The following is a 405969-nucleotide window of genomic DNA, read 5'->3' as shown; positions in this document are numbered from 1 at the left end:
GCCAGGTGCTCCTATTATGTTACTCGATATTCCAACAAACTTACGCAAAACTCAATCAAATCTGTCGGTGTCAAATTATGGAATTTGCTTCCTGACAGTACTCGAATAATGAATTATAATTTGTACAAGCATGCCTTAAAAACTTTATATCTTGATTCTTACCAGTAGTCCAAAGAGACATTCTTGTGATGTGTCTGAAATATCATTTTACATACACTTTCATCCATCTGCCGGTATGTTCTATCTTATTACTGCATCCTCATTCTGTCATTCCGGCATTCAGAAAGTTGTGCATCATTTACTCTGCTGTTATCTGATTCATGCTTGGTATTGTCTATTTCTGTCTACTCATCATGTGACATTAGCTAAATGCATAAATATTTCCTATTTTCAAGTATACTATTGAGGCAATAAGTTAATTTGTCTGTCGATCGCTTTCATAACAAGTAACGACCATCGTTGCTGGGCAGCAGCGTCATTTCTTATGCCTAGTCATATTCATCAGCAAAGTTATGCTGTGCTTGCACTCATCGGGCATATCCTATTCTCTAGATGTCGCTAATGCGCCATCTATATGAAATATATTACAAAGTTTTTTCTCACGGTTCTGTTACATTTTTATCATTGTGTTTCTTAGGTTAAGTTAAAAAAAATGTTCCTCTTCTGTATTTGCTGCTTAAACTTATCAAAAAGGTGTCACTGACTGAATGACTCACCGAGTCTTTCGCGACCCCTCATCAATTGCTAGATTCAATGTCTTTCGTTTTTTTGTTATTTTTATGTGTGTTTATTATTTTGCATTGTTTCTTGCACGATGAAAATAAATATCTGAATCTGAATCTTTAACTGTCGTGTTCATCGCTTTAAGACTAATCAATCGTAAATAGAAAATTACTCATGCGTGAAAGTTACCACGCCTACCATAGTTATGAGCATCTTGGGTAAGAAAGAGACCAATTAACAAAAAACATTGCGCATAATAAAGACGCACTCACCCAAAAGTAAAGAAGACTCGACTCTGAGTAAAGTTACGGGCACTCGCTTAGAAGTACAGGAGACTCATATCTGAGCAAAATTACGGCTACTCACTCAGAAGTAAAGGATACTCATCTCTGAGCAAAGTTATGTGCACTCACTCAGAAGTAAAGGAGACTCATTTCTGAGCAAAGTTTTGGACACTCACTCAGAAGTATAGGAGACTCATCTCTGAGCAAAGTAACGGGCACTCATTCGGAAGTAAAGGAGACTCATTTCTGAGCAAAATTATGGGTACTCACACAGAAGTAAAGAAGACTCATCTCTGATCAAAGTTACGGGTACTCACCCAGAAGTAAAGGAGACTCATCTCTGAGCAAAGTTACGGGAACTCACTCAGAAGTAAAAGAGACTCATCTATGAGCAAAGTTACGGGCACTCACTCAGAAGTAAAGAAGTCTCATCTCTGAGCAAAGTTACGAGCACTCACTCAGAAGTAAAGGAGACTCATCTCTGAGCAAAGTTACGGGCACTCACTCAGGAGTAAAGAAGTCTCATCTCTGGGCAAAGTTACGAGCACTCACTCAGAAGTAAAGAAAATTCATCTCTGAGCAAAGTAGTGAGTAAAAAAACTAGTTGACGTAACGTTTTCCATTTTATACAAACTAAAACCACGTGTTGCAATGGTGGACTGTTCTATGTATGCTGCGTTTGGTGATATATGTTTGAATTTGTTACTCAGATAAACTGTCACACGTATTTCTACCTATTAAAACAAAACGTTTTGATGTTCTCCCGTTTTAAATTATTATTTGTGTGCTCGTTGATGATCTTCATACGTTTTTGCGAGGAAATTAAAATAATTATTATTATCCGAGATAATGACTGGAAAGGCGAAACCATATTTCTCATTTTCCTAACGCCAGTCATTAGGAGTTGGTTTGGCTTGGACCTGAATAATACCATAATGAATGTTGTCAAAAGGTTTGTCCACTTATAGGTTAGGACAGAGATTGGTAATTTACTTTACAGTCAACAGGTTGATAAACTTCGGAACACTGGCCATATGTGATTGTAATAACATTGCGTGTAAATCCCTGTGGTCGGTTGCATGGCCATAGTTGATCGTGTATATTCCAACTAATAATGCGTCTTCGATGAAGGTATCAGATTCCATTACTTCACCGACAATATCCGTTTGGGCGAATATTCGAGTGCAGTACAGCATGATTGATGGCGCGATGGTGTTGTATATGTATAGTAACGCATAGTGTATGAATTTCGTGAACACTTAGATAGTTTTTATGTTTCAGATGAGTCGTGAGTTTTAAAACTACGGTTGAATTGTTAGCGAGACAGGTTTTTTCAGATTTCGGGGCGAATCGAACTCCGGGCGTAAGTTTCGACAAAACCTCGTTGAAATGTCTAAAGTTTGTGGTGGCGAAAATTGAAATTATATGAACGTTAACTGCCTAAATGTTTAAGATATACTTTTAGATCAGTTTACTGAAACGAGAGATCTGAAATTACTTTTTGACGTAACATGACATTTTCGATGTCTTAGATCCAGGGGTTCTCAAACTTTTGGTGTTGCGGAGCCCTTGTAAATGTTGAATATAATTATTATTATAGAATATTAAGAGTAATCGAATAGCTCGCGGCGCCCTTGGGTTTCTCTCGCGGAGCCCTGGGGCTCCGTACGGAGCACTTTGATAACCTATGTCTTAGACTATGCAATCGTAAATATTTGTATTTCATTGCAGGAATGGACCTATAGATCGTTATCATGTTATTAATACCTTCATGCTGTTGAGATAAATATCACTTTACCTTGTATCTATACTTGAATAATCGCTTTCACATTTTTGGAATCAGAATCAGCTTCTTTGGGTCCCCCGTGGCTGTCGTTTTGCCCCATGTCTAGTGATATAATAAACTTCTCCGGCAACTGATTTATTGTCCTTCAATTATAGCCTAACTCTATTGTAAGTGTCTTTAGTACCGTCTTCTGGTAATCCCTAGCATAAGAGGCCATGGCAACGCTTTCAACTGTCCTCATTATTCAATTCACGGTATTAAGACAGTCTGCAATTATAGCGATAACTTTTAAGATAGGATGGGAGTTACATATTTATCCCTGGGGGAGAGAAAAGGCGATTAGACGGTTTAGTTATAAGACGAACGACGCGAATAGATAACCAGTTATCTGTTTCAGATGCATGAACGTGATGGCGGAAGAAGCCTTAAGATGGAGAGGAGTCCAGCAGTCCTCTTGCACATAAATATCTCCCCATGGGGTAAAATGATCACGACTGTTAGTGGCATTTGTTGGAATTTGTTTAACGCGCTGCGTTAAGATCTACATTTAATACTCTGACACGTTATCGGTTTTCATAGAAATCTTGGCTTCCGTCATATCTCAAATCTATTTCCTCATATGAGTTGAGTCATTTCCTACGTCATAGCGAGGGACAACGCCCGTGCTTACTTCAGGCAGTAGCAGACAGTGGATTAGATAAATGTTGTAATATTCGAACTTGCGTAGTCACAATCTTCGGAGTTTGGGCGCGTTCGGCATGGGTTAGGAATTAGGGGTTGAAAGTGAAAGCTTATATAAACGTCTGGCACAAAGCTTTAATGATCTTGCAGCAATGCGAGAGGCAAGATTTTTTTTTTTATGTAATTTTTAGTTTTTGAAATATCGATTTACAAGAATGTGGCAGCAAGCTTAGGAACCGTTTGTCCTGTGCAATGGGCGCAAACGTAACCAAATGAAATTAATGATGTAATTTATAATAGATATTTTATGACAATCTCGTGTGCTAGGCAGTACAATCTCCCTTATTTTACTTATGATAATCAGCAATGTAACAATCTTTTTTCTCAGTCATAATTCTATAATCTGATGACAAATAAGGATTTAAATGGCGGATCAGTGTCAAGATCAACCATCGATTCCAAGTATTCCGGGTAAGATATCTTGAATTATAGATGAAATTTCTATCGTTCAGTATGTGAAAGCATTCGTAAATATTTCATGAAAAAATCAGTGTTAACACAAACAATGCCCAATATCAATCCCAATCCCAGTCGATGATATCGAAATATCGTGAACGGCGTCTCAGAAGTAGGGTTGGGAAGACTTTTGGAATCTAAATCGGAATCGAATCGTCACTTTTAAAACTCCAATTCGATATCTAGTCGACGCCATTTTGTTCATTCACTAAATCAGGGGTGTGCAACCTGCGGCCCGCGGGCTAAATGTGACCCATAACAAAAAATTGTGCCGCAAAGAAGTGCCAATTTTGGATGGCGTGCCATCGAAACAAGTTTTAATTTAGTTCAATTTAGTATGCGCATATTATTCCAATACCTTTGCGCTGCAGTTATTAGTATCTGTACCTCCTGTAGTAAAGGTCGCACACCCCTGCACTAAAGTACGCCTACGATACGTACTTTATTCAACCCAATACAAAAGTCACAACTATGTGATGATATCTACAAAAACACACTGGTAATAATCACGAGTAGCAAATAGCAACGCGGTATATCAAGCATTCATCTATTGAATGACATTAAAACAGTTCAACGAGCCTGCTTGGCTTCCACTAGTTCCTCTACCTTGGGTTCTGTTTTGGATAACTAAACTCTCAAATCATGTCTCATGTCCATTCCATTTCCACATTTTGTTTTAATTGCGAGTAACGTAGAAAAAGCTGCCTCACATTCGTAAGTTGTTGTAAATCGAATGAGCGTTTTTAGGGCCATCTTAGCGACATCGGGATAGGACGGTGGCACTGTGTTTTTTACTCCAGAATTTACCACAGCAAAATCAAATTTCACATATGAATCGTTATATCTAAATTTATTTTTTATGATGGAAGGACATTTTTAAATTACCACGAGACAATTTACAATCAGTTGCACACGCCTTTCATAAACAATACGCTCTGATTTGCGGTACTTGCCACGTTTACCAAAGTTTGTTACGTAATAATGTGTTCGGTAGAGCGTGTCGTGTTTTGGATAAACAATGTAAAAGCATGACATCAAAATTTTACTTCAAATCAAACTGCTTCTGTGCCGAGGTAAATTAAAGCTGTCTCGCGGTCCCCCTAAATTCGCTTCGCGGACCCCTAAGCGACCGCGGACGCCAGTTTGAGAACCACTGAGCTAGCGGGACCGGCCGAACGCCGGAGAACGTGTGTTTTTATGAGTCTTGAGGGTCTAAAAAGCTGGCTACGTGCCTGCTAATGACAAGCACACCTCCTCTATATTTGTCGGATTCTGCAAATTTGAGTGACAGTTGAAAGCATCGAGTTGAATGTTACGAGTCCGTGACGTCATGATGGAAACATAGAAAAACACGTTTCAGAATGTTTAACAACACTGCGCGCTCTTTCACGTAAATTCTATTTCGTATTTTATTGCAAAGTGGTGTGATGAGTAGCTGTTCAACCATTTTAAAAAGCTCGTTTTTATATTTCTTCTCATGCTTTGAGGCCATGATACATAAAAGAATGCCGCTTTCCTTGTGATGTTGATTTTCAGTCCACGGTATTCGGCGTTTTATCACGGCTTAGCTTTTGTAATACATAAACGAATGCCGATTTTCTTGTCCACCGCTTTTCAGTTCACCGACATTCGTCTTTTAGCACGGCTAACCTTTCGTAACCGCCTAAACTAGAAAATATCGAAATTATAATATGTCAATTTCAAGAAACATATTTTTGGTTTCGATACGTCTCCGTGATTGAAGGAAACTGATTGGAGGGTTGCAATACCTGCGAAATGATAGATTTGACCGCTCATATAATGTCGTGCATCTGCTTTAAATTTAATAGCTCACGTGAAGCTTTGTAACCTTTGCTTAGTTTGCTTGCTTTTGAGTTAGTCTCTGCATTTGCTCTGATTCAAACTGCTTTCAGACAATTGGGTCGAGTCGCTTTTTTAGTGTTAAGATAATCCTCACGGAGAAACAAAATATTCATTTTTTTAAAAGAACATTAAATTCATTACGTATGCATGTATGCAACAGGAATCTTAGGAGACCGATCACATTGTTTTAACGGTGCTCCAGATGTATGCGTACCAAGATGTCACACAACCTGAAACCAAACCGGTACGCACATACTGAGTTCAGGTTGTGCGCCATCTTGGTGTGCATACTTCTGGGGGTCCGTTTTAACTGATTATTGTTTGTCCCGAGCTTTGTAGAGATGAACGTACATTACGAAGAATTAGGGGTCAGATATTTGTCTTCTGTTCAATGAACTTTGGTTATTCGGAATGAAATTATGAATTATATCCATTTAGTATTGACACATGGCGATATCACACTGCTTAGCCGAAATTTATGGCACACATTATAATTCTGTGCTCGATATCGCGTCTTCCTTCACGGAATTGGGTATTTTCGATTCACTTGAGTTAGCTGGAGAAGTTTCATTTATCGAATTGTATCATTTTGATAGTTAATAACATTCTAGGAATGCGGAAATAGTAAAGGTGCACAATAAAAAATTCTCAAAGTATTGGAATTCAAAAGGATTCGATAACAGGGTGCGGTTTTATGTCTCCGGTAGTGAGCGCAATTTCAGCATTTCGAGTATTTTATTTATTATTATTATACCTTAGAATAGCATAATCTCTTTACAAGGAATAACAAGTATATATGTAAGCTTTCGTTAGATCATAGTCCATTCTTATGCTATTCATAATTATCTTTATAATACTATTTCGTTCAAGGATCTTTGTGGCAACACATACCGATCCGAAGCAGGAAGTGAACAAGAGAAAAGGGCTTGCAGTTCATTCAGTACACAATATCCAATACCCTATGTATTATAAATCAGAGAGCAAAATTTTGTATTGCGCGCACACTCGCACAGATCTCTCGCGCATGATTTTTAGCATTTGCACGAAGCACACACAGACGCGATAGACATTCAAAACAGTCGTTACAGAGGACTCGACGATGGAGAGTATTGCATGCTTTTCGCGTTTTCCTTACAACTTGCGCATTATTATCGATGTCGATTAACGGATTACTTTCCGTTTTACCATTACCGTATTGCAACAATCTTAATTCTTTACGAACAAGTCTTGTTTCTTTTTAGATCGAATGAGTTTTTGGGCGTCCAAATTGTAAAAATAAAGTTGTGGACTAGAACCAGACAGCAATTGTTCCAGAAATATATTAGCAAATAATTTGATATCAGCATAACCAGTAAATGCTTCATTGGGGCAATAACTTAGCTCTCTTGCTTTACCCTGAAATAATCTACGAAACTTAGTGGTGGGAAATAACCTAACCCAACCTTGGGTAATCGGAACTATTTAATAAACAGAAACAAAGAACCAATATTAAATTAGAAAAGGCTATTATTTTCCAATCAATGAATAGAAAATCATCAACGGGCTTCAATTGATCAAATATCAACTCAATCATAATACAATAAATTTAATGTTAATTATTTTTTTTACCTTACTCAGGGAATAATAAAATGCTGAGTGGCAAAGGTTCTAGCTCTTCCAATTCAACAAGTAGCTCTCTACATACCGGTTTTTATATAGAGCCTTGCTCACCACTTAGTCGTCACCATCAAGTCTGTAAAATGAAATTTTTTGCTACAATTCTGTGACATGTTTGTAAGTCTGTTGTCTGGTTGGCAAAACCCTCTTTCAATTTTCTTTTTCATGCAATATTGCCATATTTTAAAAGATTTGAAACACTAATATTTTAAATATAAAATATTTTTTTTGTACAGAGACGAATATAACTGGCTCTCACATTCAAAAAGTTCGAGCTGAGCAAATTCAAAAAGTTCATGCAGAGAAGGTCGTACAGAATTCAACAAACATTGATGGTAGGTTTGATTCCTCAGGATTTCCAGAGTTGAAAAAATCCAAAGACAAACTATAACCTAATAAATTGTTCGTTATAAAACACAAATTTGAGTTCAGTGGGTGGAAATTCTTAATTGATGAAATTCATACTCAATGAGGTATTCCCAAAGTATGTGTACTAGGTTACGTCATAATTTCAACTATTACAGGAATCACTGGCTAGTCCCCAAACTAGTAATATAACTAAAATAAGGATGGCCTAACCCTAACCTGGTACACATACTACGTTTCGATGTCCGTTCGTTATAATTTTTGTTACTTTTATTAGTCATTGTTTCATCAACATGCTTTCCACCTTTGTAGTTCACATTTGTGGTTTAATAATTGCCAATATTATGTTCCCTTTGCATCTCAAAATGAATTAAATATGTCTTTTTTTACACATAATTCATTTGTTATATTAGTAGTTCCACTGCTGCTGCAGGGAATTCCCCTTGTAGACAACATCGTTATGCTACGTCACGTACGTCTGCAATTTCCTTGTTGTGGACGTGCTCGCTGGAGCATGACGTTGAGTTGATCTAGTTTGTCAATACTTTATTTACTGAATCTTCCGTTCTCACGTACTTTTTAGTTCCCAAGTTGTTTTTAATTATTTATGCTGATTTACTTCTGTATTGTTTGACTTAATCTGCTTCTATAATGGTGTCGCTGACATGATGACTTTTGATAGTCTTTTCGCGACCCCTCGTCCATTGCAGTTCAAATATTATACTTTTTTCTTTCAATGAATTTATTTAATTTTTACCATTTGTTTGAATGTACAATGTTTTTGCTGAATCATCTTAGTTCACATACTTCAGGAGTACCCCGAATGATAATACAGTAAATTCAATGTCAACATTTTTTTATATATGTACTGTCCGTTCTTTCATATCACCTTTCCATATGGCCCACTGAGAAGGTTATCCATTAGTAGTACTCTAGGAACTGACCTGACATCATTAATCATCCAATTTGTTCATTTTAACTCTGATTATCTCATTTTGGGGTATTAATAAAAGCTAGGTTTCCATACAAGTATTTGCTCATCTAAAATAAATAAAGAAAACAGCTATGGTGGTTGGGTATTAAAGGATGAGTGTCTTATAAAAATTTGGTTTCAGTGCAGTAGCTTACTAATAACCTTAGGCTTTCTTTCTCTTGCAACAAGCTAATTACATCTCTGACTTATTTGGTATCGGGAGCTCCAAAAACTATAAATTCTTGTCCCATAAATTACTTTTTTAGATGATTAAAGTTAATAAATATCATATTCATTATTTTGATATTCAACTGAACAAATGATACAATATTCAAATTGATGCACTAACAACTAATTTGAAATTCCAAAATTTCCTCTAGAAATTATTTCTTTTTACAGAGACAAGCATTACTGACTCCCAGATTCAAGAAGTTCGAGCTGAGCAGATACACAAAGTTCATGCTGAGAAGGTCGTGCAGAATGTTACGAACATTGATGGTAGGTTGGATTTATCAGAATTTCCAAAATTGAAATAATATGAATATTGACTATGAACCTACACTTGATTTTAGCAAAGTGTGTAAAAAAAGCAATCTCCTAAGATTACTCTTGAAACTGTCTTGATATTGCCCCACTTTTAATCTTAAGGAAGATTAGTATAAGTTTTAAGTACCCTAACTCGTAATAGAACTGAAATAAGCAAAATCGGAATAAAATTATGGCCCAACCCTAACCTGGTACACATACTACATTCCGGTGTCTAACTTATCCAGGATACGCACATTAGTTTGATGGTGAGGCTTTAACTTATCTAACTTGCCCAGGATAAGCACAAGTACGATTAGTTGTGACTTTTATAAATAAAACTTTGTTGACCTTAGACCAAACCTCGCATATCCTAATGAACAAAATTATTCATCAGAAACAAAAAACTTTACTTAAATTGTACAAGGTTTTCATTTACCAATGTAAAAGTGGGAAATCTTCAATGAGTTTCAATTTGTCACCCCAATCTCCTTTAGGGTATAAAAATCTGCCAAGTTACAAAGATTTTGGTTCCTTAATTAAAACGGAAGCTCTTTTCATACCAGTATTTACACAGGGCCTTCCTACCGCTCAGTTATTTTCTTACCCTCCAGTCTGTGACACTAACCTTTTTCTTTAATTGTATCAAATGTTTCCAGAGTGTTAATGACACAATTTTCTACTTTATAAAAATCTGATTGATTGTATACAAACTATATTCTTCTACAGAGACGAACATAACTGACTCTCAGATTCAAGAAGTTGAACAGAGTTATAAATCTAAACCTTACCTCTAAACCAAAACTTGTTTCTAGCTAGTTGCTTATCAGCAAACTTAATCTAGAACTTGAATTAAATTTATTTCGCTTCTAACATGTATTTGCTTCTGTCACTAAAATGGTATTGTGAAATTGAAAGAATAATCTATTTTTATCACTTCACTTTAGTTTTTCAACTAAAAAATATAATGTATCTCATTTTAATATTTAACCAAATGTGCAATGTGAAAATGGCACAATTTATTTACGCTCCTATGCCCAATTTGAAAACTCATTTTTATAAAGAAAATATTCTTTCCGTACAGAGACAAGCATAACTGACTTCCATATTCAAGAAGTTCGAGCTGAGCAAATTCATGAAGTTCATGCTGAGAAGGTCGTGCAGAATGTTACGAACATTGATGGTAGGTCGGATTTATCAGAATTTCCAGAGTTGAAATAATATGAATATTTGATTTTAGCAAAGTGTGTAAAGAAAGCAATCTCTTAAGATTATTCTTGAAACTGTCTTGATATTGCCCCACTTTTAATCTTAAGGAAGATTAATATAAGTTTTAAGTACACTAACTCGTAATAGAACTGAAATAGGCAAATTCGGAATAAAATTATGGCCTAACCGTAACCTGGTACACATACTACGTTCCGGTGTCTAACTTGCCCAGGATAAGCACATAAGTTTGATGGTGAGGCTTTAACTTATCTAAATTGCCCAGGATAAGCACAAGTACAATTAGTTCTGACTTTTATAAATAAAAATTTGTTGACCAGAGACCAAACCTCGCATATTCTAATGAACAATATTATTCATCAAAAACAAAAAACTGTACTTAAATTGTACAAGGTTTTCATTTACCAATGTAAAAGTGGGAAATCTTCAATGAGTTTCAATTTGGCACCCCAATCTCCTTTAGGGTATGAAAATCTGCCAAGTTACAATGATTTTGGTTCCTTAATTAAAACGGAAGCTCTTTTCATACCAGTATTTACACAGGGCCTTCCTCACCGCTCAGTCATTTTCATACCCTCCAGTCTGTGACACTAACCTTTTTCTTTAATTGTATCAAATGTTTCGTGCATGTTTTCTCATTGATAAACCCCTGCTGTACATTTCTGGGTGTTAAGAAAAGCTAGGTTTCCAGACAGGTATTTCCTCATCTAGATTAAATTAATGGGACAGGTATGGGGGTTGGGTAATGGAGGATTACTTTACAGTACTTCGATATTTAGATAACAACGGGGATGTGTCAATGACACAATTCTCTACTTTATTAAAATCTGATTGATCGTATACTAACTATATTCTTTTACAGAGACGAACATAACTGACTCCCATATTCAAGAAGTTCGAGCTGAGCAGATTCATGAAGTTCACGCTGAGAATGTCGTGCAGAATATAACGAACATTGATGGTACGTTTGATTTATCAGGATATTCAGAGTTGAAATAATATGAATATTGACTATGAACCTACACTTGATTTTAGCAAAGTGTGTAAATAAAGCAATCTCTTAACATTACTCTTGAAACTGTCTTGATATTGCCCCACTTTTAATCTTAAGGAAGATTAGTATAAGTTTTAAGTACCCTAACTCGTAATAGAACTGAAATAAGCAAAATCGGAATAAAATTATGGCCCAACCCTAACCTGGTACACATACTACATTCCGGTGTCTAACTTGTCCAGGATACGCACATTAGTTTGATGGTGAGGCTTTAACTTATCTAACTTGCCCAGGATAAGGACAAGTACAATTAGTTGTGACTTATATAAACAAAACTTTGTTGGCAAGAGACCAAACCTCGCATATCCTAATGAACAAAATTATTAATCAGAAACAAAAAGCTTTACTTAAATTGTACAAGGTTTTCATTTACCAATCTAAGAGTGGGAAATCTTCAATGAGTTTCAATTTAGAACCCCATCTAAAAATCGGTCAAGTTACTAAGATTTTGGTTCCTTAATTAAAACGGAAGCTCTTTTCATATCAGTATTTGCACAGGGCCTGCCACACCACTCAGTCATTTCTTACCCTCCAGTCTTTAACACAAGCCTTTTTCTTTAATTGTATCTAATGTTTCATGCATGTTTTCTTATTGATAAAGCCCTGCTGTATATTTCTGAGTGTTAAAAAAACCTCGGTTTCCAGACAGTTATTTCCTCATCTAAATTAAATAAATGGAACAAGTATGGGGGTTGGGTAATGGAGGATTCTTTTACAGTACTTCGATATTTAGATAACAACGGGGATAAGTCAATGACACAATTTTCTACTTTATAAATATCTGATTGTTTGTATACAAACTATATTTTTCTACAGAGACGAACATAACTGACTATCAGATTCAAGAAGTTTAATAGAGTTATAAATGTAAACATTACATATAAACCAAAACTTGTTTCTAGCTAGTTGCTTATCAGCATACATAATCTAGAACTTGAATTAAATTTATTTCGCTCCTAACATGTATTTGCTTCTGTCACTAATATGGTATTGTGAAATGGAAGAATTATCTATTTTGATCACTTCACTTCATTTTTCAACTAAAAAATATAATGTATCTCATTTTAATATTTAACGAAATGTGCAATGTGACAATAGCACAATTTTTTTACGCTACGATGCCTAATCTGAAAACTCATTTTTATAAAGAAAATATTTCTTTCGCACAGAGACAAGCATAACTGACTCCCATATTCGAGAAGTTCGAGCTGAGCAGATTCATGAAGTTCACGCTGAGAAGGTCATGCAGAATGTTACGAACATTGATGGTAGGTTGGATTTATCAGAATTTCCAGAATTGAAATAATATGAATATTGACTATGACCCTACACTTGATTTTAGCAAAGTGTGTAAAGAAAGCAATGACTTAACATTACTCTTGAAACTGTCTGGATATTGCCCCACTTTTAATCTTAAGGAAGATTAGTATAAGTTTTAAGTACCCTAACTCGAAACAGAACTGAAAATAGCAAAATCGGAATAAAATTATTGCCTAACCCTAACCTGGTACACATACTGCGTTCTGGTGTCTAACTTGCCCAGGATAAGCACATAAGTTTGATGGTGAGGCTTAAATTTATCTATATTGCCCAGAATAAGCACAAGTTCAATTAGTTCTGACTTTTATAAATAAAACTTTGTTGACCAGAGACCAAACCTCGCATATCCTAATGAACAAAATTATTAATCAGAAACAAAAAACTGTACTTAAATTGTACAAGGTTCTCATTTACCAATGTAAGAGTGGGAAATCTTCAATGAGTTTCTTCAATTTGGCACCCCAATCACCTTTAGGGTATAAAAATCTGCCAAGTTACAAAGATTTTGGTTCCCTAAATAAAACGGAAGCTCTTTTCATACCAGTTTTTGCACAGGGCCTGCCTCACTGCTCAGTCATTTCTTACCCTCCAGTCTGAAACACAAGCCTTTTCTTTTATTGTATCCAATGTTTTGTGCATGTTTTCTTATTGATAATGCCCTGCTGTATATTTCTGAGTGTTAAAAAAAGTTTAATAGAGTTAAAAATCTAAACATTACATATAAACCAAAACTTGTTTTTAGCTAGTTGCTTATCAGAAAACTCAATCTAGAACTTGAATTAAATTTATTTCGCTTCAAACATGTATTTGCTTCTGTCACTAAAATGGTATTGTGAGATGAAAGAATTATCTATTTGTATCACTTCACTTTAGTTTTTCAACTAAAAAATATAATGTATTTCATTTTAATATTTAACCAAATGTGCAATGTGAAATTAGCACAATTTTTTTACGCTCCCTCTCCCCAATTTGAAAACACATTTTTATAAAAAAAAAAAATTTCATTCGTACAGAGACAAGCATAACTGACTCCCATATTCAAGAAGTTCGAGCTGAGCAGATTCATGAAGTTCACGCTGAGAAGGTCGTGCAGAATGTTACGAACATTGATGGTAGGTTGGATTTATCAGAATTTCCAGAATAGAAATAATATGAATATTGACTATGACCCTACACTTGATTTTAGCAAAGTGTGTAAAGAAAGCAATGTCTTAACATTACTCTTGAAACTGTCTGGATATTGCCCCACTTTTAATATTAAAGAAGATTAGTATAAGTTTTAAGTACCCTAACTCGTATTAAAACTGAAATAGGCAAAATCGAAATAAAATTTTTGCCTAACCCCAACCTGGTACACATACTACGTTCCGGTATCTAACTTGCCCAGGATAAGCACATTAGTTTGATGGTGAGGCTTTAACTTATCTAACTTGCCCAGGATAAGCACATAAGATTGATGGTGAGGCTTTAACTTATCTAACTTGCCCAGGATAAGCACAAAAGTTTGATGGTGAGGCTTTAATTTATTTAAATTGTCCAGGATACACACATAAGTTTGATGGTGAGGCTTCAACTTATCTCAATTGCCCAGGATAAACACATAAGTTTGATGGTGAGGCTTTAAATTATCTAAATTGCCCAGAATAAACACATGAGTTTGATGGTGAGGCTTTATCATACCTAACTTGCCCGGGATAAACACATAAGTTTGATGGTGAGGCTTTACCTTATCTAAATTGCCCAGGATAAACACATAAGTTTGATGGTGAGTCTTTACCTTATCTAAATTGCCCAGGATAAACACATAAGTTTGATGGTGAGGCTTTATCATACCTAACTTGCCCGGGATAAACACATAAGTTTGATGGTGAGGCTTTACCTTATCTAAATTGCCCAGGATAAGCACATAAGTTTGATGGTGAGGCTTTACCTTATCTAAATTGCCCAGAATAAACACATAAGTTTGATGGTGGGGCTTTATCATTCCTAACTTGCCCGGGATAAACACATAAGTTTGATAAAAAAATATAATGTATCTCATTTTAATATTTAACCAAATGTGCAATGTGAAATTAGCACAATTTTTTTACGCTCCCTCTCCCCAATTTGAAAACACATTTTTATAAAAAAAAAAAATTTCATTCGTACAGAGACAAGCATAACTGACTCCCATATTCAAGAAGTTCGAGCTGAGCAGATTCATGAAGTTCACGCTGAGAAGCTCGTGCAGAATGTTACGAACATTGATGGTAGGTTGGATTTATCAGAATTTCCAGAATAGAAATAATATGAATATTGACTATGACCCTACACTTGATTTTAGCAAAGTGTGTAAAGAAAGCAATGTCTTAACATTACTCTTGAAACTGTCTTGATATTGCCCCACTTTTAATCTTAAGGAAGATTAGTATAAGTTTTAAGTACCCTAACTCGTAATAAAACTGAAATAGGCAAAATCGAAATAAAATTATGGCCTAACCCCAACCTGGTACACATACTACGTTCCGGTGTCTAACTTGCCCAGGATAAGCCCATAAGTTAGATGGTGAGGCTTTAACTTATCTAACTTGCCCAGGATAAGCACATACGTTTGATGGTGAGGCTTTAACTTATCTAAATTGCCCAGGATAAGCACATAAGATTGATGGTGAGGCTTTAACTTATCTAACTTGCCCAGGATAAGCACATAAGTTGGATGGTGATATTTAACCAAATGTGCAATGTGAAATTAGCACAATTTTTTTTTACGCTTCTATGCCCAATTTGAAAACTCATTTTTATAAAAAAAAAATTTTATTCGTACAGAGACAAGCATAACTGACTCCCATATTCAAGAAGTTCGAGCTGAGCAGATTCATGAAGTTCACGCTGAGAAGGTCGTGCAGAATGTTACGAACATTGATGGTAGGTTGGATTTATAAGAATTTCCAGAATAGAAATAATATAAATATTGACTATGACCCTACACTTGATTTTAGCAAAGTGTGTAAAGAAAGCAATGACTTAACATTACTCTTGAAACTGTCTTGATATTGCCCCACTTTTAATCTTAAGGAAGATTAGTATAGGTTGTAAGTACCCTAACTCGTAATAGAACTGGAATAGGCATAATCGGAATAAAATTATGGCCTAACCCTAACCTGGTACACATACTACTACATACTACACATAAGTTTGATGGTGAGGCTTTAACTTATCTAAATTGCCCAGAATAAGCACAAGTACAATTAGTTGTGACTTATATAAATAAAGCTTTGTTGACCAGAAACCAAACCTCGCATATTCTAATGAACAAAATTATTCATCAGGAACAAAAAACTTTACTTAAATTGTACAAGGTTTTCATTTACCAATCTAAGAGTGGGAAATCTTCAATGAGTTTCAATTTTGCACCCCATCTAAAAATCTGTCAAGTTACAAAGATTTTGGTTCCTTAATTAAAACGGAAGCTCTTTTCATATCAGTATTTGCACAGGGCCTGCCACACCGTTCAGTCATTTCTTACCCTCCAGTCTTTAACACAAGCCTTTTTCTTTAATTGTATCTAATGTTTCATGCATGTTTTCTTATTGATAAAGCCCTGCTGTATATTTCTGAGTGTTAAAAAAACCTAGGTTTCCAGACAGTTATTTCCTCATCTAAATTAAATTAATGGAACAGGTATGGGGGTTGGGTAATGGAGGATTACTTTACAGTACTTCGATATTTAGATAACAACGGGGATGTTTCAATGACACAATTTTCTACTTTATAAAAATTTGATTGTTTGTATACAAACTATATTTTTCTACAGAGACGAACATAACTGACTCTCAGATTCAAGAAGTTTAATAGAGTTATAAATGTAAACATTACATATAAACCAAAACTTGTTTCTAGCTAGTTGCTTATCAGCATACCTAATCTAGAACTTGAATTAAATTTATTTCGCTCCCAACATGTATTTGCTTCTGATACTAATATGGTATTGTGAAATTGAAAGAATTATCTATTTTTATCACTTCACTTTAGTTTTTCAACTAAAAAGTATAATGTATCTCATTTTAATATTTAACCAAATGTGCAATGTGAAAATGACACAATTTATTTACGCTCCTATGCCCAATTTGAAAACTCATTTTTATAAAGAAAATATTCTTTCCGTACAGAAACAAGCATAACTGACTCCCATATTCAAGAAGTTCGAGCTGAGCAGATTCATGAAGTTCATGCTGAGAAGGTCGTGCAGAATGTTACGAACATTGATGGTAGGTCGGATTTATCAGAATTTCCAGAGTTGAAATAATATGAATATTGACTATGAACCTACACTTGATTATAGCAAAGTGTGTAAAGAAAGCAATCTCTTAAGATTACTCTTGAAACTGTCTTGATATTGTCCCACTTTTAATCTTAAGGAAGATTAATATAAGTTTTAAGTACACTAACTCGTAATAGAACTGAAATAGGCAAATTCGGAATAAAATTATGGCCTAACCGTAACCTGGTACACATACTACGTTCCGGTGTCTAACTTGCCCAGGATAAGCACATAAGTTTGATGGTGAGGCTTTAACTTATCTAAATTGCCCAGGATAAGCACAAGTACAATTAGTTCTGACTTTTATAAATAAAAATTTGTTGACCAGAGACCAAACCTCGCATATTCTAATGAACAATATTATTCATCATAAACAAAAAACTGTACTTAAATTGTACAAGGTTTTCATTTACCAATGTAAAAGTGGGAAATCTTCAATGAGTTTCAATTTGGCACCCCAATCTCTTTCAGGGTATAAAAATCTGCCAAGTTACAAAGATTGTGGTTCCTTAATTAAAACGGAAGCTCTTTTCATACCAGTATTTACACAGGGCCTTCCTCACCGCTCAGTCATTTTCTTACCCTCCAGTCTGTGACACTAACCTTTTTCAATAATTGTATCAAATGTTTCGTGCATGTTCTCTCATTGATAAACCCCTGCTGTACATTTCTGGGTATTAAGAAAAGCTAGGTTTCCAGACAGCTATTTCCGCATCTAAATTAAATTAATGGGACAGGTATGGGGGTTGGGTAATGGAGGATTACTTTACAGTACTTCGATATTTAGATAACAACGGGGATGTGTCAATGACACAATTTTCTACTTTATAAAAATCTGATTGATCGTATACTAACTATATTCCTTTACAGAGACGAACATAACTGACTCTCAGATTCAAGAAGTTTATTAAAGTTTAATAAATCCAAACATTACATATAAACCAAAACTTGTTTCTAGCTAGTTGCTTATCAGAAAACTCCATCTAGAACTTAAATTAAAATTATTTCGCTTCCAACATGTATTTGCTTTTGTCACTAATATGGTAATGTAAGATGGGAAAATTATCTATTTTTTTCACTTCGATTTAGTTTTTCAACTAAAGATTATAATGTATCTCATTTTAATATTTAACGAAATGTGCAATGTGAAAATAGCACAATTTTTTTAACGCTACAATGCCTAATCTGAAAACTCATTTTTATAAATAGAATATTTCTTTCGTACAGAGACAAACATAACTGACTCCCATATTCAAGAAGTTCGAGCTGAGCAGATTCATGGAGTTCACGCTGAGAATGTCGTGCAGAATATAACGAACATTGATGGTACGTTTGATTTATCAGGATTTTCAGAGTTGAAATAATATGAATATTGACTATGAACCTACACTTGATTTTAGCAAAGTGTTTGAAGAAAGCAATCTCTTAACATTACTCTTGAAACTGTCTTGATATTGCCTAGGCTTTCCCTTATCTAACTTGCCCAGGATAAGCGCATAAGTTTGATTGTGAGGCTTCAACTTATCTAACTTGCTCAGGATAAGCACATAAGTTTGATGGTGAGGCTTTAACTTATCTAAATTGCCCAGGATAAACACATGAGTTTGATGGTGAGGCTTCAACTTATCTACATTGCCCAGGATAAGCACAAGTACAATTAGTTATGTCTTATAAAAAAAAAAAAAAAAAAACTTGTTGACCAGAGACCAAACCACGCATATTCTAATGAACAAAATTATTCATCAGGAACAAAAAACTGTATTTAAATTGTACAAGGTTTTCATTTACCAATCTAAGAGTGGGAAATCTTCAATGAGTTTCAATTTGGCACCCCTTCTAAAAATCTGTCAAGTTACAAAGATTTTGGTTCCTTAATTAATAGCGGAAGCTCTTTTCATACCAGTATTCGCACAGGGCCTGCCTCACCGCTCAGGTATTTCTTACCCTCCAGTCTGTAACACAAGCCTTTTTCTTTAATTGTATCTAATGTTTCACGCATGTTTTCTTATTGATAAAGCCCTGCTGTATATTTCTGAGTGTTAAAAAAACCTAGGTTTCCAGACAGTTATTTCCTCATCTAAATTAAATTAATGGAACAGGTATGGGGGATGGGTAATGGAGGATTACTTTACAGTACTTCGATATTTAGATAACAACGGGGATGTGTCAATGACACAATTTTCTACTTTATAAAAATCTGATTGATTGTATACAAACTATATTCTTCTACAGAGACGAACATAACTGACTCTCAGATTCAAGAAGTTTAACAGAGTTATAAATCTAAACATTACCTCTAAACCAAAACTTGTTTTTAGCTAGTTGCTTATCAGCAAACTTAATCTAGAACTTGAATTAAATTTATTTCGCTTCTAACATGTATTTGCTTCTGTCACTAATATGGTATTGTGAAATTGAAAGAATTATCTATTTTTATCACTTCACTTTAGTTTTTCAACTAAAAAGTATAATGTATCTCATTTTAATATTTAACCAAATGTGCAATGTGAAAATGACACAATTTATTTACGCTCCTATGCCCAATTTGAAAACTCATTTTTATAAAGAAAATATTCTTTCCGTACAGAAACAAGCATAACTGACTCCCATATTCAAGAAGTTCGAGCTGAGCAGATTCATGAAGTTCATGCTGAGAAGGTCGTGCAGAATGTTACGAACATTGATGGTAGGTCGGATTTATCAGAATTTCCAGAGTTGAAATAATATGAATATTGACTATGAACCTACACTTGATTATAGCAAAGTGTGTAAAGAAAGCAATCTCTTAAGATTACTCTTGAAACTGTCTTGATATTGCCCCACTTTTAATCTTAAGGAAGATTAGTATAAGTTTTAAGTACCCTTACTCGTAATAGAACTGAAATAAGCAAATTCGGAATAAAATTATGGCCTAACCGTAACCTGGTACACATACTACGTTCCGGTGTCTAACTTGCCCAGAATAAGCACATAAGTTTGATGGTGAGGCTTTAACTTATCTAAATTGCCCAGGATAAGCACAAGTACAATTAGTTCTGACTTTTATAAAAAAAAATTTGTTGACCAGAGACCAAATCTCGCATATTCTAATGAACAAAATTATTCATCAGAAACGAAAAACTGTACTTAAATAGTTCAAGGTCTTCATTTACCAATGTAAAAGTAGGAAATCTTCAATGAGTTTCAATTTGGCACCCCAATCTCCTTTAGGGTATAAAAATCTGCCAAGTTACAAAGATTTTGGTTCCTTAATAAAAACGGAAGCTCTTTTCATACCAGTATTTACACAGGGCCTTCCTAACGCTCAGGTATTTTCTTACCCTCCAGTCTGTAACACAAGCCTTTTTCTTTAATGGTATCTAATGTTTCATGCATGTTTTCTTATTGATAAAGCCCTGCTGTATATTTTTGAGTGTTAAAAAAACTAGGTTTCCAGACAGGTATTTCCTCATCTAAATTAAATCAATGGAACAGGTATGGGGGATGGGTAATGGAGGATTACTTTACAGTACTTCGATATTTAGATAACAACGGGGATGTGTCAATGACACAATTTTCTACTTTATAAAAATCTGATTGATTGTATACAAACTATATTCTTCTACAGAGACAAACATAACTGACTCTCAGATTCAAGAAGTTTAACAGAGTTATAAATCTAAACATTACCTCTAAACCAAAACTTGTTTCTAGCTAGTTGCTTATCAGCAAACTTAATCTAGAACTTGAATTAAATTTATTTCGCTTCTAACATGTATTTGCTTCTGTCACTAATATGGTATTGTGAAATTGAAAGAATAATCTATTTTTATCACTTTACTTTAGTTTTTCAACTAAAAAATATAATATATCTCATTTTAATATTTAACCAAATGTGCAATGTGAAAATGGCACAATTTATTTACGCTCCTATGCCCAATTTGAAAACTCATTTTTATAAAGAAAATATTCTTTCTGTACAGAGACAAGCATAACTGACTCCCATATTCAAGAAGTTCGAGCTGAGCAGATTCATGAAGTTCATGCTGAGAAGGTCGTGCAGAATGTTACGAACATTGATGGTAGGTCGGATTCATTCGAATTTCCAGAGTTGAAATAATATGAATATTGACTATGAACCTACACTCGATTTTAGCAAAGTGTGTAAAGAAAGCAATCTCTTAAGATTACTCTTGACACTGTCTTGATATTGCCCCACTTTTAATCTTAAGGAAGATTAATATAAGTTTTAAGTACCCTAACTCATAATAGAACTGAAATAGGCAAATTCGGAATAAAATTATGGCCTAACCGTAACCTGGTACACATACTAGTTCCGGTGTCTAACTTGCTCAGGATAAGCACATAAGTTTGATGGTGAGGCTTTAACTTATCCAAATTGCCCAGGATAAGCACAAGTACAATTAGTTCTGACTTTTATAAATAAAAATTTGTTGACCAGAGACCAAACCTCGCATATTCTAATGAACAATATTATTCATCAGAAACAAAAAACTGTACTTGAATTGTACAAGGTTTTCATTTACCAATGTAAAAGTGGGAAATCTTCAATGAGTTTCAATTTGGCACCCCAATCTCCTTTAGGGTATAAAAATCTGCCAAGTTACAAAGATTTTGGTTCCCTAATAAAAACGTAAGCTCTTTTCATACCAGTATATACACAGGGCCTTCCTCACCGCTCAGTCGTTTTCATACCCTCCAGTCTGTAACACAAGCCTTTTTCTTTAATTGTATCAAATGTTTCGTGCATGTTTTCTCATTGATAAACCCCTGCTGTACATTTCTGGGTATCAAGAAAAGCTAAGTTTCCAGACAGCTATTTCCTCATCTAGATTAAATTAATGGGACAGGTATGGGGGTTGGGTAATGGAGGATTACTTTACAGTACTTCGATATTTAGATAACAACGGGGATGTGTCAATGACACAATTTTCTACTTTATTAAAATCTGATTGATCGTATACTAACTATATTCTTTTACAGAGACGAACATAACTGACTCCCATATTCAAGAAGTTCGAGCTGAGCAGATTCATGAAGTTCACGCTGAGAATGTCGTGCAGAATATAACGAACATTGATGGTACGTTTGATTTATCAGGATATTCACAGTTGAAATAATATGAATATTGACTATGAACCTACACTTGATTTTAGCAAAGTGTGTAAAGAAAGCAATCTCTTAACATTACTCTTGAAACTGTCTTGATATTGCCCCACTTTTAATCTTAAGGAAGATTAGTATAAGTTTTAAGTACCCTAACTCGTAATAGAACTGAAATAAGCAAAATCGGAATAAAATTATGGCCCAACCCTAACCTGGTACACATACTACATTCCGGTGGCTAACTTGTCCAGGATACGCACATTAGTTTGATGGTGAGCCTTTAACTTATCTAACTTGCCCAGGATAAGCACAAGTACAATTAGTTGTGACTTATATAAATAAAACTTTGTTGACCAGAGACCAAACCTCGCATATCCTAATGAACAAAATTATTCATCAGAAACAAAAAACTTTAGTTAAATTGTACAAGGTTTTCATTCACCAATCTAAGAGTGAGAAATCTTTAATGAGTTTCAATTTAGAACCCCATCTAAAAATCGGTCAAGTTACAAAGATTTTGGTTCTTTAATTAATAACGGAAGCTCTTTTCATACCAGTATTTGCAGAGCATTGCTCACCGCTCTGTCATTTCTTACCCTCCAGTCTGTAACACAAGCCTTTTTCTTTAATTGTATGTAATGTTTCATGTATGTTTTCTTATTGATAAAGCCCTGCTGTATATTTTTGAGTGTTAAAAAACTAGGTTTCCAGACAGGTATTTCCCCATCTAAATTAAATTAATGGAACAGGTATTGGGGATGGGTAATGGAGGATTACTTTACAGTACTTTGATATTTAGATAACAACGGGGATGTGTCAATGACACAATTTTCTACTTTATAAAAATCTGATTGATTGTATACAAACTATATTCTTCTACAGAGACGAACATAACTGACTCTCAGATTCAAGAAGTTTAACAGAGTTATAAATCTAAACCTTACCTCTAAACCAAAACTTGTTTCTAGCTAGTTGCTTATCAGCAAACTTAATCTAGAACTTGAATTGAATTTATTTCGCTTCTAACATGTATTTGCTTCTGTCACTAAAATGGTATTGTGAAATTGAAAGAATAATCTATTTTTATCACTTCACTTTAGTTTTTCAACTAAAAAATATAATGTATCTCATTTTAATATTTAACCAAATGTGCAATGTGAAAATGGCACAATTTATTTACGCTCCTATGCCCAATTTGAAAACTCATTTTTATAAAGAAAATATTCTTTCCGTACAGAGACAAGCATAACTGACTTCCATATTCAAGAAGTTCGAGCTGAGCAAATTCATGAAGTTCATGCTGAGAAGGTCGTGCAGAATGTTACGAACATTGATGGTAGGTCGGATTTATCAGAATTTCCAGAGTTGAAATAATATGAATATTGACTATGAACCTACACTTGATTTTAGCAAAGTGTGTAAAGAAAGCAATCTCTTAAGATTATTCTTGAAACTGTCTTGATATTGCCCCCCTTTTAATCTTAAGGAAGATTAATATAAGTTTTAAGTACACTAACTCGTAATAGAACTGAAATAGGCAAATTCGGAATAAAATTATGGCCTAACCGTAACCTGGTACACATACTACGTTCCGGTGTCTAACTTGCCCAGGATAAGCACATAAGTTTGATGGTGAGCCTTTAACTTATCTAACTTGCCCAGGATAAGCACAAGTACAATTAGTTGTGACTTATATAAATAAAACTTTGTTGACCAGAGACCAAACCTCGCATATCCTAATGAACAAAATTATTCATCAGAAACAAAAAACTTTACTTAAATTGTACAAGGTTTCCATTTACCAATCTAAAAGTGAGAAATCTTCAATGAGTTTTAATTTGGCACCCCATCTAAGAATCTGTCAAGTTACAAAGATTTTGGTTCCTTAATTAAAAATGGAAGCTTTTTTCATACCAGTATTTGCACAGGGCCTGCCTCACCGCTCAGTCATTTCTTACCCTCCAGTCTTTAACACAAGCCTTTTTCTTTAATTGTATCTAATGTTTCATGCATGTTTTCTTATTGATAAAGCCTCGCTGTATATTTCTGAGTGTTAAAAAAACCTAGGTTTCCAGACAGTTATTTCATCATCTAAATTAAATTAATGGAACAGTTATGGGGGTTGGGTAATGGAGGATTACTTTACAGTACTTTGATATTTAGATAACAACGTGGATGTGTCAATGACACAATTTTCTACTTTATAAAAATCTGATTGATTGTATACAAACCATATTCTTCTACAGAGACAAACATAACTGACTCTCAGATTCAAGAACTTCAATAGAGTTATAAATCTAAACATTACCTATAAAGCAAAACTTGTTTCTAGCTAGTTGCTTATCAGCAAACATAATCTAGAACTTGAATTAAATTTATTTCGCATCCAACATGTATTTGCTTCTGTTACTAATATGGATTTGCGAAATGGAAGAAATATCTATTTTTATCACTTCACTTCATTTTTTAACTAAAAAATATAATGTATCTCATTTTAATATTTAACGAAATGTGCAATGTGAAAATAGCAAAATTTTTTTACGCTCCTATGCCCAATATGAAAACTCATTTTTATAAAGAAAATATTTCTTTCGTACAGAGACAAGCATAACTGACTCCCATATTCAAGAAGTTCGAGCTGAGCAGATTCATGAGGTTCACGCTGAGAAGGTCGTGCAGAATGTTACGAACATTGATGGTAGGTTGGATTTATCAGAATTTCCAGAATAGAAATAATATGAATATTGACTATGACCCTACACTTGAGCACATTAGCACATTAGTTTGATGGTGAGGCTTTAACTTATCTAACGTGCCCAGGATAAGCACAAAAGTTTGATGGTGATGCTTTAACTTATCTAAATTGCCCAGGATAAACACATAAGTTTGATGGTGAGGCTTTAACTCATCTAAATTGCCCAGGATAAACACATGAGTTTGATGGTGAGGCTTTATCATACCTAACTTGCCCGGGATAAACACATAAGTTTGATGGTGAGGCTTTACCTTATCGAAATTGCCCAGGATAAACACATAAGTTTGATGGTGAGGCTTTACTTTATCTATATTGCCCAGAATAAGCACAAGTTCAATTAGTTGTGACTTATATAAATAAAACTTTGTTGACCAGAAACCAAACCTCGCATATCCTAATGAACAAAATTATTAATCAGAAACAAAAAACTTTACTTAAATTGTACAAGGTTTTCATCTACCAATCTAAGAGTGGGAAATGTTCAATGAGTTTCAATTTGGCACCCCATCTAAAAATCTGTCAAGTTACAAAGATTTTGGTTCCATAATTAAAAACGGAAGCTCTTTTCATACCAGTATTTGCACAGAGCCTTGCTCACCGCTCTGTCATATATTACCCTCCAGTCTGTAACACAAGCCTTTTCTTTTATTGTATCTAATGTTTTGTGCATGTTTTCTTATTGATAATGCCCTGCTGTATATTTCTGAGTGTTAAAAAAAGTTTAATAGAGGTAAAAATCTAAACATTACATATAAACCAAAACTTGTTTTTAGCTAGTTGCTTATCAGAAAACTCAATCTAGAACTTGAATTAAATTTATTTCGATTCAAACATGTATTTGCTTCTGTCACTAATATGGTATTGTGAGATGAGAGAATTATCTATCTGTATCACTTCACTTTAGTTTTTCAACTAAAAAATATAATGTATCTCATTTTAATATTTAACCAAATGTGCAATGTGAAATTAGCACAATTTTTTTACGCTCCCTCTCCCCAATTTGAAAACACATTTTTATAAAAAAAAAAAATTTTATTCGTACAGAGACAAGCATAACTGACTCCCATATTCAAGAAGTTCGAGCTGAGCAGATTCATGAAGTTCACGCTGAGAAGGTCGTGCAGAATGTTACGAACATTGATGGTAGGTTGGATTTATCAGAATTTCCAGAATAGAAATAATATGAATATTGACTATGACCCTACACTTGATTTTAGCAAAGTGTGTAAAGAAAGCAATGTCTTAACATTACTCTTGAAACTGTCTGGATATTGCCCCACTTTTAATATTAAAGAAGATTAGTATAAGTTTTAAGTACCCTAACTCGTATTAAAACTGAAATAGGCAAAATCGAAATAAAATTTTTGCCTAACCCCAACCTGGTACACATACTACGTTCCGGTATCTAACTTGCCCAGGATAAGCACATTAGTTTGATGGTGAGGCTTTAACTTATCTAACTTGCCCAGGATAAGCACATAAGATTGATGGTGAGGCTTTAACTTATCTAACTTGCCCAGGATAAGCACAAAAGTTTGATGGTGAGGCTTTAATTTATTTAAATTGTCCAGGATACACACATAAGTTTGATGGTGAGGCTTCAACTTATCTCAATTGCCCAGGATAAACACATAAGTTTGATGGTGAGGCTTTAAATTATCTAAATTGCCCAGAATAAACACATGAGTTTGATGGTGAGGCTTTATCATACCTAACTTGCCCGGGATAAACACATAAGTTTGATGGTGAGGCTTTACCTTATCTAAATTGCCCAGGATAAACACATAAGTTTGATGGTGAGTCTTTACCTTATCTAAATTGCCCAGGATAAACACATAAGTTTGATGGTGAGGCTTTATCATACCTAACTTGCCCGGGATAAACACATAAGTTTGATGGTGAGGCTTTACCTTATCTAAATTGCCCAGGATAAGCACATAAGTTTGATGGTGAGGCTTTACCTTATCTAAATTGCCCAGAATAAACACATAAGTTTGATGGTGGGGCTTTATCATTCCTAACTTGCCCGGGATAAACACATAAGTTTGATAAAAAAATATAATGTATCTCATTTTAATATTTAACCAAATGTGCAATGTGAAATTAGCACAATTTTTTTACGCTCCCTCTCCCCAATTTGAAAACACATTTTTATAAAAAAAAAAAAATTTCATTCGTACAGAGACAAGCATAACTGACTCCCATATTCAAGAAGTTCGAGCTGAGCAGATTCATGAAGTTCACGCTGAGAAGCTCGTTCAGAATGTTACGAACATTGATGGTAGGTTGGATTTATCAGAATTTCCAGAATAGAAATAATATGAATATTGACTATGACCCTACACTTGATTTTAGCAAAGTGTGTAAAGAAAGCAATGTCTTAACATTACTCTTGAAACTGTCTTGATATTGCCCCACTTTTAATCTTAAGGAAGATTAGTATAAGTTTTAAGTACCCTAACTCGTAATAAAACTGAAATAGGCAAAATCGAAATAAAATTATGGCCTAACCCCAACCTGGTACACATACTACGTTCCGGTGTCTAACTTGCCCAGGATAAGCCCATAAGTTAGATGGTGAGGCTTTAACTTATCTAACTTGCCCAGGATAAGCACATACGTTTGATGGTGAGGCTTTAACTTATCTAAATTGCCCAGGATAAGCACATAAGATTGATGGTGAGGCTTTAACTTATCTAACTTGCCCAGGATAAGCACATAAGTTGGATGGTGATATTTAACCAAATGTGCAATGTGAAATTAGCACAATTTTTTTTTACGCTTCTATGCCCAATTTGAAAACTCATTTTTATAAAAAAAAAATTTTATTCGTACAGAGACAAGCATAACTGACTCCCATATTCAAGAAGTTCGAGCTGAGCAGATTCATGAAGTTCACGCTGAGAAGGTCGTGCAGAATGTTACGAACATTGATGGTAGGTTGGATTTATAAGAATTTCCAGAATAGAAATAATATAAATATTGACTATGACCCTACACTTGATTTTAGCAAAGTGTGTAAAGAAAGCAATGACTTAACATTACTCTTGAAACTGTCTTGATATTGCCCCACTTTTAATCTTAAGGAAGATTAGTATAGGTTGTAAGTACCCTAACTCGTAATAGAACTGAAATAAGCAAATTCGGAATAAAATTATGGCCTAACCCTAACCTGGTACACATACTACTACATACTACACATAAGTTTGATGGTGAGGCTTTAACTTATCTAAATTGCCCAGAATAAGCACAAGTACAATTAGTTGTGACTTATATAAATAAAGCTTTGTTGACCAGAAACCAAACCTCGCATATTCTAATGAACAAAATTATTCATCAGGAACAAAAAACTTTACTTAAATTGTACAAGGTTTTCATTTACCAATCTAAGAGTGGGAAATCTTCAATGAGTTTCAATTTTGCACCCCATCTAAAAATCTGTCAAGTTACAAAGATTTTGGTTCCTTAATTAAAACGGAAGCTCTTTTCATATCAGTATTTGCACAGGGCCTGCCACACCGTTCAGTCATTTCTTACCCTCCAGTCTTTAACACAAGCCTTTTTCTTTAATTGTATCTAATGTTTCATGCATGTTTTCTTATTGATAAAGCCCTGCTGTATATTTCTGAGTGTTAAAAAAACCTAGGTTTCCAGACAGTTATTTCCTCATCTAAATTAAATTAATGGAACAGGTATGGGGGTTGGGTAATGGAGGATTACTTTACAGTACTTCGATATTTAGATAACAACGGGGATGTTTCAATGACACAATTTTCTACTTTATAAAAATTTGATTGTTTGTATACAAACTATATTTTTCTACAGAGACGAACATAACTGACTCTCAGATTCAAGAAGTTTAATAGAGTTATAAATGTAAACATTACATATAAACCAAAACTTGTTTCTAGCTAGTTGCTTATCAGCATACCTAATCTAGAACTTGAATTAAATTTATTTCGCTCCCAACATGTATTTGCTTCTGATACTAATATGGTATTGTGAAATGGAAGAATTATCTATTTTTATCACTTCACTTCATTTTCCAACTAAAAAATATAATGCATCTCATTTTAATATTTAACGAAATGTGCAATGTGATATTAGCACAATTTTTTTACGCTCCTATGACCAATTTGAAAACTCATTTTTATAAAAAAAATATTTCTTCCGCACAGAGACAAGCATAACTGACTCCCATATTCAAGAAGTTCGAGCTGGGCAGATTCATGAAGTTCACGCTGAGAAGGTCGTGCAGAATGTTACGAACATTGATGGTAGGTTGGATTTATCAGAATTTCCAGAATTGAAATAATATAAATATTGATTATGACCCTACACTTGATTTTAGCAAAGTGTGCAAAGAAAGCAATCTCTCAACATTACTCTTGAAACTGTCTGGATATTGCCCCACTTTTAATCTTAAGGAAGATTAGTATAAGTTTTAAGTACCGTAACTCGTAATAGAACTGAAAATAGCAAAATCTGAATAAAATTATGGCCTAACCCTAACCTGGTACACATACTACGTTCCGGTGTCTAACTTGCCCAGGATAAGCACATAAGTGTGATGGTGAGGCTTTACTTTATCTATATTGCCCAGAATAAGCACAAGTTCAATTAGTTCTGACTTTTATAAATAAAACTTTGTTGACCAGAGACCAAACCTCGCATATCCTAATGAACAAAATTATTCATCAGAAACAAAAAACTTTACTTAAATTGTACAAGGTTTTCATTTACCAATGTAAAAGTGGGAAATCTTCAATGAGTTTAAGTTTGGCACCCCATCTAAAAATCTGTCAAGTTACAAAGATTTTGGTTCCTTAAATAAAAACGGAAGCTCTTTTCATACCAGTATTTGCACAGGGCCTTGCTCACCGCTCTGTCATATCTTACCCTCCAGTCTTTGACACAAAACTTTTTCTTTAATGCTTAATAATTCTCTAATGTTTTGTGCATGTTTTCTTATTGATAATGCCCTGCTGTATATTTCTCAGTGTTAAAAAAACCTAGGTTTCCAGACAGTTATTTCCTCATCTATATTAAATAAATGGAACAGGTATGGGGGTTGGGTAATGGAGGATTACTTTACAGTACTTCGATATTTAGATAACAACGGGGATGTTTCAATGACACAATTTTCTACTTTATAAAAATTTGATTGTTTGCATACAAACTATATTTTTCTACAGAGACGAACATAACTGACTCTCAGATTCAAGAAGTTTAATAGAGTTATAAATGTAAACATTACATATAAACCAAAACTTGTTTCTAGCTAGTTGCTTATCAGCATACCTAATCTAGAACTTGAATTAAATTTATTTCGCTCCCAACATGTATTTGCTTCTGATACTAATATGGTATTGTGAAATGGAAGAATTATCTATTTTTATCACTTCACTTCATTTTTCAACTAAAAAATATAATGCATCTCATTTTAATATTTAACGAAATGTGCAATGTGATATTAGCACAATTTTTTTACGCTCCTATGACCAATTTGAAAACTCATTTTTATAAAGAAAATATTACTTCCGCACAGAGACAAGCATAACTGACTCCCATATTCAAGAAGTTCGAGCTGAGCAGATTCATGAAGTTCACGCTGAGAAGGTCGTGCAGAATGTTACGAACATTGATGGTAGGTTGGATTTATCAGAATTTCCAGAATTGAAATAATATAAATATTGACTATGACCCTACACTTGATTTTAGCAAAGTGTGCAAAGAAAGCAATCTCTCAACATTACTCTTGAAACTGTCTGGATATTGCCCCACTTTTATTCTTAAGGAAGATTAGTATAAGTTTTAATTACCGTAACTCGTAATAGAACTGAAAATAGCAAAATCGGAATAAAATTATGGCCTAACCCTAACCTGGTACACATACTACGTTCCGGTGTCTAACTTGCCCAGGATAAGCACATAAGTGTGATGGTGAGGCTTTACTTTATCTATATTGCCCAGAATAAGCACAAGTTCAATTAGTTCTGACTTTTATAAATAAAACTTTGTTGACCAGAGACCAAACCTCGCATATTCTAATGAACAATATTATTCATCACAAACAAAAAACTGTACTTAAATTGTACAAGGTTTTCATCTACCAATCTAAGAGTGGGAAATCTTCAATGAGTTTCAATTTGGCACCCCAGCTAAAAATCTGTCAAGTTACAACGATTTTGGTTTCTTAAATAAAAACGGAAGCTCTTTTCATACCAGTATTTGCACAGGGCCTTGCTCACCGCTCTGTCATATCTTACCCTCCAGTCTTTGACACAAAACTTTTTCTTTAATGCTTAATAATTCTCTAATGTTTTGTGCATGTTTTCTTATTGATAATGCCCTGCTGTATATTTCTGAGTGTTAAAAAAACCTAGGTTTCCAGACAGTTATTTCCTCGTCTAAATTAAATTAATGGAACAGATATGAGGGTTGGGTAATGGAGGATTACTTTACAGTACTTCGATATTTAGATAACAACGGGGATGTGTCAATGACACAATTTTCTACTTTATAAAAATCTAATTGTTTGTATACAAACTATATTTTTCTACAGAGACGAACATAACTGACTCTCAGATTCAAGAAGTTCGAGCTGAGCAGATTCATGAAGTTCACGCTGAGAAGGTCGTGCAGAATGTTACGAACATTGATGGTAGGTTGGATTTATAAGAATTTCCCGAATTGAAATAATATAAATATTGACTATGACCCTACACTTGATTTTAGCAAAGTGTGTAAAGAAAGCAATGACTTAACATTACTCTTGAAACTGTCTTGATATTGCCCCACTTTTAATCTTAAGGAAGATTAGTATAAGTTTTAAGTACCCTAACTCGTAATAGAACTGAAATAAGCTAAATCGGAATAAAATTATGGCCCAACCCTAACCTGGTACACATACTACATTCCGGTGGCTAACTTGCCCAGGATAAGCACAAGTACAATTAGTTGTGACTTATATAAATAAAATTTGTTGACCAGAGACCAAACCTCGCATATCCTAATGAACAAAATTATTCATCAGGAACAAAAAACTGTATTTAAATTGTACAAGGTTTTCATTTACCAATCTAAGAGTGGAAAATCTTCAATGAGTTTCAATTTGGCACCCCATCTAAAAATCTGTCAAGTTACAAAGATTTTGGTTCCCTAATTAAAAACGGAAGCTCTTTTCATACCAGTATTTGCACAGGGCCTGCCTCACCGCTCAGTCATTTCCTACCCTCCAGTCTGTGACACTAACCTTTTTCTTTAATTGTATCAAATGTTTCGTGCATGTTTTCTCATTGATAAACCCCTGCTGTACATTTCTTGGTATTAGGAAAAGCTAGGTTTCCAGACAGCTATTTCCTCATCTAGATTAAATTAATGGAACAGGTATGGGGGTTGGGTAATGGAGGATTACTTTACAATACTTCGATATTTAGATAACAACGGGGATGTGTCAATGACACAATTTTCTACTTTATAAAAATCTGATTGATCGTATACTAACTATATTCTTTTACAGAGACGAACATAACTGACTCTCAGATTCAAGAAGTTTATTAAAGTTTAATAAATCCAAACATTACATATAAACCAAAACTTGTTTCTAGCTAGTTGCTTATCAGAGAACTCAATCTAGAACATAAATTAAAATTATTCCGCTTCCAACATGTATTTGCTTTTGTCACTAATATGGTAATGTAAGATGGGAAAATTATCTATTTTTGTCACTTCGATTTAGTTTTTCAACTAAAGATTATAATGTATCTCATTTTAATATTTAACGAAATGTGCAATGTGAAAATAGCACAATTTTTTTAACGCTACAATGCCTAATCTGAAAACTCATTTTTATAAATAGAATATTTCTTTCGTACAGAGACAAACATAACTGACTCCCATATTCAAGAAGTTCGAGCTGAGCAGATTCATGAAGTTCACGCTGAGAATGTCGTGCAGAATATAACAAACATTGATGGTACGTTTGATTTATCAGGATTTTCATAGTTGAAATAATATGAATATTGACTATGAACCTACACTTTATTTTAGCAAAGTGTTTGAAGAAAGCAATCTCTTAACATTACTCTTGAAACTGTCTTGATATTGCCTAGGCTTTACCTTATCTAACTTGCCCAGGATAAGCGCATAAGTTTGATTGTGAGGCTTCAACTTATCTAACTTGCTCAGGATAAGCACATAAGTTTGATGGTGAGGCTTCAACTTATCTAACTTGCTCAGGATAAGCACATAAGTTTGATGGTGAGGCTTTAACTTATCTAAATTGCCCAGGATAAACACATGAGTTTAATGGTGAGGCTTCAACTTATCTACATTGCCCAGGATAAGCACAAGTACAATTAGTTATGTCTTATAAAAAAAACTTGTTGACCAGAGACCAAACCTCGCATATCCTAATGAACAAAATTATTCATCAGGGACAAAAAACTGTATTTAAATTGTACAAGGTTTTCATTTACCAATCTAAGAGTGGGAAATCTTCAATGAGTTTCAATTTGACACCCCATCTAAAAATCTGTCAAGTTACAAAGATTTTGGTTCCTCAATTAATAGCGGAAGCTCTTTTCATACCAGTATTTGCACAGGGCCTGCCTCACCGCTCAGTTATTTCTTACCCTCCAGTCTGTAACACAAGCCTTTTTCTTTAATTGTATCTAATGTTTCACGCATGTTTTCTTATTGATAAAGCCCTGCTGTATATTTCTGAGTGTTAAAAAAACCTAGGTTTCCAGACAGTTATTTCCTCATCTAAATTAAATTAATGGAACAGGTATGGGGTTTGGGTAATGGAGGATTACTTTACAGTACTTCGATATTTAGATAACAACGGGGATGTGTCAATGACACAATTTTCTACTTTATAAAAATCTGATTGGTTATATACAAACTATATTCTTCTACAGAGACGAACATAACTGACTCTCAGATTCAAGAAGTTTAATAGAGTTATAAATCTAAACATTAAATATAAACCAAAACTTGTTTCTAGCTAGTTGCTTATCAGCAAACCTAATCTAGAACTTGAATTAAATTTATTTCGCTTCCAACATGTATTTGCTTCTGTCACTAATATGGTATTGTGAAATGGAAGAATTATCTATTTTTATCACTTCACTTTAGTTTTTCAACTAAAAAATATAATGCATCTCATTTTAATATTTAACGAAATGTGCAATGTGAAAATAGCACAATTTTTTATCGCTCCTATGCTCAATTTGAAAACTCATTTTTATAAAGAAAATGTTTCTTTCGTACAGAGACAAGCATAACTGACTCCCATATTCAAGAAGTTCGAGCTGAGCAGATTCATGAACTTCACGCTGAGAAGGTCATGCAGAATGTTACGAACATTGATGGTAGGTTAGATTTATCAAAATTTCCAGAATTAAAATAATATAAATATTGACTATGACCCTACACTTGATTTTAGCAAAGTGTTTAAAGAAAGCAATCTCTTAAGATTACTCTTGAAACCGTCTTGATATTGCCCCACTTTTAATCTTAAGGAAGATTAAGATAAGTTTTGAGTACCCTAACTCGTAATAGAACAAAAGTAAGCAAATTCGGAATAAAATTATGGCCTAACCGTAACCTGGTACACATACTACGTTCCGGTGTCTAACTTGCCCAGGATAAGCACATAAGTTTGATGGTGAGGCTTTAACTTATCTAAATTGCCCAGGATAAGCACAAGTACAATTAGTTCTGACTTTTATAAATAAAAATTTGTTGACCAGAGACCAAACCTCGGATATTCTAATGAACAATATTATTCATCAAAAACAAAAAACTGTACTTAAATTGTACAAGGTTTTCATTTACCAATGTAAAAGTGGGAAATCTTCAATGAGTTTCAATTTGGCACCCCAATCTCCTTTAGGGTATAAAAATCTGCCAAGTTACAATGATTTTGGTTCCTTAATTAAAACGGAAGCTCTTTTCATACCAGTATTTACACAGGGCCTTCCTCACCGCTCAGTTATTTTCTTACCCTCCAGTCTGTGACACTAACCTTTTTCTTTAATTGTATCAAATGTTTCGTGCATGTTTTCTCATTGATAAACCCCTGCTGTACATTTCTGGGTATTAGGAAAAGCTAGGTTTCCAGACAGCTATTTCCTCATCTAGATTAAATTAATGGGACAGGTATGGGGGATGGGTAATGGAGGATTACTTTACAGTACTTCGATATTTAGATAACAACGGGGATGTGTCTATGACACAATTTTCTACTTTATTAAAATCTAATTGATCGTATACTAACTATATTCTTTTACAGAGACGAACATAACTGACTCCCATATTCAAGAAGTTCAGGCTGAGCAGATTCATGAAGTTCACGCTGAGAATGTCGTGCAGAATATAACGAACATTGATGGTACGTTTGATTTATCAGGATATTCAGAGTTGAAATAATATGAATATTGACTATGAACCTTCACTTGATTTTAGCAAAGTGTGTAAAGAAAGCAATCTCTTAACATTACTCTTGAAACTGTCTTGATATTGCCCCACTTTTAATCTTAAGGAAGATTAACATAAGTTTTAAGTACCCTAGCTCGTAATAGAACTGAAATAAGCAAAATCGGAATAAAATTATGGCCCAACCCTAACCTGGTACACATACTACATTCCGGTGGCTAACTTGTCCAGGATACGCACATTAGTTTGATGGTGAGGCTTTAACTTATCTAACTTGCCCAGGATAAGCACAAGTACAATTAGTTGTGACTTATATAAATAAAACTTTGTTGACCAGAGACCAAACCTCGCATATCCTAATGAACAAAATTATTAATCAGAAACAAAAAACTTTACTTAAATTGTACAAGGTTTTCATTTACCAATCTAAGAGTGAGAAATCTTCAATGAGTTTCAATTTAGCACCCCATCTAAAAATCGGTCAAGTTACAAAGATTTTGGTTCTTTAATTAAAAACGGAAGCTCTTTTCATACCAGTATTTGCAGAGCATTGCTCACCGCTCTGTCATTTCTTACCCTCCAGTCTGAAACACAAGCCTTTTTCTTTAATTGTATCTAATGTTTCATGCATGTTTTCTTATTGATAAAGCCCTGCTGTATATTTTTGAGTGTTAAAAAAACTAGGTTTCCAGACAGGTATTTCCTCATCTAAATTAAATTAATTGAACAGGTATGGGGGATGGGTAATGGAGGATTACTTTACAGTACTTCGATATTTAGATTACAACGGGGATGTGTCAATGACACAATTTTCTACTTTATTTAAATCTGATTGATCGTATACTAACTATATTTTTTTACAGAGACGAACATAACTGACTCCCATATTCAAGAAGTTCGAGCTGAGCAGATTAATGAAGTTCACGCTGAGAATGTCGTGCAGAATATAACGAACATTGATGGTACGTTTGATTTATCAGGATATTCAGAGTTGAAATAATCTGAATATTGACCATGAACCTACACTTGATTTTAGCAAAGTGTGTAAAGAAAACAATCTCTTAACATTACTCTTGACACTGTCTTGATATTGCCCCACTTTTAATCTTAAGGAAGATTAGTATAAGTTTTAAGTACCCTAACTCGTAATAGAACTGAAATAAGCAAAATCGGAATAAAATTATGGCCCAACCCTAACCTGGTACACATACTACATTCCGGTGTCTAACTTGTCCAGAATACGCAAATTAGTTTGATGGTGAGGCTTTAACTTATCTAACTTGTCCAGGATAAGCACAAGTACAATTAGTTATGTCTTATAAAAAAAAAACTTGTTGACCAGAGACCAAACCACGCATATTCTAATGAACAAAATTATTCATCAGAAACAAAAAACTGTATTTAAATTGTACAAGGTTTTCATTTACCAATCTAAGAGTGAGCAATCTTCAATTAGTTTCAATTTGGCACCCCATCTAAAAATCTGTCAAGTTACAGAGATTTTGGTTCCCTAATTAAAAATGGAAGCTCTTTTCATACCAGTATTTGCACAGGGCCTGCCTCACCGCTCAGTCATTTCTTACCCTCCAGTCTGTAACACAAGCCTTTTTCTTTAATTGTATCTAATGTTTCACGCATGTTTTCTTATTGATAAAGCCCTGCTGTATATTTCTGAGTGTTAAAAAAACCTAGGTTTTCAGACAGTTATTTCCTCATCTAAATTAAATTAATGGAACAGGTATGGGGGATGGGTAATGGAGGATTACTTTACAGTACTTCGATATTTAGATAACAACGGGGATGTGTCAATGACACAATTTTCTACTTTATAAAAATCTGATTGATTATATACAAACTATATTCTTCTACAGAGACGAACATAACTGACTCTCAGATTAAAGAAGTTTAATAGAGTTATAAATCTAAACATTAAATATAAACCAAAACTTGTTTCTAGCTAGTTGCTTATCAGCAAACCTAATCTAGAACTTGAATTAAATTTATTTCGCTTCCAACATGTATTTGCTTCTGTCACTAATATGGTATTGTGAAATGGAAGAATTATCTATTTTTATCACTTCACTTTAGTTTTTCAACTAAAAAATATAATGTATCTCATTTTAATATTTAACGAAATGTGCAATGTGAAAATAGCACAATTTTTTAACGCTCCTATGCTCAATTTGAAAACTCATTTTTATAAAGAAAATATTTCTTTCGTACAGAGACAACCATAACTGACTCCCATATTCAAGAAGTTCGAGCTGAGCAAATTCATGAAGTTCACGCTGAGAATGTCATGCAGAATATAACGAACATTGATGGTACGTTTGATTTATTAGGATTTTCAGAGTTGAAATAATATGAATATTGACTATGAACCTACACTTGATTTTAGCAAAGTGTTTGAAGAAAGCAATCTCTTAACATTACTCTTGAAACTGTCTTGATATTGCCTAGGCTTTACCACCTTATCTAACTTGCCCAGGATATGCGCATAAGTTTGATAGTGAGTTATCTAACTTGCCAAGGATAAGAACATAAGTTTGATGGTGAGGCTTTAACTTATCTAACTTGCTCAGGATAAGCACATAAGATTGATGGTGAGGCTTTAATTTATCTAAATTGCCCAGGATAAACACATGAGTTCGATGGTGAGGCTTTAACTTATCTACATTGCCCAGGATAAGCACAAGTACAATTAGTTCTGACTTTTATAAATAAAAATTTGTTGACCAGAGACCAAACCTCGCATATCCTAATGAACAAAATTATTCATCAGGAACAAAAAACTGTACTTAAATTGTACAAGGTTTTCATTTACCAATCTAAGAGTGGAAAATCTTCAATGAGTTTCAATTTGGCACCCCATCTAAAAATCTGTCAAGTTACAAAGATTTTGGTTCCCTAATTAAAAACGGAAGCTCTTTTCATACCAGTATTTGCACAGGGCCTGCCTCACCGCTCAGTCATTTCCTACCCTCCGGTCTTTGACACTAACCTTTTTCTTTAATTGTATATAATGTTTCGTGCATGTTTTCCCATTGATAAACCCCTGCTGTACATTTCTTGGTATTAGGAAAAGCAAGGTTTCCAGACAGCTATTTCCTCATCTAGATTAAATTAATGGGGCAGGTATGGGGGTTGGGTAATGGAGGATTACTTTACAATACTTCGATATTTAGATAACAACGGGGATGTGTCAATGACACAATTTTCTACTTTATAAAAATCTGATTGATCGTATACTAACTATATTCTTTTACAGAGACGAACATAACTGACTCTCAGATTCAAGAAGTTTATTAAAGTTTAATAAATCCAAACATTACATATAAACCAAAACTTGTTTCTAGCTAGTTGCTTATCAGAGAACTCAATCTAGAACATAAATTAAAATTATTCCGCTTCCAACATGTATTTGCTTTTGTCACTAATATGGTAATGTAAGATGGGAAAATTATCTATTTTTGTCACTTCGATTTAGTTTTTCAACTAAAGATTATAATGTATCTCATTTTAATATTTAACGAAATGTGCAATGTGAAAATAGCACAATTTTTTTAACGCTACAATGCCTAATCTGAAAACTCATTTTTATAAATAGAATATTTCTTTCGTACAGAGACAAACATAACTGACTCCCATATTCAAGAAGTTCGAGCTGAGCAGATTCATGAAGTTCACGCTGAGAATGTCGTGCAGAATATAACAAACATTGATGGTACGTTTGATTTATCAGGATTTTCATAGTTGAAATAATATGAATATTGACTATGAACCTACACTTTATTTTAGTAAAGTGTTTGAAGAAAGCAATCTCTTAACATTACTCTTGAAACTGTCTTGATATTGCCTAGGCTTTACCTTATCTAACTTGCCCAGGATAAGCGCATAAGTTTGATTGTGAGGCTTCAACTTATCTAACTTGCTCAGGATAAGCACATAAGTTTGATGGTGAGGCTTCAACTTATCTAACTTGCTCAGGATAAGCACATAAGTTTGATGGTGAGGCTTTAACTTATCTAAATTGCCCAGGATAAACACATGAGTTTAATGGTGAGGCTTCAACTTATCTACATTGCCCAGGATAAGCACAAGTACAATTAGTTATGTCTTATAAAAAAAACTTGTTGACCAGAGACCAAACCTCGCATATCCTAATGAACAAAATTATTCATCAGGGACAAAAAACTGTACTTAAATTGTACAAGGTTTTCATTTACCAATCTAAGAGTGGGAAATCTTCAATGAGTTTCAATTTGACACCCCATCTAAAAATCTGTCAAGTTACAAAGATTTTGGTTCTTTAATTAATAGCGGAAGCTCTTTTCATACCAGTATTTGCACAGGGCCTGCCTCACCGCTCAGTTATTTCTTACCCTCCAGTCTGTAACACAAGCCTTTTTCTTTAAATGTATCTAATGTTTCACGCATGTTTTCTTATTGATAAAGCCCTGCTGTATATTTCTGAGTGTTAAAAAAACCTAGGTTTCCAGACAGTTATTTCCTCATCTAAATTAAATTAATGGAACAGGTATGGGGTTTGGGTAATGGAGGATTACTTTACAGTACTTCGATATTTAGATAACAACGGGGATGTGTCAATGACACAATTTTCTACTTTATAAAAATCTGATTGGTTATATACAAACTATATTCTTCTACAGAGACGAACATAACTGACTCTCAGATTCAAGAAGTTTAATAGAGTTATAAATCTAAACATTAAATATAAACCAAAACTTGTTTCTAGCTAGTTGCTTATCAGCAAACCTAATCTAGAACTTGAATTAAATTTATTTCGCTTCCAACATGTATTTGCTTCTGTCACTAATATGGTATTGTGAAATGGAAGAATTATCTATTTTCATCACTTCACTTTAGTTTTTCAACTAAAAAATATAATGCATCTCATTTTAATATTTAACGAAATGTGCAATGTGAAAATAGCACAATTTTTTATCGCTCCTATGCTCAATTTGAAAACTCATTTTTATAAAGAAAATATTTCTTTCGTACAGAGACAAGCATAACTGACTCCCATATTCAAGAAGTTCGAGCTGAGCAGATTCATGAACTTCACGCTGAGAAGGTCGTGCAGAATGTTACGAACATTGATGGTAGGTTAGATTTATCAAAATTTCCAGAATTAAAATAATATAAATATTGACTATGACCCTACACTTGATTTTAGCAAAGTGTTTAAAGAAAGCAATCTCTTAAGATTACTCTTGAAACTGTCTTGATATTGCCCCACTTTTAATCTTAAGGAAGATTAAGATAAGTTTTGAGTACCCTAACTCGTAATAGAACAAAAGTAAGCAAATTCGGAATAAAATTATGGCCTAACCGTAACCTGGTACACATACTACGTTCCGGTGTCTAACTTGCCCAGGATAAGCACATAAGTTTGATGGTGAGGCTTTAACTTATCTAAATTGCCCAGGATAAGCACAAGTACAATTAGTTCAGACTTTTATAAATAAAAATTTGTTGACCAGAGACCAAACCTCGCATATTCTAATGAACAATATTATTCATCAGAAACAAAAAACTGTACTTAAATTGTACAAGGTTTTCATTTACCAATGTAAAAGTGGGAAATCTCCAATGAGTTTCAATTTGGCACCCCAATCTCCTTTAAGGTATAAAAATCTGCCAAGTTACAAAGATTTTGGTTCCTTAATTAAAACGGAAGCTCTTTTAATACCAGTATTAACACAGGGCCTTCCTCACCGCTCAGTCATTTTCTTACCCTCCAGTCTGTGACACTAACCTTTTTCTTTAATTGTATCAAATGTTTCGTGCATGTTTTCTCATTGATAAACCCCTGCTGTACATTTCTTGGTATTAGGAAAAGCAAGGTTTCCAGACAGCTATTTCCTCATCTAGATTAAATTAATGGAACAGGTATGGGGGTTGGGTAATGGAGGATTACTTTACAGTACTTCGATATTTAGATAACAACGGGGATGTGTCAATGACACAATTTTCTACTTTATTAAAATCTGATTGATCGTATACTAACTATATTCTTTTACAGAGACGAACATAACTGACACCCATATTCAAGAAGTTCGAGCTGAGCAGATTTATGAAGTTCACGCTGAGAATGTCGTGCAGAATATAACGAACATTGATGGTACGTTTGATTTATCAGGATATTCAGAGTTGAAATAATATGAATATTGACTATGAACCTACACTTGATTTTAGCAAAGTGTGTAAAGAAAGCAAACTCTTAACATTACTCTTGAAACCTTCTTGATATTGCCCCACTTTTTATCTTAAGGAAGATTAGTATAAGTTTTAAGTACCCTAACTCGTAATAGAACTGAAATAAGCAAAATCGGAATAAAATTATGGCCCAACTCTAACCTGGTACATATACTACATTCCGATGGCTAACTTGTCCAGGATACGCACATTAGTTTGATGGTGAGGCTTTAACTTATCTAACTTGCCCAGGATAAGGACAAGTACAATTAGTTGTGACTTATATAAACAAAACTTTGTTGACCAGAGACCAAACCTCGCATATCCTAATGAACAAAATTATTAATCAGAAACAAAAAACTGTACTTAAATTGTACAAGGTTTTCATTTACCAATCTAAGAGTGGGAAATCTTCAATGAGTTTCAATTTAGCACCCCATCTAAAAATCGGTCAAGTTACAAAGATTTTGGTTCTTTAATTAAAAAGGGAAGCTCTTTCATACCAGTATTTGCAGAGCATTGCTCACCGCTCTGTCATTTCTTACCCATCAGTCTGTAACACAAGCCTTTTTCTTTAAGTGTATCTAATGTTTCATGCATGTTTTCTTATTGATAAAGCCCTGCTGTATATTTTTGAGTGTTAAAAAAAATAGGTTTCCAGACAGGTATTTCCTCATTTAAATTAAATTAATGGAACAGGTATGGGGGATGGGTAATGGAGGATTACTTTACAGTACTTTGATATTTAGATAACAACGGGGATGTGTCAATGACACAATTTTCTACTTTATAAAAATCTGATTGATTTTATACAAACTATATTCTTCTACAGAGACGAACATAACTGACTCTCAGATTCAAGAAGTTTAACAGAGTTATAAATCTAAACATTACCTCTAAACCAAAACTTGTTTCTAGCTAGTTGCTTATCAGCAAACTTAATCTAGAACTTGAATTAAATTTATTTCGCTTCTAACATGTACTTGCTTCTGTCACTAATATGGTATTGTGAAATTGAAAGAATAATCTATTTTTATCACTTCACTTTAGTTTTTCAACTAAAAAATATAATGTATCTCATTTTAATATTTAACCAAATGTGCAATGTGAAAATGGCACAATTTATTTACGCTCCTATGCCCAATTTGAAAACTCATTTTTATAAAGAAAATATTCTTTCCGTACAGAGACAAGCATAACTGACTCCCATATTCATGAAGTTCGAGCTGAGCAGATTCATGAAGTTCATGCTGAGAAGGTCGTGCAGAATGTTACGAACATTGATGGTAGGTCGAATTTATCAGAATTTCCAGAGTTGAAATGATATGAATATTGACTATGAACCTACACTTGATTTTAGCAAAGTGTGTAAAGAAAGCAATCTCTTAAGATTACTCTTGAAACTGTCTTGATATTGCCCCACTTTTTATCTTAAGGAAGATTAGTATAAGTTTTAAGTACCCTAACTCGTAATAGAACTGAAATAAGCAAAATCGGAATAAAATTATGGCCCAACTCTAACCTGGTACACATACTACATTCCGGTGGCTAACTTGTCCAGGATACGCACATTAGTTTGATGGTGAGGCTTTAACTTATCTAACTTGCCCAGGATAGGGACAAGTACAATTAGTTGTGACTTATATAAATAAAACTTTGTTGACCAGAGACCAAACCCCGCATATCCTAATGAACAAAATTATTAATCAGAAACAAAAAACTGTACTTAAATTGTACAAGGTTTTCATTCACCAATCTAAGAGTGAGAAATCTTCAATGAGTTTCAATTTAGCACCCCATCTAAAAATCGGTCAAGTTACAAAGATTTTGGTTCTTTAATTAAAAACGGAAGCTCTTTCATACCAGTATTTGCAGAGCATTGCTCACCGCTCTGTCATTTCTTACCCTCCAGTCTGTAACACAAGCCTTTTTCTTTAATTGTATCTAATGTTTCATGCATGTTTTCTTATTGATAAAGCCCTGCTGTATATTTTTGAGTGTTAAAAAAACTAGGTTTCCAGACAGGTATTTCCTCATTTAAATTAAATTAATGGAACAGGTATGGGGGATGGGTAATGGAGGATTACTTTACAGTACTTTGATATTTAGATAACAACGGGGATGTGTCAATGACACAATTTTCTACTTTATAAAAATCTGATTGATTGCATACAAACTATATTCTTCTACAGAGACGAACATAACTGACTCTCAGATTCAAGAAGTTTAACAGAGTTATAAATCTAAACATTACCTCTAAACCAAAACTTGTTTCTCGCTAGTTGCTTATCAGCAAACTTAATCTAGAACTTGAATTAAATTTATTTCGCTTCTAACATGTATTTTCTTCTGTCACTAATATGGTATTGTGAAATTGAAAGAATTATCTATTTTTATCACTTCGCTTTAGTTTTTCTACTAAAAAATATAATGTATCTCATTTTAATATTTAACCAAATGTGCAATGTGAAAATGGCACAATTTATTTACGCTCCTACGCCCAATTTGAAAACTCATTTTTATAAAGAAAATATTCTTTCCGTACAGAAACAAGCATAACTGACTCCCATATTCAAGAAGTTCGAGCTGAGCAGATTCATGAAGTTCATGCTGAGAAGGTCGTGCAGAATGTTACGAACATTGATGGTAGGTCTGATTTATCAGAATTTCCAGAGTTGAAATAATATGAATATTGACTATGAACCTACACTTGATTTTAGCAAAGTGTGTAAAGAAAGCAATCTCTTAAGATTACTCTTGAAACTGTCTTGATATTGCCCCACTTTTAATCTTAAGGAAGATTAATATAAGTTTTAAGTACCCTAACTCGTAATAGAACTGAAATAAGCAAATTCGGAATAAAATTATGGCCTAACCGTAACCTGGTACACATACTACGTTCCGGTGTCTAACTTGCCCAGGATAAGCACATAAGTTTGATGGTGAGGCTTTAACTTATCTAAATTGCCCAGGATAAGCACAAGTACAATTAGTTCTGACTTTTATAAATAAAAATTTGTTGACCAGAGACCAAACCTCGCATATCCTAATGAACAATATTATTCATCAGAAACAAAAAACTGTACTTAAATTGTACAAGGTTTTCATTTACCAATGTAAAAGTGGGAAATCTTCAATGAGTTTCAATTTGGCACCCCAATCTCCTTTAGGGTATAAAAATCTGCCAAGTTACACAGATTTTGGTTCCTTAATTAAAACCGAAGCTCTTTTCATACCAGTATTTACACAGGGCCTTCCTCACCACTCAGTCATTTTCATACCCTCCAGTCTGTGACACTAACCTTTTTCTTTAATTGTATCAAATGTTTCGTGCATGTTTTCTCATTGATGAACCCCTGCTGTACATTTCTTGGTATTAAGAAAAGCTAGGTTTCCAGACAGCTATTTCCTCATCTAGATTAAATTAATGGGACAGGTATGGGGGTTGGGTAATGGAGGATTACTTTACAGTACTTCGATATTTAGATAACAACGGGGATGTGTCAATGACACAATTTTCTACTTTATAAAAATCTGATTGATCGTATACTAACTATATTCTTTTACAGAGACGAACATAACTGACTCTCAGATTCAAGAAGTTTATTAAAGTTTAATAAATCCAAACATTACATATAAACCAAAACTTGTTTCTAGCTAGTTGCTTATCAGAAAACTCCATCTAGAACTTAAATTAAAATTATTTCGCTTCCAACATGTATTTGCTTTTGTCACTAATATGGTAATGTAAGATGGGAAAATTATCTATTTTTTTCACTTCGATTTAGTTTTTCAACTAAAGATTATAATGTATCTCATTTTAATATTTAACGAAATGTGCAATGTGAAAATAGCACAATTTTTTTAACGCTACAATGCCTAATCTGAAAACTCATTTTTATAAATAGAATATTTCTTTCGTACAGAGACAAACATAACTGACTCCCATATTCAAGAAGTTCGAGCTGAGCAGATTCATGAAGTTCACGCTGAGAATGTCGTGCAGAATATAACGAACATTGATGGTACGTTTGATTTATCAGGATTTTCAGAGTTGAAATAATATGAATATTGACTATGAACCTACACTTGATTTTAGCAAAGTGTTTGAAGAAAGCAATCTCTTAACATTACTCTTGAAACTGTCTTGATATTGCCTAAGCTTTACCTTATCTAACTTGCCCAGGATAAGCGCATAAGTTTGATTGTGAGGCTTCAACTTATCTAACTTGCTCAGGATAAGCACATAAGTTTGATGGTGAGGCTTTAACTTATCTAAATTGCCCAGGATAAACACATGAGTTTGATGGTGAGGCTTCAACTTATCTACATTGCCCAGGATAAGCACAAGTACAATTAGTTATGTCTTATAAAAAAAAAAATAAAAAAATTGTTGACCAGAGACCAAACCACGCATATCCTAATGAACAAAATTATTCATCAGGAACAAAAAACTGTATTTAAATTGTACAAGGTTTTCATTTACCAATCTAAGAGTGGGAAATCTTCAATGAGTTTCAATTTGGCACCCCTTCTAAAAATCTGTCAAGTTACAAAGATTTTGGTTCCTTAATTAATAGCGGAAGCTCTTTTCATACCAGTATTCGCACAGGGCCTGCCTCACCGCTCAGGTATTTCTTACCCTCCAGTCTGTAACACAAGCCTTTTTCTTTAATTGTATCTAATGTTTCACGCATGTTTTCTTATTGATAAAGCCCTGCTGTATATTTCTGAGTGTTAAAAAAACCTAGGTTTCCAGACAGTTATTTCCTCATCTAAATTAAATTAATGGAACAGGTATGGGGGATGGGTAATGGAGGATTACTTTACAGTACTTCGATATTTAGATAACAACGGGGATGTGTCAATGACACAATTTTCTACTTTATAAAAATCTGATTGATTGTATACAAACTATATTCTTCTACAGACACGAACATAACTGACTCTCAGATTCAAGAAGTTTAACAGAGTTATAAATCTAAACATTACCTCTAAACCAAAACTTGTTTCTAGCTAGTTGCTTATCAGCAAACTTAATCTAGAACTTGAATTAAATTTATTTCGCTTCTAACATGTATTTGCTTCTGTCACTAATATGGTATTGTGAAATTGAAAGAATTATCTATTTTTATCACTTCACTTTAGTTTTTCAACTAAAAAATATAATGTATCTCATTTTAATATTTAACCAAATGTGCAATGTGAAAATGGCACAATTTATTTACGCTCCTATGCCCAATTTAAAAACTCATTTTTATAAAGAAAATATTCTTTCCGTACAGAAACAAGCATAACTGACTCCCATATTCAAGAAGTTCGAGCTGAGCAGATTCATGAAGTTCACGCTGAGGAGGTTGTGCAGAATGTTACGAACATTGATGGTAGGTCGGATTTATCAGAATTTTCAGAGTTGAAATAATATGAATATTGACTATGAACCTACACTTGATTTTAGCAAAGTGTGTAAAGAAAGCAATCTCTTAAGATTACTCTTGAAACTGTCTTGATATTGCCCCACTTTTAATCTTAAGGAAGATTAACATAAGTTTTAAGTACCCTAACTCGTAATAGAACTGAAATAAGCAAATTCGGAATAAAATTATGGCCTAACCGTAACCTGGTACACATACTACGTTCCGGTGTCTAACTTGCCCAGGATAAGCACATAAGTTTGATGGTGAGGCTTTAACTTATCTAAATTGTCCAGGATAAGCACAAGTACAATTAGTTCTGACTTTTATGAATAAAAATTTGTTGACCAGAGACCAAACCTCGCATATTCTAATGAACAATATTATTCATCAGAAACAAAAAACTGTACTTAAATTGTACAAGGTTTTCATTTACCAATGTAAAAGTGGGAAATCTTCAATGAGTTTCAATTTGGCACCCCAATCTCCTTTAGGGTATAAAAATCTGCCAAGTTACAAAGATTTTGGTTCCTTAATTAAAACGGAAGCTCTTTTCATACCAGTATTTACACAGGGCCTTCCTACCGCTGAGTTATTTTCTTACCCTCCAGTCTGTGACACTAACCATTTTCTTTAATTGTATCAAATGTTTCCAGAGTGTTAATTGTATCAAATGTTGACCAGAGACCAAACCTCGCATATCCTAATGAACAAAATTATTCATCATAAACAAAAAACTGTACTTAAATTGTACAAGGTTTTCATTCACCAATCTAAGAGTGAGAAATCTTCAATGAGTTTCAATTTAGCACCCCATCTAAAAATCGGTCAAGTTACAAAGATTTTGGTTCTTTAATTAAAAACAGAAGCTCTTTCATACCAGTATTTGCAGAGCATTGCTCACCGCTCTGTCATTTCTTACCCTCCAGTCTGTAACACAAGCCTTTTTCTTTAATTGTATCTCATGTTTCATGCATGTTTTCTTATTGATAAAGCCCTGCTGTATATTTTTGAGTGTTAAAAAAACTAGGTTTCCAGACAGGTATTTCCTCATTTAAATTAAATTAATGGAACAGGTATGGGGGATGGGTAATGGAGGATTACTTTACAGTACTTTGATATTTAGATAACAACGGGGATGTGTCAATGACACAATTTTCTACTTTATAAAAATCTGATTGATTGCATACAAACTATATTCTTCTACAGAGACGAACATAACTGACTCTCAGACTCAAGAAGTTTAATAGAGTTATAAATCTAAACATTACCTCTAAACCAAAACTTGTTTCTAGCTAGTTGCTTATCAGCAAACTTAATTTAGAACTTGAATTAAATTTATTTCGCTTCCAACATGTATTTGCTTCTGTCACTAATATGCTATTATGAAATGGAAGATTTATCTATTTTTATCACTTCACTTTAATTTTTCAACTAAAAAATATAATGTATCTCATTTTAATATTTAACGAAATGTGCAATGTGAAAATAGCACAATTTTTTTACGCTCCTCTGCCCAATTTGAAAACTCATTTTCATAAAAAAAATATTTCTTTCGCACAGAGACAAGCATAACTGACTCCCATATTCAAGAAGTTCGAGCTGAGCAGATTCATGAAGTTCACGCTGAGAAGGTCGTGCAGAATGTTACGAACATTGATGGTAGGTTGGATTTATCAGAATTTACAAAATTGAAATAATATGAATATTGACTATGAACCTACACTTGATTTTAGCAAAGTGTGTAAAGAAAACAATCTCTTAACATTACTCTTGGAACTGTCTAGATATTGCCCCACTTTTAATCTTAAGGAAGATTAATATAAGTTTTAAGTACCCTAACTCGTAATAGAACTGAAATAAGCAAATTCGGAATAAAATTATGGCCTAACCGTAACCTGGTACACATACTACGTTCCGGTGTCTAACTTGCCCAGGATAAGCACATAAGTTTGATGGTGAGGCTTTAACTTATCTAAATTGTCCAGGATAAACACAAGTACAATTAGTTCTGACTTTTATAAATAAAAATTTGTTGACCAGAGACCAAACCTCGCATATTCTAATGAACAATATTATTCATCAGAAACAAAAAACTGTACTTAAATTGTACAAGGCTTTCATTTACCAATGTAAAAGTGGGAAATCATCAATGAGTTTCAATTTGGCACCCCAATCTCTTTTAGGGTATAAAAATCTGCCAAGTTACAAAGATTTTGGTTCCTTAATAAAAACGGAAGCTCTTTTCATACCAGTATTTACACAGGGCCTTCCTACCGCTGAGTTATTTTCTTACCCTCCAGTCTGTGACACTAACCTTTTTCTTTAATTGTATCAAATGTTTCCAGAGTGTTAGTTGTATCGAATGTTGACCAGAGACCAAACTTCGCATATCCTAATGAACAAAATTATTCATCAGGAACAAAAAACTGTACTTAAATTGTACAAGGTTTTCATTTACCAATGTAAAAGTGGGAAATCTTCAATGAGTTTCAATTTGTCACCCCAATCTCCTTTAGGGTATAAAAATCTGCCAAGTTACAAAGATTTTGGTTCCTTAATTAAAACGGAAGCTCTTTTCATACCAGTATTTACACAGGGCCTTCCTCACCGCTCAGTCATTTTCATACCCTCCAGTCTGTGACACTAACCTTTTTCTTTAATTTTATCAAATGTTTCGTGCATGTTTTCTCATTGATGAACCCCTGCTGTACATTTCTTGGTATTAAGAAAAGCAAGGTTTCCAGACAGCTATTTCCTCATCTAGATTAAATTAATGGGGCAGGTATGGGGGTTGGGTAATGGAGGATTACTTTACAGTACTTCGATATTTAGATAACAACGGGGATGTGTCAATGACACAATTTTCTACTTTATTAAAATCTGATTGATCGTATACTAACTATATTCTTTTACAGAGACGAACATAACTGACACCCATATTCAAGAAGTTCGAGCTGAGCAGATTCATGAAGTTCACGCTGAGAATGTCGTGCAGAATATAACGAACATTGATGGTACGTTTGATTTATCAGGATATTCAGAGTTGAAATAATATGAATATTGACTATGAACCTACACTTGATTTTAGCAAAGTGTGTAAAGAAAGCAATCTCCTAACATTACTCTTGAAACCTTCTTGATATTGCCCCACTTTTTATCTTAAGGAAGATTAGTATAAGTTTTAAGTACCCTAACTCGTAATAGAACTGAAATAAACAAAATCGGAATAAAATTATGGCCCAACTCCAACCTGGTACACATACTACATTCCGGTGGCTAACTTGTCCAGGATACGCACATTAGTTTGATGGTGAGGCTTTAACTTATCTAACTTGCCCAGGATAAGGACAAGTACAATTAGTTGTGACTTATATAAATAAAACTTTGTTGACCTTAGACCAAACCTCGCATATCCTAATGAACAAAATTATTAATCAGAAACAAAAAACTTTACTCAAATTGTACAAGGTTTTCATTTACCAATCTAAGAGTGAGAAATCTTCAATGAGTTTCATTTTAGCACCCCATCTAAAAATCGGTCAAGTTACAAAGATTTTGGTTCCTTAATTAAAAACGGAAGCTCTTTTCATACCAGTATTTGCAGAGCATTGCTCACCGCTCTGTCATTTCTTACCCTCCAGTCTGTAACACAAGCCTTTTTCTTTAATTGTATCTAATGTTTCATGCATGTTTTCTCATTGATAAAGCCCTGCTGTATATTTTTGAGTGTTAAAAAAACTAGGTTTCCAGACACGTATTTCCTCATCTAAATTAAATTAATGGAACAGGTATGAGGGATGGGTAATGGAGGATTACTTTACAGTACTTCGATATTTAGATAACAACGGGGATGTGTCAATGACACAATTTTCTACTTTATAAAAATCTGATTGATTGTATACAAACTATATTCTTCTACAGAGACGAACATAACTGACCCTTAGATTCAAGAAGTTTAACAGAGTTATAAATCTAAACATTATCTCTAAACCAAAACTTGTTTCTAGCTAGTTGCTTATCAGCAAACTTAATCTAGAACTTGGATTAAATTTATTTCGCTTCTAACATGTATTTGCTTCTGTCACTAATATGGTATTGTGAAATTGAAAGAATTATCTATTTTTATCACTTCACTTTAGTTTTTCAACTAAAAAATATAATGTATCTCATTTTAATATTTAACCAAATGTGCATTGTGAAAATGGCACAATTTATTTACGCTCCTATGCCCAATTTGAAAACTCATTTTTATTAAGAAAATATTCTTTACGTACAGAGACAAGCATAACTGACTCCCATATTCAAGAAGTTCGAGCTGAGCAGATTCATGAAGTTCATGCTGAGAAGGTCGTGCAGAATGTTACGAACATTGATGGTAAGTTGGATTTATCAGAATTTCAAAAATTGAAATAATATGAATATTGACTATGAACCTACACTTGATTTTAGCAAAGTGTGTAAAGAAAGCAATCTCTTAAGATTACTCTTGAAACTGTTTTGATATTGCCCACTTTTAATCTTAAGGAAGATTAATATGAGTTATAAGTACCCTAACTCGTAATAGAACTGAAATAAGCAAATTCGGAATAAAATTATGGCCTAACCGTAACCTGGTACACATACTACGTTCCGGTGTCTAACTTGCCCAGGATAAGCACATAAGTTTGATGGTGAGGCTTTAACTTATTTAAATTGCCCAGGATAAGCACAAGTACAATTAGTTCTGACTTTTATAAATAAAAATTTGTTGACCAGAGACCAAACCTCGAATATTCTAATGCAAAATATTATTCATCAAAAACAAAAAACTGTACTTAAATTGTACAAGGTTTTCATTTACCAATCTAAGAGTGAGAAATGTTCAATGAGTTTCAATTTAGCACCCCATCTAAAAATCGGTCAAGTTACAAAGATTTTGGTTCTTTAATTAAAAACGGAAGCTCTTTCATACCAGTATTTGCAGAGCATTGCTCACCGCTCTGTCATTTCTTACCCTCCAGTCTGTAACACAAGCCTTTTTGTTTAATTGTATCTAATGTTTCATGCATGTTTTCTTATTGATAAAGCCCTGCTGTATATTTTTGAGTGTTAAACAAACTAGGTTTCCAGACAGGTATTTCCTCATCTAAATTAAATTAATGGAACAGGTATGGGGGATGGGTAATGGAGGATTACTTTACAGTACTTTGATATTTAGATAACAACGGGGATGTGTCAATGACACAATTTTCTACTTTATAAAAATCTGATTGATTGTATACAAACTATATTCTTCTACAGAGACGAACATAACTGACTCTCAGATTCAAGAAGTTTAACAGAGTTATAAATCTAAACATTACCTCTAAACCAAAACTTGTTTCTAGCTAGTTGCTTATCAACAAACTTAATCTAGAACTTGAATTAAATTTATTTTACTTCTAACATGTATTTGCTTCTGTCACTAATATGGTATTGTGAAATTGAAAGAATTATCTATTTTTATCACTTCACTTTAGTTTTTCAACTAAAAAATATAATGTATCTCATTTTAATATTTAACCAAATGTGCAATGTGAAAATGGCACAATTTATTTACGCTCCTATGCCAGATTTGAAAACTCATTTTTATAAAGAAAATATTCTTTCCGTACAGAGACAAGCATAACTGACTCCCATATTCAAGAAATTCGAGCTGAGCAGATTCATGAAGTTCATGCTGAGAAGGTCGTGCAGAATGTTACGAACATTGATGGTAGGTTGGATTTATCAGAATTTCAAAAATTGAAATAATATGAATATTGACTATGACCCTACACTTGATTTTAGCAAAGTGTGTAAAGAAAGCAATCTCTTAAGATTACTCTTGAAACCTTCTTGATATTGCCCCACTTTTAATCTTAAGGAAGATTAATATAAGTTTTAAGTACCCTAACTCGTAATAGAACTGAAATAAGCAAAATCGGAATAAAATTATGGCCCAACCCTAACCTGGTACACATACTACATTCCGGTGTCTAACTTGTCCAGGATACGCACATTAGTTTGATGGTGAGGCTTTAACTTATCTAACTTGCCCAGGATATGCACAAGCACAATTAGTTGTGACTTATATAAATAAAACTTTGTTGACCAGAGACCAAACCTCGCATATTCTAATGAACAAAATTATTCATCAGAAACAAAAAACTTTACTTAAATTGTACAAGGTTTTCATTTACCAATCTAAGAGTGAGAAATCTTCAATTAGTTTCATTTTAGCACCCCATCTAAAAATCGGTCAAGTTACAAAGATTTTGGTTCCTTAATTAAAAACGGAAGCTCTTTTCATACCAGTATTTGCAGAGCATTGCTCACCGCTCTGTCATTTCTTACCCTCCAGTCTGTAACACAAGCCTTTTTCTTTAATTGTATCTAATGTTTCATGCATGTTTTTTTATTGATAAAGCCCTGCTGTACATTTCTGGGGGTTAAGAAAAACTAGGTTTCCAGTCAGCTATTTCCTCATCTAGATTAAATTAATGGGACAGGTATGGGGGTTGGGTAATGGAGGATTACTTTACAGTACTTCGATATTTAGATAACAACGGGGATGTGTCAATCACACAATTTTCTACTTTATAAAAATCTTATTGATTGTATACAAACTATATTCTTCTACAGAGACGAACATAACTGACTCTCAGACTCAAGAAGTTTAATAGAGTTATAAATCTAAACATTACCTCTAAACCAAAACTTGTTTCTAGCTAGTTGCTTATCAGCAAACTTAATTTAGAACTTGAATTAAATTTATCTCGCTTCCAACATGTATTTGCTTCTGTCACTAATATGCTATTATGAAATGGAAGATTTATCTATTTTTATCACTTCACTTTAGTTTTTCAACCAAAAAAATATAATGTATCTCATTTTAATACTTAACGAAATGTGCAATGTGAAAATAGCACAATTTTTTTACGCTCCTATGCCCAATTTGAAAACTCATTTTCATAAAAAAAATATTTCTTTCGCACAGAGACAAGCATAACTGACTCCCATATTCAAGAAGTTCGAGCTGAGCAGATTCATGAAGTTCACGCTGAGAAGGTCGTGCAGAATGTTACGAACATTGATGGTAGGTTGGATTTATCAGAATTTACAAAATTGAAATAATATGAATATTGACTATGAACCTACACTTGATTTTAGCAAAGTGTGTAAAGAAAGCAATCTCTTAAGATTACTCTTGAAACTGTCTAGATATTGCCCCACTTTTAATCTTAAGGAAGATTAACATAAGTTTTAAGTACCCTAACTTGTAATAGAACTGAAATAAGCAAATTCGGAATAAAATTATGGCCTAACCGTAACCTGGTACACATACTACGTTCCGGTGTCTAACTTGCCCAGGATAAGCACATAAGTTTGATGGTAAGGCTTTAACTTATCTAAATTGCCCAGGATAAGCACAAGTACAATTAGTTCTGACTTTTATGAATAAAAATTTGTTGACCAGAGACCAAACCTCGCATATTCTAATGAACAATATTATTCATCAGAAACAAAAAACTGTACTTGAATTGTACAAGGTTTTCATTTACCAATGTAAAAGTGGGAAATCTTCAATGAGTTTCAATTTAGCACCCCGATCTCTTTTAGGGTATGAAAATCTGCCAAGTTACAAAGATTTTGGTTCCTTAATTAAAACGGAAGCTCTTTTCATACCAGTATTTACACAGGGCCTTCCTACCGCTGAGTTATTTTCTTACCCTCCAGTCTGTGACACTAACCTTTTTCTTTAATTGTATCAAATGTTTCGTGCATGTTTTCTCATTGATGAACCCCTGCTGTACATTTCTTGGTATTAAGAAAAGCAAGGTTTCCAGACAGCTATTTCCTCATCTAGATTAAATTAATGGGGCAGGTATGGGGGTTGGGTAATGGAGGATTACTTTACAGTACTTCGATATTTAGATACCAACGGGGATGTGTCAATGACACAATTTTCTACTTTATTAAAATCTGATTGATCGTATACTAACTATATTCTTTTACAGAGACGAACATAACTGACACCCATATTCAAGAAGTTCGAGCTGAGCAGATTCATGAAGTTCACGCTGAGAATGTCGTGCAGAATATAACGAACATTGATGGTACGTTTGATTTATCAGGATATTCAGAGTTGAAATAATATGAATATTGACTATGAACCTACACTTGATTTTAGCAAAGTGTGTAAAGAAAGCAATCTCCTAACATTACTCTTGAAACTGTCTTGATATTGCCCCACTTTTAATCTTAAGGAAGATTAGTATAAGTTTTAAGTACCCTAACTCGTAATAGAACTGAAATAAGCAAAATCGGAATAAAATTATGGCCCAACCCTAACCTGGTACACATACTACATTCCGGTGTCTAACTTGTCCAGGATACGCACATTAGTTTGATGGTGAGGCTTTAACTTATCTAACTTGCCCAGGATAAGCACAAGTACAATTATTTGGGACTTATATAAATAAAACTTTGTTGGCCAGAAACCAAACCTCGCATATCCTAATGAACAAAATTATTCATCAGAAACAAAAAACTTTACTTAAATTGTACAAGGTTTTCATTTACCAATCTAAGAGTGAGAAATCTTCAATGAGTTTCAATTTAGCACCCCATCTAAAAATCGGTCAAGTTACAAAGATTTTGGTTCCTTAATGAATAGCGGAAGCTCTTTTCATACCAGTATTTGCACAGGGCCTGCCTCACCGCTCAGTTATTTCTTACCCTCCATTCTGTAACACAAGCCTTTTTCCTTAATTATATCTAATGTTTTGTGCATGTTTTCCTATTGATAATGCCCTGCTGTATATTTCTGAGTGTTGAAAAAACCAAGGTTTCCAGACAGTTATTTCCTCATCTAAATTAAATTAATGGAACAGGTATGGGGGATGGGTAATGGAGGATTACTTTACAGTACTTCGATATTTAGATAACAACGGGGATGTGTCTATGACACAATTTTCTACTTTATAAAAATCTGATTGATTGTATACAAACTATATTCTTCTACAGAGACGAACATAACTGACTCTCTGATTCCAGAAGTTTAATAGAGTTATAAATCTAAACATTAAATATAAACCAAAACTTGTTTCTAGCTAGTTGCTTATCAGCAAACTTAATCTAGAACTTGAATTAAATTTATTTCGCTTCCAACATGTATTTGCTTCTGTCATTAATATGGTATTGTGAAATGGAAGAATTATCTATTTTTATCACTTCACTTTAGTTTTTCAACTAAAAAATATAATGTATCTCATTTTAATATTTAACGAAATGTGCAATGTGAAAATAGCACAATTTTTGTTTACGCTCCTATGCCCAATTTGAAAACTCATTTTTATAAACAAAATGTTTCTTTCGTACAGAGACAAGCATAACTGACTCCCATATTCAAGAAGTTCGAGCTGAGCAGATTCATGAAGTTCACGCTGAAAAGGTCGTGCAGAATGTTACGAACATTGATGGTAGGTTAGATTTATCAGAATTTCCAGAATAGAAATAATATAAATATTGACTATGACCCTTCACTTGATTTTAGCAAAGTGTGTAAAGAAAGCAATCTCTTAACATTACTCTTGAAACTGTCTTGATATTGCCCCACTTTTAATCTTAAGAAAGATTAGTATAAGTTTTAAGTACCCTAACTCGTAATAGAACTGAAATAAGCAAAATCGGAATAAAATTATGGCCTAACCCTAACCTGGTACACATACTACGTTCCGGTATCTAACTTGCCCAGGATAACCACATAAGTTTGATGGTGAGGCTTTAACTTATCTAAATTGCCCAGGATAAGCACGTAAATTTGATGTTGAGGCTTTAACTTATCTAAATTGCCCAGGGTAAGCACATAAGTTTGATGTTAAGGGTTTTAACTTATCTAAATTGCCCAGGGTAAGCACATAAGTTTGATGTTAAGGGTTTTAACTTATCTAAATTGCCCAGGGTAAGCACATAGGTTTGATGTTAAGGGTTTTAACTTATCTAAATTGCCCAGGGTAAGCACATAAGTTTGATGTTAAGGGTTTTACCTTATCTAAATTGCCCAGGGTAAGCACATAAGTTTGATTGCGATGCCATAATTTTACTAACTTGTCCAGGATAAGCACATAAGTTTGATGGTGATGCCATAATTTTACTAACTTGTCCAGGATAAGCACATAAGTTTGATGGTGAAGCTTTACCTTATTTAACTTGTCCAGGATAAACACAAAAGTTTGATGGTTAGGCTCTACCTCATCTAACTTGCCCAGGATAAGCACATACGTTTGATGGTGAGGCTTTAACTTATCTAACTTGCCCAGGATAAGCACAAGTACAATTATTTGTGACTTATATAAATAAAACTTTGTTGGCCAGAAACCAAACCTCGCATATCCTAATGAACAAAATTATTCATCAGAAACAAAAAACTTTACTTAAATTGTACAAGGTTTTCATTTACCAATGTAAAAGTGGGAAATCTTCAATGAGTTTCAATTTGGCACCCCAATCTCCTTTAGGGTATAAAAATCTGCCAAGTTACAAAGATTTTGGTTCCTTAATGAATAGCGGAAGCTCTTTTCATACCAGTATTTGCACAGGGCCTGCCTCACCGCTCAGTTATTTCTTACCCTCCATTCTGTAACACAAGCCTTTTTCCTTAATTATATCTAATGTTTTGTGCATGTTTTCCTATTGATAATGCCCTGCTGTATATTTCTGAGTGTTGAAAAAACCAAGGTTTCCAGACAGTTATTTCCTCATCTAAATTAAATTAATGGAACAGGTATGGGGGATGGGTAATGGAGGATTACTTTACAGTACTTCGATATTTAGATAACAACGGGGATGTGTCTATGACACAATTTTCTACTTTATAAAAATCTGATTGATTGTATACAAACTATATTCTTCTACAGAGACGAACATAACTGACTCTCTGATTCCAGAAGTTTAATAGAGTTATAAATCTAAACATTAAATATAAACCAAAACTTGTTTCTAGCTAGTTGCTTATCAGCAAACTTAATCTAGAACTTGAATTAAATTTATTTCGCTTCCAACATGTATTTGCTTCTGTCATTAATATGGTATTGTGAAATGGAAGAATTATCTATTTTTATCACTTCACTTTAGTTTTTCAACTAAAAAATATAATGTATCTCATTTTAATATTTAACGAAATGTGCAATGTGAAAATAGCACAATTTTTGTCTACGCTCCTATGCCCAATTTGAAAACTCATTTTTATAAACAAAATGTTTCTTTCGTACAGAGACAAGCATAACTGACTCCCATATTCAAGAAGTTCGAGCTGAGCAGATTCATGAAGTTCACGCTGAAAAGGTCGTGCAGAATGTTACGAACATTGATGGTAGGTTAGATTTATCAGAATTTCCAGAATAGAAATAATATAAATATTGACTATGACCCTTCACTTGATTTTAGCAAAGTGTGTAAAGAAAGCAATCTCTTAACATTACTCTTGAAACTGTCTTGATATTGCCCCACTTTTAATCTTAAGAAAGATTAGTATAAGTTTTAAGTACCCTAACTCGTAATAGAACTGAAATAAGCAAAATCGGAATAAAATTATGGCCTAACCCTAACCTGGTACACATACTACGTTCCGGTATCTAACTTGCCCAGGATAACCACATAAGTTTGATGGTGAGGCTTTAACTTATCTAAATTGCCCAGGATAAGCACGTAAATTTGATGTTGAGGCTTTAACTTATCTAAATTGCCCAGGGTAAGCACATAAGTTTGATGTTAAGGGTTTTAACTTATCTAAATTGCCCAGGGTAAGCACATAAGTTTGATGTTAAGGGTTTTAACTTATCTAAATTGCCCAGGGTAAGCACATAGGTTTGATGTTAAGGGTTTTAACTTATCTAAATTGCCCAGGGTAAGCACATAAGTTTGATGTTAAGGGTTTTACCTTATCTAAATTGCCCAGGGTAAGCACATAAGTTTGATTGCGATGCCATAATTTTACTAACTTGTCCAGGATAAGCACATAAGTTTGATGGTGATGCCATAATTTTACTAACTTGTCCAGGATAAGCACATAAGCTTAATGGCGAGGCCTTCAACTTATCTAACTGGGCTCTCGCACATAACTATCACAACATGGGATTCGAATCTGTGAACCCACGCAGAGAAATCAGAGATGTGGTGGCGAGCGTATTTGCAACACTTAGCACGATTAGCCACACAGCTGCGCCATTCGCTCTGTAACACGAATCTTTTTCTTTAATTCTGTTCTTTTCTGCTTGATAAAACTCCCGCTATACATATTTTAGTATTGAGAAAAGCTAATTTACCAGACAACTATTTCCTCATCTAAATTAAATTAACGAAACAGATATTGGGGTTGGGTAATGGAGGATTACTTCTTATTTCTTTGATGTTTGGATAAAAACGAGGATGTGGCAATGACACAATTTTCTACTTAATAAAAGTCTGATATATTGTATACAAACTATTTTCTTTTACAGAGACAAACATAACTGACTCTCAGATTCAAGAAGTTCGAGCTGAGCAGATTCATGAGGTTCATGCTGAGAAGGTCGTGCAGAATGTCGTTGATGGTAGGTTTGATTCCTCAAGATTTCCAGAGTTGAAATAATATGAAAAAATGATAAAATTCTTTATGGGAATTAATACCCAATACTTGCCACTTAGTCGTATCGCTATCGTCCAGTTTGTATTGTAAACTTTTTTCTTCAATTCTGTGCCATGTTTGTGTGTATGTGTTCTGGTTTTGGTTATTACACACAGCTAGCCTTTCTGACATGTATTCCCCTATGTATGAATGTAACGAATATTGATGGTAGGTTCGATTCCACAGGCTTTTCAGATTTGAAAATTTTTAAAGATCAACTATTACCCAATACTTTACAGCAAATTGTTTGTTATAAAACATAAACTAGGATTACTTTTTTAGTCAATGCTTAGTTTTCATCGCAAGGCTTTATGCTACTCGGACAATGTTATCATGATTTATATATATTCTGTATTTTGGAATAATTGACATAACATGCACATTAAATATTTGTGTCTTCAAAGTGTCTTGAGATGTTTTATTTTTTTAAATTTGCTGAAAGTACTATACTGACTCAGAGTAGGAATGGAAGTTTCAAATATTTTTCTTTAAATTCTCTAGTCTGTGAATGGAAAATCTCGATTGATCAAAATCATACTCAATGTTGATGTAATAAATTGAGTGTCAATAATTCTTGTAATATATACTGCCGATAGTTTTTACCACCTTTTATTATGGCCCACTAGGAAAGTTTATCTTTTAGTAGTTCTCTGAAAATTGTCATAATATTTCCTCACTATTAATTCATGATACATTTACAAATCTTAGTGGAAATTCTCAATCAAAATCATACTCATTGATAATGTTGGGTGTCAATATGTTAATGCTCATATTTTTATACCCAATTTTATTATGGCCCACTAGAAAGGGTATTATTACTCGGGGAACTGTCCTCAGATTGCTCGAGAATAAATTATACAATCTGTTTACTTCAACTCTGATTATCTAAGGAAGATTAGTTTAAGCTTTGTGGTGAGGCTTTAGCTATCAAACTTGCCTTATCCCAGGATAATGCACAATCAGGTGCAATTGGTTGTGGAGAAATAACCTGACATATCATATCCTAACCCAGGATGAACAGAATTTTCTGACTCAAACCAAGAACTGTCATTAAATCATTCTAAGATTTAATTTATCAACCTAGGAGTGGGAAATCACCAAAGAGGTTCAATTTGGCACCACAACGTCTCCAGGGTGTAATAAAATACCAAGTCACAAACATTTCTGTTCTTCCAATTAAAATAGCTCCTTCCATACCAGTACTTGTATAGAGTTTTGCATCGTCATCCTTCAATCTGTATTGCAAACTATTTTCTTTCATTCTTTAGTTCTGTATCAGTGTGTATGTGCACTAGTTGACAAAATCTTTCCTGTGCATAATGTTCATTATTACAGATATCTGGTTTTCATATGCAAATTTCTTTATCGGCCCCAAAGGTTCAGTGTCTAGAACTTGCAGGTTTCAACACACAAAGTTACAAACAGTCTAAGATTTTCTTTCTTTTTGAATCTCTCTTCTGTAACAAACAAAATTAGTGATTTTATTCTAATATTTCAAATACTAATAATTTTTTTCTTTTCTTGCAGGGACAATCAATAATTTGCGGACTTTTTTTTTTATAATTTGGTCATTATAATATTTTGCAGAAACAGTCATCAACAACCCTAAGGAAGCAAAAATTCATGCTGAAAATGTTGTTGTCAACATCATTCAATCCCATGGTAAGGAAACTTGGAAATATTGATCCCATAATTATTTTCCATGTTAATATTGCTCTAAAATTTGAGTTTGCTTTATCCGTAGTGTCACTCATAATGTAAGTTTTCTTTTATCCATGCAAGACACACTTTATCTCTATTGTATATTTTATTTATTTTGCATTCAATGACATTTAAAAAAGACAATTCATGCTTACAGGACCTGCTTTAGAGCTGGCCCCAGCATTTGTGGTTTGCCTATACATTGAGCTAATCAATGAATTTATCTGAGTAGTATGACACATCTTTTAATGCGAAGCGTTTGAGAAAATATCCCATAGAAATTATGGGAAAGATATGATCCTACTTGACTCTATTATTCTGTTTTTTGCGCTGCATTCTTGTTTTAGCTGACCTCGGCTTCTCCTATCTGGTTTGTTACACACTGAACCAATAACTCAAAGTTGGTGTGTCAAATAAGAGATCTCAAATCCAAACCAATGATCCAGAATTTGAGTAGGCTTGAGTAAATCTGGTTATTCAATTACACACATTCAGTTGTGTAAACACATATTCATGTTTGATTAAACATATCAAAAATAATCATGATTCGGTTAACTATCAATTTTTTTTTTTCAATCTGATTTCAGACATTTGCAGTCTTATTTATTAGATTTTTGAGGACTCCTTGTAACACTTTTTGGTTACCGTAAACTGGGCCACTTATAAAGTATAACATGGTCAAGGCTATGGATATTATATAATATATAGCATAGGCAGGTCAAAACAAGATTCAATCGATGTGCACCAAAATTTTGACTCATTGTGTCTTTTAGTTTGTTGGAACTATAACATCATGTAGGGTACATTTAGGATAGTATTTACATGTATTATAAAAGAGAGAGCCAATAAGAAAGCTTAATTGTATGTCTTACAATGACCTCTCTTCCTGTTACCAGTCCATGTCAGGTATGGGATTACTTAGCAAGGTAATCAATTTCAGATGCATGGGCCTGACAGTTGTTTAAACAACAATAGCGAGACCTGTTAATTGTAAGCCCATGTGCACCGAACGGTACTGATATAGACCTGATAAATGACGAGTCATAAATTCATCTCAGTTTGCATCACACCCTCGCCTATTGCATTTAGACCTACCATCTTCAAGTCTTTCTTCACCCACACAACAAAGACCGACTAAATCAGGTGCTCAACCAAATAAAGCTCCTGACCCAGTATATAAAGGAGATCCATTGCCCTCTCCATCAGGTATGTCATAGATAAAATGCAGGCGACTTACACTTCCAGTGCCACATATAGATGTCAATTGTTTCATGTATACAATGCTTATGTCGCTAAGCACATGACAGGGTCATAAAAATGATCAGTTAAAGTATAAAGCTCATTCATTACCTTTGATTAACATGCCGTATGTTGCGGCCCATGGCCATAAGGTACACCGAGCTATACGGTGCATCGGGATATAAGACGCAACAGTTTTTAGTAGTAGCGGTTGTAGTGGTGATCACAATGTGCCAACTCTAAAACGGTGTACACTTGGATCACAGTGTGCCACAGATATTTATATTAAAAATTGATTTGTGGACGCGGTCTTTTTCTTATTATGCTCTGACGGGACGGCACCTTTAGGAACGAATATTACAGTATTATAACTTGCAAAACAGTTGGTGAGGTACGAAAAAGCCGGTAATTAATTTTAGTGTCACTCGGGTATAAACAACTGCAGTACCACTAGATTTTTTAAAAGAAAGAAAACATAATTGTTACACCTAATAGAACGCGAATCAACTACAAATACAAGTCCATGTTGGGAGAGCCAGAACTAACTAAGAACTGCAGACAGGGCAATTAGCCTAACGCAAGTGAGATCACGTGGTGCTAATCAAAAGTCAAAAGGTGATAGTATCTTGCAACACCTAGTAGACATAAACCCACGGATACGTGTGCTAATAATGCACTTTGTGAATCGATTACCATTACAGCGGTTACCATACCAAGCACAACAAACAACAGCGTTTTATTGCGGTCGTCTCCTCACACCCACGCGATCCAAAAGATATTATTCTGTGCGTTAACTGATACCTTAGTCATCGTTAGTATTGATTGACAAGCAATGGCACAAGCTTCGGAATCAAATAATAAACAAAATTATTCTAAAAAATAAACAAGAATTGCCAATTGTAACAGATTCGAAATGATGTGGTGTAAAAATATATATCACACAAAGATATTCATTCTTCGACTGACGAAAACCTTCAATAATGCTTTTTTGAATCAACAAAAAGTGCAAATAGCCGATGTAAAAGTCAATCATTAGCAGATGTTTGAAATTGGCCATGCAAATTATTCTCTGAATGACAACTGGCAAAATTAGCCAACAATACTGGAATTTAGTCTACGATGTTTCACTGTTAAATACAGAAGTTTTATTTCTTCACATACCTTACTGTGTGACGCATTTTACTTTTAGGGCACTGTTTTAATCCCAGAGTAACCCCCTCCAATACAAAAAACTGCCTCTTATCGTGGTTTTTATAGAACAGAGTGAACTCTGATGTTGAGAATCAATCATCATTTATTAGTCAACACAAATTAAGTACATTACGAAAAATATGGCATACATGTGACCAACAACAAAAAATACTTCAATTGTGTGACAAGAGTTGCGAGGGACCTCGAAATCTTCAAGCAGCGACACCTCATCTGCAAACATACCTCAAAAAACTGACGTGAACCAGTATAATGCAGGGCATATTATGTGTTTTAACCTTTGAGTAGCGGACGCCTATAATTTGCGAACCCGAGACATAATTTGTGATTAAAGGTTAATATAAATGTATTTTAGGGTTCGATAATAACCCATAGTGGTTTGCACTGACCTTTACCACTCCGAATGGTTGGATTCAACCTTGATCAATGCTTGATCCGAGCTTATTCGTTACGTCACAGGTTGCGTGACAAATTTGCTTTCACATCTTTATTGTTTTCGCCGTGAGTCCAGATGGTGAAACACCCTTGAATCATCAAATCTTCCAAGCATAAACAAGTCTATGTTTACTGGAGAAGGAAAAGTATTTTGAGCGAACCACCAATGCGTAAAATTAGGCCAATTCGGTAACAACATGTGACGATATTTACACTAATATATCGCGTCTCGCTTGAAGCTATACACCCATTACTTATCGATCTTAAGATCGTTAAGTATGTTGATAGGTATTTGTCTGCCTGTCTGTCTGTCTGTTAGATGCACGCGATATCTCACGAGAGCGATGTCGAATCTGCTCCAAATTTTACATGTGCATTCATCATATCTCGGACCAGAAGCCTATTAACTTTGGATGAATAATGTCGTATAATTAGCGAGTTATTAAATAATTAGTGATGAAAAGATCTGGATTTTTGCAAATCGAGAGAACGATTTTTGCAAAGCGAGAGATTTTTGAGACACGCTGAGTGTGTGTGTGAGCGATGCGCAAGTTTTCACGCTAGTAAGTCATAGCGAAGCATACACACCGCTAGATCGTATCTCTTGATTATTCTTTAGGCATTGTCCATATCCCTCTTGTAACCTCACATCTTCTCTGAGGTTACTATAGGTCGCAGACATAGAAAAATTCTTCAACAAAAATTTTCGACTTTCTCTCTTATTCAAGTCACTCGACAGACGCGCGATGACGCTCTCAAACAGTGGTAAAAGGGACGCTCAACAAGATATTGGCGATCTTTCTGGCACAGTTACAAAGGGATTTATTAAAGTGTCTGGGTTAGGGTTTAGGTATGAATAAAAGTCTGATTTCCCATTTTGGAATTAATTTGTATTCTACAGACGTAATACGTGACTACAGATTAATACATGACTGCCGTGTTGTATCTCATTGCAGAAACTTACATGATTTTGTCGAAGCAATGAAATGCTTTAAAATGAAATGTAAAAATGGTGAAATAGGTTTTGACAAACAGATGCAAAACCTGAAACTACGATCAGGCTTTGAATATCGACATTATAAAATATATAAAATCAAATTGTTGTATGCATTACCGATAACACTGCAGAGATGAAATGACAGATTTACGAATAACTAAGAGTAACTTCTCATCTACAAACATAAGGAAGTGTTTTTCAGGATAAATTCTATTCTATTATATCAAACAGTTCCTCTGATTACTTGTTTTTGAACTACAACCTCTGTTATGTGTGTGCATTAGTAGCCCATACCATAAATAGCATAACGATTCTCTAGAGCAGTGGTTAGGAACCTTTTTGGTCAAGAGAGCCATAAAAGGTACATATTTTCAAATGCATTTCTGTGCGACCCATATAGCATTTCTTCCCTCAATCAGGCCTGAAATTTCCAAAAGTCAACACATTCGATGTCAATATACATTTAATGTGACTTTTGATTTTGGATGTTGTCAATGCGGGCCTTGAACGGCTGCTCACATGCAACACAAGTTGAAATCGACGATACTCATCACCTATTTTTCATTTAGGCATCTCCGCAGTATTTCAAAAAAATAGCTTTGTTATTACGATCAAAATATGACAAATACTGTAACTAGTACGTACGTACAAGCGGACAGTGAGCTTTTCTCTATTGCTCTGCGACTCTACCACGTTGTGATGTCACAAAATATGTTCCAGAATTCCCTAGGTTTGTCACAATGCCTGTTTGGTAAATCTCTTGAATAACATAGTCATAGACATACGCGGGATGCGCGTTCTTAAATTCATTAGCAAATTTTCTGCCAAATTTAACTATAAAAGAGTTTTAAATCTCGTAACAATAGTAAGCTTAGCCTTAGAATATTAGATTTTTCGTGGGAGCAATATATCGTCACCAAAAGAGCAATATATGGCTCGCGAGCCTTTTCTGAAACACAAAAATCTGTCTATTCAATTAAGTTTTAGTGACTCGCAATCGACAATTAAAAGCTAAAAAATTTGCTGATATCACAATTTCTCACTATTGGTGCCGGCGGTTAAATGAACCAGCTTGCACCGTCTCAATATGCCCCACGACATTCTAATCTTCGAGCCTAAGCTGGAGTAATGAGAAGAGCATTGAGCCAAAAGAAAATGGATTTTGGCTCGCTTTTCGGAAAATTTTTAATTTGGTATTCTGCATTCTCATTCTGCTTGTGAGCATGTTTCGTGTTTGTTCTTTTACGCTTCAAACTCATTATCATTATTGCCAGTGTTTAGGTCGGTTGCAGTAATTAGTAGAATTCACTAAGGTATGGTAGAGAATGAATCATAGCATTTGAAGCCTTTCGTATTTAGGAGGTCAGAAAGTGTTGAAAGGACAAATCTCTGTCAATTCAGGAATCTGTCAAATTAAAGTTGATACGTAGTAATAAGTGGGTTTGCATCCTGGTTTTGCTGATCCATAGGAAACAGTGGAATTAAATTGGGTCAAAACAACACAAGATGATATTTACCTAAAGCCTAGATAATTCAACAGTTAAATTCTGGAAGAAACTCATGGCAATTTATACCTAGTTGCAAATGGTACTTCTCAGTCTCACCAATATATTAGTGAATTTACTTTGACTGAAATCTAAATTTGTCATCTTTCACCAGTTATCGGGAATATCATGCAGAAAGTTTTGTTCTTGAAAATTTTGGTTGTGTATAGCAATGAGCTACTTTAAACTGTGTGTTGACCAATATCTGATGGAAGCCTAATAATTTATTTATAAATCCTGTCACTCTAGTGATGAGATTTAGGTATGCTTGCATCCCGAGTTATTTGTCCTCACTTCGTAAATTGTAAATGAAAAAGTACAGGCACCTTCAAAGTATGTGAACCAAGATGGCGGACACTGGAACGTAGTACGAGCCAGGTTATGGTTAGTCCATAATTTGAGGTACAAATAACAAGGGAGTCACTTGGCTAGTCCCCGAACTCGTAATAGAACTAAAATAAAGAATATTGAAATAAACTTATTATTGAAATAAAATTATACTACTCTCCAGTGTTCGCATCTTGGTTCAAATATCTCGGGTGTAATAAGGTACATGCTTACACCTCCTCTTGTTGGAAATTCATTATTACTATTTTCTTATCAGGGGTTCTCGATAAAGTCTCTCGCAAAATTCATAAAGGTAAATATTTGTTGTGTTAGCTTTCATTCACAGTTTGCATTAATATAATAATCCACATCTATTCATCTAAGTTACTCACCGTTAAAATGACCAAGTTTTGCAATAGTGGTCTGTTGCTACGAACCATATTGTAACTACATTCATAACTGGTAATACGAGAGTGATACCTATCTTGGTAAACTCACTTCATTAGATTGTGAAGACACTTTTTAGTAGAGCAAATATTCGAGATAAGAATTTCACAATATTACATACAATTGGATGCCTTACTGTAATCGACACATATCTACAAGATGAAGCCGAAAGAACTCTCTTGCTACCATAAATAATGAGAAATGAAATATATCAAATCTCCAGGTCAGCGTGTGAAAAAGTTCATTAAATATTTCAACAAGAGGACATGGAAAGAAACAGAAGTCAAAATTGCAGAAAACTACAAAAAGCTCAATGAGCCTGATTTTGAGGTCCATCCTAAATTAAAGAAAGTTCCAAACTTCTATGAGGGCCAAATGGCAGCAGAGTACAAGAAGGAAAAGGGATTTGCTGTAACAGAGGGATCTGAAGAAATTGGTCAGTTGATCACTATGAACAAACTTAGCGAACAGATTAGTGATGAAAGCTGTAATTACATTGCAATTACTGGTCAGGCTGGAAGTGGCAAAACGACAATTATGAAACGCGTGTCTCGAAGTGTTGTTGTTGCAAATGAATTGGTGAAGAAAGCTAGGAGAGCAAAAGGAACATTCAGTCAATTGTTCCGCAGGAAAAAACGTCAATTTAGATTTGTTCATCATTTCGGTTTCAAAGATATGCCGGTTTCCAATGCTACAAGACCAGAAAAAGCACTTAGCCCTTGCGATTTGCTTTTTGGGAAGATTGCACCTGGGTTCAAAAATCTAGAGGTAGAAGAAGGATATAAATGGGTTATTGAGCATGATTACGAGTGTATTTTCTTCTTTGATGGTTTAGATCAGGCTATGTGGAATCTTCATGGAAACCATAATAAGATGAATTACTTTGACAAGTCAAGTACCGCTACAATTATGTACAATATTTTAACAAGAAATCTTTTCCCCCGAGCCAAAATTGTTATTTCATCACGTGAACACAAAATTGCATCCTTGCCTTTGGAATTACGGCCGCCATTCATAACCGCTCTCGCTGGTCTAGATCCTGAGGACATCAAAAAGTTATTCGTTTCAGTTTTAGGTGAGACAGGTGAAGAATCCTGGAATAAGTTAACAGTTCAATCACCATCACTCATCCAGTTCTCAAGCGTACCATTATTCTTGCTTCTTAATGCGATAGTGCACAAGTTTAACCCTGCATATCAACCCGATACCATGACAGATGTAATGATACAAATACTCCATATTTTTATGCGATCCGATCATGCTCAGGAAAGAGAAAACATGAAGCAAAATATTCAAAAATTAATGAAAATGTCATTCGAGGGCACAAAAGAAAAGCGAGTAATTTTTACTATCGATGATCTCAAAAAGGTAGGCCTTCATTCAGACGAGGTCCGCGACCTTATCATAAAAGTGCCTGGAAATAACATGCTAAGTCAACATCTCATGGAAGGCGACAATTTGATGTTCTTCAGTCACCAAATCCTTCAAGAAATTCTAGCCAGTCTATACATCGCCAACATGGATCTTGCCACTTTCAAATCATTTATCACTGAAGAGATTTACAATGATCACTGGTCTGTTGTTCTGCGTCTCCTGTGTGGGATTATTTTCAATCCAGATATCAAAACTGAATTTCTGAAAGATCTTACAACTGGTGAGTATGTTACCAAGTAGAGCTACAACAATATACACTTAAATGTTAATTGAATTTATGAATTTTTCAACAGTGATCGATCGAGAAGCAAAGAAAGCAATACTTAGAAAAAGCCTCAAGAATAAAATGAGTCAATGTACGAGATCCTATCAAAAGTTAGAGTTGTTCGGTGCCTTGTATGAGGCCAATGATGCCGAACTCATTCAATCCCATGTGCGAAAAATCAACTTCGAAAATGAGTCTTTCAATGCTGCAGGAATGTACGCAATGTCATCGGTTATGCGACGTTGTGGTCACCTTGAGCAGTTTCGTCTTGTTAAATGTGACCTCAATGCTGAGTTGATGAAATGCTTGGATTTGAATTTGAAAGGGTCTGGAGTGAAGGCAAGAGTATTGCAGTCTTTTCCAATATTGCAACAAAATGAGAATATAACCATTCTTATACGTACAAATATAAAAGCATTGGTATAAATTTTGGGCGTTCCCGGAGTATGTGCACCAAGATGGCGCACTACCTGAACCCTATCCTGGTACACATACTATTTTCGGATTGTGCGCCATCTTGGTGCACATACGTCTAGACTTGTTTGCAATGAGGTTAATAATAACATACCACCCCTTAGTATCAGGAAACTCTTCATTGGAGTAACTTGTTTATAATTAAATAGAACAGATCTTGTTCAATGGTATAATTCCATGTTCATGATTTACTACGACCTCTTCTAATTTTATGCTTATTCCACTGTTTCATCTATGCAGGTATCTAAGTTAGATATCAGTGGAAATCAAATGAATGAAGAAGCTTTTGAATGTCTTGGTTCTGTTTTGGCAAGTATTGATAAGGAAGAAATGGAACTCAAACTTCAAATGTGCGGAATCACCAAAGAGAAAATGGATGCACTGGCAAGGAATTCGGGATTGAAGGTTGGTCAGCCTCAAAAAATCATGCCTGGTAGAGAAGGCTATATTTTTTTCAATTTGTGTTTTTCATTCTAAATACATTTATTTTCAATGATCATTAAAATTTCTTATGAAAGCTTACAACAGCTATTATGCGAATATTTTGTAATATGATTCCTTTTCATTCTAAACAAGACCCAGTATATTATGCTACCACTGTTATGTCAGGAGATACTATACTTCCAGGAATCCTCCTGGTTGAACATTGGAGTTGTGAAGGTATAAACCTGGGATATGTAAACAAGTAAGATAACAATTCAACCACTATTTATTTTGAACATGAAAAAATTTGGTCATCTAGTTCTACCTGGAAAAATTTGAAGATCAGGGGCCCCATTCGCCAAACTTTGTAAACATCCGCGTTCACGAGAACGTAACCTCGTCTCTCAAAAATGCAACAGCGAAATCTCGTTGAGTGCGATTCACGAATGATCTCGTAAACACTCTACGCACGGTCACGCAATTTAACTGTAAAACTTACGCACAGTCGTCGTTGAACAAAATCACTATATGATCACTCAACCGTGTCACTCACCGCCGCTAGCCGCCTGGAGCGGACAAGCCTATCTTGCGACGATTTGTAAAGTTTCCCTGTTTGCAGCCCGAGTTTTAAAACTTGGGTCATATAGCAGTAATCTATGGATAAATGAAATGAATGCTGGAGTACCTATTGTGAACTACTTCTGTAACAGACAATAAAATAGATGAATATGTAATCCCATATTTGATGTTAGCAGCCGTACTATTTGCTACATTGAGTTAGTCTGTGTACGGTATAGGTTCAGGCCTATACCTATAGCTGTACTCCAGTGAATAGAGTTGGCTACTCTATTATACAGGTCTAGACTACAGTCACTCTTACCCAAGTTAAGCATTTGGGGATTTTTGATACTGTGCCTATTTTTCATGAAGTATGCAAATACCACAGCATGACTATTTTAACTTGAATTCGTGCTAAGAACAGGCCGAACTACAATTAACGAGGATAATTTAGGCCTCGTTAGTTTGCGAGCCTCGTTAGTTTGCGTTAGATTAGCACGCAAAAAATTATCTCGAATAATTTCTCTCGAATATTTACTATTCTTCGTTGATACCATTTTTAGTTGGTTCTTTACTAACATGATAAAGAAATTTGGCAAATGGGGAACCAAATGCATCTCTAAGATTTTTGTTGATTTTTTTAAATGTGAAGTAAGTTTTTATCTCCAACTCTTTGGAAAGTTCGTGGTTTTCTTGCACAATGTAATGTTCAAAATTGATATTGATCTCATTCTTCTTCAAAACTGAACCCAGTGGTTTGATACCGTTCCCAACTGTTTTGTCACGCAAATTCTTAAAGATCATGAATAAATATTGTAAAATCTTGTGACCTAAGAATATGCTCAAATATCAAATTGCAACTAACGCTTCTATAGCCACAAAATTAAATACCTAACATGAAAGCAATAATTTTCAGTATATATATATAGCAAGAAATTTTTTCAATAAATTTTGGAAATTGTGGCATGGCTTCATTAATCAGAGCTCAAGTAACTAATTGTAATATTATAAACTTGAGATAGATGCTGTTGAGTTTGGGTCACAACTCATACGTTGGGAAAAACTCAATAACCTAACCAAATTCTTATAACATGAATATAAGTTATTTTACGACCTTCAAGTAAGTTTGTTTCAGCATATCCGATTTTCTTTTGTCTAACATTATCTAAATTACACAGATTCACACTCTCGATGTTCGAAACAACTCAAAAATCACATCCGATCTATTTCTTGCAATCGCTAAAGTTGCAACTCAGAGTGAAGTCAAGAATCTTCTGATTGATCCATGTGAAGAGTTACGTCTAACCACAGAGCAGCTGATGGAATTGAGCGAATCAAAAACCTGTGGAAAGGTTTGAAAGTCTAGACTGTAAATTTATACCAAGTTTTTTAATTAGGCGTTTGTCTGTGAACTATTATTTATCAAGCTTTTTCAAGTCAAATTTGTGAAAAACATGAATTATTCCGTTCACCGCTCTAATATATATTAATGCAAATGTAAACATGGGTATGATTTAACCCAGCGGTTTGATACCGTTCCCAATTGTTTTTGTCAAGCGATACAACTTCCTAATAAAATAAAATATAACTTCAGTAAAATCTCATGACCTAAGAAAATGTTCAAATATCAAATTGGAAGTAGAACTTCCAAGCCGCAGAATTAAATACCGGAACTGGAGGCAATGATTTTTCAGCGAAATTTATATAGCAAGGAATTACTTTAAAACTGCGCTTCCTTACATCAGTAAATTTTAGAAATTGTGAAATGTCTTTACTTAAGCATAATGGCAAGTAAAGTTAAACTGAAATGGAACTTCTCATAAATATAGCTATAATCGTCAGTACATAGCAGCAAGCTGCGCTATTGTATGTACAGCTTCATTAATCAGAGCTCATGTAACCAATTGTAATATCATGCACTCAAGATAGATGTTGCCAAGTATGGGTCACAACTCATACGTTGGGAAATACTCCATAATCCAACCTCATAATTTTTCAAAACCCATTACATAAATATAAGTTATTTTACGATGTTCAAGTACATTTTCGTCAGCATATCCAATTTTCTTTTGTCTAATATTATTTAAATCACACAGATTCACACTCTTGATGTTCGAAACAGCTCCGAGATCACATCCGATCTCTTTCTTGCAATCGCTAAAGTTGCAACTCAGAGTGAAGTCAAGAATCTTCAGACAGATCCATGTGAAGAGTTACGTCTAACTACAGAGCAGCTGATAGAACTGAGCAAATGGAAAATTTGTGGGAAGGTTTGAATGTTAGACTGTATATTTATATCAAGTTTTTTTCATGATGCGTTTGTCTGTGAACTATTATTTACCGAGTTTTCTCAAATCTTTTCAAAAATGTGGAAAATATGAATTATTTTGTTCAGCCCATCAAGATATATTGATGCAAATGTAAACATGGGTATTTAACCCAGTTACTAACTGTTTTGTCAAGAGATACACGTTCTCCATAAAAATAAAATATATATATTTATTAAAATATCTTGGCCTAAGAATAAGCTCAAATATCAAATTGCAAGTAGCGCTTCTATAGCGACAAACTTAAATACAATATAAAAAGGAAATAGTTGTTACTTGAAATTTATATACCCAGGAAAATCTTAAGTAAATTTTGGAAATTGTGGCATGGCTTCATCAATCAAGGCATAAGTAACTAGTTGTAATATTATAAAGCGAAGATAGATGCTGCTAAGTTTGGGTCACAACTCATACGTTGGGAAACATTCGATAATCTATTCTCATTCTTCTTCAAAACTTATTACATGAATATAATTTTGTTCACACAATACTGAAGTACGTTTTCTCAGCATATCCAATATTTTCGTCCAACATTATCTGAATCACACAGATTCACACTCTCGATGTTCGAAACAACTCCGATATCACATCCGATCTATTTCTTGCAATCGCTAAAGTTGCAACTGAGAGTGAAGTCAAGAATCTTCTGACTGATCCATGTGAAGAGTTACGTCTAACTACAGAGCAGCTGATGGAACTGAGCAAATGGAAAACTTGTGGAAAGGTTTGAAAGTTTAGACTGTAAATTTATGCTGAGTTTTTTTCATGAGGCTTTTTGACTGTAAACTATTATTTCCTGCATTTTCTCAAGTCTTTTTAAATTTGTGGAAAATATGAATTATTTTGTTCAGCCCACTAATATATATTGATGCAAATGTACATATGGGTATGATCTAACCCAGCGGTTTGAAACCGTTCCTAACCGTTTTGTTAAGCAATACAAACTCTTCATAAGAATAAAATGAAAGTTCAGTAAAATCTCGTCATCTAAGAATATGATCTAATTTCTATTTGCAAGTAGCACTTTTATAGCCGCAAAATTGAATATCTAATATGCATTTTAGTGAAATTTATAGAGCCAGGTATTACTTTGAAGCTGACCTTGTTTACATCAGTAAAATTTGGACATTGTAGAATGGCTTTACTTGAGCATAATGGCGAGTAAAGTTGATCTGGAATGTAACTTTTTATAAACATAGCTACAATCGTCAGTACATAGCAGCAAGCTGTGGTATTATATGAACAGCATTATTATTCAAAGCTCAAGTAACTAATTGTAATATCATGAACTCAAAATAGATGCTGCTCAGTTTGTGTCACAATTCATACGTTGGGAAACACTCGATAATCTAACCTCACTCTTCTTCAAAACTTATTACATAAATATAAGTTATTTAATATGTTCAAGTTTGTTTGTCTCAGCAAATCCAATTTTCTTTTGTCTAACGTTATCTAAATCACACAGATTCACACTCTCGATGTTCGAAACAACTCCAAAATCACATACGATATATTTCTTGCAATCGCTAAAGTTGCAACTCGAAGTGAAGTCGAGAATCTTCAGACAGATCCATGTGAAGAGTTCCATCTAACTACAGAGCAGCTGATGGAATTGAGCGAATGGAAAACTTGTGGAAAGGTTTGAAAGTTTAGACTGTAAATTTATATCAGGGTATTTTAAGCGTTTGTCTGTGAACTATCATTTCACGAGCTTTCTCAAGTCTTTCTAAATTTGTGGAAAAATATGAAATATTTCGTTCAGCCCACTAAAATATATTAATGCAAATGTACACATGGGTATGATCTAACCATGCGGTTCGATACCGTTCCTAACCGTTTTGTCAAGCAGTACAAATTCTTTATTAAAGTAAAATATAAATTCAGTAAAATCTCGTCACCTAAGAATATGATCTAATTTCTATTTGCAAGTAGCACTTCTATAGCCGCAAAATTGAATATCTATTATACAGACAATAATTTTTCAGTGAAATTTATAGAGCCAGGTATTACTTCGAAGCTGACCTTGTTTACATCAGTAAAATTTGGACATTGTAGAATGACTTTACTTGAGCATAATGGCGAGTAAAGTTGATCTGGATGTAACTTTTTATAAACATAGCTACAATCGTCAGTACATAGCAGCAAGCTGCGGTGTTATATGAACAGCATTATTAATCAGAGCTCAAGTAACTAATTGTAATATCATGAACTCAAAATAGATGCTGCTCAGTTTGTGTCACAATTCATACGTTGGGAAACACTCGATAATCTAACCTCACTCTTCTTCAAAACTTATTACATAAATATAAGTCATTTATTATGTTCAAGTTTGTTTGTCTCAGCAAATCCAATTTTCTTTTGTCTAACGTTATCTAAATCACACAGATTCACACTCTCGATGTTCGAAACAACTCCAAAATCACATACGATATATTTCTTGCAATCGCTAAAGTTGCAACTCGAAGTGAAGTCGAGAATCTTCAGACAGATCCATGTGAAGAGTTCCATCTAACTACAGAGCAGCTGATGGAATTGAGCAAATGGAATACCTGTGGAAAGGTGTGAAATTTTAGACTGTAAATTTTTATTTTTTTTTCAAGAGGTGTTTGTCTGTGAACTATTATTTATTTAGCTTTTTCAAGTTAAATTTGTGAAAAACATGGGATATATTGTTCAGCCCACTAGGATATATTAATGCAAATGTAAACATGGGAATGAGATAACCTAGTGGTTTGACACCGTTCCCAACTATTTTGTCAAGCGATAAAAATTCTCAACAAAAAAAATATAAATTTAGTAAAATCTTGTGTACTAAGAATATGATTTAACATCAAATTTCAAGTAGCGCTTGTATAGCAGCAAAATTAAATACCAATAATTTTTCAGTGAAATTTATATAGCCAGGAATTACTTCAAAGCTGCGGTAAATTTCGGAAATTGTGGAATGACAAGTAAAATGAACTGTAATGAAACATTTCATAAACATATCTACAATCGATATTTAAGTATGTTTGCCTCAGCATATCCAATTTTCTTTTGTCTAACATTATCTAAATCACACAGATTCACACCCTCGATGTTCGAAACAACTCCAAGATCACATTCGATCTATTTCTCGCAATCGCCAAAGTTGCAACCCAGAGTGAAGTCAAGAATCTTCTGACTGATCCATGTAAAGAGTTACATCTAACTACAAAGCAGTTAATGGAATTGAGCGAATGGAAAACTTGTGGAAAGGTTTGAAAGTTTAGACTGTAAATTTATATCAAGGTATTTTAATTAGGCGTTTGTCTGTGAACTATCATTTCACCAGCTTTCTCAAGTCTTTCTAAATTTGTGGAAAAATATGAAATATTTCGTTCAGCCCACTAAAATATATTAATGCAAATGTACACATGGGTATGATCTAACCAAGCGGTTCGATACCGTTCCTAACCGTTTTGTCAAGCAATACAAATTCTTTATAAAAGTAAAATATAAATTCAGTAAAATCTCGTCACCTAAGAATATGATCTAATTTCTATTTGCAAGTAGCACTTCTATAGCCGCAAAATTGAATATCTAATATGCATTTTAGTGAAATTTATAGAGCCAGGTATTACTTCGAAGCTGACCTTGTTTACATCAGTAAAATTTGGACATTGTAGAATGACTTTACTTGAGCATAATGGCGAGTAAAGTTGATCTGGATATAACTTTTTATAAACATAGCTACAATCGTCAGTACATAGCAGCAAGCTGCGGTATTATATGAACAGCATTATTAATCAGAGCTCAAGTAACTAATTGTAATATCATGAACTCAAAATATATTCTGCTCAGTTTGTGTCACAACTCATACGTTGGGAAACACTCGATAATCTAACCTCACTCTTCTTACAAACTTGTTACATAAATATAAGTTATTTAATATGTTCAAGTTTGTTTGTCTCAGCATATCCAATTTTCTTTTCTCTAACATTATCTAAATCACACAGATTCACACTCTCGATGTTCGAAACAACTCCAAGATCACATACGATATATTTCTTGCAATCGCTAAAGTTGCAACTCGAAGTGAAGTCGAGAATCTTCAGACAGATCCATGTGAAGAGTTCCATCTAACTACAGAGCAGCTGATGGAATTGAGCAAATGGGAAACTTGTGGAAAGGTTTGGAATTTTAGAATTTAAATGTGTATTATTGAATCTTCATGAGATGTTTGTCTTTGTTCTATTATATATCCTAATACATACATGTGGAAACAGAGTTACTTGGCTTTCGAAGATCATTCAGAGTTCTCCCTTTGTCTTTTTTGTCTCTATTTTGTTTGCCCTGGGTTAGTGTTGATATAAGTCTTTCGGATAAAGTTATATTTAAGAATTTTTGAATCGCTTTTGGAAAAGGAAAGATTACTTCAAATTATAGATAATTTTGCCTGTTTAATAGTTTAGGTGTCCTGATATAATTGGTGGCATCTATCGAATATTGCTAATATTGTAAAACTTATTATTACTTACATTTTAAGTGAATTATTTCGTTGTGGAAATAGATCTTGACTCGAGATTTTGGGAAAGTGAATTAATATGTATAAAACCCAAGCAAGCTTCATTTAGGGCTCTCGTCTCTAAATTCCAATGAATTCTGGTCACATAATTTTCAGATGATATCATGATTGGTTCTCTTATCACATCTATTTCAGTTGTATAAACTAGACGTCAGTGGAAACAAGGATCTTGGCACTGCTGGTTGGGCTCAGGTTGGATTAGTTGTTACACAATGTCAAGTGAAGACATTGGTGGCTTGGAATTGCAATCTGACAACAGAAGGAATAAAAGCATTTAAGGAAAACACTCGCAATGCAAAGGTAGAAAGCAAATCATTTGATTTGGTCTTATTGGTTAGAAACTAAAAATATGATTAATTTGGATTGAGAGAGTAATATGTATAGTCAAGTATGGACCAAACAGTATCATTGTGAATGTCAGGATTTATCATTGTCGCTTACTTGATATTTTATATTTCCACACTCAGACTGGATGATCACACTGCAAAAAATAAGACAAATTTACTATATTCCAATTTATCCGAATATTTGATTTTACTAAACGTTTTTGCCAAAATCATAATCTGGAGAAAAAAAATCCTTATAGCACTGCTATGAACAACCACCGATGTAGCAGAAGCCTAATTTTTTTTTCGTCATTTTCTGCAAGTAAAATTGTTTGATATTCTTGAATTCTGTGGTGTATCTCAGCTGATCTTAATTAACCCGCTCTGCAGCAAAACCAATGCATTCTATCTCAGGATCCCACCAGACGTCATGTCCTTGGTTTATGTCACTGTAATGCTATCTTTCTCATATAAAAAAGAATGCACAAATTCTTGCTTTCTTGGTAATATTATTAATATAAATGCTTGATACCAGTTAGATAATTGATTGAACCAATTTTCAGTCAGTTTTAGTTCCAAATCTCTGATCTTATTCGTTTCAGTTGAATTATCTAAATGTTAGTCGCAACGAGGATCTTGGAACTGCTGGCTTTGGTGAAGTTGGATTAGTTGTTGCACAATGTCAGGTGAAGGCATTGGTGGCTTGGTATTGCAATCTGACAGCAGAAGAAATGAAAGCATTCAGGGAACACACTGGCAATGCAAAGGTAGAAAGCAAATCATTTGGTTTTGTCTTATTGGGGAGAAAAATAAAAGTGGTTTCAAGTTGGATTGAGAGAGTAAGATACATAGTCAAGTATGGATGGACCAAACAGTATCATCGTCAATATTAGATGTTATCAACGGTCCATACTCGTTCTTTTATAAACAAACACCTTCTGTGTTTTTCTTACTCAAACTGTATGTTCAAACTGTTAAAAATAGTGCAAATTTACTAGTGTTTCATTGTATCTGAATATTGGAATTTACTTAACATAAAAACGTTTTTTCCAAAAATCATAATCTAATGAAAACTAACTTCATAGCACTGCTACAAACCAACATCGACTTCAAGCAGAAAAGTTCGATATTCTCGTATTCTCTTGTGTATCCCAGCTGATATTAATTAACCTGTTCTGCTGCAAAACTAATGCATTCTATCTCAGGATCCCACTCGACGTCATGTTTTCTGGTTTAATTCACTTTAAAGCTCTCTTTTACATATGAAAAGAAATGCACAAAATTAATGGAAATGCTTGATACTAGTTAGATAATTGTTTGAACTAAGTTTTCAGTCAGTTTTGGTCGGAAATCTCAGATCTTCATTTCAGTTGGATAAACTAGATGTCCGTGAGAACAAAGATCTTGGAACTGCTGGTTTGGGTGAAGTAGGATTAGTTGTTTCACAATGTCAGGTGAAGGCATTAGTGGCTCGGTATTGCAATCTGACAGCAGAAGGAATGAAAGCATTTAAGGAAAACACTCGCAATGCAAAGGTAGGATGCAAATCGTTTGATTTTGTAACATTGGGAGAGAAAAATAAAAGTGCATTCAAGTTGGATTGAGAGAGTAATATGTATAGTCAAGAATGGATCAAACAGTACTATTGTGGATGTCAGGAATTATCATTGGTCCATACTCGATCTATTATAAACAGACGCATTCTGAATTTTTCTCACTCAAACTGTATGATCACACTGTAAAAAGAAAAATAGGACAAATTCACTGTTATTTCACCTCAAAAATTAGTTAAATTCACTTTGTGGTTGACTTCGACCACATTCTGTGGATTCACCCAAGATAGCCCTAGCAGTAGCAAAAGTACTCATTAGGAAATTTCGCAATCACTTTCTGAATGTTCATAACAGTATTGAAAACAACTATATTTAAAGAATAACTGAATTGTGGTCACTCAAACAGTATGATCACACTGCAAAGAAAATAGGTTAAATTACTGTTATGTTTAAAATTAGTTAGGTTCTTTTCAGGGTTGACTTTGACCACATTTTGTGGATTCACCCAAGATATCCAGAGCAGTAGAAAAAGTACTTATTAGGAGTCACTTTAAAATTTTCTGAACATAAAATCTTTTTAGTCATAATTAAGAATCTGGTCGAAAAGAACTTCATATCACTACTACGAGAAACTACTAATATGTCAATATCTGGATATTTTCCCAACATTTGCTGCAAACAGAATAATTTGATTTCTTTACTTCTTTAGTTGATTCCAGCTGATATTAATTAACCTTTCCTACAGCAAAACCATTGTATTTTAAATAATCGATCCATATTTGTTTTAGCAACATAGCAAGTAAACTTGAATTCCCATCTATACACAAAAAAGACAAATTGAATTCAAGCGGTGTAGAATTATCATCTGGCAACATGATAATCCTGGTTCATTTTTTATGCTTACAGCAAGACCAAATAAACAATCGGACTGAATCTAATTATTCTTGCTGAAGTCAATTTCAGACAATCCTCCAAAGTGCTTTCGGTTGTTACGGAAATAACCAGAGTTTGAAACATCACACATTTAAGTAATATTGGCATATTCATGAAATTCAAGCAAAACCATTATTTAATCTGTGTTGTTACTTGGGATACATTACATTCTCACATACATTCAGAGCCTATGACATTTCGCAATCACATGGTCCTGGGCCCTCGTCGGTTACCAGTCCTGATTAGGTATGGAATAATCAACCATTCACTGGTTCCAGATACATACCTGAATGACAAAAGAAATGAAAACCGACCTGCGATTACCAAATCAAAATCAACTTCGTTTTGCAGATTAAAATCTTGGATCTGGGTTTTAACCCAATCATCACATCCAGAGATGAAGGATTATCTACAATCAGTAAAATTGTTCATCAATGTCAGGTTGAAACATTGAATATGAAATACTGCCACTTCAACAATGATCAGTTAAGAAGATTCAAAGCATCGATCGCCGATACTAGGGTTGAGTTCAATCATTAATGCAGCACAGTGAATGTGAAAACAGGCATTGGAATCAGTGGGAACAATTCGAATCATTATGATAGCAAGGCTGATTTTGGTTTTTAAGACTTTCTATTTGAAATCCATATTTGAGTGAAGTTAATGAGCTGGTTCAATTATATGAAAACCCTAAGCAACCAGAGGTGACAGTGAGGAATCAAGCAATAATCTCTCATGTAATTACCCTGGGATTCGAATCTGCGAAAAAGCGCAGGGTAATGAAAGGTGCGATGTCAAGTAACACTTGAGACAGCGGTTCCCAACTGGGGGCCCATGGCCCCTTGAGCAGTTAGAGGGGGGTCAGAATGCTAGGAGCTAAACTGATTTTCCTTTTTCTTTTACAATTAGAAAACTCCTCGTTTTTCCCCGTTTCATGTTTTCACTTTGTTGACCATGAAATGTCAATTAAATGAAGCTAATGGGATTCGGAATCTACCAATAGAAGTATTGCTATAAATACTACTATAAAGACATACAGAAGGGGGCCACGAGTGCTGAAAGCCTCCGGAAAGGGGCCACGAGTTATAAAAGTTGGGGAAGCACTGGCTTAGGACAATAAGCCATACCGTCGAGCATAATGATACTTTCTCCAAGTCCATCTAATTACCATTCCACACTTTGTATGGGGATGACAGTTTCAGATACATGGGCTCGGATAAGAACGTCTAAACCAACCAGAGGTGACATCTCACATCCTGCGACAACAAGGAGTCTAGTGATTCTCTCACACATGGTTGTACCTCGCCGGATTCAAACTTGTGAACCCTGCACAAACAATGAAGATTAATAATAAATAATCATCAAAGTGGGCTGACTCTTGGCTTAATTTTCATATCTGTATTATTAGGATACTCATACTTTAATTAGGTCATTTCTGGCGTCCTTGTACTCTTCTTTACATACAATATTACCCCATTACATAAACTTTAAAAGTATAATTATTTTTGTATGTATATTTTGGATTTTCATTTATTGGAGTAAAGTTTTTTCTGCGCTATTTCTGATATTGGATGTTTCTAATAAGTCATTCTATTAATTTTGGAATTGCCTGACTTCAGTATGAAATAGTATTTTCATATTTATTACGGGGTAGAGAAAAGCCGATAAGACGGCTTAATCATATGGTGAACCACGGTCTCTTGTTCGGTTATCAGTCCATGTCGGATATACAGGCCCGGATCATGCCTTTTAGATACCCTAAGCACTTACGATTTTGGTGCTCCATACATAAAATATTATAACAATGAAACTGGTGTTATGTGTTATTTGAATGTTTAAGTTTCAATTCAATATAATCATTACTAAGTGAGAGCAAGTTACGAATAATTTACAACAGTTCTCATACTTACAAACATGGATAGAGGTTTAAGATGAGACTTGAGAACATCATTTTAACTGGGCAAATATTGAGGTCTTCGTTTCATTGAGCGCCATAGCACAATTGAAAAATTGTTTACGGAAATATCTGTGGTGTCCCATTTCCCTTGGTTCCGTAAGCACGTGCTTATTTTGCTTAATGGCTAATCTAGCACTGCGGATATGTTATTTTTTTCTTTTCATTCAATTATTTAAGCTGTGCGGGATGGATTATCTTTGTTTTAATGTTTTTGAGGTTGATCATGCATTTTTGTTCGGAAAGTGTGCACACCATGTTTATTCAATGTATATAAGATTCCATATAGTAGTTTTTGGTAAACTTTTATTGCAATAAACCTAGAGTTGGAAAACTTGCCTTGTATGGAGTTTATCATGTTGGTTGTCTTGCTATATGATTAGCGTTTTCAGATGGAAAAGGATTGGATTTACATATTTATCTCGGGGGGATAGGAAGGCCGATAAGACGGCTAAATTATATGGCGAACCACGGCCTCTCGTCCGGTAAGCCGTCCATGTCGTCTCCCTCTGGATAAATTTTGAACCAACATCCTATTTACGTAAAATTTAATCAAACTACTCATGTACGCCCGCTTAGACGATTATTTTAGTGGATCCTGGGACTCCCCATACAGCTAGGATAGCTATTCCACATATTAAATACTCTGTTAGACTCTTTGGGGGGAGACAATATTTAAGCTAAGCATTCTCGACAGACGGAAAAGGCTTACATAGTGAAGGCTTCATTCAAAGACAATGAAAGATTTTTAAAAACGCATATTTTTAATCGTAAAATATTTCAGACTCATTATTGAAATTCTTTCCTTCAAGCCTAGAAAACCAAAAACCAGCTTAAAAAGAATTTATTTCCTTGTCATTTATTGTTTTTTTTATCAAAATTCAGTTTTTCCAATTTTAAACTTTCCTCAATCTGGAGAGTTTTCTACTAAACAGGTTGGTTTTCGAGACTGGAGTGAATTTTTTGAGAATCAACAGTGTCCCCCCCTCCTCGGACCAAAGTCATGCCCAGATTGGAGGTATGCTTCTTTAACCCAGGTTCCACAACCTATGACGCTTTTTTTTATCAGTATTACGTTTGCATTTATATATATCTATAGTTTATACAATTCTTTTTAGTCTTACAAGCAAGCATTGCAAAAGGGGTTCCTAATTCTCTGGAATGTTTCTTAGGGATTCGCGCCCCAAAAAGATTCGTAAACTAATGGGATAGAGCAGGGGTGGCAAACCTGTTTTCTACCACGACCTACTAAAATCTTCAAAATAGCTCGTGACCGACTGATCGGCAACAAGGTCACACACAAAAACGATTTGGAACCACTGGTCTATATTATTACTATATATATATGCCTATTAGATTTGCAATCATTAGTAAACTGGCAACATATAATTGATCATTTTTTTGCCAGTATTACCGGAAGGTTTGCTTTTGTAACCATTTATAGTTTATACAATTTCCTTTTTATCAATCAAATGTTTGTTTTTGTACAAGACCAATAAACAATTGCACCGGGGTTTATTGAGCCCCGAAAATGTTTTATTTGGGATCCACCAAAGAAGTTGAAAACCAATGCACTATATTATTTAATGAGAATGCAATATTGCAATGATGAAATATAATAAATAAACAAACAATTGCATAATGATGAAGAAGTTTAGCGACGTATAACATTTTATGATCATGGAAGCATACGTAGCAGCCAGAATTTTCAATGTAAATTTCAATTCAAATCGTGTATGGCAGCTTACACAAAATTCTGCCAAATCTGAGACAAGTATACAATGATTCATCAAAGCATATCTAGCAGCCAGAATTTTCAATAAAATTCCAATTTGATTTGTGTATGGTTACTCATGAAAGATTCTGCCAAACATCCGATGATTTTGTTACATGCACAGCTCTAAGGAATCACTGATATAGACGATCGCATCAGAAATTTTTTCAATTTGATATCAGATCCTTGGGTACTCCCGTAGTATGTGTACCATGTTAGGGTTAGGCCATAATTTTATTCCAGTTTACCTTATTTTAGTTCTATTAAGAATCGAGGACTGTCTGTGTTAGTCAATAGAATATACTCCATGTCCATAGGTCTCTTTACTTTTACACAACTTGATGTGAAGTAGACAAACAAAACTAGTTACCTCCCTATTGGTATACATACTTCTGGAGCTGCTCAATAGCTTTGGTTCCCTTCATATCTTAGATAAATGATGACAGGGGTTCCACTCTAGTCTAGTCTAACCCACATTGCAGTCTCCTAGAGCTGAACAATTACACCACCCTCTAGCATAGGGATGAGCAACTTCTCATCGACGGGCCAGATGTGGGAAAATGAAGTTGTCGTTGAGCCGAATTATTACAAAATATACTTCGTCATCCAATCTTTGGTAAATGGTCGACGCTCTGTTTACTTTGTTTCTTGGGATATTCCATGGTTAATAAAACTTAATAGAAAATCTAATTTCTGAAATCAATTTATATTCAGAATATAAATATAACTGATACCAGTAGTGGGGAATGTTTACAACGCTCTTCTTTGACCTTATATTGTTTGTTCACTAAGGCAATTGTCTATTTCACCAGCTCGCACTGACAGTGCGGTGAGAGTAGAGCGATCGGCAACTTTCATGAATGATGCGTCGGACCACATAACAGAGTGTGGTTGGATGCAGTCAGCGGGCCGTTCAAAATCCCGGGACCGGCCCGCGGGCCGTATGTTGCCCACCCCTGCTCTAGCACCTCTATTGCACAGAATTTTTTTTACGACACCCACTATTATAATAAAGAAGTCTCTTCAAATTCCAAGTTACTTTCATCGTTATTAGGATTATTCAAAGGCGTGTAACCTTCTTTCGAATGCGACTGCTTGTTCTTGAAAGTTTGAACTAAATTTTTTAATGAAGGCATTTTCGATTTCCTCTTGGTTTTAATTCTGTTATTTCCCATTGAAAAAGGCTTAGTTTTGCGCTTAGGACTGGAACGGATGCCTTTTAATGCAATTTTATTGGCATCTGCTTCAGTAGTTTGATGATTACTGAGAGAGATGCCTTGTAGTGGTATAAAATTTGCATCCGCCTCAGTATCTTCTTCTTGATCGAGAGGGATGCTATCCAATGGAACATTTTTTGCTTTCTTGTGATTGTCATGGTGATCGTAGCCTCCAGTACAGCCAGATTTTAGTAATAATAAATAAACGTTGAAAGCGAGACTCAATACAAGAGCTCCAACTGTTGTACACATGATCGCCATCCAGTGGCTGAACAATAAAAAAAAAATTTGAATATCTAAATAATTTTAACGTTTCAGCTTCATTAAATAAATAATTTAAATCTTAGTAGAAAATACGAAGAGATGGCAAAAATTGCATTCAAGAAATCAAAAAAGAGGTTTTAAATGAAAAATGAAACAAAATATTGGAATGAAGAGCAAATGAGAGTTGTGGATGAAAATTTCTTGTATCTGAAGCAAATAACAGACTAATCCCATATCTGACATGGACTGGTAATTGCACAAAAGACCATGGTTTTGCCATATTATTAAGTCGTCTTATTGACTCCTCTTCTAAGCCTTGAAGACATTTTAGTTACCTTGTGCAATTCAATTCAGCATGTCATAGAAATGGCCTAGAGCAGTGGTTCCCAACCTTTTATGGCTCGTGACCCCCCCTCCCCCCCCCCCTCCCAGAGGCTTTTCGCACCCATAATTCCAGTGGTGTTTAGAGTGTTATTTTGATTGGTAGATTTCAAATCTCATTATGTTCAATTGATTTATGCTCAACCAAGCAAAAACAGACCAAAGTTACCCTAGCAGACATCTCTCAGCAGACATCTCTCTCGTTTTTGAACGCGCCGATCACTGTTGCCAGAACTCAGATTTCAATTGAGCGATGCGAGAGTTTACGAAAAAGGCATCGATGCAAAATCAGCTGATGCTTTATGTGTTGCCAGATTAACCATAAAAACTGTGAATAATTGCCGAAAAATCACAGTTCTCCCCCAAATATAAGTGTCTCACAAATATATCCGCTTAGTATAAGAAATATAAGTATAAGTGCTTATAATGGGAAGTAAACACAACGAGTTTGACAAAGATTGGATAGGTGGAAGAGTTACTTATTATCGTTTAAACCTGTCCCAGTCGTCAATTTTTGATAAAATTGGTAAAAAGACCTACTTTGCCCCAAAAAGATGTGTCTTACAATCATGACCCTTTCCATTTATACATAAACAGTAGTAGTACATTTAATAAAGTGTTTATACAACGAGTTTCGAAAAGTTTGTATGGGGGGAAGATATTTTTATTCTCGTTTAAACATGACCCGCTTGACAATTTATGATAGAAATGGCAAAAAGACCTCTTTTGCTCCAAAAAATGAGTGTCTTGCAATTACGGGCCCCACATTTACAAAACACCAGTAGTAGTACATATAATAAAGTGTTAATACAGCGAGTTTGAAAAAGTTTGTATGGGGAGAAAATATTTTTATAATGGCTTAAACATGGCCCGATAATCACTTTTTGATAGAAATGGCAAAATGACCTATTTTGCCCCAAAAAATGAGTGTCTTGCAGTTATGGGCCCTTCATTTACACAAGACCAGTAGTAGTACATATAATAAAGTGTTAATACAGCGAGTTTGAAAAAGTTTGTATGGGGGGATAATATTTTTATAATCGTATAAACATGGCCCGATAGTAAATTTTTGATAAAAAAAGGGCAAAAAGACCTACTTTTGCCCCCAAAAATGAGTGTCTTGCAGTTATGGGCTCCACATTTACAAAACACCAGTAGTAGTACATATATTAAAGTGTTAATACAGCGAGTTTGAAAAAGTTTGTATGAGGGGAAGATATTTTTATTATCGCATAAATATGGTCCGATAGTCAATTTATAAGAAAAATGGCAAAAAGACCTCTTTTGCCCCAAAAAATGAGTGTCTTGCAGTTATGGGCCCCTCATTTACACAAGACCAGTAGTAGTACATATAATAAAGTGCTAATACAGCGAGTTTGAAAAAGTTTGTATGGGGGGATAATATTTTTATAATCGCCCAAACATGGCCCGATAGTCAATTTTTGATAGAAATGGCAAAAAGACCTATTTTGCCCCAAAAAATGAGTGTCTTGTATTACGGGCCCCACATTTACAAAACACCAGTAGTAGTACATATAATAAAGTGTTAATACAGCGAGTTTGAAAAAGTTTGTATGGGGGGAAGATATTTTTATAATCGTATAAACATGGCCCGATAGTCAATTTTTGATAAAAAATGGCAAAAAGACCTACTTTGCCCCAAAAAATGAGTGTCTTGCAATTACGGGCCCCTAATTTACACAAGACCAGTAGTAGTACATATAATAAAGTGTTAATACAGCGAGTTTGAAAAAGTTTGTATGGGGGGAAGATATTTTTATAATCGTATAAACATGGCCCGATAGTCAATTTTTGATAAAAAATGGCAAAAAGACCTACTTTGCCCCAAAAAATGAGTGTCTTGCAATTACGGGCCCCTAATTTACACAAGACCAGTAGTAGTACATATAATAAAGTGTTAATACAGCGAGTTTGAAAAAGTTTGTATGGGGGGAAGATACTTTAATTATCGTTTAAACATGGCCCGCTAGTCAATTAATGATAGAAATATACTGCTATCAGATACAAATATACGCAAAAATTGTTCGGATGGCCGCACGGAATGTATCAGCATGACGGCTTTGGACCACCCTGGTCTACCTCATTGAAAAACTCCCGACTTCGCTGACCACTGGATCGTTGAAATGCGATCGCGGAATTGTTCATTAGTCCAATACTTGAAAAGGGGCAAAAAGCGATAGAAAAAGGGTTTGAATCTCGGGATCCCAACCCCATTTGTAATAGCTAAAAAAAACTCAAGAAAGTTCCTCCATTAGATACAAATATACGCTAAAATTGTTGTGTGAGCCGCACAGAATGTATCAGCATGACAGAGTTTGGACCACTCTGGTGTATCTTATTAAAAAACTCCCGACTTCACTGACCACTTGATCGCCGCGTCACATAGTGTAAATAGTTCATTGGTCCAATTGTTGAAGGGCAAAATTTTTTTTTAAAACAAATATGCAGCAACAAGGAGAATACTAGAAAGAAAAAACAACAACAATTTAAGAAAACGACTCATTGGCCCATTTCGTGTCCAGTAAATAAGTTTCAGTGTTTCTTTTTAATTTAGAAGGTTAATATGATACTTGAAGAGAAGACGAAAAATAAGCAAACATTTTGAAGTTTGAATCGTCTGGTGAACTCGTAATATTTTAATAAACACCGATAAACTATATTAAATACTGTTGCCCCTCTTTGCTTAGTGCCCTAAGCACGTGCTTTTATTGTTTATATTGTTTACCCTAACTCAGTTAGTCCACTTTAGGCCGACGGTGACGCGATTTTGGGCAACAACTTAATGAACGCGGAACACAGTTTGGGAAACGCTGTTATATTAGGAGCATTAATTGCCTTACTGCTAATCCTTCGCCTCCACCCGCACATACTTTAAGTCCATCTTATGCTGATGTGCTTCTGCGTGGACTAAAAGGGCGTGCTACAGACACGATTGCGAGATCATTGTCTCCTGTTTCTTTACCCGCACATACTTTGAGTCCATGCAATGGTGATGTGCCTTCGCGTGGGCTTGAAGACAGTGTGCCACATAAAGTCTTGGTACCTGTGCAGTCTCACAATAGTGTGTCACATGCAACTCGTATCGACGCTAACTCTTCACAGAACATTGCAATGTCATCCTTTCGCCGTCGATCTTTTCGACAAAATACTGAGTTTCCGACTTCTGCCCTCTCTAGTTACCCGATTTGCACTGTTCTTCCCAAATCTATTTCTGACAAAGTATCATTGCATAGTGATAAACCAACCAATATTGAATGTCTTAATTTTAATCGGCCAAGTCAGGCCATTACAGATTTTAGCCGTCTTGAATACTCACTCTTAGAATGCAAGCAGTCGGGAGGTGTGTTCTGTTGCTTTGAAATTTCGATTGAGTCATTTATTTCGGGAATTGACGAACTGGGTTCATTCAATCCAGATTGTGGCAACGACTGGGTGAGATTAGCCAATGTAATTTGGAACAAGAAGTTTGCAAAAAGTGCTTTGAAAAATGCCATCCGAAAATTAAAAAAATTTTGGAACAAAAATGCAGAAAAAATTAAAAGTCAAAGTTTAGTATTTTCGGTTCAACCCTCAGAGGTAGTAAAAACGCTTCCGTCAACCGACGGAACAATTGATATTTTCGACCATCCTGAAGTACCGGCATTCAGCGACACCATGTCGGATGACAATTTGCCCGATTTATACTCTCATTTTAAAAACGAAAAAGACAGTGAAATTTACGAAAAAGAACGTAAACAATTTGGCGATTCACCAAAACAATCTAAGCGTAAAAATTTGATTTTAAAAAGTAACACACCGACTGACTGCAGCAGGTCATCTAAATTATCTAACGCAATAACCACTGAAGAAGATTTAAAAGAGGTTAGTCGAAATTTAAATATATTTTCCAATTCGAACAAAACTGATCAACCTCCAAGTCCAGTGCAAGCGTCTGTCATGATGGAATGCGGAAATCCGCAAAATAAAGCTAAATTTCGAATGGATAAAAAAATTTGGAGTAATCTTTTTAAATGCATTATTGGGAGGCGAATAAAAAATCCGAACTGGGTCGATGTCATTAGAAGTGCTATTAAAAAAAGTGACCCATACTGTTCGTATGCATTTAGATGGCATACTGTAAAATCGGGAGACTTTTCTGAACGCGTTTTCGCTTGCAGTGGACATTGTGGCTTCTCGGGCTGCAGTCGTAAAATATCTGTAATATCCTATAGAGAGGACCCTCGCATGTTCCATGTTAGGTATACGGGAAATAGGTATCACGTTGGTATTAAATCAATCCAACTTAAGGGTAAACGGCGGGAGGAATTGAAAGAAAAATTGGTTCATTCTCTTCCTCGCAATATGTATTTAAAAAAAAATTGGTGCTCTCTCCTCCGATGTTTTTCATTCTGGTAATAGGGACGATGCTCCGTCACAGGCGGTGTTAAAAAAGGCGCGATATGAGGCTAGATTGGTAAATGTCCCAGATTTCGATAATCAATGGAATTCGCTTGACTGTTTGAGAAAATTTCAGGCCAGAAAATGCAACAATAAATTAATTCGTGGAACCTTGCAGCAAATTTCACAAGTTCCTCCAGGTATTATGTTGTGGTCGGAACAGTCTGTAAGAATATTCATCCAAAATGCTCAAAATGACATAATTTATATTGACGCTACTGGTGGGGTACTGCCTTCTGGTGCCCAAAGCCCATATTACATTTACGAAATAGTTACTCGCCATCCCCAAAAGGGCAAATCCCCATTTGCTGTTGCAACGTTTGTTACGAATCGGCACAACATTGCAAATATTTCGAACTTTTTGTCACAATTCCGTTCTGATGTTTCCAAATTGACCAAACAATTTCCCGCAAAAGTTTTTATATGTGATGGTAGTATGGCCCTCATTAAGTCGATAATTCAGGTAAACATGCGCGAAAGTTTAGAGGCCTACATATCACGCTGTTATTCGGTCATTCAAGGCAGTGCAAATTTGGATATGCTTTCCCGACCCTTTCTTCACCTATGCACCAGCCATACCATGAAAAATTTCAAGCAATTGGCGTGTAGGGTTCCAAAAGTAAAGCGGGAATTCATGCATATATTTGGGTTGCTTGTTTGCTGCAAGGGAATTAAAAAACTTCGTAAAATTATTTATCATTTGACAATATTATTGATATCCCTGAATTCGAATCTTGTTGATAATAGCTGGTCGTACTTGAAAAAGCGTATCGAAAAACAAAATATTCCACCCCCACCCGAATGTGTTTTCGATCATGAAGCATCGGGTGAACTTTTACCAGATGCAGACTGGAGTGAGAGTAATCCTTTTACCGAATTACTATATCTGGATATTGCTAGAGCTACAAAAATTGCTACTGATGCGGGTTTTTGTGGTTTCAACTCTTTTTATTGTCCGGAAGTAATGACCAAATTTAAAACGTTTTATGTACCCAAAATTTGTCTATGGGGCGCTTTGCTAGTAGGTGATTTAGGCAGGTTTGGTACAACAATAGGCTATGAAAAGTATAAGCATTTTTACGCAAAATCATCGGTCTCTAACAAACAGAACTTAGCAAAAGATAATCGAACACAGGGAATCATGGAGAAAAGTCAACAGGAGCTAAAGCGTACTCGTTTCAACAACAGGCGGTTTAAACGTCTTGACGAGATCGCTGTAGTGTATGATCAACTTCATGATTCCCTAATTAGGGAATATCAGGATAATTTGATTGTTCGTCCCAAAAAAAGGAAAGTCGATAACAGAGACCAAATTGACCAAGAAATTGAGAAATGGGGTAAAAGATGTAGAAATATGGGTAATGATAAATCGAAAGGTATATATTTACAGCCACCGTCTAGACCTCTGAAAGCTTCTTGCCCAATAGAATTGCTTGATAATGATGTATTGGAAACGGAAATAATATGTGAGGGGTCTTCTCAGTCAATGGCATTGCGATTTAGGTCACCCAAAATTGATTTTCGGAACTTGGTACATATGTCCAACGTTGACTTTGAAATATTGAGCTCCAATACCAATTTCCGAAGGGATTGGTTCACATCGGACATTATAAATACCGCATCGCTGATTTTGTCATCGCAGTACCCGAATGCTGACGGCCTTCAAAGCACGACACTTTATACCACAATATCTGGCCCAAAGGTCTACGCTCCTTTCAAAAAGTTTATTCAAATTTTGTTTGTGCATGATAATCACTGGGTAGCTGCGTCAAACATATTTTCTTTCAATCAGAATACCATTCAAATCTATGATAGTTCGTACTTGAAATACACAGAAAATGACAAATATGCTATTTCGCTTCTCATGCGGCCAACATTAGGAACAAACAAACTACAGATTGAATTTCCTCCCGTCCAGCAACAAACGTTAGGTGCATCTTGCGGACCATTTGCAATAAGTTTTTGCATAGCTTTATGCGAAAGAATTAGACCAGAGGATATAGTTTTCGATGAGATAAATCTGCGAAAAAATATTTATGATGGCATAAGTTCTAAACGATTCTCACCAAATTTTAATATCGGCCGAAACCACAATAAAACCGATACGATACGATATTTATGGATATTCAGATATTTTGTAACTGCCGACTGCCCTACATACAAAATCAGACTATGATAGAATGCACTTCATGTTTGGAATGGTACCACCCGGAATGTTGCAATACTCCTGTGCCAACTGAGGCACTGGAAGATTGCAAAATTGAATGGCATTGCGAGAAGTGCAATCGATGCTAAATTTTTTCGTTATATATTCACCATGTGCCTAACTCCAATTATTTTTCAGATCCATCGGCTTCATGGACACACAAATGATCAGTCTATTTTACCTTTTGCAATATATGCCAAAGTTAAGGGTTTTCTCTCTCGATCGTCGCCAGTTTTGAGATGAAAACCATCACGATAGTTGGCACCTTGACGTGGTGTGGTGGCTTACTACTAAGACCAACTAATTATCCAATGCAATAAGTGTGTCTACTACCCAAAGTGTAAATGAGGGACCCTGATTATAAGACATTTTTTTTAAGGGCGAACTATGTCATTTTGCCATTTCTATCGTAAATTGACTAGCGGGCCATGTTTAAGCGATTATAAAAATATTTTCCCCCCCATACAAATTTTTCAAACTAGCTGTATTAACACTTTATTATATGTACTACTACTGGTCTTGTGTAAATGAGGGGCTCGTAATTGTAAGATACTCATTTTTTGAGACAAATTAGTTTTTTTTACCATTTCTATCATTAATTGACTAGCGGGCCATGTTTAACCGATTGTAAAAATATCTTCCCCCCATTCAAACTTTTTCAAACTTGCTGTATTAACACTTTATTATATGTACTACTACTGGTGTTTTGTAAATGTGGGGCCCATAACTGCAAGACACTCATTTTTGGGGGCAAAAGAGGTCTTTTTGCCATTTTTCTCATAAATTGACTATCGGGCCATGTTTATGCGATAATAAAAATATCTTCCCCCCATACAAACTTTTTCAAACTCGCTGTATTAACACATTGTTATATGTACTACTGCTGGTCCTGTGTAAATGTGGGGCCCATAACTGAAAGACACTCATTCTTTAGGGCTAAATAGGTCTTTTTGCCATTTCTATCAAAAATTGATTATCGGGCCATGTTTGGGCCATTATAAAAATATTTTCCCCCCATACAAACTTTTTCAAACTCGCTGTGTTAACACTTTATTATATGTACTACTACTGGTCTTGTGTAAATGAGGGGCCCGTAATTACAAGACACTCATTTTTTGGGGAAAACTAGGTCTTTTTGCCATTTTTTATCAAAAATTGACTACCGGGACATGTTTGGGCGATTATAAAAATATCTTCCCCCCATACAAACTTTTTCAAACTCGCTGTATTAACACTTTAATATATGTACTACTACTGGTGTTTTGTAAATGTGGGGCCCATAACTGCAAGACACTCATTTTTTGGGGCAAAAGAGGTCTTTTTGCCCTTTTTCTCATAAATTGACTATCGGGCCATGTTTATGCGATAATAAAAATATCTTCCCCCCATACAAACTTTTTCAAACTCGCTGTGTTAACACTTTATTATATGTACTACTACTGGTCTTGTGTAAATGAGGGGCCCGTAATTGCAAGACACTCATTTTTTGGGGAAAACTAGTTCTTTTTGCCGTTTTTTTTCAAAAATTGACTATCGGGCCATGTTTAAGCGATAATAAAAATATCTTCCCCCCATACAAACTTTTTCAAACTCGCAGTATTAACACTTTATTATATGTACTACTACTGGTCTTGTGTAAATGAGGGGCCCGTAATTGCAAGACACTCATTTTTTGGGGCAAAATAGGTCATTTTGCCATTTCTATCAAAAAGTGATTATGGGGCCATGTTTAAGCCATTATAAAAATATTTTCCCCCCATACAAACTTTTTCAAACTCGCAGTATTAACACTTTATTATATGTACTACTACTGGTCTTTTGTAAATGTGTGGACCATACCTGCAAGACACTCTTTTTTTGGAGCAAAGAGGTCTTTTTGCCATTTCTATCATAAATTGTCAAGCGGGTCATGTTTAAACGAGAATAGAAATATCTTCCCCCCATACAAACTTTTTGAAACTCGTTGTATAAACACTTTATTAAATGTACTACTGTTGTTTATGTATAAATGGAGAGTTATGATTGTAAGACACATCTTTTTGGAGGCAAAGTAGGTCTTTTTACCAATTTTATTAAAAATTGACGACTGGGACAGGTTTAAACGATAGTAAGTATCTCTTCCACCTATCCAATATTTGTCAAACTCGTTGTGTTTACTTCCCATTATAAACACTTATACTTGTCTTTCTTATACTAAGCGGATATATTTGTGAGACACTTATATTTTGGGGAGAACTGTGATTTTTTGGCAATTATTCACAGTTTTTATGATTAATCTGGCAACGCATAAAGCATCAGCTGATTTTGCATCGATGCCTTTTTCGTAAACTCTCGCATCGCTCAATTGAAATCTGAGTTCTGGCAACAGTGATCGGGGCGTTCAAAAACGAGAGAGATGTCTGCTGAGAGATGTCTGCTAGGGTAACTTTGGTCAAAAACAGCCTGTGAAATAACCTTATCAATCAAATAGGATGAGCGAGGAGTCCTTTAGTAAAGTGGGAGATAAAATCAGTTTTGCGTTTAGCATTGTGGCCCTCTTCAACTGATGTGTGGCCCACTTCGGGAGGGGGGAAACCGGGGCTTCGGTTAGGAACCGTTGGCCCAGAGTGTATTTTCAAATTATGCAATGGCTGTTGCAGAACTGTTGATTTGGGAAAGCTTTAAACTGAAACCATATTTTCAAACAAAGGTGAAATTATCAAAGCCGTTGAATTCGGGATTCCTGAATTTCATAGCAGAAAATAAAAATAAAATTATAATAAAACTCAAATGGCAAATCTCTAGGCCATTTCTATTCTATAGCATCCTATCAAAGAAGTCTTGAGCATGGCAAAGTTTTTGTATTACAATTTGTCAAAAGTTCTCTGAACCTTCTTTGGGAGCTGAATATATAGGGTGTCCATAAAATCTTATATTGTTTTGGCCCTCACAGACGTATTAAATGAAGTAAAAATATTGATTGGAAAACAAAAAACCTGGTTGAGATATACTGAGAACTGACTTAATACCAAAATTGAAATTGTGAAAGGACTTTATGGACACCCTGTATGTTTTTTCAGACTCGAAAAGCCTGTACAGGGCCTTGTTCAGAGTACACAGCATCAAATTTCTACAAATTACTCACAATTCCATGAAATCTTTCGTTTTCTGAATCTTTTCTGATTTTCTTTGTTGCTTTTTGATCAGACATTGAGCAACTGTGAAATCGTGTGTTTATGAGTTTTTTAACAGCAAACAAGACGTTGCACAGAAAGTCTTGGCATAAAAGAAACTGCTATTCTTCGATGCCTGAGGTTGAGTTGAGCTGTTTACATTTCAGTGGCTGCTTACACAGAGTTCTGTCATACCCAAAAACGAAACCGGGTGTCGGAACATTGTTGCACAATGCTGCTTTTCCAGACCCTTGTTCATTGCAAAACGTAGAAAATAAGAAAATACAACAAATTATATAAATAAACTTTCATTGTATGTAAGTGTTTAAATATGTAGGTATGTGTATGTGTATGGATATGTAGGTGTGTGTATGTGTGTAAATATGTGGTGTGTGTATGTGTATGGATATGTAGGTGTATGTATGTGTGTAAATATGTGGTGTGTGTATGTGTATCAATATGTAGGTGTGTGTATTTGTGTAAATATGTTATGTGTGTATGTGTATCAATATGTAGGTGTGTGTATTTGTGTAAATATGTGGTGTGTGTATGTGTATCAATATGTAGGTGTGTGTATGTGTGAAAATATGTGGTGTGTGTATGTGTATAAATATGTAGGTGTGTGTATGTGTGTAAATATGTGGTGTGTGTATGTGTATCAATATGTAGGTGTGTGTATGTGTGTAAATATGTGGTGTGTGTATGTGTATCAATATGTAGGTGTGTGTATGTGTGTGAATATGTGGTGTGTGTATGTGTATCAATATGTAGGTGTGTGTATTTGTGTAAATATGTGGTGTGTGTATGTGTATCAATACGTAGGTGTGTGTATGTGTGAAAATATGTGGTGTGTGTATGTGTATAAATATGTAGGTGTGTGTATGTGTGTAAATATGTGGTGTGTGTATGTGTATCAATATGTAGGTGTGTGTATGTGTGTAAATATGTGGTGTGTGTATGTGTATCAATATGTAGGTGTGTGTATGTGTATATGCTGTAGTAAAAATAAAAATAAATCGACTTCACAACTTATTTATGGGGGTAAAAAAAAGTCCTTAAGTATCCATAAAACAATATGATGAATGATGATAAAAAACGGTGCATTATGTGGAACTATTACCAACCAAAGTTAAGTCCAACTAACGTCTAAGGTTTCCCGAATACAGAACAACATTGACCCCTGAATATTTCCGATCCTGAATTTACAAAAAAAAAAAGAATTTCTTTCATCAATTCGGCGCTCCAGAAGTATGTGTACGAATATGGCAGTAACTAATTTTGTTTGCCTACTTTACATCAAGTTGTGTGGAGGGACTGAAACCTATGGGCAGAGGGATATTCACTTGGCTAACACAAACAGTTCCCAAACTTGGGTACTCTCAAAGTATGTGAACCAAGATGGCGGACACCAGAACATAGTATGTATACCAGATTAGGGTTAGGACATATTTTTTCCAATTTTCCTTCTATTACAAGTTCGGTGACTAGCCAGGTGACTCCCATAGTATTTGTACCTGAAATTATGGCCTAACCCCAACTTGGTACGTACACATACAACATTCCGGGTCTGCCATCTCCATATTTCTGGAGTACCCTAAATTATTATAAATCCTCCCAGTTTGCCATTCCGGCCTTGAAATGTCACAATAAAAACACAGAACACTCATATTAGATATTTCACCTCATCTAATGTATTGTTCCCCTGCCTTAAACACTCGAAATATAATATCTAAACTTACCATTAATGCTAGCATACTTTTCTAGATTATAAGATGTGTCATTCCTGCAAACACCTGATGCAGGGTTACACGTACATGTATTGGCACAGTGGCACGTATACTGACAATTGCTGCCATAGGTACCGAGCTCACAACCTAAAAATATATAGAAAAAGGGTGTTAGAGGTAGCCAGTCACTTAAAATATCAATTTTGTACCTTTTTTATACAATGTCTCTGTTCGCTAGGCACGAGGCCCTATATACGAGCAGCCAATGATGTGCAAAGATCTTACTGTTAAGAATAAGCGGGAATCATTCTGGCTCTGTATTGCTACCCCAGGGGTGCGCAAATTGAGGCCAACAAAGAAAATTTTTAATTTAGTTTAATCTGATATGTTCGAGTAATTTCAATCCCTTTGTGTTGCAAAGCCTATATCTGCGTCCAATTTACTACCTGGCGATACAATAACAGCTAGCTAACAACGCAATTCAAAGCAATTGGTCCCGTACTAATGGAGAAAAGCGCTTGTTTCAATACAACAAGAATTCTAATAACAACAAAATAATACTAAAACGATCCATAGGTTCAGTTTGTGCCTAAAAATACCTTTTTCACATAACGCTCCTCCAAATCCTGGACGGCAAGTGCAGATCCCTGTGACGCTGTTGCAAGTTCCATTATTTCTACATCGGCATTCCTGAGAGCAATTCTTTCCAAAGTGAGTCGGACCGCAGGGGATGGTGCAGTCAGTACCATGCCACCCAGGAGAGCAGTCACAGCCTTCTAAAATCAGGAAATAAAAAATACTAAAATTGAGTCAAGCTAAGCTCGGCAGTGCGGCGCTAAGTGTTAAAATTACGCTTCCCACCGCACCCTGATTACCCTGCATGCTTTCGCAGATTCCAATCCTGTGGGGCCATTGAGTCACAAATCAGAAAAAAAATAATAATTGCCCACCCATGAGCGCAGTCGCAGCCATCTGGGATAAGAATGCAGGGGGAAATGATGAACTGAAGTCAATTTAATTAAATTCTCTTTCCTCTAGAACAGTGCTCTCACATATTTTTGACTTGCCGCATGCGGCTCTTATACTAAAAAATTGGGGCTCCCAAAGTATGCGAACCAAGATGGCGGACATCGGAATGTAATATGTGTACTAGGTTAGGGTTAGGCCATAATTTTAGGTATAAATACTACGGGAGGCTCTTGGCTAGTCTTCGAACTGATAATAGGACTAAAATGAGGAAAATTGGAAAAAAATTATCGCCTAACCCTAACCTGTTCCCCATGTTACGTTTCGATGTCCGCCATCTTGGTTCGCATACTTCGGGAGCACCAAAAAATTTTGCCCCACCCCTGCTGTATAGGATACAATTTATATATTTATCTCGGGGGAGCAGACAAGACAACTTAATCATATGGCGAACCCCGACAACTCGTCTGGTTACCAGTCAATGTCGGGTATGAGATTAGTTAGCCAGTTATTAGTTGTCAGATACATGGACTTCATGGTGGAGGAAGCCGTAATCGACCAAGGGTCATGTGAACGCAAATAACTAACCCCGCATGGGATTCGAACCTGCAAACCCATGTAGCCTAATCAGAGGTGGAGAGCATATTCCTAGCATGATGTGCCACACCACTGAGTTATTGTAAAAAAGCTGTAGAAAAGTTTGTAAAAAAGTACCTGGCTGGCACGATCCATGTGAAGAACAGTTATGGTGGCCGCAATACAACTTTTCACATGACTCGCCTCTGTAGTTCACAGAACAAGAACATCTTGAAAAAGGAGTTAAATTCTATTAAACAGTTTTATGTCTTTGTTTACAACAAAGCCCTAGACTAGTGGTTCTCAACTGCGAGGTGTACCCCACAAGAGGGCTAAAGACAATTTTGCCGAGATGATAATTGAAATAAAAATATTTGGATTTTTATTATTATTATACTTATTTTGAATATTTATATTCCATCCTCTTATTTTAAACAGATTTTTTCAATAAAACATACTTTCGCCTTACTATCTGCTGTTTGTAGCTTATTATTAGCTAGTTATTTTTGAAGTGGGGTGCAAGACTTGAAAAAATATGGAAAAGCCTATTAATAAGTTCAACAACCACTGCTCTAGTCAATATTATATATATGTAAGGAGCTATGGTATTTCAAAAGGTTTCAAACTAGCCATTGATATATAATCCTGTGGGGATAATTATGTGCGAGAGGATTCGATTACCACTATGTGCCACTGTTACCGCTTCCTCCACTATCAAGTCCATGCATCTGAAACAGCTGGCCAACTAGGCGGCTCAACTAAACTGGTAAGAAGATGAGAAATCTTCTTATTGGCTTTCTTCTCCCTGGCATGAATATGAAAGTTCTATACTATTCAGCTAAGGAATGGAATTAATCGCAAAAATATTCAAGTGCAGACTCACTTTCCATGGATACACTCCCCATGCACACACTCTGTTTCACAATCGGGATCGTGAGCGCAGACAATTGTTGTAACCGCTCGAGCGCATCGCCACTCGGGGTCACTCTTGCAATGATCGGATGGATAACTCGCCAATGAACCATTGAGAACCAGCGTTGCAGAACCGCCTCCATCCAAATTAATTGCATTCACAAGATGGAATTCTTTGATCAGCAATCTGGAAGAAAAAGTGGTTACTAATAATCTTCACGCATTCAGTATTGCAGTAATACATATTTATGCAAACATTTTTAAACTAAATATTTCAACTGTACGGAGGTTTTCAAATTGTGATCGTTTGACTGAAAAATACTTCAAGAAAGTTGTTGAGACTATGATTAAATTTAGTTTTTGCATGAGTCCTATTATTTTCTACTTTTGATTTTGTAACACTGTAATTATTGCTCATTAAATGTAACATTTTACACCACCTTTACATGACCCGCCCCTCTAGGTGCCCTAATTTTTTGGCCCCTTGTTTCTATTGCAGGGGTAGGCACGGATTTTGCAACAGGGGGCAAAACTTTTTCCCACCTAGACTGGCCGGCCATGTAAGTGCGACGTAAAAAAATATAATATATGAACAATATTTACAGTGTTACAAAGCAAAGGTGATAAACAATATGACTTGCCAAAACTGAATTTACTGCAATCTGAACAAATTCCTTGAGCTATTTTTAGCTGAAACATCAAAACTTGATTTGAGTTTGGCTGTGGCAGCATCAGGCGGGTCAGATTAAATTACCAAACGGGCCGGAATTGGCCCGCGGGCCGTACTTTGCCCATGTCTGTTCTAGAGTATCGTTAGTTGACAGGGTTGTGAGTAATTCTAGCTTAAGATTTGCTAAAATTGAACAAATGGAAACGCAGAGTTTTTATGTTGAGAAGGAATGAAGAGTTTCAAAATAAGCAAAGAGAGAAATGCATCGAAAAAGTTTGGAAATCACTTCAAGGCATTAAATATTAACCTCAGCTCTCAGAGTCTCATGTGGCTCTCAACTATTCTTCCTGCGGCTCTCATTATCCTTTAGAACTTATTCATTTTCAGTGAAAAATTTCATTGAAAATTAATCTAGGGCTTAAAAATTGAAAGACTGAACTCCGGTAGTTGAATCGTTTGAATTTTTGTTCTGAAATTCAGTACATTAAATTCACAGAATTTCAAGACATCAGCGAACCGGTTAGCATTACTGAAAAAAACATGACTTTTAGTAATAGAACCGGCTGACAAAAAATTTGAATCCCACAACTGGACACATGGTGTCGCTATTGAGTCAAAGAGAAGAATAAACAACCCAGATCGATAAGTTGGCGTTTTCTGATCGCTATCTTGTTATTTTAATTTGCGATATTTTTTCTGCGGTTCCTTACAACTTTAAAAGATTGAGATGCGGCTCTGACAATCAAAAAGGTTGAGATCCACTGCTTTGGGGTTTCGCTTGTTCAAAGCAACAAAGCATAGATCGCAGTCACCTTGCAAATTGGTTGAGGTTGAGACCTCTGACTTTGGTTTGACCTTCAGTATTGACGAAAACAACTCTTCCTAAAGCATCGTGTCCGATCGCTGTCCGTGCTGATTGAACATCAATGAAAGTTCTAAAATCAAAAGAAACGATTGCGACCTAATTAATAAGAACGAATCTTTAAGAAGCTGCTTCAAGAAATTTTTTTAATTCTCACTTTCGGTTTCTATTTTTGAAATAACTTGGTATAGATTGCTTCAAAGTATAATCATTCATAGACCAGCCTAAAAAACTATTTCTGTGTAATATTTGAAAAAAAAATTTATGACAACAGCCACTCATGTATCTGGGGCTATTCAAGAAGAGCAAAGGTGGTGATTTACTTTCCTGAATGGGCTCGTTCTAGATAAGACTTGCTCACAAGGTTGTAAGCGCAATATGACACTATAAATGAAAAATGGTTATTGACAAAAAAACTAGAGTAACAACTAATGTACAACGACATGTATTGCACCAAGTGACAGATTGATTGAAGGGTCTGACATCGCCCACTCCATGCATCCAAAAGCTTGTCAGGCTCAAAGCTGCTTGTGCTGATTTCTCAGATGGCTCGGAGGTTTGAATACTTTGGGGAGACCTGCTTTTGCTTTTGTTAACAATTTTCATGTCTCAGGATATTAATTCTGATGGGTGACTTTGAGGTATATGTGGCTCGTAAAAACTATGGTCGTAATTTCAGAAGGCGCAAGTGGGCCGGATGAAATACCTAAATGGGCTGTAATTTGCCCATCCTAATATCTAACCTGAGGGTACCAGTCTCCTGTACGTCAGCACTTTCACATTTGAATGATTCTTCTACATACGGTGAACCTGGGATAAATGAAAAGATAAGATCAATCATGCCTCATAGCCATAGCTAGATAACTAGGATAACATATAAGATAACATATAACTCATATATATAGCTAAGTAGATAAGAACGATAAGATAACACAAATAAACTGGATATATTTCAGTTATGATAATATTTGTTTTATATTCATAACTAGGTATATTTCAGATAAGGAAGCTAAGACAACATGAGTGCCATCGAATAAAAAAGTCTCTAGCATAATTTGGTTCTCTCCGAGTTCAGAGCTGGAGTCAAGTTCATATCTTCCTCAAGTCAAAAGCTGAAATCGGAATTTTTGTCAACTGGGGTAAAGAGCCGTAATTCAAATGATTTTTTGAGTTTGAGTTCTGAGTTTGAATTATTTCAGACTCCAGCCTGATTAGCAAAGAAAAGTCGATTTTTAAAAAATGCGTGACCAAATAAACTCGACTAGACGCATGGTGCTCAGGTGCACCTCTGATTACGCTGTCCGGATTCGCTAGTCAAAACTTGTGAGAAATTGCGGATAATGCGAGGGGGCTGCTGAACTCCTTGCCGTCATAGCAGAGTTCGTGTAACAGCTGGTCGATTGCAGCCTCTTCCACAACAAACTTGGACTGGTAAGCGGACGAGAGGCCGTGGTACGTCATATAATAGAGATTTCTTATCGGCTATTCTCTTCTGCGATATTTGAAATTTTATAAGCAAATTCCTACCATTTCTCACAAGCCAAACAGCTCCACCAATCAGTTGCTCGAAATCCATTTTTTCAATATCTTCAGAAGTTATGTATCTAAAAAAATATACATGTTAAAATTGAACAAAGGCACAAAGAATTTGTTTTGATCTTAATAACAACGATGGGTGGGTATTCCCTTAACCAGTGGTCCATAAACAGTGGGGTGCATCCCACTATGGGAGCAAAGCCATTTTTGAGGGAGGTGGAAGTAATTAAAAATAAAACAAATTGTTAGCTTTGATCTTGCCTGGCTTATTTTGAATAATTACATTTCTTTATTATATAGCCTACACATAATTTCAACATGCTTTTGAATAAAACATACTTTCGCCTTTTTTGTAGAATATTTTTAGCTAGTTATTCTTGAGGTGGGGTGCGAAATTTTACAAAATCTGAAAAAGGGAACAGCCTAAAAAGTTTGAGAACTACTGCTCTAACCCCATGTTGCAAGTCGAGCCAAGTGTTAGCTCAGTGTCTAGTTGGGTCCGAAGTCTAGTAAAATTTTACTGCGATTAGTTGCTGATTAATTTTATTTGAAATTCCCAGCCAACTTTTTCAGCAGATAATTATTTTTATCCATGGCTATTCACAGGGTTTAGGAAAATATAAAATATAAGTTTTCCTAATTTTTCCAAACAGCTAAATCATCGCATTTAATTTCTGGTCACTTAACGAGCCCTCACATTGAATTTTAAAAATCTGGGGATATAAATTGGCTCTAGAACCGATGACCATGTTCTGCCAGAGTTCCCGACTACAGCCCCCGAACAGTAAATTTATAGGAATTTGCATATAAGCCGACCCTTGTACCCTCGTGTATGACAACCAATTACAGACCAAGTGCTGCTCCGAGTGTGCGCTTGCTCTTATCAAAAGAACTTGGCAGGGTTCGAGTTGTAGCTGTTGGAATCTAGTTAGCATAATGTCATTACGTTTGAGTGGGATCAGAGTTATGTGCGAATAAGCCTAATTTTAGTGAGACGGAGTTATGTATGTAATGACCCCTTAGTTTGGCAAATTTTTTTATTATTTTCAATTCGGCTTAAATGTGAGATATACAGTAAGTACCTTTTTAAATAGTATACTCACCCAACAACAAATGTTCCATTCTTAGTAATCCCGAAGTTAGCATTCTGTATATTCCCATGGTCTAGCACAAGCCTACCATCACTGACTAGATTACCCAGAGAGCTGCCATACTTAATATTGAAGAATCCTCCATTCTGAGCTACCCTGCATTTCCTGAAAAGTGATTTAGTCAAGTATAGGCTTTTTATATTATTTCTTGAAGAAAAAATAAAGCCAATAAAATGGCTTAATCATGATAGATTTTCCCTATTTAACCAAGGGAGGGGAAAGCTAATAACATGGCCTAGTTATAGAATAGGAATTTTCAGGAAGGTAGATAAAAGCTGTTAAAAGCTGCATTGAAATGGCCATTTGTACCAGATACAATCCATGTTTCATTTACAGCAATTACATGAGGCGTACAATTCAGTGAATTAACTAGTGCTTCAAATTTTGTGAAGTTTTTGAAAGAGGCTAAAGATCTGATATTGATGGAAAGAGTCATGAAACCACTTAGTTTAAGGCTATCGTTGAATTTAAGGGCATTGACATCACTGGAGCAGATATATTGATTTGAGCAATTGTACAAGAAAACAATATCAATGTTGTTGAATTCATCAGTATCAGTATTGACTGATTCAAGAAACATTTTGTTGAGGTATTCAGGATCAAGAATTTTGGCAAGTGCCTGAGCTTCAGCTTTTTCTGTATGAAGGGGAACAAATAAGTCAGATATTTCAGAATCAGAGAGACAAGAGAATGGCATGCAGTCTATTTCACAAAGGAAACAGCACCAAGGTATTTCATCAGCTTCAGATTCAAGATTTTCATATTGTTGTCCAGAAATATTGGTACATTTTAAATGTATCCAAGAAGAACAAATGTCACAATAAAGAGCTTTTTGATTGATTCGAACTGATTTGTGGCAATTTCTACATGGGTATTTTAAATTAGTTTTCATGGCAGTGGCACAACAAAATAAAAGTAAAAAATAAAAATGAAAAATAAATAAAATAGGTCAAATATCTAGTCTGGCTATATAGGTTTCCAGATGTTTAAAAATGGAGAACCATTGATTAGACAGCACTAGCCTATTTAAATAAGAAAAATGGAGATTAGGAATGAGTTAATCGTTCCCCTCTGCTCATAGGCTACCGCTACGTCTTGAGGTTGGTCCCACTGAACGGGCAGCAGCCTTGGAGTAGAGGGGGCGAGAGAGAGTAGTGATATCATTTAAAGAAGATATTACTCGCCTTTTATCTAGGTAAGCGTAGATAATCCCATTCATTGTGCTCACTTTTTGTTTTCCGAAGGCTTCCTTGGCAGCGTTGAGTAGATTGAGCCTGCTACGGGTCAAGGACTCGGTGATGGACAATCCGCTGCCTTTGAGTTCTTTTTTCCTACCATACACCATATTCTTCGTTGATCTTCTGACGAATTTGATGTTGATGGGGTTCTTCGGAGATCTTGATTTTAATTTGTGAGTAATATCAATGTCAGTGTTCACAATAGGATGGTTGGGTTTCAGGCTGTCGTTGAGAGTTTTCACTACGAAGTCTTCGAACTTATGGTATTCAGTTTCTGGCACAGAACTACAGCCATGGAGAATCGCACAGTTTCTTCGGCTGTATTGTTCTAAATCGTCCTGTTGCTTTTCACAAGTCTCCAGCCTGCTAATAATCTCCTGGATCTTGGAGGAGATTTGAGCAATGTCATTCTGGAACCTAATGATGTCCTGGGACTGGTTGCCATGGTCTTTAGAGGCAGACAATAGAGTTGCATGTGACATTAGCTCTTCTTGCTTGGCCTGGAGAGATGAGATAGCTGCCAGAATCTGGGTTTGGACTTCCTTGTTCATCTTGAAGTAACGTTAGTGCAGTAGTGTGATTGTTTGATTGCAAGGTGAAATTAGGTAGGTATGCAGATAGTATATCCAGTAAGATCCAGGTGCAATAATAGTACAGAAGGTAGTAGGCTATCGTACTTTCAGTCTAATCAAAGATTACAATAACATCTGCAAACTTAATCAAATAGCGAATAATGAGCGAATAGACCACATCTGGACAAACGTATATGAAGAAAAAATTAACAGCGCTGTTTTAGCAGAATGTGTTTCTGATCATCTGCCGATTGTACAATGCTCCCTTCTAGAAAAGCAAATTCAGACCAGAATTGAAACGCTTTATCGCCAGTTTACTTCGTCCAACTTGAATGAACTGAATTCTATTGATACTGATGACTTCAGCAGCATCCAGGATCCCAACACTTGCTTTGAAAATTTTTTTGAAAAATTCTCTACTGCTTACTCTCAATCTTTTCCTTACAAAAAACAGACAAACAGATACAACAAACCTTGGTATGATACTGAGTTACGCAAACTCAACAAATTCGAACAAAAACTTTATAAGAAATTAATAAACAATAAAAACATAAATGACAAGCACAAATTACAGTTCAATGAATGCAGGAACCTTTATACTCGAGTGCTCCACAAAAAGAAATCAAATTATTACAAATCTAAATTTGCTTCTCACAAAGGCAACATCAAGGCAGTGTGGAAAACAATTAATGAACTTATTGGTAAAAATAAAACAAATTCTTGTCCTTTGATTGGAATTGATTGCAGTAATACACAAACTGCAAATAAATTTAACGAACACTTTTCCCAAGTGGCACAAAGCCTGCTCGACTGTATGCCACAACCAGCTGGCTGTGACAAAAATTACATTTCATATCTTGGGAAGCAAGAATCCTCATCCATGTTCTTAAGGCCAACCACATCATTAGAAATAAAAAATATCATACGCGATATGAAGCCCAAGTCAAGTTTTGGAATCGAGGGTATTCCATTCAAAATATTGAAATATGTTTCAGAACATATTATTGATATCCTGACATATATATCCCAATCTTTCACTATCTAGTGCAGGGGTGTCAAACATGCGGCCCCAGAGCACTTCCAATGCGGCCCTTGAACGCTTAACAATATTTGTAATATAAACCAAAATTTGCTGAATGTAGTTTTGAAAAATTAAAATTTTTTGTTTGCAATTGGACCCAATTGGATACACCTCAAGCTAGCAAAAGATAACTTAAAAAACACTTCAAGGATTAAATAAAATGCAAAGTACATGAAGAAGGTGGCATTTTTGATAAAAAAAAATGGGAGTTGCAATATTTCTACATTTCTCAAAATTCTAAAGCACATTGTTTAATTTGTCACATTTTCATCAGTACAATGAAAGAATACAGCAGTCAATATGACAATTTTAGAGATCAACTTGTACTAAATATACAAAATGTTTGTATATTATCATAATTATAAGGATACCTAGTTACTGAAAATCAATATGAATCATAACTCAAGCGGTCCACGTATGCCACATAATGGTAGGAAATATCTAGTCCGAAAAGTCAGTCATTTGTTTGTTTACTGATCTATACATGCAATGATAAACGTAATATTTTTGTATTACTGAAATGAATCAAACATTCTCAACGATCCAGAATAACCGATGATCATGTCGCCTCTTTAATTAGAGTTGGTTTTGTAAAATCATTTCAGCCTGATATTAGTAAGCTTGTGGCACAAAAGAGATGCCAAACGTACAAACAGTTTTTTCTGTAGTATTTTTGTAAATTCTAGGCTTATATATTTAGATCAAGTTTTTTTTAGTGTATGTATTGTTCTTTTCTTACCAAAACTTAGTTCAAAAATGTTTTGGATAGTTGTACATAAAAATTTATGATTTTTTGTAATAAATACAGTAAATTGCAATAATATTATGCAAAAATTAATATGTAAATGGCATTTGAAATTCGAGAAGATACCAAAACTTCATTCGGCTGTTTAAATGCATTACAATATATGTCACAAACTATACTTATCTAAAAATTGGCTTCCCAAAATTCTCAAAATGCAATGCGGCCCTCGAAAACCCACGAGTTTGACACCCCTGATCTAGTGGATTATTCATTGAAAACTTTAAGACATCTAAAGTTCTTCCTCTATTTAAAAAGGGTAGCGTTTCAGATCTTGGAAATTATAGACCTATTAGTCTTTTACCATCATTTTCTAAGATTCTTGAAAAAACAATGTATAGTAGAATGTCAAACTTCTTTGAAACTAACAATGTTTTCCACTCTCATCAATTTGGTTTCCGCAACCATCACTCCACTGCTATGGGTGCTAATGTTTTGGTACACAAACTGACCAATGCGTTTGAATGCAAACAACATGCAATTGGAATTTTTCTTGATATCTCAAAAGCTTTTGACACCATTGACCATTCCATCCTCTTAAGTAAGTTCTATCACTATGGAATTAGAGGCGTTCCATTCAATTGGATCAAGAGCTACCTTCAAGACAGGAAGCAAATTGTGCAATATGACAACTCATTCTCTACAAATATTAGTGTCATGAAGCACGGAGTTCCACAAGGATCTTTACTTGGTCCATTATTTATTCTAGCTTACATTAATGACATGTCCAGGTGTCTAAAATCCTCCGAGTCGATCATGTTTGCTGATGACACTAACTTGATTCTTCATGGGGGAAAAACCTTGAAGATTTATTCACAGTTGCAAACCAAGAACTAACCAACATTCATAGCTGGATGTTAGTTAATAAATTATCTCTGAATGCTAACAAAACTAAATTTGTATTATTCCATCCAAGCAAGCATAAAAGTGTGAGTTGTTAAAAAAAACTACTGCTCAATGGCAATGAAATTGAAAGAGTGAAAGAAATAAAATTTCTAGGAGTTATCTTTGATGAAAATCTGTCATGGAAATCACAAATAATGCATGTTATTGGTAAAACAAAAGAAACCTAGCAGTTTCTGCCAAAGTATCCCAGTGTGTTGATCAATCAGCTCTACTAGCAATGTTTCAATCATTACTACTTAGCCATATTCGATATTGTTGTTCAGTCTGGCTTCATGGTAATAAAACACTTGTCTCAAACCTGCAGAGTATTTGTAATAATTTTTTAAGAATAGTTTTTGGTAAAAGAAAACGTGAAAGTGTAGACTCTTACCTCAAATCACTAAATATACTTAAGGTTGAAGATATGATGAAATTTGAAATATTATCTCCAGCTCACGACTTCCATAATAATGCGCTGCCCAATTGCTTTAATGACATACTTGTCAAAAATACCTCCAACCGAAGAAGTAGTTCTGATTTATTCGTACCTTTCTTGAGTAAATCCGTGAGTCAGCATTCCTTGTCTTTTACTGGACCCAAACTTTGGAATTCTCTTCCCTTAAATTTGAAGACATTAAAGTCCAAAAAATCCTTTCAAAAACAAGTCAAGTCTCATTTAGTTTCCAAATATTAAAAATTACTACTGGTGGTATTCGATGACAAAAACTTGGGACACTCCACACTTGCACATTATTGTTTTAATGAAAATGTTGAACAGCTATTATAATATTGTTATATCTTGCCATGACTTGGCCAGAACTAGTCCAGCACCAAAGAAATGGTATTGTGACATGCATTTTTTTTAAAAATATAGGTAGCTAACGTACCCGGATGGTATTTTCTTTAAATAACTGCACACATTCTATCACTTCACGCTCGTGTTTTTATCGTTTTCCAGCTGTGATGTCCTTATCATACACGCTTGGTCTTATGTTTGAGTGGTGGTAGATAGTACAATATTGTTCCTGCAAGGTTACTAATTATTGCAACTAGGCGAGCAGTAGAGCTATGTTGGATTCTCCCCTTCAGATTTTAATTTGCTGTGGGTCATTGTAATTGGATGTGGTTTTTATATCATTTATGCATGCATGCCTTTTATGTTAAGGCATGGTGTTTGAGTTGACTTGTTGGCCAAGGTATAATTTTGTGTGTTTTTTGCATGGTGTGATAAATATTTCTCTGTCCCACGCAGAATGTCATCATAGATCATCTATCCATTGCTATATAATGACAATACATCCCATTTAATTAAACAAATATTTTTTGCCTGTAATAAATAGTTCAGAGCGTTCTCCTTCACCCAATCATTGAAACATCTACTCGCGGTTTTATTTTTATTTTTTTTCAGGTTACTTCGAAGTGATTAAATGAAGTAAAACACGTAAGGAAAAAATCAAAAAAAGACTCCGATATCCTGTGAAATAACAACCCTATTCCTATATCCTTGTCTGAAATCAATACCCAAGAATGAAAAACCTCACTTACACCCCTTGTAACCAATTTATTTCCACATCCTACTTTACTTAATTATAGTAATTTTACTGTCACCGGTAACTTTAATTACTTATTACAATCTGGACTATAATTTGGCAATAATAGTCTCTAATTCGGGGAATGAAATGGTCTCGCCCACCTCTTCATGCACCCAATTCTGGCAACTTTGGTTGGGCAACTTGGCATTTGACTCCAACTATAATCAGCTTGGCAATATGTTTTCAATAGAATCTTCCTTTTATATTTTAATTAACGATTAGAAGATCGATCAATTTGGCAATGGCAACCATTACAAAAATATCAATATGGTGTGGCAATTTTTTTTTTCTTTTCTAGTATTTATTTATTTTTTTTGTTTACTGTTTAGTATACCCTAAATTTATCGCGTTTTATTCTTACTTAAATAACTTCTCAGTGGTTGTGTGTGTGTGTGTGTGGTTGGTGGGTGGATGTGAGAGTGTGTGAAATAACTTAATAATTTTAGGTGAGTAAACACGTACCACTTCCTCATGGCAAAACCTTCCATCTTATATTTTGTACGTTATAAACCTTATCTAAGGTTTTGTTTGCTCCCCTGATTTCATAATCAGTTTTTATTCATTTGTTTTTATCTGTCAAATGTATTGTTATGCTGAGTATGGAGTCGAAATAAACTTATACTTATACTTATATACTGTTACAGGATAAAGACAGCTTAATCATATGGTGAAACATGACCTCTCGTCCGGTTACCAGTCCCGGCCGAGTGTAGGTTTAGTTAGCCAGTTATTTGTTTCAGTAGCATGGACTTTATAGTGGAGGAAGCCAAAGTATATTGATGAAGGAGTCTAAAGCAACTTTACCACATAGTTTCATATTCATTCCGGAAAGAGGAAAGTTGATAAGATGGCTTAATCGTATTGCTAGCCCATCGCCTCTTGCTGTAACCGACCAGCAGTCGGGTGAACCATGCGCTATGGTGAAGAGTCAAGCAATCAAGATAGGATAGGATTTACATATTTATCCTGGGGAAGGCGAAAGCCGATAAGACGGCTTAATCATATGCGAACCACGGCCTCTCGTCCGGTTACCAGTCCAGATCGGGTATGGGATTAGATAGCCATTTTATTTAGTAGTGTGGAAGAAGCCGTAACCGACCAGCGGTTATGTGAACCACCCTACGGCGTCAAAGAGTCCAGCATTCCTCTCCCACATGATCATCTCCGCATGGAATTCGAACCTGTGATCCCACGAAGTGTAAATCTTCTTGCAATTGATTATACCCCACAGGAATCAAACCAAGATAGGTGTGATTGGCAGCGTCTTCCGAACGCTTAACAAATATGCCAAACGTCAAGCTGATATAGATCATGGCTACTCAACTCACGGAACGTGGTCCGAATTCGAACGTCTTTTTCCACAGCTAAAATATTCCCAATTTTCAGTCTTAAAGACAATTTGAGTTACTAGGAAGCATTATTTTTTTAAATTTCCTAGGTCCTATGGGACCGAATAATTCACATTTTCCCAGTAAAGTCAGCTTTCGTTACCAATACATGATATTGATCACTCCTCCATTTTTTTTTCAAACGACGAATTTGAAATTTTGTTTGATTAGTTAAAATATAATTTTTAGAATGAACGGACCGCGATAATTTTCAAGTTTTGTAACCAGACCTTTAGTGAAAATATTTGAGTAGCCCTGATATAGAGTATGCTCTGGGAAACATTTATAGAACGGATCGGTTTCTAAGAAGTATCGGTCACCGTACAAACCTCATAAAACCAGAAAACTCAATATTTTTATGGCGGTTTGGTTTTATTCAAAGAAAACCTAAAACCTTGTTTATTCATAAAACAATAGTACCGGTACTGGTTTTGAGTTTAGGTAATAAAGCACTGCCTGATTCAAACCCTCTTTTTGAGTTTTTTTTTTGAAAACTGAAAAAGTCGCCGATAACGCGTGCAGCTGCCTTCTGCTAAAATCGCCGTGTGTTTTTTCATCATCATGAAGTGTTATTTAGACCGTAGACGCCTTTTTATTGGTGCTTATTGTCTCTAAATCACAAATTTGTGTTACGATAACGATGATAATTATTTTTGTACTCGCACGGAATTGTGCATCCGGTGGAAGGTATTATACCTTCATCGACGGCGAGATTCTAAGGACAAATTAAGGAGTGGATCCGCCACCAAATTTTTTTGATTGAAAAACCGCAATATAACATATTGAAAATAAAACAGTGGACAATATAAGTTTTGTTTAGGCCCGCGACAGTCTAAAATTATTTTCTAAGCATTGAAATTCGCAAAATTTCATGTGCCTACGGCACTCTTCACGTTTGGTAGGTGTTTAGAAACATATGTTCACTAAAATCAAAACAAGGTGAATTGTGGGCTGGGATTACCTTTTTTTTATCCAATACTTCAAAATTGCCGTCAAAAATGTTCCTGTTAACATTAAACAATGTTGAGAACGCGCATTTTGTGTAAAACTCTCCTTTTTATTTGCTGGACTTGACTTGGAAATCCCAAGAAAAAAACCTAAGGTAATATTGAATCTTCCACCATCATGAAAAAGAAATCCTGGTGTCAACTGTGAAATATAAAACCAGCTCAAAATCTCACAGAACTTCGTCGACGAAGTTAAAACTTGCTCTTTCTGTGGCGGTTCTGTGATCGCGATCTGGTGGTGACGCGAAGTCGTGTGCTGTCTAATGTAAAAGATCAGATACCTGTACTACTTAGCTTTGGCTTTCGTGTTCATTTATTTGTTCATCGCTTTAAGACTAATCAATTGTAAATAGAAAATCACTCATGCGTGAAAGTTACCACGCCTACCATAATTATGAGTATCATGGGTAGGAAAGAGACCAATCAACAAAAAACATTGCGCATAATAAAAACGCACTCACCCAAAAGTAAAGAATACTCGACTTTGAGTAAAGTTAGGGGCACTTGCTTAAAAGTAAAGGAGACTCATCTCTGAGCAAAATTAAGGGCCCTCACTCAGAAGTAAAAGAGACTCATCTCTGAGCAAAATTACGGGCAATCACTCAGAAGTAAAGGAGACTCATCACTGAGCAAAATTACGGGCACTCCCTTAGAAGTGAAGGAGACTCATCTCTCAGCAAAATAACAGGTACTCACCCAGGAGTAAAGGAGACTCATCTCTGAGCGAAGTTATGGCACTCACTCAAAAGTAAAGGAGACTCATCTCTGAGCAAAGGTATGGGCACTCACTCAGAAGTAAAGGAGACTCATCTCTGAGCAAAGTAACGGGCACTCATTCGGAAGTAAATGAGACTCATCTCTGAACAAAATTACGGGCACTCACTCAGAAGTAAAGGAGACTCATCTCTGAGCATAGTTACGGGCACTCACTCAGAAGTAAAGGAGACTCATCTCTGAGCAAAGTTACGGGCACTCGCTCAAAAGTAAAGGGGACTCATCTCTGAGTAAAGTTACTGGCACTCACTCAGAAGTAATGGAGTCTCATCTCTAAGCAAAGTTACGGGCACTCACTCAGAAGTAAAGAAAATTTATCTCTAAGCAAAGTTACGGGTACTCACTCAGAAGTGAAAAAGAATCATCGCTGACCAAAGTTACGAGTATTCACTCGAAAGTAAGGGAGACTCGTCTCTGAGCAAAGTTACAAACACTCACTCGGAAGTAGAGGAAACTCATCTCTGAGAAAAGTTACGGGCACTCACTCGGAAGTAGAGGAATCTTATCTCTGAGAAAAGTTACCGGCACTCACCTTTAAGTAAACGAGATAGCGATCAGAAACTGCGGACTTATCGATCTAGCAGCGTGTATTCTCCGCTCTGACTCGATAGCGACACCGCGTGTCTCATCACTAATTAATTAATAACTCGCTAATTATACGACATAAATCATTCAAAATCAATATGCTTTTGAACCGAGATATGATGAATGCACATGCCAAATTTGGAGCAGTTCAACCTCGCGATCGATAAGTGAAAAAACTAGTTCACGTAACGGTTTCCATTTTATACAAACTAAAACCACGTGTTGCAATGGTTGACTGTTTTATGTATGCTGCGTTTGGTGATATATGTTTGAATTTGTTACTTAGGTAAACTGTCACACGTATTTCTACCTATTAAACCCAAACTTTTTCATGTTCTCCCGTTTTAACTTATTGTTTGTGTGCTCGTTGATGTTCTTTATATATTTTTGCGAGGAAATCAAAATAATTATTATTATCCGAAATAATGACTGGAAAGGCGAAACCATATTTCTCATTTTCCTAACACCAGTCATTAGGGGTTGGTTTGGCTTGGATCTGAATAATACCATAATGGATATTGTCAAAAGGTTTTCCACTTATAGGTTAGGACAGAGATTGGTAATTTACTTTACAGTCAACGGGTTGATAAACCTCGTAAAAACTTTAACACTGGTCATATGTGATTGTAATAACATTGCGTGTAAATCCCTGTGGTCGGTTGCATGGTCATACTTAATCGTGTATATTTCGACTAATAATGCGTCTTCAATGGAAGTATCAGATTCCATTACTTCACCGACAATATCCGTTTGGGCGAATATTCGAGTTCAGTACAGCATGATTGATGACGCGATGGTGTTGTGTATGTATAGTAACGCATAGTGTATGAATTTCATGAACACATAGATAGTTTTTATGTTTCAGATGAGTCGTGAGTCCTAAAACTACGGTTGAATTGTTAGCAAGACAGGTTTTTGCAGATTTCAGGGCGAATCGATCTTCGGGCGTAAGTTTCGACAAAACCTCGTTGAATGTCTAAAGTTTGTGGTGGCGAAAATTGAAATTATATGAACGTTTACTGCCTAAATGTTTAAGATATACTTTTAGAGTTCCATATATCAGTTTACGAAAACAAGAGATCTGAAATTACTTTTTGACGTAACATGACATTTTCGATGTCTTAGACCAGGGGTTCTCAAACTTTTGGTGTTGCGGAGCCCTTGAAAAGTTGAATATTATTCGCGGAGCCCCAAAATAAATGTTAAAATTGTTTCTTTCAGATTAATATTTCTGAGCAAGTTAGATACTTTACTTATAAGTACTTTACTTATTTTGAATTTTTTCGTCAGCATGGCGTGTTTTAAACATCTTTACGCCGGTGTTTATTCTCCCTAAATCAAAAATTTCCCTCGGCATATACATATATTGTTACACAATGACGACATTAATTGCTTTTTTGTTCGCGTGGGGAATTATGAGTTCGATGTGAAAAAACATGTTATCATAATATAGTCATCCGCGACGAAATGCTAAAAATAATATTTAATGAAGAGATACATCCGCAACTCAAATTTCATGATTGAAAAACGGCATTCTAAAATATTAAAACTGAAACTTAAAAGGAAAGATCACACTTTTGGTTTCAGCAGACTCACCTCAGATTGAAAACGCTTTTATTGACATTATAAATCACAAAATTTGGTGTTATGTTAGGTTTTCATCGTAGTAACTGCGAAATCGAAACACAGTCAATTGTGCGCGCGATGTACCTTTTTTCCCATTCTGAAACTACCGACGAAGCCGCACGCAATTATTTGTGCGCGCGATCCGCGATGTACCTTTTTTCATTCTGAAACTACCGATGGAGCCGAATGCAATAAAATAAATTTCAACTGTTCGTATTTTGCCCAGACATTGTGATTTTTTAAACGGCGAAATCTATCTCCAATTTATTTATAGTTGGCAGTTTATCACATATTTTATGTTATTTTAGAATAGTATTCTTTCATTTTAGTAATCCTAATAGTAATCTCGATTCAAACGTGAGTAACGATGAGCACAATTATAACGAGACACGTTAAATGCTCGCATCGGTCATGGATTGAATATTTTACGCAACAGAAATCTCGTTATTCGTTTTTTTAATCGCGAAGAAGGTTGCGCGGTAACCTATGTCTTAGACTATGCAATCTTAAATATTTGTATTTTATTGCAGGAATGGACCTGTAGCGTAGCGAGGGTTAAAGGCGACGGCGATTGACAGTGTAGAAAAAGACCGTCTTCCTCGCTAACGACTATTGAACTGTCTTTGGAATACAGGCGAAATACTCGGCTACTCTGTGGTCCCAATATACATATAAATCAGTCAGAAATATCAACACCGCTACAACGGTGCACTAGTGTATTACAAGTGTTCAGATACTCAGATAGTAAGATTCAGTAAGATACATGTGTAGTGCAAGTGAAGCAATATATACGGAATAAATATAATGAATAAAGTAACGAAATAAAAATACGAGACGATGCTGTACAAACGCACAACGTCAGAGCGTCATACAACAGAACGAGAGAACTAACGTATACGCATTAGTAACCAACGTAAGACATACGTATTACGTTACACCTCCCTTCTTTATGAAGAAAGAAATTTACGTAGGGAATTTCTTTCACACCAAATATGGATACAAGTAAATTCAATGAACAAAATACGGAAGAAAAAATATTCATCATCTGATCAGGATGAAGGCGTTTTACTTAGGCTTGTAAAAATGCAATAATTAAAAATATTGAAATACAATTAAGCAATATAATGCGATAATAGGAAAAATCACACAATAAAAATAATTACATTGAAATATATAATAAGCACTGCAATAATGAAATTTTAAAGCATGAGAATACAATTAAAATTAAATTCACACACAATAATATGAAAATACTGATTTAATAATAAAACAAAATCAATACAATTCAAAATCATCGAAATGAGTAGGTAATCTCGAAACACGAGTTTTCGAAACAAGGGGTTTTGAATGTTTTAATGGTGAAGTAGGGATATCGGAAGCACCACGACAAACCAAGGATTCACGTCTTGTAATAAAGGGTTTGAGTCTATTGAAATGGACTCGTATACTAGGATGGGATTTCCTAATGTTTTCATCAACTGGTTCAATCAGAAAATTCTGATTTTCCAAAACTGTAATAATTTTGTAAGGGCCATTCCATAAATAAGCAATTTTACTAGTTTCACCAATAGGTACAGAAGGTGTATAAAGCATTACTAAATCATTAACTTGAAAAGTATTAGAAATAGCAGTCTTATTATACTGTTTTTTCATTAATTTACGAGATTTCTCAAGACGCTTTCGCGCCAATAATGCAACGGAATCTTTCCTAGACATAACATCTGATGTGCTATCAATTTCACGAGAATTACTTCCGTTGGGAATGTCGCTTATCGTTTTTGTTGAATTCCTCAAGTCAAAGGGAGTATCATTTGGTACAATTCCATAAGCCAATGTGATAGGTGGAATATCGGTCGAATCATGTATGGCAGTATTATAAGCATAACACGCCAATGGTAAAACAAGATCCCAGGATAATTTTTTAGAAACAGTTAAATGGGATAAAATTTGTAACAAAGTCCTTTGACATCTTTCTGTACATCCATTACTCATCGGATGAAAAGAAGTCGTTTGGGTTTTCTTAATACCATATTCTTTACACATATCTTTAAAAATAAAACTTTCAAAATTCGAACCTAAGTCGGAATGCAAAGATTTCGGTGGGGTATGATTACAAATCCACTCAGAAACAAAGATAGGTGTTATTGTAATAGCTTTTTGATCAGGAATTGCTATACAACGTAAATATTTACTAAAGTTGTCAATCATTGAAAAAATGTATTTATTACCGGTATTTGCCTTTGAAATCGTGAGAATATCACAACTAACTCTTTCGGTCACTCAAAACTGTGGGAACCAGATGTGCTTTACGAGCAGGAACTGGATTTTTTCTAGACTGACAGTTCAAACAAGACTTAACGAAATCATTTACGTCTTCATACAACGAATGCCAATAATGAAATTGCATTGCTCGTAAACGAGTCTTTCTCATAACAAAATGTCCTGAAGTACTTTTGTCATGAACATGATGAAGTACTAAGGGTATCAAAACTTTGGGAACCACGATTCTATAAGAATCTTTTCCAAGGGCTGAATCTCCAAAATGTCTATATAATACGTCATCAATGATTTTCAAATCATCAAATTTCGACCATAAGGTTTTCAAATCTGGGGAAAATTTCTCAATCTCATCAATTGCAGGTCTTAATTTATTCTCCATCCAACATAATACAACAGAAATGTGTGGATCTGCCTGTTGGTGTCTCATTAAATAATGATTATCAAGAACACGATTATCTGCAACTGAAACTTCATGAATTTCAGTTTGGGGAATTCTAGACAAGGCATCAGCATTGCCATGCAATCTACCAGGTCTAACAATTACATCAAAGTTATATTCGGCAAGAATATCTCGCCACCTACAAAACAATCTACAGGAACCTTTAAAAGATTTTAACCACTGTAATGAGGCATGATCTGTACGTATAGTAAATTTCTTTCCAAGCAAGTAAGTTCGAAAATGTTGGACAAAGTACACAATAGCATACAGTTCTTGCTTGGTTGTGGAATAATTTCTCTGGGCTTTGTTAAGAGCCAGACTACCATACGCGATAATGCGTAAGTCGCCATTTTGTTTTTGACTCAAAACGGATCCAATAGCTATAATCGAAGCATCACAATCTAAAACATATGTGTCCTCCATTTTGTGTGAAGGAAAAGCTAAAATAGGTAGAGAAGTAAATTTCTCTTTTAACAAACAAAATGCTTCATCAGCTTTTGGAGACCATACAAAAGTCTGTAAGTTCTTGGAAGTTAGTTCATACAATACATCAGCAATGTGTGAAAATGATTTTAAAAAACGTTTATAGTACGTCAAAAATCCTAAAAATGATTTTAGCTCTGTAACAGTCTTCGGTACAGGCCAATTGTTTACAGAACTAACTTTCTCAGGGTCTGAAGAAACACCTTCACTACTTACAACATGACCAAGAAATTTTACCTTACTACACAAAAATTTCGATTTGCCGACATTGAGTTTCAATTTCGCGGAACGAATCCGCTCAAAAACACGGCAAATTCTGGACTTCAATTCGGTTAAATTTGAAGCATAAACAACAAGGTCATCTAAGTAGCACACACAAATTTGATACTCTAATCCTTTCAACATACGTCTCATTAGCTTAACAAAAACAGCAGGGGCAGAAGTTAAACCAAATGGAAGTACATTAAATAGGTACTGTGAAGTAGATGTAACAAAACTTGTTTTATATTTGTCCTTCTCTGCAATTGGAATTTGGTAATAACCAGAAGTAAAATCTAGACAACAAAAATACTTAGCACCACCTAGGGCAGGGGTCGGGAACCCATGGCTCGCGAGCCATATATGGCTCTTTTGGTGACGGCATATGGCTCTCGGAAAAATCTAATATCCCAAGACTAAGCTTACTATTGTTACGAGATTTCAAACTCTTTTATAGCCAAATTTGGCAGGAAATTTCCAATACGTTTGAGAACGCGCGTCCAGCACATGTCTATGTTATGTAAGATAATTAACAGACAGGCATTGTGACAAACAAGGGGATTCTGGAACATATATTGTGACATCACAGAGCGATAGAGTTTTAAAAACACTGCGGAGATGCCTAAACGAAAAAGGGTGATGAGTATCGTAGATTTCAACTTGGGCTGCATGTGAGCAACCGTTCAAGGCCCGCAGCAACTACATGCAGCATCAGAAATCACATTAAATGTATATAGACATTGTATGTGTTGACTTTTGAGGGAACATTTCAGGCCTGATTAAGTGAAGAAATGTTATATGGCTCGCACGGAAATGCAATTGAAAATATGTATATTTTATGGCTCTCTTGACCAAAAAGGTTCCCGACCCCTGACCTAGGGCATCTAAAACATCATCAATTCTAGGTAAGGGTGTATTCTGTTTTACTGTAATGTCATTCAAAAATCTATAATCACAACAAATTCTAAGAGAACCATTTTTCTTTCTTACGGGTACAATAGGGCAAGAAAATGGACTTTCACACTCTTGAATTATACCATTATCTAGCAATTCTTGTATTTGTCTTTTAATTTCACCTCTAAAGGCATGTGGTTCACGCCTTGGACGTAAACGAATCGGTCCCCCGACCGTTGGAATTTCATGTTCACATAAATTTGTTCTACCCAGATCCCATGGGCTAGAACATAGGTTCTCAAAGTGCTCCGTACGGAGCCCCAGGGCTCCGCGAGAGAAACCCAGGGGCTCCGCGAGCTATTCGATTACTCTTCAAAATACTGACTCAAAATTTTGTAACTGTTCAAAGAAGCAATAACAGCTTTGATAACATCTGACAACAATATAGCCTCGAAATATGGTAAAGGGCCGGAATTAAAAAATGACATTATTTATGAGCAGTAGCGCAGCCAGGATTCTTAAGAGGGAAGTGGTTCAAAATTGGAATCGGAAATTTCCGCGCAACATTTTTCGCGATTAAAAAAACAGATAACGAGATTTCTGTTGCGTAAAATATTCAATCCAAGACCGATGGAGCATTTGACGTGTCTCGTCGGTATAATGTAGTTGTGCTCATCGTTACTCACGTTTGATTCGAGATTACTATTAGGATTACTAAAATGAAAGAATACTATTCTAAAATAACATAAAATATGTGATAAACTGCCAATTATAAATAAATTGGTGTCGTATTTTTGCGATCTTGGGATTTGTCAAACTTGATTTGTTCTTTCGCACTTGAGATTATTTTTAAGCAAGATATCGCTGTTTAAAAAATCACAATGTCTGGGGAAAATACGAACAATTGAAAATTATTTTATTGCATTCAGCTCCGTCGGTAGTTTCAGAATGAAAAAAGGTACATCGCGGATCGCGCGCACCATTGATTGCGTGCGGCTGCGTCGGTAGTTTCAGAATGAAAAAAAAGGTAAATCGCGCGCACAATTGACTGTGCTTCGATTTCGCAGCTACTACGATGAAAACCTAACATAACACCAAACTTTGTGATTTACAATGTCTATAGAAGCGTTTTCAATCTGAGGTGAGTCTGCTGAAACCAAAGTGTGATCTTCCATTTTAAGTTTCAGTTTAAATATTTTAGAATGCCGCTTTTCAATCAAGAAATTTGAGTTCTGGATTTACCTTTATTGATTATTATTTTTAGCATTTTGTCGCCGATGACTATAATATGGTAACATGTTTTTCACATTGAACTCATAATTCCCCACGAGAACAAAAAAGCAATTAACGTCGTCATTGTGTAACAATACATGTATATGCCGAGGGAAATTTTTGATTTAGGGAGAATAAACAGCGGCGTAAAGATGTTTAAAACACGCCATGCTGACGGAAAAAATCGGCGATTGTAACAAAATGAAATAGCGCACGTTACTAACGGCCTTTTAATTAAGTCTTCCAAAAATGTCAAAAAAGAAAAGATTCGATCCCTAATTTATTAATATGTTCGTCAAGTGTCAAATTTACAGCTTTAGTATAAAATTTAGATTTATTTATGACTTGTGTTAACCCTATTAAAAAAGGTTCAGCATTTAGAATAAATAAAGTACTTTTAACTTGCTCGGGAATAATAATCTGAAAGTAACAATTTTAAAATTTATTTTGGGGCTCCGCGAATAATATTCAACCTTTCAAGGGCTCCGCAACATCAAAAGTTTGAGAACCCCTGGGCTAGAAGACATAATATCGAAATTTTGTTCAGGAAAAGTATACCATTCTTCCTTCTCTGAAGGAGTTAATTTCACATCATCAAAAGATACTTTCGAACAAAAATCTGCAAATTTCTCTTTCAAATTAATCTTAGGTGGATTCTTTTTCGTGTTTTCGGTGACGTTAATATTACAACAAGAGTGACCTGACGTGTTATCAACAAGAATTCAGTCATTGGGTGAAGCATTGAAAACCTCATCTGAACCTGCTATAGGAGTGAACTCACCAAGCAGTTGATTTCTATCAACTTTCAATGAAAACGGTCCTGGGTTCGTGATACGAACCGGTATTTGGGCATCAATAGAATATGAAACAAAGTTAGATACAAGAGCCGACTCCTTTTGCTGCAAAGGAAGTCTATATTCAAAATAAACAAAAGTACGGGTCGGTTCTATTCCACTTGACTTATCGGGGAAAATAGGTTGAAAATCAGTCTCGGTAATATTATTAGTGTTAATGCCTGTGTCATTATTATCACCCATCAGACTTCCCATTAGGACGACAGTTTCAGATGGTCGGATTACGACTTTATCTATTGACGACACTTTGTAAGTGCGTCTTGGATATGGGGTTGGTTCACATGTAAAATAAATGCAGCTTTGCCCAATCTTAAGACTACAGTCATTGTAATCTAGAATGCAGGAATACTTATTAAGGAAATCGTTTCCTAACAATATTTTATCGACATTACCCCTAATGTCTTCTGCTACAAAAAACATGTGATAGTCGTCTATACTTCCAATACGAATACGTATTTTAGTTCTATATTTAATATTAATAGGTTCTCCCTTATAACATTCAAATCTCTGTGTAACGGATTCTATGTCCTGACTTTTGCTAGCTTTTTTCCACAGAGAAGATGAAATGAAAGAGGCACCAGCACCACTATCTATGATAGTATTTGCATGCAAATTATCTCCGATCAAAATGTCGGTATAAGCGGGAGTACACAGTTCTCTGTGCTGGTTAGTAACATTGGAAAGGGTGTTCGAGACTTTCTTAGCATATTTTTCATATGCTTTAGTTGTCAAGGGTTTTTCAGTTTCATTTACAGGCCGTTCATTTGATTCGGAATCTATATTGGAATCTATTTCTCGGGTTGGTGACTGGCCTCGTTCCCCAACCCTTCCGTGTTTAACACTGTGTTAACATCGGGTTTGGACTGTTTATCATCCTTAATCTTTATATTCTGGTATCTACGTAAAACTTTCTGTAGAGCAAAACAATTCTCCTCTGTATGATTGGTCTTTCTACAGTAAGTACAACCATCGGGATTTCGAGGTTCTTGTGCGCCGGAGAAACCTCCACGGCCACCCCGACCTCTGTTACGTGATCCACGGTCTCGGCGGCCATTTTGTTTCCCACGATAGTTTTGGCGTCTGGAATCGCCATTTCGACTACCGTCATATCTTGGCTTTGAGCTCATCGCATTGACCTGCGAATGCTGTGAATCATTTGGATCCACATAATCATATGCAAATTGTTTTGAGTTAGCTGCTCTCTCCATTAAACATTTAGCAAAAATACGAAAAGATGTATTCATAGGTCCAACCATATCTAAAAATTCTTTAGCTCTTTTATTGGACACGTAGTGGACATAACGATCGTTTCAATATTATGTTGTTGTTGTTCTTGTTCTTTGACACGTTTTTAAAAAGTCGCTTTTCTCTTCGAATACTGGACCAATTGCTTTGAAATTTTCAGTGGTTGAAGATTAATTTTTTCGCTAGAAGGCTATTACTTTTGTTTATTCTTAAATTTTATATGAATCCTATGAGATATGATATTTCATACAAAATTTCGCGGTATTTATTTTTACTCATGGGAACACTGTTTTACACTTATTTCAAGCGGTTTCGCGATCGATTGTCTTGCTCAGTACTACAGCTACTGTAGGTCGGTACTGGTAAGTTGCCATACCGGTGCCGTAACGCAGTGAAATTGACTTATTCCTTCCGCGGTATTACTAATGCTGCAATGCAAGTTTTATAGCCTATCGTATGCTTTTCTCTTCGAATACTGGACCAATTGCTTTGAAATTTTCAGTGGGTAAAGATAAAAATTTTCTCCAGAAGGCTATTACTTCTTTTTTCGCTATGACGTCATCAAAATTATGTGACTCTACGTGGGCATATATTTGAGCATAGCTCTCTTGTTTCTAATGCCATGCTCAAATTGTTGACACAGTATATTTTCTGTAGTCGGTGTTTTTCCAAATGCCAAATAACCCAAATGTTCGAGATCCTGTGCATACGCGGTGTAGCTTTCGCCTACCTGCTGTATGCGATCTCTAAATTTCTGGTGGAGGCTAGTTTCACCAGCTGAACCAGAAAACTTTACCAAATATTGTAAAATAGCATCAGAATTAAAACTGTCTTGGGCAGGAATAACAGTTTTCAAGCGGGCAAGAACATCTGCATCAAGGAAACCATACAAGCAAATTGCTTTTGCAGGGTCATCCCTAGCTTCGGTGGGATAAACTAGCATTAAACCAAATAGCAAATTTATTTGGGTCATCCCCATCACGAAAAGCTTTGATACTACGGTTAAGGGTTTTTGTTGCTGCATGAGCAATTTGATAATCTTCCCGTGTAACATCAGGACGGCGTCCCTCGGCCCCCGGTACAATTTGGGACCCCTGGGCAATTGCATTTTGCGGAGCTACCATATGAGGGTTACTATGAGAAAAATGATCATAATGACCATACATTTGATACGGAATATTTCCATACATATTTGCATATTGACTACTAGGATAAGCAACACCAGGTATAGAGCTTGTAATAAAGGGTCTAGAAAAGGTAGTAACGAGTGTGGTATCGTTACCCATATCACTTGGTGATGTTACACTAGTAGAAAAAACAGAAGCAGTAACAAAAGTAGTAGACATACTTGATACAATGGTTTCATCCTCTGAAGTCGAGCCCGAAGTTGATTGAAAGTCTTTCGATCGACTCATGATTTTTCGCGGAGTTTTTGAACTATGTCGTTGCGGAGTAACAGTTATTGAAGTACTCGAAATATAAGTACTTGTACTTGTTTCAAAAACGTTCTTAAGTTTTCTGTTGCGTAATTCCATACACCACAACAAATTTTACAAATGTATTGTTCTTTCACTGTCCAGTTCGTCGATTCTCAATCCCAATTCGCCTAAACTAATAGGACTAATGTTCTGTAACGGGATTTGATAAAGCGAGCTGTCCAACTCTTCTGGAGATGTCGCGTCTAATGCAGGAGATGCGATTTGACTTCTTTCTCTCCTTGGTAAGGTTCGATCGTATTCTAGATATGGGCGTCTTGAACGGTTGCAATTCGGAAATTCTGGAACAGGTCGATGTGGTGGTGATATCAAATACGGGCGAATCGTTTGATCGGTTCGCTTTGTTGTTTTGTCAGTATTGCTAGGTTGAGAGCAACACTTACACAAAGTTAGCAGTCCGACGATCCACACTGAAATTGCAAGAATAGTCACCAAAATGTTCACCGCCGCGAGGATAATCAGTGTATCAACAAAAATAGTACACTTCTCTTCTACCATCAAGCTAGTCTCTTCGAAGAATAGCACGAATGATCAGGAAAACAACGAAAGTAACAACCAAGAAAACAATTGTTCCGCCAAGTCCGAGAACCCAAGAAGGCATCGAAAAGAACATATCTTGCTTGCAATCGGAATTCTTTGTCAAAGTTGAGTTGACATGAATATTTTGATATTTTGTCAGTAGAATTGAGGGTTGAGTAGAATCGTTCAAAATTTCTACAAAACACTTGCCGTCATGTAATATGCAGACTCCAAAATATTCTTCAATTGTCGTCATCCACGTACTTTAACAGCTGCCACCAATTTGTAACGTAGCGAGGGTTAAAGGCGACGGCGATTGACAGTGTAGAAAAAGACCGTCTTCCTCGCTAACGACTATTGAACTGTCTTTGGAATACAGGCGAAATACTCGGCTATTCTGTGGTCCCAATATACATATAAATCAGTCAGAAATATCAACACCGCTACAACGGTGCACTAGTGTATTACAAGTGTTCAGATACTCAGATAGTAAGATTCAGTAAGATACATGTGTAGTGCAAGTGAAGCAATATATACGGAATAAATATAATGAATAAAGTAACGAAATAAAAATACGAGACGATACTGTACAAACGCACAACGTCAGAGCGTCATACAACAGAACGAGAGAACTAACGTATACGCATTAGTAACCAACGTAAGACATACGTATTACGTTACAGACCTATGAATCGTTATCATGTTATTAATACCTTTACGCTGTTGAGATAAATATCACTTTACCCTGTATCTATACTTGAATATTCGCTTTCAAATCTTTGGAGTCAGAATCAGCTTCTTTGTTTGCCCCATGTCTAGTGATATAATAAACTTCTCCGGCAACTGCTTTATTGTCCTTCAATTATAGCCTAACTTTATTGTAAGTGTCTCAAGTACCGTCTTGTGGGAATCCCTAGCATAAGGGGCCATGGCAACGCTTTCAACTGTCCTCATTATTCAATCTACGGTATTAAGACAGTCTGCAATTCTAGCGGTAACTTTTAAGATAGGGTGGGATTTACATATTTATTCCTGGGGGAGAGAAAAGCCGATTAGACGGTTTAGTTATAAGGCGAACGACGCGAATAGATAACCAGTTATCTGTTTCAGATCCATGAACGTGATGGCGGAGGAAGCCCTAAGATGGAGAGGTGTCCAGCAGTCCTGTTGCACATAATTATCTCCCCATGGGGTAAAATGATTACGACTGTTAGTGGCATTTGTTGGAATTTATTGAACGCGCTGCGTTAAGATCTACATTTAATACCCTGACACGTTATCGGTTTTCATAGAAATCTTGGCTTCCGTCATATCTCAAATCTATTTCCTCATATGAGTTGAGTCATTTCCTACGTCATAGCGAGGGACAACGCCCGTGCTTACTTCAGGCAGTAGCAGACAGTGGAATAGATAAATGTTGGAATATTCGAACTTGCGTAGTAACAATCTTAGAGGTTTGGGCGCGTTCGGCATGGGTTAGGAATTAGGGGTTGAAAGTGAAAGCCTTATAAACGTCTGGCACAAAGCTATGATGATCTTGCAGCAATGCGAGAGGTAAGATGTTTTTTATTATGTAATTTTTAGTTTTTGAAATATCGATTTACAAGAATGTGGCAGCAAGCTTAGAAACCGTTTGTCCTGTGCAACGGGCGCAAACGTAACCAAATGAAATTAATGATGTAATTTATAATAGATATTTTATGACAATCTCGTGTGCTCGGCAGTACAATCTCCCATTTTACTTATGATAATCAGCAATGTAACAATCTTTTTTTTTCAGTCATAATCCTATAATCTGATGACAAATAAGGATTTAAATGGCGGATCAGTGTCACGATCAACCATCGATTCCAAGTATTACGGGTAAGATATCTTGAATTATAGATGAAATTTCTATCGTTCAGTATGTGAAAGCATTCGTAAATATTTCAAAAATAAATCAGTGTTAACACAAACAATGCCCATTATCAATCCCAATCCCAGTCGATGATATCGAAATATCGTGAACGGCGTCTCAGAAGTAGGAATGGGAAGAGTTTTGGAATCGGAATCGAATCGTCACTTTTAAAACTCCAATTCGATATCTAGTCGACGCCACTAAATCATTCACTAAATCAGGGGTGTGCAACCTGCGGCCCGCGGGCTAAATGTAGCCCATAACAAAAAATTGTGCCGCCCGCAAAGAAGTGCCAATTTTGGATGGCGTGCCATCGAAACAAGTTTTAATTTAGTTGAATCTAGTATGCGCATATTATTCCGAGGGGGGGGGGGGGGGGAGAAATTTCTATTTGCCAAGTTCGATGAAAACAGCTAGGTTCTCAAACTTTTTGAAAAATTATCCATAGCGGTTCCATTGCAATTTTTCTGATGACTCGCGGTTCAATAAAAAAAAAAGCAAATAGCAACGCGGTATATCAAGCATTCATCTAATGAATGACATTAAAACAGTTCAACGAGCCTGCTTGGCTTCCACTAGTTCCTCTACCTTGGGTTCTGTTTTGGATAACTAAACTCTCAAATCATGTCTCATGTTCATTCAATTTCCACATTTTGTTTGAATTGCGAGTAACGTAGAAAAAGCTGCCGCACATTCGTAAGTTGTTGTAAATCGAATGAGCGTTTTTAGGGTAACCTTAGCGACATCGGGATAGGACGGTGGCACTGTGTTTTTTTACTCTAGAATTTACCACAGCAAAATCAAATTTCACATATGAATCGTTATATTTAAATTTTTTTTATGATCGAAGGGCATTTTTAAATTACCACGAGACAATTTACAATCAGTTGCACACGCCTTTCATAAACAATACGCTCTGATTTGCGGTACTTGCCACGTTTACCAAAGTTTGTTACGTAATAATGTCTTCGGTAGAGCGTGTCGTGTTTTGGATAAACAATGTAAAAGCATGACATCAAAATTTTACTTCAAATAAAACTGCTTCTGTGCCGAGGTAAATTAAATCTATTTCGCGGTCCTCCTAAAATCGCTTCGCGGACCCCTAAGCGACCGTGGACGCCAGTTTGAGAACCAATGAGCTAGCGGGACCGGCCGAACGCCGGAGAACGTGTGTTTTCATGAGTCTTGAGGGTCTAAAAAGCTTGCTACGTGCCTGCTAATGACAAGCACAACTCCTCTATGTTTGTCGGATTCTGCAAATTTGAGTGACAGGTGAAAGCATCGAGTCGAATGTTACGAGTCCGTGACGTCATGATGGAAACATAGAAAAACACATTTCAGAATATTTAACAACACTGCGCGCTCTTTCACGTAAATTCTATTTTGTATTTTATTGCAAAGCGGTGTGGTGAGTAGATGTTCAACCATTTGGAGAAGCTCGTTTTTATATTTCTTCTCGTGCTTTGTGGCCATGATACATAAAAGAATGCCGCTTTCCTTGTGAGGTCGATTTTCAGTCCACGGTATTCGGCGTTTTTATCACGGCTAATACATAATAATACATAAACGAATCCCGATTTTCTTGTCCACCGCTTTTCAGTTCACCGACTTTCGTCTTTTAGCACGGCTAACCTTTCGTAACCGCCTAAACCAGAAAATATCGAAATTATAATATGTCAATATCAAGAAACATATTTTTGATTTCGATACGTCTCCGTGATTGAAGGAAACTGATTGGCGGGTTGCAATACCTGCGAAATGACAGATTTGACCGCTCATATAATGTCGTGCATCTGCTTTAAATTTAATAGCTCACGTGCAGCTTTGTAACCCTTTGCTTAGTTTGCTTGCATTTGAGTTTGTCTCTGCATTAGCTCTGACTTAAACTGCTTTCAGACAATTGGGTTGAGTCGCTTTTTAAGTGTTAAGATAATCCTCACGGAGAAACAAAATATTCATTTTTTTAAATGAACATTTAATTCATTATGTATGCATGTATACAACAGGAATCTTAGGAGACCTATCACATTGTTTTAACGGTGCTCCAGATGTATGCGCACCAAGATGTCGCACAACCTGAAACCCAACCGGTACGCGCATACTATGTTCAGGTTGTGCGCCATCTTGGTGCGCATACTTCTGGGGGTCCGTTTTAACTGATTATTGTTTGCCTCGAGCTTTGTATAGATGAACGTACATTACAAAGGAGCAGAATGTTTAAGAGTCAGATATGTGTCTTCTGTTCAATGAACTTTGGTTATTCGGAATGAAATTGAGAATTTTATCCATTTAGTATTGACACATGGCGATATCACACTGCTTAGCCAAAAATTATGGCACACATTATAATTCTGTGCTCGATATCGCGTCTTCATTCACGGAATTAGGTATTTTCCACTTGAGTTAGCTGGAGAGGTTTCATTTACCGAATTGTATTATTACTTATCGATTTGAATCGGAGTAAGAGTAAGAGCGCTTTTTGGGGTATCCCCTAAGTTTCGATCGATAAGTTCTCGGTCTCTGACCGATATTCTCGTTTTGATAGGTATTAACCTTCTAGGAATGCGGAAATAGTAAAGGTGAACAATTAAAAATCCCAAAATATTGGAATTCAAAAGGATTCGATAACAGGGTTCGGTTTTATGTCTCCGATAGTGTGCGCAATTTCAGCATTTCGAGTATTTTATTTATTAATTATTATAACTTAGAATAGCATAATCTCTTTACAACGAATAACAAGTATATATGTAAGTTTTCATTAAATCATAGTCTTTTCTTATGCTACTCGTATTTATCTTTATAATACTATTTCGTTCAAGCATCCTTGTGGCAACACGTACCGATCCGGAGCAGGAAGTGAACAAGGGAAAAGTGCTTGCAGTTCATTCAGATCACAATATCTAATACCCTATGTATTATAAATCAGGGGGCAAAATTTTGTTTTGCGCGCACACACGTAGAGATCTCTCGCGCATGATTTTTAGCATTTATACGAAGCACACACAAACGCGAAAGACATTCAAAACAGTCGTCAGAGGGCTCGACGATACAGAGTGTTTCGCGTTTTCCTTACAACATGCTTATTATTATTGCTGTCGATTGACGGCTTTTTTGCCTTTTTACGATTACCGGATTGCAACATTCTCAATTCCTTACGGACACATCTTGCTTCTTTTTATATCGAATGAATTTTGGGCGTCCAAATTGTAAAAATAAAGATGTGCACTAGAACCAGATAGTAATTGTTCCAAAATATTCTAGCAAACAATTTGATATCAGCATAACCAGTAATTGCTTCATTGGGGCAATAACTTAGCTCACTTACTTTAACATGAAATAATCTACGAAACTTAGTGATGGGAAATAACCTAACTCAACCTTGGATAATCGGAACTATTTAATAAACAGAAACAAAGAACCAATATTAATTTGGAAGGGGTTATTATTTTCCAATCAATGAATAGAAAATCATCAACGGTCTTCAATTGATCAAATATCAACTCAATCATAATACAATAAATTTAATGTTAATTTTTTATTTTGTCACCACTACCTTACTCAGAGAATAATAAAATGGCAATAATGAGTGTAAATGCTGAGTGGCAAAGGTTCTGGCTCTTCCAATTCAACTAGTAGCTCTCTACTAGAGAAAGTATAGAGTATAGAGAGTGTATAGAGACTTGCTCACCACTTAGTCGTCACCATCTGTGAGTCTGTAAAGTCTGTAAAATGAAATTTTTGGCTACCATTCTGTGACGTGTTTGTGAGTATGTTGTCTGGTTGGCAAAACCCCCCTTCAATTTTCTTTTTTATGCAATATTGCCATATTTTAGAAGATTTGAAAAACTAATATTTTAAATATAAAATATTCTTTTTGTACAGAGACGAACATAACTGGCTCTCACATTCAAGAAGTTTGAGCTGAGCAAATTAATAAAGTTCATGCAGAGAAGGTCGTACAGAATGTAACAAACATTGATGGTAGGTTTGATTCCTCGGATTTCCAGAGTTGAAAAAATCTAAAGAAAAACTATAACCTAATAAATTGTTTGTTATAAAACACAAATTTGAGCCATTTTTAACTTTATAGGCAGTGGATGGAAATTCTTAATTGATGGAATTCATACTCAATGGGGTACTCCCAAAGTATGTGTACCAGGTTAGGCCATAATTTCAGGTACAACAATTACAGGAATCACTGGCAAGTCACCAAACTAGTAATATAACTGAAATAAGGATGGTCTCACCCTAACCTGGTACACATACTACGTTTCGATGTTCGTCATCTTGGTTCACATACTTCAGGAGTACCCTCAATGATAATGCAGTAAATTCAATGTCAATAGTTTTTTCTATATGTACTGTCCGTTCTTTCATATCACCTTTCCATATGGCCCACTGAAAAGGTTATCTCTCAGTAGTACTCCAGGAACTGACCTGACATTGCCCCATCATTAATCATTCAATTTGTTTATTTTAACTCTGATTATCTCATTTTTGGGTATTAATAGAAGCTAGGTTTCCATACAAGTATTTGCTCATCTAAAACAAATAAAGAAAACAGCTATGGTGGTTGGGTATTAAAGGATGAGTATCCAATAAAAATTTGGTTTCAGTGCAGTAACATACTAATAACCTTAGGCTTTCTTTTTCTTGCAACAATCTATTTACATCTCTGACTTATTTGGTATCGGGAGCTCCAAGAACTATAAATTCTTGTCCCATAAATTACTTTTTTAGATGATTTAAGTTAATAAATATCATATTGATTATTTTGATATTCAGCTGAACAAATAATGATACAACATTGAAGTTTATGCACTATTAAACTGATTTGAAATCCAAAATTTTCTGGAGAATTTTTTTTTTTTTTTACAGAGACAAGCATTACTGACTCCCAGATTGAAGAAGTTCGAGCTGAGCAGACTCATGAAGTTCATGCTGAGAAGGTCGTGCAGAATGTAACAAACATTGATGGTAGGTTTGATTCCTCAGGATATCCAGAGTTAAATGAATTTAAACATTTAATATAAATCAAAATCAGCTACAGTTTTCTGGTTGGAAAATCCCACCTTCAATTTTCTTTTTCGTGCAATATTGCCATCTTTTAAAATTTAATTTTCAATTTGAAATAGCAATATTTTTTATGCAAATTATTTCTTTCTTACAGAGACAAACATAACTGACTCTCACATTCAAGAAGTTCGAGCAGAGCAGATTCATGAAGTTCATGCTGAGATGGTTTTGCAGAATGTAACAAAGATTGATGGTAGGTTCGATTCCTCAGGATTTCCGGAGTTGAAAAAATCTAAACATTACATATGAACCAAAACTTTATTATCAAATTGTTTGTTGTGAAACCTAAATTTGAAATACTTTTTAAATCAATGCATGGTTTTTATCGCAAGGATCTCTGCTACTTGCGTTATGTTTTCATGATTTACCGTATTTCTCAGCGAATAAGTCTCCCGGCAAATAAGACGAGGCTTGTTTTTAGGCCTGCAAAAAGGAGGTTTTAGCATATAGACCCCCAATAAGACGGGGCAGGAAAATCGCAAGTCTGCGGTTCAAAATCGGATCGGAAATTTTCATACAACCGCTCGTGAGCGATCGCAGCGTTTGCGCATTCTTTGAAATAGCTCATAATGACTTTTTTGTCGCGTATAAATCAATCCATGACAACTACGATAATCTTAACTGTCTTTCAATTTTAATTTAATATTTTCCCACGTGACTTGCGATTGCGTCGACTTACGAGCAAATAAATGCATTACTAATCTAAAATAGCACAGCCATCTGCTGACATAATAGTATGAGATGAACTGCCCAATTATAATTAGTTTTGATACATTCTTTTGCGCTCTTGCGGATTTGTGCATATAGCCCCCCAATAAGACGGGTCAGGAAAATCTGAAGTCTGCGATTCAAAATCGGAATCGGAAATTTTCATGCAAGTGCTTGTGAGAGATCGATGTGAGGTCTTAATAACTTATCCAACTGGATAAGCACATAAGTTTGATGATGAGGCTTTGTCTAACTTGCCCAGGATAAGCACATAGGTTTGATGGTAAGGCCAAGCACATAAGTTTGATTGGGTGGACTTAACCTATCTAACTTGCCCAGGATAAGCACATAAATTCGATGGTGAGGCTTTGACTTATCTAACTTGCCCAGGATAAGAACATAAGTTTGATGGTAAGGCTTTAACTTATCTAACTTGCCCTGGTTAAGGAACCTAACCTAAGACGAACAGAATTATCCAACAAAAACCAAAAACTATCATTAAATTGTATAAGGACTTTACTACCTATTTATATCAACCAGTTTGTAACGTGAACTTTTTTATTTATTTTGTGAAGTGTTTCGAGTATGTTTTCTGGTTGATAACCAATATAACCCCTTCCGCCTGCACATTTTTGGGCATTAAAAAAAGCTAGGCTTCCAGAAGAGTATCTTTTAATCTAAGTTAATTACGCAAATAGCTATGGTGGTTGAGTGTCCGGTAAACATTGGTTTCAACGCATTAACTCACTAATAATATAAGGCTTTCTTTATCTTCCAACAAGCCATTTATATCTGTAGCCAATTTGGTATTTTGATATTAGAGAACTATAAATTGTCGTCAATACAGATGACGACATATTTCATATACACATTATATTATTTTTACAGAGACAAACATAACTGACTCTCAGATCCAAGAAGTTCGAGCTGAGCAGATTCATGAGGTTCATGCTGATAAAGTGGTGCAGAATGTAACAAACATTGATGGTAGGTTTGATTCCACAGGATTTCCAGAGTTGAAAAAAATCTTAAAATTACATATGAACCAAAACTTGTTTTTAGCAAATTGTTCAATAAAAAACCCAATCTAGAACTTGAATCACCTTTAGTTTGCTTCCATCACATATTTGCTTCTGTCACTGATATGATATCGTGAGATTGAAGAATTAGGAACTCTATTACGCCAAGTTTCATAATTGAGTGTTTCCAGTTAACAAAAATCATGTGCATTTATTTTAATTTTTAACCAAATGGGCAATGTAAAAATAGCAGAATTTTTTTTACGCTTCGATTTCAAATTTGAAAATTTAATATTTTATATAAAAAAAAATTTTCTTACAGAGACAAGCATAACCAACTCTCACATTCAAGAAGTTCGAGCTGTGCAGATTCATGAAGTTCATGCCGAAAAGGCCGTGCAGAATGTAACGAATATTGACGGTGGGTTCGATTCCACAGAATTTGCAGAGTTGAAAGAATTTAAACATTACATATGAACCAAAACTTTTTTATCAAATTGTTTGTTGTAAAACCCGAATTTGAAATACTTTTTGAATCAATGCATAATGCATTCATGATTTATTGTATTTCTCGGCGAATAAGTCTACCCGTCAAATAAGACGAGACTTGTTTTTAAGCCCCCAAAATGGGGTTTTTGGGCCTTTTTTTATTATTTAAATAAAATGGGATGTAAAAATAGCACAATTTTATTTATTTTTTTATTTGAATGTCCAATTCATCCAATTCCAATTCAATATTTTATATAAAAATTATTTTTTTCTTACAGAGACAAGCATAACCGACTCTCACATTCAAGAAGTTCGAGCTGAGCAGATTCATGAAGTTCACGCTGAGAAGGTCGTTCAGAATGTAACGAATATTGATGGTAAATTCGATTCCACAGGATTTGCAGAGTTGTAATAATATGTATATTGACTATGAACCAACACTTTTTAGCGAAGTGTGTAATATAAAACAAAAATCTAATCAATGCCTGCTGCTTATTGCAGGGCACTCTGCCACTTTTCTAAATTTAACATGAATTATGTCGGTGTGAAAGTTTTGAAGGTGTTGTCACACCATTCATCTCAATTTGTGTCTTTAGTTTTATGATGTTATATTTTTCAAAATTTGCTTAACCCCTTTACCGTTGAATAATTTTTTAAAAAACGCTCCCCGAGCGGCAATTAAATTTTTTAAATTGTAGGTAATGTCCCATTCGATAAAATCATAGCTATGTTGGATGTACATCATTTATGTCATAAAAATACATCTAAAACTTGCATCAAATTTTACACTAGTTTATCAATGTTTATCACCATTTCAGTACCTATATTCATTTCAGTAGTTCTTTTTGGTGATACGCCTCAAGATAGGGTAGAACATACAAAGACACATCCCACTCTGCAAAATAGTATCTGGTTTCTTTATGCAGTTTCTTGCCAATCTTGTCGCAGTGTGAACAGCATCGTCTTGTAGATGCATCTTTGCCGCCATCAGGCGGAATATAATAATCGATTTATTTCATCTTTTGTCAAACCACGCTTTTGACTGGCCTGTGACAGCTGTACGAACAGCCGCTTACCGAACGACAACCACCTAATTTTTGATTTGCCAACCTACACCGAGTGTACGCGGGGGTAACGGTACCCTAACAGCTTGTAATTGTGTGTAGCGAGAATGCTCCGAGTTAACACGGTATGTATGGTCCGTGTTTGGCGAATATGCTCAGGAACAACAGTAAAGGGGGTAAAGGGGTGTACTGACTGACTGGGAATAAAACTTTTAAATATTTACTGCTGAATCATACTCGTTGATAATATAATGTATTGAGCATCAAAATGTTAATGCTTATATTTTTATACCGCCTTTTTATTATGGCCCTCTAGAAAGGTTGCCCTCGAATGCCCACTTTTAAAATCTATGTTTTCTCGTTAGCAAAACCCCCTTAATTTTCTTTTTCGTCCAATATTGCCATCTGTAAAAATTTAATGCTCAATTTGAAATAACAGAATTTTTTATGCAATTTATTCCTTTCCTTACAGAGACAAACATAATCGACTCTCCCATTCAAGAAGTTCGAACTGAGCAGATTCACGAAGTTCATGCAGAGAAGGTCGTGAAGAATGTAACGAATATTGATGGTAGGTTTGAGTCCACAAGATCAGGTGGAATACACTAATCGATTTATTTTATCTCTTGTCAAACTACGCTTTTGACTGGCCATTTTCATTTTGGGGTTTCCCGCCGCACGACCCACATTGCCGTCCACCGATTGGCAACGACGTAATTATTGATTTGCCAGCCTCCGCCGAGAGTACGCGGGGGTAGCGGTACACTAGCAGCTTGTAATTATGTGTGGCGAGAATGCTCAGAAATAACTCGGTACGTATGGTCTTGGCGAATATGCTCAGGAACAACAGTAAACGTGGTAAAGGGGTGTACTGGCTGACTGGAAATAAATGTTTTAATTATTTGTTTCTGCATTTACAAACCAATGTGTGGAATTTCCTAATTAATCAAAATCTTACTCATTTATAATGTAGGGTACTGAGCATCAATATTTTATAGGCATTTTCACCGCCTTTCATTATGGCCCTCTAAAATAGTTATCAATGCCCTTGAATGCCCAACTTTAAAAACTTTATGTTTTCTGGTTAGCAAAACAACTTTCAATTTTCATTTTCATACAATATTGCTATCCATCAAAATTTTATGCTCAATTTGAAATAACAATACTTTTTATGTAATTTATTCCTTTCCTTACAGAGACCAACATAACTGATTTCCAAATTCAAGAAATTCGAGCTGAGCAGACCCATGAAGTTCATGCCAAGAAGGTCGTTCAGTATGTTACAAATACTGATGGTAGGTTGGATTTATCAGGATTTCCAGAGTTGAAATAATCTCAATATTGACTATGAACCTACACTTGTTGTTAGCAAAGTGTGTGAAGAAAGCAATCTCACATTACTCTTGAAACTGTTCTGATATTGCCCCATTGTTAATCTTAAGGAAGATTAATATAAGTTTAGAGTAACCTGATTCGTAATAGGACGGTAATAGGGAAAATCGGATTAAAATTATGGCCTAACCCTAATATGGTACGCATACTACGTTCCAGTGTCTAATTTGCCCAGGATAGGCACATAAGTTTGATGGTGAAGCTTTACCTTCTTATCTAACTTGCCGAGGATAAGGTCATAAATTTGATGGTGGGGCTTGCACAAGCATATCTACCAGACGCACAGCACCTTATTTGAGTAATGCACGACTGGAGTAAACAACTATAAGATTTTTTAGCGAATTCAGTTTGTAGCAATAAATTGACAACATAGGCATTCAATGGTACTCATGATCACGATTAACCTATAGTTGATGAGTGGAAAATCTGACTTGGATAAATCCATTCCTTTATTTTATTTTTGAGAATTACATATTTTTTCTCATAAAGTTAGTTTAAGTGGTTCTTTTCAACAAATATCGCTCTCGTACCCTATATTGATATGTACCCAATTGGCACGCAGTAATGCCGGATTTTAAATTATATTTTTCAGAAACTAATTATTTCTTCCATACAGAAACAAACATAACTGACTCCCAGATTCAAGAAGTTAGAGTTAAGCAGATTCATGAAGTTCATGCTGAGAAAGTCGTGCAGAATGTAACAAATGGTGGGTTGTATTCCAGTTAATTTAAATGTTAAGAATATTTTAAGCATTACTGCAAAGCAAATTATGTTTTCAAACCAACACTTGTTATAATTGTTAGTAAAGTTTTTCAGCTAAAGACAAATAATCCAAAATAAACTGTTATGTAACAATAGATGATCATGAACTGGATGATAAATGGTGATTTACCAAACGAATGATCACATAGTCCAATTGCACTGCAATTAGTCCAATAGTTGTGCAAAATTTTTTCCAACATAATATGAATCAGCAAACTTATGCAGAGTAACCAGCGGTTTAATTGTCATTTCTAATGCTCAGCTATCACAATATGTTTTGCAGAAGCAGTCATCACCAACCCTAAGGAAGTTCATGCAGAGCATATTCATGCTAAGGTTGGTAATGTCAACAATGTCAAAATTATTCAAGTCCAGCGTAAGAAAACTTTTTTTTTTCTAAAAATTTTGATTTCATGACTAATATCTGTGTTCTAAGTATCGAATTCAATGACATTTAAAACAGACAATCCATGTTTACATAACCTGCTTTCGTTGTGTGTGTACCCTGTTAGGGTGTTTCAAATATGAGATCTCATGCCCAAACCAATGATTCAGTATTTGATAAGGCTTGAGCAAAACTGATAATTTGATTACACACATTGTGTAAATACACATTTAGGTTTGACTGAACTTATCAAAAATAATCATGATTTGGTTAATTATCAATTGTTTTTTCTCGAATCTAAATTCAGACATTTTAAGACCTATTTGATGGATTTTTGTGGACTACTTGTAAAACTTTTTAGTTACTGTAAACTAGGCCATTTAAAAAGTATAACATGGTCAGTGCTATGGATATATTATAATATATAGCAGGGCTACTCAACTGACGGACCGCGGTCCGAATCCGGACCTTCCGGGTATTTGATTCGGACCGCGCCTAATTCTTTATTTTCGATCATTAGCTCCATTTTTGAAGTTTATTTATATAAAGTCACTTCTATAGATTTAAATCTAAATGAAAAGAACTATAACGCCATAACAAACATTATTGATTAGCTAATAATCATTAGTCGGCCGAGGAATTGAGTGTTTAAAGATGCCAAAATATATTTTCTGGAAAGACCGGACCCTAATATTTTTGAAGTTTTGTATGCGAACCTTCGGTAAAAATGGTTGAGTAGCCCTGATATATAGCATAGGCTTGGTGAAACAAAAATCAATTAAGTGCAACAAAATTTTGACTCTTTGTGTCTTTTAGTTTGTTGGGATTCAAACATCAGTTGGAGGTAGGGGTCAGTAATTTAATTTAATATAGTAGAAAGGAAAGCCGATAAGATGGCCTAATCGTATGGTTACAATGACCCCTGTTACCAGTCCATGTCGAATATAAGATTACTTAGCAAGTTGTTTATTTTCAGATGTATGAACCTGACAGTTGTTTAAACAACAATAGCGAAACCTGTTAATTGTAAGCCCATGCGCACCGAACAGTAATGACATGACCATAAATAAATGATGAGTCATAAATGCATCTTAGTTTACATTACACTTTCACCCATTGCATTTAGACCAACCATCTTCAAGTCTCTCATGACCCACACAACAAAGGCCGACTGAAGAAGGTGATCAACCAACTAAAGCTCCTGATCCTGTACATGAAGGAGATCAATTGCCCCCTCCTTCAGGTATGTCTTACATCACATACAGGTGACTTGCACTTTCAGTGCCACATATATATGTCATTTGTTTCATGTATACAAAGCTTATGTCGCTAAGCACATAACAGGGTCATAAAAATGATCATTTGAAACAAAAATTCATTCCCTGAAATGAACATACCGTATTTTAAGCACCGTAAGGCAAACCGGGTTATAGGGTGCATCGGGCTATAAGACGTAATGGTTTTCAAGAAGTCACAAGTGGGACACACGTAACAAGTGGGACACGTGGGACACGACACAGTTTCTTGAGCTATATTAATTAAAATATGAAAGATTGAAGTTTTTTAATCAGTTTGCTCTCATCAACTTATAGTAAGATTGGAAACATATTATTACCCCTTTTTCTTTAGGGGTTCAAGAGAAAGTCTCTCGCAAAATTCATAAAGGTAAATATTCGTTGTGTTGTATTTTATTCACATTTTGATATAATAATTCATAGATAATCACATTGATATATTAATCTACATCTACTTCTAAGTTATTCACCTTCAAAATGAACCTTGTTGTAACTACACTCATATCTGGTAATAAGAGAGTGATACCTATTTTGGTAAACGCACTTCATTAGATTGTAAAGACACTTTTTATCAGAGGAATTAATTGAGACAAAAATTCACAATATTACATACAATTGGATGCCCTACCAACAATATGTAAAATGTAGCTACTCAATCGCTACTTACCTACGAGATGTATCCAGACGAAATCTCTTGCTACCATAAATAATCAGAAATGAAAAACAACAAATATTCAGGTCAGCGTGTGAAAAAGTTCATTGATTATTTCAACATGGGGACATGGAAAGAAACTGAAGTCAAAGTTACAGAAAGCTACAAAGAGCAATATCTCAATGAGCCTGATTTCGAGGTCCATCCTAAATTAAAAAAAGTTCCAAACTTCTATAGAGGCCAAATGGCAGCAGAGTACAAGAAGAAAAAGGGATTTGCTGTAACAGAGAGGATCAGAAGAAATTGGTCAGTTGATGACTATGAACAAACTTAGCGAACAGCTCAGTGATGAAAGCTGTAATTACATTGCAATTACTGGTCAGGCTGGAAGTGGCAAAACGACAATTTTGAAACGCGTGTCTCGAAGTGTTGTTGTTGCAAATGAATTGGTGAAGAAAGCTAGGAAGGCAAAAGGAGCATTCAGTCAATTGCTGCGCAAGAAAAAACGTCAATTTAGATTCGTTCATCATTTCGGTTTCAAAGATATGCCGGTGCAATGATCAGAAGATCCAAAGCTACAAGACCAGAAGAAGCACTGAGCCCTTGCGATTTGCTTTTTGGAAAGATTGCACCTGGGTTCAAAAATCTAGAGGTAGAAGAAGGATATGAATGGGTTATTAAGCATGATTACGAGTGTTATTCTTCTTTGATGGTTAGATCAGGCGATGTGGGATCTTCATGGAAACCATAACAAGATGAATTACCTTGACAAGTCAAGTACCGCCACAATTATGTACAATATTTTAACAAGAAATCTTTTCCCCAGAGCCAAAATTGTTATTTCATCACGTGAACACAAAATTGCATCTTTGCCTTTGGAATTACGGCCGCCAATCATAACCGCCCTCGCTGGTCTAGATCCTGAGGATATCAAAAAGTAATTCGTTTCAGTTTTAGGTGAGTCAGGTGAAGAATCCTGGAATAGGTTGACAGTTCAATCACCATCACTCATCCAGTTCTCGAGCGTACCATTATTCTTGCTTCTTAATGCGATAGTTCACAAGTTCAACCCTGCAAATCCACCCGATACCATGACAGATGTGATGATACAAATACTCTATATTTTTATGCGATCCGATCATGCTCAGGAAAGAGGAAACATAAAGCAAAATATTCGTAAATTAATGAAAATGTCATTCGAAGGCACAAAAGAAAAGCGAGTCATTTTTACTATCGATGATCTCAAAAAGGTAGGCCTTCTTTCAGACGACGTCCGCGATGTTATCATAAAAGTGCCGGGAAATAACATGCTAAGCCAACATCTAATGAAAGGCGACAATTTGATGTTCTTCAGTCACCAAATCCTTCAAGAAACTCTAGCCAGTCTTTACATCGCCAACATGGATCTTGCCACTTTCCAATCATTTATCACTGAAGAGATTTACGACGATCATTGGTCAGTTGTTCTGCGTCTCCTGTGTGGAATTACTTTCAACCAATATATTAAAACTGAATTCCTGGAAGTTCTTACAACTGGTGGGTATGTTCACAAGTAGAACTACAACAATATACAATTAAATGTTAATTGAATTTATGGATTTTTCAACAGTGATCGACCGAGAAAAGAAGAAAGCATTACTTAGAGAAAGCCTCAAGAATAAAATGAGTCAATGTACGAGATCCTATCAAAAGTTGGGAGTTGTTCGGTGCCTTGTATGAGGTCAATGATGTCATTCTCATTCTATCCCATGTACGAGAAATCAACTTCGAAGATGAGTCTTTCAATGCTGCGGGGATGTACGCAATGTCGTCGGTTATCCGCCGTTGTGATCACCTTGAGCAGTTTCGTCTGGTTAAATGTGACCTCAATGCCGAGTTGATGAAATGCTTGGATTTGAATTTGAAAGGGTCTGGAGTGAAGGCAAGAGTACTGCAGTCTTTTCTAATATTGCAACAAAATGAGAATATAACTCATTCTTATACATGCAAATATAAAAGCTTTAATTTTAATTTTGTTTGTAATTATGTTATCAATGAAATGTTTACCCTTAGTATAAGCAAATTCTTTATTGAAGTAATTCCTTTATAATTAAATAGAACGAATCTTGTTTTATGGTAAAATTTCATGTTTATTAATAGTATTTAATAACAGGTTAATTATGATTAATAATGGTGGATGTCAGTAGGACGGTTATGCCGATCACACGCTTCGGTTTTGCTAGCCCTTCCGCGTTCCACGTTACGCCCTTCTATATTTCTCACTTTTTCAGAACCTTATTCTTTTTTGCTACAATTTGATATGTTCCTCCCATTGCCAAAATCATTCAATAGTGTTATTGTCGACATTTGCGAGAAAAAGGAAGAGGGCAAACAAACCGTATTTCAATACAAAAATTAAGTATTATCGATAAAACACTAAATTGGTTTAGAGTTGTTATAAATCGCTGTACGTATGTATATTTTTATGTCATGAATTTCGTGCAAGGCCCGAGTATAATTTGATCACAATGATCCTAGAATTTACTATGTTGAAAAGAACCATCGACTCTTCAAACCGCAGAAACTATTCAAAAAAGATAACCGTTGTAAGGGAGGGCAAAATATAATATTTTTGTCAAATCGAATAATTCGAATATTTTTAAAGAATTTTTAGTATACTCGTATATACAATATAGGCATTATGTGCCTGTTTTATTCTTTTATTAAATAGTGAATAAAAATTTAGAGAATTCATTGCATGAATCCGGCGAAGTCTTTTTGAGTTCACATAACGTAAAATCTAGTTACCTAAAAATATGCTCTAATATCAAATTGCTTGTAGCGCTTCTATAGCGGTAAAATTATATTCTTAATATATTAAGCAATAATTTTTACATGAAATTTATATAGCCAGTCACTCATACGTTGGGAAACACTCAATAATCTAACCTCATTCTTCTTCAAAACTTATTACATAAATATAAGTTATTTCACAATGCCCAAGTATGTTTGCTTCATTATATCCAATTTTCTTTTTGTCTAATATTATTTAAATCATACAGATTCACACTCTCAATGTTCGAAACAACTCCAAGATCACATCCGATCTATTTCTTGCAATCGCTAAAGTTGCAACTCGAAGTGAAGTCAAGAATCTCCTGACAGATCCATGTGAAGAGTTACATCTAACTGTAGACAAGCTGATGGAATTGAGCAAATGGAAAACTTGTGGAAAGGTTCGAAATTTTAAAATGTGAATTTATACTATTTTGTTTCATGAGGCGTTTGTCTGTGAACTATCATTTCACGAGCTTTCTCAAGTCTTTCTAAATTTGTGGAAAACATAAATTATTTCGTTCAGCCCACTAAGATATATTGATGCAAATGTAAACATGGGTATGCTCTAATTCAGTGGTTTGATACGGTCGCCAACCGATTTGTCAAGCGATACAAATTCTTCATAAAATAAAAATTCAGTGAAATCTCATGACCTAAAAAAATGCTTAAATATCAAATTGCAAGTAGCACTTTTTACAGCCGCAGAATTAAATACCGAACATGGAGGCAATAATTTTTTAGCGAAATTCATATAGCCAGGAATTACTTTAAAACTGCGCTTGTTTACATCAAAAATTTTAGAAATTGTGGAATGACTTTACTTGAGCATAATGGCAAGGGAAGTTAAAACCCAATTTTGCCGGAAGAGCACTTAAGCGCTTATAAAAATATGATCCTAATATGATTGGTGAGTAAGAGTTAATATCCTTTATGTATACATCGTTTCATGAGGCGTTTGTCTGTGAACTATCATTTCACGAGCTTTCTCAAGTCTTTCTAAATTTGTGGAAAACATAAATTATTTCGTTCAGCCCACTAAGATATATTGATGCAAATGTAAACATGGGTATGCTCTAACTCAGTGGTTTGATACGGTCGCCAACCGATTTGTCAAGCGATACAAATTCTTCATAAAATAAAAATTCAGTGAAATCTCATGACCTAAAAAAATGCTAAATATCAAATTGCAAGTAGCACTTTTTACAGCCGCAGAATTAAATACCGAACATGGAGGCAATAATTTTTTAGCGAAATTCATATAGCCAAGAATTACTTTAAAACTGCGCTTGTTTACATCAAAAATTTTAGAAATTGTGGAATGACTTTACTTGAGCATAATGGCAAGGGAAGTTAAAACCCAATTTTGCCGGAAGAGCACTTAAGCGCTTATAAAAATATGATCCTAATATGATTAGTGAGTAAGAGTTAATATCCTTTATGTATACATTTTATCGTGGACTAAGTCAAAAGACTGAGTCAACACAAAATCAATAATAAACTTTTGCGTCGTTTTCAAGCATGTTATATGCTCGTCCGTGTTTTATGAACCCTGGCTGTGCGTCACTCCTTTTTGGCATATTTCCAATTCTACAAGTTTTATATCTGTAAGTATTTGAAATCTAAGATATGCACATAGGAGTATGGTATTACTTGAAGGAAAGCTATTTGAGCAGGCGAGTAATCGTTTTAGCTCGTAAACAAGGTAATAATCATAATAATAAAGAAACAATCAGCGTCCTCGCTGGGCATTTCTCGCTATGAACCCGCTCTTTTGTTTCTTGAATAATTAGCGTTCGACGCCGTCTCAAGCGAGATGTTTAGATTTGTCTGAAAGCTTACGTAATTGTCTAATTCGAGAGACTTTGTTGTCGAGTTGGTTTCGCTTAAATTGATCACACCGATAAACAAAACAAAACTTTGAAAAAAAAAAAAAATTCTCTCATTTACAACGCACACGGTTAAGCGGATATTGTACGCATCACGAGAAACAACTGGCATAAACCGGCGAAATACCACTTTCCGAAGAAATTAAACTGAAGGTTCTCGCACGTTTGAACAAAAAGTTATGACATTTTTTAGGAGGGGTATACAAAATTCTCCAGCCAGAAAGGCTACTTAAACTGTAATGGAACTTCTCATAAACATGACTACAATCGCCAGTACCTAGCAGCAAGCTGCGCTATTATATATACGGCTTCATTAATCTGATCTCATGTAACCAATTGTAATATCATGCACTCAAGATATATGCTGCCAAGTATGGGTCACAACTCATACGTTGGGAAATACTCCATATTCCAACCTCATAATTTTTCAAAACCTATTACATAAATATAAGTTATTTTACGATGTTCAACTACATTTTCGTCAGCATATCCAATTTTCTTTTGTCGAATAGAATTTAAATCACACAGATTCACACTCTTGATGTTCGAAACAACTCCGAGATCACATCCGATCTATTTTTTGCAATCGCTAAAGTTGCAACTCAGAGTGAAGTCAAGAATCTTCTGACTGATCCATGTAAAGAGTTACGTCTAACTACAGAGCAGCTGATGGAACTGAGAAAATGGAAAATTTGTTGGAAGGTTTGAAATGTTAGACTGTGTATTTATATCAAGTTTTTTTCATGAGGCGTTTGTCTGTGAACTATTATTCACCGAGCTTTCTTTTCAAAATTGTGGAAAATATGAAATATTTTGTTCAGCCCACTAAGATATATTGATGCAAATGTAAACATGGGTATTTGATCCAGTGGTTTGATACCGTTCCTAACTACTTTGTCAAACGATACATGTTCTTCATAAAAATAAAATATAAATTTATTAAAATCTCTTGGCCTAAGAATAAGCTGAAATGATAAATTGCAAGTAGCGCTTCTATAGCGACAAACCTAAATACAATATAAAAAGGAAATAGTTGTTACATGAAATTTATATAAATAGGAAAATCTTCAGTAAATTTTGGAAATTGTGGCATGGCTTCATCAATCAAGGCATAAGTAACTAGTTGTAATATTATAAAGCTAAGATAGATGCTGCTAAGTGTGGGTCACAACTTATACGTTGGGAAACATTCGATAATCTAATCTCATTCTTCTTCAAAACTTATTACATGAATATAATTTAGTTCACACAATACTGAAGTACGTCTTCTCAGCATAACCAATATTTTTTGTCCAACATTATCTGAATCACACAGATTCACACTCTCGATGTTCGAAACAACTCCGAAATCACATTCGATCTACTTCTTGCAATCGCTGAAGTTGCAACTCAGAGTGAAGTCAAGAATCTTCTGACTAATTCATGTGAAGAGTTACGCCTAACTACAGAGCAGCTGATGGAACTGAGCAAATGGAAAACTTGTGGAAAGGTTTGAAATTTAGACTGTAAGTTTTTTGTTATGGGACATTTGTCTGTGAACTATTATTTACTGAGCTTTCTGAAGTTTTTTTAAATTTGTGCAAAACATGCGTTCAGCCCACTAAGATTTATTTATGCAAATGTAAACATGGTTTCGATTTAACCCAGTGGGTTGATACCGTTTCCAACCGTTTTGTTAGGGGATACGACATCTCTCCATGAAAATAAAATATAAATATAATAATATCTTGTGACCTAACAATATGCTCAAATATCAACTTGCAAGTAGCATTTCTATAGCCATAAAATTGAATACCTAATGTGAAGACAATAATTTTTACATGGAATTTATACAGTCAGGAATTTCATCAATAAATTTTGGAAATTGTGGCATGGCTTCATTAATCAGAGCTCAAGTAACTTATTGTAATATCATGAAGTTAAGGTAGATGCTGCTAAGTTTGGGTCACAACTCATACGTTGGGAAACACTCGATAATCCAACCTCATTCTTCTTCAAAATTTATCACATAAAAATAAGGTATTTCTTGTTGTGCAAGTACAAATGTCGCAGCATATTCAATTTTCTTTTATCTAACATTTTCAAAATCACACAGATTTACGCTCTCGATATTCGAAACAACTCCAATATCACATTCGATCTACTTCTTGCAATCGCTAAAGTTGCAACTCGGAGTGAAGTCAAGAATCTTCTGACAGATCCAAGAGTTACGTCTAACTACAGAGCAGCTGATGGAATTGAGCAAATGGAAATCTTGTGGAAAGGTTTGAGATTTTAAAATGTAAATTTATACTAATTTGTTTCATGAGGCATTTGTCTGTGAACTATTATTTACCGCGTTTTCTATGGTATTTTTATTATTTGTGGTAAACATGAATTATTTCCTTCAGCCCACTAAGATATATTAATGCAAAAAACATGGGTATGCTCTAACGCAGTGGTTTGATACCGTCTCTAACCGTTTTGTCGAGCAATACAAATTCTTTATAAAAAACAAATATAAATTCAGTAAAATCTCGTCACCAAGGAATATTATCTAATTTTTATTTGCAAGTAGCACTTCTATAGCCGCAAAATAAAATATCTAATATGATGGCAATAATTTTTCAGTGAAATTTATATAGCCAGGAATTAGTTTGAAGCTGAGCTTGTTTACATCAGTAAATTTTAGAAATTGTGGAATGGCTTTACTTGAGCATAATGACAAGTAAACTTGATCTGAAATGGAACTTCTCATAAACATAGCTACAATCGCCAGTACATAGCAGCAAGTTGCGTTATTATTTGAACAACCTCATTAATCAGGGCTCAAGTAACCAATTGTAATATCGTAAAATTAAGATAGATGCCGCTAAGTTTGGGTCACAACTCATACGTTGGGAAACACTCGATAATCTGACCTCATTCTTCTTCAAAACTTATTACATAACTATAAGTTATTTTACAATGTTCAAGTATGTTTGCCACAGCATATCCACTTTCATTTTGTCTAACATTATTTAAACCATACAGATTTACACTCTCGATGTTCGAAACAACTTCGAGATCACATTCGATCTATTTCTTGCAATCGCTGAAGTTGCAACTCAGAGTGAAGTCAAGAATCTTCTGACAGATTCATGTGAAGAGTTTCGTCTAACTACAGAGCAGCTGATAGAATTGAGCAAATGGAAAACATGTGGAAAAGTTTGAAATTTTAGAATCCTAATTGATATTATTGAATTTTTATGATGGGTTTGTCTTTGTTCCATTATATATCCTAACACTCACATGTGGATAAAGAGTTATTTGGCTTTCAGAGATTATCCAGAGTTCTCCCTTGGTCTCTTTTGTATATATTTTGTTTTATTGAATTGATAAATTATTCCTCAGGCATCAGAAATTGCACAGGATTAGTGTCGACATAAGTCTTCCTGATAAAGGTATATTTTAGAATCCATGAATTTTCTTTAGGAAAGGGAGGATTATTTCAAATCATAGACAATTGTGCCTGTTATTAGTTTAGATGTTCTTATAAGTTTGGTGGCAATCAGTAAAACATTGTGACTTTTGAATATTGGTAATATTGTGAAACTTATTATTATCTGGGATTATAATCGAAATATTTCGTAGTGGAAATGAATTTTGACTCAATATTTTGAGAAAGTGAATAAATATGTATGAACCCAGAAAGCTTCATTGTGGCAATTCGTCTCTAAATTCTAGTCAGTTTATAAGGTCATTGTGGAATTCTGGTAACATAATTTTTAGAGGATTTTGTCAGTTGGGTTTCATAAATGACATAGGCAAAAATTGTTAGGACACGTCCAACAGAAGTACTTTGGTATTATGCTATACCAGTGGTTCCCAACCTTTTTTGGCTCGCGAGCCCTTAGGTGGTTTACAATACTTTGCGACCCCCTGGCTCATTTTCTATACTTATAAATAAAATAGGTGGCAAAGTGGAGGAGCAGTGTTTACCACTTCATGGCAGCTCCTGTCACGAACGAACCGATGGTGCACAGCTTTTGCCGTGGTTATTGCGCTATCACTGGTGTATTCCAAAGTCGTGTATCAGATTTTAGGTTATCATGCAGAATTATATATACTTAAACTTGAAACCTAACCCCAAATCCATCAAAACTGTATTCATAAAAAAAATGTTCTAACTTACCCAATATTTATCACCATCAGGGACAGCCCTGCCATTACAGCCGACGTGCCGTGGTTACGGAAGCAAAGCAAAATTTTACCCGCCTTTGGTTTTCAATTTGCTGCATCTCGCCATTGGTTTGTGGCAGCTAAAAAGCCAGTCGTCATGGGTTTGGCCATAGCGGCCACGCCACAAAATACTTGAAACTGCACTTGACAAAATGAATATTGTATAATTTAATTTTTCATCAACCTCCTGCAGTTTTACCAAATGTGTGTGGCATTGAAACCGCGTGACCAACTGCGTAATTCGTGGTTTAGTTTTTGACAAAGCTTATCTCATATCATCCTCGACTTTCATTCAATTTTGTGCCTTTGTTTTTATGTAAACAAGAGCGGAAAAACCGCTTCCATCTTTCATAACTTCATTTTCATTTGTCGCCTCATCTCGTGGAATTATTATGTTACTGCAGGATGTGCAATAATCTTCACGTTGAAACAGCATGTACTACAAGCCTACCCTGCCGTAAACCACTTGGTATCGAAATATTGCGTTCCACAGCATTGCTTCTAAGCCCGCGTGTTTTCCGCATTGCGGCGCGCGGAAATGCTGACAAATTCATGTGACGTCACAATGGTTAACATGGAATAAATACCTCGCGCCGCTTGCTTGGTTTTCAAGCAAGAAGCGATATTCTGCGGTCTCACGACATCTGGTAAAAATCTCTCGGAGGTTTACGAGAGTCCATTCCAGAATTCCTCGCGTTCCTTAACAATATTTAACCTAAAGTTTCGTATTCCTTTCTACTGTTTTGCGAAAGTATTATACAAAATACTACCTTATGATTAGGTTTATCATGATTGGTTCACTTATCGCTTTTATTTCAGTTGGGTAAACTAGATTTCAGTTATAACCAGGATCTTGGCACTGCTGGTTGGGGTAAAGTTGGATTAGTTGTTACAAAATGTCAGGTGAAGGCGGTCAAGGCTAGGGATTGCAATTTGACAGCAGAAGGAATTAAAGCATTTAAGGAAATCACTCACAATGCAAAGGTAAGAAGCAAATCATTCGGTTTCGTTGCATTGGGGAGTAAAATAAAAGTGCATTTCTGGTGGATCAAGAAAGTTATATATATAGTCAAGCATGAACCAAACAATACATTCTCCACTCAACCTTGTATGAACAAACAGGTTACAAGTTTTTCTCACAAAACATACTGTGAAGAAAAAAAAATATACGGGCATTTTATGCTATCTTATTGTAGGAGTTTACTAAACATAAATCTATTTTGCTTTAATTAGGAATCTGATGAAATTTCTCTTCATCCTAACACTACGAACTACCACTGATGTAACAAAACCTGATTTTTTTGAAAATTTTACAAGCAGAATAGTTTAATATTTTCGGATTCTGTGGTGTATCCCAGCTGATCCTAATTAATCTGTTCTGCAGCAAAGCCAATGCATTCTATCTCAGGATTCCACCACACGTCATATCTTTTGTTCGAGTCACTGTTATGCTATCTATGCCATACAGAAAGAAATGCACAAAACTAATGGAAATAGATTGCTGGATTTTTCTGTATAATCATTAATGGTATTGCTGGATACCTGTTACATTAGTGTTTGATCCAAGTTTTTTCAGTCCGTTTTAGTACCAAATCTCTGATGTTATTTATTTTAATTGGAATATCTAGATGTCAGTGGAAACAAGAATCTTGGTACTGCTGGTTGGGGTGAAGTTGGAATCGTTGTTACGCAATGTCAGGTGAAGGCATTAGAAGCTTGGGATTGCAATCTTACAGTAGAAGAAATGAAAGCATTTAAGGAAAACACTCGCAATGCAAAGGTAGGAAGCAAATCATTTGGTTTTTTCTTATTGGGGAGAAAAAAAGTGCATTTAAGTTGGATTGAGAGAGTAATATGTGTATTCAAGAATGGACCAAACAGTACCATCGTGGAAGTCAAGATTTATCTTTGGCCCATACTCGAATATTACAACCAAACATATTTGAGTTTCCTCACTCAAACTGTACAACCACACTGTAAAAAAATAGGTCAAATTTGCCGTTATTTCATGCCGAAAATTAGTTAGGTTCTCTTCGTGGTTGATATTGACCACATTTTGTGTATTCACCCCCCAGATAGCTAGAGCAATAGCAAATGACTTTAAGTGGTTTCTTCTTCAAAATTTAGTGAACATAAAACCTTTTTTGCCATGTCATTTTTCCTTTCAAGACTTTCTGAATGTTTATAACAGTATTGATAACAAATAAATTTTTCGAATAACTGACTGTCAGTTTTCACCAATTCTAACTTCTGTAGACTCACCACCAGACCAAGAACAATTCTCAAACCAAATAGTATTTGACAATGTTTCTGTTTACATTCAATGTCTGTGTCTTGCATTTAGTCTTTAACAAAATCTCACCTTATGATTAAGTTTATCATGATTGGTTCACTGATCTTATTTATTTCAGTTGGATAAACTAGATGTCAGTGTCAACAAATATCTTGAAACTGCTGGTTGGGCCAAAATTGGATCAGTTGTTACACAATGTCAGGTGAAGGTATTCAAGGCTTGGTATTGCAATCTGACAGAAGAAGCAATAAAAGCGTTCAAGGCAAAAACTCTCAATACAAAGGTAGGAAGCAAATCATTTGTTTTTGTCACATTGTGGAGGAAAATAAAAGTTTTTTACTGGTGGATTAAGAGAGTTTTATATATAGTCAAGCTGGAACCAAACAATGCATTCTCCACTCCACCTTGTATGAACAAACAGATTACAAGTTTTTCTCACAAAACATACTGCGAAGAAAAAAAAATTTACGGACATTTCATGCAACTCAATGTAGGAGTTTATTAAACATAAACCTATTTTGCCCTAATTAGAAATCTGATAAAATTTCTCTTTATCCTAGAACTGGTTCATTTTTCATGTTTACAGCATAACCAAATAAACATTCAGACGAAATCTAATTATTCCTCCTGAAGTAGGGGCACCGGAGCAATGGCCTAGCAGTTAAAGCGTTAGACTTGACTGTGTTTGCATCAAAGCTTTGTTACACATCATCTATAGCCCACCCACCATCTCACACAGGTTGTAATCAAATTGAAATTTATAACAGTAATAAAAACATATACATTTAAAGAATAACTGACTGGCAATTCTCACCTAATCCAAGTTCTGTAGACTCACCATCACATGGCTTAAAATAGTTCTCTAACAAAACAACATTTATTCCCAAATAACTTTCACTGATTTCTGGTTCATTTCACACGCTTACAGCAAAACCAAATCAAAATTCAGATTAAATCTTATTACTCTTCCTGAAGTCGGGGCATTGGAGCAATGGCATAGCGGTTAGAACATTAGAATTAACTGTGATGGCAATGCATGTGACACATCCCAAGTTCCAATTCCATTCCCACCACCTCACATCCGGTAATAAATTGAGTAGACCATGCCGAACTGGAAAGATTCCAGACTATCCAAATAATAGTAGTTTCTAACACATCGTTGGATATCAGTGGCCGCTTGTACTTGGCTTTGACTTTTTATTTTATACTTACAGCTTTGCGAAAACATAAACCAATTCCTGATAATCCTCCAAAGTGGTTTTAGTTGATGCTGAAATAACCAGAGTTTGAAATCACATATTTGAGTAATATTGGCATATTCATGAAATTCAAGCAAAACAATTATTTAATCTATGTTGTTACTATGTTGTCACATGGCCCTGGGCTCTCGTCGATTACCTGTCCTGATTAGGTATGGAATAATCAACCATTCAATGGTTCCAGATACATACTTGAATGACAAAAGAAATGGCAACCGACCTGCGATTATGTGAACTCTCAATCCTTTCATTAGGGCTTTAAAGTCAAGGAAGGCTTACAACAGACTGTAAACTCTGAGTTATACAAATAAAAAGCTTGCCTATCCTGTGTAATACCAACATCACCCCATTTATTCAAAGTTCTAGCATTGACCTACTCAGTAACGATGACAAACCTTCAAAAACCAAATCAAAATCAACTTGTTTTGCAGATTAAAATCTTGGATCTAAGAGGGAACATGGCCTGCAAACTCGAAGATGAAGGATTATCTACAATCAGTGAAATTGTTCATCAATGTCAGGTTGAAACATTGGAGATGAAATATTGCCACTTCAGAATTAATCAGTTTGAAAGATTCGAAGCATCGATCGCTGATACCGGGGTTGAGTTCATATATTAATGCAAAACAGTGAATGTGACAATCAGGCAAAGATTTGGTCCAACTCCTGAAATGTTTAAGATAGAAAATCAATCAAAGTGTTTATTTCAAATATTCAGTATTGCTAAGTTGAACCATCTCTCAATTCCATATTTGAAAATATTTTTGGACACATCAGTGTACATAACGATTGTTTCAGTATTATTTTGTTGTTATTGTTAGTATTATTCCTAATATTCTTTTTCGTCATGATGAAATCGCCTGTCTCTTCGAATACTGGAATATTTGCTTTGAAATTTTCAGTGGTTAAAGATTGATTTATTTTGCCAGAAGGCTATTACTTTTACTTTTTCCAAAAATTTCTGTGGACTTCAAGAGATTCGTTTTTTATGTGTCAGAATAAAAAATAGCGACACCTTGTGACGTGTCCATATATTTGAGGACAGCTCTCTTGTTTTTAATCTGATTTTTCACAGGATAATAAATTATTCGTGCCGTCCACCCCTAATGGTGTCATCTCATTTTGAAGACTCTCATTCGAGCTAATCGGTTGGGGGGATTGGAGGGTTAATGTGTGCAAACCCGCAATGTTACTGGGACCCTGAATAAAATGCAGCACAAATCGTTAATTCGATGCAAAATAGTCAAACCGGACATGAAATACAGTAATTCATATTTTATAAATTCTTATGAGCACATTTCTAAATTTGAATATCTTCCTCTGGGCATCCCCAACACCTGAGTTCGCTTACAAGTAGATACGCAAATGAGGGCAGAGTGGCAAATGAATTAGAGATCATTCTATGCTCTGTATTCAGGCTGCAAAGTATTTGATGTTTCGTTGTGATTTCTATTATAACTCATGGAGAGATAAAGGCTTTAAGAGACGGCTCATCATGTGTTCATTCACAGCCATATTCCCCCGTTCATGCCTGGGAATAGCTGACCAATTTAACATTCCCGATGCATAGCTTAGTCCCTCTCTCTCTGCATAAGTTAACCTTTGTCTGCGGCCCCTTCCAAATACTGTCAGTACTTATGGCCTCCTGCTTAGTTTAGCTTTCAATACATTTCTATCGGTTATTTCATGCGCCATGTTGAATAACGAAAATCCAACAAACTAAAATGAAATAAATGCATTACAGTCAAAGAATCAAACAAATCGGGGTTTTACTGAAAATTAGTGCAATTATCAAAAATAGTATCTATTGCTCGTGGTTCCATTTACAGGGCTGATGGCTCCATTTAAAAAACCCGGCCCTATATGTTCTTTTCGCTTATGCCTTGCACCTATCAAATCGCACATAATCAATCATTGATAAAGGATCCCGAACAAACCCAGACAGAATAATCAGTGGTGTGACAAAGAGCCTGTTCTTGAAAGCCAGTGTTAAAATAATTTTTTTTCTTTTTATTCAAATATTTAGGCCGTGTGGGATGAATTTTCATTATTTTAATTCTTTGTAATTGATATTCGGAAAGTGTGCACACCATGTTTAATCAATATATATATGATTATATATAGCAGTTTTTGTGTAACTTTTAGTGCAATAAATCCAGAGTTGAAAGTTGTATGTTGTCTTGCTATATGATTAGTGTTTTTAGATGGAAAAAGATAGGATTTACATATATATCTCGGGGAGAGGGAAGCCGATAACTCGGCTTTGCAAACCACGGCCTCTTGTCAGGTTGCCCGTCCATGTCCTCCTTCTCTAGATAAATTTAAACCCCCATCCTAATTACATAAAATTTAACCAAACTACCCATGTAAGCCAGCTTAGGCGGGTATCTTAGGAAAATCATAGTACTCCCTGTACAGCTCGGATAGCTATTCCACATATTACTCTGATAGATATTTTATTTATCTGCATTAAAAAATAACATTTTGAGGGGGGAAGTGGGCAAAAACAATATTTCAACCTTAGCGAACCAAAAAACAGCCTAAAAAGCATTTATTTATTTTTAATTTTCTGTTTTTCAATTATCAAAATTCAGATTCAGTTTTTCGGAATCAAAACTTTCCTCAATCCGGGGAGTTCTTCACTAAACAGGTTGAATTTAGAGACTGGAGTGAAATTTTCTAGAATCAACAGTGCCACCCCCTCCTTGGACCAAAGTCATGCCTAGATTGGAGGTATGGTTTTTTAACCAAGGTTCTACAACCTATTACGCTTTAAAAATGATTTTTTTTGTCCGTATTAGGTTGACAGTATTAGGTCAGTATTAGCTTTTATTTTGGATAAGACAAATAAAAAATTGCACAGAGCTTTATTGAGTCCCGAAAATGTTTTAGTTGGGACCCACCAAGAAAGTTGAAAACCAATGCGATATATTAGTCAATGAGAATGCAATATTGCGATGAATAAGTATAATAAATAAACAAACAATTACGTAAAATGAAGAAGTTTAGCGATGTAAAACATTTTATAATCATTGAAGCATATTTAGCAGCCAGAACTTTCAATAAAATTCCAATTCGATTAGAGTATGGCTACTCATAAAAGATTATGCGAGACATCTGGTAATTTTGTTACATTCACAGCTCTTAAAAATCACCGAAATAGACGATCGCATCAGAAATTCCCAATCTCCCGTAGTATGTGCACCAGGATATGGTTAGGTCATAGATTATTTCAATTTTTCTTTTTTTAGTTCTATTACGAGTTCGGGACTGTCTGTGTTAGCGAAGTGAATATCCCCTCTACCCACATGTTCAGTCCCTTCACGTAACTTGATGTAAAATAGGCAAAAAAATTAGTTACCTCCGTATTGGTACACATACTTCTGGAGCGCGAAACCTCGGGTGTCGCACCAAAGTTACCCTAGCAGACATCTCTCAGCAGACATCTCTCTCGTTTTTGAACGCCCCGATCACTGTTGCCAAAACTCAGATTTCAATTGAGTGATGCGAGAGTTTACGAAAAAGGCATCGATGAAAAATCAGCTGATGCTTTATGCGTTGCCAGATTAATCATCTGTGAATAATTGCCAAAAAATCACAGTTCTCCCCCAAATATAAGTGTCTCACAAATATATCCGCTTAGTATAAGAAAGACAAGTATAAGTGCTTATAATAGGAAGTAAACACAACGAGTTTGACAAATATTGGATAGGTGGAAGAGATACTTATTATCGTTTGAACCTGTCCCAGTCGTCAATTTTTAATAAAATTGGTAAAAAGACCTACTTTGCCCCCAAAAAGATGTGTCTTACAATCATAACTCTCCATTTATACATAAACAACAGTAGTACATTTAATAAAGTGTTTATACAACGAGTTTCAAAAAGTTTGTATGGAGGGAAGATATTTTTATAATCGCCTAAACATGGCCCGATAATCAATTTTTGATAGAAATGGCAAAAAGACCTATTTTGCCCCAAAAAATGAGTGTCTTGCAGTTATGGGCCCCACGTTTACACAGGACCAGCAGTAGTACATATAACAAAGTGTTTATACAGCGAGTTTGAAAAAGTTTGTATGTGGGGAAGATATTTTTATTATCGCATAAACATGGCCCGATAGTCAATTTATGAGAAAATGGCAAAAAGACCTCTTTTGCCCCCAAAAATGAGTGTCTTGCAGTTATGAGCCCCACATTTACAAAAGACCAGTAGTAGTACAAATAATAAAGTGTTAATACAGCGAGTTTGAAAAAGTTTGTATGGGGGGAAGATATTTTTATAACCGCTCAAACATGGCCCGGTAGTCAATTTTTGATAAAAAATGGCAAAAAAACCTAGTTTTCCCCAAAAAATGAGTGTCTTGCAATTACGGGCCCCTCATTTACACAAGACCAGTAGTAGTACATATAACAAAGTGTTTATACAGCGAGTTTGAATAAGTTTGTATGGGGGGAAGATATTTTTATTATCGCATAAACATGGCCCGATAGTCAATTTATGAGAAAATGGCAAAAAGACCTCTTTTGCCCCCAAAAATGAGTGTCTTGCAGTTATGGGCCCCACCCACATTTACAAAAGACCAGTAGTAGTACATATAATAAAGTGATAATACAGCGAGTTTGAAAAAGTTTGTATGGGGGGAAGATATTTTTATAATCGCCTAAACATGGCCCGGTAGTCAATTTTTGATAAAAAATGGCAAAAAAACCTAGTTTTCCCCAAAAAATGAGTGTCTTGCAATTACGGGCGCCTCATTTACACAAGACCAGTAGTAGTACATAAAACAAAGTGTTTATACAGCGCGTTTGAAAAAGTTTGTATGGGGGGAAGATATTTTTATTATCGCATAAACATGGCCCGGTAGTCAATTTTTGATAAAAAACGGCAAAAAAACCTAGTTTTCCCCAAAAAATGAGTGTCTTGCAATTACGGGCCCCTCATTTACACAAGACCAGTAGTAGTACATATAATAAAGTGTTAATACAGCGAGTTTGAAAAAGTTTGTATGGGGGGAAGATAGTTTTATAATCGCTTAAACATGGCCCGATAATCAATTTTTGATAGAAATGGCAAAAAGACCTATTTTGCCCCAAAAAATGAGTGTCTTGCAGTTATGGTCCCCACGTTTACACAGGACGCGCAGTAGTACATATAACAAAGTGTTTATACCGCGAGTTTGAAAAAGTTTGTATGGGGGGGGAAGATATTTTTATTATCGCATAAACATGGCCCGGTAGTCAATTTTTGATAAAAAATGGCAAAAAAACCTAGTTTTCCCCAAAAAATGAGTGTCTTGCAATTACGGGCCCCTCATTTACACAAGACCAGTAGTAGTAAATATAATAAAGTGTTAATACAGCGAGTTTGAAAAAGTTTGTATGGGGGGAAGATATTTTTATAATCGCTTAAACATGGCCCGATAATCAATTTTTGATAGAAATGGCAAAAAGACCTATTTTGCCCCAAAAAATGAGTGTCTTGCAGTTATGGGCCCCACGTTGACACAGGACCAGCAGTAGTACATATAACAAAGTGTTTATACAGCGAGTTTGAAAAAGTTTGTATGGGGGGAAGATATTTTTAATATCGCATAAACATGGCCCGGTAGTCAATTTTTGATAAAAAATGGCAAAAAAAAACAAGTTTTCCCCAAAAAATGAGTGTCTTGCAATTACGGGCCCCTCATTTACACAAGACCAGTAGTAGTACATATAATAAAGTGGTAATACAGCGAGTTTGAAAAAGTTTGTATGGGGGGAAGATATTTTTATAATCGCTTAAACATGGCCCGATAGTCAATTTATGAGAAAATGGCAAAAAGACCTCTTTTGCCCCCAAAAATGAGTGTCTTGCAGTTATGGGCCCCACCCACATTTACAAAAGACCAGTAGTAGTACATATAATGAAGTGTTAATACAGCGAGTTTGAAAAAGTTTGTATGGGGGGAAGATATTTTTATAATCGCTTAAACATGGCCCGATAGTCAATTTATGAGAAAATGGCAAAAAGACCTCTTTTGCCCCCAAAAATGAGTGTCTTGCAGTTATGGGCCCCACATTTACAAAACACCAGTAGTAGTACATATAATAAAGTGTTTATACAGCGAGTTTGAAGAAGTTTGTATGTGGGGAAGATATTTTTATTATCGCATAAACATGGCCCGATAGTCAATTTATGAGAAAATGGCAAAAAGACCTCTTTTGCCCCCAAAAATGAGTGTCTTGCAGTTATGGGCCCCACATTTACACAGGACCAGCAGTAGTACATATAACAAAGTGTTTATACAGCGAGTTTGAAAAAGTTTGTATGTGGGGAAGATATTTTTATTATCGCATAAACATGGCCCGATAGTCAATTTATGAGAAAATGGCAAAAAGACCTCTTTTGCCCCCAAAAATGAGTGTCTTGCAGTTATGGGCCCCACCCACATTTACAAAAGACCAGTAGTAGTACATATAATAAAGTGTTAAAACAGCGAGTTTGAAAAAGTTTGTATGGGGGGAAGATATTTTTATAATCGCTTAAACATGGCCCGGTAGTCAATTTTTGATAAAAAATGGCAAAAAAACCTAGTTTTCCCCAAAAAATGAGTGTCTTGCAATTACGGGCCCCTCATTTACACAAGACCAGTAGTAGTACATAAAACAAAGTGTTTATACAGCGCGTTTGAAAAAGTTTGTATGGGGGGAAGATATTTTTATTATCGCATAAACATGGCCCGGTAGACAATTTTTGATAAAAAACGGCAAAAAAACCTAGTTTTCCCCAAAAAATGAGTGTCTTGCAATTACGGGCCCCTCATTTACACAAGACCAGTAGTAATACATATAATAAAGTATTAATACAGCGAGTTTGAAAAAGTTTGTATGGGGGGAAGATATTTTTATATTCGCTTAAACATGGCCCGATAATCAATTTTTGATAGAAATGGCAAAAAGACCTATTTTGCCCCAAAAAATGAGTGTCTTGCAGTTATGGGCCCCACGTTTACACAGGACCAGCAGTAGTACATATAACAAAGTGTTTATACAGCGAGTTTGAATAAGTTTGTATGTGGGGAAGATATTTTTATTATCGCATAAACATGGCCCGATAGTCAATTTATGAGAAAATGGCAAAAAGACCTCTTTTGCCCCAAAAATGAGTGTCTTGCAGTTATGGGCCCCACCCACATTTACAAAAGACCAGTAGTAGTACATATAATAAAGTGTTAAAACAGCGAGTTTGAAAAAGTTTGTATGGGGGGAAGATATTTTTATAATCGCTTAAACATGGCCCGGTAGTCAATTTTTGATAAAAAATGGCAAAAAAACCTAGTTTTCCCCAAAAAATGAGTGTCTTGCAATTACGGGCCCCTCATTTACACAAGACCAGTAGTAGTACATAAAACAAAGTGTTTATACAGCGCGTTTGAAAAAGTTTGTATGGGGGGAAGATATTTTTATTATCGCATAAACATGGCCCGGTAGTCAATTTTTGATAAAAAACGGCAAAAAAACCTATTTTTCCCCAAAAAATGAGTGTCTTGCAATTACGGGCCCCTCATTTACACAAGACCAGTAGTAGTACATATAATAAAGTGTTAATACAGCGAGTTTGAAAAAGTTTGTATGGGGGGAAGATATTTTTATAATCGCTTAAACATGGCCCGATAATCAATTTTTGATAGAAATGGCAAAAAGACCTATTTTGCCCCAAAAAATGAGTGTCTTGCAGTTATGGTCCCCACGTTTACACAGGACGCGAAGTAGTACATATAACAAAGTGTTTATACCGCGAGTTTGAAAAAGTTTGTATGGGGGGAAGATATTTTTATTATCGCATAAACATGGCCCGGTAGTCAATTTTTGATAAAAAATGGCAAAAAAACCTAGTTTTCCCCAAAAAATGAGTGTCTTGCAATTACGGGCCCCTCATTTACACAAGACCAGTAGTAGTACATATAATAAAGTGTTAATACAGCGAGTTTGAAAAAGTTTGTATGGGGGGAAGATATTTTTATAATCGCTTAAACATGGCCCGATAATCAATTTTTGATAGAAATGGCAAAAAGACCTATTTTGCCCCAAAAAATGAGTGTCTTGCAGTTATGGGCCCCACGTTGACACAGGACCAGCAGTAGTACATATAAAAAGTGTTTATACAGCGAGTTTGAAAAAGTTTGTATGGGGGGAAGATATTTTTATTATCGCATAAACATGGCCCGGTAGTCAATTTTTGATAAAAAATGGCAAAAAAAACCAAGTTTTCCCCAAAAAATGAGTGTCTTGCAATTACGGGCCCCTCATTTACACAAGACCAGTAGTAGTACATATAATGAAGTGTTAATACAGCGAGTTTGAAAAAGTTTGTATGAGGGGAAGATATTTTTATAATCGCTTAAACATGGCCCGATAGTCAATTTATGAGAAAATGGCAAAAAGACCTCTTTTGCCCCCAAAAATGAGTGTCTTGCAGTTATGGGCCCCACATTTACAAAACACCAGTAGTAGTACATATAATAAAGTGTTAATACAGCGAGTTTGAAAAAGTTTGTATGGGGGGAAGATATTTTTATAATTGCTTAAACATGGCCCGATAATTAATTTTTGATAGAAATGGCAAAAAGACCTATTTTGCCCTAAGGAATGAGTGTCTTGCAGTTATGGGCCCCACATTTACACAGGACCAGTAGTAGTACATATAATAAAGTGGTAATACAGCGAGTTTTAAAAAGTTTGTAGGGGGGGAAGATATTTTTATTATCGCATAAACATGGCCCGATATTCAATTGATGAGAAAAATGGCAAAAAGACCTATTTTGCCCCAGAAAATGAGTGTCTTGCAATTACGGGCCCCTCATTTACACAAGTCCAGTAGTAGTACATATAATAAAGTGTTAATACAGCGAGTTTGAAAAAGTTTGTATGGGGGGAAGATATTTTTATAATCGCTTAAACATGGCCCGATAATCAATTTTTGATAGAAATGGCAAAAAAACCTATTTTGCCCCCAAAAATGAGTGTCTTGCAGTTATGGGCCCCACGTTTACACAGGACCAGTAGTAGTACATAAAACAAAGTGTTTATACAGCGCGTTTGAAAAAGTTTGTATGGGGGGAAGATATTTTTATAATTGCTTAAACATGGCCCGGTAGTCAATTTTTGATAAAAAATGGCAAAAAAACCTAGTTTTCCCCAAAAAATGAGTGTCTTGCAATTAAAGACCTATTTTGCCCCAAAAAATGAGTGTTTTGCAGTTATGGGCCCCACATTTACAAAACACCAGTAGTAGTACATATAATAAAGTGTTAATACAGCGAGTTTGAAAAAGTTTGTATGGGGGGAAGATATTTTTATAATTGCTTAAACATGGCTCGATAATTAATTTTTGATAGAAATGGCAAAAAGACCTATTTTGCCCTAAAGAATGAGTGTCTTGCAGTTATGGGCCCCACATTTACACAGGACCAGCGGTAGTACATATAACAAAGTGTTTATACAGCGAGTTTGAAAAAGTTTGTATGGGGGGGAAGATATTTTTATTATCGCATAAACATGGCCCGATAGTCAATTTATGAGAAAAATGGCAAAAAGACCTCTTTTGCCCCAAAAATGAGTGTCTTGCAGTTATGGGCCCCACATTTACAAATAACCAGTAGTAGTACATACAATAAAGTGTTAATACAGCAAGTTTGAAAAAGTTTGTATAGGGGGAAGATATTTTTATAATCGCTCAAACATGGCCCGATAGTCAATTTTTGATAAAAAATGGCAAAAAAACCTAGTTTTCCCCAAAACATGAGTATCTTATAATTACGGGCCCCTCATTTACACAAGACCAGCAGTAGTACATATAGTAAAGTGTTAATACAGCGAGTTTGAAAAAGTTTGTATGGGGGGAAGATACTTTAATTATCGTTTAAATATGGCCCGCTATTCAATTAATGATAGAAATGGTAAAAAAACCTAATTTGTCTCAAAAAATGAGTATCTTACAATTACGGGCCCCTCATTTACACAAGACCAGCTGTAGTTCATTTAGTAAAGTGTTAATACAGCGAGTTTGAAAAATTTGTATGGGGGGAAGATATTTTTATAATCGCTTAAACATGGCCCTCTAGTCAATTTATGATAGAAATGGCAAAATGACATAGTTCGCCCCTAAAAAAAATGTCTTATAATCAGGGTCCCCCATTTACACTTTGGGTAGTAGACACACTTATTGCATTGGATAATTAGTTGGTCTTAGTAGTAAGCCACCACACCACGTCAAGGTGCTAACAATCGTGGTGGTTTTCATCTCAAAACTGGCGACGATCGAGAGAGAAAACCCTTAACTTTGGCATATATTGCAAAAGGTAAAATAGACTGATAATTTGTGTGTCCATGAAGCCGATGGATCTGAAAAATAATTGGAGTTAGGCATATGGTGAATATATAACGAAAAAATTTAGCATCGGTTGCACTTCTCGCAATGCCATTCAATTTTGCAATCTTCCAGTGCCTCAGTTGGCACAGGAGTATTGCAACATTCCGGGTGGTACTAGTAGTACTAGTATTCTCCTTGTTGCTGCATTTTTGTTTTAAAAAAAAATTTGGCCCTTCAACAATTGGACCAATGAACTATTTACACTATGTGACGCGGCGATCAAGTGTCAGTGAAGTCGGGAGTTTTTTAATAAGATACACCAGAGTGGTCCAAACTCTGTCATGCTGATACATTCAGTGCGGCTCACACAACAATTTCAGCGTATATTTGTATCTAATGGAGGAACTTTCTTGAGTTTTTTTTAGCTATTACAAATGGGGTTGGGATCCCGAGATTCAAACCCCTTTTCTATCGCTTTTTGCCCTTTTTCAACTATTGGACCAATGAACAATTCCGCGATCGCATTTCAACGATCCAGTGGTCAGCGAAGTCGGGAGTTTTTCAATGAGGTAGACCAAAGCCGTCATGCTGATACATTCCGTGCGGCCATCAGAACAATTTTTGCATATATTTGTATCTGATAGCAGTATATTTCTATCATTAATTGACTAGCGGGCCATGTTTAAACGATAATTAAAGTATCTTCCGCCCATACAAACTTTTTCAAACTCGCTGTATTAACACTTTATTATATGTACTACTACTGGTGTTTTGTAAATGTGGGGCCCATAACTGCAAGACACTCATTTTTTGGGGCAAAATAGGTCTTTTTGCCATTTCTATCAAAAATTGATTATCGGGCCATGTTTGGGCCATTATAAAAAAATTTTCCCCTCATACAAACTTTTTCAAACTCGCTGTATTAACACTTTATTATATGTACTACTACTGGTCTTGCGTAAATGAGGGGCCCGTAATTGCAAGACACTCATTTTTTGGGGAAAACTAGGTCTTTTTGCCATTTTTTTTCAAAAATTGACTATCGGGCCATGTTTAAGCGATAATAAAATTATCTTCCCCCCATACAAACTTTTTCAAACTCGCTGTATTAACACTTTATTATATGTACTACTACTGGTCTTGTGTAAATGAGGGGCCCGTAATTGCAAGACACTCATTTTTTGGGGAAAACTAGGTCTTTTTGCCATTTTTTTTCAAAAATTGATTATCGGGCCATGTTTAAGCGATAATAAAAATATCTTCCCCCTATACAAAAATTTTCAAACTCGCTGTATTAACACTTTATTATATGTACTACTACTGGTCTTGTGTAAATGAGGGGCCCGTAATTGCAAGACACTCATTTTTTGGGGAAAACTAGGTCTATTTGCCATTTTTTTTCAAAAATTGATTATCGGGCCATGTTTAAGCGATAATAAAAATATCTTCCCCCTATACAAAAATTTTCAAACTCGCTGTATTAACACTTTATTATATGTACTACTACTGGTCTTGTGTAAATGAGGGGCCCGTAATTGCAAGACACTCATTTTTTGGGGAAAACTAGGTCTATTTGCCATTTTTTTTCAAAAATTGACTATCGGGCCATGTTTAAGCGATAATAATAATATCTTCCCCCCATACAAACTTTTTCAAACTCGCTGTATTAACACTTTATTATATGTACTATTACTGGTTTTGTGTAATTGAGGGGCCCGTAATTGCAAGATACTCATTTTTTGGGGAAAACTAAGTCTTTTTGCCATTTTTTTTCAAAAATTGACTATCGGGCCATGTTTAAGCGATAATAAAAATATCTTCCCCCCATACAAACTTTTTCAAACTCGCTGTATTAACACTTTATTATATGTACTACTACTGGTCTTTTGTAAATGTGGGGACCGTAATTACAAGACACTCTTTTTTTGGAGCAATAAGGTCTTTTTGCCATTTCTATCATAAATTGACAAGCGGGTCATGTTTAAACGAGAATAAAAATATCTTCCCCCCATACAAACTTTTTGAAACTCGTTGTATAAACACTTTATTATATGTACTACTGTTGTTTAGGTATAAATGGAGAGTTATGATTGTAAGACACATCTTTTTGGAGGCAAAGTAGATCTTTTTACCAATTTTATTAAAAATTGACGACTGGGACAGGTTTAAACGATAATAAGTATCTCTTCCACCTATCCAATATTTGTCAAACTCGTTGTGTTTACTTCCCATTATAAGCACTTATACTTGTCTTTTTTATACTAAGCGGATATATTTGTGAGACACTTATATTTGGGGGAGAACTGTGATTTTTTGGCAATTATTCACAGTTTTTATGATTAATCTGGCAACTTATAAAGCATCAGCTGATTTTGCATCGATGCCTTTTTCGTAAACTCTCGCATCGCTCAATTGAAATCTGAGTTCTGGCAACAGTGATCGGCGCGTTCAAAAACGAGAGAGATGTCTGCTAGGGTAACTTTGGTGGGTGTCGCTGCTCAATAACCAGCTTTGGTTCTCTTTATATCTTAGATAAATGATGGTAGGGGTCGTCCCACTCCAGTCTAGTCTAACCCAAATTGCAGTCGCCTATAGTTATACAATTACACCACTCTCTAGCATCTCTATTGCACAGAGAATTTTTTAACGACACCCATTATCATAATAAAGAAGTCTTTTCAAATTCCAGGTTACTTTCATCGTTATTGGGATTATTTAAAGGTTTGTAACCTTCTTTCGAATGTTTGGTTTTGAAAGTTTGGACTAAATGTTTTACCAAAGGTATTTTCGATTTCCTCTTGGTTTTAATTCTGTTATTTCCCATTGAAAAAGACTTAGTTTTACGCTAAGGACTGGAATGGATGGCTTTCAATGCAATATTATTGGCATCCGCTTCAGTCGTTTGATAATTACTGAGAGAGATGCCTTGTAGTGGTATAAAATTTGGATCCGCCTCAGTATCTTCTTCTTGATCGAGAGGGATGCTATCCAATGGAACATATCTTGCTTTTTTGTGGTTGTCATGGTGATCATAGACTCCACTACAGCCAGATTTTGGTAATAATAAATAAACGTTGAACGCGAGACTTAATACAAGAGCTCCAACTGTTGTACACATGATCGCCATCCAGTGGCTGAGACGATAATAAAAAATTGGAATATCTAAATAATTTTATAATTTCGGCTTCATTAAATAACTGATTTAAATCTTGGTAGAAAATACGAAAAGTGGCAAAAACTGCATTCAAAAGATCAAAATGAAGGTTTAAAATGAAAAATGAAACAAAATAAAACATTGGAATGTGGAACAAATGAGAGATGTGGGATGAAAATTCCTTCAACTAATCCCATACCTGACATGAACTGGTAATTGCACGAGAGACCGTGGTTCGCCATATGATTAAGCCGTCTTATTGACACCTCTTCTAAGCCTTGAAGACATTTTAGTTACCTTGTTCAATTCAATTCAAGTATGTTATAGGAAATGGCCTAGAGCAGTGCTTCCCAAAATTTTATGGCTCGTGCCCACTTCCGGAAGCTTTTGCACCCATAATTCCAGTGGTGTTTAGAGTATTATTTTGATTGTTATGGTTCTTATGTTCTAACAATTCATACTGAACTAAGCTAAAACACCCTGTGAAATAACCTTATCTAGCAAATAGTGTGAGCGGGGAGTCTTTTAATAAAGTAGGATGAAAAATCAGTTTTGCGCACAGAATTGTGGCCCTCTTTAACTGATGTGTGGCCCTACTTGGGGGGAACTGCTGGCCTAGAGTGCATATTCAAATTACGTCAATGGCTGTTGCTTCAGACCAGACCTGTTTAGTTGAGCCAGTTTTAAACTGAAACCATATTTTCAAACAAAGGTGAAATTATTATTGCCGTTCAATTCGGGATTCCTGAATTTCACTGACTAAAAATAATAAAAAAACTTATATTAAAACTCAAATAGCACTGCTCTTGGCCGTTTCTATTCTATAGAATTCTATCCAACATTCTTGCGTATGTCAAAGTTTTTGTATCGCAATTTGTCAAAAGTTCTCTAAACCTTCTTTGAAAGTTGAATATATAGGGCAGTGGTTCCCAACCTTTCATGGCTTGTGGCCCCCTTCTGGTGCCCTTTTGTACTCGTGGCCCCCCTGTTCGCCATTCAAAAAACCGAACGTATTGGATTGTATTATGTTTTTACGACCTATTAAGGAATGCAAAAGCAAACCACATACAAAGAAGTAAAAGCTATCCAGTATAGAATCAAAGGAAATCTTGCGCTTGGAACTGTCTGACGAAGTTTCATATATGAGGCGCCGTCTCTTACATAGCTAGACGGTCTCTATATTTTGTGTTGATGATAATAATATCAGAAGAATCATAACCAGGTTTTTCTCCGACAGAAACCCGTACTTGACCAATATTGCTTCCCGGTCATTGCCAAATCCAACTGGTGACCGTACATTTTTTCCATACGTTTGCACCGGTATATCCGCAGGTTCAATCTATGTGCGGGTGCTAAAATCTATGGGTTAGATTAATTACGTAGGTTTAAATGTAATGGAATCATTTAACTTGATTGACAGCAACGAACCCGACGCCAACCTCTTTCACCGGGGAATGATTTTTGTCACAATGGTTTTGGAGTTTCGATGGACATATGATTTGATGCGATTACATACAAGCAATGCAAGAATTGGGCACATTGTCTGCCATTTCGATATACTTTGGTAAAGCCAACGTAACTGTCGTTTCATTTTCGCATTCTGGGCATTACGAATTTACAAATGGGTTTTTGCGTCTATAATACGATAGCAAAGGTTATCTCGCAGTATGGAACTGCCTGTCTGCAAGTTAGACAGCCTACTAGTGAAATATTTTGTTTGGTTGATTCTAAATATCACTGTGATCAAACAATTCACGCTCAAAAAAGTGAATACACCCTGTGATCGCAAATAACCCATTCGGGTAAAGAAATTGCGCGAGTGCTTGAACGGGCAATTATTAGCCCTGTGTCGTGGCCCCCCTCAAACTGCTCCGTGGCCCCTTTAGGGGGCCACTGGTCCCCGGTTGAGAACCACTGATATAGGGTGTCCGTAAAGTCATGAAAAATTGCAAAGAGCTCTCTACATAACGCTTTCTACATAACGCTTTCTACATAACGTTTAACATCAACAACACAATAAGTTCTGGAGGCACTGTTGTATATCCTCGCATATAATTCAATACTAAAAATAGTTGCCAAACTGAGGGGTCGGTTTATACGCGCCTAACTCTAATCATGAACTTTTATAAATTCACAGTTTTTTTTAAATAGAACATATATATTTTCGTAACTTCTGTACTAAAATGTAAGTACGTGTTATCCAAGGAGAAATACGGTAATAAAATGTGACAACGGTAGCGTCGAAATTAATATTACCGCTGTAAATTTGACTCATGAATTGAAATATCATCAAGTCCACGAAATGATTCAAATAACGATTATTTCCGTGAACGTAAACAAATGGCAAACTTTGTCAGTGGCAATCGGGTTTCCGCTGGACAAACTATTTATCCTTCTTCGCCAACAATGTTGAATAGAGCACCAGTCAATCTTATTTAAAATACAGTGACGCAGTGGTTCCCAAAGTTCATTGACCGGGTTCTCGAAGTGCTCCATACCAATCCCCAAAGAGGGGTCAACGAGCTATCTGTTTACTTTATAAAATTCTGAATTGGCTAATTTTGTAATTGACCAAAGAATCAATAACGGCATTAATAGAATTTGACAACGGTAGCGTCAAAATGTGACTACAAGGCTGGGTACTCCCGAAGTATGTGAACCAAGATGGCGGACACCGGAAGGTAGTATGTGTACCAGGTTCATGTTAGGCCATAATTTTAGATACTAATAGTACGGCCATAATTTTAGATACTAATACTACATTTGCAGCGTTAATATTAATTATTCTTTTTAGATTTATAAATTTATTTTAGGGCTCCGTAAATAATAGTCAATTACTTGACGGGCTCCAGAACACCTAAAGTTCAAGAACCTCTGCTCTAGGCCATCGAGTCCGCGAAATGGTTCAAACAACGATTATTTCCGTGAACGTAAACAAATGACAAACTTTTGACTTGCGACTATTCATCAGGTTTTCTAGGACTAACTACTTATCCTTCTTCATCAACACGATAAGTTGAATAGAGCACCAAACCATTTTATTTAATTACAGCGACCCAGTGGTTCCCAAAGTTGATTGATCGGGAGCAAAATTAGAAGCGAAAGAATATTTGCGGCAGGGAGAGTGATGGAGCGCCCGCAAAGGGCCGATACCGGTACGTTTAATTAGTGAATGGTTACGAGTCTACATGTGCTTAAACTGTGATAATAACGTAATAATTGGCGGTATCTAGAACGCGAAACGGTAAAAACATAAAGTGATAAGTATTCCACTCGAGCTCGGCGGGCCATATTGAATCGTTACGCGGGCCTTGGTTTGGGAACTACTGTATTACACCCTGCGTTCTTGAAATGTGATTTCAACCCAACATAGTTTCGTCAGAGGAATTCTTCCCGGTTTGAGAAACGTTTCCCCAGCCATTGCTTAATAAATATTTCTTAGGAATTCACGGTTTCCTCAAGTTGTGAGCCATATTTGCGGAATGCTTTTGAATCGAAATGCCGAATGAAGCAAAAACAGGAAACAATCGAAAGAATAGGTCGAGATATTAAACTTGATGTTTGTTTTCCTTGCCAGACGTGAGAAATTAAGACACGAGTTACTTACTGTATTTTACAGACAGGTTTATAATGCGCAATGACTATAAATTGCTTAGATTAGGGTTTTATTCGTACAGAAAGATTATCGGGCAATGAGCGACAGGTCGACATACATTCTTGTTTGTGTGCAGCAAGACTCTTGATGTTCTTTGCGAATTATAAATTTGCAATATTCAGTAATATGACTTATATGTGGTTCACGAATTAACACGAATATATTTCTGTAACGTCTATATGTCAGACAGTCACACCGTTATGATAAAAATACATTCGTGTGCAGCAGGGCTCTCGAATCTCTAACAGATTTTTGCCAATTTATATTCTATATGATGCATCGTTTCTCAAACTTAGGCTTACCATATTTCTGAAGCAAAAAAACGGGACGGCGCGGATTGGTCAAGTCAAACTTGGTTCGATTCCGGGGGTTAGTAATAGTTTAAACGTTTTCCAACCGTTGTGGGTAGATTGCAGGCAGTGTTCCCTCTAAAGTGTGCGCGTGTGCGCGCGCACACAGCTTTCAGAGGCTTCGCACACGCATGGATTTACTGCGCACAGACGTATTTCGATGTAATGTATGTAACAATGTTCTCGGTTGGCAGGTTGAGAAGGTTTGTTGTTGGCCCACCCATTACCCGGTTAGAACGCCAAAATTTCTTCAATGGTTTTTGCACAAATATTAGTCATTTCCAAAAAAGTGCGCATACACCATTGATTGCAGGCATCAAAATTAGCTGTAAATTTTATTACAAAGTCCTCTATTGGTCTTTGCTTCAAATAATGGGAATTGTTCAACTCATTAGAAAACTTGCATTTTGTTTACGGCATTTTGATGATTCAACGACATTACAGTTTGGTGTTAAATTACCGCCACAGAAACAGAGGATATTTGCCATTTCCACCCCCTCCATTGTGGTGTAATGATGAATTTTCCGCCTTTTTTCGTTGCATGATTTTATATACACCGTGTTAATGCACTCACAGGGTGTGTTACCAAACATTTTCTCCACTAAACTTGGTGAGAATGCATGAACGCGTCATGTCACGTGATATCTAGGTGACTGTGACGATGTGAGAAGGCTGAACGCTATTGGCTGAAATCATTTCGAATATTTTTATGCGCGCTGACATGACTTATCACTCTGCCGAGGCTTCGATGAAACTCTGTGCATTACAGACTGCGTGGGGTATTCAACTCCAATTTTCAATAGATAGAATAAGTGGGTGGTCACAGTTTGTGTTAAACTTGTCCCAAGCTACAATATGTGGAAAACTTACATTGTGTGGAAAGGTCTGGAGGTTTAAGTTTGCTGGTACAGGTTAGATTTCAAATTATTAAGTTGATGCTGATAAACAAACGCGAAATTATAGTACCGGTACGGTAGGTTAATATAGCCATAAATAAAAATCGATCAGTCAATCCACTTATTACAGTGTTCATGTGGATTCAGATTGCATTTGGGAAATTTTCGGTCGGCTAACGTTGCCAGTTAAGCAAACCAAAGCTTTGTTTGCTAACGTTAAGTGACCAGTACAATAAATCAGACTATATACCGGTAAAATTTAACGTTATCAGTAACTTATATCGTGTGTCGTAACTTCTGAACTTCGTACCAGTAACGGGAGTTATCTCAACTAATTTTGATTTGCCAAACTTGCCAAAAGAATTTTGGCATATCTGTGTACAGGCTATTGGGCTTATTTATCTGTTTATAACATGTTTGGTGAGTCAAGCGGGAACAATTTATTTTTCGTTTGTGCTTAACTTGGAATTACATAATTTTAACAACTATCATACATTTGGTTAGTAGCCTACTGAGCACATAACTTTCTATTCAGAATGTTGATTTTCTTGAAAATGAAGATGATCACAGTATTGGGACTTAGCCTACAAGTAGATAATAGTGTGGCGGGACTGGAGTTGTACTATTCTTTATTGTTTATTATTTTATTTATATTTCTTGTCTGGTTATTGCATATGCATTGGTGTGTGGAGTCTGAGCCCTAATTCGCCCAATAGTTGTATTCAGTTACTCGACTCCAACCACCACCGCATATGTGAACTGCTTCGGATTCGCAGTGTCTTTCTTCTTTGCTTTTGCTGTCGCTGAGTAAGGACCGTATTTTGTCGCTCTTATTTTATCTGCTGCGTGGATTTTACACTATTTTAATAAAGTCTCTTCGTTTGCATCGTGAACTTCAAACCTATTTGTGTGTGTTTGCAGCACATTGGATCTTCTGAACTAATTATTAAAGTATTACTAGACTGTATTAGTAGCGAGCACCTACCGGTATTCCGGTTAAGTCGTACCGTTGCAAATTGACGAGCACGTGCCAGAATTAGAAATCAAACGATTTTTTGATTAAAAGTTCATGATGTCAAATCGAAAAAAGATTTGCGACCAGGAACGAGATGTAATATGGGATGAAATTGCCCAGATGGAAACCAAAAACAAAGAAATTGAAAACGTGAATAAAGACATACTAGTGATAAATAAAGAAATACTAATGGCAAACAAAGAAATTGAAGATGAGAATAAAGTACTAGAAGCTGAAAATAAAGAACTGGCTAGACAACTGCAAATAGTCTATGCTAGTGTTGCGAAACGGTACTGGAACGGGTGTTGTGCCGTCTGGAGAGCATTGACGAGGCTGAGGGTGAGGTGTCATCATTTATTCCTAAACCTATTTTAAAAACCCCTGAGGTGCCCAAGAGTGTTGATAGAAATGGAGAACTTGACTGCCATGATGATGAATGTTTGATAGATGGTACCGGTACTATTAAAATTTGAATTTTGCTGATGAGTGTGTGGTTGATCAGTCTACACCTATGCATGCAAGTGTGAATGGTAACTTTACTGATTGCAAGGTGGTTCCTTTTGGTATGAATAATAGTATGAGAATGGATATACAGCCTGATACTTTTAATGGTGATGGTATGTCTTTGAATGATAATTTGTGTCATTTTTCATCCATTACTACCTGTAATGGATGGACTGATAAAATTGCTGGTGTACAATCTGCTGCATGTATGCGTGGGAGGGCTTTGTCCTTGTTGAATGAATTATCCCTTCCAGATAGACACAGTTTGAGTGTTGCAGTGAATCACTTCAAAAAGCATTATTACCCAGAGGGTAAGGATTCATACTTTGCTACTCTGTTTAATAACAGAAAGAAGTTAGCCACTGAAACGCCAACGGAATATGCTACTTCCCTTCGTGCATTGTCATGGAAGGCTTATCCTTCTTTGGATGTTATTGCTCGTGAGAATCTGATTAAGCAGCGTTTCATTTCTGGTTTTAAGAAGATACTTGACCAATTTCGTGCTATGGTAGACGATAGTCGTCGACCCCAATTTTCCCGTCAGAAGGGTGGGCGTAGGAATGAAGGTATTACTTGCTATGGTTGTGGTGCCAAAGGTCACATACGTAGGAATTGTCCGGAGAACCTGTGCCAGAGATGTCATGGCAGGGGTCATATAGCTTCTCAGTGTGATAGATATTATGTTCCACAGAATTCCCAGCCTTCTACTGCGTATTCGGACTAGAGATGTACCGATACCACTTTTGTCACCGATACCGATCCGATACCAACTAAAAACGCCGATACCGATATTGCAAAACGGCCGATATTCCGATACTATGTAAATATTACGTCATGTGTGCAGGGCAGTCGGGTTAAAACACTAGTCTTTGAGCATTATTCATACTACACATTATTTCAGATTGAAAAAGGGTTATAATACATCATAGGAAATTGATGTTTGAGATTCGGATGCGTTAATTAATTTAGATGCATTGTGTACTGGACCTAGTAATTTAGGTATGCAATCAGAAAACTCATAGGCAGGGATATCCAATTCGAATTTAATATTAATAACGCGACCTTCAAATTTCGTATTACAGTATTAGAATATCGAATATCGCCCAAACATCGTAGCGCTGCCGTCCACGTTTTACTTGAAAACATTTCACATATATTTTGTTTTATGTTTTATCGTAATCGTGCGTCGCGAGTCGCGACAATAAATTACAGTCGATATGAAAGGATTTCAATCAGCGCTGGCTAGAAGTACCTATGACACGACGAGGATGTTCCTGATTTTATTATTTCATAATATATCGCAAATATTATCGTATATTTCGAGATAGTCTGGACGGCCACGGCAATAAATATATGAGGACATTGTATAGTTAAACGAAATTAAAATCAATGCAATCACAATACTGTATTTAATACCTGTGTAGAGCGAAATTTAGCTTGAAGATGTCGATGATGACACTAGCGCTTAACGATAAACAGTCAGAATTTATCACCATACCAAAATGTGCGTATGCTGGTAATAAAGACGTTTCTATACTATGATTTAAAACTGGGAGCCTAGTTGCTTACCGTAATGCTTATTAAATCTACTTTCTTAAAGGAATTTTATTCATATCACATATGCCCTATGACTGCTTTACAATGATAACATTATCAAAGCCTAATTTGTATGCCCATGGATTTAGGAAAGTGAATAATATTTATGTGGGGGATTTTACAATGTATTCGGAATTTCAGTATCGAAAATATTTTTAGAATGTATTCGAAATCGATGGGTATGGTGATCCCTGCTTATAAGGTTTTGCTAACAGGGTGGTGAATAAATAAATGTTTAGCCTATTTATCCTATCAAATTGATACATTGAGTTACGTGCGCAAGATTTTGTTCCAATATAACGACATATTTTGTATTTTACAGATTAGAAAATCCACTAATATTCGATTGATATATTTATTCATAATTTCTTTGTAATATTGAAAACGTCGATATAAAAATTTGGCAGCAAATTTTTTGTTGAGCGTTTGGCTGATAAATAACTAAGAACAGGTCAGAATCCCATTCCCGTTTCTACTCGCGGGGATTGGGACGTGTATGGCTCATAGTTCACGATTCCCCTAAGCAAAAAATGATTTAAACAGCAGTATTCCAACTTATTTTTTAAAACATTCTGAATCGTATCAAAAAGGTGAACATATCGGAAATATCGGTCTTCATTCAGCCGATACCGATACACTACCGATACCGAAAAATTGGCCGATACCGATACATCGGTACATCTCTAATTCGGACCAGCAAACTTCAATGGCTCAGTAGGAAATTTTTCACCAGGGAATAGCTCAAATTCTGCCTGGGGTGGGAATGGCCAAACTCCTCGTGACGGTGGGAATATTCCCGAGTTTCACCCTGCACCCAAGAATGATGATATGCCTTTAAACAGAAATCAGTAGCACGAGGGTCCTCAGTTGCTACTGGAAAGATGACGAATTTATGCATGGACCAAGACTTGGATAATTTGATTTGTTCTTTGAGATTACCCACTAGCTGGTATGCTATGGTTAATGTGAATGGCATTACTGTACGTTTTCTTATTGATTCTGGTAGCGCTGCTACGCTTATAGATTATGCAGTTTTTTGTTCTATTGGTGGAAAGGAGTGTGATTTGTCTCCTTGTGATGTTTGTTTTCAAACTGGTAATGGAACTTCTCTGAAAGCACGTGGTATGATTGATTTGAAAATTTGTATTGATTCTGTGTGTGCTGTTCAGAGAGTGATTGTTGCTGATCATGGTGCCCCCTATGGTTTGCTTGGTATGAATTATTTCCAAGAGCATGACTGTGTTTTGCATATGTCTGTGAGTAAAATGGAGGTTGATGGTAAAACTGTTTCCCTGACTAAGCCTGTTTCGTCTAGTTGTAGAATTGTTGTTGATAAATGTGTGACTGTGCCCAGAGGGAGTGAGATGGTGATTTATGGTCGTTTGAATTGCCCGTGGAAACCCATTAGTGACGTCATAGCTGTGGCAGAGGCTGCATGTGTGTTTGAGAGCGAGTATGGCCGTCGTGGTTTATTTTTATTTCCCGGAATGGTGGACGCCTCGTCACCAACAGGGAACTACCTGAACATTTAAAGAAGCTCGTCGACGATCCAGAAGATTTCACGGTTGAACAACGTCAAAGTGTTCGTGATTTGCTCGTCGAATTTCAGGATGTTTTTGCTGGTCCTGATGGCAAACTGGGACGAACTTCTGTAGTCAAACATAAGATTAAAACGTCAACATCTGAACCAATCAAAGTTCCACCGCGACGTATGGGATGGGCGAAGAGAAAAATCGCAGAGAAACAAGTACAGAACATGCTTGATCAAGGTGTAATAGAACCGAGTGAAAGTCCCTATAATTCGCCTATTGTTCTCGTTCCCAAGAAAGACGGAAGTTGTCGTTTTTGTATCGATTTCCGGAAAATTAATCTGGTAACCATCAAAGATGCCTACAGTTTGCCAAGAATTGATGATATTTTGGATGCATTGGGTAAAGCAAAGTGGTTTTCATCGTTGGACTTGGCGAGTGGGTACTGGCGAGTAGAACTTGACCCAGAAGATCGGGAAAAAACAGCATTCAGCTTGCCAGGGAATAATCATTTTCAATTCCGTGTTCTTGCCTTCGGTCTGGCCAATGCGCCATCTTGCTTCCAGCGTTTAATAGACAAAATTGTGGCTGGAATTCTATGGAAAATATGTCTTGCATTCTTGGATGATATTTTGTCCTATGGAGAAAACTTTGATCTGGCCATGAGCAGCTTACGTGAAGCTTTTGTAAGAATTCGTGCTGCTGGACTTAAATTCAAGCCGGAGAAGTGTAAACTTCCTGCTAATGTCAAAGAATTGCAGTCATTTCTTGGATTTTGTAATTATTACAGACAATTTGTTGAAGATTTCTCTACCATTGCACATCCTCTTGTTTATCTGACGAAAAAGAAAGTAGAATTTGCTTGGACAAAGCAGTGTGATGTCGCTTTACTTCGCTTGAAAGAACTTTTAGTTCGTGCTCCTGTTTTATCATTTCCACTTGAAGATGGAGACGAATTCATTTTAGATACTGATTGTTCTGGTTTTGGAGCTGGCGCAGTTTTAAGTCATATTCAGAATGACGAGGTCATTGCATATGCCAGCGTTACCCTTAACAAGGCGCAGAAGAGATATTGTGCTACGTAGAGTGTACTTTTTGCTTTGCAATGGGGGGTTAAACATTTTCGTCATTTCCTGTGGGGTCGAAATTTCAAGCTACGAACTGATCATGCCTCATTACGTTGGCTTCTGAATTTTAAAGATCCTGAAGGCATTGTAGCTCGTTGGATATCAGTTCTGGACACTTACGATTTTACAGTTGAACATCGTGCTGGTTCCAAACATGGCAATGCTGATGGTTTGAGTCGTATTCGTCGTCGATGTGAGCGTGAATCCTGCACTAGTTGTGGGAATGGCTATCAGCCGTGTGAATTGGAAACTGTCAAAGTTGCTGCTTTGCAACCGAGTCATGGTAATTCTACGGAATGGCTCGCTTCGTATTCATCGACCGATATGCGTGAGATGCAGATGAAGGACGATAACATCTCTAAAGTACTGACAATGAAGGAAACGTTGGATCAACCACCTCCAGCTGCAGAACTCTTGTTTTTCTCCAGAGAAGTTCGAATCTTGTGCAGCCAGTGGAAATTATTGAGAGTCATCGATGGTGTACTTCATCGCCAGATTTTGCCATCCGCGCCTGTAGGGAAATCCATTTTTCAAATGGTGTTGCCTTTAGTTTTGCGTCGCGAAATGTACCGACAACTCCATTAGTTGCGTACTGGTGGACATTTGGGTAAAGAACGAACTTATAAAAAATTGAGTGAACGATTTTATTGGCCTAGAATGCACAGTCAAGTATCTTCTTGGTGTCGTTATTGTAAAGCTTGCACTGCTACCAAAACCCCTCATGGGAAACGACGTGCAGAAATGTGTAAAATGATTTGTACTGAGCCACTTCTCAGAATTAGTCTTGATTTTGTGGGTCCTTTACCTAAAACTGAACAGGGCAATGAACATTTGTTAGTAGTCACAGACTATTTTACTAAATGGGTTGAGACTTATCTTTTGCCTAATCAAAAGGCCAGTACAACAGCCGATGTACTTGTAACGGAATTTTTTAGTATATTTGGTACTTCTAGAATTATTCATTGTGACCAAGGGGTTAATTTTGAATCTCATTTGTTTAAGCATATGTGTTCGTTATTTGAAATTGATAAAACTCGTACGACTCCTTATCATCCTAGATTGGATGATCTATGTGAAAGAATGAATAAGACCTTGCAGCAAATGCTTAAAGCATTTGTGGATACTAGTCGCACAGACTGGGATGAACACATTCCTTATCTTTTAATGGCTTATAGATCTACTGTACATGAAAGTACAGGTTTTACTCCAAATCGTTTGATTTTAGGCCGTGAAATTTCTTTGCCGACTGATTTACTTTTTGGTAAACATCCTGATCATAATGTTCCTAAGTGTTATGATGAATTTGTTGAATGGTTTGATAATGCTACATCTGAAGCTTTTGAATTTGCTCGAGAACAGTTAGGTAAATCTGCTGTTCGACAGAAACGTAATTTTACTGCAACTGTTAAGCCTTTGTCTTTTAATGTTGGTGATCTTGTGTGGTATTTTTATCCTCCTAAGAGTAGAAAACTTTCGACTGTTTGGATAGGCCCTTTTGAAGTGTTAGATTTTTATTCACATTTTGTTTATGGTATCAAAAATGTTAACACTTGTAATTGTAGAATAGCTCATGTTGATCATCTTCGTTTATACTTGGTTGAAGATTGCGATAGTGTGCCTGTTATTAATGCTGATTTCCCAGACAATATTGCTATTTCCAATGATGATGTACAGGATGTTGTTATTTCTGTTGGAGTTGAACCAGAAGTAAACTTCAATCCTGATTTGCCTGTTAGGGATTCTGATCATCACACTGTTACTCGTTCTGGTAGGACAAGGCGTAGACCTGCCTACTTGGATGATTTTCATACTTGATTTATGCGCTGTAACATTTTGTTTTGAATTACATTGGGAATTGTGCTATAATGTAAATATTTAGGTAGGACTAGTTAGTGTTTTTAGATAGGGTTTATTTGATTTTGTAGTTGGGAACTTTTTGTATTTTTATTGTGTATTTTGTAAATAGTATGTTTTATATTTGTCATACTTTCAGGAATGCTTTCTACTGTTTGATATTTCGTTCCACTGTGTTTCATATTTTGCTAATACCTGCCGATAGACGTACACATTGTGTTTTTTACGAGTTTTGTATTCTTACTGTGTTTAATACAATTCTTCGGGGATGTTTTTTCTTTTGAGAGTAAATATTTTGTTCATTTTCTCTAATGAAAAGGGGGGTATTGTGGCGGGACTGGATTTGTACTATTTTTTATTGTTTATTATTTTATTTATATTTCTTGTCTGGTTATTGCATATGCATTGGTGTGTGGAGTCTGAGCCCTAATTCGCCCAATAGTTGTATTCAGTTACCCGACTCCAACCACCACTGCATATGTGAACTGCTTCGGATTCGCGGTGTCTTTCTTCTTTGCTGTCGCTGAGTAAGGACCGTATTTTGTCGCTCCTATTTTATATGCTTTAAGCGTGGATTTTACACTATTTTAATAAAGTCTCTTCGTTTGCATCGTGAACTTCGAATCTGTTTGTGTGTCTTTGCAGCACATTGGATCTTCTGAACTAATTATTACAGTATTACTAGACTGTATTAGTGGCGAGCACCTACCTTAAGTCGTACCGTTGCAAAAGCAAATGAACTAAATGGGAGAAATATAGCAAATGAGCAGTGAACAACTGATAGGTGAGTCTTGTTATTTTGTGCAATAAATATAATTTGCAATTCTAATAATGGTACATGTTTTTAAATCTAGTGCGTTGTATTTGGGTGTAAAATACAGTGTTGAGAATGAATGAAAAAATGTAACCATTACTAACATATTGTTGAAAATAACTTTCTATTCAGGATGTTGATCTTCTTGAAAATGAAGATGATCACAGTATTGGAACTCACAAGTAGCTAATAGCAGAGGAACTAAATGGGAGAAATATAGCAGATGAGCAGTGAACAACTGATAGGTAGGTCTTGTTATTTTGTACAATTAATATATGCAAGTCTAATAATGGTACATGTTTTAAATCTAGTGCGTTGTATTTGGGTGTAAAATACAGTGTTGAGAATGAATGAAATAATGTCACCATTACAAACATATTGTTGAAATTTTTGACTCTATATAGCTTATAGGTAGATGTATGATGAATATCACTCTACGCTTTGAAATAATGAAGAGTTAGAACCAATACTTATTACTTATGTCTAGCCCTTGTGGATTGGGATATAACTTCTATCGTCTATTTCAATATGACCTATTGGTAAGAAGACAAACTGAAAAATAAGCTAGTCTGTGTTGCTCACTACTTTTATAAATTACTATCATAAATTACTTGCCCAGTACAAGGACTCCAATTCAGTTAGAAACATTTTCATCGAATATGTTCGAAGTTAACATGCGACCCTTTTCTCAACTGCAAAAGACATACTCATCTAATCTTTTTTTTTTTGTATTTTTAGATTGTAAGTCCATTCCAATGATGAACTCTGGATTATCACTAGACCACAGTTCGAATGGAAGCTTTAATTACACAAAAGCAATGGCAGTGATGGACTCTTGTTACAGAATTTTCAATCTACAAATACCATTAAGTAGCAGAAAAGCTTGACATTCATCACAGCATGCCTACTGCTTCTGCCAAATGAAGAATTCTCATTAAAAAAACAAAAAGGGCGTAACTTGACTTTCTCATTACGACTGTATTTATTTGCGATTTTTAGTAGTCAATTTCGCCGAATATTTACTGTTTTGATAAATTATTTAAATCTTGAAAACCTTTTATGCTTCCCTTGGGTGGTTATAGTACGTTTGCAGGCTTGCAAGAAGGTTGATCTTCGCATTGATTAGGGTGGGGTTGTTAGGGTGGAAATGTTAAACGCCTACACAAAGGGTGGAAGAAGTAGAAAACCTTGTGAACCAAATATTTCGGTGGGAATTTTCTCTTTTTTCATTTAGAGTGTCAAATCAGTGGTAAATCGGCTGCCTCCGTTAAAAATGATTTTTTTTTCTAATAGTATCGAATAGAAAATCTATTATGACTGTCATACTGCAAAGCCGGGACATTTTTAAGTCTATGGCCGGGAAGGCAGAAAAACATGCCAAAACTGGGACTGTCCCGGCTAAACCGGGACGTATGGTAAGCCCACTCAAACTGCTGTTACGCGAGTTTCTTTAGAGTGTTCCGCCGCAGTACAGGGATCAAAATTGCGACAGAATTAACGGCGATCTCGGCCGTACATCAGCGACACTGGGTCGTAAATTTGTCTCCTAACTGGCAACAAAAAAGCACACTAGCCCGGTTTCTGATTCTCTATTCGATTAAGATGTACTGCTGATTAACTTAGGCTAACGTTCTAGCTAACTTAACAATACTATTAACTTGTACCTACTAACAACTGAATACCGTATTGGACTACGTGAAATACCGCAACATGGAGAATTTTAAAGAAAGCAACAACCATAGTCAACTCATGAAAGATGTGTTAGCGACCTTACAATGTCTGCAAAAGCAACAACAAGAACTGCAACGCGATATTGCTGAGGGAAAAGAAAGCAAGATTCGAAATTGAAAATAAATTATCTAAGATCAGAAATTCTGGCAACGTCCTTGTACCGGTAACAACGAGAAATCAAATTGGAGCAAAGCAGAATTCTGAAAAATCAAACATGGAGGTCAACAATAATGGAATACCGGTACCTAATCTTCCAACAAGCAAATTTGATGCTCTGGAAGAGAAATCTATTAGTATTTCCAATAAACTTGAGTGCTTAACCAAAATGGTAGAACAAATTAAAGAAAGCACCATAAAAAACGAAATTACAATTGATAATTTAGAACAATATTGGAGAAGAAACTGTATCATACTGCATGGTTGTAAACGTATACCAAAAGCAGGGAGTGGCCCATACAGTATGGGGATATAGATGTAACGCATATCCTCCCGGCAGATAGTAGAGGGAATGTTCCAATTATAGTTAAATTTGTTCGTCGAAGCTCCAAAAATTTGATCTACTCAATGAAAAGAAGACTGAAAAAGACCGGACTTTCAATTACTGAATCGCTAACAAAACGACGAGTCGAACTCCTCACCGGAGCTAGAAGAGTTCTTGGACTTAAAAACGTTTGGACTATGAATGGGGACATTTATGGATTTCGTAACGGTAAGAAAATAATTATTAGAACAGTGTCAGATATTATGATATAATTACAGATTGAAAAAATTATGATACGCTAGAATAGCCCTAATCCCGACTGAACAGCAGCAATAACGCAAGAATACTTTTGAATTTATTCATTTTTATTTTGCCCGTATGAATCTCAATGAAAGAAATTTACCATGTCATGGATGTAAAAAAACTGTAAACAATAGGGAAAGGGGAATCTACTGTGATAAATGTAGTCGTTGGATTCATCAAAAATGAAGTGGGCTAAAATTACTAGAGTTTCGTAAACTATGTAATGAACCAAATGTTACAAAATAGCCTGCCATTCAGTTCGTTATCTAATACAGAAGTGAATGACCTATGCCTGAATGATGACTCTCCCTCGACTCTGACCCCAGAAATTTTCAATGAATTTTTTACTGAGGCTCCACCACCGAATATTGATAATGATGAAATGAGCGATTCCACAAAAAATTGTATGTCTGATTGTCGATACCTTTCTGCCGCTAATTTAGATAACTTATGCAAGGATAACATGAACCCACTTATCACAATGTGTATCAATATGCGTTCCTTGGCTAACCCAAGAAACTTTTCCACCAAACTTGAAGCTCTTATAGCCTCAATGACAATCTGCCCAGATTTAATAGCAGTCAATGAAACATGGCTAAAACTAAACCAGCTAGGATCCCATATGAACCTGGGTGGTTATACTTTTTTTTATCAAATTCACGAGTGACTTTGAAGGGTGGGGGTGTTGGCCTATACATCAAAAGCAATATTACTTTCAAGGCTAGACCTGACATTTCAGTTATGAATGAGCGAATTTTTGAATCCATTTTTATAGACATTTATTTGAAAGATAGAATTGTGGAACAATTTACAGATCCCCTTTATCAGATAGTCAAAGCAATGATCAATTTATTAGTATTCTCGAATCAACACTCTAATCATTATCGAAAAATAGTATTATCATGGAAGACCTAAATTATAATCTTCTTGAAACAAATAACAAGACTGTAGACGAATTTTGTGAGCTGATGAATTCGGCTTCATTTTATCCGGTGATTATCAAAGCCAACTCGAATCACTCAAAGCAGCTCTACAATCATTGACCATCTTTGGACTAATATCTTCGATTGTAAACCCCCTAGTGCAATAATAGTCGATCCTATTTCAGACCACCTGCCAGTCCTAGTTTGCATTCCACTGAAGAAAAAACATCGCAAGACAGAAAACGGATACTTTAGGCAATATAATACCACAAATATAGATAATTTTAAACTCATGCTAGAACAAAGTGACTTTTTTTCGATTGTGTTCAGCAAAACAGATCCCGATATAGCCTTCAGAATTTTCAATGAGTATTTCACTGAATCTTTTACCACTTGTTTCCCTCTAAAGTAGAGAAATACTAAAATTATTAATAAATGGTTTGACAAGGAACTCTTAAAAATGCAGAAGAAAAAGCATAAACTATACAAAAATTATCTTACTGAAAAATCAGAACAGACTAAATACAAATATTTAGAATGCAAGAAAAAATATGAGAAATTGATAACTGTGAAAAAACAAAATTACTATAAGTCATTACTAGGTAGACATCGTAATGATCTTAAGAAAACTTGGCGTACTATGAACGATCTGCTTGGGCGTTCTAAACCAAATATAACAAAAGTATTTTCTATTAATGGACAGGATACCTCTGATCCTGTCAAAATAGCAGATCATTTTAACTAACACTTTTCTACAATTGGGAATAAAATGATTGAACGGTTTCCTCATACCACAAGGGATGACTTTAAGCAATATATGGGGCAGCCCAGTAAAACTTCCATGTTTCTTGCCCCGACATCAGCGTTCGAAGTCCAAATTATTATGAAATCTTTTCGACCTAAAACCAGTTGTGGTATAGATGAAATTCCCTTTAAAGTAATACAAACAATGCCTTGGAATTGTATCTGTGCTCTTACACATATCTTTAACTGTTCCTTACAATCTGGTAAATACATAAACCAGTTCAAGTAAAAAACTACCGACCAATCCAGCTTACTTCCCGCTTTCTCCAAAGTACTCGAAAAAATTATGTACAAAAGACTCAACAGTTTCCTAGATCGAAAAAATTTCTTTTATTCCAAGCAATTCGGTTTTCGCCAAAATCACTATACATGCCATGCAACATCTCTTCTTGTCAGTAAAATTTTAGAGGGATTTGATAAGAATGAGTATACTCTTAGTATGTTCTTAGACCTTTCCAAGGCATTTGATAGGATTGACCATGACATATTACTAGCCAAATTGCACCATATTAATGTGAGAGGTCAGAGCTATAACTGGTTCAAAAGCTATTTATCAGGAAAGAAACAAGTAGTAATATATAATGATGTAGCATCTAGCACATACTGTAATTTGACTGTAGGCACATTACAAGGTTCTATTTTGGCTCCATTGTGTTTTTCAGTCATTATTAACGACTTTCCAAATTGTCTTCTTCACTCTGATATCATACTGTTTGCCGATGACTCAACACCATATCTTCGAGGCAAAAACTTGCCTGAACTTTTGACCACAGCAAATACTGACTTAGAAAATATTCAAACTTGGTTGTCTGCTAACAAACTTACTATTAATGTAGACAAGACAAATTATATAGTATTTAGCGCGTCAAAGCAAAAGTGTCCAATAGCGCAACAAAATCTGAAATTGAATGGAATAAATATAGAAAGGGTTAACCAGACTCGCTTTCTGGGTGTAACGATCGATGATAAATTGTCCTGGAAACAACACACAAAGCTGGTGCTATCGAAAACAAGATCGTCTCTCAGTGCCATTACGAAAATAGCCAACAATTTGAACACTTCCTGTTTAATATCCCACTCTCTAATAGAAAGCCATAATCGATACTGTGCCTCAGCTCATGTTCATTGCCAATCTTCCATTCTAAAAAAAATTCAAAGTGTTTGTAATCGTTTTATTAGAAGAGTTTTCCATAGAGGAAATCTAGAAAAAGTCAATGACCTATTTAAAGAGTATGGGCTACTACGAGGAGATGATTTAGCTAACTTCGAACTATGTACTATGATGTTCTCTTGCTACATTGGAGAACTCCCGTCCAGTCTGAACAGCTTGTTCCGAGCAAACCAAAATTCAAACAGCAGAAATAAAGATAATTTTTTTATTCCATTTGTCAGTAAAAGTATTTCAAAAGAATCAGTTGTAGTATGTGGGCCAAAAGCTTGGAATTTTTTACCTGATGACATCAAAAAGTCAAAATAAAACTCAGAATTTCGTTCCAAACTTAACAATATATATTATCGTCATATTAGCAAATTTCTCTGCTTTGAACATATTACTGTCTTTGAGATTATTTTTAAGGTGAATTCAACACTGAAAAGGAGAACCGTACATGATTTTGATTGGACAACTATCAGCAACCGGCCGAAATCTTCAGTCGCCATAGAACAGATGGCAATTTCAATAACTCCACAGGATACTTCACCCAAATTCAACATGAAACAATGGACTGATTCAATAACTAGCACTCCATTCCAATTTCATCACCATGCTTAAATAATCAGACAAAGAAACAAAATTTAAATTTAAATGTAGCAAACAATAGGGACAATGATCACTGTTAAAGTAGCATGCTGCTTTATTTAACTTCATTCCATTATTCTCGCCAAGCACCAAATTAAACAATCTCATTCCTTTCTTTATTCTGGGATATCATATTATTCAATTATATTATTGTTTTTACTTTATTATCAGCACTAAATCGAACAATCCTAACTCTTTCTTCATCACAGGATACCCCTATTTTATTATTATTTTAATTCAATTTGGAAATTCCATGACGTGGCAAAATGATACTCTTTATAATTTATTGCTCTCTATTTCAATATACTTTTATACTTTGAATTGTCTGGCTGAAATGCGATCATGATAGGTTTTATGGAAATGCAACCTGAATATCCTTTTTTTGAATCCTGATCTTTTTTAGCGGTATTCAGAACTATAAAATACAAAGTACCTTGAAAAGGCGTATAACTTGACAGAACTTATTACATTGCATTTCCCCAAGCCTGGAAGGAACGCATTTTTGCTAGATTAGCCATTTATTACTAAAGACACTCACCCTTGAGTGGTACATACCATATATGCACATTCTCTTATAAACTTGACTATTTCTTCCATTTATAGTATGTGTTATCATTATTCGAGGGTGCTATATGTCCAAATTTTTTTTCTCATGTATATATATCATGTATTATATTTCATGTTGTATTGTCTCTATTTATTGATGTTGTCTTGTCCTACCAACTCCTTTGTACAAACAGTTGGGCATACTCCACCGTTACCCATGTTGCCTAATCCACCCTCCTGGCACAACTGTCTGTATGAAGGACCATATTATACTTATTCGATTTATTGCATTTTATGCTTATCATAAGGGGTGTATGCCGCACGTTCATGTGTTTTAGGCCAGTATGGTCTTGTGTATCCATCCCGTCTTCAATGTTGATATTTACTAACTCCTTTTTTTTGCTTTTACGAGACGAATAAACATACATACATACATACATACATACATACATACATACATCTGAACAGGCGGACAGGCCTCGTGCCAGTCTAGAATGCGTGGGGTTTTCGTCCATCGTTATCCGCCGGCCTAATTCTTAATTGTTAAGTTTTCAGCAAACTTTCTAATATTACTTTGTGCTAAAATATTCTGAAACCTCCTACAAATTTTGGCGCTCCGGATGCACCAAGATGGCGCACAACCTGAACCCTAACCTGGTTCAAAATACTATGTTCAGGTTGTGCGCAATCTTGGTGCACATACTTTCGGAGGTCCCAAATTTTACCCTCTAGTTTCTTGGTGTTCCGCGAGAAGAGATAAAATTAGTAGGTGTTTGTTTGAGTTTGAGAATCAGGAATTTATGTTATTCAAGAGTCTTGCTGCACCCTGACACAAATGCACTTTTATATTTCAGCCAAGACCGACTACTCATTCATTCATGTACGCTCTTGCTCTGATGCATTCGTATATGAAATTGAATTATGTAAAAAAAAAAAGTCGCGAAACTTATAATAACCATGCATTGTTTTTACAGTAGGCTATTTACTTTATATCTAAGCAGTTTTTTGCGTCATTAAATCTTTCTAGAAGCAAACATGGATTCCGTTAAAATACTTCTCTTTCTCACTATTATCTGTGGCTCGCTTGCTGAACAAACAGTACTGGGTGTTACGTCACGATCCACAAGATCCAAGTATTATTGTTTGGCAATAATATTGTTGCCACATGTAGCGCTGTTAAGTCGAGTTCGCCGACATTAATGGATATTGCACCATACTTTGCTGCTGTTTTGCTGCCAAGTCAAGTTTTTAAAGTTTCTTTGTGTTGGTAATATTGTGATTTAATTATTGCTGTTTATTATGTTTATCTTGTAGATGACTTAGACATCTAAATTAGTTAGTAACTGGATTTTATTGGGTTGTTGCCCTTGGTGTTAAGATATTGTGCCGTACATTTGTTACTGTAAAGAAAGTGTGCTGATGTTTCCAGAATGTATTATGCAATGATTTTTGGGTAAGAATGCTAGTATTTTAAGTTGCATAATTTGATGTTCACTGATGTATGTGTATTAAATATTGTCATTGTTAACAGATTGTGAAGTATTCTCGTGGATTCGCAAAGTTTTCCTACCCGGTGTCATAAATATTATCGGTATGTTATTTATATTTGGATCATTGCTGAATTTGGTATTATTCAGTTTTATAAGTGTTCTAAAACCTGTTATTTTGTTTTAGAAAACCGTCTTCCATCTTTCATTTCCGTCTATTGTGATGTTTGTGTATTGCTGAGCATTTCATGTTATGCTATCAATTCTCCGAATTACCATTTCATTACAAGTTTTCAACAATTGGTTGTGTTTGGACAAGGATTTGGGAGATGCGCTTTCGATTTGTTAGTTTTCTCTATGTGACACCTTGTGCTACCGGGTCACGTTGAAAAGTAGGTTACACTGGGTAAGGTTTGTTTCTGATACGATTAATCTCCAAAGTTAGGGGGACTCATGAGGGTAAATGTACTCCTGAAGTATGCGTACCATGATGGCGGACGCCGGTACGTAGTATGTGTACCATGTTAGGGGCAGGCCATAATTTTATTCCAATTTTCCTTATTTTATTTTTTTTACGGGTTCGGAGACTAGCCAAGTGACTACAATGGTGTTTGTATCTGAAAGTGTGGCCTAAGCTTAACCAAGCACACATACTACTTTTGGTGTCCGCTATCTTGGCTTGGCTTACCACGTGAGTACCAGGGAAACGGCCAACCGCTGAAACGCCAAGAGATACATAAACTATATAAAATTATTGTGGTGCATTACACGCACTATTTCAGTAGTAGGGAAGACTCATCTTTGAGTAAAGTTTTTTTTTTTCTGGGTCATATGAGACTTTCAACTATAATTCATCATGTCGAATTTATGGAAACACCTTCATATGACATCGGAAATAATCTTATGCGCATACGTTCATCTGACATCGGGAAAAATTCTTTCAACATTCGGCCAAATTTTTATTTATATTTAGCGAATTCGTTATTAGATCTTCGAAGCCATATACTAGTTTTTTTTTATTCAATTATTCCTCGAGTCTTATGGAGCGCAATATTTCACCCAGCCACGAGTCACGGGTTACCCGAATCTTGAATCAAGTACGAGTCAGCTATCACTGAGTCAAGTTTCACAGGCGGTTGAGTGAGTCGTGTCAATCCATCCATACACAAACCCGAAGTCGAGTCACGCATGATCTCGAGACAAGTTTTAGTCCGTAATCGAGTCAATTACTAAATTACGTCTTATTGCAGTTGGCTGAGTACTAGTCATTTCAACCAGCATACTCGAGTTCTTTCGAGCCTCAAATAAATTGTTAGTCGAGTCTTGCAGAATATCAAAGTCGAGTTACGCACGATTTCGAGTCACACAGGAACTCAAGTCAAATTCGAGTAGTGTATGATCTCGAGTCAAGTCCGAAGTCGAGTCAATCACTTAATTGGGTCAGAGTTCGAGTCATTCTATTTAGATTACTCGAGTTCTTCTAGAGACGATGTCATGACTCGTGTTTCCCCAATGCTGACGTGTCCTTGTATTTTGACATTTCTCTCTTGTTTTCAGATGAATGTAGTATCACATACATTCCTCCTACCAAATGCTTCCGAGAAGTTGTGTGCAAATAATGCCACTTTCAGCGATGCAGAATCAATCTGCAAATCAATGAAAGGAAAACCGGCAAATATTTACGACCTCGATCATTATCAAAAGTTGTAGTCTCATATTCGCTCACTCATACCTGCTGGTCGATCATTCTTTTCCGTCTGGACAGGCATGAAGTATAAGGTCAGTTATCAAGCAATCTTGGATCCTGCCATACTTTGTCAATGATTACTACCTCTACTATAAAGCCCATTAATACTAGTAAATATTTTCGTTTTTATCTGAAACCACCTTTATTTTTTGAAACTCTTTATTCCTCCTTTCCCATGCATAACTTCGTTATTTGTTCAATTGTTAATGGATTCTTTGCTAGTGTTGTTCGTCACACTCCCGTTTTTGTACAGTCTAAGACAGGGGTCTCCGACTCAAAATATGTCGCGTGCCACTTTTAAAAATTTATTGATCATTAAAAAAATTTATTAGGTACACAATTGATATTTAAGACAGCATATAAACTCTCGTCCGTTAGTCGTGTGCGAAAAGCTGATTTGTTACCCTTCATTGTTAAAAAAATTGCTGCTAATTACTTCACAAACCTTCAACATTTAATAAAGCTTACTTCAACGAAATGACGCGACAATTTTGTAATCATCTCACTTATGGCAAAGCCTGCTTTCAACAAATCTTTACAAGTTTTGTTTACATCTGAGAAAAAAAAATTTCAGTTTCATCAGTGAAAATTTTAATGGCGATACCTTTTCGTGACGAATTGTTTTAGTATATCACGGTATTTTTTTCCTGTGTAATGAGCCGTAATACCGTCGGATTTTATATCATTTTCGAACAGTGATAATTGCGCAACATTTGAAACACTGAACCTTGTTATTATAATTCCACACAAAATACAGATCCTCCCAATTCTCATAAAATATTCTGTGCTGTTCCGAACATTCACGCTCCTTGAATAAAGCGCATTGGGGTACTACTTTATAAAAAGTTTATAATAATCTAGTTTTGCGTTAACTACACATATGCAGAATTAATGATTCATAATTGCAAGCTTCTATGATCTGACCGAAACTTGTTTATTTCGTCACAATGAGAACGAAATGAAAATTATTGAATTTACGGTTTTAATTAACTATCAATAAAATATGAACACGATCAAACTCTTAGTTGACATCGTACATGTTTATAAAACAATCTTACCACGTCTGGTTTTTAGTGCCAGCAATAAATCACTGCCTGATTTTATTTTCTTGTTTTTATTACTCATTCAATCGCCTTTTATGCTCATTATGGAGTCGAAATAAACTTATCTTATCTGATCTATACATAAGGCGCACCTGATTGTGAGACACACGGTCAATTTTTAATTCAAAATGTTCTTTACGATCCGTAAAATACGGTAATTTTATTATTTCTTTACTATCATTAACCGTATAACCCTATACTTGTATTGATCGCCATGTCTATTGAAATTTTTGTTCAAAAAGAAAATCCATACCTGTCTCCTTGCGATTTCTTTATATAACCAAACACGATAATAAACAGTGATTCGATCATGCGTGAGTTTCTTTGTTATTGCACTTTCAGTTTATGGAAATCAGACAGAATAGGCAGTCAATCGTGAAATAGAAATTATTCATGCGTGAAAGTGACCACGCCTACCATATGTATTATCTCGGCCTAGGGCTGGTATATTACTGGGAGAATCTCAAATTTCACATTTTTGTCTTAGTGACAGAGGATTTATTTCTTTGTTGTTTGTAGATTGTGATTCCATCCACGTATTTTCAACGTATTTTTTGAATAAGTTATTATGTGTTATTTGTAGATTGTTGTTAGCGAGTTAGTCTTAATAGGTGGAGCTCGAGACTTGACAAATTCTAAAAGGGGGCACGGCATCAAAAGTTTGAGAACGTTTGGATTTTTATTGTTACAGAACAAACTGCTCTCGCTGTCAAGTGGAGAAACTACAACAATGAAGATGAGGCGTGGTTGTCTGGTTTTCGTCAAAACACCGAATTGTACACAAATGATGCTCTACGTGCCTCCGATTTATTACTTTTCTATGCAGTATAAAAGCTGCTGGGTAACCAGCTTTGGTTTTTCGCGGGTCTCTTCCCCAGTTGAAATGTGTGACTATGGTTATCTTTTCACTTCGTATTTTGTGTAAAATTTATCTTTTTTACTAGCCGGAAAAAATAAATTTGACTTGGAGATCTCGAGAAAGAACCTAAGAGATTATTCAATCTGTGTCACTTGTGAAATATAAAACCAGCTCAAAACCCAACAGAACTTCGTTAACGGACTGAATAATATAAATGGCAAAGGGTTGAACTTTTACTTTATTACTTAAATTATCTATTTATTATCATATAATTCATACCTTGGATTGGTCGCCTTGTCTATTAAAACTTTTGCTCAGTAAATCAAATCCATAGCTGTTACCATGTGATTTCTGTATATAACGGAACATAACGATAAATATTGATTTGGTCATTTAAGGGTTTTCTTTGTTTTGAACACGAAATGTTATTTTTATGTTGTTGTTATTTTTTTTATTGATTTTCTTATTGATTTTCTTATTGATTCTGGTAGCGCTGCTACGCTTATAGATTATGCAGTTTTTTGTTCTATTGGTGGAAAGGAGTGTGATTTGTCTCCTTGTGATGTTTGTTTTCAAACTGGTAATGGAACTTCTCTGAAAGCACGTGGTATGATTGATTTGAAAATTTGTATTGATTCTGTGTGTGCTGTTCAGAGAGTGATTGTTGCTGATCATGGTGCCCCCTATGGTTTGCTTGGTATGAATTATTTCCAAGAGCATGACTGTGTTTTGCATATGTCTGTGAGTAAAATGGAGGTTGATGGTAAAACTGTTTCCCTGACTAAGCCTGTTTCGTCTAGTTGTAGAATTGTTGTTGATAAATGTGTGACTGTGCCCAGAGGGAGTGAGATGGTGATTTATGGTCGTTTGAATTGCCCGTGGAAACCCATTAGTGACGTCATAGCTGTGGCAGAGGCTGCATGTGTGTTTGAGAGCGAGTATGGCCGTCGTGGTTTATTTTTATTTCCCGGAATGGTGGACGCCTCGTCACCAACAGGGAACTACCTGAACATTTAAAGAAGCTCGTCGACGATCCAGAAGATTTCACGGTTGAACAACGTCAAAGTGTTCGTGATTTGCTCGTCGAATTTCAGGATGTTTTTGCTGGTCCTGATGGCAAACTGGGACGAACTTCTGTAGTCAAACATAAGATTAAAACGTCAACATCTGAACCAATCAAAGTTCCACCGCGACGTATGGGATGGGCGAAGAGAAAAATCGCAGAGAAACAAGTACAGAACATGCTTGATCAAGGTGTAATAGAACCGAGTGAAAGTCCCTATAATTCGCCTATTGTTCTCGTTCCCAAGAAAGACGGAAGTTGTCGTTTTTGTATCGATTTCCGGAAAATTAATCTGGTAACCATCAAAGATGCCTACAGTTTGCCAAGAATTGATGATATTTTGGATGCATTGGGTAAAGCAAAGTGGTTTTCATCGTTGGACTTGGCGAGTGGGTACTGGCGAGTAGAACTTGACCCAGAAGATCGGGAAAAAACAGCATTCAGCTTGCCAGGGAATAATCATTTTCAATTCCGTGTTCTTGCCTTCGGTCTGGCCAATGCGCCATCTTGCTTCCAGCGTTTAATAGACAAAATTGTGGCTGGAATTCTATGGAAAATATGTCTTGCATTCTTGGATGATATTTTGTCCTATGGAGAAAACTTTGATCTGGCCATGAGCAGCTTACGTGAAGCTTTTGTAAGAATTCGTGCTGCTGGACTTAAATTCAAGCCGGAGAAGTGTAAACTTCCTGCTAATGTCAAAGAATTGCAGTCATTTCTTGGATTTTGTAATTATTACAGACAATTTGTTGAAGATTTCTCTACCATTGCACATCCTCTTGTTTATCTGACGAAAAAGAAAGTAGAATTTGCTTGGACAAAGCAGTGTGATGTCGCTTTACTTCGCTTGAAAGAACTTTTAGTTCGTGCTCCTGTTTTATCATTTCCACTTGAAGATGGAGACGAATTCATTTTAGATACTGATTGTTCTGGTTTTGGAGCTGGCGCAGTTTTAAGTCATATTCAGAATGACGAGGTCATTGCATATGCCAGCGTTACCCTTAACAAGGCGCAGAAGAGATATTGTGCTACGTAGAGTGTACTTTTTGCTTTGCAATGGGGGGTTAAACATTTTCGTCATTTCCTGTGGGGTCGAAATTTCAAGCTACGAACTGATCATGCCTCATTACGTTGGCTTCTGAATTTTAAAGATCCTGAAGGCATTGTAGCTCGTTGGATATCAGTTCTGGACACTTACGATTTTACAGTTGAACATCGTGCTGGTTCCAAACATGGCAATGCTGATGGTTTGAGTCGTATTCGTCGTCGATGTGAGCGTGAATCCTGCACTAGTTGTGGGAATGGCTATCAGCCGTGTGAATTGGAAACTGTCAAAGTTGCTGCTTTGCAACCGAGTCATGGTAATTCTACGGAATGGCTCGCTTCGTATTCATCGACCGATATGCGTGAGATGCAGATGAAGGACGATAACATCTCTAAAGTACTGACAATGAAGGAAACGTTGGATCAACCACCTCCAGCTGCAGAACTCTTGTTTTTCTCCAGAGAAGTTCGAATCTTGTGCAGCCAGTGGAAATTATTGAGAGTCATCGATGGTGTACTTCATCGCCAGATTTTGCCATCCGCGCCTGTAGGGAAATCCATTTTTCAAATGGTGTTGCCTTTAGTTTTGCGTCGCGAAATGTACCGACAACTCCATTAGTTGCGTACTGGTGGACATTTGGGTAAAGAACGAACTTATAAAAAATTGAGTGAACGATTTTATTGGCCTAGAATGCACAGTCAAGTATCTTCTTGGTGTCGTTATTGTAAAGCTTGCACTGCTACCAAAACCCCTCATGGGAAACGACGTGCAGAAATGTGTAAAATGATTTGTACTGAGCCACTTCTCAGAATTAGTCTTGATTTTGTGGGTCCTTTACCTAAAACTGAACAGGGCAATGAACATTTGTTAGTAGTCACAGACTATTTTACTAAATGGGTTGAGACTTATCTTTTGCCTAATCAAAAGGCCAGTACAACAGCCGATGTACTTGTAACGGAATTTTTTAGTATATTTGGTACTTCTAGAATTATTCATTGTGACCAAGGGGTTAATTTTGAATCTCATTTGTTTAAGCATATGTGTTCGTTATTTGAAATTGATAAAACTCGTACGACTCCTTATCATCCTAGATTGGATGATCTATGTGAAAGAATGAATAAGACCTTGCAGCAAATGCTTAAAGCATTTGTGGATACTAGTCGCACAGACTGGGATGAACACATTCCTTATCTTTTAATGGCTTATAGATCTACTGTACATGAAAGTACAGGTTTTACTCCAAATCGTTTGATTTTAGGCCGTGAAATTTCTTTGCCGACTGATTTACTTTTTGGTAAACATCCTGATCATAATGTTCCTAAGTGTTATGATGAATTTGTTGAATGGTTTGATAATGCTACATCTGAAGCTTTTGAATTTGCTCGAGAACAGTTAGGTAAATCTGCTGTTCGACAGAAACGTAATTTTACTGCAACTGTTAAGCCTTTGTCTTTTAATGTTGGTGATCTTGTGTGGTATTTTTATCCTCCTAAGAGTAGAAAACTTTCGACTGTTTGGATAGGCCCTTTTGAAGTGTTAGATTTTTATTCACATTTTGTTTATGGTATCAAAAATGTTAACACTTGTAATTGTAGAATAGCTCATGTTGATCATCTTCGTTTATACTTGGTTGAAGATTGCGATAGTGTGCCTGTTATTAATGCTGATTTCCCAGACAATATTGCTATTTCCAATGATGATGTACAGGATGTTGTTATTTCTGTTGGAGTTGAACCAGAAGTAAACTTCAATCCTGATTTGCCTGTTAGGGATTCTGATCATCACACTGTTACTCGTTCTGGTAGGACAAGGCGTAGACCTGCCTACTTGGATGATTTTCATACTTGATTTATGCGCTGTAACATTTTGTTTTGAATTACATTGGGAATTGTGCTATAATGTAAATATTTAGGTAGGACTAGTTAGTGTTTTTAGATAGGGTTTATTTGATTTTGTAGTTGGGAACTTTTTGTATTTTTATTGTGTATTTTGTAAATAGTATGTTTTATATTTGTCATACTTTCAGGAATGCTTTCTACTGTTTGATATTTCGTTCCACTGTGTTTCATATTTTGCTAATACCTGCCGATAGACGTACACATTGTGTTTTTTACGAGTTTTGTATTCTTACTGTGTTTAATACAATTCTTCGGGGATGTTTTTTCTTTTGAGAGTAAATATTTTGTTCATTTTCTCTAATGAAAAGGGGGGTATTGTGGCGGGACTGGATTTGTACTATTTTTTATTGTTTATTATTTTATTTATATTTCTTGTCTGGTTATTGCATATGCATTGGTGTGTGGAGTCTGAGCCCTAATTCGCCCAATAGTTGTATTCAGTTACCCGACTCCAACCACCACTGCATATGTGAACTGCTTCGGATTCGCGGTGTCTTTCTTCTTTGCTGTCGCTGAGTAAGGACCGTATTTTGTCGCTCCTATTTTATATGCTTTAAGCGTGGATTTTACACTATTTTAATAAAGTCTCTTCGTTTGCATCGTGAACTTCGAATCTGTTTGTGTGTCTTTGCAGCACATTGGATCTTCTGAACTAATTATTACAGTATTACTAGACTGTATTAGTGGCGAGCACCTACCTTAAGTCGTACCGTTGCAAAAGCAAATGAACTAAATGGGAGAAATATAGCAAATGAGCAGTGAACAACTGATAGGTGAGTCTTGTTATTTTGTGCAATAAATATAATTTGCAATTCTAATAATGGTACATGTTTTTAAATCTAGTGCGTTGTATTTGGGTGTAAAATACAGTGTTGAGAATGAATGAAAAAATGTAACCATTACTAACATATTGTTGAAAATAACTTTCTATTCAGGATGTTGATCTTCTTGAAAATGAAGATGATCACAGTATTGGAACTCACAAGTAGCTAATAGCAGAGGAACTAAATGGGAGAAATATAGCAGATGAGCAGTGAACAACTGATAGGTAGGTCTTGTTATTTTGTACAATTAATATATGCAAGTCTAATAATGGTACATGTTTTAAATCTAGTGCGTTGTATTTGGGTGTAAAATACAGTGTTGAGAATGAATGAAATAATGTCACCATTACAAACATATTGTTGAAATTTTTGACTCTATATAGCTTATAGGTAGATGTATGATGAATATCACTCTACGCTTTGAAATAATGAAGAGTTAGAACCAATACTTATTACTTATGTCTAGCCCTTGTGGATTGGGATATAACTTCTATCGTCTATTTCAATATGACCTATTGGTAAGAAGACAAACTGAAAAATAAGCTAGTCTGTGTTGCTCACTACTTTTATAAATTACTATCATAAATTACTTGCCCAGTACAAGGACTCCAATTCAGTTAGAAACATTTTCATCGAATATGTTCGAAGTTAACATGCGACCCTTTTCTCAACTGCAAAAGACATACTCATCTAATCTTTTTTTTTTTGTATTTTTAGATTGTAAGTCCATTCCAATGATGAACTCTGGATTATCACTAGACCACAGTTCGAATGGAAGCTTTAATTACACAAAAGCAATGGCAGTGATGGACTCTTGTTACAGAATTTTCAATCTACAAATACCATTAAGTAGCAGAAAAGCTTGACATTCATCACAGCATGCCTACTGCTTCTGCCAAATGAAGAATTCTCATTAAAAAAACAAAAAGGGCGTAACTTGACTTTCTCATTACGACTGTATTTATTTGCGATTTTTAGTAGTCAATTTCGCCGAATATTTACTGTTTTGATAAATTATTTAAATCTTGAAAACCTTTTATGCTTCCCTTGGGTGGTTATAGTACGTTTGCAGGCTTGCAAGAAGGTTGATCTTCGCATTGATTAGGGTGGGGTTGTTAGGGTGGAAATGTTAAACGCCTACACAAAGGGTGGAAGAAGTAGAAAACCTTGTGAACCAAATATTTCGGTGGGAATTTTCTCTTTTTTCATTTAGAGTGTCAAATCAGTGGTAAATCGGCTGCCTCCGTTAAAAATGATTTTTTTTTCTAATAGTATCGAATAGAAAATCTATTATGACTGTCATACTGCAAAGCCGGGACATTTTTAAGTCTATGGCCGGGAAGGCAGAAAAACATGCCAAAACTGGGACTGTCCCGGCTAAACCGGGACGTATGGTAAGCCCACTCAAACTGCTGTTACGCGAGTTTCTTTAGAGTGTTCCGCCGCAGTACAGGGATCAAAATTGCGACAGAATTAACGGCGATCTCGGCCGTACATCAGCGACACTGGGTCGTAAATTTGTCTCCTAACTGGCAACAAAAAAGCACACTAGCCCGGTTTCTGATTCTCTATTCGATTAAGATGTACTGCTGATTAACTTAGGCTAACGTTCTAGCTAACTTAACAATACTATTAACTTGTACCTACTAACAACTGAATACCGTATTGGACTACGTGAAATACCGCAACATGGAGAATTTTAAAGAAAGCAACAACCATAGTCAACTCATGAAAGATGTGTTAGCGACCTTACAATGTCTGCAAAAGCAACAACAAGAACTGCAACGCGATATTGCTGAGGGAAAAGAAAGCAAGATTCGAAATTGAAAATAAATTATCTAAGATCAGAAATTCTGGCAACGTCCTTGTACCGGTAACAACGAGAAATCAAATTGGAGCAAAGCAGAATTCTGAAAAATCAAACATGGAGGTCAACAATAATGGAATACCGGTACCTAATCTTCCAACAAGCAAATTTGATGCTCTGGAAGAGAAATCTATTAGTATTTCCAATAAACTTGAGTGCTTAACCAAAATGGTAGAACAAATTAAAGAAAGCACCATAAAAAACGAAATTACAATTGATAATTTAGAACAATATTGGAGAAGAAACTGTATCATACTGCATGGTTGTAAACGTATACCAAAAGCAGGGAGTGGCCCATACAGTATGGGGATATAGATGTAACGCATATCCTCCCGGCAGATAGTAGAGGGAATGTTCCAATTATAGTTAAATTTGTTCGTCGAAGCTCCAAAAATTTGATCTACTCAATGAAAAGAAGACTGAAAAAGACCGGACTTTCAATTACTGAATCGCTAACAAAACGACGAGTCGAACTCCTCACCGGAGCTAGAAGAGTTCTTGGACTTAAAAACGTTTGGACTATGAATGGGGACATTTATGGATTTCGTAACGGTAAGAAAATAATTATTAGAACAGTGTCAGATATTATGATATAATTACAGATTGAAAAAATTATGATACGCTAGAATAGCCCTAATCCCGACTGAACAGCAGCAATAACGCAAGAATACTTTTGAATTTATTCATTTTTATTTTGCCCGTATGAATCTCAATGAAAGAAATTTACCATGTCATGGATGTAAAAAAACTGTAAACAATAGGGAAAGGGGAATCTACTGTGATAAATGTAGTCGTTGGATTCATCAAAAATGAAGTGGGCTAAAATTACTAGAGTTTCGTAAACTATGTAATGAACCAAATGTTACAAAATAGCCTGCCATTCAGTTCGTTATCTAATACAGAAGTGAATGACCTATGCCTGAATGATGACTCTCCCTCGACTCTGACCCCAGAAATTTTCAATGAATTTTTTACTGAGGCTCCACCACCGAATATTGATAATGATGAAATGAGCGATTCCACAAAAAATTGTATGTCTGATTGTCGATACCTTTCTGCCGCTAATTTAGATAACTTATGCAAGGATAACATGAACCCACTTATCACAATGTGTATCAATATGCGTTCCTTGGCTAACCCAAGAAACTTTTCCACCAAACTTGAAGCTCTTATAGCCTCAATGACAATCTGCCCAGATTTAATAGCAGTCAATGAAACATGGCTAAAACTAAACCAGCTAGGATCCCATATGAACCTGGGTGGTTATACTTTTTTTTATCAAATTCACGAGTGACTTTGAAGGGTGGGGGTGTTGGCCTATACATCAAAAGCAATATTACTTTCAAGGCTAGACCTGACATTTCAGTTATGAATGAGCGAATTTTTGAATCCATTTTTATAGACATTTATTTGAAAGATAGAATTGTGGAACAATTTACAGATCCCCTTTATCAGATAGTCAAAGCAATGATCAATTTATTAGTATTCTCGAATCAACACTCTAATCATTATCGAAAAATAGTATTATCATGGAAGACCTAAATTATAATCTTCTTGAAACAAATAACAAGACTGTAGACGAATTTTGTGAGCTGATGAATTCGGCTTCATTTTATCCGGTGATTATCAAAGCCAACTCGAATCACTCAAAGCAGCTCTACAATCATTGACCATCTTTGGACTAATATCTTCGATTGTAAACCCCCTAGTGCAATAATAGTCGATCCTATTTCAGACCACCTGCCAGTCCTAGTTTGCATTCCACTGAAGAAAAAACATCGCAAGACAGAAAACGGATACTTTAGGCAATATAATACCACAAATATAGATAATTTTAAACTCATGCTAGAACAAAGTGACTTTTTTTCGATTGTGTTCAGCAAAACAGATCCCGATATAGCCTTCAGAATTTTCAATGAGTATTTCACTGAATCTTTTACCACTTGTTTCCCTCTAAAGTAGAGAAATACTAAAATTATTAATAAATGGTTTGACAAGGAACTCTTAAAAATGCAGAAGAAAAAGCATAAACTATACAAAAATTATCTTACTGAAAAATCAGAACAGACTAAATACAAATATTTAGAATGCAAGAAAAAATATGAGAAATTGATAACTGTGAAAAAACAAAATTACTATAAGTCATTACTAGGTAGACATCGTAATGATCTTAAGAAAACTTGGCGTACTATGAACGATCTGCTTGGGCGTTCTAAACCAAATATAACAAAAGTATTTTCTATTAATGGACAGGATACCTCTGATCCTGTCAAAATAGCAGATCATTTTAACTAACACTTTTCTACAATTGGGAATAAAATGATTGAACGGTTTCCTCATACCACAAGGGATGACTTTAAGCAATATATGGGGCAGCCCAGTAAAACTTCCATGTTTCTTGCCCCGACATCAGCGTTCGAAGTCCAAATTATTATGAAATCTTTTCGACCTAAAACCAGTTGTGGTATAGATGAAATTCCCTTTAAAGTAATACAAACAATGCCTTGGAATTGTATCTGTGCTCTTACACATATCTTTAACTGTTCCTTACAATCTGGTAAATACATAAACCAGTTCAAGTAAAAAACTACCGACCAATCCAGCTTACTTCCCGCTTTCTCCAAAGTACTCGAAAAAATTATGTACAAAAGACTCAACAGTTTCCTAGATCGAAAAAATTTCTTTTATTCCAAGCAATTCGGTTTTCGCCAAAATCACTATACATGCCATGCAACATCTCTTCTTGTCAGTAAAATTTTAGAGGGATTTGATAAGAATGAGTATACTCTTAGTATGTTCTTAGACCTTTCCAAGGCATTTGATAGGATTGACCATGACATATTACTAGCCAAATTGCACCATATTAATGTGAGAGGTCAGAGCTATAACTGGTTCAAAAGCTATTTATCAGGAAAGAAACAAGTAGTAATATATAATGATGTAGCATCTAGCACATACTGTAATTTGACTGTAGGCACATTACAAGGTTCTATTTTGGCTCCATTGTGTTTTTCAGTCATTATTAACGACTTTCCAAATTGTCTTCTTCACTCTGATATCATACTGTTTGCCGATGACTCAACACCATATCTTCGAGGCAAAAACTTGCCTGAACTTTTGACCACAGCAAATACTGACTTAGAAAATATTCAAACTTGGTTGTCTGCTAACAAACTTACTATTAATGTAGACAAGACAAATTATATAGTATTTAGCGCGTCAAAGCAAAAGTGTCCAATAGCGCAACAAAATCTGAAATTGAATGGAATAAATATAGAAAGGGTTAACCAGACTCGCTTTCTGGGTGTAACGATCGATGATAAATTGTCCTGGAAACAACACACAAAGCTGGTGCTATCGAAAACAAGATCGTCTCTCAGTGCCATTACGAAAATAGCCAACAATTTGAACACTTCCTGTTTAATATCCCACTCTCTAATAGAAAGCCATAATCGATACTGTGCCTCAGCTCATGTTCATTGCCAATCTTCCATTCTAAAAAAAATTCAAAGTGTTTGTAATCGTTTTATTAGAAGAGTTTTCCATAGAGGAAATCTAGAAAAAGTCAATGACCTATTTAAAGAGTATGGGCTACTACGAGGAGATGATTTAGCTAACTTCGAACTATGTACTATGATGTTCTCTTGCTACATTGGAGAACTCCCGTCCAGTCTGAACAGCTTGTTCCGAGCAAACCAAAATTCAAACAGCAGAAATAAAGATAATTTTTTTATTCCATTTGTCAGTAAAAGTATTTCAAAAGAATCAGTTGTAGTATGTGGGCCAAAAGCTTGGAATTTTTTACCTGATGACATCAAAAAGTCAAAATAAAACTCAGAATTTCGTTCCAAACTTAACAATATATATTATCGTCATATTAGCAAATTTCTCTGCTTTGAACATATTACTGTCTTTGAGATTATTTTTAAGGTGAATTCAACACTGAAAAGGAGAACCGTACATGATTTTGATTGGACAACTATCAGCAACCGGCCGAAATCTTCAGTCGCCATAGAACAGATGGCAATTTCAATAACTCCACAGGATACTTCACCCAAATTCAACATGAAACAATGGACTGATTCAATAACTAGCACTCCATTCCAATTTCATCACCATGCTTAAATAATCAGACAAAGAAACAAAATTTAAATTTAAATGTAGCAAACAATAGGGACAATGATCACTGTTAAAGTAGCATGCTGCTTTATTTAACTTCATTCCATTATTCTCGCCAAGCACCAAATTAAACAATCTCATTCCTTTCTTTATTCTGGGATATCATATTATTCAATTATATTATTGTTTTTACTTTATTATCAGCACTAAATCGAACAATCCTAACTCTTTCTTCATCACAGGATACCCCTATTTTATTATTATTTTAATTCAATTTGGAAATTCCATGACGTGGCAAAATGATACTCTTTATAATTTATTGCTCTCTATTTCAATATACTTTTATACTTTGAATTGTCTGGCTGAAATGCGATCATGATAGGTTTTATGGAAATGCAACCTGAATATCCTTTTTTTGAATCCTGATCTTTTTTAGCGGTATTCAGAACTATAAAATACAAAGTACCTTGAAAAGGCGTATAACTTGACAGAACTTATTACATTGCATTTCCCCAAGCCTGGAAGGAACGCATTTTTGCTAGATTAGCCATTTATTACTAAAGACACTCACCCTTGAGTGGTACATACCATATATGCACATTCTCTTATAAACTTGACTATTTCTTCCATTTATAGTATGTGTTATCATTATTCGAGGGTGCTATATGTCCAAATTTTTTTTCTCATGTATATATATCATGTATTATATTTCATGTTGTATTGTCTCTATTTATTGATGTTGTCTTGTCCTACCAACTCCTTTGTACAAACAGTTGGGCATACTCCACCGTTACCCATGTTGCCTAATCCACCCTCCTGGCACAACTGTCTGTATGAAGGACCATATTATACTTATTCGATTTATTGCATTTTATGCTTATCATAAGGGGTGTATGCCGCACGTTCATGTGTTTTAGGCCAGTATGGTCTTGTGTATCCATCCCGTCTTCAATGTTGATATTTACTAACTCCTTTTTTTTGCTTTTACGAGACGAATAAACATACATACATACATACATACATACATACATACATACATCTGAACAGGCGGACAGGCCTCGTGCCAGTCTAGAATGCGTGGGGTTTTCGTCCATCGTTATCCGCCGGCCTAATTCTTAATTGTTAAGTTTTCAGCAAACTTTCTAATATTACTTTGTGCTAAAATATTCTGAAACCTCCTACAAATTTTGGCGCTCCGGATGCACCAAGATGGCGCACAACCTGAACCCTAACCTGGTTCAAAATACTATGTTCAGGTTGTGCGCAATCTTGGTGCACATACTTTCGGAGGTCCCAAATTTTACCCTCTAGTTTCTTGGTGTTCCGCGAGAAGAGATAAAATTAGTAGGTGTTTGTTTGAGTTTGAGAATCAGGAATTTATGTTATTCAAGAGTCTTGCTGCACCCTGACACAAATGCACTTTTATATTTCAGCCAAGACCGACTACTCATTCATTCATGTACGCTCTTGCTCTGATGCATTCGTATATGAAATTGAATTATGTAAAAAAAAAAAGTCGCGAAACTTATAATAACCATGCATTGTTTTTACAGTAGGCTATTTACTTTATATCTAAGCAGTTTTTTGCGTCATTAAATCTTTCTAGAAGCAAACATGGATTCCGTTAAAATACTTCTCTTTCTCACTATTATCTGTGGCTCGCTTGCTGAACAAACAGTACTGGGTGTTACGTCACGATCCACAAGATCCAAGTATTATTGTTTGGCAATAATATTGTTGCCACATGTAGCGCTGTTAAGTCGAGTTCGCCGACATTAATGGATATTGCACCATACTTTGCTGCTGTTTTGCTGCCAAGTCAAGTTTTTAAAGTTTCTTTGTGTTGGTAATATTGTGATTTAATTATTGCTGTTTATTATGTTTATCTTGTAGATGACTTAGACATCTAAATTAGTTAGTAACTGGATTTTATTGGGTTGTTGCCCTTGGTGTTAAGATATTGTGCCGTACATTTGTTACTGTAAAGAAAGTGTGCTGATGTTTCCAGAATGTATTATGCAATGATTTTTGGGTAAGAATGCTAGTATTTTAAGTTGCATAATTTGATGTTCACTGATGTATGTGTATTAAATATTGTCATTGTTAACAGATTGTGAAGTATTCTCGTGGATTCGCAAAGTTTTCCTACCCGGTGTCATAAATATTATCGGTATGTTATTTATATTTGGATCATTGCTGAATTTGGTATTATTCAGTTTTATAAGTGTTCTAAAACCTGTTATTTTGTTTTAGAAAACCGTCTTCCATCTTTCATTTCCGTCTATTGTGATGTTTGTGTATTGCTGAGCATTTCATGTTATGCTATCAATTCTCCGAATTACCATTTCATTACAAGTTTTCAACAATTGGTTGTGTTTGGACAAGGATTTGGGAGATGCGCTTTCGATTTGTTAGTTTTCTCTATGTGACACCTTGTGCTACCGGGTCACGTTGAAAAGTAGGTTACACTGGGTAAGGTTTGTTTCTGATACGATTAATCTCCAAAGTTAGGGGGACTCATGAGGGTAAATGTACTCCTGAAGTATGCGTACCATGATGGCGGACGCCGGTACGTAGTATGTGTACCATGTTAGGGGCAGGCCATAATTTTATTCCAATTTTCCTTATTTTATTTTTTTTACGGGTTCGGAGACTAGCCAAGTGACTACAATGGTGTTTGTATCTGAAAGTGTGGCCTAAGCTTAACCAAGCACACATACTACTTTTGGTGTCCGCTATCTTGGCTTGGCTTACCACGTGAGTACCAGGGAAACGGCCAACCGCTGAAACGCCAAGAGATACATAAACTATATAAAATTATTGTGGTGCATTACACGCACTATTTCAGTAGTAGGGAAGACTCATCTTTGAGTAAAGTTTTTTTTTTTCTGGGTCATATGAGACTTTCAACTATAATTCATCATGTCGAATTTATGGAAACACCTTCATATGACATCGGAAATAATCTTATGCGCATACGTTCATCTGACATCGGGAAAAATTCTTTCAACATTCGGCCAAATTTTTATTTATATTTAGCGAATTCGTTATTAGATCTTCGAAGCCATATACTAGTTTTTTTTTATTCAATTATTCCTCGAGTCTTATGGAGCGCAATATTTCACCCAGCCACGAGTCACGGGTTACCCGAATCTTGAATCAAGTACGAGTCAGCTATCACTGAGTCAAGTTTAACAGGCGGTTGAGTGAGTCGTGTCAATCCATCCATACACAAACCCGAAGTCGAGTCACGCATGATCTCGAGACAAGTTTTAGTCCGTAATCGAGTCAATTACTAAATTACGTCTTATTGCAGTTGGCTGAGTACTAGTCATTTCAACCAGCATACTCGAGTTCTTTCGAGCCTCAAATAAATTGTTAGTCGAGTCTTGCAGAATATCAAAGTCGAGTTACGCACGATTTCGAGTCACACAGGAACTCAAGTCAAATTCGAGTAGTGTATGATCTCGAGTCAAGTCCGAAGTCGAGTCAATCACTTAATTGGGTCAGAGTTCGAGTCATTCTATTTAGATTACTCGAGTTCTTCTAGAGACGATGTCATGACTCGTGTTTCCCCAATGCTGACGTGTCCTTGTATTTTGACATTTCTCTCTTGTTTTCAGATGAATGTAGTATCACATACATTCCTCCTACCAAATGCTTCCGAGAAGTTGTGTGCAAATAATGCCACTTTCAGCGATGCAGAATCAATCTGCAAATCAATGAAAGGAAAACCGGCAAATATTTACGACCTCGATCATTATCAAAAGTTGTAGTCTCATATTCGCTCACTCATACCTGCTGGTCGATCATTCTTTTCCGTCTGGACAGGCATGAAGTATAAGGTCAGTTATCAAGCAATCTTGGATCCTGCCATACTTTGTCAATGATTACTACCTCTACTATAAAGCCCATTAATACTAGTAAATATTTTCGTTTTTATCTGAAACCACCTTTATTTTTTGAAACTCTTTATTCCTCCTTTCCCATGCATAACTTCGTTATTTGTTCAATTGTTAATGGATTCTTTGCTAGTGTTGTTCGTCACACTCCCGTTTTTGTACAGTCTAAGACAGGGGTCTCCGACTCAAAATATGTCGCGTGCCACTTTTAAAAATTTATTGATCATTAAAAAAATTTATTAGGTACACAATTGATATTTAAGACAGCATATAAACTCTCGTCCGTTAGTCGTGTGCGAAAAGCTGATTTGTTACCCTTCATTGTTAAAAAAATTGCTGCTAATTACTTCACAAACCTTCAACATTTAATAAAGCTTACTTCAACGAAATGACGCGACAATTTTGTAATCATCTCACTTATGGCAAAGCCTGCTTTCAACAAATCTTTACAAGTTTTGTTTACATCTGAGAAAAAAAAATTTCAGTTTCATCAGTGAAAATTTTAATGGCGATACCTTTTCGTGACGAATTGTTTTAGTATATCACGGTATTTTTTTCCTGTGTAATGAGCCGTAATACCGTCGGATTTTATATCATTTTCGAACAGTGATAATTGCGCAACATTTGAAACACTGAACCTTGTTATTATAATTCCACACAAAATACAGATCCTCCCAATTCTCATAAAATATTCTGTGCTGTTCCGAACATTCACGCTCCTTGAATAAAGCGCATTGGGGTACTACTTTATAAAAAGTTTATAATAATCTAGTTTTGCGTTAACTACACATATGCAGAATTAATGATTCATAATTGCAAGCTTCTATGATCTGACCGAAACTTGTTTATTTCGTCACAATGAGAACGAAATGAAAATTATTGAATTTACGGTTTTAATTAACTATCAATAAAATATGAACACGATCAAACTCTTAGTTGACATCGTACATGTTTATAAAACAATCTTACCACGTCTGGTTTTTAGTGCCAGCAATAAATCACTGCCTGATTTTATTTTCTTGTTTTTATTACTCATTCAATCGCCTTTTATGCTCATTATGGAGTCGAAATAAACTTATCTTATCTGATCTATACATAAGGCGCACCTGATTGTGAGACACACGGTCAATTTTTAATTCAAAATGTTCTTTACGATCCGTAAAATACGGTAATTTTATTATTTCTTTACTATCATTAACCGTATAACCCTATACTTGTATTGATCGCCATGTCTATTGAAATTTTTGTTCAAAAAGAAAATCCATACCTGTCTCCTTGCGATTTCTTTATATAACCAAACACGATAATAAACAGTGATTCGATCATGCGTGAGTTTCTTTGTTATTGCACTTTCAGTTTATGGAAATCAGACAGAATAGGCAGTCAATCGTGAAATAGAAATTATTCATGCGTGAAAGTGACCACGCCTACCATATGTATTATCTCGGCCTAGGGCTGGTATATTACTGGGAGAATCTCAAATTTCACATTTTTGTCTTAGTGACAGAGGATTTATTTCTTTGTTGTTTGTAGATTGTGATTCCATCCACGTATTTTCAACGTATTTTTTGAATAAGTTATTATGTGTTATTTGTAGATTGTTGTTAGCGAGTTAGTCTTAATAGGTGGAGCTCGAGACTTGACAAATTCTAAAAGGGGGCACGGCATCAAAAGTTTGAGAACGTTTGGATTTTTATTGTTACAGAACAAACTGCTCTCGCTGTCAAGTGGAGAAACTACAACAATGAAGATGAGGCGTGGTTGTCTGGTTTTCGTCAAAACACCGAATTGTACACAAATGATGCTCTACGTGCCTCCGATTTATTACTTTTCTATGCAGTATAAAAGCTGCTGGGTAACCAGCTTTGGTTTTTCGCGGGTCTCTTCCCCAGTTGAAATGTGTGACTATGGTTATCTTTTCACTTCGTATTTTGTGTAAAATTTATCTTTTTTACTAGCCGGAAAAAATAAATTTGACTTGGAGATCTCGAGAAAGAACCTAAGAGATTATTCAATCTGTGTCACTTGTGAAATATAAAACCAGCTCAAAACCCAACAGAACTTCGTTAACGGACTGAATAATATAAATGGCAAAGGGTTGAACTTTTACTTTATTACTTAAATTATCTATTTATTATCATATAATTCATACCTTGGATTGGTCGCCTTGTCTATTAAAACTTTTGCTCAGTAAATCAAATCCATAGCTGTTACCATGTGATTTCTGTATATAACGGAACATAACGATAAATATTGATTTGGTCATTTAAGGGTTTTCTTTGTTTTGAACACGAAATGTTATTTTTATGTTGTTGTTATTTTTTTTAAGATATGAAATGTTTTTTGCTGTAATTACTGAACCAACTGCTTTAAAATTTACAGTAGTTAAAGATTGTATTTGCTAGAAAGCTGTTTCTTTTCTTCTTTCATAAATTGGGATCCATGACATTTTTTTGTTTTGTTTAATGACGTCATCAGAATTAAAACTTGCGCATTTTGTCCCAGTTCACATTCGCAATCTAGTGGCCAGAATTAGTTGTGTGCTGTCTAATGCAAAATATTAGATACTCGTACTACTTCGCTTTTGCTTTCGTGTTTATATATTTGTTCATCGCTCTAAAAGTAATCAATCGTATATATCAAATTACTCATGCGTGAAAGCAAACACGCCTACTATAATTATGAGCATCTTGGGTAGGAAAAAGACCAGCCAACAAAAAATATGGCGCAAAATAAAGACGCACTCACTCAAATGTAAAGAAGACTCGTCACTCGCTCGCTCGCTCAGAAGTAAAAAAAAATCTTCTCTGAGCTAGGTTTCGGGCACTCACTCAGAAGTAAAGGAGACTCATCACTGAGCAAAGGTATGGCACTTACTCAGAAATAAAGGTGACTCATCTCTGAGCAAAGTTACGGGCACTCTCTCAGAATTAAAGGAGACTCATCTCTGAGCAAACTGACGGGCACTTGCTCAGAAGTAAAAAAAGTCTCATCTCTGAGCTAAGTTTCGGGCACTCACTCAGAAGTAAAGGAGACTCATCACTGAGCAAAGTTGGGGCACATACTCAGAAGTAAAGATGACTCATCTCTTAGCAATGTTATGCGCACTCACTCGGAAGTAGAAAAGACTCGTGTCTGACAGATTGACGGACACTCACACAGAAGTAAAGAAAACTTAATTGTGAAAAAAGTTAGAGGCACACACTCATAATAACGCATCAACTACTTTATTAGAGACATTTCCACCCACTTGGAATAACCCAGCGATATCTAACAGAATAACGCTCATACATTACGTCATCATGCATTAAAAATATATATATTGGCCTTCCCAACGTTTGGGCTGGCTACGATCTTCAATACTAACTCTATCGTAATACAGTAAACTCAATGTCAATTATTTGTTTGCCATCACAACTTCATCCAGGCTGTAATAAAATACTCACAAAGAGCTTTTGTATAATTTTCAACAATACGTAACTAAGTACGCTCTATGCGTAGTTGCATTGCTACCTTCCCGTCTGTACTGAAATAAATATTACTGACAGCTTGGTTTGCTAGTGAGTATTTACCCATATGAGTATGTGGAGTGTCTGAAGTAGCATCCAATACTCATAGCACAAAGAGTAACCTTGACTAAATCAGTTTATTTTGAACGTCTTCATACATATGTTAAGGTTATTTCAAAATACCGATACGCGCCATCTTTGAATATCAAACAACGATAATTTGTGAAATATTCTTCGAATGCGTGACGGAAGGCATCGCCCCACTAATTATTTTTTGCTGGCTGAGTTACACACATCACGATTTTTGCACGATCTTGGTAAAATATTGACTTTGTGTTTTCTGTCATGTATTAATTAGTCCCATGTTTTTACGCTTCAACTAATTGGCGCAATTAAAACCATGTGTTGCAATGGTGAACTGTTCCATTAGTTCTCTATGTATGGTACGTTTGGTGATATAAGTTTGGATCTGTCACACTTATTTCCATCTATTAAAACTAAATTTTTATTGTTCTCCCGTTTCAACTTTCTTTTATCATAGTTGGTGTGCTTGTTGACGTTCTGTATACGTTTTCGCGAGGAAATTAAAATAGATTTTAAATATTATCCGAGATAATGACTGAAAATGCGAAACCATATTTATCATTTTCGTGACTCCAGTCATTAGCGCTCGGTATAACGGTCATCAATCAGTGGTAATTTTCTTTACAGTAAACGGTTTGACAAGCTTCTGAAAAACTTTAACACTGGCCATGTGTAAATGTAATAGTATAGCGTGTAACTGTCTGTAGTCGGTTGCATGACCATGCTTGATCGTGTATAATTGGACCAATAATGCGTATTCAATGAAAGTATCAGATTTCATTACCTCCCTGACAATTTCCGTTTGGACGAATATTCGGGTGCAGTACAGCATGATTGATGGCAGCGATCGTGTATAGTGACACACAGCAAGAATTTCGTCTGCAGTTGTATAGTTTTTGTTTCAGATGTTTCGCGAGTTTAATTAAAAATTATGGTTGAATTGTTAGCGAGACATGTTTTAGCAGATTAAGGGCAAATTCGGGCGTAACTTTCGACACAACCTCGTTAAAATGTCTAAAGTTTGTGGTGACAATAATTGGGATTATATGAACATATAGAGCTTAAAATGTATAAAATATAATTTACATTTCATGTATCTGTTTACGAAAACGATAGATTTGGAATTACTTTTTGACGTAACTTAAAATTTTAGATGTTTTAGAGACGTATGCAATCGTAAATATTTGTATTTTAATGGCAGGACTGAACCTATGGATTATTATCATGTTATTGAAACGTTCATGTTGTTGGGATAAATATCACTTCACTCTGTATCTATACTTGAATAAATGCGCCAAATTTTTGTAGTCAGAAGCATCTTCTTTGGGTCGCCCGTAGACTTTGCTTTGCCCCATTTTTTGGTGATATAAAAAACTTCTGCGGAAACTGCTGGCCTACTGTCATTGAATTATAGCATAACTCTATTGTAAGTGTTTCAAGTATCGTCTTGTGGTAATTTCTAGCAAAAGGAAGCCCCAACAACGCCTTCAACTGTCTTCATTATTTAATTCACGGTATTAAGGCTGTCTGCAATTCTAGCGATACTTTTAGGATAGGACAGGATTTACATATTTATCCCTGGGGGAGGAAAGCCGAAAGGACGGCTAGCAACCGACGGCTTCTCGTCAGGTTACCAGTTCATATGCTAATATTTAACCAGTTATCTATTTTAGATGCTTTGACGTGATGTTGGAGAAAGCAGTAACAGACCAGCGGTTTCGTGAACCACCCTACGGGGGCGAGGAGTCCAGCAATTCTCTTGCACGCAAATATCCCCCTCTGGATAAAATGATTGCGACTGTCAGTGGCATTTAGAGCAATTTGTTGAACGCGCTGCGTTAAAATTTGAATAAGATATCCTGACATATTATTGGTTATCATAGAAATCTTGGCTTCCGTCATATCTCAACTCTATTTCCTCATTAAAGTTGAGTCATTCCCTACGTCATAGCAAGGAACAACGCCCGTGCTTACTTCAGGTTGTGGCAGGCAGTGGAATAGATAAATGTTAGGTTATTCGAACTTGCGTAGTTACAATCTCCGAGGTTTGGGCTTTATCGGCACGGGTTAAGAATTAGGGTTGAAGGTGAAATACGTCTAGCACTAAAGCTATAATGATCTTGCAGCAATGCGAGAGGCAAGGTGGTTGGTTTATGTAATTTTTAGTTTTTGAAATATCGATTTATAAGAATATGGCAGCGAGCTTAGAAACCGTCTGTCCTGTGCAATTGGTGCAAACGTAACTAAATGAAATTAATGGTTTAATTTGGAATGGATATTTTATGGTAAATCTCAAGTGCATTGTAGTAGCTACAATCTCCCTTAATCTACTTATGATAATCAGCAATGTAACAATGTTTTCTCACAGTCATAATTCTATAATCTGATGACAAATAATAACAATTCTAGCGATACTTTTAGGATAGGACAGGATTTACATATTTATCCCTGGGGGAGGAAAGCCGAAAGGACGGCTAGCAACCGACGGCTTCTCGTCAGGTTACCAGTCCATATGCTAATATTTAACCAGTTATCTATTTTAGATGCTTTGACGTGATGTTGGAGAAAGCAGTAACAGACCAGCGGTTTCGTGAACCACCCTACGGGGGCGAGGAGTCCAGCAATTCTCTTGCACGCAAATATCCCCCTCTGGATAAAATGATTGCGACTGTCAGTGGCATTTAGAGCAATTTGTTGAACGCGCTGCGTTAAAATTTGAATAAGATATCCTGACATATTATTGGTTATCATAGAAATCTTGGCTTCCGTAATATCTCAACTCTATTTCCTCATTAAAGTTGAGTCATTCCCTACGTCATAGCAAGGAACAACGCCCGTGCTTACTTCAGGCTGTGGCAGGCAGTGGAATAGATAAATGTTAGGTTATTCGAACTTGCGTAGTTACAATCTCCGAGGTTTGGGCTTTTTCGGCACGGGTTAAGAATTAGGGTTGAAGGTGAAATACGTCTAGCACTAAAGCTATAATGATCTTGCAGCAATGCGAGAGGCAAGGTGGTTGGTGTATGTAATTTTTAGTTTTTGAAATATCGATTTATAAGAATATGGCAGCGAGCTTAGAAACCGTCTGTCCTGTGCAATTGGTGCAAACGTAACTAAATGAAATTAATGGTTTAATTTGGAATGGATATTTTATGGTAAATCTCAAGTGCATTGTAGTAGCTACAATCTCCCTTAATCTACTTATGATAATCAGCAATGTAACAATGTTTTTTCACAGTCATAATTCTATAATCTGATGACAAATAATAACAATTCTAGCGATACTTTTAGGATAGGACAGAATTTACATATTTATCCCTGGGGGAGGAAAGCCGAAAGGACGGCTAGCAACCGACGGCTTCTCGTCAGGTTACCAGTCCATATGCTAATATTTAACCAGTTATCTATTTTAGATGCTTTGACGTGATGTTGGAGAAAGCAGTAACAGACCAGCGGTTTCGTGAACCACCCTACGGGGGCGAGGAGTCCAGCAATTCTCTTGCACGCAAATATCCCCCTCTGGATAAAATGATTGCGACTGTCAGTGGCATTTAGAGCAATTTGTTGAACGCGCTGCGTTAAAATTTGAATAAGATATCCTGACATATTATTGGTTATCATAGAAATCTTGGCTTCCGTAATATCTCAACTCTATTTCCTCATTAAAGTTGAGTCATTCCCTACGTCATAGCAAGGAACAACGCCCGTGCTTACTTCAGGCTGTGGCAGGCAGTGGAATAGATAAATGTTAGGTTATTCGAACTTGCGTAGTTACAATCTCCGAGGTTTGGGCTTTTTCGGCACGGGTTAAGAATTAGGGTTGAAGGTGAAATACGTCTAGCACTAAAGCTATAATGATCTTGCAGCAATGCGAGAGGCAAGGTGGTTGGTGTATGTAATTTTTAGTTTTTGAAATATCGATTTATAAAAATATGGCAGCGAGCTTAGAAACCGTCTGTCCTGTGCAATTGGTGCAAACGTAACTAAATGAAATTAATGGTTTAATTTGGAATGGATATTTTATGGTAAATCTCAAGTGCATTGTAGTAGCTACAATCTCCCTTAATCTACTTATGATAATCAGCAATGTAACAATGTTTTTTCACAGTCATAATTCTATAATCTGATGACAAATAATAACAATTCTAGCGATACTTTTAGGATAGGACAGGATTTACATATTTATCCCTGGGGGAGGAAAGCCGAAAGGACGGCTAGCAACCGACGGCTTCTCGTCAGGTTACCAGTCCATATGCTAATATTTAACCAGTTATCTATTTTAGATGCTTTGACGTGATGTTGGAGAAAGCAGTAACAGACCAGCGGTTTCGTGAACCACCCTACGGGGGCGAGGAGTCCAGCAATTCTCTTGCACGCAAATATCCCCCTCTGGATAAAATGATTGCGACTGTCAGTGGCATTTAGAGCAATTTGTTGAACGCGCTGCGTTAAAATTTGAATAAGATATCCTGACATATTATTGGTTATCATAGAAATCTTGGCTTCCGTCATATCTCAACTCTATTTCCTCATTAAAGTTGAGTCATTCCCTACGTCATAGCAAGGAACAACGCCCGTGCTTACTTCAGGCTGTGGCAGGCAGTTTAATAGATAAATGTTAGGTTATTCGAACTTGCGTAGTTACAATCCCCGAGGTTTGGGCTTTTTCGGCACGGGTTAAGAATTAGGGTTGAAGGTGAAATACGTCTAGCACAAAAGCTATAATGATCTTGCAGCAATGCGAGAGGCAAGGTGGTTGGTGTATGTAATTTTTAGTTTTTGAAATATCGATTTATAAGAATATGGCAGCGAGCTTAGAAACCGTCTGTCCTGTGCAATTGGTGCAAACGTAACTAAATGAAATTAATGGTTTAATTTGGAATGGATATTTTATGGTAAATCTCAAGTGCATTGTAGTAGCTACAATCTCCCTTAATCTACTTATGATAATCAGCAATGTAACAATGTTTTTTCACAGACATAATTCTATAATCTGATGACAAATAATGATTTAAATGGCGGATCAGTGTCAAGATCAACCATCGGTTCCAAGCAATACGGGTGAGATATCTTGAATTTTAGATGAAATTTCTAGCGTTCAGTATGTGAGAGCATTCGTAAATGTTCCATAAATAAATCAGTGTCAACACAAACAAGGCCCAATTTCAATCCCAATCCCAGCCGATGCAATCAAAATATCGTGATCAGCGACTCAGAAATAGGGACGAAATTTGGAATCTAAACCGGAATTGAGTCGTCAATTTTGAAACTCTAATTCGATGTCTAATCTACACCATTTTGTTTATTCACTAAAATAGAGGTGTGCAACCGGTGGACCGCGGGAGAAATGCGGTCGCCCAAAAAATTTGTGCGGTCCTCGAAGTGACAATTTTAAATGACTTGCCTTTGAAACTAGTTTTCTTCAATTTAGTTTAATCTAGTATGCGCGAATGATTCCAATGCCTTCGCGCTTCAACAGCGAAATGCGCTTCAGAATGTGTAACAAAACAACACTGCGCGCTCTTCCGCGTAAATCTTATTTCGTTTTTTCTTGCAAAGCGGTGTGGCAAGTAGTTGTTAATTTATTTTAGGAAGCTCGTTTCTATATTTCTTTCCATGCTTTGTGGCCATGATGCATAGAAAAAAGCCGCTTTCCTTATGAGGTCGATTTTCAGTCTACGGTCTTCGGATTTTTATCACGGCTAAGCTTTCGTAGCCGTCCGAACCAGATAACATCGACATTATTATATGTCAATCTCAAGAAAATTATTTTTGGTTTCGATACGTCTCCGTGATTGGAGGGAACTATAGCGGTAGGGTTGCAATATCTGCGAAATGGCATATTTGCTCGCTCATATAATGTCGTGCATCTGCTTTCAATTTAATAGCTCACGTAAAGCTGTGTAACCCTTTGCTGGGTTTGCTTGCCTTTGAGTCAGTCTCTGCATTTGCTCTGATTTAAACTGCTTTCAGTCAAATTTTTTGATTGAATTTTGAGCGGTTAAGTGGGGTCGAATTTTTAGTGTGAAAATAATTCTCACGGAAAAACAAAATATTCATTTTTTTAAAGAACATTCATTTCATTAAGTATGCATGTTAACATGAGTCTTATGAGACCGATCACATAATTTGAACTGATTAGTGTTTGTCCTGAGCTTTTTAGAGGTGAACGTACATTTCGAAGAAGCAGAATGTTAAGAGTCAGAGATTTGCTCAATGAACTTTGGTTATTCGGAATGTAATTAGGAATTATATCCATTTAGTATTGACACATACGGATCCACACTGCTTAGCCAATAATTATAGCACACATTATAATCATGTGACAGATATCGTGTCTTTATTAACGCAATTAGGTATTCTCGTTCCATGAAGTTAGCTGAAGTGGTTTCATTTAACGAAGATCTCGCGTGTATTTTATTTTGATAGTTATTAATAACCTTCCATGGATGCGTAAATAGTAAAGTTGAACAATTCAGAATCCCAAAGTATTGGAATTCAAAAGGATTCGATAACAGGGTTCGGTTTAAGAGTCTTCGATAGAGTGCGGCAATTTTCGAATTTCGAGTATTTTCTTTATTAATTATTATAAATTGGAATAGCATAATCTTTTTACAAGGAATAACAAGAATATATGTAAGCTTTCGTTAGATCATAGTCTATTCTTATGCTATTCGTATTTATCTTTATAATACTATTTCGTTCAAGCATCCTAGTGGGAACGGACACATACCGATCCGAAGCATGGAGTGAACAAGAAAAAGGGCTTGCAGTTCATTCAGTACACAATATCCAATACCGTATGTGTTATAAGTCAAAGAGCAAAATTTTGTTTTGCGGCGCGCACACGCAGAGATCTCTCGCGCATGATGTTTAACATTTGCACGACGCACACACAGATGCGATAGACATTCAATACAGTCATCACAGAGGGTTCGACGACGGAGAGTGTTGCATGCTTTTCGCGTTTTCCTTACAACTTGCGTATTATTATTGATGTCGATTAACGGATTAATGTCCGTTTCACCATTACCGTATTGCAACAATCTTAATTCTTTACGAACACGTCTTGTTTCTTTTTACATCGAATGAGTTTTGGGCGTCCAAATTGTAAAAATAAAGATGTGGACTAGAACCAGACAGTAATTGTTCCAGAAATATATTAGCAAATAATTTAATATCAGCATGTCAAACAAAATGCTTCATTGGGGCATTAACTTAGCTCACTTGTTTTAACCTGAAATAATCTGACACATCTTAGTGGTGGGAAATAACTCAACCCAACCTTGGATAATCAGAACTATTTAATAAACAGAAATAAAGAATCAACATTAAATTAAAAAGGTTTTTATTATTCAATCAATCCAATGAACTTCAATTGATCAAATACTAACTCAATTATAATATAAAAAATTTAATTTCAAATATTTTTCTGTCACCACTACTTTACTCAGGGTATAAGAGAAAGCTGAGTGGCGAAGGTTCTGGCTTTTCCAATTCACATAGTAGCTATTTACATACTGGTTTTTCTATAAAGCTTAAGTAGAGAGAGAGAGGCCTTAAAGCTCTCCCCACTTAGTGGTTACTGTCAAGTCTATGACATTTTTGTGTGTATGTTGTCTGGTTGGCAAGCCCCCTTCGATTTTCTTTTTCGTGCAATATTACTATCATTTAAAGCTAATGCTGAATTTGAAATACCAATATTTCTTATACAAATATTTATTTTTTACAGAGACGAACATAACTGACTCTCTCATTCAAGAAGTTCGAGCTGAGCAGATTCGTGAAGTTCATGCTGAGAAGGTCGAGCAGAATGTAACAAACATTGATGGTAGGTTTGATTCCCCAAGATTTCCAGAGTAGAAAAATTCTTAAGTAAAACTATTACCCTAATTCTTTTCAGCCAATTGTTTGATATAAAACATAAATTTGAACCACACTTTGAATTAATGCTTGGTTCTTATTGCAGGTCACTATGTCACTTATGTAATGTTATCAACATTCACATTTATTTGGTAGATAGGGCTGGGCATTAAGAGTCGAATAGTTAATTATTCGAATCGGTTCGGAGCAAAATTTCGATTTACAGCCATTTTTTTTGCGTCAATGGTCGAGTTAAATTTCTCAATTTTTTTCATCTTATTTTTTATCTTATTTTATCCTATTTTTTTCTCTTATCTTATTACCTTCACCAACTTTCCCAAGATAAGATCATAAGTTTGATATTGAGGCTTTAACTTATCCAACTTTCCCAAGATAAGCGTTAATGAGAGTTAAATTTCTCAATTTTTTTCATCTTATTTTTTATCTTATTTTATCTTATTTTTTTTTTCTTATTTTATTACCTTCACCAACTTTCCCAAGATAAGATCATAAGTTTGATATTGAGGCTTTAACTTATCCAACTTTCCCAAGATAAGCGTTAATAAAAGTTAAATTTCTCAATTTTTTTCATCTTATTTTTTATCTTATTTTATCTTATTTTTTTTTTCTTATTTTATTACCTTCACCAACTTTCCCAAGATAAGCTCATAAGTTTGATGGTGAGGCTTTAACTTATCTAATTTGCCCAGGATAAGCACATAAGTTTGATGGCGAGGCTTTAACTTATCTAACTTGCCCAGGATAAGCACATAAGTTTAATGGTGAGGCTTTAACTTATTTAACTTGCTCAGGACAAGCACATGGACTTGCTCAGGACATGCATAGTTCTTATCGCAAGGATCTCTGCTACTTGCGTTATGTTTTTATGATTCACCGTTTCTCTCGGCAAATGAGTCTACTCGGCAAGCCAGACGAGGCTTGTTTTTAAGTCTAAAAAAAGTTTTTTTTGCATATAGCCCCCTAATAAGACGGGGCAGGAAAATCGCAAGTCTGCGGTGCAAAATCGGAATCGGAAATTTCTATGGCTTGTGAGCGGTCGCCGCGTTTGTACATTCGTTAAAATAGCCCATAGTGACTTTTCTGTCGCGTAATATTCAATCCATGACAACTACGGAAATTTTAACTGTCTTTCTACTTTAATTGAATTGTGTTCAACGTAACTCGCGATTGCTTTGACTTACGACCAAATAAATGCATTACTAATCTGAAATAACACAGCAATCTGCGGACATAATAGTATGAGATGAACTGCCTAATTATATTAAGTTATGATAAATATGTTTGCGCTCTTGCGGATTAGTTATCGTCGTTATAAAAATCCCAAGATTTGCTGAAGTAGTATCACTACTCCAAAATACTCGGCAATCCATGGTCATAAAAATCTGGTGATCGCGAGAACGCCGATTCATTTAAATCGACCTGACAGGGATACATGTTATCGCCCCCGAGGTTTTTGATTAGATATTAAAGACAACCCCGGGAAATGTGAATTACCATACCCACCCAATAGGACGTTTCCCCCCAAATAAAATAAAAAATCAGGCCAACACTTTGGGTCTAGAAAAGCGACTACATCTCGGGAAATACTGTACATTTATTTGGTAATTTGGAATAATTGACATATTGCCATAACATTTGGATTGAAAATTTTCGAATATTTTTTGTAAAATTCTTTTGTCTGTGAGTGAAATTTTTAATTGGTCATAATCATACTTAACCAATGATAATTGAGTGTCAATATTTTCTGCAATATAAGCTGTGCATATTTTAATACCACCTTTTTATTAGGAACCACTAGGATGGCATTCTTTGAGCAGTACCCTGGGAACTGTTCTAACATTGTCTCACTATTCTTTATACAATCTGTTTTTTTTAACTCCGATTATATTATAGAAGGTTAGAACATTTTGATGATGAAGCCTTAACTTATCTAAATTGCACATGATGAGCACATAAGTTTTATTGTGAGGCCTTAACTTATCCAACTTTCTCAGGATGAGCACATAAGATTTGATGGTGAGGTCTTAACTTATCTAACTTGCCCAGGATAAGCACATAAGTTTGATGGTAAGGCTTTAACTTATCTAACTTGCCCAGGACAAGAACATAAGTTTGATGTCTAGGCTTTATTTTACGGTATCTAAATTGCCTAAACCCAAGATAAAGCACAATCAGGTCCAATTGGTTGTTGAAAAGTAACCTAATCTAAGACAAACAGAATTATATAACATAAACCAAAAACTGTCTTTAAATTATATAAGGATTTTACTACCTATATATATCAACTAGTTTGTAACATGAACCTTTTTCTTTAATTTTGTGAGATATTTCGCGTATGTTTTCTGTTTGATAACCCATATAACCTCTCCCCCCTGCACATTTTTGGGCATTAAAAATAGCTAGGCTTCAAGAAGAGTATCTATTCATCTAAGTTAATTACGGGAACAGCCATGGTGGTTGAGTGTCCAATAAACATCAGTTTCAGTGCATTAACATACTGATAATCTGAGGCTTTCTTTATATTCCATCAAGATATTTATATCTGTAGCCGATTCGGTATTGTGATCTTAAAGAACTATAAATTGTCGTTCATACAGATGACGACATATTTCATATACACATTGTATTATATTTACAGAGACAAGCATAACTGACTCTCAGATCCAAGAAATTCGAGCTGAGCAGATTCATGAAGTTCATGCTGAGAAGGTCGTGCAAAATGTAACAAACATTGATGGTAGGTTTGATTCCACAGGATTTCCATGTGAAATAAATCAAAACATTAAATATTAACCAAAACTTGTTTTAGCAAATTATTCATTATAAAACCCAATCTAGCTAAAACTTGAATTATTCTTATTTTGCTTCCATCGCATATTTTCTTTTGTCACTGATATGGCATTGTGAGATTAAAGAATTAGGAACTCTGTCACGCCAAGTTTTTTAGGTGTTTCCAGTTAACAAATATCATGTGCCTTTATTTTATTATTTTACCAAATGAGCATTGTAAAAATAGCAGAATTTTTTTTACGCTCTGATTTCAAATTTGAAAACTCAATATTTTATATAAAAACTATTTCTTTCTTACAGAGACAAGCATAACCGACTCTCACATTCAAGAAGTTCGAGCAGAGCAGATTCATGAAGTCCATGCCAAGAAGATCGTGCAGAATGTTACGAACATTGATGGTGGGTTCGATTCCACAGGATTTGCAGAGTAGCAATATTATGTATATTGACTATGAACCAAATCAATGTCTAATTCCTATTGCAGGACATTTTTGCCACTTTCCCTTTAAATTCAACTTGAAATATGTCAGTATGGTAGTTTGGAATGTGTCGCCACACCTTCCAACTTAACTCTTTAAATATTAGTGTCTTTAGAGAGTTTTGGGATGTCATATTTTTAAAATTTGTTCAAAGTGGTGTACTGACTTAGAGTGGCAATGAAAGTTTTAAATATATTTTGCTACATTCACAAATGTGAGTGGAAATTCTCAATTGATAAAAATATTAATACTCATTGATAATGTAAGATGCAAAAAGAGTCAATATTTAAATGCTTATATTTTTATACCCACTTTTAATATGGCCCTCTAGGTTATCTTTTGGCGCTCAAGAAGTGTGTGTACCTAGTTGTTCTTTTTGGTGATACGCCTCAAAATAGGGTACATACACAAAGACACATCACACTCTGCAAAATAGTATCTGGTTTCTTTACGCAGTTTCTTGCCACCTTTGTCGCAGTGTGAACAGCAGACCTTGCAGCGTCTTGTAGATGCTTCTTTGCCGCCATCAGGTGGAATACAATAAACGATTTATTCCATCTATTGTCACACCATGCTTTCGACTGACCATTTTCATTTTTGGGTTGCCCGCTGCACGACCCACGTAGCCTCGCCCACCTCTGGGTCAGTACGAACAGCCGCCCACCGAACGGCAACGACTTAATTATTGATTTTCCAGCCTACGACGAGTGTACGCGGGCGTAACGGTTTACTAGCAGCTTGTAATTGTGTGTGCCGAGAATGCTCGGAGGTAACTCGGTACGTATGGTCTGTGCTTGGCGAATATTCTCAGGAACAACGGTAATAGAGTTAAAGGGATGTACTGACTGACTAGGAATAAAAGTTTTATTCATTTTTTGCTACATTCACAAACCAATCAGTTGAAAGTCCTAGTTAATCAATATCATACTCGTTGATATTGTAAGATATTGAGCATCAATATTTTAATGCCTATATTTTTATATATCCTTTTATTATGGCCCTTTAGGAAGGTTATCAATGCCCTCGAATGCCCAATTTTGAAATCTATGTTTTCTGGTTAGCAAAACCCCCTTTCAATTTTATTTTTAGTGCAATAATGCCATCTTTTAAAATTTAATGCTCAATTTGAAATAACAATATTTTTTCATACAAATTATTAATTTATTACAGAGACAAACATAACTGACTCTTACATTCAAGAAGTTCGAACAGAGCAGATTCACGAAGTTCATGCTGAGAAGGTCGTGCAGAATGTAACAAATATTGATGGTAGGTTTGATTCCACAGGATTTCCAGTTGAAAAATCTATACATTACATATAAACTAAAACATTTTCATCAAATAGTTTGTTGTAAAACCCAAATTTGAAATACTTTTCAAATCAATGCATAGTTTTCATCGCTAGGATCACTGCTACTTGCGATATAGTTTTATGATTTACCGTATTTCTCGGCAAATAAGTCTACCCGGCAAATAGGACGAAGCTTGTTTTAGGCCTGAAAAAGAAGTTCTTGCATATAGCCCCCCAATAAGACTGGGCTTGAAAATCGCAAGTCTGCGGTTCAAAATCGGAATTAAAAATTTCCATGCAACAGCTTGTGAGCGGTCGCCGCATCTGCGCAATCGTTAAAAAAGGCCCATAATGACTTTTTCTGTCTCGTAATATACAATCCATGACAACTACGGGAATTTTAACTGTTTTTTTTATTTTAATTTAATTGTATTCAACGTAACTCGCGATTGCGTCGACTCACGACCAAAAAATTGCTTTTCTAATCTAAAATAACACAGCAATCTGCAGACATACTAGTATAAGATGAACTGCCCGATTATATGTAGTATTGATACATATTTTTCCGCTTTTGCGGATTTATGCTAACTTATCTAACTTTCCCAGGATAAGCACATAAGTTTGATGGTTAGGCCTTAACTTATCTCTCATGCCCGGGATAAGCAAATCAGTTCGATTGTGAGGCCTTCCTTATCTAACTTGCCCAGAATAAGCAGATAAGTTTGATGGGAAGGCTTTACTTACCTAAATTTACCAGGATAAGCACATACTTTTGATGGTGATCCCTTAACTTATCTAATATGCCCAGGATAAGCACTTTAGTTTGATGGTGAGGCTTTACCTTATATAAATTTCCCAGTATAAGCACATCAGTTTGATGATGAGGCTTTCTTGCCCAGGATAAGCACGCACACAAGTTTGATTGTGAGGCCTTAAATTATCTAACTTGCCCAGGATAAGCACATACGTTTGATGGTGAGCCCTTAACTTATCTAAATTGCCCAGGATGAGCACTTTAATTTGTGGGCTTTACCTTATCTAAATTTCCCAAGATAAGCACAAGTACAATTGCAACACAATCTACCCAAGTGACGTATTTTATGCCTTCAGTAATTCATTTGTTGAGAGAACCAATTACAATAAAAAAAAGTCGCTTACAATTACATATTTCCAAGAATTCGAAATTCGATTAGATTCGAAAAAAATATTCGATTCGATTCTGATATCACAAGGTATTCGAAAATGCCCAGCCCTAGTTACAGCGAAGAATATATTGCAAACAATACCAGTACGGTATCCTATTATACGTGTATAAAACTTGCAGTAAGGGGAATGAAATATGATGAAAAAAAAACGGTCAAAAAATTTGTAAATAACAGTAAACATAGATTAATTCACTGAGTCATTCAGAGTTACCAGATTTAATGCGGCGGTTATTCTAGAATTGGATTCCTTGCACATGTAATTGTTTGCCCGACTTGCTTACAGCGAGCAATTTGATAGGCGTATCAAATGTTTCGTACATGTTTGATAAACCCCTGCTGTACATTTCTGAGTGTTATGAAAAGCTAAGTTCCCAGACAGCTATTTCCTCATCTAAATTAAATTAATGGAACAGGTATGGGGGTTGGGTAATGGAGGATTACTTTACAATATTTAGATAAAAACGGGGATGTGTCAATGACACAATTTTCTACTTCATAAAAATCTGATTGATTGTATACAAACTATATTCTTTTACAGAGACAAACATAACTGACTCTCAGATTCAAGAAGTTTAATAGAGTTTAATAAATCTAAATGTTACATATAGCCCAAAACTTGTTTCTAGCTAGTTACTTATCAAAAAACTCAATCTAGAACTTAAATTAAATTCATTTCGCTTCTAACACGTATTTGCTTTTGTCACTAATATGGTATTGTGAGATGGAAGAATTATCTATATTTTTCACTTCAATTTAGTTTGTCGACTAAAGATTATAATGTATCTCATTTTATTATTTAACCAAATGTGCAATGTGAGAATAGCACAGTTTTTTTTACGCTCCAACGCCCAATATGAAAACCTATTTTTATAAATAGAATATTTCTTTTGTACAGAGACAAGCATAACTGACTCCCATATTCAAGAAGTTCGAGCTGAGCAGATTCATGAAGTTCATGCTGACAAAGTCGTGCAGAATGTTACGAACATTGATGGTAGGTCGAATTTATCAGAATTTCCAGAGTTGAAATAATATGAATATTGACTATGAACCTACACTTGATTTGAGCAAAGTGTGTAAAGAAAACAACCTCTTAACATTACTCTTGGAACTGTCTTGATATTGCCCCAATTTTAATCTTAAGGATGATTAATATAAGTTTTAAGTACCCTAACTCGTAATAGTACTGAAATAAGAAAAATCAAATTTAAAATTATGGCCTAACCCTAACCTGGTACACATGCTACGTTCCAGTGTCTAACTTGCCCAGGATAAGCACATAAGTTTGATGGTGAGGCTTTACCTTGCCTAACTTGCCCAGGATAAGCACATAAATTTGATGGCGATGCCTTAACTTATCTAACTTGTCCAGGATAACCACCTAAGTTTGATGTTGAGGCCTTTACTTATCTAACTTCCCCAGAATAAGCACAGAAATTTTAATGGTGCGGCCTTATCTTATCTAACTTGCCAAGAATAAGCACATAAGTTTGATGGGAAGGCTTCAACTTATCTAACTTGCCCAGGATAAGTACATAAGTTTGATGGTGAAGCTTTAACTTATCTAACTTTCCCAGGATACTCACCTAAGTTTGATGGTGCGGCCTTTGCTTATCTAATTTTCCCAGAATAAGCACGTAAGTGTGATGGTGCGACCTTATCTTATCTAACTTGACAAGAATAAGCACGTAAGTTTGATGGGAAGGCTTTAACTTACCTAACTTGCCCAGGATAAGCACATAAATTTGATGGTGATGCCTTAACTTATCTAACTTCCCCAGAATAAGCACAGAAATTTTAATGGTGCGGCCTTATCTTATCTAACTTGCCAAGAATAAGCACATAAGTTTGATGGGAAGGCTTTAACTTATCTAACTTGCCCAGGATAAGTACATAAGTTTGATGGTGAAGCCTTATCTTATCTATTTTGCCCAGAAAAAGGGAAAAAGTTTGATAGCGAGGCTTTACTTATCTAACTTTCCCGGATAAGCACATAAGTTTGATTGTTAGGCCTTAATTTATCTAACTTTCCCAGGATAATCACCTAAGTTTGATGGTGCGGCCTTATCTTATCTAACTTGCCATGAATAAGCACATAAATTTGATGGGAAGGCTCTAACTTGCCCGGGACAAGTACATAAGTTTGATGGTGAAGCCTTATCTTATCTAACCTGCCCAGAATAAGCAAATAAGTTTGATAGTGAGGCTTTAACTTATATAATTTGCCCGGAATAAGCACATAAGTTTGATGGGATGACTTTACTTATCTAACTTTACCAGGATAAGCACAAACTTTTGATGATGAGCCCTTAACTTATCTAATATGCCCAAGATAAGCACTTTAGTTTGATGGTGAGGCTTTAACTTATATAAATTTCCCAGTATAAGCACATCAGTTTAATGATGAGACTTTACCATATCTGAATTTCCCAGGATAGGCACATAAGTTTGATGGTGAGGCTTTCCTGCCCAGGATAAGCACGCACACAAGTTTGATTGCGAGGCCTTAAATTATCTAACTTGCCCAGAATAAGCACATAACTTTGATGGTGAGGCTTTATCGTATCTAACTTGCCCATGATAAGCACATACGTGTGATGGTGAGCCCTTAACTCATCTAAATTGCCCAGGATGAGCACTTTAATTTGTGGGCTTTACCTCATCTAAATTTCCCAAGATAACCACAAGTACAATTGCAACACAATCTACCTGAGTGACGTATTCTATGCCTTCAGTAATTCATTTGTTGAGAGAACCAATTACAATAAAAAAAAGTCGCTTACCATTACATATTTCCAAGTATTCGAAATTCGATTCGAAAAAAATATTCGATTTGATTCTGATATCACAAGGTATTCGAAAATGCCCAGCCCTAGTTACAGCGAAGAATATATTGCAAACAATACCAGTACGGTATCCTATTATACGTGTATAAAACTTGCAGTAAGGGGGATGAAATATGATGAAAAAAAATGGTCAATAAATTTGTAAATAACAGTAATTATAGATTAATTCACTGAGTCATTCAGAGTTACCAGATTTAATGCGGCGGTTATTCTAGAATTGGATTCGTTGAACATGTAATTGTTTGCCCGACTTGCTTACAGCGAGCAATTTGATAGGCGTATCAAATGTTTCGTACATGTTTGATAAACCCCTGCTGTACATTTCTGAGTGTTATGAAAAGCTAAGTTTCCAGACAGCTATTTCCTCATCTAAATTAAATTAATGGAACAGGTATGGGGTTTGGGTAATGGAGGATTACTTTACAGTATTTCAATATTTAGATAAAAACGGGGATGTGTCGATGACACAATTTTCTACTTCATAAAAATCTGATTGATTGTATACAAACTATATTCTTTTACAGAGACAAACATACCTGACTCTCAGATTCAAGAAGTTTAATAAATTCAAACATTACATATAAACCAAAACTTGTTTCTAGCTAGTTACTTATCAAAAAACTCAATCTAGAACTTGAATTAAATTCATTTCGCTTCCAACACGTATTTGCTTTTGTCACTAATAAAGTATTGTGAGATGGAAGAACTATCTATATTTGTCACTTCAATTTAGTTTGTCGACTAAATATTATAATGTATCTCATTTTAATATTTAACCAAATGTGCAATGTGAAAATAGCACAGTTTTTTTTACGCTCCAATGCCCAATTTGAAAACTTATTTTTATATTTAAAATATTTCTTTCGTACAGAGACAAGCATAACTGGCTCCCATATTCAAGAAGTTCGAGCTGAGCAGATTCATGAGGTTCATGCTGACAAGGTCGTGCAGAATGTTACGAACATTGATGGTAGGTCGGATTTATCAGAATTTCCAGAGTTGATATTATCTGAATATTGACTATGAACCTACACTTGATTTTAGCAAAGTGTGTAAAGAAAGCAATCTCTTAACATTACTCTTGGAACTGTCTTGATATTGCCCCAATTTTAATCTTAATGATGATTAATATAAGTTTTAAGTACCCAACTCGTAATAGTACTGAAATAAGAAAAATCGAATTTAAAATTATGGCCTAACCCTAACCTGGTACACATGCTACGTTCCAGTGTCTAACTTGCCCAGGATAAGCACATAAGTTTGATGGTGAGGCTTTAACTTACCTTAGTTTCCCAGGATACTCACCTAAGTTTGATGGTGCGGCCTTTACTTATCTAACTTTCCCAGAATAAGCACATAAGTGTGATGGTGCGACCTTATCTTATCTAACTTGCCAAGGATAAGCACGTAAGTTTGATGGGAAGGCTTCAACTTACCTAACTTGCCCATGATATGCACATAAATTTGATGGTGATGCCTTAACTTATCTAACTTGTCCAGGATAAGCACCTAAGTTTGATGTTGAGGCCTTTACTTATCTAACTTCCCCAGAATAAGCACAGAAATTTTAATGGTGCGGCCTTATCTTATCTAACTTGCCAAGAATAAGCACATGAGTTTGATGGGAAGGCTTTACCTTATCTAACTTGCCCAGGATAAGTACATAACTTTGATGGTGAAGCCTTATCTTATCTATTTTGCCCAGAAAAAAGGAAAAAGTTTGATAGCGAGACTTTACTTATCTAACTTTCCCGGATAAGCACATAAGTTTGATTGTTAGGCCTTAATTTATCTAACTTTACCAGGATACTCACCTAAGTTTGATGGTGCGGCCTTTACTTATCTAACTTGCCAAGAATAAGCACATAAGTTTGATGGTGCGGCCTTATCTTATCTAACTTGCCATGAATAAGCACATAAATTTGATGGGAAGGCTCTAACTTGCCCGGGACAAGTACATAAGTTTGATGGTGAAGCCTTATCTTATCTAACCTGCCCAGAATAAGCAAATAAGTTTGATAGTGAGGCTTTAACTTATATAATTTGCCCGGAATAAGCACATAAGTTTGATGGGAAGACTTTACTTATCTAACTTTACCAGGATAAGCACAAACTTTTGATGATGAGCCCTTAACTTATCTAATATGCCCAAGATAAGCACTTTAGTTTGATGGTGAGGCTTTAACTTATATAAATTTCCCAGTATAAGCACATCAGTTTGATGATGAGGCTTTACCTTATCTGAATTTCCCAGGATAGGCACATAAGTTTGATGGTGAGGCTTTCCTGCCCAGGATAAGCACGCACACAAGTTTGATTGTGAGGCCTTAAATTATCTAACTTGCCCAGAATAAGCACATAACTTTGATGGTGAGGCTTTATCGTATCTAACTTGCCCATGATAAGCACATACGTGTGATGGTGAGCCCTTAACTCATCTAAATTGCCCAGGATGAGCACTTTAATTTGTGGGCTTTACCTCATCTAAATTTCCCAAGATAACCACAAGTACAATTGCAACACAATCTACCTGAGTGACGTATTCTATGCCTTCAGTAATTCATTTGTTGAGAGAACCAATTACAATAAAAAAAAGTCGCTTACCATTACATATTTCCAAGTATTCGAAATTCGATTCGAAAAAAATATTCGATTCGATTCTGATATCACAAGGTATTCGAAAATGCCCAGCCCTAGTTACAGCGAAGAATATATTGCAAACAATACCAGTACGGTATCCTATTATACGTGTATAAAACTTGCAGTAAGGGGGATGAAATATGATGAAAAAAAACGGTCAATAAATTTCTAAATAACAGTAAACACAGATTAATTCACTGAGTCATTCAGAGTTACCAGATTTAATGCGGCGGTTATTCTAGAATTGGATTCCTTGCACATGTAATTGTTTGCCCGACTTGCTTACAGCGAGCAATTTGATAGGCGTATCAAATGTTTCGTACATGTTGATTTAACCCCTGCTGTACATTTCTGAGTGTTATGAAAAGCTAAGTTTCCAGACAGCTATTTCCTCATCTAAATTAAATTAATGAAACAGGTATGGGGGTTGGGTAATGGAGGATTACTTTACAGTATTTCGATATTTAGATAAAAACGGGGATGTGTCGATGACACAATTTTCTACTTCATAAAAATCTGATTGATTGTATACAAACTATATTCTTTTACAGTGACAAACATAACTGACTCTCAGATTCAAGAAGTTTAATAAATTCAAACATTACATATAGACCAAAACTTGTTTCTAGCTAGTTACTTATCAAAAAACTCAATCTAGAACTTGAATTAAATTCATTTCGCTTCCAACACGTATTTGCTTTTGTCACTAATAAAGTATTGTGAGATGGAAGAACTATCTATATTTGTCACTTCAATTTAGTTTGTCGACAAAAGATTATAATGTATCTCATTTTAATAATTAACCAAATGTGCAATGTGAGAATAGCATAGTTTTTTTTTACGCTCCAATGCCCAAATTGAAAACTTATTTTTATAAATAAAAATTTCTTTCGTACAGAGACAAGCATAACTGACTCCCATATTCAAGAAGTTCGAGCTGAGCAAATTCATGAAGTTCATGCTGACAAGGTCGTGCAGAATGTTACGAACATTGATGGTAGGTCGGATTTATCAGAATTTCCAAAGTTGATATTATATGAATATTGACTATGAACCTACACTTGATTTTAGCGAAGTGTGTAAAGAAAGCAATCTCTTAACATTACTCTTGAAACTGTCTTGATATTGCCCCACTTTTAATCTTAAGGAAGATTAGTATAAGTTTTAAGTACCCTAACTCGTAATAGTACTGAAATAAGCAAAATCGAATTTAAATTATGGCCTAACCCTAACTTGGTACACATGCTACGTTCCAGTGTCTAACTTGCCCAGGATAAGCACATAAGTTTGATGGTGAGGCTTTAACTTACCTACGTTTCCCAGGATACGAACCTAAGTTCGATGGCGAGGCTTTAATTTATCTAACTTTCCCTGGATACTCACCTAAGTTTGATGATGCGGTCTTTACTTATCTAACTTGCCACGAATAAGCACATAAGTTTGATGGTGCGGCCTTATCTTATCTAACTTGCCAAGAATAAGCACATAACTTTGTTGGGGAGGCTTTAACTTACCTAACTTGCCCAGGATAAGCACATAAGTTTGATGGTGATGCCTTAACTTATCTAACTTATCCAGGATAAGCACCTAAGTTTGATGTTTAGGCTTTTAAATATCTAACTTTCCCACAATAAGCACATAAATTTTAATGGTGCGGCCTTATCTTGTCTAACTTGCCATGAATAAGCACATATATTCGATGGGAAGGCTTCAACTTACCTAATTTGCCCAGGATAAGTACATAAGTTTGATGGTGAAGCCATATCCCATCTAACCTGCCCAGGATAAGCACATACTTTTGATGGTGAGCACTTAACTTATTTTTTATGCCCAGGATAAGCACTTTAGTTTGATGGTGAGGCTTTACCCCTATATACATTTCCCAGTATAAGCACATCAGTTTGATGATGAGGCTCTACCTTATCTGAATTTCCCAGGATAGGCACATAAGTTTGATGGTGAGGCTTTCTTGCCCAGGATAAGCACGCACACAAGTTTGATTGTGAGGCCTTAAATTACCTAACTTTCCCAGAATAAGCACATAACTTTGATGGTGAGGCTTTGTCTTATCTATCTTGCCCAGGATAAGCACATACGTTTGATGGTGAGCCTTTCACTGATCTAAACTTCCCAGGATGAGCACTTTAATTTGTGGGCTTTACCTTATCTAAATTTCTTAAGATAAGCACAAGTACAATTGCAACACAATCTACCTGAGTGACGTATTTTATGCCTTCAGTAATTCATTTGTTGAGAGAACCAATTACAATGAAAAAAAAGTCGCTTACAATTACATATTTCCAAGTGTTCGAAATTCGATTCGATTCGAAAAAAATATTCGATTCGATTCTGATATCACAAGGTATTCGAAAATGCCCAGCCCTAGTTACAGCGAAGAATATATTGCAAACAATACCAGTGCGGTATCCTATTATACGTGTATAAAACTTGCAGTAAGGGGGATGAAATATGATGAAAAAAAACGGTCAATAAATTTGTAAATAACAGTAAACATAGATTAATTCACTGAGTCATTCAGAGTTACCAGATTTAATGCGGCGGTTATTCTAGAATTGGATTCCTTGCTCAAGTAATTGTTTGCCCGACTTGCTTACAGCGAGCAATTTGATAGGTGTATCAAATGTTTCGTACATGTTTGATAAACCCCTGCTGTACATTTCTGAGTGTTATGAAAAGCTAAGTTTCCAGACAGCTATTTCCTCATCTAAATTAAATTAATGGAACAGGTATGGGGGTTGGGTAATGGAGGATTACTTTACGGTATTTCGATATTTAGATAAAAACGGGGATGTGTCGATGACACAATTTTCTACTTCATAAAAATCTGATTGATTGTATACAAACTATATTCTTTTACAGAGACAAACATACCTGACTCTCAGATTCAAGAAGTTTAATAGAGTTATAAAACTAAACATTACATATAAACCAAAACTTGTTTCTAGCTAGTTACTTATCAAAAAACTCAATCTAGAACTTGAATTAAATTCATTTCGCTTCCAACACGTATTTGCTTTTGTCACTAATAAAGTATTGTGAGATGGAAGAACTATCTATATTTGTCACTTCAATTTAGTTTGTCGACTAAAGATTATAATGTATCTCATTTTAATATTTAACCAAATGTGCAATGTGAGAATAGCACAGTTTTTTTTACGCTCCAACGCCCAATTTAAAAACCTATTTTTATAAATAGAATATTTCTTTTGGACAGAGACAAGCATAACTGACTCCCATATTCAAGAAGTTCGAGCTGAGCAGATTCATGAAGTTCATGCTGACAAGGTCGTGCAGAATGTTACGAACATTGATGGTAGGTCGGATTTATCAGAATTTCCAGAGTTGAAATAATCTGAATATTGACTATGAACCTACACTTGATTTTAGCAAAGTGTGTAAAGAAAACAATCTCTTAACATTACTCTTGGAACTGTCTTGTTATTGCCCCACTTTTAATCCTAAGGAAGATTAGTATAAGTTTTAAGTACCCTAACTCGTAATAGTACTGAAATAGGCAAAATCGAATTTAAAATTATGGCCTAACCCTAACCTGGTACACATGCTACGTTCCAGTGTCTAACTTGCCCAGGATAAGCACATAAGTTTGATGGTGAGGCTTTAACTTACCTACATTTCCCAGGAAACGAACCTAAGTTCGATGGCGAGGCTTTAATTTATCTAACTTTCCCAGGATACTCACCTAAGTTTGATGGTGCGGCCTTTACTTATGTAACTTGCCAAGAATAAGCACATAAGTTTGATGGTGCGGCCTTATCTTATCTAACTTGCCAAGAATAAGCACATAACTTTGATGGGAAGGCTTTAACTTACCTAACTTGCCCAGGATAAGCACATAAGTTTGATGGTGATGCCTTAACTTATCTAACTTGTCTAGGATAAGCACCTAAGTTCGATGTTGAGGCCTTTACTTATCTAACTTCCCCAGAATAAGCACATAAATTTTAATGGTGCATCCTTATTTTATCTAACTTGCCAAGAATAAGCACATAAGTTTGATGGTGCGGCCTTATCTTATCTAACTTGCCATGAATGAGTTCATAAGTTTGATGGTGAAGCCTTATCTTATCTAACCTGCCCAGAATGAGCAAATAAGTTTGATAGTGAGGCTTTAACTTATATAATTTGCCCGGAATAAGCACATAAGTTTGATGGGAAGGCTTTACTTATCTAACTTTTCCAGAATAAGCACATAAGTTTGATGGGAAAGCTTTAACTTACCTAACTTGCCCAGGATAAGCACATAAGTTTGATGGTGATGCCTTAACTTATCTAACTCATCCAGGATAAGCACCTAAGTTTGATGTTGAGGCTTTTAAATATCTAACTTTCCCACAATAAGCACATAAATTTTAATGGTGCGGCCCTATCTTATCTAACTTGCCATGAATAAGCACATATATTCGATGGGAAGGCTTTAACTTACCTAATTTGCCCAGGATAAGTACATAATTTTGATGGTGAAGCCTTATCCCATCTAACCTGCCCAGGATAAGCACATAATTTTGATGGTGAGCACTTAACTTATTTTTTATGCCCAGGATAAGCACTTTAGTTTGATGGTGAGGCTTTTTCCCTATATGAATTTCCCAGTATAAGCACTTCAGTTTGATGATGAGGCTTTACCTTATCTGAATTTCCCAGGATAGGCACATAAGTTTGATGGTGACGCTTTCTTGCCCAGGATAAGCACGCACACAAGTCTGATTGTGAGGCCTTAAATTACCTAACTTACCCATAATAATCACATAACTTTGATGGTGGGGCTTTGTCTTATCTATCTTGCCCAGGATGAGCACATACGTTTGATGGTGAGCCTTTAACTGATCTAAATTTCCCAGGATGAGCACTTTAATTTGTGGGCTATACCTTATCTAAATTTCCCAAGATAAGCACAAGTACAATTGCAACACAATCTACCTGAGTGACGTATTTTATGCCTTCAGTAATCCATTTGTTGAGAGAACCAATTACAATAAAAAAAAAGTCGCTTACAATTACATATTTCCAAGTGTTCGAAATTCGATTCGATTCGAAAAAAATATTCGATTCGATTCTGATATCACAAGGTATTCGAAAATGCCAGCCCTAGTTACAGCGAAGAATATATTGCAAACAATACCAGTACGGTATCCTATTATACGTGTATAAAACTTGCAGTAAGGGGGATGAAATATGATGAAAAAAAAACGGTCAATAAATTTGTAAATAACAGTAAACACAGATTAATTCACTGAGTCATTCAGAGTTACCAGATTTAATGCGGCGGTTATTCTAGAATTGGATTCCTTGCACATGTAATTGTTTGCCCGACTTGCTTACAGCGAGCAATTTGATAGGCGTATCAAATGTTTCGTACATGTTGATTTAACCCCTGCTGTACATTTCTGAGTGTTATGAAAAGCTAAGTTTCCAGACAGCTATTTCCTCATCTAAATTAAATTAATGAAACAGGTATGGGGGTTGGGTAATAGAGGATTACTTTACAGTATTTCGATATTTAGATAAAAACGGGGATGTGTCGATGACACAATTTTCTACTTCATAAAAATCTGATTGATTGTATACAAACTATATTCTTTTACAGTGACAAACATAACTGACTCTCAGATTCAAGAAGTTTAATAAATTCAAACATTACATATAGACCAAAACTTGTTTCTAGCTAGTTACTTATCAAAAAACTCAATCTAGAACTTGAATTAAATTCATTTCGCTTCCAACACGTATTTGCTTTTGTCACTAATAAAGTATTGTGAGATGGAAGAACTATCTATATTTGTCACTTCAATTTAGTTTGTCGACAAAAGATTATAATGTATCTCATTTTAATAATTAACCAAATGTGCAATGTGAGAATAGCATAGTTTTTTTTTACGCTCCAATGCCCAAATTGAAAACTTATTTTTATAAATAAAAATTTCTTTCGTACAGAGACAAGCATAACTGACTCCCATATTCAAGAAGTTCGAGCTGAGCAAATTCATGAAGTTCATGCTGACAAGGTCGTGCAGAATGTTACGAACATTGATGGTAGGTCGGATTTATCAGAATTTCCAAAGTTGATATTATATGAATATTGACTATGAACCTACACTTGATTTTAGCGAAGTGTGTAAAGAAAGCAATCTCTTAACATTACTCTTGAAACTGTCTTGATATTGCCCCACTTTTAATCTTAAGGAAGATTAGTATAAGTTTCAAGTACCCTAACTCGTAATAGTACTGAAATAAGCAAAATCGAATTTAAATTATGGCCTAACCCTAACCTGGTACACATGCTACGTTCCAGTGTCTAACTTGCCCAGGATAAGCACATAAGTTTGATGGTGAGGCTTTAACTTACCTACGTTTCCCAGGATACGAACCTAAGTTCGATGGCGAGGCTTTAATTTATCTAACTTTCCCAGGATACTCACCTAAGTTTGATGGTGCGGTCTTTACTTATCTAACTTGCCACGAATAAGCACATAAGTTTGATGGTGCGGCCTTATCTTATCTAACTTGCCAAGAATAAGCACATAACTTTGTTGGGAAGGCTTTAATTTACCTAACTTGCCCAGGATAAGCACATAAGTTTGATGGTGATGCCTTATATTGCAAACAATACCAGTACGGTATCCTATTATACGTGTATAAAACTTGCAGTAAGGGGGATGAAATATGATGAAAAAAAACGGTCAATAAATTTCTAAATAACAGTAAACACAGATTAATTCACTGAGTCATTCAGAGTTACCAGATTTAATGCGGCGGTTATTCTAGAATTGGATTCCTTGCACATGTAATTGTTTGCCCGACTTGCTTACAGCGAGCAATTTGATAGGCGTATCAAATGTTTCGTACATGTTGATTTAACCCCTGCTGTACATTTCTGAGTGTTATGAAAAGCTAAGTTTCCAGACAGCTATTTCCTCATCTAAATTAAATTAATGAAACAGGTATGGGGGTTGGGTAATGGAGGATTACTTTACAGTATTTCGATATTTAGATAAAAACGGGGATGTGTCGATGACACAATTTTCTACTTCATAAAAATCTGATTGATTGTATACAAACTATATTCTTTTACAGTGACAAACATAACTGACTCTCAGATTCAAGAAGTTTAATAAATTCAAACATTACATATAGACCAAAACTTGTTTCTAGCTAGTTACTTATCAAAAAACTCAATCTAGAACTTGAATTAAATTCATTTCGCTTCCAACACGTATTTGCTTTTGTCACTAATAAAGTATTGTGAGATGGAAGAACTATCTATATTTGTCACTTCAATTTAGTTTGTCGACAAAAGATTATAATGTATCTCATTTTAATAATTAACCAAATGTGCAATGTGAGAATAGCATAGTTTTTTTTTACGCTCCAATGCCCAAATTGAAAACTTATTTTTATAAATAAAAATTTCTTTCGTACAGAGACAAGCATAACTGACTCCCATATTCAAGAAGTTCGAGCTGAGCAAATTCATGAAGTTCATGCTGACAAGGTCGTGCAGAATGTTACGAACATTGATGGTAGGTCGGATTTATCAGAATTTCCAAAGTTGATATTATATGAATATTGACTATGAACCTACACTTGATTTTAGCGAAGTGTGTAAAGAAAGCAATCTCTTAACATTACTCTTGAAACTGTCTTGATATTGCCCCACTTTTAATCTTAAGGAAGATTAGTATAAGTTTTAAGTACCCTAACTCGTAATAGTACTGAAATAAGCAAAATCGAATTTAAATTATGGCCTAACCCTAACTTGGTACACATGCTACGTTCCAGTGTCTAACTTGCCCAGGATAAGCACATAAGTTTGATGGTGAGGCTTTAACTTACCTACGTTTCCCAGGATACGAACCTAAGTTCGATGGCGAGGCTTTAATTTATCTAACTTTCCCTGGATACTCACCTAAGTTTGATGATGCGGTCTTTACTTATCTAACTTGCCACGAATAAGCACATAAGTTTGATGGTGCGGCCTTATCTTATCTAACTTGCCAAGAATAAGCACATAACTTTGTTGGGGAGGCTTTAACTTACCTAACTTGCCCAGGATAAGCACATAAGTTTGATGGTGATGCCTTAACTTATCTAACTTATCCAGGATAAGCACCTAAGTTTGATGTTTAGGCTTTTAAATATCTAACTTTCCCACAATAAGCACATAAATTTTAATGGTGCGGCCTTATCTTGTCTAACTTGCCATGAATAAGCACATATATTCGATGGGAAGGCTTCAACTTACCTAATTTGCCCAGGATAAGTACATAAGTTTGATGGTGAAGCCATATCCCATCTAACCTGCCCAGGATAAGCACATACTTTTGATGGTGAGCACTTAACTTATTTTTTATGCCCAGGATAAGCACTTTAGTTTGATGGTGAGGCTTTACCCCTATATACATTTCCCAGTATAAGCACATCAGTTTGATGATGAGGCTCTACCTTATCTGAATTTCCCAGGATAGGCACATAAGTTTGATGGTGAGGCTTTCTTGCCCAGGATAAGCACGCACACAAGTTTGATTGTGAGGCCTTAAATTACCTAACTTTCCCAGAATAAGCACATAACTTTGATGGTGAGGCTTTGTCTTATCTATCTTGCCCAGGATAAGCACATACGTTTGATGGTGAGCCTTTCACTGATCTAAACTTCCCAGGATGAGCACTTTAATTTGTGGGCTTTACCTTATCTAAATTTCTTAAGATAAGCACAAGTACAATTGCAACACAATCTACCTGAGTGACGTATTTTATGCCTTCAGTAATTCATTTGTTGAGAGAACCAATTACAATGAAAAAAAAGTCGCTTACAATTACATATTTCCAAGTGTTCGAAATTCGATTCGATTCGAAAAAAATATTCGATTCGATTCTGATATCACAAGGTATTCGAAAATGCCCAGCCCTAGTTACAGCGAAGAATATATTGCAAACAATACCAGTGCGGTATCCTATTATACGTGTATAAAACTTGCAGTAAGGGGGATGAAATATGATGAAAAAAAACGGTCAATAAATTTGTAAATAACAGTAAACATAGATTAATTCACTGAGTCATTCAGAGTTACCAGATTTAATGCGGCGGTTATTCTAGAATTGGATTCCTTGCTCAAGTAATTGTTTGCCCGACTTGCTTACAGCGAGCAATTTGATAGGTGTATCAAATGTTTCGTACATGTTTGATAAACCCCTGCTGTACATTTCTGAGTGTTATGAAAAGCTAAGTTTCCAGACAGCTATTTCCTCATCTAAATTAAATTAATGGAACAGGTATGGGGGTTGGGTAATGGAGGATTACTTTACGGTATTTCGATATTTAGATAAAAACGGGGATGTGTCGATGACACAATTTTCTACTTCATAAAAATCTGATTGATTGTATACAAACTATATTCTTTTACAGAGACAAACATACCTGACTCTCAGATTCAAGAAGTTTAATAGAGTTATAAAACTAAACATTACATATAAACCAAAACTTGTTTCTAGCTAGTTACTTATCAAAAAACTCAATCTAGAACTTGAATTAAATTCATTTCGCTTCCAACACGTATTTGCTTTTGTCACTAATAAAGTATTGTGAGATGGAAGAACTATCTATATTTGTCACTTCAATTTAGTTTGTCGACTAAAGATTATAATGTATCTCATTTTAATATTTAACCAAATGTGCAATGTGAGAATAGCACAGTTTTTTTTACGCTCCAACGCCCAATTTAAAAACCTATTTTTATAAATAGAATATTTCTTTTGGACAGAGACAAGCATAACTGACTCCCATATTCAAGAAGTTCGAGCTGAGCAGATTCATGAAGTTCATGCTGACAAGGTCGTGCAGAATGTTACGAACATTGATGGTAGGTCGGATTTATCAGAATTTCCAGAGTTGAAATAATCTGAATATTGACTATGAACCTACACTTGATTTTAGCAAAGTGTGTAAAGAAAACAATCTCTTAACATTACTCTTGGAACTGTCTTGTTATTGCCCCACTTTTAATCCTAAGGAAGATTAGTATAAGTTTTAAGTACCCTAACTCGTAATAGTACTGAAATAGGCAAAATCGAATTTAAAATTATGGCCTAACCCTAACCTGGTACACATGCTACGTTCCAGTGTCTAACTTGCCCAGGATAAGCACATAAGTTTGATGGTGAGGCTTTAACTTACCTACGTTTCCCAGGAAACGAACCTAAGTTCGATGGCGAGGCTTTAATTTATCTAACTTTCCCAGGATACTCACCTAAGTTTGATGGTGCGGCCTTTACTTATGTAACTTGCCAAGAATAAGCACATAAGTTTGATGGTGCGGCCTTATCTTATCTAACTTGCCAAGAATAAGCACATAACTTTGATGGGAAGGCTTTAACTTACCTAACTTGCCCAGGATAAGCACATAAGTTTGATGGTGATGCCTTAACTTATCTAACTTGTCTAGGATAAGCACCTAAGTTCGATGTTGAGGCCTTTACTTATCTAACTTCCCCAGAATAAGCACATAAATTTTAATGGTGCATCCTTATTTTATCTAACTTGCCAAGAATAAGCACATAAGTTTGATGGTGCGGCCTTATCTTATCTAACTTGCCATGAATGAGTTCATAAGTTTGATGGTGAAGCCTTATCTTATCTAACCTGCCCAGAATGAGCAAATAAGTTTGATAGTGAGGCTTTAACTTATATAATTTGCCCGGAATAAGCACATAAGTTTGATGGGAAGGCTTTACTTATCTAACTTTTCCAGAATAAGCACATAAGTTTGATGGGAAAGCTTTAACTTACCTAACTTGCCCAGGATAAGCACATAAGTTTGATGGTGATGCCTTAACTTATCTAACTCATCCAGGATAAGCACCTAAGTTTGATGTTGAGGCTTTTAAATATCTAACTTTCCCACAATAAGCACATAAATTTTAATGGTGCGGCCCTATCTTATCTAACTTGCCATGAATAAGCACATATATTCGATGGGAAGGCTTTAACTTACCTAATTTGCCCAGGATAAGTACATAATTTTGATGGTGAAGCCTTATCCCATCTAACCTGCCCAGGATAAGCACATAATTTTGATGGTGAGCACTTAACTTATTTTTTATGCCCAGGATAAGCACTTTAGTTTGATGGTGAGGCTTTTTCCCTATATGAATTTCCCAGTATAAGCACTTCAGTTTGATGATGAGGCTTTACCTTATCTGAATTTCCCAGGATAGGCACATAAGTTTGATGGTGACGCTTTCTTGCCCAGGATAAGCACGCACACAAGTCTGATTGTGAGGCCTTAAATTACCTAACTTACCCATAATAATCACATAACTTTGATGGTGGGGCTTTGTCTTATCTATCTTGCCCAGGATGAGCACATACGTTTGATGGTGAGCCTTTAACTGATCTAAATTTCCCAGGATGAGCACTTTAATTTGTGGGCTATACCTTATCTAAATTTCCCAAGATAAGCACAAGTACAATTGCAACACAATCTACCTGAGTGACGTATTTTATGCCTTCAGTAATCCATTTGTTGAGAGAACCAATTACAATAAAAAAAAAGTCGCTTACAATTACATATTTCCAAGTGTTCGAAATTCGATTCGATTCGAAAAAAATATTCGATTCGATTCTGATATCACAAGGTATTCGAAAATGCCAGCCCTAGTTACAGCGAAGAATATATTGCAAACAATACCAGTACGGTATCCTATTATACGTGTATAAAACTTGCAGTAAGGGGGATGAAATATGATGAAAAAAAAACGGTCAATAAATTTGTAAATAACAGTAAACACAGATTAATTCACTGAGTCATTCAGAGTTACCAGATTTAATGCGGCGGTTATTCTAGAATTGGATTCCTTGCACATGTAATTGTTTGCCCGACTTGCTTACAGCGAGCAATTTGATAGGCGTATCAAATGTTTCGTACATGTTGATTTAACCCCTGCTGTACATTTCTGAGTGTTATGAAAAGCTAAGTTTCCAGACAGCTATTTCCTCATCTAAATTAAATTAATGAAACAGGTATGGGGGTTGGGTAATAGAGGATTACTTTACAGTATTTCGATATTTAGATAAAAACGGGGATGTGTCGATGACACAATTTTCTACTTCATAAAAATCTGATTGATTGTATACAAACTATATTCTTTTACAGTGACAAACATAACTGACTCTCAGATTCAAGAAGTTTAATAAATTCAAACATTACATATAGACCAAAACTTGTTTCTAGCTAGTTACTTATCAAAAAACTCAATCTAGAACTTGAATTAAATTCATTTCGCTTCCAACACGTATTTGCTTTTGTCACTAATAAAGTATTGTGAGATGGAAGAACTATCTATATTTGTCACTTCAATTTAGTTTGTCGACAAAAGATTATAATGTATCTCATTTTAATAATTAACCAAATGTGCAATGTGAGAATAGCATAGTTTTTTTTTACGCTCCAATGCCCAAATTGAAAACTTATTTTTATAAATAAAAATTTCTTTCGTACAGAGACAAGCATAACTGACTCCCATATTCAAGAAGTTCGAGCTGAGCAAATTCATGAAGTTCATGCTGACAAGGTCGTGCAGAATGTTACGAACATTGATGGTAGGTCGGATTTATCAGAATTTCCAAAGTTGATATTATATGAATATTGACTATGAACCTACACTTGATTTTAGCGAAGTGTGTAAAGAAAGCAATCTCTTAACATTACTCTTGAAACTGTCTTGATATTGCCCCACTTTTAATCTTAAGGAAGATTAGTATAAGTTTCAAGTACCCTAACTCGTAATAGTACTGAAATAAGCAAAATCGAATTTAAATTATGGCCTAACCCTAACCTGGTACACATGCTACGTTCCAGTGTCTAACTTGCCCAGGATAAGCACATAAGTTTGATGGTGAGGCTTTAACTTACCTACGTTTCCCAGGATACGAACCTAAGTTCGATGGCGAGGCTTTAATTTATCTAACTTTCCCAGGATACTCACCTAAGTTTGATGGTGCGGTCTTTACTTATCTAACTTGCCACGAATAAGCACATAAGTTTGATGGTGCGGCCTTATCTTATCTAACTTGCCAAGAATAAGCACATAACTTTGTTGGGAAGGCTTTAATTTACCTAACTTGCCCAGGATAAGCACATAAGTTTGATGGTGATGCCTTAACTTATCTAACTTATCCAGGATAAGCACCTAAGTTTGATGTTGAGGCTTTTAAATATCTAACTTTCCCACAATAAGCACATAAATTTTAATGGTGCGGCCTTATCTTATCTAACTTGCCATGAATAAGCACATATATTCGTTGGGAAGGCTTTAACTTACCTAATTTGCCCAGGATAAGTACATAAGGTTGATGGTGAAGCCTTATCCCATCTAACCTGCCCAGGATAAGCACATACTTTTGATGGTGAGCACTTAACTTATTTTTTATGCCCAGGATAAGCACTTTAGTTTGATGGTGAGGCTTTACCCCTATATAAATTTCCCAGTATAAGCACATCAGTTTGATGATGAGGCTTTACCTTATCTGAATTTCCCAGGATAGGCACATAAGTTTGATGGTGAGGCTTTCTTGCCCAGGATAAGCACGCACACAAGTTTGATTGTGAGGCCTTAAATTACCTAACTTGCCCAGAATAAGCACATAACTTTGATGGTGAGGCTTTAACTGATCTAAATTTCCCAGGATGAGCACTTTAATTTGTGGGCTTTACCTTATCTAAATTTCTTAAGATAAGCACAAGTACAATTGCAACACAATCTACCTGAGTGACGTATTTTATGCCTTCAGTAATTCATTTGTTGAGAGAACCAATTACAATAAAAAAAAAATCGCTTACAATTACATATTTCCAAGTGTTCGAAATTCGAGTCGATTTGAAAAAAATATTCGATTCGATTCTGATATCACAAGGTATTCGAAAATGCCCAGCCCTAGTTACAGCGAAGAATATATTGCAAACAATACCAGTACGGTATCCTATTATATGTGTATAAAACTTGCAGTAAGGGGGATGAAATATGATGAAAAAAAAACGGTCAATAAATTTGTAAATAACAGTAAACATAGATTAATTCACTGAGTCATTCAGACTTCGGACACGTATTTGCTTTTGTCACTAATATGGTATTGTGTGATGGAAGAATTATCTATATTTGTCACTTCAATTTAGTTTGTCGACTAAATATTATAATGTATCTCATTTTAATAATTAACCAAATGTGCAATGTGAGAATAGCATAGTTTTTTTTTACGCTCCAATGCCCAATTTGAAAACTTATTTTTATAAATAAAAATTTCTTTCGTACAGAGACAAGCATAACTGACTCCCATATTCAAGAAGTTCGAGCTGAGCAAATTCATGAAGTTCATGCTGACAAGGTCGTGCAGAATGTTACGAACATTGATGGTAGGTCGGATTTATCAGAATTTCCAAAGTTGATATTATATGAATATTGACTATGAACCTACACTTGATTTTAGCAAAGTGTGTAAAGAAAGCAATCTCTTAACATTACTCCTGAAATCTTCTTGATATTGCCCCACTTTTAATCTTAAGGAAGATCAGTATAAGTTTTAAGAACCCTAACTCGTAATAGTACTGAAATAAGCAAAATCGAATTTAAAATTATGGCCTAACCCTAACCTGGTACACATGCTACGTTCCAGTGTCTAACTTGCCCAGGATAAGCACATAAGTTTGATGGTGAGGCTTTAACTTACCTACGTTTCCCAGGAAACGAACCTAAGTTCGAGGCGAGGCTTTAATTTATCTAACTTTCCCAGGATACTCACCTAAGTTTGATGGTGCGGCCTTTACTTATGTAACTTGCCAAGAATAAGCACATAAGTTTGATGGTGCGGCCTTATCTTATCTAACTTGCCAAGAATAAGCACATAACTTTGATGGGAAGGCTTTAACTTACCTAACTTGCCCAGGATAAGCACATAAGTTTGATGGTGATGCCTTAACTTATCTAACTTGTCTAGGATAAGCACCTAAGTTTGATGTTGAGGCCTTTACTTATCTAACTTCCCCAGAATAAGCACATAAATTTTAATGGTGCATCCTTATTTTATCTAACTTGCCAAGAATAAGCACATAAGTTTGGTGGTGCGGCCTTATCTTATCTAACTTGCCATGAATGAGTTCATAAGTTTGATGGTGAAGCCTTATCTTATCTAACCTGCCCAGGATGAGCAAATAAGTTTGATAGTGAGGCTTTAACTTATATAATTTGCCCGGAATAAGCTCATAAGTTTGATGGGAAGGCTTTACTTATCTAACTTTTCCAGAATAAGCACATAAGTTTGATGGGAAAGCTTTAACTTACCTAACTTGCCCAGGATAAGCACATAAGTTTGATGGTGATGCCTTAACTTATCTAACTCATCCAGGATAAGCACCTAAGTTTGATGTTGAGGCTTTTAAATATCTAACTTTTCCACAATAAGCACATAAATTTTAATGGTGCGGCCCTATCTTATCTAACTTGCCATGAATAAGCACATATATTCGATGGGAAGGCTTTAACTTACCTAATTTGCCCAGGGTAAGTACATAATTTTGATGGTGAAGCCTTATCCCATCTAACCTGCCCAGGATAAGCACATACTTTTGATGGTGAGCACTTAACTTATTTTTTATGCCCAGGATAAGCACTTTAGTTTGATGGTGAGGCTTTACCCCTATATAAATTTCCCAGTATAAGCACTTCAGTTTGATGATGAGGCATTTACCGTATCTGAATTTCCCGGGATAGGCACATAAGTTTGATGGTGACGCTTTCTTGCCCAGGATAAGCACGCACACAAGTCTGATTGTGAGGCCTTAAATTACCTAACTTACCCAGAATAATCACATAACTTTGATGGTGGGGCTTTGTCTTATCTATCTTGCCAGGATAAGCACATACGTTTGATGGTGAGCCTTTAACTGATCTAAATTTCCCAGGATGAGCACTTTAATTTGTGGGCTATACCTTATCTAAATTTCCCAAGATAAGCACAAGTACAATTGCAACACAATCTACCTGAGTGACGTATTTTATGCCTTCAGTAATCCATTTGTTGAGAGAACCAATTTCAATAAAAAAAAAGTCGCTTACAATTACATATTTCCAAGTGTTCGAAATTCGATTCAATTCGAAAAAAATATTCGATTCGATTCTGATATCACAAGGTATTCGAAAATGCCAGCCCTAGTTACCGCGAAGAATATATTGCAAACAATACCAGTACGGTATCCTATTATACGTGTATAAAACTTGCATTAAGGGGGATGAAATATGATGAAAAAAAACGGTCAATAAATTTGTAAATAACAGTAAACATAGATTAATTCACTGAGTCATTCAGAGTTACCAGATTTAATGCGGCGGTTATTCTAGCATTGGATTCCTTGCACATGTAATTGTTTGCCCGACTTGCTTACAGCGAGCAATTTGATAGGCGTATCAAATGTTTCGTACATGTTGATTTAACCCCTGCTGTACATTTCTGAGTGTTATGAAAAGCTAAGTTTCCAGACAGCTATTTCCTCATCTAAATTAAATTAATGAAACAGGTATGGGGGTTGGGTAATGGAGGATTACTTTACAGTATTTCGATATTTAGATAAAAACGGGGATGTGTCGATGACACAATTTTCTACTTCATAAAAATCTGATTGATTGTATACAAACTATATTCTTTTAAAGTGACAAACATAACTGACTCTCAGATTCAAGAAGTTTAATAAATTCAAACATTACATATAGACCAAAACTTGTTTCTAGCTAGTTACTTATCAAAAAACTCAATCTAGAACTTGAATTAAATTCATTTCGCTTCCAACACGTATTTGCTTTTGTCACTAATAAAGTATTGTGAGATGGAAGAACTATCTATATTTGTCACTTCAATTTAGTTTGTCGACAAAAGATTATAATGTATCTCATTTTAATAATTAACCAAATGTGCAATGTGAGAATAGCATAGTTTTTTTTTACGCTCCAATGCCCAAATTGAAAACTTATTTTTATAAATAAAAATTTCTTTTGTACAGAGACAAGCATAACTGACTCCCATATTCAAGAAGTTCGAGCTGAGCAAATTCATGAAGTTCATGCTGACAAGGTCGTGCAGAATGTTACGAACATTGATGGTAGGTCGAATTTATCAGAATTTCCAAAGTTGATATTATATGAATATTGACTATGAACCTACACTTGATTTTAGCGAAGTGTGTAAAGAAAGCAATCTCTTAACATTACTCTTGAAACTGTCTTGATATTGCCCCACTTTTAATCTTAAGGAAGATTAGTATAAGTTTTAAGTACCCTAACTCGTAATAGTACTGAAATAAGCAAAATCGAATTTAAATTATGGCCTAACCCTAACCTGGTACACATGCTACGTTCCAGTGTCTAACTTGCCCAGGATAAGCACATAAGTTTGATGGTGAGGCTTTAACTTACCTACGTTTCCCAGGATACGAACCTAAGTTCGATGGCGAGGCTTTAATTTATCTAACTTTCCCAGGATACTCACCTAAGTTTGATGGTGCGGTCTTTACTTATGTAACTTGCCAAGAATAAGCACATAAGTTTGATGGTGCGGCCTTATCTTATCTAACTTGCCAAGAATAAGCACATAACTTTGATGGGAAGGCTTTAACTTACCTAACTTGCCCAGGATAAGCACATAAGTTTGATGGTGATGCCTTAACTTATCTAACTTGTCTAGGATAAGCACCTAAGTTTGATGTTGAGGCCTTTACTTATCTAACTTCCCCAGAATAAGCACATAAATTTTAATGGTGCATCCTTATTTTATCTAACTTGCCAAGAATAAGCACATAAGTTTGATGGTGCGGCCTTATCTTATCTAACTTGCCATGAATGAGTTCATAAGTTTGATGGTGAAGCCTTATCTTATCTAACCTGCCCAGAATGAGCAAATAAGTTTGATAGTGAGGCTTTAACTTATATAATTTGCCCGGAATAAGCTCATAAGTTTGATGGGAAGGCTTTACTTATCTAACTTTTCCAGAATAAGCACATAAGTTTGATGGGAAAGCTTTAACTTACCTAACTTGCCCAGGATAAGCACATAAGTTTGATGGTGATGCCTTAACTTATCTAACTCATCCAGGATAAGCACCTAAGTTTGATGTTGAGGCTTTTAAATATCTAACTTTCCCACAATAAGCACATAAATTTTAATGGTGCGGCCCTATCTTATCTAACTTGCCATGAATAAGCACATATATTCGATGGGAAGGCTTTAACTTACCTAATTTGCCCAGGGTAAGTACATAATTTTGATGGTGAAGCCTTATCCCATCTAACCTGCCCAGGATAAGCACATACTTTTGATGGTGAGCACTTAACTTATTTTTTATGCCCAGGATAAGCACTTTAGTTTGATGGTGAGGCTTTACCCCTATATAAATTTCCCAGTATAAGCACTTCAGTTTGATGATGAGGCATTTACCTTATCTGAATTTCCCGGGATAGGCACATAAGTTTGATGGTGACGCTTTCTTGCCCAGGATAAGCACGCACACAAGTCTGATTGTGAGGCCTTAAATTACCTAACTTACCCAGAATAATCACATAACTTTGATGGTGGGGCTTTGTCTTATCTATCTTGCCAGGATAAGCACATACGTTTGATGGTGAGCCTTTAACTGATCTAAATTTCCCAGGATGAGCACTTTAATTTGTGGGCTATACCTTATCTAAATTTCCCAAGATAAGCACAAGTACAATTGCAACACAATCTACCTGAGTGACGTATTTTATGCCTTCAGTAATCCATTTGTTGAGAGAACCAATTTCAATAAAAAAAAAGTCGCTTACAATTACATATTTCCAAGTGTTCGAAATTCGATTCGATTCGAAAAAAATATTCGATTCGATTCTGATATCACAAGGTATTCGAAAATGCCAGCCCTAGTTGCCGCGAAGAATATATTGCAAACAATACCAGTACGGTATCCTATTATACGTGTATAAAACTTGCAGTAAGGGGGATGAAATATGATGAAAAAAAACGGTCAATAAATTTGTAAATAACAGTAAACATAGATTAATTCACTGAGTCATTCAGAGTTACCAGATTTAATGCGGCGGTTATTCTAGAATTGGATTCCTTGCACATGTAATTGTTTGCCCGACTTGCTTACAGCGAGCAGTTTGATGGGCGTATCAAATGTTTCGTACATGTTGATTTAACCCCTGCTGTACATTTCTGAGTGTTATGAAAAGCTAAGTTTCCAGACAGCTATTTCCTCATCTAAATTAAATTAATGAAACAGGTATGGGGGTTGGGTAATGAAGGATTACTTTACAGTATTTCGATATTTAGATAAAAACGGGGATGTGTCGATGACACAATTTTCTACTTCATAAAAATCTGATTGATTGTATACAAACTATATTCTTTTACAGTGACAAACATAACTGACTCTCAGATTCAAGAAGTTTAATAAATTCAAACATTACATATAAACCAAAACTTGTTTCTAGCTAGTTACTTATCAAAAAACTCAATCTAGAACTTGAATCAAATTCATTTCGCTTCCAACACGTATTTGCTTTTGTCACTAATAAAGTATTGTGAGATGGAAGAACTATCTACATTTGTCACTTCAATTTAGTTTGTCGACAAAAGATTATAATGTATCTCATTTTAATAATTAACCAAATGTGCAATGTGAGAATAGCATAGTTTTTTTTTACGCTCCAATGCCCAAATTGAAAACTTATTTTTATAAATAAAAATTTCTTTCGTACAGAGACAAGCATAACTGACTCCCATATTCAAGAAGTTCGAGCTGAGCAAATTCATGAAGTTCATGCTGACAAGGTCGTGCAGAATGTTACGAACATTGATGGTAGGTCGGATTTATCAGAATTTCCAAAGTTGATATTATATGAATATTGACTATGAACCTACACTTGATTTTAGCGAAGTGTGTAAAGAAAGCAATCTCTTAACATTACTCTTGAAACTGTCTTGATATTGCCCCACTTTTAATCTTAAGGAAGATTAGTATAAGTTTTAAGTACCCTAACTCGTAATAGTACTGAAATAAGCAAAATCGAATTTAAATTATGACCTAACCCTAACCTGGTACACATGCTACGTTCCAGTGTCTAACTTGCCCAGGATAAGCACATAAGTTTGATGGTGAGGCTTTAACTTACCTACGTTTCCCAGGATACGAACCTAAGTTCGATGGCAAGGCTTTAATTTATCTAACTTTCCCAGGATACTCACCTAAGTTTGATGGTGCGGTCTTTACTTATCTAACTTGCCACGAATAAGCACATAAGTTTGATGGTGCGGCCTTATCTTATCTAACTTGCCAAGAATAAGCACATAACTTTCTTGGGAAGGCTTTAACTTACCTAACTTGCCCAGGATAAGCACATAAGTTTGATGGTGATGCCTTAACTTATCTAACTTATCCAGGATAAGCACCTAAGTTTGATGTTGAGGCTTTTAAATATCTAACTTTCCCACAATAAGCACATAAATTTTAATGGTGCGGCCTTATCTTATCTAACTTGCCATGAATAAGCACATATATTCGTTGGGAAGGCTTTAACTTACCTAATTTGCCCAGGATAAGTACATAAGGTTGATGGTGAAGCCTTATCCCATCTAACCTGCCCAGGATAAGCACATACTTTTGATGGTGAGCACTTAACTTATTTTTTATGCCCAGGATAAGCACTTTAGTTTGATGGTGAGGCTTTACCCCTATATAAATTTCCCAGTATAAGCACATCAGTTTGATGATGAGCACTTAACTTATTTTTTATGCCCAGAATAGGCACATAAGTTTGATGGTGAGGCTTTCTTGCCCAGGATAAGCACGCACACAAGTTTGATTGTGAGGCCTTAAATTACCTAACTTGCCCAGAATAAGCACATAACTTTGATGGTGAGGCTTTAACTGATCTAAATTTCCCAGGATGAGCACTTTAATTTGTGGGCTTTACCTTATCTAAATTTCCCAAGATAAGCACAAGTACAAATGCAACACAATCTACCTGAGTGACGTATTTTATGCCTTCAGTAATTCATTTGTTGAGAGAACCAATTACAATAAAAAAATAATCGCTTACAGTTACATATTTCCAAGTGTTCGAAATTCGAGTCGACTTGAAAAAAATATTCGATTCGATTCTGATATCACAAGGTATTCGAAAATGCCCAGCCCTAGTTACAGCGAAGAATATATTGCAAACAATACCAGTACGGTATCCTATTATATGTGTATAAAACTTGCAGTAAGGGGGATGAAATATGATGAAAAAAAAACGGTCAATAAATTTGTAAATAACAGTAAACATAGATTAATTCACTGAGTCATTCAGACTTCAGACACGTATTTGCTTTTGTCACTAATATGGTATTGTGTGATGGAAGAATTATCTATATTTGTCACTTCAATTTAGTTTGTCGACTAAATATTATAATGTATCTCATTTTAATAATTAACCAAATGTGCAATGTGAGAATAGCATAGTTTTTTTTTACGCTCCAATGCCCAATTTGAAAACTTATTTTTATAAATAAAAATTTCTTTCGTACAGAGACAAGCATAACTGACTCCCATATTCAAGAAGTTCGAGCTGAGCAAATTCATGAAGTTCATGCTGACAAGGTCGTGCAGAATGTTACGAACATTGATGGTAGGTCGGATTTATCAGAATTTCCAAAGTTGATATTATATGAATATTGACTATGAACCTACACTTGATTTTAGCGAAGTGTGTAAAGAAAGCAATCTCTTAACATTACTCTTGAAACCTTCTTGATATTGCCCCACTTTTAATCTTAAGGAAGATTAGTATAAGTTTTAAGTACCCTAACTCGTAATAGTACTGAAATAAGCAAAATCGAATTTAAAATTATGGCCTAACCCTAACCTGGTACACATGCTACGTTCCAGTGTCTAACTTGCCCAGGATAAGCACATAAGTTTGATGGTGAGGCTTTAACTTACCTACGTTTCCCAGGAAACGAACCTAAGTTCGATGGCGAGGCTTTAATTTATCTAACTTTCCCAGGATACTCACCTAAGTTTGATGGTGCGGTCTTTACTTATGTAACTTGCCAAGAATAAGCACATAAGTTTGATGGTGCGGCCTTATCTTATCTAACTTGCCAAGAATAAGCACATAACTTTGATGGGAAGGCTTTAACTTACCTAACTTGCCCAGGATAAGCACATAAGTTTGATGGTGATGCCTTAACTTATCTAACTTGTCTAGGATAAGCACCTAAGTTTGATGTTGAGGCCTTTACTTATCTAACTTCCCCAGAATAAGCACATAAATTTTAATGGTGCATCCTTATTTTATCTAACTTGCCAAGAATAAGCACATAAGTTTGATGGTGCGGCCTTATCTTATCTAACTTGCCATGAATGAGTTCATAAGTTTGATGGTGAAGTCTTATCTTATCTAACCTGCCCAGAATGAGCAAATAAGTTTGATAGTGAGGCTTTAACTTATATAATTTGCCCGGAATAAGCACATAAGTTTGATGGGAAGGCTTTACTTATCTAACTTTTCCAGAATAAGCACATAAGTTTGATGGGAAAGCTTTAACTTACCTAACTTGCCCAGGATAAGCACATAAGTTTGATGGTGATGCCTTAACTTATCTAACTCATCCAGGATAAGCACCTAAGTTTGATGTTGAGGCTTTTAAATATCTAACTTTTCCACAATAAGCACATAAATTTTAATGGTGCGGCCCTATCTTATCTAACTTGCCATGAATAAGCACATATATTCGATGGGAAGGCTTTAACTTACCTAATTTGCCCAGAATAGGTACATAATTTTGATGGTGAAGCCTTATCCCATCTAACCTGCCTAGGATAAGCACATACTTTTGATGGTGAGCACTTAACTTATTTTTTATGCCCAGGATAAGCACTTTAGTTTGATGGTAAGGCTTTACCCCTATATAAATTTCCCAGTATAAGCACATCAGTTTGATGATGAGGCTCTACCTTATCTGAATTTCCCAGAATAGGCACATGAGTTTGATGGTGAGGCTTTCTTGCCCAGGATAAGCACGCACACAAGTTTGATTGTGAGGCCTTAAATTACCTAACTTTCCCAGAATAAGCACATAACTTTGATGGTGAGGCTTTGTCTTATCTATCTTGCCCAGGATAAGCACATACGTTTGATGGTGAGCCTTTCACTGATCTAAATTTCCCAGGATGAGCACTTTAATTTGTGGGCTTTACCTTACCTAAATTTCCCAAGATAAGCACAAGTACAATTGCAACACAATCTACCTGAGTGACGTATTTTATGCCTTCAGTAATTCATTTGTTGAGAGAACCAATTACAATAAAAAAAAAGTCGCTTACAATTACATATTTCCAAGTGTTCGAAATTCGATTCGATTCGAAAAAAATATTCGATTCGATTCTGATATCACAAGGTATTCGAAAATGCCCAGCCCTAGTTACAGCGAAGAATATATTGCAAACAATACCAGTCCGTGTCCTATTATACGTGTATAAAACTTGCAGGAAGGGGGATGAAATATGATGAAAAAAAAACGGTCAATAAATTTGTAAATAACAGTAAACATAGATTAATTCACTGAGTCATTCAGAGTCACCAGATTTAATGCGGCGGTTATTCTAGAATTGGATTCCTTGCTCATGTAATTGTTTGCCCGACTTGCTTACAGCGAGCAATTTGATAGGCGTATCAAATGTTTCGTACATGTTGATTTAACCCCTTCTGTACATTTCTGAGTGTTATGAAAAGCTAAGTTTCCAGACAGCTATTTCCTCATCTAAATTAAATTAATGGAACAGGTTTGGGGGTTGGGTAATGGAGGATTACTTTACGGTATTTCGATATTTAGATAAAAACGGGGATGCGTCGATGACACAATTTTCTACTTCATAAAAATCTGATTGATTGTATACAAACTATATTCTTTTACAGAGACAAACATACCTGACTCTCAGATTCAAGAAGTTTAATAAATTCAAACATTACATATAAACCAAAACTTGTTTCTAGCTAGTTACTTATCAAAAAACTCAATCTAGAACTTGAATTAAATTCATTTCGCTTCCAACACGTATTTGCTTTTGTCACTAATAAAGTATTGTGAGATGGAAGAACTATCTATATTTGTCACTTCAATTTAGTTTGTCGACTAAAGATTATAATGTATCTCATTTTAATATTTAACCAAATGTGCAATGTGAGAATAGCACAGTTTTTTTTACGCTCCAACGCCCAATTTGAAAACCTATTTTTATAAATAGAATATTTCTTTTGGACAGAGACAAGCATAACTGACTCCCATATTCAAGAAGTTCGAGCTGAACAGATTCATGAAGTTCATGCTGACAAGGTCGTGCAGAATGTTACGAACATTGATGGTAGGTCGGATTTATCAGAATTTCCAGAGTTTAAATAATCTAAATATTGACTATGAAGCTACACTTGATTTTAGCAAAGTGTGTAAAGAAAACAATCTCTTAACATTACTCTTGGAACTGTCTTGATATTGCCCCACTTTTAATCCTAAGGAAGATTAGTATAAGTTTTAAGTACCCTAACTCGTAATAGTACTGAAATAAGCAAAATCGAATTTAAAATTATGGCCTAACCCTAACCTGGTACACATGCTACGTTCCAGTGTCTAACTTGCCCAGGATAAGCACATAAGTTTGATGGTGAGTCTTTAACTTACCTACGTTTCCCAGGAAACGAACCTAAGTTCGATGGCGAGGCTTTAATTTATCTAACTTTCCCAGGATACTCACCTAAGTTTGATGGTGCGGCCTTTACTTATCTAACTCATCCAGGATAAGCACCTAAGTTTGATGTTGAGGCTTTTAAATATCTAACTTTCCCACAATAAGCACATAAATTTTAATGGTGCGGCCCTATCTTATCTAACTTGCCATGAATAAGCACATATATTCGATGGGAAGGCTTTAACTTACCTAATTTGCCCAGGGTAAGTACATAATTTTGATGGTGAAGCCTTATCCCATCTAACCTGCCCAGGATAAGCACATACTTTTGATGGTGAGCACTTAACTTATTTTTTATGCCCAGGATAAGCACTTTAGTTTGATGGTGAGGCTTTACCCCTATATAAATTTCCCAGTATAAGCACTTCAGTTTGATGATGAGGCATTTACCTTATCTGAATTTCCCGGGATAGGCACATAAGTTTGATGGTGACGCTTTCTTGCCCAGGATAAGCACGCACACAAGTCTGATTGTGAGGCCTTAAATTACCTAACTTACCCAGAATAATCACATAACTTTGATGGTGGGGCTTTGTCTTATCTATCTTGCCAGGATAAGCACATACGTTTGATGGTGAGCCTTTAACTGATCTAAATTTCCCAGGATGAGCACTTTAATTTGTGGGCTATACCTTATCTAAATTTCCCAAGATAAGCACAAGTACAATTGCAACACAATCTACCTGAGTGACGTATTTTATGCCTTCAGTAATCCATTTGTTGAGAGAACCAATTTCAATAAAAAAAAAGTCGCTTACAATTACATATTTCCAAGTGTTCGAAATTCGATTCGATTCGAAAAAAATATTCGATTCGATTCTGATATCACAAGGTATTCGAAAATGCCAGCCCTAGTTGCCGCGAAGAATATATTGCAAACAATACCAGTACGGTATCCTATTATACGTGTATAAAACTTGCAGTAAGGGGGATGAAATATGATGAAAAAAAACGGTCAATAAATTTGTAAATAACAGTAAACATAGATTAATTCACTGAGTCATTCAGAGTTACCAGATTTAATGCGGCGGTTATTCTAGAATTGGATTCCTTGCACATGTAATTGTTTGCCCGACTTGCTTACAGCGAGCAGTTTGATGGGCGTATCAAATGTTTCGTACATGTTGATTTAACCCCTGCTGTACATTTCTGAGTGTTATGAAAAGCTAAGTTTCCAGACAGCTATTTCCTCATCTAAATTAAATTAATGAAACAGGTATGGGGGTTGGGTAATGAAGGATTACTTTACAGTATTTCGATATTTAGATAAAAACGGGGATGTGTCGATGACACAATTTTCTACTTCATAAAAATCTGATTGATTGTATACAAACTATATTCTTTTACAGTGACAAACATAACTGACTCTCAGATTCAAGAAGTTTAATAAATTCAAACATTACATATAGACCAAAACTTGTTTCTAGCTAGTTACTTATCAAAAAACTCAATCTAGAACTTGAATTAAATTCATTTCGCTTCCAACACGTATTTGCTTTTGTCACTAATAAAGTATTGTGAGATGGAAGAACTATCTATATTTGTCACTTCAATTTAGTTTGTCGACAAAAGATTATAATGTATCTCATTTTAATATTTAACCAAATGTGCAATGTGAGAATAGCACAGTTTTTTTTACGCTCCAACGCCCAATTTGAAAACCTATTTTTATAAATAGAATATTTCTTTTGGACAGAGACAAGCATAACTGACTCCCATATTCAAGAAGTTCGAGCTGAACAGATTCATGAAGTTCATGCTGACAAGGTCGTGCAGAATGTTACGAACATTGATGGTAGGTCGGATTTATCAGAATTTCCAGAGTTTAAATAATCTAAATATTGACTATGAAGCTACACTTGATTTTAGCAAAGTGTGTAAAGAAAACAATCTCTTAACATTACTCTTGGAACTGTCTTGATATTGCCCCACTTTTAATCCTAAGGAAGATTAGTATAAGTTTTAAGTACCCTAACTCGTAATAGTACTGAAATAAGCAAAATCGAATTTAAAATTATGGCCTAACCCTAACCTGGTACACATGCTACGTTCCAGTGTCTAACTTGCCCAGGATAAGCACATAAGTTTGATGGTGAGTCTTTAACTTACCTACGTTTCCCAGGAAACGAACCTAAGTTCGATGGCGAGGCTTTAATTTATCTAACTTTCCCAGGATACTCACCTAAGTTTGATGGTGCGGCCTTTACTTATCTAACTCATCCAGGATAAGCACCTAAGTTTGATGTTGAGGCTTTTAAATATCTAACTTTCCCACAATAAGCACATAAATTTTAATGGTGCGGCCCTATCTTATCTAACTTGCCATGAATAAGCACATATATTCGATGGGAAGGCTTTAACTTACCTAATTTGCCCAGGGTAAGTACATAATTTTGATGGTGAAGCCTTATCCCATCTAACCTGCCCAGGATAAGCACATACTTTTGATGGTGAGCACTTAACTTATTTTTTATGCCCAGGATAAGCACTTTAGTTTGATGGTGAGGCTTTACCCCTATATAAATTTCCCAGTATAAGCACTTCAGTTTGATGATGAGGCATTTACCTTATCTGAATTTCCCGGGATAGGCACATAAGTTTGATGGTGACGCTTTCTTGCCCAGGATAAGCACGCACACAAGTCTGATTGTGAGGCCTTAAATTACCTAACTTACCCAGAATAATCACATAACTTTGATGGTGGGGCTTTGTCTTATCTATCTTGCCAGGATAAGCACATACGTTTGATGGTGAGCCTTTAACTGATCTAAATTTCCCAGGATGAGCACTTTAATTTGTGGGCTATACCTTATCTAAATTTCCCAAGATAAGCACAAGTACAATTGCAACACAATCTACCTGAGTGACGTATTTTATGCCTTCAGTAATCCATTTGTTGAGAGAACCAATTTCAATAAAAAAAAAGTCGCTTACAATTACATATTTCCAAGTGTTCGAAATTCGATTCGATTCGAAAAAAATATTCGATTCGATTCTGATATCACAAGGTATTCGAAAATGCCAGCCCTAGTTGCCGCGAAGAATATATTGCAAACAATACCAGTACGGTATCCTATTATACGTGTATAAAACTTGCAGTAAGGGGGATGAAATATGATGAAAAAAAACGGTCAATAAATTTGTAAATAACAGTAAACATAGATTAATTCACTGAGTCATTCAGAGTTACCAGATTTAATGCGGCGGTTATTCTAGAATTGGATTCCTTGCACATGTAATTGTTTGCCCGACTTGCTTACAGCGAGCAGTTTGATGGGCGTATCAAATGTTTCGTACATGTTGATTTAACCCCTGCTGTACATTTCTGAGTGTTATGAAAAGCTAAGTTTCCAGACAGCTATTTCCTCATCTAAATTAAATTAATGAAACAGGTATGGGGGTTGGGTAATGAAGGATTACTTTACAGTATTTCGATATTTAGATAAAAACGGGGATGTGTCGATGACACAATTTTCTACTTCATAAAAATCTGATTGATTGTATACAAACTATATTCTTTTACAGTGACAAACATAACTGACTCTCAGATTCAAGAAGTTTAATAAATTCAAACATTACATATAAACCAAAACTTGTTTCTAGCTAGTTACTTATCAAAAAACTCAATCTAGAACTTGAATCAAATTCATTTCGCTTCCAACACGTATTTGCTTTTGTCACTAATAAAGTATTGTGAGATGGAAGAACTATCTACATTTGTCACTTCAATTTAGTTTGTCGACAAAAGATTATAATGTATCTCATTTTAATAATTAACCAAATGTGCAATGTGAGAATAGCATAGTTTTTTTTTACGCTCCAATGCCCAAATTGAAAACTTATTTTTATAAATAAAAATTTCTTTCGTACAGAGACAAGCATAACTGACTCCCATATTCAAGAAGTTCGAGCTGAGCAAATTCATGAAGTTCATGCTGACAAGGTCGTGCAGAATGTTACGAACATTGATGGTAGGTCGGATTTATCAGAATTTCCAAAGTTGATATTATATGAATATTGACTATGAACCTACACTTGATTTTAGCGAAGTGTGTAAAGAAAGCAATCTCTTAACATTACTCTTGAAACTGTCTTGATATTGCCCCACTTTTAATCTTAAGGAAGATTAGTATAAGTTTTAAGTACCCTAACTCGTAATAGTACTGAAATAAGCAAAATCGAATTTAAATTATGACCTAACCCTAACCTGGTACACATGCTACGTTCCAGTGTCTAACTTGCCCAGGATAAGCACATAAGTTTGATGGTGAGGCTTTAACTTACCTACGTTTCCCAGGATACGAACCTAAGTTCGATGGCAAGGCTTTAATTTATCTAACTTTCCCAGGATACTCACCTAAGTTTGATGGTGCGGTCTTTACTTATCTAACTTGCCACGAATAAGCACATAAGTTTGATGGTGCGGCCTTATCTTATCTAACTTGCCAAGAATAAGCACATAACTTTCTTGGGAAGGCTTTAACTTACCTAACTTGCCCAGGATAAGCACATAAGTTTGATGGTGATGCCTTAACTTATCTAACTTATCCAGGATAAGCACCTAAGTTTGATGTTGAGGCTTTTAAATATCTAACTTTCCCACAATAAGCACATAAATTTTAATGGTGCGGCCTTATCTTATCTAACTTGCCATGAATAAGCACATATATTCGTTGGGAAGGCTTTAACTTACCTAATTTGCCCAGGATAAGTACATAAGGTTGATGGTGAAGCCTTATCCCATCTAACCTGCCCAGGATAAGCACATACTTTTGATGGTGAGCACTTAACTTATTTTTTATGCCCAGGATAAGCACTTTAGTTTGATGGTGAGGCTTTACCCCTATATAAATTTCCCAGTATAAGCACATCAGTTTGATGATGAGCACTTAACTTATTTTTTATGCCCAGAATAGGCACATAAGTTTGATGGTGAGGCTTTCTTGCCCAGGATAAGCACGCACACAAGTTTGATTGTGAGGCCTTAAATTACCTAACTTGCCCAGAATAAGCACATAACTTTGATGGTGAGGCTTTAACTGATCTAAATTTCCCAGGATGAGCACTTTAATTTGTGGGCTTTACCTTATCTAAATTTCCCAAGATAAGCACAAGTACAAATGCAACACAATCTACCTGAGTGACGTATTTTATGCCTTCAGTAATTCATTTGTTGAGAGAACCAATTACAATAAAAAAATAATCGCTTACAGTTACATATTTCCAAGTGTTCGAAATTCGAGTCGACTTGAAAAAAATATTCGATTCGATTCTGATATCACAAGGTATTCGAAAATGCCCAGCCCTAGTTACAGCGAAGAATATATTGCAAACAATACCAGTACGGTATCCTATTATATGTGTATAAAACTTGCAGTAAGGGGGATGAAATATGATGAAAAAAAAACGGTCAATAAATTTGTAAATAACAGTAAACATAGATTAATTCACTGAGTCATTCAGACTTCAGACACGTATTTGCTTTTGTCACTAATATGGTATTGTGTGATGGAAGAATTATCTATATTTGTCACTTCAATTTAGTTTGTCGACTAAATATTATAATGTATCTCATTTTAATAATTAACCAAATGTGCAATGTGAGAATAGCATAGTTTTTTTTTACGCTCCAATGCCCAATTTGAAAACTTATTTTTATAAATAAAAATTTCTTTCGTACAGAGACAAGCATAACTGACTCCCATATTCAAGAAGTTCGAGCTGAGCAAATTCATGAAGTTCATGCTGACAAGGTCGTGCAGAATGTTACGAACATTGATGGTAGGTCGGATTTATCAGAATTTCCAAAGTTGATATTATATGAATATTGACTATGAACCTACACTTGATTTTAGCGAAGTGTGTAAAGAAAGCAATCTCTTAACATTACTCTTGAAACCTTCTTGATATTGCCCCACTTTTAATCTTAAGGAAGATTAGTATAAGTTTTAAGTACCCTAACTCGTAATAGTACTGAAATAAGCAAAATCGAATTTAAAATTATGGCCTAACCCTAACCTGGTACACATGCTACGTTCCAGTGTCTAACTTGCCCAGGATAAGCACATAAGTTTGACGGTGAGGCTTTAACTTACCTACGCTTCCCAGGAAACGAACCTAAGTTCGATGGCGAGGCTTTAATTTATCTAACTTTCCCAGGATACTCACCTAAGTTTGATGGTGCGGTCTTTACTTATGTAACTTGCCAAGAATAAGCACATAAGTTTGATGGTGCGGCCTTATCTTATCTAACTTGCCAAGAATAAGCACATAACTTTGATGGGAAGGCTTTAACTTACCTAACTTGCCCAGGATAAGCACATAAGTTTGATGGTGATGCCTTAACTTATCTAACTTGTCTAGGATAAGCACCTAAGTTTGATGTTGAGGCCTTTACTTATCTAACTTCCCCAGAATAAGCACATAAATTTTAATGGTGCATCCTTATTTTATCTAACTTGCCAAGAATAAGCACATAAGTTTGATGGTGCGGCCTTATCTTATCTAACTTGCCATGAATGAGTTCATAAGTTTGATGGTGAAGTCTTATCTTATCTAACCTGCCCAGAATGAGCAAATAAGTTTGATAGTGAGGCTTTAACTTATATAATTTGCCCGGAATAAGCACATAAGTTTGATGGGAAGGCTTTACTTATCTAACTTTTCCAGAATAAGCACATAAGTTTGATGGGAAAGCTTTAACTTACCTAACTTGCCCAGGATAAGCACATAAGTTTGATGGTGATGCCTTAACTTATCTAACTCATCCAGGATAAGCACCTAAGTTTGATGTTGAGGCTTTTAAATATCTAACTTTTCCACAATAAGCACATAAATTTTAATGGTGCGGCCCTATCTTATCTAACTTGCCATGAATAAGCACATATATTCGATGGGAAGGCTTTAACTTACCTAATTTGCCCAGAATAGGTACATAATTTTGATGGTGAAGCCTTATCCCATCTAACCTGCCTAGGATAAGCACATACTTTTGATGGTGAGCACTTAACTTATTTTTTATGCCCAGGATAAGCACTTTAGTTTGATGGTAAGGCTTTACCCCTATATAAATTTCCCAGTATAAGCACATCAGTTTGATGATGAGGCTCTACCTTATCTGAATTTCCCAGAATAGGCACATGAGTTTGATGGTGAGGCTTTCTTGCCCAGGATAAGCACGCACACAAGTTTGATTGTGAGGCCTTAAATTACCTAACTTTCCCAGAATAAGCACATAACTTTGATGGTGAGGCTTTGTCTTATCTATCTTGCCCAGGATAAGCACATACGTTTGATGGTGAGCCTTTCACTGATCTAAATTTCCCAGGATGAGCACTTTAATTTGTGGGCTTTACCTTACCTAAATTTCCCAAGATAAGCACAAGTACAATTGCAACACAATCTACCTGAGTGACGTATTTTATGCCTTCAGTAATTCATTTGTTGAGAGAACCAATTACAATAAAAAAAAAGTCGCTTACAATTACATATTTCCAAGTGTTCGAAATTCGATTCGATTCGAAAAAAATATTCGATTCGATTCTGATATCACAAGGTATTCGAAAATGCCCAGCCCTAGTTACAGCGAAGAATATATTGCAAACAATACCAGTCCGTGTCCTATTATACGTGTATAAAACTTGCAGGAAGGGGGATGAAATATGATGAAAAAAAAACGGTCAATAAATTTGTAAATAACAGTAAACATAGATTAATTCACTGAGTCATTCAGAGTCACCAGATTTAATGCGGCGGTTATTCTAGAATTGGATTCCTTGCTCATGTAATTGTTTGCCCGACTTGCTTACAGCGAGCAATTTGATAGGCGTATCAAATGTTTCGTACATGTTGATTTAACCCCTTCTGTACATTTCTGAGTGTTATGAAAAGCTAAGTTTCCAGACAGCTATTTCCTCATCTAAATTAAATTAATGGAACAGGTTTGGGGGTTGGGTAATGGAGGATTACTTTACGGTATTTCGATATTTAGATAAAAACGGGGATGCGTCGATGACACAATTTTCTACTTCATAAAAATCTGATTGATTGTATACAAACTATATTCTTTTACAGAGACAAACATACCTGACTCTCAGATTCAAGAAGTTTAATAAATTCAAACATTACATATAAACCAAAACTTGTTTCTAGCTAGTTACTTATCAAAAAACTCAATCTAGAACTTGAATTAAATTCATTTCGCTTCCAACACGTATTTGCTTTTGTCACTAATAAAGTATTGTGAGATGGAAGAACTATCTATATTTGTCACTTCAATTTAGTTTGTCGACTAAAGATTATAATGTATCTCATTTTAATATTTAACCAAATGTGCAATGTGAGAATAGCACAGTTTTTTTTACGCTCCAACGCCCAATTTGAAAACCTATTTTTATAAATAGAATATTTCTTTTGGACAGAGACAAGCATAACTGACTCCCATATTCAAGAAGTTCGAGCTGAACAGATTCATGAAGTTCATGCTGACAAGGTCGTGCAGAATGTTACGAACATTGATGGTAGGTCGGATTTATCAGAATTTCCAGAGTTTAAATAATCTAAATATTGACTATGAAGCTACACTTGATTTTAGCAAAGTGTGTAAAGAAAACAATCTCTTAACATTACTCTTGGAACTGTCTTGATATTGCCCCACTTTTAATCCTAAGGAAGATTAGTATAAGTTTTAAGTACCCTAACTCGTAATAGTACTGAAATAAGCAAAATCGAATTTAAAATTATGGCCTAACCCTAACCTGGTACACATGCTACGTTCCAGTGTCTAACTTGCCCAGGATAAGCACATAAGTTTGATGGTGAGTCTTTAACTTACCTACGTTTCCCAGGAAACGAACCTAAGTTCGATGGCGAGGCTTTAATTTATCTAACTTTCCCAGGATACTCACCTAAGTTTGATGGTGCGGCCTTTACTTATGTAACTTGCCAAGAATAAGCACATAAGTTTGGTGGTGCGGCCTTATCTTATCTAACTTGCCAAGAATAAGCACATAATTTTGATGGGAAGGCTTTAACTTACCTAACTTGCCCAGGATAAGCACATAAGTTTGATGGTGATGCCTTAACTTATCTAACTTGTCTAGGATAAGCACCTAAGTTTGATGTTGAGGCCTTTACTTATCTAACTTCCCCAGAATAAGCACATAAATTTTAATGGTGCATCCTTATTTTATCTAACTTGCCAAGAATAAGCACATAAGTTTGATGGTGCGGCCTTATCTTATCTAACCTGCCCAGAATGAGCAAATAAGTTTGATAGTGAGGCTTTAACTTATATAATTTGCCCGGAATAAGCACATAAGTTTGATGGGAAGGCTTTACTTATCTAACTTTTCCAGAATAAGCACATAAGTTTGATGGGAAAGCTTTAACTTACCTAACTTGCCCAGGATAAGCACATAAGTTTGATGGTGATGCCTTAACTTATCTAACTTATCCAGGATAAGCACCTAAGTTTGATGTTGAGGCTTTTAAATATCTAACTTTCCCACAATAAGCACATAAATTTTAATGGTGCGGCCTTATCTTATCTAACTTGCCATGAATAAGCACATATATTCGATGGGAAGGCTTTAACTTACCTAATTTGCCCAGGATAAGTACATAATTTTGATGGTGAAGCCTTATCCCATCTAACCTGCCCAGGATAAGCACATACTTTTGATGGGGAGCACTTAACTTATTTTTTATGCCCAGGATAAGCACTTTAGTTTGATGGTGAGGCTTTACCCCTATATAAATTTCCCAGTATAAGCACATCAGTTTGATGATGAGGCTTTACCTTATCTGAATTTCCCAGGATAGGCACATAAGTTTGATGGTGACGCTTTCTTGCCCAGGATAAGCACGCACACAAGTCTGATTGTGAGGCCTTAAATTACCTAACTTACCCAGAATAATCACATAACTTTGATGGTGGGGCTTTGTCTTATCTATCTTGCCCAGGATAAGCACATACGTTTGATGGTGAGCCTTTAACTGATCTAAATTTCCCAGGATGAGCACTTTAATTTGTGGGCTATACCTTATCTAAATTTCCCAAGATAAGCACAAGTACAATTGCAACACAATCTACCTGAGTGACGTATTTTATGCCTTCAGTAATCCATTTGTTGAGAGAACCAATTACAATAAAAAAAAAGTCGCTTACAATTACATATTTCCAAGTGTTCGAAATTCGATTCGATTCGAAAAAAATATTCGATTCGATTCTGATATCACAAGGTATTCGAAAATGCCAGCCCTAGTTACAGCGAAGAATATATTGCAAACAATACCAGTACGGTATCCTATTATACGTGTATAAAACTTGCAGTAAGGGGGATGAAATATAATGAAAAAAAAACGGTCAATAAATTTGTAAATAACAGTAAACATAGATTAATTCACTGAGTTATCAGAGTTACCAGATTTAATGCGGCGGTTATTCTAGAATTGGATTCCTTGCACATGTAATTGTTTGCCCGACTTGCTTACAGCGAGCAATTTGATAGGCGTATCAAATGTTTCGTACATGTTGATTTAACCCCTGCTGTACATTTCTGAGTGTTATGAAAAGCTAAGTTTCCAGACAGCTATTTCCTCATCTAAATTAAATTAATGAAACAGGTATGGGGGTTGGGTAATGGATGATTACTTTACAGTATTTCGATATTTAGATAAAAACGGGGATGTGTCGATGACACAATTTTCTACTTCATAAAAATCTGATTGATTGTATACAAACTATATTCTTTTACAGTGACAAACATAACTGACTCTCAGATTCAAGAAGTTTAATAAATTCAAACATTACATATAGACCAAAACTTGTTCCTAGCTAGTTACTTATCAAAAAACTCAATCTAGAACTTGAATTAAATTCATTTCGCTTCCAACACGTATTTGCTTTTGTCACTAATAAAGTATTGTGAGATGGAAGAACTATCTATATTTGTCACTTCAATTTAGTTTGTCGACTAAAGATTATAATGTATCTCATTTTAATATTTAACCAAATGTGCAATGTGAAAATAGCACAGTTTTTTTTTACGCTCCAATGCCCAATTTGAAAACTTATTTTTATATTTAAAATATTTCTTTCGTACAGAGACAAGCATAACTGGCTCCCATATTCAAGAAGTTCGAGCTGAGCAGATTCATGAGGTTCATGCTGACAAGGTCGTGCAGAATGTTACGAACATTGATGGTAGGTCGGATTTATCAGAATTTCCAGAGTTGATATTATATGAATATTGACTATGAACCTACACTTGATTTTAGCAAAGTGTGTAAAGAAAACAATCTCTTAACATTACTCTTGGAACTGTCTTAATATTGCCCCACTTTTAATCTTAAGGAAGATTAGTATAAGTTTTAAGTACCCTAACTCGTAATAGTACTGAAATAAGCGAAATCGAATATAAAATTATGGCCTAACCCTAACCTGGTACACATGCTACGTTCCAGTGTCTAACTTGCCCAGGATAAGCACATAAGTTTGATGGTGAGGCTTTAACTTGCCTAACTTGCCCAGGATAAGCACATAAATTTGATGGTGATGCCTTAACTTATCTAACTTGTCCAGGATAAGCACCTAAGTTTGATGTTGAGGCCTTTACTTATCTAACTTCCCCAGAATAAGCACAGAAATTTTAATGGTGCGGCCTTATCTTATCTAACTTGCCAAGAATAAGCACATAAGTTTGATGGGAAGGCTTTAACTTATCTAACTTGCCCAGGATAAGTACATAAGTTTGATGGTGAAGCATTATCTTTTCTAACTTGCCAAGAATAAGCACATACCTTTGATGGTGAGGCTTTAACTTATATAGTTTGCCCGGAATAAGCACATTAGTTTGATGGGGAGGCTTTACTTATCTAACTTTCCCGGGATAAGCACATAAGTTTGATTGCGAGGCCTTAATTTATCTAACTTGCCCAGGATAAGTAACTTAACCTAAGACAAACAGAATTATCAAACAAAAATTAAAAACTGTCATTAAATTGTACAAGGACTTTATTTATATATATACATCCACCAGTTTGTAACGTAAACGTTCTTTAATTTTGTGACATGTTTCATATATTTTTTTTTGGTTGACAACACCTGTCTCTGTTCATTGTTGGACATTAAGAAAGGCTAGGTTTCCAGAATGGAATTGCTTCATCTAAATTTATTAAAGGAACAGTTATGGTGGTTGAGTGTCCACTAAACAATAGTTTCAGCGCATTCACTTACTAATAATCTAAGGCTTTCTTTATCTTCCAGCAAGCCATTTATATCTGTATCTGATTTGGTATTTTGATCTTAAAGAACTATAAATTGTCCTCCATACAGTTGGTGCTATATTTTATATACACATTATAATATATTTACAGAGACGAGCATAACTGACTCTAACATTCAAAAAGTTCGAGCTGAGAAGATTCATGAAGTTCATGCTGAAAAGGTCGTGCAGAATGTAACAAATGGTGGGTTGGATTCCAGATGAATGTTATAAATATTTTAATCATTACTGCAAAGAAAATTACGTTTTTAAACTAACACTTGTAAATTATTGTTAGTGAAATTTTTCAGGAAAAGACTAATAATCTAAAATAAAATATTATGTGACAATAGATGACTGGTTGACCTTTTCAAGTGCATGAATATAGATGATGGAGGAGGCCAAATAAGTGAATCAGCTGCGTTGATGAGGAGTCCAATAATTCTTTTTCAAATAATTTTTTCAATATGGAACCTATTCAAATACAGCAGTGCTTTTATGACAAGAAAACTTTCAATATTTTAAAGTCTAATATTTTTTATTTATTGTAACAATTTCTTTTGCAGAAACATTCATCAACAAGCCCAAGGAAGTGTATGTAAAGCATAAAGTTGTTAAAAATGTATACATTTTCCAAGCTCATGGTAAGAAAACTTATTCTCATAAATTCCAAAATTCGTAAAACTCTACATATATGGGTCAGAATTAAATCAAATGAAAAGTAGTCAAAAACTGATTCAAAAGCGAGTAAATTAGATTAATAATTTTGTTTAAAATAGAGAACAATTTTGAGATATTTTTCAAGCTGATGCTTAGGGTAGTGTGACACCCAATGTGAGTTGGCTGTTATCTTTGCAAAACTAATTCTTATCTTCATTGCATAGTTAAAGTCAATGGTATCGAGAACAGAATGCTAAAATAACAGTTTCTTCTTCTCTCATCTCATCTTTCGATATGCACCACTTTATGATGTTTGAGAAATATTAATCTTGGAAATATTGGAAAATGGTTTTTAAAAGATCTCTTGTATCCACTCTGATATTTCCACACTTCCGTTTCCAGCTTCTCATCAATAACAATTTTTTTATTCTCTTCTTAAGAACTAGTTGCAGCCTCCCCATGCCTATACACTAAACTAGTCGATCTGTGACTAGTACTGTAAATGAATTTCTCTGAGTGGTAGGCATCTTTCTAGGCACTTTATTGCGTAGCGTTCAAGAAAATATCACATAGTAAGTTTGTGAAATATATGATCCTACTTGACTCTATTATTCTGTTTTCTGTTTTGCATCCTTGCTTTAGCTGACCTCGACTTCTCTTTATGTTTTGTTACACACTGAACCAATAAATCTAAGTTGGTGTGTCGAATAAGAGATCTCAAGCCCAAACCAATGACTCAGAATTTGAGTAGGCTTAAAGCAAATCTGGTTATTCAATTAGGTGACCGTACATTTGAACCCATTCATTTGCACCGAAATATCCGCGAGTTCAATCTATATGAGGGTGCTAAAATCCATGGGTTAGGGTTAGTATGGATTCAAATATCTATAAAAAAAAATTTCCTTAGATGCAATAGTATGCAGATGCAATTGTCGTGGGTTCAAATTACGGGTTCAAATGTCCGTGGATTCAAATGTAATGGAACCATTCAATTACATACATTGTTTAAACACAAATTTATGTTTGACCGAACTTATCAAAAATAATCATGATTCTGTTAAATATCAATTGTTTTTTTAATCTAATTTCAGACATTTGCAGATCTATTTGATAGATTTTCGAGGACTACTTGTAACACGTTTTAGTTATCGTAAACTAGGCCATTTATAAAGTATAACATGGTTAAGGCTATGAATATTTTATAATATATAGCATAGGCAGGGCGAAACAAGATTCAATTAATGTGCACCAAAATTTTGACTAATTGTGTCTTTTAGATTGTTGTGACTTAAACATAAGTTGAGAGTAGGGGATAGTTATCGTATTATTTAATATAGAAGAGAAGAAAGTCAATAAGAAGGCTTAATCGTATGGTTTACAACGACCTCTCCTACGGTTACCAGTGCATGTCGGGTAGGGGATTACTTAGCCAGGTATTCCTTTTCAAATGCATTGACCTGACAGATTTTTATTCAATAATAGCGAAACCCAATTAATTGTTAGCCCATGCGCACTGAACGATACTGATATAGACCTGATAAATAACGAGTCATAAATTCAACCTAGTTTGCATTAAATTTTCACCCGTTTAATTTAGACCAACCATGTTCAAGTCTCTCATCGCCCACACAGCAAAGGCCGACTGAAGCAGGTGCTCAACCAAATAAAGCTCCTGACCCTGCATATAAAGGAGATTCATTGCCCTCTCCATCAGGTATGTCATAAATAAAATTCAGGTGACTTACACTTCCAGTCCCACATATACAGAGTGTCTCAAAAGTAAGTATACACATTTTAATTTTGATTTTGCTTGGTACTCATCATAGAGCGTTCATTTCTTCAGAAAACATAGTATGGATCAACTACAGATCCAGTTTTCATTATTTTGCGATGAATTGCATAAATTGTTCGTCGTGTAAGAGCCGAATTAATTCCAAATTCTGTTAAAGAGGCGCTGACACTGCCTTACTGATTTACATGCTTCTTGCTAAACAGCAATTTTGCACCTCATTTCTTGGGTTAATCTCGTTGTCATTCTGTGGGTTGATAAAAAATGCAAGCAATACTTAAATTTTACTACTTATCCATACTATGTTTTCTGAAGTAATGAACGCTCTATGATGAATACCTAAAAAGCAAATAAAAATTGAAAATGTTAAAATTAGTTTGAGTGGTTTTATTATTATATTTGAATGAATATCCTACCCTAAGGAAGCAAAACTTCAAGCTGATTGTTGTTGTCAACATCATCCAATCCCATGGTAAGGAAACTTGGAAATATTGATCCCATAAATAATTTCTATGTTCTAAATATTGTCCTGGGGCACATTGGTGGCTTTGATAGAAAAAACTATTCAAAAATTGATTATTGATATAAAAACAAGTTATTTATGATTAAAATTGCTCGTAATTTGAGTTTACCTTATCGATAGATTTTTTATGCGGATGTTTAGATAGTGTCATTCATAATGTAAGTTTGCTTTTATCCATGCAAGACACACTATTATCTGTATTGCATATTTGATTTATTTTGCATTCAATGACATTTAAAACAGACAATTCATGTTTACAGAACCTGCTTTAGAGCTGGCCCCAGCTTGCCAGGTTTGCCTATACACTGAGCAAGTGAAAGAATGTCTCTGAGTGATAGGCTGTGCATGACGCATCTTTTTAGGTGTTTTTTAGGCTTTCGGGAAATTATCCCATCAAAGATATGGGAAAGATATGATCCTAATTGACTTCATTATTCTGTTTTCTCTTCTGCATCTCTGCTTTATAACTGGCTCCCTGAGTTGGTTTGATACACACTGAATTGGTATATCGATGTTGGTGCGTTAAATAGAAGATCTGAAGCCCAAACCAAAGATTCTGAATTTGAGTTGGCTTGAGCAAATCTTGTTATTTAATTACAAACATTTGGTTTGTAATTAACTTGATTGAACAGAAATAATCATAATTTAGTTAATGTTCCAATGTCCAATTTTGGACTTTTTCATGCCTATTTAATTGATTTTTGAAGATTACTCGCCACACTTGTTAGTTACCGTAACCTAAGCTTTGTGTCTAGTCCTCTGGTTCTCAACCAGTGGGCCATGGCTTACTTTGGGCCACAGCGGCATTTTCAGGTGGGCCACAAACCTATTGAAAATAGCTAGCGGTATTGATGAATTAGATGAACTTTGATTGTAATAGAAACGAATATTGATGCTGTTTCTGCTGCTGAGTGGTAATTATCAGTTCAATTATTAAAGTAGAAGGGTCTATCTTTGCGAAAACAAATTTGTTATTTTTCTATTAGTTTTTTCTTTGCATGAGACAGTTATTGGGCCAGAGAATATTTTGTGCAACAAAATTGGGCCACTAGAGAAAAAAGGCTGAGAACCACTAGACTAGACTATATTTTCAAGGAAGGGCGAAACAAGACGTGAAATAAAAATTAATATCATTTAAAGGTACACCACAATCTCTATTCTGGTTACCAATCCATGACTGGTATGGGATTGGTTAGGGAGTCATTTTTTTCCTATGGCATGGACTTTGACAGATTTTAAACAACAATAGCGGAATCCTGTGCAAAATTTCCATAAGGTGCCAATCTCAGATGACCGAGAATGATCGGTCCAAAATGTCGTACACTGTCTGAGCGTTGCCTTGGTGGAGTTTTATGTCCGATTTGACTTCTTCCAGCACACGCTCCCCAGAAGCAATCTAAACAATGTTCTTTTACGCAGACTGTATTCAGACTTCTGTGCCGCTGCTAGGCTGTTACCCATGGTTACTTTAACGGTTCTCGCTGGTGACCAGAGTCTCCCTTTTTGTAATGGATTAGGTTTTTTGACATAAAATTTTTTATTTAAATATTGTTTGACTTTTTTCTATTCCACCTGTATCAAAGTCAGACATTGGTTATGGGTGTCGCTGCTCGATAACCAGCATTAGTTTTTCACGTCTCCCTTCACTGTGAAATGCAAATTTCATGTTTCTTCCTATTTTTAGTTCGCATCAAGTGTATTTCCAGTTTGTTGAAAAAATAACTATTCACTGACTTAATCACTAAACAGTACTTATATAATAGACCTGATGAATCATAAATTGATTGTAGTTTGCATTACACCTTCACCCATTGTATTTAGACCAACCAACTTCAAGTCTCTCATCACCCGCACAGCAAAGGCCGACTGAATCTGGTGCTCAAGCAAATACAGCTCATGACCCTGTATATAAAGGTGATCGCACATCATCAGGTATGTCATAAATAAAATTCAGCTGACTTACGCTTCCAGTGCCACAGATATATATGTCATTTTGTTCCTTTTATGCAACGTCGATGTTTCTAAGCACATGACAGGGTCATAAAATGATCAGTTGAAATAAAAAAATGATTCCCTGAAATGAACATACCGTATTTTGAGGACCATATGACACACCGGGTTATAGGGTTCATCAGGCTATAAGACGCAAAGGCTTCCAAGAAGTCACAAGTGGGACACAGGAAACAAGTGGGACACATGGCGCACGAGAGACACATGGGGCACATGAAACACATAGGACGCGTGGGACACGGCATTTTTGAGACACCCCTTTTCTAAAATGCAATTCAGCAAAGATTTGAAATGATACATATATGATTACAAATCATTATAAATAAATTATTTAAATCAGTCTCTTGATCTATGTTAATTAAAATATGGAAGATTGAAGTTTTATAATCAATTTCTCTTATCAACTTATAGTAAGATTGGAAATATATTATTGCCATTTTTTCTTTAGGAGTTCTCGAGAAAGTCTCTCGCAAAATACATAAAGGTAAATATTCGTTGTGTTGTATTTTATTCACATTTATATATGGGAATTCCTAGATAATCACATTGATATAATAATCTACATATATTTCCAAGTTACTCACCTTTAAAATGACCAAGTTTTGCAATAGTGGTCTGTTGCTACGAACCTTGTTGTAACTACACTCATAACTGGTGATAAGAGAGTGATACCTATTTTGGCAAACGCACTTCATTAGATTGTTAAGACAAATTTCATTAAGACAATTAATTGAAACAAAAATTCACAATATGACATACAATTGGATGCCCTACCACAACATGTAAAATGTAGCTACTCAATCGAGTACTTATCGACACTTATCTACAAGATGTCTACAACTTATCGGTGCCGGCGATATGACTCACCGTGCTAAGCGTTAGGACTACGCTCGCCACAGCACCTCTGAGGTTCGAATCCCATGCAGGGATGGTTATGTGCGAGCGGATTACTGGACTCTTCACGCCGTAGGGTGGTTCACGTAACCGCTGGTCGGTTACGGCTTCCTCCACCATCACATGCTTCCGAAAAACAAATAACTAACTAATCCCATACCCGACATGGAATGGTAACCGGACGAGAGGCCGTGGTTCGCCATATCATTAAGCCGTTTTATCGGCTTTCCTTTCCCCCGGGATAAATATGCAAATCCTATCCTATCCTAAGATGTATCCAGACAAACTCTCTTGCTACCATGAATAATGAGAAATGAAAAATAACAAATATTCAGGTCCGCGTGTAAAAAAGTTCATTGATTATTTCAACATGAGGACATGGAAAGAAACTGAAGTCAAAGTTACAGAAAGCTACAGAGAGCAAGATCTCAATGAGCCTGATTTCGAGGTCCATCCTAAATTAAAGAAAGTTCCAAACTTCTATAGAGGCCAAATGGCAGCAGAGTACAAAAAAGAAAAGGGATTTGCTGTAACAGAGGGATCTGAAGAAATTGGTCAGTTGATCACTATGAACAAACTTAGCGAACAGCTTAGTGATGAAAGCTGTAATTACATTGCAATTACTGGTCAGGCTGGAAGTGGCAAAACGACAATTATGAAACGATTGACTAGAAGCGTTGTTGTTGCAAATGAATTGGTGAAGAAAGCTAGGAAAGCAAAAGGAACATTTAGTAAATTGTTGCGCAAGAACAAACGTCAATTTAGATTCGTTCATCATTTCGGTTTTAAAGATATGCCGGTTTCCAATGCTACAAGACCAGAAGAAGCACTGAGCCCTTGCGATTTGCTTTTTGGAAAGATTGCACCTGGGTTCAAAAATCTAGAGGTAGAAGAAGGATATGAATGGGTTATTGAGCATGATTACGAGTGTATTTTCTTCTTTGATGGTTTAGATCAAGCTATGTGGGATCTTCATGGAAACCATAACAAGATGAATTACTTTGACAAGTCAAGTACCGCTACAATTATGTACAATATTTTAACAAGAAATCTTTTCCCCAGAGCCAAAATTGTTATTTCATCACGTGAACACAAAATTGCCTCCTTGCCTTTGGAATTACGGCCGCCATTCATAACCGCTCTCGCTGGTCTAGATCCTGAGGACATTAAAAAGTTATTCATTTCAGTTTTAGGTGAGTCAGGTGAAGAATCCTGGAATAGGTTGACAGTTCAATCACCATCACTCATCCAGTTCTCGAGCGTACCATTATTCTTGCTTCTTAATGCGATAGTTCACAAGTTCAACCCTGCAAATCCACCCGATACCATGACAGATGTGATGATACAATTACTCCATATTTTTATGCGATCCGATCATGCTCAGGAAAGAGGAAACATAAAGCAAAATATTCGTAAATTAATGAAAATGTCATTCGAAGGCACAAAAGAAAAGCGAGTCATTTTTACTATCGATGATCTCAAAAAGGTAGGCCTTCATTCAGACGACGTCCGCGATCTTATCATAAAAGTGCCTGGAAATAACATGCTAAGCCAACATCTCATGGAAGGCGACAATTTGATGTTCTTCAGTCACCAAATCCTTCAAGAAATTCTAGCCAGTCTTTACATCGCCAACATGGATCTTGCCACTTTCCAATCATTTATCACTGAAGAGATTCACGACGATCACTGGTCAGTTGTTCTGCGTCTCCTGTGTGGAATTATTTTCAATCAAGATATCAAAACTGAATTTCTGAAAGATCTTACAACTGGTAAGTGTGTTCCCAAGTTGAACTACAATAATATACAATTAAATGTTAATTAAATTTATGGATTTTTCAACAGTGAAAGATCGAGAAGCGAAGAAAGCATTACTTAGAGAAAGCCTCAAGAATAAAATGAGTCAATGTACGAGATCCTATCAAAAGTTAGAGTTGTTCGGTGCCTTGTATGAGGCCAATCATGCCGAACTCATTCAATCCCATGTGCGAGAAATCAACTTCGAAAATGAGTCATTCAATGCTGCGGGAATGTACGCAATGTCATCGGTTATGCGACGTTGTGGTCACCTTGAGCAGTTTCGTCTTGTTAAATGTGACCTCAATGCCGAGTTGATGAAATGCTTGGAGTTGAATTTGAAAGGGTCTGGAGTGAAGGCAAGAGTTCTGCAGTCTTTTCTAATATTGCAGCAAAATGAGAATATAACCAACCCATTCTTATATATGCAAATATAAATGCATCAATTTTTTTTTGTAGTTATGTTATCAATAACATGCCCACCCCTAGTATAAGCAAACCATTCAATGAAGTAATTTATTTATAATTAAATAAAACAAATCTTGTTTTATGGTGAAATTTATGTTTATGACTTAGTACGACCTCTTCTAATTGTATGCTAATTCCGCTGTTTCATCTATTCAGGTATCTAAGATAGATATCAGTGACAATCAAATGAATGAAGAAGCTTTCAAAAGTCTTGGTTCTGCTTTGGCAAGTATTGATGGAAATGAAATGGAGCTCAAACTTCAAATGTGCGAACTCACCAAAGAGAAAATTGATGCACTGGGGAGGAATTCGGGATTAAAGGTTGGTCAGCCTCAAAAAATCATGCCTGTTAGAAAAAGCTATACATTTTTCAATTTTTGTTTTTTCAGTCTAAATGCAACATTTATTTACAATGATCATTAAAATTTCTTATAAAAGCATAAATAACAGATATTAGTTCAATACTTTTTAATATGATGCCTTTTCACTTTACACAAGACCCAGTATATTGATTTAACATTGGAGTTGTATTGGGTATTAAACTGAGATATGTAACCAAGTATCGGTGAGTAAACATTTTAACGCTATTTCTCTTAAAAATTCAAACAAATTGATCATCTGGTTCTACTTGGGGGGTAAATTTTAAAATCCTATGCATTTATGAGATTTTTGTTAATTTTAAATGTTTTAAAAAAGTTTTTATCTCCCACTCATTGAAAAGTTTGTAGTTTCCGTTCTCTTGGTTTCACATTGTACTGTTCGAAAATTGATATTGATCTCTGATCTATCTAAAATAAAATATGAATTTAGTAAAATCTCGTGCTCTATGAATATGATCTAATATCAAATTCAAGTAGCACATCACTATCCGCAAAATTAAAAAACCTAATATGAAAGAAATAATTTGTCAGTGAAGTTAAATAAAATTATTTACTTAATATGAAGGCAATAATTTTTCAGTGAAATTGATATAGCCAGGAATTACTTTATAGCTGTGTTTGTTTACATTCGTGAATTTTGAAAATTGTGGAATGGCTTTACTTGAGCATAATGGCAAGTAAAGTTGAATAGTAATGCAACTTTTCATAAACATAGCTACAATCGTCAGTACATAGCAGCAAGCTGCAATATTATATATACAGCTTCATTAATCAGAGCTCAAGTAACTAATTGTAATATCATGCACTTAAGATAGATGCTGCTAAGTTTGGTTCACAACTCATACGTTGGGAAGACCTCAATATTCCAACCTCATTCTTCTTCAAAAATTATTACATAAATATAATTTATTTTACGATGTTCAAGTACTTTGTCTCAGCATATGCAATTTTCTTTTGTCAAACACTATCTAAATCACACAGATTCACACTCTCGATGTTCGAAACAACTCAAAGATCACTTTCGATCTATTTCTTGCAATAGCTAAATTTGCAACTAGAAGTGAAGTCAAGCATCTTCTGACAGATTTATGTGAAGCGTTACATCTAACTACAGAGCAGCTGATGGAATTGAGCAAATGGAAAACTTGTGGAAAGGTTTGGAATTTTAGAATTTAAATTTGTATCATTGAATCTTCATGAGGTGTTTGTCTTTGTTCTATTATATATCATTATACATACATGTGGATACAGAGTTTCTTGGCTTTCGAAGATCATCCAGAGTTGTCCCTTTGTCTCTTTTGTCTTAATTTTGTTTGCCCAGGGTTAGTTTTGATATAAGTTTTTCGGATAAAGTTATATTTAGGAATTTTTTAATCGCCTTTGGAAAAGGGAAGATTACTTCAAATTATAAATAATTTTGCCTGGTTAATAGTTTAGGTATCCTGATATAATTGGTGGCATCTTTCAAAACTTTGTGAAATTCGATTATTGCTAATATTGTAAAACTTATTATTATCTACATTATAATTGAATTATTTCGTGGTGGAAATAGATCTTGACTCGAGATTTTGGGAAAGTGAATAAATATGAAAAAAAACAGCAAGCTTCACTGAGGCCTTTCGTCTCTAAATTCCAATGAATTCTGGTCACATAATTTTCAGATGATATCATGATTGGTTTTCTTATCACATTTATTTCAGTTGGATAAACTAGACGTCAGTGGAAGCACGGATCTTGGACCTGCTGGTTGGGGTGAAGTTGGAATAGTTGTTACACAATGTCAGGTGAACACATTGGTGGCTTGGGATTGCAATCTGACAGCAGAAGGAATGAAAGCATTCAAGGAAAACACTTGCAATGCAAAGGTAGGAAGCAAATCATTTAGTTTTGTCTTATTGGGGAGAAACTAAAAATGCATTTAAGTTGGATTGAGGGAGTAATATATATAGTCAAGTATGGACCAAACAGTACCATTGTGATTTTCAGAATTTATCATTGTCGCATACTCGATATTTTATATTAACAAACACATTCTGAGTTTTTCACACTCAGACTGTATGATCACACTGCAAAAAATAGGACAAATTTACTATATTCCAATTTATCCGAATATTTGAATTTACTAAACATTTTTGCCAAAATCATAATCTGAAGGAAACCAACCTTATAGCACTGCTATGAACAACCATCGATGTAGCAAAAGCCTAATTTTTTTTCGTCATTTTCTGCAAGTAAATTTGTTTGATATTCTTGAATTCTATTGTGTATCCCAGCTGATCTTATTTAACGTGCTCTGCAGCAAAACCAATGCATTCTATCTCAGGATACCACCGGACGTCATGTCCTTGGTTTATGTCACTGTAATGCTATCTCTGCCATATAAAAAGGAATGCACAAATTCAGGTTTTCTTGGTAATATTATTAAAAGAAATGCTTGATACCAGTTAGATAATTGATTGAACCAATTTTCAGTCAGTTTTAGTTCCAAATCTCTGATCTTATTCGTTTCAGTTAGATTATCTAAATGTTAGTCACAACGAGGATCTTGGAACTGCTGGCTTTAGTGAAGTTGGATTAGTTGTTACACAATGTCAGGTAAAGACATTGGTGGCTTGGTATTGCAATCTGACAGCAGAAGAAGTGAAAGCATTCAAGGAAAACTCTCGCAATGCAAAGGTAGGAAGCAAATCATTTGGTTTTGTCTTATTGGAGAGAAAAATAAAAGTGCATCCAAGATGGATTGAGAGAGTAAGATACATAGTCAACTATGGACCAAACAGTATCATCCTCAATGTTAGATGTTATCAACGGCCCATACTCGTTCTTTTATAAACAAACACCTTCTGTATTTTTCTCATTCAAACTGTATGCTCAAACTGCAAAAAATAGTGCAAATTTACTAGTATTTCATTGTATCTGAATATTGGCATTTACTTACAAAAAACGTTTTTTCCAAAAATCATAATCTAATGGAAACTAACTTCATAGCACTGCTACGAACCAACATCGACTTCAAGAAGAAAAGTTCGTTATTCTCGAATTCTCTTGTGTATCCCAACTGATCTAAATTAATCTGTTCTGCAGCAAAACTAATGCATTCTATCTCAGGATCACACCCGACGTCACGTCTTTTGGTTTAAGTCACTGTAAAGCTCTCTTTGACATATGAAAAGAAATGCACAAAGTTTATGGAAATGCTTGATACTAGTTACATTATTGTTTGATCTAAGTTTTCAGTCAGTTTTAGTCCGGAATCTCTGATCTTAATTTCAGTTGGATGAACTAGATGTCAGTAACAACAAGGATCTTGGAACTGCTGGTTGGGGAGGAGTTGGATTAGTTGTTTCACAACGTCAGGTGAAGGCATTGGTGGCTCGGTATTGCAATCTGACAGCAGAAGGAATGAAAGCATTTAAGGAAAACACTCGCAATGCAAACGTAGGGAGCAAATCATTTGGTTTTGTCTTATTGGGGAAGAAACTAAAATGCATTTAAGTTTGATTGAGAGAGTAATATATAGACTCAAGTATGGACCAAACAGTATCATTTCGAATGTCAGTATTTATCAATGCCCATACTCGATCTATTATAAACAAACACATTCTGAATTTTCCTCACTCAAACTGTATGATCCCACTGCGAAGAAAAATAGGGAAATTCACTTACTAAACCTAAAACCTATTTTGCCATAATTGAGAATTTGACGAAAAAAAAATTCATAGCACTATTACAATTATTTTTTTTTTAAATTCTTCAATTCTCTCAAGTATCCCAGATGATCTTAATTAATCTGTTCTGCAACAAAATCAATGCATTCTATCTCAGGATCCCACCAGACGTCATGTCTTTGGTCTAATTCATTGTAATGCCATCACTCCCTAATAAAAAGAAATGCACAAATTCTGGTAAATACATTGCTGTATTTCTTGTTAGAATTATTATTGGAAATGCTTGATACCGGATACATAATTGTTTGATCCAAGTTTCCAGTTTTATTTTCAAATCTCTGATCTTATTCATTTCAGTTGGATTATCTAGATGTCCATGGCAACAAGTACCTTGGCACTGCTGGATTTGGTGAAGTTGGATTAGTTGTTGCACAATGTCAGGTGAAGGAATTCAAGGCTGAGTATTGCAATCTGACACTAGAAGAAATGGAAGCATTTAAGGAAAACACTCGCAATGCAAAGGTAGGGAGCAAATCATTTGGTTTTTTTTTTATTGGGGAAGAAACTAAAATGCATTTAAGTTGGATTAAGAAGGTTGTATATATAGTCAAGCTTAAGCCAAACAATACATTCTCCACTCCACATTGGATGAACAAACAGATTACAAGTTTTCCTGGCAAAACATACTGTGAAGAAAAAAGCAAATTTACTGTCATTTCCTGCTATCTTAATGTAGGAGTTTAATAAACATAAACCTATTTTGCCTTAATTAGGAATCAGATGAAATTTCTCTTCATTTCTTTTATTTTTACTCGTTTAACATTGTCTAAATCACACAGATTCACACTCTTGATGTTCGAAACAACTCCAAGATCACTTACGATCTTTTTCTTGCAATCACAAAAGTTGCAACTCAGAGTGAAGTCAAGAATCTTCTGACAGATCCATGTGAAGTGTTACATCTAACTACACAGCAGCTGATGGAACTGGGCAAATGGAAAACTTGTGGAAAGGTTTGAATTTCAGACTGTAATTTAATTTTTTTTCATGGGGTGTTTGTCTGTAAACTATTATTTACCGACTTTTCTCAAGTCTTTTTAAATTTGTGAAAAACATGAAAGTTTGTTCAGCATACTAAGATATATTGATGCAAATGTAAACATGAGTATGATCTCCTCAGTGGTCATTCCCATCTATTTTGTCAAGTGATACAAGTTCTTCATAAAAATAAAATATAAATTTAGTAAAATCCCGTCACCTGAGAATATGATCAAATATCAAATTGCAATTAGCGCTTCTATAGCCACAATATTAAAAATCTAATATGAAGTCAATAATTTTTCAGTAAAATTATATAGCTAGGAATTACTTTAAAGCTGCGCTTGTTTACGTCAGTAACTTTTGGAATGGTTTTACTTGAGCATAATGACAAGTAAAGTTGAACTGCAATGGAACTTTTCATAAACAAAACTACAATCGTCAGTACATAGCTGCAAGATGCGGTATTATATGTACAGCTTCATTAATCATAGCTCAAGTAACTAATTGTAATATCATGAAGTTAAGAAAGATGCTGCTAAGCTTGCATCACAACTCAGACGCTGGGACACATTCAATAATCTGACCTAATTCTTCTTCAAAACATATTACATAAATATAAGTTATTTTACGATGTTCAAGTGCATTTTCGTCAGCATATCCAATTTTCTTTTGTCTAACATTATCAAAATCACACAGATTCACACTCTCAATGTTCGAAATAACTCTGGAATCACATTTGATTTATTTCTTGCAATTGCTAAAGTTGCAACTCGGGGTAAAGTCTTCGTATACCTTTGCATATAAGCCGACCTTCAAAAACGGCCATAAAAAGGTGAAATTATAAAAATTAGCCTATAATCCAACCCTAACAAATTGTAACACTTATTACCAGCACACATACTTTTTGGCCGTCTAATTTTTACTATAAGTTCTGATTGTTTATCGTCGGCGCCAGTGTCATTTAGTTCATCCACATCGTCAAGCTAAATTCCGCCACAATTATACCTCTGCACGGGTATTACGGTAGGTGTTGTGCTACCACGTGGATAGCGGCGCTAGGATGTGTGCGTGGTATTTGATATTCTTTTTACACTAAAAACGATATTCGAAAGAAGCGATATTCGACATCTGTGGATTGGGCCTTTAGTGAGATCAGACCTATGCGTGTATAAGCGAAATTTTTAGTGCGATCAGAGTTATGCACGTATCAGCCGACTCCTTAATTTAGCAACTTTATTTTGTAGTTTTAAAATGGCTTTTATGCGAGAATATACGATACTTTTAAAATTTGCTGAACCTGAAACCTTTTTTGCCATGTCTTTTGTCCTTTCAAGACTTTCAGAATGTTTATAACAGTATTGAAAACAAATATATTTAACGAATAACTGACTCTTGATTTTCATCAAATCCAAGTTCTGTTGACTCACCATCACATGACCGAGAATAATTCTCAAACCAAGTATCTGGTGGATTAAGAGAGTTTTATATATAGTCAAGCTTGGACCAAACAATACAGTCTCCACTTGACCTTGTATGAACATACAGATTACAAGTTTTTCTCACAAAAACATACTGTGAAGAAAAAAAAGCAAATTTACTGTCATTCCATGCTATTTCAACGTAGGAGTTTACTAAACATAAATCTATTTTGCTTTAATTAAGAATCTGATGAAATTTCTTATTATCCTAGCACTACGAACCACCACTGATGTAACAAAAGCTGATTTTTTAAACATTTTACAAGCAGAATAATTTAATATTTTCGAATTCTGTGGTGTATCCCAGCTGATCTTAATTAATCTGTTCTGCAGCAAAACCAATGCATTCTATCTCGGGGTCCCGCCAGACGTCATATATTTGGTTCAAGTCAGTGTAATGCTATCTCTGCCATATAGAAAGTAATGCACAAATCCAGGAAAATCCAGATTGCCGGGTTTCTTAGTACAATTATTAATGGAATTGCTGGATACCTGTTACATAATTGTTTGATTCAAGTTTTCAGTCAGCTAAATTTCTGGTCTTATTCATTTTAGTTGGATAAACTAGATGTCAGTGGAAACAAGGATCTTGGCACTGCTGGTTGGGGTGAAGTTGGATTAGTTGTTACACAATGCCAGGTGAAGGCATTGGAGGCTCGGTATTGCAATATGAAAGCAGAAGGAATAAAAGCATTTAGGGGAAACACTCGCAATACAAAGGTAGGAAGCAAATCATTTGGTTTTGTCTTATTGGAAAAGAAACTAAAAATGCATTTTAGTCGGGCTGAGAGAGTAATATATATAGTCAAGCATGGACCAAACAGTACTATTGTGGATGTCAGGATTTATCATTGATCCATACTCGATATATTATTATAAACAAACAAATTCTGCATTTTCCTCACTCAAACTGTATGATCACAGCGTGAAGAAAAATCGGCCAAATTTACTGTTATTTCATGTCAAAAATTAGTTAGGTTCTCTTCGTGGTTGACTTTGACCACATTTTGTGGATTGACCCGCAGATAGCCATAGAATTAGCAAACGGACTTATTAGCAATTACTTTCAAAATTTACTGAACATAAAACCTTTTTGGCCATAATTGAGAATCTGATCAAAATAAGCTTAGCACTACTACGGGTATGGCAATCAATATCTGATTATTTTTCTATAATTTGCTGTAAGAAGAATAGTTTGATATTATTGACTATTCTGGTGTATTTCGGCTGATCCAAATTAACCTGTTCTACAGCAAAACCATCACATTTTAATTGTGGTACCCAGATTTGTATTAGCAACGTACCAAGCAAACTTGAATTTCTATCTAAATACAAAAAAGGCAAATTGAATTCAAGCTGTGTCGCATGATTATTTGGCAACACGATAGTTCTGGTTCATTTTGCATGCTTACAGCAAAGCCAAATCTAATTCAGTCTAAATCCAATTATTCTTGCTCAAGTAGGGGCATTGGAGCAATGGTTCGAAATCTTTTGATTTTACAGAACATAGGAGCTCTGTGTTGAAGGCTTGGTTAACCTAGTTGGGCAAAGAGTGATTATTTTAGTAGATTCATCTTGAAGTAACTCCTAATATAAATAATAAGTCTGGAATCCACAACATGTGGTCGGAATCAACCATGAAGAAAAACTAACTAATTTTATATTACAAAACTTGTCATTGAGTCCTTAACCAGTGTTTCATGAAATGTCTTTCAAATCTCTCTGAACAAGGTTTGCATAAGCAGATACTTCATCATAGATTGCCCAACATTGATGTAGGTGGAAGACTTCATAAATGTTTATAACAGTAATGAAAACAAATATAATTATTTAACGAATTACTGACTGTCATTTTCCACCGAATCCAAGTTCTGTAGACTCGCCATCACATGGCCAAGAATATTTCTCAAACAAAATGATATTAAACATTGTTTCTGATTACATTCAATGTAATTCATACCCAAATAACTAGTTTTTCTGATTTCTGCTTACAGTAAAGCCAAATTTACATTTAAACTATACCTAATTATTCTTGCTGAAGTAGGGGCATTGGAGCAATGGCATAGCGGTTAAAACATTAGAATTAACTGTGATGGCAATGCATGTGACACATCCCAGGTTCCAATCCCATGCCCATCACCTCACATCCGGTATTAAATTGAGTAGACCATGCCGAACTGGAAATATTCTAGACCTTCCAAATAATAGTGGTTTCTTACGAATCGTTAGATATCAATAGCCGCTTGTACTTGGCCTTGACTTTATTTTATACTTACAGCTTTGCGAAAACATAAACCAATTACTGATAATCCTCCCAATGGTTTTAATTGATGCTGAAATAACCAGAATTTGAAACATATTGACATATTCATAAAATTCAATCTATGTTGTTACTTGGGATACATTACATTCTCATATTCATTCACAGTCTATGAGATTGCGCAATCACATGATCCTGGGCCCTCATCAGTTACCAGTCCTGATTAGGTATGGAATAATCAATCATTCAATGGTTCCAGATATATACTTAAACGACGAACGAAATGGCAATCGGCCTGCGATTATGTGAACTCCAAATCCTCTCATTCATCAGGGCTGTGAAGCCAAGAAAGGCTTACAACTGACTATAAGCTCTGAGCTATATATAAAAAAAATTCGGTGCTCCCGAGGTATGTGCACCAAGATGGCTCACAACCTCAACATGGTATGTGTTAGGGTTATCAGGTGCGCCATCTTGGCGCACATACTTCGGGAGAACAAAAAAATCTGTCTATTTTGTGTAATAAGAACTTTACCCCATTTATTCAAAGTTTCAGCATTGACTTATTCAGTAACGATGACAAACCTCCAAATACAAAATCAACTTGTTTTGCAGATTGAATTCTTGGATCTGAGTTGGAACGATGCCAGCAAATTTGGAGGTGAAGGATTATCTACAATCAGTGAAATTGTTCATCAATGTCAGGTTGAAACATTGAGGATGCAACATTGCTACTTCAGCAATGATCAGTTGGAAAGATTCAAAGCATTGATTGCTGATACCGGAGTTCAGTTCACAGACAGTGAATGTGACAATCAGGCTTGAAATCAGTGGGAACAATTCAAATCATTTGATAGCAAGGCTGATTTAAGTTTTTAAGGTTTTTTATAATATGAGAGGGAAAGCTGATGAGGTGGTTTAATTTATTATATGAAGTAACCAGAGATGACAGTAAGGAATCCAGCAATACTCTCGCATATAATTACCTAACGAGTGATTCGAATTTGCGAACGAGCAGGGTAATTAAATGTGCAATGTCAAGTAACACTTGAGACAGCGGTTACCAACTGGTGGGGGGGGGGGGGGGGGGCGTGGCCCCTTGAGGGGGCCACAGAGTAGTTAGAAGGGGGCCAGAATGTTAGGCGCTAAACTGATTTTCCTTTTACAATTAGAAAACTCATCGTTTTTCCCAGTTTCATGTTTTCACTTTGTTGACCATGAAATGTCAATGAAATGAAGCTAATGGGATTCGGAATCTGCCAATAAAAGTAATGCTATTAATACTACTATAAAGACATACAGAGGGCCACGAGTGCTGAAAGCCTCCGGAAGGGGGCCACGAGCCATGAAAGGTGGGGAAGCACTGGCTTAGGACAATAAGCCATACCGTCGAGCATAATGATACTTTCTCTATTTAACGCATATGCGAGAGAAGTTGTTGAGGTGGCTCAATGATATGATGAACCTCAAAGTCCATTCAGTTACTATTCCACACTTTGTATGGGGATGACAGTTTCAGATACATGGGCTTGGATAAGAACGTCTAAACCAACCAGAGGTGACATCCCACATCCTGCGACAACAAGGAGTCTAGTGATTCTCTCACACATGGTTGTACCTCGCCGGATTCAAACTTGTGAACCCTGCACAAACAATGAAGATTAATAATAAATAATCATCAAAGTGGGCTGATTCTTGGCTTAATTTTCATATCTGTATTATTAGGATACTCATACTTTAATTAGGTCATTTCTGGCGTCCTTGTACTCTTCTTTACATATAATATTACCCCATTACATAAACTTTAAAAGTATGATTATTTTTGTATATTTTAGTTATTATGCAATATTATGTATATTTTGGATTTTCATTTATTGGAGTAAAGTTTTTTCTGCCCTATTTCTGATATTGAATTATTTTATAAGTTATTCTATTAATTTTGGAATTGCCTGACTTCAGTATGAAATAGTATTTTCATATTTATTACGGGGTAGAGGAAAGCCGATAAGACGGCTTAATCATATGGTGAACCACGGCCTCTTGTTCGGTTATCAGTCCATGTCGGATATACAGGCCCGGATCATGCCTTTTAAATACCCTAAGCACTTCCGATTTTGGTGCCCTATGTATAAAATATTATAACAATGAAACTGGTGTTATATGTTATTTGAATGTTTAAGTTTCAATTCAATATAATCATTACTAAGTGAGAGCAAGTCACGAATAATTTACAACAGTTCTCATACTTACAAACATGGATAGAGGTTTAAGATGAGACTTGAGAACATCATTTTAACTGGGCAAATATTGAGGTCTTCGTTTCATTGAGCGCCATAGCACAATTGAAAAATTGTTTACGGAAATATCTGTGGTGTCCCATTTCCCTTGGTTCCGTAAGCACGTGCTTATTTTGCCTAATGGCTAATCTAGCACTGCGGATATGTTATTTTTTTCTTTTCATTCAATTATTCAAGCTGTGTGGGATGGATTATCATTGTTTTAATGTTTTTTAGTTGATAATGCATTTTTATTCGGAAAGTGTGCACACCATGTTTATTCAATGTATATAAGATTCCATATAGTAGTTTTTGGTAAACTTTTATTGCAATAAACCTAGAGTTGGAAAACTTGCCTTGTATGGAGTTTATCATGTTGGTTGTCTTGCTATATGATTAGCGTTTTCAGATGGAAAAGGATAGGATTTACATATTTATCGCGGGGGATAGGAAGGCCGATAAGACGGCTAAATCATATGGCGAACCACGGCCCCTCGTCCGGTAAGCCGTCCATGTCGTCTCCCTCTGGATAAATTTTGAACCACCATCCTAATTACGTAAAATTTAAACAAGCTACCCATGTCAGCCGGCTTAGACGATTATTTTAGTGAGATTCTGGGACTCCTCGTACAGCTAGGATAGTTATTCCACATATTACTCTGCTAGACTCTTTGGGGGGGAGACAATATTCAAGCTAAGCATTATCGACAGACAGAAAAGGCTTACATAGTGAAGGCTTCATTCAAAGAGAATAAAAGGTTTTTTAAAAACTCATATTTTCAATCGTAAAATATTTTAAATTCTTTATTGAAATTCTTTCCTTCGAGCCTAGAAAACCAAAAACCAGCTTAAAAAGCAATTATTTCCTTGTAATTTATTGTTTTTTATCAAAATTCAGTTTTTCCAATTCTAAACTTTTCTCAATCTGGAGAGTTTTTTTATTAAACAGGTTGGTTTTCAAGACTGGAGTGAAATTTTCTAGAATCAACAGTGTTCCCCCCTCCTCGGACCAAAGTCATGCCCAGATTGGAAGTATGCTTCTTTAACCGAGGTTCCACAACCTATGACGCTTTTTTTTATCAGTATTACGTTTGCATTTATATATATCTATAGTTTATACAATTCTTTTTAGTCTTACAAGCAAGCATTGCAAAAGGGGGTTCCTAATTCTCTGGAATGTTTCTTAGGGATTCGCGCCCCAAAAAGATTCGTAAACTAATGGGATAGAGCAGGGGTGGCCAACCTGTTTTCTATCACGACCTACTAAAATCTTCAAAATAGCTCGTGACCGACTGATCGGCAACAAGGTCACACTCAAAAACGATTTGGAACAACTGGTCTATATTATTACTATATATATATACCCATTAGATTTGCAATCATTAATAAACTGGCAACATATAATTGATCATTTTTTTGCCAGTATTACCGGTAGGTTTGCTTTTGTAAGCATTTATAGTTTATACAATTTCCTTTTTATCAATCAAATGTTTTTTTGCACAAGACAAATAAACAATTGCACTGGGGTTTATTGAAACCCGAAAATGTTTTATTTGGGATCCACCAAGAAAGTTGAAAACCAATGCACTATATTAGTTAATGAGAATGCAATATTGCAATGATGAAATATAATAAATAAACAAACAATTGCATAATAATGAAGAAGTTTAGCGACCTATAACATTTTATGATCATGGAAGCATACCTAGCAGCCAGAAATTTCAATGTAAATTTCAATTCAAATCGTGTATGGCAGCTTATACAAAATTCTGCCAAATCTGAGACAAGTATACAATTGTTCATTAAAGCATATCTAGCAGCCAGAATTTTCAATAAAATTTCAATTTGATTTGTGTATGGTTACTCATAGAGGATTCTGCCAGATATCTGATGATTTTGTTACATGCACAGCTCTAAGGAATCACTGAAATAGACGATAGCATCAGAAATTCTTTCAATTTGATATCAGAACCTTGGGTACTCCCGTAGTATGTGTACCAGGTTAGGGTTAAGCCAATATTTTATTCCAGTTTACCTTATTTTAGTTCTATTAAGAATCGAGGACTGTCTGTGTTAGTCAATAGAATATACTCCATGTACATAGGTCTCGGTCCCTTTACACATCTCGATGTAAAGTAAACAAACAAAACTAGTTACCTTCATATTGGTACACATACTTCTGGAGCTGCTCAATAACCAGCTTTGGTTCCCTTCATATCTTAGATCAGGGGTGCACAACCTTTTTGCTAATGGCGCAAACATCGCATTTATTTGTATTTAATACGGTCTCCAGAGGGCTGACGAGCGCGCCGAAGGCTCGCAATTTTTTTTCTTTTTATGACGTCATAACCGCGTATTTAACCCATGCGAGGTGCAGTCTGCCCAATTATGAAGTATGTAGGACAACTTGGAAGTATAATATTCGCATTTCAAACGGATTTTTCTTTTCGGTTGACCTATTCTTGAGCTATATTGCAGCAAGTTGCATAATGGTTGAACAATTTTGAAAAAAATCGAAAGTCGGGGAGGGGGCAGGGGCGGTCGCCCCCATTTTTTTGTCCCCAAAAGTATAATAAAATGCCAAACATTTTAATAAATTTATTCTATAAAACTTTGCAAAGCGTAGCCGCCAAATCCTATATTTTGAGCTTTTTTTGTTTATAGGATTTTTTATGTGGACGGCCGCATTATTTTCAAAACGGCGGCAGGTTGTGCACCGTTGTCTGAGATAAATGATGACAGGTGTCCCACTCTAGTCTAGTCTCACCCACATTGCATCCTCTAGCACAGGGATGGGCAACTTCTCTGGCCAGCGGGCCTGATGTGGGAAAATGAAGTCTTCGCTGGGCCGAATTATCACAAAAAATACTTCGGTATCCAATCTTTGTTAAATGCTCGACGCTCTATTAACTTTATGTTTCTTGGGATATTCCATGATTAATAAAACTTAATATGAAATCTAATTTCTAAAATCTATTTATATTTAGAAAAACTGATACCAGTAGTGGGGAATGTTTACAACGCTCTGTGCTTTGACCTTATATTGTTTGTTTAACAAGTGTGCTAACGCAATTGTTTGTTCACTAAGGCAACTGTTTATTTCACCAGCTCGCACTGACAGTGCGGTGTGAGTAGGGCGATTGGCAACTTTCATGAATGATGCGTCGGACCACATAACAGAGTGTGGTTAGATGCAGTCAACGGGCCGCTCAAGATTCCGGGACCAGCCCGCGGGCCGTATGTTGCCCACCCCTGCTCTAGCACCTCTATTGCACAGAAATTTTTTTTACGACACCCACTATTATAATAAAGAAGTCTCTTCAAATTCCAAGTTACTTTCATCGTTATTGGGATTATTCAAGGGCGTGTAACCTTCTTTCGAATGCGACTGCTTGTTCTTGAAAGTTTGAACTAAATTTTTTAATGAAGGCATTTTCGATTTCCTCTTGGTTTTAATTCTGTTATTTCCCATTGAAAAAGGCTTAGTTTTGCGCTTAGGACTGGAACGGATGCCTTTTAATGCAATTTTATTGGCATCTGCTTCAGTAGTTTGATGATTACTGAGAGAGATGCCTTGTAGTGGTATAAAATTTGCATCCGCCTCAGTATCTTCTTCTTGATCGAGAGGGATGCTATCCAATGGAACATTTTTTGCTTTCTTGTGATTGTCATGGTGATCGTAGCCTCCAGTACAGCCAGATTTTAGTAATAATAAATAAACGTTGAAAGCGAGACTCAATACAAGAGCTCCAACTGTTGTACACATGATCGCCATCCAGTGGCTGAACAATAAAAAAAAACATTTGAATATCTAAATAATTTTATCGTTTCAGCTTCATTAAATAAATAATTTAAATCTTAGTAGAAAATACGAAGAGATGGCAAAAATTGCATTCAAGAAATCGAAAAAGAGGTTTTAAATGAAAAATGAAACAAAATATTGGAATGAGGAGCAAATGAGAGTTGTGGATGAAAATTTCTTGTATCCAAAGCAAATAACAGACTAATCCCATATCTGACATGGACTGGTAATTGCACGAAAGACCATGGTCTTATTGACTCCTCTTCTAAGCGTTGAAGACATTTTAGTTACCTTGTGCAATTCAATTCAGCATGTCATTGAAATGGCCTAGAGCAGTGGTTCCCAACCTTTTATGGCTCGTGACCCCCCCCCCCCCTCCCAGAGGCTTTTCGCACCCATAATTCCAGTGGTGTTTAGAGTGTTATTTTGATTGGTAGATTTCAAATCTCATTATGTTCAATTGATTTATGCTCAACCAAGCAAAAACAGCCTGTGAAATAACCTTATCAAGCAAATAGGATGAGTGAGGAGTCTTTTAGTAAAGTGGGAGATAAAATCAGTTTTGCGTTTAGCATTGTGGCCCTCTTCAACTGATGTGTGGCCCACTTCGGGAGGGGGGAAACCGGGGCTTCGGTTAGGAACCGTTGGCCCAGAGTGTATTTTCAAATTATGCAATGGCTGTTGCAGAACTGTGGATTTGGGCAAGCTTTAGACTGAAACCATATTTTCAAACAAAGGTGAAATTATCAAAGCCGTTGAATTCGGGATTCCTGAATTTCATAGCAGAAAATAAAAAAAAAATTATATTAAAACTCAAATGGCAAATCTCTAGGCCATTTCTATTCTATAGCATTCTATCAAAGAAGTCTTGAGCATGGCAAAGTTTTTGTATTACAATTTGTCAAAAGTTCTCTGAACCTTCTTTGGGAGCTGAATATATAGGGTGTCCATAAAGTCTTTTGTTTTGGCCCTCACAGATGTATTAAATGAAGTAAAAATATTGATTGGAAAACAAAAAACCTGGTTAAGATATATTGAGAACTGACTTAATACCAAAATTGAAATTGTGAAAGGACTTTATGGACACCCTGTATGTTTTTTCAGACTCGAAAAGCCTGTACAGGGCCTTGTTCAGAGTACACAGCATCAAATTTCTACAAATTACTCACAATTCCATGAAATCTTTTGTTTTCTGAATCTTTTCTGATTTTCTTTGTTGCTTTTTGATCAGACATTGAGCAACTGTGAAATCATGTGTTTATGAGTTTTTTAACAGCAAACAAGACGCTGCACAGAAAGTCTTGGCAGAAAAGAAACTGCTATTCTTCGATGCCTGAGGTTGAGTTGAGCTGTTTACATTTCAGTGGCTGCTTACACAGAGTTCTGTCATAACCAAAAACGGAACCGGGTGTCGGAACATTGTCGCACAATGCTGCTTTTCCAGACCCTTTTTCATTGCAAAACGTAGAAAATAAGAAAACACAACAAATTATATAAATAAACTTTCTTTGTATGTAAGTGTATAAATATGTAGGTGTGTGTATGTGTGGTGTGTGTATGTGTATGGATATGTAGGTGTATGTATGTGTGTAAATATGTGGTGTGTGTATGTGTATCAATATGTAGGTGTGTGTATTTGTGTAAATATGTGGTGTGTGTATGTGTATCAATATGTAGGTGTGTGTATTTGTGTAAATATGTGGTGTGTGTATGTGTATCAATATGTAGGTGTGTGTATGTGTGAAAATATGTGGTGTGTGTATGTGTATAAATATGTAGGTGTGTGTATGTGTGTAAATATGTGGTGTGTGTATGTGTATCAATATGTAGGTGTGTGTATGTGTGTAAATATGTGGTGTGTGTATGTGTATCAATATGTAGGTGTGTGTATGTGTATATGCTGTAGTAAAAATAAAAAAAATCGACTTCACAACTTATTTATGAGGGTAAAAAAAGTCCTTAAGTATCCATAAAACAATATGATGAATGATGATAAAAAACGGTGCATTATGTGGAACTATTACCAACCAAAGTTAAGTCCAACTAACGTCTAAGGTTTCCCGAATACAGAACAACAGTGGCCCCTGAATATTTCCGATCCTGAATTTACAAAAAAAAAAAGAATTTCTTCCATCAATTCGGCGCTCCAGAAGTATGTGTACCAATAGTAACAGTAACTAATAGGCAGTAACTAATTTTGTTTGCCTACTTTACATCAAGTTGTGTGGAGGGACTGAAACCTATGGGCAGAGGAATGTTCACTTGGCTAACACAAACAGTTCCCAAACTTGGATACTCTCGAAGTATGTGAACCAAAATGGCGGACACCAGAACGAACATAGTATGTATACCAGATTAGGGTTAGGCCATATTTTTTCCAATTTCCTCCTATCACAAGTTCGGTGACTAGCCAGGTGACTCCCATAGTATTTGTACCTGAAATTATGGCCTAACCCCAACTTGGTACGTACACATACAACATTCCGGTGTCTGCCATCTTAGTGCCATACTTCTGGAGTACCCTAAATTATTATAAATCCTCCCAGTTTGCCATTCCGGCCTTGAAATGTCACAATAAAAACACAGAACACTCATATTAGATATTTCACCTCATCTAATGTATTGTTCCCCTGCCTTAAACACTCGAAATATAATATCTAAACTTACCATTAATGCTAGCATACTTTTCTAGATTATAAGATGTGTCATTCCTGCAAACACCTGATGCAGGGTCACACGTACATGTATTGGCACAGTGGCACGTATACTGACAATTGCTGCCATAGGTACCGGGCTCACAACCTAAAAATATATAGAAAAAGGGTGTTAGAGGTAGCCAGTCACTTAAAATATAAATTTTGTACCTTTTTTATACAATGTCTCTGTTCGCTAGGCACGAGGCCCTATATACAAGCAGCCAATGATGTGCAAAGATCTTACTGTTAAGAATAAGCGGGAATCATTCTGGCTCTGTATTGCTACCCCAGGGGTGCGCAAATTGAGGCCAACAAAGAAAATTTTTAATTTAGTTTAATCTGATATGTTCGAGTAATTTCAATCCCTTTGTGTTGCAAAGCCTATACCTGCGTCCAATTTACTACCTATGGCGAAACAATAACAGCTAGCTAACAACGCAATTCAAAGCAATTGGTCCCGTACTAATGGAGAAAAGCGCTTGTTTCAATACAACAAGAATTCTAATAACAACAAAAGAATACTAAAACGATCCATAGGTTCAGTTCGTGCCTAAAAATACCTTTTTCACATAACGCTCCTCCAAATCCTGGACGGCAAGTGCAGATCCCTGTGACGCTGTTGCAAGTTCCATTATTTCTACATCGGCACTCCTGAGAGCAATTCTTTCCAAAGTGAGTCGGACCGCAGGGGATGGTGCAGTCAGTACCATGCCACCCAGGAGAGCAGTCACAGCCTTCTAAAATCAGGAAATAAAAAATACTAAAATTGAGTCAAGCTAAGCTCGGCAGTGCGGCGCTAAGTGTTAAAATTACGCTTTCCACCGCACCCTGATTACCCTGCATGCTTTCGCAGATTTCAATCCTGTGGGGCCATTGAGTCACAAATCAGAAAAAAAATAATAATTGCCCACCCATGAGCGCAGTCGCAGCCATCTGGGATAAGAATGCAGGGGGAAATGATGAACTGAAGTCAATTTAATTAAATTCTCTTTCCTCTAGAACAGTGCTCTCACATATTTTTGACTTGCCGCATGCGGCTCTTATACTAAAAAATTGGGGCTCCCAAAGTATGCGAACCAAGATGGCGGACATCGGAATGTAATATGTGTACTAGGTTAGGGTTAGGCCATAATTTTAGGTATAAATACTACGGGAGGCTCTTGGCTAGTCTTCGAACTGATAATAGGACTAAAATAAGGAAAATTGGAAAAAAATTATCGCCTAACCCTAACCTGTTCCCCATGTTACGTTTCGATGTCCGCCATCTTGGTTCGCATACTTCGGGAGCACCAAAAAATTTTGCCCCACCCCTGCTGTATAGGATACAATTTATATATTTATCTCGGGGGAGCAGACAAGAACTTAATCATATGGCGAACCCCGACAACTCGTCTGGTTACCAGTCAATGTCGGGTATGAGATTAGTTAGCCAGTTATTTGTTGTCAGAAACATGGACTTCATGGTGGAGGAAGCCGTAATCGACCAGGGGTCATGTGAACGCAAATAACTAACCCCGCATGGGATTCGAACCTGCAAACCCACGTAGCCTAATCAGAGGTGGAGAGCATATTCCTAGCATGATGTGCCACACCACTGAGTTATTGTAAAAAAGCTGTAGAAAAGTTTGTAAAAAAGTACCTGGCTGGCACGATCCATGTGAAGAACAGTTATGGTGGCCGCAATACAACTTTTCACATGACTCGCCTCTGTAGTTCACAGAACAAGAACATCTTGAAAAAGGAGTTAAATTCTATTAAACAGTTTTATGTCTTTGTTTACAACAAAGCCATAGACTAGTGGTTCTCAACTGCGAGGTGTACCCCACAAGAGGGCTAAAGACAATTTTGCCGAGATGATAATTGAAATGAAAATATTTGGATTTTTATTATTATTATACTTATTTTGAATATTTATATTCCATCCTCTTATTTTAAACAGATTTTTTCAATAAAACATACTTTCGCCTTACTATCTGCTGTCTGTGGCTTATTATTAGCTAGTTATTTTTGAAGTGGGGTGCAAGACTTGAAAAAATATGGAAAAGCTTAATAAGTTTAACAACCACTGCTCTAGTCAATATTGTATATATGTAAGGAGCTATGGTATTTCAAAAGGTTTCAAACTAGCCATTGATATATAATCCTGTGGGGAATAATTATGTGCGAGAGGATTCGATTACCACTATGTGCCACTGTTACCGCTTCCTCCACTATCAAGTCCATGCATCTGAAACAGCTGGCCAACTAGGCGGCTCAACTAAACTGGTAAGAAGATGAGAAATCTTCTTATTGGCTTTCTTCTCCCTGGCATGAATATGAAAGTTCTATACTATTCAGCTAAGGAATGGAATTAATCGCAAAAATATTCAAGTGCAGACTCACTTTCCATGGATACACTCCCCATGCACACACTCTGTTTCACAATCGGGATCGTGAGCGCAGACAATAGTTGTAACTGCTCGAGCGCATCGCCACTCGGGGTCACTCTTGCAATGATCGGATGGATAACTCGCCAATGAACCATTGAGAACCAACGTTGCAGAACCGCCTCCATCCAAATTAATTGCATTCACAAGATGGAATTCTTTGATCAGCAATCTAGAAGAAAAAGTGGTTACTAACAATTTTCACTCATTCAGTATTGCAGTAATACATATTTATGCAAACATTTTAAACTAAATATTTCAACTGTACGGAGGATTTCAAATTTTGATGATTTGACTGAAAAATACTTCAAGAAAGTTGTTGAGATTATGATTAAATTTAGTTTTTGCACGAGTCCTATTATTTTCCTACTTTTGATTTTGTAACACTGTAATTATTGTTCATTAAATGTAACATTTTACACCACCGTCACATGACCCGCCCCTCTAGGTGCCCTAATTTTTTGGCCCCTGGTTCTAGTGCAGGGGTAGGCACGGATTTTGCAACAGGGGGCAAAACTTTTTCCCACCTAGACTGGCCGGCCATGTAAGTGCGACGTAAAAAAATATAATATATGAACAATATTTACAGTGTTACAAAGCAAAAGTGATAAACAATATGTCTTGCCAAAACTGAATTTACCGCAATCTGAACAAATTCCTTGCGATATTTTTAGCTGAAACATCAAAACTTGATTTGAGTTTGGCTGTGGCAGCATCAAGCGGGCAAGATTGAATTACCAAACGGGCCAGACTTGGCCCGCGGGCCGTACTTTGCCCATGCCTGTTCTAGAGTATCGTTAGTTGACAGGGTTGTGAGTAATTCTAGCTTAAGATTTGCTAAAATTGAACAAATGGTAACGCAGAGTTTTTATGTTGAGAAGGAATGAAGAGTTTCAAAATAAGCAAAAAGAGAAATGCATCGAAAAAGTTGGGGAATCACTTCAAGGCAGTGATTATTAACCTCAGCTCTCAGAGCCGCATGTGGCTCTGAACTATTCTTCCTGCGGCTCTCATTATCCTTTAGAACTTATTCATTTTTAGTGACAAATTTTCATTGAAAATTAATCTAGGGCATAAAATTGAAAGACTGAACTCCGGTAGTTGAACCGTTTGAATTTTTGTCCTGAAATTCAGTACATTAAATTTACGGAATTTTAACACATCAGCAAACCGGTTAGCATTACTGAAAAAAACATGACTTTTTGTAACAGAGCCAGCTGAAAAACATGACTTTTTGTAACAGAGCCAGCTGAAAACATGAGTTTTGTGATGAAACCTGCTGACAAAAAATTTGAATCCCACAATTGGACACATGGTGTCACTATTGAGTCAAAGCGAAGGAAAAAACACCGCTAGATCAATAAGTTGGCGTTCTCTGATCGCTATCTCGTTATTTTATTTTGCGTTATTTTTTCTGCGGTTCCTTACAACTTTAAAAGTTTGAGATACGGCTCTGACACTGAAAAAGGTTGAGATCCACTGCTTTGGGGTTTCGCTTGTTCAAAGCAACAAAGCATAGATCGCCGTTACCTTGCAAATTGATTAAGGTTGAGACCTCTGACTTTGGTTTGACCTTCAGTATTGACGAAAACAACTCTTCCTAAAGCATCGTGTCCGATCGCTGTCCGTGCTGATTGAACATCAATGAAAGTTCTAAAATCAAAAGGAACGATTGCGACTTAATTAATAAGAACGAATCTTTAAGAAGCTGCTTCAAGAAATTTTTTTAATTCTTACTTTCGGTTTCTATTTTTGAAATAATTTGGTATAGTTTGCTTCAAAGTATAATCATTTATAGACCAGCCAAAAAACTATTTCTGTGTAATATTTGAAAAAAAATTTATGACAACAGCCACTCATGTATCTGGGGCTATTCAAGAAGAGCACATGTGGTGATTTACTTTCCTGAATGGGCTCGTTCTAGATAAGACTTGCTCACAAGGTTGTAAGCGCAATATGACACTATAAATGAAAAATGGTTATTGACAAAAAAACTAGAGTAACAACTAATGTACAACGACATGTATTGCACCAAGTGACAGATTGATTGAAGGGTTTGACATCGCCCACTCCATGCATCCAAAAGCTTGTCAGGCTCAAAGCTGCTTGTGCTGATTTCTCAGATGGCTCGGAGGTTTGAATACTTTGGGGAGATCTGTTTTTGCTTTTGTTAATAATTTTCATGTCTCAGGATATTAATTCTGATGGGTGACTTTGAGGTATATGTGGCTCGTAAAAACTATGGTCGTAATTTCAGAAGGCACAAGTGGGCCGGATGAAATACTTAAATGGGCTGTAATTTGCCAATCCTAATATCTAACCTGAGGGTACCAGTCTCCTGTACGTCAGCACTTTCACATTTGAATGATTCTTCTACATACGGTGAACCTGGGATAAATGAAAAGATAAGATCAATCATGCCTCATAGCCATAGCTAGATAACTAGGATAACATATAAGATAACATATAACTCATATATATAGCTAAGTAGATAAGAACGATAAGATAACACAAATATACTGGATATATTTCAGTTATGATAAAATTTGTTTTATATTCATAACTAGGTATATTTCAGATAAGGAAGCTAAGACAACATGAGTGCCATCGAATAAAAAAGTCTCTAGCATAATTTGGTTCTCTCCGAGTTCAGAGCTGGAGTCAAGTTCATATCTTCCTCAAGTCAAAAGCTGAAATCGGAATTTTTGTCAACTGGGGTAAAGAGCCGTAATTCAAATGATTTTATGAGTTTGAGTTCTGAGTTTGAATTATTTCAGACTCCAGCCTGATTAGCAAAGAAAAGTCGATTTTTAAAAAATGCGTGACCAAATAAACTCGACTAGACGCATGGTGCTCAGGTGCACCTCTGATTACTCTGTCCGGATTCGCTAGTCGAAACTTGTGGGAAATTGCGGATAATGCGAGGGGGCTGCTGAACTCTTCTGCGATATTTGAAATTTTATAAGCTAATTCCTACCATTTCTCACAAGCCAAACAGCTCCACCAATCAGTTGCTTGAAATCCATTTTTTCAATATCTTCAGAAGTTATGTATCTAAAAAAATATACATGTTATAATTGAACAAAGGCATAAAGAATTTTTTTTGATCTTAATAACAACGATGGGTGGGTATTCCCTTAACCAGTGGTCCATAAACAGTGGGGTGCATCCCACTATGGGAGCAAAGCCATTTTTGAGGGGGGTGGAAGTAATTAAAAATAAAACAAATTGTTAGCTTTGATCTTGCCTGCCTTATTTTGAATAATTACATTTCTTTATTATATAGCCTACACATAATTTCAACATGCTTTTAAATAAAACATACTTTCGCCTTTTTTGTAGAATATTTTTAGCTAGTTATTCTTGAGGTGGGGTGCGAAATTTTACAAAATCTGAAAAAGGGAACAGCCTAAAAAGTTTGAGAACTACTGCTCTAACCCCATGTTGCAAGTCGAGCCAAGTGTTAGCTCAGTGTCTACTTGGGTCCGAAGTCAAGTAAAATTTTACTGCGATTAGTTGCTGATTAATTTTATTTAAAATTCCCAGCCAACTTTTTCAGCAGATAATTATTTTCATCCATGGCTATTCACAAGGTTTAAGAATATAAAATATAAGTTTTACTCATTTTTCCAAACAGGTAAATCATCGCATTTAATTTCTGGTCACTTAACGAGCCCTCACATTGAATTTAAAAAACCTGGAGACATAAATTGGCCCTAGAACCGATGACCATATTCTGCCGAGTTCCTGACAACAGCCCCAAAACAGTAAATTTATAAGAATTTGCATAAAAGCCACCCTTGTACCTACGTGTATGACAACCAATTACAGACCAAGTGCTGCTTCGAGTGTGTGCTTGCTCTTATCATAAGAACTTGGCAGGGTTCGAGTTGTAGCTGTTGGAATCAAGTTAGCATAATGTCATTACGTTTGAGTGTGATCAGTGTGCGAATAAGCCTAATTTTAGTGAGATGGAGTTATGTATGTAATGACCCCTTAGTTTGGCAATTTTTTTTTTGATTTTCAATACGGCTTATATGTGAGATATACATTGGGTACTTTTTTAAATAGTATACTCACCCAACAACAATTGTTCCATTCTTAGTAATCCCGAAGTTAGCATTCTGTATGTTCCCATGGTCTATCACAAGCCTACCATCACTCACTAGATTACCCAGACAGCTGCCATACTTAATACTGAAGAATCCTCCATTCTGGGCCACCCTGCATTTCCTGAAAATGCAAAGTTTTTTAGTCAAGTATAGGCTTTTTATATTATTTCTGGAAGAAAAAATAAAGCCAATAAAATGGCTTAATCATGATAGATTTTCCATATTTAACCAAGGGGAGAAGAAAGTTAATAACATGGCCTAACCATATAATACAAGGAGATAGATAAAAGCCATTACAGGATAAAGTGGCTTATCATATGGTGTACCACGACCTCTAGTCCGGTTACCAGTCCAAGTCGGGTATGGGATTAGTTACTTGATTCAGATGCATTGACTTGGAGGAAACCACTGTGTAATGACGAAGAGAATAAAGCAACTTTACCACATAGTTTCATATTTATTCCGAAAAGAGGAAAATTGATAAGATGGGTTAATCGTATTGCTAGCCCATCGCCTCTTGCTGTAACCGACCAGCAGTCGGGTGAACCATAGGCTATGGCAAAGAGTCAAGCAATCTTCTTGCAAATGATTACCCCTAACGAATCAAACCAAGATAGGTGTGATGGCTAGCGTGTTCCTGATGCTTAACAAATACGCCAAACGTCAAGCTGATATAGATCATGGCTACTCGACTCACGGAGCGTGGTCCGAATTCGAACGTCTTTTTCCACAGCTAATATATTCCAAATTTTCAGTCTCAAAGACAATTTGAGTTGCTAGGAAGCATTATTTTTTCAAATGTCCTAGGTCCTATGGGACCGAATAATTCACATTTTCCCAGTAAAGTCAGCTGTCGTTACCAATACATGATATTGATCACTTCTCCATTTTTTTAAACGACAAATTTTAAATTTTGTTTGATTAGTTGAAATATAATTTTTAGAATGAACGGACCGCGATAATTTTCAAGTTTTGTAAACAGACTTTTAGTGAAAATATTTGAGTAGCCCTGATAGAGAGTACCTAATCAAAAGATCAATAATCCTCATAACAACTTATAATAGATGATAAATTAATCCATGCATGTGTGGCATGATATTTAATAGGAAGTGCTGTCAGAAAACATGATGTTATAAGCTATTGGTTCGGACTACCTAATTATATCTATTTTTGCTGGCGGATCAATATACAGGGTGTCCACAAAGTTCCTTTACAATTTTAATTTTCTTCTGAAGTCAGTTCTCAATATATCCTAATCAGGTTTGTTGTTTTCTAATCATTAATTGTTCGAATATGTTTACTTTATTTAATACATCTGTGAGGAGCAAAAATATATATGGTATCGATACATTTCCCTTTGAAATTTCAAAATTCTCCAAGACTTTATGGACACCCTGTATATATAAAAAGCAAGGATACTGTAACAAGAGTGAGGACTCTTCTGCTAATTACTTATCCTTTCTAAATATCTTTCTATTTAACATCTGATAGTCAGAACAAAAATATTCATCATCTATATATAGGGATGGGCAACTCAGAATACTGAATGCGGAGGATCCGATAACATTATTCAGTTTTCACCTGTTAATATTCGTATTTCCGGTTTCTAAATTATTAATCAATGACTTTTGAGTATATTCTCCCACCCGAGTTTGGTTTTACTTGCGCTCACAGAGAACCAATAAAATCGGCAGACATCAAACTTGGCAACCTAGATGGTAAATTATTCTACATTGGCTATTCCATCTATATAATCTTTTCACAATCTAAATCCATGAAATCGCATGGCTTTGCACAATCAATCATTCGATTAGCAGATCTATTAATACCTAGAAATGCCATTAATTTGCTCATTTTCGGCCTAAATTTGATGAATAATTTGAAAATTCAAAAAAATGTTAGAACACAAAGAAGTACCGGTAGGTGCTTTTTGAGATGGTCATATTTTGAAGCAACATTTACCAAAGTTTTTTCAATAAAAAGTGAAACACGCTCAAAAATCAAAAATATAATTTCACTAATTTCTCAATCAGCGTTTACAAGTTTCACACTACTGAGTTAAAAGCCCTCAGCACTTGGAATAGAAAATATTTCTGCCACAGCCACCCACAATCTTACCTTTGCTTTGACGTGTTCTCCACTGTATCAGTGATATTATTTGAGCAGCCGCCTTGAGAGTGGGGTTCCAAGACGCTGAACGATCGCAGAGGGTTTGTAACTGTCGTTATGTGGCCGTACGCTTTCACAGTGATGTAGGAATAATACTCGTTAGACGGCACGTCAGATACAAAATATCTGAAAATATGAAACCATGAATTAGATCCGACGAGGTAGTGTGACAGGAGTGTGAAAGATTCCTGATCAACGGAGCTGACCGAAGTGAGTTTGACCACTTTGAAGAGAGTCAGAATGTCAACGCTAAGAATAGGATTCACATATTTATCCAGGGAGAGGAGGGGCGATAGGCAGGGATGGCCATTTCCGAATACTAAACTATTCCGAATACATTCTAAAATAATGTTTTCGAATCTGGAATTCCGAATACATTCTAAAATCGAAAATAAAACATTTTTGTTTCATTTCATTAAAACCCAGTAAATTAGGAAATAAGCTTCAAAAGGAATATCAGAATGAAGCCACAGACCAACAGTACATTACACAAAGTAATTGATAGTTTATAGTTATCAATAAAAAATAATAGCAACTTGCGACACAGTCAGTTTATTAAAATTATTCACTTTGTACAAATGACCATATGAAAAGATAGCCAAAGAGTTGGGGTGACGCTTTCTATTATTGGTACCATGATATTACGATAATAGTCAAGTCTATTGACAAAAATACAACTTGTATTCAGATAATTGTGTATATTTTCTGTGAGTAATCAAATTTATTGGCAATACAGGCAACTGAAACAAGCCACAACAATCGAAAATCCATTATGTCTTTAAAAATTCTAATATTTAAGCTTGGAGTATTCTACTACCTACCAGTATATTTGTATATTAATTTATGTTAACCATAATGTTAATATGTGTAACATATTGTTGTGTTTGAAATTAGAAATAAATTAACAGAGAATAGATGACCACCACTGCCAGCCGTGCAGCCAGGATTTTCGAAATCGGAAATTCCCATTGCCGCCTGTAACACCCACCGCGATTCCGCGCTCGTTAAAAGAGCCGTCTTTTCAGCGTATAATGATCATCCTGTTACATAAAATATTCAATCCATGACAACTACGAGATTCTAAAATATCTTTATATATTAATTTAATGTGTCCAACGTAACTCGCGGTTGCTTCTTCTTACGTCAAAAAAAAAACATTATTATTCGGTCCACAGCGATCTGTGACCTAAAAGTACGAGATAAACCGCCTGATATATTTAATTTTAATACGTATTTTTGCAAACTTGCCAACTCGGTATCGCCGTTAGAAAAATCTCAAATAATGATATAAAATCCTGTTAAGTGTAGTGTATAATTCATTTCATACAATGAATATACATACAAAGTTGAGCAGTAAATTAAAAATACATATTTATTGCCGCGATTATGCCACCTGTTAAAAGAGTCGACTTTTACAACAAATAATATAACAACGAATATATATTTTTCTGTTGTGCAAAGTGATGGTTCGTGACCGATACGGGCCTATTTAAAATGTCTTGTTTTATTAATTTAATTGTCTCCAATTTAACCTTCGGTTGCGTCGACAAAATAAAATCCTCACCACTCTTATATACCATTGCAATCCGCGATCATAAGAATAAAAACGCGTGGTAAACTGCCCGATTAAATAATGTTCAGATCCGTATTTTGCGAATTCGGCAAATATTTAGATGTAGGCCTACTTGTTAACAGTGACTCCACTCCGCTCAATCGAAATGCTGACACTCTGATTATTTTTAGATAAAACCGTTCGAAAAATCCATAAATCTGCTGTAACATCTCAGAGTAAAATTTATTTCATCACAATAAAATTGATTGAATATACTTTAGATTAATTATATTAAATACATCCTCACAACCCGGGAAAAAGTCGCGTTTCGAATATTCGACGGCAATTCAAAGTAATGAATAATCAGGCAAATCCCGCCCTCAATTCGTGACGATATGTTTCTAAACGCCCGACCAAACATAATATGTACGGTAGGCCCACGAAATTTTGCGATTTTCACTGCCTAGAAAAGCATTTTATAAATTTTCACGGGTTTCAATAAAACTTATATTGTTTGCGGTTTTATTTTCAGTATTTTAAATTGCCGCTTTTCAATCAAAAAGTTGCGTTGTCTTCAGAAACTCGCCGCCGATGATTGTATTTACCAGATTCACAATTCTGTGCGCGTACGTTATCGTGGAACAAATTTGTTTAAAATTTTCGTTTTAGAGAAAATAACACAAACGTAAAAGCGTTTACGGCCCAAATAACACGTTACGCTGATGAGTGATGAAAACAATCACGCGCAAGTTTCTATCGAGAATGTTTTCATTCAACGGAAACGTCTTGGAAGCGGCGTCGAAAATGTGTGACGTCACACAAATATTCGATATTCTTATGAACGCTAATTCCGATATTCGAATGACGAGATATTCGAATACATTCGAATACTTTATTCGAATTGGCCATCCCTGGCGATAGGACTGCTTAATCATATGGTGAACCACGGTCTCTCGTCCGGTTACCAGTCCGTGTCAGGTATGAAATTAGTTAGACAGTTATTTTTTTTCGGAAGGATAGACTTGATGGTGGAGGAAGCCGTAACCCACCGGCGGTTACGTGAACCACCCTACGATGACGAGGAGTCCAGCAAATACCTATCTTCACATTGAATTCGAACGCGGATCCGTGTTGATTGCTGGACTACTCGCCATTTTGGATGGTTCACCTAACTGCTGATTGGTTACAGCGAAAGGCTGGTCATACGATGCCTGTACAGGGACTTGTTCGCAGCAAAAGTCGTGAAAGATTGTCATACAAAATATTGATTAGATTACTGACCTGGTATTAGCTGCTGGGACAAGTTGGTCGGTTACATTGGCAGTAAATGTCTCGTATGTTTGGTTATAACCTGGATTTTTCATGGTTGATCGAGCGTGACGACGATGCAATGAACCATGACGAGGTTGAGCATAAGGAAAGATAACATCATCAACTAATGACCTTTGAAAACAAAAATACATTTTCATATAAATATATTCAAAATGGTGAACGATGATCCTCTCAGTCAGTTAAACCGGTGACCAATTAATTGTTTCAAACAAATGCTGTTAGGACAGTAACAGTAATCAAAGAGAGCATAACTGAACATGCAATAATATCAGAATATCAAGAGATAAAGCAATTCTCTTACGCTTAACTATCCCAATTTCTGAATTCTGGAATGTACCAGGAGCGAATACCAGAAATAGACCAGCAGACACATTATGCTGTTCTGTCTTTACATTTCTGAGTGATGGTTCGGAACTTTTCTAAGAGATGGGTCTCCTTAAACTTCTGACCTTTGACAATTTGAGTGGATAGGATAGGATTTACATATTTATCCCGGGGGAGAGGAAAGCCGATGAGACGGCTTATCCATATGGCAAACCACGGCCTCTCGTCCGGTTACCATTCCAAGTCGGGTATGGGTTTAGTTATATTGTTTGTTTTCGGAAGCATGGACTTGGTGGTGGAGAAAGCCGTAACCAACCAACGGTTACGTGAACCACTCAACGACGGCTAGAAGTCCAGCAATCCTCTCGCACGTAACCATCCCTGCATGGCATTCAAACCTGCGAACCCATGCAGAGTAATTAGAGGTGCGGTGGCGAGCGTATTCCTAACGCCTAGCCCGTTGAGCAGAACCGCCGCGCCGAGTGAACACTCGTGACTTTGCTGAAAGGTCTGAAGGTCAGGAAAGTGAGTCTACTTTACTTCCAAGTGAGTACCTACAACTCTTCACGGAGATGAGTCTGCTCGTGTGAGTGAGATGATCTTGCTTTGACTCCACAAAAAAGTCTGTTTTAAAAAAATTAACTTACGGGCTTTTATCTCTTGCGTTCATTCCTGTGATCTCTAAGAACGAAATGATTTGAACAATAAAACACCATTTTCGTAACATATCCTTTCAAATACTATCATGCCATAATCCAAAACTCCAAGACTCCAACTTTTTACATTCGGCGCAGAATTGTAAAAACCTGCAATTTGAAATTATCAACACTGCAACAGGAGGCAATGCAGAAATAAAATGCCGAATTGCAAAACGAAATACAAGTGGTGAACGGAGTATAACTTATCGCATAATTATCCGCATACGGTCCTCAGTGACATATAAATTATCAATTTATATATTTATTGTCGAATAAATAGGTCGTTTACGGCTTCCTCCACCATCCAGGCTCTACTTTCAATCCAATCATCAGAGAACAAATAACTGAATAACAAAATAATCAAAATAATCGACTTAGCTGCCGGCTTCCAATTTATACGAATTCGAACTAATTTTGTGACAGAAGAAGCAACGCCCGAAACTAGTTTTGTGTTTTTATGTTTGTTGTTTACTTTTTAGCTTTATTTGTTTACAAAAAACAGCAGCTAATCAATTAATTGTTATTATCGGTATTCGCATTTCGGCACAAGCACCGTCACATAGCTTTTAAATGTTTTTGTATTCTTCACGGCTTTCACTCATCAAAATTATTTACAACATTACAAGTAAGCTTCGACCGTGAAATTTATTTTCTTGTGATCATGTACTCTGTTCATTAATTTATTTTAGTATACGGCGCGGGGTGTGGCTCAACGGGCTAAGCGTTAGGAATACGCTCGCCACCGCACCTCTAATTACTCTGCGTGGGTTCGCAGGTTCGAATCCCACGCAGGGATGGTTATGTGTGAGAGGATTGCTGGACTCCTCGCCGTCGTTGGGTGGTTCACGTAACCTCTGGTCGGTTACGGCTTCCTCCACCATCAAGTTCATGCTTCCGAAAAACAAACAATATATAACTAATCCCATACCCGAATTGGAATGGTAACCGGACGAGAGGCCGTGGTTCGCCATATGGATAAGCCGTCCTATCGGCTTTCCTCTCCCCCGGGATAAATATGTAAATCCTATCCTATCCTATGATTATCGTGATGTGTTTTCACTTGTGTGAGTGTGGGTTAATGGGCGCAAGCGCTGTTTACAGCGTTCGTTATAAACCTTCATATATTTTTTGTCCATTTTCCCGATCTTTCGGTAGCCCTTGTCTGTATTTTTTATTTATTTGTGTTTTGTGTTGTAGACGAAAGATCGAAATAAATTGTATTGTATTCAATGTATTGTATCAACAGGAGGCAATTCAGAAATAATATGCCGAATTGCAAAACGAAATACAAGTGTTGAACGGAGTATAATTTATTCTGTTCGGAGTATCCAGTAAAGTCCGAGATATAAATTATCAATTTCTATAATTATTGTAGAGTAAATTAGTCGTTTACGGCTTCCTCCGGCATTCAGGCTACCAATCCATTCTTCTGGAAACAAATGACTGGCTAACTAATTCTATACCCGACGTGGACTGGTAACCGGACTAGAGGCCATGGTTCTCCACATAATCAAGCCGTCCTATCGAATTTACTGCAATATGCAAATATGAGGCGGCGGTGTGGCTCATCGTGCTAAGGAATACGCTCGCCACCGCACCTCTAATTACTCTGGGTGGGTTCGCAGGTTCGAATCCCGTGCGAGGGTTATTATGTGCGAGAGGATTGCTGGACTCCTCGTCGCCTTAGGGTCGTTCACGTGACCGCTGGTCGGTTATGGCTTCCTCCACCATCAAGTCCATGCTCATCGGCTTCCCTGAAACAGGGATAAATATGTAAATCATATACTATCCTATGGCTGTTGGTAAATAGCACTGAGCATTAGCAATACGCTGGCAGACTGATTCAGACTGGGACTCTGATTCACCTGGAAGTTTTCGAATCACGTGGGAAAAAAATTATGCGCGAGAGTGGCCATGGTGTGTCATAGGATTAAGTCGTCGTATAAGGGTTGATTTCTTTCTGATTTAAACACACAGTATTGATTCGAGCTGTGATAAAAGTTATATTACTTTAAACTTAATTTCCATATATTTTCAAGCTTGTGACGGGAAAAAAATTACATTTTATCTACCTCAAATTATGAAATACTTGATATGATATTTTAACGCTTGATAAAAAGGGTATTTGAGCTTTCTGTCGTAAACAATAACCATAATATTACAGATGAATGTCCGATGTAGCCACTTGTGCTTCATTCTCCACATCAACCCTAACATTTTATTATTATTTTGTGTCAGAGTTCTGAATGCAGACGTGTAAAAATAATATTCGGAGAATAGGTTGTTATTGTTTTCAAAATTATCTTGCGTCGCAGATAATAGCGAATGGGGGAGTTTGACAAAATAACTTGGCTATCCCTAAACGAGGGAATTGCTGAAACACACTGGTAAATAACCACTGTATTTTATCTTGAACAGGAGGCCGTTAAGACGTTTTAATTGTAGATAAATTGGGAATTTTTTTATCTATCCAGAAAGAAAAGAAAACAGAAAATATGTTTCCATCAGTTGAGAAATCACGAACTTCTGTAAGCTTTGATTTCCTAGAAACCCCTTCCCTAAAAGAGATACACCCTACCGGTACCTAATGTCAAATACTGTACTCCTAACTTTGAGTACTAAATACTCCCACTTTCTTACTTACTTCATTATATGGCGTACCACGGCCCCTCGCCCGGTTACCGGTCTGTGTTGGGTATGGGATTTGATTTCTCAGTCACTTATTTCCAGGTGCACAGACTTGGTGGTGGAGAGAGCCGTGACTGATCAGCGGTTACGTGAACGGCGACGCGCAGTCCATAAATCCTGTCGTACGTAATTATCGAGGGATATACGAACCTGCGAACCCAGGGATCGTAATTTTTCGGATACAGTATTCGGATTTTCGTTATCGACTCCTACAGCCAAATTGAGAAAATACAAAAGCGGATATGAGACTTTAGTATCGCGATGCCAGAATGTCGCAATGACGAATAATACTTTTATTTCTGTGGCTATGACACCTTTAAATATGGATCAAATCATAAAAAAAACTTAACTGCGTTAAATGAAAACTATAATGAAACTGTTGTCGACACTATTGCTGTCTCAACAAGCGACAAACATCACGATACAGGTACAGGCAGACAAGTACTCCAGTACTGTATTCCTGTTGTGAATTCTGCAATTTTTATTTCATTTCTGAATTTTTTTTCTGATTTTATTCTGATCTGTTGTATTTAGAGTTTCTGAATGAATGTAGCCTACTACCTGTACCGGTAATTCATGTTGATGCTATTTACTAAAAATTCTGTTTTTATGAATAAAATTATAAAAAATAACATGAACAAAGAACTGAAAAAAGATTTAAATACAGAAGAGACTGACAGACTCAATGTCTACCTGAAATAGGGCAACATTGTAACTGCTGCAAGGTTCATTCCAATCCATGCATCTGAGTACCGTACGGTATGGCCATACCGGTACGCCCCCCATGAACCCACCACCGCACCTCTAATTACTCTGCGTGCTGGCGTGGGTTTGCAGGTTCGAATCCCATGCAGGGATGGTTATGTGCGAGAGGATTGCTGGACTCCTCGTCGTCGTTGGGTGGTTCACGTCGGTTACGGCTTCCTCCACCACCATGTCGATGCTTCCGAAAACAAACAATATACCTAATCCCATACCCGACTTGGAATGGTAACCGGACGAGAGGCCGTGGTTTGCCATATGGATAAGCCGTCTTATCGGCTTTTCTCTCCCCCGGGATAAATATGTAAATCCTATCAATATATATTGTTTTAGTAGGTAGACATAGATAGAGAGATGATACATTTCGAAAAAATGGAATATCTAAATATTGAACAAAAAAGAAAAATAACTAAATTGAAAAAAAGACAATCATTTCTGAATTTCATTGCAATTTAGGAGGAGTCGTAAAAAAACTATCCAGTCAAACTGTCAGTGACACCATGTGCAGGTGTTTGCTGCAAATGACATCGAATAATATTAAAAGACCTAATATGTATTAAATTACAAAATATCCTTCATTGAACTGTTTTATTTATTCCCGTACCTGAGCCAAGCCAAATACTTGGACTTTCTCATAATATCCTTGACTGTCAATAGCAGCTTTCTATATTTGGGATGAACTGGCCTCCATATTGGCACTAATCCTCCATATTGACACAATAAACCCAAAATGGAGCTCAATCTGAAAATATGAAGGAGTCCTCGAAATAAAAATAATAAAGTGTTTCAAGCAAAAAAAAACGCAATTTTGGTCATGTGACGCTCTACGCACGTTGCAATTAATCTAAACTATAATTGAGATAAGCATGTCACAATCTGCCGGCGTGCCAGACACCCTCGTTTGGAAGACAAATAAAGTTTATTGAACCAAAGGCCGGAACATAGTGGGATCAGAGAACTGTGCACTACTGTATTTAGGATTATTGCAATACATATATTGTAAGCATTATAAATTAATCAAACTTTGCAAAAACCTGAGTGTATATCACCAGATGATGATCCATTAATGATTTAACAATAAGTAAAAAAAAACTTCTCAATTTAGAAATGGCCACAGTTTAATTATATTGCGACTTTTGAGCTTGAGCCATTTTTATTTCAAATCAGCTTTCCAGCCCCGAAAAATATTCATAAAAATTACTTCTTATTCATGCAGGAATAGGCTAATGCTCATAGTAGGGTTCAATGATAATCATCAATGACTCATTCGTTCTTCTAAATTTTGACCTTCGACATGGCTTCCGGAGGTAAAACAACCAAAGATATTCAGAACGATGACCCGAGCATTATTGAAACGTCGAAAGGAGGAAGACAAACTAACAGGTGACCTAATTTAATACTCATTGGGGCATGAATGGCCAGAATTTTGTTATGCTGAAAGAATATTGCATGTTCTGCTATTTTTACTTTCCTAATGATGTTAAATATATTCTAAATTGGGCCATGTTTACCATATAAATTAGCAATAATTATTGTTATCCAGTCTTTGAGTTATTGTTGAGTGTTTGAGTTATTTTCATTTAGGTCAAAGAAGAGTCGAGAGTTGAAACGTTTGATTTGTCACAGTTTCACTGTTTTATTGATGATAAGATGAAATTCTCTTCGGCAGTACGTATGTACGTACGTAAAAGCATCAAGTTTTTTGCAGTCTTAACAACAAAGATTTTAATATCAAGATCTTATTCTCTCGGAATTCAGGGTTGCACACAGAGCAAAAATATTCCTGAAACCTGGAGCCACCTAAATTCCCATCAACCCTATGTTGCCTTTCAGAGTCATCATTTTTTACTCAGAGACGAGAGATTCCTGTTTTCAATATTATTTTTTTCTTCTATAACTTCTATCTAGTGCTTGGTGCATTTTATTTAGTTTAATTTTTTTTTTCAGCCAACATGGGTCTCGCTCGGCTGGCAACATCAATTCGAAACAAAATTCAACTCCGCACAATTCATCAAGAAAGCAACAGCACCCACAACGTTCCCAAACTCCAAATTCTAATGAAAAACGTCGACAGGAACACTGGAAAGTTCCGCATGGGAATAACAGACATAGCCCTCTTGCCAGAGACTTGTTTGGAGCCGAAAGTAACCCCCCTTTCAAATTCGATTTTCAGGTAAACAATGGGGAATATCAAGGGGGTTACCCTCGCCGTAACCATGGATACCCAAATGATCATTATTCCGGTGGGTATTATTCCCGAAATAATCAAAACCGACCAAAAAAAAACAATTATCAACAAAGACAAAATCAAGATGCTGGTAGGGTCGAAAGTCAAAGTTCAAAGGGTTATTACCAGCACCAAAATGGCGGAACCCCTCAAACTAAGGGGCAAAAAGGGGAGGCCACTCCGAAATTGTCAAATTCAGCTCCAAATATGACAGAATCTGATCGAAAAGTTCAATTTCTGGAAACTTTAATGAAAAATGGTGAAAAGGCGAAAAATCTCACTGTTACCGTGACAACAGGAAAAACAGAAAAAGAGGAAAAACAAATCGGACAGAGTAAGTGTGTGTTTGGTATTTCAAGAGTTTATTAGATACCAATTAGGTACTCTCACTCTAGTAATCAATGAAGCGTGACTGGCCAGAATAATCTTATTGTTACAAGGATGTGGCGGTGCTGTCATTTTACACTTAATTGATTTTTGAGTTGATTAAATCAAATAGTACCAAGGATATCAGGCTGCATTTTTTAGGTGAATTTACCCAAAATTAGGTCTGAATCGGAAATATTGGGGATAAGACCACTGCAGGCAAGCTTAACTGTCATAATTTGAGCAAAATATTCTGTACTTACGTAGTATGTGCACCAGGTTAGGGTTAGGCCATAATTTTATTCCGATCCACCTTATTTTGGTTTATTATGATTTCAGGGACTGTCAGTGTTAGCAGAGTGAATCCCCCTGCCCAAAGGTTTCAGTCCCTTTACACAACTTGATGTAAAGTAAGCGAACAAAATTAGTTACCTCCATCTTGGTACACACACTTCTAGAGCGCAAAATACTCAACTTTTCTCTACTTTATATTCAGGCTCATTTCTTAGTGATGCAATCGGTGGTGGAAAGAGTCAAACCCAAAACAGTGCTCCATCTACCTCTTCTAGCACAACTAAACCTTCACCGAATAAAAGTCCAGCCGACAAATTTGTGAACCCTTTAATTTCCAACGACTTGGAGGAGATCAAATCTGACACCAGAAAAAAAGAGAGAAAGTATGTTATGTTTGGATTGTTGAAAGACTTTTTATTCAGAGTTTCTAGTCTTGTGTGATTCTTGTTGTCTTGCTACACTCTAACAAGAATACAATAATTATATGGATAGGATATGATTTTAATATTTAACCCAGGAGAGAGGAATGTCGATAAGACTACTTAGTGGTGTTCCATGGCCTCTCGTCCGGCCGCCAGTCTATTTTTGGCATGGGATTGTTTAGTGAGATACATGGACTTGATGCTGGACGAAGCCATAACTGACAAACGGTTACATAAACCACTTTACGGTAGTGAGAAGTCCAGTAATCCTCTGGCACATAATTATTCTTGAAGTAATTTGTACCTGCCAACCTGCACAGTGTTATAAGAGGTACGATGGCGAGACCATGGTATTTGCTGGAGTAAATTATCTATCCTTCTATGCTTTTGTGTTGGTGCAATTGTACTGATATAATGCAGTGGTTCCAAAACATTTCACTATTGTTGCCCATAAATCATCAATTACCCCTTGCAAAAAATAAAATTGACATCGTGCAATTTGTCGCATTACCTAAAAAATTTCCAATATTCACCAATGCAAGGTCAATTTTGTGACGAGAATTGTGATGGCAAAATTAACTTATAGAACATGCTTCAATACTATTCCCTTTTCCACTTACTAATCCAACTTTAAGATGGATGAGCTTTATGAAAGCTTGGGCGGGGATTACAAAAGAAATTGTCTAGGTCGTGGATGACTGAATTACCCCCTAAATATTGTTAAATTACCTCTTGGGGGTGATTACCTCCAGTTTGGGAACGACTGATATAATGCAAGGATGCTGTAGTAAGGAAACAGTGATTCGGGAGTTTTGTCAGTCAATCGAAATGCTACAGAAACGCAATGAATCACTGGTATATAAGGGACACCATGTTACTAATAACAGCATATTCAGAAGCGAATGCTAGAGACACACATGAAGTCAATGATATGCAGTGAGCTACTACCATATTACAAAAAATGAGGGCACATTTTAAAAATGATTATTTTCTATTTAGACAAGCAGAAGATAAATTTGTTGTGAACAATGCAAATGTGAATAACAAAGAAACAACGGCTGATACAGGTAAGAGGATTAACATGCAGGGAGGTCCCCTGTGTCTAATTTTGACATATTTTGGGTTTAAGTATTGTTTACGTTTTGTTGGTAATCTGCAAGTGTTTTCAAGACTAGAGCGATTAGGTATTACGCTTGACACAACAACTGTTTTTCCCTATTTGGCTTTAATTATGCCGATCTAGACATAGGATTGTGGTCCATGATAGACAATCTAATCAACTGTCCTTATTTTGATGTTTTAGCATAAAAATAGCTCAGGGAATTCGTTGAGAATGCAATTAAATTGAGTAATAGCAAGTACCATTTTTGGGGGGGGGGGACTCAAAAATGACTCAAATTTATTATTAACTAACCAACAGTAATCTTCGGTAATTTACTCGAAAGAGAGAGAGATTTTATTTCCACAAAACAATGGCAAAAAAGAACAATAGGATAGATTATTATAGAAATACAGTGCTGTGAGTATTCAAACGCTGTGATCAAACTGTCAGTATGGTTATCACAATATGAAATTATAAAATAAAGACAGAAAATGAGTCGGCTGATAAAAAAAATTTTTTTTTTTCTATTATTCGACACTTACATCGGATTTATTGTATAGTTCAAAGGGCATGTGTAAATATTGAATGTATATTATACTACACTTTCATAGTACAATACTGATCCCGAAAGTCTTATAAAAAATTTTATAAAAAAAATAATGATGAATAAAAAGAGGAAAAACAGTTCTGCGTATTTCACTTTCTTCACTTTTTCTTAGAATTCAACGAGAATCCGACTGAAATTGATAAAGCTGAAAATACTGAGAAAAAGAAGAAAAGACGCAGAAATAGGGAAAAGAAGAAAAAACGAGATAAAGCATCAGGTATGTTGAAATAGGAGAGAGGAAAGTTTTTCCAAGTTTTGAATTCGACTTATAAGCTGAAGGATATACAGTATATGATAAACTGTGGTATTTGATCAGTTCAGATGTTTAACATTAAAATAAGGAAGATTTAAATAGGAAAGCTCTGAAGATCAGATATCCTAACATGATGAGACCAATTCTTCTGAATGAAGATCAAACAGATGTAGTGTGAATCAAATTCTTGAAGTCCTGGATTCGACCCGCGATTTATCAGTTTACTAGCCGTAATATAAGTGAGCCCATTCCCAGTGGTTCGCAAACATTTTGAGACTTTGTTGAGGCTTGCGTCCCATCTCAAAAATAAGAATAAGCTACAAATAACAGATAGTAAGGTGGAATATGTTTTGTTGGAAAAACACATTTAAAATATGTGGAAGAAGGAACGAACGTAAGTGCTGAAATAAATGTCAAGTTTTGAAATGAAAATATCCAAAAAAAGGCTGGCAAGATCAAATCAAATTTAACAAATATTTTTATTTTTAATTAGCTTCACGCCCCCTCAAAAAGTTGTCTATGCCTACATTGCTCATTCCCAATTATGTTTTTGCAGACAAGCAGCAGCAAGACAAAATCGAGAAACTAGATTCCAAAGTGGCCAGCCCTACCGATGATACGAACAAATCTGAAAGTAAGAATAGGATTTTTATGCAAGTTTATAAAATCTATTTCAGAAATTTGCCACTGTACCACCGATTACCCAGCGTGAGTTTGCAGGTTCGTCTCCGAGGGGGGATAATTTTGTGCGAGATGATTGCTGGGCTCCTCGCTGCCATAGGATCTATGCATCTGAAACAGATAACTGGTTAACTAATCCCATACCTGGCACGGACTGGTAACCGGAAAAAAGTTCACCAGAGAATTTAGTCGTCTTATCGCCTTCCCTTTTCCTGTGATAAGTTGGTAAATCCCATCCTATATTACCGTTTGTACTCCTTTTCATGACATTCAGTACATTTTTTTAACATTTGTCTAAAATTTCACTGACAATGCAGTGTCCGTATTAGTCAGTTGGCCTTGTTTCAATATATTTAAACTTTGCAACAATTTCCTTTCTTTCAGAATAAATGTCTTTTTACATAATACTGACTGTTTGTACAGTGTTTTGATCAAAACGAAATCACTGAAACTTTGTATGAAATTGGCCCTAAAATGGAATATTTATTTCCTTAAAATAATCATTTTAGCTGAGATCGCTGACGAAATATCAGACACACTTGTTGATTCTACAACGAAAAATGAAATGAACGAAACACTCGAAGAAAAAGAGTCTTCCATTCAGAAAAATAAAGAAATATCTAGGAAAGATGGAAATGTGGAAAAGCCTGAAAATGAACAAAAGCCTGCAACGCCATGTAAGGAGTTGCTTATTAATTCTACATTTGGGTGTTTTACATGCAGCTGTGGTGTAGGAGCATAATATTTACACTCGCGGAAATCAGGATTTTAAATCTGATTTTCATGGAGTTGAAATTGAAATTGCACACAATTAATTAAGGAAGGATATTAATATCAAAATTTGATTTTCGTGGCTGGAGTTCTGTCGCCACATCGACGTCCCTACATGTGGGAGGTCAGTGCCCAAATTTTTTCAACTGGGGTTGGAGAGCCAGCGATCACCTGTTCGACCAGGGTCTCAAACAGGCCTCCTGCCTCTTCTAGGGGCCCCCAGGTTGGTTTTCTTTTGGAGGGCTATCAGTTATGGCCTCCACTATGAGCTATTCGCAATAACTGTAATGCATTCTTCATTCTACTTTCGTTTGTTGACTTTTCGTTATTAAACACGAAGGAAAAAATATGACTCATAGAAACCTTTTAACCCTTTATATGCGTTGGTCCCAATCGACTTTTATACCCATTTTATAATATGACATAAATAGTTAATCAAACACGCTAGTACATTACGCTAGTACACTATTATTGACTTTTCGTTATTAAACACGAAGGCAAAAATGTGACTCATAGACCCCTTTTGAAAGCAAAAGTAGGCATTTTCATACAAGAGCAGTTGGCCACAGGTGTTTGGAGTGTTTTGAAGGTGGAATAGATTGTGAGAGTTCCTTAACCAATGGGATAGACTAGGGGTTTCCTCGGCCCAATGGGCCACAGCCCAAATTTGGGTTGCTTAGAAATTTTCTTGGGTCGCCTATTTTTTTCATCGAAAATATAAATGTTACGGCTTTTTCTTTAGTATATTTTATTGTTTGTTTCATATTTGTATTGAAGTGTTGCTCAATAGTGTTTGTATATGTAGGATGTATCACAGCGTAAAAACATGATATATGTTGTTATTAGTCAGTCAGTTGATTTAGTGATCATTTGGGGACATGAGAATTACCTACCTGCTACAATTTTACAAAATTTATTTTTAAAAAACTTGTGGTTGCTTGAAAAAAAAAGGTTGGGAAAACTCTTAGTTAGACCGGTTTTTACCAGTTTCATCTTTATCATTCCTATTTCTTCTGCTTCAGCTCTGACTACTGAAAAGGATGAAAAGCAGAAAGTGGAAGAATTGGGACTGTTACAGGCTGAATCCAGATTGGAAAAAGACCTGATTTTTAGACTGAAAAAGGTAGGAAAGCAATGTATCAATTTTTTAAATATGCAGTCCCCGAACTCGTAATAAAACTGAAATAAGGAAAATCGGAATAAAATTATGGCCTAACCCTAACCTGGTACACATACTACGGGAGTACCTTTTATATCGCTATTCCAATGGAGTGGTTTTAACCAGTGTTCCGCGAGTTTCCTTTCAAATCCTAAAGTCTATAATAATATTCGGTTTAAATGTAATCAAATACCTTAGGTTTTTCCACTATTATTAAACTTGATACAGATCAAAAATCATTTTGTTTTGCCTGTATTAGGTTTGCTTTTATATATATATATTTATACCATATGCAATTTTGACAATTAAAGACAAACTATTGCACGGTGGTTCTTTGAGCCTCTGGAATGTCTCATTACTTATCGGTCTTTAGATCGGTAATTATGTTGGTAGGTATTTGTCTGTTTGTATGTTAGATGCATGCGATATCTCACCAAGGCGTGGTTGAATCTGCGCCAAATTTTGCATGTGCATTCATCATATCTCGGACCAGAAGCCTATTGATTTTGGATGATTTATGTCCTATAGTTAGCAGTTATTAATTGATTAGTGAGGGGACACGCGGTGTCACTATAGAGTCATGAATCGAAATCGCAGTACCGATCGATAAGTCTTCGGTCTCCGACCGATATTCTCGTTCTAGTGCTTGTGGCCATTTACAGTTAGAGCTAGGATCTGAAGCCAGACCCAACCCGAAATTCGACCCGGGTCGAGCCTGAAATGTCAATCATTACGTTCGGGTCAGGTCGGGCTTCTCTATCGCTGACTTTTTTTAAATGAGGCGTTTCGGCCATGTTTTAGCCACAAGAGATTGTGGTCTGCAAAAAAACAGATGTTGCCTCGTCAACACGACACATACTGTACTAAACTCTTGCAAAGACAATTCAATGAACTCATGAATAAAATATGAAAATTTCGGGTTTGCTTCGAGCTCGGGTCTGCATATCCAGTTAATTAGTCGAGCTCGCGTCGGGTTTATTGCCCACGGGCCTGGGTCGAGCTGGATTTTTTGGGCCTGATCTTATCTCTATTTACAGTTGCTGATTAAGATCATTATAGGAGCAAAATAACCCATAAATATAAAAAAATATTTGTTTTTAGAAATCAGCAACTTTCCCAGATGCCAAGTATTTCTGTAGACTTTGCTCCCACCATCTGAACACTATACAGCTTGCACATAAGCATATCAAGGATAAAAGACATAAGAAAGAGGGGAAAGCCAAGCAACAGGTATTTTCTTCAATATATGATGTTTTTGTGCTCTGAACAAGGCTGTTGAACTGAAATTGGCAAAATATGGCCCCCAAGCTAAACCCGGTCCGTCGGGTAATTCAATCTGACCCGCCCGATGCTGCTACAACCAAAGTAAAACCAAATTTTGGTGTTTCAGCTGAGAAATAGCTCAAGTAAGACTGTGATTAAATTTAGTTTTGGCGCAAGGTCTATTGTTCTCCATTTTTGCTTTTTGTAACACTGTAAATATCGTTCATAAAATGTAACCTTACATGGCCAGCCAGTCTAGGTGGGCGTTTGGCACGTCCTTCAAAAACCTTACCTACCTCTGCTCTAGAAATTGGCCGTAATATGTTACTATGTTTCGGAAGGAATCTGCCTGGTTCTGCATTTCCTACCTAAATTCATTGCATTGGGTGCGATCCGGCCATGGACAAAGTCCTGGATTGGCAGCTAAACAGCACAAAAAGGGGTAGCAAAACAGAATTTTTGGTACTCCTGAAGTATGTGAACTAAGATGGTGGACACCGGACCGTAGTATGTGTACCAGGTTAGGGTTAGGTTATAATTTCACATACGAATACTTGTAATGGAACTAAAAGGAGAAAAATTGGAATAAAATTAGGCCTAACCCTAACCTGGTACACGTATTACGTTCCGATGTCCGCCATCTTGGGTCACATACTTCAGGAGCAGTGTGGGATGTATCTGAAAATCATTATTTACAAAACAACTATTAGGATTCTGTCTTTATTATGCATTTGGGAGAGTAAAGTATTAAGACGGGTAATTTATATGACTAACACCCACCTTCTTTTTCGATGTTTTAGGATGAACTATTACGACAACTGAAAACTCCTCCCAAAGCAGCCCTCAAAGTGCTAGATCGTCTTCTAGTGTCAGTCGTTGAAAAGAATATGATGTCACTAGAGGACGCTGAAGAGAGGATGAACGTTGTTACCAGACTTGATGAAATTGTTCAGGAAAAACTGCCAGGTGATGAAAATTTCTGACTGAAGCCGGTTTATTTGAATTCTTGTGAATATACTTGTGCCTAAACTGCGGAAATGGCGTAACAATTGGCGGTACCTAGAACGCAGAAAACTAAAAATATAAAGTGTTAAACTATACCACTTGAGTTCAGGGGACATAGTACATCATTAGGCGGGCCTTAATTGGCTCACAGGCTGCGATTTGGGAACCCCTGCTGTAGAGAAACATTTCCAAACTGGCGAGTAATACCTTCCAGTGAGTAATTTTGTCGTTCTTGGGGAGAAATTTTACTTTATATTTTCTGTAATGTTGCTACTTCAGTTCTTTATTATCACTGTTATACTTATTCATAGACACATCAACTACTTGAACTGTACAAAAATGTGTAAGCCTACTACCGTAGTATGTGTACCAGGATAGGGTTAGGCTATAATTTTATACCGATTTTACCTATTATAGTTCGGGGACTGTCTGTCCTAGTGGATATACACCCTGCCCATAGGTTTCAGTCTCTTTATACAACTTGATGTAAAGTAGAGGAACAAAATTAGTTACCTCCATATTGGTACACATACTTGAGGAGCGCCCATAACAAAATATTTTAACGGGAATAATTTTTCTTAAGATTTTTAACATAAATCCCGGCCATTTCCTTTACAATATTGTCTCAACTTGCATCAAGTCTTACAATAAGCAGAAATCAAGGACCTTTTCCATTTCGTCTACTAATATATGAATACTCATTATATTTTGTTTATGGGGCCCGTTCATCTTTTGGGTTTACGTTTGGTGTTATAAATACTTTTATGAATATTTTTTGCTAATTATGAGTCATAATATTAGTGGCAGGGGATAACTTGAAAAGGCCTGAAATCGTAACTGTTTTTTTTAAAAGGTTGTCGAGTTGTTCCGTACGGATCATCAGTAACAAAGATTGGTCTGAAAACCAGCGATATAAACGTTGATATTCAATACGCTGGAACGCTAAGTACTCCTGCTGTCTTGCTTTCCTTGCTGAAGATATTGAAAGAGTGTGGTAGGTTGTGCGACTTTAAATTGTATTAGTTTTGTTTTTTATATCATGTATATTTTGGTTCAGGATTGGTTTGTCAGCTGGTCCGGTACTTTTGGGTAAGCTGCATAGAATTCAATCATTTATTCAGGCAAAACTCCCAATTGTAAAATATATCAGCAAATCAGGCAATGTGAAATTTCAGGCTCTCTGGGAACATTCTGAACATTTCTCAATTTTCTTAATTAGCACCAAAAAAAACCCAAATATGCACATTTTGGTTTATGTGACCTTATTTGCTTCATTGAGATTGTGGATGAATTGAATTTAGTGCTCTGGGTCATGATAAAGTGTAGAACTTCAAGTAATTGTTTGGGGAAAGCTTGAATACGCAAAAAAAAAATTATGGCATAACACTGGTTATAGAACTTGATTTTTCAAAATTATAAGAAATAGAAAACCATTCAAATCATTGTTTAACGCAACCATCCTGCATTTTTAAGTTGCAACTCGTTGAAACACATTGACTTCTATGTTGAACCCATTCTGTATTTTGTCCTCGGAAATACTATTCAAGCAATATATTATTCGATTGATTGATTTTTGTTTGACAACAGAATTAGAGATATTGTATTGATTTGATCATTAAAATCAACCATCCATGACATTACAGCACTTATATATCTACTTATATTTCAATTTGTTCTGCTTGCTTACAGTGTAGTTGACTTTTAATTAACTTAATTTTTGAAAAATATTTTCAGATTCATTCATCGACATTCAAGAGGAATTTACGGCGAAAGTACCAAGAATTGAGATAACAGACAAACAGACGAATGTCCGTTGCAGTTTAAGCCACAACAACTCAAAAGCTCTTCAGACGACACGATTGTTGAAGATTTATGGACATATAGAACCAACTGTGATTAAGGTAGGAAATTCATGGACAAATAGAACTGTGATAAGGTAGGAAGTCTACGGACCGGACGTATTTCCTCGAGTAGTATTTCGACGACGACGTGGGGAGTTGGCTATTGTTTCCTACATTTTTGATATTGACTGAAAACTAATCGAAACAATCCAGTTCAGGTTTGCAGAATTTTTTAAATCGAAATCGCAGTTTCTGTTTTGGGGGATTCCCTAACTTTCGATCGATAAGTCTTCGGTCTCTGACCCATATTCTCGTCTCCACTCTTGTTACAGCATTCTTGCATTATACGGTTCCACCTGCGCAAAAGCATAGAAGAAGTTTAAGTAGTTAGTCTAGTAGAAACCAAATCATTGGCACAAGTCACAAATATAGTTCCCAAAAATGGAGATTCCAGTTTGAAAAAATCTGAAAGTTTTATTTTATATTTTCAGCTTGCGATGTTGCTTCGATTGTGGGGTCGTTTATGTCAAGTCGATTGCCAACAAGAAGGCTCTCTGGCGCCACATTCGTTTTTGTTGATGACGATATATTATCTGCAACAGAATTATGGGTTGCCAGTTTTACATGAAGTAAGTATGTTTTGGTTCGGTTATTTTAGTTTTACCTATTTTAGTTCTATCACGCGTTCGGGGACTGCCTGTATGTAAAGTGACTGTGATGTAAAGTAGCCAAAAAAAATTAGTTACCCCCATATTGGTACACATACTTCTGGAGCGCCATTTAAACATTTCCATAATGTGAGAATGCGTATCTATTCACTATATCTGCAAAATTTAAGATAATGAAATTCAATTTTTTAGATAATGGCGAGTCACGATATAGACTCTCTTCTTGGGGGCTCAGGATATAATGAGGATATTTTAGTTCAAAATGGGGAGGGAGAATGGTGTTATAACCCGACAGTGCCACCTTCTGGAAAAGAAGAACAGAAAACACCTGAAGTTGAGGAGGAAATTGATGACATAGCTGAATATACAGGTGAAACATTACTAATGAGTTTTCAATCAGGGATCGCCGAATACCGTGAGATAAATAAATCCTGTAAAGGGGATGTGGCTTAAAAAGTTTGAGGACCACTGTCTTACATTGTTGGTAAGTTAAAACAGTGAAACTCTCCCTTAGGTGACCTTGAGGCTGTTTATTCAACTCATTATGAGAAAATACTCGTCTGCAAGCCTAACTGTTTGTAATAATCGAAGGGGCTCCCGAAGTATGCGAACCAAGATGGCGGACATCGGAACGTAACATGGGTAACAGATTAGGGTTAGGCGATAATTTTTTTCCAATTTTCCCTATTTTAGTCCTATTATCAGTTCGAAGCCTAGCCAAGAGGCTCCCGTAGTATTTATACCTAAAATTATGGCCTAACCCTAACCTAGTATACATATTACATTCCGATGAACGCCATCTTGGCTCGCATACTTCGGGAGCCCCTAATCGAAAATGTACAGAGGGAGATGTTGTCAACCAGAACACATGCACACAAACATGACATAGAATTTACGCAGAAAGTATGTGTTACAGACTTGGGTACTCCTGTAGTATGCAAACTAAGATGGCGGATATCGGAACGTAGTATGTGTACCAGGTTAGGGTTAGGCCCGAATTTTAGGTATGAATACTACGGGAGTCACTCACGGCTAGTCCCCGAACTCGTAATAGAACTAAAATAAGAAAAATTGGAATAAAATTATGGCATAACCCTAACCTGCTACACATACCACGTTCCGGTGTCCGCCATCTTGGATAACATACTACAGGAGTACCCAGACTTGGAGGTTAATGCTACGCACATGATAGAGAATCGCACAAATATGGAAAAAGCTAACCGAGTTTTATTCCTTTCCACCAGACTCTGATGAAGATATTGGAATCACATTCAGTGAATCTCCAAAGAAAGGAGCGACGTTTCTCGGCTTCGAAAACAGCCTTGAAAGTGATGCAGGAAAAAATATTAATCCTCTTGTACCGGTCACGCTTGGGAGATGTTTCGACGGCAAAGCTCCGCCTTCTCTTGCAGAGTTATGGCTTGGGATTTTGAAGTTTTATTCCGCTCAATATGATATGGAAAATTTGGTAATTTTTTTTTTTTGGACTATAATTCACTTTCTGAGATGTCTTGTGTGCTTGGAAACTTTGGTGAAAGTTTACTCAGAATACTTTGAAATGAATCTTCGAGAAACTAAAACACACCTCAACCTAAACAGAGGAACATTCAAAATTGAACTTAATTGCACCAACGTCTGATACATAACAGCTAGTAACAAATGCAGCGAGACAGACTTGACAATAATCAGTAATTATATAACACACAGAACAATAATGTAATGTTTAGAAAAAATAGAACTCTCGTAGTGTGTGTACCAGGTTAGGGCATAATTTTATTCCAATTTTTCATGTTTTAGTTCTATTGCGGATTCGGGGACTGTCTGTGTTAGCCAACTGAATATACCCCCTGCTCATAGGTTTCAGTCACTTTACACAACTTGATGTGAATTAGGCGAACAAAATTAGTTACCCCCCTATTGGTACACACACTTCTGGCGCCAAAAAAAATAAGTAATCTTGGAATTGCCATATCCAAAAAAGATTTTCTGAACTGGACTAGGCGCTAACAGAGAAATCTTGTTTTTAGATTATAACCATCAGAAAGTCTGGCAGAGTGACTCGATCGGAGAGAGGGTGGTCACATCGACGAATCGCTATTGAAGACCCGTGCTCACCCAAGTGGAACATGTGTAAACCAATGAACAGCCAGGTTAGAAATTCATATTTAGAATTGATTGAACAGTCAGATAAAAAAAATTGGGTTGGATGCTCCCGAAGTATGTGCACCAAGATGACCCACAACCTGAACATAGTATGTGTACCAGGTTAAGGTTATCAGGTTGTGCGCCATCTAGGTGCACATACTTCCAGAGCGCCAAAAGTTGTTGTTAACTTGTGCCTTAGGACAGGTGGTTCATGAACCGCTGGCCGGTTATGACCTCCTCCACCATCAAGTCAAAGCATCTGAAATAAATAACTGGTTAACTTATCACTAGGGCTGGGCATTTCTAATCGAATATTCGAATCGAATAGTAAATTATTCGAATCGGATCAGAGCTAAATTTCGAATCGCCGCCATCTTGTTTTCATCTTTCCGCTAATTGTCGAGGTGAATTCCCCAATTTTTTTTTATTGGAGTCATATTTTTTCAACGGAATTCTAACATATGACTATTTTCTGTAGTGAGTTATTGATAAAACGTGTTTGTTATTCTGTGTGAAAGCTCAGTAATCTATCTGGGTGATTTATTCTATGTCTTCGGTAATTCATTTGTTGAGAGGACCAATTACTATAATAAAGTCGCTTACAATTATATATTTTCAAGTATTCGAGATTCGATTCGAAAAATATTATTCGATTTGATTCTGAAATCACAAGGTATTCAAAAATGCCCAGCCCTACTTATCACATACACGACATGAACTATTAACGGCATGGGGGTCGTGGTTCGCCATTATGATTATGCCGTTTTATCTCTTTTTTTCTTCCTGGAATTGAATATGAAAATCCTATTTTACGATTGAGCCATCAGCTTTACTCTCCCCATGATAAAAATGAAAAATAACATCCCATCCTGTTTTTGAACGATGCTCCCGAAGCACCAAGATGGCGCATAATCTGAACATAGTATGTGTACTAGGTTAGGGTTCAGGTTGTGCGTCATCTTGGTACACAGACTTCCAGAGCGCTTTTTGAACTGTCTCTAAGCCTTATCAACGTTCCTCTCTGAAGTGATGTAACATTTTACTTTATTTGTTTTTCCACAGACTTTGTTCTCGTATTTTCAAACCTGCTTGAAACACTGTGTATTTTATTTCCACACGGCACATAATTCTGCCAAAACAAGGAATAAGAAAATTCCGCCAGAAGGTGTAGCAAAAAATCAGCAAAGTGCGATGAAAAATTCCATAAAGACGACGGAAGAGTTTGCAGATAAAATAATAAAATCAGCTTTTGATGAGGTTAAAGTTCAAATGTCACGCATGGATAAAGATAGTTCGCAATCAACAAGTGCAATGAGGGATAAAGGTCATTTGTCACAGTTGAGTAAACAACAAAGCAAGAATGATTCAACGATATCGAAATATGCTGATGTAATGATTGATGACATGATCAATAATTTGAAGGAATTGAACGTCAAAACAAGAAATTCCTCTGCACCAGAGTTGAAGTGAGATTTGGTTTTTATTTAATTATGGTTTTGTGTGCCAGAGTGCCGAAGAAACTCGATACGACAGCTTAATCATATTTTGAACCACAGCCTCTCGTCCAGTTTCCTATTTCGGCGGTGGGGCGCATCGTGCTAAGCGTTAAGGAATACGCTCGTCACTGCATCTCTGATTACCCTTCGTGGGATTGCAGGTTCGAATCCCATGCAGGGATGATCATGTGCGAGAGGATTGCTGGACTCCTCGCGCCGTAGGGTGGTTCACGTAACCGCTGGTCGGTTGCGGCTTCCTCCACCATCAAGTTCATGCTTCTGAAAGCAAATAACTGGCTAACTAATCCCATACCCGACCTGGACTGGTAACCGGACTGTGGTTTGCCTTATGATTAAGTCGTCTTATCGGCTTTCCTCTCCCCCGGGATAAATATGTAAATCCTATCCCATCCTAGTTACCTTTCCATGTCTGGTATGGGATCAGTTAGCCAGTTATTTCTTTTTGGAAGCATGGACTTGGTGGTGGGGGAAGCCATAACTGACCAGCAGTTACGTTACCTACCCTACGGTCGTGAGGTGCTCAGCAATCCTTTTGCACGTAACTGTTAATCAGAGGTATGTAGCGCTTTGCCACACCTCTGTTTTCACAGGAGTTTGTTTTGTATTCTCAAGTCATAGTCAAAATAATCAATTCTGTGCCCTGTGCCATTTTCAGTCCTTTAATGATAATAGAAGGAGTTGAAGTCTTACAAAAACTCGAAAAAAGTTAGGTTCACTAAAGGCCTTGGGTGAGCAAACACGCTCCACTTCTTTTGACAACACATCTGTACGTTTCAAACCTTACTCAGGGTTTTGTTGGCTTTCCAGATTCTGTAATCAGTTTTATTTATTTTGTTTTCATTAATTATTTTATCGTCTTTTAAGCTGATTATGGAGTCAAAATAAACTTATACTCATAGTTTATCAAAAATTACGCTATGTATACGCCAAAGCTTTTCGTAGTCGAATGTCTGAGTCAAATTTTTATTTTTACAGCTACGAATCTTGCTACAAATTTACAAAGTCCTCCCTCACGGATGGGAAATCCCCTGTTTTAATATGTGGATCTTGTAAGAAGGAGGGACACAGGAAAGCAAAATGTCCAGACGAAGTAAAAATTAAGATTAACCCCCTGCCTGCCTTCACAGAGAGATTGAAGTTCATGCTAGACACTGTTTGTAAGGACATGTATGGTAAGAGGGTTAACATTTATAAAAATTGTGAAAATTTTGGGTTCTATATGATTTAAGATAATAATAGTTTTTATGTTTTATTTGCTTTTGATTTTGTTCTCAAACTTTTAAAAAATTTTCCTCTGGCCTGTGATTTAACCCCCCCTCCCTTTCCCCTCCCTGACAAAAATTAAAAACTAAAATTTCGAATTCTAGTTCTTACAATTTCAAAATTAATTTACCAGATTACTATGTTCCACTACAAGACGAAGTCTCGATGCGCGAGAGGGTTTGCTCCGATCTACATGAATTTCTACGGAAAAACTACAGCGAGTACGTGAAAATGTGTTTGTTTGGATCCTCTCGTAATCGTTTCACTTTTCGAGGAAGTGACCTTGATATTTGCATGACTTTTACAGATAACGTTACTGGGGAGGTACGTTAGAAAAAAAATTTTAAATCTCTTTTCTAGATTAGATTAATTTAGAGAAGAATCTTCAAAATTCAAAAAAATTACAATTAAAATATGGATTTTAGCGATATAATTGAATTGAAAGCACGATGCAAATATGCGGATAGAACATAAATATTGTAAATGGAGAAATGTGAATATCCAATATAAGTCGGGTGAGATCGAAAATTTTTATTTTAGCATTAGAGTTATGTGTCCCCATGGTCACCAGACTTATTGGTGCTCCTGAAGTATGTGCACGAGGATGGCACACAACTTGAACCATAGCCTGGTACACATACTATGTTCAGGTTGTGCGGCATCTTGGTGCACATACTTCGGGAGCTTCGACTTATTTGGGGAAAGCGAACCATAATACTCATGGAATTTTTGTTCATATTTCAGCACCTAGACTTTGCAAGTATTATTGAAGATCTTGCGAAAGTCTTGCGGAAAAATCCAGATCTTCGTAATATAATACCAATCACGACAGCTAAAGTGCCGATTGTTAAGTTTTATCATCCGAGTGCTGGACTGGAGGGAGATATCAGCTTATATAATTTACTGGTGAGTACTTGTAAGGGCGCTCCCGTAGTATGTGAACCAAGATGGCGAACACAGTGGAGCGTAGTATGCATACCAGGTTAGGGTCAGGCCATAATTTTGTTCCAATTTTCCTTATTTTATTTCTATTACAAGTTCGGGAACTAGCCACTGCCATAGTTTTTGTGCCTAAAATTATAGCCTAACCCTAACCTGGTACACATACTATGTTCCAGTGTCTGCCATCTTGGTTCACATACTTCGGGAGTACCCTTCTAAGAAGTGTTCTCACACTCATTCTGTACAAGGTTATAAATCGCAAAAAGTAGGAACAAAGTGTTTAACACAATTCACACACAATATGGAACGTGCTTTATCAATTACTCACTAGGACGAAAAGAACCATATGTCCGGATTGCATATTAAAATATTGCTTCAATGAAAAATTTCAAAAATTTCACTTTGGCCTATGGCACACAGAAATAAAACATGATGGCCACATTTTGGAATTTTTGTCTGTACCAATTCAAATATTTCACTATTTAATTCGAATATTTGATTCTAAATGCCCAACCCTGTCCGATCCATTATTTCTGACATCCCTTTAAGCTTTTTTAACACTTTGTCTATTTCCACCCAGGCGCAGCGAAACACATCAATGTTAGCTTTATATGCCAGCATCGACGAAAGATGTCGAGTACTTGGCTATGCTATGAAGGCCTTCGTTAAACGATGCTGCATTGGAGACGCTTCACGTGGGTCGCTATCTTCCTACGCCTACACCTTACTCGTCATTTATTTTCTTCAACAGAGGGATCCACCTGTGTTGCCAGTATTACAAGAGGTAAGTCATTTACCTATCTTTGCTCTATTCCATTGGTTTTCAACCTTTTTTAGAGGCGCGGAATTCCTCGGACTAATGTTCCCTCTAGTTTTTTGTAGTATGTGTGCGCAGAAATTTTGGTGTGTGCGCACTTTTTTGGAAATGACTAATATTTTTGCAAAAACCCATGAAGAATTTTTGGCGTTCTAACCAGGTAATAAGTGGGCCAACAACAACCTTTCTCAACCTGCCAACTAGGCACATTGTTACATTACATCGAAATACGTCTGTGTGCAGTAAATCTATGCGTGTGCGCAGCCTCTGAAAGCTGTGTGCGCGCGCACACTTTAGAGGGAACACTGCCTCGGACCCTTGTGCAAGCAACCTTGAATGAGCCATTTTGCATTCTTTCAATCAAACCGTAACCTACTCTAATGTCAGTGCCTATTAAAACTCTTGGAAAACCACTTATGATGCAATAATCTAGTTCTTACTAAGAAGAAGTAAAATGAAATATGAATGATGCAATAAATCAGCTTATTGCGAAATGAAAAAAACTTTGAAAATGAAAAGTAAAAGTTTGCTGTGACAGATTTGTATCACAGCCTATTCGGCCCATTTTTATCACTCTCTGGAACAGGGGGCCACGAGTGCTAAAAGGCCCCAGTATGGGGTACAAGCCATAAAAGGTTTGGAACCACCGATATTTCAAATTTGAATTCAAAGTTTCTTAACCCCAGTACTGTACTGGTGAAACCATAGTTAAAAGTGCTCCAGAAGTGTGTGTACCAATATGGAGGTAACTAATTTTGTTCGCCTACTTTACATCAAGTCGTGTAAAGGAATTTAAACCTATGGGTAGGGGGTATATTCACTTTGCTAACACAGACAGTCTCCGAACTCGTGATAGAACTAGGGAAATCAGAATAAAAATATGGCCTAACTCTAACCTGGTACACACATTATGGGGGTACCGTTATTAAGAACAACTTGTCAGGCAGTGCAATGGCCACCATGATTTTGTTCTGTTTGGCATTGCCTACCCAATTACATTCATATAAAAGTATTCAATTCTGTTTTTCAGCTTTACACTGGAGATAAATCCCCAGAGTGCATTGTTGATGGCTGGAACTCCTGGTTTTATGACAGCATTGGAAATTTAGTAAGTATGGATGAGTTGAAATGCTTGTCTGGAGACATCTGACTTTGGTTTAGTGAAACATTACAAAAGAAATTTTGGGGGCTCCCGAAGTATGCGAACCAAGATGGCGGACATCGGAATGTAATAAGTGTACTAGGTTAGGGTTAGGCCATAATTTTAGGTATAAATACTACGGGAGGCTCTTGGCCAGTCTTCGAACTGATAATAGGACTAAAATAAAGAAAATTGGAAAAAAATTATCCCCTAACCCTAACTCGTTACCCATGTTACGTTCCGATGTCCGCCATCTTGGTTCGCATACTTCGGGAGCACCAAATTTTGTGTTAGCATGATGAACTTCTTAGTGTTATATTAATATATTCTGTTCCGTGAACGTACATTTGAACCCACGTACATTTGAACTCATGTGTATATCCGCGGGTTCAATCTATATGCGGGTGCTAAAACCAATGGGTTAGGGTTAGTATGGGTTAAAATATCCGTGAAACAAAAAATTTCTATATGTTTAATAGCATGCAGGTGCAATTGTCATGGGTTCAAATGTAATGAAACCATTCTGTTCGTGTTATGTTTATGCGGACTACAAAAATATACAGGGTTTTCATAAAGTCCCTTTACAATTTCAAATCAACTAGGTTTTTGGTTTATTAATCAGTAATTGTTTAAGTATTTTTAGTTCATTTAATATATCTTTGAGGGCCAAAACAATATGTGGTATTGATAAATTCCCTTTGCAATTTCAAAAATTGCTAAGACACTCTTTGTAATGTAATATTGTCTCACAATAGGGTTTCTCAAAACAAACTGGTTATGAAATTCCATGGTGTGCTATATGATTAGGTTGTATTATCAGCTTTCCCCCCTTGGGGTAATTATGTAAATCCCATCCTAACCCTAACATATGGTTAGATATCAGCCTTACACAGTGCTTTAGTCTGAGCAAAATATGGAAATAAAAAAATGTAATATTTTATGCAGGATAAGGTATGGTTTGACTTTGGTAAAAACAATGAATCGTTGGGGGAACTCTGGCTTGGATTGCTACGATTTTACACGGAGAAATTTGACTTCAGCCATCATGTCGCCAGTATTAGACAGAAAAAACTGCTCACTGCTTTTGAGAAGGTTGGTATTTGAATGGTAACGAATGGTTGATACCATGCTGTGTTGGTTATTTGATTGATGAAGAATGGCTGGTACCTAGCTGTGTTTGTATTTGAATGGTAAATAATGGTTGGTACCCTGCTGTGTTGTTTGATTGGTAAAGTATGCTAATACTAGACCACGCTGTTCTGCTTTTTGACTGTTTGGGTATTTGATTGGTAAGGTATGGTTGATACTAGAACATGCTGTTCTGTTTTTTGACTGTTTGGGTATTTGATTGGTAAGGTATGGTTAATACTAGACCACGCTGTTCTGCTTTTTGACTGTTTGGGTATTTGATTGGTAAGGTATGGTTAATACTACAACATGCTGTTCTGTTTTTTGATTATTTGATTGGTAAGGTATGGTATAACTTGTCATTTGACTGGTAGAGTATAGTATTTTATTAGTTAAGTATGGCATGGTAAATGACCAGTATTTTGGGATTGTAGAAGTGTAGGATAGGGTTGTTTGAATGGTGGATAATAGTAAAATCGACTGTATGGATGTTTCCCTGACCTTTGATCCCAGAAAACAGGGCCTGGCCGATGAGATTTTTGTCATGCTTTCCATCTCAATTTTATCTGGAGAACATTTTGAGCCTTTATATAAATAAACAACACATCTCTATTTCCAAACTTGGACTATGTGGTAACTTTGCAGTGTTTTGGTCATTTTAGGTGTTTCTGTCGCCCTGCAACCTTCAAGCTGATATAAATATTCAACTTTTTTGCAATTGCAGGAATGGACATCGAAGTGCATCTGCATTGAGGACCCTTTTGATTTGAATCATAATCTTGGAGCAGGAGTTTCACGGAAAATGACGAATTTTATCATGAAGGTTTTTGTAAAAGCAAGAGAGAGATTTGGGACAGATCCTGGGAACTTGCTGAATGGTGTGAGAGATGTAAGTGTGTGATAAGGTGTTCATATTGCAGGCTGTGGGGGGGGGGGGTAGATGCATCATTCGTCATTTCGGAGGTGCGGCTCATCGTGCTAAGCGTTAGGAATATGCTTGTCACTGCACCTCTGATTACTCTGCATGGGTTCGCAGTTTCGAATCTCATGCAGGGATAGTTACGTGTGAGAGCGGATTGCTGGACTCCTCGTTGTCGTAGAGTGTTTTATGTAATCGCTGGTCGGTTACGTCTTCCGCCATCATTAGATCCATATTTCCGAAAACAAATCACTAGCTAACTAATTCTGTTCCCGACATGGGATAGTAACCGGAAGACAGGCCGTGGTTAGGCTGTCTTAACAGCTTTTATCTTCCCCGGGATAAATATGTAAATCCTATTCCATATGAAAGACGATGGTTTGCCATGTGATTAAGCCATTTTATCGAGATATCTTTATTTTGAATAAATGGGGAAACCCCACTCTCGGTATGACTGTTCCTTCACCATCAAGTCCGAGCATCTGGAAAATTCTCATAACCGACATGGACTGGTAACTGGACGAGAGGCCGTGGTTTGTCAAATGATTAATCCACCTAATGGCCATTCTTCTCCCCCGGGATAAATATATAAATCATATCTTAATCTCATACCAGACATTGATGTGTAATCAAACGAGATGCCATGGTTCGCCATATGGTGAAGCCGTTTTATTGATTTTCCTTTTTACTGGGATAAATATAAAAATGCTATCCTATGATCAATGTCGTCTTATTGGCTTTCCTCTCCTCCAGAATAAGTGTTACAAACCCATTTAATATATCTTTTCCTTTATTTTTCCTTCCAGATTCAGCGATATTTTTTCAACGCTGAATTCTTGATGGACGGGGAGGAAGTCCCAAATGACAGATGTTGCAGAATTTGTGGCAAGATCGGACATTTTGTCAAAGATTGTCCGAAAAGAAGAAATGGGCGCGGGAAAAAGGGAGATGGTGAGTCTCTTAGAGTGGACCAGGGGATTCCAACCTGTTAAATCTTGCGAAAAAAGGATAGACTCAGAAAAAAAAGCTTAGGCTCAAATACATCTTGCATATATTTTATTATTAAAATTTAATCTCCAAAGAGTTCGAAAATTTTTCAAAAAGTAAGACTAACACTCCAGATTGTAAATTTTTTTTAACACCTTTGCTGTGCTTAAGAGTAGCAGCCATTCATGGGTTTGAGAATCAGAACCACACCATTTTGAAATATGGAAAAAAAAAATAATAATTCTGTACCCCATTTTGTAGCTTCAAATCCTTTTAAACCAGGGGTTCCTAAGCTTTATTTAGGACGACCCCAAAAACAACTTTTATGTGTCCAGTGCAAACCCAGGTCAATATATATATTTTTCATAAAACTTTGGAGCTTTTTTCACTGGACTTTTGTGTTTGGTCGTGTGGTGATATTAAGTGAAATTAGCTAAAACCAAACAAACAGTGATGTCACGATAAGCACGTACATTTTCTATAGCATAAGCATAGAGCGATGCCTATAGGCCTGTTCTACAGTAAGCCATGGTACAAACTGCTGTATTTAACTTAATTTATCAAATTTTGGAAGTTATGTACATTCATCCTCAACCATACCTCAGCGACCCCATGACCTGTTTGCGACCCTACCTGCTTATCACTCCGACCCAATTTGGGGTCGAGACCCCTGGTTTGGGACCCTCTCTCAAGACTCCCGAAAACCCACCTTTCCCGGCCTCCTGGACCCGCTAGATGTTTCAATTAGAAATTTCAGAATTAGGTTCGCTGATAGTTACAACATTCTGAGAATAGATTCACTCAAACACCCTGAACAGACCCATGGGGGGAATTAGAGTCAATTCGGTATCCTACTTTGTCGGATTTATGTTTTAATGTTTTTTTTTATATGTACAATTTTATCAACTTTTTATCTCAATTTTAGATGCTAAAGGACTCAAAAATGTGGAATGTTTTGCTTGCGGAATGAAAGGACATTTCAAGAAAGATTGCCCGGCCCCCAGACAAGGTGATTGTTTGTCAAATTTGATGAAAAGTAGGAAAATAGTTCGAATTGTCCATTTGAACTTTACGCTTTAAACAATTCACGTTCAATTCTTTTGTTCGTTTTATATGTTCTGTTCATCGTCTTTCGTGTGCTACATTTCAGAATGCCAGCACAAACCGACAAACGCATCAGGGCTGGCGTTATTTCATGGTTTCCAGCCCATATTCATTAAATTCTTATATACGCTGGAAATCTCTTCTTTCGTCGTGGTGTTAAAACGTGCTATAAAGCAGGGGTCTCAAACTTTTGGTGTTACATAGCCCATGAAGAGGTCAGCTATCATTTATGGATACCCACAATAATTTATAAAAGTGAAAAAGCACATTGGTGTTTAACGATTTATGTCCCGATTTATGAGCAAATTGAAAAAGAATCGGATGTATTCGCTGCTTTGTATTAGAAAAAATTTCCGTATTCTAATGAGTAAACGAATATCCCGCGGAGCCTTTAGGTTTCTTCCATGGATCCCTGGGACTATGTATGGATCACTTTGGAAACCGATGTAATATGATACAGTCTAGATCTCACATGAGCAAACTACGACCTGCGAGCCAAATCCGACCTGTTTGGTAATTTAATCTGGTCCGTCTGATGCTGCCGCAACCAAACTAAAAACAAATTTTGATGTTTTAGCTAAAAAATAGCTCAGGGAATTTGTTATGATTGCGATTAAATTTAGTTTTGGTGCAGGGCTTATGTTTTTTCTGCATATACTTGTGTACCACTGTAAATATTGTTCATGAAATGTAACTGTTTGCGTCACACTTATATGGCCGGCCAGTCTGGATGGGCAAAATTTTTGGCCCCTGGTTCAAAAACCTTGCTCGCCACTGGTCTAGAGCTATTGACCACCATGTTATGTATTCATTATTTTATCAAGTTGTTTCCTCATTCACAGGTTCACCAATGAAGGATGGTCAGTTTCCTCACCATCCATTGCGTTTGATGATGCCCAAAGTTCCATACATGATGCGACCACCCATGCAGAACATAGGTCAAAGGTCACCTATTATAGTTCAGGCTAAAAGGTGAATCATTTTTCCTATCAATGCACCAGATGATTATACAGTCTAATCAGCTTTCCTTTCCCCCAAAGCACTTGTTGCTTACGGCTCCCTCCGCAATCAATTTCATCTGAAACAAATAACTGTCTGACTAACCGAATACTCGACATGGACTGGTAACAAGACGAGAGGTTCACCATATGGTTAAGCCGTCTTATCGACTTTCTGTTAACTGTATATTTATTGTATTTCTGGCAACTAGCATTTTACCAGATGGCTGAGCATAACTTGTGATGTCATCAGTCACAGATGACTGATCATGACCAACCAGCTGTGAAGGTGAAGTAGCCATGTACTTGAGGGCTTATTTCTGTTAGTGTATCTTGAGAGTTACTTTGGTTATGTTTATGGGCATTTACAAATTATACGTTTATGCTGAGTTAACACTTTCCCCCCCCCCCCAAAGAATATGAAAATCCTAAGATTGCGCCGTCTGAACCCATTTCCTCTCCCCTGGGATAAATATAAATTCCCAACCAGTTTCTTTCATAAAAATTTTATAATTCAGATATGATCCTAACAGCATGAATTTTCACGAATCTCGCATCAGTCTCGGACGACAAAATTCTAATCAAAGAGGGGGGAAAACCCCCCAACGAATGCAGGAAAGTCCGCTTAATAGGGTTGAAAATCCACTGAAAAAGACTGAAAATAGAAGACGACCAATTTCTTCAACCTCTGATCAAAATTTCGAAAGCCAACCCAAAACGCCACAAAGTGGTCACAAGAGGCAGCAGAACAAAAATTCAGCCACTCCCCAAAGTAGTATATCTTCAAAGTCACCGCATCCATCTAGTGGCAGCATGGATCAACAGAATAAACAAGGCAGAAATACTCCAAAAGTCAGCAGGTATATTACTTTATTGTATGTGTTTTTAATTGGTGCAAGCTAGCTCATCAGTAGACCACTCTATTTAAAGCTAAGAATAAGGTTTAATTCTATTCCGAAGTAAAAGGCGGTTCCGAGCTAAGTGACTTACGGGCCACACTAACAATATACTCTCATATTAAGGCGAGGGCCACAAACTATCGTCCTGCGCACCGCAATTGGCTCCCAGGCCGCGAGATTTTGATCCCTGATTTAAATATTTATGCCCATGGACAGCAAAGTCAATAAGACGACTTCATCATCGTCCAGTTACCAGTCCAGGTCGCGCATGGGAATAGTCAGCCAGTTATTTGTTTCAGACGTGTGGACTTGATGATGAAGAAACAACCATACCGGGAATAGGGTTTCCATCTCTATTCCAGGGTAAATGTATGTCGTAAAATGGCTTAATCGCATTAAAAGGGCACTCCTGTAGTATGTGCCATAAGATGGCGGACACTTGAACATGGTATGGGCTGAGGTTAGGCCATAATTTTATTCCAATTAGTTCTCTCACGTGTTCAGGGACTAACCAAGTGACTCTCGTAGTATTTGTACCTGAAATTATGATAACCTGATACATGTACGACATTCAGTTGTCCGCCATCTTGTTGCTCATACTACGGGAGTAACGAGAAATGAGGTTGAATCTTGTGGGGATAATTATGTGCGAGAAAATTGCTGGGCTCTTCGCCATCGTGGGGTGGTTCACGTAACCGCTGGTCGGTTTATATGTTATTATATGTGCATACCTTTGATCACACTAAAAATTCGGCTTATACACGCATGACTCAATATTTTATAAATTAATACTGTAAACCTAAACTAAACGATATTATCATTGATGATGCCAGGCTAACAATAAACTTTACCCCCAGTTTGGGAACCCCTGCTCTATTTGCTTCTAAACAATTTTATTTTTTCGTTTTCAAGAAATCTCGCTGCAGACTTCAAATCTTCAAGAGAAGGAAAACAGAGCAACAACACAAACATCGCGACACCCGATACGCAAGGACATCGCGAAGTTACCCCCCGGAACAATAAAAACTTGAATTTGAAGAAAGAATTGTCAGGGGATTCCCCAGCAACAGGTATTTTCATTTTAGGAGAGAGATGGAAAAGAAAAATTGATCCTTTTATAATGTGAGATCTACTCACTATAGCAGGGCTACACAACTGGTGGACTGGTGTCCGAATCCGGACCTTCCGAGTATTTGATTCGGACCGCACCTAATTATTTATTTTGGATCGTAACCCCCACTTTTGTAGTTTCCTTTTATAAAATGATTTTTATAGTTTTGAATATATATGAAAAGAACTATAACACCATAATAAATAATCTCGATTATCTAATAATCATTAGCCGGTTGAGGAAGTGCGCGTTCAAGGATGCCGAAATATAATTTCTGGAAAGACCGGACCCAAATAATTTTGAAGTTCTGTGTGCGGATCTTCGGTAAAAATAGTTGAGTAGCCCTGGGCTAGTGCATGAAGTGTGCTATTGTAATTTTCCATCTTGAATAAATAACACTTAGTTCTATACGTTTAACTAGATAGCGATCGGAGACTGCCGACTTATCGATCTGCGGTTTTGATTCCTTCGCGCTGACTCAATAGAGAAACCGCGTTTCCCATCACTAAATAATTAATACCTCGCTAAAATACGGTATTCATATTGATATTGCATAAAAAAATCATAAAATTCAACACTAGAAAATGCTGCTCAACCGAAAACTGTGTTGACTGCTAAAATTATTCGTAACACTTGAAACTTACTCAGGATCCATTCAAACTCTACAAGAAGTCGAGACCCAGCTGATAGAGGAAAAGAGAGCTCATGAAAAGAATAGCAGACCAAAACCCGGAGATAATTTGAATCATCTCATACCAAGGCAAAGTACCAGTGCTGAAGGTACGGCATTTTTATATTTATGTATATTCGCTAGAAGTGTGTTAACCACTGAGACTCTATCTAAGCCAGTGGTTCTGAACCTTTTACTGACTGCGTACAACTTTACTGTTTTATACCCTTGCCGCGTACCACCGACAAAGCCCCCTTTTCGAGTTGAGAAACAAGAACACAAAAAACGTGCTATGGGAGTGTTTTATAATGTGGTACGACATTCTTTGTGATGCAACACGCAAAACGAACGAGGGTGATCTGTAAAAATAGGATCGGTAGCGCTATAAACGCCGTTCAGTGAATTCATACAGTATGGAAGCTGAAGAGAAACGTTGACATCATACTTTAGCCAACTCAAAAGTTAATTGTTGCAATAATTCAGAGCTGCTTGCGTACTAATTGTATAGTTTCTGCGTGCCACTAGTAGTGTGTGTACCACAGGTTGAGAACAACTGCTTTAAGATCTGTCATAGGTTGCTCAATTTAAGATCTTCCACTGAGAGTTTAAAAAATTATTGCGGAAGATTTGTAACTTACAACTGACTTGAAAGTAGCCTATAGTGGTTTATCTGCTGGCTTGCTCTAATCAAGATTCCAAATCTAGGATTTTATTCATTTCTCGTTTGACGCCTTTTGTGGAAATCATATTATAAAAAATAAAGTTCTTTAATTTCAATTTATTTTTTTGCAGAAATTCATCAACGCCCCACTGTTCTGCACGGCTACCCTCCTTCTCCTAATGTACCCCCGTTTTCAATGTCCCCCCTATCGCCCCCTAATTTTGGGGGTATGTATAACCACGCCCCTTTTTCTACTTCCCCACGAAACAACAACCAGAATCCTTTTAATTTTGCTCGAACTCCCCCTAACCAGGGGGGTTACAATTACCCCTATTCACGAAGTCCAGGAGATATGAACCCCTTTGCATATGGGGTTTCTCCACCAAGCCCAGGATACGGATTTAACCCCCCATTTGGAAATCACCAAGGTCAAAAAGTCATGACCCATGACCCCAACGGAAGTCACATATCAAGTCAGACGTTCGTGAACACGAATGAGAAAAACACACCACATGGTGGCAGAGAAGTGCACTATAACGCTTCACATAGCGCTCCTCCCTTTTTTGGGGTGAATCCCCATCATTCTTACCCCCCAAATAGGCCCCTCCCTCAACAAGGACATTACTGGACCCCTAATCAGAGAAAATAAGAAAAATGATTCAATTTTAGTTAACTTAGTATTGTTAGTTCTTATACAGTATTTTATGTGTTAACTTGATCGAGATATGGAATTCTAAAACGCTGTGTGAAATTGTAGGAATTTTAGCTGTAACTGGTAAATTTATTTATTAAATTGATTATTATCAAAAAATAAAGGGGGGGATGTAGGATAAAAGATATCATTGTATATCAGATAGAGCCTTGTTCTGATAGAAAATGTAAAAAATATGGGGACTTGGATGTAGCAGAATGTCAAATTTTATTCACTAAATCGATAAATTGTATCACACGATCATGGGTTTGCTAGAAATGAGAAACGCTCTTGAAATGCTGAAATGGTGCTGGGCTGTAGAAATAGAGAGTTTATTCAAAAAGCCATATTTCCAGAGGGGGTGGGGGGCGAACTGAATTTCCTGAAAATAGGTTATCTCTATTTTTTTATCTAAACTTATCTAAAAAATGAAGACTGTAATTTGGTTGCAGATATTTGCATTATGGATGTAAATTCTATTTCTAAACTTTGTTATTGAATATTGGAACTGATAGTGGTATGGTTGTTAATCTGGGTAACTTTTCTTGCATTGTCCCAGTGGTTCTCAAACCTCGAACGGCGTAACAATTTATTATGGCCTGCCGAAGAGTGAAAAAGATTAACACTTTGTTTTTTTGGGGTTCTGTTGTCATTATCACAGATTAGGCATATGTATGTTTGTAGAAATCCGGTACCTTAATTATACATCCGGAAACATACTGCTCATGATGGCACTCTCCAACCAACGTCCTATCTGGGAATTTCATTTGAAAGTAGATTTAAAAAGTAAGGTAGGATTCACATATATCTTGTGGGAGAGGAAAGCCAATAACACTGTATGTTATATAAACAATGCTAAACTCTTATGCCTAAGCAGAATTTAAAATTTCTGATCAGGTTTTTGTTTAATCTAGATCAGACCTTAGACCCTGGGCGTAAGAATTATTTTATGGTCTGGATATATCTTAATTGTGGAGGCGATTGAGTTCCCACAGCCCCAACATTTTTGTGATTCTAATATTTAGCACTGTAATAAGACTGAAAAAAGAAAACAAAGATCAAGCCATTAATAGCTATCTCACTATAATGTTTTATTTTGAGAGAATTCAATTTCCCAAGTTGATATTGCAAACTCCATTTTGACCTTTGACCCCATGCTTAGATTTATTTTATGGTTGAGGATATATTTTAGTTTTGCCATTTGAATGTGAAAATGCGATTTTTTCCTTATTTTATTTTGGTATGTTATTTTAGCAAATCTTAATGTTTTGACTAATTTTTTTCTCAAACAACTTGATTTTAACATTTTAAAATATCAGAAATACAATCCGTGACGTCAATCTTTCTGTTTGTATTTGCATAGATGGAGGTAGTATTTTCATGTTTATCCAGCAGGGAAAAAATTAGTATTGATGCTGAGGTGAATGTTGTCAATACATAGTAAAACCTTGTCTCTATTCTAAACTGACGCTGATAGAGGGGATTGAGATAGAGATAGAGAATTGCATATTTATTCACGGGAGGACAAATTGATAAGACTATCATATTGAGGAGATTTTATCTGTACATTTACCAGTCCAGCTTTGGTTATCGTTATCGTGGGTAACAAGATTGCAAGCGTATTTCTTAGAAGCAAAGAAGAAACAGGGCTATGAACTCTGTGCTCCCGAAGTATGTGTACCAAGAAGGCGCACAACCTGAAGGCGCACAACCTGAACATAGTATATGTACCATGTTAGTTTTCAAGTACGTCATCTTGGTACACATACTTCGGGAGCACCATGAATTCTGCATAGGGATGGGATTTACATTTTATCCCAGGGGTGGTAAAAGACAGCTTAATCATATGGCGAACCACGGCCTCTCATGGTTACACCAGTCCTTGTCTGGGATTAGTTAGCCAGTTATTTGTTCCAGATGGACATGCAGTGGTTTGAACCACTCTGTGGCAACAAGGAGTTCAACAATCCTCTTGCAGAAAATTATCGCCCACATGATCCAAACCTGCGATAGTGTTAAGCTAGCATGATGCGCCATAACGTCGAGCCTGAAACTAAACTGAGCCCTTAATAAAAAAAGCCGATTTAAATCAAGCAACACACGAGTTCAATACACAAATTTCAAGATTGTTTTTCATAATAATAATAATGCAGTTGAAGTGGAACACTAATAGACTTCATATAACCGAATACTACAAGGCTTACCATATCGAACAAAAAAGTGGGACAGTGCAAATTGAAGAAACTTGCGTTAATTCAACTAGTTGAAAAACAGTGATAAATATACACCCCCATTAGCAGAAAAAAACTGTTTATGACTGCCAATGCAGCATGACCAGTACACAGTATTAAAATCGGGACGGTTCCAGCTAAACAGGGATGTATGTTAAGCCTACTTATTCACAGCAAAACATGCACATCTAGTAAGAAGCAAACGAATTATGTCAATAGTACACAGACTGTTCCCACTACAGAGTCGTTCAAGCAATGGTTTGTTTTACATTCATTTAAATATAATGATATAAAGTGTGAATCTATCGGACATTTGTGTATAGTTGGGAATGAATATGGGGGAAAACAATTTGACGCAAAGCACTTAGTCTTTCACGGAACATTAGTGAAACACAATCATCATATGAATATATTAAACCAGTGTTGTATTTGATTACATTTGAACAAAATGCATAAATGATAATATACTCATAATATAATTTAATTTCTGATGTTCATGCCCATCATATTGGAACTTAGGACTATCTTCTTCAATATTTTGGGGTTTTGAGCCATGCTCTACAAGGTGGTGGTCTTGGGATCCTAAATTTCTCAATAATGAAAATTTTAGCTGGACTTAGGGCCATTCTGTTTTTAACTTCTACAAAATATTATAATCCTAAGTCCAGCTAAAATTTTTATTGAGAAATTCAGGATTTCAAGAATACAACCTTGTAGAGCATGGCTAAAAACCACAAAATATTGAAAAAAGTCAATTTTCCAAAAATGTGACTTAGGCCCCTTCTGTTCTCATCCGGCGAATTGTAAGTTTAAATAAATTTTATTGAATGCAAATGAAAACTACAAGCACAATAAGAACTATTAATAAACAAAGAAAAATAAATTTTTAATTGTAATCACAATAAAAGCGAGCGAATTTATTTGAGCATCCTGTATAGAAGCCACTTTATGCAGCAGTGGCTTGGGCGCTCCTAAATTTTGTGCACCAATATGACACACAACCTGAACCTTAACCCAGTACACATACTATGTTCAGGTTATGCGCCATCTTGGTGCACATACTACGGGAGTACCGTGGCTTGTTCTGAGCAAATATGTGAAAAAATAAAAAAAACACAGTAGGGCACAATAATGGAATTCATAATTTTCATTCAACTTGACCTTTCACATATGAACTCTTGACCTCTCAATGAATATTTTTCCCTGGTTAATGCTTCCTTGATACTTCCATTCAACTTGACCTTTCACACATGAACCCTTGACCCCTCAATAACTATTTCTCCTTGATTTATACTACTACACTTGATGCTCAAAAATTTTAAGTTCCGGAGATTTTTCCGTAAAGTTGTGACACCGTTCATCGTAATATCTATCCATTCTTCGATTTCAATCGTCGTTAACTTCGGTAATTTTTCCGCGATTATTGCGCAATCCCTGTCCCCGAGAAATGGGGAACCAATCAGAGCAAGAGTTTTCAAATTCGAAAAATTTTCAGCAATAACTCGGATTGCCGAACTGTCTATGCGATAACACCCATAACACTCCAATCTGAGAATAAAAAGACAAAATATTTTCAAATTTTGTTAGGTGAATGACAAATGGTTGTACACATTGAGCATCGCTCAACTATTTTAGCTGGGCCTACTCCATTTACCCCACCTACCTACTCGATATTTTTTTTCATTTCTATGCTGTAGTTAGCCAACTCTATATTTTAGAGGTATGAAAGGCTATTGCTTCACTTACTAAATTAAATTAATATGAAATACCAGTAAGTGTTAGGATATGAATAAGATTTACATATTTATCCCGGGGGAGAGGAAAGGTGATAAGACGGCTTATCCATATGGCGAACCACGACCTCTCGTCCGGTTACCATTCCAAGTCGGGTATGGGATTAGGTTAACTGTATCTTTATTGCATTTCTGGCAAATAGCATTTCCCAGATGGCTGAGCACCTCTGATTGCTCTGCAGCAGGTTGAATCCTGTGGGTGATAATTATGTACCGAGAGGGTTACTGAACTCCTCGCTGTCGTAGGTTGGTTTACGTACCCACTGTTTCAGTCACAGTTAGGGCTGGGAATTTACAAGGAGAAAACTTTAACCGTTAACCGGGTAGAATTAACCGGTTAAGCGCAGCGTGACGTTTGACGTCATAAGTTACAAACCAATTTCGAGTGATAATATCCCGGTATTGCTCAAAATCATTCACGAATGAAGAGTTTCATGATCGCTCTGCTGAAAGAGATATGCAGCGAGCTTCGGACATATGGAAGTATATTGGTGAAACCCTATTCTGTTATTAAATGTCATTTATGTGACAAATTTTAAGTGTTCGATCAGCAAATTCTACTTCGAGATATCATAAAGAAAAACAGCATCAACTGCGCACTTGTTGGATGACATTGAATATACGATTTTGCAATAAAATCGTGAACAATATATTCTGACCGAAATCTGATTCTGAATTTATCATTGTGAAGTTTCCATAGTCAGTGATATTGGTACTTCAATAATTTTCTACATTTTTGGTGCTCACCAATACAATCAGTGTTATTCTCATGAATTAAATGCCACAGGAGATAAATTTGCGATAAATTAATCATTTTTAAAGAAATTGTACATTATAAAGATGATTTGTACTTGAGATGTCAGTTAAGGGTTGAAATAAATCGTAAACGTTAATCATCTAAAATCGGTTAACCGGTTGGTTATGCATTCCCAGCCCTAGTCACAGTCTTCTTCGTAACCAAGTTCATGCAGCTGAAACAAATAACTGGCCAACTAATCTTTGACTCAACTTGAGGAAGTCACTCTCCATATGCTTGAAGCCTCTTATCACTCCAGGATAAATACCATGAAAAACCAATCTGTGATGGCAGATATATTTGAAAAAAATTCAAAATCCATATTTTTGTCTGCCTCAAATTAGAATTTCAAGTCTGTTTTGTAATTGATGCATAGATTTATACATGCGTATCATTGGATGATACCAAGCTGGGTACTCCAGAAGTATGTGAACAAAGATGGCGAACACCGAAACGTAGTATGTATACCAGGTTAGGGTTAGGCCATATTTTCATGTACAAAAACTACGAGAGTCACTTGGCTAGTCCCCGAACTCGTAATAGCAGTAAAATAAGGAAAATTGAAATGAAATTATGGCCTAACCCTAACCCTATGGAGAAACCAAATCTGAATATATGTGATAATCCGTGACTGACCTTTCTAAATTTTCCAATTTCCCAAATAAAGCAAGATGTCCATCTTGTAATATCGGGCATCTTCGAAAGAGTAACGAATGTAACTCCGGAAACTTTTTATCAACGTTGACGAGACAATCTGTCGGAATCTCACAATTTGTGAAAGACAATCGTTGGACACTACTGGGCAGCAGACTCAAATCAATATCCTTTAAGTTGTCCTCCTCAATCTGAGATGATTTAAATTTAATTAAACATGGTAATACAGAAAAATTATGACCAGTATTTGCAACGTGACGCATCTGGCTAAAAGTTAGGATTACGCTTGCCACCGCACCCCTGATTATCCCGCGTTTATGGGGTCTCCCCCCCTCTTTTAAGATGTAAAAAAAAAACATTGAAATTCTGTTTGCCAAGTTGGGTTGAACCTCGGGTCCGGCCGAACACCGGAATAAGTGTGTTTTGATGCTATGTATGATATAGTAAGAAGCTTTTTATTTTTTTTTTCATTTCAGGGGGGGTTTCGACCCCCAAAACCACCCCGCCTGGCTTCAGGTCCTGCGCCCATCGGTATATACTAGCTCCTAATGAACCTCCATAATTCTATATAGTTTCAGTAACTCTCGGCACTTTAGTGGTCGCCTCTGACTTTACTGAGAGTTGGAGTCTCCTCCACCTACGAGTGAGTGCATGTAACTTTGCTCTGAGATGAGTCTCCTTTATTTCTGAGTGAGTGCCGATAACTTTGCTCTGAGATGAGTGTCCTTTACTTCTGAGTGAATGCCCATGAATTTGCTTGGAAATGAGTCCCCTTTATTTTTGAGTGAGTGCCGATAATTTTGCTCTGAGATGAGTCTGCATTATTTCTTAGCGAGTGCCTGTAACTTTGCTCAGAGATGAGTTTCCATTATTTCTTAGCGAGAGCGTCAGCAAATTTTTATATGGTTTCAGTAGCCAACAGAACAAATGAGAAAACAAACCATAAATTCTCGTAGCTTTGGTGACATTTTCCCAATCAAAGACAAAACATTATTGGATAACGAAACCGTGCTGCTCATATGCCGTCGCCGCCTCCAAACACCACCACAAACGTCGAGTGATGTTGTAGACTCCGTGAAATATCGACGGACTATTTTCGCAAGCGTGGTTTTTAAAATTGGATGAGGGGTTATTTTAACCTTCTTCCATAACCAATAATCGCATGCTACACGTTGCCACCTTTTGCTGACCCTGCAAAAAAGAATCTGGTCAGTGTGGAGCAGAGACAGAGAGAGAGATTTTATTTGCACTAAACAATGTCAAAAAAGGACAATAGTACAGATTTCAATTAAACTACAGTGCAGTGAATATTTAAACATTGAATCGTGATGGTCAGTATGCAAGACCTTTGCAGGTCACCTAGGCTCCTGACCATTTTATTTACGCTGTGGTCAAACTGTCAGTATGAATTATCACAATATGAAACTATAAAATAAAGACATAAAATGAGTCCACTGATAAAAATAATTTTTTCTACTATACAACAGTTTACATCAGATTTATTGTAAAGTTCAGAGTGCACTGTGATTAGTCATGTCTGAGTTTGACTCTCCTGATTCAAATGAACTGGAAAATGAAAAGTCTTTGAAAAAGCTAAATCGTGTCTTTAAAATTGAAGATGGAACCACTGCGCCTGTTGGAATGGTGGTCGTTTGTGGAAATTCCATATTGATGTTGGAAGCATTGGAACGGATACAATGATTTTAAATTGAACTAATTGAAAACAACAAAAGAACCCGATACCCCAATCCATGACTTGTGCATAGACTGCTATAGAACATTCAATCTATTTACCAAGCTTGTTTTTTATGTAACAATTTTTTGTCACTGTGTTGTTTTGCAATGAAATTGAACTAGGCCTACAGCATCACCGTTTTGCGTCAGGGAGTATTTTTTTGTTCCATGTTTTTGTAGGAAAAGCAGTGTTGTATTACACATACACGTCTCTCATTTTGATTTGAAAGGTAGAAGTTTATTGCATTCAATTATTTGCTTCAATTTGCTGTTTTTGTTAAATTGCTTCCAAAGTACCGGTACTGCCCGATTGTAAATCGCGTTTTTCTGTGTTTTGTTCATTCTTCTTTGGTGGGAAGGCACGTACATTGTACGCTTTTTAATTTTTTTTAGGTTATGCCCGTCTCCCAGGTATCTCTGCATTTTGTTTGTCTGTTTACTTTTTGTACTGTTTATGTCAGAAGACCAAAATAAATGATTGATTGAATCGACTCAATCCCATACTGTTTGTACTGTTAACCGGACAGCCGGACGAGAGTATTAGTTCACCACACGGTTAAGCCATATTATCTCCCTTTCCTCTCCCTCGGGATAAATATGGGGTCTCATGTAGTTTCGCCATCCAAGACGTGCAAATGAGCACCCGAAATCGAACAGTTATTTATCTTGTTTTCTCGTCGCAACGATTCCAATAGGAGAGACATCAATAACGTCAGTCAGGTCCTTATCGTCGGCGCCAATGCCATTTCGGTCGATCGTGCGTATATTTGGCAAGCTCTATAACATGATTGTGATGTCGTAGTGTTTTAATTTTTGGATGGCGTAGTCAGATGGGGGTTAGGATTACCATATCAAAAAATTGTTATGCTACGCCCACTAGAAGTACGTTAGGTACGAAACTACACGAGACCCTAAATAGGTACCTAATTTCTATCTTACCTTTGCAAATTCAGCAAGTCCGTGCTCGAAGGCAAATATTGAAAAATTTCGAGATACAGGTTATCAGGCAAATCATCGAAAGTCAGAGTCGATTCCTCTGTCATAATTTTTCTGAATATATCACTTCGCTAAATGTTGGCATTAGGTTAATATTCAAACTGTTCTCTCTTTAACTAAAACCAAACAAAAGCAGAGTAGTTTGGTGAAAATGCGTCTGTTAAAATCAAGTTTGCCTGCGACCATAAGATATAGTAATCTGAGTGAATACCGGAGTCAAATTTTGTCATCCGTCACGTCACGAAAAAAATATCTCTTTTATTTATTACGTTTCGTTTTGTGTTTTATCACTTGAATATATATCCTGATCTATATATTTGAATTTATTTGTATAAAAATATAATAAAAACATGAACAAAACATAGCCTAAGTGATGAAGTCACACAAGGTTTTGGGCCTAGTTAAAGCGAGTTGGAGTTTTGCAAGAAAAGTTTACGCGCGAGCTCTAAATCCGACCGCTAGAGCCTTATTCCAAGTTCACCTCGATCTAAATCAATGACATAATGAAAGAGTAAAACCTGCTTTTGTACAGTAAATGTAATAAATCCAAGTCTATGCAAATAAAAAGATTAACAGGTCATGTGTCTCCATGCTTGACATAGGCTGGTAACTGGAGGGTAGCTTTTGCTCGAAAACGGAAGAGGAATTTCATTTTTATCCCGAGAAAAGAATATACTACATTTGAGGTGAAGAATACAATTCTATAGCATGACTCATGGGCTGGTAATTAACACTATATTGCCATATGATTTAGGGGTTTATTCGGCTTTTATGCTCTCCGAAATGAGTATGAAAATTATGCCCCAATCATTCTCAGCCCATACCTGGAGAGTGGAGATCGTGACCAGGGTCCTGACTTGCTATATAGGATTTACATATTTATCCCGGTGGAGAGAAAAGTTGATAAGACGGCCTATCCATATGGCGAACCACGGCCTCTCGCCCAGTTACCATTCTATGTCGGGTATGGTATTAGTTAGTTACTTGTTTTTCGGAAGCATGGACTTGATGGTGGAGGAAACCGTAACCGACCAGCGGTTACGTGAGCCACCCTACGGCGGCGAGGACTCCAGCAATCCTCTCGCACATAACCATCTCTCATGGGATTCAAACCTGCGAACCCACGCAGAGTAATTAGAGGTGCGGTGGCGAGCGTATTCCCGACGCTTGACACGATGAGCCACACCGCCGCGCCTATATTACCGAATCAATTTTTCGTTTTTTTTCTCCCACTGTACCGGTACAGAATAAAAATCCTATCCTGATCTTACTCTATTGATGAGATTCTTCTGTATTACCAAATCAAATTTTCGTTTTTTTTCTCCCACTGTACCTGTACCGAATAAAAATTCTATCCTAATCTTACTGTATTGATGAGATTTTCACACTCAAAGCGAAAAATACCGTTTGCGAAAACGACTCCGAGCAGCTCTACTATACGTTGCTCGACATCATTTGTTTATTTTTGTCGTTTTTTGTTTCGTCGCGTGAGTGAGGGTTACTATCGGTCATATTTAGCGCTTGATGAAAACAAGTTTTTGTGTTGCGATTTTTTTTATTTTTAACTTGTTGTGGCTTTTAAGGAGAACCAGAAAGTAAAATTGGTTTGTAAATTGTCAATTTTTAGCACCTTGGGATAATTTTTGCTAATTTTGTAAAAAACCGTACCATATTTTTGTGGGGATTTTCGAGCTCATGAATGCAATTTTACCAGCAAGGCTAGTTCAGTCGTTTGGATTGATGATGAAGTTTTTAAATATTTTTTGACGCGATCATCCATTTAGTCAAATTTTATAAACGACCAGTTTATTTTGGGAATTATGATAAAGTACCATACCGGTACGGCACCGAAGTAAGAAAGTGTCTATAATTACAAATTCTGTTAATTGATGAGTAAGGCAAGAATATTTTTTCTATGCCAGTTATATTGATATTAATCGTACATAGATTCAGAATTCTGGAATTATTAGAAAATCATATTTTCGCAATTTTAGTGGGAAATGAAACTGAAGCTGGTTGTGGAGTATCGAATATTCTGATACAGTACCGGTACCATAATACAGTAATTTTTGTTTGAAGCAAGGACACTTGAGTAAATGAGATTTCACTTTGAGCAAAGTTGCGAATGAACACCAGAACATTGAAATGCCAATATTTATCAAAATTAATTTTTTACTGTTAATTTAGAAATTAATACCATAATGTCAACAGCAACAAATCCATCTGGTAGAAACAAACCTTCCCAAAACCAGGAATCTGGCATGGGTGACTCGTGGGTGACATACAATTTAGACTCGTTGAACAGCATGCAAGGATTGAGCCAGAACGAGATGGAAAAATTACTTCGAGAAGCGCAAAGAGAAAGTGGGCAATCTTCTTTAGCTGGATCTGTAAAAGTTGGCTCCTCACCCCCAAATACACCGTGCAACAGTCTCCAAAGCACACCAGGGAGGAGCGGGGAAGCGTCACCAAAAAACCCGGCAAATTTACAAACTATTCCAGAACTTTTGTCGAAAACGAAAGACAATGCAGACTGGGTATGGGATTGGTCGAGTACCCCTGAAACTCGACCCCCTAAAAATACTCAATTCAGACGCCCGAAACCTCGTCCAATGAACTTGAGCATTCGTAAAACTTCAGCGATGAAATCTGGATATTTTTCGTGGGATTTTCTGCAAGTTTTCATTCCCTCCATGATTATCACAAACCTTGTTGCATTCGGGTTCGGCGTTTACATCGGAAAAAGAGTTGCCATCAACAAAACTATGTGAACAGTAATGAACAGAACTTTTTTTTGTGGGGAGGGGGAATACCATATAAGATGCCTTTTTCAAACAGCCTGATAATGGGTCTAATTCACTTTGGTACAATTCTCATCAACAAAACTATTTGAATTTTAATGTACGTTTTATCCCATGTAAAAACATTTCAATATCAGAAACAGATTGTAATGTGATACAATTCAAAGGACATTGGCAGAATATTCTCATTTTATCCAGAGGGTGGCAGTTCTGCCAGTTATGCTTCATTGCTTTTTCTCAATGACTTTGTATAGAAAAACTTTAAGGTGCTAATTGCTTTGAACAAAAATGTAAATTTCTAATTATCACCGGGGCTGTAAAGATGGCAAAAATCCATGGCTATGCTTTTTATAGAAGGTCGTATTTTAATAAGATGTCTTCATGAAATTGTTGGCTGGAAGTCCCCAAACTTTGATTTGCAGAACAAGTCATGTCACAGTGGTCCTAAGCCCTGGTCTTGAGTCGAAAGTAGAGTCTTGCTGCTTGCAATCAGTCGATGACGAGTCACTTAGGGTTTCTCAACCTAAGGGTCGCGACCCAAAACTGGGTCATCTAAAAAAAGTTTTTGGTCGCTTGTTATTTCAACAAAAATTTAAAAGTTATATTGTTTTCTAGTAAATTTTATAGTTTATGGTATTGAAGTGTTGCTCATTAGTAACTGTATATATATGGGAAGTATCACAGCGTAAAAACTTGGCATCTGCTGTTATTAGTCAGACAGTTAATTTTGTGAACAAAAGATATATAAGCATTACATACATATTTGAGCATATCCTTTTCGCTTGAAAAAAAAGGTTGGGAAACAGCTTACAGACTTTGAGTAATGGTTACAAGTCAATGGCAACGGTACTCACAGAAATTGAAAAGATTCATGATGTTTGTCATGTATAAAGTCCCACTTTGAATATATTTTTTTGCGAAACAAATTCCAAATCAAAATATTCTGACTAAATTTTTTCATTCCTGGCCGAGCTCAAAAATCTTCATATGGGGAGTGCATTCTGCTCTTCAGCAGGTAAACAGTTCAATAATGACAACTTTTTTTAAAATCTTACCATACGTACACCTTATCGTGATTTTATTTGAAAATTTAGCAAAAAATGCCTAATTGTCGTGTTATCTGTATTTCCATAATTTTGTGTTTATAAATTTCAATTTTTTTTTATTGTTGAAAAATTATGAAAAGACTTATTTTTATCGTTATTTTCATGAATTTTTTTAATGTTGTTTTCACGCTTTTGCCTAATTAAGGCTTTAAGATGCAAATGTAGATACATACAGAGATATTGTTTTGAAATTTGGGTTGTCTTAGAGGAATCAAATATTTGAATACATTCAAAAATCATTATATTGGATATAGTAAATTTTTAAGTAATTTATACCGCAGTTCTCAAACCATGGGGGGTGTAGAAGCTAATTAGAAATGAAAGTGATTGTTAGGTTTGATCTTGCCCGCCTTAGTTTTGAATATTTTATGTAAAACATATTTTCGCCTTACTATCTGTTATTAGTACCGGTAGCTTATTGTTAGCCATTGTTATTTTCTGAGGTGGAACGCGAGACTTGATAAATTCTAAAAAGAGGATGCCGCCTAAACAGATTAAGAACTATTAATTTAGAATATTTTAATCGAAAATCTGGAATTTTAAGCCTTCAGACAAGCAGATCAAAATGTACAATATTTCAACAGGTATCAAACAACACAGAGAAAACAATGAGCTCTATATTTGTGTTGTTTTAGATGTGATCAACATGAAGATTTAGTGATTTTTATAATTTTCCACATGAACTTGCCCTCAATTTAGAATGTATTCCAATTTTTATATGTGAAAATTTTTTTCTCAGAATGTATTTGGAACAGTGAAATTAAGTCAACATGTTGAAATCTGGATTCTATACATCTGTATGTATTGTTCTGAAAATTTATAAAATATTTCAAATTAAAAAACTGACACTCTGGTACATATCCTATTTTTTACACTTTCAAGCGTTCATCAAAGCTTGGTTTTGTAGATTTTTCTGGAATTTTAGTTTTAAGCGACAACAGACTCAGGCGCTCCAGAAGTATGTGTACCAATATGGAGGTAACTAATTTTGTTCTAGGAAACCTATGGGCAGGGGGATATTCACTTGGCCAAAACAGACAGTCCCCGAACTTGTAATAGAACTAAAAAAAGAAAATCGGGAATAAAATTATGGCCTAACCTGGTACATACACTACGGGAGTACCGACTCAAAATATTTCTTGTCCATCATTTTATTTTGTTTTTCTATTTAATCAAGATAGTTACACAGACTAGAGGTTTCAGGGAATAAGAATCGATAAGTAACATTTTGAATAATTTTTTTATGTGCATTTCATATTTTTGCCCCACTTCTGATTAGCTCAGGTTATTGCCTCACTATTCTCTGCCTGTTTTAGAGACAGGAGGGGATAATAACTTATCCTAATCTAGTATTGAGGTGCAAAAAAGCATATGTCATTTTTATTTTAAAGTACTCAACTCTGAGTCAAGGTCGTATATTATGTCTCAAGGTCAAATATACCAGTTTCGAATACTCAGAATAAATGTGAAAATCATCCTCTCCCCCAGGATAAATATGAAGATCCTATCACATCATTAAGCTATCTCACCATCACCCAGTTATTCAAGGTTAAAAATGAATAGTATGATCATTTCATCCACCCTCAAACATATAAATATGAACATCCGGTCCTAGGTCACCATATTTCAAAAAGCAAAATTCCGGACAGTGCATGACTATCTTCATGACCTCGTAGTGAAAAATATGCGCACGGTACGAAATAACAATGTTCTGTATTAGCAGTGTGCACAGTACGATTGCAGATGCAGTAAAATTCCGGATTCCGGACATTCAAGCATTTTTTAAATATTTCCTGGATGCAAAATTTAACCCTAAATTCGGACATGTCCGGAATTTTCTGGTCGGTATGGCAACCCTATACTAATCTATCCTGGGTGTGGAAATGCTTGGCTATGGATGTTATCAGTATATATATCAACATTAAATTTTGCTTTATTTTTCTTACAAAATACTCCTGAACGTATGTGTGCAATTTTATTAGATGTGTTCTATTGGAAATAATAATTCCTTACAGAATTATGTGTCCTGACTTTACATTATTCGAGACGAGAGAGTCGATATAACTCTTAAATTGTAGGATGAATCATCAGTAGGGCTGGGTATTTCGAATAGAATAGTGAATTATTTGAAACGTTTCGACTGAAGATTTCTAAATCCGCCATCTTGTTTTTTGTCCACGAAATATTGGTGATTCCCTCACTTTTATTATTGAAGCCATATTTTCACAATGCAATTTCTGATATATATATATATGTGTAAGTATTTGAGATTCGATATAAAGAAAAATATTTGATCCGATTATGGAATCACTGAGTATTCGAAAATGCCCAGTCGTGATTATCGGACCAAGGCGTTCTATCTGATTGAATCTCATAGCATACACTGGAACGTAGTATGTGTACCAAGTTAGGGTTAGGCCATCATTTTATTTCAATTTTTCTTGTCTTAGTTCTATTACGAGTTCGGGGACTAGCCAAGTGACTCCCGTAGTATTTGTACCTGAAATTATGGCCTAACATGGCACACATACTACGTTCCGGTGTCCGCCATCTGGGTTCAGGTACTTCGGGAGTACCCTGTTTTCAATATTATTCGTATCAGTATCTTGCGGACGATGGGCCAGCGATTAAAGCGTTAGACTAAACTGTGGTGGCCTTGTAAATCACTCATCTCTGCCTCAAATCTTGTGACCTCACCTAGGGTGTGATTAATTGGGTAGACACAGTGATTTCCCTACACCCCCTAAAATTTCACCCCTGCCCATATTTTGAGGTGTGATACTGCACTTTAATACCCAATCTGGGTATGATTGTATTTGAATATACAGGAAGTAGAATATTTATCAGTGCAGACAATCTGTAATTTACATAATACATTTTTATATGTTACAAATAGTTTTATTGCTAATAGCAAAACATTTACCACCCTCTAAACTTTGACCCCCCATGCCCAACCAAAATGAATAGCTAGGGAACTCACTGGGTAGGTCAGGGTGGTCCAAGGTTGTCAGTTCCGCGGGCCACATAATTATTTTTGCATTGTTCGCGGGCCACAATAGCGCCAAGGATAGGTAAACAGTACAATACAAAACAAACTCTTTTATTGCGTAAACACATGGTTATCAGCCATAGCGATCCCAGGCTGATAGAATCCGCATTTGATTCTTAGTTTTCTATGATGCCTATATTGTTATCATATATTCCCAACCAAAAAGATAGAAAGTCCTATAAGAAATTATACTGCAAGCACACATCATTCAACTTCGCCAGTTGCCTCAACCATAGCCATAACACTAGTCAATTCAGTGACATGATGTAACAATATGTCAAAAGATTTTTCTGAATAATTTTATGACGAAACAACACGAAATGCGATTTTTTGATTACTCTCCGAATGTGACGCGGGCCACAGATAATGAAGCGGCGGGCCACATGTGGCCCGCGGGCCTGGGTTTGGACCATCCTGGTGTAGGTAATGCTGAACTTTAAAGATTCCGATTCCTCCATATATCACTATCATATTAGATATCATTAAATATCATGGGTCTATTCGGCGTGCAAAAGCGGAGATAAATATATAGTATAAAATTAAGTCTCCCTCTCCTTTTCAACAAAACCTTCACATTCATAGAAAATGATTTGGTAAAAATTGCAAGCTGAATATTTTGTTGGATATAATAATAAATATAAACATTCACAAAATTTACTAAAATTGACAATATATATTTATATAACAATTTTCTATTACATGTGACGTCACGAAATGTAGCCATAGAAACGGCATCAATGGCAAAATGTTAATTATGTGACGTTGCCATAGAAACGATGGCAATAACGTCATCGAATCGCGAGATTCAATAAGCCATTTAATTAAGAATCGTCACTAAGATTAGGTAACTATAGAAACGAAGTTTGACGTAGTATACAGACAGATAAATCTTTTACGTCATTCGAACTGATTGTTCAACGACGTTTTTGCGTCATAACATCTGTGATGTCAGTGTCTCAGTGATACCGAAGTTCAGTTATTATAAATAAATAAATATGAAGAAAAATGTAGGAAATTTTTCATGTCGACGTCATAGGCTCGATGGCGTCATCCTTCAGTGTCGTCATAATCGTGGTAGGAGGATTCTTCAGTGCCACACTGAGTAAACCGAACTTCTTTCCCGGAACGAAGTTTTCGACGACTCGAGCAGAAGTTCGTTCTGGAATTAGAATAGGATTAGTAATTGGGGAGAGAAAAGCGATGAGTCGGCGCAGTTATATAACGAACCACGTTATTTTAAAAATTTAATAGGCGTTGCATGAGGATAGATGTCCAGTTTACCGCATTGTCTTAATTAACCTTCTAATGAATTAATCGAAGCTTATTGACAATACATAACTAGAAGTTCCAAGTTTAGATTATTTCAGGCACATCATTTTGGGCATGTCAATCAATCATTTATTTCGGTACTCTGATATAAAAACAAAATGCAGAGATACCTGGGAAAAAGGTATTTCAAAATATAAGAACGGGTTCTTTTTTGGGTGCTCCCGAAATATGTGTACCAAGATGGCGCGCAACCTGAACATAGTCTGTGCACCAGGTTAGGGTTAAGGTTGTGCATCATCTTGGTGCACATACTTACAGAGCGACCTTTTTTGTATTGCACTCACTAACAAAGGATTCAGCAAATGTATGTATGTCACTACGTAAGCTACATCATTATGACAAGCCTCCTAAACGCCAAATATAAATTAGGCCGACAGCTACGCTGTAAATTCCATTTACTTGGAGTGATAAATTGGGCAGGCAAAGTCGAGGCGGAAAAAATTTGCTCTTCCCAACAAATGTAAAACATGCGACCTTCATATGTTTTTATAACGTTTTCAAGGTGCTCCCGAAGTATTCTTACCAAGATGGCGCACAACCTGAACATAGTATGTGTACCAAATTAGGATTCAGGTTGTGCATTATCTTGGTACAAATACTTCCGGAGCGCTGTTTTATCTGTAAAAATTTTCAGAGTGAAAAATAACTTACATCTCGCTGAGCGGCATCTCTAATACTTTAATATTTTGTAGCGGAAGCCTGAGTTCTCGTCTGCTGTCTGCTCTGTTTGGGGAATGGCCCACGATGTCTGTGAAAAATATGAAGTGTATGTAGGATAGAATAAAAGGATTTTTATATTTATAACTTTGAAGGCAAACATAAACGACGGCTCAGTTATGTGACAAACCACGCCCTTCTGATTATCATTCAAAGTCGGGTATGAAAAAAAACTGACCAGTTATTTGTTTCAAAAGTATAACCGTCTAACCGTTTAGTGGTTAACGGAAGGAGTACTTATACCGCGAGATTAGAAACCAAAATCGTGTTCCTAATTAACCGTTCATACTCTGTTCACGGTATTGCCGATAATAGCACGTTTACAATGAAAGGGAATTCGTTAGAAACCTTTATAATAAAAAAAGCGGTGAAACGATTCACATTCGGTTTTTCTCGCAGTTCATTTGGAAAAGAAAAATTTAAAACCTGTCGAGGGATCATTGTGCCTCATAAATTGTTTTAAAAGAATTTACTCAAAGCAAGGTAACATGCACTCACTGAAATGTAAAGTGGACTGATGTCTGAGCACAGTTACTGGCACTCACTCAGAAGTAAAGAAGACTCATCTCTGAGCACAGTTACGGGCACTCACGCAGAGGTAAAGGAGACTCATCTCTGAGCACAATTACGGGCACTCACGCAGAGGTAAAGGAGACTCATCCCTGAGCACAGTTACGGGCACTCACGCAGAGGTAAAGGAGACTCATCTCTGAGCACAGTTACGGGCACTCACTCAGAAGTGAAGGAGACTAATTCATGAACAAATATCAAAAGTGTGTTTTAATATCGCTTGTCTAATGCTTTATTCGGGGCTGCAACCAGATAAAAAGTAAACCTACTTGGCCACCATGACGTCATTGATGCCGCGCCAATCTGCCATAGAACAGTGACGTCATGAAGTCTCCCGAATTCACTCGGCACTGTCACAAGATAAGTTGGATTGTCCGTACTTCCCCAGTTGCTTATCCTAATCATCAAAAATAGAAATATTGATAAATTGTTTTTCGCTCTTCTCACTTTGAACAAGGAGATATTGAACAGAAAAAAAATTTTGAGTCACAATGTATTAGATCAAGAGTGTGAAGCATGTTTTGTCGTTGAGCCATATAACTAACCAACTTCAGACATCTAACTGGGCCACACAAAAAAATTAGCCTGAAATACAAGAGAAGAGAATACGGCTAGCTATTAAAGTGAAAATGGCTATGTTTGAAAATAAATATTTTTTTTGTAGTTTTCCCCTTTCATGAGAAATTAACGGGCCAAATAATTTTTGTGCCACGAAAATGGGCCTCAAAAGTAGAGAGGTTGAAAACAACTGGTATAGTGAACTGGTCTAGTTAAAACATTGACGTTATCCATACTATGCAATTCAAGAGTCCTGCTAACACAAATGTATTTCTGTAACGTTTCGTCTCTCGACTTCCCTAGACAAGCAGTTTACAACAATGGCCTCTACCAATAGAAGTTAACCATGTCCGCATCACAAGATAAAGTATCGGGTACAAATTCCACCCCTTCACCGGGAGTGAAATAAAATTAAGTTGGCGATGTCGTACCGGCGAATGTCCCAATACATAACAGTGACTGCTTATGTAAAACCGTGTTCGGGGTGACAAAAAATTACAGGGTGTCCATGAAGCTCAATTTCAATTTTGTTATGAAGTCAGTTCTCAATATATCTTAACCAGGTTTGTTCTTTTTAATCAGTAATTGCTTAAGTATTTTTACTTTATTTAATACATATGTTAAGGCCAAAACAATATATGATATTGATGAATTCTCTTTTAAATTTTAAAGAATTAGGACTTTATGGGCATCCTATATAATAACTACGATAGTTACTAGATTATAACAAATCTCACATATGGCTTATTTGTACTGCATTTCCCAATTCAATAAATCCATATGTATAAAGTTGTCGCATAAATTAGTGCATACCTGCCAACTGGGATCATATCTGTCTTATGATTGGTGTGATCAGCGAGGCGAAACGACAAAATTCCCTCCGAAACAGGCTCTGATAGTTCAAGCTCAATTTTGATGTATTTCACTGAAAAATAATATGATAGGTTATTTTGGGTGAAAAAAAAAACATAAAAATTTTACGTTTTTTTAGCAAAATACTCGTTTGACAATGAATGCTATCTTTAATTCGACTCAGATACATATTTGATAATTGAATCAAACAGCCTATAATGTTATTATTCAAAAATAATACGCAAAAGTACCCCGTTGTTTGATTAAGCCATATCTTGTTTTGTCTGAAGAAGTTAAACTATGATCTAACGGAAGCTCATAAATAAACTTGCTATTTCGTGGAAAGAGATTATGCTATTCCTAATTATCTTCACAAAACTATCTCGTTTAAGGTTGTCGCTGCTAGATAACCAACATTGGTTTTTTCGCGTCACCCTTCACCATGAAATGCCTTTATTTATGTTTTCTCTAATTTTTGTTCGCATTACGTGTATGTTTCATTTTGGTGAAAAATAAACGACTGACTGACTGACTGACTTAAGTATTCTTGTGGCAACTGACACACTCGGATCCGAAGTAGAAAGTAAACAAGGAGAAATGACTTAACGTTCAGTGCACAATCCTAGTACAGGGTGGTCCAAACCCAGGCCCCATTATCTGAGACCCGCGTCGCATTCGCAGAGTATTTAAAAAATCCCAATTGGTGTTGTTTCGTCATAAATTTAACCAGAAAAATATTTTGACATATTGTTACATCACTAATGTCACTCAATGGACTAGTGTTATGGCTAGCTAAGGCAACTAGCGAATTGAAGAATGTGTTTGCACAATAGAAGTATTTTGCATTGCACTATTTACCTAATCTGGGCACTATTGTGGCCCGCGACCAATGCGAAAATAATTTTGTGGCCCCCGGCGTCGACAACTTTGGACCACCACGCCTTAGTTACCTAGTACCTCCTACTAATTAACTTAATTATTTACTTAATTAGCGATACTTACAGCAAAATGGTTCAGTCGACCTGGTTTTCAAAAATGCTTTGATATTTGGGACAAGACTATCCGCCTCTCTTGCTCTTCTTTTGTGTTCCCGCCAAAAAGATGGCACTTCCGGTCCCAGCTCTAGACACTTAGTGGCGCTAGTTCTTCTTTTTCTGAACCCCAAATATGAAAACCACCCCGTCGAACTTCCTGATTCGGGTTCGAAATTGTGGACACACGAAGTGCAGCTTCCGGTTTGAAATTCGCGGTAACTCGAACACGGAAACGAAGTCATATGGCAAGAAGTTGGATCCATTGTTGACAAATAATAAACAATAGAACGGAGATGGTTACAGTCCATTGGTTTTCGTGGACCTGTTAAAAGATTTTAATTAGTTTTTAACTAGCATTTTTTAGTATAGTTTGCCCATGTCTACTGAGATCCGAATCGCAATAAGGAACTATCAGGAAGCTCTTAGCGTGTCAGTACTCAGTGGTAGATTGCAACTATTCTATTAGTACTCCTTTCGCTTAGCTCTAGCGTGTGTCAGTGGGTTGCAACCCTTCCGTCAGTACTCTGTACACTTAAAATTATTACTATTCTCGTTTCATTTGAAATCTCTGTCACATGGTAAATCAATTATATATATATATATATTTATAGAGAGAAGGAGAGAGAACTGTCAAAGAGTCAGTGATTGGTCGTTTACAAAATTTAGGCTCTAAACCCGGCTACCGACTCCGTGAAATAGGAAAATAGGATTCCAACATCGACGTCACTACCAGAAAAACTGCTTATCTAAATATGTTGGCATGGCAAGTGAGAATTTCCAGTCTTATGCAAGGTATATTAGGTTGGCAGGGACGAAACGTAACGATACCGGTCCAACAGTAATTGGGATTGAAATGGGGTTTGAACCTGGAATCTCCAACCCCAGACCCCATCAAAGTTTTGCAAAGGGTAGAATACCCGTACGTATCAGTGGCTGCAGGTACGGAGCTTATCCGGATTAATGGTGTAGGAACGCTACATACCTTCTGATCCTTGATATTCCAAATTTTCAAATCCCGTCTGTTCGTCCGTGCATCCAGGCTGATCATACCCGCCATTTGGATAAAAATCCACGTCTCCTGACGTTCTTGCAATCCCGTGTCCAAAATATGACGTCAATTTCTTGATGACGTCAGTATGTATGACGTCAACAAAAATGGCGTCTGAAGAGTCTAGTCTTGCACCAGACTCAGCGCTTTCGAACCATAAACCAGCGGGGTCCAGACCTGTGATTTGCCCAAGTTGAGGAAGCTTTTCGCATGGTTTGGGTTTTGGTTCCTGAAAGTTAACAATGCAAGAATTTATTAAAAATGAAAAGCAATTTACATCGGTACCCAAGGCCGCATTTACCATTAGGAAAGGGAGGCTGAGCAATCGGGTGTCTAGATGGATTGCAAATGAAACGGCAGCCCAAGCAGCACGTTATAAGGGTGAGTTTGATGATGTATAACAACATCTATAATTTGTTTCACCCTCTGAATCTAGCTATAATAGGCATCATTATCAAAATCTCGCTTCGGACAGCAGAAGAGTTTAACACGCCACTGAGGCTGAGGCCCGGGAACTGCAGTACTCAGGGACCTCGACATTGAATTTTGAACTATTTGTAAAGGCTTGTTCAAAAATGAACCGTTTTAAAAATTCAATTTCCAAATACCGTCGAACAAAAAAAATCCGTTCTATCAATTTTCAAAAAAAATGTCTATTCAAATTAATTGAGCAGTTTTCGCAGTAAAAATGCCTCTATGTTTCGAAAATCATGAGAAAATACTGATATATAGCTATGCTATACCATCAACGATTGATACCACAAAAGCTGCGATATGCCAGCCCAAAATTAACTATCAGTACGTATAAGCAGCACGTGGTTTATTGTTTTGAATAAAAATGACAGTTTTGTATATGTGAGCCAGTTCTTTAGCGCCAACTCTCAAAATCAACATTGAAACATGATGAAATATAGGGAGAACCTTTAGGGGTCAAAGGTCGAGGAAACTTCCATCTAACGTAGCACAATAAGAAAATAACAAACGTCGCGAGGCTTCCCTTAAACGGCATCAGGTAGCGACACCTGCAACGCTTGCTGATTCAGGTTTGTGAGTGGAAAAAGTTGACGAAACACCATAAAACCTCCATTAATATTTTAGGAAAATATATTTTCTATTAGTCCGAATATTTTTTTCTATCGTAGACCCGTTTATTTAAAAGACTGAAATGATAATTTCGTTTATCTCATTAGTGTTTTACATATCGGAATGAATTCTTAAAAGAAGCAGTAGGTCTCGGTATAGCAGTGCCTAGCTTTCCTAGCTAGCGGACATCAGCATGCCTCAGTTGTCAAAATGTCATAGAACCGGGACCGATGGCGTCGCTATGTGAAGAGTTCCATGGCTGGTCAGCAATGACCATCCCGTTCAAGAGAGAGCTTGCCTAAAGCCTTGTTCCGGACAAAAGATGTTGCTCCCTCCCCCTTCCAACAAAAAAAAAAACATACCGTTTGTGTAGGTTCCGAGCTTCTGAGCCAGCTTGGTAGTTGCCACCATCCTGCGTCTTCATCGTCACTTGTGACGTCATCTTCACGTGATTGTTTCGTCAAACATTTGACATCATCAATTTTTAGGATATCACCAACGTAAGATGCTGCGTGCGCACCAATCCCATGGCCAATCAAATGCACGGATTCAAATTCAAATTCGGGTTTCCAGTCCTGTAGATAGTCGAGAGTTTGGCGCGTTTTTACAAGGATAGTAACAGTAGACAAAATTTAAACTATCTGAGATCGGAATCAAAATTTCTTGGCTCCAGTGGTAGTTCGAAACTTTTCTATATGCAGTCTTTTTTCTTAGCTCTAGCGTGATGGTTCCTGAACGGGTGGGGCGTAAACATTTTTTTTTGAGCGCGTGAAGCTAATTATAAATAAAAATGTTTGTTAGAGTTGATCTTACCCTCGTTATTTAGGATATTTAGATTCATTGTATTATTTACATACCATCTACGTATTTTCAACGTGTTTACTGAATAAAAAAAACGTTCAACCTACTAGTATCTGTTATTTGTAGCTTATTGTTAGCTAGGTATGTTTGAGGTCGGAGCAAGATTTGTTGACAAATTCTAAAAAAGGAGGTGCGCGGCCTAAAAAGTTTGAAAACCACTGCTGTCAAGTCTCAGTGCTTTCTTGACAGAGACTCAAAAGATTAATTTTACTAAATATTTCTAATAGTCTATTGAGAAAACCTTGCATACGCTGATGCTTTTGTCGTCAAAATTTTTCTTGGTGTCTCGAGTTCGAAGTATAATTAATCCAACTCACTAATAGGATTTGAATATTTATCCCGGGGGCGAGAGAAGCCAACAAGACTGCTTGATTAATCATGTGGCGAACAACGGCCCCCTCACCCGTCTAGGTCTGGTATCCTATTAGTTAGCCAGTTATTTGTTTTCAAACGCATGGACTGAACTAAATGAACATAGAAAACGGCCACAAAATTAGTGGTGGGGCAATAATAAGACAATGCTCTGTTCTCCGATTAACTATTATATCCCAGTAATATTCCTACTTTTTTTACGTACCTTGATATTTTTCAACATAAGAGCGACTTCTGCACCGACGACCCTTATATTTGCGGCCGCTTGATAATACCCGCCAATTCCATCACGTGATTTCCAATTAACAGTTATGACGTGACAATCATCCCTCTGAAGAAATCGTTCAACCATGGCGAACACCCATTTGTTTAAATCTGTAAAGAAAACAAGATGGCAATGATCAAATTTATGAAAACGATAATCCGATTTCATATAGGAGTGTTCCCATATCTCAGAAGTGTTCCCATTAATTAAATTGACACAGAAAAGTTTTAGGTGAAATACCGAATAAAAGCAACAGCTCTACAAGCGACAACCCTCTTAGCGAAATTTGAAAATTACTGGTCAATTTATTGCGAGAAAATCAATTTTTTTCTCAAGAAAACATATGAAAAGAACAGTTCAGTACACTGACCAACGTGTATTATTTTCATGTACAATAAAAATCACCAAACAGAACAGACTTCTAAATCTTGTCGATCAAAATATGAATTTTTGACTTGTTTGTGCAAAATTCATAATTTCCAAATAAAGCTGGATCGAGAGAATTAAGTTTAGTTATTCCTGGCTGTTGCAGTGTGATACATCTTGGACTCCCTTGTTTATATTCTGTCATTATTACATTATTGTTCATCGTGTTGTAATCACTGATTACCGTCAAGCGACAATGGGCTGCTCCCGTCTCACTGCACAAGTTACTAGCTATTACGAGTATTAGACAGTGATTTGAGTAAGTTTGGCCATACTTAGTGACTCACTGTAATTATGTTACTCCCGTAGTATGTGTACCAGGTTAGGGTTAGGCTATAATTTTATTCCGATTTTCCTTATTTTAGTTCTATTGCGAGTTCGGGGACTAGCCAAGTGACTCCCGTAGTATTTGCACCAGAAATTATCGCCTAATCCTCACTTGGTACACATACTATGTTCCTATGTCCGCCATCTTGGTTCACATACTACAGGAGTACCATAATTATGTTGTATGTTCTCGTTAAGATGTGTTTTAGAAAGTTGTAAACCACTCCCTCAAATGTTATCTCTGTAAATACCAATGGCTGCTTGTACAGGGCCTTGTTTGGAGTTGTAGGGAGGGGTAGCAAAAATATTTAATGCCCATTTTGGTGATATATCGACGATATTGGACTAACAAATTTAACTAAAAATCTTCGAGCGACAATTCTATCTTTCGTAAGAATTTGAATTGGAAGATAACCCTTTTCTCAATTTGACTAACTGTCTTCAAGGATCATTTCCATCTTTCGTGAGAATTTGAAATGAAAGGAAACGATTTATTTAATACAAGAACAATACAGTACCTGTGTCGCCATAATCGTGTATTATAATTTTCGTCTGCTTCGTTGTTACTAGCAACTGCCGCCATTTTCTGCTTAACTTTGTATCGCGGGATAATTTATGCGGTCCAGTGACGTTGGCCAATGAAAACGCTGCATTTTTTATCGATCTGACGTCACGAGGTATCTGATGACGTAAGAAGAGTGAATATGTCACGTCGATTGCGTCACGATTCTCTGGCAACAATGGTTCAGTCAAGAGAGCTGATGTAAATGGTGCGTCATTGGTGAAGCAACCGAGAGGGCCGTAGCATACTTTCTGACATTCAGCTCCTGAAATGAAATGTTGAAGTTATTTTTTCATTGAAATATGCTCAAATCAAGACCACGCGCGCGCACTCGGATGTAATGGAGATTCATGTCTGAGCAAAAGTATGGGCACTAACTCAGATAAAGAAGACTCATCTCTGAGCAAAGTTACAGGCACTCGCGCAGAAGTAAAGAGGGCTCATCTCAGAGCGAAGTTACAGGCACTCACTCGAATAGGAATGAGTCTCATCTCTGAGTAAAGTCAGGTAACTCACTCAGACGTAAAAGAGACTCATCTTTGAGCAAAATTACAGGCACTCACTCAGAAGTAAGGGATTTTATCTCGAACCAAAGCAACGGACACTCACTCAGATGTAAAGTGGCCCAGTACTGAGCAAAGGTATGGGCGACCAATGTAATGCCAAGAGCTAGAAATTGTATAAATGTATGTTGCTACATTACGCCACCGTAAATACCGATGCGTGACTTGAAACTTTTCGCATTGACAACCGATCCACTATTGAGAAAGGCTTCATTCAATTTCCAAAAACTATACAAAATGCGGTTCGATCAACTAACAGTTTATTTTAACTTGCATCCCCATACTCAAAACTGAATATACATCGACTTTTACGTGTATTTCGTTGAACCAATTTACAATATATTTCATATTCAGTAATATTATTTTTGGTTCCATTACATTTGAACCCACGTACATTTGAACGCGTAATTTGAACCACCGACAATTGCACCTGCATACCATTGCACCTATGGGAATTTTTACGGATAATTGAACCCATACTAACCCTAACCCATGGATTTTAGCACCTTCATATAAATTGAACCCGCGGATATACGGGTGCAAATGTATGGGTCCAAATGTACGTGGGTTCAAATGTACGGTCACCTTATTTTTGCATGTATAGAGAATAGTAGACTTCTCGGCTTTGACCATTCCTTGGTACCTGTTTCGTATTCAACTTAGACCAGGGGTGGGCAACGTTTTTTTACCGAGGGTAAAATTTTGGCCACCCAGACTGACGGGCCATGTAAGTGTGGCTCAAAAAGTAACATTTAATGAACAATATTTACAGTGTTACAAAAGCCAAAGTGACAAAACTAAATTTAATCGCAATCTCAACAAATTACTTGAGCTATCTTTCAGCTAAAACTTCAAAATTTGGTTTTGTGGCAACATCAGGCAGGTCAGATTAAATAACCAACGGGTTTTCCCATGTCAGACTTAGACCCTTACCTATTGTGAACAGTAGAAGTATGACGATCCCTTCTGTCAGTCTGGACATATCTTTGAATTCGTTAAATAGTTTAATTTAAATATTCTGAAAAATAAAAAATAACGAAAAATAGCGGAGTCCGGATGATATTCAAGAATTCCAGCAGTTGATTTTATGGACATAGAATTTTTATTCTTGCCGCAGTATCCCTGTATTATATGCTAACGGATACACAAGAGCCAAAGCCGCAGAAAAAGAATAATTAGTTGACTCTACAGAAATACATTTGTGTTAGTATGCATCAAGACGTTTAAATTGTTTAGAATAGTTGCCTTCACTCGTGCTACAACATATTAATATTATATGCATACGGACACACCAGCTCAAAAACATAGCAGAAGATAAGTAGTTAGTCCCGCAGAAATAGATTTGTGTTAGTGCAACACTCTTGAATCACTTAGAATAGCGACCATTACTCTTGCTAAAGCATCCTTGTATTATATGCATATACGAATCCACCGCGCGAAAACATAGAAGAAGAATAAGAAGTTAGTCCCACAGGAATATATTTGTGTTAGTGCTCAGCAAGACTCTTAAATCACATAGAATAGTTATCTTTACTCTTGCTACTGCACCCTTACATTATTGTTAATTTAATCCGGGTTCTAACACTTCTAAGATATGGGAACACTTCAACATGACATCGGATATTCGTTCCCATGCCATCTTGCGCAACGGCATCAATGTTACATTTCTTCTACCTGTTTTACAAACTTCCCAGTGAATCTTTCCTACACTACCTATCTTAGTTATATAGGGTGTCCATAAAGTATTCAATTTTTTTTTTTAATTGCGACGGGAAATTTATCGATATCATATATTGTTTTGGCCTTCACAGATGTATTAAATGAAGTAAAAATACTTAAACAATTACTGATCAAGAAACAACAAACCTGGTTACGATATATTGAGAACTGACCTAATAACAAAATTGAAATTGTAAAGGGACTTCAAGGACACCCTGTATCATACTCCTTACTACACGCCTACAGGTGAAGTAAATCGCTGATTATATAATTTGCATTCTTGCTTATCAGTCGCGTTATCGCGGTCGGTCCGCTATGAGACGATGCGGCGCTTGTTTTTCCGAGAATGTGAAAGTCGATTTAAAAATGTGGGAAAGACGATAAAAATTAACTGCTGGAATCTTGGTATACTCCGAACACAGACTCTACTATCTAAAACCTATCTAAACGCCATTTTAGTCCAACCACCCAATGTTACCTTTATCTTAAAATTTGAAATTCTCATCTTCCACCGCCGGCCTTAGCTTTTGCGGGGCGGAATGAATTGCGCGGCCCTTCAAGCCGAAATAGAAATATCGACTGGAAATTTATTCGTCGTACATTTTATCGAAGTACAAAATCACGATCAAGATAACTAACTTACTTTGCGAGCCTTTCGCGCGGTAAAGTCATTTTACACAATTTTATACAAAGTTACTATTTATATCGGGTAAGTTTAATATTATTTCCCTGAAGTTAGCGATGGCCTGTAAAATGACAGACCCACTGTGGGTACATAGATTGCGACCCCCCTTCTCCTGCCCCCTTGCTACAGTCTTTCTAGTTTGACATCGAACGACATTTTTGTCAATTTAAATACACTTTATTACGTCATAAATCGTAAGATACTTTCTAAAAAATGGCGTGACAATTGCGAACTTAAAACCGCGAATTTAAATATCAAAAATTCATGATTTTGCCCCAAATCACCATCCATGGCCATACATAATATACCTATTTAGAACGCAATTTCATTCGTATCATACTTGATTTGTGATGATAATAATTTGATATCAAATTCACGCTTCAATTGTGACAGGTGAAATTGGAAACTCCACGCAATGTGACCCTGAATACCCTTTCATAAATGAATCCTAATAACCCCAACACGTGAGGAATAATTTTACTCCATTGTTGATATTAAATGTGACCTACAGTTACCTTTCCATTTGACCGATCGTGACCTATAATTAGTATAACATGGCGTGAGGATGGAAAATTATCTTTAAACCGTAGACGATTCGGAAACGAAAATTTAGGGTTAAATTGGCCAGAAATTTGGTGCTGCGGTTTGCGGCGACAAGCGCAGAGCTTTCGTAACCATTTCTCTTTCCCTCCGCACCCCTTCAATATCGGTCCCTTGTCCTCATTCTAGAATTGCTAAACTTAATAATATTTCATTTGAAATTAGTAAAACCATTAAATAAATTTGTGTATCTGACTCTGAAATAACGCAATGCTGAAAATCAAATTGGTATACATCACCATGTAAAAGTAAATAAGAGCAATGTATTTAGGTGATGTCTCTGACACGATAACTTTATTACTTATAATCTTTCGCGATCAAAGGCGGTCAAAATATTGTATGCCTGTTATTTTTTCTAGACATTTTTGGTACTCCTGAGCAATGTTCCCTCTAATTTTTTGTAGTATGTGTGCGCAGAAATTTTGGTGTGTGCGCAATTTTTTGGAAATGAATAATATTTGTGCAAAAAACAATGAAGAAATTTTGGGTTTTAACCGGCTAATAAGTGGGCCAGCAGCAAACTTTCTCAACCTGCCAACCAAGCACATAGTTACATTACATCGAAATACGTCTGTGCGCAGTAAACCTATGCGTGTGCGCAGCCTCTGAAAGCTGTGTGCGCGCGCACACGCGCACACCTTAGAGGGAACACTGCTCCTGAGGTATGCGCACCAAGATGTCGCATAACCTGAACCCTAAATCGGTGTACACAACCTGAGTTCAGGTTGTGCGCCATCTTGGTGCGCATACATCAGGATGTCCCATTTTTATTATTATAAGAAATACAACACACTTTGCAAAATTGCATTTCGGGCTGAACTAAAAATATGTCACTCAAATGTGATGGAAAAGAAAACTATTTTATTTAAAAAAACATTTCGTTCAATGTTGCAATATTTCATGCACGACGGAAATGAATATCTGAAAATACTTTAGTGTCTTAGTTAAAGCAGAGTGCTCAGATATTATAGTTTAGTGGTTATCAGCCTTTCGTAGCCCATTTTCGTTGCGAAAATTCTGTGGCACATTAACTTTTTTACGCAGGGAGAAAACTACAAAAAACAACAACTAGAAATTCTCTTTGCAAAAATAGACAATTTTACTTTGATAAATTAGAATGAAAATTGCCACCTTGCAACAAAAAAATCAATCATCGCTACTGCTATCTAATTTAACTAAATTTATCAACACAACTCTAGCTATTTTTAACGTTCAAATGTTTCTGTGATCCAGTGGTGGGCTATGGCCTACTGGTTAAAAATCGGTAGATCGCTGTTTTCATTTTTACCGTGGTATGGTTTTGATGGCCGCATAATTTTGACCAAATTAAACGATTCAGCATTAACCTAACCCATGGGTTCTCGCACCGTTTCTTGTGATCTTCAGGATTAGCGGTAACATACCATATTTACCATTTACTTATAAATAACACGTTTAGATCAAAAAGATTTCGCGCTATCGACAAGGTCTTATTTTAAGGATAGGGCTTATAATAATATATTTTTCTAAATTCAGGCTAGGTATTATTTTCGCAGAAACACGGTAACAGGGGACGCAGATCTTACCACTTCATGGCGGCTCCTGTCACAAACGAACTGCGGACAAGGTTTTATGGCGCTATTACTAATATATTCACAAAGTCATGTACCAGATTTTAGTTTATCATGCGTATATCATTTATATATACTTAAACTTGAAACTTAACCCCAAATACATCAAAACTGTATCGATGGGAAAAATTTTCGAACTTACCGAAGTATGTTACCATCAGGGGCAGCCCTGTCACTACAGCCAACAGGCCTTGGCTTGTGGCAGCCAAATTTTACCCGTTATTGGTTTTCAATCTGCTTCCCTACCCGCCTCACGCCATTGGTTTGTGGCAGCTAAAAAGTCAGCCGTCATGGTTTGACGAGACTAGAGAGCAATATTAGTTTGAAATCCAGCCATGGTTTTGTTGCAGCTCAAGACGCCACAAAATACCTAAAACTGCACTTTTGGTAACAGGCGAGGTAAAATTCATGCAGTCGTTCCAGCTTTTTAAATTCATTCTCCACTTTGTCTATTTTAAAACCTTTTTGATCAGTTCGAATAGTCTACGTACAGTATTACAATAAATAATTAAATAACAGATAACAAAATTAGGCAACAAATAATTAAACCCTACTCACATATACACTTTCCCTAAAACAATGAAAATTCGCCCACGGGAAAAAATCTCATCTTGGTATGAAAACGCAGCATTGAAGTATTATCCGATTATGATGCCTAGTCTTTGAAATTTCAAGATATCAAACAATATTTACACACAAATGTCAGTTATATTTCCCTTTTTGTTGTTTACATGCTTTTGTTCTTAAAATAGTTTTCCTTTTGGTTCTGTCTCAGATAACTGAAATATGATACGCGCTTTTCATGCTCTTTCCCATTCACTGCTGGGGTTGAGAATTACGTCATTTCACTATTTCAACCTGAGTGGAAGCGCGTAACGACCCACCATAATTTGGAACTTTCGTAGCACACACCGAATTTGCAGTCACTGATACTCTTGAGTGCTTATAAGTAAACTTACTATGCATTTTTAGGCAGGTCCGAAAAGAAGGTCACGCCTCCACATCAAAGTTGGGTGTTACCGTCGTGTCTGTACCAGGTTGGGGTTAGGCAATAATTTTATTCCGATTTTCTTTATTTTAGTTTACGAGTTCGGGGACTGTCTTTGTTAGCCAAGTAAATATACCCCCTGTCCATAGATTTCAGCCTCTTCACACAACTCAATCTAAAATTGGCAAACAAAGTTAGTTAACTCCATATTGGTACACGTTCTTCTAGAGCGCCCATATTTCTATATCGTTCTGAAAGCCCTTGACATTCCAATACTTCCCCGTAACTAGGTCTTCTTCGCGATTAACCGACTTATCGCATTGATTGACTCAAGACTTGGTCGCTTCCGAATTTCTGGCAACGTTTTGCTTCGGGTTTAAGGAATTCTACTAAACAATTCCCGGCCCGAGTTTTTATAAACTCCCAAATCTACCTAAAATTTTCTAGTTTTTGATCGTTGCTGAAAACACGCTGACGAAAATGACGAGAAATGGTTATTTGAAGAAGAATATTGGTTTGACCTCGTATAAACCATGTGAGAATTATTCATTAATGCGTCATAATAGAAGTATATTTTCTCAATACTGTACTGTTAAGATATTCATCTATATAACCTAACCTTTGCAGTTTTTCTGTTTTTCAGGATGTTTGATATTGTGTAGTGTTGGTCCTGTTGGAGGTCATAAGTCGAGTCCATTATTGAGTCAAATCCCACTGACTGTTAATTGAGTCGAAGTCATTCAATTCTGATTACTCGGGCACAAGGTTCCCTCTGAGGTGCGACCTCGCAATTGCGCAGTAGCACTAAGCCATCTGTGCAGTAAAATCCCATTTTCGCGCACTTGCAACATTACATTTTCATATCGTGGCTCGTTATACTTTCTAACGCCGAACTAGAATGCTCATTCCATATTTTCAAGCTAAATCTGTACTTTGTTCACATTCTGATTATATATTATACTACTGTATTGTGATATTTCGCTACGTCTGTAGACTCTACTCTGTATTAAAATATTCATTCTCGGTAAAACAAACATTTTCTCAGTAGGCTGCAGCATTTTCTTAGAGGCAACACTGAACTCTACCCCACCCTAATCACAAGACCTACACGCCCACCTAGCCCACACGAACTTGCAGCATGTTCAAGGCAGTTTAAGTCATCCAAGTCATGGAAAAAGCACAAGATTGAAAATTCCAACACAACTAAGATTTCAGTCATTCTAGTATGACAGTGGTTAGAGTTGAGCCCAAGATTTAGTTTTAGATTTAATTTTTTATGATTCGATTTTCAAACAAACAAGGCCTTGTCTAAGCCGCCACTGAAAAAAGGGCAACTAGTTATTTTGTAATAATTGTAAATGCTTCAAAACCTTTAGGTCATCGGCTCACAAAGTGTAAACCAATAACATTTTCAGGCGTGTACTTCAAAAATACAAATGATTTTTCGAATTTTTTTCATAATTTTTTTACTATTCAAATGACGCATGAATAGAACACGTGATATCGCGCGACAATCGTTTTTGTCGCGGATAAACTGATGGGTGTGTCTGGGGTGTTAGCAAGTAACGATTCTTCAGACAGAATAGAATAAATCACAAAGCGTATTTAGTTACGCACAACGTACCACCGTAATTCTTTATGGCTTCAGCGGCAAAAATGTAGTATATCTCAGATCCATTGTTGGTCAGTTAAATGAGCAGAGCTATTTATCCATATTTCATTTATTCAATATTTATTTATATTCGGCAAACACTCTCCAGATAATTAAAATTAGCCGATTCTGTTTTTAAGAATTAAACGGTGGCATTTTTTCAAATTTATCCAAAATCATGAAGTTGACCAAGCATAATTAGTTATCTTTTAAATGGTGAATATCTAGGAACCATCGCCGAGTAGGCCACAACCTTGCAAGGTATTCCCGAAGTAAGTGAACCAATATTGCGGACACCGGAACGCAATATGTGTTCCAGTTTAGGGTTAGTCCATAATTTCAGATACAAATACTACGGGAGTCACTTGGCTAGTCCATAAACTTGTGATAGAACTAAAATAAGGAAAATTGGAATAAAATTGTGGCCTAACCCTAACCTGGTACACATACCATGTTCCGGTATACATCATCTTGGTTCACATACTTCTCGGGAGTACCCCTCGCTAAGCTTTTAAGGAAGGAAGGGGGGGGGGGGGGGATTGGCTTATCATATTTATTCAAGTAGAAGAAAGCCAATAAGTTGATTCGATTATACGATACCAGTTGTGTGGTTACCAGTCCGTGAGAGGATTTTTGAATTCCTCATTGTCGCGAGGCTGGTTGTGACTGGTTAAATATAACCGGTAGAGCTGGGCATTTTCGAATACCTTGTGATTTCAGAATCACACACAATAAAAAACACGTTTTATCAATAACTCACTACAGAAAATAGTCATATGTTAGAATTGCGTTGAAAAAATATGACTTCAATGAAAAAAAACTTGGGGAATTCACCTCGACCATTGGCGAAAAGCAAAAAACAAGATGGCGGCGATTCAAAATTTAGCTCTGAACCGATTCGAATAATTTACTGTTCGATTCGAAATGCCCAGCCCTAGTAACCGGATTTAGAGGTTGTGGTACGCCATATAATTAAGCTCAGACAGACGAGCTTGAAATCTCCAACGTTTTTTTTTAATATCTGGAGACAATTTGGTCAGGTACAATGTTATATTACCTCGTTTGCTGCGATTTCTCTGTTTTAATAGTTAAAAACCCTCTTTCTACCAGATAAGGTATAGAAAATGAAATAATCCACGATTCTACTTTAGAAATGAGAGATTCTTGGCTAGATGAGGTGTACAGAAATATAACATAACCATCTGTTGTAGAATTCATTTCGGTTTCTCGATAATTTTGGCTTTTTTTTTATAATGCACCAAGCTCAGTCAGTGAGTAATTTATTGCTTTCAGTGTGAAGAGAGACGCGATAAACCAGTAATGGTTATCGAGCAGCGTCACCCATGAGGTGGTCTAACATTAACTTATATACCGAGGGGAAAAACGAACATAAAATACTAATAAAAACCGGAGATATGATGAATTTCGTTACAATGGAAGTCAACGACCCCATACGCGACAGGCGTGGTAACCATGACAACAGCAGTTCATTAAATAACAAACAAGGGTTGGTTGTTCACCCATGGTTTCGGTACCCGGTACCTCCCTCTACTGCTTTCGAAGAAAATGAAAGATAAATTTATAAATCACGTGACATAGCTACTCTAATTGTTTAAATGGGACTCTGTGGAGAATTTCGAGTGTCTGATAATAGAATTTCATGTGGGCGACAATCTTTCTGCGAGTCATCTTTTCCTACTCGCTGAGCCCTGGTAGTGACAAGTCTGCTAAGGGTCAGGAATTGCAGATTTCATTCATATGGGGAATGAATTATTTCATGTACAGACTCCTCGCTATGACAGGCTTATAACTTCTTTTTTTTTCAAATTAGCCACATCTTCTCTCTGTACGAGCAGATATTGCTATGTCTAAGGAACTATCATTATTGAAAGGATGGTTCGGCATCACCTATCCAATTTAAAAATAGCCTACTTTGAAAAAATTGGTGGCCACGGAGAGATTAAACCAAAGATGTACCAAAGCTCGGCTATGTGGTGCATCGTGCTAAGCATTAGAAATACGCTTGCCATCGCACCTCTGATTATTACTCTTGCATGGGTTCGCATGCCATGCGAACATGGTTATAAGCGAAAGGGTTGTTGGACTTCTCGTCCTCGCAGGGTGGTTGGTTCACGTAACCGCTGGCCAATTACGGCTTCCTCTACTATGGATCTGAATACAAATATCTGGTTAACTTATCTCATACCCGACATAGACTGGTAACCGAACAAGAGGCCGTGGTTCGCCTATGATTAAGCTGTCTTATTGGCTTTCCTACTCAGGATAAATATGTAAATCCTTTTTCAACTGAAAACGCTAATCATATAGCAAGACAATCAACATGATAAACTTCATACAAAGCAAGTTTCCAACTCTAGGTTTATTGAAATAAAAGTTTACACAAAAACTACTATATGGAATCTTATATACATTGATTAAACATGGTGTGCACACTTTCCGAATAAAAATGCATTATCAATTACAAAGCATTAAAACAATGAAAATTCTTCCCACATGGCTCAAATGAATGGATAAAAAAAAAAAATAACACTCCGAAACGAATAACTCACTCAATTAGTAACGAGTATATTAAAACTGCTAATTCAATTTCAGATAACACATAACACCAGTTTCATTATTATTATTCTGCAAACATAGGACACCAAAATCGTAGGTGCTTAGGACTCTAAAAATGATCTGACCCTGCATATCCGACATGGACTGATAACTGGACGTGAAGCCGTGGTTCGCCATATGACTAAGCCTTCTTATTGACTTCCTCTCCCTCAGATTAATATGAAAATCCAAATTTATATTTAGGCCGGGCATAGGTCGGGCAATATAAATCTGCATATATTATCACTGCACTCTTATACTGATCAAACATTATTGAGATTTTTCAGAAAATAAATGAAAATTCATTATCAGAAATATGACAAAAGAAACTTTACTCATATAACTGAAAATCTAAAATATACATAATAATTAATAATAACTAAAATATCCAAGAATAATTATACTTGAATATTTGAATGAAGGATATTACGGGCAAAATTAAATTTTCCATGTAGTTTGTCTTAAAACAAGGTCCAAGCAACAACGGTAAGTGGGGGGTAGTACTGATGAAAGGACTGTAGGCGACTACTTTCACATCGCTTCGATTTATATCTGGTTTAGAAAGCCTAAGTCTGTAAGATACAATTTATTTTGCCTTATTTGCCAACACAAAAGTATATGTAATGGGAAATAATGTATGTAAAGAAGAGTACAAGGACGCTAGAAATGACTTAAAGTATGAGTATTCAAATAATACAGATATGAAAGTTAAGCCAAGAGTCAGCCCACCTTGATAATTATTATCATCCATGTTCCCATCCTATTACGAAAAAACAATTCCGGGATGTGCTAGGGCTTAATAAAGTAACACATAAAGAGAAGCTAACAATAAATCGAATCAAGAAAAATATACGTAAATAATACACTGTACAGAGAGAAAGTACGACTAAAAGGAAGCTCTCGAAGTATGTGAACTGTTAGATCACCTTCATACATAATGTGGAATGGTAACTAGATGGACTTTGGTATGGTTCATCATATCATTGAGCCACCTCAACAACTTCCCTCTCATATGTGTTAAATAGAGAAAGTATCATTACGCTCGGCGGTATGACTTATTGTCCTAGGCCGGTGCTTCCCCATCTTTCATGGCTCGTGGCCCATTCCCGGAGGTTTTTGAACTCATGGCCCTCTCTGTATGTCTTTATAGTAGTATTTATAGCAAAACTTTTATTGGTAGATTTCGACTCACATTAGGTTCATTTCATTGACATTTCATGGTCAACAATGAAAACATGAAACGGGGGAAAACGAGGAGTTTTCTAATTGTAAAAGAAAAATGCAAATCAGTTTAGCTCCTAGCATTCTGACTCCCCTCTAACTGCTTAAGGGGCCATGGGCCCCCAGTTGGGAACCGCTGTCTCAAGTGTTACTTGACATCGCACCTTTGATTACCCTGCGCTTTTTCGCAGATTCGAATCCCAGGGTAATTACATGAGAGAATATTGCTTGATTCCTCACTGTCACCTCTGGTTGCTCATGGTTTATTGTTCTAAGCCAGGGTTCGGCAACCTACGGCCCGCGGGCCGGATTATAGTGCTCCGCGGGCCGTAAGTTGTCGACGCTTCATTAAATTATAGTAACAAAACATCCGTTTTGACGAATATATTCTTTAGACGAAATTATATTATAACCTAACAATTATTTAATTCACAATTACTCGTTTAATGAGCATATAATTTAATTAAAATTAAGCAAATGGCAACAAAACGCAGAAAATTTGATGCTAAGTGCAAAGGGTTCAATGGCGCTGAAAATATTCAAATGGATTTTTATGAGATGCAATGAGGAAATAAATCTATATTCTATTCGAGAGATGTATCACTGCTTGATTTTTATTATAAAAAGTATCATCCGTTAGGTTTTTCAACTTTCTAAAAATATGTGCGGCCCGCCAATGACTTGACCGCGAGCGACAAAAGGTTGCTGACCCCTGTCCTAAGCGTTACTTGACATCGCACCTTTAACTACCCTGCGCGTTCGCAGGTTCGAATCTCACCGTAGGTTATTATATGTGAGAGTATTGCTGGATTCCTCGCTGTCACCTCTGGTTGCTTTGGGTTTCATATAATTAAACCAGCTCATTAACTTTACTTTCATATGGATTTAGTATAGAAAGTCTTAAAAATCAAAATCAGCCTTGCTATCATAATGATTCGAATTGTTCCCACTGATTCCAATGCCTGATTGGCACATTGTTCTGAACTAGTTGCTTGCGAACTCAACCCCGGTATCAGCAATCAATGCTTTGAACCTTTTCAACAGATCCTCATTGAAGCCGCATATCCGCATATGCAATGTTTCAACCTGACATTGAAGAACAATTTCACTGATTGTAAATAATCCTTCATTTCCGAATTTGCTTACTTGGTTCCCACTCAGATCCAAGAATTCAATCTGCAAAACAAGTTGATTTTGATTAGGTTTTTGAAAGTTTGTTCTCATTACTGAGTAGGCAATGCTGGAATTTTGAATAAATGGGTTGATGTTGTTATTAAACAGAACGGGCAGATTTTTTCTTATACGGATCAGAGTTTAGAGACAGTTGTAATATTTCCTTGACTTCCTGATGAAAGGATTGGGAGTTCACATAATTAGAGGGCAATTTTTTCCGTCATTCAAGTATGTAATTGGAACCAGTGAATGGTTGATTATTCCATACCTAATCAGGACTGGTAACCGACGAGAAAGCGGGGCCATGTGATTGCGCACAATCTCATAGACTCTGAATGAATATGAGAATTTAATGTATCCCAAGTAACAACATAAATTTAATAATGGTTTCGCTTGAATTTCATGAATGTGTCAATATTACACAAATGTGTGATGTTTCAATCCCTGGTTATTTCAGCATCAACCAAAACCACTTTGGAGGATTATCTGAAATTGACTTCAGTAAGAATAATTAGATTTAGACTGAATCAGATTTGACTTTGCTGTAAGCATGGGATATGAGGCAGAACTATCATGTTGCCAGATGATCATGCGACACTGCTTGAATTCAATTTGTCTTTTTCGTATTTGATGGAAATTCAAGTTTACTTGCAACCTTGCTAATACAAATCTGGGTACCACTATCAAGCTATTTTGATCACAGCAAATGTTGGAAAAATATCCAGATATTGCCATATCAGTAGTTCCTTGTAGTAGTGATATGAAGTTCTTTTTAATCAATTCACAATTATGGCAAAAAAAGATTTAATGTTTAGAAATTTTTTTGAAGTAACTCCTAACAAGTACTTTTGCTACTGCTAGGGACATATTGGGTGAATTCACGAAATGTGGTCGAAATCAACCACGAAGTGAATCTAACTAATTTTTGACGTGAAATAACAGTGAATTTGGCCTATTTTTCTTTACAGTGTGATCATACAGTTGGTGTGAGGAAAATTCAGGATGTGTTTATTTATAATATATCGAGTATGGACTAATGATAAATCCTGTCATCCACAATGGTACTGTTTGGTCCATGCTTGACTATATACAGGGTGGCCCAAAAGTAGGTGGTGTCCCAAAAGTAAGTATACAGTTAATAAACTATTTTATATGCTTTGAAGCTACTCGCAGTTCAATCTATGTTAGTTGTAAAGTACCACAAAATCTAATGTGAATTTTACATTAGTTTTCTAGCTATTCAGTATTTTACTGTATAATAATTTTAATAACTGTATACCTACTTTTGGGCCACCCTGTATATGACCCTCTAAATCCAACTTGAATGCACTTTTATCACCCCCCCATGTGACAAAACCAAATGATTTGCTTCCTACCTTCGCATTGCGAGTGTTTTCCTTAAATGCTTTTATTACTTCTGCTGTCAGATTGCAATACCGAGCCTCTAATGCCATCACCTGACATTGTGTAACAACTAATCCAACTTCACCCCAACCAGCATTGCCAAGATTCTTGTTTCCACTGACATCTAGTAAATCCAACTGAAATAAATGCGATAAGTGAACCAATCTCAATATCATAAGGAGGGTATTCGTTAAAGACTAAATGCAAGACACAGTCAATGTAAGTAGAAGCATTGTTAAATATTAGATCTAGATAAGCAACTACAGGATTTTTTTTACATAAAATGATGGGCAAATATAAGAGCCACACTTTATGAATCTCTCACTTGTATGAATTTCCTATGTGTATAATTACATTTTCTATGATTGCCATTATGCACTTATCACAGTTTTACATGCTTTAATTTTTGTATTGATTCAATATTAAACAATACAGGATGCCGCTTCAGTATGTGGTATAACTACATACATGTTTCTACTTAAACTGAGAATATACGTTGAAAAAATTCTCCCTATATCGCGTTACATACTTTACTATTAACATTTTTTTTTATTTTTTAAATTTTGAAATCATCGTTTTTATTAAAAAAACAATTTAAACATGTGCGCTTACAGGTGGTTTACCCATAATTAATTCTAGCTTAGTTAATCACATCGTTCGTGAGACTAAATTTTGATTACTGCAACTAAACTGAAGCTCTTCGATAGGCATAATGACAATTAAGTTATACCACTATTTTTAGGAAACCGAACTTGAAACTATTAAGTAACACGCAAAACTATAAAAACGAGGCAATGTTTACAACCCTGCTTGAACATCTGTCTGAGCGGCTGAAGAAACTATAATTGTTACGTCATTGTAGACTTATTTCTGATTGTTTATGGCTAAGCGTTACTTAAGATAATAAACAAGAAAATCGATGCTTGGGGAAATCCAAATGTTAAGTAACTAAGCAAAAGGCTATTATTTCACACAAAATTTTATTTCATATGATTTTAATAATAGACACTACAATAGACTTAAAAAAAGCCAAGAAAAAGCCGAAAAGCCAAATGGAAATTCTGACGCCAAACGTGTTTGAAAAAAGGCCAAAATATCATATTTGGTGTTAAAAAAGCAAATATGCCAACCCTGATCTGGGGGGTGAATCCACAAAATGTGGTCGAAGTCAACCACGAAACGAACCTAACTAATTTTTGACATGAATAACAGTTAATTTGGCAAATTTTTCTTCGCAGTGTGATTATACAGTTGAAGTAAGGAAAATTCAGAATGTGTTTGTTGATAACAGATTGAGTATGGGCCAATGATAAATCCCAACATTGATGATGGCATTGTTTGGTCCATATTTGACTATAGATATTACTCTCTCAACCCATCCTAAATGCATTTATATTTTTGTCCCAAATAAGTCAAAAACAAATAATTTGCTTCGTACCCTTGCATTGCGAGTGTTTTCCTTGAATGCTTTCAATCCTCCTGCTGTCAGATTGCAATACGAAGCCTTGAACACCTTCACCTGACATTGTGTAACAACTAATCCAACTTCACCCCAACAAGCAGTGCCAAGATTACTGTTGTGACTGACAACTAGTTTATCCAACTGAAATAAATGCGATAAGTGAACCAATCTCAATATCATAAGGAGGGTATTCGTTAAAGACTAAATGCAAGACACAGTCAATGTAAGTAGAAGCATTGTCAAATATTTCATCTAGATAAGCAACTACAGGATTTTTTCTTTAGATAAAATGATGGGCAAATATAAGAGCCACACTTTATGAATCTTTCACTTGTATAAATTTCCTATGTGTATAATTACATTTCTTATGATTGCCATTATACACTTATCACAGTTTTCCATGCTTTAATTTTTGTATTGATTCAATATTAAACAATACAGGATGCCGCTTCAGTATGTGGTATAACTACATACATGTTTCTACCCAAACTGAGAATATATGTTGAAAAAATTCTCCCTATATCGCGTTACATACTTTACTATTAACATTTTTTTTTATTTTTTAAATTTTGAAATCATCGTTTTTATCAAAAAAAATATCTAAACATGTGCGATTACAGGTGGTTTACCCATAGCTTATTCTACCGTAGTTAATCACATCATTCGTGAGACTAAATTTTGATTATTGCAACTAAACTGAAGCCCCTGAAAGGCATAATAACAATTAGGTTATACAACTATTTTTAGGAAACCGAACTTAAAACTATCAAGTAACAGGCAAATCTATGAGGCAATGTTTACAACCCTGCTTGAACATCTGTCTGATGGGCTGAAGAAACTATAATTGTTACGTCATTGTTGACTTATTTCTGATTGTTTATGGCTAAGCGTTACTTAAGATAATAAACAAGAAAATCGATGCTCGGGGAAATCCAAATGTTAAGTAACTAAGCAATAGGCTATTATTTCACACAAAATTTTATTTCATATGATTTTAATAATGGACACTACAATAGATTAAAAAAAGCCAAACGGAAACTCTGACGCCAAACGTGTTTGAAAAAAGCTCAAAATATCACATTTGGTGTTAAAAAAGCAAATATGCCAACCCTGATCTGGGGAGTGAATTCACAAAATGTGATCGAAATCAACCACGAAACGAACCTAACTAATTTTTGACGTGAATAACAGTAAATTTGGCAAATTTTTCTTTGCAGTGTGATTATACAGTTCAAGTAAGGAAAATTCAGAATGTGTTTGTTGATAACAGATTGAGTATGGGCCAATGATAAATCCCAACATTGATGATGGCATTGTTTGGTCCATATTTGACTATAGATATTACTCTCTCAACACATCCTAAATGAATTTATATTTTTGTCCCAAATAAGTCAAAAACAAATAATTTGCTTCGTACCCTTGCATTGCGAGTGTTTTCCTTGAATGCTTTCAATCCTCCTGCTGTCAGATTGCAATACGAAGCCTTGAACACCTTCACCTGACATTGTGTAACAACTAATCCAACTTCACCCCAACAAGCAGTGCCAAGATTACTGTTGTGACTGACAACTAGTTTATCCAACTGAAATAAATGCGATACATGAACCAATCTCAATATCATAAGGAGGGAATTCGTTAAAGACTAAATGCAAGACACAGTCAATGTAAGTAGAAGCATTGTCAAATATTCCATCTAGATAAGCAACTACGGGATTTTTCTTTACATAAATGATGGGCAAATATAAGAACCACACTTTATGAATCTCTCACTTGTATGAATTTCCTATGTGTATAATTACATTTTCTATGATTGCCATTATGCACTTATCACAGTTTTCCATGCTTTAATTTTTGTATTGATTCAATATTAAACAATACAGGATGCCGCTTCAGTATGTGATTTAACTACATACATGTTTCTACTTAAACTCAGAATATACGTTGAAAAAATTCTCCCTATATCGCGTTACATACTTTACTATTAACATTTTTTTTTATTTTTTAAATTTTGAAATCATCGTTCTTATTAAAAAAAAATATCTAAACATGTGCGCTTACAGGTGGTTTACCCATAGCTAATTTTAGCTTAGTTAATCACATCGTTCGTGAGACTAAATTTTGATTACTGCAACTAAACTGAAGCTCCTCGAAAGGCATAATGACATTAAGTTATACAACTATAGTTAGGCAACCAAACTTAAAACTATCAAGTAACATGCAAATCTATAAAAAAGAGGCAATGTTTACATGCCTGCTTGAACGTCTGTCTGAGCGGCTTAAGAAACTATAATTGTTACGTCATTGTTGACTTATTTCTGATTGTTTATGGTTAAGCGTTACTTAAAATAATAAACAAGAAAATCAATGCTCGGGTAAATTCAAATGTTAAGTAACTGAGCAATAGGCTATTATGTCACAAATTTTATTTCATATGATTTTAATAATAGACACTACAATAGATTTAAAAAAAGCCAAGAAAAAGCCGAAAAGCCAAATGGAAATTCTGACGCCAAACGTGTTTGAAAAAAGTCCAAAATGTCAATTTTGTCGTTAAAAAAGCCAATATGCCAGCCCTAAATCTGGGGGGTGAATCCCCAAAAAATGTGGTTGAAGTCAACCACGAAGAGAACCTAACTAATTTTTGGCAAGAAATAACAGTAAATTTGGCCTATTTTTCTTTGCAGTGTGATTATACAGTTCAAGTAAGGAAAATTCAGAATGTGATTGTTGATAACAGATCGAGTATGGGCCAATGATAAATCCCAACATTGATGATGGCACTGATTGGTCCATATTTGACTATAGATATTACTCTCTCAATCCAACTAAAATGCATTTTTAGTTTCTTTTCCAATAAGACAAAACCAAACGATTTGCTTTCTACCTTTGCATTGCGAGTGTTTTCCTTAAATGCTTTCATTCCTTCTGCCGTTAGATTGCAATACCGAGCCTCCAATGCCTTCACCTGACATTGTGTAACAACTAATCCAACTTCACTCCAACCAGCAGTGCCAAGATCCTTGTTTTCATTGACAACTAGTTTATCCAACTGAAATAAATGCGATAAGTGAACCAATCACGATATCATGAATAGGGAATTGGTAAAGACTAAAAGCAAAGCACAGTCAATGTAAGTATAAGAAAAGGGTAAATATTAAATCTAGATAAGCAACTACAAGACTTATTTCTTTGCATAGCATGATCGGCAAATATAAGAACCGCACTTTTAAAATCTCTCACTCGTATGAATTTCCTATGTGTATAATTATTTTTTTCATGATTGCCATTATACACTTATGACAGTTTTTCGTGCTTTAATTTTTGTATTGATTCTTGCATGATAGAACCGAAATATTTGAATCTGTATAGTGTTTCGTTTTTACACTGACAACAGCTATGGATGTAGTATTACAAAGCGTATAAAAAATCAGTGAGAGGTGGATTGGTAAAGTACACTACCAGGTTATATATCTTATCAGGTGTTATATTCCTTCACCCAGAGGAGACATTAAACAGGTATAATAAAGGGAATGTATTTTCTGAAACATAGAAATAGATAGTATAGCATAATACCAAAGTATTTCTAGTGGACGTGTCCTAATATTTTTTACATATGTCATTTCTGAACCCCACCTGACAACGCCATCTTAAAATTATGTCACCAGAATTCCACAATGACTTTATAAACTAACTGGAATTTAGAGACGAAAGGCCACAATGAAACTTGCTGGATACAAAAGGCAAACATCTCATGAAAAAAAATTACACAATAAATTTTCAAACCTTTCCACAAGTTTTCCATTTGCCCAATTCCATCAGCTGCTCTGAATTTAGATGTAATTCTTCACATGGATCTGTCAAAAGATTCTCGACTTCACTTCGAGTTGCAACTTTAGCGATTGCAAGAAATAGATCGGAAGTAATCTTTGAGTTGTTTCGAACATCGAGAGTGTGAATCTGTGTGATTTAGATAATGTTAGAAGAAATAAAATTGGATAGGCTGAGGCAAACGTAATTGAACACGGTAAAATAACTTATATTTATAAAAATAAGTTTTGAAGAAGAATGAGGTTGGATTATCATGTGTTTCCCAACGTATGAGTTGTGACCCATACTTGGCGGCATCTATCTTGAGTGCATGATATTACAATTGGTTTCATGAGCTCAGATTAATGAAGCTGTACATATGATAGCGCTGCTTGCACTGACGATTGTAGCTATGTTTATAAAAAGTTCCATTACGGTTCAACATCACTTTCCATTATGCTCAAGTGAAGCCACAATTTCTAAAATTTACTGATGTAAACAAGCTCAGCTTTAAAGTAATTCCTGGCTAAAAGAATTTCACTGAAAAATTATTGCTTTCATATTACGTATTCTATTTTGCGGCTATAGAAGCGCTACTTGCAATTTGATATTAAATCATATCTTAGGTCAGGAGATTTTACTGAATTTATATTTTATTTTCATGAAGGATTTGGATCGCTTGACAAAACGTTTGTGAACGAGATCAAACCACTGGGTTAGATCATACACGTTTACATTTGCATTAATACATCTTAGTGGGCTGAACAAAATAATTCATTTTTTCCACAAATTTAAAAATACTTGAGAAAATTCGGTAAAAGAAAAATTATTTTTATAAATTTACAGTCTAAAATCTCAAACCTTTCCACAAGTTTTCCATTTGCTCAATTCCATCAGCTGATCTGTAGTTAGATGTAACACTTCACATGGATCTGTCAGAAGATTCTTGACTTCACTTCGAGTTGCAACTTTAGCAATTGCAAGGAATAAATCGGATGTGATCTCGGAGTTGTTTCGAACATCGAGAGTGTAAATCTGTGTGATTTAGATAATGTTAGACAAAATAAAATTGGATATGCTGATGCAAACATACTTGAACATTGTAAAATAACTTATAGTTATGTAATAAGTTTTGAATAAGAATGAGGTCAGATTATCGAGTGTTTCCCAACGTATGAGTTGTGACCCAAACTTAGCAGCATCTATCTTGAGTTCACGATATTACAATTGGTTACTTGAGCCCTGATTAATGAGGCTGTTCATATAATAACGCAACTTGCTGCTATGTATTGACGATTGTAGATATGTTTATGAAAAGTTCCATTCCAGTTCAAATTTTCTTGCCATTATGCTCAAGTTAAAGCCATTCCACAATTTCTAAAATTTACTGATGTAAACAAGCTCAGCTTTAAAGTAATTCCTGGCTAAATAAATTTCGCTGAAAAATTATTGCCATCATATTAGATATTTTATTTTGCGGCTATAGAAGTGCTACTGGCAAATAGAAATTAGATCATATTCCTTGGTGACAAGATTTTACTGAATTTTTATTTTATTTTCATAAAAAATTTGTATTGCTCGACAAAACGGTTAGAGACGGTATCAACCCACCGAGTTAAAGCATACCCATGTTTACATTTGTATTAATACATCTTAGTGGGCTGAACGAAATATTTCATGTTTTCCACAAATATTAAAAATACCATATAAAACGCGGTGAATAATAGTTCACAGACAAATGCTTCATGAAACAAATTAGTATAAATTTACGTTTTAAACTTTCAAACCTTTCCACAAGATTTCCATTTGCTCAATTCCATCAGCTGCTCTGTAGCTAGATGTAACTTTTTACACGGATCTGTCAAAAGATTCTTGACTTCACTCTGAGTTGCAATTTTAGCGATTGCAACAAATAGATCAGATGTGATATTGGAGTTGTTTCGAACATCGAGAGTGAGAATCTGTGATTTAGATAATGTTAGACAAAATGAAAATTGGATATGCTGTGGCAAACATGCTTGGGCATTGTAAAATAAATTATATTTAGGTAATAAGTTTGGAAGAAGAATGAAGTTAGATTATTGAGTGTTTCCCAACGTATGAATTCCTGGCTATATAAATTTCAAGTAAAAATTTTTGCTTATTATATTAAGTATTAAATTTTACCGCTATAGAAGCACTACAAACAATTTGATATTAGAGCATATTTTTAGGTCACTAGATTTTACGTTATGTGAACTCAAAAAGACTTCGCCGGATTCTTGCAATGAATTCAATGAATTTTTATTTACTATTTAATACAAGAATAAAACAGGCACATAATGCCTATATTATACATATAATAAAAATTCTTTAAAAATATTCGAATTATTCGATTTGACAAAAATATTATATTTTGCCCTCCCTTACAACATGTAATCCGGCCAGTAATCTGGCAAAACGCCTGGTAGTCCAAACACTGATGTGAAGAAACTTAATAAAATCTTTGGTAAATTTAGTAAATTGCACTACTTCACGGAAGCGTGGTAGAAAACCGTTATCTTTTTCGAATAGTTTCCGCGGTTTGACAAGTCGATGGTTCTTTTCAACATAGTAAATGCTATGATCATTGTGATCAATTTATACTCGGGCCTTGTTCGAAATTCATGACATGAAAATATACATACGTACAGCGGTTTATAACAACTCCAAACCAACTTAGTGTTTTATCGATAATAATTAATATTTCTATTGAAATACGGTTTGTTTTCCTTTCTCATTTCTCTCGCAAATGTCCACAATAACACTATTGAATGATTTTGGCAATGGGAGGAACATATCAAATTGTAGCAAAAAAGAATTAGGTCCTGCAAAAATCAGAATACTTGTGATAATGATAAGGGCGTACCGTGGAACGCGAAAGGGCGAGCAAAACCGTAGCGTGTGATCGGCATAATCGTCCTACTGATATTCACCATTATCAATCTATACCTGTTATTAAATAAGGGTTATGTTATATTTACACGAATAGAATTTGTTTTATCTGATCTTCGTTTTTTTATTATTATTTTATAGTAAAATGGCTTTATGAGTGGAAACTGTTTATGTTTTGTGGTGTGCTGCAAATATGTTAAGTGCTCAATAGTGTGCCACGATATAAAAAAAGGGGGGAACCCCTGGGTTAGATAGATGAGAGATCAATATCGATTTTCGAAAATTACCTTGTGAAACCAAACTTTTCAATGAGTGGGAGATAAAACTTACTTCACATTTTGAAAATTAACAAAAATCTCAGAGATGCATCTGATCTTTAAATTTTCCCAGGTAGAACTAGATGACCAAAATATTTTGCATGTTTAAGATAAATAGTGGTTAAAGCGTTAACTTACTTGTTTATATATCTCAGTTTTATACCTTCATAACTCCAGTGTTAAACCAGGAGGATTCGTTCCAAGAACAGTATCTCCTGACATACCAGTGGTTGCATATACTGAATTTTATTTGGAGTGAAAAAGCATAATATTAAAAAGTATTGACATAATATCTGTTATTGGAGCTTTCATAAGAAATTTCAGTGATTATTGTAAACAAATGTTGAATTTAGACTGAAAAAACATAACTTGAAAAAATATAGCTCTTCCTACCAGACATGATCTCTTGAGGCTGACCAACCTTTAATCCCGAATTCCTTCGCAGTGCATCAATTTTCTCTTTGGTGAGTTCGCACATTTGAAGTTTGAGTTCCATTTCATTTCCATCAATACTTGCCAAAGCCGAACCAAGACTTTTGAAAACTTCTTCATTCATTTGATTGTCACTGATATCTATCTTAGATACCTGCTTAGATGAAACAGCAGAATTAGCATACAATTAGAAGAGGTCGTAGTAAGTCATGAACATGAAATTTCACCATAAAACAAGATTTGTTTATTTAATTATAAATAAATTATTTCAATGAATGGTTTGCTTATACTAGGGGTGGACAAGTTATTGATAACATAACTACAAAACAAAATTTATGCTTTTATATTTGCATATATAAGAATGGGTTATATTCTCATTTTGCTGCAATATTAGAAAAGACTGCAGAACTCTTGCCTTCACTCCAGACCCTTTCAAATTCAACTCCAAGCATTTCATCAACTCAGCATTAAGGTCACATTTAACAAGACGAAACTGCTCAAGGTGACCACAACGTCGCATAACTGATGACATTGCGTACATTCCCGCAGCATTGAATGACTCATTTTCGAAGTTGATTTCTGGCACATGGGATTGAATGAGTTCGGCATCATTGGCCTCATACAAGGCACCGAACAACTCTAACTTTTGATAGGATCTCGTACATTGACTCATTTTATTCTTGAGGCTTTCTCTAAGTAATGCTTTCTTTGCTTCTCGATCTTTCACTGTTGAAAAATCCATAAATTTAATTAACATTTAATTGTATATTATTGTAGTTCAACTTGGGAACACACTTACCAGTTGTAAGATCTTTCAGAAATTCAGTTTTGATGTCTTGATTGAAAATAATTCCACACAGGAGACGCAGAACAACTGACCAGTGATCGTCGTGAATCTCTTCAGTGATAAATGATTGGAAAGTGGCAAGATCCATGTTGGCGATGTAAAGACTGGCTAGAATTTCTTGAAGGATTTGGTGACTGAAGAACATCAAATTGTCGCCTTCCATGAGATGTTGGCTTAGCATGTTATTTCCAGGCACTTTTATGATAAGATCGCGGACGTCGTCTGAATGAAGGCCTACCTTTTTGAGATCATCGATAGTAAAAATGACTCGCTTTTCTTTTGTGCCTTCGAATGACATTTTCATTAATTTACGAATATTTTGCTTTATGTTTCCTCTTTCCTGAGCATGATCGGATCTCATAAAAATATGGAGTATTTGTATCATTACATCTGTCATGGTATCGGGTGGATTTGCAGGGTTGAACTTGTGAACTATCGCATTAAGAAGCAAGAATAATGGTACGCTCGAGAACTGGATGAGTGATGGGGATTGAACTGTCAACCTATTCCAGGATTCTTCACCTGACTCACCTAAAACTGAAATGAATAACTTTTTGATGTCCTCAGGATCTAGACCAGCGAGAGCGGTTATGAATGGCGGTCGTAATTCCAAAGGCAAGGAGGCAATTTTGTGTTCACGTGATGAAATAACAATTTTGGCTCTGGGGAAAAGATTTCTTGTTAAAATATTGTACATAATTGTAGCGGTACTTGACTTGTCAAAGTAATTCATCTTGTTATGGTTTCCCTGAAGATCCCACATAGCTTGATCTAAACCATCAAAGAAGAAAATACACTCGTAATCATGCTCAATAACCCATTCATATCCTTCTTCTACCTCTAGATTTTTGAACCCAGGTGCAATCTTTCCAAAAAGCAAATCGCAAGGGCTCAGTGCTTCTTCTGGTCTTGTAGCATTGGAAACCGGCATATCTTTAAAACCGAAATGATGAACGAATCTAAATTGACGTTTTTTCTTGCGCAACAATTGACTGAATGTTCCTTTTGCTTTCCTAGCTTTCTTCACCAATTCATTTGCAACAACAACACTTCGAGACACGCGTTTCATAATTGTCGTTTTGCCACTTCCAGCCTGACCAGTAATTGCAATGTAATTACAGCTTTCATCACTAAGCTGTTCGCTAAGTTTGTTCATAGTGATCAACTGACCAATTTCTTCAGATCCCTCTGTTACAGCAAATCCCTTTTCCTTCTTGTACTCTGCTGCCATTTGGCCCTCATAGAAGTTTGGAACTTTTTTTAATTTAGGATGGACCTCAAAATCAGGCTCATTGAGCTTTTTGTAGTTTTCTGCAATTTTGACTTCTGTTTCTTTCCAAGTCCTCTTGTTGAAATATTTAATGAACTTTTTCACACGCTGACCTGGAGATTTGATATATTTCATTTTTCATTATTTATGGTAGCAAGAGAGTTCCTTCGGCTTCATCTTGTGGATATGTGTCGATTACAGTAGGGCATCCATTTGTATGTAATATTGTGAAATTCTTATCTCAAATATTTGCTCTACTAAAAAGTGTCTTTACAATCTGATGAAGTGTGTTTACCAAAATAGGTATCACTCTCGTATTACCAGTTATGAATGTAGTTACAATATGGTTCGTAGCAACAGACCACTATTGCAAAACTTGGTCATTTTAACGGTGAGTAACTTAGATGAATAGATGTGGATTATTATATTAATGCAAAATGTGAATGAAAGCTAACACAACAAATATTTACCTTTATGAATTTTGCGAGAGACTTTATCGAGAACCCCTGATAAGAAAATAGTAATAATGAATTTCCAACAAGAGGAGGTGTAAGCATGTACCTTATTACACCCGAGATATTTGAACCAAGATGCGAACACTGGAGAGTAGTATAATTTTATTTCAATAATAATTTTATTTCAATATTCTTTATTTTAGTTCTATTACGAGTTCGGGGACTAGCCAAGTGACTTGTTATTTGTACCTCAAATTATGGACTAACCATAACCTGGCTCGTACTACGTTCCAGTGTCCGCCATCTTGGTTCACATACTTTGAAAGTGCCTGTACTTTTTCATTTACAATTTACGAAGTGAGGACAAATAACTCGGGATGCAAGCACACCTAGATCTCATCACTCGAGTGACAGGATTTATAAATAAATTATTAGGCTTCCATCAGATATTGGTCAACACACAGTTTAAAGTAGCTCATTGCTATACACAACCAAAATTCTCAGAAACAAAACTTTCTGCATGATATTCCCGATAACTGGTGAAAGATGACAAATTTAGGTTTCAGTCAAAGTAAATTCACTAATATATTGGTGGGACTGAGAAGTACCATTTGCAACCAGGTATAAATTGCCATGAGTTTCTTCCAGAATTGAACTGTTGAATTATCTAGGCTTTAGATAAATATCATCTTGGGTTGTTTGGACCCAATTTAAGCGTTTTAGCAGGGTTAATTCCACTGTTTCCTATGGATTAGCAAAACCAGGATGCAAACCCACTTACTACTACGTATCAACTTTAATTTGACAGTTTCCTGAATTGACAGAGATTTGTCCTTTCAACACTTTCTGACCTCCTAAATATGAAAGGCTTCAAATGCTATGATTCATCCTCTACCATACCTTAGTGAATTCTAATTACTGCAACCGACCTAAACACTGGCAATAATGATAATGAGTTTGAAGCGTAAAAGAACAAACACGAAACATGCTCACAAGCAGAATGAGAATGCAGAATACCAAATTAAAAAGTTTCCGAAAAGCGAGCCAAAATCCATTTTCTTTTGGCTCAATGCTCTTCTCATTACTCCAACTTAGGCTCGAAGATTAGAATGTCGTGGGGCATAATGAGACGGTGCAAGCTGGTTCATGTAACCGCCGGCACCAATAGTGAGAAATTGTGATATCAGCAAATTTTTTATCTTCTAATTGTCGATTGCGAGTCACTAAAACTTAATTGAATAGACAGATTTTTGTGTTTTAGAAAAGGCTCGCGAGTCATATATTGCTCTTTTGGTGACGGTATATGGCTCCCATAAAAAAATCTATTATTCTAAGGCTAAGCTTACTATTGTTACGAGATTTAAAACTCTTTTATAGTTAAATTTGGCAGAAAATTTGCTAATGAATTTAAGAACGAGCATCCCGCGTATGTCTATGACTATGTTATTCAAGAGATTTACCAAACAGGCATTGTGACAAACCTAGGGAATTCTGGAACATATTTTGTGACATCACAACGTGGTAGAGTTGCAGAGCAATAGAGAAAAGCTTTCTGTCCGCTTGTACGTACGTACTAGTTACAGTATTTGTCATATTTTGATCGTAATATCAAAGCTATTTTTTTGAAATACTGCGGAGATGCCTAAATGAAAAAGAGGTGATGAGTATCGTCGATTTCAACTTGTGTTGCATGTGAGCAGCCGTTCAAGGCCCGCATTGACAACATCCAAAATCAAAAGTCACATTAAATGTATATTGACATCGAATGTGTTGACTTTTGGAAATTTCAGGCCTGATTGAGGGAAGAAATGCTATATGGGTCGCACAGAAATGCATTTGAAAATATGTACCTTTTTTGGCTCTCTTGACCAAAAAGGTTCCTAACCACTGCTTTAGAGAATCGTCATGCCATTTATGGTATAGGCTACTAATGCACACACAAAACAGAGGTTGTAGTTCAATTTGATTTTATATATTTTATAATGTCGATATTCAAAGCCTGATCGTAGTTTCATGTTTTACATCTGTTCGTCAAAACCTGATTCACCATTTTTACATTTGCTGTATTTTTAAAGCATTTCATTGCTTCGACAAAATCATAAAAGTTTCTGCAATGAGATACAACACGGCAGTCATGTATTAATCTGTAGTCATGTATTACGTCTGTAGAATACAAAATAATTCCAAAATGGGAAATCAGACTTTTATTCATACCGAAACCCTAACCCAGACACTTCAATAAATCCCTTTGTAACTGTGCCAGGAAGATCGCCAATATCTTGTTGAGCGTCCCTATTACCGCTGTTTGAGAGCGTCATCGCGCGTCTGTCGAGTGACTTGAATAAGAGAGAAATTCAAAAATTATTGTTGAAGAAGTTTTCTATGTCTGCGACTTATAGTAACCTCAGAGGAGATATGAGCATTGTCTCGTCTTTATCGCTGAAATAATTACGTCATCTTCAAAACAAGACTAAAACGAGAATATCGGTCGGATACCGAAGACTTATCGATCGAAAGTCAGGCGATCCCCAAAACAGAAACTGCGGTTTCTATTCACCCGCTCTTACTTCACAGCGACACCGTGTGTATTCAAACACAGCCTAGCGATATTTTGGTGCGGAATTTTGCAACCCCGAACCTGATGAGAGAGGGACATGAACATTGCTTAAAGAGTAATTATAAGTAATGAGATACGATCTGCGGCGTGTATCCTTCGTTCTGACTCAATAGCGTGGAAAATTTCTCGAAGGAAACTTGCGCATCGCGACGACGTCAAAGTTACAAGAAGGATACGGACAATGCTTAAAGATCAATCACGAGATACGATCTAGCGGTGTGTATCCTTCGCTATGACTCACTAGCGTGAAAACTTGCGCATCGCACACAAACACACTCAGCGCGTCTCAAAAATCTCTCGCTTTGCAAAAATCGTTCTCTCGATTTGAAAAAATCCAGATCTTTTCATCACTAATTAATTAATAACTAGCTAATTATAGGACATAACTCATCCAAAATTAATAGGCATTCTGGTCCGAGATATGATGAATGCACATGTAAAATTTGGAGCAGATTCAACCTCGCTTTCGTGAGAGATCGCGTGCATCTAACAGACAGACAGACAACGACCCATCAACATACTTAACGATCTTAAGATCGATAAGTAATGAGTGTATAGCTTCAAGCGAGATGCGATATATTAGTGTAAATATCGTCACATGTTGTTACCGAATTGGCCTACTTTTACGCATAACTCGGTCAGAACTTATTTCCTTTTGTTTTGCGTAAGAAAGAATGATTGGTGGTTCGCTCAAAATACTTTTCCTTGTCCAGTAAACATAGATTTGTTTATGTTTGGAAGATTTGATGATTCAAGGGCGTTTCACCACCTGGACTCACGGCGAAAACAATAAAGGTGTTAAAGTAAATTTGTCACACAACCTGTGACGTAGCGAAAAAGCTCGGATTAAGCATGGATCATGGTTGAATCCAACCATTCGGATTGTTAAAGTTTAGTGCAAACCACTATGGGATATTATCGAACCCTAAAATACATTTATATTAACCTTTAACCACAAGTTATGTCTCGGGTTCGCAAATTATAGGCGTCCGCTACTCAAAGGTTAAAACACATAATATCCCTGCATGAAACTGGTTCACGTCAGTTTTTTGAGGTATGTTTGCAGATGAGGTGTCGCTGCTTGAAGATTTCGAGGTCCCTCGCGACTCTTGTCACACAATTGAAGTATTTTTTGTTGTTGGTTACATGTATGCCATATTTTTCGTAATGTACTTAATTTGTGTTGACTAATAAATGATGATTGATTGGTTCTCAACATCAGAGTTCACTCTGTTCTATAAAAACCACGATAAGAGGCAGTTTTTTGTATTGTAGGAGGTTACTCTGGGATAAAACAGTGCCCTAAAAGTAAAATGCGTCACCCTGTAAGGTATTTAAAAAAAAATAATACTTCTGTATTTAACAGTGAAACATCGTAGACTAAATTCCAGTATTGTTGCCTAATTTTGCCAGTTGTCATTCAGAGAATAATTTGCATGTCCAATTTCAAACATCTGCTAATGATCGACTTTTACATCGGCTATTTGCACTTTTTGTTGATTCAAAAAAGCATTATTGAAGGTTTTCGTCAGTCGAAGAATGAATATCTTTGTGTGATATATATTTTTACACCACATCATTTCGAATCTGTTACAATTGGCAATTCTTTTTTTTTTTTAGAATAATTTTGTTTATTATTTGATTCCGAAGCTTGTGCCATTGCTTGTCAATCAATACTAACGATGACTAAGGTATCAGTTAACGCACAGAATAATATCTTTTGTATCGCGTTGGTGTGAGGAGACGACCGCAATAAAACGCTGTTGTTTGTTGTGCTTGGTATGGTACCGCTGTAATGGTAATCGATTCACAAAGTGCATTATTAGCACACGTATCCGTGGGTTTATGTCTACTAGGTGTTGCAAGATACTATCACCTTTTGACTTTTGATTAGCACCACGTGATCTCACTTGCGTTAGGCTAATTGCCCTGTCTGCAGTTCTTAGTTAGTTCTGGCTCTCCCAACATGGACTTGTATTTGTAGTTGATTCGCGTTCCTTTAGGTGTAACAATTATGTTTTCTTTCTTTTAAAAAATCTAGTGGTACTGCAGTTGTTTATACCCGAGTGACACTAAAATTAATTACCGGCTTTTTCGTACCTCACCAACTGTTTTGCAAGTTATAATACTGTAATATTCGTTCCTAAAGGTGCCGTCCCGTCAGAGCATAATAAGAAAAAGACCGCGTCCACAAACCAATTTTTAATATAAATATCTGTGGCACACTGTGATCCAAGTGTACACCGTTTTAGAGTTGGCACATTGTGATCACCACTACAACCGCTACTACTAAAAACTGTTGCGTCTTATATCCCGATGCACCGTATAGCTCGGTGTACCTTATGGCCATGGGCCGTAACATACGGCATGTTAATCAAAGGTAATGAATGAGCTTTATACTTTAACTGATCATTTTTATGACCCTGTCATGTGCTTAGCGACATAAGCATTGTATACATGAAACAATTGACATCTATATGTGGCACTGGAAGTGTAAGTCGCCTGCATTTTATCTATGACATACCTGATGGAGAGGGCAATGGATCTCCTTTATATACTGGGTCAGGAGCTTTATTTGGTTGAGCACCTGATTTAGTCGGTCTTTGTTGTGTGGGTGAAGAAAGACTTGAAGATGGTAGGTCTAAATGCAATAGGCGAGGGTGTGATGCAAACTGAGATGAATTTATGACTCGTCATTTATCAGGTCTATATCAGTACCGTTCGGTGCACATGGGCTTACAATTAACAGGTCTCGCTATTGTTGTTTAAACAACTGTCAGGCCCATGCATCTGAAATTGAATACCTTGCTAAGTAATCCCATACCTGACATGGACTGGTAACAGGAAGAGAGGTCATTGTAAGACATACAATTAAGCTTTCTTATTGGCTCTCTCTTTTATAATACATGTAAATACTATCCTAAATGTACCCTACATGATGTTATAGTTCCAACAAACTAAAAGACACAATGAGTCAAAATTTTGGTGCACATCGATTGAATCTTGTTTTGACCTGCCTATGCTATATATTATATAATATCCATAGCCTTGACCATGTTATACTTTATAAGTGGCCCAGTTTACGGTAACCAAAAAGTGTTACAAGGAGTCCTCAAAAATCTAATAAATAAGACTGCAAATGTCTGAAATCAGATTGAAAAAAAAAAATTGATAGTTAACCGAATCATGATTATTTTTGATATGTTTAATCAAACATGAATATGTGTTTACACAACTGAATGTGTGTAATTGAATAACCAGATTTACTCAAGCCTACTCAAATTCTGGATCATTGGTTTGGGCTTGAGATCTCTTATTTGACACACCAACTTTGAGTTATTGGTTCAGTGTGTAACAAACCAGATAGAAGCCGAGGTCAGCTAAAACAAGAATGCAGCGCAAAAAACAGAATAATAGAGTCAAGTAGGATCATATCTTTCCCATAATTTCTATGGGATATTTTCTCAAACGCTGCGCATTAAAAGATGTGTCATACTACTCAGATAAATTCATTGATTAGCTCAATGTATAGGCAAACCATAAATGCTGGGGCCAGCTCTAAAGCAGGTCCTGTAAGCGTGAATTGTATTTTTTATATGTCATTGAATGCAAAATAAATAAAATATACAATAGAGATAAAGTGTGTCTTGCATGGATAAAAGAAAACTTACATTATGAGTGAAACTACGGATAAAGCAAACTCAAATTTTAGAGCAATATTAACATGGAGAATAATTATGGGATCAATATTTCCAAGTTTCCTTACCATGGGATTGAATGATGTTGACAACAACATTTTCAGCATGAATTTTTGCTTCCTTAGGGTTGTTGATGACTGTTTCTGCAAAATATTATAATGACCAAATTATAAAAAAAAAGTTCGCAAATTATTGATTGTCCCTGCAAGAAAAGAAAAAAATTATTAGTATTTGAAATATTAGAATAAAATCACTCAAACTAATTTTGTTTGTTACAGAAGAGAGATTCGAAAAGAAAGAAAATCTTAGATTGTGTGTAACTTTGTGTGTTGAAACCTGCAAGTTGTAGACACTGAACCTCTGGGGCCGATAAAGAAATTTGCATATGAAAACCAGATATCTGTAATAATGAACATTATGCACAGGAAAGATTTTGTCAACTAGTGCACATACACACTGATACAGAACTAAAGGATGAAAGAAAATAGTTTGCAATACAGATTGAAGAGTGACGATGCAAAACTCTATACAAGTACTGGTATGGAAGGAGCTATTTTAATTGGAAGAACAGAAATGTTTGTGACTTGGTATTTTATTACACCCTGGAGACGTTGTGGTGCCAAATTGAACCTCTTTGGCGATTTCCCACTCCTAGGTTGATAAATTAAATCTTAGAATGATTCAATGACAGTTCTTGGTTTGAGACAGAAAATTCTGTTCATCCTGGGTTAGGATATGATATGTCAGGTTATTTCTCCACAACCAATTGCACCTGATTGTGCATTATCCTGGGTTAAGGCAAGTTTGATAGCTAAAGCCTCACCACAAAGCTTAAACTAATCTTCCTTAGATAATCAGAGTTGAAGTAAACAGATCGTATAATTTATTCTGGAGCAATCTGAGGACAGTTCCCCGAGTAATAATACCCTTTCTAGTGGGCAATAATAAAAGTGGGTATAAAAATATGAGCATTAAAATATTGACACCCAACACTATCAATGAGTATGATTTTGATTGAGAATTTCCACTAAGATTTGTAAATGTATCATGAATTAATAGTGAGGAAATATTATGACAATTTTCAGAGAACTACTAAAAGATAAACTTTCCTAGTGGGCCATAATAGAAGGTGGTAAAAACTATCGGCAGTATATATTACAAGAATTATTGACACTCAATTTATTACATCAACATTGAGTATGATTTTGATCAATCGAGATTTTCCATTCACAGACTAGAGAATTTAAAGAAAAATATTTGAAACTTCCATTCCTACTCTGCGTCAGTATAGTACTTTCAGCAAATTTAAAAAAATAAAACATCTTAAGACACTTTGAAGACACAAATATTTAATGTGCATGTTATGTCAATTATTCCAAAATACAGAATATATATAAATCATGATAACATTGTCCGAGTAGCATAAAGCCTTGCGATGAAAACTAAGCATTGACTAAAAAAGTAATCCTAGTTTATGTTTTATAACAAACAATTTGCTGTAAAGTATTGGGTAATAGTTGATCTTTAAAAAATTTCAAATCTGAAAAGCCTGTGGAATCGAACCTACCATCAATATTCGTTACATTCATACATAGGGGAATACATGTCCGAAAGGCTAGCAGTGTGTAATAACCAAAACCAGAACACATACACACAAACATGGCACAGAATTGAAGAAAAAAGTTACAATACAAACTGGACGATAGCGATACGACTAAGTGGCAAGTATTGGGTATTAATTCCCATGAAGAATTTTATCATTTTTTCATATTATTTCAACTCTGGAAATCTTGAGGAATCAAACCAACCATCAACGTTTGTTACATTCTGCACGACCTTCTCAGCATGAACCTCATGAATCTGCTCAGCTCGAACTTCTTGAATCTGAGAGTCAGTTATGTTCGTCTCTGTAGAAGAAATCCCCGTTTTTATCCAAACATCAAAGTAATAAGAAGTAATCCTCCATTACCCAACCCCAATATCTGTTTCGTTAATTTAATTTACATGAGGAAATAGTTGTCTGGTAAATTAGCTTTTCTCAATACTAAAATATGTATAGCGGGAGTTTTATCAAGCAGAAAAGATACTTGAATGACAGAATTAAAGAAAAAGATTCGTGTTACAGACCGAATGGTGCAGCTGTGTGGCTAATCGTGCTAAGTGTTGCAAATACGCTCGCCACCACATCCCTGATTTCTCTGCGTGGGTTCACAGATTCGAATCCCATGTTGTGATAGTTATGTACGAGAGCCCAGTTAGATAAGTTGAAGGCCTCGCCATTAAGCTTATTTGCTTATCTTGGGCAAGTTAGATAAGTTAAAGCCTCAGCATCAAACGTATGTGCTTATCCTGGGCAAGTTAGATGAGGTAAAGCTTCACCATCAAACGTATGTGCTTATCCTGGACGAGTTAGTAAAATTATGGCATCACCATCAAACTTATGTGCTTATCCTGGACAAGTTAGTAAAATTATGGCATCACCATCTAACTTATGTGTTTATCCTGGGCAAGTTAGACACCGGAACGTAGTATGTGTACCAGGCTAGGGTTAGGCCATAATTTTATTCCAATTTTGCTTATTTCAGTACTATTACGAGTTAGGGTACTTGAAACTTATACTAATCTTCCTTAAGATTAAAAGTGGGGCAATATCCAGACAGTTTCAAGAGTAATGTTAAGAGATTGCTTTCTTTACACACTTTGCTAGAATCAAGTGTAGGGTCATAGTCAATATTCATATTATTTCTATTCTAGAAATTCTGATAAATCCAACCTACCATCAATGTTCGTAACATTCTGCACGACCTTTTCAGCGTGAACTTCATGAATCTGCTCAGCTCGAACTTCTTGAATATGTGAGTCAGTTATGCTTGTCTCTGTACGAAAGAAATATTTTCTTTATAAAAATGAGTTTTCAAATTGGGCATAGAAGCGTAAAAAAAATTGTGCTATTTTCACATTGCATATTTCGTTAAATATTAAAATGAGATACATTATATTTTTTAGTTGAAAAACTAAAGTGAAGTGATAAAAATAGATAATTCTTCCATTTCACAATACCATATTAGTGACAGAAGCAAATACATGTTGGTAGCGAAATAAAATTAATTCAAGTTCTATATTAAATTTGCTGATAAGCAACTAGCTAGAAACAAGTTTTGGTTTATATGTAATGTTTAGATTTATAACTCTATTAAACTTCTTGAATCTGAGAGTCAGTTATGTTCGTCTCTGTAAAAGAATATAGTTAGAATACGATCAATCAGATTTTTATAAAGTAGAAAATTGTGTCATTGACACATCCACGTTGTTATCTAAATATCGAAGTACTGTAAAGTAATCCTCCATTACCCAACCTCCATACCTGTTCCATTAATTTAATTTAGATGAGGAAATAACTGTCTGGAAACCTAGGTTTTTTTAACACTCAGAAATATACAGCAGGGCTTTATCAATAAGAAAACATGCGTGAAACATTAGATACAATTAAAGAAAAAGGCTTGTGTTACAGACTGGAAGGTAAGAAATGACTGAGCGGTGAGGCAGGCCCTGTGCAAATACTGGTATGAAAAGAGCTTCCATTTTTAATTAAGGAACCAAAATATCTGTAACTTGACAGATTTTTAGATGGGGTGCCAAATTGAAACTCACTGAAGATTTCCCACTATTAGATTGGTGAATGAAAACCTTGTACAATTTAAATACAGTTTTTTTGTTTCTGATGAATAATTTAGTTCATTAGGATATGCGTGGTTTGGTCTCTGGTCAACAAGTTTTTTTTTTTATAAGACATAACTAATTGTACTTGTGCTTATCCTGGGCAATGTAGATAAGTTGAAGCCTCATCATCAAATTAAGTGTGTTTATCCTTGGCAATTTAGATAAGTTAAAGCCTCACCATCAAACTTATGTGCTTATCCTGAGCAAGTTAGATAGGTTAAAGCCTCATAATCAAACTTATGTGCTTATCCTTGGCAAGTTAGATAAGGTAAAGCCTAGGCAATATCAAGACAGTTTCAAGAGTAATGTTAAGAGATTGCTTTCTTCAAACACTTTGCTAAAATCAAGTGTAGGTTCATAGTCATTATTCATATTATTTCAACTCTGAAAATCCTGATAAATCAAACGTACCATCAATGTTCGTTATATTCTGCACGACATTCTCAGCGTGAACTTCATGAATCTGCTCAGCTCGAACTTCTTGAATATGGGAGTCAGTTATGCTTGTCTCTGTACAAAAGAAATATTTTATTTATAAAAATGAGTTTTCAGATTAGGCATTGTAGCGTAAAAAAATTGTGCTATTTTCACATTGCACATTTGGTTAAATATTAAAATGAGATACATTATAATCTTTAGTTGAAAAACTAAATCGAAGTGACAAAAATAGATAATTTTCCCATCTTACATTACCATATTAGTGACAAAAGCAAAGACATGTTGGAAGCGAAATAATTTTAATTCAAGTTCTAGATTGAATTTTCTGATAAGCAACTAGCTAGAAACAAGTTTTGGTTTATATGTAATGTTTAGATTTATAACTCTATTAAACTTTTTGAATCTGAGAGTCAGTTATGTTCGTCTCTGTAAAAGAATATAGTTAGAATACGATCAATCAGATTTTTATAAAGTAGAAAATTGTGTCATTGACACATCCACGTTGTTATCTAAATATCGAAGTACTGTAAAGTAATCCTCCATTACCCAACCTCCATACCTGTTCCATTAATTTAATTTAGATGAGGAAATAACTGTCTGGAAACCTAGGTTTTTTTAACACTCAGAAATATACAGCAGGGCTTTATCAATAAGAAAACATGCGTGAAACATTAGATACAATTAAAGAAAAAGGCTTGTGTTACAGACTGGAAGGTAAGAAATGACTGAGCGGTGAGGCAGGCCCTGTGCAAATACTGGTATGAAAAGAGCTTCCATTTTTAATTAAGGAACCAAAATATCTGTAACTTGACAGATTTTTAGATGGGGTGCCAAATTGAAACTCATTGGAGATTTCCCACTATTAGATTGGTGAATGAAAACCTTGTACAATTTAAATACAGTTTTTTTGTTTCTGATGAATAATTTAGTTCATTAGGATATGCGTGGTTTGGTCTCTGGTCAACAAGTTTTTTTTTTTATAAGACATAACTAATTGTACTTGTGCTTATCCTGGGCAATGTAGATAAGTTGAAGCCTCATCATCAAATTAAGTGTGTTTATCCTTGGCAATTTAGATAAGTTAAAGCCTCACCATCAAACTTATGTGCTTATCCTGAGCAAGTTAGATAGGTTAAAGCCTCATAATCAAACTTATGTGCTTATCCTTGGCAAGTTAGATAAGGTAAAGCCTAGGCAATATCAAGACAGTTTCAAGAGTAATGTTAAGAGATTGCTTTCTTCAAACACTTTGCTAAAATCAAGTGTAGGTTCATAGTCATTATTCATATTATTTCAACTCTGAAAATCCTGATAAATCAAACGTACCATCAATGTTCGTTATATTCTGCACGACATTCTCAGCGTGAACTTCATGAATCTGCTCAGCTCGAACTTCTTGAATATGGGAGTCAGTTATGCTTGTCTCTGTACAAAAGAAATATTTTATTTATAAAAATGAGTTTTCAGATTAGGCATTGTAGCGTAAAAAAATTGTGCTATTTTCACATTGCACATTTGGTTAAATATTAAAATGAGATACATTATAATCTTTAGTTGAAAAACTAAATCGAAGTGACAAAAATAGATAATTTTCCCATCTTACATTACCATATTAGTGACAAAAGCAAAGACATGTTGGAAGCGAAATAATTTTAATTCAAGTTCTAGATTGAATTTTCTGATAAGCAACTAGCTAAAAACAGGTTTTGGTTTATATGTAATGTTTGGATTTATTAAACTTTAATAAACTTCATGAATCTGAGAGTCAGTTATGTTCGTCTCTGTAAAGGAATATAGTTAGAATACGATCAATCAGATTTTTATAAAGTAGAAAATTGAGTCATTGACATATCCCCGTTGTTATCTAAATATCGAAGTACTGTAAAGTAATCCTCCATTACCCAACCGCCATACCTGTCCCATTAATTTAGTTTAGATGCGGAAATAGCTGTCTGGAAACCTAGCTTTTCTTGATACCCAGAAATGTACAGCAGGGGTTTATCAATGAGAAAACACGCACGAAACATTTGATACAATTAAAGAAAAAGGTTAGTGTCACAGACTGGAGGGTAAGAAAATGACTGAGCGGTGAGGAAGGCCCTGTGTAAATACCGGTATGAAAAGAGCTTCCGTTTTAATTAGGGAACCAAAATCTTTGTAACTAGGCAGATATTTATACCCTAAAGGAGATTGGGGTGCCAAATTGAAGAAACTCATTGAAGATTTCCCACTTTTACATTGGTAAATGAAAACCTTGTACAATTTAAGTACAGTTTTTTGTTTCTGATGAATAATTTTGTTCATTAGGATATGCGAGGTTTGGTCTCTGGTCAACAAAGTTTTATTTATAAAAGTCAGAACTAATTGTACTTGTGCTTATCCTGGGCAATGTAAATAAGTTGAAGCCTCACCATCAAACTAATGTGCTTATCCTGGGCAAGTTAGATAAGTTAAAGCCTCACCATCAAACTTATGTGCTTATCCTGGGCAAGTTAGACTCCGGAACGTAGTATGTGTACCAGGTTAGGGTTAGGCCATAACTTTATTCCGATTTTGCCTATTCAGTTCTATTACGAGTTAGGGTACTTAAAACTTATACTAATCATCCTTAAGATTAAAAGTGGGGCAATATCAAGACAGTTTCAAGAGTAATGTTAAGAGATTGCTTTCTTCAAACACTTTGCTAAAATCAAGTGTAGGTTCATAGTCAATATTCATATTATTTCAACTCTGAATATCCTGATAAATCAAACGTACCATCAATGTTCGTTATATTCTGCACGACATTCTCAGCGTGAACTTCATGAATCTGCTCAGCTCGAACTTCTTGAATATGGGAGTCAGTTATGTTCGTCTCTGTAAAAGAATATAGTTAGTATACGATCAATCCGATTTTAATAAAGTAGAAAATTGTATCATTGACACATCCCCGTTGTTATCTAAATATCGAAGTACTGTAAAGTAATCCTCCATTACCCAACCGCCATACCTGTCCCATTAATTTAGTTTAGATGAGGAAATAGCTGTCTGGAAACCTAGCTTTTCTTAATATCCAGAAATGTACAGCAGGGGTTTATCAATGAGAAAACATGAACGAAACATTTGATACAATTAAAGAAAAAGGTTAGTGTCACCGACTGGAGGGTAAGAAAATGACTGAGCGTTGAAGAAGGCCCTGTGTAAATACTGGTATGAAAAGAGCTTCCGTTTTAATTAAGGAACCAAAATCTTTGTAACTTGGCAGATTTTTATACCCTAAAGGAGATTGGGGTGCCAAATTGAAACTCATTGAAGATTTCCCACTTTTACATTGGTAAATGAAAACCTTGTACAATTTAAGTACAGTTTTTTGTTTATGATGAATAATTTGGTTCATTAGGATATGCGAGGTTTGGTCTCTGGTCAACAAATTTTTATTTATAAAAGTCAGAACTAATCGTACTTGTGCTTATCCTGGGCAATTTAGATAAGTTAAAGCCTCACCATCAAACTTATGTGCTTATCCTGGGCAAGTTAGACACCGGAACGTAGTATGTGTACCAGGTTACGTTAGGCCATAATTTTATTCCGAATTTGCTTATTTCAGTTCTATTACGAGCTAGGGTACTTAAAACTTATACTAATCTTCCTTAAGATTAAAAGTGGGGCAATATCAAGACAGTTTCAAGAGTAATGTTAAGAGATTGCTTTCTTTACACACTTTGCTAAAATCAAGTGTAGGGTCATAGTCAATATTTATATTATTTCAATTCTGGAAATTATGATAAATCAAACCTACCATCAATGTTCGTAACATTCTGCACGACCTTCTCAGCGTGAACTTCATGAATCTGCTCCGTTCGAACTTCATGAATATGGGAGTCAGTTATGCTTGTCTCTGTACGAAATAAATATTTTCTTTATGCAAATGGGTTTTCAAATTGGGCATAGAAGCGTAAAAAAATTGTGCTATTTTCACATTGCACATTTCGTTAAATATTAAAATGAGATACATTATATTTTTTAGTTGAAAAACTAAAGTGAAGTGATAAAAATAGATAATTCTTCCATTGCACAACACCATATTAGTGACAGAAGCAAATACATGTTGGAAGCGAATTAAATTTATTTCAAGTTCTAGATTAAGTTTGCTGATAAGCAACTAGCTAGAAACAAGTTTTGGTTTATATTTTAATGTTTAGACTTATAACTCTATTAAACATTTTGAATATGAGAGTCAGTTATGTTCGTCTCTGTAGAAGAATATAGTTTGTATAAAATTAATCAGATTTTTATTAAGTAGAAAAATGTGTCATTGACACATCCCCGTTGTTATCTAAAGATCTAAGTACCGTAAAGTAATCCTCCATTACTCATCCCCCATACCTGTTCCATTAATTTAATTTAGTTGAGGAAATAACTGTCTGAAAACCTAGGTTTTCTTAACACTCAGAGAAACACAGCAGGGCTTTATCAATAGGAAAACATGCATGAAACATTAGATACATTTAAAGAAAGGGGCTTGTGTTGAAGACTGGAGAGTAAGAAATAACTGAGCGGTGAGGCAGACCCTGTGCAAATACTGGTATGAAAAGAGCTTCCATTTTTAATTAAGGAACCAAAATCTTTGTAACTTGACAGATTTTTAGCTGGGGTGCCAAATTGAAACTCATTGAAGATTTCTCACCATAGATTGGTAAATGAAAACCTTGTACAATTTAAGTAAAGTTTTTTTGTTTCTGATGAATAATTTAGTTCATTAGGATATGCGTGGTTTGGTCTATGGTCAACACGTTTTTTTTTATAAGACATAACTAATTGTACTTGTGCTTATCCTGAGCAAGTTAGATAAGTTAAAGCCTCACCATCAAACTTATGTGCTTATCCTGAGCAAGTTAGATAAGTTAAAGCCTCACCATCAAACTTATGTGCTTATCCTGAGCAAGTTAGATAAGTTAAAGCCTCACCATCAACCTATGTGCTTATCCTTGGCAAGTTAGATGACTCACTATCAAACTTATGCGCTTATCCCGGGCAAGTTAGATAAGGTGGTAAAGCCTAGGCAATATCAAGACAGTTTCAAGAGTAATGTTAAGAGATTGCTGTCTTCAAACACTTTGCTAAAATCAAGTGTAGGTTCATAGTCAATATTCATATTATTTCAACTCTGAATATCCTGATAAATCAAACGTACCATCAATGTTCGTTATATTCTGCACGACATTCTCAGCGTGAACTTCATGAATCTGCTCAGCTCTAACTTCTTGAATATGGGAGTCAGTTATGTTCGTATCTGTAAAAGAATATAGTTAGTATACGATCAATCAGATTTTAATAAAGTAGAAAATTGTATCGTTGACACATCCCCGTTGTTATCTAAATATCGAAGTACTGTAAAGTAATCCTCCATTACCCAACCCCCATACCTGTCCCATTATTTTAGTTTAGATGAGGAAATAGCTGTCTAGAAACCTAGCTTTTCTTAATACCCAGAAATGTACAGCAGGGGTTTATCAATGAGAAAACACGCACGAAACATTTGATACAATTAAATAAAAAGGTTAGTGTCACAGATTGGAGGGTATGAAAATGACTGAGCGGTGAGGAAGGCCCTGTGTGATTACTGGTATGAAAAGAGCTTCCGCTTTAATTAAGGAACCAAAATCTTTGTAACTTGGCAGATTTTTATACCCTAAAGGAAATTGGGGTGCCAAATTGAAACTCATTGAAGATTTCCCACTCTTACATTGGTAAATGAGAACCTTGTACAATTTAAGTACAGTTTTTTGTTTATGATGAATAATTTGGTTCATTAGGATATGCGAGGTTTGGTCTCTGGTCAACAAATTTTTATTTATAAAAGTCAGAACTAATTGTACTTGTGCTTATTCTGGGCAATGTAGATAAGTTGAAGCCTCATCATCAAATTAAGTTAAAGCCTCACCATCAAACTTATGTGCTTATCCTGAGCAAGTTAGATAAGTTAAAGCCTCATAATCAAATTATGTGCTTATCCTTGGCAAGTTAGATAACTCACCATCAAACCTATGCACTTATCCTGGGCAAGTTAGATAAGGTAAAGCCTAGGCAATATCAAGACAGTTTCAAGAGTAATGTTAAGAGATTGCTTTCTTCAAACACTTTGCTAAAATCAAGTTTAGGTTCATAGTCATTATTCATATTATTTCAACTCTGAAAATCCTGATAAATCAAACGTACCATCGATGTTCGTTATATTCTGCACGACATTCTCAGAGTGAACTTCATGAATCTGCTCAGCTCGAACTTCTTGAATATGGGAGTCAGTTATGCTTGTCTCTGTACAAAAGAAATATTTTATTTATAAAAATGAGTTTTCAGATTAGGCATTGTAGCGTAAAAAAATTGTGCTATTTTCACATTGCACATTTGGTTAAATATTAAAATGAGATACATTATAATCTTTAGTTGAAAAACTAAATCGAAGTGACAAAAATAGATAATTTTCCCATCTTACATTACCATATTAGTGACAAAAGCAAATACATGTTGGAAGCGAAATAATTTTAATTCAAGTTCTAGATTGAGTTTTCTGATAAGCAACTAGCTAAAAACAGGTTTTGGTTTATATGTAATGTTTGGATTTATTAAACTTTAATAAACTTCTGGAATCTGAGAGTCAGTTATGTTCGTCTCTGTAAAGGAATATAGTTAGAATACGATCAATCAGATTTTTATAAAGTAGAAAATTGTGTCATTGACACATCCCCGTTGTTATCTAAATATCGAAGTACTGTAAAGTAATCCTCCATTACCCATTCCCCATACCTGTCCCATTAATTTAATTTAGATTAGGAAATAGCTGTCTGGAAATCTAGTTTTTCTTAACACCCAGAAATGTACAGCAAGGGTTCATCAATGAGAAAACATGAACGAAACATTTGATACAATTAAAGAAAAAGGTTAGTGTCACAGACTGGAGGGTAAGAAAATGACTGAGCGGTGAGGAAGGCCCTGTGTAAATACTGGTATGAAAAGAGCTTCCGTTTTAATTAGGGAACCAAAATCTTTGTAACTAGGCAGATAT

The 405969-nt window shown here is 35.9% G+C and overlaps 10 protein-coding genes and 5 long non-coding RNA genes across 23 annotated transcripts; 8 read left to right on the top strand and 7 right to left on the bottom strand.

The window, feature by feature from the left end:
* The first annotated feature begins 59713 nt into the window (after window positions 1–59713).
* Window positions 59714–68139, top strand: LOC144425832 (uncharacterized). Its single transcript, XR_013477693.1, has 5 exons — window positions 59714–59807; window positions 61469–61543; window positions 62672–62788; window positions 67611–67646; window positions 68004–68139. It is a non-coding gene; the product is annotated as an uncharacterized LOC144425832 (long non-coding RNA).
* Window positions 68012–69905, top strand: LOC120335072 (uncharacterized). Its single transcript, XM_039402572.2, has 2 exons — window positions 68012–69434; window positions 69508–69905. Exons 1-2 carry the CDS (start codon window positions 68156–68158, stop codon window positions 69903–69905), a joined length of 1677 nt encoding a protein of 558 aa, XP_039258506.2. The 5' UTR covers window positions 68012–68155.
* Window positions 69906–70243: 338 nt separating this feature from the next.
* Window positions 70244–82981, top strand: LOC144424326 (uncharacterized). The gene is made up of 12 exons (XM_078113521.1): window positions 70244–70358; window positions 72113–72286; window positions 73031–73204; window positions 73812–73985; window positions 74727–74900; window positions 75647–75820; window positions 76325–76498; window positions 77239–77412; window positions 77943–78107; window positions 78736–78900; window positions 79504–79668; window positions 80971–82981. The coding sequence occupies exons 1-12, from the start codon at window positions 70284–70286 to the stop codon at window positions 81157–81159; spliced, it is 1977 nt and encodes a 658-aa protein (XP_077969647.1). The 5' UTR covers window positions 70244–70283; the 3' UTR covers window positions 81160–82981.
* Window positions 82982–84069: 1088 nt separating this feature from the next.
* Window positions 84070–106214, bottom strand: LOC144427681 (uncharacterized). Its single transcript, XM_078116629.1, has 12 exons — window positions 105761–106214; window positions 104944–105061; window positions 104378–104530; window positions 103266–103342; window positions 102482–102548; window positions 101689–101811; window positions 100178–100393; window positions 99433–99524; window positions 98352–98528; window positions 97765–97899; window positions 95998–96070; window positions 84070–85832 (listed from the first exon to the last, which is right to left on the bottom strand). The coding sequence occupies exons 1-12, from the start codon at window positions 106212–106214 to the stop codon at window positions 85352–85354; spliced, it is 2166 nt and encodes a 721-aa protein (XP_077972755.1). The 3' UTR covers window positions 84070–85351.
* On the bottom strand, window positions 84070–304809 carry LOC120335200 (N-acetylglucosamine-1-phosphodiester alpha-N-acetylglucosaminidase-like). Of its 6 annotated transcripts, XR_013476623.1 has the most exons (14): window positions 304402–304809; window positions 303380–303541; window positions 300496–300672; window positions 298346–298498; window positions 297243–297319; window positions 296587–296653; window positions 295796–295918; window positions 294222–294437; window positions 293479–293570; window positions 292400–292576; window positions 291811–291945; window positions 290313–290385; window positions 288379–289123; window positions 84070–85117 (listed from the first exon to the last, which is right to left on the bottom strand). XR_013476623.1 is itself a non-coding variant. In XM_039402687.2 (13 exons), exons 1-13 carry the CDS (start codon window positions 304479–304481, stop codon window positions 288643–288645), a joined length of 2013 nt encoding a protein of 670 aa, XP_039258621.2. In that variant the 5' UTR covers window positions 304482–304809; the 3' UTR covers window positions 286950–288642. The 6 variants fall into 6 exon arrangements, 5 of the variants coding, with proteins under 5 accessions (XP_039258621.2, XP_077969646.1, XP_077969644.1 ...); XM_039402687.2 differs by lacking the exon at window positions 84070–85117 and having other exon boundaries at window positions 286950–289123; XM_078113518.1 differs by lacking the exons at window positions 84070–85117; window positions 290313–290385 and adding an exon at window positions 291172–291243 and having other exon boundaries at window positions 288984–289123; window positions 304402–304806.
* LOC144419917 (uncharacterized) lies at window positions 187662–188218 on the top strand. Its single transcript, XR_013474376.1, has 3 exons — window positions 187662–187797; window positions 187876–187935; window positions 188019–188218. It is a non-coding gene; the product is annotated as an uncharacterized LOC144419917 (long non-coding RNA).
* Window positions 204255–204809, top strand: LOC120346899 (uncharacterized). The gene is made up of 3 exons (XR_013474409.1): window positions 204255–204388; window positions 204467–204526; window positions 204610–204809. It is a non-coding gene; the product is annotated as an uncharacterized LOC120346899 (long non-coding RNA).
* Window positions 214828–284134, top strand: LOC120335070 (uncharacterized). Its single transcript, XM_078116437.1, has 22 exons — window positions 214828–214912; window positions 217584–217682; window positions 220374–220472; window positions 220826–220924; window positions 222175–222273; window positions 224396–224494; window positions 266210–266302; window positions 266664–266741; window positions 268355–268471; window positions 270891–271001; window positions 271528–271563; window positions 272309–273745; window positions 273819–274129; window positions 274395–274559; window positions 275600–275773; window positions 276319–276483; window positions 277130–277294; window positions 277892–278056; window positions 278644–278808; window positions 279126–279299; window positions 281361–281525; window positions 283681–284134. The coding sequence occupies exons 1-22, from the start codon at window positions 214867–214869 to the stop codon at window positions 283888–283890; spliced, it is 4272 nt and encodes a 1423-aa protein (XP_077972563.1). The 5' UTR covers window positions 214828–214866; the 3' UTR covers window positions 283891–284134.
* A 4309-nt stretch (window positions 304810–309118) lies between the features above and the next one.
* On the top strand, window positions 309119–338894 carry LOC120335190 (terminal uridylyltransferase 4-like). The gene is made up of 31 exons (XM_039402674.2): window positions 309119–309285; window positions 309850–310463; window positions 310992–311172; window positions 312211–312278; window positions 313033–313137; window positions 313730–313807; window positions 314364–314531; window positions 315648–315748; window positions 316886–317014; window positions 317848–318013; window positions 318906–319046; window positions 319787–319953; window positions 320385–320522; window positions 320754–320931; window positions 321806–322029; window positions 322589–322711; window positions 323769–324172; window positions 325199–325395; window positions 325620–325810; window positions 326231–326392; window positions 327009–327212; window positions 328276–328353; window positions 329332–329478; window positions 330239–330403; window positions 331240–331384; window positions 332346–332429; window positions 333367–333496; window positions 334041–334382; window positions 335334–335491; window positions 336181–336312; window positions 336995–338894. Exons 1-31 carry the CDS (start codon window positions 309197–309199, stop codon window positions 337510–337512), a joined length of 5727 nt encoding a protein of 1908 aa, XP_039258608.2. The 5' UTR covers window positions 309119–309196; the 3' UTR covers window positions 337513–338894.
* Window positions 338895–339659: 765 nt separating this feature from the next.
* LOC120335198 (F-box/LRR-repeat protein 12-like) lies at window positions 339660–345963 on the bottom strand. Its single transcript, XM_039402685.2, has 4 exons — window positions 345702–345963; window positions 343970–344219; window positions 343011–343219; window positions 339660–341333 (listed from the first exon to the last, which is right to left on the bottom strand). Exons 1-4 carry the CDS (start codon window positions 345803–345805, stop codon window positions 341030–341032), a joined length of 867 nt encoding a protein of 288 aa, XP_039258619.2. The 5' UTR covers window positions 345806–345963; the 3' UTR covers window positions 339660–341029.
* Window positions 345964–347928: 1965 nt separating this feature from the next.
* On the top strand, window positions 347929–351682 carry LOC120335199 (BCL2/adenovirus E1B 19 kDa protein-interacting protein 3-like). Its single transcript, XM_039402686.2, has one exon. It carries the CDS (start codon window positions 347960–347962, stop codon window positions 348527–348529), a length of 570 nt encoding a protein of 189 aa, XP_039258620.2. The 5' UTR covers window positions 347929–347959; the 3' UTR covers window positions 348530–351682.
* Window positions 351683–353326: 1644 nt separating this feature from the next.
* LOC120335192 (pancreatic lipase-related protein 2-like) lies at window positions 353327–365790 on the bottom strand. Of its 2 annotated transcripts, none has more exons than XM_078113501.1 (11): window positions 365479–365790; window positions 364215–364299; window positions 362675–362983; window positions 361344–361513; window positions 360268–360480; window positions 358757–359051; window positions 357743–358096; window positions 356702–356813; window positions 355600–355727; window positions 354695–354791; window positions 353327–353873 (listed from the first exon to the last, which is right to left on the bottom strand). In XM_078113501.1, the coding sequence occupies exons 2-11, from the start codon at window positions 364261–364263 to the stop codon at window positions 353762–353764; spliced, it is 1839 nt and encodes a 612-aa protein (XP_077969627.1). In that variant the 5' UTR covers window positions 364264–364299; window positions 365479–365790; the 3' UTR covers window positions 353327–353761. The 2 variants fall into 2 exon arrangements, with proteins under 2 accessions (XP_077969627.1, XP_039258611.2); XM_039402677.2 differs by lacking the exon at window positions 365479–365790 and adding an exon at window positions 364836–364981.
* Window positions 365791–372912: 7122 nt separating this feature from the next.
* On the bottom strand, window positions 372913–388439 carry LOC144424316 (NACHT, LRR and PYD domains-containing protein 3-like). 3 transcript variants are annotated; one of them, XM_078113491.1, is made up of 11 exons: window positions 386679–388439; window positions 386295–386605; window positions 385869–386033; window positions 384005–384178; window positions 383079–383252; window positions 382194–382367; window positions 381295–381459; window positions 379828–379992; window positions 378387–378551; window positions 376921–377085; window positions 372913–375547 (listed from the first exon to the last, which is right to left on the bottom strand). In XM_078113491.1, the coding sequence occupies exons 1-11, from the start codon at window positions 388129–388131 to the stop codon at window positions 375356–375358; spliced, it is 3303 nt and encodes a 1100-aa protein (XP_077969617.1). In that variant the 5' UTR covers window positions 388132–388439; the 3' UTR covers window positions 372913–375355. The 3 variants fall into 3 exon arrangements, with proteins under 3 accessions (XP_077969617.1, XP_077969619.1, XP_077969622.1); XM_078113493.1 differs by lacking the exon at window positions 382194–382367; XM_078113496.1 differs by lacking the exons at window positions 383079–383252; window positions 384005–384178.
* A 73-nt stretch (window positions 388440–388512) lies between these two features.
* Window positions 388513–398984, bottom strand: LOC144424318 (uncharacterized). Its single transcript, XR_013476617.1, has 5 exons — window positions 398898–398984; window positions 397544–397642; window positions 396575–396673; window positions 394835–394909; window positions 388513–393709 (listed from the first exon to the last, which is right to left on the bottom strand). It is a non-coding gene; the product is annotated as an uncharacterized LOC144424318 (long non-coding RNA).
* Window positions 398985–400327: 1343 nt separating this feature from the next.
* LOC144424312 (uncharacterized) lies at window positions 400328–403138 on the bottom strand. Its single transcript, XR_013476614.1, has 3 exons — window positions 402703–403138; window positions 401682–401780; window positions 400328–400349 (listed from the first exon to the last, which is right to left on the bottom strand). It is a non-coding gene; the product is annotated as an uncharacterized LOC144424312 (long non-coding RNA).
* Window positions 403139–405969: the final 2831 nt, after the last annotated feature.

Source organism: Styela clava, chromosome 1 (genome assembly GCF_964204865.1).
Source record: "Styela clava chromosome 1, kaStyClav1.hap1.2, whole genome shotgun sequence".
Classification (NCBI taxonomy): Eukaryota; Metazoa; Chordata; class Ascidiacea; order Stolidobranchia; family Styelidae; genus Styela; species Styela clava.
The sequence above is the reverse complement of the archived record's forward strand: the minus strand, read 5'-3'. Positions and strand labels throughout refer to the sequence as shown.

What these genes read in the sequence shown, in the direction of transcription:
- LOC120335072 (XM_039402572.2), top strand. Translation starts at nt 68,156, where the DNA reads ATGGCAGCAGAGTACAAGAAGGAAAAGGGATTTGCTGTAACAGAGGGA. An exon ending in TCTGAAAGATCTTACAACTG is followed by an intron (nt 69,435 to 69,507) that starts GTGAGTATGTTA and finishes ATTTTTCAACAG; the next exon opens with TGATCGATCGAGAAGCAAAG.
- LOC144424326 (XM_078113521.1), top strand. Translation starts at nt 70,284, where the DNA reads ATGGAACTCAAACTTCAAATGTGCGGAATCACCAAAGAGAAAATGGAT. An exon ending in AATGGAAAATTTGTGGGAAG is followed by an intron (nt 73,205 to 73,811) that starts GTTTGAATGTTA and finishes TGAATCACACAG; the next exon opens with ATTCACACTCTCGATGTTCG. An exon ending in AAAACACTCGCAATGCAAAG is followed by an intron (nt 79,669 to 80,970) that starts GTAGGATGCAAA and finishes TTCGTTTTGCAG; the next exon opens with ATTAAAATCTTGGATCTGGG.
- LOC144427681 (XM_078116629.1), bottom strand. Translation starts at nt 106,214, where the DNA reads ATGAACAAGGAAGTCCAAACCCAGATTCTGGCAGCTATCTCATCTCTC. An exon ending in AACGAAGAATATGGTGTATG is followed by an intron (nt 105,062 to 105,760) that starts GTAGGAAAAAAG and finishes CCCTTCATACAG; the next exon opens with AAAAAGCTGAAGCTCAGGCA. An exon ending in AATGGAACATTTGTTGTTGG is followed by an intron (nt 103,343 to 104,377) that starts GTGAGTATACTA and finishes ATATTTTTTTAG; the next exon opens with ATACATAACTTCTGAAGATA.
- LOC120335070 (XM_078116437.1), top strand. Translation starts at nt 214,867, where the DNA reads ATGGCGGATCAGTGTCAAGATCAACCATCGGTTCCAAGCAATACGG. An exon ending in GAATGTAACAAATATTGATG is followed by an intron (nt 222,274 to 224,395) that starts GTAGGTTTGATT and finishes TCTTTTGTACAG; the next exon opens with AGACAAGCATAACTGACTCC. An exon ending in TCTGAAAGATCTTACAACTG is followed by an intron (nt 273,746 to 273,818) that starts GTAAGTGTGTTC and finishes ATTTTTCAACAG; the next exon opens with TGAAAGATCGAGAAGCGAAG.
- LOC120335200 (XM_039402687.2), bottom strand. Translation starts at nt 304,481, where the DNA reads ATGTTACGAAAATGGTGTTTTATTGTTCAAATCATTTCGTTCTTAGAG. An exon ending in AACCTTAATCAATTTGCAAG is followed by an intron (nt 294,438 to 295,795) that starts GTAACGGCGATC and finishes TTTTTCTTCTAG; the next exon opens with ATTGCTGATCAAAGAATTCC. An exon ending in AGGAGCGTTATGTGAAAAAG is followed by an intron (nt 291,946 to 292,399) that starts GTATTTTTAGGC and finishes ATATATTTTTAG; the next exon opens with GTTGTGAGCCCGGTACCTAT.
- LOC120335190 (XM_039402674.2), top strand. Translation starts at nt 309,197, where the DNA reads ATGGCTTCCGGAGGTAAAACAACCAAAGATATTCAGAACGATGACCCG. An exon ending in TGTTTGTAAGGACATGTATG is followed by an intron (nt 325,396 to 325,619) that starts GTAAGAGGGTTA and finishes TTAATTTACCAG; the next exon opens with ATTACTATGTTCCACTACAA. An exon ending in GCAAAGTACCAGTGCTGAAG is followed by an intron (nt 336,313 to 336,994) that starts GTACGGCATTTT and finishes ATTTTTTTGCAG; the next exon opens with AAATTCATCAACGCCCCACT.
- LOC120335198 (XM_039402685.2), bottom strand. Translation starts at nt 345,805, where the DNA reads ATGACAGAGGAATCGACTCTGACTTTCGATGATTTGCCTGATAACCTG. An exon ending in GACTTGCTGAATTTGCAAAG is followed by an intron (nt 344,220 to 345,701) that starts GTAAGATAGAAA and finishes TCTTTTTTGCAG; the next exon opens with GGTCAGCAAAAGGTGGCAAC. An exon ending in CAAAGCTACGAGAATTTATG is followed by an intron (nt 343,220 to 343,969) that starts GTTTGTTTTCTC and finishes AAATCATCTCAG; the next exon opens with ATTGAGGAGGACAACTTAAA.
- LOC120335199 (XM_039402686.2), top strand. Translation starts at nt 347,960, where the DNA reads ATGTCAACAGCAACAAATCCATCTGGTAGAAACAAACCTTCCCAAAAC.
- LOC120335192 (XM_078113501.1), bottom strand. Translation starts at nt 364,263, where the DNA reads ATGTCCAGACTGACAGAAGGGATCGTCATACTTCTACTGTTCACAATA. An exon ending in GCTCGGAACCTACACAAACG is followed by an intron (nt 359,052 to 360,267) that starts GTATGTTTTTTT and finishes GTTAACTTTCAG; the next exon opens with GAACCAAAACCCAAACCATG. An exon ending in GTCGACTGAACCATTTTGCT is followed by an intron (nt 356,814 to 357,742) that starts GTAAGTATCGCT and finishes ATTATTTTTCAG; the next exon opens with TGAAATACATCAAAATTGAG.
- LOC144424316 (XM_078113491.1), bottom strand. Translation starts at nt 388,131, where the DNA reads ATGAAATATATCAAATCTCCAGGTCAGCGTGTGAAAAAGTTCATTAAA. An exon ending in AATGGAAATCTTGTGGAAAG is followed by an intron (nt 383,253 to 384,004) that starts GTTTGAAAGTTT and finishes TAAATCACACAG; the next exon opens with ATTTACACTCTCGATGTTCG. An exon ending in AAAACACTCGCAATGCAAGG is followed by an intron (nt 377,086 to 378,386) that starts GTACGAAGCAAA and finishes CATTTATTTCAG; the next exon opens with TTGGATTTACTAGATGTCAG.